We start from the raw sequence: 561,862 nt of genomic DNA, 5'->3' as shown, positions 1-561,862 counted from the left end.
ATTGAGGTGCTGTATTCCTTCCTGAACCCCCTGTACTTTTGCCTTACACAAACAGTCCCACAGTACCTCCCCATTGAGAGTACTTATGATCCATTGTGGTGGGTGTGTTACAAGGGAGGGGAAGTAGACAGGATGGGAAAGGGTTGCACTAATATGCACGGCAAAGACAAGTGATCAATCCCCGGATCACTTGGGACTGCTGCAAACTGCTGGTGGGGCTTGGTGTCATCTTCATACGTCTTTGCTTATGGCATACTGTTGAAAGAAACGATTGTAGTAGAATGGCTTATTGATCAATGATCTCAAGCCCTTTATTTATAATTAAGTGGAAAGTAGACTATTACAAGGAATAGAAGTTTACATGAATACAAACTCTAATTTAACTCCTATACAAACTCTTATTAGACTCCTAATAGAATCCAACACTCCCCCTCAAGTTGAGGCATGGATATCACACATGTCCAACTTGACCAAAAGAGTATAAAACATCTGTCCAGGTAAACATCTGCAATTTGATCTTCAAACTTATAGATTACGTCGTGCTTATAGACTTCCATTTGCTTTGTCCTCATCTTTACTGCAACTTTATGTCTCCAAGGAAGAACGCCCAAGAAAAAAGGTAGAATCTTCAAATGTTGAGAAGACTAAATTTCTGCGCAAATCTGAGGGAAAATATACTTTTGGGGTAACAATTGCTAGGGTAAAACAACCAAAGTGAAACTTTTGATTTGTAGCAATGTTAGATCTTTAAAGGGAAAGTTTGCCAAGGGACAATCTCCAAAGGTAGGGGAAAATTTTTCAAGATAAGTGACAATCTCCAAAGGTTAACAGAGATCAAGTTCTGCACAGTAAAAAAGATAGCCCTATAGCAATGTTAGATCTCCAAAGTAGAAGATTGTGAAGGTAAGGGACAAACTTTCAAAGGTAACAAAGATCAAATTCTACATAAGGAAGTCTACATGAAAGGCATTGAATTGTAGACATCTTCAATCTCCCCCTCACGTGTAGCTTTACACGTGGGAAAACAATAACAAAGGAAATCCAAATGGGAAAACTTGGAAAGGAAGAAATTGTAATGGTAAGATGAAAGTATCATGAAAATAAATCTAGAAAAAATGACAAAATTTGAAAGGTGGATGATCGAGCCTACGGTGCCACTGATGAAGGTTTGATATTACCGAATGGACCGGATTAGAAGATGTAGTCAAAGCAGAAGTAGATCCTCCAATCGGCTCCAGCAAATAAAGTCCATTTACCACGACCAATCTCCTTCCCCGTGACCAGATCCGGAAGTAGCAAGGTAGGAGTTGGTAGGGGTAGTAGAGGAAGCAGTGGTCGAGGCTGTACCGGCAGTAGAAGACTGCAGAATATGTCGCAGAGTAGCGAACTCCTCCTGTGAAAAACCAACGTCTGCAGAGGGTGTGGTGGAAACTGTCTCAGAAAGATTAGCCTGTGGCTTTCCCTTTCTTTGTGCTCGTTTTGCTCAAAATCAGCAGGCTTCCCATGCAGTTTCCAACAATTTTCCTTGGTATGATATGGTTTGTGACAATACTCACACTTGACAATCTCCTTAGTTGGATCAGATTTAGTGTGAACAGACTGTAAAGCTGATTTCTCCATAATAGGAGTATGAAGCATGACTAATCGACGACTTTCCTCACAATGAACAAGAGCATAAGACTGTTCTAGTGTAGGAAAGGGAGAACGACTTAAGACTTGCACTCGGATCTGATCGTACTCCACGTTCAAACCTGCCAAGAAGTCATATACTCGAATCTTATCAATGTACTTATATGTTGCCACATCATTTGGATTAGTGGGGTGATAATCCCCATAATGATCCAACTCTTGCCAAAGAGATCGCAACTCCGCATAATAGTGGGCTACAGTTAGTTCCTTTTGGGTAGTCTCATGAAGCTTCTTTCGTAGCTCATAAACCTGTGCATCATTCCCCAATTGTCCTATGTTTCAGTAGTGGCCTTTCAGATTTGGGCTGCAGTATCAAGTAATAGGTAACCCCGGACAAGATTTGGATGCATGGAATTCAAAAGGAATGGCATAATAAGAGAGTCATTTGATATCCATTTATCCTGTAAAACACCTGCGGTAGTGGGTTTGATAGTGGTGCCCGTAATGTATCCAACTAGTCCTCTTCCAGCAATAGTCAGGTAAGCAGATCGAGACCAGATCAAGTAATTTGTGCCGTCAAATCTTACCGAAAGAGAATGAAGAGTGGCAAAATATTCGGATCCAGTGGGAGCAGTAGTACCCTCGATAGTTGCCATGTTGAAAAAATTGTCTGCAGTTCTTCAGTCTTCACCTTTTTGAAAAAAAACTAAAACGTTGCAGAATGTAATAGCCAAATCACCTAAAAAAAAGGTTATAAATACCTTTTTTTTTTTTGGCTTAATAGAACCAGAGAAAAAATCTGGTATGGTCTACTGGTTTTTGGCTAATAGAACTAGAGACAAAAAAAGAAAAATATGGTTCTGGTCTTGTCTATTTTGGATAATGAACAAAAAATTGAACCAAACTAAAAACCGAACCAGAGGTTGAACCCAAAAATCCAACCAAATAAAATAACCAATCGATATCTTCTTCCTCACACGGTCACACCTGAAAAAATCGAAGACGGTAAAGGTTACCTGGTTCGATGGCAGAGGCGAATGGCGGAAGCGATGGTAGAGGTGCAGCGATCGATCGAAACTCAAGATAGAAGAATATGGGTTTGCGGAGTTCTTCTGCGATCGTAGAGGTGCAGTGATCGATCGAAATTCTTCTGGTGATCAAAACTCAGAAGAAGAAGATAGAAGAAGATGGGTTTCCGGAGTTCTTCTGCTCTTCTTCATTCCTTTTTGTTATGTTCTTGGTCTTTTCTAATCGAAGTCAGTGCAGCGGAACTTGAAGAATTGCCAGAAAAAAAGGCGATGGGTTTGAAAAAATTAGGAGCTTCAACAATGAGTGATAGGTTTGAAGAACTGCAATGGATTTGAAGAAATTAGAAGGAGGTAAGTCTTCAACAGTGAGAGAGAGATTTTTGCTTTTCTTCTCTTTTTTTTTCTTTTCTTCTTTCTCTCTTCCCTAATCGAACTTAGGCTTTGATGCCATGTTGAAAGAAACGATTGTAGTAGAATGGCTTATTGATCAATGATCTCAAGCCCGCTATTTATAATTAAGTGGAAAGTAGACTATTACAAGGAATAGAAGTTTACATGAATGCAAACTCTAATTTAACTCCTATACAAACTCTTATTAGACTCCTAATAGAATCCAACACATACTCTAACCATTCCATGCAGTTGGTTCCTGTATGGTTCAAAGGAATGATTATGATACTTTCTTGCTTGTCGTTATCTATTCTCAAATTGAGGTGTGCGTTGTTACTTGTTTGATGATGATAATTGGATTGGTTTATGATTTATTTGCATGTCACAATGCATTGGTTACCAAAATGTGAAGACAGAAAGATACTACTTGATATGGCACATGCATAGGGAGTTTCCAAATTTGGGTGGGAGGGGGAGGGGTTTTCCTGTCAATTAAAATTAAAATTTGATTTTCCTTTCTTCATGTACCTATTCAAAATCTGTGCTAATGCTTGCTCTCATCTATCTTGCAGGCATCTCAATGCCTTTATGACATTTTATCCTTCTTGATGAACTATAACGCCTAACAGATTTTCTGTTGGGTAAGGATGTTGGTTTGGTTTTGATTTTTCTCTTTTTCTCCCTGCAACTATCAAAGCTTGCAAAATGAAATATCCAAGGGACTCTTGGTCTCTGTATGAACAACTGTTTTTTTTTTCTTTCAATTTATGTGGATTATGAATTTGTTTCCTAACATGAAGCCTAACTGTTCAAATAGGAAGACTGTTGCTCTTGATCTCATGATTGACAGATTGTGAGGTGCTCAAATTGGTTGCAAATGTAGAATTGTTGAATCTTTTGTCTAAAATTTCTAAGCCTGGACAAGTATGCCTAGTAGTTGGAGACACATTTTATTGCTTTGGTTTATTATCCTAGCCATCCGATCTTGAGATTTCTGGCACTAGATATGTAATTCAAGGAACAGAATTCAATGAAAAATCTATTACTTCGTTGGATGACATGGTCTTTCTGTGATGCCATTTACTTTGATTATATGAAAGTGTAGCCCCAGTTCCTTGCTAACAAGCTATGGTGGCCTGTCCCAAAAACCTTTTTTGCTTGATTAATGCATTACCTATTCATTAATTCATACAAAATTTTAAACACTGCAGCTAGTAGTTTGGCTTATTGATTAACAAGTGCATGCTAGAGATATATGGATGATTATAGAGGTACCTCATGGGAAACCGAACAAACTTTATATCCTGGCCTTTAGAATTGAACAACATTTTGAAGCAGTGTAGTTAAACATAGTCTTTGTCAGATGAATTTCATATTAGATATATTTAGATACCCTTTCTATTCTTGATACAGGTCTAAAGACCTACATCTGCAAGCAGAAGAACTAGAAGTTGGTAGTTAATACTTGGTTTTGCTGGTTTGAACCTGAGGTTCAATTAAAGTAGAAGCAGTATTATGTAGTTTACCTATAGACTCTTTTGTCGACTAGCAGTAGTTAGTTTTGCTGTTATTGAACCAGTGGTCCAATTTAAGCCATAGGAACAAATAAATTCCCTCTTAGAGTGGGGAATCTTTCTAATCATATGGTAGTTTCAACCCTCCGAGGAGGAATGACTTGTTTTAGACTACTCCTAGGAGTACAAACTGCAAAGCTGCATGGGAGTGAGGCCCTTGGGCCATATTATAGCTAAAGAAATCATTTCGAGGGGAACAACACCTCCGATTTCTTAAAACTTGCTTCTGCAAGCTGCTGCTACCTTCTTGCTCCATTCAATCCACTGTGAGAGTTCAGTTTAGTGTGTGATCTAGACTCTGGGGGATTTCTGTGAAACCAATTGACTCCTTGACTGTGTGAAGCCCAGGAAGTTCTAGAGCTTCCTTTCAACTTGGTTTGAGGTTATTTTTAGTATCCTTGATTCGGATTTGATTTCAAGCATCCCTATCCGTTAATTGGCTGCTGTCCAGTTTCAGAAACACAACCAGTCAATGAGTATTGATTCCCATCCTCAAGTTTTTGTAATCTTCTTATCCCTGAACCCTAGCACTGCCCTTTTGAATTTTCAAAATTTACCAAAGCATATTTGATCCACAGGCTCCACAGGACCATTCCACCGCAAAGATTCATCCAAACTTCGACCAAAGCATCCACTCACAAAGCCCCACACTTAGTCCCCTTTGCAGCCCTAGGCAGTCTCTTCATTGAAACCCTGGAATCCTCCTTACCAATTCTTCCCAGGAAATCACTAATTTCCAGATCTCACATCCCAACCATCAAAACCCAACCATAATTGGATCATATATAGGTCAGAGCCCTTACCATAAATCATTCCAAACTCCAGCCTTAGATTCCAACTCTAAACTTTATTCTGGAGATACTCTTTTCAAAAACCCAAACAGTTTGCTGGAAAATTAAAATTCAGCAACCAAAAATCTTTCACAAAACCCTAGACCTTTTTTGATGGATTCCTCCACCATCTGCAAGTGTAAACCTAACCATCAGACCTTAAGAATGGCCTAACATTGGCTTTCAGAATCACAAAAATCCTTATATTAGCTGGTGTAGACAAGATCTTGTAGCTGGACCATAGCTGATTCTATTCAACCTAGGACTGCATTAATTCTTCATTTTACTGAGTCATTGGTGTTGTACTGGTATTTTACTCTAGTGTAGTGCTCATTGTTGATCTAAATTTGGAGACCAGGAAAAGGTGCCTAAGTTACTTTACTGGACTGTTAGACTGAAAATTCAACTGCTTATCTAGGAGGATGCCTCATTTGAGGATAAACACAAGGAAAGAGGCATGACATCATACACTGGAAGTACATTTGTCGGGGTTGAGCAGTGATGCAGTACATAGACCAAGATCTTCAGGTCTGATATGAGATTTTATTTCTTCCTAGTCCTTGTTGAGAGAACGTTGCAAACTTGCTGGGTTTTAGATGGATTATACATGAAATGTAATGGGGATAATACTTGTCAGCAGGAGTATGTTTCTTTTCTTTGGTAAGAGCAGGAAGTATGTGTCAAGGATGATGGCTGTCTGTTGTAAACTTGGCTATGTTTAGGTAACGGACATGGGTTGGCTGTTTGGCCTAATGGACTTCCGTTCCCAAATACCATCTGAGTATAGCCCATGACCCAAGTTGAACAAACTAAAAGTTTGTCAACAATCGGATGTTTGCTTGCCCTGCTTGGGTGTAAGGTGATTCACAGGGTACTGTGGACAGTAACCAAAGGGACCGATTGGATGGACAGCAAAGTGTTTCTTTGGGCAGTATGATCTAGGTTGAAGATTGATTCATCTATTGAATGATGAACCAATTGATGAATGGAAAGTCTTGAACCCAAATCATAGTTGTCTGCAGGTTTTGTTGGTAACACGAGCTATCCCCACTGACCAGATATAAGAACTGTTCCGTGTTTTTTTTTGGGTTTTTGGTAAGAGGAGTTACTCCATTTAGTCCATAAAAAGGATCAACATATATCAAGGAACAACTAGGATCTTCACTGACATATTTCAGAACCACTTGCATCTGCGAAGATTGGCTCTTCAGATAAAAAAACTTGTGGACCACTTAGGTAGGGAGAGGGGTCCTGTTTACACCGAGAAGTAGTTTCTGGATATGAAAACCTTGCTGTTGGTTGTATGCTTGGGAGGCTTCTGTTTTGGCAAAGGATGGAAGGGTTCTCTAGGTGTGTGATGATGTTGATAGTTGTTGGGTTTACCTCTCTTCTTTTCTAGACAGATTGAGCTCATAGGAGTAGTCATGTGATTCAAACTTTTCCATACTATTTTGATTGTCCTTCTGGTATCTGATTGATCTCATTTCCTATACTTTTTTTAAGGGGGAAAGTTTGCAAGTAAACTCCTATTGTTGTGGGCAAGGTTCAGAGTATCCTTTTTTTTTTTTTGGTAATCAAGGTTCAGACTTCAGAGTATCCCACGACACAGTACTAGCTAACATGCATCTACTTTGAATACAACCACACATGCCATATGTCTCTTTATTGAAATTGCACTAAAATGCATTGGTCAGGAAGGTACAATATTTGATACAAGATGATACATTTCTTAAACTCATCTGGCTGATATGATACTCGATACTGATACTTCAAGCCTTGGTTGCGGGAACCACACTACCGAAGTGTTGTGTTATAAACCTTCACCTCTCCAGAACACACTGTAAAGGTTGGTTTGGACCATTCACTGTTAGGGATAACGTAGCTGTTGGAACCAACTAAATGGCATGAAATGGCTATTGAAAGCCCTTATAGGATGTTTCGTATTGATCTTAGGAAATAGTTTTTGAGAAATGTTAATCTCCAAAAAATGTTTTCCTTTCTGAAGCCTGAATTAACGAAGTATTATTGATCCTAGCTGATCTTAGCAAATAAACGATGGCAAATATTCCCAAAGCATTCCAACTTCCTCAAATTTGCTTTAGCTGTTCCATATATCAGTACCTCAGCTGCCTCCATGGGTCAGATCTTAGGAGAGAAACCTAAATCACGCTGCATGATTCATGTACTCCAAACCTCACTGTGATTTCCTGCTCATTCCTGCACATCGGAGACTTTTCACAGACATACAAGCTATATAAACTTGAAAGCCTTCTAATCTCGTTGTTTTATACCAGCCACGATAAAGAGCTACTCAAATTGAATTCTTTTTTTTTTTTTTTTGGGTCGAAACAAATCTGGCTCATATCAACTTAAAATAATGCGAATTCATTTTGGTGACCAACAAAGCTGAACAGAACGCATTTGCACAAGAATATGGCTCAACTGTTTTGAAGGTAATGTATAAAACTGTTCTTACATCTTCTACATGTTCTGGGGGAGACCCACCTAAAGCTGACAAGGTTAACTTCTTAATGTGTTTTTGGGGCGGGGGTCAAAGAATAGACTGTTGCACAAATACATAAAGCTTATCACTGTTAAGTATTGGTTTTCGGTTAAAACACCTTCATAGCATTGGTGATCCCCTCCAAATATTTCTTACATGGATTCCACCATTTTCTTGCCAAAGTAAGCTGATAAGAGTCGAGTAATCCTATGGAATAGCTCATTAAGGTCTCATATGTCATTCTGAAGCCTGAATTGGGAAGACTTACTCCCCCTGTCGATGTCTCAAGCAACCTGTATAGTGCCAATTGAGAAGATGACGGCTGCAAATAAGCTTTATGAATGGGAAGAGAAAAAACCTTCAATGCTTTATCTTTCATTTTGGGGGTTGTTCGGGGGGAGGGGAGAAGGGAGAAGGAGAGCACGTTAAATAGCAAAAATAATTTTGTATTCATAGATTAGTCTTAACAGAGAGAGTACATTCTCTAATCATATTTGGTAGCACAAAACCAAACTTCCTCCTTGCTTTTCTATCCGGTGCAGCAATTTCACTGGCCCAAGATTTCTGATATCGATGTTTTAATGATTTGCAGTAGTTCTTCCCTGTAAACAAAGATAAGAGGTAATGATTGACCATTAGCAATGACTTAGAACTTGGACTGTACGTCCTTAATTTTGGAGATAGCAAGTCTTCTTACCGATTTGGTTTGAATAATAGATATCGATAAATGAACCACTGGAAAAAATAGGAAACAGGAACAGATTATGGAATAGCCTTCACAATAAGGTTCTATGTAATCTTGATAGTGAAACTTCACAAATATATATCAAACAGCATTACCCAAGAGAATAATATGCCAACGAGTTCTAACACACCAGGGATGACAGGAAGCTTATCAATTGCCTACACAGAAGAGAAGGGCATTGTGAAGAAAAATCCACTGCATTTTTATCTGCTTGTTTTGAAGTTTTTCTCTGAAAAAGAAAGAACTGCCATCATTACCGAAACAAGATTTACAGATGTCCATAATGCCACCACAGCTGCAAATCCCAAACCAATAACGCCCACTCGATCTTCAGATTTATCCCACTGTTTCATAGAGATGAGAAAAGATATGAGGGAAAAAAACAAATGTTTACGCCTGTATATGACCAAAACAGCTAAATAAAATTATGAATCAGAAAACACTTTTGACTTTTGAAGGGGAAAAAATGAAAAAATGAAAATGAACCATGCGGATATGAACATGGAAAAATCCAAAATGTGTTCCGGATTACAACATCTTAGTTGTACGAGCATGCAAAGAGAAGTGGTACTTTCATATAAGCACAACAGCAGGGCTCAAGAGATCAAGAATTAACTCCTGGTTCTCATTCAAATCGGGAAGAATCAGCCATAAACTCCATAGTATCCACCAAATAGCTCTAGAAAATTTGTGCCAGATTGGCTGGAATCGAGACTGGCAATGATCCTCGACTCGATCCTGATTCCTACAACCCTCAATGAGACTGGTCGTTAAGAGTATTCTTGTGAAATGAATTATGACCTTTTCTTTTGTCCCCAAATTGGTAAGATCATAAGACAATTTGAACCCCTAGTATTGTGTACACGTAGCAAACCTTGATCCACTATGCTACACACTTGGTTAATGAACAATTTTGCCTTCAGGGGTTACCCAGGGAATGAGGGTCCCACCACTGCAGGGTCTGGAGAAGGTAATATTTTCACAGCCTTAACCTCCATTCCATGGAGAGACTTATATTTTAAAACCCACAACCACTAGGTCGCAATGCAACAACCTAACCATTGTGCCGAGGCTTGCCATCTAACAATTTTGGCAGCCTTCTGTTAAAATCATTCGTCAGCAATGTCACTAGTCTTTATAGAACATCTAGGACTCAATAATTCTTACTTATCTGGTTCCTTCATGATTACTATTTCTTTTTTTTTTTAAAAGATGTACCAACAAAAAAAATCAGAGAAATGCAGAATGCCGAAAGAAGAATATCCCAACTCAAAATGATAGCAATCAAGGGAAGGCCAAAGTCTCTGTTGATGGAGTGCCCACCTCTATCAATGCCCCAGGTTGAGACCCAAGGCAGCAGGATAGCTTCTAGTGACCATAATGTGAGTGGAGAGATGGAATGGGAAAGATATGTTTCATAGTCTAGGTTCCCTCTTTCTCCCACCACCCACAAGCCCCCACTAACCTCAACCCCACCACACCATTCAAAGAAACACAATCTCTCAGCTCCTAACATAGTGCAGCATGGGGTTCAGACCAGAGAACTGTAGCATGAGGGGACATCTAATTTTTTTGGTGCCCACAAGGTTATTCTTCAACTTCTATCCGTAAGTTTACTTGCATCTTATGTGAGTTTGTATAGAGAAACAGAGAGTAGATCAGTACAATCTTTAACTTCCTAGTTAAGTTCACCACTCATAAATGATGTTATACATTGTTTCTCTCCTTTTGAGTAAGAATGTATGGTTTGCTCGAAGCCTATAATTTGCACCAAGCTGGTTTTATCTTTTGTTTTCTAAGTTCTTCCATCCAATGGAATGATTGGGTCAAGAGCACCATGGGAGGTGGCCAGCCAGTCGGGATTCTTGCTGCATCATCTTTCTTGAGATGTCCTCTTCGGTTGATATTCAATTTCATTTTTTATAGGCAGGGTTCAGATGTAGATATTTATATTAAAAACAATAAAAATAGTTAAGAGGGGGCTTATAACCTGATGGAGGAAAAGCAAATAAGACAGAGGACTTACAGCGTTTTGAACAGATTTCACAATGCTCAGGGAGGATGAAGATTCAGAGCTTTGGTCAACTGCCTTTACAGCAAATGCTGCACTTCTCTTTTTGTCTGCAAAATTGGGAAACGAGAGAAAAATACAATGACCCAGAGAGGTAGAAACCAGCATGTAAAACATATCATGTCATTAGGAGGAATATGGAAATCTAGCCTCCCATAGGATGTTATGGTTTAATGTGTTTAATTGAAAAAGCATCATTTCCAATGGCATACACTTCAAGTTAATCAACTCATGTCGTATGATCCATATGCCTACAGGAAATGGCAGATCCTTCTACTAGACACAGTCCTCACTATCACCTCATTTACTGCAGAAATTGAACCACCAAACTTGTAAAGCTCATCTCACACGATTGTGTGACCACTACCAGAGAATTCCATAGCCTATTTCAACAAGAGAAAGCTCTTCCCATTCCAGGCTTCACTACTAAAGCAGTGCAATAACAAGAAAGAAGGACGAGACCCTTAAGCAAATCGATTTTGAAATGGCTACTAAAACGAGATAAAATTGAAAGCAAAAGACGCACAAAATTGAATTGCAAATAGAAAAATCTGGTTGAGCTGTAGAAACTTACTTCCAGCGGCAGAAAACGGAAGCTTTCGGACAGTTTTGGTGAGGGCTTTTCCTCGATGGAAGAGCAACGATGGAAGTTGAAATGTAACAGCAGAAGCCATAATAATCTACCCGCTGAAAGAAGTAAGCCAGCGAACAGAATCATTACGAAATGAAAGAAACTGAGTTCAAGAACTCGCAGCTAGGGTTTAATAGTTTACCTCTTCGTTGCTGCCCACAAGAATCACAAAGACGGTGAGAATTCGAGTGCAAAGCAGTAATTGGTAAAGCTTCCAATGAAGATGAGCCAGTGAGGTGGGTATCTTGACACGTGTCCGAGTTAGAGATTCAAAGACGTGAAATTACCCTTATGCACTGTCTTCGAAGCTCAGAGTTTACGTTTAATAAGGGCATTTTTTGTAAAGTAAACCTTATCCAGTGTTTAGTGTTTACATAGTACGACAACGGCCCTGTTTGGAGATGTCGGAGGGAGGGAAGGAGGCACATTCCAACTCCAACGGCCAGAATTAATGGCTTCCTTTAACTTCCACTGTGCCCTGCAACAAAAGAAATGGTGTTCTGTCAATCTCTGTAAGTATCCATTAAAGCCCAGCAGCTGCGAATCCTGTAGTGCTTTTTGTTCTCCTTTTATAATTTCATCTACTAGCCTGACGACTCTTTATAGAGAATCTTCTTCAGCTTTTCTAGTTAGAGCTACTGTAAGTAACTTGGGAGCTAAAATGTGCAGTGGCAGTGAAAATGCTAAGTCCAGAACACAAACTGTCAACTCCAAAGCTCATAGGAAAGGGGGTTATAGTTTGTCTCCTTTGAGACATATAGATAAAAAAAGGGCAGAGAGAAAACATATGGGGAGAATGGTTAGTTCAGTAGTGGAGGAAAAAGTTGGGAGAGTGAATGGGAATGATAGCTACACAAAGAAAGCTATGGGTTTTAGAAAGGAGAAAGAAATGGGGTATTGGCCTTCTTCTTTGAGGCCTTCAGATGGAAGGGAAAATATAAAATCCAAGAAAACCAAAGACAATCGTGTTGTTCACCATGATATGGGTGAAAAGTCTCAGCAAACTCGGAGTAGCATGCAAGCAGTGGATGAAAAAGTGGATAAGAAGTCGAAGAAACCGAAAATTGAGTCAGCTGGGATTCAGTTAAGAATGAAGTTGGATATGTGCTCCAAACGAGGTGATGTCTTGGGTGCAATTTCTCTTTATGACACTGCTCAAAGAGAAGGCATTGCGATGAGCCAGTACCATTACACGGTCCTTCTCTATCTTTGTTCTTCTGCTGCTGTAGGTATTGTTCGACCAGCAAAAAGTGGAAGTCGTAGTCGAAATTTGAAAAAATTGGACTTGGCTACCGAGTTTTCAAATGCGAATTCTGTGGAAATGTGCATGACGAGTGACACTATATATGGGAGGATCAACAATTCAAACTTGAATGTTCCTTCTTCAAGCAACAGGTTATTGATTGAATCTGCTGATATTAATGGAGTAAGTGATGATGAGGTAGAGACCAATTCTAGCAGATTTCTAGTAGTTGATGACGACAGTAGTGACCATGAAAAGGAACAAATTTCTCATGCTTCAAGTAGGTTTGTGGAGACAAATCATGCATTAGTGGATTCTTGTGTTACTTCAGGTAAGGACAAAGATGAGGTAATCAATGGAAGAAAGGGAAGCAGTAAGCAAGAAGATGAAATCTGGGTCAGTGAAGATGTCAAAAAGTATGCACTGATGAAGGGATTTGAGATCTATGAGAAGATGTATTCAGAGGAGATTCCTTTGAATGAAGCAGCCTTGACCTCTGTTGCTCGAATGGCTTTATCAATGGGTGATGGAGATTTGGCTTTTGATATGGTAAAGAAAATGAAACCACTGGGTATAAACCCTAGGTTAAGGTCTTATGGCCCTGCTCTATTAGCATTCTGCACTGGTGGAGACATAGAGAAAGCATTCACCGTTGAAGAGCATATGTTGGAGCATGGAGTCTACCCAGAGGAACCAGAATTGCGGGCATTATTGCAACTAAGTGTAGATAATGGTAGGGCAGACAAGGTTTATTATTTGTTGCATAAGCTTAGAACAAGTGTCAGGCAGGTGTCTCCTCCTACATCAGAGTTGATTGAGAAATGGTTTAAGTCCAAAACAGCTTCACGTATAGGGAAGAGAAAGTGGGATTCAAGCTTGATAGCTGATGCAATGAAAAATGGGGGTGGAGGTTGGCATGGTCATGGCTGGTTGGGTAAAGGAAGATGGACTGTTCTACAAACTTCTGTCGGAGAAGATGGTTTCTGCCAAGGTTGTGCTGAGAAGTTGGCCACGATAGACCTTGATCCAACAGAGACTGAGATCTTTGCAAAATCAGTGGCGTCCATAGCTGCAAATAGAGAACGAAATTCAAGCTTTCAGAAATTCCAAGTATGAGAAAGTCTCTTCATCCTAATTTAATAGGAAGGGCATTTATCTTAACATTGCTCTTTTACTTTAATAATGAAGACTTATCAGGTTTTTCTTTAAAAAAAAACATGTACAGAAATGGCTGGATTATTATGGACCTTTTGAAGCAGTAGTTGATGCGGCTAATGTGGGCCTTTTAAGCCAACGAAGATTTTTACTCCCCAAGGTAAGTCATTGGAGTTTGCAATCTCCATCGCAAGCATTCTGTGCACTTGCACTCATGTTGATTATCTTTCTGTGGAATATCAAGGTCAATGCTGTTGTCAATGGAATACGCCAAAAGCTTCCATCAAGGAAATGGCCATTGATAGTAGTGCATAACAAGCGCATTACTGGTGGAAAAATGAATGAACCTGCTAATAGAGCTCTATTAGAGAAATGGAAAAATGCTGATGCACTCTATGCAACACCTACTGGATCAAATGATGATTGGTGAGAAATTTCTCCTTTCGTATACAAGATGTCATGAATATATTTTATTTTCATCCCCTATCATTGGTTGTATCATTGACTGGATGGTTTCATGTCCTTAATGCTTTTGTCTACCTTTAATTTTATTTTCAACTGCATATAACTTGTGCTTCAGGTATTGGTTGTATGCAGCCATAAAGTTCAAGTCCTTGATTGTGACCAACGATGAGATGAGAGACCATATATTTCAGCTTCTAGGAAATGATTTTTTCCCGAAATGGAAGGAACGGCATCAAGTGAGTCATCTCTTTGGCATTTGAAGCAGTTAGATTAGTGTTGCAACTTGCAAGTTATAAAGTGTTGAATCTACATTAAAACAAAAACATGCTTGTGTTTCCATCTTTTCTTCTTTTTTTCTTCACTAACTTTGGAAAGAAAAAGGGAAACACATTTGGTTACTAGATATCAGGAATTGATGGCCAGTACACTACTTACTTTCTCTTTCTCTTTCACATGGCATGTATAGTGTACTTGGGATACTACATCCTGTGCTTCCAAATTCCAATTACATATCTGGAGTCCATTTTCATCAGCACTGAAGAGACTAAAATTAGTGAAGCCTAATAAATCAGATAACATCACCCTATAAATTTACTTCCATAAAATGGCTGTGCAACTAATCTGCACTATCATATAAGATGAAAATTTCTCATTAACTCCCATAATTTATAGACAACCCGTGTAGTTTTTAGGATATTCTCCCTGCCCCCTTCTTTTGTTTTCTTTTCTTCTCCCCCAACTTCTTCATGAGCAAAACCTATAGTTAGAAGATAGGAAATTCATTTATTAAATTTCTCTGGTAGTAGAGGCAGAAATTTCACTAGTAATTTGATGTCACTTCAGCTGGGCTAATCAGAGTCCAAGTGCCTAGCTAAACTGAATGGAGCCTCTGGATTAAGCTGGTTGCCAAAGACTGTGCCTTGACAAAGTCAGTTCACATCTTGGGTTGAAGAAAAATAAAGCAAAATTTATCTTTTCTTGATGTGATTTTTAGTGGACTTACGTAAATTAATTGCTCTATGAAAAATATTGCTTATGGTGAAGTTGATTAGGTTGTCAATAATGATTTCTCTCTATAGGGCATTTAATAATTTATTTTGATCCAGTGAATTTCAAACATGCTTCGAAGTAAAGTTGCAATTCTCTGTCAACATCATGCTGGTATGTGGGCACACTTTTGCCAAACTGGAGAGGCCATACTTGGTTGCAGGGGTGATCTGAGCAGGCATTTATCAACTAAAGACTCCAGGGGGTGACATGAAAATGGAGTGACCCTTGAATTTGGAAGGTTCGAAGTAGTGTTACGAATGAAAGGCCTATGAAACCTATAGGTCAAGTTTTCCAACAGACAGCACCATTCTGTTGTGGTTAGATCTTCGCTGGTCCTTCTTGTGCCTGATCCAAGCTGTGAACCTGCACAGAACTGAGTAGGTCAAGGAAGATCTGGCCAGGTCCAGCAGAAATTCTCTGATGCCTGAGCCAGACTTGGCATTACATATTATCCTCTTGGTTGAGAATTACAGACAGATCAATCTAAATAAGATCATAATGGAACATCCCATTAGTTGAGCTAGTTTTTTGCAGTTTATAAGTCTGAGTCCCCAAAGCCATCCAGCGTTTTGTTTATGGACAGTTATGATTGATCCTGGGATGTCTAGGTTACCTTGTCTTAGGATGAGACTTGATGTATAGAAGATCATATCCACAGTCTGATTTTCTTTCTAAAATGTTTCTTTTCCCAAGTTTTTTTTTTTTTTTGGATGAATAAAGAAATATATTAAAGGAAGGGAACAGAGTACAAGGTCTTTAACCAGAAGACCGGAAAGAAGAACTAAGACCCCAGGATACAACAATGAGCCTGTTCCTTGGGGTATCATCGAGGGGGGTGGGGAATCGCTACTAGCCTGGAAGAAACCTCAAAATAGATGGCATTCCAAATCCTATCTATAGAGCGGGATTTGGAAGTCCATCTCCTAGTATTACGCTCCCACCAAAGGTGGTGGACCAAGGCACAAAATACTAGCTTACCGATCCGGTTGCAAATGGAAGATCTTGAAAAGTTTCTCAAAATCCAATATCAGTCTCGCCCAAATCCAAATGAGCGTCTCGAATGGGGCCATATAGAGGAAATGACTTTTCCCCATATAGATTTGGAGAAAGGGCAAGAAAAGAAAAGGTGCTCAAGGGTTTCCAATCCAGACCAACAGAGAATGCAGTTTTGGTTAACATGGATGTGGTGGCTAGAGAGGAAGGATTGGGTGGGTAGGGCAAGGTTTAGGGCTCTTCAAAGGGTAAGGGAGTGACGGGGGATGTGGCCTTTCTTTTCCCAAGTTGTTTAACCATTCTGGCTGGTTTTCAGGTTTACAAACCTGATCTTGCTTTAGTTGCTTTTTGCTTTGTGATCAAGTAATGATTAGGGCTGAATGGTAGCAGAGTAGCTCTTATCAGGTGAAGTGGCAACTGAGCAGGACCACTTGGCCAGTCAAGTTCAGCATGATATCTGGCTGGTAAATTTTCTCCAGAGTCAAACCTGGGTAGAATCCCTGGTTATTTGTTGTGATCCATCAAGCCATACTGTTTGGACTAAGGAGGCTGATCAAAATATGAGGTCTGGCTCAAGAGGTGAATATACAGTCTAGAGTCCATTAATTGAAGTCTCTGGCTTTACAGCTTCTGTCTAGCTTAGTGGGTGGTTCGGTGATTGGTTGGCCAAGCAAGTGCTAGGTGTCACCATTCATTGGCAGTCACCATTTTGATACATCACTGGATATGCTTTTCTTCAGAGACTGTTTGCTGGGTGGTTTCTGTTTTCAAAAGTAAAGAAGATAGTGAGATTTACCTTACAATCCTCAGGCAGCTGTCTTTTCTTAGTCCTTTATTTTTTTATTTTTGGGATGAATGAAAAAAATTCATTAACCAAAAGCCCAAAGAAGGGGGGAGAATGTACAAGGAGGGAGACAACGGGAAAAGAGGGGGGGGGGGAGCAGCTACAGCCTACTACGGTAATAAGGGAGAATCACAACCCGAAGCAGCAACAATAGTCCTGTTCCTAGGGTATAAGCAACAGGGGGTGGGGAAGGCTTTGGAGCCTAGAAGATACATCAAAGCAAATGGCATTCCAAATCACATCTATGGGTTTGGATTTGGAGGTCCATCTTCTCAAATTATGCTCCCACCATAGGTGAGAGATCAATGCATTGAACACCAATTTTCTTGCGTTGTCGCAAATTGAAGGGCCTGCAAAGTGCCTCAAGAACTAGACCCAATCCTTAGATAAGCCCAGGGAGCATCTGGATCACGGCCAAATAGTGGTGATGGCTAAAGCCCAGAGGGAGTGGAAGAAGGGACACAAGAAGAAGAGGTGGTCTTTAGGATTGTTCCAACAAACGATGCAGTTTGGGCTGACATTGATATGTCGGTTAATAAGGAAAGATTGGGTGGGAAGGCGATGGGTGAGGGCTCTCTAGGAGATGAAAGCGTGGTGGGGGTTATAGCATTTGTACCAAACTAAGGGTGACCAATTAACTGTGTGGGATCAGGATCGGACAAGGTTCCAAGCCGAAAATATTGTGAAGGTTCCTGAGGGGGGGGGGGAACCCAAATGGAACGGTCAAAAGGGGAGGGTGGAGTGGGAGGAGACTAGACCAGAATTGAGAGAGACTCAAGGGGAGGGAGGAAGGGGAAATCCAAGAGTTGTCAAAGATGAAATCCGAGAGGAGGGTAAGCTTGCAATATGTGTCTCATAGACTTGATGGGGCCTTAGAAGGTTAAAGAGGATTCAGAAGGATACCAAGGGTTAAGCCAAAAGTAGGTAGAAGCCCCATCGGCAATCCTAGTGGAGATGGCACCGGCCTAAGCAAGAGCACCTTCCTCCAGACCCAGGAGGGATTGGAGGGAAGAGAGACTGTCCAAATGGATTCCTCACACAAGAAGTGGGAGTAGACCCAGTCCACCCAAATGGAATCTTGCTTAGAGGAAATCTACCTAAATGAGGAGGCAAGCACAATTGACATCCCAAATTCTTCGAAACCCAAGGCCTCCCTCAGAGGTGGGACGACAAACCAAAGGCCAACTGATAGGACTCTTGACATTTCCAAAGGAAGGCACCAAAGAGAATTTTCATGGAGTGAATTATGGCTTTGGGGAGTGCAAAGATACCACATCAATAAAGGTAAGAGGAATGAAGGATTGACTTAATGAGAACCATCCTCCCAGTAAAGGAGAGGAGTTTACCCTTCCAAAGTTGAAGTTTTCTATGGATTTGATCAAGCATGGTTGTAAAATGATGGTTAGTGAGACAATCGGAAATGAGGGGGAGGCCAAGGTAGGAGATTGGGAAGGAACCAAGAGAGAAGCCAATGAGCTGGAGGAGAGCAGCTTTGGAGGTCTCAGAGACACCAACAAGGAAGAGGAGGGATTTTTGCAGGTTGATTGTAAGGCCAGAGAGAGATTCGAAGAGGATTTGATCAAGCATGGGAGTACAATGATGGTTAGTGAGACAGCCGGGAATGAGGGGGAGGCCAAGGTAGGAGGTTGGGAAGGAATCAAGAGAGAAGCCAGTGAGCTGGAGGAGAGAAGCTTTAGAGGTCTCAAAGACACCAGCAAGGAAGACGGGGGATTTTGCAGGTTGATTGTAAGGCCAGAGAGATTCGAAGAGGGTTAGAGAGGAGAAGATGGAGAAGATAGAGAAGTGGGAGGCTTTGCAGAAAATCATGAGGTCATCAACAAAAGCCAGGTGGGAGAGATTAATGGTTCTGCATTTAGGAATGGGGGAGATAAGATGCTGGTTAGTATTAGATTGGATGATGCGGGAGAGAACCTCAAGGCCTAGGGTGAAAAGGTAAGGCGAGAGAGGACAACCTTGGTGGATACCAACACGGGAGGAAAAGTACCCAACATGGCAACCATTGATGATGACAGAGAAGCAAGGGGAGGAAATACAAGCCATCAAAGATGAAGTCCCACTGGATGGGGCCTTATGGAGGTCAACTTTGAGAAGGGCAGCGGGAGAGTGAGAGGAGCAGTCAAACCCTCAGACAGTCTCAGCACATAGGAGGATGTTGTCCGTAATAGACCTACCTACGATGAAAGCATATTGGTTTTGCTGACAAGGGAGGAATGATAAGCTTGATGCGATTTGCGAGGACTTTGGTTATAAATTTGTAAAGAAGGTTGCAAAGGGAGATTGGATGGAAGTCTGAGAGGGAAGAGGCGCTAGGCTTTTTAGGGATGAGACAGAGGAATGTTTGGTTGATGGATGCAAGCTGGAAGGAATTAAGGAAAAAACTGAGGACCGCATTGACAAGGTCCTCTTCAAGGAAGCTCCAAGAGGCCTTGAAGAAACCCATAATGAAGCCATTAGGCCAAAGTGCCCACATTCTTTTACTATTTGAGTGATGCATTTTTCATATGAGATGTGGGATGAATTGGGAGGAAAACTTTTATTTGAGTTTTTCTTTTGTTTGTTCTTGTGAGTAAATGATATTTCCTATTTTCTTGTTTTACTTTTTGTTATAGCTGTGTAAATATAATTTCTCTCTCTATCCAGTGACACCTTTGTTTTCATGTGATGTTTTGCGTTGTTTTGATAAATGATTTACATGTCCTGATCCCTGAAAATGTATCTTTCTTATTTTTCTGGAAGGTCCATTTCAGTTTTGAAGATTGCGGGCCCGAGTTCCATATGCCTCCTCCTTGTTCAGTGGTTATTCAGGTCATAATCCAGGCTTTGTTTACTACTGATGCAAAAAGAAATGGTGAAGATATTGAAGTAACTGATTCAATTCATTTTCTGATACTTTTCAAAGACAAACGTAGTTTTTGTATCTCCCATGTTCATTCAAATGTACAACCTTTCATGATCTCTGGATTTACCCCTACATCTAATTAATTCTTGCATATTATTTAGAGGTGGGATTTCAAATATTGTAAGACATCAATAGAAAACAGAAAAAAAACAAAAAAAAAAAAAAAAAAAACATTTGATTGACATTTTTATGTGACAGAAATGGCCTTGTCATTACATTAGGACTTGTTTTCCATCCCGATTACATGTTTACTCTGGCATTTTGTAATTTTGTTATGTTTTCAAGTCACTTCCTAGACTGAGTTGTCTTTTCAAAATCATTTCTAAGACACTTCATGCTGAAACTTAACCCACAGAATTGGTGTGCATCCTCTACGACATGGACATATGCATAATTTTTGACGTGTCCTGATGACGCAGAACATCATGAACACATCTTGTTCATTTTAAGGACCCTATAAAACTATCCTGACATTTTCAATTCAAAATTTTCTCTAGGAATGTGAATGTCATAATATATTTTTTCATGGTGGTTGCTTATTTGCCAACTCCTCAACCCACAGGAATCAGAGAAAGGCTACTGGCATATTCCCATCGTATCAGAACGCAAATCTGAAAAAGAGAGAACTTGGTTATGCATAACACGGGGTAAAATGTGTGCACCAGGACGAGAATCTTCCATCAGTTCTGAAGGTAATTTACTAAGAATAAGCTGATCTCACATTACTATATTTATGCTTCCATACCCTTTCTAAGAGCTTTCAAAATATAGTCTTTTTCCTCCCATTAGGTATACTTTGAAGGGTATAACTTTACTGGTTGGGTCATGTAGGCCCCTTTGCCGAGTGACTGCCTCTATTCAGCCACTGAGAAGGATGAGTTTATGGTCTTGATCATCTATCAGAATTCCCCTGCTGATTGCCCAAGTGTCTACTTTCCAGTTCTCATGAGCTGGAAGTTCCATAATGCTATCCTTTTTCCCCCTGTAACTCTAGCAATCAAAACTCAGTAAGGTTCAACATGGAAAAGCTGATTAGATTGCCAAATATCAAAAGATTTTGGGCTGATAAAGACAGCATTAGGATAGAAATAGAAATTAAGTGAGAGGAACTGGTTAGCAGTAAAATTGAAGATTGTTTTCAATATCCAACCATGCATTTCAGTTGGGTTTGGAGTTTATTTACATCCAGAATAAATTATTTCTCTGAAACTGATCTAAACCAGTTTGACATCAAGAGTAGAATGTGCACTTATGTGCTAGCCTCGCATGTACTGTTATCTTTGTTCTGTTGTACTGTTTTCTTTAAGCAAATGTCACAAGACCTGAACTATTAACTGCTGGCCTACTCCTACTGACTCAGAAAGACGTCGTCACCATAACACTGGAACTGTGGGTTCAGGTGCTCGAATGAGGAGGTCGACAAAGCTGCCGCTACTAAATCATGACCTAGGAAACATCAATCAAAATCCTCAACACAGATCTCAGAAAATTACTCCAACATCTATATTTTCGAATTGCTACTCAGTTCTGTCTAAAATCGAAGCTGCTGAAAAACTTGGCGGGTGTATCATTGATTTTCAGATTTAATGGAAATGGCTCTGCATGTTTACAAGGATCCTGAGTTCCAGTTGCATTAGGTCTGACTTGGCTGATACTGCTAAAATTTGATTTTATCACAGCCAATCCTCATGACCACACAACCGCCAGAAATGTTCCACAAGTTCAAGTAGAATGATGTATCTTCCTCTCTCTCTCTCTTGCTCGCATGTCTTCCTTTCATTTGTTCATGTGAAATAAAAAAAATTTCTGGGTCATTTCTTTTCAGTTGTGATGATTTCCAGAATCCTCTTTTACCAACACATCTGCTGATGAGATGCGTCATTTAGGCAATAGAAAATTCAACCATTAATTCTGCAGTAGGTCTCAACATCTGTAGGTGGTGGTACAGGGCTCCCTCTACTGTGCATTGTGAACTATGAACAGTGATATCAAATACGTAATCATTCATGTGCTAATACTCCTGCGAGAAGAGACAGGAATCTTTTCTCTAGCCCCACAGATGTCAAAGGTGCTGGTGATCCAAGGCAAAGAGGGTACCAATTCCAACCACTGAAACTACAATAGGATTTAGGTCACCATAATTCGGACACAGCATTTTACTCTTCCACAACACTGAATTTTTATTGATGCAGAAAGTAAAGCTGATGCCCCAAAATGTAACGAAAGAAAACTACCCTCTTTTCAAAGCATTGTAAACATTAAACAACATTCCAGAAAACTCTGGCAAAAGCAAAGAATTCTCAGTCTTCCATTCTCTTCTCTACAGGGAATGTACATGATCTCAATTGCCGTAGAAGCAATACAAATAAGAATATAATAAGAAACAAAAAGCAAAGAATATGTGTAGAGGGAATAGCAACAGAGAATTTAGCTCATGAAGGAAGAAGAAAGGAACAAAAGAATAGGGAAAGCACCCGGGGTCTACATGCTTCCGGCTCTAGCAGGATGGGCAGTCTTTGGTTTCACTTTTGCCATGTTCACAAGGTCCCCAAAGAGCTTATCCTCTGGCTTGGACGTCTTGACAGGAGGCAGATAGGAAGGAGGAGCCACATAGGAAGTGTTCTGTAAAGCACCGTCTTCTTGAACAGACAGCTCATACATTCTCTGTTCAAGATATTGATCCTCATTAGGATAACCATAACCATAACCATAACCCGTGTTGCTTTGCATTGGCATTTGATTCATGGGCATCATTTGCCCAGCTTGCATTGGCTGAGGTAACATGTTCATCATCTGGTTACTCTGCATGGATTGAGTGTTGATGGCTGGTAACTGACCTAGCTGAGGTAACATGCCCATCATCTGCCCTCCATGAATTGGCTGAGAATGTAAGCCCACCATCTGGTTGCTTTGGATGGTCTGAGTGTTGATGGATGCTAACTGACCGTTCGTGATTGGTTGAATAAACATACCTACCACATTCTCATTCCCTGTTGGCTGACAATGTGTGTTACATTGAACTGGTTGAGGAGAATTGATCACAACCTGGGTGAAATGCGTCGGTTGAGGGTACTTTGGGCTACCCTCTGCTATTTGGGCTTCCCAAGGTGGTGGAGGCAGTGCTCCACTACTTTGAGCACCTATGGTTGTTGAGAATTTTCCAAGGGTGAAAAAACAAGAAGACACAAAGCTTCAGTGGAAAATCCCAAGCAATTATATATCATTATATCCCAACTAATCAATAATATGATCAGGTAAAAGTTGTACCATAACTGAGTTGTTGCTGGTGATTCATGCCTCCTAGAGAAACCTGGCCATTCCATGCAGGATTACCGTAAGGTGAGTGCTCATATGGAGTTAACCCCATGTTTGGAGTACTGCCATTCATATAAAATGGGGATCGAGGAGACTGAGGAGATTGATGGGCCCTCTGCGGAGAAAACTGTGGCGATGTAGGGTACATATGTCCACCTTGCATAACCATCTGAGAATTGAATGAATTTGTGCCACCACTATTCTGATGAAACATGTCTGGAAGAGCAAGCATGTTCTGTTGAGATGAAGGAGTGGCTGGTTGTGGTTCTCCCACTGGAACGAGTGCTAGTGAGTTATCTGCCGTAGAATTGTAATCTTCACCACTGAGAAGGTCAAATTTAGGGTCAATCCTTGCTGAAGCCCTCACTGGACCATTTGATCCAGGAGGGGCTGGCAACAACAACTCAGGAGGTTGGCTTGATATAGCAGCACTTGAAGTGGACCTGCATTGAAGAAAAAAAAGAAGAAAAAACAGACATGTTTTTACTTGGACATGGCGGTAGGGAAAACTGATGATTAAGGATAAAAATAAAAATAAAAAATCTTCTCTCAAGGAAGACCCAAATACAACAATTGGGATGCATGGATATATTTTCTTTTAAATGTCAGCAGATAATATGGATACATGAACAGGCTAAAAACTAGCCTATATTGGTATATTTAACTAAACAATCAGGTGAACCAAATTGAAAAGGAGAAAGACTCCAAATTCATCAACATGCAATCAAAACTAGATTGAATATCAAGGAGAAAAAATTGCTCAGACTAAACAAAGCTTCAGAGCTCGGAGAAGTACTTGACAAGGTTTAGGTGTCAGCATCTGAAATCCATAACCAAATTTAATAATAAAGCATTTTTTTTCTGGATGAATAAAAAATTCATTACCAAAGAAAAGAAAATGGGGGAGACTGAAGTGCAGTGGAGCGAAGAGAGGGGACCATGGGAGTGATAAAAGAGATCTCTATTACCTTCCATTTCCATTAACTACAGGTTCATCAACAACCACAAGTGCCTGAGGACTTTTAGGTTTCTCTGGACGAACAGGAACAGCAGTTCCGGAAGCAATGCCTTCATGCTTGGCTAGTAAACGCTGCAAGTCATCATTCAACGCCAGTCCTTGACAAAGCAAAGATTCATCCCTGGAACAAGAGAAAATTGGCAAGAGATGGCTACTTATAAAATCAAAATGGAGAAGGAGCCATTTATAAGTCAAAGCAAATAACAATAGTTGAACATTTCAAAATGTGCATAAGATGACAAAACAACAACAAAAATCAGCAATGAAACAGATGAGGACAAGATCACAAATCGATTGAAAAATCAAAAGCAAACACAAAGATCACAGGTTTGAGCACCTGAACCTAATCAACAATCAACAAAATAGCACAAAGTAAGATTCCCAAAAGAAAATAACTCCTGATTATATGACCCTAAAGCCCTTTCATACTCCTTTAGACTTGGAAGTCAAGAGGATTTCATACTTTGGAATCAGAATTCTAGTTTAAACTATTTGCTTATTAAGTTTCGCATAACTTTATATCAACACCTAAAACAAGCTTTTCATTTTGGAAGATGGGGGTAAAATCTTAGCATAGCCTATCAAATGATGAAGATAATTAAGACTAGGGTTTATATAGCTGCCCCTAATGTTCGAGCATCATAAAGGAATATTCATTTTATGAGACTTGAAGGCATTGTCAAAAGCTAGTTGTCCACTTATAAACGTAGGGCACAGCTAGTGTCCGAGTTTGCCTCAATTTATCATCAGTCTCTTGACCTGGTCTGGAACAATGGTTGACCCTAGTTGCCAGTCAACCGTTGTGGCTTGATGCTTATCAAGAGTAGTTCTATCAAAATTCCTACATAATGAGGCTTAGGCGTTGCATCAGTCCATGACGGGCTAAACTTTTGTTTAGTGCTCTGAGCCCCTTCTGTGGTATATTGTATATTTTATTATGCGAAGAAAATCATGGGAGCTTTGTGAATGACCCCTTTAATACAACAGAAATAATTAGGCATACATTTAAGTTGATCATTTAGCTTCAGCCTGTAAATATAACTTTGTTCTTTTGGTTCATATAAAATTTTGAAACATTTAAGTCAATCACTTAGCTAAGTTGAGGTATTATCATGGGTGGTTGATAACAACTAACCCAACCGGCCTGCACTGCACCCCTGTACATTTTCACTTCTATTAATCTGTAATAGACCAATAGGAAATGTTTCAAGGCTACATGCACAACGCGCATGCTTTAATTCCAATGCGCAGGTCTCCATGCCAATCTAATAGATGCAGAAGGTAAAAATAATAAGAGCAATAATAATAAACAACAACAACAATAGATTAAGAATACTGATAATAATGAATTAAATAAAACACAAACAGAAGAAATGTTAGGAATGCCATCTTCACAGCTTTCCCAATTCTGGTGATTGTTTTGTCATGGCTAATTGGCTAAAGATAAAAACTAAGATGCTATAAAAATGAAATGATACTATTTTCATCAAGAAAGAAAGTTAATAGGACTTACGAAGTTGTGTTAACTAGATGGACCACTCTCCGCTTGTATGTGCGGCACTGTTGAACCAGGTCAACTACTACTTCCTGCTTAAGTTCCTGCAGGACAACACTAAAATGACCATGCCAGCAGATAAAAGATGGAATTTGGCACTCACACTGCATGAATAAAAAGTAACAATATGCATGTAGACAACATATAACCAAAGTAACACATGGACTTTTGGACTAATCTGTTTAAATTTTTTACGGGTGCTACTTGAACCTGTGGTTTTACGTGATGAAATTACAAGTCAATCAACATATGATTTTACACCCACTACTGTATTCTAGCTTATATGGAAATTGTTTTGTGTACTAATTATTGGTAAGAAAAGGACTACACCATGTCCACGTATTCTGACTTACCTCCTTGTTCCCTGGTTCCATGGCATGTAGCATATCATTAAGGACATCCATTATACCTCGAGCATTCTGAATTTCTGTCACGCTGACAAAGGTGAGAAAAAATTAAAAACAGGTGACACCTATAAACACTACCATAAAGCAACAGAAGCAGCAGCTGACACACATAAATAATAAAATAAAATAAGAACTTCCCAGAATGCATAACGATTAGAAAACTTTATTCTATCTCCCCCCTTGCTTGATATCATCTTACTTACTACAGCATGCTCTCTAAATGTAGAAGGGCATCCCTCATCAGCTTTCTCTACTATAAGGCATTAATGCTTCAGTTCTATCCCTCTAGCAATTCAACACATAAGGATGAGGATATCCATGTTGAAGGATTCCACAATATTACTAATAGACTCAACATTACTCTAGTTTTTTATTACTGAAGTATTAGGTGTATATATTGATGCAATAGTGTTATCATGGCTGGATATGCATGACTTGATCTGAAGACTCAGACTATAATGAGCCAGAATATAACCAAGCATTTGGTCTAACAGGGGGTTGGTAAGGGCTTATTTAATTATTTGATGTGATCTTCACTTTCATATAGCTAGTTAACATGGGAAATCAATGGAAAGATAGAATGGATGCAAATCATGGAACTTTACATAGAATATGTTCATTTTGAGTTGCTTGTGTGCTCAGCAGATCAATCAAAAGCTCATGGTTGTCCACTCTTTCTCCAGTTCTGTTCCCTCAGGTTAGAGCTGCTCTTTCATCTTTTCCTTCCTCTATACTGCTTTCCAGCTATGATTACCCTATTCTATTGTTAACTGGGTTCAGTATTAAGCAGAGCTATCTTGCCATATCCTTCCTTTTATTCCTAATGTTTTTGGGTGGATTTTCATTTATTGTTCCATTGTGAGGTTGAACGATTCCTATTCACTAGAGCACCAGATATTAATTGTGATTTGTTTCCATCCCTTTATCTCTTGATATGCTGTTTATCTAGCCCTTTTTTCCTGAATTCCAGAAAAGCCTCCTCTTAAAAATTAGTTCAGCATTTGGTCCAGATTCTGTTTTCCTTTATTGCAAAGGTCCTAAACTTCAAAATATTTACAAAATTGCCACTATATTGACTCTTTTCATTGGGAGTGCCAATAGCAACCCAAATTCAGGGTTCTGGAACCCAGGATTGCATTAGCTTTTTTCAAACAGGAAAACAATGATGCAAATGAGTCATCTAGAGGGGTTATCTTATTGGAAATAAGCCTTCGGATGGGTTATATATGTACTGTGCCTTTGATTTCTGGTGTTTATTTTGAGCTGAGCCACTTCAATGTGTCTATGTGTGTACAAGGGAGGCATATGGGATTAGGTTGATTATTTTCATCCCAAGATCAAGTAGGATTAGTTAATCTTAGTTTTGTTCTTTTTATTATTTCAGCAACACCGTAATTATACATCTTCATACTACAGATTTTATGCCTACATATATACTCTGTTTTTTAGTCCACTGTCAGCATCCATTTGATAGCCACTCAAACCTGGCTGCTGTTTGCCATGATTCTGTGGGGAATCAAAGGCCTGCTCTAGAGCTAACCAAGCTCAACTTTGATGCTGTTTTGATTTGAGTTCGTGAATTACATGGTTCACTTTTTCCCAGTTTTCTGATTTGGGTTTTCAAAATTACTTCTAATCCAGCCTTTATGTTGCATTCAAACTTTTGGGGCTTTTGTTTTAAACATAAGCAGATGAATCAGTATGGATGACTGTAATTTAATTTGAGTTTTACTGTTCCTGAGATCTCTGCCCAAAGATCACTATCATCGATTACTCCCTACCATTCATCAGATCATTCCCGTCTTTTAAAAAGGACTTCTTATCCTTCCTATTATCTATTGTTTCCTATAGTTTGATGTTAATCTGCATGATTTGTGTTTTCAGTAAATCTTTGAGTTTCTAGTGTGGTTTACTTGGGATCCTATCCAGTAGGGTTTAAGAACCTGAGAACACCCCAACCCCCCCCCCCGGGGGGGGGAGAAAGACAAAAGAAACCCACTCAAAACAGTCACGCTCCCATAGCTCTTGGGAATACCTTAGTATGCTCTCTGTGAACTCAGAAACCTTTCCAGTGCTTAAGTTAGATACTAAGAAACAGAAAAGTTTTAAACCTGTATGCTAAATCTCAAATCATGGAATCCAGTTATAACAAAAATTGAGGGAAGAAAAAAAAATGTCCAAAGTGCATTAAGAGTGCATGTCTCGGTAGTTGAGATTTCCTTGCATTGGGAAGACAAAACAAAGAGAAACCATATGTACCTCAAGGATGGAGAATCAGGGCGTGAAGAGTCGGATGCCTCTCGCTGATAATCAGTATTACGCGAGTTTTGGGAATGTGATGGTAAAGGCTGTGATTGTGGAGGTGTAAATATAGGTGCAGACCTCTCAGATCTCTGAGGAAATACTGCTCCGGCACGCTGAGACATAAAGAATGTTTTTCTCAGAAAAGAAAAGAAGCATGGGTGTGTTAGTGCATAAATGCAAAGTGTCAATTTTCATGACCTATCTCAACTATTGCCCCACCACATATAGCACTGTTTCCCTTGTATTTAAAACGGTCCAACTTTTTCAAATTAATAACTTCTTCAGCCTTCTTCTGAGAACTTCAGTCGTGTTTACCATATGAAACATATATTTGGGTTAAAACTTCTCACAATACTAAAGCTGATGCAGAGTAGGCACAGAATTGAAGCCAACTGAGTTGCCAATTTGATCCAAAAAAAGCCATGACAGAGCCAGGGGAAACATCTCTAATCTCTAAATGTGCATAGACCCCTGGAGGGTTGAATATTCAACGGTGGGTTATTTATATATCTACTTACCCCAACTATTTCGGTGCAAAAAATGGCAGAAGGTAGGGAATGACATCTATTCCTTACTTGATCACAAAATTCTGATATCAATTTGAAGCCTAGTTGGAGCTATTACTAATCATATTTAACATAGTAAGTCAAATCTAGCAATAAGAAGAAACAAGGCTTCAGGTAGAGTTGAACCTATGAGATCTTAATTATGAAAATTTGGTTTATGCCAAATGTGGTACCTCCCCTAGGAGACTGGATATGCAAGGATTAGTGAGATTGTTAGGGTCCTGATATGCAAACACGTACCAACAACTCCTGATAAGCAGCATAGTATTGAGAATATCTGGCTCTTGGTCCGCCAAAAGCTTCTTGCCAGGTATCTATTAGGGTCAGTATCTTCTCCTTCACATGGAAATCAGGCTGCAATCATGTAGAAAGCATTAGACAAGGAAAAAAAGAAGCTACAAAAGATCATCCAAATCAACCAAAATATTCCAACCTTCTTTTTAACTATCTTCACCATCTCATGAAGAATATCTCTCTCGGCAACATGCATGTGGACGGTATCACCACAATTTTTTATTATTGTTTCTAACAGCTGGCATTCATGGGAATTACAACCAAATCAGTTTCTGTGAGAAAAGATAGGCCACAGACTATTGCATGAAAATATGATCAGGAAAAGAAAGAAAGGACACAAATTTTGACTTTTGAGTACACAAATAAATACGTTGAAAATAACTTCACAAGAAGCAGAGAAGGAACTAATTGTCAGGATTTTAAATAACTTCACAAGAAGCAGAGAATACTGCATGTTTTGAAAGACAGAAATAAGGAAAGAGGGGAGCAACAACAAGACAAAATGCAGTACAGTCAACCAAATTTTTTGATAAATTGATTAGTAAGACCATTAGTGCTCAGGCTATCTCTTGGGCAAATGTCGAAGGAGGCTATCTCTTAGCCACACTAAATTTTGTATGCCTCAACAATGGTTTGATCGATGACTTTATAAGTCAACCGTGGATGTTGGTTCTCCCGGGGACAGAACAGGAGGGGGTGTTTATTTTTTCAACACCAGATAAACTGATGCAGTTGGATTAGACATTAATCTTATATGGAGATCTACAAGGTACCGATGGCAGTCCAGTGGACCATTTATTTCCTTGAGTTTCACTGTAATGGGCTAATCTGCAAAACATAAATGAGGATAGAATTTTGAGTTAGATAAGAAAGCTTTATGTAAATAGAGTTCTGTTTTGAGATCATTTACTTTATTGAGTGTAAGTGTGATTAAGGAGTCTTTTATGAGATGAATTAGAAATTTCTGGAGATCTTTTTATGTCTGGTACACCCCCTTCATCAATTAGAGATGGTTTCATTAAAAATATGAGTTTTCTTTTTTCTTTTTAAAATGATTTTTTTGTTGTTGAGCAGCATATGGGATTGGCATCTCATGCTTGACCTCCTCTCTTTTGTATTTTCCAATCTTTGTATTCCTAAGAAGATCGATCTTATCTCTCTTCGCTTCACTCCCATTGATTTGAATTCTTTCCTTAACAACACTATGCTTCTTTTATCTCAGATCTGACCTCATTAGGTCACCTTTATCTAAGATTCATAATCTGGATTTTCAGATTTCATTATGACTACGAGCACATTAGCAGGAACTAACATCAGCAAAGGATTATCTCCCATAGCAGTTTAACAAGCATTAGATGGATTATAAACCCAAAACAAATCCTTTGAAATCAGAGTCAACAAGTAAAATCACATATTTCTGAATCTATGAAATCTTTAAAATGTGATGCAAATACAGTTTGCATAGCTAGACAAACTAAATATAATTATACTATTAAGTTTTCTTCACTAGCTACAGATTTGACATTTCACAAATTTTAGTAGTAAAGGACACCCAAGTAAAACAAACAAACAAACAAAAATGCCTCCTCAGCTTTTATCAGTCAAATGACTGAAAATAATTTAGAAACAAAAAGGAAATGAATGCAATCAATCACCCCCACCCCAAGCCCCAGAAAACAAAAATATAAATAAAAGGCACTTCACTTATAATGCAGGAATCTCAATCAAACCCTTCAACCATAAGCTCAACAAATAGAAACTGACTACCAGACATCTTTAGCTGAAATTGAAAATTAAAATAAGGCATCAGCAATCAGGTAGTGCTAAAATCTCTAGACTTAAACCAATACGATCATCAAAAATCTTTATCTGCATGGGCTTGTCTTGAGATCTGGACATATGCTCTCCTCAGTAGCAGAGAAAGGGATATCCCTCTCAACTCTATCAAAAGAATATAGAGCAAGCAACAACCTAAAATGAACAAGTTTTGTTAATTTTTTTCCTGTAATGGCAAAATAATAAATATACAGAAAAGCATCATTGGTTGAAACAATTTTAAAAAATGGCATACAATTTTCATTGTTCACTCCATCCACGAGAGGAAAGTAACATACCGAATGCAAGAGTGTGGAGTCTGTGGACAAAAAAGATTTTGTCTTGTTGGTACTTACTGTAAGGGCAAGGAGCTGGACCTTTGGATTCCTACTCCCAAGTCGCTTTTTAATACCTTTGACAACATCCTTCGCCTGCCTGATGAAATAAACCAAATTAACAATTTCAGCATATATCATGAGAAAGAAGTGCATTAGTAAAGATTAACATAAATCCTGATGACTAATGTTTTTAGTCTCTACAATTAGTCTGTAATTTTATGAGTGCTTCCTTTTAACCCTCCATCAATCAAGTCAACTAAGGTGATTGAAAGCCAACTGAAAATTGAAATAATAATCCAGACACCTACAGATGACAGTCTCATGATACTTGGAGTTCTATATACCAGGGACATATTCTACAAATGAAAAATTCGGACAAGGATTTGTCAGATATACATTGTTGAATTGGAACTGTCTGATCAACATACTAGGTTCTATCTGTCTTAATTCCGAATTGTATGATCAGTTGCGCATTGTGCTGAAGAAATTCTTATGAAAAGAAATAATAAAAGTAATCACTCCCTGTGATCCAGACATTTATGTTCCAGAATCCGATACCCCCAGAGGCAACAAACACAACCGAAATTCAAGTAAAAACGGCGAGGAATCCAGAACCGGGAAAACAAGAAATTGAAACTGGCAAGCCAATAACGAAAAACGCCACAAGTTGATGGAAGCAACAAACATCAACGAGAAAATGCAACGAGGAAGACAACAAATGGCGTACACCGCATCATGATTCAAAATGTCACAGATCTCAATGTTCATGGCCCAGTCCGGACCGATCAGCATATCAGTCGTCGCTCGCTCTACCAACGAATTCACCATTTCTGCAAATGTAGACAACTCCGAAACAACAGGTATAAATTGGAAACTCTGTCTGGCAATGAGTTTTCACGACGAGATCAAAACAAATTCCGGTGGCAGTTCGTTGCTTGGATGAGTAGAGATCAGTATGAGATTAAAATCCTGAGGAAAATGAAGCAAAAGCCAACCGTGTCAAAAAGCTTAACCAAGATAAGCATTGCGAGTTCTCTCTCTCTCTCTCTCTCTCTCTCTCTCTCTTTTTCAGAGTCGAAAAGGAGTTATCTCTCTGCGCCAACCGAAATTTTCGCTTCGGATCGTTCATCCTTTCTTTTCTCTTTTTTCTGTTCTGTTCTGTTCTGTTCAGAGCAAGTGTCAGCGAGAAACAAAGGAGAATGCCAACCAACAGCGTCTCAACACGTGTCCTCAAAATGAAACGTGTGTAGATCTGACGTTTGCTTTTCACTTTTCTTGTGGGCCCGCAGCTCGTTTAGTGACAACGAGCGTGGAATTTTTCGCTTCCATTTTCCATTTTGATTTGAAAAAATCTTTATTTATTACAATTATAAATAGATCGCCAAGAATGTCTTCCACGTGTCATCAATTCAGGATTCTTCTATGTCGGAGTCTTTATCAGGATTTAAAAATAGTAGTTGGTTCGATTAAAACGATCAATTATGACCAATTTTAATTCTGGTTGTTTCCAAGCGACCTATTCTACAGTTTTTGGGATCGAATTACTCGATAAAGAACAACACAAAAAATCTTTGATCCAACATTTATTTTTAGTTTCAAACATTTAAAAAGGAAAAATTTTCAAACTTGAGGAACGAGAAACAGAGTTTTTGTAATTATGGATACAAGTCAATTTTATTTTGATCCTGGATTTAAGTTTAAAATCCTTAAGATTGTTGTCCGGCAGCTTTGGCCTTTGTTGTTGTCAAATTTACAAATAAATCAGAATTTGGTCTTGTTATGTTTTGATCTGAATTCCTGTACCGGATTTGGAAGATGGACCCACATGGATATATTTTATTAGGCTGATCCAAATGATCTGTTTGTGGAGATCTGTGGTGAAAGTGGAGGACTTGCACCTATCAGCCTAAGCGAAAGCCCACCACTAATCTCGGTCTTTGGAGGGAATGCGAGGGCTCCACACGACCCAATCCGATGGGCCCTATCCGTTTATCCGATTGGAGTCTATATATACGTATCGTATGTTCGTCTATCACATATTATTGAGAGATTTGAAATTTTCAATTAGGGTTTTAGGTGAGAGTTCTTGTAACACCGTTCTTGGCAATTAGTCGTGAGATCTCCTTCTATTCCTTTTTTACATAATGGAAAAAACTCTTCTTCGCTCGTAGACATAATATATTACATTAATATATGAACCACGTTAAATCTTTGTGTGTTTTTGTTTTTATTTATTTTATTTACTATTTTGTGATATTTATTTTAACAGAGTTATTAAAAAAATAACTCAGAGGTTAAAGCGAGCCCATCATCGTGGATCAGGGCCCGCTGCCTCTAATGCCAGGCCAGATCAAGAAAACAAGCACATAACGTTAATTGCGGAGCTCATGCTTATAGGATTGAATGAAATAAGAAAAGAAAAAAATATAGAATTAGAGTAAAGAACCTCCTTGATGCACGGGAATGGAATGGAGGAATTTATACCATATTGTCACTAAACGCAGAAATTCTAGAAACTTGTATTCATGTGTATTTAGAAGAATTTACTAAAGAAAATCACTATTCAACTATCATCCGAATCTGATTAAATCCGTCAAAAAATCAATAAGATATTTTCTGAATTCCTCTGAGTATAATATGATGCGGATTTGATATTACCACTATCCGATCTGAATCCGATCCGTTTATACCCTATTTGTTATAGCTTATAGGCATTGATAATTATCAAAATAAAAGGTGAAAAGTCAACCAGATAGGAATTTGGCCAAACCACGTAGATTCTCTGAATCATGGACTAGACAACAATGTAATGCAAATCCTTCTCATTATCATTTACAAAATTATTTTTTGGGATTGCATCATCCTATGGATTCATCGATTTAACATAAGGATAACTTTCGCCACTGTATCCCTGCCTTTATTCCTAAGAGTTCTAATGTAATAGCAGATCTCTTAGCCAGGAAGACCCTTTTGGTTTCGGGCCCGAAAGAATGGCTGATTACCGCTGAGTGGTTGGTGGCATTATGTTCACCCCCGCCCGCTTTGAATAAGATTGTTTACCAAAAAATAAAAAATCGATTTAACATAGGGTGGTTGGACTGAACCCATCTTAAAGTGTCAATCACCTACTTTCTGGGGAAAAAATAAAATTTATACAGCACAAGTTGCCATTTCCGTCACCTTCAAGATAGAATCCAAACAGCAAACCAATCTTTTTGTGGGAATACATCCAATATAAAGAACAAATAAAGTAGTCCCACACTAAAATTAAAGTAGAAACAAATTTCGTTTGAATCTCTGTCAGCTTCCACCACCTGTGAATACTTAAAACAGATCACCTGATATTTATTTCAGACATGCTAACCTCACTGTCTATGTTGCTGGATTTGTGAGTTCATGAACCATAGGGGCTAATCACCTGTTGGATTCCTGTATTATGGGTTCTTGATACAGATTAGAGGAAGACCTGCCTTAGTCTGTAAGGTGGACAAAACCCCAATTTGTCATTTGCAACACATTTTATTCTGCGGTGAATCTAATGTTACAGTTTCAACACTGCTTCCAACAGTAACATCATCAGCAGCAAGAAGAAGAAGGAACAACAGGATAATTTATTCACTGCCCAGTTTATCCAATTACTACAAGAACTCAAGAAAAGATCATCTTTATTTTGTACAGAGAAAAGGCAACATAACTGACTCACTCCCAGTTCATCTGATAACTACAAGAACTTAAGACAACATCTTTATAACATCAACTTTACTTTCTAAAGAAAGAAAATGGAAGATCAGTCCCACATTATCTGATAACTACGAGGACTTCAGACAACAATCTTTATTTTCCATAGGGAAAAAAGGAAAAGCAGCTTAAAGTACAGAAGAAAGTCATCTCAGCAGCATCTAAGCCCCTTAATTGAATGGTAAGTAGAACTGCAATTTGAAGACCCCAGCATGCACCATGAAAATAAAAATCAAGAGGCTTAACATGGGACAGGCACCCGAACTGTACTAGGCCCTTTTTTCATGTCCTCCAAAATAAGATTTAGTAAAGCCTTGGCCACAGGACCTTCATTGCCTAGAAAAGGTGCAAATCACAGCTATTAGTTGTGAAATATTATGATAGAGGTATACAATTATAAAAGCCTAATATGATTTAATTATTCAAATTAAGTTCACTATCAAGCATTAGATTTGCCAAGTTAAAAAGTAAAGCAGGGAGTTCCTCAGGAGAAAGAGTGAAAAAAAAAGGTCAGCATATTCTAGGTAATGGATGTGGAGGAAGCAAAATCTTATATGATGCTTCCCAAAATCTTTGCATGCATATAATTCAAAGCTCAAATTAATACCCAGTAATATCCAAGTTCATCAACTTCAAAACTGTCAAACACTTTTGTCTTCAATGTAAAAGCTGAGGCTTTCAGCCAACAACAATAAGAATTCACTGAACCAACAGCAGAAACTAGGCAGGAAACTAGAGTGGTAACGGATTACTTGGCATTAATAGAAAAGCAATTCAGTATGACCCATTTGTATCTACTTACAATGAAATATTATAGTCCAAATCAGGAAAATTTTGCAGAGTACTCAGTTACTCACCATTGCCAATGAGATGCTCATCCCACTGCACCACAGGGCGAACAAGAACTCCACTCCCAATAAGCATCATCTCAGTAGCCGTCTTCCCTTCCTCCACTGTTACATTTCTAACTTGAACTCCACTGAGTATACCCTCCTTAACTAGTTCTTCTGCAAGAGTCAACACTCTTCTTGCTGTGCATCCACTGAGAATCTTGTCAAAACTAGGCATCAATAGCTCCTTTTCTTTTGTCACAAATGCAACATTCATGTTGGGCCCCTCAGCTACAAAACCTTCATCATCCAACCAAATTGCTGCAAACCCACCATTTTCTTCAGCCTCCATTTTTGATAGGACATTTGGCAGGTAATTTACACTCTTCATGATGGCAAACTGTTGTGGTTTTATCGGTATAGATGATGTAAACACTTTAACACCTTTCCAACTATGAGGGGTTTGATCTTGGATAACAATTGCATAAAAAGCTGGCTGATGGCAGCCAGATGGAGAAAGCTGAAAATCACCAGGACCTGCAGAAAGCCAGTATCGTAGTGATCCTTGCTTGCACTTAGATACACTTACTGTTTGTATGAGGATACTTCTTATGGTTTCTCTATCAAAAGGGAGGCTGATTTTGGCCATGGAAGCAGATCTTAAGAAGCGGTCAATATGTTGGTCCAATTCATACAGGTATCTGTGGTATTGAAATTTTTTACATATAAAAAAGTTTTAGTTCACAAAAGCATGGATATTAATACAGAAGTCCTCTGATGTGATATTTAACAGTTAGGGTTGTGGTAGGGTTTTAGGGAGTTATTTTGAATGTACAGAATTGCCAACAAAGATTAGAAACAGTAAGGGAAGGGGAGAGGACATGAATGAAAGAAAATTTTACAGAACAGATACGATGTAGCCCTTCCAGAAAAATCATGTTAATCATATCATTGTTGTTAAATAAGAGCTAAACAGTGAAGCTTCAACAGTTCAACTCAACATCAATAGAATTTTCAATCTAGAATTTTGGAAAATTTTCCAATTCCATTTTTTGGGTTCCAATGTTGATCCTATGACTCTGTCACTTAAATTACTTTATAGGCTCAGATAAGCCATCTATAGTACGGGTGATGATAAAAAAACAACTACTAAATCATAGAATAACGACTTGGTCATTAAGAAACACTCTAAATAAGTTCCAAAAGATCTAAAAAGAAATTCATACAATATGGGCCCAAAAGTGAAATGGCACACCCCCCCCCCCCCCATATATCACTGTCATTTGAGGGAGTGATGTGCCATAGATGCCCTTCCCCATATTGTTGGATATCAAAGGGGTTTCCTCATTGCCTGAAACTGCATTCAATTTAAGGGACCTTTCCTATAAAAGAAAAATTAAGCTCTTATTTATGTTACTTCAGATTTTCTTTCATTTTCATTTCAGAAGAAATTTTTTCTGTCAATACAAACTTTGTCTCTGGTCCACATACTCATAATATAATACTAATCAGATTGAAGTCCTAAATCTGTACTTCAGAGTAAAATTCATAAAATGCAAACCAGGACACCTTGATAGAGAAAGTGAAATGACTTAGAACTGAAAGTATATAATCTAAATAGCAAGCTAAAAATATCCCAGCATCTGACATTAAATAAAAATAACGTCTCTGAAATGGAAATCAATCACTCTCTTTTTTTTCTTTTTTCCTTTTTAACTTTAAGTAGGTACAGACATGTTATCAAGCCACAAGCTCTTACCCATCCATTATAGCTGCTGTATCAAAAACACCATGTCCTCTATGGACCATGTGATCATCCATGGGGATTACCATAGTTGCAGGATCAGTAGTAATTCCACCAAATACGCTTGAGTACATAGCCAAGAAAAGCTGCATGCCTTTTCTGTTTGCATGGTTTGCTTTTAACCTTTCCATCACCTTAGCATGCACAAAGTTAATGGTATTTCAGACAATCATTGATGAGAGATGAAAGCTGAAGGGGATAAATGAGAAAAAGGTAGCTTATATATATTAACTGTTCTAACTGAAAATCTCAGCGAGGGGGGGACAAAACAGCAACCCAGGGGAACGCGGCGACCCCGGCAGGAGGTCCGCTTCAAAGGCGAGGGCCAATCCACCGGGATTCTCGGATCTAAATCGAGTTCCCAGTGTTGTTCCCGTTCTATTGAATGAAAGTTTGTTTACCAAAAAAAAGGAAAAACTGAAAATCTCAGCTTAGCTATGAAGCCTAAAAGCATGAAACTCCCATCTTCTCAGTCGACAAGATCGATTGTATAGTTCAATGCCTTGACCTTAAGATTTTATCTTACAAAAAACCCTCCTCCCCCACCCACCCCAAAAAAAAAGGAGAACAAAAGATCACAGAGGAAAAAAGAAAAAGCCATAAGAACTATAATGACTTTTCATTGCCCTCGCAATGTTGATTCAAATCTTCCAACAGTTTCACTCAGCGATAAGACCAAAAAATTCATAAATTCCATCCAAACATTTACAACTAAGGGTTTGAAACACATCTAAGTAATTTACCAAAAATAAAGAAGCAAACCTCTGAGCCAGAAAGGATAGGGACATCGAAGTACTGAACAGAATCTGCCGAAAACAGAAAATTCTTGGATTAGTCCTTTCTATTAGAGACGAACAGTCTAATATTTTGACAAATTTTTTTTAAGAGTTGTAGTTAAAAATCTCTCTCTCTCCCTCCCTCCCTCCCTCTAAGCTTTGCTGCTGTCACTAAATTGCTAGTCTGGAAATTCAGCGAATGGATGGAGATACGAAATAAATCAACCTCAGTCAACTTCAAGCTTCTCTCGAAATTTAATAGTCCATTTGATAAATGCAATCAATCTTCAAAAAAGCCTATTGTAATTACCAATCAATTAAATTCATCTAGTCTTTCAAAATTAATAACTCTATGTTTGCACTTCCCCGCAACCTTTCAATTAGAGGTATCCATCACGAGAAACATAAACTAGGATCCAAAATAATAATAAAATTAAATTCTCACCAGAAGAAACCGTTTTCTGATTGTCATGAACAACCTTTATTTCCACAGACGGCCTTCTGTTTCTGAACGGAGCAAATCGAAACCCATGACCGCGAAGGGAAACACTTTGCCGGACAAAACAGGGATCAGCCGGAGAACCTGTTATTGCGAAGAATGAGCTCTCTGAGAAGGTTATGGATAGAGGTGACAAGGCAGCCATGGAAGCGAAGACTGAGAATTCTTCGATTGATGAACTAAAATGGTTTATGTCACTGACGTATTTTTTTTGTTTTGAAGTCTCTTGCTAACTCTGCACGCATTTTATATGGGGTCATGCTATAGTATTTTTCCTTATACGAGAGTTCCCTGAACGGACGGGGTCTCTGCCACTGAAACACTCTGATTCTATATTTACGGACATGATTTCATACAATAAAGCATCACACTGACAGTGGTCAAACGGCGGGACCGACTACGTTGAAAGTGGTCAAATCGTCTGTGGCGTTACTGCTAGCGGGTTACGAAAGTTCGGCAAAACTCACGAGCTTGGTCAATAGGGTTGGTAGAGTGGTAAGATCTATACTTCTGATTGATGAGGTCATGGGTTCGACCCTTGCGATTTTGAGTCCGGATCCTCACCTGTCGGGGGAGCAGACTGTTCTTGACGGCTTCCCAACGACACAAACACGTGGGACCCACAGGTAAAATTTTGAATTTTATTTTATTTTTTCCAAAAAGTATTTTTCACCTCTGGGCCCACGTATTTGTGTAGTTGGGAAACCGTCTGGGAGCAGTCTGTGCTCCCCCGACAAGGAGGTGAGGATCCGGACTCGCAGACGACAAAGCTCCCTCTAGGATGTAATAGAGGTGCGCACAAAGCTAACCTGGATGAATCTCAGACACCAACAAAAAATTCACCAGTTCACCAAGGGTGGAACCTAGCGAACAAGTGAATTTCGTCGGTTTTTTGTTGATATTTTTGGCGATGGTTTTGTCATTAATATTTAACTTAATTCTTGAAACTGTGAGGTCAAGTAAATCAGTCAATAAAAAATGTCTGGTCCCACTCTAAACAATCGTCACTCTTTTCAGTTAGAGATTTAAAACGTTAGTCAAGTCTCTTCTTTGATCAATCTTCTTCTTCTTCAAAAGAACTTGCAAGTTTCGAATCTTTGTAGAACCTCTAAGGCTCTAATCGATTCCCACCATTGTTCCTCATTTTTTGTTCACGTTCTCATCTTCCATCCCTTATGTGAAATTAGCCGAGGTTGCCAAAGGGAGGGTTATTTTGTTCCTTCCTACCTCCATCTGCAAATCATTATTTCTATGACATCTCTGACGAATAGAGAGTGATCCCACAACAGCCTCAACGGTGCATCCAAGCACGGTTGATTTGGCAAACATCTCCGGCAAATAGAGAGTGAGCCCACAGTAGCCTCAATGGTGCATTCAAGCATGCCCGTCGTAGCAAACATCTCCGACAAATATGAGAGGGATGAGTGATCTTAGATTCTCAGGTTCTATGAATTTTCCGCCAACGAATATGAGAGGGATGAGTGATTCTTAGATTCTCAGGTTCTATGAATTTTCTGCAATTTTCGTCTGTTATTCGTTTGTATATCGATCAGTTCGCCGATTTTTCACATTTTACCCTTGCAAGTCTAATAAGTGGGGAATTTTTTTTTTTTATCCGTTCGTATTCACTCCGTTTTTCACGAAAATATCCTCTTTCCCAGTTTTCTCCCATTTCACCATTCGATCTCCTCTTTGCTTGGAGAATGTAACTAATTCTCTTTCCAACCAAAAAAATTAAAAAAATTAAAAAAATCCTGCAACATAAAATACAGAGGATGAAGATGTTGCCAAAGGTTTAAATCAAGCCCTTCTAAATTTAATTTCTTTACCAATTTAATTCTAAAATCTGAAATCTATAATTGATTTTTGTTGCAAGTCATAGAATCAAGATTCACGTTATATATAGAACATCAGGAGCTCACTTAAATAAGGAGAAAAATAATGATATGATGGTCTTTTTGTGAAATGGTTTTACTATTGATGGTAAAAGATGATAGTTTGAGAATTTTCAAAATATAGCTGATGTTGATTCATCACTTAATTTTATTTTAATAGTAAAAATGTATTTGGTATATAACTTGAAATACAAATTGTATAAACGTAATAGAATAAATCATAGAAATAATAGAATAAATCATAGGAATGTAAATATGATCTTTTACAAACTCAAGGGATGTATATGTAATTTAGTAATTTACTATAAAAAATAATGGAATATGTGTTTACTGACAAAATGCATGACACTTTTATTATTTTTAAAATTTTTTGTACACTTTAATATAAATAATATTTGAAAATGAACAATCACAGGCATAAAGTTCTATATGCCTTCTAGTGGAGCTCTCACTTAGTTATACCTTTAGATAAAGCCTTTTGTTTGAACCAAAAAACGAAGGGTAAAGCATCTTGTGTAGGTATGAAGTAGTGACAAAACACTATTAGGGGTGATGGTCTAGTGGTCCCAAGTTCACTCTCAAGTGGTTTGGTAAACCTCATGACCCAGGTTTGAAATCCCCTCGCTCCTCTTTTTTGCATTGGACAGTTGTGTGCTCTTTAGCCTAGGCATGAGTGATACCGGCTTCTATGGACTATACTAGGCCTCCGGTGGGGCTCCGCAGGGCTAGTGCTTGCACTGGTAGTGCACAGGGCTAATGCTTGCATAGGTCGCACTCAATAAAAAAATCCGAACATTATGTAGCGGGGGCGCTAGGTCGTCGCTAATGCATCCCCTCTTTTTTCTTTACAAAAAAAAAAAAAAAAAAAATAGTGACAAAACAAAATTGAGGAAATTTTTTGAAAGTATTAAGATAATGTCTAAAATTCAAATATGACTATATGGCTAAAGCATAAAGGTAAAGTTTAGTTTAAACATATTAAATGGAAACTTGTGATTTCCTCAAAATAGATTTGAAAATTTTTGTAAACCAAAATCCAAAATGGCGGTGTTAGCTGGGAAAACATCCTCTACTGTGCACATTTATTTGTTGTGTACAACAATGCATTTTTGTACCAAATGGTTGGTTGAGAAAACAAAGCAAATACAAGACTATTGAGGATTTTAAAAATTTTAAATTATGCTTTCAATCTTGGCATTCTATTTGATACAAAAGTGCACTGCTGCGCAAAATAGAAGATTTTTTTTTTCGTGTTAGCTGAAGGAAATATGCTTTCTGAAAATTTGGCTGGAAAATGAAGCAATTGGGGTTAAAAGGCAAACTTATAAAAAAAATTAAAATTACTTTTTTGTTTTTGTTTTATAACAAATAAACGGGTGTTTAACAACCCTAAAAAATAAAACTACTCAAGCATGCAAATTTTATCCGCCAGTAGGATCTCCTCCAATTCTTGGGGTGGATCCAAAAAAAATTGCAAAGATTCCTCTAAAGAAGTTAGTCTTTTCATGATCTAGTCAGCAGCATAGTTGGACTCCTGGTACACATGTTGGAATCCAATTCCTTCATAACTTCCCACTTATTCCTTTATTGCATGGACCACTCTTGCTACTTTCCCTTGTATTCTTGCATTAGGCTTTAACAAATCAATAGCTTTGAAAGAGTTTGATTCTACATATACTATTTTAACCTCTTATGCAAGTTATAAACACATGTGTTTTAAAAGCCACTGAATAGACGAAACTTAGTTTGAAGAAAAATTAACAACAGGTCTCAACTTTTTTTCAATTTTTTGTATTTTTTTTCAAGACCAAATTGCATTGGCACCTCAAATGGAGGTTTTAAAGTACTGACAACACATTTTTTGTTTGAAAAACACATAGATTCTATTATGTTAGAACGATTAGTTATATCGTCGTTAAGACTATTATACACTTCCAAGAAATCTTATTCTCATTTATAAAAAGAAAAAGACATTTTGGGGGGGGTTTGGGGAAAAATTGCGGAAAAACATAAAACCCTTCCAATAAATTTTGGAAAAAGAAAAAGACATTTTTCTTTCTATGAAGGTTATTTGATGAAGGCATTGTTGTTCGATTTTTTTTTCTTCTTCTCAAATTTTAATAAGAGCATTCTTGAAATTAAAGAAAAATAGACAATGGGTTAGTTGTTTTACTAATATAATTGACTTATGTATTTGATGAATTAAGGTATTTGTATATTTCGAACAAAAAGTGGGTGTTAGTGTTTTAAAGTCTCAATTGTGAGGTGTCAGTATAATTTGCTTTTTTTTTTAATTAATTCTAAATAGAAATAAGCTATATAAATTAAACCGGACACTACAATTTTTATTTATTTAAGCAGAAATAAAAACTAAAAATCATACCAAACATCACCGAATTACGGCTTACCAGCGGATACAGTGGACCCGCGCTGATTCAGAAGTTACACGATCAGGCAGCGGTACATTTTCCGAAAAGGAAACGAAAAACTGTTTTCAAGAAAACGAAAACCATTAAATGTTCGCGTATATAAACAGCGAATTTTGATTTAAAGTTTAAACATTTCGAAAATCGTTCCCAGGAAAACCTTTTTTCGGAATTCTGATTCTAAATTCCGCTCTGCATCCTCCTCATTCCTCTAAAGTCTGTCACCTGAATATAAACTACAATCTCAATTCCATTCCTTCTGTGTTCAGCTTTCTTGAAAGTAATTCTTGAAACCCTAGATTTTCTTTTTCTTCTTCTTCTATCATGGTTCGAATTTTAGAAGATAGTGTTGGTGTTAGAGCTAGAACTGTCCAGATCCAGAAATATTGAAAATCACGTCTACATCACTCAATGGCGATTCTTGGTGATGCTCTTCGCCAGGCTTTCATGCCAAAGCATGAGTACGATAGTCTCAGAGAGGAAGAAAAAGCTTGGAGCCGGCTCCGGAGGCCAGTTGTTATGGTAACAATGACGATTCTATGGCTTGCAGTCCTCATTTCTGGTTTTATTAGCTTGAAGATTGTCTTCCCTGGCTATAAGGGGAAGAGACCATTCTGTAAAGATCGGCCAGTTCAGTCCCTATCAGTTAACATGACTGGAGGTTCTGATCTTTATATGGGAGCGTTTTATCTCACCGAGCAAGAGGCGGCAGATTATTACTGGATGGTTGTGTTCATTCCTTCAGCTATCCTTTTCTTTTCTTCGGTTGTCTACCTTGTAGCAGGTTAGAGAATCTTGACACTATTAAATATTATTATTATTCTTAATTTCTCAAGTTCTTGTTTATTTTGCTCCAGTTAGAGACTAAATTTCAAATGCACTTAGAATGGCACACGTTTCTCTGTTTTCTGTTCACGAAATCTCATATTTGTGTTTTTCGTTCCCCCTTTCTGAGATTTATTGTTACACATGCGACCTCAAGATTGCAGGGAGAACGTTGGAATGTTGGAAAAATTTCTTTTCTTTTGTTCTTACAATTTATTCTGGTTGTCTACTTTGTAATTATATTCTTTGCGTTTGTATATGGTGGTTTACATTCTGATTTCTGGGAGTTGAGTTATGGTTGCTCATCGTTTTGAGGGTCCATATGATTGGATAAATTTGGTAGCAGTGAGCTGAAATTTGTTGGGAAAAGGAACTTTATGTTCTGGAGGAGAACAGCTCTATTACCCTAAACCATTAAAATGAACCTTAGTCAATTGTCTGAATGTCAATTAGTTTTGTGCAATGACAAAACTTTTGATGGATAAAACAATCAGGGTCTAAGGTGTAGACATTCTTAAAATGCTCCAATGAATAGTATTCTATTTGTGAACTTAAGATTGTAAATCATATTTTCTGGATCGTGAGGTTTCTAAACATCCAACCTTTGGCAATTAATTGGCATGGGAGAGAAGAAGGTTTGGTGTTCAACCTAGATTATGGATGGCAAATCTAATTATCACTGCTTTCCCATCGGGCTGATATTGGGTAAGTGGAGAAGATTTATGATTATATTATAGATCTTGCAATCATGGGCTTTTCTCAATGGCTAGGGGTCTAAGTAAATATTTTTTCTGTAGATTCAAAAGGATGTCTTAGGTCTTTGAAGAGAATTCAGTGTATATTAATCTTCATATGCAAAAAGAACCAATACCTGGAATTATTTTATGAAGATGTAGATGACTCATACCACACTAAGAATATGATAAACAGTCACATTCAGGTGGTTACCAATTGATTAGGTGAATACTTTGGAGCCATTCACCTTCTTGATCCAATCTTGTGACTAGGATTATTTGATTTACTGAAGCAGTCTTGACCTTCAGGTGATACTCATGCAGCCGCAGCAAGATAAACTAATTAATTATTCATTCAATTCATTTGGATAAGTGTAAACATTTACAAGGTTGGGATACATGGTGCTTGAGATAGAACATTCCGTACATTCAATAATATATTTTCTTCCACCATGGTCTTCCAGTTAATAAACAATTACTTGGGAGACAATTATTGGCAAAAAAGAAAACTTTCTTGTTTGATCCCACTGTATTGAAAACCAATTCTAATGCACAAGAAACCAGAAAACTTTCTTGTTTGATCCCACTGAATTGAAAACCAATTCTAATGCACAAGAAACCCTAGTTAAGACCAGGGGATTCCATTTTAATCTATCTTTTCTTGTATTGTGGTGGAGTACTTTAAGAAGTGAAGCATTCCATAGAATGTGAAATAAATCCTTAATGCTGGTTGCGCAATTTTGTTTGATGAGGTCGTTAAATGTCTTCCTTTGCTTGCGCACTCATGTTCATCGTTGTTCATCTTCAGCATCTTTTTTGTAATGCAAGTCACCATTATAGAATTTGGAACGGTTTCTTTCTTTCTTCTTTTTATTTTTATTTTTTTTTATGTTTTTTTTAGGTTCCAAATTCTGATGATTTATCCATACACAGGAATTTTTGTTGCATATTCTGCTCCTGCCAGACATGGTTGCTTAATGGTAGTGGAAAATAACTACTGCGCTTCAAGAAGGGGTATGTCTTTTGTCTCTATTAGGGTCCTTGCACCTACAAAAATATATAATTGCCAACAAATATTATCAATTCATTAACTTTTTTCAAGTTATATTCTGGTTAATAAGAAATTAGGTAATAAAAAATTACATCTCTGCTGTTGTAATTTTCTTTTCTTCAGGATTGACTGAGGTGCAGTAGTTTATTTTGATCTTCTTTTCCTTCGCATCCTAAAGGAATTTGTTGCCTTTTCTCTGTTTTATTCACTTTTTCTTAAGGAATACCCGTATATCATTGAGAGAAGCTTCTATTTTCTTATTGCTTCGCTGGTTAATCTGATGTAGTCAGCATTTTCGTTTAGCCATGTTAAAATATTTGAGAACTCCTATGCCAAACAAAAGGATATGAAAGTTACTTTACTGATGAATATGAACAAAAGACCAGAAAGGGCTGGTGATAGCAAGAGTGAGTTTTGCATGATTGTTGTGTTTCCAGCAGTCTTCTGGAAGTGTTTTTTGCTGGACGTATGCATGCTGGCCTCTATTAACTGAAAATTAGTTTGCACCATTACCAACTGTTCTCAAGAATAAGCTGGTTTTGTTTCAGTGCTCTATGCTAAATAACAAATCTTAGTTATAGGGGCTGACTGGTCATTGATCCTGGGTTCCTGTCCTTACAAAGAGCTTAGACCTTAGAATAAAATTAAACGTGGTTTCAACCTCTGCATCTGATGTCTTTTCAGGCACGGAAATTATAATTTCCTTGTAGAAGGGATGACTCACATAAACTTTATTTCCCCTAATAAAGAAGTTGGGTTTTTTTATTGGTGGCTCCCTTAAATGGGGCTGAGATTGGAGGCACCTCCCGTAAATGCAAATATTATTGGTGGCTCTCCCTTTTATTATTTGTTACTCACATTTAACAGAGTGAGTAACTTTCTGTTAAGTAATCCAAAATTTTAAAGTCAAATGACCAAAATACCCTTATATAAGGTGTTATGACCAAATTACCCCCATCATTGTCTCATCCCATACCCAACCCTTAGGTGTGTAGGAATCCCCCCTTCACCCATCTTCTTCGTACACCTTGCCGGCAATCACCCACCACCGCCGGAACCACCATACCCCCTCCTCCTACCGGCCACTGCTGCCCCCACCTTCCTTCTGTTGGATTCCGTTGTAGAGATCGTGGGATTTTACTGTATCACCCACCTGGTTGGGCAGTTAAGGAAGAGAGAGAGAAGAGTTTTGGTGCTTCAGAAAAAAATTTCACTTTTCTTTGTTGCACACTAACATGATACATGACGCCATTAACAGTCTTAGTAGCATGGCAGAAGTGAAGACTGAGACGAAGATTTCACTTTCTTAGTCTCTCCTTTGGCTGCTATTGAGGGCTATATATAGAATATCTTTGATTTGGACTAATTAATCCAGATCAGGAAAAAGAAAATACTTGGATCCCCATTCATCATTCCCAAATCCCAAATCTACGGACACTTTTGGGTCCTCGTAGAGAAGTTGTTTACCAATTTAATCTTGGGGGAAGTAGTAAAGCCATAATTAGTACCAAACCTTCAAGTCTGAACAAATACTCTTGAGTGTGGCTAGTGAATCTATATGGCAACAGTTGCATTCACTCTTGAGAGAGGGGAGAAGATTTAATTAGGGTTTACTGGAGATGGATCTGGAGTCTGGTGGTTAGAGTCAGGATTCTTGTTGGCTAAGTTCACTGAAAGAAATGACCTCTTGGGGGCTTTTTAGTACTATTTCGATAGATCTACTCCTCATCTAGTTTAAAGGTGGCTGGGAATTCTTTGTGGCAAATTCTAACACCGAAACCTGACAGGGGGAACATGGTGGGTGATTCTGGTAGGGAAAGGTGGGGGACGGTGGTGTGGTGGTTTCCGACGGTGGTGGTTGGTTTCTAGCAAGGCATAGGAAGAAGATGGGTGAAAGGGGAATCCCTTTCACCCACTTAAGGGTTGGGCATGGGATGAGACATCGATGGGGGTAATTTGGTCATAACACCTACACAAGGGTATTTTGGTCATTTGATTTAAAAAATTTGAATTACTTAACAGAAAGTTACTTGTTAAATGTGAGTAACAAGTAATAAAAAGGAGAGCCACCAATAATATTTGCACTTAAGGGAGGTGCCTTCAGTTTTACCCTCACTTAAGGGAGCCACTAGTAAAAAATTCTTAAAGTTATTAATGTGGGATAATAACCTATGGAAAAGTTCAAACACAAAACATTGTATAGACAGAAAAAGGGGGATCAATTTAAATGTGAGCTTCCTTTGGGTCCATAATATAAGCCTTCTTTAGGGCATGAAAAACTGTGTTGGATCATGGATGTCTAGAAAGGTTTTTGGACTTTGGACTCCTTTTCTTGAAGATATTCAAAATCTCCTACTTTAAGGTATTAGTGGCACTACAATTTCTTTTCTAGGTAGTGTTTTCTTAATGTTTTTGTTCATATACAAATTTAAGTCAAGTATCATGTTTCCTTTACATTGGAAATGTATTTTCAGATCTATTTATGAGTTGTTGAGTGGTAGATCGTATTCATCCCATTTCTTTCAACCAGATTACCCTTCCTCTCCCTTTTGTCAATCTATTTTTATTTATTGTTAAAAACTATACAGCAACCCTACCCCAGTATTGTAACCTACACCACAGTCATTGATTTTGGTAAGTAGTCCACATTTTTCACTAGCCATCAACTGGCTGTCATGCAGGTGGTGTCCGCTGCTTATCTGTTATCAATCTTGTCTTTGCCACTGTATTTGGTCTTCTTGCTCTGCTTTTGGGTTCAAGCCTTCTCACACTGGGGAGTAGCTGTTCTTCGCCCCTGTTTTGGTGCTATGAGATCGCGTCATGGGGACTCGTCATTCTGTATGGGGGCACTGCAATTTTCCTGAGAAGGAAGGCGGCTGTAACTCTTGATGGAGGTAACTTTGCTGGTAGAAATCTTGGTCTGGAAATGTCAGAGTCAGCTCCTCTGGATGTGACACCAGATGTGGAGAGGCGAGTGAATGAAGGGTTCAAGTCATGGATGGGATCCTCCCTACTATCATCCGATGAAGAGGATGAGCCTGATGACTACCTGGAAGCGTCAGGGACATACGCAGCACATTAACTTCAAGAAGGCAAAGAGAGTGGTGTTTCTTTTTACCATGTTCTAACAAACATTGGTGGTAACAGCAAGTTTGGTCCAACCAGCATAAAAAGGTGGAGTTAAAAGATGAGAAATTTAAGATGGTTGGTTTTTTTTTCTTACCATATATAGAAACATTTACAGGAACTTGGATTTGTACTCGCTGAACAGACAATTACAAGGTGCTTCCGGGTGATCCTTCTTTATAGGCTAATGAAGCAGAAGATATTAGTTGTGTAACAAGGATACTTTTTGGTCCAGAGGTATGTTCAACCTTATACAAAGGTTATATACTGAATGTAGTTCTAGCTGTGAATTATGATATGAAGTTTTGTCTCTACCATGTTCCTTTTGTCTAATTTTCTTTCTCTGCCTACTACTTTTTTTCTTGTTTCTTCACTCTTAGAAGTTTCTTTTCTTATTTTTGCTGTATTGTATAATATTTTCCCCCTGATAAAGGGGTTGGTTTACTAGATTTGCACATCCACATGCCAAATGGGGTTGGAATGTGAATTTGAAATCCTATTCTTACATATCAAGTTTCAGGACAGTGAAATTGACCACATGGCAGAAATGAACGATTGATAAAACGAAAACTATGAAAAGGTTGCATGCAAATCCCTGGATTAAAGATGGGATGCATGCCACTTTGCTTATTCAGATTTTTACATTGATGTCAATGCCATCTTTTCACATGGCAAAGGCGTGTAGGGAAAAAGGGGGGGGAAACTTGGTCTGTAATTTAGAAGATTCATTGTGGACTTTGTCCAAGAAAACTTTCCTTTGAAGGGAAGTTTGATTTTACCAAAAAGAAGGGAAGTTTGATGGGAGTTTCTATTCCTAGGGCAACTTGTGAGGTGCTCTTGATAACAACAGCGTTTGCTCTATCATGTGGACGGTTGACTAGGCCTATTCAACCAATTTTTTTTGGTTTGTTTTGGTTCGAGGCCTATTTACCATTAAATGTAGCATTCTTTATAATATCGACTTGTCATAATTTATTGGTAGTCTCTTATTTGATCCGCAATCTAATGGCTCTCTTTCTTGTGTATCAAGTTCAAAAATACCGTCTTTCCATGTTTTTTTCTTCTCTTTTTTCGAGGGGGTGTTGGTGTTGGTGTTGGTGTTAGGGGAGTCTAATCAGCTCTCCTTACTGGATGGTTTTGAACCATATAGTAGAAGGTGGGTCATCTTACATGAGACTTATTGAGATTTTCATGTTTATTTTTTTTGTTGTATTTGGAAGTGAATTTCACCTCTATTGTGTGAAAGAAGTATCATAAGAATGATGTGAAATTCTCTTATTCAACACTTAATGGTCTTTGAAATCCAAATGATGTTTTTCTTTACGAATGAAAGAAGGAAACTACGTTAGCATTGTATGGAGTCTCCTTTTCAGTCTGATGTTCTCCCAACTCTTAACACTTTGACTAAGCTATGATTGTGCCCCCAAGCCTTAATATGTTAGTGTTAAATAGGTCTAAATCTTCTTAGGGTTCGGGAAAAAGAAAGAAAGAAAAAAACCCGAATTCCATATTTTTGTAATAGATGACTCTTTCTAATACCTACCGTTCATCCGAATCAAATCCGATACTATATCATTTTTTGTGTCAACAATACCAGTCACCATATTCACACTACTCATGAAAACAATTGTGACCAGGGGGAACCGTTCCACATCAATTGATCCGAGATTTGGGCATGTTGCGGATATCGGGTAGCTTGGGTATGTCGGTAACCGATCTCGTACTGATACATAGAACCGTGAGTCAAAACGGTTTCCTCTGGATGGCCCGGTCGGCCAGAAGAAACTGTTGGGGTCCACGTGAATCGCCACGTATCCACAGTTCCGCATCCCTAAAATTCCACCGACAAATTTTAAACGCGAAACTGTGAAAAACGAAAGATCACGGGCTTATAAAAACATTTTTGTCTTCTCTGTTTCAAGAGTCAGTGCTTCGTGTTTCTGCTTGAGAGCGAAAGATTTGAGTTTTATGATTTCTTGTTTGTTTCTTCTTATCTCCAAACTTCATCAAGGACAATAGATCACGGGTTGAAAACATCTTTTGATTCCATTGGCCCGTGGTAATCCGTATGAGAGAGAGAGAGAGAGAGAGAGAATTATATTGATTTGGAATTTTCTCTCCCATCAAGTCTGGTTTGGATCTTTATCTCGCGCTTATCTATTTATTCTCTCAGTTATTTATAAACAAAGCAAGCTGTAGCAGCAGTGTTAATACTAATCGCCGAATGAAATCGAAATAGAATGGTGGAGATGCAGATGAATGACATCATACTCTATGGCAATGGAAGCGCTGAAGACGAAGCTGATTCCAGTGGCGTTTTTCGCTTCGAGAAATCTCTGCAAGTGAGCATGCGGAAACCATCTCTCTCGCTCTCTTTCTCTCTTTCTCTCTTTCTCTCTTTTCGGATTTAATAATTAATTGTTTTCCATTTAAGGCATCTTGCTACTAGTGCTTTTGTAATTCTCAGGTGGTTTTTCAACTTCAAGTTTTGTGATCGTATGCAGGAGCTCAGGGATTTGCGCTCTCAGCTCTATTTCGCTGCGGATTACTGCGAAAAGTCATTCTCGAAACCGAACGCGAAGAAATTGTGAGTGTCACTCGTTACTGCAAACCAACGATTCCCGAGTAAATTCGATAAATTCCATTTATGCTCAGAATCCATTTTATAGAATAAAAATATCAACCTCCTTCGTTTTCTCTACGGTCCCCAACCCGGATTTTTTACGTATCTGTATCGGTATCGGTTAGCTTAAGGTTGTGTCGTTTTTTTTTCTTCTTCTTATTCTTTATCATTGTCCTGTACGATTCAACGAGATACAAATCGGAGAGACCGGCTGATCCGATACAGGAAAATGAATTGATATATGGGCTGCTAGCAGATTAGGCTTTTAGGCTAGTAAGAGAAATTAATGGGCTTGGGCTTTCATTGGAATGTGTATTGGGGGGGGTGCGGGGGCCCCCCCCCCCCCCGGGGCCCCCCCCCCCCCCCCCCCCCCCCCCCCCCCCCCCCCCCCCCCCCCCCCCCCCGTGTTAATGTCAATTTTTGAGTTTTATTGAGATTCTTTTTCCCCGCTTCAGTCCATCAATTGGGTATATGAATCCAAGGATTTGAAATGAAATTGGATTTCAAATCAACGGATTCATGTTTCAAAAAATTAACTGTTTGGTTAGCCTCAAATCTATCGAAGTTCATAGAGTTCCGTTAGATTACTCCTCATGAATCTACAAATTTTATACTTATGGTGGAATCCATAGATTGCAGCCAATACCCAAGAATGACTTAATTGACGTTTTTAGGTGAAAAAGTGAGGATGTTTTACAACCAAACAGGTATAAATCTCCGATTCATGAATCCAAAGATTTGAAATATCTAGATTCAGATAACTAAACAAGTCGCTTAGTTATTTACCTGTTTATATCTCATTGTAATAGACCGGTAAAGAAATCAATTATGGGCCAAAACCAATCGGACCAGACACTTTATCGGTCCATTTCTGGTTCAACTCGCTATATGCAGAAAACCAATCAAACCCGGACCCAATAGACCATATTACAAGTGAATTTTTTTCTTCCCTATATTTATTATGTTGATTGGTTTATCCATGTACAGGGTGGTGGAGAATACAAAGGAGTATATTTGCAGGGCACTAGTTACGGTTGTTGATCATCTGGGAAGTGTTTCAACAAATCTTGAGTTTAGGCTTTCAAAGAGTAATGTAATTCCAGAAGCAGAACTTCGGATTGATTGTTTAAAACAGGTTTGTGTTATCTCTAGTCAGTACATGTTACAAAAGGGAAAAAGAAAAACACTAAAATTAAGATGGCAAATTACTTTACAAGTTCCATTACTGTTACGTATAAAAAAAACCCAGTTAAAAGTGTTCATCAGTACATTCTTGATTGCTTTTGCTTGTTGCTGAACTTGTGTGAATGTGTTTGTTTAGAGACTTCTAGCATGTGAGATTTATGCTCACAAGTTGGATCTTACCAAATTGTGCTTCAGAGAAGACTTACCGAGGCATCATTCACAATATATTGCACCATGTAACCATCCTCTTCTCTGATCTATTGTGTAGCTCAGTTGTTGTCAATTATAAGGGAAATGTAAATAACCATGATCTTCTTTCTTTTGCTCATCTGGTCTCCTAATCAGCTCTACAAAATCTTGAGAACTCAGATGATATATCAAGGTACCATTTTCCTTTTCTGTATCTATTGATTTGTCACTGGCAAAATTTTCTGATTAATTTTAACTTGTATTGACACTATGATCTAAATGTTTCTGGAATCATGGCTAATCATAGTAGTGAGGACGATTACATGCAGCCTTTATTATCCACATATACACATAAGCTACCTTCAGCTACAGTGCGACCATCAGGTAATGATATCTAATTTCAGTCTCTTGGGATATACTAAAACTGAATTTGCTTTTATAGTATTCTGTTGATCTCCCCATCCGTTTCATTTCAGGATTTGACTTCTCTACTTTAGTGCCACTTCAGAATGTCCCTTCCATATCTTGGAAACCTCAATCTCCATTTCATTTCCAGGTTCGTTTTCTAGCCTCTTAAGGCTTTCTGTCAAAAGCAACAGAAAACTGTCATACACTGATACTAATATGCTGTGCTTGGTATATGAATTCTCAATATATGTTATGAAACCTGATTCTTTTCTATATCATTACTTCAGAATGGATTTTAGACCAGAATTTATTCTGAGAAAACACATCACCAACTAATCCTAAATTGATTGACAATGTTAGCTTACTGAAGAAGGGTAAATTTGTTTCAGGTTACTCAAAAATTTCGTCAAAAAGAGAGGACTAGAAAATCATTAAGGCTCAGCAGTGACTTCTCATTTCTTCTTCGGCGTAGTAAACGGGCCTTGTAAAGCACATTTCAGCAATGTATTGTCTTTCCTTTTCTACAACATGAGAGTTTTATGCCTCTTCTTCTCATCCCCAACAGTTAAAATCTCAAGTAATTAAATGCCTTTTCCTCCTACATGTATGAGGTAGACTTGGTCTCCTTTTAAAATAAAATGAGGTTTGCTTCTATTTTTTCTAGTTAGAAAACACATAGGTGTTTCTCTAGATGAGTCGATGAAGTAAATGAACCCTTGTACCCAGGATAATTAATAGATGAACTCTGAAGTTGGAAGTAAATGAAACCTTGCAGCAATATAATAAATGAGATTTCAGATGTATAAGAATGGCAGATAAGAGAATGGGCAGTAGGTTGGCATTCATAATACTTGTTCGAGATTCATCAATATGGCAAACTTAAAGGTGAATAGAATCAAACCTACCATTTTAACAATCCCATTTAGTTGCAGGTCAAATAGGCTAAGTTCCTAATGACCATGGACATAAATTGCTTACAAACTTTCTACAGAACTGAAAACACCCAAATATCAGGAATTGATAATAGGGTATTAAGTCAAGTAGTTGGGAATCAGTACTCTGTGCAGTGTTAGATGGTTTTGAGAGTTGAGACCACAAGTTTGATCTTTATGAATTGATGCCACCAAACCCCAATGGTATGATGAGACCAGTGTGTGGATTAGGGAGTGTTACACTGATTCCACACAGAAAAATAGAGAGAGAGAGATGTTCTGAATTCTTAATTACACTAATAACTAAGAAGAGACAAAGCAATATAGATCACAATCTGCATTTTTCTTTATTAAAAAAATAATCAAATTCCATTGTCTTCAAAAAAGTAATAAGCATTCATGAATGAGTGCCACAAAATATAAACTCACATCATGGCTTGTGAAAGACGCCCCATGCATTTCCTTCTTGCATTTTATCCAATTCAATTCCTGTGGACAATGTTGGTGATGCTGTGATAGCCTAATTTTCTTAATATCTACTCTTCAACAACTGCCAATCTCCCAAAGTTAGATAGGAAACTGTAACAAAGTGATCATCCTTATAACCTTCATGTGAATTACATTTATTGATAAATGTTGTACACACGTTGGAGCCGCCGGTGTCGCATACCCTCTCAGGGTGACGTGGACATATCTTTCTTTATTTAAATTGATAAACATAGAACCCAAACTTGACTTGGCATATGAGATAAGAGAGACCTTACCTTCTTCTACCCCTCCCACCCCTTTTTTTTTTTCACCCTTAGGAAAAGTTCCTTTCGTCCTGTGGGCAATGAATGCCAAATTGAATACATTTCTGATGTAAAGACTGACCTGTGACAGTAGCTTTGTTATTTAAGTTACTAGTTTAACAGCAATTTATCTACTTTTAAAAACAATGTTCTTCTATTTTTAGAATGGTTAGGCCAAAGATGAAAATAACCAAGAAATTTTCAAGCATTAAATTCAAAAAATTTGACCAAGCCCTCAAGACAATTTTTCTAAGTGAAACTTCTGTAACTCAACTTTAGCAACTTAAATGATGGGTTTTCCATTTATAAATATCACCACACTTAGTTTTTTCTTCTACAGATATGTTAAATTTTTACATCATGATTGTGGAGTTTACTTGACCATCATGCTTAATGACAAACTTTAACCCAAAATAAAAATGCTCATTGAAAAAAATATAAAACTAAATTAAGTCACCAAATAGTGCTATTAAATGGGTGAAGGAAAAATATCTACATTCACTGACAAACCTTGCAACATAAGAAACCAAAGCATACTTATTAAAGTGTGTTTGCACTTTCTCATTCCTTTTTACGCTTTAGATTCCTTCATTTCTCCTTACTGCTTTGGTTATGAATAAACATAAAGCAACTTATAGGAATCAAGATAAAAAAAAGAACCAATGATAAAGGTGAAAGAAAAAGGAGATTCACCAAAAAGAGTGCACACAAACGATATTAATAAATTTCTGAACTACTAGCTTCTTCCATGCATGTGATTTGCCGCACAATATCTACCATTCCACAACTACTTGATTTGGAACCTAAAATAATTGTAAAATCAGAATGTCCTTATTAATTATTATGATTAAGAAAAATCCAATCTTAGTAAATTATGTATGCATCTTTATATCACTTTGTGTTTCACCCTTTGGGCCCACAATTCCTTGAATCTAGATCACACACTCCATGGATGATGATTTATTTTTTGGAAATGCAGGTCATCCGGGCCAGCTTGTGCACACCACGATTACATTCTCAAGGCGCTTTTTATATAATTAATATAAACGGGGGCTTCGCCGCGACCTCGGGGGATTCGAACTCTAACCTCGTGAAAGTGTTAGGCTTTGCCAACTGAGCCACCCCTCTAGATTCTCCATGGATGATGATTCCCATTGATATTGGATAATGGGTATTCTACAATCTTAAGATTAAAATCTTTGTCATAAGATGGGGACCCACCAAGTTATTTAGATTCCAATCTGACAGTTTCAAGAGGGTAAGAGGTTCCCCCATTGATGAAGTTCCTTTGCTTTGTGAAGAAGTTGTTATTAAAGAAATAGTTAGAAGTAGGATGAGTGGGAAATATAAATTAGTGGGATTTGGAGGCAAATTCATTAATTGCATTCACTACTTTCAACCCCTTAATTGGTGCGATACATCCAGTCTATGATCGAATTGATAAAATTGAGCGGGAAAGTTACCAGACAAATGACGCTTGGCTTGGCTTGGCTTGGCTCGGCTCAGCTCGGCTAGCTGAAGTTAGTTCCATCTCTAGCGGTTCCTCTACTTCTGTTTCAAGTTTCAACTTCCGAGTCCCGTGACGACCAAAATTTAATGTACGAGACATTCATCACGTGCCACTATAGGTCCCGGTTAGGGATAATTACGGATCACTCTCAAGACTATAGCTTAGTTACTATTTTATCCTTGTTACGAATCTAACCTTATTTTATTTGAAAATAATATAATAAAGGAATAATTACTATTGCCCCTTATACTTTGGTTTTATTACTAATCAAATTCTCTTTTTTTGAAATTACTATTGCCCCCCTCACTTCTAAAGGTGTTACGTGGCTATTAACATCAAATATGAAATGTCTATTTTGCCTTTAAAATAAAAAAATAAAAAATATGGCATTACCCTCATTTATAGAAACTATATTGCATGTCAATTATATCTTTAAAATCTTATATTTTATAATTAGTTTTGGATTTGGTGGGACCACATACTTATGATTGTTGAAACTTTCACATTCTACTTAAATTTTTCATAATCACCATGATGGAAGTTTTACAAACAAATTAGCATATAAGATCTAATTGATAGAAAATTTGGTAACAAATATAATGGTCAGTATATATTAGGTGATGTGATTTTCAATTTTCAGCTTTGAATTAAATTTGATATTTCTTAATATTTTAGTTTCTATTTGATTATATCTTTCCTTTATTTGGTGATTTATTTTTAGAGAAAAAAAATCACATCTTTTCTTTATTTGATGGTTTTTTATTTAAAAAGAAAAGTGAAATTAAAGTTAATTTTTTCCCATTAAGGGTAGTATTATATCCTGAAAAAAGAGCAAATAAGTAAAAAGATAATTGCAAGGTTATTTTTGGGATTTTGAAAAAATATATAAATGCCACATCATCAGTATATTGACGGAGTTTAACAGTAGGGGGCATTAGTAATTGTTGACAAAGTTAAAGGTTGGAATAGTAATCTTAAAAAGTATAGGGGATAAAGTAGTAATAAAGTCATTAAGAAAATTTTGAAACATATAAATATGTCACATCATTAATTAACTAATAGAGCTTAACAGTAGGGGCATTAATAATTCCTAAGTACAAAGTTGGATCAGTAATCTCAAAAAAATACAAGAATAAATTAGTAAAATAAATATTACAGGCTTAAGCTTAATAGTCTTTTAACAAAAAGGATGGAGATAATTCATGTGAGTCGTCAAAATAACAAGGTTGCTAATTGATTGTTTAAGAGGCGGCTAATTGGAAGATGATTTGGTCTTTTTCAATAATCTTCGTATGACAGACATCCTTTGAGAGGATTTTCTCAAGAGTTGTATTATAGTTTGATTTGATTTTGTTTTTTTGGGTCTTTGACCCCGTTTTGTAACAAAATTAAATAAATAAATGTATATATATATATATATATATATATATATATATATAAATATATATATATATATATATATATATATATATATAAATGAAAATAATTACAATTTCAAATAAAAATCAATTTTAACGACAAAAATTTGAAACAAGAAACTTGACTTTGCTTGGAAGCAGCACAACTCCCAGTAGTCAAAGGCATAGAACATTTTACAGTCCAGAGCAAATCTGACCTTTAAGTGAAGTGTTCATTTAACGGTCTAAATTTACTCCAAACTCTAAAATGCATCTGGACCATTCGCTAATAGGAGCGGCTCTCCGAAAGAACCTGGCCTCGAAGGTAGTTGAAGCCTTGAAAGTCACAAGGTTAGTTGAGAGACTCTTCCAAGCCGGCTGGAAATCATTGTAAGTTTAAGTTTAAGAGAGATCGGCTCAGCTCGGCTCCGTCCTCCGAGTCAAACATCACTAACAAACAGAAAAAAGACGGTTGGATATTTAAAAAACGAAAAACTACTTTAAAAGTTTGTTGTGTCGCATGCCACGTCAGTTCACAATGAATGCTCAGATCGATCAGTCTACTCTCCCACCTCCTTCATATCTAACATTCAACATCTACTAGCCTTTTCTTCTTCTCTCACTAAAATTTTCTGATAGAAACTCTCAATTTCTTTGTTTTTAGTCCTTAAATCCACCTTACCCCACTTTCCCATCTATCTCTTTCTCTCTCTCTAGTTGCAGACAGCACAGCCATTGTTGCTCTCCTTAAAATAGTCGCTTCGTCATCGTGAGCTCGTAACTGCCATGGTTTTGGACATGTCGAACAATCATCCTTCTTCTCGAACCAAAGATTTCTTTGCTTCTCCTGCGCTTTCTCTCACTCTCGTAACCGCTTCTTCTCTCCGAACTTTTTAACTAAATATATTACTTTCTCTGTTTTGATTTTTCGTTTTCTGAGTTTGTTTGTTTTGATTTCTTTGCTCCTCTTCAAGGCCGGTGTATTCCGAGATGCTGGTACTCCGGTGGCAACGAGGAGTCCTGAGGTAGAGGAAGGAGATGAAGAGAGCATTGGCGGCGGCGGCGGTGGTGGTGGAGGCAGAGATGAGATGCTGGAGATTAGCAGTGAGAACACTGGTCCTGGAAAATCTGATGAAGACGGCGAAGCAGATGCAGTACAAGAAGATGATGCCGATGATGATAAACACAAGAATAAGAAGAGAAAGAAGTATCATAGGCATACGGCTGAGCAAATCAGAGAAATGGAAGCGTTAGTAACTTAATTCCCTGCTTCTTAGTTTCTTAGTTCATCTTTTTTTTCTTGACTTTTTCTCTTTTTGTTTCCTTTCGACACAAAATTTTAGTCTCTCTGCCAGAGTCTAATCGATTTACCGTGTCGCAGAGTTCCATATACTGGTTGAAGTATTATTTGGTTTTTAACAAATAAAAAATGAGAATTGAGAAGCTTAATTATGAAGAATTCCCTGTAAATGTGTAATTATAACAGACTTATCTGTTCATTTGCATTGCTAATTGCAGTTTGTTTAAGGAATCACCTCATCCAGATGAGAAACAAAGGCAGCAATTGAGCAAGCAATTAGGTCTTGCTCCAAGGCAAGTCAAATTCTGGTTTCAAAACCGTAGAACTCAAATCAAGGTATTTACTGGTATAAGTACTGAATTCTTTTGCATTGAGGGATTTCCTCTATTTCTCCTCTTGTAATGTTGACTGGTAAGGGTGTTGCAGGCTATCCAGGAGCGGCACGAGAACTCTTTACTGAAAGCTGAAATAGACAAACTGAGGGAAGAAAATCGAGCCATGAGAGAGACAATTAAGAAGGCCTGTTGTCCAAATTGTGGTTTCGCTACCACTAGTAGAGATGCTGCTACAGTAACCACGGAAGAACAGCAATTACGGATAGAAAACGCAAAACTGAAAGCCGAGGTTTGCAGATACCAAAATCTAGCTAAACGATTACTCTTAATTGTTAAATTTTGCATTCAAATCATCTTGTTACAGTCGGAAGGTAACTTGCCATTTTCAACTTGTAGGTAGAGAAGCTACGACAAAGCATTGGGAAATGTCCGCCAGGAACGGCATCACCTACCACATCAGGTTCTGCAGGAAATGACCCAGAGAACAGGAGTAGTTTGGACTATTACAAAGGAGTTTTTGGGCTTGAGAAGTCTAAGATTTTGGAAATTGTGGATCAAGCCGTGGAAGAGGTCACCAAAATGGCCACTGCAGGTGAACCATTATGGATCAGGAGTGTTGAAACTGGTCGCGAGATACTTAATTATGATGAATACCTTCGAGTCTTTTCCACTGATAGCCCAAGCAATGGACGGGTTAGGCGATCAATTGAAGCTTCAAGAGAGACCGGTGTCGCCTTTGTCGAGCTTCCTCGACTTGTCCAAGCTTTTATGGATGTGGTAAGATCGATTTTCATTCTTTCTTCTCCTTCTGCTATTTGCCATGTCCTCCGGTATTGAATCTATCGCTCTTTTTATGATAGATTACGTTGGGCTAGTTGGTAGCTTTAGTTGCAAATAGAAGGACAATAAGTTGGGTTTGGGTGTTTTTTATTTGGTGGGTTTATGTAATTATATTTTTTGTTGTATTTGTAATTGAAACAGGTTAGTGGTGGTATTTGTGGGTGTGAAAGTGGTGTGAGGTTTTCTAAAATGGTAGAATTTCTTGTAAGGTTTTGCCGAATACGATTAAATTCCATTTGTGGGTTTAGCTTGTTCTTCTTTGTGGTTGTGCGTCCTGCAAGTTTATTTTGATTCATTCAGTTTTCTCACAAGTTCATATCCACCTTGTAGAATCAATGGAGAGAGATGTTTCCTGGCATGGTCTCCAAGGCGACCACTGTTGATGTTATTTGCAGTGGTGAAGGTGTTAACAGAGATGGTGCTGTCCAACTGGTGAGTTATTTAGTGTTTCAGTTATATGCCTGCTTCTGCCTGCTGCTCTGCAATTGTGTGGTGGCCCGGTGGTCCCCGTGGGGAGAGAGAGAGAGAGAGTTTGTATCTGGGCTTGGAGGAGTTCATGCTGTGAGCCCATCTGAGTTTTGGATCCATATGGGCTGAACATGGGCTCATCATTTTTTTGGGTAGAAAACTTGCGCTCATCCAGGTCTTCACTAGGCCCTGCCAATCTCCACCTGACAGAGTTAGAGCACATATTTCCTTATTTCTGCCTCCACTTCTTCTTCGTGAGTGAAAATTTTCTGGTTAATTAGACTTAGAATCTTTTAGGCAAAAAAGGAAAAAAGAATTCTGGGCCACCACGTATTAGGTTGAGCTATGGGGGAAATTGTTTCTTCCTTGGAATATGTTCTACCATTGAAAATTTTCTAAACTTTGTATCAGTTTATTGATACCAGATGTTTGCGGAGCTGCAAATGCTGACGCCCACGGTGCCCACAAGAGAGGTATATTTCATCCGGTATTGCAAACAAATATCTGCTGAGCGTTGGGCCGTAGTTGATGTATCCATTGACAAAGTTGAAGAAAATGTGGATGCACCAAAATGTAGAAAACGCCCATCTGGTTGCATCATTGAAGACCAAACTAACGGCCACTGCAAGGTACATAAAATGCAAATTCGTTAATCAATGAACTAAATCGCATCAAATCAGTGTTGTTAGTCTCTAATTTATTCGTGATCTTGAAATATTTCCTTCCAGGTGATCTGGGTAGAGCACCTAGAATGTCAAAAGAGTGCAGTACACACTATGTTTCGTTCGATTGTGAGTAGTGGACTTGCATTTGGTGCTAAGCATTGGATGGCAAGTTTGCAGCTCCAATGCGAAAGGCTTGTTTTCTTCATGGCTACCAATGTTCCTACAAGAGATTCACTTGGTAAATTAGAAATTTTCTTCATATGTCGATCAATCTGAAATGCATGTTTCAAATTTCTTGATTTGCTTTCCTGAATACTGCCAGGCGTTGCTACTCTAGCTGGTAGGAAAAGCATTTTGAAGTTGGCACAGCGAATGACATGGAGCTTTTGTCGTTCACTGGGTGCATCTAGCTTTCATACATGGACCAAAATCTCAACAAAGGGAGGGGATGACATAAGAGTCGCTTCTAGGAAAAACTTGAATGATCCAGTAGAACCTGTTGGGGTGATTTTGTGTGCAGTTTCTTCAGTTTGTTTGTCTGTCTCTCCTCATGTCCTATTTGATTTCTTGAGAGATGAAACTAGACGACACGAGGTAAGACTGCTTAATTCATCCCCTACCCTCTCTGTAAGTCATTCCATCTTATTACTTAATTAATCAACTAGCCTTACTTTGTTGGGTAAATCTCAGTGGGACATCATGTCAACTGGAGGTCCTGCCCATTCAATTGCAAACTTGGCCAAAGGACAGGACCGCGGTAATACAGTGACTCTTCAAGTGAGTTCCCTATTACTACTGGCATTCTCATAATCTTAATTAGCTACCATAACTTGCTTTTGTTAAATGTTAAATTGCCCATTTTAAATCCAGGCAACGAAATCCAAAGACAATAGTATTTGGATACTCCAAGATAGTTGCACAAATGCTTTTGAATCAATGGTTGTCTATGCTCCAGTGGACATTACAGGCATGCAATCAGTGATGACAGGATGCGATTCAAGCAACCTTGCTATATTGCCTTCAGGTTTTTCAATTCTTCCAGATGGACTTGAGACAATGCCTCTGGTTTTCACTTCTAAGCCAGAAGAGAAGACAATGGAAGGGGGATCATTGCTCACTATAGCACTTCAAATCCTAGCAAAGAGCTCTCCTACAGCCAAACTAACTATGGAGTCAGTAGAAACGGTTACTACTCTTATTTCATGTACATTGCAGAATATTAAGGAAAGGTTGCAATGTGAAGAATGATAGTTGTTTTTATCTTTACCAACATATATATTTAATGCAGTGTGAAGATGGTTAGTTGTCTAATTTAGTGTGAAGATGGATAGTTGTTGTTCAATTGTAACATAGTTCAAATGACAAACTAATTGTACAAGTAATACATCTATTCTTTCTTTCACAATCTCGACATTTTTTTAAAGTTAACTAGTGTGACAATGCTTTTTCTGATGATTGGTTGATCTCAACTAAGGATTAAAAACTTTTGTTGCTTGTTGTATTGTTTATAGCATCTGAGCGAAAGACAACTCCATGATGAAATCAACAATACCAGAAGATGCATGAAGCTGTTGAACAGCTCTTCCCTTAGATAATGGTCCCTATTTTACAGATTCTACCTGTTTCTACCTTGCTTGGCTAGAGGATGACCGACATATCTATAGCTGCAGGCAATTTGAATTTGCTATGGGCTTCATGCAGGTTTTTAATTCCCTATAGATGAAGGGTACATTAGTTAATTCATCGAGTAAAATCAAAGTGATTTGAATATTGAGAATTTTGCACATGTTTTTTTGGTAAACAGAATTTTCTACATACATGGGCATTACCAATTACACACTTGGAAGATTAAGACTAAAAGCTAATAAGTTCATGACTCAAATTACTCCTGAAGTTTTAACCAATCACAAAAAAAACAAGAAAAAAAATTTCTAAAATTGGGTCTAACTTATAATTTTATATCCATTTAGAGGCATCTATATCTAGTTAAAAAATACAAAATTTCATGAGGATGGCTTAGTTGGCAAAAGACCATCGCTTTCTGTCGGAGTTAGCAAGGGTGTGTCGTTACCTATTTTCATGAGTATGGCTCGTACTTCACATATTGTTGTTAATGGACACGGGGCGAATGAAATACTGTTATATATGCGAATGTAGCGATATATCACCAACATATAGTATATATCGTGTCACTCGGGGAGTCGTGTCGCCCCTAGCGACACAGTGATATATCGCCCTATCCCCGACACAGTGTACTGTGGACTAAGCTCCCGTCGCGATTTTCGTACCAATGGATCCTACAATGTATTCTTTTTTTTCTTTTTTTTTGTACTGACTTTTTTAATACTGGAAATGAAATATCATCCGCAAGAGTCGAATCCAAGACCTCTCCATGAATCTTTACCACTCAACCAACTTTGCATTGACAATCCTACGATGTATTCGCCTCTTCATTGAAACCGTAATGCCGTTGGATGTTAATGTTCCTTTTGAACAGTCGAGATTATCTTCTACTATATTTCTCTGTGGGGACAGTAGATTCTCATTCTCCACTCTCAGCGTTACTTCTGATCTCTGGTCGCAAAACAAAAACCCTAAACGGCGAATCTCTTTTCTTCTTCTCCCGCAGTTCCTGCTTGCATTTGATAAAATTTGCGAGTTTAATCGTTTCTCTGCCGACCAGATTGAAAGAATCAGTCATGGCGGCCTCTTACGACTATGACGATGTTGCCGGGTACGACGACAATGGCGGAGGCCACAGGCAGGAACAAGATCAAGGGTATGATCCTAACTTCGTACCAGACCCGGTGAAGACGTTCGTGGTTCATCTTTACAGGCACATTAGGGAGAAGAATGTCTATGAAATTCATCAGATGTACGAGGGTTCGTTCCAGAAGCTTAGCGATCGGATTTTCAAGGAGAGTCCTTGGCCTTCTGTGGACGCGGTTGCGTCTTACGTCGACAACGATCACGTCTTCTGTTTGTTGTACAGGGAGATGTGGTTTCGGCATCTCTATGCAAGGTTGTCACCAACGCTGAGGCAGAGAATAGATTCATGGGACAATTACTGTAGTTTGTTCCAGGTTGTGTTGCATGGTGTGGTCAATATGCAATTGCCGAATCAGTGGTTGTGGGACATGGTCGATGAGTTTGTTTATCAGTTCCAGTCATTTTGCCAGTACCGAGCTAAGATGAAGACCAAAACTGAGCAGGAGATTGCACTTCTTAGGCAGTACGATCAGGTATCACTTTTAAGTAATCAAACATGACAAGAATGATGGCGTTTTTCTATGCTAATCTGTTTCTTTTCATGTTCTGTTTTCTGGTTGTACTTCATTGCTTGATATCGGTAAATTTAGTTATTTATTCTATTAGAAGTTCTAGTTTTTGAAATTATGGTTTCCCCTGTTATTTGGAATTATTTTCCTGCTTGCTGGATGGGTGCGAGAAGAATATTGATGTTTATATTCTCTTTGTAAGTATATTAAAGATTCATTTTTAGCCATTTATGAATTACTTATTAGATCCATTTCCAATCCTATTACTACTTTATGGCTTTAGTTCGGACGTACACTTTCTTCTCGGTCTCATTGGTATCATAGAGATTGGTTCAAACTCGTCCTGATTAAACGACTGAGAAGCTAACTGTGCACTAATGACCTCTTGTAGGCAGCGCTTTGTATGCTTCCATTTGTCTAATTTTTGGTGTTTTCTATATAAATCACGAAGACCAACTATTATGCATTTTTAACCCCATTATATTACGATTGGTATTTTTTACAGGCATGGAATGTGTATGGTGTGCTCAACTATTTGCAAGCACTTGTGGAGAAGTCCATGATTATTCAGATCTTAGAGCAGGAGAAAGAAGGGCTGGAACAGTTCACTGCTACTGATGGGTATGACTACAATGGTGGAAGCAATGTCTTGAAGGTGTTGGGTTATTTCAGCATGGTGGGTTTGCTGCGAGTTCATTGTCTCCTTGGGGATTATCACACCGGTCTCAAGTGTTTGCAACCCATTGACATCAGTCAACCAGGTGTTTACACTAGTGTTATTGGAAGCCATATAACCACCATATACCATTATGGGTTTGCCAACCTTATGTTGCGGAGGTATGTAATCTTTTGATGTTATGTTCATTTTTCACTTGAACTTTGGATATTTGTATTATATTCCTTTAGTGTAGTAAATGGAGGGTCATCTTTTTTCTCTCATGATCTCTTTCTAATCTATGATATGATGCCCCATTTGGTTCTTAATTTGACTGTAGTGGTTTTAAGTTTTTCAACTCTCAAATGCTACAAAATTTTCCATGCCGAATCATACTTATTGGGGAAAAGAGTGAAGAAGCTAATCCAGGCATCGTGGAGTATATGAATGGAAATACAGAAGCAATTCGCAGTGAGCATCACACATGGACTAAACGCTGTAGTTGCAAGAAGTGGCAGGAAGCAGTGTTTAGGGGAAAATGCAGTAGAAGAAGATCCTAAAACCATATGAACTTAGAATTTTGAGATATTGATTCTGACTTTGCCTTTTGATTTTTAAACAACAGTGAGATACGGGCACCATAGCTTACTGCAGGAACTGAAGAAGTTGAAATGATGCAGGCATTTCAATACTATATGTTGCAAAAGTTTGATAATGACATTTGTGGGCTTTAAGTGTGTGCATTTTCAAACATACATTATTATTTTAAACTGGATAAATTACTAGGGAATGACTGAAATAATGAAATTTAGAAATCATTTTATTAGTCCAGCTCCCCCCACTCACCCCATTTATTCATTAGGCCATGCTAAAAGCAGCCCATATGGGGCTTATTAGTGTATGGCTATCAACAAAAACAAATAGATGGGGAATAATGGACATATCACGACCTTCTCGGCTCTCCACTGCAATGTGTCAACTGGATCAAATGCCAGTCCCTTTTTCCTCAAACCCAAATAGCCAAGGGAAATTCCATGGAAGCCAGCAAGGATGCAAACAGTAGCAACCAGTGTTTTCAACCGCCTTGTTTTTAGCCGTTTAATTGATGCATTGTTTTTTTGCCCCTTTTCACTTAAGCGCTACCTTGTGCGCCTTATTACCTCATTAAGGCTAGAGCAGCCACTTTTTTGACATTTTATACATGAGGCATGAACCGTACTCAACATTGAGAATCAATGAATCATTAAATGGACAATGACTTGGAAATCGGAATAATAAGATCTATTAATTTATCGTATTGGCCCTGTTAGTACATAGTCATTGTTATGATGCTTGATGAGATGAACTTATGTTTATGTTCTTTTTTTGGATGATTTATCATAATTATGATTCTTGAATGCTTTCTTTTTTTTTTGAATGAATGTGACTACTGAATGTATGTTTAGCTTATTATAGAAAGTAGTTGTATTGAAAAATAATTTAAAAGTAATTATATTGAAAAATTTTGACCCAACTGCTTTAATCACCTTATTGCAGCCTAGGTGCCGCTTTGTTGCCTAATCGCCTAGGCAGAGCCCCAGTCACTTTGGTCGCCTTGCCGCCTTTACAACCTTGGTAGCAACATTGTAAAAGGAGTTGCATTATATAATGGTAAAGGAGGCAGCAGGGTTCTAAAATTCGAAAAATTAGGAAGTTTCCAATTGGTCCTTTCTGCTTGGAGCACAAAGCATAAAAGTTTTTAAACAAATGTGAATTATTCATTGAGAATTTCTATAAATGAAAATAGAAAGTAACTACTAACAAAGAAAACAGAAGGTAAATAACTTCAGGTAGACCGCTAGCTAAACTGAACTAAATGACTCAGTTGAACAAAAACAAACCAACCAAAAAATAAGCCAATTAAAAAAATAATAATAATAAAATAAGCTACTCCTGTATGCCATAATACCCATATTTTAGGCTGATAATAGTGGCCTTTTTCGTTGAAATCCTATGGGATCAAAAGCCAAGCATATACACAACCCAATCATAGGCTTATCTCTGAGCAAACAAGCCCTTGGTGATGAATCTCCATCAGGGAAAATTCAAGTATTTTTTTTGTTCATATACTTTACTTTTAATATTTTGTTTATATATGGTGCATCCGTTGGTAGTTCAACTAATCATTTTTATAGTGTGTTTCGTGTTGTAATGATCTTAGCAATCCAGCACCAACATCTTATTTAGCTTTCCTGCAGGTATGTTGAAGCAATTCGTGAATTCAATAAGATTCTCTTGTACATCTATAAGACCAAGAATTATCATCAGAAATCCCCACAATATGAGCAGATATTGAAGAAGAATGAGCAGATGTATGCCTTATTGGCAATTTGTCTCTCTTTGTGTCCCCAAGCGAAACTTGTTGAGGAAAATGTGAACTCTCAATTGAGGGAGAAGTATGGTGAGAAGATGATAAGGATGCAGAGATATGATGATGAAGCATATTCTTTGTATGACGAGCTTTTCTCATATGCGTGTCCCAAGTTCATCACCCCATCAGCTCCAATTTATGAAGAACCTCTTGTAAATTACAACCAGGTAAATTTCCTGTTCCATAGCTTTCCCTTATACTTGGAAGAAACCATGTTATTTAATCCATGGGACTATTAACCAACTATTATGTAATTCTTTTTATTTATGGGTAAGGGCTCCCCATGGTACCAGTTTAGGAGAATAATTGCATGCCACACTAATGGCAATGTGTAAAATGGTATAATCCATATGGGGTTCGCATGGTTAGAGAAGAGAAAACTAATGAAGAAACCCTTCTGAGAAGCAACTGATATCATGACATCTTGGGATTGAAGATTAAGGTTACACCCTATCATGCAGGTTTTGTAGATACAGTCAATTTAGAAGTGTGTTCAGTTTATCTGCAAATTTTCTGTGTTTTGTTTATACATAACATAGTAGTTTGCAGCATCTTGGATTGTCATATGGTATGGCTATTCTCTTGTGAACCTTTCCCAATACATTCTCATTTTAGCTCCACATTTATAACTGCATGTTCATGGAAGCTTTTAAAATTTTCATATGGGTTTTTACCTAACGAGTCCATTATCCAACTGCCCAAAAGTTCCAGTCTTTTACGAGGGGAAAGTAATGTTTTTATTTTATCCTTTGCTGTACGGTGTAGTTCAGTTATTTCCTGTGCTTTTTCTTTGACATTTGGCATGGTGATCCTGAATCCCAGGGTTTAGAATTTTAGACAGACAGATGATGTACGTATGCCTTTTCGCAGGATGCGTATAGACTTCAGTTGAAGTTATTCCTTTATGAAGTCAAACAGCAGCAGTTGCTAGCCGGTGTCCGCACCTTCTTGAAACTGTACTCAACGATATCTATTGGGAAGCTCGCTACTTATATGGAAGTGGATGAACCCACTCTCAGGTTGAGTTAATATCATCTGGAAGTTATTCCTTTTTGTACTCTGTAATTTTGTTAGACATTTATTTGGGACATTTTATTCAGGACGATCTTGATGACTTACAAGCACAAGACACATGCTGTTGATAGTGAAGGAAAGATTATCTCCAATGCTGATGTGGATTTCTTCATTAACGATGTATGTGCTTGATTCTACCATCTAATTTTATCTCGTGTTCTTGATAAAACAAACCCTTCAACAAGGTTCTTGGGTTGGAAATAAAGGGTGTGTGTTGGTCTAGTTATCTGTTTAATGTTAATGACTCGAGTACTTTAGGTATTTGTTCTACAAAGCTGTATACTTCAACTAAGCATATAATTTTGCAGTATGAACTATCAGAACTGCAATTGTTTTTTCTTCTGTATTTATCTTCTTTCTTGACTCTGCCAAGAACTCATAAAATTGCATTGTGGCTGTTATTGCAGGACATGCTTCATGTTGTAGAATCCAAATCATCGAAGCATTATGGTGACTACTTTATACGCCAGATTGTAAAGGTCTGCTTCTATTCATGCTTATTGGTTATTGATGCTTGAGATGTCTGGCTGTGTTTTTTCCCCTCTAATGTATCTTGTACTGATGTATCTTATACAGTTTGAAGAGATGATCACTGATATGGACAGAGTAAAACTGGAGTGAATACTCAGCTTATACTTAAAGATGTATTGTCTTCATCCACATTGTGTCTGTGTCATGGGTTTTTCTCTGCGAGAGAACAATTTTGTTATTTTTCAAGATTTACATTGTATTTGCCCTTCTTGCTTTAAAACAGTGAAAGTAGGTTGTCTAATGGATGTAAGCTAATCTAATTTTCTCGGGTTATTCGTGGCAATATAACAACAGCTATTAGTAAGTTATTCGTCAATGTATGAGTTGTTTTTGGTGTGCCAAAAACAGAGAAATCTGAGGATCCACGGAAAGGAGAGATGATCAGCATTCTGGACTCAAAATCAAAGTAGATAAGCAGACCTTTTTCGATTTTTAATCTGAATGATTTTGCAGTCAAATATCTCTGGACGGTATAATGGTTTTTCCTCTTAATATAACATTTGCATGACGAAAAGCTAGCCATGTGATTAAAGAGCTTCCACTGCAGAAGAATTTCTCCATATTTTCCTTTTTCCTGTAAAAGAGTAATTTTAAGGCAATGTTCGGATGGTAAGAAAAGAGAAGCAAAAAGAATTCTCTCTCTTTAAAGATGTTTTACTTGAAGCTTTAGTAACATTAGGATCGTTAGTGAAGGCTAAAATTTACGATCGGATTTAGATTCAACTAAAACTCTTTGAGAGGTGTATTGTGAAATGATTAAGTTGATAACTATAATATTACTAGTACACATACCATACTGTTAAAACCATGTAGGTGTTTTTTTTCACCTTAATAAAAATCACCTACAGTCCTTCACTCAAAGGCACTTTGATGCAAAATTTCTTTAGTTTTATTTCCCAAAAATTCTATTAAAGAAGTGATGACTCATGAGGCTTTATAACCTTTTCCTTTTTTTCTTTTCTCTTTGTGTGTGTACATGTGTGTGTGGGTGTGTATACCATCCCTAACTTTTTTGCAGTAATGTCATTACGACATGGGTTTAACGTTTCATTCAGTGGGTTTAACGTTTCATTCAGTTTTTTACATATTAACTCCATAATCAGAATTTAGATCTTCTCCATCGAGTCTACTCATATAGTCATTTACCTATACTCAAATGAGTGAGGGATCTACACTTATATGAAAATAGACACAAATAAGGTGAATGGAGAGTATCTGGACTTTCATACGGAAGGAAAAGTCAATGAGTTCTTACCACTCAAAAAAAAAAAAAAAAAAAAAAGAAAAATTGATTTAGTGGGTTGATTTTGTTTGTCTTCTTGCCACAGTGAGTGGCCGTGAGAAACGCCTGGGTAGATCATTTTGCGCGCAAATTTTGAACAGATAGGCTTATCCACCATAATGCCACGTGTCAGGCTACACAGGAATCCAAGATTCTCGTAAGGCAAACACAGTGCGCCACCTGGCTTATCCAAATCCTGCAAATGTTTCGAGTTAATTATTTCTAGTCTTTGTCTTTCCCGGCCGAAGGAGAAAAAAAAAAAAAAACACCTCTGTGAAGAGCAAGAAGAGTAATGGCGTCTCTGGCAACCATAGCATCTGTACAACCTATCGCCATTAAGGGCCTAGCCGGAAGTTCCATCACAGGTACCAAGCTCTCCTGCAAGCCAACTCGTCGGAATGTCAACCGCACGAACCTTAGGTACCTCACTCGATTCGCCCTTGAATCACTAAATTTGGATTCCAAACACTTCGGCTTAAAATTGGATTTTCTGTAAATTTTGATGAGTGTGTGTGTGTGTGTGTACAGATCAGGAGCAGTGGTAGCTAAGTACGGTGACAAGAGTGTCTACTTCGATCTGGAGGACATAGGCAACACTACTGGCCAATGGGATTTGTATGGTTCTGATGCTCCTTCTCCCTACAATCCTCTGCAGGTACGTCATTTACCTATTATGTCCTTTCTTTCATTTCGTTGATTACTCAATTGAAATGCTGTCTTATGGTATTATGGTTTGCATTAGAATGATACAGTCTAGAAAAGTCCTTTTCTCTTTTATATTTCTAAGTCTAGCCTGGTGAATTTGTGTGAAATTGGAATTGCAGAGCAAGTTCTTTGAGACATTTGCAGCTCCTTTTACCAAGAGAGGCTTGTTGCTCAAGTTCTTGATACTTGGAGGGGGTTTTACCCTTGCCTACCTAAGCGCCACAGCCTCAGGGGACATTCTACCCATCAAGAAGGGACCACAACTACCTCCTAAGCTTGGGCCACGTGGCAAGATCTAATCTCTTCCCCCCCCCCCTTTTTGCTTTGTTAATAGAATTACTATAATGTCTTTTTTGTGTGGGTTCAACATGTAAGTATGTCCAGGATTCCTGGGACAACCTTTCTTGTTATTCAGACTTTCAGCTTTGGGTATTGGTTTGAATTTGATTTCCACAGAGACTGGTGCTTTCTCAGTTGTATATATTGCAGGTTGTCAAGATGGTCAGACCAACACATTCTGTTGCCTTGGTCACCTGGATTGCAAGGGTATCCCGTCACCTTGCATCCAAGCCCCCTCCAATGCTGAGTGGCATATAGGCCTTGAAAACTATTTTGAACCTCTGATAATGCAAAACGCAAATACCTACCTGTTTGTCCTTAGTTTGGCCAATTATAGTTACAATTCCCATCCCTGGAGCAATATTTTTAGCAGTATGGTTTATTGCCAATGAATCATGAATATGGCCATGGCCCAGATTATTCTGTGATAAAATAACCCTAGGAACAAGTTTTGGAAATTCAATTGACACTTTGCTGATGTTCCTTGTCTTCCTGATAATGGACACTTAATTTTCTAAGTTTGGACAAAACCAACCTAGTTAAAAGAAACTAACTGAAGCTAGTTTATATTTCAGTATGTGTTATTGATTTATTGGAAGTATTATATAATTTAACAATCCTAAATAGCTAGGAAGTTACAAACTTTGATATCTCCATGATAATGGAAGGCATACAGAGGTCAGTAGCTACAACTCTACACAGCCAATTACATCTGCATAGGATACAGAAGGAAGCCTCACCCAAATGCATCAAACCTGATACTGTCCACAATAGGAATAAAACAGCCGCAAATGTGATCACTGTTAAAAATGACTCCTATGTGGGGTCTGAATATTTACATTGGGAACTCCAGCTCCACTCAAACTCTGTACAGAATTACTCTCTTTACATTCGTTAATCTCCTTATATCTCCCTCTTCTCTCACTTTCTCTATAGTTCTGTTTCACTGACGAGCAGTTGGACTTCTCAAGTTGCCACCCAAGTTCTCAAGCTTATCTGTGTAGGAAGGTTTCTTGTTGGTCCCAACATCAGGAAGTTTGCTCACACAGTTAGCATCATCATCATCATCTTTACAATTTTCCTCTAGGTTCTCTGATGAATCTTTCTTTTGCTCAGCTTCAATTTGATCCAATTGCCAACCCATGAAGTCCGATAATGTCATTGAGGTAGGTGTCTCACTTGAATTCAACAACTCTAATTCTTCACTAGGGCTTGAGAACTTTACTGGTTCAACCACTGTAAGGGAATCCTTTGCAAGTTGTCTTTTTGACTCGGCCAGCGATGGATCTTTAGCAAGGGAATCAGCATAAAGAACATCTTCGACTCGGGACATGACAGTGAAGGCCAAGCTTTCCAGTATCCTTGAATAGCTTTCTAGAACAGACTGTCCAACATCCTGTGTATCTGAGGTTTCTTAGAGCTTGTGTACATTAATAGAAAATCATTAAGAAAGATTGAGACAATGTAAGCTTCATGCTCATACCCGGTTGAATTGGATCTTACTTATGTCTAATGCTGACTGTGGAATGCCAGGGAACCTCTGTTTTATAAGGATTAGAATGCTTTCTGCTCTCTCTTCAAATAGCTCCCTCTTTTCCAAGCTCACTGCTGAACCCCATGAAGACTTGCTATCTTTGTTGCTCATCTTCCTCTTCCAGATTATAATGGATGCCTCGATCCTGTTCTTGAGGTCTAGGATCTTGTGTTCTGTTGAAAGATCCATAGTAGAGAGGAATTCCTCTGGATCAAAATGTTCCACTGTAATACTTCGATATATAGAGTCCCCAAGGCTTGCTCTCCCATTCTAACACAAATGAAAAATGCATAAGTAAATAAATTACGAGTGTTTTATAGAAATAAAATGCAGCAATCTTGCTCTTCTTACCTTTGGGAGGGACTCAATATAGTTTTCAGGAATTGCCATTTCTGATAGAACCTGGGCGTTTATGGCCATTGCTGCTTTTAGTACCTGGTTTACAGATTCCTTTTGGAACTGCAGCCATCTTCGTGATACATCAGATAATCCTTCAGGTGGTACCTTAGCAGTGGGTAACCACCACTTGTCATCATTCCTACTTTCAGCATCATCTGCATCTCTTGACACATACCAGAACTCATTCTGGTCCTTAAAGTTATCTAGGTAATCCTGTTAATCATGCAGAGAATGAAAAATGGTAGCTGTTAGGTCTCCCCAGCTCCGAACCATTGAAAATCATTTAAGTTCTGAAGTGCTTACAAGGAGCATGGCATCAAGTTTCCTCAAGGCTGGGATATTCATATGCAGATCATTTCGTTGGCGTGTTACCATTATCTATTTGATCAGAGAGGATTATAAGGGTGTCGGAAGTAACATCATACATATAACAAAATTGATCCAGAGAGACTTCCAGGAGAGAAGTATTTCACCTCCATTGTTCCATCTTTGGTTTGCTGTTGGGAAGGGACCAATTCAACAACATGATCGGTGACTGATAAGAGCCAATCAATTTCTTTTCTCCATCTTATTTTCCTCTCAGCAGGCATGGGCTCCAGGCGCCGTTGTTCACCAAAGACAGAAGCTGTATAAATTAGGAACCTTAAGAAAATTCACAAGCCAATTTACTGATAAAAGTTACCATGTACGCAATTTGTTTTCAGAAAACATGTACTTTGAAATTCTGAATACCTTTGCTTAAACCCTTTATGAGGACTTGTTTTTCCTAATTTTCAAATAATGATAGAACATATGCAGTCAGTGTTCTAGAAATGTATCAGATGAATGAGGCTCTATTTCTTTCTTTCTACATTAAGCGTTGTAATTTTCATTCATCATGTGTAGACCCTGCAATTTCAGTTTTATTTATTGTAACACAGCAAAGGAGACAGTCTCGAACAGGAACTGAAACCACCTGCGAGGTTGGTAATGGCATTCGACAGAGCCAAAGCTGATGAAACACCTTTCCCTCCACCCGACATATCTTCACCCAAAAGTAGCTTAGTGAACCTTTCTTTCATCAATTCCATATCTGAGCCAAACCAGACAAGAGAGGGGGGAGAAGAGAAAAAGAGTTCAGAAAGATGATGAATTGATATGAATAAATAGATTAAAGAGATCTGTACTTGAATAACCTTTCCAATATTTGAGACTCAATTCAGATATCTTTACACCTTAAAAGCATTATTACATTATGGATTGTTTTCATGTTTCAAAGGTAAAATGCATGTTATGACCTCTGTGGTGTTTACATTCTGTAAGAAAATCACAGATAGAAAACCAAGAAGGTCCTAAGTATATAACTATTTAGCTTGTTGATATGGAGAAAAAGTGTGAAGCCATTAATTACCTGAGTTCTTGTCTTTGGCTGGGGGGCAGCCACCCCCAGCCGCACCACATTCTCTGTTTGAACGTGACTTGGAACCACCACCCTCACGAGTCAGTACAGAAGCACTTGGCTGATTCTCAGATGTCCTATCAGACCTTGATCCCTGACTTCGGAGCAGAGCCTTATTTTCATCACCCATTGATCTTCCTTTAATAGCATCAACAACCAGGCTCTGGGCCTGGCGACCAGTCATCTCAAATATCCCTTTGAAGGTGAAAGACTTGGATTTCTGAATGATGGGATCGTGTTCACATGCTCTAACCATTGTGGGTTCCAGCAGGGATAGGGATATCTAAGAGAAGAACATGGTCAAGGTAAATACAGTTGGAACTACTTGAGAGATAACAGTTGTTGCTGCTGTTATTGGAGAAAATCACTGTGGTAAGAATAAAATGAGAAGACAGGGACGGCGGAGAAACCCCTCTCTCCCTATAGGAAGGAAGGAAGGAGAGAGAGAGAGAGAGAGAAAGGCTGAGTGGCAGATTGCTGTAGGATTTGTTTTGGTCTCGTTTTGCTGGAATTTTGGTGAGTTAGATGCAAATGTGGAGAAGATTGTTGATGGGCTTTGTGTAGTTTTCCTATTTTTGGTCTCCAACATAGAACGTGAGGTGCATGTTTTGAAGAAGAAAAGGAGAGGTGTCCGAAAGATTATATTAAACAACTGGAGATAATTTTGTTGGAGGTTTGAGGCTTTACTTACCTCTTCTTTGAAGAGTCAATTTCCCCCCAAAAAGCCCGGGAAGACATTCAAGGAAAACCACAAGTTAAGGTTTAGACTTTAGATAGATGGGTCAGAGAGAAATGGATGTATGGTTTTGAGCTAAAGATAGATTATTATCTCTTAGATAGAACAAAAAGTTGATCTTGGGAACACTCAATTGAGATTCAACACTAAATAGTGCCAAACAAAGCTAAAATGTAACTGATCGATTCTAAGCAGTTTCTACCGCCAATAAACCGTATTCCTCTTTACGGGATGAATTGGATCAGAACCGCCCATGCCATTTGGAGCTTCCTTCAATTCATGTCTGAAGATTAAAATGCGTATAGCAATTGTCTTTTAATCTTTTTTCTTTTTTCTTTTTTCTTTTTTGGGTAATTTTTTTGGTAGAAGTTTTTTTTCTTTCTTTTTTTTGCAAGAGATATAGGGTGGTGGTGTATGCCTTCTATGTGTGGCTCATAAAACATATTATTCTAATATTTGTTGAGAAAAATTGAGAGATTCTACCATTGGTGTCGGGAAAAGAAATCTCTATGGTGTTCTCTTTTCATTACTTGGTGCAATGTCTTGCATAAAATTTCTGCAGAAAAGAGTTTCCAGAATGTATGAGACACATCATGGATTTGTTCACAAGCCACCCCTTCGGCCCTTCCTTCTTTTCGGACAGCTTCATTATTTTACATTTCAATTGAATAGAGAATGAAGAAACATCATCAAAGGATATCATTCTTAATAACATAGCACATGTACAAGGTGTGCATATTGGCCCAGATACCTCAGTTCTAAAATAGAACAGTACATATAACCATCCAGAAGTAACAAACCATGGTTGTCTTTTGTGCCCTTTTATTTCTATCATTGCAATGGAAGTTTCTTCAAGATCATTAGATACATGTCAAGAATGAGGTGGGATAACCAAGCACCTAACTTATGTATGTTTAATTGTTCCTGGTGGAATCTTGGATTCACAAGGCTCTGTTAATTAACTTGGCTTCTCACTATAGGGTAATGTGGTGGGAAAACTTAAACAACCCCCCCCCCCCCCCCAAAAAAAAAAAAAAACTGGGTCTTGGTCCATCACCTTCCAGTTGGAACATTTCCCTTGAGAAGCTCTGCAAGTACTTAATGAAATTAATTTCTAAAGGTCCTCCAACTGGGATTGTTTACAGTCATGACCGAGGTGTACAGTGTTTGTATGGTTTTCAGGGGGGAATTCAGGAGTAGCCGAGCATTGAATTTTGTCAGAAAATGGAACAAAGCAGAAAAGTTTGCAGTCGTTATTTACAAAGAGGTAATAATTATGCATTTTTTGAAGTCCAAAAAATAAGTTGATCTCTTCTACACTAGCATATTAATCAAATACAAAGATACAGATTTTCCTTTTTCAAGTAAACAGAAGAAGAAAAAAAAATACATATATGTATTATACATATAATTATATATTTCAAAATGAATCCTCAGGCATCAGCCATAGGAGCCCACCCTACCTGCAGCCCTTAATCAGGTAGGAAGAGGGGCTTGAGGAAAAGCCAGCTCCATAGATGGTTCCAACAGACCTCCCGATCTCTATTTGCTTCTCAGGGGTCGCACATCCACTGAAATCAAGGACCCGTTGCTCACTCTGCAAAGGGAACAAAACCAATGAACACTCAACACAACTTTTCTCTGATACTGTGGAAAGATCTAATAGTTTTCTAAACGAGAACCTACACCTCTATTAAGTATCTAATGCCCAAGCTGAACTTTGCTGTCCAGAGTGAAACATTCCCAACATGTTCATAAAAGTGAACACATTGGAAATGGAATCTTTCTCAGTATAACCCCCATTATCCCAAATATAATTATTGATTCCACACACAAATATCCAACACTTTCAAATCTTAACCACATTACTCTCAGGAAAGAAATTTCTCTTTTCTTTCACTCCTAGAACCAAACAACAGCTAGAAACTCTTCAGTCTCCAGAGGATCAAACACAGCCTAATGGTTGATGTCAGGTAACCTTCATTTTTCAGTAGTCTACAATCATGATCAAAAAGTGATACAATGGAAACACCAATCACATCCCATGGATGTGTAACAATTCAGAAACACCATCATCATACTTTTAGAGGCAAGATAATGACAGAACACTGGAAAAATAAATTAGTTTAATATAAATTCAACCTAAATTAAGAACAATTATCATACCAAAACACCACAAGGCAGCTCCTCATCTGAGATGTGATTACAGTTTTGGGCCGAATTCCAGTCAGTGGAGCATCTTTCCTTTGAAGGTATTACAGGGTTATCAGATGCCAGAATCTCCTCCGCCTCAGCCACTACAGCAGCAGTATGTTCACTGAACTGTTTCATTAACCCAAATGCATCATAGCTTCTCTCACCAGGGCTCATGAAATATCCAATGTCCTGCATGAAGTTGCACTCATTAAATGCACTAGGAGGGGAGGGGCAACCACAACTCGCACAAATTTGTGTGCTCTGTACAAACATGACATGTGACACTCTTAATCAGATAGAACAAATACCATAAAAACAGACATGGACATACCAAAAAAAAATTCAATATGTGCACTTACAGACAGAAAGAGAGGATAAAGAAATAGAGCAAAAATTAGAAAACACCCCCCCCCCCCACCCCCACCCCATACAAAAGAGGGAAAAAAGGAAGAATAAAAAAAAGAGAGAGAATGTGGGGTGGGGGCATGTGCAAAATTTCAAGTTGCATGTGGAGATTAAAGTCACAAATTCCCTTCGCTCTAGAAGTTTATAATTCAAGTAAACAAGGGCATGCTTGTTGATCCCAGAATTAAAGCTGTTACCCCTGTCAAAGCCTGGGGCCTGCCTCTTCCACAGATGCCGAGGCCCTTCTTCCATAATCGAAAACCTCCAAGAGTTGTCGCTCCTCTCCCCTGCTCCTCGACCTGCACCTTTCCTCTTCCATGAAACCCTCACAGCTGAAACCGCTACCTCTCCTTCCTCCTATTTCAGTGAAAGACTCTCTGAAAGTAGTTTTCACTGATTCCCCTATTATCCCTCCCCTCTCCCCTCACGATCATTTCACCTTGCCCATTTTACCCTCCCCTAAATGTTCCTTATTGGGCCCCATGGCCCATGGGCCTAAGCCCTTCAACCCAAGCTCCACTCTGAGTCACCTAAGCGATCCTTATTGGGCCCTATGGCACTTGGTTCTAAGCCCTTCAACCCAAGCTCTGCTGGTGACTCAATCTCTACCGAGCTCGATTTGGAACCTCCTTCCCCCCCCCCATGCATATCCTTGATCGTGTTGAGTGTAAAAGAAGTAATCGATCTGCCAAGGCACAACCCATTTGGAGACGACTTCTTGGTTGACCTCAAGTCCTCTAAGAAAAAATCCGCTAATTAGTCTCATTGGCCCTGTTCAGCACATCTTCTTTGGGTCCTGCCCATATTGCATTTTCAATGCTCTTTAATATTTGCTTTATTTCTGCTATGTTGTAAGTGTGTTGTTGTTTTAATACAATTATTTATTCATCAAAAAAAAAACCAGTCTCAAAGGTAAGGTATCTGTTTTCCAAAAAAGCATTGCAGTTCCTGCAGTCAATCGCTTGGGTTCTCAGCCATAACCTTTCTAGAAGTAAAGTGTATATTTGCAAGTAACGCTTAATGTTTCCAGAATGTATATCATGAAAATGGAAAAGTAGAATAGAGTTCAAATAAACAGGCTTTTAAATACCTCAATTGTTATGTCTGTATCAACTCTTGGTCCAGGCAGAAAAGAGTTCATGAACCAAGGGGACTTCCATGCAGAGGGAGACTCGATACTTCTTTTAAAATTAGGGGTGTCACCAAACCTAGAATCAAAGAGTGCACGCCAATGAAACAAGACAGGAACAAGTCACATCAGAAAAAGAAAAAAGAGTAATGCAGTCATGGACTACCAGGAGCAGTTTCAGAACAATAACAAGCCATAATTCTTAAGTAAGGGTATATCTAAATGCATATTTTGTAGCCAAAGTTTATTTCATTAAGAAGATTCACTACATCATAGAATATTTGAAGCAATGCAGAGATTCCAGTTGTCTTTTCTTTCTCTTGCAATTTCAATTCATTAAGAAGATTCACTACATCATAGAAGATTTGAAACAATGCAGAGATTCCAGTTGTCTTTTCTTTCTTTTGCAATTTCACTACAATAACAAACTACAATTCCTAAGTGGACATCTATTTATAGACATTCTATCTCTCTCTGGTACAAGTCAGTTTCAACCTTGGCTAACTCGTACCAAATTTTGACCACTTTTGACCTGGTTTTGTGAATATCTCACACATTTCCATTGTTGCAACCAGTTTGACTCGAAAGGGAGATATTTTATTTGGCAAAATAAATCTTAAAATTCTTCATTGCAGAATGATAAACACATGGTGGGAAATGGTGGGTCCATGTGGCAAGATATAGAGGAGTCATGCTAGCACCCATCTCACAGGCCAAAATGAGTAAAGAAAGTGATTCATATTTCAATCCACAGTTGCACACAAAAGATTACCACAACAGAGAACCAATCTGAAAAATACACAAAATAGCATTTTCAGACTCTTCCATGCTTCTATAGGGCTGGAAGTTCACCACTGATCTAGTGCCCTTTATCTATTCCCTGAGATTTGCAGTGCTAGAGCATTCAAATATCACGTTGTAGTAAAACTCAAAATCATGCAATAACATGTTATACAACAATCAAACTGTGACAAAATTGTGGGCAAAAAGGATGCTCTTACATGCTTAAGCTTTCAATATCAACACTATCCCCACCATTTTCAGATGCAACTTCTAGCGGACCTGATGAAGTAGCACACTGTGTAAGTGGCACTACATTCTTCCCATGCCTCTTTCCTCGAAAAGTAGGAGAGACAATTACAGACAGGCATGGCTTCCCTAACAAAGATTCTGAACGGCCACTTTGCAATTTTTCATTTCTTGGAGTTTTGGTACCAACACTCAAGGTCTTGTTTGTATGGCATCTATCTCGATCAGGAGAAAATAACATCATATTATTCACATTCTGTTCAATGAGTACTCCAGAAGGCTGTTGCACCTGGAAAAATGTTTTGTAATATCAAAATAGATAGTCAGCCATTATGAAACAATAAAATCATCAATGTTGACAACTAAACAGACAGTTGCAGCAGTAAAGATAACAATTGCAGACAAAGGTGCAGCAGAACCAAAAGCCAACAATAACTTGGATTTCTCGACCAGCAGATAAACCACAGTTGGCTAGTTATATATTAAGCCTACCAGCATCAATTTACATCCAATTGAACACCCCCCCCCCCCCACCAAAAAAAAAAAAGGAAAAAGAAACCAAGACAAACAAAACAAAGGAAATTGACACAATAGTATTTAGACATAACCCTGGAAATTTTGCATTAATTTTATAGAGAAAAAAATGGATTCAAATGGAACTTAGGTTCAGATATATGACAGTTAGAACAGTGACCTTGCAACCCTGAAAAGCTGCCCAGCTGTTTCATTATGTCCTATTGATGTAGTTTTGGGAACACTATAGCCTAACTACATGCACGGCAACAAAATTTTGCCTGGATAAAACTAAACAAAACTTTGGAGATACTAATATATTTATCATCCCAGAACATGGCAACACCTGAGTTCAGATTACATAAAACATCATATCAGTAAACTAGATCAAGAATATATTTATGTTTTTGCATGCATAAAAATAGAAATTATATATGATTTTCAATTTCAACTGCCTAAAAAACAAGGCATAATAATGCATAGTTATGATGTCCATGGTGGGAGATCTCGCGAGATCTCACGAGATATCTCGTTTTTTCACCTTGGCGAGATGAGATGGAGGGCGAGAGCAGAGAGTTGGGATATCTCGCTCGAGATCTCACCATATCTTGCTATATCTCGCTATAACTCGCCATATCTCGCCCTAGATCTTGCTGGAACTCTCAATTTTTACCTTTTTTTGTGGATTTTGGCTGAATTTTCACTTGCAACTACTCTTAGCACATCTACAACAAGGAAGATCAATCATTCTCTACTTATCTTATGAATTTATGATTTAATGACTTATATAGAACTTCTAATGGTTGTATAATTATTTTATTCTTGAAAATTGAGATTGTAATACTCATATGGATGGAATTTTGATAACATTTAAGTTAGTTGATGCATGTGATATACTTGCTTTTCATTTATATGCCTCAAAGGTTCTATATTACATGGTGTATAACATTGCATTCCCTAATCCTACTACATTTTGGTTTCACACTATGTGTAGACTTAGAATCATACATAGGGTTATTTCTAACAAATCCAAGGCCACCCCAACATGTTCAAAAGGCCTTAAATAAGCTAAATACCAAGTTTCAACCCAATTGGGACACTAAAACCCACCGAGTTGACGCCAAAAAATTGTATATCTCAACCGAGATCTCACCGAGATGGTCAAGATCTCTCTCTTTCAAGGTGGCAAGATCTCGAGAGAGAGCGAGATCTTCTACCATGATGATGTCAGCTTCATTTTTTTGTGAAAGCACTAGTTATGTCAGCTGAGATGACTAAATCAGTTTTAAAACCAAAATGGAATAAGATTGACAGACAGCAAATAAAATCCACTAGACAGATCTTTAGTTGAATTCCACACCTATTACAAAAATATAAAGTTCACTTACCATGGAAAAGATTTCAGAGAAAATTATTTTCTGATAAACTAAGTTTAAGTAAACAATTATTCACAACAAGCAACGGTAGAAAAAAAAGAGCAGAGTCAACCTTACACCTATCACCACATCCCTGTCTTGTCTTCTCCGGAGGATTAGTATCATCAAAACCTTTCTCTGAAACCTTTTCTGGAGGATCACTAACACCTGTTTGTGCTTTGGAAGCATGGTCCGAATTTTCCTTATCATGAATGAAGGGTCCAAGGTTCTTTTGCTGGGCATCTGAGGGAGAGAGAAAAGCCTCCTCAATAGAACATAGAGAAGCCCTACGACGATCCACCTTGTCATCAAAAACAACATCCAAAAAAGAAAAATCTCTCGCCAGTTCAGACGTACAAAACATTCCTTGATTTGTGTCCCTCACAAGTCTTTTATCACTTTTTTTTTCTTGCAAAGGAGACAAGAGATCACGGCTCCGTTTCTTCAAGATTGATGGAGTACATATGAAGCTTTTGGCAGCGTTTTTTAGTACAAGATCGGGACTACAATCACGAGCTGGTGAATCCCATAAGCTGTATGGGGAAGAGCAATTCATAGAAGACATTGTAAGTTGGCGTATCCCAAGGGGACTATATGCTTGCTGCAAATCACTAGATGAAATGAGATCACAACTGACAAAAGGGATCTCCAAGCTTGGAAAACGGGGATGTTCATAATATAAAGCTCCTGTATCCGGATTCTCTGTATGCACAGTTGTGCTTTCATCCATGCAAGGAAGCATTTCTGTCAGTTCAGAAGTCAGGGAACTAAAAATGTCCACAGGAACTGATTTTGAATCATCCCTTGACTGGTCTCCTTCCATTCCCAGGCAAAACTTGTCCATCTCACCATCAGAAGAACATGTAGATACATTAAGATGAATGAAATTATCACGTGAGCTTGTAAGAAACCCCAATTCTTGATTTCCAGTTGACCCATCTTTTGGCTCATTGCATTCACTACCACGTATAAGTTCACTCTCACCAGTGCAGACCAGAGAAGGAACACTTGACAAAGGCTGAGAAGTTGAGGCTCCCATCATATCAGAAGATTGTAATGAGTAATAAGACTGCGAAGTTAAACTTCTATCTGCTTCAGATCCCTGAATGTCAGATTGGCAAATAAATGAATTTACACATCCATCCAAGTTAATATTTGAGCAGTCAATCTGGTTTTCCATAGAAAAGCATCCATCAGTCCTTGATTCTGGGAACATAACCCCACAACGATCCCCTTCGGATTTTGATGCATGATCCTGGCCATCAGAACCCAGAATCATACTTCCCATTGAAGTAGCAGCAGTAAAATCCATTGACTCCTGTAAAAGAACAGGTTCTGTTTTGTGGTTTTCATCAACATGTTCCATGCATGGTGCTGATGTTTCAAAGAAAGCTGGAGGTTCCTGGGCCACTTCCGGTGAAGACATCCTAGGTAATTCATGGGAACTGAAATGGTCATTATTGCTCTCAGAGACTCCAAACTCAGAGAATATGTTTTGCTCAGACAAATCAACAGAGGATTCTAGTTCATGAGATAACTCTGGGACTTCTTCCAATGGATAATACTGTTGGGAACATGACAGCATACAAGAGTTTTGCCCCATTCGTTGACTAGCCTCCTCCGCTGACAGTTTAAATTCCTGTGTTTGTACTGAAACTGCATGAGCCATGTCGTGATCAGACTGGGAGCAACCAGCAGCAGTTGAAACTTGGCTACATTCTGATATTTCCTCTGTTTCTGCCACATCTTTGAGGACACTGTTTTCTCCACTGCTTTGTTGTGTCCTCAGTGAGGATGATGGCATGCACTGGTTGGGGTTTGACAAATGAGGCAGACCTTGAAATTTTGTAAGCAAGCCTGAAGCCAAGTATGAGTCCAACTTCTTTTTAACAGAGCTGTTCCAGTGATTTTTAATTGAATTGTCTGTCCTGATAGCCACATGAACAATAAAAATACATACAATGGTCACAAAGAAATACAAGACACATAATAAACTAATTCCAACTAGATTAAATAGAAAGAACATTCTCAGCAATTGTAGTAGCATTACTGGAACATAAAGAATGAAGTATGAGCAAAAGGTAATAGAAATGTTGGCTCTTCAAACTTGTAAAATAGTGTCTTTCTCAAGAATGACAGACAGAGAGCTTACCTTCCAGGCAGGAATTTTGTTAACTCCGCCCATTTGTTACCATAAATTTGATGAGCTTGAATCAAAACCAACTCCTCTTCTTGAGTCCATGCATCCTTATTGATTGAAGGGTTAAGATGATTATGCCATCTGAAAATGATTCTCTCACATAAAAACTAGGGATAATGACATATATACTTGTCATAGGGCATTCAAGGGACTGAAATACTAACAGGACCTCCTAACAAAAAAAGGTAGAAGACATACTGCTTAAAGATGGCTACTAAATCGGACTTCATGCAAGACAACAAAAATAGTATAAAGAGCAATAGAAAATATAGAAATGGCCACGATAATTATAGAAAATAAAACGTAAGACCAAAACATAAAAGAGAGAATAGAGGAAGTAAAGACATGGCCTTTCTCGGCAGAAGAGCAAAACCCCAACCTCTCTCAGAAAGAGAAGCTGTTCAGAGAGAGTGTACATAGGTTTCCCAAGAATTCACACCACATAAGGCCCATAAGGCTAAGAGATAAAACATACAAGAAAAGGGAGAGGGGAAGTCAAAACACAAACTGCACCATAAGCAGTTTCAAATTAAAGACAAAAGGTACATACTTATCCAAGAGTAAGTTGTCAATCATACCTTTCACGGCATTGTTTTCCAATTCGCCCAGGTAATGCTTGAGCGATGGTTGACCACTTCTTTGCCCCATACTTATTCACCAGCTCAATTATTATATCATCCTCCTGTTCATCAAAAGTTACATTAGCTCCAGGAATTGGAATTCTTGCCTCTAAGGTGGAATGGCAGAAGGAAAGTGACTGAGAAAAAATGCATCAAAGATTTCAGAGCAGCACACCTCTTTTGACCATGGCCCTTTGACAAGTTCTGGATTCAAAACCTTCTGCCACCTGTGGAGGCATTGAACATCTGTCCTATCTTTGAAACACTCCGCTGTTAAGAGGCACAATTGAACACATAAGCAATTTAAAGACAATGAAAAGCAGAAACGAGGAATGGAACTATTCAAGAACAGGCTATCGAGATAATTAAAAGGGGACCAGTTGCAAGGTGACCAAAGCACCTGGACCCACAGGCCCTCAAAAACTAGGCTTATGTTGTCCTGAAACTGTAGAGCCTATCCTCTGATATGGATGTCAGATAGTAAAAAATAATATATAAATATAAACTAAAAATAAGTGATACCTATCCTTTTCCAATTTCTTCCTTTAAAGCGCTGAACAGCCTTGTGCAATAGGTCATCCTGCATGGAATAACAGAGCTCCACTTCAATAGATACAAATTAAAGGTCAAAACAACAGAAAGAAAAAAATGAAAGAGTGTATAAAAAAAGGTTTAGTAAACAGCCCCCACCTGGAGAGGAATTTCCTAGTGGATCTTTAAACTTTAAAAGAAAAGAAAAAAAAAGGGTTAAAATAAAAAGGAAAGAAACTGAAAACACTCACCACAAACCATATCTCCCAAATTTTGTGAGGATTTATGACTGGAAGAGGAAGAAGTCGCAGACAATAGAGGTAGACAAAGAAACAAGTCGAGCATAGGGTTTTTTGTTTAAGAATATTATTTGTCCTTTTGAAATATTTAACTTGCTTACATCAGCACTTAACTGTGATTTCCAATGGCAAGGGGTTTTTTGACATACTTTCACTCTATAGGGGGGGTCTGATTGATAAATTGGATAATGCAGGGGGTGGAGGGGGTAACTCAGGGGGTGGCATTGAAACTTTCCCCCTCAAATTAATTTACCATTTTCTCCCACCTTCTGTTAACATAAAGAAAGGGTCCAGAACTTCCATTTATTTACAGAACTGCCATTCCTACATAGTAGTATTTCTTTTTCTATGGTGGGTCTATAACAACACAAAATCAGGGCTTTCAAACTTGGTATTACATTATAGAGCTTGAGCAAAGCCATTCAAATTAAGACCAAGAGAAAAGGATGTAAAAAAACATATTAAACAAAAACAGCCTGAAAATGTGAAAATAAGGAGCCACTGGGCAGCCAAAACATAAATGAATACACAAAACTATATGTCCGACATAATTCAAAAAACCAACAGCTAACACCGGGCTGCTATTAAGACTAGATGCAAAGAATTCAAAGGAAAGATTCTTATATTGACCAAAAATACCAGATAGTTTCAAGTCATCAAACTTCTAGAACATAAACAAGGCACTGGCAAACATTTGTTCTAGGACAAACCAAATTCTGAAAGTACTGGATAGGTGAATGATTGTAAGACAAACAAGAATTAAGTACAGAATTATCGGGTTAGTTTTCAAGTCAAATACACAGCTTACCTCTTCAGGAGTCCACTGTCCCTTCGTCGAGCGCCTTGTAGGGCCACTAGTTCTCCTACAAAAGTATCATAACATGTACAATAAGTCGATGACCATAATTCTCTTTAGTGAAGCTATGGCCATATGTTGATTTATTATTTGTTTTTTTTTAAGGATTGAAGTAATTCTTCAGGCATAAAATTTTTTACTCAAGGGGTGAAGGGGAGGTGGTTGGCAAACTAGTGATAGGGAACAAGGGGCAGAGATCACAAATCAACCAATCAAAATAAACCACCCATTCCTTGCTTATGTTCTTATGACGATAAATCATAGGTAAGCAGCACCACTTAACTAAAAATGTTACTGATCAAAATAAGTGGACAAAAGTCATCAATCAGCTTCAAAAATTGCATGCATGGTTGAGCATTTCCACACTCCAAAAGATGAATTCAGGTACAAATCTTTCTACTCACATGGGCAAAATACACATACAAGCACATGGATATATTCATACCTATACACATATATTGGCGGGCAACCACTGAACAGGTAGCGAAACTAGGGTCTTATACATCATAACTTGTTCGCAATGATAAGTCATGTTATCAATCGATGAGAAAAATGAACAAATGTGTTCAAATTGTGCCTATGGTGACAAGGTCAATACCCACAATTTTAAGGAAGATAACATGATGACAATAATAACATACATAGGCACATATTGTAAAAAAAATAAAATATAAAAAAACAGAAACCAATAAAACGCATCCAATGTTTCACCTAAAAAGGAAAGAGAACAAAATGATAAAACAGGTAATCAAAAGTTTACCCATGCATAGGTCGCATCCTTTGTAAACCATCACTGCCCCCATCAAAAGGAACGCTGACTAGGGTTTCTGTTACTTCAGCACTTCTACCACCTTGTGTCCTGTCACTTGCCATTGGTTCTGTCACTTGCCATTGGTTCTTGACCAGAAGGTCACTCCCAACCCCACTCGATGGTAGCTCTCTTCAGAATAGTTTTCCCAGATCATCATATGCAGCTCTAAGAAATAGCAGAGGCTTCCTTCTGGATGGGTGGAAGTACAATCTAAAGAGCAAAGGAAACATAATACAAATACAATAAGAAATTTCCACAGAAAACACAGGTACCATATACAAAAATCAAGGTGTGAGTAGACAATAGCTTTCCCCTCTCCTCCCACCTATCCTCAGAAATTAAGATAAGAAACTACTACTAAGAAGATAGGAAGAGTTTTAGTTGCCACTAAATTAACTGCACCTTTTATGCTGTCACCATCAGCTATGTTTCCTAAGAATGGAAAACAATACAACTTGGGAATGGCAAAGATCCCATTCCTTACATTCTCAACTTACATAAAGTTTCAAACCTGAAGCTTAAAAGTCTGCATTTGAAGGTAAAATAGAACATTAGTTAAGACTTGTCCCCACAATTTGGCAGGTATCAGCTACAATGCTAATCTACAATGCAGAGCGCCTATAACCACACTTTAAAATGTCACAAAAATTGTAGCCAATTAATAAAAAATAAATCATATTACCAATGAGAAACCAAACCCACTTATATAGCAAACAAGAGCAAATATTCTTTTTCACATGAAATATATTTACCTCCATGTACAAAAAATATGGTTTTAAAAACATAACTTAGAATTCAGAGAGCACTTTAGAACTTTTCCTTTTTTTAGCAAAGACGAGTGGTGCCTTCAAAGATTATCTGGGATTTTTACATTCTAGTGAACAAAAATCCTTGTCCGGGATAATTTCTAAGCTCGGGTGCAATGCTGACTTTCGAAATACATCTAAACGACTGATAGAGAAAAAAAATTCATTTGACGGGAACAATAAAAAATAGGTTAACAAATTATTTTCACGGTGTATAGTACCTGAACCAGCAGGGGGCTTCTGAGAGCGGACACGGAGGATTAACTGGGGTTCTTTTTATTTCAGTGGAGCTCAAAATATCATAATCAACCCCAAGGAGGAAAAAAAATATATATATACACATCAAGTCAAGTTCAAAGCTCAGTAGACCTCTGCTAATTCCTACCTTGATATCGTTTTAAGTTTAAACAACCACTTTCCTCTACTCCTGTTAAACTAGGGTTAAAACCAATAAAAGACCCACAGGTTCGCAGTAGCAAAATCTAAGACGAAATTTTTACCAAAATGAACTCGAAATGAAGATCAAGAGATTCAATTCCAAGTTCAACGAGAACGACTCCAAAAACTCACCGAAATGAGTTTCGACCGGCAGAAAACAGATGATTCGGTGAGGCACCAAATCGACGAGATCAATGAAACGCTTGATGATACCGTGCACATTGCAGATCTTAACAAACGATCTCCAGATTGTAATGGGTGAAATCACGCACTGGGATTGAATGTTTGGTACGGTGCTGTAGAGTGAGAATCACAGACAGGAGGAAGAAATGAAACGGTCTTTTATTTTTTTCAAACATAAAAGGGGCGGACTCTGTAGTTCAAACCCTATAGTTAAAGATCGAACAGTTTGCAAGAGATCTACGTTGTAAATTTGAATTTCTTTAGATTACTTTTCAATACCAACGGCAAGCTTCTTGCATGTCCCGTCGCATATAGGCTGTGTGGCCCCTACACCTAGGGAAGCCTGAAAATTCATAAAAAATAAAAATAAAAAATAAAAAAGTTATAATTTTTTATAAGACATCATCTTCTAACAATACAACAACCTTTTTTTTTTTTTTCAAAACTTTTTTAAATTTAAAATTATGGAGAAAGGTATAGTGTAGGCAAGGTTCGATACGGCGACAATCGTCGAAATGTCGGACGATTTTTGAATCACTATCGACTCAGGGTAAATTTGAAGTCACCCTTCACTCCTCTACTACCTGGTTTAGGGTTTAGAGAATGGGGGCGATCGAGAAGATAGTGCTAGATTCAGGATGGCTAGCTGCAAGATCTACTGAAATTAATCTTGATTCTTGATGGAGTTCAACTTACCACTACAGAGAGACAGAGCAGTTGTTACAGGAGCACATCTGTGAATTAGGGAAACCGAAATTGCCAAAGAGCAGAGAGAGAAGAGAGAGAGAGAGAGAGAGAGAGAGAGAGAGAGAGAGCGCTCACATGTTTTTGCAGCGAGAGAGAGGGTTTTTGCAGCGAGTTTTGCAGAAAGAGATTGTCGGAGGCGGGTTTTGTAGAGAGAGAGATCGCTAGAGATGGGTTTTTGGAGAGATCGTTGGAGATGGGCTATGTATTTTTGTAGCGAGAGAGAGATTGGCGGTGGCAGGAACTCCACAAAATCGCTGGAATGTTGCTGCTAGCTCACTGCTCCATGCCTTCACCTGAAACGAGAGAGAGAGAGGGAGACTCGCCGTCGGAAATCTGCAGCTAAGCCCTCTGCTTCAACTGAAAATACTCAAATCACCGGCAAAGGGCGAGAGAGAGAGGGAGAGAGCAGTGAAGTTTTTCCGTCGTCAGAGTCAAAGAAGGTGAAGAGTGGCAACGGCAGTTCGATTTTGGTTGATATTTCGCCGATTTCACGATTTTCTAGCGATTTTTCGACAACTTTCAGACGACTTTCGGTCGATGTCGTGTCCAGTTTCGTGTCGCCCTGCAACGACATGCCGATTTATCGCCGAACGCGACATTTCGGCGATAAATTAGCGACATAATGTACCGTGAATGTAGGTTATCAATCGACATTGGTCAACATACCAAGGGAGAAGAAACACTAAAAAAAGGAAGAAGAATCTTCTAGGTGTATCAGTGTTATTTGTTTTTAGTAGGACCTTGAATCCTATATAATAAAATCAAAATTTCAAGTTGGTTAGGGATGACAAAATGAAGTCGACTCCATGGATCTTTGCACAGCTTTATTTGAAGTCAAATAAAATACAAGGCTTGCGTCTTCTACTCGTGTATTTTTTTCTCGCCACTTCTCTCAAGGTTGTTTGAAGTTCATTAAAACTGAATTAGATCATTTTCTATGCATGGGCATTTAAAAGTTTCTGTCAAATGTGGTCGACTCATCTCAATTGATTTTTCATGTTAATATGTAAAATTACTAAAATTTGTGTCAGTGCATTAAAAATTTAAAACACACAAAAGTTCCTTTAAGAATTAACTTAAACTAAAATAAATATATAATTGTTAAATTTACAATAAGTTTACACAAATCAATAATATATGCTTCTCCTCTTAGGTTTGACAATACTAAATTCACAGTTTCATCCATGCATCATTGGATCCAAGTATGCACCCACAAATGACTTAAAACTATGGATATGATTTGAAGTACACTTTGTTGCACCATATGCAAATCCATTAATGCAATATTGTTTAGAAGGAAATGCCTTCTTTAGCTCGGACAAAGGAATCATTTTGGTCCTTGCATGCTCATGTTCAACAAACTACTTCCTTAGAATCTGATAAGCCATTGTCTGTGATGTTCAACCAGCTACTTTCTTAGAATCTAAAGCAAAGCAAGATTGGGAGGCGAGGCTGCATTCTTTGGGACTACCATGGCGAATTCTTGGCTACAAAAGTGTCTTCTTGTAGGATTTGTCCACCATCGTATTAGAGATGAACGCAATTCGGGATGGAATTTTATTAGCTCAACCTCTTCAGGTGTCTAAGCCGATGGTTCATTTAGACTGTACGACTGCTATCAATACCCTCGATGGGCTAGCTCATTCTCTAGACTGGACAAGCTGTAGATTTTGAATCTATTATTTCAGTTATATTCTTAAGTCAAACAATGTATTTGTAGACTTTTCCACTCGTGGAGCTAGGGTGTTTTCCTTAAAAGGCCGTGTTTGTTTGCTGGAATAAAGGTGAGGTGACAAAAAAAGGTAGGAAAATTCTTGAAAAAATCAAACTTTTGGTACTTTTCCTAAAAGTGTATATTGTTTGGTTGCTTATGGTGGAAAAGTGAGAGACAAGATTTATTGAATCAAGGAAATTTGTTTGGTGAGGTGGCAGTCCAATTTTCTCACTCAAGGCTTTTTAAAACCCCACAAATTTTGTGTGACTTTGTGGAAAAGATTGAAAAAATAAAAAGTGGGACCCACTACTACCACTTTTCCACAAAACCATTTCCTTTCAATTCCTTCCCCCTCATCTCATTACTCATTGGCCTCACATGTTTTTTTTTCCACCCTTTTTTCTCACCCTACCTTTGCAAACAAACGCAGCCTAACCAAAGTTTGAAAAAATAAAATGTGGGACCCACCACTATCACTTTTTCACAAAACCATTTTCTTTCCTTCCCTTTCCATTCATTTTCTCTCACCCCACTACACATAAGGATCACATAATTTTTTTTTTCAACCCACATTTGCAAACAAACTCAGCCTAACCAAGAGTTTGGTGGAAAAATCCACCTCGTTTTTAAGTTGGATAACTCTTTTATTGCCTTCGTAAATGTTTGTCTGGAAAGTAATAATATAATTCTACTTTTGGTCGGAAAAAATAAAAACGAAACGTTCTAACTAGAGCACAAGTCGGTCCTTAACCGCCAAGTTGTGTTTTAATTGGACCGATTCTTGCGTGTGCCATCCAATTCAAATAGGATTCAATTAGAGCCGATCCCATAACGATTCCATCATCTGAACCGTGCAGAAGAAGGAAAACCCAAAAACTGAAAACAAAAGCGGTCACATTTATTATGGACACGTAAAATAGATGATGAAGGGGCCATTCCACAAGTGTATCGTGATGCATTCAAACTTGTCACGTTGGTCTGGTTTTGGCAAAAGCATTTATTACTCAATTGACTCGTCAACCAAACATACCCGTTGTGGACAGTAAGGCTAACAAACTCTTCAAAACCTTTTATTGTGAAATTCAAGAAATCACGAGAATGTCTACCAAAAAATCTGCCGGTGCCACAAGGTCAAGGGAACGTCTCGTCGGATAATAGTTAATTAAGCTAATGGGACCGGTTTGGCTTAAATTGGGTTTGACTGGATTAACCCGGTCTATTTGGTCGGTGTATCAAAATACGCATGGTTTAGTAGGATTTTTGTTTGGCAATGGTAGTTATTTTTTTTTGTATTAGGGGATGAGAAGAGTGGAACCTACGACTTCTTTACTAAGAGGTGTTCGTTGAAGACGGAGCTACCCTAAGGTTCAGGGGCCCTACCTCTGATATTTTTAAATTTTCATAAAAGAATAAGTGATTTCATCTATTAGCTTAATTTTCATGTGTGAAATCCAAGCATTTCTCTCCCTCACTCTCTCCGATTTTCTTGAAATTTTCCTGTAGAGACTTTATCTGAGCCCATGAACCCTCTTATGTGAAATCCTGGCTCCGCCCTTGTTGATCGTTGTCAACTAAGCAACTTTTTGACTATATGATTATACTAATGGAGATTGATAATAGTTTTAAAAACGACATAGAGACAAAATAATACCAATAATAAATAAAATAAAGAAAAAAACCATTGAGATATTAACATGTACATTAAATTAAGGAATCATGTGACTTTGATTTCAGATAATCACTGACCCGGATTTTGTATAATGAATGTGAAACCTTACATGTGCTATGGATTCCTCCAATATTGACTTGGGTACATTTTGTTTAGTCCACAAAGAAATGAACTTTGGGTACAGTCTAAGTTAAGAAAAATAAAATATTATATGTGTTAGTCTATCAATTCAAAGAAATCCTTATCTTTCTAAGAAAACATAGTCATGATGCGGGTCTTTTTATGGTGGATTGGCTTTTCAACGAGCGAGATTAACAAAAGCATGCATGTTCGCATCATAGGTTGAAGTAGTCATTTTGGCTCCTGTTATGTGTAAGCATGATTGACGTTCTCCATAAAAGCGCGTTTTCAATCCAATGAAAACATTGATGATAGCATAATGGGTCGGATAGTCATTTTACTATTCAATCTTTCACATAGAATTTTTCTCCTTATTGTTTTTATCCAGTATTTCATAAATGGAATTTAACCAGCCTCACTCTCATTATGGATAAAAAAGGAATACAAGATTAGAAACATCTTAAAGTTTTTTATTTAAGTCTTGTAGAATCTAACTACAAGCTGCAAGTTTGAATGCAATAATGACAATTAGATTCATCTTTTCCTCCCAGGTACGACAATTTAGATCTAAGCTAAGTTTGGCTATGTTGTTAATGAGAATCCTATAAAATTAATGACTGTAAATTTTGCATGAAGACAAAAGGAAATAGTAAGAACATAATGAAGCTTATTATCTATGAAATTTCATAAGCAAGCATTGTCGTTAGTGTTTTACAATAAATATTGTCATCTATCTTTTTCTTTGTTTTTGGCCACTTGGTTGGTGTACTGTCACCAATTTCGCATTAATTTTCGTCCAACCCCAATCAGTAATGTACTTTCCCTCTTTATCTTTTGAAAGTTGAAATGGATAGCTTATTTGGTTAACTCTGCAAGAACCATGCGGCAAGTACCAAGCAATTATAGAAAAAGAAATAAAAATTTGTCCTTCAATTCATTTCAACCATCTCATTTTCTTGAATCCATTAAAAAAATGCAGAGGCAAATCCATTTTATTTTTGAATATTAGAAGTGGGTATGAGACATGAAGTCAATCTAGCCGGTGCTGCTCTTCTTCTTCTTGAATCTGCATGTCCAAGCTCACATGGAGGTGAGAGATCTCGATTAATTTACAGACTGTTTGAAACCCATTTTTCATTTTCTTTCTTGGGTTTTCTGTTTCATGATTAAACTGGGTCGATTTCTTTCTGTTGGTATTTTAACTCACTTTTGGTTATCTGCAGCTCATTGGGGGTGGTGAAATAGTTGCAGGAGGAGTTTTAGAACTTAGATAAGAAAGCAGAAAATGGTGTGCGCAAGCACTGAGGTATGGATTTTGTTTATGTTCTTCTATTTTGCTCATTTATCTTATAACAGGAAAGCTGATTACTCATTTCAGTCTTGCATTTTGATTGGTTATCCTTTGTAAGTTTGATTTCTGTCTGGGTATTCTCTTGTTGGCTGTTTTGACTTTTAAGTTGGGTATGGTTTGAAATCTTCAGAGTATTTTTAGTTTCTCTTTTCAGAACTTTTCAGTTTCGTTGTTGTTTTGCTGGGAATTGGTTCTCTGTTCGTTTTACTGTTAAAAAAATCATATGGCCTGTAAATATTATTCTAAAACAAATTTGTTTTGTTGTGGTAGGTTTTATCAGGGTTTCAGTTCCTGATCCTGTAAATTGGTTTTCTTTTCTCCCCTCATAAAATATGCCTCAAGATACACTCAAGTCAATTGTTTATAGATCATTTGTCCATTGTGATGATCCAAATGGAGTGGTGGAATGTGGGACAATTAGAAAATCCAAAAGTGGTTCACGACAGGAGCGACAAACTCAAAAGGACCACTGGAGAGTTTCAAATCCATCTTTTGTTTGTGAGGAAGAAAGGAATGGAGTGGCATCTACAGAAAAAGAACTAGATGTTCCCCTTCCCTCACAACTGTTGGAGGTTTCCAGAGGAGCTCAGAAGATAAATGACATGATTGATTCATGGACACATGGTCGGAGATTGGATGACCAATCTAAAGATGATATTGCTAGGAATTTGTTAAAGGGTGCGTTGGATCTGCAAGAGTCATTGAGTACACTTGGCAAGCTGCAAGAGAATTCAAAATACATGTCTCAGTTGAAGAAAAAGAGACAGAAGCATAAAGAAGAACAGAATTTTGAACTAGAAGAGAATGAGTTGGTTGTTGGAAGAACATTTTCAGATCGATATGAATTCAAAAATACTCCAACAAATTTCCAAAACCCAAGACTTTCTGATGTTGGGTCTCCTTGGAATTGCAGTGACGAACTCAAGAAATTGATCAGAGACAGCTTATCCGGGCAACACCTTTTACCAATGCATTCCACTGAAGACAAGGATTCTTGTGATAGAATTAAAATGGATTGTGAGTTGGATATTCCTTCCACAAGCTCAAGCCAATCAACTTTGGTTCCCTCTAACAGCTCTGCATCCTTCAGTAATTTAGTTTCATCAGTGGCCCAGGAGAAGAAGGCAAAATCTCTAGGGTTGATTGCCAAGCTTATGGGTCTGGAAGGGCTCCCTTCAGAACCAACACCCGAAAGGACAGGAGAGAAATATTCATGTCAGCAGAGGCCAGATTTCGATATTGAGATGCCAAAACCAAGGAAGCCCCAGCTTGTAGATTCAAATATGGATCCAAACCAGAAAACACTTAAAGATGTCATTGAGACCATGCATTTTAAAGGACTTTTGAAGACTACAAATGATGAAAGGCATAAATTTCAGCCCCATCTTTCAGATACTTCCTGTGTGAACAAGAGACCTGATGACAAAATTCCACCAATTGTGATCATTAAACCTCTGAGTTCTTGCATGCAGCGAGATGCTCCCCTTCAAAGTAATTTTATTTGGGATGAGACAGCTTTGGACTCTAACCAGTGGCTCCAATCAAAAGAGAGAAAAGAACCTTCCACAAAAGTGTCTACTGGGGAAGACAGAAAGTTAGAGTCTGACCAAAAGAAGAGGCCAGAGAAAAAGAGAAGAGAAGAAGAGCCTGCAGCCAAAATGTCCATAAGAGAAGAGGGAGCTTTGAAACATAAACATGTTCCTGGAAAATTGGACACAAGAATGGAACATCAAACCAAAAGGCTTATTCAAGAAGAAGGAACCAAAAATCCAAAAGAGAAAATCAGGGAACTAGAAGCAAGAGGGTTGAAAACCCACCAAGGGAAGGCATCTTCATATAAGATGAAGTCCTCTATTTCTCCAGATAATGAACCACAGAAAAAGGAGGATAAAAAGAAAGTTGAGAAGGTATTAACTGATAGGAGAAAAACACAAGAAAAAGTGAACATGAAGTCTGCTACTCTGTCAAGATCTCCAGATCATGCAAGAGCAGCCTTATTCAAGTTGCAGAAGCCAGATAGAACATATACAATGGAAAAGAATAGGTTGACGCACCAAGAAACTACCACTCAAAATTCCAAAGCATCACACTCCTCAAAACCCATTTCAAATAGTTCTTCCAATCTGGAGAATAGAGAGCAAGCAAAAAAGGCTAGACCCGTTGGAGCATCCATGGCAATTGGTGCAGTTGCGAGTATTCCTTCAACTAAAAGATTTCCGAATAAATATTTATCCATAGTAAGTACTCCATTACTTTATTTAAGCTTTTTCATTCAAACCATGAACTACTTCTTGTTTCAGAGCTCAAAGGGAATGAAGGAATATGGATATAAAATCTGTGGAAACTAGAGTTCCTTGAAACCCACCCATAAAGAAGAATAAATAAATAAAAATTGTGAAACTAACACAATTTTCTATTATCTGCAGACTGAGAATTCACAATGCATGCACAAGGACAAGAAAACCAATCTAGCATGTGTAAGAGACTCTACATTGCCAACAACTAGCACTTCGGTTAGGGATCAAGACAGCACAGAGGAAGGAACAGGACCATCTGAAATGCATTCTGAAGGTAACCAACTTATTTTAGTGATCAAATCACAAACCTAACCGTGCTGATTGCTGAAGTTTCATTATTTCCATATTGATATATGACATAACATGCATTTTTCAACAAAATATTCTTCTTAAATCCTAAGTACGTTAGGTTATCTATACAAGAATCCTCTTCTGCCATTACTGTCCATGTAGAGTCATCTCCCACTAGAAAAGTAGTTATATTTTCCTCACAACTACAAGATGTCATCTTTCGACCTTCCCCTTTTTTACTATAAATTCTGAAACCTTGCCCAAAGCAGTTCATCTAGGTGAATTCACTGGTCTTTGCAAGATTTGGCTAAACCTCCTCATCCTGTGCATGTTTATATGTACAGATGTAAAAAATTTACCTTTATAGAAGGTAATCATTTCATGGACCACAACTTCCAATTCATTCCTAAAAGAGACAATAGAAGGGGTGGTGGGTCATGTTACTTGAACTACCAAAAAACTTGAATATTTCTTTAAATCAAAGTACTTGTCCATCCCTGCAAAGTTAAAGGAAAAGAACAAATAAGAGAATCTGTTATGGTTCATGATTTCATTACATAAAGGGTGGGTGTTGAAGTAAAGAGAAAAAGGAGAATAAATAACTTTATGGTAACTTGATATGTACACATGAAAATGCATAATTAGTCATTGCTTTAAGGTTCTGTTGTTCCATTATCTATCATGTTTGCTGCTAGTTACATATATTCCTATACCCTCAGTCATTTATTCTATAATATTGTTGTTTATGTGATCCCATTCCTCTTTGTATACTACAGATTATTGTGAAGATTGGAAAAAGTTCCACGGTGAAGTCACACCAGAGATTGATCAGCATGAAAAATGTATTCAAATTGCAGAAGAGGCTACCCTGCTGCTATCTGGCTGTGAGAATATCGAGCGGAGAAGTGCCGGAACTGAAGTTGAACTCAGGTCATTGCTTTTGAGCAGTCCATCGTTCCTCAGCTGTGTGGAAGAGTTCTTTCACCTCAGTATCGACAAACCTATAGGTCTAGAGAAAGCCAGTAGTATTGCAGAAGTTGGAAGCATCAATTCCAGAATACTCTTAGAGTGTGCAAATGGACTCTTGGAAAGAATAAGTCTCAGAAGGTCCCAAGTTATTGCTCCTTTGGTTTGGACCCCAAATGGACAAATTGACATCTGTTTTGATCAATTAGCAGAGGAAGTCTGCAAAGGCTTGGAGAATCTAATAAATTACAGCAACAGTGATGGTGATGTTCTTCTCATGGATAGTCTTTATGTAATGTTGGAGAGAGATCTCATGGGCAATGGAGGAATGATGTTGACTAGTTCGTGGGATTTGGGTTGGAAGAATGGATTTTCTGTGGACGAAACTGGTGAGTTCATAGGTGAGGTGGAAAAGCAGCTTTTGAATAGCCTGATTGAAGAGTTTGTTGTAGACATTTTGTATTAGATTTGTTCTTCTCTTCCCCTGATAGCTACAGAATCTTGTACATCAATGATACTTGGATTAATCAACATTGTAAAGATGAGATACACCCACAACGTATTTCAGAGATGTGGATTTTAAGAAATTTATGGATAAGGAGACCACTTGAATCAAGTCTTTCTAAAATCCCAATTTCCAATAAAAATTTGCAGAATTCCATCAAACATTCAGGTTCATGTAATTCAAATCCTGACAACATCGTTTCAGTTTTCACTGTCTCAGAATCACATGCATGAGAATGTAAAAAACAATAATTGACGGAATACAAAGCAATCATCATCTAAGATCCAATCTGAAGTTCTTCATACCCAATGAGGTCGCGGGATAAACATCTTTCCACAACATTTTGGAGGCTGCTTCTTGTCCTTTTGGTGTTCCATTAGTTGAGATTATGTGTTGCCAACAACCAAAATACAGTGTGTTCTAAGAGTACATGGTTTGTACCGAAGTAAAAGTCCCATAGAAGGCTTTGGGGGTACAAAGGCGCTTTTTACGTATAGGGATAGGGATATTACATATGCCGCCGGTAGAGTTGAACCCATGACCTCTCCACTGAGAAGCAGGCTCCTAACCATCTTAATGGGAATTTTTTTTTTTTGTACAAAGGCGCTTTTTATATTACATATGCCGACGGCTCGCTCTCGGTCAACTGTTCAGCGAACCATCCGATAAGCATAAAAATCCTGGCCGTTGATCCATATTAGTGCACTTTAAGGGAGTTAAATGAGCATCCGAAACGGTTTGCTGTCTATGAACCGAACCCCATTTGCTGAACCAAACGCACCAACCCATATATTTTTCAGAATCGTTAGAAAATACCAATAACACCCGGTGACCGCCAAGTTCCTCGTCTTGCCTCATTTCAGAAGGAACCCTGAAAAGCAAAATCGCAGAAAGCATCTCTCAAGGTTCCAACTTCCAACTCAACTCTAACAACAACAACTCTATGAGTAAAGTGGTTAGTATGAACAATCTCTTACCTTACGATCCTAGCGCCGATCTCGCCTCTGGTTACGTCTCAGACGATGTTGTTCACTCTTCCGCCAGCCACCGTGAGCAGAGAGCTTCGATTTGATTATTACCAGGAGTTCTATGGACGGAAGAAGAACACAGGCTTTTCCTTCTAGTTTTGCAGAAGGTTGGGAAGGGCGATTGGAGAGGAATCCCAAGAAACTTCGTCAAGACATGTACACCTACTACGGTAGCCAGCCACGCCCAGAAATACTTCGTCTGGCGAAGTAACCTTAACCGGCGCTGGCGCCGATCTAGCCTCTTCGACATAACTTCTGCTCCTGTAATTCTCATAAAAAAGAAAAGAATAAAATTTCCCCTTTTAAATCTCGAAACCTAAAACCTAATTGTCGTTTCTGCTTTCTTGGTAGATAGTTCATGGTGTTAAGGTTCGAAGAAGAGCAAATTCCGCAGGAACTCACTAGAAACCCTTGTAGTTCACATTCAAATCAACTGTAATGTGAATCGATCCTTGAAGACCTTACAAGAAGATGAGTTTGTAGACCCAACCTTAGCAACAATCCTAGAAAATATAGGAAGAAATTTGAAACCCAAACAATAAACTCGAAGAAGAAGACTCAAATGTACAGATAGGTTTCGCAGGAGTGTTTTTCATCCTCCGTTTTCTCTCAGATTCGAATTTTGAATTTTGAATCCTGCGTAAATGAATTCGTGAAGGAATGAAATTTGAAAAATGGGTAATTTTCATTTCGACCCCTGAGGTTTGCTCTATGTCATTTTTAGTCCAAAATAACTGAGACTTTGCATCTGCCTCCCCTGTACTATAGAAAAAATCAATTTAAGGAAAGATTATCATTTTATGATCAATTTGCCCTTTTTTAATTAAATTTTTTTATATACATAATCTCCATGTTTATTTTCTTCTCTTTTTCTGGTTCTACCATCGCTAATGTTTATTACAGGGGGAAAGTACACACTGTAAACCCTAAAAAATCTTGATCTTTCCCTCTGTGTAGCGGACGTTTGCAAGGGAAAGTACACAAATTATAAACCCTGATTCTAAAAAATCTTGATCTTTCCTCTCTGTGTAGCGGCCGACGTTTGGAAGGGAAAGTACACAAATTATAAACCCTAAAAATTATTGATCTTTTCCTCGCGACCCGTAGCAGCAGGGAAAGTACACAAATTATAAACCCTAAAAAATTCTTGATCTTTCCCCTCTAGGTAGCGGCCGACGTTTGCAATCGTGATTGGTTAGAAAAATTCATGGTTTCCCCTTATTCTACATCTCTGTCTTTTCCTCTCCATCGATGGTGAAAAAGCAAAGGTTCCATAGCAAATTGCCCAAGAAGCTTTTGGAGTCGTTCAACAAAGAACAACTAATCGACAAGGGCATAAAGTATTAGCCAACACAACATGTAAATCCCAGAAGCCATTAACCTGCTTAAATAATTGTCCATTGATTACAAAAGAGCGTTAGAAAATCTTCAAACGGTAAGAAATAGGAAGTTCTTTTGGTTTCTCTTTCCTTTTTCTAATTAGTTTGCTTCAGATTTGCTTAGTTAGAACTCAAATGGGGAATATGATGTTGGTTCAGGTCCATACCGGAAGATGCATTTGAAGCTTGGAATTTCCATTGAAAATGCGTTTGAATCCTGAGGCACGACTACTATTGAAGAAATTTAAAAAAAAGGGAATTTCTTCGATCTGGATCCTCAAGTTTTTAAATTATCCTTCGATCTGAATCCTCAAGTTTTTAAATTAGGTAAAAATTCAAATTAAAAAAAAATAAAGGGCAAATTGGTCATAAAAGTGATACTTTGTCCTTAAATTGACTTTTTTCATAGTACAGGGGAGGTAGACGCAAAGTCTTAATTTTTTTGGACTAAAAATAACATAGACCAAACCTCGCGTCGAAAAAATACCCTTGAAAAATTAAAATATGGGGGCCTAGACCCTCATGCGTTCGAACATGGTCGGTTCCGCGACTCAAGTCACATAAAAGCACAATGAGGAATCAAGGGTCACGATTATTGTATGTTTATCGGACGGTTTGCTGAACAGTCCTGCGCATTACTGAAGCAAATAGGTTTGCTGATTGCCAATGGAGGAGTAGTAGGATGGTTAGGAACCCGCTTCTCAGTGGAGAGGTCATGGGTTCAACTCCTGCCGGCGGCATATACCTATCCCCATATATAAAAAGCGCCTTTGTACCAAAAAAATAGGTTTTGCGATCCTTGAAGCAAAAAATCATTGCGATTTTTATTTTTTTTTGCCAATGGAGGAGTAGTAGGATGGTTAGAAACCCGATCCTAAGTCACGGTGGCATATTAAGGGTGTAATACGTGAATTCAAGATGAGACACCAACAATACCTAGAACGAACCCAACCTTAGCATTTAATCCTATAAAATCATAAAAAACGGTTTTAAAACGGTCCAAGACGTTTCGTTAACGATACTTTCACACACTTGCACCAATCAAGATAACCCCGCCAAATTGTATTAACGAGATGCTTTGTCTAATTTGAATAGAAGAACATAAAAACTATATGTTCACAAATTCTCACCATGTCCACAAATTCTCACCATGTTCTTCATACTATCAAAGAAAGACAGAAGAACAAATTACAATTTAATGATCCCATCACCCATCTAAACTTGTAAAATGTATTGAACATGAAGGAGAAGTATTCGGTCTTGAAACAACATGTTGCATCAACAAGTAACTTCCATTATTATAGCAATTGTAGAGATTCTAGAAAAACGGAGTGTCCCAAAGTTAAAAGCACTACAATTCAGGTATGGGCATCCAACCAAGACCGTTGTTTACTCCATTAAAAGTCTCACTTGAGAGATACGGATGGTTAGGTCGTCGCTCGTGATCGAAAAAAGAAATTACGGACCTCACCTACTACCATAAGAAAAACAAAAATTAAAACAACACAAAAGATCAAAAGGCAATCCATGAGTAACACAAATGGAGTTAACCGCTCGACCTAACTAAAAGAATCTTTTGAGTGACAGATGAAATAATTCGAATTTGTAAGCCAAAAGCAACTCCTTAGAAGTTTGATGAAAGAAAACCGGATAACGTTAATCGAATGGTTCGTAATGTTTACCGGTGATACTAAATTTCCCAATTGTTTGGCATTGACCAATACCGATCGCTAAAACCTAGAAATTTGAAAACTTAAAAACTAAAACAAGATGTGAGGAAAACCGATCGTTGAACAATTGAAAATCTTTGTAAACCCCAAGAGAAAAAAAGAAGAAGAAAGAAATGAAATTGAAACAGAGCAACATGAATCATTCAAGAAGGCAACAAGGAGAAGAAGGAGAAACATAGTAAAGGAAGAAGAAAGCGTACATTGAAGATAGACTTTGTTTCAGCTTCCCAAGCAAGTCCTCCAACTCACAGCTCACGAACGCTCCACGATGAGACTCATGTAGTCATGTGAGACAAAGATGATGAGAGATTGAGAGAATCGAGATTGAGAGATGAGAGATGAGTGAAGACACCGAAGACTCAAGAGAAGCGTAATGAGAATCAGATCACGACCAGCCCTAGGGCAAACTAAACCGGATCCTGTAAAATTACAATTTAACCATGATTTCGTGTGGAATCGGACAAGCAACGTCGGTTGGTTAGACCATCGGTAGGCATCAAACCAACCAACCGAACCAATTTCAAATGGTTCGGTCCCGCCGACCGGATTTTAAACGGTCCGCACGGTCCGTATTAGGCGGCGCGGTCCGGTACGGTTTGACGGTTCCGGTCCATAGTTGACATCCTTAGGCATATGTAATATCCCTATCCCCATATATAAAAAGCACCTTTGCAAAAAAAAAAAAAAAAAACTTTTCGGTTACCACCCCTTTATAAGAGAGGCTGTCAGTCTGTCACCATCGTGTGAGAAACACATCACAGATGAGCATTCAAATTCCGAGGTTTGTTCAACAAAAGCAGATGAATCTTTCACTTCTCTACTGGGTTCATCTGTATTTGATGTATTTTTTAAAATATCCTTTAAGACTCCATTTTGTTGGCTGCCAACAGGGTTAGCAGCAAAATTTCGTTCCAAATTTGTTATTCGGATCTCGCATCGGCAATATCACAAAAGGCAATTGCATGAATCACGCAAGTTTTAAAACCAAACTATGCCAAATGCACCAGCAGCCAACCTCACCTCACACCACACTCTGAGTTTTGGCGCCGCATGGATCATGGGCGTACTCAGAAAGGTTTTGGCCGAACAAAAGTTACAGGTTTGAAAAAATGCATGAAATAATACTTTCTCAGATTCATGCTTTCTATCCTATAACGAGAAAATAGTGTTATCAAGAAGATTCAAGAATCTTGCTTGGCAATACGTCATATTTGATGTAAGGTATTTATCGTATTTGATCAGTTTCTGTTCTGAAGATTTCTGTCTCATCGTTAACAAGTGGAGTGAAGGGAGAAAGGAAGAAGCAGAAGCTACCACTCACACCTTTCAGCCAAAATGGAAAGCTTTGGTGTTGTTATGATGGGTCCCTTTTCAACGTACCTGGAAGAAGAGCTTGACAAGAAATTCAAGCTTTTCAGATGCTGGAAATCCCCTGACAAGAAGGAGTTTCTGAAAGAAAATTCCAATTCCATCAGAGCTCTAGTTGCTGGAGGTGTTGGAGCTGACGAGGAGACAATCAATTTGTTGCCAAAATTGGAAATTGTTTCCAGTTTCAGCGTTGGCTTGGATAAAGTTGATTTGGTTAAGTGCAAGGAGAAAGGTATTAGGGTTACCAATACCCCTGATGTGCTCACCGAAGATGTCGCTGATTTAACAATTGCATTGATTCTGTCCACGTTAAGGAAGATTTGTGAATCTGATCGTTATGTGAGGAGTGGGTTGTGGACTAAAGGGAGTTACAAGCTAACTACTAAGGTTTTTTTTCTGTTCCAAAACCTTATTACAGTGTTTTCTTTCTATCCTTAAAGCGCTCTCCCATTTTCAGTTCAATTGTTGACAAATTTTTGTTTCACACCAAATATCATTCTCACTGCAACTTTGATTGACATCATCCGTTAAATCCTTGTTCTTGTTGAGTTTATAACTGATACCTAGCTGTTTCGACCATTAATTTATCAACCTAGAAAATTGAAAGACCCAGTTGCAGACAAATGGAACCTAGTTGATTGGTTGTTGGTTTAATGGTAATTTCTCAGCTACATGTATATTCTTATGAGTACTTCAGATGTTATGCAACCCTTGTTGTCTTCTTATTCCTTGTTGTAACTATGGTTGATATGCCCTTTGGTGATTACTAGTACTGCAAGAACTAGCTAGATGATCAAATCTGAACAAATTATTCTTAAGCCAAATATTGTGATTGTGCTAATGCATGAAACTACAGTATTGATCCTCAGCTTCGCCTCCATTTGATGGAAATCTTCAATGAGTCAATTTTATCTTATTTGGACATCATGTTGAAATGTCCAAAATTTTAGGCAGAAGAAAGAACTCAATATGGTTGTTTTTAATTCAGAAAGCATAAGCTAGGATATCTGGACTCAGCATCTGTTAATTCATGGATAAGAGAGGAAAAGCAAGGTAAATTTCCTGCATTGATAAACAATGAGCTCATATCTAATTGTATGCATCAGTGGAGGAGGCAGAGATAGGAGGAATCCCTATGGCATATGTTGTTTCTTGATGTGCATTCGTTGACCTGACCACAGAAGCGGTAACTCCATTTTGGAACTATGTGTGATGCTTTGGAATCATTAAGACAAGTAGCACTGGAACAAAACATGTCTAGATTTAGTAGGCTAGTACAAAACAACAATAAGTATCTATGAGGAACAGAGCAAGAGGTGCAAAGTTCTGCCTCTGCTACATCTTTGTTCAGTAAACCACAAGGACAGAGAGATTGAAGAGGGTGTTGCCAATTGAATTTAACCAAGGTAGGTGGATGTAATATTGGGAGGCTTGTCTGGACTTCTAAAGGAAAGGTTGGTCACTGTGGACTACATTGAACACTGAGAAAACCACTTGCATAAAACGAGTTCTGCATAGGTGTGTTTTCTAAGCTGGATGAATTGCAAGACAACTAAAGCTATGAGTGAAAATGATCTTGTGAAATCTTGTTCAGTGGCATTATGCAATTTACTTCATCCATCATGATCCCTTGGACCTTTTAAGTGTCTACAATGGTAAGCATAATACTCGTAATCTCAATAGTCTTGGAATTCTGGCTTTTCATTCTAGGGGCTCTTTATTGTGGGATTCCCCATTCCTTTTGACTACCTGGTATACCTCCACTTGACAAACTGGTCTTTTGAGACACAAGAGGCATATTCAGAAATTGTGTAAGGTCTTTTTTTCTTTTTTATTTATTATTATTATTTTTTTTATACATCTTGGGCAAGAAATCTGGTACATTGCAAAACTTTTAGCATGATTTTCACAACATTGCTAGATATTTTTCCTTTTTAGGTTCTGGACTTCAAGTTTGATTGAGTTACATGACAATGTAAACTGAGGGTTCAGAATGCTTCTGAGATTTCTCAATGCTGGTTTGTGTCATCAAGAATTTAATGGCTCTGGAACATTTAAACTACTTTTATACATGTTGGGTTGCCAGTTAAACAGTAAGAATTCAGCTGCTAGGATTTTAAGGATTTTAATTCCTTGGGTTTTATTTATTTTCCTCATATTCTGAAGGAATTTCAGCTTCCATTGTTACCCATTTATCCTTGTGCATTGTTCAGATGTGCTCAGTGTTAACTATTTCTTCTTGTTTTTGTGAAATTGTTTGTGGGATATGTTCTTGCATTGTACATTTTTGAAAAGCTTGGAGATTGTGACTACTTTCCCTGTGCTCTACTAAGAGAAAAAGTTCAGATCACTTATTTTCTTTCTTGTCTCTGGTTTTTCAGAAGTTCCTACACAAATTAATGTGACACTGAATTTGGTTGCTATATTGAATTCACTTACTCTTTACTTTTCTATCTTCACATTTATCTTGCTTTTCTTCTGCAGTTCAGTGGCAAAACAGTCGGCATTTTGGGGATGGGAAGGATTGGTTCTTCAATTGCAAAAAGAGCTGAAGCATTTGGCTGCCCAATCAGTTACTGCACCAGATCAGAGAAACCAGATTCAAGCTATAAGTACTATCCTAATATTTTGGAGTTGGCAAAGAACTGTCAAGTACTTGTGGTTGTCTGTCCTTTGACAAAAGAAACATACCATATAGTCAACCGTGAAGTGATTGAAGCTGTTGGTCCAAATGGCATTATCGTGAACGTTGGGCGCGGTCCTCACATTGATGAACCAGAGCTTGTATCTGCACTGGTCGAAGGCCGGTTGGGTGGGGCTGGGCTTGATGTTTTTGAACATGAGCCTCAAGTACCCGAGCAACTGTTTGGGCTTGACAATGTGGTTCTCTTGCCTCATGTGGGAAGTGGAACAGTTGAAACCCGCAAGGATATGGCTGCTCTTGTGATTGGAAACTTGGAAGCTTACTTTCTGAAGAAGCCACTGTTATCCCCTGTGGTTTGATTATGATTGGGTGGTTTGAATAAAATGATTGATTCAAATTTGGGTTTTCAGGCTTTGTCGTCTGTGTTCCTTTTGGAGAAGTCTCAATTCTGTAGAGTTTCCTTTGACCATTATCATAAAAATCTATGCTGTAAACTTTCCCCACAGCAGGAGTTTTTCTTCAGCTGACTTCTGGTAATAAAATTCGTAGCTCTTTTGTCCAAAACAAATAGTCATAATATTCTGCTGAACTAGTTCTGTTCAAGCTGAGAATAAATTTTGTCAATATTGTGAGGGGAATGCATCATATGGCATCTGTCATTAGCCATTTTTTAGCCATTTTTCATTCAATTCACACATTTGAATCTTGCATTGCATAAGCTTTTTGGCTCTGTAAATTGCTTTTGGGAGTCAGGAATCCTGAGTTGGGATACATGCCAAAATGCCAAAATATCTAAACCACAACCCATTTCATGCCTCGGGGAAGGAATAATCAATGTGGATGTCATTTTCCTTCTTGATTGGACATTCAGGATACTCTAATGAACAAAATAGAAAGCCTTCTGAGACTCAGCTAAGGACAATGAAAACACCAATGAAGGAATAAATACAAGTTGGAATGATGGAAATAAAAAATCTCCTAAGAATTTAGACAAAATTTTCAACAGAAGGCAATTGTTATACTTCTTTCTCTCTTCTTTTAACACCTTTCTTTCTGCTTTAAAGATAAACCAACTTCGTCACCTACACTTCGAACAGATTGATTTCCCAGAAAATCTGAAATAAGAAACTCTGTCATGTAATCCTTTATATACAACTTTTGCGCGTGGTCCCTTCTTTTGAACACTCCCTGGTATATCAGCTCTTCTATTTGCACCAATCTTCGAATCTTTGATGAAAACTTGTTATTTAGTTGAAGGAAGACAATAACCCCAACAAAAATCTAATTTAGAAGATTCTTTTTTTGGTTATCAAGCATAGAATTTTTCATCAGCATTGAGGCCATTATTTTGGATTCTTTATTCCGTTTGAAGATTAATAATTCGATTCGATTGGCTTCGACGACCAAAATCGACCCGAGGAGAAGATTCTATATTCTGAAGAGTTGGGGTGCTTCATCTCGTCTTACAAAACCTCTGATATGCTCTCCACATGAGCTTCATCTGCTTTTGTTTTCTATTAAATGAGCAAGATTTGTGCATCCTATTTTCGAAATAATGCTAACGAAATTTCACTTCTAATTCAGCCAAGCCTTATCCAACTGCAATTCTATCCAAATTTGCCAGCACATATGTGGTGGATAACTACATGAGATGACCAGACAAAATTGGAGTCAGCAACTATGAATTCTGCTACATGCGTCTCTGATTCACAAATCCTCCCTCAATGTCTAATATTTCTCAGTCCATAGGATCATTCGTCAGATTGCAGAGAGAGATAGTAACAACTAATTATACAATAGCAATAAATACATGCAAAAGATCCCATTACAAATGCTCTGCTTCAAAGACAAAAATGAAATTCCTAGTCAAAAGATACAGAGGAATTAAAAGACCCATCCGGATGTTTTCAGGATTTCCATCTTATCTTGCCTTCTCCTTCCATGTCTAGAATTAAGTCTACAGGAAGACAAGAATGGGGACTGAAGTAAAGAGAGATCTTCACTGTCCAGGAGAAGAAAAAGAAGCAGCTTTAAAAATAAGAAAATTGAGAGTCTCCAGTGTAAAGTAGATGAAAGTCCCCTCAGAATGAGTGAAGAAACAACCAAAGTTGGAACCCACAACGCATTGCCATCCAGGTCCATATATCATGTCGAATTCCTGATCAAATTAAAATCCCAGATGAATTATTTGAGAAAGCATGATTGCAAGGAACAAATAGAAGGGGGGGAGAAGCAGTTAATCACCTTTTTGATGTGGGCAGCGATGGATTTGCAGTCGACAACATCATAGAGATCAAGAGCTCGGGAAGCAGAAGTCTTGGCTTGACTCTGCATCTTCACTGGCATGTCTGAGTCCTCTATCATAGCTTTGCCTTCTAACATATTCTCCTTCAAAATTGAAGAACAACAGTTGAAAAGATACCTACTGAGGATAGGGTTTTGGGCTCTGGAGAGTTCTCTCTGTTTCCACCTCTTCCAAGATGCAGGAAAGCCCCCAACCGAGTGTTTTAAGTATTCAGAGAAACTCTCCTCTCTCTCTCTCTCTTTCTCTCTCTCTCTCTGTGTCCTCCATGTTTTAGGATTCTCTAGAATGGCATTGAATGCATCCGAGAACTTTGGTGTTGGGTGGGCCAGCTTGCACACATAATACGACCTTTTCTGTCTCACCTGACTCGTAACAAGTCGGAAGCCATGCTGGAGAATATAATTGTGGTGTGAAGCAAGCAGAATAGACAAATATCTAATAGCCTTTGCTAAAATAGATGAAAATAAGGCAAAGGTTTTCCTTTTCTTTTGGTTCAAGAATAAGGTTGCAATTCACTAGTGTAACAAATTGATTCAACCATTGACCGAATATATTTTAGAGAGTCAAAGGGATGGAGGGAGGAAGATAAAGAGATTCTGGATGCCATGGTGTCATACCTTTCGGTTATATATTAAGAAGAGAGTTTACTTTTAAATTCTGATAAAATAAATAAAATAAATTTTTTTGTAAAAATTCTCCTCCTAATGTGTGGTGAAAAAAATATAAAAAATACAAAATTCTTCTTCAAAGGATAAATGATTTGGATTCTATAGTGAAAGGCATGGACAAACGGACTCACTTGAATTTACATCATCATTCCAACTGGCTTGCTTTTTGGATTCATGAACCTATGTCGTTGGTCCAAATAACTTAAATCTATTTAGGGTTTTTGAGAAAATTTCAACCTAAATGGCCTATAAATATTCATAAACAAATCAGGAGAAGTCACCCACATGATTTCAAGCCTAAACTCCTGATCAGTCCTGACTCATGTCATCAGTCACCACCCGAAAATTATGATTTGATCCAATCGTTGAATGGTAGCTATGTTAACCTTACGTGGTTACCTGGGAATCATCGCTTTTGACTAGATTAAACTCTACATTTCAAATACTGTTGCCGACTATAACCCACATAAGCACATAAAAAATCTGGAGCGAACCAAAATTGATCCCTCAATTACTCTTAGATTCTTTACCCAACTCGGTCAATGGAGGCACCAGTATTTCCTTAGTTGTTCTTATATTTCTTTCCCCAAGTTCTCGAAGGAGAAGAAAGATTCATCAGAACCACAAAAAGGGACCCTGTCGACAATGAGAACATAGACTAATCAAATGATCACCTTGATCCGTCGAAGCTCTCTTATCCAATCCTGTGTTTTCTTCCTAAAGTCTGGCGATTCATGCCGAGTCAAATCATTGGAACAGAACCACAGGCACACGAGAGAATGTATATATTTCTGTGATCACAGGAGAGAGATGCAACATAGTTCTCAAAGTCATGACTAATAAAGAATGAACATAGAACATCAGTTTTGATACTTTGTAGTGGAAAGCACAAATTTCAGACGGTAGAAAGCTCCCCATGCATTTTGAGAATTTGGGGATCTTTTGACAAATAGATACTCAACCACTACCTACATCCTGAGCTTTGTTGGTTGGCCAACAGCCAGAATTATTTCATTCGAGTGCAAGCATTTTTACCTCCAAAATATCTCACCTTTACTGTAGTTACCCATAAATGGACTATAGAGACCTGCTCAATTTCTTCCAACCTCATGGAGTCACCAACCATTCAAGGTGTAACATGACAGAAACACGCTCAAAAGTAGTTAACTAATGAATTCGCCGGAATTAAAGTTTTACCTAAACAGCCATGACAACGTGGAAGCGATAATTTGGTCATTCTAATAGTTGGATGGTGAGTACAGTAACCATATGTATGGCTCACATGTCTGGGGGTGCTATCACACCAATCTCTGCATTTCAAAATGAGTAGAGATCAAATGCAGCCTTAGTCCAAAACAAGAAAACACAGAGGTACACTAATTCTTTAGCCATATGCTAAATGGCAACATTAAGGTTTTACTGAGATGTTCAGAAAAGACTTACATGAGTACCATCAGAACCACAAGTAGCAACTCCAGCAGCGATGCAAATAAAGACCACTGGCCATTATCAATCAAAGCTGCTGTGCAAGCCTGTCTTCTTCCTGATGCTTGGCTATTCATGCTCAGTTAGACACAGACACAAACACAAACACCCAAGTTTCAATTTTGGGATTAGGGGAAACAAGGGGCATATTAGATTAATTAGTATCGAAGTCCATATAATATAAAATAAATATGACATTACAGCACTTTTGTTTTTCAGATGAACTGAATGTTATAGCTCCACCAGAAAGAGCAAACCAACTGATTGAGACCATGTGTAATGGAAGGCACATATTTTAGCCCTATTCAAAAGCTGCCCTCATTCTAAAGAGAATTAGAGGGATTCTTCAAAAAACTAAAAGTCAAGCAGTCAAGCAGCAGCTACTTTCTGAGCTTTATTTGGTCGGCCGTCGGTTGAATTATGTTCTTTTGAGCGAGCATGTTTACCTCCAAAATGCCTCCCACCTCTATTATGTCTTCCTCCCCTGCAAACCATAAATTTCAAACTCAGAATTTTAGAAAAGAGGCAAATTACAGGAGAACATGCATAAATACTCCAACCTCACATTATATCATTAGACAGAACATGTGGACAATAGACATGGTTCTCAAGATTGTGCATATTCCTTAAAGCAAAGAATTCAAGGTTCTTTGACCTAGGAAAGTCAAATAAGTAGAGACAAGAATCCTCAAGATGTTTTTCTAACATATTCAAATCAGGACCACCTAGAATTCCAAGGCAATATGGAGTAATAAGGGAAAGGATGATACACACCTTCCTCGATTCCCTCTACCATCCTTGCGTCTATCCTGATTACCACGAAGAAGGCTCCAGTATTCCTTTTCAGCATCACCTGATAGCATACAAAAAGAAACAGCATACTTAGCATAAAACAAGAAACGTAAGGGGTTACCTGTTGAATTCAATTTAGAGTCCCATCCACTTGCAAGGGAGCAGACATCAGGGCAAAGTGTTTCAGATATAGTGACTATCAGCCATGTCACCCCAGTGCCACACGGTAGTTTGAAAAAGATCTCAAGAACGTTTTTTGATGAATTTTGGGGGTGTGCTTTTCCCAATGCCAGTCATGTAGAAAAGATATTTAGCATTTTTTGGTATTTTTTGAGAGCACTGAGCATGTTTTCCTTCCCCTTTCTATGATCCTTTTAGCAACATGGGGGATTCACAAATCATGTTCTGTAAAGGTTGCATGTCAAAATGACATGAATCTCAAGCTCCAACATTGATATGGGCTGGCCATCCAGCCCAAGGCATCAGAACACTTGGCCATCCCTGCCTTCTGAAAACCTTGGGCAGGTAGAATCCAAATGGAGTATTCAATTATAAGACAATTATTTGACAAAATACTTCCCGAAATAATTTCATATTCGGATACTCAAAAAGCATCCTATGAAATAAAACACTTGAATGGAATAACAACCAAAAAATACATGGGAAGATATTGATTTATACCAGTTACTGGTTCCAAGGCAGCAATGAAGTTCTTCACAAACAGACCACCTTGCTCAGCAAGCACAGCTGCAGCACGAGCTTTCTGCGCTGCTTCTGGATCTTCAAAGCGAATGTATCCCGAAACTTCCCCGATTCTGTAGTCGACAAACTTCACCAAAGGGATAAAAGCAGAAGCACGATACTGTCAGACGTGTTATGAACATAGGCATTGAGATCAAAAGAAAAAATTATCAGGAAAGGCGTTATTAAAATACGAAGGGGTAACAACATGGACAGTAGCAAGTTTTCCACAATTTTGGTCAAGTGTTACTTCTTTTGGTCAAGTGTTTCCACATCACATTGTACCATTTCTCCTTCTCTCGAACATATAAGTAATAGGGAGGAAAAAGAATACAACAGTTCACAAAATACAAAAAACGGCTAGCACTAGTGACCCAGGTGTTGAACCATAAAGGTTCATAGCCCTGGCTCTGGTCATGAAAACAGTTGCATGAAAATTCATGGGATTTCTAGAATACATTTAGAGAGTATCAAAAGCATCGAATAGTCTGTTTTAACAGCATCTAGGGAGAAGCATCAAAGAGATTTGCAATTTGATCAACAAGTACCTCTCATGAGCAAAGTCATGGATGCTTAAATATTATAGATGAAAGCCTCATCAAGTCCCAAAGGCATCAGTAGTCGAGAAACCAAATCAAAACAAAGAACCACAAGCATAGAGTTTTTGCTTTTATTTGCATATTCTTTGGAATGATATGTAGAACATCTCTCAAACATGAAAAATCTAATCTGTCACCAAGGACCTAAAAGAACAAACTCTTATGCTTGTGTGGTTACGTTTCTGACTTGGCTCAACTCGCACAAAAAAACAATGTGCTGCAGACATCTCAAATGTTATGCAGAAGTCAAATCTCAAGTTAGCATTGATCTATGATCCTTAGGCAGCAGATGCTGGACTTCCACACAGGAATGTAAGCATCTGACATCCACATCAAAAGCAGAGGTCTCGGCCAAGAAAAATGTAATTTTATGCCCCCTGTCAAGAAGAGCAAAAGGCATGGAAGCATATTTATGACTGTTTTAAGCCCTGATGGCTAGTGTTTGAAAAGGGAATTGTTGGCCTATAAATATAGAGCTTTAGGAAAATTACTTCTGCGTCTTTTAACCATGCTTCAAATAGTTTGTGACAATCATTTCATGCTTTAACTTGTATAATTTGTTATTAAGATTCATTGTGTAACTCTTTAAAACTTACGTTACCAGAAGTCAAATCACTCTACAAAAAGTAATAGAAAACTTCATTGCACATCATTAAAATGAAAATTTTACTACCACCGTCTCACAAAGCTAATGGAAGTCAAAAAGAGCAAAAGTAAGACCACTAGAATTGTAAGGAATTTATCTGCATATTACCTTAACTGTGCCAAATTTCCCAAATATTTCTTTTAAATCCTCACGCATGACAATGTCTTTATTATCCTTACACATCGCAGCATTAAGTTTTCCCCCAACAACTGCCTTATCTTCAGTTTCTTTGGAAGAATCTTCAGGAGATCCATCTTCATTCCCAAGGACAGGGTTTCCAGTCTCATTTTCTTCACACTTTTCTGCAGGTTTCTCGTCAACTTTGTCACTTACATCCTCCTCAGTCTTATTGGTTAATTCTTTTTCAGTATCCTCAACATTTTCTGAGACCTTTTACGCTTCCATTAGGAAAATCTTCAGCTGAATCGGATTCCTTGCTTGACTTGCATGTATCTTCATTATTATCTGTGGTCTCATGAATACCATTTTCTTCTGCAGATTCTCCAGTCGAAATCTTCTTCAATTTAAATGCCACAATTAAGCCTTTGGGGTAGCTGTGAACAAAAGGATAGCATGCCCAAGACATAAAAAAATTTAAAAAGGGTAATCACAGTCACTAAGAATTAGGAAATTCAAACAGCCTCAGCATCGATTGTGGCAATGACCAACCTTGAGTTCAGATCTGAACTGTTACCACCATTTGCAGCAGTGGACAAACGAGATTTCTCATATTCCTCCAGCAATTTTGCCCTTTCAGCATCAAAATCCTTCCTAAAACAGACATGTAACCATTGAAATAGACAGAGAAAAGATCAATATTACAGGTCTATAAGGTTGTGTAATCACACAGCATATGCCAAGAGCGAAGGAACCGAAATCTTTCAAATACATCCAAAATACCCTTAGAACAACTGCAATTCAAGCATTAATCATGGTACCTGCTAAAATGTAATTAAAATCCCGCCATTAGGACATAACTTATATAAATCCATCAGGTGCCCACCATTTTCATTCCTCTATTGTTCTTCAATTCAAGGAAACACGTCAGAGAGAAATGGGAATTTTCTCCATTATATAAGAGACCCAAGAACATCTTTTTTCATGTAATGTTGATGACCATTAACTCAACTAGAAAGTGCCAATATTAATGCCAACCGGCCCCAACAGGTTTCAGCAAGCATATTGCATAAACTTGCTATAAACCATGGGTGAAATCTATATGGTGTTTGTAAGTACTGAGGCTAATAAGAGAAGTACAGCTTCCAATGATACCTACCTTGTGGTGACAATTATACAGAGCCTAACTAGAGAACAACTTACATTTGGAGGCTTAATTTCACAATCATACAAAACCATTTTCATGGGCATTAGATGAAGAATCCTCCACCGTATCCAGTATAAATTATGATTTAAGATTACAAGTTCTACAACGCAAAGACCATCATCAGCAACTACCAACATTCCACACATCTGAGGGGGGGGGGATATATATATATATATAGAGAGAGAGAGAGAGAGAGCACCAGCTGATCATCAATTTTGTTCATGTGCCACCGTATAGACAGTTGAAATAGAAAAAAAAAACAAGCTTTTGATCGCTTAAGCTTACAAATCAAGATGCGCACAAACAATTAACAGGATTAAATATCAGAAGCAAACATACTTTGGTTTTAGTTCTAACTCTGCTCCTGAATAAACCAATGCTTGTTTTAGAACATTTTCAGCATCTTCCTCTGTAGAGAATTCAATCAGAGCTTCACCACAAAAATACCGCTTGTCTGCAACATTACGAGGAAGCCTAACACTATTCACCTGCAATGAAGAAGTTATAGAAAATATGTGAAACAGAGAAAACCTACATTTTCAATCTTCAGTTATCTCCAAACAACGACATACATCTTATACAGAAGAAATTCTTGACAACAAACACAAGCGTAAAAGTTTTTGTCAATAGCAATATTCATTTATCACCAAATATGGCTTCCCATAACTTAAATAAGATTATTTATTAGCTAGAACAAAAACTAAACTTTGTCCCAGATTGAATTATATCTCCAGGGGATGCACCATACAAATATCAAAGATAAAATTGAATTTTGAAGTTCTACAAACGTATTATCTATATACCTTAATAGAAAATGGGCAGACATGATGATTGCCCCTTCATGGAGACATTGCCACACAAAAAAAATGAGTAACATGATAAAAAAATTTAAGAAATATTATTAAGTTAACCAACTTGGACACGATTTCAATTTAATAAATTAACACCTAAGATAATGATTGGTTTCATGAACTCCCATAGGCGATGTAAAAATGGTTTTACAGACTGCTCCGGAGGAACTCAAACAAGAAGCTCAACACTCTGGCTTCGGAAGGACATCATGCAACGGAAACATATTAATTACAGGGCATTGACCAGCAGAAGCCAACAAATGGTCGAAATATGAATCAAAGAAGATGAAAGGCCACTAGCACATAAATAAGGACTTAGAAAATAAACCCAGTCACATTTTATAATTACCTCAAAACAACCAAACTCACAAGATTTTCAGACTCAAAAGCAGAAGCCATTACCTTGCCATATTGACTAAAGAAGGATTCCACATCTTCAAGCTTCACATTATATTCCAGAGGTCCAGCTGCAATCGTTCTGATATCTACTTGCTCAACAACCTCTTCTGGTTTCACAAGTTCAGCAACCCTTCCAACCTTCTTGCCTATAAACCACAGCAAAATAGCAAAAAAGTGCACATAACTAAGTAAATAACCAAAACAGAGATGAGCCCCGTTCCTAGGCCCCCTCCCCTCAAAAAAAATTAAAACTCACCATCTTCAGAAATTTTAAGAGAAGAAGATTTCCTGAGAACTTCAGCCACAGACTTCACTACATCATCGGACACATCTTCCAACTTCGCATCGCCCAGGCCAAGATGAGATTTCATCCGAGAGAACGAGCATATCAACGCCAAGCTAACCACTGGAGAAAAAAGTTAAGAAAACAGCGACTAAAAGAAGAAAAACAACCGTTTTTAACGCTAAGAACAGCGAAAAATAATCACTTTCATTATAGGATACTTCCATTTTCGCTTTCACTGATCGTTTTCTTCAAGAAATTATCTCTCGGAAGATTGCTGTCGCTGAAGTAAAACTCCACCTACGAAGGAGGGAAACGATTTTGAAACCGACTCAATTAACTCAGAAAACTTAGGCAAAAACTATGCTTAGCGCATCACAGTGGGGAGCGAAACCAAACTTTTACCTGACGAAGGACTTTCTTTGTTGTTTCTTCGTCCAATGAAGCGGTCGCCATTGTTGCTGGAGCTCTGAAGGATCGAAACAGTTAACCAGTTAAAGACTACAGAACTCAGAAGCAAGTGTACGCGTTTTAGGGTTTTAACAGTTTTTAGAAGGTTGGCAATTTTGAGTTTTGACTCTTGAGAATGAGATGAACCTTTAAATTCGTTTTCGAGCGAAAATAGAGACCGATAGTCTAGCGTGTAAAGTGCTGGCGTAGGGTTTCGACCAATCAAATTTCGAAAAGGAGAATGAGTCGATCGTGGTCTAGGCTTCTAGCCCCATTACGGTAAGTACGTTGCGGTTACAAGTTACAAGTTACAACCGACATCACTACGGGGCGGGTCGTGGTCTCGTGGAGGTACGCCTTCAACGCTAAGCCCGTTTTTTTATCATTATTTATTAATTGTTCTTTTTATCCTTTTACGGTGCTAATTAATATTAAATAATAATATTAAGAAAATAATATTAATTCCAGTTTGACATTTCTTTATTAAATTTTCAAATTTTATGTTAATTAATTTTTATATGGACTTGAATTTGTAATTTTTTTTGGAAATTAGTAACTTTATATCATGGGATGGTTATAACATATATCATAAAGGAGAGTCAAATCATGACCTCTTAATTAGGAAGTATTACTTATTATCAATTGAACAACCCTTTGATTTTGGTCACTTAGTCATATTATGCTTGAGATAGTTGGGACAAAATTTTAACAATTTCAATTGATTAAGTGTATTTTGTCAATTTTTTTCTGTGATATATCTAAAGATCCCCAATGGTGATTATATATGTTTATCAACCTCATTTCCAGCACATTTGGTACATTCCATAAAAGAACTAGGCCTCTTACATCTTTACCCTTAGCCACTCACCTCCTTAGGACTTAGGCAAATTAGGATCCTTGACCCTAACACTATCGTAACGCCTCCTCCATCATACTTGTAGGGGAAGAATCCACCTCTATATACCCTTTGAGTATATGGTGAACGACAAAGGGGGTTCAAGTATTATTTGGTCAACTAGCAGGGAGGTAAGTGGTATTTACACTTCTTTTCTTTTGGTAAGAGGCGATTTTTTATATATTGGGCATTGCAGATGTGAGTATTATATAACATCCCATTAGGCATAACGGAACCCACAACCTCTCCACTAAAAAGTGATAGACTTATCAACCAGATGGTTATTATGTTGAACCAGACTCCTCAAAAACATTTTGGACATTAACGGGCCTTAAGGGAAGGGTAATTTTGTCCAAAATTTTATTCACTTGGATGTAGCCATGTAGGTAGGAATTGAAAAAGAAATTCATCCAGAATAGTTTATACACACCTCAACTACATCTTCAAAGAGATAGTTTTATAACTATTTAAATATACAATGGAGCAATGCCTCAACTACATCCACAATGAGATAGTTTTACTTTTACAACTAGTTAATTATACAATGGTGCTTCACCCCTCACCCTAAGGAAATTCAAATACTTTTAACTTCATACCATAAGACAGCAGTCTTTACCAACTGAGCCAATACCTTGAGGTGTTAGATCCATTATGGAAACTTTTGGGAAAAAAAAAAAAAAAAATCACTAAGAAGTGTTGGACTTATCAACCGGATCCACTAAAAAGTATGAATCTTTACCACTCAACCAACCCTGCATTGGCAACTCAGAATCAAATTTGCTTACAGTAGCGTCTCAAATCCGAATAAAGATGTGGTGTTGGGCCTAATGAGCTAAGTTAAACAATGGCTGTATTTCCCCATTTTCTTATCCGTCAGGAGCTGTAATTGATCATATAAAACTACAAAACCATCAACACCATGTCTTCAGGTCGATTCCACTGTTATCTTGGTCTCAAATTCAATGCCTACTAGAAGCAAACATTGTTTCACCACTTGCTCGAGGATCACAAGGGGTCTATAAGTTGAATGAAACATCGTAGATCCACAAAGAGGAAAGAGAAAACCCAAAATGTGCAACCAAATTTCTTTTAGTCAATAGAATTTTCCTTTTACCAAAAAAATCCAGAAGTTAACATAAGAGCAAAGAATCTGACAACCACACAAGGAAAGATAAACCCAAAATATACAACCAAAAATCAAGTCTTGCATTTAGTGCATTATTCCCAAATGACACCACAAACCATGATTAACCGTCACAGTGAAAATAAAAGAATCTACGAACAGGAAAATTAAAAGCGATTAGTATTAATGGTGTCATGCACAGAAGTGGCTTGCAGAATCAAGTATCAATCATGGCTTGGCTTAAAATCAACAGAACAAAACTTTTGTGTCTTGCTCATCAATCATCCCCATTATTCCAATTCCAATCTTAAGAAATACACAAATCAACCTGGCAACAAAACATATGAATTCATTTTCTGGTTGAAAAAGTCTTAGATTCCAGTTGACATCCAATTAGAGGGTGGTAATTAAACAAACCTATGCCAGAAACTTACAGACTTCATTTTTGGCCAGATACCCTCCCTACTTGTGCAACCAAGCAATCAAATTTGTCAAGTCAAGCCTTCTTACTTACGAAGGAGTTGCTTCTATTTTGGAGGAATTACATGAAATCTTCCTCCAGTTCTTGCAGCGACTTGCTTGCAGATGCAACCTGTTTGTTCGATGTCATCTTCTCTTGAACCATCAGGCCCTTGTAGCTCCTTACCTCGGCCTGTTTTTCCTTTTCAAGCCTCTCCATCTCCTCTCGCCGCTTCTGTGGATTATTGACAATAAGTTTGTAAGGAAACATTAAAAAACCCAGAGTGATGCTACTACTAATCAAAGGTTCAGTGTCGTTCATACGGTATGCAGACGTAACCCCACTTCGTAAAGAGGCTGTTTCCAGACTCAACCAACAACCACTAGGTCGCAACAAAGCAACAGTATAGTCACAATGAGGCCACCCTCTTCGTAATAAAGCATTCAAAACCAGACAACTATATATTGCAATCATGAAAGGGACATTTTTTGCAATTGTGAGGATAAAAAAAGTGATTTCAAAGCTTAGTCTTAAAAAAATCAGAATCAAATGTAGCCTAAAGCTCTAGTTCTTCTGGCCATATGAGATAGTATAACAAAAACTTGGCTCGTGAGAATTGATGCTTGATTAATGGCATAACCTAATCAAAATTCAGGGGGCGACAAAATATAGAAAGAGCATATATTTAGCAACATCTTAGTCAGGATACAAAGGCAAAGTTTAAGTTTTAATATATAAAAAAAATTATTTTGCTCTTTTTAGCTTGAAAAACAACAAGGATGACTCTCTATGCTTTATTATATAGAGGTCTGCTATGTTAGACTAACCAAAATCAATTAGATTAAAAAAACATTGGATTCTGCAAAAGGATATGGTCCAATGCCATCCTAAAAGGATGCAGATGAACTTACTTTGTCTCTCATTTGGAGTTTCCTCTCTGCCCTTTCAGCCGCATTAACCGCTTCCCGCTCAGCTGCATAGATTCAAGTGACGTTAAACCACTGATCCAAGAGACAAAAAACAGGGGAAGCATAAGAATTCAAATAGCTATATATATAAAAACAAAAATCCTTTTTAAGTTAACAGTAATACAATGAAGACCAAGTCAGCCTGGATTTTATTCATGTTGAGCCTGAAGCTCAATGATCGAGACATTAATGCTTGTAACTAACTCAAAAACTTTCTAATTAGTAATCAGTTTTACTTTACTTTTCAACCAAATGTCATGGATTTGAATGTGAAAATAAAGCAACTCCTTAAACGCTATTTTACCATAGTTTTGAGTTAGTTGAACAATCTTGATTAGACAAGTTTTCATTTTCTTTTAATTGATTCATTTCCCTTCATTGTCAACCAGATGGAACCTGATAGAAAACCCAAAAGACCAGGCTAAGTTGCCGCTTACCTTTCAAATCAGGCTTCCTCTCAACTTTTGTTTTGTTCAGTCTATTAATTATCTCATTTATGCGCTTTTCAACTCTCACAGTTCGGACCTACACCAAAGAATGAATAGCAGAATCAATAAACATCTAATTTCCTAACATTTCAAATATGTATGGTGCAAGAATCAAAATAAAAGCCATCAAGGATCACAAGATTTAGAAGTGGGAGCAAAATCTTCGGAGATGAACATCCAAATCCCACTCTATAGACAGGATTTGGAACACCATCTATTTTGATGAATCTTCTATACTGTTAGCCATGCCCCATCCCCCTGTTGACGATACCCCAAGGAACAAGCTTATTGTTGTCTCCTGGGGTCTTAGTTCCTCTTTTCTGTCTTCTGCTTAAAGACCTTATTCTCTTGTTTCCTTTTGTTTAATATATTTATTTAAAAAATTAAAAATATAAAATTTAGAAGTACCCACCATCTTAGGGTTGTGAAAACCAACTTGCCCAACATCCATGGAAGGTGTCTTCTTCAAATTATACCAAGGAGTGTAAACCACATCAATGTTATTCACCTTGTTGCCTGCCAAGTAACCAAAACATGTAAAAAAAAACTGCTGGTCATGCAATGTGCACAGTTTCACATGAACTTAGAGAGGTTATCATGAGCATAGGGAACAACTGAACATGAGAGAAAGCAATATTAGGAACACATATGATTTACCTTGGATAGAATTTGCTTTAACAAGCTGCACACAATCTTCCAATAGACCTTCACTTATATCATCAATTGTCTGGCCCTTGTGCAGTCTTACATATACATGAGCTGAAGACATTTTATCAACATGGAACCTGCATGAAAAATAACACAAATTCAGATTAAGAATAATACCATACTGTTATATAAATACAAGCAGGTTCCTATTATCACACATGGCAGGCTGAAGGCATGGGGAAAAAATGGTTCGCTCTCTCTCAAATAATAAGGTCAATGACCATTAGGACCTTATACGTAAAGTACCATGTGAACAAAACCAAATTTGATTTGCTTCTTGGTAAAAAGATCAGAGAGTGTATGTTCCTCAATGGTGGTATTCCAGTGATAATTGAAGCTATTTGGTCTTACATCACCAGTTGTTCATCTTCTTGTTCATTCAAAGACTGTTCAACAGCTGAGATCAATTTGATAAAGAAAGCATCCAGACATTCAAATGACAACAGCTGCACTTAACTTCATAATCAGTAAATCAAGTGAGAGATTTCACTAGCTTGGGAATGGCCTGAAATTTCTGGGGGAGTACAGAATCATCTACTGATTTCAGCAAACAATCAAAGGATCCAACAACTTTAAATTCAAAGAGATCAATTTAGTTATTCGATTTCTAGCATTAATCTAGTTTGTAAGGCTCATTAAAGCCTATGCATAAACCATTCTGCAGGAACAGAAATTTAGATTTGAAGAATTGGATTTTTACATCAAGAAAACTTGGTTGCTGCTTTCGTCTGTGTGATAGTGTTAGCTATTACAATAAGAAGGGCAAAAAGGGTAGTGCTGATGCACTTTTCGATAGCCTTGCAGATTTTTTTTTGGGGGGATGATTAAATAATTAAATCAAACGGCAAGAAAAACAAAGAATGATACAAGGGGGGGGGGGGAACCGACCTCAAGAAGGAGACCTGAAAGAAAAGCTAAGACCCCAAGAGACAACAATGAGCCTGTTCCTTGGGGTATCAACAACTGGGGGATGAGGGATGGGAGATAGAGAGGAGCCTTGCAGTTGGATTGTTAATGGGACTTTTGAGTCCTTTTTAGATTTTGAGTGAACCTGGTGCCAAAGGCAAGGAGTCTTACCCCAGCAATTTTGCTAAGAGGCTGTTTTGATGCCTTGACCTTGGGGCTACAGCTGTGGTCCCCCAACTGTCCTTTTTAGTTTTTCAATCCCGTATAAATAAAGCTGCTGTGTTATGGAGACTTCACAAGTTCTATGTGAAGCTCCAAAGCTGAATAGATCTCTCCTCATCTCTATTCTCTGTTTTGCATCATAATCAACATTATCTAGTGTTTGATGTCCAGAAAACTGATTCTGCTTGGTGTTTAAAGTCGAGTGCTTTTCGTAGGTGGTTTAGAATCCAGGAGTGTTGGTGCTAGGCATAATAACCCCTCATTCCCTTCTTAGACTGTAGAATCAGCCTTCTACATAGGTCTGTCATCAAGGTGGTGCCTTCGGAAGTCAGTTACTTGGTAAGGATATCCTCCATCCTTCCTCTTTTTAGTTTAAAGAATTCACAGAGAAGACCCAAGTACCTTAACCCTAGACACTATTCATTTCTGATTTAGCTTTTAGTTTAAAGGATTCATAGAGAAGACCCAAGTACCTTAACCCTAGACACTATTCATTTCTGATTTAGCTTTTACATCCATCAGAATCCTTCCATATTTGAATCTTTTACCCCCATAGCACACCCATCGCTTGATCCAAGTTAAAGCCCCAACCCATCACTGAAACCCCAGATTTGAATCATATGAGATTCTCACTGGAAGATCCAATTTTCAGAACTCACAACTCAACCGTCAATATTGTCCAACCTCTCCATAATTGTTTACTCAATCCAAGCCTGCTCTCCCTTATTTTCAAATTCAGCAAACCCTAACCATAATTTCTCAAATTCGAGTTCAGTTTATACTGGATTTTGGAACAACTACCTCCTTATTGATTTCCTAACAATCAGGGACTACATTAATCTGGGATCAGCCTCAAGGCCTTAGCTCCTTGAGCTTATGGACAACTTAGCCTACAGCATTCAAGATGAATCCCGTGTTTTATGGGCTTCGCTATATGATGGATGCTCCACATAGAATTAAACTAAGATGGATAAACCAGAGAGGCGTGTGCAGAGTGCTGTGCGACCATGATTTCCTTTAAAGGAAAATTCTATAGGACTGCTGTTCATCTAGCTATAATGTATGGGGCAAAATGTTGGGCAGTTAAGAAGTGTCAAGGTGAAAAGTTGTGTGGCAGACACGAGAATTTTGAGATAAATGGGAAAACAAGGAATTATATATTAGAGCTGACAGCTCCAAGAGAGTTGTTTAAGGTGTAGTCATGTTCAACAGAGGGAGGGACACCCTAGTAAGCAGGAATAGCATGATGTCGATTGAAAGAACTGAGAGAGCAAGGGTCAGGCCTAAGATGATGATAAGAGAAGTTCTGAGCAAATACATCTAGAACCTACTGGGGAGCAAGGATCCATGTAGCAGATACTATACAACTGAAATTTTCCTTACTTGCTGCACTTTGACTCCTTCCTCTTAACTATATCTGTACCCCTTGAATTTCACTATTCTCTTTGCCTACTATCGTTCTTTTCTCCTCTCCCATTTTTCCTGACTCATTTCCCATCCCTCTTTTTCCATATCAACATTCCTTTATTTTGCTTAGACCTCAGCTTTACCTACTTCATCAATTGAGGGTCCATTTAATTGATCCCCTTATGTTGGGATTAGGCTAAGGTCATTATTGTTTGCAGGTAGCCTGTACAGACTAACCTTGCTCCTTGAACCAAACCAATCCATACTGAATCAGATTAAAATGATTACTTAAGTACAAATACAAAACCCATCAAGTGCACAGCCCCTCTCAAAATAGGGTGTGGAAAGGAATAGGTCCACTAAAAGCCCCACCATATAGTATCATACAGTTCAAATTACAAATATAATAAAAAATACAAAATAAATAAATCATACCATACCACTCTTATCAAAGGAAAACTTGAAACAGTTGTGGTATGTTTTTTGGTTGACCAAAATACCCTCCTGAACAGACATGTTCCCGTTCACAAACAACAGACCCCTCTCCTGATTAGAACAAAGCACTCGCCAAGCGACATATTCCCCCTGAATAGACATGTACCCATTCACAAACAACATACCCCTCCCCTGATCAAAACAAAGCACTCCCCCAAGCAACATACCCCCTCACCATGGCACCATGCGAATTTTCTTTTTTATGAAACCGTTGTGAATATACCCCTCTCCTAATCACAACAAAGCACTTTGCCAAGCGACATACCCCCCTTGAATAGACATGTACCCGTTCACAGATAACATACCCCTCCCCTGATCAAAACAAAGCACTCCCCCAAGCAACATACCCCATCGCCATGGAACCATGCAAATTTTCTTTTTTATGAAACTGTTGTGAATTTTTATATAAAAATAAAAAGATAATAAATATCAAAACGGAGCAAATACTTATCGTAAAACTTGTATCTATTGCTAATTCACGCTTCCCGAGTGCACTGCAGAGGATTTTAACCCTCCTTGTTTCTTCTACATATATTATTCGCAATCATACAACCTCTCTGAAGCTTCTACTTTAACCAAGGAAGATAACTGCTGAATTGTCTTCAACCTCCCACTGGATCCAAGGTTCACTCCTCGCAATTGAAGAAGGGGGTAAAAAAAAAGGCTAGGGATTGTTGCCATCTGATCTGGTTGTTTCGACCTTCCGCAACACGCAAAAACAGGGACATCCAAGATGTTCCAAATCTCATGGCGTGATAGATTCTCACTACACCACACCTTCGGCTCTTTCCTAAATCAAAGTTCTAACCCTATATATTGCCAAACCTGGGAATTATTATTATTATTATTATTTAAAAGATATGGGAACTAATCACTTACCCTCGTTTCGCTCTCCCTTTGTCGTCCCTCACCGCCACACGGCCCACGCTGTTGAACCTTGGGTGTCGAAGCATATGAGTGAATCTTTGTTTAGAATTTTTTCAATCTAACCATGCAAAGCATCACATGATTCCTATATGATTGAAGAAAGAATCTTCATGCAAGTGTTACAAGCTCCTCGTACCCAGATAGTCATGCCAACCTTCTTTACTCGAAGTCTCCAGCACTGATCTTAAAGAATCTTCATGCAAGTGTTACAAGCTCCTCGTACCCAGATGGTCATGCCAACCTTCTTTACTCGAAGTCTCCAGCACTGATCTTGATTTTCAGATTGTCCTCACAACCGAAGGAAAAAGGAAAAAAAGAAAAAGAATTTAGCGATTGTTGCCATCTGATCCGGTCATTCAGCTTTTCCGCTACACACAATAAAGGACATCAAAGACATTACAACTCCCATGGCATCATGGATTCTCACCACACAACACCTTTGGTTCTTCACCATATTGAAGTTCCCATGTATAGATTGCCAAATTTGCGAACTAATCACTCACTCATCATGCTTGAACCTTGGGTGTTGAAGCACGAGTGAATGTGTGATTGGATTTTTACAGTCCAACCACAACAATCTGTTTAGATTTGATTGCCCCCATGGACATCAAATACTCAGAAACTGTTGGACTTGTCCTATGTACTAGCCAACACATTTGCCAATCCTGTGTGGTATGGGAGCCATCTGGCCCATTCACCGCCACCAGGATCATCTCTTTCGATGTGTGATTTTCTGAATTCATTGAAAGGCTTTTGGCATCTTGGTAAAGAGGTTTTCACCAAAGCTCTACTCGAAAATCTCATTTACTTTTTGGCACCTATGGCTCTCACAATGTAGCCAAGTGCTCAGGCAAAAGGTGATTGCTTGGTGGATGTAATAGCTAACAGCAATGTGCAGCTGCAAAGATTGCAAGGTCTCAACAGCAATTTTTGTAGTGGCAGGATGTGATTGAGTTATTTGATAGTGGCACCAAACTCTATTTCAGCGATAATCCAACAACCTAACCCACTTTGCAACATCCAATAGCTTTGAAGTTCTTGCTCAACATGACGCAAGTCTCGCAATAGCAACTTAACTTGGTGGTTTGGGGCCCTTCGAGGTTTGCTCTCCTGCTACCACATGGCGACTTATCAGGAGTGTTTTCATGTCCATCATAGCTTGGATGTGTAATTTTATTTAGAGGTGTCAGCATGGATTCAAACGGTGTTGTGTGTAGTCAGATAACTCAGCGGCAATATCTCATCTCCAGAGTCAAGGTGGCGAGTGGCAACCCCCCCCTAGAATTTCGGCATGTTCTGGATGATCATACCCTTCCCCATATTCAGTGTGTTAATCAACTTATCAAGCATTTTCCACTTTGTTCCAATGGTGTCAAATAATACGTGGTCATATATTAAATCTACCAATGCATGCATGAAGCAATAGATTCGTTGTACGATTAAGTAGTACTTGGATGGGTTTGACCTGCCCCACTGGCCGTAGGGAATTCAGTCTGAAATGCACAAAAGTTACCACAAAATGCTCACTAAAAGAATATATTATCTGGGTATGAACAAATTGGATGGGACAACTTTGGAAATTATGAGAATGCTAGATTACGAGGATAGATATGACAGTAACGATGGTGGACTCAACTATCATAGTTACTCAACCAACATAAGATTGGCATTCATGGTGGTGCAGCTGATTATAGCAACTCTAAACCACAGGTAGTCTCATCTATTGGATTTTCATTATTTCATGTTCTTAAATCTCGTTCTTAATCTAGCATCAAGGTCGATGTCGTCAAGTTATTTGCTTGGACACATAAAAGGGTTGACAAAATAATGCATCATTGAGTGATAAAGAGTGAGTTCCAGGAGAAAGTGGAAAACCAAGTGAGAAGAAAACCACTATCTCAAATTATAGAATTAGAACTATTTCAATTGTTTTTTTAAGGCTTTCATTGGTTGATAATCGATATGTGCAATTTTGGTGAGCTCCTCCTATATGTTGTATCTTAAAAGTATGTTATTTTCAATATCCTACTATAAGTTTCCTGTACAAAAAATTGCCAACTATTTCCTGTTTGGTTAGATATTTGGCATTATACACCAAGGTAATTGAATTAACATATTTTTCTTGGTCGAATTAAAATGATATCTTTTGCCAAGAAGCTCACATTTCTAAACTAACTACAACACTCATTGAAATCATTTGACGGAAGAAACCCCCCCAAAAAAAAAAAATAATAATAATAATAATAATAAAGAAACTCATTAATTGAGTCAAAATTATCTGAACGTAAATTAATTCTCTCATATTCTCCTGTAAACAAGAATTTCTATTAGAAAATGAAAAGAGAGTAGAATTAAAGATTATTTGAGTCGAACCATGCATTACCATTGAAAATCAATATTCGATAATCTTCAACCTAATCAAAATATAAGCAAAAAGCCCACGTGCAATTGCACGTGCATATTTACTTGTAAATAAATAAAAAGAAGAGGATGGGACCACAAAGAGACAGGTTTACAATTACATATTAATATTTAGGGAGCCCTACTCCTGCATGCCTGTGGCAGGAACCTTTGCAACTTCACTTTAAATGCCAATAACTGCCATATGGCAGCTTGGATGGGGCCCAAGTTTTGTGAACAGGCTAATAATACCCAAGTCCCCTACTCATATGACAAATTTCAGTTATAATGGAGTTTGCTGCATGGAAAACATAAGTTTGAAATTCAAGAGCTGTGTGAGAGTGCCCAGTAGTGTTTAGAGTACTGCGGGTGTTAATGGATATAAATGGGAATTGATGCCAATGCATTGGAGGATATTTGGCTGAATTAGACTCTGGAATCAGACACATGGATAATCCACACCATGAACTCCTTAACAAATAGACTGAATAGGCAAGCCAGCTTTGCATGTGGCAAAAGAATGGGGAGCATATAGGAAAGGCTCCTGCCATTGGTATGTAGTAACTGTCTTCCCATTTCTAAATACTTAAAAGAAACATAGTTTAATACATTTTGGGTAAGCTTAAGTGTCTAATGAGACAACCGCATTGTTGAAATAATAAGCTAGACAAACCTGCTGTACCAGGTGAGACAGGGAAGGTTTTCCTTTAGTACAACAAAGCACCATTCATGTGAACTAAAAATCCAATAGCAAAATCTAGTAATGTGACTGGACACTTCTTGTCACGGAAACAACATTTCTTCAGGAAACATTTAAAAAATTACGAAGAATATATATCATCTGGAGAATGCAAGCCTATATGGCTTGAATTGACCCAGGAAACAGACATAGAGTTTCCACAGGAAATGAAGCTCAGTTTGATTTATTTGGCACAATAGGAAAGATGGGGAAAATGACTTCAACCAATCCTCTATTTACTTCTCTTTAAATGCTCAAGATCTTTGGGTTACTCTAATTCTCGTCAACCATGTCCTTTTTTAAGGACTTAAATAACCAAGCCACTAAAATTTTCCCTACAAAATGAGATTTGATTTTCACAGTATACCCACTACCCAACAGATCATAACTGTCTAACCCAGATTTAATTCAAAGTTGTCATTATTGCACATAAAATAATTTTAAAAATAAATAAAAATAAAAAGAACAGAGCAAAACAACATCAACATCAACTCAGAAATAAGCAACATAGCCATATCCCGAGTATATGGGGTCAGGCACATGGACCCTAGCTCTCCAACCTGCTCTATTCAATGTCAGAAATGACATAAGGCCAGACAAATCTATCACTCTTTCTACTGGCTCAAGTTACAGGTGCAGCTAGCCAGGAGCAAACCAAGCATTTACATATCCAAATTCCTTTGGTTGCTTGCTCCAACTGGATGACCATACTTAGGACCAACCCAACCAAAAAGAAGCAAAATTCTAACCTTCATTTTGGTACTTAGGTTTTAATTAGGTGGTTTATTCCACTTTATTTGAGCAAGATCCCAGTCCTTCACAAATCTAGTGAACAGCTTCATCAATCAAACTTGGATGTGCAAGATTGCAATTTACCTAACCTTATGCAGTTATGCTTACTCGCCCTGCCAGTGGAAGGCTTCCTGTGTTCAGTCAATCTACACAGAATGAAGAAACCCCCAAATAGGCCTGCCATATAATGGCTACATGAAGGTCGAAAAGTGGCTTTGACCTCAAATATAGCAGACTGGATAGCAAGGATTCATGTTATCTATCCCTATATTTTTTCCCTTTTTTACCATTGCAAAGATTCATATAGCCAACACCATTTTGTCGAAATAAGACTCTGGTTCTTGTTGTTCTTGTTGTTTCCCTGACTACCCATTGGAGTTCCTTCATAAATTTGCACAGAATACAAAAAGCATGCCATGTGAACTGGCAAACTGTAATACATTCCGTTTTAAGGTTTTCAACAAGCAGAAGCAGAGGCTAAGTCAGTAGAGAAGGTATCGATCCTCAGTTCCTGTACTATATCTTTACAGATCATGTAGTAAGAATAACACAATTTTCTGTACATAAGTAGTTAGTTGAAAATTTTCTTTTCTTTTTTATTTCCCCCCTCTTTTTTGTAACACAAGAATTATTTCTTTATTTTATTTTATTTTTGGTTGGGGGGAGAAGAAAAGGGAGAAACCCAAAAGTACATGAAAAGAATGGCAGGAAATTGCTATTTCGTGGAAATGGCCAATAGGTACCAGAGGGCCTCTCGTAACCGCCGTCCCCCCCCCCCACCCCCACCCCCACAACGAGCAAACTATAACAAGCGACAGCTTACACACAGTAAATTTAATGATCAAACAGACAATAACTGTAAACTGTACTACATCTACATTACGCATCACCCAACCAAAATAAAAAAAGAAAACAAAAATTGACCTTTTTTTTTGTTCGAACATGAATTAGTAAGCGCTGTTGATCAACGAAATTCAAGACCAGACGATGAATTCCACCTATAGAACAGTAGAATTGAACTATCAACAAAAGTCTCAGAGAGAAGTAAGAATTGGCTCACCAGATATCCTCGGGGAATCCGTACTTGATGAGTTCTTCATTCTCATGCTTATCCAAGCCCATGAAGATGGTGAAATCACCAGCCTCGGGGCGAGCTTTGAAGTAGAAAACCATCGTTACTCCTCCCCCAAAGGAAAATAGGGTTTGGAGATTAGAGACAGCGATGAAAGGACGGAGAAAAAAAAAATCCTTTTGAGGATCACTATAAATTGTCGTAAATAAAACGCAAATGGAAGAACAGGGGAAGGTAGAGTCGCGAAAAGGCGACAAATACAAGTTTGGTTCCAGACTCACATCTGCCGCATTGTGATAAATTGAAAAGAAACGGTTAGGATCTGTTTCTGACGCATATGGGCTTTTATCAATCTTGGCCCATGGGCTTAATTTTGGGTTAGGCTAATATACAAAAAGTGGGCCAGGTACAAATCAATACTTCATTAAGTAAGAAGTCAAGGGGAAAATCCTCAGCCGCACAGCAGTACATTTTTTACCAAATGATTAGTTAAAATTAAAAGTTTAGTTTTAAATTTTAAAAATTCTCAATAATTCTGTATTTACTTTATTTTTTTCAGCCAATCATTTAGTATATATGTGAACTGCTGTGCAGAGCAGAGACTTGTGCACAAAAGATGATGTTTTCATGAGGTCCAGTTCCCAGTCAAGCTCCTAGGCCAGGGGTTTCTAATTTTGAACCCTTGACTCCTTTATGAAAATTTTCAATTCATATACTTGGATTCTTGACGTATTCAATCTCAAATCAATATTTTTTTTTGTTTAATTAATAATCTAACTATGTAAGTTAAAATTTTTTCTCTCCACATGATGACTCTAACCCTAGCGACTAGTAAAGGTGCATTGTAAGCTGATCTAACACCTCAATTCCAAAAAATAAGAAAATCTCATCTGTTGTGTCCATCACACAGGCAATGATGGACCCCACCCAGATATGCCTTTTGGAAATGGTATCATAGGCCATGTGTGGTTGGAAGGAGTTTGAGAGGATTTCTTCATCCATGGAAATGACCCCCACTTTCCTCTCTGTCATTAGAAAAGTACAAACATTTCCTATAATAAGTTTAGCAGTTTCTTTGACACCAAACATATACATAGCACTGACCCGCTAGTATGATTGTTGAGGGTCTATACTCTAGTTTTCTAATTTCTACAATGCCTCAGTTTGGTTGTATAGGAAACTAAAAGATAAATAACTAGTGATTAATAATCAACCAAAACCCTATCATTCCCATTGACTCATGAGAAAGTCAACTAATTTTTTTTTGTTGGGCATGTTGGATATGTGGTCCTCACTTCCCTTTCGAGTTGGCTTTGTCTCTCGTCCAAATTTATGAATGTACATCATATCAACGCTTATTAAGTTGTATATTTTTTTCATTTTGTTTTATTTGTTTCAATGGATTTGGTATTTTTCTAGTGCAATTTTTCTTATTAGGTTGTATTTTTTTACATGGATAGTATGTGAATGCTATAATTTTATATTTATGTATGGAAAAAGCTCTCCTTGATGCCTATTGTTGGTCTCTCCCATGCCGTGTTGAGTTTTGTTTTCAAATATTTTATCTTTGGTAATATGACGACATGAATCCTATATAAACATTATGATTTTTCAATTGCCATTGATGTAACACCGGAGAATCTTCACACGACATCGTAGAGATGTAGAGGTATAGCTGGTTTTCTTCATATATTCATATTTCCAGTTTATACTATTAATAGCATTCAATTTCATTCGACAATTCTATATCGTTTTATGCTATTTGAAATCAAACATGATTGGCGAAAAGGTGAGAACTTTCAAGCTTTCATCATTTATTGTGTTTATCATTCTTCGTTTCTTATTGATCGACTCCTACCTCCATCTACATCTACTGGGATGGTTAGAATCACAGCCTCCAAGCTACCACAAAATTGTTGTTGCAACTCAAGAATCCAACAATGGTTTGTTATTTTTGGATTACTCCAGGTCTCTAATTCCTCCTATTTATTCTTTATAATCCATATGGATATTATTCAATATTTGATAATTACTTGACAGACAAGCCAATAAAATTGTCAAAACTAATAAGTTTAGGTTAAGGGATAGAGAGGAAACTTATCACATTTTTAACTAAAATAAGTTTAGCTTTATTCCTTGCAAATGTGACAAGTAATAGATGGTTACAAAATGAAATGTAACGATAGGCAGTGACAAGAAGTAGAATCCATACATGATTGAACGGTTTAGTGTGTGGGGAGAGGAAGAAAGGAAAGCGAAGAAACAAAAACAAAGGGGAAGTAGAAAAGGTGCCGTGCAAATCGGTGGTGGATGGTGATGGGCGATGACAAATCGTCCACGGTAATGGCGAGCAGAGATCGAGAGCTTCTCATTCCTGTCGCCGATTCCGCCGACGAAGATGTTTCTTCTAAACCTTCATCTTCATCTGCTGCATCGTCTCATCACTCCGGTAGAGAGGTCAACCCCTTTACTCCCAATCTGTTCGTTCTTTTGTTCCTTTTCGTGTCAGTGAGTTTATGGTAGCATGTTTTGCCCCAGCACCAGTTTCGAATGAATTTCTGAAAGACCTTCTTACTTGTTTCAATTGTTAATTAAAAAAGAAAAGAAAAGAAAAGTGCTTCTGAAGGAACCTGTTGCTTGTTTTAATCGATTCCCCATCACCATCTATCCACTCTTCCATGTTCGCTTAAGAGGCTTGGAGGATGACCCAAGTACCTTTGTTGCGTCAACAGAATCGCCTTTTTTTGGTTGATTCAGTTTTGTATTTGTAACTTTCGAAGGGTTCAATCTTCCAGTCATGTTAGTGGAAGGGTTCCCCACTGATTTTTGGCTCGTGGTTTCATCATTCCGTACGTAATCCCCCAAATTTTGTTTTATTTTATTTATTCTAGAAGGAAAAAAGAACATTCAGTTATATTAGAGCACACCATTTCGTTTTTTCGACAGTATAACCTTCCGAATGATTTCATTTGATTTTTATTCGTGGGTGGATCAAGAATTTATAACAAATTAAAATATAAAATTTTGATTGAAGATGAATGGTATTTGGCACAGTTCAGCTTCTATAAATTAATTAAGGGATTATTAGGATGATCAAGACTCTTCAGTATATTTGGTGATAACTGTAAGAAAAGGAGATAATGGTTCTAATGTCTCTATAGAAATGACAAGCTGGAGGTCAACATTACTTGGGTTATAAGTATGGAGGACGACATCGGACATGCCTGCTCATGGATGATGATTTGGTCATATAGAGAGAAGAAAGAGTTTTTTTTTTTGTGGGGGGGGGGGGAGGTAACCGCAGAGTGATGTTCTTGAAGCTGATTCCAAGTAGCTGAGCTGAGGATTATTTGGGTTCAGGCTATTGGAATCAAGTGTGTTGCCATCTGATGAATTTATTGCTCTATCCAGGCCTGAGTTACAAGGAGCAGGAAGTTGGAAGGGGATTACAGCTCTATCATTTGACATTTTTCAGTATATCTATTTAAGTACTTTACCAAGTTGGATTGATAACTAAATTGTTGACCTGTAAAAAGTTTTCTCTTATGAATATGATAACCTGAAAAGATAGGCCTTGGAACTCCTTTACGATGTAGGAGATGAGGTAAAAGTCTAAAAGCTTTCATGGTTTACTCCACCAGCTGGGAAATGGGAATACCTATGGGTTTGCTCATTCTTTAGGAACCAACAAACAGAAAACAGGAAACCATCTGATCTCTCTATCCCGGAATCCATTGTTTCACCTGTCTCCAATCGTTATGTTGAGGACGAATTTTATGTTGTCCACCAACATTTGTGCTGACAGGAATTCTTTTGAAGGGGGGGGGGGCGTTTGTGAATTTTGTGTGGTGAGACAAAGGCTTGGATTAAAGCCAAGTAGGAGTTGTGGAGATCAACCTTGGAATCAAAAGGTTTTATGATAAAACAACAACAACAACATTCTTAACCTCATCCCAACTCAATGTGATCAGCCACATGGATCCTAAGGGTTTAACGATAAATGTAACAAAAATGAAGTATTAGATGGAAGTAGTAAATTATACATCATAAGACAGTCCTTAGAGAGTTAGTCTGACAAATGCCAGAGAAGAAAAGTGTTTCAAGCACATATTCGACACAATTGAAGATATGTATGATGGTGTGGGGACTAGTGTGAAAACTGTGGGTGGTCAAGGTACAAAGATCTACTTTAAGCTCATATTGTCTTGTGCTTATTGTGGATGATTGTGAGCTTTGTTGGTGTATGCTTTATGTTGATGATATTGTTTTGGTGGATGAGACAAAAATCAGGGATTGATGCCAAGTTGGAGTTATGAAGAACAACTTTGGAATAAAAAAGTTTTAAGATAAGTAGCCCAAGACTATGGTATGTGTTGTTTAGCTTTTGTTTCACTAGGATGGATGATGAGGTGGTTAGCTTTTGTTTCACTAGGATGGATGATGAGGCGGTTAGCTTTTGTTTCACTAGGATGGATGATGAGGTGGTTAGCTTTTGTTTCACTAGGATGGATGATGAGGCGGTTAGCTTTTGTTTCACTAGGATGGATGATGAGGCGGTGAAAGTTAGTAAGAAAGATTATGGGAAGTGATTATTTAGGTATCCAGATTCAATTTTAGATAAAGAAGTTGATATAGAGAATGATGTTTCATAGAGAATTAAAATAGAATTGATGAAGTCGAGAGGTGCGTTTGGAGTTGTATGATTAGCATATTCCGTTAAACTTAAAAGAATTTCTACCTTACTTATGGAATTAGCTATGACGTAAGGTACAGAATTGTATGCAGTTGAGAGACTTTGTAAATATGCTCAGCGTAGCTAGCTGACAGGAGGTTGTTGAGATGGGTGTGGCAAAAATTGGTCATATTAGAGTTGATTTGGGAGTATCTACCATGAGAAAGTCACTTGAGGTGGTTGGCCTGTCTATAAATGTCTTTGGGTGCTCCCATAAGATCGAAGGACCTAAAAACCTCGAAAAAAAACTAAAATGATTCTAGGATAAGTGGTGAGGAAAGACATGTGGCCTTGTATCAAATATTACCCTGGACAAACTGATTGGAGGGTAAGGATCCATGTGGCCATCCCCATAGAGTTGGGTTAAGTCCATGTTCTTATTGTTGATTGTTAAGTAACTCTGGGCATAGAGACAAGATGAAATCCGTTATTTGATGAGTAAGGACCAAGGACAGCACAGCACAAGCCAAGGAGAGCTGTAATCCATGCTGAATACACTAAACTATATTGTAATTGCTGCAATTCATGACCATATCCACAAAAAATTGAGGTTGGGCCTCAGTTTGATAAACCAATACTAGCAAGTTCATTGCAGTCTATGGTAAATGGTGTAGCAAGCTACTTGACAGTAGCTGGAATGATGGCGCTACAACTAACAGTATAGGCAGCAAAGGAGGTGTATGCTAGAAAAACTAGGATCTACAGCGGTACACTGACATCCAGGGATGACTATCCTTGACGATTTTATTTTTCATTTATCAACTAGTATTTCATTTCTGGTTTGAAATTGTTGGAGTCATCTTTTCTACCTAGCACCTACATGCTTGATGTTACGAGAAGATTTTGCGGGAAGGCTGGCTAGAGATTTCTTGCAAAATCATAATGAAAATATTTCAGTCTCGCTTTTTTTTTAATTATTGTTATTCTGTGGACTATAATTGTATGCACAGAAGGGAAAAGTTGTATGAGATGAGAATCTCATGTACGGTTCTATGGTGGGAATTCTTTGAATCGGATGGATTTTGTAATGGATGTCAGCTCAATCCAAAGGATATTATGTGGGTGCTTTAAAGATGTATCATGAACTTATGTGACTAGAAATGGAGTAGTAGAGCTTCTCTCTCCCCCCCGGAAAATCTTCCAGTTTTTTCTTTATTGGTGTATACCTTGCATCTCCAAAGTGTGTTGCAGTCCATTCTTTCAGTTCCAAACAAATATCTAGGAATTATTATTCTACCATTTCTAATGTCAAACATCTTCTGCATGTTGGACCCATATAATTTTTTGCAAAGGTTTCCCTGCTCTGCACCTTTATTCTATTACCTGTCCACAAAATTTTAGTTGAGCCTGATTTTCCATGTGGCAGTAGGCACCAACCAAGGTTTGTTTATTTAGATGGCCAGACTAGAATATATATAATCTTGGTTATTCATTTTCTGCAGATTTCTTTACGCTTTCTGATTTGGTTAGCTGATTTTGGTGTTAGATTTAATTGAAATAACTTTGTTGTGGCACAGGCTTTCTGCAAAGTGGTTCGAAGCTGGGCTTCGAAAAAGTTTATGTCTGGATGGTGAGTGTTTGTCAAATGTGTTTTTGGATTCCTGTGCACATGCCTCCCTTTTTCTCTTACGTATTGCTTTATGTTGGATACAAGTAAATTCTGTTATTTCTTTACTCTTAGTTTCAGTTGAGCTCTGTTCAGTCATGCTGTTCTCCAATCAGGACAGTTTATTTAGCTCGGATCATATTTGAGTGGCCCTTCTCACATAATCATTTGAGGTGGTAATGCGATTCTTTTGGCACACTGTCAATGACTAATCCACTGTGGACCTCTGGTCACATAATTTTGTCTTGGATGCATAAATAGAACTTGAGAAAGAGAAGACACAATGTTTAAGAAGTTTTCAGTGTAGGGTAGTTGAACTTGGTGTGTAGGAAATCCATGACCAGGCTTGTCATAATTTTGTTAAATGGTTGCAAATGAAATGGCTTGGATATTGTGGGATCTGTGTGGAGTCAGATCTCACTTTGCACTACAATATTGTGCTCCTTTAGTGAAGGAAGTGAACTTTGTGCATAATAAAATAGAACTGGATCCCAGATCCTGAATTATTCTTTTTGAATCCAATCTGAATCATTAGAATTGAATACCGTTTGCACCAAAGGATTTTTGTGTTAAGACCGGTCTAATTCTGAGACCAAATGAAGATCTCCCTTACCAACCTTGGATCCCAAAATGAATCTAGATTTGAGCAACTCAACAAATAACAGCCTTTTAATCTTGAAAGGATTCTGCAGCAAGGATTTCTCTCTCTGAAAGCAGATACGATTTGGTTGCATGATTTGCATCTTTGGATCTGTTCATGCCACATCTATAAAAGAAAAATAGCCATCAGGAATCTTGAAATGGGTGTAGTCCAGCTACATGATCCTTTTGCATTACGTAGGTGAAGTCTTTGTACTGCACATATGCCACACTTGAATCATTGTTATTGGTGACTATGGTTGAATTCCAGGTGGGCCAGATATCTTTAATTTTCATGTAGGGTTTGGTATGCCATGGTTAGTGACTAGTGATGTAGATCAAATCATCAAGAAGGAAGGATCAAAGTACTCTTTGTCTTATACTGTTCATGTGAACAATGGTGTACGCTTTTTCTATTGGGTAGAGCTTTGGAAGCTCTTGATGGGATTGGTTGCTATTTTGATGGTATTATGCTTTGATCACAAAAGGGCAGACTATTTTATTTACTTTCTATTTTGGTTAAAAGCTAGGAAGTTTGTTGTCTTTTTGATAGTTTACATTTTGATTCATTTCCTTCTTTAATAGGACTTATAACTGGATATGAAATGGTCCATTGAGTATTCTCCAAAACAATGAGAATGAATGAAAAAAAGAAAAATTTACTGGCTTGTTAACCATGAGTGAGGAGAGTAGACTAGGAGAGAGTCCAACTTGAGGTGAGAGGCCTATGTGCAAATGATAGAGTTGAATAATCTGTCTCCTTCCTCCTTGTTTCCTGTTCTATTCTTGGTTTATTTTGTTTTATTATTTTATGGGTTAACCTGCAATTGGGAAAATGGGAGGCCTCACATCATTGCTGAAAGTTGTTGTGTGGTTTTAGAGTATTGATCCTCCTGTTGAGGTTTTTACTAGTTGAACTGATTTTACATTACATACGTTTTGGGAGATGAAACCTATTATAATCAGTAGTTGTAGTAAATAGTTTTATGAATTGCTTTTGTTTAGACCTAGAGATGGTGAAGATAAATTGAAGTAAGTGTTGGGTTTGGTAATATATCCTTCACCACTTCTACTGCTTGGAACCTGTTTCGTGCCCCTTCCCCTCACCCCCTTGGCCCAGTGGTTTGGGTCAAAGGTCACATTCCCCTTCACTCCCTCACCCTTTGGAAAGCCCTAAATCTCGCCCTTCCCACCCAGGGTTTCCTTATCACCCGCCAAATCCCTGCGAACCCCAACTGTATCCTTTGTTGGAATGGTATTGAGGACATCAAGTATTTATTCTTCTCTTGCCATTTCTCTAGCTCTCTTTGGAGAAAAGCCCTAGCTTCCATTTGGCCTTGCTCTCGTGGCTCCTTTGGGTTTGATAGTGACTGGTCTTGGGTATTGAGTAACGTTTCAGGTACCTCTATTCGTGACCGGATTGGTAGGCTTGTCTTTGGCGCTACGGTCCACCATCTGTGGTGGGAGCATAATCTCAGGCGTTGGACTTCCAAATCTTGCTCTTTTGACTTGATTTGGAATGCTATTCACTTTGATGTTCTTCCAAGATTATTTCTATTCCCCATCCCTTGGTTGTTGATTCCCCGAGGAACAGACTCATTGTTGTTACTTGGGGCCTCAACTCCCAATTCCATTTTTCTCTTTGATCCTTCTCTGTTTGGATCCTGGTTGTAGTCGGTGCTTTGTTTCGTTTATTTAATTATTTATTCATCCAAAAAAAAATATATGTGTTGGGCCTTTATTCCAATGGGGTTCCTTGTGCAATGCTGGCCTCCCTTGAAAACCTAGTAGCTGGAATACTCCAAAAGAGACTCCTGCACTAAAAGAAGGACCTAACCACATTCTTTTTCAATAAGGTACAACCTAAATTGATGAGGAAAGTAATAATAGAGGAAACAGACTCAAAACAGGACTGTGACTCATTATCTTAGTCCAACCCAACTAAAACACTTGATAACAATTACTTGCAACTTAAATTGAACTAACCCAAAACAACTTTAATATAAGCTGAGGATAAGAAACTATGTCCTAATAAAAGCAATCCCATGTACAACCTTAATGCCCATAGATTAGGCCCACTAAAGCAGCCTATTACATTGAGAGACCAATTGGCTAAATAGCCAACAGATGTGACACGATCCAAAGCTTATTTCCATTAAAGTAAACTTATTTAGTGATAATTGCAATTTTTTTGGGCGGGGGGGGGGGGTGGGGCGGAGGGGCATGCATTTACTTGAGGGCAAGTTATAGAGGACCATGACCCTTCATTATGAAAAGAATCATGGGTTGATGTGTGTCTTAGGAACTTAAAATTTTGGAGGCAACGAATGAGAATAATTATTAATTGGTTTCATGAGAGTATGGTTTCCGTCTATTGAGATTCCACTACCTTAGGCATTGTTTCCTTTCAGGAATAGCTCTGATAAATGGAAGTTTAGAGAATATTGTTTGAGGTGGTGTGGACATGTAGAAAAGATGCCTTTGGGTGCTCCACTAAGGATCAGTGTTGTGATTCAGACCGAAGGAGCCAGATGTAAGCCTAAAATGGTCCCAAGAGAATTGGCAAGTAAGGGCATGCATATCTTAGTACAAGTAATAAGTATGTCACAGGGTAGAGAATGTGGAGAAAGAAGAATCCATGTAGCCTATCCCATTCAGTTGAGATAAAACTGAGTTGAGTTGAGGTCATCTTTTCCTACTGGGGAACATGAATGAATGGAATGTTACTGAATGTGTGAAACCGAAAATTCACAAATTGTGAGACTGTTGATCAGCCCCAACATTTCACTTCTCATCAAATTCATGGAAGATGGGTTGAGGGTCTGAAAAAAGTAACTTCTGGATGATCATTAACCCCCAAAAAACTTCTGGATGATTAGACAGTCATATTATGCATGCTTATCATGTCTGAAATTAGTAAAATGTGTGCAGTAGTAGACTCAAATATAGGACTGCTAACTAGGCATGAGAACTCTTATGACTACTTTAGGCATGTTTTTGAGGATATAATTTTATTGAGTTTTTTGTGTTTTAAATTTTCGAAAGATTCTGGCTGGGTGGTAATTTTTAGAATCATTTTTCATTGCATCGTGACTTGTGAAACCACATGTGTTGTGTGTGTATGTTGTGGGAGACCTCAGTATGCTTCTTCAACAGGGTCAGGCAGTATGTTCATTTATTCCTTCTTGAGTTGCTACAGGTTGGAGACGTGTTTACCAAAATGACGATCATAATATATAGCTTCCTAAATCTACGAGCTATTCTCCTTTGATACTTTTAAGAAGAGATAGTTGAACTTGGGAGTTTTCTGTAGTATCTGCATAAATTATTAAAAATGTGGTGGCCCTCTTGTTGTCCTCAAAATTAGTGTAGAATAGTCCTCTGAGGAATTAGTTCGGACATCTATCCTTTGTTGAATCTAATTGAGTGTGATTTGTGAACTTCCTGTTATGCTTGGCAACATCTAATCTTGATAAATGGAACTCTAAGATGAACTTTAGGACACTGTTTCTGAATGAAACTTTAAGATGAACTTGATATCCTTTTTGCTTTCATAGAACTTGGAAAGCATTAAAGAATCAGTTTTGTTGTGGATCAGGGAGTAACTCTTTATTTAGTGGTACTGTGCTTTTATTTTATTTGTTGAACCTCTGTCTTAACAGTTGGGTTTTGCAGTGTTATCATATTCCCAATAGCGATCACATTCTACATTACATGGTGGTTTGTTCATTTCGTGGATGGGTTTTTCTCTCCAATCTATGCTCACCTTGGAATCAACATCTTTGGTATGTATATTTTTATAGACTGTAGGACTGCCCATTTTGTGCAAAATAATATACCATAAAGTGCTCATTTACAATAGCAGAATAGCTGGAAGATATTATTGACTCTGGCCGTCTCTCGGGTGGACTATCCTGGTGATCTATGGGCCCCTCAACAGGAATGACTGAAAAAAGGATCTACAAAGGATAGTTTTCCTCCACCTGTATAGGACAGTTCACGGTTCACAAGCCTCTCTAGTTAATACCTTCTCCTACCCTGCCCTGAATGCAGTCACATTCACCATTGTTTGAGAAAACTTGGTATTTTGTAAAAAAAATATAGAATATGCTAGACCCAGATTTGCCATGTATATCTCGCAATGCATTGATATTTTTCCTTATGCTGCAGCTGAAGTGGATTTTTTTTTTGGTTCGGGGCGGGTGTGCAGGGAATTTTCTAACTTAGGTTGCAGTTATTCTTTCTTAAAATGATTTTAAAAAATTTTAAATTATAGTTGGTTTGATATTTTGACCATCATCTGAACCAGGTCTGGGGTTTGTAACGTCAATAACTTTCATTTTCTTGGTCGGGGTGTTCATGTCATCTTGGCTGGGGGCATCTGTACTAAGCCTTGGGGAGTGGTTTATCAAACGGATGCCATTTGTTCGTCACATCTACAATGCATCTAAGCAAATTAGTGCTGCTATATCTCCTGGTATGCTTTATGCAATTTTTGTTTGCTCTTTTCAAATAGTTAAATGTTACAATTAGTAAATTAATTCATTACCTGTTACTGCAGATCAGAACACCCAAGCTTTTAAGGAAGTTGCCATCATCAGACATCCACGCATTGGAGAATATGCATTTGGGTTCATCACTTCAACTCTCATCCTTCAGGTCTGATGGATCTATGCTGCACTTCTTGCATAATGAGCTTGGCACAGTTCTGCTAGGTTCCTTCTCCCTCATGTGGTCTAGATTAGATCTGGATATTTTGTGCTCTTGACACTTCCCTGAAAATGATTCAACAGCCATAATATGTTCTGAAAATAAGGAGGAAGTGAGGAGTGAAGGATCTTTAAATTGGTCCATGCATGTCCCTCCCCCATGTAAACGTTGTATACGTGCACTTCGTCTAAAGTCTAGACTTGAACCAACTTTAGCACTCTGCATTTTAAAGTAAGTGCTTTTACATTTCTTTTCTGTGACGATCATTACATGCCAAACCTTGTCTGCCAATACAGAATTATTCAGGAGATGAGGAACTGTACTGTGTGTATGTACCTACTAATCATCTTTACCTTGGTGATATATTCCTCGTCAACTCCAAAGAAGTTATCAGACCAAATTTGTCAGTTCGTGAAGGAATTGGTGAGTTCGATTTACATTTTTTTTCTTCCAATATTGACATTTTTATGTTCTTCTTGAGAAATGCTCACTAGTTACTGTAGGACAAAAGGAAGGTGTCTCCTTGCCCTGGTTTCCTCATGACTGAGTTGGGATCCTCTAATGGTTCTTTGTACCCACAAAGGTCACTTAAACTTGTCTTAGGTGTCTGATTTGTGGAATTTTTACGGGAACATTTTGGGATCACCGGTTTAGAGAAATGTCTTTGAAGACTGACAAGGCACAGGAGTTTTCATGTCTTTCACTTGGTTTATCTGATCTGATCACCGAAGCCTACTGGTCCAACCTGGGATTTTTTTTTTCCTTGTGAAATTGACTTTAAGGAGAAATCTAGTTGTCCTACTTGGTTTTGATGGTCATATAGAACTCTGATCTGCAATACATGTGTTGGGTTTGGTCTGATTGATCCCTGCTCATATATGCTATCCAGTTGTACAGCAGTGTCAACATTTTCCAAAATATCTTTTGGCCCATTGTTCTACCTGAATTTGACATGTTCTTCTGTGCTGTGAATGCAGAGATTGTTATTTCTGGGGGTATGTCAATGCCCCAGATCCTGTCAACTGTTGATCCTCATATAATCCAGGTAGACAGAGCTACCATCCATTAGAAACTGAAGATGCTGTTTGAGATTGGACAAGGCCACATTTTGTTTGTCACACTATGCCTGCTGAATTGGATTGCTGTGTTTTGCTTCTTAAATTGGGATTGTGATAGCATTTGTAACATTCCTTTGAAGGATACACAATAATCCCATGTACAATATAGTTCTGGTTCAGTTAATGTAGATCTAAGTGACTTTCAATATAGACTCCCATCTGTCAATCCATTTATTTATTTATTTATTTGTGTTGGAAATATTGCCTCAAGTTCACCATGAAGGTTCTGGTAAGCCTCTAGTTTTCTCAAATTTGACATGGGAGTCCAGGTAACTTGGTACTCTTTGCATTCAATGGACCAGATTTACCTATTCAGAAAAAAAGTACAGGAATTGTAGCTCACTCGACCAGTTGTGAGGTCGTGGCCGAGGGAGAATTAGGGTTTTGGATGGTGTAAAGGTGTTGTGCAAAGGTGGGAGTATAATGAATGTTCTTAAGTAAGAACTAACATTTATGGGATTCTTTTACTGTTAATACCATTTAAATATTCTTTTGGGAACAAGGTTCTTTCATACTAGGTTACGTGTACTTCAACTACATTTGTTTTTGCAGGGGGTAAATTCACTTCATTCAAAGGTGCTTTTGCTTTTAGACTTCTTCAGCTTTTAGACTTTTTGCTTTTGGTTCTTTCTTTTAAGTTGGTTGTCTATGCCTTTGGCCATGGCATGGAGAAATTCCTCACGTAATGCCACTGCTTCCTCCGTTAATACTTTATGCATACTGTAGCAAAGATTTAGTGGAACTGTGGAAATGGTTAGGATGAGAAGTCCACCATCACAAGAGGTAAAGCATACACCACTTTACCTCGATTGTGGGCTGCATTCGAGTTTAGTTTTATAAAATTCTTTCCGGACTTCCCAACTCACTGTCGTTACCTCTTTTCTCTTCCATTCCTAAAGCTTGTGGGTGTGGGTGGGGGTGGTTTGCAACGATATGGAGATTAAATTTCGAGGGGTGATTCAGTTAGTAAAAGATCAATGCTTCCACGTTCGGAGTTCGGGATTAAGAACGAAATTCTGCTATTTTTTTTTATTAGTTACATAAAATTCCCCTGAAGATGTATGAAGTACGCGTAAGCTCAATATGGTGACTATATTCAGGACTTCTTCACGGGTCTTTCTAATCCATTAAAGATTTAAGTTATTGCAATTCTCTATATAACCCAGCATACAGGAATTGTAGCTTTCTGAGTTTCCTTTTGACCTAAAACGATCAACTCTTTAGCTAATAAATTCATGAAGCGCTGGATTCTCAGGTTGATCACATGGTCGTGGCCAGAACGCGTGCACAGCTCGCAAGCGAAGGCTGCAACATTGCAATAGTTATTGAACAGCGGGCCCACACAGATGGGTTGATGTTGATCACAAGATCATGATTAGGTCAACAGGTGAGAGTGTTTTGACCCGCGAAGACCTTCTGGTACAAAATCTCCGTAGCAGAGAACAGGACACGATGAGATTATTAAGCTGCAAAAGTGTAATTAAACAGCACGTGCGACATTTTAATCTCTCACTCAGAGTTCCAGAAGCCTATAATGAACTCAATTAGTATCATCTGCCGACACTGGTTTCCAAGCCTAGGACTTTTGATGGGTTCGAGAGAGAAGTTCGATATCAGGTTCGGATCCGGACCTAGCTTGTTGCTTTCTTTACATATATCTGTCAATGGGGATTGCAGCCATTGCAGGGTTTCTCTGTTCTGTTTCCATGCACAGTTACAGTTAGAGAGCAGAGAGAGGTTGGGAGAAAGACCGAGAAATCCTGTGTCTGGACTCTGGAGTCACACTTCGAGAGTTGAAATTTCAAAAAAAAATCTTATCTTTTCTGTTGAACGTATCAAGAATTGGTTTCAGCCTTTTCTTTCTCCGTCCTTTCTTGCTGTGTTTCATTCCATCTGGATCTGAGTTTTGAGTCTGAATTTAGAGTTACTATAAATAATTGTTCAGAGTTGCTATTGCTTTTGCTTTTCTTCTCTTTGTCGGATTACAAAAATCTCGTTTTCCTGCGTGGAAGGATTCTAACGCTTTATTTATCTCTCTGCGGCAAGAGTTTGCAGAGAACCCAGCTATCCTCTTCTCTCCATCTTGGCAATCTCTATTTTGACAGTGGGTACAGGCTACAGTCTGTCATTCTCACTTTCGGTTTGTAATATCTGAATTGAAGTTTTACACTCTTGCTTCTGCAATTTTATTGTACTCTGAACTGACTCTTCGGGTTCTCAGTACTAGCTAAAACAGAGGATTTCGCTGTGGAAGTATTGACAATTCAACACTGGTGGGTTGATGGTGTTTGGATTCTTTTCTGTGGAGAACTGAGCTTACGTTTCAAAGATGATGCATGCCAAGTCTGATTCCGATGTTACAAGTTTAGCCCCTTCTTCGCCTTCAAGGCCAGTCTACTACGTACAGAGCCCTTCGAGGGATTCTCATGATGGTGACAAATCTTCGTCGATGCAGGCAACTCCAGTGTACAATAACAGCCCAACGGAGTCGCCTTCGCATCCATCTTATGGCCGTCACTCTAGGGCTTCTTCTGCGAGTCGATTTTCTGGGACATTTAGGTCTTCTTCTGGACGAAAGGGTAACCGAAAGAGAAACGATAAGGGTTGGCCTGAATGCAATGTGATTCAAGAAGAGGGGCCTTATGATGACCTATATGATAAGGGATATTCTCGGCGTTGCCAGGCTTTGATTGCTCTCTCGGGCTTCGTTATGCTTTTTACAGTGTTTTCACTCATCATCTGGGGTGCAAGCCGGCCTTACAGAGCAGAGGTTGTCGTCAAGGTAAGCCATGCTGGGTTCCTCACTCTTTGGACAATTATGAAGTTGTTCTATTTCAATGAACTAGAGAATTTGTTATCACAGAATAAAAATGGAAAAATCTTATCATCCTCTGTAAGATATCTGCAACAAGCTATCGTAAATCCATGGGTTTCTGCTTCATGTGGCTTGCAGGATTCAAGGAAAACGAGTTTCTGTTTATTTTTCCTCTTCATTTTTACGTTTCACTGTAACAGGAGAACAGGACATTGAAATTTGAATGTTGTTTCCTACCAATTTGGCATAATTAGAACACATGAAACATAGGAAAAGAACAAACAGAGCCAGTAACGTATGATGAGGATAATTTATTTAGTTAGTTATTTTCGTGAATGGTATATAGAGGTAGGTAAAGGGGAAGAGACCTAATCCCCTGGCCTGCTGTTTAATTTCTTGGCAGGAATCTATTTTCTCGAATTTCTTGTGATATATTTTAGTCTATTTTAATCTTAATTTGGCCTTTATTGCTTAAATATTGTTCTTGTCCTTTCTATCAGCAGAGACAACAATTCTTGTCCCATGTGGTCAGAAGGATGTCCTTTTCCCCGTCTGCAATTTTTAGGTTTCCTGCTTCATGGTTACTTAATTAGAGCCTCTGGTTATTATTTAGTTCTGATACGCTCTCAGATGAATTTTAAAGTGGACGTTGCTTGGGTGCTGCATAATTAATGTGCAGCACCTGCAGCTAATGGTCGAGACCGAGATTTCGATCTCAACTGTCCATTTTCGAAAAGTGTATTTCACACTTTTGCGAAAGGACCTCTTGACCGTTCGCAGTACAGTGCTGTTTAATGCACAGCACTGAAGTTGAGTCCTTTTAAAGTTGCAAAGATTTGCTTGTTTTCAGATCCAGAGATTGAAACTGAAGATTGGTCTTTCAGCACCAAACTCTGTTTAGCCAAATACCTGAAGAAAAAGAGCTATTTTATGATATCATCTTTACATGGATTTTTTTTGCCTTCAAATTTGATTTGGAGCTGGTACTTGTATCTTGGGATAGCCAAACTGAGTCGACTGTTGGGTCATAAATCATCTAAAAATTACGTTGATTACATTACTGGAAATATACATGGATGCTCTGCCTGCTTCTTTATTTATTCACAGTTAAGAAGCATCCATTTCAGAAAAAGCAAGAGTTTCAAGAACAATACATTTTTTTTGGGTGCATTGTATACCCAAATTTGGAATCAGATAAGCACACTTTAGAGATGTTTTGCTTCATTTCATCATTCTCTTTCTTCATTTTTTGGTGAATCGAAAGGATAATCTATTTTGCTTGAGTGGTCTTTGTCCTGTGATATATTGATTTCTAAAGGAGGATCCTGTTATTGCAGAGCTTAGCAGTAAGTAACTTCTATATCGGGGAGGGCTCGGACATGACTGGTGTACCGACTAAGATGCTGACTGTGAATTGTTCTTTGAAGATGAGTGTATACAATCCTGCTACATTTTTTGGCATTCATGTTAGTTCGAGCCCTGTGGATCTCATCTATTCAGAGATGACAGTTGCAACTGGCCAGGTGAGCATTTCGATTATGTCCACCATTTTGAGTTTCTATGACTCACTGAGATGAGACAGACATGATAGACCTGGAAACAGTCCATTTGGAAACAGGGGTAAGGTTGTGCAATTTTGACCCTTGCTAGACACTGCTAAAAATGGGGGGCTTGTTTTTCGGAAACTGGTCTGGTTCGAACAGCCTGATGAGCTACTTTCAGTTCCAGTCATTGACTGGTCTCAGCAACCAGTAAGTGGCAGGGATGATAGATGATTCAGTTGGGCACTTCCCCATAGTTTTCACTGAAATTCCTACTTGGAGTCAAGAGTGCTTTTTCCTAATAGCTTAACTATGACCTGATCATCATTAGTAGCCAGTCAGTTGGTAGCTATGACAACCTGGAATAAGTAGTTAATCTCAACTACCATCGAAGGGTAGCTCAGTTGGTAACATCAGCACCTCTTATTGAAGAAGAAGTTAGTCTCTAACAATCTTGAGAATCACAGATTGTTGCTTGGTTGAATTTGATGTTATTTAAAGTCACGTGTTATACATATAACGGCAACTCAGCCATTTCACTTACCAACTAATAGGATCAGTTACATGGGCCCTTACAGCAAATAGTTATGTGATTTTGAGTATTTAGGTTGTTAGAGATTATTTCCCAAGTATGGCTAGGATTCACCCCGTACCTGTATCCTGTAATGGGCATACAAACTCTAATAATCTATGTCTGTTATTTTGTATTAAGTATGAAACCTTTATAATTTCTTTGTGTTTTGATGATTGTAGTTGAAGAAGTATTATCAACCTCGAAAGAGCCACCGCACGGTATCGGTGACAATAGAAGGAAGTAAGGTTCCTCTATATGGAGCAGGGTCCAGCTTAGTAGTCTCCAGCAGTGGTGGAGGAGTTCCGATGAGGTTGGAGTTTCAAATCCAATCACGAGGGTATGTAGTGGGAAAGCTGGTGAAGACGAAGCACCGAAGACACATCTTTTGCCCGGTCGTCATTGATCCAAGTAAGACCAAACCCATTAAGTTCAAACACAATTCATGTAGATATGACTGAAAGTTCAGTCTACTTGGGGTCAAGCATGCTGCTCTATAGCAATCTTGGAACTACAGGGTCTGTGTTAGCCAAGTAATCCCTGAGAGTTTCTTTTGCCTAATTGTCAGTAGTTTGTATGGAGTGCAAGGAAGTGAATTTTTCAGTTGTAAGTTATTATGCAATAAGTTTATGTATAATGTGATATCTGAGGAAACAGATTTTGTTCGTTTTGATCCATGGATTGAAGCTGCACGATAAATTCGATCTCATCAACTGGAGGTCAATTAGTGAGTAAATATGAGCCAAGCATGTCTAGGGTTTGCCTTGACCAGTGACTTGAAAGTGAAAACCAAGGAAGAGTGCTGATAGGTGGAATAAGATCGTGGATTTAGAAATTGAGGTCATATTAGTCTTTACAACCAGTGCTGGTGGGATACTGGCTTGTGGAAATCTCCCAGGGAAGATAATCTCTTGATATCTTTTTTCAGTTTGGGGCTTTGTGCCCAAGGTGTGAAGTTTCGGCAAAATTCGCAAGTTCGCCACTAGGCAAACCCGGTGAATTTCACTAAGACTTCGCCGATATTTCCAGCAATAAATTTCGGAGCTGAGAGATTAATATTCATCAGGCCATCACTTGATCAAATCTATGTGTGCTACCATTAAGATTATCACGAAGAAGTTGCACAGAGCCCCCAATTATGGTGCAAAGATCGTCGCCGGTGAATCGAAAAAGACACGATGCAGAGGTCGGGCAAAGTAAGGAGAAGAAAATTTGCAAGTCAAATAAGCTCCGGTGGCTAATGCAAGAATCCAGAGAAGATGAGTTGCACAGATCTTCACGTCATGCTATTAGAGAAAACGGATAGGATTCATACGGTAAGGGAGAAGACGAATATCAACTTACGTTTTCCTTAGGCAAGATCCCTAACAACCGCGGAGAGTGGTGGTGTGTGGTGATTAGAGGCTTCAACATTTATGGCGATATTCGTCAATCGTAGGAAAATTGCTGCAAAAAATCAATTTTGGCAAGATATCTCCCGATATCTAGGTTGATTCGGTTTGGTCCTACAAGTAGATCATCGGTATTACAAAGTTCGTTGTTAAAGGACGACGAAGTGTCTGTTTAAGAATCGTTATACTAGGTAACACGCATTACAAAGTGTGGACTTCCATAGCCCCTAACACATAAGAAAGGAGAATCTAAATTCTCAATCGTTGGTGGTGAGAGGCACACCCTTAAAAAGTAAGAAAGCAAATGACTGAAATGATGGTAGATGGTAATGTTCAAAGCGTCGGCCCCAAAAAATATTTCCCCACTTACTGAAATGACCGAAATTTTGTGAATTTGCCGATTTGTTTTACCGTGTGTCGTGTTGTGTTTGTGCGGCTGTGCCATATGAAAGGAGGAAATGACGATTGTGACCTTTTTTTATATAACGATTATGAGGGTCGTACAAAAGGCCCACAAGAAAATAACTCTGATTGGGAATAGATGGCATTGATTAGAACAATACCAATCATCGGCTCAGATCTGTTCTCCAAAAGCATCCTCCATGATGAAAACCCTAATATCCTAATATCGAACCCTATTTGATTTTTTCAAGACGAAACCCTAGATTGCAGAACACTATAAATACACGGTCCCAAACAATTCAGGCTTAGATCAAGAGTTGAATGAGGGTGAGGCTAGTTTGCTTTGTGTTAGGGGCGTTAGGGTTTTACTCTGTAAGGGTTAGTATGTTTATGGATCGTAGCAGAGGAGGAATGGAGAGAAGACGATGACGACTTCATTGAATGGTCTCGTTCGTCGTAATGGCTGATCTGCCTTGCCGACCATCCTGTTATATCACCACCCATATTCTGAGTCTCTCTCTCTAGGTTCATGTCTTTTTTATTTTTATCATTTTTCTCTCAAGTTTTTGAGAATTTCCTCGATCTTTTCTTTGTCCAAACGACGTTTTCCTAGTTTCTGTTATTTTTTGGTTTAGTTTTGTTAGTTTGTGATTCTTCTGGCCGATGATTATAAATGATTAATAGACAAGCATATGTCTGAATCATTTGGTGTTGAAAACCTAATCTTCTCTATGAGGCCTCTTATCCTGTGCATTTATATCTACCAAAATCTTCTTGTTGATGTTTTGCTTGTGTTTGAATGAAGAACAAATTGGATTCGTCGTGATTTCTGAGAAACATCGTCTTTTGTCTCTTTCGTCCTTGTTTTTTTATTCTATTTTGTATTGTTTGGAAGAGTCGCGTGATGATTTGATTGCATAGTTCAGATGAATTGTCTCTGATTACATTGCAATAGAATGTCTTTCGCTCCTATCTGATGACTCTTCCCCTTACGCGTTGAACCTTTTAAAACACCAAGCAGAAGCCTTGTTGCTGGCCTATCTTTCTTCATTGATCCCTTTGAACCTTTTTCAGAAAAAATTCCGAGTTGAAGGACCCTGACATCAAAGTTCCGAACGGATAGAATTCGATTCAAATAAAAAATTCGAGTCATTATCATGCAACAGAGAACACAAATGCGACAAGGAAGTTTTCGTTTTTACGAAGAATCAAGAATTGATCATGGAGGAGCATAATCCTATTATTCAAATACTCGTACAATATACACCCCAGATTCTCTGCTGTGAACTTGTAACTTGACTAACTTCAGATGTGCTATTCTGCACCCATGATCACACCTTTTTTTAAAGGTTGAAATCAGAACTTACATTTGACCGACAAAAAAAGAAGAAATGAAATCAGAACTCAGAATTAACAATTCTCCGTTTCTCTTACTGGGGTTCTAAACCCCCACCCAACAGAAGAAAATTTTCATTTCCTATCTCTATGGGGAAGAGAAATTCTTTAACAGCGTCAAAATCAATACCCACAATGATCCGAATTATCAATTTTACCAAAATAAGGAAAAACATTCGGTTTTCCTCTTCACACCCTTGCTGTTTATCAAAGCCGAATGGAAATGGCTTATACTATGATCAGGGATGGTATGGTTGTATTATTCAATGAATGGACAAACCGAAATAAGTGAATGTTCTTTACATTCAATCCAATTCGAGTTTTGCCATGGAAAGAATTTTCTCTTCGCATAGAAAAACTCTGATTCAAATGAATGATATTGCATTGATAATGTACTGGACATTAGAGCTGTTTCATACTGAATAAATATGCATTATGAAATGAGGATAAAAAAAGAAAAGGGTAATTTTTGTCTGCACTACCTGAGGTTTGGTCTAGATCACTTTTAGTCCAGTTTAAGTTTTCTTTTGCTTATGATGCCCTTGTGGTTTTAAGAAATGATTAAATAAGAACACATTTAACAAAAATAGTTAGTTTAATAAATTTTATGACAAAATATCCTTGTGTTCTTTTTTTAAATTTTTTAAATTTTAATTTATTAAAATATATATATTATTCAATTAAATAAATAAATGAAAAGTTTTATCAAACTAATTCCCTCTCAAAACAATGGAGTTTGAAAACAAAAAGAATAGTTGTTCTGCAACTTCACAACTGGAACATACTTAGAATAAAGAATTTGTTATAAGATTGCAGCGAAAACCCTCATGGTTCCTCGAGGGTTCCTCGGGCGAGTTGACTGAGGAATCTCTAATATATCCGAATAGCAAATCCGATCCAAATAAATCAGCAAAATTTAGAAGAATTTAAATCCAACAAATTTGAGAAGGCATCCAACTCCGAACTCGAACGAAAATATCCGATTATTGATGATAATTGTCACTATTTACATTTTTATTATAAATTTCTAATCCGATTACATGCACGATCCGTTACATCTATTTTTAAAATTGTTAAATACTTACTTATCCGGATAAAATTTATCCGGTTGCTAGCGGCGGATCGGATATTTTCCGGTTATAAAAATTTTGGATACGGATACCCTTAGCGATGCGTTCGGGCGGTTTCGCCTCCATCCTCTTAGTCTAATTGTGGTTCTTCATTTGGCACGGCAGCACAAGAACAGGTATTTTGTGTTTAGAGCATCTTCCATGGCCGGTAACGATGACGTTGGTGGTGGTGCTGCTGGTGCAGCGAGCAAGGTAAAAGGGTATGGTGATTACGACGGCCGAGCAGGATTTTATATAGTTTTGAGAGACTTGAAAGGAGAGATTTTAAAAAGTTCTTCAAATATGAAGGAAGAAGGGTATGGATTCATGGATTAAAAGTTCTTCAATTAAGAGCTGGGAAAACTCGAAGCGTTTTCAGAGATGGGCAGAGTCCACATGCATTGTATTTGTGTCGGAATCTGATTCGTAGTGATAGGCATGATGGGTCTTTTTCAGGTGCTGGTTTGGAATGTCTCGGAACAAGATTGGTTGGATTTCCATATAACGGTGTTGTGCACTTCTGCACTTTTGCTTATAAGATCATCGGCAACAATGTTGCTGCCCTTGGTAGTGGCAGTGGGAGTGGCTGGGCTGTTGTTGACGACCACAATAAGATCTCAATCGGCGATGCTTATCATCTGCATCCCTTGGTAGAGGTGCTGGTGGTGGGATCACAATTTCATCCATCTGTGCAAGTTGAACCCCCGCTTCCTTGTATCCGCGTATCGAATTCGAGCCTCTTCCCCTTTTGCTTTCGCCTCCACATCCATTTCCATCAAGGGAGGGATCAAAACTTATATCGAAGAGCCACATGATAGATTTAAAGTATACCATTTGTCTTCCTCCTTCCGTTGTGAAGTTGCAGAGCCAATGTTCTTTATTTTTTAACAGTCAAGAATTAGTTTGGTAAAGTTTTTTGTTTATTTATTTATTATTTATTTGTTTTGATAGTATCTATTTCAATAAATTAAAACTAAAATATAAAAAAAGAAGTCTAAAGGACACAGGGGTATTGTTGTCACAAAATTTATTAAATTAACTATTTTTGTTAAGTATGTCTTTATTTAATCATTTTTTAAAACCACATGAGAGGCATATGCAAAAGAAAATTTAAACTGGACTAAAAGTGACCTGGACCAAACCTCAGGGTCTAGATGAAAATTATTCAAAAGAAGAAGATAGATTTGAATATATTTGGTATGGGATTGATATTGTGTGGGACATTGGCTTTATGCCAAATTGACACTCTTAATTTATCTGTTAGAATTAAGGGTGTCAATCGGTATGGTTTCGGTAATTCGGTACGGTTTTAGTGCGGTACCAATTTTGAATACTGAAAACCAGAACCATACCGTACTGAATTTAAACGGTACGGTACTGTTTCAATATTTACAAAAAACGGTTTGGTACGATTTCGGTATTAAATTGGTAAGGAAAACGGTTTAAACACGGTATCTAGTGCAGTACAATTTTGTACGAATGAACTTATGCTACTTTTGTTATTAGTTCATTAAGATCCTAATGAAATTGTGATTAACCATTCGATATAATTTGAAATTAACATAGATAAAGCAAATAAATCTAATTAATAGAGACAAAACAAATAAATCTAAGAAAAGAAATGAATGATGAAACGAAAATTTGAAATAGGGAATTAGGGATAGGGAAAGGTTAAGTGTTTTAATTGTAAAATTACAATTTATATCTCTTAATTTGGTATGGTACCAATTCGGTACGGTTTCGGTACGTAGCGACGGTATGAGTACCTAAAACCTAAACCATACCGAAGAAATTCAGTTTCGGTACGTACCGTACCAAATTTTGAACGGTACGGTGCGATTTTAGACGGCGCGGTTCGGTACGGTTAAACGGTTTCGGTACGCAATTGACACCCTTAACCAGAATTAGACATGAAAAGCAGCAAAACATGTAATTTAATTCTTGTTTTTCTTCTATTTATATATTTTCGCAATATGGAATTATTGGAATAATTGAATATATTGGCAGAAAAGTATACTTACTTTTTTCGATAAAACCAAATCAAGATCATGAATTATGAGAGAGGAACCTGGCAAGCAGTGTTGCCTGTACCACCGTAGGAACAAGTTTTCCTTTTTCCTGATGAAGTAGAAACTTCAAAAATCATGGCTAAAAGTGTAGAACTCCTGAGAGTATTTTCACCTTCCATAATGTAACAGGCTAACAGCTACTGAGTGTGTAACATTCATTTCGAACCCAAAAAAGTTCACTTATTAGTTATTACCGTATTAGTGTGAATTACTGATTTGGGTTTCAAGTTTTGCCAAATTTAATGGTTTCTACTTGCTATACTTTTTTTTTTTTTGGGTAGAATACTTGCTATACGTTTGGAAAACTAAAAATTGCTTAAATTGCTGCTTGATCTGCGGTGGCTGCACTTTAATCACATTATAAATCTCACTTCTTCCTTTCATTTCGTCTCAGCTGTAGACTTGTAGATTCCCAACTCTTCGAACGGTGCCAAAGAGAATCCAATTGCCGAATTGTTCGAAACTCTGCACAGGAAACAGATCTTTCTCGGGATTTGCTGGTGTATTATTGGTGAAAATTCTTCAAATTGATTTGGGCATTGGTCATTACCATGGTTGTCACAAAACCCACTTTCAGATACCTCTTTTTAGCCGTTGCTCTCCTGTTACTCGCTTGTTTCATCTTCTCCATCTCGGCATCTGAGTCAGCGACAAATGCTGATGACGACGATGATTCTGAAGGTTTAGAAGAGTTATTAGCGTTGGATGAAGAAGAACAACAACAGCATAAAGACGACCCTCAAGTACGATCCTCTGATGCTGAGATTCTGTCCAAGGCGCAGAGAATCGTTCTGGAACTCAACAATGACAACTTTAAGCGGGTTATCGATAGTAATGAGCTCGTTATGGTTTTGGGTTATACCCCTTGGTGTGCAAGAAGTGCAGAGCTGATGCCTCAATTCGCTGAGGCCGCAACGATGCTTAAGGATGTGGGCAGTTCCCTTTTGATGGCTAAATTCGATGCAGAGCGGTACCCTAAAGCGGCTTCTAAACTTGGCATCAAAGGCTACCCTACTCTGCTTCTGTTTGTCAACGGGAGCTCTCAACCATATACTGGTGGATTTACTGCGTAAGTTTTTCTCTATTGTACGTTTTGACCTACCAGTTCTGCTGCTTTATTTTTCGCTTCTTTTGGGTATTCGTTTTGCAGGGAGGAAATAGTGATTTGGGCAAGGAAGAAAACTGGCGCCCCCATTATTAGATTGCACTCCATAACCGAGGCTGAACAATTTCTCAAGAAACATCCATTGTTTGCCATTGGTTTATTTGGGAAATTTGAGGTATCTAACCTTTGGTTTACAAAGGAAATTATTCACATTTACCAATGAATTTATAAATATCCAATTTTGAACAGACAAATGTTGTTTCTGTTTTGTTTTTTTCTGGGCTTTCACATATTCCATCATATTCACTTCGTAGACTCTTTGGAAGATCCTAATTCTCACTCCATTTTCTTTTACTGAAATTTCCTCTCATGGTGATTATTGTGGTTTGTGCTCCCACTAATGCAAGAGAGCTCCATGTAGCACAAAAAGAGTGCAAACCAGAAATAGTTTGGGCCCTGAAAATCTTTGGCTAGAATGAACTCCCTGAATAGATAAAGCAAAAGGAAGAAGGATATGGCTGAACCATCCCATTCTGTTGTTTTGATGAAGTGTGTAAACTTTTTTTTTGGATGAATAAATAATTAAATTAAACGAAACACTGAAATACAAGATGGATCCAAAGGGAGAGGATCAACGAGAGGGATGTAATTGGGAGTTGAGCCCCAAGGATACAACAATGAGCCTGTTCCTTGGGGAATCAACAACCGGGGGATGGGGAATAGTGAAAATCCTAGCTGAAACATCAAAGTGGATAGCATTCCAAATCAAATCAATAGAATGCGATTTGGATGTCCAACGCTTGAGATTACGCTCCCACCACAGATGGTGGATCATCGCACAAAAAACAAGTCTACCGATCCGGTCACAAATATAGGTACCGAAAGTTACTCAAAACCTAAGAGCATTCATGATCAAATCTAAATGAGCGACGAGAGTGGGGCCAAATGGAAGCAAGGTCTTTTCTCCAAAGGGAACTAGATAAAGGGCAAGAGAAGAACAGATGCTCAATGTCCTCAGTACCATTCCAACAAAAGATAAAGTTGGGATAAGCAAATATATGACGGCTAATAAGGAAAGCTTGGGTGGGGAGAGCTAGGTTAAGGGCACGCCAAAGGGTAAGGGAATGATAGGGAATATGACATTTGAACCAAACCAAGGGGGCCAAGGGGGGAGGGAGAAATGGTACGAACTAAGTTCCAAGTAGAAGATGTGGGGAAGGATTTTGTGGAGGAGGGGAGCCAAACTAATGTATCATGGGTGGAGGGTAAAATGGTGAGAAGGGAGTTCTAAACTTGTGTGAGACAATGATGGGGGAGATGGTCCCAGGAACCGTAAGAGATGAATGCCGAGAGAGGGGTTGATTTGGGAATGTGGGTCTCGTAGACAGTGTGAGGAGGGAAAAGTGTAAAGAGAATACCCATCGGATTCCACGGATCAAGCCAAAAGGAGGTCGAGGAACTAGAGGAGACATGGGTGGTGATGGCAGAGAGAGCTCTAGGTCCTAGGAGGAGAAGCTTCCTCCAGATCCAGGAAGGGTTAGGAGGTATAGGGGTAGTCCAGAAGGAGTTAGATTTGAGGAGAGAAGAGTGGACCCAATCAACCTAGATGGAGTCATGTTGAGAAACAAATTTTCAAATGAGCTTGAGCAAAGCATCAAAATTGACCTCTTGAATCCAGCAAATTCCAAGGCCCCCCTCAGATTTAGGTTGACATATATTAGATCAACTGATGGGGCGAAGGAATCGAGAGGATTCCTGGCCCTTCCAGAGAAAGGCACAAAAGAGGGATTCCATTGCCGAAGAGATAGACTTAGGGATTGGGAAGATAACACACCAATAGAGATAGGAGGATTAGAGGACAAACCAGATGAGCTTGACCCTACCAGCAAAAGAGAGGAGTTTACTTTTTCATAATTGAAAACTCTTGCGAATGTGATCAAGCATAAGGGAGCAATGGTGCTGAGAGAGCCTACCAGAGATAAGAGGAAAACCAAGGTAAATGACAGAGATTTATGGGTAAGGGGTGAAATCCTAAAAATGGATTCCAATCACGGATCAAATAGTTTTTAGGATGAATCCAGATTTTTCCACAACCAAACATTTAATTTTATAAATTATGACTCCATAGGTTTGAATTCTAACCTAGATTTGAGATCTCTAGGAGATTAGAGCACAGAGGATTAGACACCCTGGAAAGAAAGAGAATAGATTTTTCAAGATTCACCTTGAGACCAGAGATAGATTCAAAAAAGGAGAGAGCTGAAATGATGGAAGAGATAGAGCTATGGTCAGCTTTGGAAAAGATCATGATGTCATCAACAAAGGCGAGAGTGTGTAAACTTATTTACCCTTCCTGCTCCATTTTTCTTGCTACTCGCCACTCCCAGTATTGTCTTTGATTTTGCCAACTATATTAAACTCCTTTCAGAGCTACCGGAAAACCTTCATCAGAGGAGGGATTTTCTTCACAAATTGATGCTTGTGATGTTGTTTTAGAGGAGGAAGCATTCTAACTACGCCTTTTATCATGTGTGCATTACGTTTCAGAGTAGTTAAGTTGATTGGTTAGTCATAGTTATGGGCATTCAAAGACTAGCAAGCATCCTGTTCTTCTAATTACAAATGTGCCACTGTTCAAATGACATGGGCAGTTAGCTGTCCACTAGCTTTGTTGTTGTATATTTCCCAAATTTGTTTAGTTGTGATGAAATATTTTTCAGGGTCCTGACTATGAAGCATTTGTGGAAGCAGCAAGTGAGGGAAATGATATCCAGTTTGTGGAAGCTTCCAGTGTTGAGGTTGCCAGAGTTCTTTTCCCAGATATTGCAGCTAGCAATCTTTTCCTTGGTCTTGTCAAAAGTGAGCCTCAGAGATATGCCCAATTTGGTATGTCAAGACTGTTTTTTAATGTAATCCACTTCTTCAATTTTCCACAATTTCATTTGTTGTTGATTAAGTGCAAGGGTGATGGTATGATCTCAAAGTGCCTGCTTACTTGCTTTTAATATTTCTCAATTGTGGTATTTAATTCTTAACTTGTGGGCTGATTTACTATTTCAAGTGCTTAAAGTTTTCTTGTTTCTCCTGTGGTGGGTGAATATTATTTTGCACTCTTAAGTAGCTAAAGGAAACAAAATAATAATACTTTTTCAGGTACAAAGCTAGGTCCATCCCCCAGCGGCCCAGGCGGATAGCTGGTTTAAGCCTTACAATACTTACAGTTCCTAATTATTTTTTTGGTATTGCAGAAGACACCTTCAAAAAGGAGAGAATATTGGAGTTCTTGGAATATAACAAGTTTCCGCTGGTTACAGTGCTGAATGAACTTAATTCAATGAGAGTGTTTTCCAGTCCCATCAAACTCCAGGTTGCTAATTTTTTTTCCATTTTAAGCTTTATTTTTCCGTTTGTAATTTTTCAAAATCACTGTCTTAGTTGTCTATTTTAATATAGACATGTCTTTGTACAATAATATCTGACAGTCAACCCACAGAACATCAAGGACACTTTTATAGATAACCCAAGAACCTTACATTGAGATTTTTATTTGAAGATCCATCCTAATTAATCTCAAGTTCTTATTGTTGTGATTAAAAAGCATTTTAGGAGTATTTTTTTTAAGGCCTTCAATTTTTGTCCAGGTTTTCATCTTTGCAAGAACTGATGAGTTCAAAAATCAGAAGGAGCTTCTTGAGGACGTTGCAAGAAAGTTCAAATCAAAGGTCTTTAATATTACCTATGTCAAAATTCATCATAGTTACCACTTATGCTTCAATATTTTGTACTTCTACTAACAGTTTTCTGGAACCAGATACTGTTTCTATATGTAGACATTGCAGAGGACAATCTCGCAAAGCCCTTTTTGACATTATTTGGGCTTGAAGAATCAGAAGGGACCATTGTGAGTTTTCCTGGCTTGTTCAAATTTCACTTCATACTAATCGCCTCTGGAGGAATCTAATTTATTTAAGTTATATCCTTATGTTGTGCAAACAGGTCGCAGCTTTTGATAACAATGTTGCCTCAAAGTACTTGTTGCAATCAGATCTAACAATGAGCAGTTTAGAGGTAAAATTCCTGCCCCATGGGTTTTTATCATTCGGGAGTATCAATTCAGGCAGCTACGGCTTCACCCTCCTCTTTCTCACTCTGTTTCAGGAATTCTGCTCAAGGCTTCTACTGGGTACTCAGCTACCTTTCTTCAAATCAGAGGCTATACCAGATAATGTAAGTAACACCTGTTGTTATTTTTCTCACCTTCAGAAAATGAGCACAAGCCTTGATGGATGGGCATATGTTGAGTAGCCGCATACCCTAAAGTTAGGTTGCATTCCTTCTTCTTGGATATTTTCTAGCAACACATAAAACCCTCATGGAGAGAAGTTTGTTTGATTGGTCATTGACTTCTTACTTTTCTGTGGCCTGGTTTAATTTTGCAGATGGAAAGTTGAGTTGTTTTTTCAACATTATTATATTTGATAGATGGTGTTAGTTTTTAGGAGTCTCTTTTTTTTGTTTTTTTGTTTTTTTGTTTTTTCCTTTCAAGTTTTTATGTGCATAGTTGAATTGAATGGATATTTGGAAGACCACGATGTTAATACTGTAATGCATGGAATAACAAACGGCCCTTTGTTGTGAATAAAGTGAAAATTTACTATCAAAGAATGAGAAAGGAAAAAATTCAACGATCACATAACTACAAATGCTCTTCAACCTGTGGTGCAGCAGATCCCTGAATAGGATATTTCACCAAAGGCATATTGGCCTTACAGCACAAGCTTGGCTAACGCATCTCTTATGGAATTTCCCCTCTGGCATTTGTCACCTTATCATTGAATTTATGATAATTTGCTTTTGTTGTATGATCATTTCCATTTCTTCCATCTGGTTTCTGTCACCTTGTCAGTGAATTTCTTCCATATCCTGATGTCCTGCTTTCAGCCTTCACTTTGTCTGTACATTTGTTTTTTCTTTGTGTAAAAATAGAAAAAGAGAATAGGAAAACATTCTATCAAAGACTGAATTACCCTTGTGGATTCCTTTTTGTTGCTAGTAATTGTTCATGCTTAGCCAAAAATAAGGGTCCTGGTACTGATTTTGTTATTCAGTGCGTTCTTGTTTCACTTTTCCCTCAATCCAATACTAACTGCACTAAACTTGTTGGTTTTGTCTCTGTAATGCTTCTGCTTCCCTGTTGATTAATTTTATTCAATTGAGATTTTTATGTCTACTGGGCTTTCAAGAGTTTTGTCACTACTTTCTGAGTTTCCAAGGTTTGCTTGGATGACCCAATTTTGAATATGGGAACTTGCAGAATATTTGATGACATATATTAACTAATCATGGGTCAATGACTTGTGCTTTTTAATACTGCAGGAGGGTAAAATTGTCCAGACTGTGGTGGGAAGGACATTTGATGACATTGTTTTAAACAGTCCAGAGAATATTTTTCTAGAGGTATGTTTGTTGGGCTTTAACTGGTCTGTTCTTCTATTCTGAATGTGCCATACATTGGACATTCTTTATTTCTTTTGAGAATAGTTGTTTCAGTAAATACATAACCAAGAATTTGAGGTTCTGTATGGGAGGTTGGTCGTTTGCAGCCTATGTCTGGATTATATAGTCCAGACAAGGGATTAGCTGATCCAATATAAGAGGCCTGTAACTCTAATTTATCTCCCAATACTGGGTTGGTATATCAGACTAGTCTAGGTGGATGTGCTTCTAGCATAGTGGTGGGCAGCCTCCTATGTAGAGGCAGTTAGTCCAAGGAGGTCATGGGTTCGAAACTCTGTCCCTCCTCCCCCCGGGCCTGTGGGCCCCCAGTCGCTATGATTGGTCTACTGATGACCAAAAAGAAAAAGAAGGGAAAAAAAAAGAAAAGATTATCCAGATTAGCAAATGTCCTGTACATTGACCAGAGAGTTCAAAACCTATGCGGCTATGCCTGAAGTCAAGCTGTTAATAACTGGATGTAGTTTTACCAGAAAAGGAAAAGTAACTGGATACAGCAAGGGGTTCTTATGTTATTCTCTCCCTCCCCCTCCCAGTTTAGATGGCAAGGTTGAACACTGAGATAAGAGCTAAGTTCTGAACTTGAGCGTCACATTAATCAGGTTTGATTTGGGATGGGTGTTGGCTGGTTGAGGCTGGATTACCACCTCTATGCTTAGACTTTATGTTTAAAAGTTATTTTAGGCTATAGTTTTGTATACTGTCTAATTAATTGTTTGCTATTTTGTCACTTGGAAGGTTCATACACCTTGGTGCATGGACTGTGAGAAAACGAGCAAACAGGTAGAGAAGCTAGCTAAACACTTCAAAGGGTTGAATAGTCTGATTTTTGCAAGAATAGATGTTTCTACAAATGAACATCCGAAACTACAGGTATGTGATTCTTATGTATTACAAGTTAGGATTAGGAACTTGCAGATAGCACCATGGAAATTAAAGATGTTTTCTTTCATGATGTGGTTACTATGGTAAAAGGTGTCCTCAAGGTCTCATGCCCGAAAATCATTCTTGTTGCTCAAATATTGCTGAAGTCTTATGGATGTGTTGTCAATTTTCATCCAACTATAAGTCCTGCAAATTTCCTGTTTTGGAGCTATAAAGCTTTGAAGTTTATTTTAAAATTCAACCTTGCCAATTCCAATTTGACCAATTAATACAAGTTTAGAAGTGCAACCCGTAATGTAGCATATATCCAATCATCCTATCTGACTGGTCAAGCCCTCCAAGTGGCTCATCAGGATAGTATTATGTTAGCGGCCTATGTAAATGATAATTATATAAGGGATTTTCGTATTGGCAACTCTTAAGGTGTCAAATAACTTATAACCATACTTTTGTACCCTCTTAGTTCAACACCCTTGTCCTTTGAATGGGGTCAAAAGTGTCATTTTATAGTTGTACTTGAAACATGTAATAGGTGATGACTTCTCTTAACATTGATGTCGTGCTTTTAAATTATTCTGACATATATATTTTTCCTTAAAGAAATTTTGAGATAAAGGACATTAGGGTTGCAACATCAAATACTCCTATAAAGGTGTCATTCAGATTTTTGATAATAGATAGCTTACATCTTATATCTGATTACTTTTATTAGGCTCTATTAGGCATGAAACTGTAGCATCAATTGAACCAAAAAAAGAAAGAAACTGTAGCATCAATTACCCCCATGCTGAGGCAAAGGAATAACACATGCCTGCTTTACTGAGGATTGCTAAAAGGAGGAGCCACCAATCAAGGTGAATATGAGCATCTGCAAGCTCGTTAATGGTCCTTACTGATGATGTACAAATCACAACCCTGACCTTAATTTCATTCTAAAGTGGCAACTACTAGCTGTTTGAAATGGAAGTACATACAGGTATATGAATGGAAGCAGAGGTTGCTTCTTACTTGTTATGGTTACAAGATATGACCAATGAATGTCTATATATATAGATGTGTACCTTGTCAGATAAAACCCAAATCATTCTGCATTAGAGTTTCTAGAATAGGTATTTTTTTGACAATGGCTTGAAATATATGAGTATTTGCTAACTACTGACTACCCAAGTATAATCTGTTACTTTTTGGGATTAGTATGAATAAAATTTCAGAACCCAGCATCTGACAATATGGAATTAGTCTACAATTCTGCTTAATATGACTATCATCTGTGTCCTTGACATATCATACTCTGGATTCTGGCAGATTTAAGTACATTCTTCCTGTCGGTTTAAAGATGTTATAGTGAATTAAACTGACTGAGACCACCACACAGCACTAAGATTTTAAACCTTTCAATGAAGAGTTCTGAATAATCAACTGCCTAGTACTTAACTAGGTAATACGTTGATGAATATTCAAGTGATTGTCCATTTTGCTCCTTGAAGGGTTTCTCAAGTTTTCCTTTGACAAGTAGCAAGATTTTACTGATGGGCTTGGCAAGAAAAATGAGTGCCTGATCAACTCTTCGCAACATTTTGAAAATTTTCATTGGGCATATTTGGTTTAACAGTTCTGTAGCTAATTAAGAAACTGAGTTTGTGCATGAGAATGGTACCTAAGCTATTGTTTTAATAAAATAATGAGACAAAGGTTACGAAAGACAAAATGAACAGTGATGCTAAACTGATCTTGATTTTGCAGGTCACTGGATACCCGACGCTGTTGTTTTATCCGTCAACTGATAAATCAAATCCGGTAATAATGACATTGAACAATCAGTATGAATTGTTGCCCCCCCCCCCTCTCTCTCTCTCTCTCAAAGAATTGCATGGCCTGAAATCCATTGCTTTTGCAGATCAAACTACCTTCCAAATCTAGCTTGAAGGACTTGGCAGCATTTATCAAAAAGAATGTAAGTGGTGCTGAGGATGATACAAGACTTACTCATGATCAACCGAAGAAAGATGAATTATGATATTGATGCCTTTTCAACTGAAAGCACTGATTTGTCTTTCTTTTTCTTTTTTCTTTTTGAGGGGCTGGGGGTTGAAACTCACTGATTTTCAAACCCTGGAAAATTTTCATCTACCATCGAGATTAGAGTTTGGTTGTAGGAACTCAGGGAATTTATAGTATTATTTAATGCATACAAGTTGCATAAGTAACCTGTATGCTTCCATATACTTGAATAGAGGAAGCAACGTTTGCTAGTATTCTTATTTTTTTTGGTAGAAACATTTGCTAGTACTCAGCATTGTAAATTTTACACAGTTTGATAAACACCTCATTATTAGTGCTTGAAAGGTCTACATTGATCTGTCATTATAACTATTTGGTAGGAAAAATGGTACTCTGTTGCATGCTTATTCTTGCATTTCAGCCCAGACATAGCCGGGAGGGAAAATGACTGGCTTGTCCCCATGAAAATTCATGGGTTTATTGGTCATTTTACCACTTGGTTGTGTCTATCTAGGCAAAGTTGTAATCTGACAAGTTGGGTAGAGCCAGATGAAGCTTTGCGTTTACTCATGGATTAAGTTTTCCTTCAGTCCACGGATGTAATTCATTAATCAGGGTGGGATCAGTTTCCTGTGTCCTTGTTATAATCCAGTGCTCGTTGGTATCTGGAATTAAACCTTTTGAGCTTATATTTCATCCACTGCTTTCCTTGAAACTTCAAATCTGGTCATTTTTGCAGACCACTTACAAAATGTGTGAGGTAGACAGACACATACTGTGCCAATTCTTAGCCGAAGAAAGAAAATCAATAGAAGGACCATTTCACATAACACAAGAGGCTACATCAAATAAATCGCCTTTGCTCTTTCTGACCAACTCGTGAGTGTAGAAAAAAGAAATCGACTAATAAAACATTCATTGCTGCCTAATGCATAGAAGCTAGGTCATCGTCAGGATGCCGGGCTCTCCAGCTTTTTATCAGCGCACCCACCTTCAAGAATTGTGCTGCCAATTCTATTAGGGGGCCAATACCGAAAAATTGACCTCCCTAGAATGTTCTTGGCTGGAAGAGGACCCCTGAACATAGACAACCAAACTTGTCAAAAGAAATACAGCAAAGAGTGATCCAATATGCAACCGGGGCATGCTTTAAAAGTTCAAAAATTCACATGGTGCATAGTGAAAGTACAAGAGTTGGGTCAAAAAGAAAACAACGTTCTTCCTATCTTAATTAAACCTAAGAAAGCTTGAGATTATCAGAGATGATTACCATATATGAGAATCATAACTGTTGTTGCGATTGTCCCCCATTACAAAGACAGAGTTCTCAGGTACGCGCTGCACAAAACAGTGATGTCATATAAGTTCCAAAACCAATATATATTCACAGCAGTTAAACAACCAGCGATGCTCATAGTAGAAGGACCAAGTGTGATCACCTCACCCCAAAAGACAAAGGAACACACTTTTTTGTTGGGGGGGATATAGTTGCAGAAAGTTTCTTTAGTTTTTTTTTTTTTTGGAGGAGAGGGGAAAAGGGAAAAAAAAAAAAAAACAGCATTGGATCTCCGCATATAGCTAAAATTGGCAAGGGGTGAACCATACAGTAGGGGTCATATCATATGAAGGTGGCTCAAGGATGAAATCTTCACTTGTTGCAACTCCATTTACCATCAACTTTCCATCATGAACCTGTGATTCGGAAGAAGTAAGCTGAAGTTAGTTCTGTGTGTCACTTTGCTTTACAAGCTAAACCACATGTTTTATTTGGAAAATCAGTGAATTTGTTATATAAAATTGAGCAAAGCAGCATCCCCTTGTCATTCTGAATCCCTGTGCAAAAAATCTAGACTCTATTCCAAGGTTCAAAATTTTAAATTACTTACACAGTGATTACAAAAAGTAATTAAATCAAAACTACCATGGTTGACTAATTTAAATATTTTGAAATGAAACCTTCAGGAAAATCAATTTTGTCTTCTTTATTAATTGTAAACAAAATGTCTGCCATACAATACATGGGAACATGGGACCTTTTCCATCACAGCTCCCCAATAATATCAAATAATGATTTGGTAGGCTAAGCATTGATAGATGAGGGAACAAACCCCCTCCCATTCCCTCCCCCTCCAAAAAAAAAAAAACAAAAACAAAAACAAAAAAAAGAAAGAGAACTTTCTGGATAGTCCAACTGTCAATTTTGATGGCCTTCCACAAGGACAGCAGACTATCTTGTATAAAGCTTTCTTCTTGATTCAGCAAACTCATCAGTTGTTAAGAATTGTTGTAGGAAACACAGTTTCAGAGAGTCCCCAAGAGAAGCAACTGGCTTGTCATTTTTTTATGAAAGATGGCTTCTTTACAAACTGCAAAGAAGCATTGGTGCTCAATTAGAGCCGTCTCAAGAGAGTAAGTATAGACTGGATTGGTCCTACCACATCTGGGACTGGACAGAATAACAAACATGTTGTCTTTGGGATGTTCTGCATTTTTAGAGAAGTGTTTCACATTCAGCTTATCAGGATGAGGTTAAGTTTTAATCATATGGGAACTAGTTAAGCTAACTTGTTAGACATAAGGGATAAAAATTCCTATTATGATAGAGTTTCTTTTATTCTTTCCTAATTAAAGCAAACTTTTCTTTCCAATTATCCATATGCATTTAGTTTCAATATACTGATGTAAGAGTTATAGAGCTCCATATGAATTTTCTACTTAATAAAATTGGCTTTTGATGCCTCTTATGTTTTGTGAGATTCATAATGCTCTGTATTAGGTTGCAACAACCCTGGGTGAGATTTGAAGGCACTTGATGGGATTCGAGCCTGTTTCCAGGTGGGTTGCATGGTTCATATCTTTAATTCATCCATTCTTCTAGTCTATCTATTACTTCGAGACTGATGAAGCTAGTCATTTCTGGTTTTCCATTCAGTTATTATTTATGTTTTAGCTGCTGCAATTTTCTGCTTTTTATTGTCTTCAGGTATGATAATCCAATAGTATTCTGAAGAATCTCAACACACCCATGGTCCCATGGTGTTCCAAATTCTACTGTGTAGCTGTTTTCATGGAATCCTACATGTTGAATTTCCACTTCTATGTGATTTAAGATCAGCATTTATCCCCCCACCCCCAAAAAAAAAAAGGACCAGACTTACTTTTCATGAATATTTTTCATGACAATTCAAACATCATGACAGTTGTTCCTGGACATGGGAAGGCTAAGCATAAATGCAGCTACAATGCCCAAGTGAGATGTGGGTACTTGTTGAGATGGTCATTTGACTTCATCAAATTCTAGTGTTGGTCAATGGACCATTTAACCATTAAGAAATAAAGATACTCCAACAGCTATATATGCAATGGCTATACGACTAACCATATTAAGAAGTCTATTAATACAAGCCTCAGAGAATTGATCATGCAACTGATGAGGAATTGTCTACCTGAGTTTAGAGATTCTATATAAATGGGATAAAAATGCCTTAATGAATCCGGTATTCTCACCTCCACAACATCACCTTCCTTTGCAACAATCCGTTTGATAAAAACATCTCCATCAGTATATCCTACCTCCTGCAGAATAAATAATGCAGGCTGAGAATCACACTCCCAATCTGAATTCCATAATACACGTACTTTCAAAGACACTGATTTTACCTGCAACACTGGTGGGCTTTTGAAAATCACAATATCATTCGGACATGGCTTTCTGAAATAGTAGGAAACCTAACAACGTTGAGACAGAAACCTGTTATGGACCAAATTTCAAGGTTATAATGCTAAAATGAAAATTTTAGTTCAGAAAGGGAAAAGGAGGGGAAAGTGCATTAAGGATAGATATTAGGTTATCCAAATTAGTGAAACAGAACATTAAGATGCCTCCTATCAATGCTATAGAACTCCATAGCTTGGTTCTACGCTTCAGGTCCAGGTGCTTAAATTTCAATGTCCATATCAACAGTGAAACAGAAAGTAAATGGCACTAACACTGTCAAATTTAAAGCTTCAAAGCAGCTCAAATGTCGGTTCTCAGAGCCTAAATTTACTTCCCAAGACAAATTAAAAGCACAAGCTTAAAATTGGTTACTTATATCAACAAATAGTCAGCAAGAGATACAGAAAACACCTTTTCAGCAACGAGTCGGTCTCCAACATTGAATGTCGGGTACATGGACAAGGAAGGAATGAAGCGAGGCTCGGCTATAAAAGTCCGAAAAGCAAGAGACACCGCGAGTGCAGCAAAAACCGTCTTCGCATCATCTGAAGTCAAATTCAACCACTCAGGCAAAAGACCACTTTTCTGCTCAGGCTTATCACCACCGTCACCGTCTTCTCCTCCATCTCCATCCCCATCGCCGCCGCCACCTCCCTCCAACTTCACCGCTGGTTTGGTTTCCTCACTGGCATCTTTGATTCCATGACATTTAATTATTCTGCGCGAACCAGTTCTTCGATAAGATAGCTTCAACTTTACAAGACTAGGGTTTTTCGTGAAGAACGTGAATTGGGATTGTCTCCTTTCAACAAACTCGGAATTGATGGCAGTGGACTTAGAGCAGTTGATGGGAGAAAATAATTGGGTGGGAGTGGAACGAAGATTATGGACCCTATTGAGAGATGATAGAGAAGGGAAGAACTGTATGCTTGTCATCTCCTCTTCTCCCTTTCCCTCCACTCCAGTTCCGAATCTCTCAACAGCGAACACAGAGAGATAAAAGGTAAGACTTTATCGTTTTCCGCCAGAACCAACAACTTTCGACGAAACAACAGTTTGAAATATAATTTAACCGTCCGGCAAGGTTTCCAGACACTACTACTACGCGAATACTCTTATATTATATTGGGTACATTTTTATATTGGGTAAATATCACTATTTTTTTTTATTTTTTTTTTTTCTTTTTCGTGGAAGGTAAATACCACTTACCTTCCCTTTTAGACAAGTAGTTATACGTTTTTACATTTAACAAAATCGAAACGATACATCTTGATATGTCTTTTCATTAAATTACATTAAAATACATTAGTCAGAGCGATATAATACTCAATATAGGATGATACGTATCTTAAAATCACTTGATCGATATTGATTTTACTTTAAACCTTGATAAGGGCTAAGGGGAATCCTACTTAGCCATCTACCACAACTTACATCAGTGTCCTTTTTTTCTCTTTTGTGAGTAAAATTCAAAGCAGAGGATTGCACTCTCCAATCTCACTCTTAAATATATGGCGGGAAGGCATGAAAAATAGCACAATCCTCTACTTCTTGGTGTAAGTGATCTGGAGTCAAAACTTTAACCATACACCCATGGTAAAAGAGAGAATCTCTTCGACCACAGGGAATGACTGATTGATTAAACCAGTTTGGGCAGGTAAACAGATTTTATACCTTCAAGGGTTGAGCGTCAATAGGTGCATACGTGACACAATGGTCAATGGATAGTAGTTGCACCTTGAAATCAAGGCATCAAACATGAATATAGCTAAGCTGATGCATCTGACATGGTGGTGCCTCTAGTGCCTAATGTTGGATGGACATCACATAAATTCCGTTAAATCTAAATTACACAAAAGAACATGAAGAACCAATTTTTCCTTTTAACACAAAAGAACATGAAGAACCAATTTTTCCTTGATGCAAACCATGCCATTCTTCTCTACAACTGAGATTTAATAGAATTCACATAGCATCCATCCAATAGCCGGCACTGGAAACACCAGCCCATCAAATGCACCAGCCTTGCAAGATCCTAACAAAATCTTCCACGGTCTGTGTTGGGTCCATAGATCACCCCCAAAAAAAAAACACTTAAGGCAGCTATACTCCTCAAATCATTCAGAGGCTATAAATGATATGTACCTTAGAATAAACTACTTGTCATTGTGCACCAGGAATGCAAGCTTGGCTGAAAAAGAAATTACTTACCCATAACTGCCAACATACAACCTCAATAATTTATACAATAGGTGAAGCTCGTAATGAAAACTTAAAAGTTACAGAAGAGAAGTGCATGATCAACAAATATTTTCATCCTACCAATCCAAAGATTTGTACAAAAGCATGAGAAGGCTTGGAGCATTATAAATATGACCACCATATCAGAGAATTATGAGGGGTGGAAAATTTGAAAATGAAACAGGTCCATGCTAAGTGTAGCAGAGGTTCTCAAACCCCATGTACTCCTTGTTCTCAATCTTCTCGATCATATCTGCAATCCCTACTCCACCTGGTTAATAAAGAGAATGGCTTTTAGCATTAGAGCACTCAATAATAGTTCTGTAGAAGAAAGGCAAGAAGCTAACAATTTTGCTAAGAACTCCTTAAGTGAAAAGAATAATTTTGACCGGTTGTTTTCAAGTTTATGCTCACCTAGTGAGATTGCATTCACGAAGATTGTGAAAGCCATAACGAAGATGATGATCGATGCCCTTCCCAACATATAAATTATCCTTCTAACCGCATATTGCCCAACATAGGCAGCAATTATTGCCACAGTGATAAAGTATAAAGCTGCCAAATCAATTTCAGTTACTGTAAATAAAAAAATGTGACAACATTTACACACGAATGTATGTTGGTTTGCTTTTTTAGAAAACGAACTAGTCAAAGAAACAAGGTCTAGCAAATAATAGCCCATTCACTAACCATAAGGAACTGGGAAACGCTTAAGAATGTAATACTCTACAACTGACATGGATGAGGAGAAGATCATGGTAAAGGTGGCTGTAGCACTTGAAACCTGCATATGGAAAAGTTCAGAAAGGTCAAGCATGGGAATCAGGTTAACAACTAATGGCTTATCAATGAGGCTCTCAGCATGATGGTGCATACAATCATGAATCAGCTCAACAATGCATCGTCACAACTAATTGTAGCAAACTAATGAATATTTTGCTATTTTACTCAACTTAGTGCAACTGCATTGTTCCAGGGACATCCTAGAATTAAGAGTTCCCAACAAACATTATTGGTTTGGCTAAAAGTTTCGAATCTGGCCACTAACCAGATGCATCAACCAACATTCAATTTTAGTCAGCAAGTGTCCACAATGCAAGACTACAAGCATCTCTTGACTAAACTTATGCAAGCAACAAAATATTAACGGAATTACTAGATCACCTTTAATCCAAAGACAACCCACCTGAGGAGGTACACCCATCTCCAAGAAAAGAGGACCCAAAATAAAGCCTCCACCTAGACCGAGCAGTCCACCAACTATACCAGCCAGTATACCGCATGAGCAATAGAGAACCAGTTGATGCACTTTAAAGTTTTTTTCGGCATCTCCCCTTGAGGCAATCATTCTCCGTCCATTGTACAGGCTGACTGCCTCATACAAGGAGACTCCCACAGCAACTGGGATCTGCAAGACAAGACCAAAACACAAGTTAAAGAGAGTACAGTGTTTCAGCAGCTCTACTAATTGATCATGTAAGTAGGCTCTTAATGCACAACAATGAGGGGTTGAAGGTTCAATTCAAGTGTATCTATCAAAGATGGGAAAACCAGCACTTGAAAGCAATTGAAAATATAGGAAGTACCTGTAATAAGTTCAAAAGCCAATACAGAATTGAACATGTAGTTGCATAGTCCTGTGTTCGAGGGCAAAGGGTTATGCTTTGATCAGCCACTAGATACATAAATTCGAGCACAGTGCAAGTGTTGCTTTGTCAAAATGAGAAAGACATTAGAAAGAGCAAACCTTAGATATTTGAAGAGCAAGAAATGCAATCCAGACAAAAAAAAGAAGGCCAAGTTCTTTCCAGTAGACATTTTCAAGAACAGGAGCCTGTGATGGTTAGAGAAGTTAGTACAGACTATATAATGCCCTGGAGGGCAAACCGAAGTTCATAATACCATACTCACCTCTGATTTTGCATATACTTTGGTCTCGTTCTCAGGGACATTGTTAGGGCCACCGGGTAAAGGTTTGTAATCAACTTCTTCATTGCGAGATTCTGGTTATATAGGAAACCTTACATGCTTCAGTTGGAAAGCAATCAAACAAGGTTAGTGCATAAGGGATCTGTTCTCCAACATGATAGGTGGATTAGTACAACTCACCGTTTGGCTCCAAGCAGTTAGCAGCCTCCTGAAAATAACATCATGAAAATTCGGTGAAGAGTAAGTTGAATTAGCTCATATAACATATTTGCAATGAGAATTGGAGATTAAGGATTACCTTCAATATAGTTTCCTTTTTCCATGTTTCAATCCCCTTGAAAAATGCCCTAGTTGATGTGCCTGCAGGCCACCGTAGCCAATTAAGACTTATTCTGGAGGGAATTAATGGCTTGAACATGTAAGATTCAGGTAAATTACCTATAAAGAGAACAATTAGCAGAACTGTGACCATCCAGTCAGCCAAGATTACATTGAAAGTAACTCCAATACTGATGCCCAGCATGAGCATTGGTTGGAAGAGCAGTGCCAGATCATAATCAATGATGGGAATGTCAAGAGTTGGATGCCTTAGTCGAAGATTGTAGTACACAGTTGAAGCAGCCGCACCCATGATCATACCTGGTCAACCACATAGACTCAGTACTTGCACTGGGTGGATCAATAGAGTAAATGCAGCTTCCTGTTTCAAAAAATTATCTGGGTTTTGTTTCTAGTGGTAAGTTTGTCTTTGGAAGCAAGTTCAGAGAACTCTTGGTCAAAACTAAGCTTTGAATCAAATAATGGCTTCACACCTTAAATTTTGAAACACATCACATCCCAAGATACCTAAATTCAATCATGTACTTCATAAAATCCAAACAAAAATTCATTTGAGATCCAAAAGTACTCAAATCTTTTTCATGCAAGACTCACGATGTTTTGGGTTCATGAAAAGTGAAAAAGCAACATTTTGTTGTATCCACCCAAAAAAAAAAATTTTAAATAAAAAGTAAACAGTTCAGATGAACAAACAGTTTTCACCCATGGGGAAAATTAGCAGGTTAGTTGAGCCGTTAACAACCCAAACTCCCATGGGGAGTTCTTGGGTTCACACCCATCCTGCGGCACATATGTTAGTAATATCCCCTCCCCCCATAATATCAACTCCCCAGCTCCAGAAAAAATTAGCCATTCAATTCAGACAATTTAAGCTAGTTGCGAAGGTCCTAATTATCCATTAATTTGCAGAACTTCTGCATAGACCCTCCCATTATCATTTCCCCTCCTCCACAACACAGGTTCTGGAAAGATTTGTAACATTTTCAATAGGTTTAGAAAGATCAAATCATAATGTAGAGAATTTCTATCAAGAACAGAAATCTAGTCTTACATTTTGATATCGCCGTCGAAGATTTCGCGTCGAACCCAATAATTAGGGTAAGCATGGGAACGAAGATCCCGCCCCCACCAACACCCCCTACACTCCCAAAAGCTGCTCCAAAGAATCCAATTATCGAACCCACAACGATTTGCCATCCAAATTTCATAGCCTGTTAATGGTGTCAACAAAAAAATCAACTTCTTGCAAGTAAATAAGCAGGAAATAAGCCAAAATCGAGCCAAGAAATGAGATGAAAACAAGTTCCTATCAGGAAGTAGTGCAACTTACAGGCCAGACATGTTCGTAACCCAATCCATTCGAGTGCCAGAAGAAATCCAAAATTTTCGCGAAATAATCCGATAGATACTCTTCACTTTCTCTGTATCTGATGCCTCCGTCAGCAGAAACAAACACGAAAACCAGAAAGAAGCTTAGCCCAATTATTGCCAGAGCTCTCGGCACCTGAAATCTCACTCCACTTTCAGCCATCAGAGCAAAATTTTCACTCTTTCCCTCTTTTAATCTCACACTAGCTTACAGAGAAGCTCAGAGCTTTGCAAACTTCAGGTCTTTCCTGTAGAAAATCTACAGTCTTCCACGGCTGAGACAGCCCTGAATCTACCCCAGAAGCTTGAGAGTGAATCAGTAATCCTTGTCATACAAATAAGGTTAAAGAATACCAATCATCTCAACGTAACAAGGGGAATTGCTGCAAAGAATTGATCTCGCTTTCTTTGTGAACCTTCTGAAAGGGTCTCAAGAATCGAGATTATCAACCGAGATTATCAACCAACCAGATTCCCTTCTGTCCACGGATAGCGTGTGACCCACGTTGGCATGTTCCTTGTCTATGATTCTGAGATAATCACTCATTTAAAAAGCTGAACATTATTAGTGCACTGAATTACAGAGGGTCCATCACCTCTAATTTTATGACCTGCCTTCAAATTTTATCTCCTTCCCCCTAATGTTCAAGGTAAACCCATCATTGAAGAAGAAAAAAAAACAGCTCTTCAATGGTCCTAATGTGAGCAAAGGGTGTTGCTGAGTTGAAAGAAGGTAAGTTTTGTAGTTCATGATAGATAAGGTTTACCCAAAAAACATTTTGCGAGTGCCAGATTATTGAAGTCAATGTTCAAATCATTTTTTTGGGTAAGACCGGAAACAAGAATGTTAGCGGATTTGGAAATGAAGTGATGTTGCATTGTCAATGGTCCAACATAAAAAAAATCTTCCCTACCAAGTGGACAAATTAAGATCAACACTCAAAAGTAAAAGATTCATATCTTTCCATAAAACATTTAGAAAGGGGTCTACATCTGAATATTTACAAGATGAACATCTTTTCCATTGTAAGCTGGAAGAGGGGCGTAATTAGTACTAGGGATCGAACTCTTGGTAAATAGGATGACCCGACCAACTTTGATTGGAGGAAGTTTTGCAATAATCTCCTCATATTTCATTTAGATCTTCTTATCTCCCTCATCTGATTCGTGGGTCATAAAACAGCTTTTGTTAGAACTAAAGAGGCATTATGAACCCTGAATAAATCATGAGAAAATGAAAGAAAACCAACCAGGAGAAAATGAAATAAGACCAAACAAACAAAGGACAACTCTGTTGGGAAAAAACACTCTTATTCCCACAATGCTAACGCTCACGTAGAACACGTTATTACCCAAAGAAATTGATTTAGATAGAAACGTCCTACCTACCACCCATGAAGCCAACAGGATCAAACATAACTGAGCTACTTTTAGCAAAAAACAGATCATATACGAACTACCAGGTGTAAATGTAATGAAGTTGTCAGAATCTTCATAAGCAGCCATTGTAGACCTGTCTTTATTATACCCATTAAATACCCAACCATCTGTATAATTGCAATAGAAACTGAAAGGTGGGAAACTGAAATTTCCATATTAAGAAAAGAAATTATTATTAATTTGTAATAATTTTCCTGTGGACCAAGAATAATGTCGGTTGCGGAAGGTGCATACAATGATACAATTCCTATGGATCAATATAATAATAATTCGGTATTATTGTTAATCAATAATAGTGATTGGGGCTCATTGGCCCGGGTAGAGGAATTGAGAGAATAATCGAACTCATGACCTCTTTAGACTTAGTGCCTTTGCAAAGGAAGCTACCATCATTGTGCTAAAAGCACTTTCACTAAGAGAGAATTATAGGTATCGGGCTTAATTTTTTCAACACTAATTGTTTTCAATCATTAATTAGTATTTTACTTTACTTATCATTTTGCACCCAAAAAAAGTGGATTCAAAATTTGTTTCTTTTCAATAATAATATCAAGAAATTTTGGGATAAGAGAGAATTATAGGGAATCGGGCTTTATTTTATCAATTAAAAAAGAATAAAGTTAAATTTTGGAAATTTAAAATAATATAAGATTTGTCTTTTTCGCTAGAGACTTCTCAAACTCCACTTTTTCTGGTTAAGATTCAGTCATTCCCAAGTATTTAGATTCTAGATTGGGCTAGCACAAGGCCCACTTTGTTAGCTTGGGCTAGGCTATAACCCTCTACTTTAGCTTGTTGTAAGAAAAGTGGGCCGTGGATCATGGGCTAGGACGCTAGTGGGCTTAGGCCTCTAGAATCTATAGAGTATAGATTAGAAGCGAAGGTCTTCCGCTTCTTCTTCCAAATTCCATCTCAGCGTTGGCTTTCAGTTCCGGGAGAGCGAAATGGGTCACATTTGTCGTTTTTTCACGCCGAACGCTGCTTCAACCAAACTAGCTTTTATCAATTCCATCTCTTCGAGGACCTCCGCCTCCATCTCGACGCAGTCACCATTGAAATTTCCTGCTCTTTCTCCTTCCATTGTTTCCGTAAAGCTCACTGGCGATGGCTTGTTTCCTTTCCCCAAAGCTCGGCTTCGACATATTTGCAGAGTGAAAGATTCAGGTTCTCCCTCTTCTTCGCTTCTTTCGATTCTTAGGGTTAAGATGAAGATATCATCTGTGTTTTGAAATAATTATTGAATGAGGGGCCACTGGCTAGCAAGTCAGAATTTAGTGAATATTTAGAATTTTCCCCCCTTCCCAGTTTGTTTGTTATTTGGTTATACTCACAGGAAACTTGGAAGCACTTCTAAGTTCTAAGTAGTATACGTGTGCATTTTTCTTCTTTTGGGTTTAAATTGATGACAGTTTGCTAAATTAGTAATTTTCGAGTCTCTTCGGGGCTTCACCATTGATTGAGTTCAATGCCTCACCCACTAGCCTGCAACACTTTAGTTCATGTGTTATGAGGACATATTAAGATGTTGAATTGATTGAGGATTTGAATGTGGCTAGATGAGTAATTTATAACTTTGTACCATGAAAAACGATGCGTTCAGCACCAAAAGAACGCAATTACTCTGCTTAATAGAAGTTTAGTTAGCAAACTCTTCAGCCATAACTATGTAAAAAATATTCTGCGCCCCGCAACCTGGAAAAACTCAGTAAGGTGTAATTTTCGTTTCATGTAAGTATGATTTTGTAATGAATCATAAGAGACGAGTAGGAGGAAATCTTGTCATTCCTTCAAGGTCCAAATAAAAGTATAAAACTATATACTGTACAATACTAGAAGGAGAACACTTAAGCTGCTCCAATCACAGGCCTGAGAAAATCATTTATGTCAGACATAACCCTGCTGGGATCCTGAAATTCTTCACTGGTGGAAACCCATAAAATGGATCCATATGGTTTTTGGATGAACGAAGATTACTATATATTGCAAGTTCTGTTTTCTCTTTCACGCCTACTATGTTTGAAGAAGGCATCTTTCTTCCACCCCGAACCCTTCAGAGAACTAATAAATAGTTGTATTAGATATGATATCACAGCTGGAAATCGGCAGGCCTGAAGAGAAGAAGAGACCGAAGCAAATCAATGGGGTATTCTGGATCCTTCTCCTTAATATCGGAATTTTTGCAGCCGACCATTGGTTTCAGGTACTGAGAGATTATTCTAAACTCTAAAGATTTGGTAGTTTGATAAACAGTTATTTCCCTACCGAAGTTCAATATCATGATTTTCAAATGTGTAGCCTTAGACATTGCCACACTGTCAGGTTGATCCTTGAATCTAAGCAAGGTCATTACGTTTTTGACGAAATCTAATACCTGAGCCTGCCTTTGGTGCTACAGTTTATTGGGTGGTACAGTATTTGTGAGTGTCAACATGATACATAATTTTTTTTTCAGGTTCGAGGAATTAAGTCACTGTATTTGTACCACAATTGGCCCACTTGGTACCAGTTTGTGACAGCGACATTCTGCCATGCTAATTGGTGAGACATCTCTGCTGGTGTTTGCATGGTTCCTAATTAATATTGAACAACATACTAAAACAGTTTATGTGATTCAATGGGATGACTTGTTATCTTTTCAGTTGTGTATGTTTCGCAGCACTAATATCTTTATTACTGAGCATTTTTTATTATTTTATATTTGACCTAGTGATCACAGGTTTAAGTCTGGAAACAGCGTCTCTGCAAAAGCAGGGATAAGGCTTCATACATTATGACCTTCCCAGAGCCCACAGTGGTGGAAGGCTCATGCACTAGTTACACCTTTTTTATTTATTACTTATTTTTTCTGCAAATACATTTTTACAGGAGCCACCTCTCAAGCAACCTATTCTTCTTATACATTTTTGGTGAGTTCATTTTACTCCCCTTTGTTTTTCCTTCACTTTTATTTGATATGCCATATCTATTTTATAGTTCAGAATATCTAGTATTATGTTGTTTCATCCATAGGAAAGCTTGTGGAAGAGGAGGAAGGAAGCTTTGCATTATGGCTGTCTTATATTCTAACTGGTGCTGGAGCAAACCTTGTTTCGTGGTTGGTTCTTCCTAGGAATGCTGTTTCAGTTGGAGCCTCTGGTGCTGTTTTTGGACTCTTTGCAATCAGTGTTCTTGTCAAGGTACCTGATTCCGACTTCTTAATCTCATCAATTGTTAGAATCAAGATATGATTTTCTATTACTAATAATGTTTTTACAGATGAGTTTTGACTGGAGGAAAATACTTGAAGTACTTATACTAGGGCAATTTGTGGTTGAGAAGGTGAGCAATATCTCTCCCAGTAGACTAAATGATTCACTAATACAATGCTGCAAATTTGAATGGGAAACATATTCATGGGTTCAGAAACCAGTAAACAAAAATAAACAACACATTAGTACAGTGCTGCAAAATATGAATGGCAAACATACTTATGGTTTCATAAACCTTAGCTTTTTCACATAACATTCTGAAAGTGTGAAAGGAAGGAAGAATTTACTCTGTTACCAGAAAATACAAGGAAATCCTTCACATGCAAAGGAGAAAAGTTGATAAGATGCAGTTGCTTACACAATTGATTGGATACGTCTGAATTAGAATGTATGTGTAGTTCCATTATTGAATATATAGAGATGTTTCAACAATTCAATTCTAGATGCATAAACATGGATAACTTGTGAGAGATACCTTAGAAAATCCCTTGGATTACTTGTGAGAGATACCTCTGAAAATCCTGTCCGGCTTCTTTACCATTGTTAATAGTAGGTGAAAGTCTTCTAGTGTTCCCCTTTTTTTTTCCTTCCTTGTTGTTGTTGTTGTTGTTGTTGTTGTTGTTGTTGTGTGTGTTTTTTCGGGAGGAATGACTGTTGCATCCCTTCTTCTGGAATGTAGCTCAGTGTCACTGCAGTGCTTCTCACATTCTATATAGCTCCTCCCATCTTTGAATTTGTAAAGAACACTTCAGGGTTCACCCCTAATCAAATTCCTTTATTGTAAAATAAGGTAGGAGAGAGACAGTTGGAGAACTAAAACAAATGGAGAATTGAGTGGGATGGAAAGATCATATTATAGATTTAGATTTTGATGGAAAGGTTATGATAATAACTTAATTGATTGTTGGCCTTTTTTATTAAATTGGTACTTTGGGTCCTTGAGGCCCATGGTGATGGTCATTTAACTTGATTACTTAACTAACGAGCATTTCTGTGTTCCTTTAGATCTATTGGGTGTTTTATTTTATGGTTAATACTATTTCCCAACTTCATGTATCCAACAATCTTGTGATTGTATCCTGATTTGTATCAGAGCTTGCTCCTTGTGGTTTCATATCACAGTTTTAACAGAAGGTTGGTTTTGAAGGTTAAGGGGAGGAATCTGACCTACATTAATAATGTCTATATGGTCATTTTATAGGTGATGGAAGCAGCACAGGCGTCTACAGGATTGTCGGGGAAATTTTTGGGAGGCTATACCAGTGTCAATCATATTGCACACCTCTCTGGTGCTCTGGTTGGTGTAGGTTTGGTTTGGCTGCTAAGTAAAGTTCCTTCACTGCCTTCGGAGCATGAAACATCTACCTTGAGTAAAAAATCAAACAGATCTTTATAATCTGGTCATGCTATTTGCCATCCTAAAGGGTGCATAGTTGAAATTTCAAATTTTTAATCCAGAATTCCAAGATTGTATCATGAAAGATATACAACGTCAAAGAAGATGATAAAAAAATCAAATGTGCAGTAAGTTTGGTTGTGCAAATCCAATTGATTGGCACCTATGGTGCAGTTGGTGTGACGAGCAACTTTGAGATGTTAGTGGCATCCATATCTTTTGGCTTAACATCCAATTGTATCCCTTCTTTCATTTGGCTGCTTGATTGTCCTAGAAAAACTCAACTTTAAATCCCAGAAAAAGAGACCAATGCTAAGGCTGCGGTTGTTTGCAAAAGTGGGGTGGAAAAAAAAAAACATGTGGGTCCCATGTGTAGTGGGGTGAGCGAGAAAGAAATGAAATGATTTTGTGGAAAAATGATAAAGGTGGGTTTCCACTTTTTACTTTTTCCAATTTTCCTACAAAGTCCCACCAAATATGTGGAGATTTAAAATGGCATGGGGTGGGAAAGTTGGGCTGCCACATCAGCTGACAAGTTTCGAACGGGAGATCCTTTTGAACAACCTCGTTCTAATAGGAAAGTCTTATATTCTGAAATTAATTCATCAAGTTGATGATAAAATCCACGGGCGTTCAAGTGGACATTATGCACTTGTTACACAACAACCCCTTAGAGGAAAAGTGCCAAGCGGGGGGGGGGACAACGGGTAGGAGAAATGGAAGTTTGGGCTCTAAAAGGATTTTCATATTTTACAAGAAATGCTTACTTATAAATCTGATCATATTAGAGCCCGTCAGTAAGTACTTGGGATTATAATCATTGGGGGAACAATACCTAACCCAAAATTTCTTTCACAAAACAATCCATACTTTTCCGGTTTATTGGCTTGATTCAAGGAAACTTATCTCCCACTTTCCCACCCCAAGCAACCAAACAATGTACCATTTTGGGATTTAAAGGAAATGTAAGAAATTTACACTTTTTTCAAAAAAAATTCCACCTCTTTTTTGCTACCTCACCTTTATTCCAGCAAACAAACGCATCTTAAGGAGAGTTTAATTTAAGGTAGGGTAGGGTGCAAATCACCCGTAAAACAAAAAGCACCATGCAAGAGAGATTTCAAACCCATATTGAATCAAGCATTAATAGCATAGGAGATTTGGAGGAAGAACCAAATTTTCAAATGTTACAACCATTGACCGGAACAGAATATTACTCCCAACGGATATGCCAAGGTGGTACATGAATAAAATATAATACATATACAGAATGATGGAAGGTGGAGGTAGAGGTGAAGCGGACTCCTGTTTCGAAGGGTATTTCAGGTCATCTTAACCTGAAATTTGACGTGTAGCCTAATTTGAGGCCAATAAACACATTGGAAACATTATTTTTGGCCTGAAACATCACTTAATCTAAAGTTTTTGATTGGCACTTGTCTGGCTATATGCGGGCAAAACTGAAAGTTTGGAAAATTCATATAAACTAATGTTATAATTCATTATACAATTATGTTGAGTATTGTTCATGCTTCACATTTTGCATAATTCGTGTCGTTGGGGGGAATCGTGTACCATAACAACAATTTTCATGGTAATATACCGAATCGTTGAGAATTGACAAAATGACCTTGATCATTACCTTAAAAAAAATATATTAGTTATTTTATAGTTTTTTTTTTCTTTCTGTTTGGTAGAATAGTTATTTTAAAGTTATTCTTTATAAAAGTATCAGTGAAGTTAAATTTTTAATTAATAAAATTAATTAAAACTGAGTTGAATTTCAGAAATAATCGAAATAATGAATTTTCACTTATTTTGATAACTTTTATCCTTAAAACTAACCACATCCAAAGAATCTTTGGACATTTTTATACTCATGTGGTACTGTTAGTTTTAAAAGTCAGAATGGTTTTTTTTTTCTCCTTCTTTCAAATGCGTTAAAGGGTTAGAATGTCTAAATGGGATGAAAATTCACTTTGACTAGTCTTTCAATTTTAGTTAGTTGAAACATTGAGATTGAGTGGTCACTTTTGTAGAGAAAAACCTAAAACTAACTAATTAAGGGTTTGTTTGGTTACATGAATCCAGAGATTTGAAATCTCTGGATTCATGAATCTGAGAATTATACTCGTTTGGTTGTAAAAATCTTTAGATTCATAAAATCTAAAGATTCACCTTTTTACACTAAAAACGTGAATCTGTAGATTTATGGATAATGGGTGAAATCCAAATATTTCAAAAAAGCTATACATTTGCACATTCACAAAAATCGGTCAATCAAATAGTTTTTTAGGATGAATCCACAGATTTCATTCCACAACCAAACATCTAATTTTATAAATTATAACTTCATAGATTTGAAATCTCCAGACTCATGTAACCAAACAGGCCCTAAATAAATTTTCCAAGAGAAATTAAAATTGCCACACTGTTATTCAAATGATCATCCAACAATTAAAATTGAGTTGAAAGTAGAGGTGTAAATGGATAACCAAAATCTACTTCTAAATTTGCATTCACAACATCCGTTTAACGGTATCCGAATCCGTTCGATCATTAGTAGGATGCAGATAGGGTATACTTATTTAGATTCATTTTTATAATTTTTATTTGAGATATATGACTTTTTTTTAGATTTTTTACTGATATAATTATCTAAATTGTTAAATTTTAATTTTTTTGGGTAGAAATATGTCTATATATTCATGCGGGACCCACGCAAGGCATCAAGATTACATAAATCCAAAAACCCAGTTCCAAAAGAGGCCACAAATAAAATGGTTAAAAATGTTAAATGTTAAATTTTAAATTAGTGTCACAAATAAAATGGTAAAGAAATTTTATATCAATATGCATTCACACCTATTTAGAGAAATCTACTAAAAAAAAATATTTATTCAATTATTATTCGAATAAATCCGTCTGAAACTCAATGCAGATATCGTATTATTACTATCCAATCGATTGATACCCCTAGTTGAAGAAGGGTTTGGATCTTCTCTTTCGATATCTCCCAAAGAATTCTTAGTCATTGATGAGAGATTGCCGTGTGTATATTCTAATCCAAGAGTCTTCATGGAATCTGCTCGGATCCTGAATAAAATTATTCCACAGAGCCCCTAAAGGAAAAAGTGACGAGAGCGTCAGCCGTCGTTTCTATGTTGTCCTAAAAGGGGCGCAGGCACGCAGCAACCAACGTCGAAACCCAGAGTCTCCAAACCTATATCTCTCCGAAGTTGAAGCGAAACGCTCCCTACCCTCTCGGTGTCTTCGTTTTACCTCTTCTTCTCTCCGTCAAAGTATCATCTGTATGCATGATGTTGAGGTTGTGGAGATGGTATCAAAACTGTTTGGCTGTTCACCCGGTTAAGACTCAAGTCATCAGTTCTGGCTTTCTTTGGGGTGTTGGAGATATTGCCGCCCAAACCATTACCCATTCTACAATGAAAAAAACCCATTCGAACTCTGTGAGTAGCCATCAGTCCAAACCTATACTATTCTGTGGATTTTGATTGTTTATTTTTTCTTTTCGATATCTATATTTGTTATTTCTTGTTCCGCATATCCCTTTTCTGCAATTATATATACTCATTTAGATATTATTTTTTATCTTTCGGTAGTGATCGTAATGTTGTTTCGCAGAATGATTGTCTTCCAATTTATTGTACTTCTCTATTCATCTTTGGGAATCCATCGCTGGTTTTTTTTTAGACTAGCTAAGAGTTTTTTGATCCTTTGTTTCTTGAACTTCAGAGAAGTTTGAAGTCTCAGTTCGTTCTCCCGGCTTGGTTCTTGGTCACATTATCTGCACTTTCTTGTTGGAGATTAGGTTGACTCCTTGTCAAACCTTAATAGAAGAAATGTTCTGTTGCATTTGTAGCCTTGCTTTTTCTTGATAGGTTCCCCCCTGATTTTGGGGGCTAAGGTCATCCCTTCAGCATTGCAGAACATATGCATTTAGTAAGTTGGCTACATACTTTTACTCTTTAAAGAGAAGAAATAAGAATGAAACAGTTCCAGAAAGTAGTATCTGCCAAAACACCTAAAATTTTACGTGGCATTGACATCTTTGCAAAGAAAATCCTGTGCTTTAACATATTCATCAATTTATATGCTAATTGGTCTTGGGATGATTCGAAGTTAGGGAATACATATTGGATATCACAGCATTGAAATGTTGACCAAGGTGATACCTGCAGTTTATCAAATTTGAAGCAAATACATATTGGTGAAGTTTCAATGATTGAATTTTGTTAAGGGTTTTCTGTTTTCTTCTCGTCGCTTTTTGTCCATGAAATCTCCATGTAGTAAATGTTGATCCAATGTGATTCTAGCTTCTTATTCTTCCTTAGATTGGGGCACAGATTCTTCCTTCTATACCTCATGAGGTCTATTTCTTTGTCATTAGATGACTCGTATTTGCTGTTTCCATAGAGCAATCAAGGGTTGCATTGTCCAATAGCTTGCCTGAGCTTGCCTGTGTATGTCACCAACAGCTCAGAACTATGCATTGGCTTTTCTCTAGCTTTGGAAGTTCCACATGAGTGAGTTCAATTGGCTATTATTAGATGCCTGAACTGTATACATTGACTTTTTCTAAAGTTATTCTCTTGGTTTTCACTTGTGGGTTCTTTCCTTAAGATTGCCTCATGCAGGCTTTGCACACTCTGCTTTATCCATCTACAGACACTGAGCAGAATCATCTTAGGGAATCATTCTTGCTGCATTTTTTTTGGGGGAGGGGGGGTTGCGCTGAACTACTGCACTTTTGGCCACACAGTTGACACAATTATAGAAAACTTGGTGTTTTCCCATGTTGAAATTTCTTAACAGGGTAAGTGATGCAAATCATAGAACCAATTCTACTTAAACTGAGCCATGCAATTTTAGTCATTTGTTTTCTTCTTTTCGTATGGAAGTTTTGGAGTGGAAGTGTAATGTAAGAGACTGGTTTGGTTTCTTCGTTTTAGCATTGGTTTCCTAATTGAGTTCTACTTCATTTTTACAATGTAATTGGGTTGATTTTTCTATGGTATGAGGCCGAGTTCAAAAAGCTGTTATTGTTGTCGTGTTGTTGTTATGCATTTCACCTTATGATGGAGTTTAGAGTTAGTTAATCAATGAGTTGAAGTTTACCTAATGGGCTGATAGTTGTGCACAACCAGGTTGGTCAATCCCTTCTTAGTCCGTTTTTTCCTATTTTTCTTGTTCATTGTGTTGGTTATCTTCTCACTTTATTCTCTCTAATACACTGGTTGTGAGTATCTATGACTTAACTAGTTTCAGCCCTAAAGCCTTCCTTACTATAAGCTGCTCTGTTGAGAGGAAACCAGCTAAAATCAAGACATGCTCTGCTGTTGTCGCTTCTCCTAGTTTCAGCAAGCCATTGATGGGATGAGTTTTCAGATTTGGAGATCTCATGGGTTGTAACCTAAGGGTCTGTTGATGATGTGAAACCCCTTTTTTTTCTTTCTTTTCTATTAAAGTTTCAATTATTTTTAATGCTTGGAAGGATAGTTCGATATATATCCTGATTCTGATCTCCTTGTGGTTTGAGGAGTTGTGAAGGTCTTTCCTTCTTATTTGTTCAGATTCCATGTTGTCCTGGTTTTTTTCCTTCCCCATTCCTTTCTAAAGTAATTGTTTCCTGACACATCTAAACTCTAGTTTTTCTAAAGTTGATTGTTTCTTAATTTTAATAGAATTCCCATTACATTTTATTGTTGAATCGGTTAGGACCCTAGGGATGAGGCCATGTGGAATGAGGGTTAGTTAGGGTTATTTGAGATAATAAATAGAGGGAAAGAGGGAAGAGAGAGGAATGGAATATTTTGGAGAGTCTTGTGGGCAGCCGTAGGCTGAGGGAACACCGTGAGGTGTGGGGGGTGATTGGCACCATAGAAACCAGTGTTATCTTGTTATTTCTTGCATTCTTATATGAATTTTTGGGAAATATTATTAGGGTTTTATCAATTGGCATCAGAGCATTCACGATCCCAGGGAGGTAATGGCACTGCCTTCATTTTCTGGCAAAGGAGAATGTCAGAGATGGATTATAGAAATTATGCTGTTTTGCTGGGAGAACCAAATCGAGGAAGAGTAGTGGCTAGGAGTGGCGATCCAACATTTGGAAGGAGAGGCACTCGATTGGATCTATAGCAAGGGCTTGATGGAATTTACCTGGACAAACTTCAAGAAGGCGTTGGTTAACGATTTCGGTAACGGGAAGGTTGCAACGAGTCCTCCTATTGAATATGTATTGGTTCTTGGAGAGGAAGAATCGCAAAACCACTTTGTAAAATCAATAGATAAAGCGGTGGAAGTTGCAGCCGGTTGGGATGTGTCTCGTCGAGCATGGAGAAGAGAGAAGAGAGAGAGAAGTTCAGGTATCGATGCCTACCAGCCCAAAGTTGAGAAGGAGAGAAATCATGCCGATGATTCGAAGAAGAAGAAGGATCGAATGACTCCAACAAAACTCGCTGGAAAGCTGCAAACGGCGGCTGAAGTTTCTATCCCCAAAAATTGGGGAAGACGATGGTGGAGTTGGAGGGTTTTTAGGGTTGGTTTGGTTCACCCCAGACCGGGTTTTGGGTTGGTTTCACCCCTTAAAAGCCTAGGTTCTTCTAAATTGGGCCCAACTCAAGTACACTTATCCTCCCACATAGGGCCCAAACGAACCAAATATAAAGATTGGGCCGCTTGGTTCCCAAAGAAACCTCCTTGGGCCCAACCTATCTCTTTAACCCCAAGCCCATCACATTTTATTAACCCATATTTCTTAATCCATTTCATTTTCAAGACCCACAGCCCAATCTAGCTCATCAAACCAACGTCCCACCCATTTATCATAAGCCATAGTTTGTATTTGGACCCCACCCATTTAACACATCTATCATGGGCCTGGCCTGTTTCGTTACCCCAAAGTCCACTTATTCTGATTTTTAATTTGGGCCCAATTAACTCAAACAGACCAAGGTTCAACCGAAGGCTCAGTTCAAACCAACGATTCACCAAACCAGCGGTCCGACTGAGCCAAGAAGAGGAAAATTCATCGTCTTCAACCTCTGGACTGCAAAATGGAAAGGGAGGCGGCAACGATGGGGTTGCAGTGACTGAAGGGGAGATGCAATGCTCCATTATGGGTGTGTTATTCAGCCTGGGTGGATGATATTGAATTACTACGGTTATGCCGCACCATCATACGACTAAACTTCAACAATTCCATCACCTTGGGGACAAGGTGATTTTCGAGGGGTTGGTAGTGTTAGGACCCTAGGGATGAGGCCATGTGGAATGAGGGTTAGTTAGGGTTATTTGAGATAATAAATAGAGGGAAAGAGGGAAGAGAGAGGAATGAAATATTTTAGAGAGTCTTGTGGGCAGCCGTAGGCTGAGGGAACACCATGAGGTGTGGGGGGTGACTAACACCATAGAAACCAATGTTATCTTGCATTTTTATATGAATTTTTGGGAAATATTATTAGGGTTTTATCAGAATCCTTTGGTGCTTGGGTGGACTCTTGGAGACCCCAAAGTAGAGTTTGCCAACTGGGATTGCTTAATCAGACATGGATATGTACATTTCTAAGACTGGAGTTTGTTTCTCAACAGAATAACCATTGTTAATTCGTAGGTGGAGGACAGTGGATTTTTTTTTTTTTTTTGGGGAGGGGGGGGAGTGTTCTTGTGGTCTGTGATGGAGATATCTTGAGAGACAAATGAACATATCAATTCAGCATTGAATTTGAAGATGACATTTTTGTTGAGTTGTCAATTTTTGTCATTTGAGATGGCATGGCCATGTTCACCGGAGACCTATAAATGCCCCTATACTGAGAAGTGATATAATCTAGATTGAAGGAAGGGTAGACTTAAGATAATCTTAAGAGAAGTGGTGAGAAAGGATATGCATAGCTTAGGCCTTGTATCTAGCATGGCCTCAAACAGAATTGATTGGAAGGCAAGAATCCGTTTAGCTGACCCCATTTAGTTGGTACAACGCTTATTGTTGTTGTTGTTGAGTTGTCAATTTCCGAATGCTGCTTTTTGTAAAATGTTTGAACCTACCAAATATGTCAAATTGAGCCAAGAGTGGTAGAAAGCTAAAAGGGGTACTTTTAGTTGCAACTAAACTTTGTGTGCCCTACACCAATGTCTCTTGACATTCTTTCTTAAGGGTTGATTAGCGAAGTATGCTCCAAGCATAAAGAGGCAATGCTAGCAATCTAGACACAAGAAGAACCACAAATAATGACTAATGAAGACAAGAAGATTGTGGGTCGATGTGGATACAACACTAATTGTTCTATTCCGTACCAAAGAACGTGAGGATCAATATCATAATGCCGATATGAGCACGTCATATTAGTGATTCTGTGTTCTTCGAATAGAAAGCTCATAACTTAAATACCATATTCCTAACATATGAATGGCTAGAGTTCTATTATGAGCTGAGTACCAATACCCAAATTAGGCCTAGTGATTGGGATTACTTTGTAAATACTGATTCCTCTTTTTTATGAGATTATAAATAGGACTGGCTTCCTTGTCTCTTGATGGAGTTCTATCTCAGAAAATTTGCCAAAAGCCTAAATATCTGTTGTGATGTTTACATATTTTGGTTTATCACTTTCTTTTTTATAACCAGCAATTTGAAGCACTCTATTTCCTTCTGTTTTTTATATAGTTTTGTATGTTTTCTTTGTCCAGCAGGATGCCAAAGAGGACTTGAAAATAAACTGGAAAAGAGTGGCTATCACAAGCATGTTTGGATTTGGATTTGTTGGACCAGTAGGTCATTTCTGGTTAGTCTTTCTTCTTTTCTGCTTTTAAAAATCTGCCTTCCCCTTTAGAGATAACTGCCAGGCAATCAGCATGATAATTAGTATAATGGTCAATTTCAAGTGCAATGATTATTTTTAAGGATTCTGATACTATAATCTGTCAATTCCCTGCTGTTGCACTGGAAGGAGAGGTGGGAAAAAGGGGTGGGGGGGGAGTAGTGGGAGGTGGCTACTGCAGCCACAACTTATTTACTGAAATATCCATGCTTGTGGTTGCCCCTTTCAAATCAGCTCCAGGAAATATTTGAGAATCGACCACCACTTTTGATCCTAAGCTTAATTGACTGTCTATACAATGAAAGTGTAGCATCACATAATTTGACCCTTCTTTGATTATGGAAACTAAAAAACTGACTGTTTTGAAAAGATAGCTGTATAAATTGGATGTAAAATGATTTAAGATGTTGGTAGCTAGCTAGCCATGATTTCTTTGGAGTCAACATTGTCAGTTTGGCAGGTCTCATGCTTGATCCAGTTATCTGCTTTGTCTTTAAATTTTGCTGCTTTTATGATTAGATAAATTTGAAAAAAGGAGTGTTTGGTAAACTATCGCAAAATGAATATGAGAGATACTTGATCATAATGAAAAGGAGGAAATATTTTAGCAACTGGTTCTTCACAAAATCTTCCTCTTTGTATTACTTGCTGCGAAAACTGTTATTTCTTGTTTGTGTAAAATGAAAAATGAGAGAATACACTGTATCAGACTTAGTGAGCTCTTGATCATTGTTTGTGGCGTTAGTCATTATCATGGAACTCACAGCTCCAAATCAAGTGGTAAGATCTGGTGAGCCCCTCGAATTTAAGAGCTAGTCAATGATGAGTTCTAGGATCTCACTTTTCTTCTTATCATAGTTTTGTATGCAATGCACTTTCTGTAGTAAGAGATGCTGGAGAAAGGCATGCAATGGATTGTTTCATACACCCTTGTTAAGTATCTAAAGGACCACAAAAGTTGTTCACTTCTAGGAAAAATGGTTTTACTGCTTGCTTGTGGAAACAAACTGTTTGACCTGTGTGTATCACATCAAATACAAGTGTTGTTTTGTCCTTACATCTGCTTAACTTTTGGAAATTTTATTATTGTCTTCTGATTTGCTTCTCTCTGTAAATACTGTCAGCTGTTGGTTATGATTGCATTACCCTTTGGTATGCCTTTTACTAGTTGATCGAAAAGAAGAAAGTCCAGTCTTCACTCTTTCAATTTCCTGTAGCATACAAATTGCATTGCATGCCACTCCATTGTTTGTGTCAGTGCACGTCATGCTGCTCGTTTACATCACATGATAATCCAAGACAGGCAGACAACCTGGTTTAATGCCTTTGTGCAGAGATAATAGTAAGATATAGGATAATTTTAACCAAAAGCTTTCAGAAGGAGGTCAAAGCCCCCGTAAAATCCCAAAACCCAGCTCTCTTAGTGAAGGCTTCCAATTCCCAAATGTGGCAGTTGTACAGAAACCCTTTTCCCTAAGTTATATTTAGTTCAAAAGGTGGTTTACACAAAAAACTGAACTCACTTTAAGGTAATTTTTTATGGCCTAATAGAATTAATAAAATCATTGATGTCTAAATTCGCAAGAAGGGTTGGAAGATAATGGGAATAGAATTGATGAACCTGTTCTCATTACTCTTCTTTTGATGCAGGTACGAGGGCTTGGACCGATTCATAAGGTTTCGTCTTCATCTACAACCAAAATCTATGCGGTTTGTTGCCACTAAAGTGGCCATGGATGGTATAATCTTTGGACCCTTGGATTTGTTTGTATTTTTTTCGTATATGGGGCTTTCCATGGGTAAAAGTATTGATCAAGTGAAGGAAGATGTGAAGAGGGATTTCCTCCCAGCCTTGATTTTGGAGGGCGGTATTTGGCCAGTTGTTCAGGTTGCTAATTTCCGATATGTTCCCGTGAGATACCAATTGCTCTATGTCAATTTCTTTTGTTTATTAGACAGCGCTTTTTTATCATGGATCGAACAGCAACAGGATGCTCCTTGGAAGCAATGGTTAACATCTTTTGTGTCCTTTGAAGAACAAGAAGGCCAGGGCTGATGATGTCTTCTGTTCATCTCTTACCTAGCTCTTTCTCTACTCCCTCTTCCTTTAATGAGAAAAAGTGTGTCAAGAGATTCATGTAATGTTGAAAGAATTTCATAGACCCTGATAGACCCTGAAATGCCACAATGTGTTAAAGGCTGGGATTTGGGGTGAACATGTAAATCAATTTTCGAGATTACATTTGTTGTATTCTCGTGTAGTGTGAGACTTTTTTCTTTCTTCTTCTTCTTTGTTTTTTTTTTTCGGGTGGTGAGGTTGGGTTTCTCGCCTACCATGCGTGGGCACATTGAGAGTGCTGGGTTGAAATGACTGTAGTGTTAATGTGGAGGTGCATCCCTTAGGTGCTTCCTCTCCACCCAGCTGCCCATACAGCCATAAATCTAGTCACATGAGTGTGAGACCATTTATACAAGACCTGCTTGTGTTAGTGCAGCTTAAGGTGGGTCTCACACTCATGTAAATGTGAAATATAGCTGTATGAGTAAGTTGGGTAGAGAGGATTCATGTTTTCAAATAGCAAACCATCAACCATTTCTGCTTCTCTACTAACTAAAGCATTTAAAATGCCTTTGTGAAGGTGAGGATACAGACAATAAGAGAGATAAGAGGTTGCAATATGCCATTGAAAATGATGTTTTTCATTTCGTTTAGGGTGTTTAGAAGTGTTAAGAATGGTGAAGTATTAAGGTTTCATTATTTGCCATTATGTTAAAGCTCCTTGGCACAGTGGAAATTTACATCATCATTCCAGGGTTTTATTTTGCTTCAGTTCAGATATCTCCACCCATACCTACGTATCTTTTTTTTAAGGGACCTGCTTTGGTTACTTCTTTGCGTGATATGCTGAACACATTAGCATTTGCTGAAAGCACCACAATCTTGGTATACGGTGATCCTATACATGGCTACCTCATGCAACTGTTTACATACAGAGTGCCAAACGAACCTATTTTTCACACTCTAATAATGAAACGTGAAGCAACTGGGCTTGAACCATTCATCTCGGCTTGATTTGATTGATAATCAAGAGACCTATGATTGATCACCATAAATTGGTTTATATGGATGCCATTAACTAACATACGCAGAATTGAAACTTAGTGAGTGTCAAATGATAAAATTAACAAAATTTGGAAAATGATTTAACAAGGAATCTGTTTTTATCATTTATACACAGAAGGCTACGCCAGTCAATCCAAGTTGTTCCCATGGCCGTTGAATTTGCTGAACGTCACTGACTTCTTTTTTTTTGGTAATGGAACGTCACTGACTTTGAGATATTAAAGAAATGCACTATGGCCTCCTCCGAGTGGTACTCTTGGTTTGAACACAGCGGAAGCTCTCAAATTAGGGCAGTGCTTGAAAGAAATGCTCTGAAACGAAAATGTGAAACGTAAGAAAGATAACTGATTCTTTAGACTTGATGCACATTACCAAGAAAAAGGTGCACATATACATGAAACTGAATAAACATAATTGACATCAAAGTTCAAGAAGCCTCTTTAAGCCTGTTTATTAACAAAACCTTTGTGTACCTACTGAATTGATCGGCACTAGGACTCGAAACCAGAGTCCTCAGCTCATGTGTCAAGTCTGAGCATTAAACAGAGGTGAACTATACTCTAAGAAAGGTTGAATACAAATTCAATTCAATGATGCTTTGGCTGTCTGGATCCCCTTTTTTCCTTCTTCCTTTTTTTTTTTGGGGGGGGGGGGGGGGTGGTTGGGGTTGGGTTGTATTTGTTGGAGGAACATACATTCAATATGTTTAAGAATCTAGTAGTTACTTTCATCAGTTATAAAAATCAAATCAAATTCTGTGAAAATGCAGGAGCAAGCATGCTGAGTTTCAACAAAGAGTGTCTAGATATATTCTGCAATTCATGGTAGACATTAATTTCAGATTGGCTACCAACTTGGTTCATTGAAGTTAACTAGTTAGTTTAATGAGAAGTCAATGGAGGCAGTTAAGGAATTGAAAATGCAGACAGAAGTAAGGAGTTCAACATACCGGAATGCACAATAATAGTCCCTGAGGATCGACCATGACAGGGAGGCTTCTTCTTGCAGGCACTGGGATAGACTTCAATGATCTGAGAGCTACTTGAGCTGATATCTTTATATATTCTGAACAAGACTTGGTATTTTCTGTTACTTGATCTTTCTTACTGGCTGGGGGAACTTTCTGCTGTTGACATTCTTCTAATATTTGGCATTTTGATAGTTCAGCTAGATATAACCAATCAGCATCAATCATACAGCGTACCCTAGCTACTGTGCTATGACCAACTATACAAGATCCACAACAATAAACCTGGGTTTGGCATTCTGAGTCCCACTGGGAACACGTCTTCACTACACAAGATGCATCTTTTGCACCTGTTTCACATGGACTCCATGTGACCAAGAATCTGTTCATAAAGAGACAAACATTCCCAGATTCAAGTTCTTCACTCGGAGATACACTTCCCTTTACATGCCTTATCTCAGGTTCAGATGTAGCTTCGGTTTTGGATCTGAAACGCTTGATTTCCTCCTGTTGCAATGAGAGTATGCTTCTATGCGAGAAATCACTAAGAATCTTGAGTCTGCTGGCTTCATTTAGAAGGCGTTCTGAAGAAGTTGCATCCAAAAATGATACATCTGAGACAAACTTTTCTGAATACGATTTTCCATCAAGAATAATTTGATCTATTTCACTTGGTACAAAGTGCTTCTGTTCATCAAAAGAATATATCCAAGATGATTCTAACTTTGATGACTGAGGAGAATTAGGTGAACAGCAAACCAGGATCTTTGTGCCTTTAGACCCTGGTGCTGGACAAAGATAGCAACCAGCTGCAGTGAGGGAACTCTGCAAGATTTTCAAACACCGGATCATGAACTAGAAGAAATTCTTAATTAAGCATATATACTTCATGGGCACCATGTATGGGGACCCTCTTTTCTGTAATTTATTCATTGCTTATGAATGTTCAATAAATAATCTGTCCATTGAAAAGAAAATGGTTCCTTGTTTATGGGTCTTGAACATGCATAAAAGGCTGTAATCCTCTTCTGGCTAGCACATTCTTAATGAACAAATGATAAACAAGACAAGCCCAAAACTTTTCATTCTCCTCAAATATTTTGAATTAGTTTTGTATTAATATCCATGCAGCAACAGAAAAATCTAAATTTTCCATTAGGAAATTGCATAATCTAAGCTTCCAGATGGGTGCATTGTTGAACATAGAGAAGACTTTTGAAAATTCAAGTTTGCCCCAGTCAATTAAGCTGTTACGAAATTTGTTTCATCAGTAAATTTCTAGTTTCTTACTAAAATGATTTCCCCTTTTCATCATTCATTTCAGTAGTGCTGTATTGCAACCCAAAGGGAATTAACCATGAGTTTTGCACCCCACTGGCTCAAAGCATAAGCATTAAGGTGCTAGGAACAAAAGTAGTCTTCTGCTGTTCAACTCAATTGTCAGTTTTCTGCCAAAGGAGAGTAAAAATTAGATTTAGAATTGGAGCATTGTATCTGAGTTTAAAGGCTGCAGAAAATTTTAGTTCACTGCACTTTCTATTTATGTATTAATGTAACTTCTTTTATATTATTTTATTTTTGCATTATGTCTAGTTAATTTCAAGTTTAGTGATTTGTCAGACAAAAAATTCAAAAAAGCCTCTGTAAATTTATTTACATCTCTCAGTATTCAGACTCCTTCAAAACTATATATAAAAGATTAAGATTCCTACCATAGAATTCTAGACTGGCTGCCAAAGAGTATCTAGAGAAACACTTTGGTAATTTAAATTTCTTAGTTTGGGGTTAAGCACTTGGTGATTCAACTTTCTAAGGTTATATTCGGATTCTAAAGAAATTTGGTTTTAAGACTTGACTTGGTTCTTAGCACTTACAGGTGCAGATGGTTCCCCAGAATTAACCAGCCCTGAAAGGTGATACTTTGCTAACCTAATAACAATCTACAGAACACTTGCACCACAGTAGCTATTTAGCAAGTCAGTCTTCTACTAGACTCTTCAATTTGCTAGTTGTGACCGGTCAATCTGATACAGCTCTAAAATAAACATTGAAAACATTGAAGAGCTCCATTACCAGAATAAGAAACCAAGTACGAGATTACAACTGTTGGAATATAACAAACAGAAAAGACCCATTGGAATGTGACTGTTGGACTATAGCACCTGGAAGTTAATAACTTACAACATGTATTCACAACAATAGTTTGCAAAGGTTTCTTATTTTGAGCATCTTTACTCTTTTTTCCCCTCAAAGGTTTGTTTTTTGGATGAATAAATAATTAAATAAACGAAACGAAACACCGAAATACAAGAAGATCCAAACAGGGAAGGATCATAGAGAAGAATGGAATTGGGAATTGAGACCCCACGCAACAACAATGAGCCTATTCCTTGGGGAATCAACAACCGGAGAATGGGGAATAGATATAAACCTAGAAGATACATCAAAGTGAATAGCATTCCAAATCGAGTCAAGAGAACGGGATTTGGAAGTCCAGCGCTTGAGATTACGCTCCCACCATAGATGGTGGACCATGGCACCAAAGGCAAGCCTACCAATTCGGTCACAAATTGAGGAACCTGAAAAATTACTTAATACCCAAGACTAGTCACAATCAAACCCAAAGGAGCGACAAGAGCGAGGCCAAATGGAGGCTAGTGCTTCTCTCCAGAGAGAGCTAGAGAAAGGGCAAGACAAGAACAAATGCTCAATGTCATCAGTACCATTCCAACAAAGGATACTGTTGGGGTTTGTAGGGAGTTGACGGGTGATAAGGAAAGCTTGGGTTGGGAGAGCAAGATTAAGGGCTCTCCAAAGGGTGGGGGAGTGGCGGGGGATGTGACCTTTGAACCTAACCAGGGGGGCCGGGGGGAGGGGGAAAGGGAGCAAATAGGTTCCAAGCAGAAGATGTGGTGAAGGATTTGGTGGTGGAAGGGAGCCAAACAAGGGTGTCACGGGGGGAGGGAAGAATGGGGGTGAGGGAGTTCAAAACTTGTGTGAGACTATAGTGGGGGTGAGGGACCTAGGAACCATTGGAGATGAAAACCGAGAGGGGTAGATTTAGGAATACGGGTTTCATAGACAGTGCAGGGGGGGAGAAGAGGGTAAAGAGAATTTCCATCGGATGCCACGGATCTAGCCAGAAGGAAGTAGAGGAACCGGAAGAGATATGAGTGGTGATGGCAGGGAGGGCTCGAGATCTGAGAAGGAGAAGCTTCCTCTAGATCCAGGAAGGGTTAGAAGGGATAGAGATAGTCCAGAGAGAGTCAAATTTGAGAAGATAAGAATGGACCCAGATAACCCAAATGGAGTCTTGTTTGGAGACAATTTTTCAGATGAGCTTGAGCAAAGCAGCAGAGTTCACCTCTTGGATCCGGCAGATTCCTAGGCCCCCCTCAGATTTAGGCCGACAATTATTGGACCAATTGATGGGGCGAAGGAATCGTGAGGATTCCTGGCCCTTCCAAAGAAAGGCACAGAAGAGAGACTCCATTGCCGACGAGATAGACTTGGGAATCGGGAAAATGCCACACCAATAAAGGTAGGAGGATTGGAGGACAAACTGAATGAGCTCCACCCTACCAGCAAAGGAGAGAAGTCGGCTTTTCCAAAGATGAAGACTCTTACGGATGTGATCTAGCATAGGGGAGCAGTGATGGCGAGAAAGCCTATCAGGGATAAGAGGAAGACCAAGGTAGACAACAGGGAAAGATCCAACCTTGAACCCAGAGAGGTTCAAGAGATTAGAGCGTAGCGGATCAAACACCCCAGAAAGGAATAGAGTGGATTTGTCAAGGTTGACCTTGAGACCAGAGATGGACTCAAAGAAGGAAAGGGCAGAGATGATAGAGGAGATGGAGTAATGATCAGCTTTGGAAAAGATCATGAGATCATCAGCAAAGGCGAGATGGGTGAGATTGAGGGATCTCTTTAATGTTAGATCTCTTTAATTAATTGTTCGCATAAACTGCATCTATCTTGTTGGAATTCAACTACTGAAATACAGCTGCTGGGTCCAGTTTTTCTTTCAGTACTCACTACTTTGGTAATCAATGCATATTCATGGTTTTATTACAGTCCTAAATAATACCAGACCTTAATAAGAGAAAAAAAGGTTATCATACTTTATTCTTGTTGAGTAGTCATTCCCTAGGCATAAGCCAATTAGTCCTCTGCTCAGGAGACCAATCACCCTGGGTACTTCTAAAGACAACCTCAGATGGTAGTTCTGAGATTTGAGTTTTCGCTTTTCAAGCTGGTTTTGGGAGTCATTTTTTGTTTCGCATGGCTACTTGGAGCTGCTTGTGGGTCTTATTATAGTCTTCTGTGTGTTGTTGTCATCTATTTTAGCGCAGCAGGAACTTGTGTTGTCACAGTTTTCTGTTGGCTCTTCTCTAGAGTGGTGCATTCTATTTACTTTCAGTTTCATTCTCCCCATTAATTGTTCAAAAATAAATGTCCAGAGTTCCAGAAATCTGTGAATTTGTTCAGAAGGTCATTGTTTCAACAGATTAGCAATTCAAAACTGAAAACAGGAAGGTTCATCAAGCAATTCACAAGCCTAGTACCATAGACAGGTGAGTTCACTTCATGCAGTGAAAAATATGCATTTGCCATCATTGAGATATGTGAAAGCATATGTGTTGCACATCAGCAATAGTGATTTCCTTTTATGCTAGAGTAGCTCAAGAAGTCAATAATTTGGACAACACCACTAAGAATGTAAATGGATACCAGCATGGTGAAGCTGAATGGACCTTGCATGGGAAGCTACGGATATAGTCCAACAGCAGCTGTGAAGTTCTCCCTCGAATAGGCCTGTGTCTTTGAGAGATGAACTAATGGATGCAGAACAAGAAGTCAGTAATAAAACCATGCCATACCATCAACCCAAAAAGATAACAAAAATAGACAAGATCTTCATTTGCCCCCAAAAAAGACAAGATCTTCAGAAAATATGCTTCAGTGTACAAAACGCTGAAAAAATTAGTAGCTTATACAACAAAAAATAAGCAATACCTGTGTAACCATTGCAACAAACTTTATTAGGCATATGTCCTTAACATTTGACGGGTCAAGCTTCTCTAAATCAACAATAGCATATCCATGCTGTGTACAATAATAATGAAAACATGGGGGGAAATAATTTCAGGTCGTTTTACTCAAAATCAATTTAAATATCAAACTCAAAATGCAGAAAGGAAAGGGACGCTGCAGATGATGACCAAGAAACCGCAGATGTTGAGCATAAAATTTACATATACAAATAGAAAGCTACTTACGTCAATGATGGTCACAGCCTGATTTATCAAACCATGGCAGAGATGGTCAACAAAACAACGTGTTCTTTGACAGGCAGAAATAACAGCTTGTATTTCAGACCTAAATACACCTGAAACTTAAAAGTTAAATTTGGAAACCAATAAGCAGCCATAAATGACACTAAAGGAAAATCAACCACGTTAAGCCATGGAGAGAGTTTTATAGGTCTTCCTCACCCAAATCCCAATGCCCTCCCTGAACAGTCAAAGACCAGTCACGCAAAGTAAAAATCACACTGGGAAAAAATGTATTTTCTGAATGATCTCATAGGAAATGATATAAGATAAACAGAACATTCCATGGTATACATTTCAAATTGCCACAAAGTATTATAACTCACCTGATGACAAATTTTTCAGCAACATACGAATCCTGTTACGAGCAAATAATGGACTTTGATTTGTTGGATCTTCCACCCATTCTTGATTCCACCCTCGACATATCTACACCAAAAAAAAATCTTCGTTGTAACACATAAAATTTCAAAATGTAACATACAGGGGTGGTGACTTGAAAATACTTTCAGGCAACATGTCCTTCAAAAAGCTAGAAGTTTCTAGTAGTTAAATTATTGTACTGATGATAGATTTTTCACATAGATTGATAACAATGATCAGGGTTCACATTCATGCCCTTTTTGTCCATATGATAGGACAAACTTGCTCGCAGAGACAGAGGTGTTTGTTGCCCTTGATCATCACCAGCAACTAAATGATCATTTACGAGTGCGCCTTATGAAAGCACATTACCAAAGAAAAGAAACTGTTCAATTGGAAGGCATTTTCAGTGGTTCACTTATCATCATATTTTCCCATTTCCAGTTAAGAAAGGCCTACGTATTTAGCTAACCATCAGATCCAGCGTCCAATAAAATTAAGTTACTTTCTCTATTTTGTTTGTCATCTCAGAGCGATATTTGAGTTAAGCAAACTTAGTTACTTCTCACATTTGCCCCATCATGATTATTGCATATATGCCATTCTACTGTTTGCTAGTTTCTTTTTTCTTGATAACAGGAGACATCATGGAAAAATCTTCCATATTAACCTCAAGATGATTAAGCGTATCTACCTGACACTTAAAAGATTCAAAAAGTGTAATTTGTATATGCATATGGAGTACCATGATCATCACCAATCAGACACCATGAACTAGAAATCCATAGTGACATTACATGCATAACTTGCATCAAATTTTCAAACTTTGCATAAGTGGTACGGAGTCTATTTTTAAATAAATCAACATAGAATACAGGTGAAACTTCTGATTTGGTTGATAAATTTTATGTTAGATTCATGGTGATGCTGAACACTTGGACAAATAAAACAGTCTAAGTATTTAATAGAGCCTAATAGAAATAACAAGCTCCTCTCGTGCATACATTTGAAACTCAATATACCAACCTTGTACATATCCTCTTTTGAAAACTCTAGTAGTGGGCGAACTAATAAAATCCCACGATTTGTTGAATTTACGTTGGGACAATAAGTATATGAAGAGTACAATTGAGAGGTAAACGCCATTCCAGCAAGCCCAAGGATACCACTGCTGCGAGATAGTCTGAGAATGAACAATTCAGCCTGCAGTGTCATGGCCAGTCACTAAGAGTTAAAAAAATTTGAGTAAGTGAAACAAAACTCATTTACCATACACCATGTTGAAGTATGATTTCTGAATAAGTTGATTAAACCTGGTCATCTGCATGATGAGCAATCAGCAACACTCCTATCTGGTTTTGGAGGCAGACTTTCTGCAAAATTTCATACCTGGTATTCACAACAAACCCTGTTAAGAAACACCACAAACGTAAATGTCCATAAACTTGAAAGATTCAGGAGGAAAAAAGCACTCAAAGCCACTAATCGGCAATAATCACCTCATGTCACGAGCAGCCTCCTGCAAATGACCCAGCTTTGGCTTGCCGTCGGACCAATCGCATTGAGCTATCTCACATCTGATTCCTATACAAAATGTACCCAAGCAATTAACTCAGGCAAGGTCAGTTCGCAAAGGGAACTTCAAAACACCAATTGACGACTAGCAAAGTAAAGAAAACAAATGGTACCCATTTTGGAGACCCTATCACGAACACAGTTCGCCTCATCTTTGCTCTCTGCTCGCAAACCATGATCAACAACGATTGCCAAAAGCCCATGGATGCAACCAGTGGCCTCGTCAGTTTCAACTAGGGCATCAGTCTTCCAACCCGCCGTTAAAGCACATAAAGCTACACTGTCGGGTCCGCCAGAAACTCCAACAGCTGCAAAATCACGCAACTGAACTCAGCGGCAATAACACATGAAATACCTTTTTCTAATATGCTCAAAATTGCCGCCATTAGAAAATTAGAAACTATAAAATTGAATCACCAATCCGGTGATGAGGTTTAAGTCCCGCCATGGCCATCCTCTTTGCAAAAACTTCTCTGTATTTCGCCATGTCGATCGCATCTCGACGAAGTTTCGAACATTTACAAAAGAAACGATTCAAAGGAAGAGACTGACAAATGCGGAGAGAGCTCAGCATTTCCGGTTTCCTGCGTTGCTGTGTAGAATTCTCACGTCGTGTTCAAATAAGTACGGGAGAAGATCCATCAACTTCAGGTGTTATCCTCTCAAATGACCTGAAATGCAATCAGAATAGGGTTTTTATCCGGTAGGAAAACCAGTTCGGAGCGTTTCCAGAAGTAGAAACATATTTTTAGGCGTTTGAAATTTGAAAATTATAAAAAAAATATCATCGTTATGTTTAGACTTTAGAGTGCCAAATTTTCTAAAATCCACGCTCAAATATCATCTTGATGAGAAGCCAACACAATCCAGTGGAGTAGGGTTTGGTTCTGACCGGAGATGTTAAATCAACCGTTTGATATAGATCATGATGTCATAAGCATTATTCTAGTGATCTGACATGTCGTATGGAATCATGACGACATTAGAGTCGGTGCGCTGTGCGCACGCCTGCGTAAATGAGACACATGACCAGTGTTCCGCTTGGTAGTCGTCCCTGTGCTTCAGCAACGACCCAACGTAGAAGAAATATTACCCAAAAAAAAAAGAACCAACGTAGAAGAAAGGCCAGGACCATCTGTGATCCGCATCAGAATCTATAGGAATTGTCTCTGATCTCTCTCGTCTCCCTCCGATGTCGGAGCTTTCTTGTCAAATTCATCGAGACCTGATTTGTTTCGAACTGACGCCATGAGTAGTCGTCGAAGTTCTTCTTCTTCTTCCTCGTCATCCTCCACCTCCGCCACTAGAATCGCTACTCTGTCACTCAGATGCTCTCTCTTATTTGTCCTACTTTCAATCGCAGTGTTCTATTTTCGACCTTTCTTTAAAGACCAACTCAGAGGTTCCGAAGCCAAAGAAGTAACCCTAAAATTTGCAGAGACGACTTCAAGAGCCGACGACATTGTCCAAGTCAATACAGAAACCTCTCGGCAGAATTACATCGTCAGGTTTGTCGAGTACAAGAGAGCGGAAGAGCATCGTATCTATCTTGAGAACAATTCACGCTTGAGCGGTTGGAAATGGATCGAAAGAAGGAATCCTGCTGCTTCGTTTCCGACCGATTTTGGTCTCATTTCAGTCGAGGACTCGATGCGGACTGCACTGGTGGAGGGATTTGAGAAATTGGAGCTTATCAAGGATGTTTCGGTCGATAGGAGCTACTCACGTAGTTTACTTGTCAAAGAAGGGGAGAGAAGGGGAGCTTTTGTCGATGGTAAGAAGCGCCCTGGGAAGATATTCACCTCAATGTCTTTCAGTGAAGATCCTGAAGGAGGATATCATACTCCTCTTAGTAATTCTACGCTAAACTGTGGACGCAAGCTTATGATGCAGGCAAGATCTCTTGCTTCTTTTTCTTCTCTCTCTTGGTGGTTTTTTTCTAGCTAGAATGCCGAAGCTGAACCTGCAACTGTTTTGCTACGTGTAGTATAGGCTGATGCATCACTTATACGTGGTTTTAAAACTTCAAATTAAACCGGAATGGAATTGTTATTGATATTTTATTTTTCTTTCACGCCTTCTAAGCTCTGCGATCTTGCTACAGAGGTCACAGGTAACGTCCTTGTTCGGAGCCGAGGCACTCTGGAAGAAAGGTTACACAGGTTCAAAAGTCAAAATGGCAATATTTGATACTGGCATTCGAGCAAGTCATCCTCATTTCCGGAATATCAAGGTATTCTTTCTCCAGAAGAATTAATCTTAGTCCTGGCTGTGGTTGTTTTTTTTTTTGGGGTGCAACCTGGCTGTGGTTTCTTATTCTGTTATCTGTTCATCTTATTTAGTTGTTTGTCATAAGATATTCTTTATGTATCTAGTTTGATGTTGTTATTAAACTTTAGATTCTTGCAATCATTACATTAGCAAGTATGTACCCGAGTGGGATTTTTATTCTGTGTGTATTTGCAGGAGCGTACAAACTGGACAAATGAAGACACTCTAAATGACAATCTTGGACATGGCACATTTGTGGCGGGAGTTATTGCTGGTATAGATGGAGAGTGCTTAGGTTTTGCCCCTGACGCCGAGATCTATGCTTTTCGTGTGTTTACTGATGCCCAGGTAATGCATATTTCCATTGAATAATTTCAAACCATTTCGAGATACAGTATCATATATGTATTCAACATGTAAAGGCTTTCTTTTATTGCATCTTTTTTGATTGGTTGATAAAGGATCAAATGGATGTAGGCATTAGTCTTATTGGGAATTTAAAGTTGAACTATCCATTTATTTGTTTCCTAGTGTCTCAAATTATGAAGATTAAGTATGACAGCCCAGGACAGGTGGTATGACTTGAACTGCCCTGTTGGGTTGAAAGTTCAGAGAATATCAAGTACATGAACTGTTCTGATTAGGAATTAGTGTCAACATAAGGAAATTGGCTGCTGCCTTTTCAGCGAAAATGTTGACTGGCTTTAGGGTTCCTTTGAGTGTCTGTCTTGGGTATGACCTGTATTTGCTTTTTTAAAGATCCGAATGGGGCTAGGACAGGAAGTCAATTCTATGGCAAACATAAAGAAATAGGGCAGAATGGCTAGATTGGCTGTAGAGAATCTGAAAGTTTTTTCTTTTCTTTTCGGTTCATTAGGGGCTAAATGTAGTTAAATGTGAGGCACTAGTTGTCGGTTATACATTATCAACCCATAGATCTTGAAGTTTGTTGTTTACCGCAACTAGAATTTAGTTTTAGCTTACGTATGCTACAAGGGAAGTGATGGATGGGAGATCCCTGTTTTGAGTGTAATTTTATTTTGAGAGTTTGGTTACTGTTATTACCACTGGAATAATCTTGAGTATGTATCACCTTTAATACCAAAAAAAAAAAAAGTATGTATCACCTCCTATATATGGTGCTTTTTGACTAAAACTGTTATTCCTACGTTCTAAATGCTAAAATGTTGTCCTGCATCTTTGCATGTTGAAGTGATGCCGCCATGTTCTTTTTAGACTTGAAAATGAAACTTACGGATGTTATCAAATAGCAACTTATAAATGAAATTAAGAATTTCACCATTAGTTCTTCCTTAAAACAAAATGAATTTTGGAAACTGTTAAACTTGTCTTTTTGTGTGTAATTGGACCCCATTTTAAGCTGTATCAATAACTTCCCCATAAAATCAACTGGAATTACACACTAGATTGTACAAGGTAATTGAATAGCCTTTTTTCTTTTAGTGGCCTCAATGGTTTTTCCCTTCATTCCAGTCTAACACTAAATTGACTAGTCCTCATTACGATTACAAAAAAAAAACCAACCTCAGTGCATAGGTATGAGCTGCAACCAGTCAATCTGCGGTGCCACCACTTTGATGCCTGCCTGCAGAGGCTTCTCCTTAATCCTTATTCATTTTTATATTTTTTTGTACATATTTTCTTCTACTAAGATTTGTCTCTTTTTTCCCCTCTTCTCCTTTTTCATTTTATTTGAAGAATATATGTTTTGTGGTTTAGATTATGAGAAATTTTTATTCAGTGTATTGCAGGTGTCATACACATCATGGTTTCTTGATGCATTCAACTATGCTATTGCAAGCAATATGGATGTGTTGAATTTGAGTATTGGTGGACCTGATTACTTAGATCTTCCATTTGTGGAAAAGGTGAACCTGCCCCTTCTTGAGGTGTTTCAATGGATTGATTTTCTATTTTTACTTGGTTCTTGATGGCCGGCACCATGGACTTTCCAGGCGGTAATTTTGTACTTATTTTTGGAGGCAACATCCTCAATCTTCTTCATCTTCCTTTTCTTTATTTCTTGCCAAAAATTTATTCATCATGTACTATTTCATGTCGTACATCATTTTATTCTGTGACTTCCTTGCTTTCATCATATTTCTTCTTTTTTTTCCCATGATCTGGTTGAGCTATACATACCATACTGTTGTTATAGCTTATCATTTGGAGAGGTTGTCATGATACTTGCTTTCATCTCATAGTTTCATTGTTTTCTAGGTTTGGGAGCTGACTGCAAATAATATCATAATGGTTTCAGCAATTGGCAATGATGGACCACTCTATGGTACTCTCAACAACCCAGCAGATCAAAGTGATGTTATTGGTGTCGGGGGCATTGATTACAATGATCATATAGCTTCGTTCTCCTCACGTGGAATGAGTACTTGGGAGATTCCTCATGGGTAAAGTGACTTCTTTTTCTTTTTTTTAAGCCATTCTTCTTTCTTCTTCTTCTCGCTTTTTTTCTGAGGGGTTGAGGTTTGAGTTTCCTTTGCCAATTTGCATTGCTTGGCTTTTCATTCTAATTTGGCAATTAGTGGATATTAGGATATATCAGAAGATTTTCTACTATGTGCGGAGTAGAGTATTTCCTACTCTGCACACCAGCAGGTGCCATGTGGACATTGTGGAGCTATGATACATAAAAAATGTTTTAGATTAGGTTTAGTGTCAAATTCAGTTATAGATCAAATTCATCATAGACCCTCCCATGTATGCCCATCCTTGGTATGTATCCTTCGCGATTCTCAGAAATCTGTTCTGCCACTTGGGTAACTTCATTTGTCAACCTTGACACATGAGAAGGAACCTCAGTGTTTAGCCATTCAGAAAATTGCAGCCATAGCTAGCTTGACATGGAGCAGGAAATTTTTCTGTGAAGTGGATAATTCTCTTCCATGAGCATAACAGATATCCCTTGCCTTAAAATAAGTAATTAAACATTTCATTGTCACCTATGTTCATGTATGTTATCACTTAAAAAGGAAATATCTGGTGAAATGAAGCATTCTTGATAAATTCTCAGAGTTTTCCAGTTGTTTTTCTTTGTTTTTTCAGTGTTCTAGAAGTATATATGTTTTGTCTATGATTCAGGCCACATTCTTTATCAGTTAAAAAGGATATATCTAGTGAACCCAACCATTCTTGGTAGTTCTCTTAAAGTTCCTCCTTTCTTTATTTTTGTGTTCGATAAGTGTATATGTTTGTTTGCAGTGCTGATAAATCTGTGACTGTGGGCTTGTTGCATTTTAGAAATTATCCTTGGATTGCCCAATAGGTTTGTATCATAATATACTATTTAATGGGCATAAAATATGGGTAGGAGGAATGAGTATGAGATTTACTTTATTAGTAGATAGATATAGTTAAAGAGATGCATTTCATTATTTATTTAGCTATATTAAGTGGTGTAGTTAGGCTGGGATGGGTTCTCCTTAGTATCTACGTTTCCTAGTTAATAGAAATCGCCTTATAAGTTCAGGATTGATTTAGGCCTTTTTTTAATTTTAAGTCTTCTATATAAAATTTTGTTATGGGTTATAGTTTGGCAAACAAATTTGAGTAACGAAATCCTGGCAAATGCATTTGGTTTTGTGGTGATTTTCCTCCCCTTGGTGGAAGCTCTCTGGTGATTTAGAAGGCTCCCTGCTGGTGATTTTCCATTGTTGGGGACATAGTTGTCATGGTTTTTATACAACACATGGCTTTGTAGGGGCTTGGATGTAAGGTGACACTTGGAAAGACGTTCGAGGCACCCATCTAGGCCTTACAACATGGTTGGAAGCTCAGGCGTCACCTCAACTGATGATCAAGAACTCATGCCAACACTGATTATGACTGAGATTTCTCAAGTTTCAGGCCATATCTTGGTCAGACCTAGTACATTCTCCAGTTCAACTGGAAAATGTATATTTGGAAGTGTTTCTTACACATCAAGACAAATGAATGTTGACTGTTTAAGTTTTTGGTAATGTTTTCCCATATTAAGATATTTATGGAATTTTTAGATTTGAGTAGAAACACCTCTGCATTAGAAAGTTTACAATTTTACTTATTTGCCAAAGTGCAGCTTTAATCTTAAATTAGGGGGTTGACTTTTTATCATTTTATTTTTTTAACTCTTTTTATTGGATTCAAATAGGGGGAATATCTGCTTATTTATGAATAATATTTTAGCTTAAATGATATTTGGCATAAATATGTTCCTGTCCTGGTCTTGAGCCAGAAGTCCCATAAGCCAAGTGAATTTTTTTTTGGGATGAACAATAATATATTAAACAACCTGGAAAGGAAGTAAAAGGGGTGGAGTTATGAGATTACCAAACTATGGCTGAACTGTGTTGGATCCATGTGAAGCCTGTTGAAACAGTTGGAAACCAAGTCGAATTTAAGTAGATCCATATCTCATCGCAGTAGGCTGTGAGAACAAGTCATTCTAGATGGCCTTGACAACTATGGCTGGTGTACTAGTGGTGCAGTGATTCCTATTCATATCCTTTTGTCTTTTCTTCTTTGTTCTCAGGTCAGATAGTATTCTCTGTATCCTGCAGATGCTTACCTAATCAGTTTTCTGTTGACCTTGTTTCTTCTTCCATAACTTCAGATGCCAAGCTGTTATATTGTTATTGAACTCTGATTTCAGAATAAGGCATCCAAAATCCAATATTTTCACTGTTTTAGAAAATCCTTCTCCAAGTAGGTATTCTGAATTTGTCGGTCTTTAGATAAGAATCTGATTTTTGGATTCTGCGTATTAATTAATCTGTCTTTTTTTAATTCTCAAATTGGCTCTTTCTACTGACTTTATGGAATCCTAATTCCTGTCCAATTTCTTAATTCTGTGTATTAGTGTCTGGTTCTGATTCATATTCTATTGTTACGATTGAGTCTTGTTGCAGTTCTGATCATTTTTCTCTGCTGAAACTAATTCTTCCAACATCTATTGTTGTTGATTTGCTTGTCTAAGACTCTGTTTCTTCAGTTGGCTAATAACGCATGACTTGCACTCTGGACATGTTTATATCCAGTGGTAATCATCTCTCTGTGGGCCTCTTGCAATCACTTTCTTTCCTCCTTATCTAGGCTTTGGTTTGTTGTTGTAATCTACTTTGCGTTAGAGAACTGCTCACTTAACTTTGGTGCACAACCCAGTCCAACTAACGAAACACCAACTTAACCATTCAATGTGGTTTGGAGTACATTGGGAGTTCGGTGCTTCCCCGTTCAGTTCAACTTCTGGTCAGGCTGTAACAGTGGTGATGTTTGCCTATAAAGACCATCGGTCGAGTGATGCATTAATTTGCATGGTTGTGTTTTATAGGTTCAAAGTCTGCTTTTATTAGTTCTGACTAAACACTGAGGTTAATTTGTGATGGCCTTCTGCAAACAGTTATGGTCGTGTGAAGCCTGACATTGTTGCATATGGACGTGATATTATGGGGTCTAAAATCAGCACAGGTTGTAAAAGCCTCTCAGGCACCAGTGTGGCAAGCCCAGTGGTAGCTGGTGTGGTCTGCCTGCTAGTCAGTGTCATCCCTGAGAGTGACCGAAAGAATATTCTGAACCCAGCAAGTATGAAACAGGCACTGGTTGAAGGAGCTGCCAAGCTTTTCGGTCCTAATATGTTTGAGCAAGGTGCAGGCAGACTCAACCTGTGAGTTTTTCATTTTTCTTGACTTACAAGTGTCATGTCCTATTTATGTCTTCTCTTGGATAAATATCAATTGAATATGTTGCTAAGTTCTTTGCATCAACCAGGTTAGAGTCATATGAAATCCTGCAGAACTATCAGCCACGGGCTAGCATCTTCCCTAGTGTTCTTGATTTTACTGACTGCCCTTATACCTGGCCCTTCTGTCGCCAGCCTCTGTATGCTGGTGCCATGCCTGTCATCTTCAATGCCACTATTCTTAATGGGATGGGCGTGATTGGCTATGTTGAAAGGCCACCTACATGGCACCCTTCAAATAAGGTTGGGAATTTGCTTGACATTCGCTTCACCTACTCAGATGTTATTTGGCCTTGGACTGGTTATCTTGGATTGCATATGCAAATCAAGGATGAAGGTGCCAAGTTTATGGGAATAATTGAAGGCAATGTGACACTCACGGTATACAGCCCATCACCTAGAGGAGGGAAAGACCACCGGCTGAGTAGTACTTGTGTGCTTCAGCTGAAGCTTAAAGTGATTAATACCCCTCCAAGGTCAAAACGAGTGTTGTGGGATCAGTTCCACAGTATCAGATATCCTCCTGGATATATCCCAAGAGACTCTTTGGATGTTCGCAATGACATCCTTGATTGGCATGGAGATCACCTGCATACCAACTTCCACATTATGTACAACATGTTGAGAGATGCTGACTACCATGTTGAAATACTTGGTTCTCCTCTTACCTGCTTTGATGCTCAGCAGTATGGAACACTCCTGATGGTGGATCTTGAGGATGAATACTTTGAAGAAGAGATTGAAAAACTTAGGCATGATGTTATAAATACTGGATTGGGGCTGGCAGTGTTTGCTGAATGGTACAATGTAGACACAATGGTTAAGATGAGATTTTTTGATGATAATACGAGGAGTTGGTGGACGCCAGTTACTGGGGGTGCTAATATTCCTGCATTGAATGATCTCTTGGCACCATTTGGAATTGCTTTTGGAGACAAAATCTTGAATGGAGACTTTTTCATTGATGGTGAGCAGACTCGATATGCCTCTGGAACAAACATAGTGAAATTTCCACGCGGTGGGTATGTGCACAGTTTCCCCTTTCTAGATACATCAGAAAGTGGTGCAACTCAGAACTTACTGCAGACTTCCGGCATGACTAAGGTGAATTGAAAAACCTTCTTTCTTCTTCCCTTCTGATTACTTATAATCCATTTTCTGCTGTTATGAAATTCTTAAAGCCAATGAAAACTGCCCGTCATTCATAACCCCCCCCCCCCTCCTCCCTTCTTTTTTGGATTTTCTTTTCTATTTTTCCCAGCCCTGGAAGTTTGACTGGTAATTAAGTGTGTTAATCGTATAATTACCAGAAATTATAGTGAAGAAGACTGGAAATAGAGTTTAAAGCCTACATGCTACAAAGTTGTCCTGTGAACATCATTACAAATCAATGATATCTTATAGAAATAGTAATAGCAAAAACATTTATCCAATCAGTTATTGGCAGACAATACATGATTTTGTTTCAGTTGTCTACCTCAGAAACCTCTAATACATCTGAAATGGTTTCTGTGTTTATACCTTCCTTACTATATTTCTAAACTAAATAACACCTGTGTTTATACCTTCCTTACTATATTTCTAAACTAAATAACACAGCAACACTGAAATTGACCCCAATGGGTGCAGGCCGACTCCCCAATTCTAGGCCTCGTGGAAGTGGGTGGCAGCGGTATAGCAGTATATGGAGATTCCAACTGTCTGGACAGTAGCCATATGGTGACTAACTGTTACTCAATTTTGCGGAAAATATTGGACTTCACTAGCAGAAATGTCAAAGATCCAGTGCTGTTCTCAAACTCTGCTCAGCAGGATGTACCCTTGGTTGAGGATGACAGGCAGTTGCCATCTCGTAGAACTGATGTGAACTTCTCTACTTATTCTGCAGTTGTAGGTAAGGAACTGATCTGCAGGAGTGACTCCAGGTTTGAGGTATGGGGAACTAAAGGTTATGATGTTCAAGTGAGGGGAACACACAGAAAGTTGCCTGCATATCCTATTATTGGCTCAGGGAGAGATTTGAATTCAACCCAGGAGAGCTCCAGTTTAGAAATGATCAAATCGCGACATGAAGGAAACTCTTCTCCCAGCATTTCTGGACAGCGACATAGCAGGACGATGGATCTCTTTGGGCTGCTCAACAGAGATGAGGTATGGAGTATGTTATTTGGCTGCAAGGATGATTTCTTTTCCGCTTCCGGTGTTATTAAGAGGTTGCAGTGTTTTCTTGTTAATTAATTACTGTACTGGGCTGAGAGATCTCTCATTTTTAATTGTTGCAGCTTGACATGCCAATTACAGTAGCAAGTCAATGGTTTGTACCAGCTCTTATTGCAGCATTTGGTAAGTGAACGAGGACTTTGCAACAAATCTGAATTCGTGTATATTGTGCTGACACATCTAGCATTCCTTAGGTCTCCTGCTACTTCTAAGCTTTTGGAGAATTCGTCAAAGACGACGCCCACGAAGAAGGGGGTCAGGCTCTGGTTCTGCCCGCTATCCTAATCCATAATCCCAAAAGATATCTTGGGCAATTTTCCTCACCAGTAACTTCATTGTTGGTCTGGAAGTTTTTTTGAGTATCCACATCAACAGTGGCCCGGAGGTTAGTATTCTACAGATAACAAAGCATAATGGAGGGCACTTCCTGTTGGCCTGCCAGGACCATCTCTCACACAATCCTCCCCAGGGGATTGGTTAGAGAAGCAAGATGTTCTTCTGAATCTCTCTGACAGATTGGCATTTGCTACACTAAAGCACACGTATTCTGCGATCATGCCAGTACTTGAAAGTTACAATGAAGTCTGCTACGCCCTCAAGATCCAACAGAAGAACCGGAAAACTAACTGAAACAGTTAAAACGATACTCAACAATGAAACAGAAATTAGAAATTGACTAGATAGTTCTTTTTTGTGTCTTATAAACCAGTCACGATTTGTGCATGCCATCTGATTTGCAAAAGTTATGGATTAATTCTTTTCGACCAAGGCTCTAGTTTTTAACGATCACACTTCTGCCAACGGTTTTTGGCCTTGTGTTACTAGCAGTTACTCTTAGCTGAGGTCATAAATTTTATCGGCTATAGTGAATAGGTATGTAATATGATATTTTCGATTACCCTTCTATAAATATGATGTTGTGATAGCAAAGCAGTCATATATCATTCATATTATATATATATATATATATAATATATATATATTTTAAACGCAGTGATCATTTATCCACGCTCAAGAATCTTACTTGAACGAAACGGATTAACCGGTGCTAAATAGCTTATTCACAAACTTCTTGGGAATACTTTGCAACAGGCAACCAAACCAGCTCTTGACTTAAACTAATCGTTTGATAAAGCCCGTATTTATAAAAGAAAATACCAGTAACTAAAATTCAGTAGATTTACACCCATTGTTTTGTTTCACCGACATTGCTAGCTAATATATCGCCTATAACTATCAACAAGAATTACTGCTTCAGAAGTCCTGATCAGTTTAAACATTAAAAACCAAGAAATCCTCAACAGTTGCCAGACCTTATTATACCAAAATTATCAGAACCTCGCAAACAGATCAGACATCTACTTCCCAGCCATGCTCTTTGATGCTTTCGGATGACAATAACTACGTAAAAAGGGTGTCCATCTTACCTCTTCTCTCCTCTATGGGTCCAAACCAAGGTTTTTTTCTGTAAATGGCGTACACAGTTTACTTGAGTGGGCCAGTATCTGTAAATGGCGTACAGTTTACTTAAGTGGGCCAGTAGGAAAGTGAATGTTCTACCCAAAAAAAGGGGAAAGTGAAAGTCATGGCATAGATCAGTGAATATTAGCACATATTTTTCAATAACCAACAGAGAAGGCAGCTGGAAAATCATAGTCTCAAGTGAGAAACGAGTACATCCTCGACACATCTTCATTTCTTGACCACCCTACTATACAAGTGGAATCCCTAACAAATCTTCCCTGATTTATTACTGCATAATGAATGATGGAATGAAGTGGCCTTTACACATCCGAATACAAACCCAAATATCACTACTAACACACTAACATTCACAGCCAGTAGATTGTTGTTGCCGACCTCCACCAGCCACATCAATGGTGTCAGGAAGATAGCTTCACCAACAAAGAAATTGTTAGTAACCGCTCAGATTTAACTATATAGCTGATTTCAGCTCAGAAAAAAGTTCCCATAAATATTCTTTTCATTCCCCCGAATATGAGGGTGTCCTTAAAAAGTCATTGTTTGGCTGCAAGGGATTTGAAGGGAGAGGAAGTGAAATTTTCATATTCAAAGAACTTCTGTAATTATTATCCAGTATAAGTGTGTAATCTAATAGAAGCAAATTAAATTACCTACCTAGTAATGATATAACTTTTATTTACCTCTTAAATCAAAGGGAAAAATCCATATAAAGTGAAATTTAATAACTAAATATGGGATGATTTGGAGCTAGTAATTTATCATAGAGTAATGATTATAAAGTTCCTTAAAATTTCTCTTCCCTTCAATTCCCCTTGCAACAAATGAAGCTAAGCATTTAGAATCAGCAACGGTAGGAAAAAAAAAAGAAGATACAACCAAACTGCCCCCCCTCCCCCCCCAAAAAAAAAAAAAAAGCACAAACTTTTTCCTTTTGGAAAGGAGGCAGGTAAGCAACAAGACAGACACAAACAACACCCAAAAAAATAAATAATAACAAGGGTCAGCATACTCACATTTCTTCTTCAGGTTCATTCTTTAAAGCATTCTTTGCTATGCACTCAAAAGCAGCTTCCACGTTAATACCCTCCTTTGCGGAAGTCTCAAAATAGGGAATGTTACCCTTGGAGGCACACCATGCCTTTGCCTTCTTCTCAGATACCTAAGTCAAAACACAAAAGCATATTAAATTACAGAGGATTTTGTCCCAAAAAACTATCACAGCCTAGAACCCTGACCCCCCCCCCCCCAAACCAAAAAAAAAAAACCCAACCCCAGCCACCAAAAAAGAAAGAAAAAAGGAAAGGGGGGGGGGGGGCAGAAAGAAATGAAGACAAAGTGATCAGGAAAATAAAGGGCTAGCTTACCACCCGGCTGTTGCCACCATCAACATCTATCTTGTTACCCAGCACTACAAATGGAAAGTTCTCAGGATCTGATGGGCTTGCCTAACAAGATCACAGAAATGTTTAGTTTCTGATATTTCCAGATCAAAAGGCGGTTGTTTTACAGGTACAACTACACTGTTGCCTACCTGAATCAGAAATTCTTCTCGCCAATTGTTGAGGTCCTCAAATGATTTCATGACATTCACATCATAGACAAGAACACAGCAGTCTGCACCACGGTAAAAAGCAACACCAAGGCTTTGAAACCTCTCCTGCCCAGCAGTATCCCATATCTGCACAGATGATCACAAAATAGGTCAATCTCAACATAAATGAGGTTATAACATGCAAGTGTCTTCAAATTCCTCCCCACTTTCATGGCAAAGAAATATACAGAATAAAAAGAGCTAAAAAATAGTTCCACCTGGCAAGGAACCATAGCCTTACGAAGACCCCACAACCCTTTCCAAAAGACCAAATAAAAACATCTATTAATAACAAGAACAGCCCATCTTGGAATCAACCCCATGATAACCAACCATCATGACTTCCACCCACGAATGGCAATGAGTACATAATAAGAACATCTTAAGAAGTAATTCAAATTCCTCCCCAGTTTCATGGCAAAGAAAGATAAAGAATAAAAAGAGCTAAAAATAGTCCCACCTGTCAAGGAACCATAGCCTTACAAAGACCCCACAACCCTTTCCAAAAGACCAAATAAAAACATCTATTAATAACAAGAACAGCCCATCTTGGAATCAACCCCATGATGACCAACCATCATGACTTCCACCCACGAATGGCAATGAGTACATAATAAGAACATCTTAAGAAGTAATGGGACCCCTCATTTAGTGTCATGGCAGTGTGTAGATAAAATTAATTACTATCCCAACTCCCCAGCCAAAAAAAAGGGTCTCCACTCTATGAATCTCCTTGGATCAAACTTCTTGGTTATTTTAAAAGATTTTTAAGTAATGACAAATTAAACCTCCCCCACTGCCCAGCCAAAAAAATAAAAGACTGAAATCATTGGCAACTGCAGCTTGTACAGTCCGTTCAAGAATGAATTTTTCTAATAATAAGAAAATAAAGGGGGGGGGGGGAAATCATTAGTCATTACTACCCAAAAAGAGCAAGGTGTGTATCTGGTTCTTGGTATATCAAAGCAGTTTTAATGAGTTTTTCCACTCTTGATCCACTAAAGATGGGCCAAAATTCTAGTTGACTCCCTTATCAGGGATAAATTACAAATCACCCACAGCTTAACAGTTGGGGTTAGTGCCAGTCAACTCCCATTGTTAAATGCCCAAAATACCCTCACATGGAATTCAAAGAGAGAAAATTACCATAGTACCCTTGTTTCTCATTCCATACCCAGCCCTCAGGTGGGTGAAGGGATCCTCCCCTTTCACCAATCTTCTTCCTATACCTTGCCGGAAACCACCCACCACTGCCCCTTTGACCTCCCTCACACTTGCCTCACCACCTGGTTCATTCTCAATTTTGCTGGGATATAGAGCCCCAGCCAGGCTGCATTTCACTAACATGTTGATGGATAATGAGTTCAACACTTCAATTGATGAACTTCAGAATCTTTGTTCTCTAGTTCACTCATCCCGTACGCTCGTTTAGAGAGGAAATTTGGGCGATTACTTTTTGTTTTTGTGATGGATTCCCCCCGCCACTAGGGTTTCTGGTCTTTTTTCTGGATCAAATAATTTCTTCTTTTTAATGCTTAATCATTGTTTGTGGTAAGGGGCTACATCCAATTTTGAAAGTTGTGAACTAATCCATTGAACTATCCAATTACAAACATTGCTAAACCTAAATCTCCCAAAAATAAAATAATAGAAAACAGAAGATAAACTTTTACATCCTCAAATACAACTCTCCGGAATGATCTTCTCTGCCAACATACACAGATAACTCCATGAACCAAACCCAAGGAGCAGCTGAAGTGATTCTAGCATCAATGGCAGAGGCATGCAGGGGATTAGAGCTGGTAAAGTCCTGATTTTTTCCGAGGCAAAATCGAGGAATCTGTACCATCTCTGATTTCTAGCAGGCAAACTCTGTGCCGTCTCTGATTTCTAGTTTCCGGCAGGGTGGGGTCGGTGGGTGACCTCCAGCAGGTAAAGTGAAGGAAGGAGACAGGTGAAGAGGGAATCCCTTCATCCACCTAATGAAGGGGTGCTTGGTAGAATAATGAAAATAGGATGTGCCCAGGGGGTTAGTTTCATCATTGCATGGTTCAGCAGATACTTTGGTCATAATACATTCAAAATTTGAATTCCATTAACAGAGACTAACTCCAACCGTTAAGTTGTGGATGATTTGTAATTTATCCCACATAAGGGAGTCAACTAAAGTTTTGGCCCATTTCAAGCGGGTCAAACGTAAAAAACTCCAGTATTAATTTGATCATAGTCATTTATCTTACCTAATTTGAATTTGTAAGTTGCATGTACGATAGTTACAGATAAATTACCTCTGCTAAATTATGGGAATGGGAACATGTTGGGACTTCAACTTCAACAATTTGAGAATACTGAGGAAGAAAATACAGCAACAACAACTGCAGCCTTATCCCAACTTAATGGGTTTGAAAAAAGAGAACTAGGGGTAATTGGGGATTAAAAAGGGAAATGGGGAGGCGGGAAATGAGATGAGAAACGGAAAATGGAAGGTGGAAAATAAAAAGTGAAAGTAAAAAGTAAGAGAAAAGCACAGCCAAGCAAGTCGAGAGAATCCTAGCTTCATGGGACCTGCACATAGATCCTTGCCCTCCAAATGCTCTGCCTGATGTCATATTCAGTACAAGAACTAGATCATGCATGTCATTCCAAATAACTTCCTCCCTGGGCATCCATTGAATATGGCTACACCATTATAGAGATATTATCACTCCTCACTGGGATCATCCATTATACATGACTATACCATTAAAGATTGCAACAGAAGAGAATAGAAATTTAGATCTAGACCATTTAATTGGATTACAGCACATTATGTAACAACTTAAATTAAATAAAAAAGACTTGGCATGGCTAAAATATGGGACCACAACTTAAACTGGACAACTGAACCAACTGGCTTGTTGGTCCATTAGAAGGTTCAAAGAATGAAACATATAACAATCAAGTCAAAATTGTAGCCCGCTGCTGGCCAGCAGCCTTTTTCCCAAAAAACACCCTCAGCTTTGCATAATCATCCATCCTGCTTTAATCCTACTATTAAACATCATCCTCTATGTCACAGTTTTTTATTTATGACTGAACCAAAACATATGGATTTCTCTTCCCTCAATTCACATCCATCAATACCCATCATGGACCTCATGGTATGACCAAAATCACAGATCCTAATCTTTGTCTTCATTCTACTAATCCAAAGCCTCTTTTCTTACCAAAGTTGAACTCCATGGCTCTAGTTTGGAGTTAATCCCTGGATTTGTTGATTCACCAAAAATGACATTATTGACGAAGAGCATAAACTATAAAACCTCGCTCTTGCTTATACACATGATGAACACAAATAGATTAAGGCTAAGGTTCTTCCTTAATGTCACTCAATCATAATTGGAAATTCCTTGCCTTAACCTCCCACACAGATCTCAGTATCTCACACTAGTCAAGTTACCACATGGCATCCATTGGGCATTCTCTATTCCCTTTTAGGCCCCCGCTCTGTCTATAACACCTGCATCCCCAAATCCACCCCGTTTTCCGCCTTCATTTATGGTGGTTCTTGGACTACCGTTCTCCTCCCCCGCTCTCACACAGGTTTGGGACTCCCTTCCCACCCTTTCCAACTCCCCTAGTGACCAAACCATTTGGCGTCCACCAAAACCTTCTCCACGCATTCAGCCTAGAACCTTCTCTATGCCCATACCCAAAACCCCCTTGGCATCCCCTGGTTTGGTTCAAAGGCCACATTCCCCGTCACTCCCTTACCCTTTGGAGGGCCCTTAACCTTGCCCTGCCCACCCAATCCTTCCTAATTGGCTGCCATATCCCTGTAAACCCAAGTTGTATCATTTGTTGGAATGATTCGAAGGACCTTGACCACCTCATCTTTTCTTGTCCCTTTTCCAGATCTATCTGGGAAAAAGCCTTATCTTCCATTTGGCCCCGCTCAAGGCGCTCCTTCGGTTTCGCTAGTGACTGGTCTTGGATTCTGAGAAACTTTTCAGGCTCTACCATTTGTGACCAGGTTGGTAAGCTCGTGTTTTGTGCCACTATCCATCATCTTTGGTGGGAGCACAATCTCCAAAGATGGACTTCCAAATCCCGCTCCAAAGATATGATTTGGAATGCCATCTTCTTTGATGTTTCTTCTAGACTTGTAATCTCTCCCCTCCCCCTTATTGATAATACCCCAAGGAACAAGCTCATTGTTGTCTCCTCGGGTCATAGCTCCTCTCTTCGATCTTCCTCTTAAAGGCCACTTTGTATTCCTTTTCATAATTTATATTATTTATTTCATCCCCAAAAAAAAAAAAAAAAAGTTACCACATCCTTACACATATATTTAAATACAACCACATGTTCTCTTGAAACCCTCTCATCACTAGGATACATCAGCTAAAATTTCGTAGACTCAGTCAGGTCAATAAAAATCATATCCTTCTAGCCATATTTATACCTTTATTTAAGCCTTTTCAATAACAAGATTGCTTTTCTCATGAAACTATTTGACAAAAAGCCATGTTGTCTCACTGAGATACCTATCTATCTCTTCTCAAATAGAATCCAACAACGTTCTCCAGAAATTTTATAATATGGTTCGTTAGCTTTATGCTTCTATAGTTATCGAAGCAGGATAATTAATGCCTTTGCTTTTGTAGATTAAGACTATGATGCTTCTCCTACATTTACCTTGCCTGTGTTCATAATTTTGTTAAACTGTTAAACAGATTTTTAACCAATATACTCCACAACCTCCTACTGTCTTCCACAATTTCATCGAAATTTCATTTAGGCCAAGATCTTGCCCATCTCATCTTTCTTAAGGCTTCTTGGATCGGAAAGAGAGAAGAAAAACAAGAACATGCAGCAGCTTATCACTGATGTAATCCTGGATCGGTAGGAGACCAACTAGGAGCCAACATCCAAGGTCTGGGATAAACTGGTAAGCTTGGATAGGTCAGGACTTGGTTAAAGGTTGCTAAGACCTATGCACGGGTAATGTCAAGTGAATAGGCGAAGTCTATTAGTAAAGGTTTATGGTTTCGTGGATAGTGGAATATTGCTGGACTTGAAGTTCCAATATTTTAGGTTTTAGGGTGTTGAGTTTCAAGAAAATGACAAATTATCCAATGGGTTTAGAAGTGAAGTTAGGACACGGGCTTTCAATTGAATTTCCAGCAAGGTTAGGGAAGATTTTGAGGCAAAATTGGTGGTTCCTGATGACTGGTTTTGGCAGTATGATTTTAGTGTTTCCAGGCAAAACCAAAGATGGTGTTTTCAGGGTTTAAGTGGGAGATGAGGGCAGCAAGTAGGTTTGAGATTCCTACAGAGACAAGGGAGTATTTTGATGATGGGAATGGTCTATGGGTGATTCATAGGTCTTCAATAATTGGAAGAGAAAAAGAGAAAGGAGGGGATGGGGGGTCTCTTACAGAGCCCAGTACACTATTCACACTAACAATAACTTCACAACTTCGACAAATAAAGACAAAATAAAAACAACTAATGGACCTAATAGATTAATACTCCCTACTATGCCAGCAATTTTGGAGTGTATGAGGATCTTTATACCAATCCTGTACCTGATTGTGCTGGTGTAGGGAAGGCAAAGGGAAAATGATTGGAAGGACTGTTGGCAATGAAAGAAAGTCAAACTATACCCTACAACAACCACAGTGTCACACCAAAGAGAGAAAGGGGGGGGGGCAAATTCTATGTGATTAATGTAATGTTTCATCCATTTTCAGTTTAAAAGAAATGACAAAATGGTGACGATGAGAAAATAAAAGTGAACTTATATGTTGATTCGTCAACAGGAAAAATAAGCCAGACTACCCAAACAAATGACCATGCTTGTTTTGTGTTTATATGTACCACACAGTCACATATGCATATGCCTAGAAATTTTTATTTTTTTGGGCGGAGCTTGGGAGCTAACCATCTAATGTTTCTGACTTCTACCCAAATAGATGACCATGCATGTTTTGTGTTTATATATATGTACCACACAGTCACATATGCATATGCCAAGAATTTTTCTTTTTTTCTTTTTTTTTTTTTTTTTTTTTTTTTTGGGGGGGGGGGGGGCTTGGGAGCTAACCATCTAATGTTTCTGACTTCTATACAACATTCAATAGTTTCCACGTCTTTGAAATGATAATTGCACACCACGATTCAGTAGTGAAATAACCAAAATAGTGGCAGAAGCAAAACCCACGAAAACTCTATGGCCTTCATTACCAAAGGAATCACTTCCAAGATTAAAAAAATCAAACTCTAGATAATAAATCAGGCTTGATCCCATAATTCACAAGGGTTGCAACTAGAACCACTAACAGATGTTATGATAACAATCAATACATAACTTCTGATTTGAGGCTGCATTTCATCCCATCCTTCAGCCAGTAAACAAGTGAAGCAAGAATCCAAGATCAATCAAGTAAAAAATAACAGCTTTAGCCATTCATCGAGTCATAGATTTGTGGCGAAGCACAAAATTTTCTAATAAGACAATGATTCACCTGGCAGATTATCGTCATAAGATAATAGATTACCTGTAATGTGAACAACCTATCTTCAAACTGAACTTCCTTTGTCAGGAAATCCGCTCCAATGGTTGCCTTGTACTGATTACTGAACTTCCGATTCACAAATCTAAATACATCGTTTAAGGGAAATCACATCCAAGAATACGAAACCATCCACAATCTCTTAAGTTAATTATAAAACACAAACATAAATTTATGAGGCGTTTAAGGATACTGATTCATCAGAGATGTCTTCCCAACCCTAACAAAGAAACATAAACGAAAATTAGGAAAAGAAGAAGGGCACAGAAAGCATCAATAAAGAATTTACGCGATCTTTAGCTGAACTAGGGAGCGAAGAAAGGAAACTCAATTACTCACCCGCTGTCTCCGAGGATGATGACCTTCAGAAGCATCCGCCTTCGAGACGCCATGGATTCGAAAAGCTTCGAAATCTCTTTAAATGAAATTAGGGTTCAAAAGCAAGAGAATCAAACCCAATCTTAGGCGATAATCGAATTCAACGATCGACTCTCCGAGAGATTTCCTTTTTCTTGAAGCTAAACAATGAACCAACAAACAGCTTTAGACACTATTAACACATTAACGATCGACAATAAAGAGGGCGAAAAGAAAACAAAAAAAGGGATCATGTGAACCACAGGACAGCTAGCGAAGGTCCAGATCTTCGTAGCAGTCATATGGTATACCGAAAATGCCACTGGCTTTGAATTAAATTCCAAGTGAAACCCTTACCTAACAGTCACAGACTTACAGTTAAACGGTTCTCACGAGGGAAACCACCGTCATGACTCATCCAGATGGATTGCACTACCTAGTGGGTCCCATTTCTCGCAAATGGTGTGCATCTGAACTTTTTCAGCGTGAGCCGCGTGATTGTTGATCGGGTTTATCTAATGACCTTAAATTAATTTATATAAAACCAAAAATAATAAACTAATTAAAGAAAAGGGATTTTTTTTTTCTTCTTTTTTTTTTTCTTTTTTTTTTTTTGAAGAAAAAGAGAAGGCAATTTTCCTATTTTTAAAAGAAATGAAAAGAAAAGACAATTTTATGGTGACATTACATGCTGTTAATCTCATAGTCAACCTTGTCGCGTGTCTATACACTTGCTAGCCTGTAATGACAAGGAATTGGTTGATATTGAGTCACGACAAATTCGATGAATTTAGTAATAAAAAAATGATTCACTTAAATTATCAAACGGGTTAGCATGAAGACTTAACCTAATCCTATTCAACAAGTCAAGACTAGTTATTTTGTAATCTAAAAACTTGTTTATTAAATTAAAAATTTGTGATACCCTAGGCCACTTGCAAAATCTAATTGAAAAACGATAATGGAGGGGAGCGATTTATTATATGTAATACTTTAGTTTATATAAGATTTATCTCTTATTATCGATCGTTAGATTCACTCATAGTTTTCCTTCATTACCGTCCGCTCGTAGGATTTTTCTTCCTCAATTCGAGTCAGCTACAGATTTTTAGATGGAGCACGATTGTCAATCTCGGATTTAAAATGATCACATCTCCTTCTATAACCGTTTGAATTCCTTCGTGCTTACAATACTTCTTAACTCAACTCTTGAACTGATCCCAACCTAGATAATCGAACAAACCGTAGCTCGGTTTGATTCATTGTTATTTTTTGCTTATCGGGATGGGACATGAAATCTATAATTTCCTTGAACTTTATGCCTCTTAAAAAAAACATGTCACCTGCTGTGCTAAAAGTACATCGTCATTAAAAAAAGTGATGATACAAAAAAGATGCCACCTTGCTGTGCTAAAAGTACATCAACATTAAATAAGGTGATGATGGGATCAAGTGACTTAGGATAAGATAATATAATGGCGACATATATGTTTGAATGAGTTTTAAGATTAGCGCTTTGAGGTGATCAGTTGTGCCCTTGGGGTTGGCTCTGATGTGACTTAAAAGAATCACTTCAGTGTAGAGTTGGTTCTAAATTCTGAATAGCCTTTGGCCTTAGAATCAAATCTTGCCTGCCAAATCAGGCCAACTACCTTGTGATTCTCTCTCCTTTACGATTATGGTTTGGTTGTCAATTATTCCCGATAGGTAGAGTTAGGTGCAAAGTGCTCTTATGATCTTCTAACATCCTATATCTAATTTTCTCTATGCAATCAGTCGGATCTGGCAGCCGATTCTGCTGATTTCCCATTCAAAACTTAGGCCAATTTGTTAAATTCAAATGGACTCTTCTAAGAATTGCTGAAATTAAACGAGAATTCAACAATTCAAGATGCTTTCATTCACTATGCAACAGATTTCCAACTTCGTCATGATGCACGTACGCTTACATTTAACTGTTTTCAATCCAGAAGAATAAAAATTCCAAACAATTCAGAAGTCAGAAGGTCAAAAGAGCACAATCAAAACAACAAAATAAACTCCCCAAAACTGACCAGAACTACCCAGCTAAAGGCTAATAATCTCTGAGGTTGAATGGCAGCTTTACAGACTGTACAAGAAAAAACAATTTGCTAGTATAGATCTCTCAATTATTTTCTTTTTGATGATAACCCAGTAGCTTTATGGTATGATTCATAGTTACACGGAAAAAGAGAAGAAAAAAGGAATTCTCTCAGCCTGTAAAAGAAGTAAAGAAAAGGATGAGGATGAACAAATGGTGAATTGAAACAATTGTGTCATTATCAACAATTAAGACAACAACATACATGGGATGCAGAAAAACGAGACTTCCTTTTAGGAGCAATTAGTCTTTGAAGATCTTCACTGAACTCTCACCGGTTTTCATCTTCCATCATGTGTGGTGGGGTGACCCTCACCGCTCGATCCAGATGGGTAAACGCCATACTCACTGGTTGGTGGACCACTGTACTCACTGCTGCCTCCATATTCTTGACTGCTACCACCAAGTGCCATCTTCCTGAATTTCTTCATGTCCTCGTTGTATTGGCTTGTATCATACTCTGAGCCACCATATGAACCATAAACTGTGCTATGCCCAGGTCTGACCCCTTCATTCAAATCGGACAGTGATGCATCTCCTTCCAATGCCCGGACAACCTGCACCAGTTCAATTGCAATCCATAAGGCACATTAGCAACTAGACCCAAAATAAAAATTAAAAAATAAAAAAATAAAATGTATCCAAAATGTGATGTTAGTCTCTAAAATTTATTGAGTCAAGAAGATAAAATCACCTGGCTCAAGCGTGGCCGGCGTCTTGCAGAATGACGCACACAAGCAGCAGCACACGCAACCATGCATGCCATCTCAGTGGTGTCATAGTTCTTCTGCAGTCGTGAGTCAACAAGGGTGTCATAGTTGCCATCTTCTAAAGCTCGAGTAAGTAAAGGTCTTGCCTGTCATGCCAGAACAATTGATTAAACCCAGTTTGCAACAAAAACCTATTCAGATTGGACCGATAGCATTGAAATCTCCAGAATCATAATTACTTGGGTCTTAAAACCACATGTATTCAATAAGTACTCTTGAGAAAAGAAAACAGTGATGGAACAAAAAATACTTACCCAGTCTACCAAACTATCGTCCATGAATGTATTATCTGAATCAACAGGACGGCGCCCAGTAATTAATTCTAGCAGCATGACACCATATGAAAACACATCTGATTTATCCGAGAGTTTACCGCTTGCTGCATACTCTGGTGCCAAATACCTGTCAGTGTAAGTGTTTCATTATTTAGAAGGGAGAGGAAAAAAGGAAGTGTGGAGAATTTTGATGTCAACCGACTTAAACCACATCCAGCTGGTTCTAATTGTCATCTGATGTGCAATAATGAATTAACTGGTACAAGGAAGCTCACAACTTATATCACTGCTATGATTGAACTAATGTCAATGGTGAATGTCACGATAGCTGAAGCGTGTGTGTTAAGAGGGGGTGAAGAAAAGGAAATAAATGAGAGAGAAATCTTCAAGATGCCAACTTAACCACCCTATAATAAGAGTCAAATCTCAAAAAATGAACGACCCAAATGGCATATGGACAACTCAGAACATAGACCAAACCAATGCAAATAAATAAAAGGAACTTGATAAGAATAAAGCTAAAAACTATCATGAAGATAACTGCAAGAAGCCATTAGCAGGGCATGAAAGGAAACCGAACTTACCCAAAGGTACCCATTACTCGAGTAGAAACATGAGTATTGGTATCAGATGAGAATTTAGCAAGCCCAAAATCTGCGACCTAAGAGAGAAAAAAACAAATTTAAGGTTCATCAAAGTAGTTCACATTAGTAACCAGCAGACATTATAATGAAGCAAATTTTCTCTAAAATAGTCAGGTGTAGTTTCCCCCCTGTTTTCTAATTCTTTTCAAGTGTCCTTTTTCTCCCTTTTTCAAAAGAAATTAAACTAAGGCATAACATACTTTTGGCTCAATGAAATCTGCTCCGAATTCATTGTTTCACCAATAAATTAGATATGAAAGTTGGCAAAACCAATCATATCTTTGACATGAAGAAAGGTTTTCCATGAGCTCACAAATTGAAGGAAAATAAATATTACTGATTTATTTCATACATACTATGCCAGTATAATAAACATTAAAAAAATTGAGGATATGAATCCAACCTTTGCCTCAAAGTTTAAATCGAGAAGGACATTAGCTGCCTTGATATCACGATGAATAATCTTAGGATGGCCTGCAAACGTCAACAGAAGTGAGAATGGTGCGAAACAGCACTGTAAATTAGAGAAACTCATCGCCCTCTTGAAAGAAATCATACGAAAAATGAATAAAATAATAAAAGAAAACGCACAATCTTCATGGAGATATGCAAGTCCTTTTGCAGAGCCTAGAGCAATTTTCAGTCTAGTTGGCCAGTCCATAACAGGCCTCCCCTTTCCTGCAAAAAGTTATTTCCTTCTGATCAGATCCTTGTTACCAACTTAATGAATGAAACTAGCAGACACAGCTATTTTATGAACAGAAGCATGTTATATGAGTCATGAGAGAACCATAAGCTTGACTGCCCAAGTAGTAATTGTGCACAAGGAAAAAGTCATTAATTGATCCAGGATCTAAAAATGCAACAGAACTACCAGTTTCTGCAACTCACCATAGTAACTAAACAAAAGCATGAGGGGAAAAAAATATGAAATCAAACTTTCTTTATTTTTCTCCTTACAATATGCTTTAACATTGCCATCTAATGGTCATGATGGTGATGTACATTCTGAATTATACAAAAAGGAAAGAAGAAAAAAGAATCCAGTTTAAGATAAAGACATACCATGCAAGTGAAATTCCAATGTGTAGTTTGGAACAAACTCATAGACGAGCATTCTCTGGGATCCAGCCATACAGTATCCAACTAATGAAACAAGATGTTTGTGATGTACTCGGCTAATAGTCTCAACCTCTGCCTGAAATTCACGCTCCCCTTGCCCACTATTAGCTTTAAGTGACTTAATAGCGACCTCTTTCCCATTCGGAAGAACGCCTTTGTGGACATATCCAAAACCACCTTGACCTAATATGTTGGCATCCGAGAAGCCATCTGTTGCCATCGCCAACTCTTGATAAGTAAATGTACTCTGTGAGAAACCCAATGAAGGGCCATGAGATGGTGATGGTAGTGGGTTCTCAGATCTTGAATAATTGGGCCCAGATCCTCCACTGCTGCTTAAAGATGCTGGTGGAGGAGGGAGAGAGGGCTGTGGTGTCATTGTGACAGCATAGACCTCTGGAGGAGGAGCATTGTGCTGCCATTGTTGAGGCTGCCCACCATAATGTCCATCTGAATATATTGACAACCACCAACAAAAGAATAAGCAATTCTGATACATCAAATATAGAATAACAAAGACCAATTAAGAATAAGATATATGATACACATAAAAAGAATAAGAAAACCCAATCAATAATACATACAAACAAGTCTCGAAGTACACGAGGGGAAGAGAAGCAACAACTTCCTCTAGAATTCTTATTTCCAAACAAAATTTCCATTCTCAAATAATCAAGAATCAAAAAGTTGAGACTTCGATATATGTTAATGTTGAATAAAAATTACAAGAACCCAAGCGAAGAGCTAACTGAGCTTTCTGTGCAACCCTGAACAGCATTATTGAATTTCTGTTCAAAATTGAAACTAAAATTATATGGGGAGAGGGGGAATCAATATTTCACAGCAAACACAGGAAAGCCCATTTCTGAGAAAGAAAAAGCTCCAACTTTGAATTGAAATAACTAAAGCAGAGCTTATAAATCCGAAGAAGTTCGAAAAAAGTAAAAAGTTTAACTCCGGCTTGCAGACAGATCTCACCTTTTGGTCCAGGTGGAGGCGGTGCATAGTAATACACTGGCTCAGGAACTCTTCTCCGCTTCTTCCGACAACAGATGAACACTAAGCACAAGAAAGCTATCAGAACGGCTCCTCCAATCGCAACTCCCGCGATAAGACCAGTCGATACCGCAGAAGAAGGTGATGATGATTGAGAAGAGTTGGAAGGAGGGGGCGGTGAAGCGTAAAGATTTCGCGGCGGCGGAGGAGGGGAATAATTTTTGGCGGCGGGTGGTGAAGATGCTGGAGGGGGCGGAGAAGTAGAATCAGCGGGTGGAGGTGGACTTGAGGTGTCCAACGGAGGAGGTGGAGATGAGCTTTTGGTCAGCGGAGGTGGCGGAGATGCCGCAGCGGTAGGAGGCGGAGATGCCGCAACGGGAGGAGGCGGAGATGCCGCAGCGGGAGGAGGCGGAGATGCCGCAGCGGGAGGAGGCGGAGAAGTATCGGGAGGGGGTGGAGAGGCAGGAGCAGGAGACGCTGGCGTCGGGGAAGTATTATTTGCGTTTGACGTCGACGGCGGCGGCGGTGAAGCGGTAGTGTTGGTAGACGTCGGAGCCGGAGTAGGTGAAGACATTGCTAGATTCTTGTCTAATCAGTTAAATTCCACTATTTCGTTCCCCTTCTCTTCTCTGACTCTTCTGGCACTGCTACCGGAGAAACGCTCTGCGCGAGCTCTCACTGAGATTCTGCAAGTATTTCTCTTCTCACCCTCACCCTCACCCTCACCCTCCCTCTCTGTGAAATGGAGATTCAGACAAGCTTTAAGAACGACAAAATAGGGTTTTGCCTGTATTACTGTGATCGAAATTGCAGCGACAAAATCACTTTCCTTACAAACACAGAGGGAGAGAGAAAGGAAGGAAGAAGCCAAACCAGTGCAGAAACTTTCTCCTTCTCCAGTTCCATTTCTAAAACTTTTCTCACATGGGGGATGAAGAAGTTGAAGAATTTTCTGTCTTCTGGGACCCACGCGGCGGAGTATAATTGTTTATACGGTTGGACCGGTTGGTGTTCTCTTCTCTCTTTGGCCCCACCTCCACACAGAAAGTTTCGCGTGGAAGGACGGCGAGGGAAATTCATGTTTAATATGACTATATGAGAATCAATCAGAGAATGTAAGAGAAAATTCGTATTAGCAGATAAACCCCCACCATGCGAATATAATCCCTTTAATTACCCTTTACTCATAAGTTTCTCTCACATCGAGCCATCCAGTACCCAACTGTCACCGGTTAACGTGTAAGCCAGCTTTATTATAGAATTATCAAGTCAACCCAGTTATCCAACGGTCGCAGGTGTCACGTTTGAATTGAAAGATTCTATTGGTCAGTGGATATTGTAGCATTCAAATTCAGAAATTCCATTGACCAGCTGTCCCGGTGGACTGGATCACATAAGAGGAACTATTAGGAACAGCTTTACTGTCGAAATGGATGTGGTGGTAGTTTTCTAGACTTTGCTTCAGTCCCATAAATTAAATACGCAAGACTGTCATGTGAAATTCAATCCGAGTCGTCGGATTGAATTTCGCATGACAGTCCTACGCATTTAATGCACAGGACTGAAGCAATTTCGGTACTTTTCCATCCTATACCTTCTTTCACTCTTTGTTAGCCTGTGGACCTCCAATTGTTATGACTGATTTGATAACAAAAGCTTGACTACAATGGATATCGGTGTCGAACTACCATATGAGTATTGGCACAACAGATATTGATGCTTGCCAGATCACGAGTATGTCGGTTAATTGACAATTTTCTTTCAAAAGATAAGGGGTAAATCTCAAGTATGCCCTTTTAATCAAGCATGATAAAATGTCTCACCCTTATGATATTTTTTTTAATAAATTTTTTTTATTTATATATTTTAAGATTAAAAATAATGAGGACTTTAAAGTAATGATTTATTAATGATGGGATGCTATTTTAAGGAGGAGGATGAGTACTTATATATTATTTAATTTTTAATAATTTTTTTCCATTCATTTAGACATGTTGGCCACCTCGAAGATTTGTGCATAATAATTTTTTCTATTCTTATATTGACATTTATTTGAAGCTAGGTTTTCACTTTTGCTTATTCAAATTCTCAAGCTTCAAAACTAACATTTTCATTCATTGATCTCAAAAATCCTTGAATCCTAGCATAGATATACAAAACGATACATCATTCTCCTAAGAATATATACCTATGAGGCATAAATATATATATTTTTTTTGAATTTGAGGTTCATCTAAGCCAGTTTATGCGCACTTTGACTATATCCTCAAGAGAGCTTTTATATAATTAATATAAGTAAGGCTCCGTCCCTTGTCCAAGGAGATTCGAACTCTGACCTACTATGTGAAAGGGTTGATTTCTTTAGAGCTGCTAAAGCTTGACCTAATACAAAATACACTTCAAACGTCTGTTTCTTAAATCCTACTTGGTGAGTTCTACATCCATCTCAATATTATGTTGCATACAATAACATAATTTAATCTGTTACATCTCATCATCGGAGAGATATAGATAAACATGTATAATAGCATCTCATATGATATTATCTTTTCGATATTTTGAACTGACTCTCTTAAAAAGGAAGATTGAAAGAGATACATGAGGTATACATTTCCTCATCTATTAAGAAAGGAAATGAGGAGTGCATAATGACTTGCAAGTTCCAATCAATGCGATACAGGCCATAATCCTTCTGAAGAAAAGGACATTTACTATAATAATTTAAATCATATAAAATTGTGAGAATACAAATTTGGTCTTTGATCTCATGAATATGTGTCGTGACTTGTGATTGGCGAAGAACAATGCGGTCCTCACTAGCTAAGTTTTATTCGTAAAATTAATAAATTTCATTGACAATGCATGAAGGTCTATGAGGGGAAATAAAATCCACCCTTTATATACTGCTTCTTCTTCTTCTTGTGTTTTTTTCTTGTCTTTCTTTTTTACATTATTTTTAAAGAAAAGTTCTAGACAAGAAGTCTTAATCCTAAGATTTTAGTTTTTAAACTCTTCATAACTTTTTACTTAAGAGATGCAAACTCTTATTTTTAGATAAACATGAATTATTTATTGTATTTCACGCGTGTTTCTAATATATAATTTGATTTTATATATTAGAAAAGAGGTATTACGTAATAGGCAAGACTACGCCCCTGATTATGAGAGAATTCAAATTATGATCTTCTATATAAAATTATTGATTTTTACCAATTAAGCCACTTCTGGAATTATTGGATTAGATGGCTATTAGTAGTAAAAAGAAGGTCTTGTTTTTCCTCTTCATGATTTTGGCCATCCTTCTTATTATTAATGGGTAACATGTATTAATACAAAATGCATAATGAATTGACCCTTATAGGTCAAATATGTCTTTGCATCTACGAAGCTCCAGCTGGAACCAAAACATATGGATATTTATATGCATCACTTGCATAGACAATAATCCAAATAAGGAAATCAGAGCAGCTAGAAAACTCCTAATCTTGTGGGCCACCACGCTATGATAATCCCACAAACAAACGAACAAACAGAATCTTTACTCTCTTTGGTGGTTTTTTTTTTTTTTTCCTCCTTTTTTGGTAATGTTTCCAGTGAGTTTCCAACTATATCCAATCATTTTATAAGATAATGTCGAAGACATGAGGTATTATTTTGTCTAATGGAAACGGAATACACACAGAACCAAGGTCTGTGATAGCTGTTTGGGGTTGGTTTGGTATAAAATAATAATAATAATAATAATAATAGAATAAAAATGGAACGGACAAATTTCTCGCAGAATATCATAACGGCCGACTTGATTTTTCTTTTTTTAGTAAATAACAGCCGAGTTGATTAAGACATAAAAAATCTTGTCAAATCGGGTTGGCCTATTATATTTCACTAAATGTTGGGTTGACAAAGGAACCAATCTCCAATGGAGAAATAATCATTTTTAAGTAGAGTTTTTAAATGGTCAATGAACCATTTAATGATTGTCTTGGAAATTCAATAACTTAATCAGGGTTTAATATTTCACATTAAAAGAGGCCGAACCAACGAGGGTTGGTCCAAGTGGTAAGCAGCTTGGTCTGCTTAAGCAAGATTCCAGTATCAAAACCTTGTGGATGAAAAAAATTCCCGCTAAGAGACTCACCCACCATAGCCAGGTGTGCGACTCGGGTCGAACACCGGATTAGTCAGGGCAAAACCTTGAGAAACCGGGTTGGAAAAAAAAAAAAAAAGAGGGCCGAACCCATCACAAATAAAGAAAAAAAAAAAAATCAAAATGGGCTTTTGAAAATAAAAATTTTAAACCCCTTTTTATTTGAGTGGGGTTGGGACAAGCAATGCAAGTCATGCGACCCTTCCCTTTCTCAAGGAGATCTCTGTCTATAAACCTAGCCAATATATAGAGCATCACGTTCTAACATTGAAATCATCTTTAAGGAGACGCTTGTCAAGTAAGCATTTGTGAAGCATCCGATATTGGGCTGCTATTTTTCTTCTTCTTCTTTAGGTATCTAATAGTTGAGTGCTTATCATGATGTGTACAAAAATGTTACAACAATTAATATGGAATATAACCCAAAATAAGCCTAATATTCTCAAAGGGATTTTGAGTATTGAATTTTATTATTATAAAATAAAACTTAGGACAAAACTTTTTAACATGTAATATTAATTTATCATACCTATATTGATAGAACTATTACTATTTAAAGTTGACCTCACACTGTTGGTATCATAACATATTCCATTTTTGTATTTCAATAATGGTCTTGATAATATTGCGAGATTAACATAACATGAGATGTCAGGATTCAAGAATCACTATGATTAGTGGAGAGCATTTCTTTTGATAAAAAAGATAATATTGAAAAATGATAATTTTGAGAGTTAGGCCTAAATTGGCCTATAACATACTTGATTTTATGCAAGTACATAACAGTTAATTTCATCATTCTCATGTTCTTTTATTTTCTTTAACCTATTCTCACCATAGTTTGCATATAACATTTGAAACAATATGTCCACCGAAAGGAGAAAAAAAGAGAAAAAATAATTTATTTTAAGTAAAAAAAAAAAAGGTTATTTTGAAAGATGCAAAAGAATATAAGTCTCTGGCATGAAGAAGGCATACGGGCAAGATTCATCCCTTCTCTTCACTAGTTTTTTTTTTTGGCTTAGTCTTTCTGTAAATTTCAATGAGGTACCGATACGAATCACAGCCGATACAGATACAAACAAGTCCGATTTTAATTCCTTGAGTTTCGGTTCCCTGTCTCGCCAGCCCCGTTGGCCTTTGTTCAACAACCGTCTCTCTTTTTTATTCTGCGAGACAAAATTTGTCTATAATTGTTTTTGAGGACATGGCAAGCGGTGGGAGGCTTAACTTGACTTGACATGTTTAACATTTTTATTTTTATTTTTTGCCAAAAAAAAGACATGTTTAACATCATCCGAGAAAGCAGCGACGCCCCGTCGGCGCTGTTGGATATGAAATTTTCTCATATATTGAAATTAAGAAAAGTAAACGGGAATTATCTTGTGCAACGCATCTAGCAAAGGTGATATATGGGCGCCTCTCTTTGACCGTTGACTTGTTGCAAGCAGCAAGATTCAAGTCTAGCTAGCCGGCCAGGGTCCATCACCAAAATACACGCGCTGTAATTTAAAATAATTTATTTTTATGCGCCCAGCCCCGGCAACTACCATAATTACACAGTTCCCCACTCTGTTTATCCGCGAGATCTTCCGTGATTCACTGCGACAATTAGGGCTCGAGTTTATATTCTTAAAATAAAAAACGTTATCCGGGTCGTGATTGGACCAACCGGGAGATGGTCCAACACGATCAACGTTTCTTCCTCGAAACTCATTTCCACGTGGCAGAATCAGAAGCCATTTCACTTGCGGAAAGAACAAGGCAATCATTTGCCGGGATTACCGGTTTCTACGGTGAGATTATTTTATGTAACGAGCGGATCGTGATTCCCTGTCCGGTGAACGTGCAGCGTCTTCGTAAACTCTACCCTCTCTCCTCTCTCCTCTCTCCTCTCCCCTGAAACGTGGGTGTGGGGTCACACGTGTGAAAATGGCTTTACAACAAAATGGATAGGAGGAGCCTTTGGAGGTCAAGCTCGTCAAGCTCGCCAGCAGCCAGCACTGCAGGTGTGGAACTGTGAGACTCGTGAACCGTGTTCAAATTTTAAACTGCATTCCAAGGCATCAGACTTCATGGGCCTTAGACCTTGCTCTCCGCCAGAAATTAATGGGTCTATGACCTTGCTTAGAGTCTTAGACCGGCGTCACCGGCCCATCATGGTTCTTCTTTTTTTTTTTTTGGAATCTGAAGAGTTTATATATAGGATGGTGGGAAATATTACTATATAGGTGCCGCCGGATGGGTATGAACCCAGGACCTCCTTGTGGGAGGTTGAACTTTTAACCGCTCTACTAATCCACCATTGGCAGCCCATCATGATTCGTTGGAGGGGAACAGAAGAATTCAAAAATGAGTTGAGAGGATATCGAGTTTTTCTTTTTGGTAGCAAAGATACAGTGAGTTTGGAACTCTCTTGTGGGAGCTATTCTAATGAGTATTCAATGAGTTATAAAAGATTTAACTATGTATAATATTTTAATTCAAGGGTTAAGATAAATCTAGAAAATATCTTTAAATTAAAATATCACATGTGGTCAATTGACGGTTGGAAGAGTGGTATGATCCATACTTCCGGAGAAGTCAGGTGATCCTGAGTCAAAGCCCCTCAAGGATGTCGGAGCACACGGTTGGCTAGATAAACCTCAAACACCATAAAAGGAAGGGAAAAAAAAAACATGTGGCTGAATCTTATAATGAAGCATTTGTTAGGAGATTTTCTCCAAGGAGAGGAGCCAATTTTAGATGTCGTAGTAGTGATGACTAATATTCTAATAAAATTATAGAAGATAAAATAAAGAATGAACAAAATAAGAAAATTAAAGCAGACTTTATTGCCGCCCTCATTCATAATAAATTACTGTGAAGCTTCTATGAGGAGATATGTTCATCTTTAATGGAATGTGATAAAAGGGTAAAGATAGACTAGAACAAGTGTTTTGGAAGAGCATGTGTGACCTGAATGGCACTCTAATGCCATGGAACCCCAATCCATATAGTTGGGATAAGACTTATTTGGCAATAGACATTGGGACTCTTAGTTTGAAATTTTGAAATTTGAAACCCTTATGAGCTCTCTCGTGTAACCACCAAAACTAGCTGTAGTACAGTCAAGCTGTTGGCTATTGTAATTGTACCATTTGATTTATAAGTAAACATCACATGTTCATTTTTGAGTATGCAATTACAACTCCTAAAACTTGTCCTTTCATGATATCAGAGCAACTTTTGATCCACACTACCAATAAAACATCCTTGAAAGGCATATATTGAACACTATTCCAAGGATAATTCAGATGTCAATGTTCATAATAGCTCAATTTCCCAATGACTTTACCTTTCCCCCCCCCCCCAAAAAAAAATAAAAAAATAAAAAGGAAGAAGAAGAAGAAGAAGCAAGCATGGATCATAGTAGAATTGGTTTCTGCCAATTTAAATACATACCATATCCAAATTGGCTGGGAAAACCCCCTTGAAAAATCAACCCTCTGATCTGAAAAGCCTAGGAACCCAAACAGCAGCATAGCAACAGCTTTAGCTTATAATAGGATCTTTGTGCATGATTCATAGTCAAAGGATATATCCTATACAAGTTTATTTTTTCCCCGGTGAAAATATAATTTACAAGTCAAGACAGACTTTCTTTACAATTAATGAGGGGTGTTACATGACACAAGCATTCCAATGGAGAATGCTGACTTGATGGAGTTGATGCAAACATTTTAATTTTATACGACAGCCTGGTACCCAATCAAACTTCAGCACGTGGGTGTGTTAAAACAGGGCTTTATAATCCATAGCCCAAAAGCCCCTAATTCCGCAAATTGTAGGAGAAAGTGAACAGATGTAGAGAATATCCATGGATCTGTACCTCATGTTGTAGCTTTCTGCTACTAGGATATAGTAGCCGCATTAGAGGATAACCAACTCTTGTGCTTCCCAGTTGGACATCTTGATGAAAGCTCAGGTGTGATGAAATGTGCCACCTGAACTAGAAAGAATGATGAAGGCACAAACAACAGAAAGTGAAAACACTGAAACCCAGGTGTTCTCCGTATACATCTCCATTGCATCAGTGAAAGAGAAACGAGTACGGCTTTCTGCCCAGTTTCGAATCCGATCCGCCTCTGCTGCATATAATGCTTTTCCCTGTACAACAAAACAAAATAAATCCTTGCTTCTTTAAGTATGCAAAGCTTTCAAAAACTGAATTGCCTACTCAGAAAATTTACAATTTAAAAACTACAGTAGGTTTCATCATAAGAGATACAGAACTGACAATCACGATTTAGAACATTCTCACATCAAAATTTCATACTAACACAAGAAAGAACCTTAGCAGCTGGTAGAATTTATGCAGGGACTGAGCATAGGAATAGGAACAAAAGGTATAAGGCTGCTTGTTTATAGAAGACGACTTCTTCCATGTAACTTAAACTGTTCTAATCACCAAAACTTTGTTAACATGAGAAAAAGGAGGCACAGGGCCATGGGAGCATGCATTAGCTGAATCTAAAGCTTCACAAGCAGAGCTGAGGATCACAAGAAGACATAGTAAAAGTAGCAGACAGATAAACTGAATCAAGGGAGCATATAACTTATCCTAGACAGACTAAATCAATACAATGATATTTAAATTATAATAGCTTGCAGTCCCAATTTGTTCATCCAAGTTATTTGAAGCATATTATTCAACCAAAACAGTTATTTGGAAGCATAGATTGGTCCAACATGCAGAAGAGTAGCACTTATCTGATTCAGTCCATCTTTTCATGTCTATGTTTAGAAGGAAACAGTTCAATGAATAAAATATCCAAAAAGAAAACAAATTGCAGTACCTGGCTATCAAACCAGCGACCTCGTCGCAACCAAGCAGTGACCAAAGCAAGCAGGATTCTTGGTGGTGTCAAATAGTTAATAGCTTTTCCAGTTCCCTTTACTACTCTCATTCGAGGAACTAAAGTTCGTGCCACTGTTTCTGGAAGCTCACAAATGATATTAAACATCTGTTTGTTTTTAAGAGTTGAGCCACTGCAAGTAAACCACCAATGGAGTAAACAATGTCAGGACCCAACTGTGAAAAAGAAATATCCAAGGGGAATTCACATTGTTAAATGCATTTGGATTGCTGCAAAAAAGTTTAATATAACCCGATTTACTCAATAATAACTGAAAAACAAAGGTGGAGAATACCAGGAGATGCTAATGTTAGGGGAAATAAATCATGTGGAGAAGCATAAGCACTTCTATGCTCAGTGGAAAGTAGGATGGGAAGTTTGAATTTTGAATGAATATATATATTTGATCCGAAGAGGTATAGGGTGGGGGGATTTCCTAATAGGGCCGCCGGTGGTGCGCCGGCCTCCGCGGGGGGAGTTGGGCTTACCCCCCTCCCCTTGGCCGGAATGAATATATATTGAAAGGGGAGTTAAATGCTTCTTTAATAATCTAAGGAAAACAATTGAACAGGAAATGCATATTCATAGCAGCACTTGGGATGTATTTATGGTACCTTAGTAGCAAATCTGTAAGAACCATGCCTGGAGATGCTGTGTGTACTCCAACCTTAGAACGTCTGCACTCTTTCAAAAGCGATGATTGAAGCTGCCTTAGGCCACACTTGGTTGAACCATAGCTATAAGTTAGAATACATATGATGGTGTTAGCGTCACCAACAAATATATGAACATGGATAATAGATATATCCCCTAATTTTTTTCTTTTCAAACAGACAAAGAGCCCCAACATCATAATAGGAAAATCTCTTCACCAAGAAAAGTTACAGGAGAAATACAAAATTGTAAGAAATTTATTTTTCTGTCTTCTTATAACAATTAATAACTTGAATCCTTAAACCACTTACACAGCTGTCAAAGGGGTGCTAGAACCCCCTGAGCCTGCACCATCCATGTTAAAGATGTGACCCTTCACCTGGGTTTGCATCACATGCATGGCTTCTCGTGTGCATATCAAAGATCCAATCAGATTTGTTGAGACAATCTATTCATTGAGCATATATGATAACAGCAGTTAGTCAAAACAATGCACATACAAATATATTCCATCAAAATTCAAGAATATAAAATAACAAAATCAATGAGATCCTTTAAACACAATGCATGTGAATGTTATATTTCTAGCAAGTTTGAGGGAGATGCCTAATCATAAGTGCCAAGGTGACCCAAGATGTTAAATTATATATAGCATAGAATCCATGCATATGCAATATGATATTATTCGGTTAGTTATGGCAAAAAATGATTGACCAATAGTAAGCTTTTCATAGACATTTGGTTTATTGCTTTAGCTCCTCCTGTTTGTATGTTAATAAAAACCTGCTAAATATGCATGCATTGACTTCTGTCAACTAACATGTTTTCTGCTGTTTGAAGGTTTTAACAAGGAAAATTGGAACTTTTTATCCAAAACAGGAAGATCTGGTAGAGTAGCCCCATGTGTGGTTTTTTTGTTCATGACTTCAATATTTATTACAATAACAAAGAAAGTCAAGAAATTCTTGTTCATCATGTATGAAACCAAGACATTGAAATCCGCCATGTTAAAAGAGGTCGCATAGCAAACAAATTGGTACATCTTAGTTGCCACCCATAAGAAACTTTTTAGGGGTCACCAAGTGCATCAGAAGAAAATAGATAAACTGAAAATTTTTGCAAACCTGCTCAATGTCTTCATCTGTAAAATCCAGTAGGGGTCTAAAGCCTTTGTTAGTCCCAGCATTGTTTATCTGTCCAAGAGTTTTCCAAAAATAAATGCATTAGAACAATATTATAAAAAACTAATTATAATAAATAAAAAAAGGTCCAAAAAATAAGAGATCGTCTATGACGTTTTCAACTTCACCAGGATAAGTTTAAGAACAAGCATAAAGGAGTAAGGAAAACAATAGTATATAGATCTCTACCATATCAACAAAATCAAGATGCTACTCTGTGTATCAAACAGAAAAAGGCACCACTCACCCAAATGTCTATAGAACCGAGTTCAGTCACAGCAAATTCAGACAACTTTCTAACATCATCAGGTTTGCAAACATCGCAGTCAATACCAACCACCTTCGCATATTTCATTTTTGTCATGGATGCACCACCCCCAGTAAGCATACATTCCTTCAGGTTCTCTTCAAGCTCAGAGACGGTTGTTTGTACTGACTCAGGGCTGTGTCAATAAGATCCAAAGTAAGTATGAGAAATTGTGACTCACAGTTATGCAAAGAATCATGTGAAATGATCAGATGAAAACCTGCGAGAAGCAATGACAACACGATCCCCAGAAAGAAGAAATTCCCGTGCAAGAGCTTTTCCAAGTCCTCTTGTACTGTAACAGAAAATAGAAACATTCGGTCATTGGAGCATAATTATATCTCCAGTATATTATCCAGTCATAGTTCAGCCTCCACACATCCGCACATTATATGCATTGAGAAAGACGATATTGAGATTAGATAAACCTGAAATTCTATCAATAACTACTCATAAACAAACGGATACACCATGCAGAATGCATCCAAAATTCTTCAACATTGTTTTTCCCTTTTCTTTTCATTCGCAGTCTCAGTGTCAATTGCTAAACTAATACTCAATTATCTTGTTTGAGAAAATAAAAGAAAAGAGGGAAAAGAGGGGGGGGGGGAAGTTGGTGTTGTGGTCAAAACTCGACAAAGGAATACCTTCCGGTGATGACAACGTTCCTTGGCCCAGCTCTACAGTGTTCCTCTAAAACAAGGTTAGACCCTATCAACGTTCCGATGATGATTCCACCAAGCCAGCTAAACCAAATCAGAGCATTCATCTGGCTGTCACCACCTTCACAAAATTTCCAAGTAAGATTTATATGGATGAAGATCAAAGTAATCAACACTCTGAAAAAAGGACATATAATGCAATAATTCTGGAAACAAAAGCATGTGATTTCGTACCTGACAACTGAAAGCCAACTGCAAGTATTACTCCAGTGCTCATCATGGTTACAACATATCTTCCAATTTGAGTGGAAACCTAACCAGTTCAAAAGTAAAGAGGACAAATTAAAAACTTCAAAGTTGAGGAATCAAACTTGAGCTCAAATTCCTAACAATTACGCTTACGCATTAGTGAAGAAGACAACTCACAGAGAAGAAAAACTCATCCACATTCGCCAGAGTTTTCTGGCGCTCGCCTTCTGATGGTAAGTGCAAACCAAGAAGAAAAGATGTCAGAGACGGAAGAAATCCATTTCTTTTCTTCGGCGGATGTGGACTTTGCTTGGAGATTCCTCCATCCGTCTTTACCTCGCTCTCCTGCTTCTCTGTAAAGTCTCCTCCATCTTCAGATCTGAATGACCTGCACCGCAGTAAAGTTACTCCACTGTAGCCATTCAATTGGCCGATAACGGAAATAGCATCGAGTGTTGCAGGTTTCCGGCAAAAGAACTGCCTGAATTTCAATTTCTGAGCGGTTCTGGAGTGATCTTGGAAGCTCTGTGGAGAGAGGTGAAGCTTAGGGATAGTGGCCATGGAGGCCTGAGAAAAGAATTGCGTTAAGACTTGAAATCTTTTTCCCCAATCATATAGGTGCTCGCAGAGAGAGATTTTTCGGTAAATTTCCGAAGTTTCGAGTATGATATAAGTGATAAATTGTTGATAATGATTTGAAAGGACAGAAAGTAGCCGGGAAAAATATCAGAATAAGGACATAAAGACAAGAGAAGCGTGGCGTGTGATGACCATACGTTAGAGCAACCTCATCTTTCTGGGTTTCTGATGCCACGTATGTGCCGTATAACAAGTCTTGGACCACAGATGGACCTAAAAGGCTAAAATTTGGTCTGGGCGATGGACATTTTTCCTTACAATGCTGGAAATCAGATGCGTAACACGTTTGTCTTTCCTTAATTTATGCTCCTTTCTTGTCATTTCAACTAATATTAGGGGAGAAGTGTGAGAATTTCACTTGTGAGTGCCAACAAAATGAATCAAAGATAAGGAAACCAGTAATTTTTTGTAGGCCCTCTTAATGAATGGTGGAGACACCCTAACAGGTAGAAGACACGGAATCCGGATCTTCACCCCGTCGGGGTAGCACAGAGTGACTCCCGAGGACTTCCCGACTACACAAAATAGTGGGGCCCACGGATAAAATTTTAAATTGTTTTTTTTTTTTTTTTCTAAAAAGTATTTTTCACCGTGGGCCCCACTGTTTTGTGTGGTTGTGAACCCATCGGGGAGCTGATCCGGACTCGAAGATACGAAGTCCTTCCAACACCCTAAAGGGGAGGAGATGATTCCACATCATAAATAGGAAAGGCATTCGTTGGAATAATTGGAAGCGTTTGTGCATGAACCGGACGACGGAGGGCTAGCTTTTAGGGATTTTGAGACATTCAACTAAACTCTACTTGCAAGGTAGTTTTGGAGACATACGCATCAATCAGATATTCTTTGGTGCTAGTTTCTTAGAGCTGGATATTTCCCTACGTGTTTCCCAGTTGAGGCCATTAAACTAGGATTGTCATGCGAAACAATTTGAGCTGTCGGATCGAAATCTCGACTGAAATTTTGGATCCGATGATCAGAAATTTTGAATGACGGTCTTGCACATTTACTGAAGTAATTTCAATTAAACCAAGGTGTCGTCACGGGGCTGAGCTAGTCTCTAATTCAGCAAGGAATAAGGAAGCACATTGAGGATGGCACTACCACGGGTTTCTATACGCAACCATGGGTCCCATTCTTCCCTTAAGAAGAATCACAATTGCTCAAAATGGACAGTTCCATTGGGTGGTTGATTAGCTTAGTAGTTGGAAGTTGGAACACACTTGGGTGGAAGCAACCTCTACTGAAAACTCTATTTTCTGCAAACGATGTACATACATGCAATACTCTGCCTCCCAGGTTCAATTGAAAGCGGTTAAAGACTCTACCTCTCACGGGGAGGTCTTGGGTTTGCACCCATTCGGTGGTATTAATTTGAGGATGTAATCGTGGTGCACGCAAGCTGGCACGGATGAACCTCATAAAAAAAAAAAAAAGATCATAAAGACGAGATTGGTGACCACACCCCACGGCCCTCACCGGAGGTCCGCCTATCATTTGAGCTTCAGCAAATCATACCTTGGCAGAAACCATCTACTTCCCTTCCCCCAATTGTTTGGCTTCGGTTGCACCACCCCTTCCCAATCATTTTGTCTCAGCCCTCAATTTGGATTCCATCACCATCTTTTGTGATTGCTCGCTGGTTTTAGCCTAGCTTTATGGTCCCAGTTCCTCCATAAACATCTATTGCGTTAGAGCATGTCTTTGTTAGTCCATGGTTTTTTGTCTGTTCATTTTCGTTGTTTTCGTATAGAAAATGTTATTGCAGACTTCTTGTGCTCATTTAAAGCTGTGAACATTATACATGTAATTCAAGAGCGTTTCAGGCCTTGTTATTTCTAGTAGACCTATAAATGGATAGCTGAAATTTGTCTCTAAATTTATATTCGTATTCATTTAAGAACATCTAAATTTAAAATTTTTCTCACTGAAAATGTATATATATTCGTGCGATAAACAATCGGATTTGGATTCGGATAATTGCGTATTGGATTAGATAATATCTGGATAATAATTTATCCAATTAGAGTAAAGTATTAAACATTTTTTCTTTAAAAATAAATAATAATCAAATTCGAAACAGGTAATCGGCAATCGAAAAATAAAAAATCAGAAATTTATCCGATTAAAGTAAAATATTATACATTTTTTTCTCTAAAAAGTGTTGATAATCGGATTAGAAAACCGATAATTAGAGACAAAAAATTAAAATAATGACAATCAACAATCAATAATCAGATAATTTATCGGATATGATTATTATTGGATATAATTCAGATACCTTCTAAAAACTTTCACCAGATTCATATTTGAATAGCGATTTTGCTATTTGGATTTGGATATTGATGTATTCAAGTAGAATCTGATCCGTTTGCATGTCTGATTTCCAATAATAAAATGATCAGTTCTTGAGACAAAAAAAAAAAATGATATAAAATTGTAAGAATAATAATTACAAAATTATATAGCCACACATCCTGGGATTTATTGTCAATTTGTAATTTTGGAATGTACTAATTCTAGCCTATTATTTTGAGGTGTCTTGAAATTTTCCAAAAGAAATCGGTAACTCTTTTATAAATATCTTTGGCTTTTTTTTTTCTTCTTTTCTTTATCTTTCTTTAGATTCTTAAAAATAGAAAATTTTCTTTTAGATTCTATTTAATTGGGTGTTAATAGGAGTAAGCTGGAAAATTCCCGCTACCTTGCGGCGAAATTTCGTTCCAAAATTATAGCTTCCCTGGACGGTGGTCACTGGTGAGGAGTCCTCCATTAATCTCAGGGTGCTTGGACTAGCCGTCAACCGCGTGAGGCGGAATCGCCAATCCTTGAAAGATTTTGAATAAATTTCCTGATCAGAATCCAATCCATTCCAAACCAGACGAAAATTCAGGCATTCTCTCTTTCTCTGTCGGCTTTCCCATCTCTGTAATTTCTGTTATTTGTCCGGAGAGAGAGAGATATGCCGGGGCCTCATGATCAGCGTGCAAGATCTGCGAAACCCACAACTATCCATGGCTGTGCGCAGTCGGGAGATCTCGTTGCCCTTCAGAAGAAGCTTCAGGACAACCCTACTCTTCTCAACGATCGAAATGCTGTCGTAATCTTTCTTTCTCTGTCACCTTACTTCAAGTTTTCATTTGGGTGCACGAAGTGAAACACAATTCTTGCGAACCCTCCTTCTCTTTTCTGGAATTCATTCCAGGGAAGGTTGGAGATGGCTTTCTCATTCTGTTATGGATTGGGCTTGACAATTTCATGTGCTTTTGCCCTTTGGCTGCATTTATGTAAATGATGAATTAGGTTGCATTTTTGTTTCTTTGTGCAAGTTACTGTTTGATGTTTTTACGCAAAGATCTATTTCAAGAATCTTTGTTTGATGTTGATCTGCTCCATTCCTTCAATTTAACTGCGTTTGCTTCTCTGTTTCGTTCTCTTTATCTACTTCCAGTACTTCTTTATTGAAATTTGGTCACAATTGGGGACTTTGTTTTACTTAACCTTTTAAGGATCCATGTAGCAGACCCTATTTGAGTTGGGATAAGGTTATGGCTGTTGTTATTCGTGTTAAACACTTCCCACGGTTTGGTGTTTTTTTAATCTTGCTTAATTGGAATTTCGCTTCGCTGGTATCCTCTTAACTGTACTTATGTTCATTTCATGAGTCCCCCCTGATCATTTATGAATGGGATTTGTGAATTAAATCCTTGGTAGTCAACCCTTTTCCTTAGGTGAGTTGGGCATTTCTTAGAGGGGCCTTTCAGAGTTTCCCCTTTTTCACAGGGGGCTCCATCACAAACAATCCTTACCACCTGCTTCAGGAAGTGTGTCATTAGATTGTTGCCATTCTCATTCCTTTACCAAAAATTTGATATTGAGTAATCTTGACCAACTTCATTTTTCCTATTATTGGTATGTATGTTCTTGCAAGTGTGTTGATGAGATTGTTGTTTTTTCCTTGCTTAAACTCAGATGGCACATACACCTCTTCATGTTGCTGCTGGCCACAACAATGTTGAGATAGTTAAGTTTCTGCTCAATTGGCGAGGCACAGAAAAGGTTGAGTTGGAGGCTAAAAATATGGTAGGTACATGTGTTTTAGATCCATCACGATATCAATTGTCTGCAGAAATGAACTGAATTTCCGTTTCACTTATGATGTACAAATGGTCATTTGATTTTGTGGTCTGTCCTGCAGTATGGAGAAACCCCATTGCACATGGCTTCAAAGAATGGATGCAGTGAAGCAGCAAAAATGCTTCTTAATCATGGTGCTTTTGTGGAGGCTAAAGCCAATGTATGTTCTTTTTCTTTTGGATTGTTTTCCTGCTTCATGTTACCCTGCTTCAGTTGAAGATGGAAGATATATGGAGTTGCAGAATATGCATTCTGAAAAAGCTCTGTGGTTTCTTCCCTACTTTTGCAGAATGGAATGACACCCTTGCACCTTGCAGTATGGCACTCGCTTCATGCTGAGGATTGCCTAACTGTGAAGACCCTGCTTGAGTACAACGCTGATTGCAGTGTTCAGGATAACGTGTGGACAATTCCCATTACATTTCAATAATCGAAAGATTGGTATCCAATTATATGCAAATTATCCTAACTCAGATCTGGTTAAACCTGTTTTCTACAGGATGGCATGACTCCTTTGAATCATCTATCACAAGGTTCTGGAAATGAGAAGTTGCGGGAAATTCTCCATTGGCATATTGATGAGCAGAGGAAACGCAGAGCCATGGAAGCATGCAGTGAAACAAAAGCAAAGATGGCTGAACTTGAGGAGGCATTAAAAAATCTTGTGGGGTTGCATGATCTGAAGGAACAACTACGGAAGTGGGCCAAAGGAATGCTATTAGATGAGAGGCGGAGAGCTCTTGGGCTCAAGGTTGCTGCAAGGAAGCCCCCTCATATGGCATTCCTTGGAAATCCTGGAACAGGTAATCGATGAACAAAACATGTTTGTGAATGAAATTGTATGGTGCTACATCACGACAGTGGGAAAAGTTCATGTTGAGAATGCTAGAAAAGCATTGTTGAGGTCTTGCAAATCTGTTTTCTTCCTTTATGTTTGGGAAACGTTTTGGGGTTCACATATTAGCTTTGGTTCCACCATCAACCTCATCACAACTGGATGAAATGATTATGATCTTATAGTTGACCATTGTCTTTTTTCCTTTTTTGAAACGCTTTACATGATATCTAAATTTTCAAACTATTACTTGATTTGCTTCCTGCTTATTGCAATGGGCGAATGTTGATCAGGTAAAACAATGATGGCCAGAATCCTTGGGAGGCTACTCCACAGGGTAGGATTTTTGCCTACTGACAAAGTAACAGAAGTGCAGAGGACTGATTTGGTAGGAGAATTTGTCGGGCATACAGGACCGAAGACTAGAAGAAAGGTATAATGTCATATTGCTCTGTCATGCTGCCTGCTTTCTAAATCCATATTGCTCTTTCATGCTGCCTGCTTTCTAAATCCATATTGCTCTTTCATGCTGCTTTGTTTTTTAAATCTTGTATTTTTTTCCGGTTCTGGTAACTATTGCAAGTTTTATTGTGGTGACAAAGCAAGTGATGAGGCTTCTTGTAAACAGATCAAAGAAGCTGAAGGAGGAATTCTCTTTGTGGATGAAGCCTATCGGTTGATACCTATGCAGAAGTCTGATGACAAGGACTACGGGTTGGAGGCCTTGGAGGAGATCATGTCTGTCATGGATAGTGGAAAATTAGTGGTCATATTTGCTGGCTACAGTGAGCCAATGAAGCGTGTAATCTCCTCGAATGAAGGCTTCTGCAGAAGAGTGACCAAGTTCTTTTACTTTGTTGACTTCAGTTCCAAAGAATTAGCTCAGATAATCCATTTGAAGATGAATAATCATGAAGAAGACAGTTTACTGTACGGGTTCAAGTTGCATCCATCCTGCAGTGTGGATTCCATTGCTGATCTGATAGACAGAGGAACAACAGAGAAACAGCAAAAGGAGATGAATGGAGGATTAATAGATCCACTGTTAGCCAATGCTAGAGAGAATTTGGATTTCAGGCTTGATTTTGACTGTGCAAACGTAGATGAACTACAAACGATCACCTTGCAGGATATAGAAGCAGGCCTCAAGTCACTATCCCAGAGTGGGGTTCAATAGGATTTTTAGAATCATCTGACAGCATCTTGTTCCCTAACCTCTTAAGCACAGCAGGCATATCTCAAATCCAGCCAAGATCAAGTGCAAACGATGCTGGGTTTAAGTTGGTTTGACATCTTGGTACATCCCTTTCAAAGCTGCTTCTTTTTTTTTTTTTCATGAAAATTAATAGATTAAGTCTTAGATGTTCTTTGTGTGTATTGGTGCTTGTCTCACTCATTTGTTTATTTTTTTGGGTCTATAGTTTTTTGTTGGTTACTGTGCCTTCATTTGCATGTTGGCTTTCATATTCATTAGCTTTTTTTTTTTTCTTTCTTTCTTTCTGTCTTTCCCCTGTCTTTTTTGGTAATTCACATTCATTAGCTTCACAGCCTAAGAAGCAGACAATTGGTTTTTGCGTCCCTGTGTCCTTGAATCTGATGGGATGTACTCCAACTGCTGATATCTCATCTGTAGGGTTGGGGATATGAAATAATATGAAAAATTTTAATTTATGGTCCAATTGTTTATTCTCTTTGCGTATTCTTTCTCTCTTTTCTCCAGTCTTGTTCATGTTAATGCTCTTAAAAAGTATTATCACAGATAAAACTCAGATCCGATGAAATCAGCTCACAGCTTTGGTCTTAGTTTTTAATTGGATTGAAATCAGTAGAATGTCAAAAATGAATAAATCTTTACTTGTTATTTTATTCTCTTATCACTAAATCTACGTTAATCAATAAGATTTCTTTGTGCACTTATCTACAAGATTCTTGAATAACGAAACCTATGGGTTGTGAAAATCGTAGGCTGTGAATGAGCAGGTCCAAAAAGCTATAGTCGATGGATTTAGTCCCTCTGTGGCCCAACGTGAATAACAAGTCATTTTTTGCTTGGCTGAGAACAACCAAGATGATGAGATATTAGGGTGCCAATATTAATGGAAGAAACAGTTTAACTAAAGAGTAGCACAATTGTTGTACAGATCCAATGCAGCCTACATCAAATAGTTTCTAATGAACACGTTCGCTGCTTCTGTGAATGATCAAACCAGTTTATGTAGGTTGGAGAAGTCTTATGAGATCAAACAGGAAGTTATATAGGTGTTCTTGTAGAAGCCATAGCCTTGGGTTCCGTTGTAGAGGCTGAAATATCTAAGTCAAAGGAAGGTTTGTTGTTGATGATCGTAGAGAAGGGATTTGGTCCGTTTTGTGTGGAAGTGGATTACCTAGTAGGCAGTTTCTTGCTTTTCCACTGGTTCCAGGTTAGTTCATGAAATCAAAGGTGCTGTTGAGCTCTACTGAGATGGTTTGGATCAATCATGTCTAGAGAGATGCACTGTCGTCTCGGATAAGATTTCGAAGATGCCTCTAGTGCCTCTATTGTTGAAGGAGACTCTGGTATTCTTTCAAGGATCATACTTGAGAGTTGAAAGGAAAATTTTGAAGCGGATCAGGCTTTTCCTTCTGAGTTGTTAATTCCTCTTTTTGGGTGTTTCACCCCTAACGTATGAACAGACTTGTGATTATGTTAGCTGAACGGTTCTAAATATTCACCGTTCTAGATTTTGAAGAACTGAAAGTGGATTCTAAATTGTACTCATTTCAGGATGCATACCAAACACGGCACTAGTCTCTTTTCAGCAGATCATCCTGTCTCATCTCCAACGACTCTAATCTAGATTGGAATCAGTAAGTCTGAGTGCGTAAGGTGTTAACATTTCGAATCTGACAGATTTTCGAAGAGGAGCTTCAGCACATAAAAAAGGATCGTGATATCAGCTACCATTTCAAAACTATGATTTAGAATCAATGATCCCATATCTCTCTGCATGGAGGCTATGAGTTCCTATTGAGGAAGGCTACAGCAGAAACATGGTTAATCCAGTGAATTCCACTCTCTTGTGAAACGGCTGATATGGTAATCCCAAGTCATTTGAACCGTAACCTCCATGTCCCCAAGAGCCATTTGAAATGAAACAGTATTCTACGAGCCAATAGAGAAAGAAAAGTAGGATCATTTGAAGTGTATACCTTTTCTAAATGATCCACGAAGATTTGGATAGACTCTGGGTCAACCATCGGGCCAGCCAATAGGACCGTTCAGACTGCCACTACCTAGCATAGACAAGCCAACAACCACTGGTTCAAACAATGCAAGAAATGAACCCCACTTGTCCACAGGCAACTGAGGCAGTGGAAGTATAGAGTTCCAAGTTCTTCAGACTGTGCTTCTCCAGGGTTCTACTAACATGCAGCTGGTTAATATTGTAATCTGAGATCCATTTCAGTATATATGTATAAGAGTGCGTGGAACAAAAATTTGCACAAAAGCTAGTTAATGAAATAAAAAGGGCTTGTTCTCCCAAGCACAAAGAAGGGAAATATCTGTAGAAAGAAAAATATCATGTACTGTAACATATTGTACGTCAAGGAAAAGTTTGGAAAATTGAAGTGCGAAAGAATGATTGAAGGCAAAAATTCATATACAGAACATCCGTCACTCTTTTTTCTCCCCCACGTGGTAATCACGTAAAGAAGGGGGCTCAGGATTCTTCAGGAGAAATCAAAAACATATACCCAACAATGAGAGAATCTACTCTCCATTGAGCTCACAAGGGGGGAAATCAAATTGGAAGTCAAGAAAAAGAAAATGGTCATAGCATACCCAATTTGGATAAGGCTGACTGAAACAAAGCACTGAATGCATTGATTGTGTTTTGATCCTCAGCTTTAATCTTTATCTGTGCCTTGGATGAAGATGTATTAATCATACACTCCACCAAATAGAATGCTGCAGGTTCCTCTGCCTTTTGTGCATAGAAGAAAGCCTTGAAGTTTGGAGCTTGACCACCCGAGGCTATGCAATGAATGGAATGGCCTTGCATGTGGTGGAGGAGGACTTGAGGTGTTGTCAAAGCTGCAGTTCCTTCAGAGCCCATGGGAACTTCCTGAATAGATGATAAATCTTATGCATAAAATGGAATTCACAATAAAAAGAAACTTGTAGTTACAGAAATTTAAATGTGGTGATGTAAACAATTTGTTTCTGGAGTAAATGAAAAATAGTACGTGATCATCTCTCATCAACTCTTCAGTGAACTAGCTCAAAGGTATTAAGTGTTATAACCCCTCAAGAGAAGGGTAAATGGGTGTGTGAATGAAATTCAGATATCTTCTTCTCCAGTAAGATATAAATCAGTACCAGATTTTGGAAACATAGTATGCAGTGACCCTAGAGCAATAGTAAGGTTGCTCCACTGCGACATACTAGTCGCCGCCTCGAGTTGGGAAATAGTCTGTCCACAACATAGGGGTAAAGCTCATCCCTCCACATACCACACAGTGGCAGGAACGCCATGCTCTGTGTATGCCCTTTTAAGAATGCCAGGATGCAAATAGCCTTGCATGAAGCATGATCTCATGATTGCATGATAGCAGAGGAAAACCTTATCATGTATCAGCAAAAATATCAAAATATACAGTTGAGGGCAGGCCCTGGCTCAATGGTATGGTTGGTCTATTGCAACCTCGTGTTTTTAAGTTCAAACTAAGGAACCAGCCTCTTTCTCTTGAAGCTGGGGCAAGGCTGTGTACATCTCCAGACCATGTAATAGAGGGAGCCTCATGCACTGGTCATCTAGTTGGTGTTGCCTGGCATCCACCCCCTCTCAAATGCTTCAGGTCCCCTTGACTCTGGGCCAACTACGATGCAGTTATGTGTCGGAATTGTATATGAATAATTACTGACTCTTTTGGGCATCTTTTTTCTTTAAACCTTGTAAGGCAAGATCTCCATGCGCCAGCTATATAAGTAAATCTAAGAATAAAAGTATACTAGATTCAAGGTATCTTTCATCTTCTAGACTCACAAAAGAAGCAGAATAGTAGGATCAGTTAGCCAGAAGCAGTATCCTACGTCATTTGATATTTGCTTCTTATAAAGTATCACCAACCCATTCACCAATTGGATCATCCAGTTACATATATTGAGAAAGATCTGGTTGAACCATAATTATTATAGTAGGAACACACAACAAGCATTAAGGTAAACAAAAAAGTCATGACAAAGCAAAATAGAGATAACAAAAAACATGAGACTTAGGCAAACCTGAGATATAGCTACTGAAAGTTGACCCCATTTTCGCTGGAAATTGGTTGGATCTAAGAAAGCTTTAGGATTAAGCTTCAAAGGAGGGGGTGAAGGTTCAGGTGGTGGTGCCACTGGAGGACCTAAACCAAGTAGATCATCAATAGCCAAGCTAGCATTTGGAGTATTGGCTGGTAAAGCTTGGTTTTGCAATGTAGGTCCTGATTGCGTCTGCACAGCAGAAACAGAAATAGATGAACTATCATATAAAGGAGCACTGTATGCAGAGCCATTGTTACTAGGACCTCTACTTTCTTCCTTCTCTGAAGTGCTAAGCAGTAGATCATTGTCACTTGCTTCAACTCTCTGGGCTGGACTTACAGTATCAGCTGATTCTACTCCGACAGACAAACTTCCAAGATCTTCTGAAAACTCAAAAGGCCCTCGGTGTTGTTTATCAGTGAACATGTAAGAAGGCTGCAACATTTAACCCCTCAGTCAGGGCATGGATAATTCTACCCTCAATCCTTAAAATAGTTAATAATAAAAGAGATACAGCACGTATAACCAGTCAAAGAAATCACCAAGAAAATGATTAACTCATGATATACAACTATAAAGCAGCATGTGAGGGTATTCACCCTTAATTGGGAAAAGAGCAGACCAAGCCAACAAAGGAACAAAAGGAGAGAGGTGCAACACAAAACCCCCACAAAAACCACCAAGGCCAAAAACGCCCCACTGGGAAAAAGGAAGAGACCCGACCCAGGCCCACCAACCCAACAAGGTTAACATTTGCCTTAGCAGAGACCACCAGCAACAAGCTGTTGTAGCAAAAACTATGAATTGTTTCTCTAACTATATAGCTCAGTTAAAAAAAAAAAAAAAAAAAACTACAAAATGGACATTGTATCAATGGAATTTACCTCTGTTCTAGGGAAATCCTCTGCATTCTACGACACTGAATACTGTAAGTCCAACATCAATCAACTCAAGTGGGAAAATCCCAGCAAATTGAACTAGTAGTTTATAATGATACACATTGAAAAAGCCACTACAATCAATTCTACAGACAATAAATGCAGATTATCCTTGAAGAAATTTACATAAGGATGGAGATTTCACCTCATCCCTTATTGAAAAATACAGATATAGTAGTTTTCTAAAAAGGTGGTGGTGAGTCCTTTCACCAAAAAGAAAAAGTTTCTTTGTTTAGACAGAGTAATGAAAACAAAATAAAAAGCCAAAAAAATGAAGTGATTTTTTAGCTGTTGAATTACAAATGATAAGCCTGCCTTCCCACAAGAGACAGGATATCAAAGAAAACAGCTTCATAGGATAAATTCTGGTCTATTCGCTCAGTTGATCAATTTTGGTTAGTGCCCTTAGAAATTTATGTGGCTGCTTGATCATATAGAACCAGGATTGAGTTTATTGACTTGATTTTTGTACTGTTCCCCACTTAGATTTTGATGTGCTGTTTAGAAGGACCATTGGCCACCATAATTCCCCTTCCGAAGATGCCATGGAGCTTCCCAGCCCCCAGAAGCTATTAATTTCAGAACTGTCTCTGGACTTGTTCGGACAGCAAATTTTTTTTATTATAGGAAAGTAAGTAATGCATCTACATCAAGAATCTTCCTTTATCCTTAGCCACATAAAAAATGTGAAGTTTAGGATCACACTTCTAATCCCAAATAAAAATTCCTTGGATTCCATCTTTTGTGCCACTGATGCTAGAAAATGATTAAAGGACGGAGAAAATCGGGATGCTTTACATTGCAGCCTTGACTAATTCCAGTTTGCCTACTTTGGTAAGTATGATTCTTTCAAGCAGGCAGGTTCTTCTCCACTCTTTCAATCAGTGATCACACATTTCTCCTTAAGGTTGCCCACTACATATTCCCAAATAAATTGAAGGCTGAGGTGCAAGTTTTTTTTTCTTTCAATGCCAACCAAGTTAACATATCCCTAGTTTGGTACAGCAGGATACATAAGGAGGAACAAGAGAAGAAGAAAATATTTGATTCTTTCCAAAGTTAGGTAAGTGCAATAGTTCATAAACAAAATGTAATTATTTGGTATTGAAATGCATTTATGGCAAAAGATACTTAGTGGTTTAGTGATTAGGATCTACAGCTTCTCATGGCAGGGCAAAAGTTAGCAGGAAATGTGGATTTCATATTTCATAACAGACTAATGGAAAAAGTGGCGGAGTAAGATACTAAAAGGAAACTACCAGGTTAGATGAGGCAAGACTGGAATAAATTCAGTCTATTTTCTGTGCAAGAACCATAAAATTACCAATGTTCCTCATGACATGTGATTCAAGTTCTTATGTGGAGGACGAGAGCAACTTATCATCAACATGAATGGAAACCAGAAACACAACTGGGTCTACACGGTCCAATATACTTACATCAGTAACAGGAATTTAAAACTTTTTGGTAGTACCAGTGAACCAGATGACTGTAGGAAGAATTTGGGATGGAGGACTAGTACTCGTAGTATCACTCTAGATCTGGGAAAATCAAACAACCTCTCTCAACATAAGTCGAATACACTCTAGCATGCTGGTGACTCCCCTATGGACTGAGGTGGCATGTTGGAGTTGCCACAGCTCATCTCTAGAGCAACTTTTTTTTTTTTTTTTTTGAGGGGGACAGGATTTTAACTGTGGAGATGCATAATTTCTGAATTCTCCTTTTGAATGGTACCTACTGATAAAGCAGAACCAAAGGTACCAAAACCACAAACATAGGCAAGGATCATCAAAGATCAGAATAAGAGTAAGCTGTTTATCACTCAACTAAAGAAATAAGATAAGCCATGGCACCTTCTGGTATATGACAGATAGGCTGTTGAATTCATCGAATATGCGATCTTTGATTTCGCTACTTTGAGTATCAGCAAAAACTGAAACAGCTTGCTTGGGAGGGTTCACCACACGTTCTGCCACAGACAGGTTGTGCTGCAAAAGCCTATAGTAGAATAAGGCTCGATCATGAACATCCTGCAACCAGAGCACACTAATTAGAATATTCAAACCAAAATTACCCTAATCAAATGAAATGCTTATGGAAACAATGTATAAAGGGACACCTGGTGAGAATCAGCAAGACCTGCAGCCAATGCAGTCCCCAACGCCTTTTGAGTTTCAGGTGGCCTCTTAAAGAAACACTTCACTATCGCAGTTAGAAGATGTAACCGAACCTGGCTTCAAGATCATCCAGCAATCAAGCAATGGAAAAAGCAAAAACTGTGGTGTAGACACTGAAGAAAAACAAATTCCAATTTGACAACTAAGGTGTATTTCTCCTTGTGAAATTGATCTACCAACAAAAAAATGCCTGCCAAATTAGTAAAGTAAACAAATACAGAAATAATAGAAAGGCAGAATGAGCCAAAGTGCATGATCTACAATGAAGGTTTATAATGTCAGAGAATTTAATTACTTCTGCAGAATGCTCATCATCCCAGTTGTCAATAAGACTTTCCAAAATGTAAGGAGCATCAAGCATGTCCTGAGAATACTCCCCTAGCATCCATATAAGAGCTGCCTTGGCCTTGGGTTCTTGCACATTTTTGCTGCTAATATTCCCAACAACAGCAATACAGTCATGACTCCATTGAGGATATTTTCTTAGAAGATCCTTCACAAGTACCTGCAAACAAAAATCCCTCAGAACTGAAACCAGGTTTTCCATGGCCATGTACATTTATGGAAATTCCCCCCCCCCCCCTATTAGGAAGGCGATATGACCACACTGACAAGAGTATTTACTGAGAATGTGTAGAGCAAAATAATCACCAGTGTTTCTGCAGTCACATAGTCCTTTTCCATTTCCAGAAACTGAAGAAGCCTATCGACAATTGCATTCACGTCATACTGCTGAAGTGCTATTTTCCCAACCGCTCGAATTGACTCCCTCGCAATGGGCACATCAACATTTGCAGCATATTCACATAATTCGGTCACTGAAATAAGGTCATGCAGTAGTCATAGATGAAAATATATCAAGGAAGAATAACGCCTGCTACCAGAGGAGTCGTCACTGAAGAGAAAGAGTAAACTTCAAAATTCAAATACAATGGAATTTCAAAACATTGGAGGCACCAAGGCAGAACTGAAAAATAACAAAGCTATATCTCAAAAACACCAAAGTGCCAGCATCAATTATTAAAAATGAAGATTCAAAACCCAGGTTTGAAATGACTATTTGCTAACCAATGTCACACAAATGAAGCTTCAAAAGTCAGGTTGAAATGATTATTCTCTTACCAATTTCGTATGTGTTGCTCTCATTTGCCACTGCAGTCAACATTTCGAGCTTCAGTTTCTTAACATAAGATGGTTCATTGTACTGGCAATAGAAGTGCTTATAGTCTGAAGAAAACAGCATTGGTGCACGCATCACCAGCAGATGCAGGTGGCTTAATACTGCATACGATTGTTCTTGACTTCCAGAGCTAACTAGGGTTAGTAGAGGAGCTTTGATGCGCTCATATACCTGAGAACCAATAAGGAAATGGCAATTCCCATCATAAGGATTAGATGCAACATAAAGTCATGGAAACAAAAACCAAAATGAAGCTGCCAGTGAAGAACCTGATCAACGGGAAAATGGAGAAATTTCTACATACCACCTGAGAAACAATTAAATGACTGTTTCTCACCAAGCATGACCACCAAAGCGTTGAGAGGTGCTGATTAAGCAGGGTCTATTATTGATAAAAGATCCACATCAACATACCTCACATCATTGTAGGTGGAGCCTGGTTACCTAGAGTTGAAAGAGCAATATGTAGTAGCCAAATCAAGCACATAGACTTGGCACATGGAGTTTTTGAACTTCAATGATTGAAGAAACTTGTTCATATTAGGTTCGAAACTGAGGGTTTCATGTGGCTATACTGTGAGCAGAAGGCTGCCATTAGCATAACCCATAATCTTGTTCGACATAATAGTATAAAACACATTAGAAGCTGATTGGCACTTCATCGAGGAAAAAAATGACTAACAGATATATTTGCAGTCCCTTTATGATAACAAAGAATCAGCTAACTGATGTGTTTACAAAAGGAATTGATGCAGCACACTGTTCGTGTTACAGTAATGTGAACTGTAACCTAGATGACAATTTTCATATATGGTGGGCCCCTAGTCCAGGTTGTGTGGAGATAGATTCAAATTTGGTGGGCCCAAAGTCCAGCTTGCAAGGAGATAAAATAGGAACCGTTTTGTGGGAGTTTTAGAGATAATTTAGGATTTTGTTATTTATTTATTGGGATAATTATGTAATTAGATTTTTAATTCGAGTGGATATCTAAGATCAGTTTTAGTCAGTTTTAAATTCCAAAGCATCCTAGTATGATCAGTTTTTTTGTTAGTTTTAAATTCCCAAGAGTCCTACAATAGTTGTTTACATATTGAAGTATGTCTCTTTTATTATTTAAACACTTGTATTCAGCTTAATGAGGATGGAATAGAAAAAAATGAAGTAAAGCTTGAGCCTTGTGCATTTGCAGCCCCCCTCCTCTCCTCTTGTCTTCTTCTTATGAGTGTTCTTCTCTCTCTTCCCCTTCTTCAAGACTCTCTTCTTTATCTTTCTTTCTTCTCTATTCTATCCCTCATTAGGAATAAACTCACTGCACTTCCATACCTTGTAGAGCAAGCTGGGAGCATATGACATTTATTCTCCAGCTTGAAGAGTATGTTAGAAGTACACATTCTAAGGTCAGAATAGCATAGAATGGGAATAAGCACATTCATGTGTGCTATGTTAGTAGAAGGGTGTCCATCTAGTCTATTTTTATCTAATGTTAGCAAATAGAGAGGAGAGGTAGCAAACTCTCTCTCCTGCCAACTCTCTTACCATAACTTCCTCTCTATTATCCAAATAGAAATTCGTCTCTTTTCCTTTTCTTTTTTGTTTTTTCTTGGGTGGGGTTAGAGAGGGTTTTTTTTTTTGGGGGGGGGGGGGGGGGGGGGAGGTTGGGGGAAGGAATATATATTATATTTAACTCTCCTCCCCAAGGAAACATGTGATCTCATTGCAATCAGCTGAGGCCCCTACCAGCTCCAAGGCATTATTCCACTTCCAGCTCCCCCTCTCCTCACCCCCAACCCCCCCCCCCCCCCCCCCCAAAAAAAAAAAAAAAAAATAATAATAATAATTTACACACAGACAGAAAAGCATGGAGTTAATAATTTCAGTTCAAACACCCAGGTAGGATGAATCATTGAGTAGTGAATAGCTTGAGGGTTGATCAACCATTTAGACCAGCATATGGTTCAACCAGCTCAACTGACAAGACCACGCAGGGCTTCATAACACTGAATTTAAGACTTTTCTGTTCAAACTACCACGGAAAATAACAAAACAGATGCATGGATTGTCATACAGCAATAAAATTGAAAGGCAGACCATGAAGGCATAAATGTTCCAAAACAGTTGCAAACAAGGAAAAAAATATTTAAGACTACTTTTCTTCCCTCAATCTGAACAATAACAATAGAAAATTTTAGACAACCAGTACCAGCAAGTGGTAGCGTTCTGTACTGAAGGCATGTCATTAGATTCTATGGCCTAAAATCAGATGACTACCATCTTACCTAAAAGCTCAAACTGTTATGCGAGCCAAGATTCCATGTTCATTACATGTGGAGCTCACACATTATTTCCTTCATGTGGCTTTGAAGGAGAAGGGATGTTGGTAAAAATTTTCTGAAGCACTTGCCAGTAGTCAAACACTCAACCCTCCCTACTCTAATACCATGTTTGCAGTTATTTCATCTAAAAGCACAAATAAGTAACAAAGTCAACATGCTAATTTATGGCAATGCAAAGCATGATACTGTTGAATAGAAGTACAAAGTCATTCTTAGTGGTAGCAAGGTCCAAATGACCACACAAAAGCACAACCACAGTAGTGCAACCAATGAAATAGTGATAATACTTTATTATATTGTCAGTCACCTGAAATAAAAAAAAGAAATTAATAAATGACAGTTTGATAGATACCTGTTGATGAACATCAGTCATAGACAAGGTCAAATGCAGAAAAACCTTGATTGTTGCCAAGACAACAGCACCATTGGCATGTTGAAGTTTATCTTCAAGTAGATTCATAATGTCAAATATCTCATTGCTATCCGAAGGAATGTACTTAACAACCAAGTCAAGTACAAGGCACTGTGCCCATTCACTGAATTCTTTGACCCTGCAAAAGCAAATAGAGAAGCTGATGTTATTATCCTCCAAACCACCCCCCCCCCCCCAAAAAAAAAAAAAAAAAAAAAAAAAAGAGAGACAGAATTATTGTTGTTATTATTACTAATTTACTATTATCATAACTAAATCTCCAAAAATTTCAGGAATTCCACAAACCAAGATGACACGCGAAGTCGAAATGGGAAGATACGATATATTAAAGTTTAAGAAATTTCATACATTGCAGTCCAAAATATGAAATTTTTTCACCAAAGTTTTGGACATTCTAATTTAGTATACCCATATTCTCCATTCTGCAGCAGACAGCAAAATTCATAGAAAAGATACAATGTTCTGCTGAAATTTGAGATTTTTACTACTATAATTATCGATACATCACCATCATCTATTCATCTCCAATGGATAAGTGTACTGTATTAGATAAGAATGCTTTATAGCAAATATATAAAGAAACTAAAATCCAAGCACTTATAAAATCAACAACAACAAGCCTTTTCCCAACTAAATGGGAACGGCTACATGGATCCTTGCCTTCCGGTTAGCTCTATTTGAGGCCATACTAGATACAAGGCCTAAGCTATGGACATGCTTTCTCACCACTTTTCTTAAGGTTAGCTTATGTTTGACCCTAATCCTTCAATCTGGATTAAATCACATTCTCCACAAAGTGGCATTTAAAGGCCTCCGTTGAACATGGCCTTGCCACCTCAATAAACAGTTATAAAATCCATTTGTCAAAAATCGCATACTTCAGCGAGTGTCTAGGTCAAGATGGCAATTGATAAGTTCATTTCATGCATACTATTTTGGTTAATTAATTGGCTACATTTGCATGTGTTCACAATTGTTTTATATCAATTTATACTAATATTGCATGAAAATTAATAGTTTTGAACCAGCAATTGACGTGCCTCGGTTAACACCTCACTAGCTATGCCATTGCCCCAAGCGCAAAGATTCTATAGGACCGTCGTTCGACCAGCAATGATGTATGGTGCAAAGTGTTGGGCAGTTAAAAAGAATCATATAGATAAACTCAATGTAGCAAAAATGAGGATACTAAGATGGATGAGTGGCGAAACTAGGAAGGATAAGATAAGGAATGATCATATTAGAGTTAGTTTAGGAGTTTCTCCCATAAGTGATAAGCATCGAGAAAGCCGTTTGAGGTGGCACGGCCACATTCAATGGAGACCTATAAATGCCCCTGTACAGAGAAGTGATATAATCCATATTAAAGGAACTAGAAGAGGGCAGACCTAAGATAACCTTAAGAAAAGAGGTGAGAAAGGACATGCATAGCTATGACCTTACATCTAGCATGGCCACAAACAAAACTGATTAGAAGGCAAGAATCCATGTAGCCGACCCCATTTAGTCGGGACAAGGCTTATTATTGTTGTTGTATTGCATGAAAATTAATATATGGCACCCTTTCCTTATAATTTCTATAATTTTGGTAATTCTATATATTTCCTAGCAAATTCTAACTAAGATTTATTACTTGTGCTTGAAGGAAATCACCAACCAAATCCTGTAGGAGCATCATGGAAATTTGAAAGGCTAGGATTTTATTTTATTAAAAAAAGGAAAGTCTTTTTTATGAAATTAGAGAATTCCACTCTCTTGAAGATTCCCTAAGTAAAAAGGTGGAAAGGAGAAGATTTAAGGGCTTTAGGGTTTTATTTCTTTTTTGGGTCTGATTGTAATCAGAAAGTGAGTTTGCTTATGAGTTGTATTTGATTTTGGTTTAAAGGGAAGAGATTCCAGCAAAAAAAAAAAAATTTGGTAGAAGAGGCTGCTTGGAACAAATTTTAGAGAAGCACTGCTGTAGAGGACGAATTTGGAGAGAGGCTGCTGGAGTTCTCTTCTTCAACCCTACAGTGATGTTTCCCTTACTTTGTTTTCTTCTTCTTTTTCCTCTATAATGTTCTAAGTTTCTGTTGCTAGTGTTAAATGGATCCTTACATGAGATAGTTATTGATTTTATTCTCCTTTCATATAATTCAATTCTCCTTCTTGTTTTCTTCAATTTTATTCTTAATGTCTAAATGTCTGACCAATATTCATGAGTTTCGTGCTGTGTTTTCATTTATGTAGCTATGAAGAATGCATGCTAGACCTAGGATTGAAGAATAACGAGTTACATCTAATGCGTAATAGGTTAGGTGGTTTGTTTTTCAACTTTGTTTGTAGATTTCTTGCGTTCAATGCAACATGCTAAATTGATCTCCTATGCATAATTGGTAGGAGGGTTTGATATTTTAGGGATTCTCATGCGTAACAGATGAGGTAATCTAATTTAAGGAATCTTGTCGACAAGGGTGGGGATTAAATTGATTGTATGAAAATGGGCGGAACAGATCCATAAACTATATCATGTTTGGTGAAATATAATCCCTAGTAATTTCGTTCATCGAGTTTTATTTGTGTTTTTGTTAGCAATTTTGTTATTTCTTTCATGCTTTGTTAGTTTAACCAATAACTTAGTTAATTCTTGACAATTCGCTCGACTCGATAATTAAATGTGTTTTTGAAGTTAGTAAGTGATTTTTACTCTTTTCGATCCTCGTGAGAACGACATCCCTCTTACCTCTATATTACTTGGGCAACCTCGCGCACTTGTGAGTACGAATGCAACAACAATGCAGTTATGTCATATGATTCCAGCAATATAAAGGTTAAGGAAAAAATAATAAACTTCTCCCAAATGCTGAACACATTTTTCATTTTGTACATTAGTCCAATCTACTGACAGGACCAAGTTATGGGATTTCTATTTGATAAGTGTGTTCAAATCAGTGTTAGTTCTGTCTTAGTTTTCAACTGCTATTATACAATAGTTAGGGAAGAGTTCAAGATTTCAAGGGTACTATACGAGCTTATTTTAAGGGAGTCCAGGGAATGGGTGGGGAAATCAAGAGAATAGTTTTTGTTTATGGAGCTTTAGCTTATTGTTCAAACTTTTCCTTTCCATTCAACTGGAGCTGCTTACTGCTTAGGGCCCTTAACCAGTTGTTTGCTATAAGTAAGCTCACTACTGCTTCTACTACCTACTCTTCATAGTTTCCTTCATATTCAGTAGTTAAAATGAGAGTAAAAATTGTGATTTCTTTCTTAAGTAAGACAGATTAATTGAAATCAGCTTCCTTAAGTATCGTACCGGTTCAGAAGATAATAAACTACTGTTTTGCTAAGCAATGCTTCCCTTTCCCTAGATGCTTCCTCAGAAGTAGCAGCCTCCAAGCTCCAGATTTCTTGCAAGGCAGACAAACAATTCGCCACAACCTGGAGAAACATTGAAAAGTGAAAAGCCACTAACTAGATTGGAAGTATGAAATTGAAAGTTAAAAGCAGAGTCATATGCTACCTATCAACCATACTATTAAAAAAAAAATTAAAGCACAATAAAAACAACTTCCTGTAAAGAATAATCATGTTGCAACAGCAAACCATTTTGCAAGAAAATATAGCATAGCCAAAATCCAGAATAAAAACAGAAAGAGTATTAGCCAATTCTGCCACAAACTCTCACAACCCTCACCCCAACAAAAGGAAGAAGGAAAGAAAAAAGCACACACAGGCGGATATAAACATTCAAGTCCCAGAGGAATAATCTCAGAAAAATTATGCTTTACTTTAAGAGACCACAATAATAAAGCAGCAAGAAATAATATACAGCAAATTGTGGGGTTCTGACATGACATCATCAAGTGTAATAAATAAACGAACAAACTTAAAACAGAGAGTATGAAATTAAATGAACTTTTTTATTGACCTTGGTACACTTTAAGACTTCTTTTTGAATGCATCCATACCAACTTTTTCTCCATGACATGCATGTGACACAAGGGGCCTCATCCTACCCATATTCCATCTTACAATCTTCTTTGAACAATCTTCTTCAAAAGTAACATGGATCCAATGTAGAAGTCATGGTCTGAAAGTTTTCAAGTACGTACTGTTTAGACTCGGGGTCTTTATGTAAAAATCTAAGAGATTCCAGATCTGTTTTAGACAACAATCTGTAGTGCTCAATATGTGCGGTTCTTTTGATGCATTGAGTTGCCCCTCTTCTCATGTCATTGAGAAGAAAAATTAGAAAAAGGTTACTAATATGTGTAATAAAAAAATAAGAAATATACAAAGGGCAATGCCCAGGAACCTAAAAAGAGAAAACTGTCAGGATCTATAAGCCCAAGAAAACTGAGTTGGTTTGGTTGAATGAATGAATGAATGTTGAGTTGATCCTTCTGTTTTTTTAAGGTAAGTCAACTTCATGGATTCATGGCATATTTACCTTATTATTGCTCGGTTCAGACTTAGGATTGCATCTGATGGTTCAGGACACGTAGCTGGACCTGATTTGGTGGACTTAAAGAGTACTACATCTTGGTTTGCTTAATCTCCCACATTTTCCACAGTTGTTCTAGGTCGTAAAAAACCTTGATCTAAACCCATATTGTTAATTACGATAATTTTCATATTAGCACAAATAGCAACCAAGTTTCATGGAATGCAATGCACTTTGTTCTTTTTATGACAAAGCCCCCATCTGGTTTGTTAAAGCAGATATAAGTAACTCACGAAAGCCAACTAAGTCATTAATTAGGTTGAAAGAGGCCAGCCCTCTGATTAGCTAGCAGCAATTCAGGAACTATGATTCACTATCCTAAATACCAAATTCATATATCGTTGTAATACTTACCCTGACAATTTCTGAGTTTTTAGATATTCTATACAACTTATTATGGTTCTAATTTTATAATTTTAGTGAATTAACTTTCTATTTAAATAAATTTAGCTAAATGGACAGAGCAACCAGATAGGGGTTGGTTCTCTAATTCTGGTATTCCTTTGGGCGCTTTTGAGGTATAGCAGCAATAATTATGACTAACCGGGTAGCAATAGAAGAGTAGGTTTCAATCGAAAATTATTAAAGCAGTAACCACCATCACATGGTGGGATAACTTCTATACCTGAGGATCAGGGTCTCTAAGCATAAGAGCTTTGAGTGTCGAGGGGAAGTCAGCATCAACGCAAGTTGCAGGTGATATATGATACAACTTCAGAGCTCCAATAGCAGCCACTGCCCTCACATAACAATTATTATCTTTCAAACCCAATCCCAACGGACCAACCAGGTACTCCACCAAATTTGCCACTCGCAGAGAACAGAGGCTCCTCAATGCAAGACCTCTAATCATTGGATCCTCATCACGGCAATCCTTCTGAAGGAAATTGATAGTGAGTAATGCCAGATCCGGATTCCCTTTAGCATAAATTCCAACATAGAGATAACACATCTTCTTCAAAACAATGTCCGATGTAGCAGAGCACATCACCATCTCGCTAAACAGCGATGATACATCTATGCCCATCGTCATGTACGAAATAACCTTCTTGAAGAGCTCTCTCTTTAAATCCTCTGTGCCTGGAGTACGGCTGCCGGCGTGCTGCCGGAGTTGCATTTTAAGATCGGATACTTCTCCTTTGCTGGTAAATTGAATGATTCAGATTCCAGAACCAGAGATACTGAAAGAAAGTGTGAAAAGAAGAATGTAAACTGAACATACCCGGAAGGCTGAGAAGGAGATGGAGATCTCTGCGTCTGGGCCGGAGGAGCCATTGGCAATGGAGCTAGAGCGCAAGAAGGTTGCAGTCGAGAGTGAAATGAGAGGGTTTTATTTCTTGAGTTCTTGAGTTCTTGAGTTCTTGAGCTCGATCAAAATCCGCAAAACATTAAAATGATGGAACTATGAAGAAGACATGACTAAATTTGTTTTTTAAGACCAGATTTACAAGATTCCGTTTAGCTTCATTTTTGTGGCTTTTACATGGAAGAAACAAAATTGCAATTCGATCTGATATATGGTGAAAAATTACTCGCTATATATAAAATTTTTATTAATATTTTATTCTCATAATAAAATAAGGTTATTTACATAAATTAAATTTTATATGTTGATTTTCTAGAAGGGAAAATTTTCAATGTAAAACTTTTATGCTGAATATGGATTTTTTTTCGTTTTTGTAATATAATTTTGTTGTTCTAATGTTACTGTGGTAACTATTTTTTGAAGGTTCATCATACAACGAAAAATGGTTATAGAGTTTGTCTATTTTTTGATCATCCTTCTTTTATTCTTTATGTAGCATTTCAATCAAATTAGGGGAGGTCTTGGGTTTGCACCCATTTGGCGTTAATTATATAAAAAGTTCTCTTGAAGATGTAATCTTGGTGCGCGCAAGGTAGCTCGGATGAACCTCATATCAAAAAAAAAAAATAGTAAAATTATGGAATTACATTGATACTTTCTCATATAATGGGTAACATCAGCCTAGGTTAATATATATATATATTTTTTATATCGGTTGATTTCTTACAAATTTTCTCTTTTGGAATTGAGGTTTGCTTGAGCCTACTAATGCTTGCATATTGACTATATCTTCAGAGAATAGTTTTTACATATAATTAAAATATTAAAGAGAGATTTGTCAGAAACTTCGAAATAATTTAAACTCTTAATTTCATACTATGAGACGGTGATCTTTTGGTGATTGAACAATCCTTGGAGATTTCCTACGATTTTAATGTAAGAGAAATTCATATATTGCATCAATGGTGATACAATAATGGTATTATGCACATGGTCTAAAAAGAGTAGAGAAGGGGAAAAAACTCAAAGTGAGAGTGGAACTTCTTGATTGTGACAATGAAGTTGTATCATTGCATCCTAAAAGTTTTTACTCCCATTGGCCAAGTTTTTGAATCCCCTTATTTTGCTTTTGGTTTATGAATATTTGCATCATTTTATTTTCGTACAAAGAGAAAATTCAAGCCGATACCCATTTTTGTACGTATCTATCTTTTGCCCTGGTTTTGCAAAATCTTCTTCATTTTTTTTTAAATAAGGGTAAATTACATATAAACTCTTTAAATTTTGAATCAATTACATCTACTATTCCTGGAAGAAAAAAAAATCACTTACAAATGCTCCATGCTGTTAAGTATTTTGGTTAAATGATGATATCATCGATTAACAAATGTATTACATATCTATTTTACCCTTCTTTCTTCTAGATGCCCTTGAAAGGAAAAATTATATATAGACCATGTTCCAATCAGTTATATCTACTACCGCTGAAATTTATTAGTTTACTATTATAAGAAGTCTTATACTGCTTTCTTTATATTAGTGTAATGAATTATCATTTAACTATAAATTTGTTATAAAATAAAGAGAAAATATATAATACAAAGAAGAAAGACAATATCAGTTCAATCAGAACTAGTCCATTCAGTTGAGTCAATTACATATTTATAGTAGAAGGAAGGGAACATCTACTCTGATATGGAAATATCAGAGTCTACAAATAAATACAATATATGATTCTTACACACAATAAGATATTTTTGATATGGAAAGATATATTGCCACCCAAGATAAAAGGTGCATAGAATGGAAATATTGACTGCCAACATTGTGTGTTAAGAACACTTTAATCTTCAATTGAGATGGAAATGTGAATCACCAAAATTGTATGCTAAAGTGGTTGAGATCTTCAATTGGAAGTATTGTCAATTAGGGGGTGATGGATATCCACAATCAATATTATTTATAACACTCCCCCTTGGATGTCCATCAATAGATAATGTACTTCATTAAAACCTTACTAAAAAAAAACCCTGTGGGAAAAAATCTTAGTGAAGGAAAAAGAGTATACATATTTAAATAATACGTATTGGTAGCTGCCTCATTAAAAACCTTACCAGGAAAACCCAGTGAGATAAAACCTTGGTGAAGGGAAAAAGAGTGCAGCACGTATTTTACTCCCCCTAATGATAACATCATTGAGTATTTTGAATACGCATATTCCAATATCATGTACCAGCTTCTCAAACTTTGAAATAAGCAATGTCTCAGTAAATAAGTTTGTCAAATTATCAACTGCACGAATTCAATGAACATCGATTTCACCATTTTGTTGAAGATCATGAGTGAAGAAGAATTTCGGTGAAATATGTATCGTTCTATCTCCTTTGATGTATCATCCCTTCAATTGAGCTATGCATGCAGCATAATCTTCATATAATATTTTTCAAACCCCTTTTTCTAGTAGAAGATTGCATGCTTCTTGAATGTGTTGTACCATTGATCTTAACCAAATATATTGTTGGCTTACTTCATGAATCATTATTACCTCTTCATGATTCCGTTATCAGCACGATTCCGCTCGAAGTAATTGTGAACGACTCCGCTTAAAGTATTGCGTTTTGAGAAGAAAGACAGCAGACTATAGATCATTATATTTTCTATTCCAAAGTGAAAAGGATGATGATCTCCTTGTACGTTTTTGTAAACAATAGAGTTTACATTGTTCATCTCGTAATGTAAGTATATCGTGATAAAAAGATATGCATTTTATTGAATTTAATAATCAAACAAATAATAAGATGTTAGGTTGTCTTACCATTGGTTTTATTTATTGTATATAGTGGTTGCTAGCTGCAACACAAATATTATTAAATGCACATGAAGTTGCAAGATTTGAAACTGTAAATTAGTAAAGTTCTACAGATGCACTTGAAGTTGCAAGATTTGAAATTGTAAATAAATACAGTTCTGCAGATGCTCAGGAATCACCAAGATTGTATGCTGAGGTGGTTGAGATCTTCAATGGAAGTATTGTCTATTAGGGGGTGATGGATATCCACAATCAATATTATTTATTACAAAATTATCATTTAACTCCAACACTTAATAGTAGATGAGCATTTGTGATTGATTTTTTTCAATGGGGGTAAATGTAATTGATTCGAAATCCAGGTAATTTGTCCTTTAATAGGCACCCGAAGAAATAATGGTAAAATAAGTATTTAATATATTTGTTAACCGATAATGTCATTTAATCCAACATTTAATAGTAAAGAACATTCATAATAAGAGAGAGAGAATGTCTTGAGTACAACATAGAAAATGCTAGCAGTCCAATGTAGCCTAAGATGTTTGCTTTGCTCATCCGCCACCCTCCCCATAACTCACCCTAAAATAAAATTGAAAAACACAAAAAGACAACTATTCTTCAAGGCTTTTTATTTGTATCTGAGGTTCATCCGGGTCACTTGTACACACATTGATTACATCCTTGAGGAGAGCTTTATCGTCCGCAAAGGTTAAACCCATGACCTTCTTCACTGAGAAGTATGAATTTTACCACTCTACCAACCTTGCATTGACATTCCTCGGTGCTTTATTGTAACGTCTTGTGATAATTGTGGAAAACTCATACCTCTTGACTATAAATAAATTCACTGAAGATGATTTCAATGTAAGTTTGTTGATTTTTCACCTTTGTGAAAAATTAACTTCCACATAAAAAATGAAAATATCAAAAACTTTAGTTTTAAGATAGAGTTAAAATATCTTAGTGAAGAGGTCGTGGGTTTAACTCATGCTGAGACATATTAATATCCCCAACTCCCAACTTAATAAAGCCCCTTTGTAAAAATTAAAAAAATAAAATAAAAATCTATGAGACTTTCCCCAAACACACAAGTTCTCTATTCATCCTTAAGCCTTAGTGGAATATGTCTATTAGTGTTATGCCTTAGCCTTGAATATGTCTCCGCAATGAGTAGTTCCTACCTTAGTGGGCAGTGTCAACCTTGGAATGAGCCTTTCCCATCGGTCTGATTAAGTATCAAAATTCTTGATCCAAAAGGTTTTATACTTGTCTAAAAATAGATGATGAAATGATTTTTTGAATAATTAGACCTCAGCCCTAGCTAGTACAAAAAATGCCGTCATATGTTAAAATGAACTCCAAAGAAATAACAAAATGAAAATGATAATGAAGCATAGACAAAACAAAAATTTAATGTGATGTATACACCAACTAGATATCCTACATTCACAGGTGAAGAACTTTCATTATTATTATATATGAAAAGGGATACAAATATAAACGTCTCAAAAGTCAAAGCACCCAAAACCCTAAGTCAAATTTCCCAAATCTAGCTTTATAAAAATAAAACAAAATCCCCTAATCTCATAATGTGACATTACAAGAGATTAAGGTGCACATATATAATATTACCATTGGATAACAAATCAACTCATAGGTGGTTACACCATATCATGGAACATTGTCTTGCGCCCCCATCGAGCTCTCAAGGCTTGGGCCAATACCATCGTAATATCAGAAAAAAAAAAACAGATCATTTGAATTACTCAAAATATGTTGAAACAGATCAATCTTTGAAATTGATTACAAGAATTTGAATCACTTTATCAATTGATCTATCCATATTTTTCAGTAGTAAGTGATCCATCCACACCTCAAAATTAACAACTTGTTAGGTAGCGACCACAAACAGATTCTCCTACTAATGGAGATAGTTTTCAAAAACACTATGTATAACAATCTAAGTATTCATCCAAATCCAAAACATTTAAAAGGAAAAAAATCTAACGGTTACAAGCCTAGTAGCAACAGTTAGACTATCCTACTGTGACCTAGCTGGTGGTTGTAAATTTGAGTTTGGAAACAAACACTAATCACTCAAAACAATAGGCCTTCTGCTAACATCTTAAACTAACACACTTGTGCCTTAAAATCCTCAATCTTAGGTGGACACAATTTAATAAATAACACACATGATATGCCCAGTTGCTAATAAATAACTCCAATGACTTGGAGAAAATGTAAGCAAATATAACAATTGAGTTTAAATAGTCGAGTTTGATAGTCACATTTGCAACAATCCCCACTTGCATATCAACTCTTTTCCCCCATATAACATATGACATATGAACCCAGTGTCAAAGGAATCTGCACAAGCATAGTCTTATCTCAGTAATATGTAGCATTATTGACATCTAAAATAAATCAAACCTATGCAGATTCTTACGTAGTGCATGACCTACATGTACATAGAGCCGTTAGATAGGGATAATGGAAACCAAAACCAATAATCAACTGGTGGAGTGACCATAGCTGTAAACGGTTATTAAGGATTTGAGAATAAAACAAATCCTTGGCAAAAAGCAAGTGAAACATTCTAGTGAACAATCACTCCATATGTTAAATGCAGAGAGAACAAAATTACTTCTCCAAGCAGGACTGCCAAGTGCCGCCGTGTTGTCCATCAATTGGATTAAAAGCCTGGAAACATCCGATCCCACCAGGCAGAAAAGCTCCACATCGTGCAGTTGTCCTCGAGCCAAAAAAAACCAAAAACACCAAAAAAGCTGAAAGCATTGTTCTTGTGGGGAAACAGCTCTCGTCGGCCATTAATAGCAACCCACAGCAGGTCCCTACTTCTAAAGAAATCAATGATTGAATGAGCAAATTCAATGAAACACGTCTCTTAAAACATTTTCCTCCCTTTCTTCATCACAGTAACGAGGAATCACTTCACTTCAAAGAATAATTGAAAGCTAAGATCAAAGCTATGAAGAAAAAAAGAAAAAAAACTCAAATAAAGCTTCGCGTTAGCAGTGTCATATCCATTTGCATGTCAGCCTTTGGAGTTCGGATCTTTTAAGAACAGAGAAGCAGAGGAAAATTTTCATTATGAGCCCCGGCTTTGCAGTTAGAATTTACCGAAAAGAAAATTTTGCAGAATCGAAGGGAAAAAAATCATCGTCGGGAGAAATTCTTCTTGCTCTTCAATTTTTCCTTTTTCAGGAAACAAGAGATAAAACAAATTGAATCTGGCTCGACGTGCAAATGCAGATAACAGCTTTTCAGAATAATCCCTATTTTATTGTGAGGCGAATTTCCATCCACTACTGTTCTGATCTTCTAATCTAATATTGCTCTTATCTTCTGAACCTGATCTTGCTTTCATTTACTCGAATTATCGTTATTAAAAAAGAAAAAAAAAGGAATAAAATAACATAAAAATGTTTCCACATAAATGAAAGAGATGTTACCTTTTTGAGGATGGGATCTGAGAATTGTCGAAGACGAGAATTAAGAAAATCCTTCCATTTTTTCCCACGTCTTTCTTGAACTTCGTACTGAAATGTGCTTTGTCTGTTTGTGCGAGAATGGTGAAGAAAAAGAGATAAAAAGCATGGTATAAACCGACCAGGAAGTACTAAGTTCAAGAAAGCCGTGGAAAAGCATGCAACGATCTTTCCAGCAGATTTGAATTTCGTGTGTGTCTCTCTATATACGTCCACTTCTATCTTCTTCCGTTCTCCATCACGAAGTTTAACATCTCAATGAAAGGATCGGACATTCTAAACTGAAATCTAACCAAAAGGATTTTTGCGGGCGAAACTATGTGTAGAACCTAAAGACTGAGAAAGCAACAAGAAAATTGAATGCAGTGGGAATGAAGATGGAAGAAGAAGATCTACGGAAGTTGCAGAAGAGAAATTGGAAAACTAAGCAGAGAAAAAAGAAAACAAAGTTCTAAATCTGAGAATTTTAGAGAAGAAGAAATTAATAACAGGAAAGATGAGATCAGAAAGAACAGGAACACAAAAAGGAGGAGAAGAAAGGTCTAAATAGGGATTCTATGAAAGAGAGGCGCAGAGCAAAGGGAGCTGAGAGGAGATGAGAGAGAGAGAGGATTTTCCAGAATCGGACAGACGAACTCTGGCAATATGAGTTTAACTGTTTAAGGGTCTGAGTCTGACCCCTGCTCATAGGGTTCACTACTTCACTTTAGAAAACTTCTCTCCTTTAACTGAATGATTCGTCCGTGCGCTTACGATTCCACACGTGCAACAACCTAACTCGTGTCCAATGAAGCCGTACTTTACTTAGCCGGTTCCCGAGGAACCATTTTGACGAATTGAAAGTGGACGAGTCAACCAGGTTTGCTTCTCCCATTTGTTCAGCCTGTAGAGTTTCGTTCAGAGTTAAAGTTACGTACGTGGCTTCTCATCCGAGCGTCGAATGTTACCAATGCGTTACGTGGCGGAAGATCTGCTCACCAATTCCCGATCTCTCCTGTTTCTGCGCCGGATTATCCGCCGACGATTACCACCCACACAGTCTTCAAGTTTTGCACTGGCGGTCTGAGTGGGGTGAACTGGGCCCCACAGGGTAACTCGAGCCTCTCTCCAATCCCCAGAAAAGAAAAACGAAGAAAAAATGCTGGGAGAAGAAAAAAAAAAGCAAATTTTCTTTTATTGATATGAAGCACGTTATTTTGCCTGGTTCCATGTTGGGGTGAAAATTGCGATTATTAATTCAGGTTTGTGCAGAAAAGAAAACTGGTAAACGCTCAAAGAGATACTTTAGAGTTGGAAGGAAGACTATTTCCGCCCTTGTGGGTGTACCTCTCCGTTTTTGTGGTGTGTCCATTTATCTTTTCGTATTTGCAGCGTGTTCTAAGATTTTATTGGGCTTAATCCATACTTTAGCCTGGAAAACCTTGTCTATTGTATGTAGGATAGTTTAGTCTCTTTTTCTTATGGTTTTGATAAATGTTTGAATCTTAATTCCACACATCCTTTCATATATCAAATAAGAGGCTGTTCAAATATCATTATGGCCATGGACCTGTTCCAGTAATTTGTAAATTCACTTATTGAGTTGTTGAGGATTAGTTAGGGTGTGTAAACTGGCAAAGACACCTTAGTTACTAGAAAAATGAAAATATAACTTTAGAAGAATAAAGTGGTTGTCAATTGCGAATTTGTAAACAAATAAAATTTTGAGATAATTGAAAGCTAGCCAACTAGTGCATGTGCATGTTTATTAGGGCCTGTTTGGTTACATGAATCCAGAGATTTGAAATTTCTTGATTCACAAATGGGCGATTTATACCTGTTTGGTTGTGTGAATCTCTAGATTCATGAAATCTAAAGATCTACATTTTTACACTAAAAACGTAAATCTGTAGATTTATGGGTACGAGGTGAAATCTAGAGATTTTATCCTTATAATAAAAGCACTGAACATTCGAACCATGACTCCTAAATGTTTTTTTAGGATGAATCTCTAGATTTTATTCCAAAGATCCAGGCTAACCAAACAGTTAATTTTATGAACTATGACTCCATAGATTTGAAATTTATAAATTTGATATCTCTAGATTTTTGAAATCTCCAGACTCAAATAACCAAACAGGATTAACGTTTAAGCACGAGATTTGCTTAAAGCATTACACTTTGACTATGTAATATGGATTATCCAAACACTTGCTTTCAGCTATTACTGGGGAGATCAGATCAGAAAGCCATATCAATCAGATCCAACCAGGTTAAACTCTATATGAACCGGACTCAGTTGGGTAACTGTCAACCTCAGCCTGGGTTTTATAAGGTAATCGAACTCGAAGATAGTTGTCTCCTGTCAAAAGATACAAAGAGATTATAGAAAGTTGCCTCTGACACTGAAGCCATGAAAAAATGTTTATCAAAATCATCCTTCAAAGTCAATTGGTATAAAGGCAACTATGGTGTAAGTGGAGAAGTTCATCATTCGTTAAGGACTCTAGGCATGCAACTTCGACATAATTTATTTTTTTTCTTTTTTCAATTTAGATGATAATGAGATGTGCTCATTTGTTTCTCGAGTTGAACAGTTGTGTACTCTTTGACCTAGGCATAGAATCACTACATGTTTTTGTGAACTATACTAAGCTGCCAATGAGACTACACTGACAAAGCAAATCTTTGCATTAATAATTAACAAAGTTAATGCTTTCATAGGTCAAACTCAAAAGTCAACTTACATAGTGAGGGGCGCAAGGTCACCACTTCTACATCCCCTCCTCTCTTTTTTACCAAAAAAGGAAATCAAGAGCATTTGGCAACACGGTTTTTTGTTGATGACTTTGTACTTTGACGATAAGCTTGAAAACTTTTCATTAACTACAACAAACTAAATGGTGCTAAGAGAGAATATTTCACATCCAAGATATGATTGAAATGAACAAACTGAGCACAATTGCACAAATGCACGAAAGGGTTAGGGATACATAAGGATGTGGGGACCTGGCATGCTAGCTAAAAGAAGGCATTGCCATATCAAGCAACTTCCACATAAGGAGAGACAAACAAGAAACTAAAAGAGGAAGGAAAAAAAAAAAAAAAAAGTAATTACATTTCTTCCAAATAAAATATACAAGTTGGAAGAAGAAGTCTTTAGAGAACCGTATTTATATGAAGTGCTTTAAGCAGTGCAGTGGCCATCTGTTTTACTAAGACTTGACCTCCTGAGCGCTGTCCATCTCTGCGCTCTTCAATGAGGTTCTGAAGCTTCTGAGGCAGATCGTTCTCAACAATGAGTTGCTTTGGCCGGGGGTGGTGTTCGTAAACAGCCTGCGACAATGTCCCAAGTGAGAAGTAGGAAATTTGCCCAAGTCAAAATCATAACCAAACCGTGATAAGTCTACCAAGGAGAAAACTCTCACTACAAATATTTCCTGGGTAATGAAGATTCACATTATTACAACCACTGCAGAAGTAGAAAAAGGCATTGAGTACACTTCTATGCTGCCATGAAAATCCAACTCTTAAACATCCTTTCCAGAATCAAATTTTTAAGACAGTCAAACCAACAAGAAGATACGATAGGATCATCCTGTAGCCTTCGTTTTATTGAATAAAAGAATGCAAATCATTGACAAATTAAATGATAGAGGACCAACTTTCTCTATACAAAACAAGGCAACAAGGGCAAGACCTCATAATGATTTGTATAGAGAAAGTTGGTCTTCACTATCATTGGATAAGACTCCCAGGGGCAACAAAAACTTTGTCCAGTAGGGGAGTAATATATTACTAGAGATTCTCTAATGTGGGTATAGGCAAACTTCCACGATACTGTATATTGTATAAGACAAAATGGATTAGCTTTATAGATACAAAAAAATATATGCCACAATATATAAGACTATTCCTGAAGGAAAAGCAAATCTTCAAACAAACTACATGCAAGATATATCACCACCACTTTCTCACTCCCATAGTCGGAGAATATAGCAACAGATACAAGCTTCTGTACCACAAAAATATCGAAATTTATGATATGAATTAAGAACCCAAAAAGCATTTGAAACATTAATGCCATCGCAATAAACATAACTACACATGCAGCAACAGCATTCCGCAGCAAAAACAAACACAAACTACCCAGGAAATTGACTTTTCTTTATTGTTGGGGGGAGAAAAAAAAAAGAAAGGGGGGCGGGGTTTTGGGATCTCACCTTTATTAACCTCAGCAGATTAAGGCGAGCTATAGCATCTTGATGGTCAAGTCTTGCAATAAGCAATGGAGTCAAACCATTAACAGCCAACGCTGTATTTATCCGGGGTGATTTACTGTATTCCCCAAAAAAGAAATGGTTAGTTATGAATATTAAAAAATAAAAAATGTATATATCCAATTCCAAATTTGCCTTGATGAGATGTCAAATGTAGGGGGAACAATCAGGAAAAGAACCAAACTTTTCCAGTAATAGCATATCGGAGAATAATTTGATAGGGTCACTTCTCCCACCACGACATGTCCTAGTTACCCCATCTAATAGTTGGTCTGTTAACTTCCAGCGGCATAACATGTAGCATCTTGTTCTACCAAACAAAAAACATGTAGCATCTCGTTGCCAGTAGCACTGGTTCAAACATTTCTTGTTCAAATTGCAAGAAGGCATATACTTGGGATATCTTCAGAAACCCAAAAGGTGGAGAAAGAGAAAGAGGTCATGTACCTGATCATTTTCAAGAAAGGTTCCAATATGTTCACAAAATGTTGTTGTGGACAGCTTTGGAAGAACTTCACTAATTTGTGGACTGCTTCTTTTCTCAGTAAAGCCTGTTCTACTTTTCTGTTGTCATTGTCATGTGCCAAGCAGACCGCAATAGAATCCAGTGCTGTGACTGACCATACCTCATCATCCAATAGACTCAAATACACATCCAACCCACCATGAGCCCTTAATTGCTCCCTGGAATTACGGGAAGCATGTGCCATATCACACAGTAGAGGTAGAGCATACTGTTTTAAGGGTGAATCAGATATAATGAAACGCATTAAGTGAGGAATGATCCCACTTTCAGCAGCTTGCTCCTGTCTCCTCTTGTTTATCTTGCAGAGATTGAAGAGTGCACTAAGGACCTTCATACATGGAAATCAGTCAGAATGGTATCTGGCAATGGATCACCAAAAGAAACTTGAACTACCAAAAAGCTGAGTCACAGAAGTATTTCCTCCTTGGTTTCCTAGACTCCATCTATAACTTGAGCTAAATGGAACTTTAGTAGGGTACCGTCCAATATAAATACAAATGTAAAGGAGAAAACAGACATACAAATGAAATTAGATCGATCAAATGTTTTTACATAAATGTTCAATAGAATCCAGCATAAGACATCATCACAATGACAGAATGGACGACTTTGTAACTTTAAGGCCATGTTTGTTAGGAGTAACTTTGGTGTGTGTGTGTGTGGGGGGGGGGGGGGGGGGGATGCTGATGTGGAACTTCAAAACCCCAGCTCAACCTTGTTTGGATAATTTTGGGTGGAGAACATACAAAAGTTCAGGGAACATGTGGGCCCCATCCTCCAAACAATCCCAGACCATCTGACCCTCTATACAAGAACAGGGCCTAGGAGAACTCAATTTGCAATGATGATATTAAAATCCATCTATACTCAAGTAAAGGATAAAACAAGAAGGAAAAAAAACATAGTTTTCAACACATAAGACATGTAAGGCACACAGCTTTCAGTAAGGCCGAAAATATAATATGGGACCAACTCTCCCTTAGTTTCTATTGGTTGTGGAAGAAAAGAAACACTGAATTAAGATAGGAGCTACCAGGACAGTTAGGCCTATGATGTGTCAAACTCCACCACCTGTACCTAATAAAACTAACTGCTGAAGATCCTGTTCAGCCCTTCCAAGCTTTAGTGTAAAGCAGAAAGCAATCAAGGTTCAAAGCCGAAAAAAGGTCCTATGTTGCTCAGAAGCTGACTTCGCTCGTATCAAGCCGACTCAGCCAGCCCAAAACTGAAAAGATCACAGGCTATTATCCAGAGGTGGAACAACTTTTTACTGTTTTGGGGGCACACGTTTACTAAGGAGCCGCTTAACAAAATATTGTTCTGCAGGAGTGATTCTAAGCTAGAAGTGATTTTTCATAATTCCCTTCCAGAGGAATGATTCCATTGGGATAGAATGGAATTTGGCAACAAGGCAGTGCTTCTCAATTTCTCCCCACTCAATTCACTTGCCTGACCTTCTAAGTTTAGGTCCTCTCCGCCTGAGCTTCTCCAGATTCGCAATTCTTTATAACAGAGAAACAAGTAAAAAATCCGGGCTCACCATCTTCCCTGCCTCTCATGCCTATTTCTCCCCCAATCTCTCTAACCACTCCCCTGCATCCTCCATATTCTCGACCCCCCTCCTCCAGCCCCAAGCCCTTCAAATTCTTCGATATTCAGGCCACCAGCCCTTCCTTTCTCCCTACGGTTGTCGAGGCTTGGAATCGTCCAACCCATTGCAACTCTCTCCCCCTGATTGCCCTGGCCCGCAAGCTCAAAAACACTAAAAGTTTGCTCTTCGATCCTGAAACTCCTCCACGTTTGGCAATATCTCCTCCCAAGTCTCCTCTTGCCGCTCTGATCTCTCTAGAATCCAGCTCCTTCTCCATGGGGACCCCTCAAACCCCTCTCTTACTGAGGAAGAGTGTGTTCTATCCCTTGCCCTTTCTTCCCTCTCCTCCCAAGAGGAAATTTTCTTTGGCAAAAAGCGAGAATCAAATGGCTAGACCTTGGGACGCAAGCACTGTCTATTTCCACCGTGCCCTCAAAGGTCGATTGAACTACAACTCCATTCCTTGTCTCCTTTCTAGGAGTGGGTCCTGGATCAATGATCTTCCTAATATCAGGAATGAAGTTGTCTCTTTCTTTTCCAGCCTTCTCTCTCCGTCTTCCCTCCCTACCTCTCTTCTTAACAAGATCGTTTCTCCCACTGATCTTAATTCCCTCCGCTCTATTCCCTCCCCTGAGGAGATCCTCCTTGCCATCCGCGCTCACAAAGCTAATCGTGCCCATAGCCTTGATGGATTTAGTATGGGTTTCTTCCGGCCTACCTGGGATTTCATTGTGGATGATCTTGTCCTTGCTATTCGGAGCTTTTTTTCTCAATCCTTCCTAGCTCTCATCCATTAACCAAACTTTCATTTGCCTCATTCCCAAGAAGCATGGAGCCTCCTCTCCTCTCTTTTCGATTTCCACCCCATCTCCCATCTACAAATCATTTCCAAAATCCTCGCCAATCGAATCAAGAAGATTACGTGAGCCCTAACCAATCTACTTTCATTTCGGGATGGAGCATCTCGGACAATATTCTCCTTTGCGCAGAAATTGTTGAATGCTTCGATAAATCTTCTCGACCTAAGAAAGCGAACTGCACTCGGCTTAGCGATAGCAAATAAGTTGGGTTAAGCATGTCCCGCCTGCACTTCTAAAAGTGGACCTTCATAAAGCCTTTGAATCTATCCGTTGGGATTTCATCGACGTCCTCTTTGCTATGGGATTCCCTCCGGCCTTTGTCCACTGGATTTAGATTTGTATCTCCACCCCCTTCTTCTCCATCATCACAAATGGCTCCCTTGCTAGCTACTTCCCCTCTAGGATGGGAATCCGCCAAGGTTGCCCTCTCTCCCCCTACCTGTTCACTCTGGCTCTCGAGGTCCTATCTCGTATCCTCCAATCAAGCACGGATCAGCTCCTAATCTTTCCCATTCCCAAATGCCGATCCACAAATCTTACCCATCTCGCCTTTGTGGACGATCTCATGATCTTCTCTAAAGCCGACCATCAATCTATCTCCACCATTCTCTCCTCCCTCTCCTCTTTTGAATCTCTTTCCGGTCTTCGTGTCAACCTCAACAAGTCCACTCTTTTTCTCTCTAAGAGTCTCGGGTTCTACCCGAGCCTCTCTTCTGCAGCTCTCAAGGTTCAGTCCTGGCTCCTTCCCTATGACCTACCTTGGTCTCCCTCTCATCCCTAGTAGGCTCACCCGCCACCACTGCTCCCCTATGCTTGATCACATTAGGAAAAAGCTTCAACTCTGGAAAGTAAAGCTTTTATCTTTTGCTAGGAGAGTGGTGCTCATTCAATCTGTCCTCCAATCTTTTTACCTTTATTGGAGTGGTATCTTTTCAATCCCCAAATCCATCATCCAATCCATGGAATCCTTCTTCTGTGTTTTCCTCTGGAAAGGTCAAGAAGCTTCCAGATTCCTTCATCCCATCTCATGGGTCGTGGTTTGCCCTCCCAAAGCTGAAGGTGGCCTGGGCATCCGTCGCATCCTCGACGTTAACTTGGCCGGCCTCCTTAAGCTCATATGGAAGAGTGCTTCTAAGCGTGACTCTAGCTGGGTCTCCTAGGTCTATTCTTACATTCTAAAACAGGATTCTATTTGGACTGCTTCTTGCCCTTCAAATCCTTCCTGGATCTAGAGGAAGATTCTTCTCCTTCGTCCCCGCGCTCTCTCCGCCCTCTCTATCCAAGTCTCGCTTGACTTCTCCACCCTTTTCTGGCTAGACCCCTAGCATCCGTTGGGCATTCTCTTCACCTTCTTGGTCCCCGCACAGTCTATGACACTTGCATCCCTCAGACTAGCACCCTTGACATCTTCATCTCCCATGGGGCTTGGTCCCCTCTCCCTCATCCTAGTCTCACACATGTTTGGAATGCTCTCCCCCTATACTTAACTTGCCCCGAGATACCACCATTTGGTCCCCTTCGCCTTCCAAATCCTTTACCATTTCCTATGCATGGAACCTTCTCCGCTCCCCTCATCCCCAGTCCCTTGGTCCCATTTGGTTTGGTTCAAAGATCACATTCCCCATCATACCCTCACCCTTTCGAGAGCTCTCAACCATGCTCTCCCCACCCAATCCTTCCTCATCAGCCGCCATATCCCCGCCAACTCTAGCTGCACCCTTTGCTTGAATGGTTCAAAGGACATTGACCACCTTTTCTCCTCATAGCTCTTCTCCCGTCCCCTTTGGGATAAAGCCCTTACTTCCATTTGGCGCCGCTCGAGATGCTCACACGGGTTTGTTCATGAAATGGACTTGGATCTCGAGGATTTTTGCCGACCACTCTATTTGCGATTGCCGAGGCAAGCTAGTCTTTAGTGCCACCATCCATCACATTTGGTGGGAGCACGACCTTAACAGATAGACCACCAATCTCGATCCTTACACCTGATTTGGAAAGCCATCTACTTTGATGTTTCTTCGAGATTACTTTACCTCCCCCATCCCCTTGTAGCCAACAACCCCAAAAATAGGTTAACTGTTAGTTTATGGGGTCTCAGCTGCCCTCTCATCTCCCCCTCTCGAGCTTCTTGCTCCTCCCCCCCCCCCTCTCTTTTCTTTCAGCTCCTTAGTATTCTTCCCTTGTTGTGTTGCTTGTTGTCTTTAATATATTATTATTCATCCAAAAAAAAAGGTAAAAAATCCAACAGTTTTGACCAATACAAGCTTAACTTTGCAAATCAACCCCAACTCCAAAAAAAAAAAAAGATGATTGATGATTGTGCCAGAAAAAAAGAAAAGAAAAGACAAGAATGCATAGAAGACAATAATTGATGATTGTGCCATGACCCAAAGCTAGAAGTAGCACAATCTGCTGAAGGTATTTGAACTCCAATTCAAAATGTAGAAAATTTGAAGTTTAAGCACTGAAATCAAACAGTGGCCCACTGCTTGTACAAAATCCTGGACAAAATAAATAAGAGAGCTTTTGATGAGAAAATCAATGATGCCAATATGTTAAAAATTCCAAGAAAAATCAGAACTTCAATGTCAAGCTCTACGTGATGCTTCATCACACTTATGATTACTTCAAAACAATCTGCAACTTGAATCAGAAATTAGCAAAACAAACCAATACACATCCAGATGCCCCTATATAACATTCCTAGAGATTGATAGATTACAGGCAAAATCCTCGGGCTCAGAACCAGCAGGTTAAACACCACAGAGGACCCCTATCTAGGATACAAAATAAACCCCAAATTTATGTTAAACGTAGGCAAAAAGTATTACTTAAATCCCTCAAATGAAGATGAAAATCAAATGTTTAGATATTAGCATTCCGACTTATGGACAAGGAATGAAAATAGGAAACTAAACTTGGTTGAACAGACTTGCAGACCACAGCAATAGGCTTATCCCAACCAAATATAAACTACCAATTCATTCCCATGGTTGGGTGGTTACGTATCAGCAGTACACGATTGATATTTAGGCTAAGATTTAGAACCCACCAATGTACAACAATGCATAGGATAAAACCTCCAGCACCCAGAATCAAATGCAGCCTGTTCCTATGATTCTCTTGTGGAAGACTCAACTCTACTGGTTATTCACACAGCCAGAATCTAGGACCATTCATTCATTCATTCCACCAAAATACAAAATCAAAACACAATGGGCTAATGCCCCATTATAAGCTATTTATTCCATCTCTTTTCTTGCAGGGTAGAAGGACTTTTACTTTGACTAGGCAAGCAGAGGGTTTGTTAATGCAAAGATGTGATACAATGTGCTCATCAGATGCCACAGGCCAGAAGGTTAGGGATGAGTTCTTGAGAGGTGGTGCACTAAAGGAAGGGGAGGGAAAACAAAAAATGAAAAATATCTTTAAAAAAATAAGGTAAGTCAGTGTACTCAAGTCATTCACAAAAGTTACCTTGGGAAACCAATTACCATCCATCAGGCTTTGTTATATTCCATAAAGAGAAAGGAAGTAGACTGGTAAGAAGGCAGATGACACAAGGAGAGCGTACCAAAAAGCTCAGTTTGGAAACCACACAATACTTCCTAGCCACGGGGTAGATCAAGCCTTAACCTCAATTGAAGGAAGCCTAGGGAAGACTCATGCAGAACCCAAAATATCTACTCATCCTCGTGGGCCAGATGAAGAAATAGCATTACCTTACTGAATTCACCATTGGCAGAAACAGAAGCAATAGGGTACTGTAAAGATAAGATGACTTTAATTGATTTCTCATTTTTGTAATCAAAACTCCTCTTCAATATCATAACTGGGCAGCAACATAATCACCAAGAACACATCTTTAGCAACTCAATTACTCCTGGGATTGCAGGAGACATGAAAGGATGCCTAAGGCAAGGATCCGGATCCTCTCCTTGAAGGACACCGACTGAAAAAAGAATCCAACAGCTGGTGTCTCATGCACACATCCCTCTGTGAGCACTGGGAATGTGCGCAAACCACACCAGATATCAGGTGCTCATTGGAACTCCTTTGGTCCCCATGCTTCAATGTGAGGAGCTGGATCCCTATGGCTAAGGCTTCTGCTCTATGGCATAAGTCAGGCTCTCAGTAATTCTAATGGCACCACATAGCCGTTGAAATGAATCCCAGCATGATTCTTTAACTTCAAAATGGTAGTGCATACAGAGCAGCGCTGCTTTACTAATGAACAACATCAGAGTCTTTTGTGCAAGGAAAGATATTCCTAACTGATAATAATAAATAAAAACAGAAACTAGATAAAAAGCTACTAAAAGGTCCGCTCACAAATAGTCCAAAAACTCATTGAGATCTTGAAATTCTCAGCAAGCTCAATCTCCTTGAGATGAGATGACATATTGATGCAGATCCGACACCTAATTAGGCTATTTTGGCTTGGAATCAACCAAAGATTGACAGATATAGAATTAGCCCTTTGTTTCTATTGTTCATATGGTAATGGGCCTAAAAATTAGCTAAGGTTAAGTGACAAAATTGCTTAATATTTAGTATGTTTTAATTTTTTTGGGTTGAACGAGTTCAATGTGATATAAGTTAACAGTTGGACGGGTCAATGCCTGTTGTTGTGGTGGTAGTTGGGTCAATCTAAGCTAGGGAATATGGATCATTTTATGTTTTTTACTAGCATGTAATCAGCAAGTCCACACCCACACAAATGGCTGGGAGTAGTATTATGCTTTATTTATAATTAATTTTCCAAATCTTGAGCCCTTCTGCTTGAGGTACCTCCTCTTCCCCTATTGTGGATCTTCCTGCTCCCTGCCACTAACCTGCCCCTCCTTGAATCCCTCACCTCGCCTTGCCTTCCCTCCTTCCATGGCATCAAACCTCTTTCTCTCCCCTATTTCTTTGGCCCATAGCCTGCAACCTCCTCCTGCTTCTTCCCTCTCTTGTGTCTCTGCTCTACCTGATTCCTCCTTTCCTCTTCTCTCTCTTCCTTCTTCATCTAACTCTCCTATATTCTCCCATACCCCTTTGCCTAATTCCTCTCTTACCCGTGGGTCCAACCCTTCCCATGGACCTCATCCCTTCACTTTGGGCCCCCTCTAATGTCTACCCCCATTCTAGGCTTGAGGCCTGCCCCATTCTTCCCGGGCCCAAGCTCATCTCCACTCGCCCCCTTGGTCTTCCTACCCCAGATCATCCCTCCTCACATTAGGCCCGGCCCACTGCCTCTTCCACCCAAGCCGTCTCCTCTTCTATCATATCCCCAACCCATCTCACCCCACCTCTTGTTCTCTCTCAGCCTTCTCCTCTCCTATCTCCTCCCATGAGGCCTGGCCCACTGCCTCTTCCACCCAGGCCCTCTCCTCTTCTATCATATCCCCAACTCATCTCACCCCACCTCTTGTTCTCTCTCAGCCTTCTCCTCTTCTATCTAGGTCCACTCCGTCCCTCTCCCCCCCCCCCCATCTTTCTGTCCCCTCCCCCTCTCTTCAGCTTGCCCCTTCCTTGTGTGACTTGGATTCCTCCTTGGACACGTCCAAGCATGGTTGTCAAGGCAGCAAGCCGTCTAAAGCGACTAGGGCTCCACCTAGGCGACAAAGCAGCAATAAGGCGACCAAAGTGGTTGGGTCAAGATTTTTCAACACAACTACTTTTCAATTAAACTACTTTCTATAATAAGCTAAACAAATATTCAATAGTCACATTCATCCCAAAAAAACAAACATTCAATAATCATAATTATGAAAAATTATTCAAAAAAAGAACACAAACATAAGTTCATCTCATCAAACCATGGTTGTCAAAGCGTCCACCTAGGCATTTACCGATTCATTGATTCTTGATGTTAAGTATGGCTCATGCTTCACATTCTGTTGCTAACAGGCATGTGGGTCCTATGTCACTTTGGGCCTTGGAGTTCCTTTGTAGTTTGGACGTCAATTAAGCAGTTCAAAGGCGGTTCATCGTTGATTACAAGTCTTCCATAAGAAGAAAGAGAAGACAATTTGGAAATCCGAGTTCTTCGGCCATCTTAGGTCCTTAGCTTTAGCCCTTGTTCCATGAAACTTTGTTTATATTTGCTTGGGCCTGTTTGACCTTGTAAGGGCTCTGCCCTGGGTTTGTTCTTTTGTACACTCTCTCTCTCTTCCCCCATTTCTCTCCTTTTGGTAATGAATTTTTTATTCAATTAAGGCTATCGAACCCCCTTTATATGCATCATCATGGATCACTAGTTGCCTTCCTCCTTTATGAGAGTTTATTTTCTGGTATTTAAAGCCCAAATTACTTTTCTCGCCTTGGTGTTTCAAGACCAAGATTTGATTTACCTGCTGGTTAAAGTCTAGGAGGAGTTCAATGTAGAGGGCTTGAAGACCCAACTCCAATAATTGACTGAAGTCCACCTTCAAACTAGATATGCCCTACAAGATTGACACATTTGGAAGACTGCAATTTGGTAATGTTCTAACTTCATCAACAGCTTCCCCCTAGTAGGTGCTAAACTGAATCCCAATAGTAGCCATTCGACTAGCCAAATCTAAGTGTCACCCTTTCTTGAATTTTGAATAAAAATCACGAAGTACAAAATCAATAACCCAGATCCACAAACGATTCCCCCCAAACAGATCAGTCCCAAACTTAGACGCCTTCCCCATCTAAAATCTATTTGTGTTCAAGTTTAATTCAAATCCAACAACGGGATTCTTGGAAATTTAGCACTAATTTATATCCTAAACCTGAAAGCCCGAAAACACTGTGGTGTTCAAGAAGCCTATCCAGTTTAGTCCAAATCCAACAACGGGATTCTTGGAAATTTAGCACCTAATTTATATCCTACACCTGAAAACCCTAAAACACTGTGGTGTTCAAGAAACCTATCTCATAATATGGAATTGTTTCCAAATTTGAAACACAAAGTATTTTGACCCATTCCTAATATTCCCTTAAACTTTTCAATCAAACATACCTTCCAAGACCTCAATTTGAAATCCCCCCTATTCAGCCATACACAACCTAACTGAAATTTCAAGAATTACCCATTTTCCTCCAAATTTGAGTAGGTTCTATTGAGGATCTTGGTTACTGGCCCTCAATCCTATTCAGGCTATATCGAATATGCGACATAAAAATTGCACAGGTTCAAATAACTCGACTAACATTTGAAATATTTTGGAGATCTCAGCATAACCTCAAACGTTTGAAGTATATCAATCGACTGCCAGCTACATGGGGGGTTGCAAATCCAGCCCCTAACTAGAGGGCTCAAATTTGGTGGTCAGCATTTCAAGACAAAGTGAAGCCCCTAGGTTGCCTAGAACCACTTCAAGACATTAAATGTCTTTCTATACTTAGTTTTATTAGTCCATTAGTAATTTGGTTAGGCAGTGATATATATTGTAATCCTGTGCAACTTTTAGTTGGTGGCAGAAATGTCCCACAATTTTCAGTCTCGGATGCATGCCTAATCCACAAACTCATAAGATTTGCGAGGTTAAGTACCCTAGGATAGGGTGTTGGAGCTTAAAAAGAGATTTCTTGGAATATTTAACTAATGAAGTATTAAAAAAGGAAAACTGAGAGTTTGAGGGCAAACTGATATGATGGGGAATGAAATAACTACATGCATTAGGAGGTTGCTAAAAATGTACTAGGTGAATTGAAAGAAAAATACCATTCCTTTAGAGAGACATGGAGATGGGATCATGTTCTTCAAGCAACCATGAAAGAAAACTATTAGGTAACTTAACTGACTAGGAAACTGAAATAGATTCCAAACACTCATAATCCAAACCCACTAAAATACTTAACAACAATTACAAGCAAGCTAAATTGAATCACAAAAAACCTGTCCAACTGAACCAACCCAAAACAACAAAGAAAGAAGCAAAGTAAAGAAAAAACAACAAATCCCAAGCAGCCAAATTACCAATATATTAGGCCCATAAAGTGACATATTACATAGAAAATGGAGCATCAAAGCCCAAACTTATTCCTAAGAAAAGAAGCTCAATTTGGTGATGAATCTGCATCAGTCTGTTGATCAATTGACCGTGTTGACCAGCTGAGTTGATAGCAATGACAACACCGACAGCCCCTTAGCTCAACAGTGAGAAGGTCCTGCCACAGTGCCTGAAACAGCTGTGGCAACTAAGAAGGTGGCAATTGGATAAAGAGTAGGAGCTGTGCGTGCACACACACACAGATGATGGACGGCAGCCTAAGAAGAAAAAATGAGGAACAGCGAGTCGGTTTGAGTTCTTGCTAAACAACGGAGGGGGACGGAAAAAAGAAAAGAAAAGAAAAGCTACACGGTTCTGATATTTTGATAAGAACAATTTCAGAGCTGATTCATGAACATGAGTTCAACCTAGTATTAAAACCCGATTCCACTCTCAATTGTTCCCCCAGAACAAGTAATACCAGATATAACTCAATTCAGATTCCAAGTTCTTTCTAGGAATTCAAATTTCAGCTCAACACACAAAATTTTGCATGTGCCAGTCCAATACTATTTGGCATACAATTAAAAAAAAAAGAGTAGAAAAAAGAACCACTCACCTCATGATGTATTTGAGATATAAGAGGTCCATCTTGGAGTTCAAGGTTCGGAATCAAATGTCTGATTGCATCTGCCCGCTGAAGATTCTCTAAGCAGTTTGCATCGGTGGACAGATGGTTTATACACTTCAACAACTACAGTAGGGGAAAAGAAAGAGGGCTGCAATGTTATATACTGTTATCATGTTTAATATAGTCTGAACTTTGAAGCAATGTTATCATGTCTTTTGAACTAACCTTCAAAAGAATAGGCGGCTCTATCCTATTAAACATTTGGAAAAGACGGCTGAGCAAACTTTGGCTACACATGAAGGATTTTACTGTTGTATCTGCTTGCGAAAACTCAAGCAGCAAGTCAGCAACTTTCTCGAGATATTCCCTAGCCACATCGGTGTTCAATGTTGATACCATATGAGAAAGTAAGCCAGAAGATGTTGTACTTCCTGGTCTAGCATTTAGAACACCTGAACCAGAAAGTACTCCTGAAGCAGTCTGAGAAGCAATACCAGATGTTGAGACAGCACCCTCATTTGGTGTTGGTGGTCCTACCTTCTTAGTTACTGTTTTGTTTGAAAGTCTTGGAGTATGGTCAAGATTTCCACTTTCTCTTCCACGTCCAGAAACCTCTGCATTAACATGAAAGACTTCTTTATCAATATTATATTAATGATAATACAGAAGATTTCCAATGCCTAATAAAGTTGGTCAGAACAAAAATTTAGTTCGGAATATGTTTTTAGTCAAAACTTGGATAACAGGTTTTTTTTTTCTAGAAGGGGGAGGGAATGAATTGGATAATAGTTCTACAGATTATCTGAAACAAATCACCATTCTAAAGGCTAAATGATGCATTATAGGGAATACAAAACCAAATACCTGCAAATTCTGCCATCAAGAAATCTAGTTCACCATTTGTTTTCTTTTCCGATGATGCATGTAACAGAGGCATTATACTTTCATGTCGGCCCAAGCCAGATATGTGGCGTACATAATCAAGCTGACCAGATAAATGTTTAGAGGGGGGTTCCTTCTCCAACAAGCTAAGAAGAGGCCGGACCTGGTCATGCTGATTACCTGATATGGTTGGCACCCCGTTGGATGCATTGTCCATCTGTTTTAGAGGCTTATCGATAGATATTCTATTAGCTGAGTTATTGACCCTTTGTGGTCTAGAAAGCTCAGCCTCTGTCCGAGAATGATCAAATTTTTGTGGGTCCAAGAGTTCCAAATCTTTCAAAGCAGAATCCTTGGTTGCTAGGTTCCCAGTATTTTCCAAACATGTTGGCTCTGGAGATGCAACTGAAGCTTCCATTGCAGCATGGCTTGACTGAAGTTTATCCACATCTCCAGGAAAGTATCTGCTATCAGATCGGTTAATATCTGATCTTTGGGAGTGGGAAGCAGAAGCACGTGATGGCTCCAATGTTCCAGATGAGGAAGGATGATCAATAATACCATTCCTTAACTTCAGGCTATCAGGTAGATCAGCACCAGAAGGTGGCGTTTCACAACGTGCTGAGACAGGATGATTATAATCCAGTGGACCAGATCGTGGACGTTGAGCTGAACCATCAGAAGCAATAGACCCAACCCCATTTGAACCAGAGGCGAGCCTTGTGGCCTCATTTAAGCTGTGAAGGGTGTTGATAAGCCTAATAAGTATACCATTCTTTGCAGCTATGCGACAGAAATCATTTCTGGGTGTTGAATGTTGGAGCATGAAGACCTGCCACATGCAGTCAATAGCTAGATGAACCATTTCCCTGTATATGTAGATGAAACCAATTAATAAAACAGAAATACTTAATTATAAAAATATAAATAAAAAAAGGAGCAATATTTTCAAATTTTGCTACCGGAGTCCAGCAAACATTAAGACAAAACAAAAGAATGTCCCTGGTAGCCCAACTATAAGTTTTTTGAAACTGTATTCAGGGAATTCAGAAAAGATCAATAAGAGCCTTTGCATTTCTTTTTCTTTAGCTGGACAAGCAGAGCTAGGACATCTGTCAGAGGCTAAGTGATAATGAGCTTCAACACAGGTTAGTAATATGAAACTTCAAGGACTTCTGCAGCTACACACATGGACCAAGCAAAGCAAAGAGAAAAAGGACAGTCTTAACCCAAAGCATCACATGCCCATATAGGAGCACAGACAGGCCAATTGAAGGCCAGTCTTATGAGCACCCAGACCGGGATTGTGAAGAACATGACACACCATGGATAAGTACAAACCTGAATTTTGCATAATCAGCCTCCAAAAATCCTACCAAAACAGGGATTCCACGGCAAGCAATGAACATCTGCAAAGTCAAGGAGCTGCATGACAGAATTTAGCCCGGTTAATTCTCAACAAGGAATCCAGTAAATTTGATGCACTGGAATGCTAGGTTAAATAAAAAGGAATCAAAGAGATGCACACCTTGACTGACAAAGCTGCTGCAAGAAATATGCAGCCTGCATACGGACTTCTCGAGGACGATCAGGAGCCGCAAAGCTCATCACAACAGGGATCTATGAATCCAATTCACAATCAGAATGTCAAGGGCTACACAAAATAAAAATAATGCCTCAACCCCAAGCAGAAAAAAATTTCTGGTAGAACAGAGAACAGAGAAAAGATGACAGAATATTTTGTCCTCTGAGTCAAAAGTTTCAGGGTGCACAATTCGAGGCAGTATTTACCAAGTTCTAACAGGACCCAAGTACCTACTTGGTAGATGACTAGATGATCCTGCCATCCTGTCGTGTAGTAGAAGATTCTATAGATCAAATGGCTTAAATTATCCCCAGCCAATATTTTCTTAAATGGGACTAATTAACTTCTAGAATGCCAATGTCCCACAGTTATTACCTCAGTTTGCCTCAAAAGAGGTTCAGCAGGAGAATGTTGTGACTTAACAATGGTAGATGCATACCTAGACTTACCAGGCCAATAAGACAAGCATTCTCAAGGAAATCAGTACTGTCTTTGATTATCTGATTTATCATCTGAAGCACAGAACATATAACCTGCAACAGAGAACATTGATAGTAGCAAACTTCACTCTAACTGCATTGAATTGCAAAGTTGACTACTATTGCAATAACTAAAAATTTGAGGTCAAGCCCTCAGATAGAGCATACGTACACCAGTCCTAGGGATTTCAAGCAGCTCCATCAGAGGAAGCAGACCATGTTGCGTAACATAGACTATTTTCTGCCCAGGGCGTTCATGAAAAAATGCAGTAAGCTTCTGACAGGCAGAGACAATCACCTCTTCTGGCTCTTCTGGCCTCAGTGAACTAACTAATCTGCTAAACTCAACTGCCTGAAATTGAAAATGAAATATATTGAGTAACTTGATGAGTAGCATTACTATTTGGCAGTTGGCTTTATCTAAATGTAACCAGAAAGCCACAAGAAGTCAGAGATTGTCAAGTCAGAGTGAATATTATTTCCAGTCAACATTTAACAAGATATCATTAAAGGGGAAGGTATATCATGGAATCTACATAGGTCAGCTTCTGAGCCACAATAACAATATGATAGAACAAAAAATTGGTACAGATTTCACGTTGAAGAATTTTGACCTACCCAATTCTACTTGACCTGACATACTCGATCCAAATTCCAAACATAACCATGGCACAAATTCAAAGGTCGCATTTTTATTACACTTGCACATCTGCTCCAAAAGTTTCATACAAGTATATTTCTTCCAAAAAATATACAAGGACGTTGAAAAAAATCTATAAGCTGCATTTGATGACCATCAAAAAGTGGATCACAAGCTAGAGAAACCTTGTTTCAAGCAAGCATAAAGTAGAACCATAAATTCTGGACAGCCAGTAGAGTTTATAGGCCTTGTTCCATGGCATGCAAATAGACAAGGAAAGAGATGAATCCAGAAGATGTTAGTACTTAGTACCAGTTAAGAAAGTAACATTTTTAAGGTTGACGATTGTAACATTTCAGGGAGGCCTGGGGTTATCTGCCTAATGCTCATCACCAAAAGTAGCTTACTCTGAGATTTCAACTCTCTTAGCTCCAGTCAAGAGCCTTAGGGTTCAACAAGCATTCCCAAGTCTTAAAAGTGAAAAACTTGAAAAGTAGCATTTTTGCTCCAAATCACTGAGCAACCTCTGGTTGTGTCTGGAAAAGGGAAAACTTTTGCCTGAGCAGATATGAAAAACATAGTAGATATCAGAGAAACCCCAATTGGAAGGGTTTGTTGCCTGATATGCAGTACCTTGCTGCCATGGGAGCACAGTCACCTGCAATAGGACTCTACAATGTTGTGCTTGTGGTGGGTGCCTGGATTAACTGGTTGCTGCACTTCATTGAGGCCCTGAGATGGTCCAAGAGGGGAAAAAATATTGCTGTTGATGTCTTCAAGGAAGAACTTCAGCTTTGAAACCACATGAGTTTGGTGGGTGATGCTCAACAGGTTTGGAGTTTAATAAGTGAGATTAAGGATGACGTGTTCTCCCAAGGTAAACTACATCCTTGGGTTGAAGCAATTTCAAAAAAGTCCAAAACATATCAGAGATGGCTTTGCAGCGGCAGTAAGAGCAGAGGATGAAAAGGAGAGGTATTGCGATGGATTGGTGAGGGAAAATAGAGGGAGGTAGCAAGACGGTAAGAGAGGAGAGTGGGAAAGGGAGAGAGTGGATGGTGGATGCAAGTAGCAAACACCATTTTAAAGGATAAAATTGAAATTTTATTTGGTTTCTTGTTAATAATGCCCCCCCCCCTAAAATGTCATTTTTCAAACATGAGGTTCCCTGAATGTCACTTTCTAAAATTTAGGGTACCTGAGGCTTAATACAACCCAATTAATTGCCAATGCCTTTTCCATGGCTCCAATTTTGGATGAAACTCCGTAATTGTTCAGCTAAATTGTGTATATTCAAGTTTCATTACGCAAGTCGACGGATGTAAACTGGAACCTATAATGAAATCCAAAGTAATACAGAAAAGAAAAAAAAAACAAAACAAAACAAACTTAGCCTTATCCAAACTTAATGGGGTCAGAAACTCAGCCACATGGATCCCAAAGGGAAAGCAAAGAAATTCAGAAGTAATAACAACTATTCGCTTAAGATAAACGACCATGTTTTTGTTAGAAAATGTAACCTATACCTCTAAAAATAATTATCCCGAAAACCACTAACACATCTAGTTAGTAGCTTGCAAAATTTCTTCCATTCTATTTAAAATGAACAGAAAATCTTCCTATACGACATCCGACCACCATAATCCTTCCCCCACCCAAAGAAACAAAAGATCCACCAAATAAGAGGTCAGCCTCCAAGAAAATTTTGTAACTGCCATCCATAACATTGATGTTGGGTTATGAACTAACTTTTTTGAAGGGTTTCACCCCTTTCATCTGTTCCTAATTGACCATCAATTACTGATCTTCAATAACAGCTAATTTTCATATATCATGTGTAGGAAGGGCTGTTTAACTTGTCGCCCACATTATTCAATCTACATCTACCAATATCAAAGATAAAAACAACCATGCTCTTAACAAAAGGTTGCACATAATGCACAAGGCTCCTGCCACTGTGGGGTGTTCTGAGGGCTTAAGCATGGATTCATTCATCAACTACAACTGAAATAATTCCTAAACATAAAATAAGTGTGAAATTTTTTTAATAGTGGCTTATGTCTTTATGATCATACCCCATTTTTATTTCTACTAGTCTGGAGAACATTCTAAAATATATACAAGGAATTAGATCCCCCTAGTAGAAATAAAATGGGGTATGATCATAAAGACATAAGGAATTAAATACCCCTAGGACCAAACTACCTTTGAAACATATTACATCAATAAGAATTACCAGCAAACAAGAAATCATATGCTAAAGAAAGTGCAGCACTTGACCAATTTTGTTAAAGAACAGGAAAGAGAAATGAAAATAAATAACAATCAGGAATCCACCTGATTTACCAGCTGAATCCACAAAAGAAAAATGCTACTGACTCCACAGCAGCAGCAAGAACCAACACCCTTAAATCCACAGATAAGGCAAATACACAGACCAACTGATTAAGGATCTTTATTCAGATATCATAAGGAGGCTATAGCCTCTTACTGTCATTTATAAAGTTTCTTAAGACCCAATCATGGATGGAAAAAATAAAACAGGAACGACAACAGAAACTTCCTATCCCAGGCTGTGTTTGGGGACTTCCTCTAATAGGTCTCTAGAAGTCAATAGGAAACCAAATAAAATCAGGTCAGTATTTGTAGATGCCTAATCTAGTCAGTCAAAACAACTGGCCAATAATAAAAATGAAAAAAACAAGACTTCGGTACAACTTGCCAATAATAAAAATGAAGAAAACAAGATTCTGAAGTCTAATGAAACTCAAGATTTGGAAATTATCTAAGTAAACCAAATCTAGAAGCAGAACCAGAATGAACCAGAAAACTGATCCAAAAAATAGCAGAAAGCTGTCACCCCTTCTCTTGCCAAATGAATACTGCATCAACGAAGTTTCCAGAAATGATGACGAAAGTTTAGCGTCGATATTATGAATGAGAGAACATCAAGATGAAGCATCATTCACTCATTTCTAGCAATCTATTGCAAGTTGAACCCTGCACCATAGTACATCCCTGGCACAAGACCTTCTTTCTTTGGATATGACTTCTCAACCATTCAACACATGGCTCCTCTTAGCAGAGTTGACGTAATGTACAGTAAACCTGAAACCATGTCTATAATCTCCCGTGGGTTCTAGATTTTATTACAACAATGGGACAGAGTTCCCAGAGAACTCATTACATGCCAGAAGAATAATGGTCTTAAAGTTAAAACAATGCACACACGGGTTATTCAGACTTATCAAACCATGTGGGATGAGCATCAGTTTTCAAGGCACTGGAGGGTGCTTACTGATAAAGCACCCCAGCCGAGGCTTGTAATAATGAACACACATGATATAGAAATGATAATTTATATAACTAAGTTTATACGCAACATAGAATCCATATCAATTCAATATGATACTACTATGCAAGTAATGGCCTTATATGAGAAGGCCAATGTATAATAAACAAAGCATAAGAAATAATAAACGCATATTTAGAACAAAGCAATAACATAAATCAATTCAACGTATGAGCGTCAACAAGGCATGCTGCCACCGTGGACCCAAAAAAGAGCTTGGATGCCTAAGCAGCAACTAGTCAAAGCCATGGCAAGCACAAGAAATAGTGTCCATCATCCCCGATCAATTTATTTGGCCATGTCCAAAGTCAACCAATATATATCCAAAGTATAACGTACAATGGTGCAAAGAAACATTGAATTATCTATCAAAGCCAACTCCTCTGCCTCCCCTGATATTCCCTAGGGTATTGGTGGGGACTTTAACATCATTAGATTCTCCCATGAGTGAGTCGGTGGCTTTTCTCCTGATCCTGCTGCGATGGATGATTTCAATGCATGCATTGATGACTCGGGTATTGCCAACCTCCGTTGGTCGAGCCATCCCCTTACTTGGCATAATCATCGCTCTGGTTCAGCCAAAATCGCCTCCAAGCTGGATCACTTCCTAGCAAATCCTATTTGGTTCTCCTCCTTCCCATCTTCCCATGCTTCTTTCTCTAATTCCAACCTCTCTGATCACTCTCCCTGCTTTGTCCAGCTTTCGCCTCCCAACTCCTTTGGTTCGAAGCCGTTCAAATTCTTTGATATGTGGACTTCGGATCCTTCTTTCCTCCCCATTGTTCAAGAAGCTTGGTCTAAGCCGGTCCATTGTCACTCTCTCCCTCTTATCGCCTTCGCCCGCAAGCTTCGCAAGACTAAGGAAGCCCTTCGATCCTCGAACTCCTCCTTTGGCAATATCACTTCCAAGATCTCCTCTTGTAGATCAAATCTTCAGATCACTCAATCCCTCCTCCAAAATGACCCTTCCAACTCCACCCATGCTGAGAATGAGAAACCCTCTCCTTTGAGCTTTCCTCCCTCCTTTCCTCTGAAGAAAGCTTCCTCCGTCAGAAAGCCAGAATCAAATGGCTTGAGCTCGGGGACTCCAATTCTTGCCTACTTCCACCGATCTCTCAAGGCCCGGAATAACTTCAATTCCATCACCTCCCTCATCACTAATATTGGTTCTTGCATTTCCGATCCCGCTAGTATCAAGGCCAAGATTGTCTCCTTCTCCAACCTTTTGTCTCCTCCCTCTCTCCTGCCCCGCACCCCCCTTCCCCCCAACTTCATCAACAAAGTCATTGATCCTTCTCTCATCTCCTCTCTCAGTGCTATCCCTTCCACGAAAGAAATCCTTCTTACCATCCACTCCCACAAGCCCAACAAGGCCCTGGGTCCTGATGGTTTCAATATGGGCTTCTTCCTTGCCTCTTGGGATTTCGTTGAAAACAATCTAGTCCGTGCCATCCATAGCTTCTTCTTCAACCCCTCCCAATTCTCCTTTATCAATCAAACCTTCCTCTGTCTCATCCCAAAAAAGCAAGGAGCCTCTTCTCTCTCTGATTTCCACCACATCTCCCTCTGTAACCTCATCTACAAATTCATCTCTAAGGTCCTTGTGAATAGGCTAAAAAGGCTCTTCCCTCCCTTGTTAGTCCTATCAATCGGCCTTCATCTCAGGCCGCAATATTGCGGATGACATTCTTCTTCGCGCAGAGATCGTTCCCGACATTGATAGATCCGACCACTCCGCAGCTGCACTCCTTAAGGTTGATCTTCATAAAGCTTTCGATTCCATTTGCTGGGATTACATTAGCGATATCCTCTTTTCCATAGGTTTCCCGGCCCCTTTCATCCACTGGATCGATACTTGTATCTCCACTCCCCGATTCTCCATCATAGCCAATGGATCCTCAGCTGGATGCTTCCCTTCCCGAGTTGGAATCCGCCAAGGTTGTCCCCTTTCTCCCTACCTTTTCTCTTTAGCCTTGTAAGTCCTCTCCCATATCCTTCAAACAAAAACTGATCAGCTTCTCATTTCCCCCATTCCCAAGTGCAAATCCCTAAATCTCACCCATTTTGCTTTTGCTGACGATCTCATGATCTTCTCTAAAGCGGACCACCTTTCCATATCATCCATACTCTCAACTCTCTCATAGTTTGAATCCCTCTCTGGCCTTCAGGTTAATCTCGGCAAGTCCACCATCTTCCTCTCTAGTATCCCGGAGCAGCTTCAAGCCTCTCTTATCCAGCTCTCAAGTTTCTCGCCTGGCTCCTTTCCCGTGGTATATCTTGGCATCCCGCTCATTCTCGGTTGGCTCACTAGTCACCACTGCCTTGCAATGCTTGACAACATTCGTAAGAAATTGCAACTTTGGAAGAGTAAGCTTCTATCCTTTGTCGGGCAAGTCATTCTCATCCGTTCTGTTCTCTAGTCCTCCTATCTCTATTGGAGCAGAATCTTCTCCGTTCCCAAGTCCAACATCCATGCGATGGAATCTTTATTTTGTGCCTTCCTTTGAAAATGGCAGGAAGCCTTGTGCTTCATCCACCCGGTCAATTTGGTCCTCCATCTGTCGCCCTACCTCCGAAGGTGGCCTAGGTATCCGTTGGATCACCGATATTAACTTAACTTGCCTTCTCAAAATCATCTGGAAAATTGCCTCAAAACATGACTCTATTTGGGTTAGGTGGGTCTACTCTTTTCTTCTCCAGTCGAATTCCTTCAGGATTGTTTCTATGCCCTCCAACCCTTCATGGGTTTGGAGGAAAATTCTCTTACTTCGTCCCCGCGCCATCTCGGCTATTTCTACCTCCATCTCTTCTGGTTCCTCCACTTCCTTCTGGCTTGACCGGTGGCATCCAATGGACATTCTCTTTAACCACTTTGGCCCCCGCACCGTCTATAACACTCATATCCCCAAATCCACCCCCTTGGCAACCTTCATCTCTAATGGATCCTGAATCCATGTCCCCCTGCCCATTCTCACACAGGTTTGGGAATCTCTCTTTACTCTCTCTAGCTCCCCTTGCGACCTCACCATTTGGCTCCCTTCCCCCACCAAAACCTTTTCCACCTCATCGGGCTGGAACCTTCTCAAATCCCATAGCCCTAAACCCCCTGGCCCCCATTGGTTTGGTTTCAAAAGCCACATTCCGCAACACTCCCTAACCCTCTGAAGAGCCTTCAACCTCGCTCTTCCCACCCAATCCTTCCTTATTGGCCGCCACATCCCCATTAATCCCATCCTCTGTTGGTCCGGTTCGGAGAATCTTGAGCACCTCTTTTTTTTCTTGCCCTTTCTCCAGATCTATACGGGAAAAGCCATTGCATCCATTTGGCCCCGTTCGAGGCGTTCCTACAGGTTTGGACAAGATTGGTCTTGGATTTTGAGAAAGTTTTCAAGTTCTTCCATCTGCGATTGGATCGATAAGCTAGTATTTGTGCATTGATCCATCACCTTCAATGGGAGTGCAATCTTCAAAGATGGACCTCCAAATCTCAAACTATAGACAGGATTTCCAATGCCATCTATTTTGATGTTTCTTCTAGATTGTTAGCTATTCCCCATCCCCCTGTTTACGATACCCCAAGAAACAGGCTTATTGTTGTCTCCTGGGGTCTTAGTTCTTCTTTTCGATCTTCTTCTTAAAGACCTTGTTCTCTTGCTTTCTTTTCTTTAATATAATTATTTATTCACCCAAAAAAAAATTTCAGGAAAAAACTTTTACAGAGTTACCAAGGCTCAACCACGTCTGGTTAACATGTACTTTCCTTTTTTAATGTTTCCTTCTCCCGTAGCTGTTAAAACCATGTATGCCATACAGAGAAGCTTCATTCCAATTTTTCTGTTTCATCTTTGGATTCAAAAAGTTATCTGAGTATTTTCATGCTTTTGCCACAGGTATGCATTTGAACTCTAAGATAGGTTGCTGATTCCCTAATCAATTTCTCAGGTGTACGCATTGCAAAATTAGTCATCTAAAGACACTGCTTGCTAGTGAGGCTCCGTTAAGACAACATGCAAGAGACGTAGAATACGCCTACAGAAGTATGCTCCTTTGTTGGTTGGATCCATGCCACTCTTGGAATCATATAATATATATTTCCTGAGTTGGACAAGTGCATGACATAAATGTAAATTACACCTATATCATAGAACAAATCAACATGAAAAGAATGCTAAGCACCTGTAACGGAAAAAGGCTCTCTCCAGGCAATTTTTCATCAAATACCTGTTGAATAAAGAATGCATCAAATGTCAAGGATGAACAATAACAAGAACAACTTAGACACACAGTATAAACCACATAACATACCGAACTGTCAATACCAATCACATCCATCATGAGGCGTAACAGGTTTCCACCATTTGCCTGCCCTGCTCCATTCTCCAATCGTTTCTGAGCCATTCTAGCCTTGAGTTTTGCTGCCAGATCATTTGATCCCACATCATGTGAAGTTCCATGGTTCGTATGTGATGAAGAAGCAAAGTTTGTGGTTTCAGATACCCGATCCTCCTGATTTCTGTCCAATGGTTGAAACAAATCATCCAAGGAAGCATCTCCCGGTGGATCACTAAATCTACTCAATTCGTTGCTTCCAGAACTGATCGATGCCTTCACACCCTAAAAAGGACAGTTCATTAAAATTATTAGATTGGCAATTCAACAAATGAAAATGCATGAATCCATAAAAAGTTTTTACGTTCCATTAAGAGGGTTTAATATGATCTAGTGCAGAAATTAATAAGAATGTTAAATCAATTTTTCTTTCATTAAAAATGTGCATACACCACCGATCCAACACATCACTCTGATTCAACAGCAAGAAGCACAATCCACAATAAGATCAAGAACAGCAAAAGCAATATCATGATAAGTTCTAGGAAGAATTGACTGTTGGAGGCGAAGACGTAAGATGACAGCATGAATCATAGCACAAGATTATAACAGGACACAGAATCACAAAAGAGATGCAATATAATTTTGAGGACACATTTTCTGCTACCAGAAAAGCTACACTTACAGATGAACTAAAATAATTAAGGGAGGCATCTCGCAGTGAAGCATAAGGGCATTTTTGCCAATTGACTCACTCTTCTTTTTAAATGGCTGCTGCTAATTGAGAAATGTAGTAACTACTATACTTGCTTACAATATCACTTATTCCCATTCACCCAAGAAAATAGTATCCCTTATTCTAATCAAGATTAAGTTACTAGTTTATAAGTGTGATGTAATTAGGATTTTTTGACTTGATTCTTACTAGGATTACTAATAGATGATGAAATGGCAAGAGCGAGATATGGACAATTGACAATTTCACAAAGAACTAAAGTGGGATGGAGGAGGTGGAGAGATGTGACCAAAGTTCTATGTGGCCAACACATCAACTTGTGGAATAACAGACCATCTACAACAAACAAGGAGGTGTAGAATGGTGATTGTGGATCATTTGGCAGCTGTAGAAAAAACTCTAGGAGACCCATTAATGAGGATCAGATACTGCCCAGGACCTCCTACTCCAACATCTCTACATTGCCGAGTAAAGTAAAGAAATCAGGCCCATTATTTGGTCTGCAAAGCAAACATTGCAAGCCTGCAGAAAATTAAAATCTATGAAGTATGGTTTGGTCTAATAGAATATTGAAGTACATGTAACTTGAATAGTCAAAACTATGCACTTCATATGAGTGAGTCATAGACTTTTTCACATGTCCATGCATATGCAAGTATGTCTCTTAAACCCACCTTATGGGAAAATACTAAAGAGAAACAATAGACAAATCTTTTCTTAAGAAAACTGGGGACAGATATAATCAAAATAAACGGCATAAATAGTGGAAATTTACCTTTCCAGGACTAATCTTTCCAAAGCCGTGTAAACCATTCTCAAGCACAGAACTACCTTTCCCTTCATTTTGTCCAGTTATTACATTTTTCCTTTTTGACTCTGGATATTCCACCTCACCATTCACTACTGATTCATACCGATTACCAACACTCGTTAGCTCCACTGCACTGGTGGAATCAGTAGAAGCCTCTACATGCATCGATATCAACTTTCCAGGACTTTTTGTGGAGAACTTGTCATACAAGGCTAACGTAGGATCAGGATCTGAGCCAACATCGTCTCTTAGATGAGCATGTTCATGAACAAGCTCACCCTTTGAATTCTGGTCTTTAGGAGAATTGACCATACCAAAAGCATCCACAGCTAATAATTCTTTTGTGGAATCCTCCTGAGGTTTGAAAATTAACCAAGTCAATTATCAATAATAGGAAGAACATTAAATTAAATGTTCCGATCAAGAAAGGAATTTTCCTTTAAGGTTCAACCACAACTCAGATACTAACAGCAAATGAGATGCCTGTTCCAAAGGAGACCAAGTTTCACACAATAAAAGTGATCAAGTTTCCAAGGTTCTAACCATTTTAAATTCAGAGGCATCTTTTTTCATATTCTCTGCAGGAGCAGTTTCACTGTTCCTCTGATCTCCATTTGAAATTTCTGCAGCCATAGAAATACCTTCCTGTATATTTCTGCATGAAACTAGAATTTTCAGAGATTTACTTATAGAAACTTAAGATTGAGAAATTACTCTTTCTTTGCACCCTCTTTCCCCCTCCATAATGTAGACCTGAGAAGCGGTCTGCCATGATGGGTTTGACAGTGAAAAAAGCAGGAGAATAGGAAGAAGGGAAAAGGAAATGGCATGATAAAAAGGGTAGAGTGGAAAAAGAGTGCTCACAAGCACACACAAACCATGTAGGCTCTCACAAACATAAACTCAGACCATATTTTCCAATCTGAAATTTTCATCCTAATACATTCTATTATTTAGAGAAATCCAGCTAACAAAGGAAAATAGTAAACTAAGAAACGGAATTTGACATGGAAATAATCTCCTGAGAATCCTACTAAACAAGTTAACCCTTACAAATGTATCCATCTTTCTAAAACTAAGAGAATAATACATAGTTACCAAAATAAACTAAATACCTAACAAACCCGTGACTCAAACTGGACCTGGTTCATCTAGGTCTGGAAACTCACTGGGTTTGGGTTGGTCCAAAAGGCAGTGTACCCCCCCCCGGCGCAAAAAAAAAAAACAACCCTCCCCACCCCAAAACAAAAAGAAGAAAAAAGAGAGATCTTGCAAGAAACTGACCCAAGAAATTCTAAAAATCCTTCTTAGATTATCACAGAAATTTCATGGACAGATGTTCCAAATGTTTGGACAATTATATTCATAGATTCTCAAGAAACGCTTCCCAGAAACAGAAACTGTCATGAAAGCAATGTCATTAATTAACAAGACCTCACATTACAGAAACCATTTATTTCACTTCCATTCACACTAATGATAGTGTAAGTAGCATGAAAACAGATCAAAACTCAGACCCTTTCTTTCCCTCTTTCCTTTTCCCCCGTTACACCAGTTGAATCTAAAACTGCATAAAGTGAAGCATTTCTTATACCCAACCTTTTGGAGCAAACGTGCTCATAAAAGGATTCCAAGTCAGCAAAAACAAATTCAAGTCTTATCTCCAGAATATCATGCAACCTATTAGTTCATATAAAATATTCATGACTGCAATAATGAATCACAAGAAAAAAAGAAAGAAAAGGGGGGGGGGGGGGGACTGTCTGGTGTGGATTCTGGGTTCAACTACCTTATTCAGTGTCATAGCTGGCCCAGAAAGTAACCAATGCTTCAATTAAGAGGTGTTATGGCAGTTATGTAAGTAAATGATGGTCAAGACCTTTGGATAAAGGAGGACAACCCGAAGGGCAAATCATGGTTCATTGTTGTACGTGAGGGATGCTCTGCAATTTCAGCAGGAAAGATGGACAATGAAATCCAACTAAAATAAGGATTTAACCATAAATACCACCGAGGAGGTCCTAAATACTTGTAAAAGAATAGTTTTTCTTCACGATTAAGGAACAAGAACCAGCGTAAACAATCTTGGTTGCAGAAATCCCAGTCAAGGCAGATCCTACCCAGCTGAAACTACAGGATTAAATTCCTAATTCAAAGAACCAAAGATCTCTTGAAAGCAACTAGTTTCCACACCAACAAAAGCCAGAAACCTAGTTAAATTTTCCAAAAGATATACAGACAAAGCATAGTTATCAAGATCACAAGGCGATCATACTGTTGGAGAGGGTCCAAAAAGCAAGGCCACACTAACAAGGTGTTGAGGCACCCGTCTAGGCACCCAAGGAAATTATGGTGACCAAGAATCTTTGACATGTAGGTGTTGTCATCGGTTGGCAACCTCTTAACAACCATGGAATGGAATGAATAGTAGCACTCTTATTGGTTCAAATCTCTCTAACCACTACGTCCTCTGTCAAACTTGACAAGCCAAATAGACATAGATTATGAAATAAGTTCCCCAAGTTTCAGGCCCAAATAGTGAGATATTAGGGAACTTATACCAATTCTTCTAAATTCCAAGATATTGTTAACAGTAAATAGAGAAGGTATTAAGAAAAATGGAGGAAACAGATAACAGAAATTTAAAGAAGAATTTAGATCTGGGAAAGTAGTTGTTACTCTCTTTTTTTCCTTTTTTTTTTTTTTTTTTTTTTTTTTTTGGGGGGGGGGGGAAGGGAATAGATCTGGCTAGATGAACCTGGGAAGAAGGAAATCACACTGAACCAAGAGAAGAGTTGAGAAGATAAGGGATAGACCTGCGCAAACAGCTGTTGGCAGCAATACCTTAAGAACTATAACTCAATCTACAATTCCCAATTGTAATTTACATGCCTATTTACTTTTTAAATAGGTTTCAAAGTGGAGCCCAAAACTGAAAAAGTTCGAATGCAATTGACACTCTTATCTCCAGCTGAATAGAACCAAATCTAACATAAAAGCAAGAAAACAACATAAATATTCCTAACCATCCCACCATCAAACTGATCAGACAGAGAGGGGTGCAGAGGGGATGGAGAAAGAAGGATTGAAGAAGTAGAACATTAGGGACATTTATAAAGAGGAGGGGGAAAGAAAAAAAGGATCATCAACAGGAAGCTACAACTTATCATTGACTACCTGATTGTTTCGCTGGAGTGCCGAAGAGAGGACTGCAAAGCAGGTCTTGAGTTCTGTATCCATGGATGCAGAAGTAATGTCTTTGCATCTGGTCTCTGCCTAGCGTCCTGAAATATCTTCTCAATGTCAAATAAAGCAGTTGAATAATAAAGCAACATCAAAGAAATGTCTTTAGACATGGTAGAAGCTCAGCCTGAACCATACATCTCACTGCTAAAAAGCGATTTGAGTAACAACTACAATAAGTTGCAGAAGTCATGGTTCACTTAAATGTTACGAAATTATAGCCCAATAGGTACAACCGTACAATCAATCCTTGTCAGCTCAAAAGAAATGCAATTCTGAGAGTGAAAAGTCATATACCAATATGCACAACACATTTATTATGATTTATATGATCTCATAACTTTTTTTGGGGAAGAGACATAGTCCATAAATATTTCATGAGATAAGTTTCTTAGTAGTACATGTTTAGTCACATTTCGAACTTTTTCTCTTCCTAATACATGTTTTGTCACATTTTGAGCTTTTTCTCTTACTAGTACATGTTTTGTCACATTTCAAGATATACAGTATCGAGATTTTTAAAAAATGTTAAGAGGACTCAAATAAAACCACAGATCCTATTTCATTAGATATGTGTACAAATATAGTTTTTCTGCCCACGGGATTTAAACCACAGATCCTGCTCTGTACCCAAAAAAGATGTCTGCAGACTATTAAGACGCAATTTTGAAAATTTTGAAACCAAATCATTAAAAAAAAAAAAGAAGACCAGGCAAAAAGCATGGAACTAGGTCTTTACAAGATATCTCAGTTTTACGAAGGTCCAAAACAAAATATAGGATGAGTCAAGGTAACAGCATCTCACTGAGATCTAGGTATTTTACATTCAATTCGTATGTTTCAGTGCTTCCCACCAAAAGTGGCTTCAAATCCCTCCCCCACCCACTCCAACAAACCCCCCCCCCCCCCCCCCAAAAAAAAAAAAAAAGAAGAGAATAGAAGAAAATTGTACCAACTCATCAATAGGCAGCCCAATTCAGTTTTTTGGCTAGCAAAAGTAGGTCTAAAACTAAGCCCTTGAATCATTGGAAAGAAGGATTGAAAAATAAAAGATTTGACAATTCCATACATCACCTTCTTAAAGCACAGGCGCAGGAAATCAGTAATTTCAGGGGAAAGATGATCAGGTATTGGTGGACGCTCATCCTGCACACAAAGCCAATTCATTCAACTGTGAGTTCATAACAATATCCAATGCGCAGTGACACTGATGCAGTAAGTCCATCTTTTGATGGGAATGATGATTAGTATTTGTGTTTGTGGATGTTCATCCTACATGCATAAAGTCAACACTAAATTGAGAGTTCAAGATAATTAAAAAAACAATGCTGACTCTGGAAAAATACTAATAATTCATAAACAAAAAATTTCAGAAAAATAGAAAACAGCTACAGAAACAGAACTCCATAAAATTAACAACAGAGATTCTCTTGTCATTTCAAAATTAAAGTAGATACAACACCTTCTTGAAAGAAATCAAAGAACCACTGAACCATTATACTATGTAGTATATCCTTACTGTATCAGTACTCTGTTTAGCGGGACACTATTGTCATTACAGACCTTTTGTGGATGCATGTGCATGTATACACCCTGACCCTGAAATCCACCACTATATTCTTATGCCTCACGCCTCACTTAGCTGCTTTTTAGTGAGCGGGCAAGCAAGGAGTTTTCCCCATTTGTTTAATTCATCTCCAACTCTTGGGAAAAAAAGAAAAAAAAAACCTTGACCAAGCTCTCAGGTCAGTGGGGAGATTTCTACTTCCAATCAATCATTTATTTGTTCTGCTCTCTTTCTTTCTCTGTTCTGCCCTATATAGACACACACACACCCCACACACACACACATATATATATAGAGAGAGAGAGAGATGCACAACCTCTGTATAATGCATACATGAAATAACTCATCATTCTGGGCTATCTAGGTATTTATTATCAAAAATAAAAGCAAATCATCCAGAATAAACCTAAACCGAAATAATGCTTGTAAATATAGACAAAAACAGACCTGGACAATACGAAAAAGTGCCGGCATTGGCTGGAGATCATAGTAAGGAGGAACACATGTGAGAAGCTCTATGACAGTGCAACCAACACTCCAAATATCAGATGCAGCACAAACTCCTGACATTTCAATCACCTGCATTGGGAAGCAGTTTATATATGCTTGCAATAATATATTATATCCAATTTTTTTGCTGCATAAATCCATGAGTTGGCATTTATAACAATGAAAAATATTCTTTTTCTTTTGCTATTATTTTCTAGGACGAATGATGACTGTTTATCAGATTTTTTTTTCCCCTCAACCAATATTAGAATAGCAAAACAAGAGTTATGCCTGGTTTACTAACAGGTCAATATAGAGCATCCTAGTGCACGGGCTCCCACTACTGCAAGATCTGGGAGTGGCAAATGTATGCAGCCTTGTGATACAGTTTGGCTGCCTATAGCAAACTAAAATAATGGGCATAGTTAGGGTATTTTATTTACTTTTAGTTACTCCTTTATCAAATCATTATTTAAGTAGCTAGTCTATGGCCAGGCCTTGGTGAAATGGTTAATAGACCACAATTTTAGCCTGAGGCCAAGGCATAGAAACAGCCTCTCAGCATAAATTACAAGGGTAAGGTTGCATAGGAAAATTGTGCTCCCCCCTGCCCCCGCCCCGCCCCCGCCCCCAAGAACACCACTTGTGCAGAAGCCTTCAGCATTGGATTCACCCTTAAGGAGCTAGTCTAAACCATTTACATGAACAGTAATCCTAGTTCCATTATGAGTCCCAAATTCTTTTTCTGAGTCCTAGTTTAAGTTTGAAAGTTACTTCAGCCATAGTGACTTCAAACATAGATATAATTGCTCAGGTGAGCGCATGATATGATGGATACCCCCCCCCCCCCAAAAAAAAAAAAAAACAAAAAAAAAACAAAACAAAACACAAAGCATTCCATCGAATTTTTCAAGTTTCCACAAGCTGCCAGCTTCAATCTTAATTCAAAATTCTTCAGAGTCGCTGGATTTTCCCACAAATTCAAGTATTAGCTTCAAGCCTTCACGTTGCTTTTATTTCCACGTTAATGAGTTGAATCATCCCCAATCCCTCATCATTTTCTTCTACTCCTCCAACAATCTAACCATAGCTTTTGTTTTTCGTCAATTTTCCCACTTCCCCAGAGACCAATTCCTCCACCAAAACAGCCTCAAATCAGATCTGAACACCCCTTACCACCCTCTTGACATTTGACTCAAATCTGTTCAGCAAAAACCCTGAACCTTTCAAATTCCATCTCTTACCTTCTAATTTCGTGAATCAATGATTACTTTCTATCCAGCCATACCACAAAATTTCAGACTTTGACCACATCAACCCCTCCCTGTGAGGAAAAATGGGGATCCCCTACGCAGCCCATTCCATCCATCAAAACCCAAGCAGCCCCCATGTCTAGTTCTTCTTTAGAAAACCTACAACTCACCCAGCGCAATTCAAGTATCAGTTTTGTACCATATATGGATCTATTCTTCCCCTCCTATAGCTGCACGCTCGATCCCAGATCCATCCTCGAATTCCAACTAGAAATCATACATTCACTCAATCTTCAATTTCTACAAACACAAAAGGCCTAACTCTAAATTTCTAAAACTTCAAATCCAGTAAAATTCCAATATCTGTGAAAGATCAAATCTTCACTGGTCAACCCTTTTACACACGCCTGAAATTCCCCTACTATTAAACCCTCATTTGATTGACCCAAGGTTACGTTTGCAGGAGCTGTTTTCAAGTTTCAAGCCTGCTAGGATTGTACTGAAGTTTTCTGATCCCAAGTAGTCTGGTTCAAAAAAATGTTTGGGCAGTTGCAGAAAGTGCTTCAGTCTGGCTAGACAATTCTTTTATTTTTATTTGATGGCTATAAACAGATGTTATTTGAGGGTTCTCTAATTTACACTAAGAAAATGTTTCATTAAATAAATAGGCAACTAATATCTGACATAACACAAATCTTTTTCAGATACCTCAGGGGCCATCCAGTACGGCGTTCCAACAACAGCAGAATGTGTGTTAATATCAGCCTCCGTTAGCTTTGTTGCAACCCCAAAATCGGCAAGCTTGACAAGACCCTAAAAGAACGGATCATATAAAGAAGTTGCATTCAGCAAGAGTCCAAAAGACCAGAGAGAGAGTGAGAGAGGGAATGAAGAAAATGCATTTAGCAAGTACCCAAAAGCCTATAAAGAAGATGAAAGAGGGGGAAGGGGAGAACCAGATAAGAAGAGCCTAAATCTGCAAATATGTGCCCAAATTATCATATTACTTCTACTTGCACTATACAACAGCATCTTTCTGTAAGATACACAAAATGTTCGAAACTACAAAATCCAGAAGCACAATATATTTCTTTTTTGAGGAAAATACTAAGAAGCACACATAAAAGGATAAAAATACAATTTCAAATATCGGGAAGAATGCCCTGCTAAGGGGCAAAGAACTTCAGGCATTACATCCTCCCCCCCCCCCCAAAAATAACCCTCATGGCCGCAACATCCAACCATCCCCCCCCCCCCCCCAATTAGCCTAAATAAGAAAATTACCTCTTTAGTGGTCAATATATTAGCACCTTTGATATCCCGATGAATTACACCTTGCTCATGTAGATAAACTAAACCTTCCAAAACCTGCCATTCAAGAAAAATCCCCATTACAGAAATTAAAGAGACTGGAAATGCAAAATCCAGTGAAAGGATTCAGATACATTATAAAGAGAATTCCAGAAAAGAGATCAAATGGGAGGAGAAACCAGCATGAATGGATGCCTACAATGTGTTCTATTTAACGTTATTTGGAAGCCCTAAACAAGAATTAAACATGAAAAATATCCAATAGTATTAATATATATATATATATATATATATATATATATATATATATATATAGAAAGGGAAAAAGAAAGAAAAAAAAACTATATATGCAAGTTTAGGTCCTGATCCCTTTATGCTGACACGTGGAACATTATGGGTGCCCCAACCTGTGAACAGGTCCGGTAGCCCCAGACTGGAGGCTTTTCCAAATAGACATGCATGCTTGTGCATTAACCTGAGCAATATAAACAGCAACAAGTGACTCTGGAAAAGGTCCAAATTTGTTGGGCTTAATGATGTTTGCAAGAGAGCCATTTTCCACATACCTACAAGAAAAACATTCAATTCAACAATTTAAAATGTACAAATGTGCATCGTGAAGTTTCTCATATGTTTGTCACTCGCTTGGTCTTAACCAAAGTAATTCAGGTTAGTGAAGTAAATTGAAAAGTACTTACTCAAGAATTATGTGTAGGTGAGTCTTTGTCTTCGAAGATCCAAGATACTTCACAATATTTTTATGATTCAAATTCTGCAAAGTAAGCAAATAAATAAATAACAGATTGATTCCCTAACAAAGTAACATAGATAAGACCTGAAGTTCCTATCTCAAAACATGGTTCCTAAACACCTGAATTTCTCACATTTGAAGTATCTCGAACCGTGGTTGTTAAGTTTCATATCTTACTCTTTGGGTGCTATAACCACTTACTATATTAGTACAGACCAGTATTAACATCATTTGACAAATGTCCCTTGATTTATTTATTAAAAAAAAAAAAAAAAAAAAAGCCCTAGCTAAAATATGAGGAAAGGCCTCCTTTTCAAGCAAAGTTTTCTCCTCTAGCTATATGCGTTAGCATACTCCAATGACTTAGCAAGCACCGAACTAATTAAAGCCAGCACTTACTGGAATCTACATGCACTTTTTAGGCATTATACTGGACTCTAAAGCATCAATGATCAGCTTTAAGCCCACATTTACTTGCACTTATAATGTATGAACTAACCAAAGACATTCAAGATCAGGTTCCTTGGGATATGCTTTTTGCTGATGATATTGTTTCTAAAGATGAGACACAAGTAGAGCTTAGTACCAAGTTCAAGTCATGGAGAGCAACTTTGAAATCAAAAGGCTTTAATCTAAGTAAAATGAAGATAGAATATCTAGTGCATAACTTAGGTCGTGATCAGGAGAATGACATGGTTTGAGATCTCGATCCTTGGTCCCTCAGAAAACCAAGATCTCGGCCGAGATATGCTAAAAATCCCAAGTCAATTTGACCAAACTCAAGGGTCCATCTCAGTGGGTATAAGGCTCAGTTAGGGCAAGAACTTCGTATTTATCCTATTTTAAGCCTTCTAAACCCAGTGGTGACCTTAAGTTTGCGAGAAAACAAAATTGCTGAAGCTTCAAATTTAGCATTCAAACCACAAACCTTCACTGATAGCTTCCACGTCCTTCAAATGACAGCCAAACCATCAAAAGTCCAGATCCTCTGCACCCAGGCAGCCCATCCTCCCCATCCTAACACATGGTGTGCCCATGGTAAACAGGCAGGCCTGTGTCAGCCCAAGTGCCCAACTGTGAGGGTGAGGGGATGGGAGGACAGCCCGCCTGGGTGGAGAGAATATGAATTCAACCATCAAACCCTAAGTTTGATATAATCCTAGCATTCAAGTGGAACCCACACCAGTTTTGGCCTTTTAAATTTGGAGTTCTCTTCATTGTTTGATGGAACCATGAGAAAGAAAAGTAAGGTTCTTCATATTCCCCCTTTCTCATAATCATAATTTGAGTATTTTGATCCTCCACAAAGCAATCCCACCCACAAGAAATTTGAAGGAAGCAACCAGTCTGTCTAGGATTTCAACGAAAGAATGTTATGATATTCTAGCTCACAATTGAAACTTTGGATTTCTGAGCAAGAAGACCACAAAAAGCAAGAGGAAGTGAGTCAAAGATAAACTTATCTTTCTATTTTTTTTCCCCAAACGAAAATATAAAGATCAAGGAATTGGACCAGCACATCTTCCCACCCCCCCCCTCCTTTTTTTCTGATTTCAGCTTTGGTGCTAAGAGAAAGAAGAGAACAAGAGATATTGTAACTAAAGTCAAAATATCAAGAGAGCAGCATCTTTGTTTCCAATGCTGCTGTATTTCCACAAACTCGGTTTGATGCTATCATTGAGATTAAAAATGGACAAGTTTATATAAGGAGCTTGCTGGACGAGGGATGAGTCACTGCATTCGAGACAGGAGTTGATAAAGATTGCTTAACTCTCTCATTAAGGGAGGTTCAGAACAAGGACAGAGGAACCCATGCTTGCTCTCAAGTAGACACTGGTTTAGCAATAGGAAAAGGAAATAGTATAAATTTACAACATATGCAACTTGACAGGCTAACTTGGACTAAAGTCTTCCCAACAAAGCAAATTAAACATAATATATGGAATTTACTCATTAAATATTTCACTGGATAAGTAAATTGCCCAATAAAAGAGCCAGCCTGCTAACTTAACCAGTCTGAATCACGATATAAACCCAAGGGACAGTTTATAAGTCCAACAGAATTGGTTCAAAAGTTAAAACAAAAATTTTGAAATTTCAGTCAGAAACCAGATAAAGGGCCAAACCCATTGCCAAAAGGCTTCTGCAAAATCACAGTATGGGGGCAGTTTTCCTACGCAGTCTTACCCCCAAAAATTTTTGCTGGGGCCTGGGAGGCTGTATTGATGCCTTGACCTCAGGGCTACAACTGCAGTTCAAAACCATCTCGCCAAAATGTAAAGGCAATATTTCAGAAATTTCAGCCATTTCATTTCCATAATTTCAAAAACTCAGTCTAAAAAATGCACTATTTTCTTGAAGTTTCACTTATTTTGACATTTTACACCCCAAAATGCCAGCAAAACATGTAAAAAACAATAAAAAAAATGTTTTGGCAAAATTTCAGTCTGGCCGAAATGGCCTTCCAAAATAAGATTTAATGCTATGTTACAACAGGATATCATGCCTGAATGAACCAATCAAATAGGCAATTCAATTCCACAACAAAGACTTCGTTAGGCCATTAACCATCTAGGGAAGGATCAGTCACCTTAAATGTCTATTCCTAAAGGTCAAACCCATGCTAACATATTTTCACACTAAAAGTGAATAAAGTTTGACAAAGAAGCTCATGGTAAAGAAATGGCACCTTTAGTAGATCAATCTCTTGCTGTGATGTAGAAGGCATCCACCAACGGAACAAACATTGCAAAAGGAAAGTAGTTAGCCGATGGAGCATCCGAATTCAGAAAAAGAATAATAAAAAAAAACCATTTTGCACATTGATCTTATCCAAAAACAAAAAGAGGAGTCATAATAGAAGAATATTCAAAACTAATTAACATAAAGCAAGGGACTTTCTCTTGAATAAAACAAACTTATCTTAATCTGTTACAAAGTTTTTTTTTTCTTTCCAAGGAAGAAAAGAGATTACTTCTTAAGCTACAGATTTGATTTAATTTCTCGATTAAATATGAACATTTCGAAGTTCCATGTTAGTATTTTGGACTTCTTAATAATTTCATCACAGCTCTATATCTATCCAGATTTTGTAGTTCTCCAAAAATTTAAGCACAAAGTTGCAGGAAAACAAAAACATATGTGGAGAGGTAATGCAAGAGACATGAGCCATTAGATCTAGACTTCAACACCCCTAACATCTTTGCCAAAGAGGAATGTGCACTCAACAATGCTGTGATACACCGAATGATCCAATCTATCTTAAACATACAGGTGCCTGTTAACCTCACATAATCAAGTGTTTCTACCTTTCTATCCAACTCAATTTTCATGACATTAAGCACCTTTTCATTGCTCTTGGTTTTGTTTCTACCAAAGTTCCCATTGGCATTAGGGAATATTCTACTAGAAACAAATTGGGAGATGTTGGGAGAAGAAAACCCCAATATCATCAACTGGATAGTCACATGGAAGTCAAGGATTAAAGGAACAGATACTGAAAAAACTTCTGTTCTAAATTTGATAAGTAAAAAAACTATTAAAAAAAAAGTCATACTGAAGAACAAGTAACAACTTGAATCAGAGATGAAAGAGCTACCATGTTAACCAAATAAAGAAGGCAGAAGCTCTAGTTATCGTAAATAGCAGAAAGAATGTACAAAACCCAATATCTTAGGGAGCTCTAGGATTGTTTCAAAAAAGTCTAGTTTCAGTTTCTGATGAAGTTGCACGAGCAACAATTAAGTTCTTGCCATTCAAACCCAGCTCTAACAACCAAAAGGCAATGCTGAATAAAGATTTTTTTCATGAATCAAAATTCTAATTTCTATTTCCAATGAAGTAGGAAGAGCAACAACCAAGTTCTTGCCGATTCAAAAACATTTCTTATATCTTCAGCAAGAAGCTAATAATGAAGAGGAGAAAGAAAATCAACGAAGCTAACAATCGAGAAAGTAACTAATGACTGAAAGCCTACTCATCGAACCAATCTACAAAGAATGAAAAGCAGATATAAAGTTTCTACATCACTGGGCAACTTCCAAGCATTAAAATCAGCGTATCGGCAAAATACAAAATGTAGCTTAAGCATCCATAGAAAATACGCTATGATCCCTCATTACGTTGTTGATCTTAAAAACACAAAAGAATTTTGAATGCTGTGAATATGCTTCCAACGGTATGCACGAATTCAACAGAGGAATGACAATAAAACCAACGAATAAGGACAACTCAAGTTAGTCAAACAAAAGTTCGGGCTTCGCTAATAATCGAACTCAAAACACTTCAAAGTGAGGTTAACATTTAAAATGTTTCGGCTTAGTCATCCAAGTAAGACCAGAAATCATCTATCAGGTGCAAAAATAAAACTCAAAATGTATTGCAAATTGAAGAACAATCAGCAACTGAGAGAAGAAACAGACCATGATAATGTTGAGATCCTCTTGAGCAATATTCTCCAGGGAAACCTGCTTGATCGCAACGAAGTCTCCATTCTCCAAGTCGAGACCCTTGTACACGCGGGCATGCGCACCCTTCCCGATTTCATCTCCAAGCATCTATACCAAAAAAACCAACCTCACTAACAGTTAACAGGCATCAAGTCTCAAAAGCACACCTGTAGAGCAAAGAAAACCCTAAAATTCAAACCAAGAAGAGAAGGAAGGAACACTAGCAACTCACATATTTGTTATCGAGCGTCTTCGATTTGTGGAATTGCGAAGTAGCTGAGTGGCGCGACATTTCTTGATTCTATCGCACAAACACCTCTACAATCGCTCCATGAACAGAAACTCCACAAGATTTTCAAGAAATCAACGAAACCGGCCGGGCTTCCGGCGGTAACGAAGAACCTAAAAAGGCAACACCAACGACAGTCTTTTATTCTGTTCAAATTCGTCTTGGCTGGAAATGATAACCAAATTCCGAACCTCGTTTCGCAGTGAAGAACATCTTTCAGGGGTAAATAGGTAAAATAAGTAGTGAGGAACAGTTACTTTACGGGAAGTTTAAAAACCAACAAGAGAAGCTGCCACTAAGGAAGTACTATGAAAGTTGGATACCAGTGGTTAACGTTAGGGTTTATTTACGAAAAGGGCAATAGTTATCCCAGGCGCGAACGGAGGTGTCGGTCTATCTTCCTATATGTGGGGTCCACGGGGTCAAAGTGCTGGTTAGATAATATTATAATAAGAACATAGAAGATTAGAAATCCAACATGCTTTGTCAATTTTGACCTCCAGCGAGACGGAAGGAAGTGATAAACTGATGATGATTCGCTGAATTTCGAATAGAAAAGCAAAGTGGGTGTGGTGGCAGTTTTGATATTTTAGTGAAAATTAAAGGTTAGAGTGGAGTATCCGATGTTGAGTCGTTGACAGCTTTTGTGATTATATACTGGAAAACAGCTGGCTAATTACACCGGACTCACGCCGTCAATGAAGGTGAACTGGATCCCAGTAGGGACCTACCGAATTACCACGGGTCCTTAAGAGTGACACCTCAGCCGAAATGATCCAATGACCGTTGTGCTTCATGTGTGCGTCTGATGTGGTGTCACCACCGTTGGATGCATACTACATAAAATTCATTAAATCTCAACCAATCAAAATACCAATGCATATTTGACTAACTTAAGTGAAACACAAGTAAGATCTAGAGCTTCATGTGCCAGAATCATATGTGGGTCTTACGCAAAAGATAAATAATGCAAAATCAACGGAGCAATGTATTGAGGAGGTGGCACATATACAATCGAATTGATGTGCACCACTGAGATTTTTTTTTCTTCATTGAATGGCCTACTCTCATCATTTGAGAAGGAATCAAACGAGAAAACTAGCCATATACCTAAATAAGCCAACTGACGATGTTGTTACCGGAATGGGTGACGACTAGATCGTTTCCAAACGAAAGGGCTTGAGAATCGATCTTTCTAGATTAGAATGAAGATTCAGTTGGCATGAAGTCTTTTTTTTTTTTTTTTTTTAATCTTTTTGCTTGAACATCACTTGACTTGGGCTGCAAACACTTAGATTAGGCCCAAGAGCTCTTTGAGGTAGAGTTTTGCCTTGCTTTTTGGTTGCTTGGTTGCTTGGTTGCTTCAATGCTATATGTGACTTATGCCCTAATATAGCTATTTGCATTAGCACAATGCTATTTTTACATCATATTTGAAATCAAAATCGATAACCTCCTTTCTGAAAATCATTTGCCTCTGTTTAATCTATGTCGAATAATATAAATTTTTTGGGTTGAAAACATCACAAAGATAGATGATAGATGAATGTTCTTTAAACCTATTACCTAAACTTTTTGCTTCTCTTTTTTTTTTGGGTAAAGAACCTATTTCCCAAACTGAAGTACAATTACTTGCTAATATTGAAAATTGAAGACGACTACATTCATCATCAACTGGTGCCATCCAACTATATTATAGTCAATATCATCATATCTACTTAATGCGTAGCACCGCCTAGCCTACAGTCGAGATTGAAATCTCGAACATACACTGCAGGTGTTGTGCATTAATTCTACAACACTCAAGCAAAATTCAGCAAGATCAACACAACTTTTAACAAAACATTAACATGGTGAAGATGGGTTGCTTACCACCCCCACCCCAAAAAAACAAGGGGGTCAAGCTGGGTTTTGGCATTTTTTTACTTCAACATGGTCAGGTTCGGTTCAAAATTTTGGATTCTAGTTTATGACATTGGGGTTGTGCTTGAGTTCAAGAAAGGCCAAGCCAAAACCCATTGAGACCCCTACTTGAAATTACAACTTTTACATGAAAAATATACTCATAATTTTAATATGAACATTTATTCTTTTCATTTTCTTTCATGCTCTTCCTCTCTCTTAGAGTGTGTTAACCGTGGGACCCATTACACATTGCATTTAAGGTGGCGGCAAATAAGTTGGGTAGTCTTAAATAATTGTCTTCTATTTGGTTGAATCCATATGAAACTCTCATGTTGTTTTTCACTCACTTAGGTGAGTCTAAGTGGGACTCTATTTAAGCACAATTAGAATTTAGAGAAATATTATTATAAATATAGGGAAATAATACGAAATAAAAAAATGTATTGCATTTTCTTGCTCTATTTACAACTTCTTCATTGAGAGAAGTCCATCATGAACCTTCATCATTGTGGTTGACCGATTTAGAAGCCTATAAAATAACATGGAGTGCATAATATGAGAAGTTAAATAATTAAAAGAAACAGGAATGCAAATAAGCATTTTATGTTTTAGATAATCCATTGCAAGCAACTACTCCGAGTATATGATCTTGAATCCGTCTTTGTAGTAATTGCTTAATAAGTTAATTATACACAAAGGTAACATTAACACAGTAACTATTAATGATTTATATGTTGTGCTAAAGTATTCGAATTAAGATATTAAAATGATACATAAAGATATTCAAGATCCTAAAATCTTTTCATGTAAATTTGTAATTAAAGACAAAATTTTATAGACATCTAAAGATAATTGATGAAAAGCACTGACATCCTCAATGTGCCCTCATTGTGAATGTACATCTAGATTTGAAGTGACCTATATAGGATTCTTGTCGACTTCACCTTCTCTAAACTTATTTCACTAATTAATAATATTATCTTAATTGACATTTTTTCAAAAGTTTGGAATACATATTTGACAATTTTTGGATTATTCTAGACAGCCCGAAACGGGACCAAAATTGATATGCCCTAGCTTCTTGTATCATGTATTAGGCTCACCCAACAAAATTTTTAAAAACCAAACCAAAATCAATCCAATCCAACCATAACCCTAAAAATGAAAGAGCTCAACTACTGACATTTTAACTCTGCAAAGTCTTATTATAAATGTAAAATCAAAACCAATTGAAGGATTGTTCGTAGTAACTAATGACTAGTATCTCTTAATAAAGAGGTCGCAGATTTAACATTCTCTATGATAGACATAGTAGTCTCCACCCACTGATATAAACTATGAATTAAAAAAAAAAAATTAATAATCAAGGCCAACGATGAACGATCACACGTGGTGAGTTTGCGTTTGGAAGTTTAATTATTATGAAGTAGGGCTCACCATAATTCTCAATTGATGCCCCATCAGACATCCATTATCGTATGCATGCATGCGTTCATATATGTGTCCATGCAGTCTTACACATTAGTGTTAAAGATCTGAGAGCATAAGAAGGTTCAAACAAAAATTAACCCAAAAAGAAGAAGAAGAAAATTATAGCGCATATGGCTATGACTATGATGCCTAGTTTTGCCTTTTAAGTCAGTGGGAGAAATTAATCGATCGTGGCAGAAACTGATGGAACCACTCTACCAGCAATGGTCATAATGAAAGTTTGAACTAAATCCATGCCTTGCTTGAGAAAGAAAACTAAAATTAGATCTGTGCCGAAGAAAAAGATCGAGAGATCATTCCAACACTCTACAGAAACTGAAATAACCAAAAAAAGAAGAAATATAGCTGTTCATACAGAAAAAGGTGAAGTGTTCTTATCGGGTGCCATTTGCAATTGGTGCTCCCTTTTTTATGCTCTCCATGTGTGTGGTCTCATAAACTGGTAGCCCACTGGAGTAGAAACCCAAGTCACAGTTTTGAAGCTCAAATAGATCAGAGCTAGAGTCACTCTCTCCTCCATCGTCTACTTCATCAAATTTCCTGAAGTTCTTCTCTGATATTCTATCTTTCTCTAAAGAACCACACCCATAATTAATCTTCTTTTTCTCTGAAAACTCACTGTAGATTTTTAATTTTTCATCAAACCAAGCTAAATCCATGTTCCTTACCTGCACATTGTGCTTTGACAAAGGCATCACTTGCTTGTGATCAGAATAGCTTAGCATATCCTTGTAGGCCTTTGTGGGAGTGTCAGCATAAGGAGGAGGTGTTCTGAAACCAGAGCTTGAAGATAAATACAAGGATTTACAGTCTGGAGTGCTGGCACTTCGAAAATGGCTTACACTGCTCCTTCTTTTTCTTCTTCCTCCACCTGGGCTCTCTTCATCTACCACAGATTGAGTAGTGGACTTTGATTTCTTCTTTTTAGAAGCTGCATGACTGAAGATAGAGTTCAAAAGCTTAGCAAGTCTTCCACCAGGAGAATTGGGTTGCTTGTGTTTCTTCTCTTTGAATTGCTTTTCCACCTGATGATGGGCTTGGGAAGGAAGTGGGTTTCTTATGGGCATGTCTAAGCTCATCCTTCTTCCTCCCCAAACCTTCCTTTCCTCTCTCAGAACCTTGTGATGAGATAAATTTGAACCATGGAACTCACCAATGCCTTCAGTACCAGCAAAATACCATGCAGCTTCAAACACATCTAGCTCTCCAGAATCTTCCTTTTTGTGGGATGGCTTCTTGCTGATCCTCTCATGGTGTTGAAAACCTGAGATTGGCATGGTTGATGAGTTTGAGGAAGGTGGAGAAGGTTTTCTGAAGTTTCTTACATGCGTGGATCAGTACTTAAGGGGAAGGAGAAGCATAAAGGATAGATTTGTGAGATGAGATGTTTTGGAATGATTGAAAGTAGTGGGAGGGCCCTTAAGATTAATACTTTGCACCTATAACAGTTGCATTTAGGGTTTGGGTGAGACCCACTCGACATTTGCTTTCCTCTAATAGTGGTGGGCCTGAGGAAGGAAGCTGTTATCCATCTCATTGTGTCAAAAAACACAAAAGTTGCAGGTGAGGGGTAGAGGTATTTAGCTTTGTCTCCTCCACTTTCCTTGGATTCTGATCAGTTGGTTTCAGCTGAGATTACACATATACAATGAATATATGTTAAAAGACTAGCTAGGGGAGAAGCCTTTCCAAGTCTAGACAAGTATAATATTCTTGCTGCTTTTCCTTTATCCACTAGATGTGCTAATAGTCAAATAGACTTATGGCTTTTGATGAGAAAGCTTCACTTTGTGTTGGGTTAGTGGCCACACCTTGGATCTGGGTTCTGATTTTTTGCTGTGTATGTATGTTGAGGACCTAAGGCCGGTTCTTCCACGTGTAGAGCAGTTGATCGAGGCACTTAGATCGATAGAGGATTATACTTTCCTTACACTCTTTTACCGTATAGTTATGAAATAAATCCACCTCTGATAATTGATAAAATTGACCATATATAAGTGTTCATGTGTGAATTGCTTTTTAAATATGTGATAAAAAAGTGTGAAGGGAGCACAATTCTCTACCCATCTAAACTCTGTATAGAGCTCGCATGGAAAAACATCGTCTATTGTGCACAGCAGTGCAGCTTTACCATACAACAGTGTAATGTATCAAATTAATGGTTAAGATTGAAACCCTATTCTAAATGTAGTTCTAAATGGATCACATCCTTTACCCTTTAGAAAACCCGATTCAACTCCAACGTTTCCATAGCTAATATAGCTTTCCTAGATCGAACATAACATCAAAATAAATTCTAACTGTAGATAAACCACACGCTACTCCCCAATTTTATTTATTTGAATGAAACAGTTTCCTGTCCTTTTTGCTTTGGCTTAAGATAAAGACTTGTTGCTTAGAGTCTCGTAGCAAATGACGCCACCATTTGCCGAGAATTGCCAATCTTAGCCATTAATTTGGCATATTACTCATGTCGTGATCATGTGGAGCTGCACTATTGTGTACAACAGACGATTTTTTTCCCGAGCTTGCATGTATATATATCTAGTTAGGAAACTAAAGATTGGTGATTTGTCAATCAGATTTTACAGTCCCACCAAGAAGATCTCCACTCTCTAAAGATAATTCAAACAGTGAAGTTACTTTATTTTTCTAGATTCAAACCATGCAACACAGTGATCATCCTTAATAAGACTTTTCATTGAACTGTACTCATCTCACAAGATCCATACAAGAGTAGGGTTTAGTTTATTGAAAGCAATAATGCATTTGTTTTGATTGTTAGATCTCTCTATTGTTCAATTAGTATAATATTCATCGGCACTCATTAGGAGTGATTAGGAGTTTTCATTAATTAACTCTATGATTACTCAACTAATGATATGGTAGGGTATGATATATATAAGGTAGGGATCATTGAGTAGTTAGTTGGTTTGCACCAAACCAAAGGCCCATGGTAGGCCCACCCATGAGGGGGGTTGTTGTGGAAATAACGCATTTGCATTACCGTGAAACCATTGCATATCACGATTTAATTTGGATCATATTGTAATAAAAATTAAAATTGATTTTTGATTTTTTTTTTGTCATCATCATTTCCCCCCTTTTTAGGACAAATAAAACTGTTTGATGGAATACATGCAAACTAATTCAAGCTTGTTCCAGTTTTCTTAATAATGTATCACATGTAGATGTTGAAAATTGAAACCTCTTGTTCCTTCCTAGTGATGACAACCATTAGCTACAGAAGAACGAATGTTTATTAAGTGAAGGCAAAAAATCACATTTTAGGTTATTAGGTCAATGATGGTGTTAACCTCCTTGGAGATGGAGTTTATATGTTAAGAGGTGAGTAGAAAAAGGCCTTGACCTCTAAAAATTAGAATCTTTAGCTCCAAATTGAGCAATAACACGTTGGCGGGTGGGACCTCAGTTTTTATTGAATGTAACAGATTCTCATGAAGCTAGCAGGGATTAACTATCCAATCTTCTCAAGAGTCGTAGGGCTTGGATTGACACATTTTATCTCAAACTTTAATGGTGTGATTCTGTACTTAGTGTCATCAGAAAATTTCACCCTTCTTCTAAAACTATAGTATTAAAGAATATACAAAAAATAGAAAAAGGGTGAGGATGTACATGCAATATCTTTCTGTCATCATACCATTCGAAGTTTCGAACAATGAGTACATCATCGATCCGACGAGAATCGACATTGAGGGAGGGGACCATAGTCGCATTGCACATTTCCCATGCTAGAATGGACACATTTTTGCTATTCCTTTCTTTCAAATGATGATTGAGGTTATCTAACTGAAACACCATGAATAATTCGACCTAAAGAAATAAAAAGGAATCCTAAGATTTTTTTATTCCTTACAAAAAAAAAAAATACAAGCAAGATTGTCATAACTCTGAACTAGGGGAAATGGATCTCTACGCCGCGAGTGTAGGAGGAATCTCCCATGCCTTACCAATCATGACAAGAAACAAATTCATTGATTAACCATATAATCAAGTAAAAGGGTGTAGGAAAGCATCTCTATACCGTTTGCAAGGGAATCTTTTTCCCCTGAAAGACAAGGGAGGAATGTAACTTGGAGTACACAGTACCACCTTCATCAGTGCCCTATTCTTACGCAAAACAGTTATTCTCTGTTCATAAATGATCCAGCGCAGATGATTCCCCAGAATGTTTCTATTTGAAAAACGGTTTAGACGAAGTCAGCGATTGGCTTCATCAACGGTTACATCCATGATCCTGCAAGCCCACCACCTCCATATCTCTCTTTTTTCTCTTTCACACTGTAACCACCTCAAAGCAATTTAACAAAACTCAAATCAAAACTAAATCCAAGTCCAATCCAAGTTCTTCTCTGTTTTTCTCTGCTCAGCTCAGGGCTCTGCAGCAGCTTCAAAGAAAGAAACATGGTCTCTCAATTCATGATGGGTTCCTGCAAAATCCTGTTTTGTTCAATCCTTCTTTTTTCCACCCAGTTCTTCTATGTGAATTCACATGAATTTGAAGTTGGTGAAGGCAAAGGCTGGGTTGTTCCCTCTTCCAAGAATGATGATTTCTACAACGTTTGGGCTTCGAAACAGAGGTTTTTAGTGAACGATACTGTTTGTAAGTATTACGCAAACAATCATTTCTCAGGTTGTTACAATTTTTAATTGCTATTTTGGTAATGTAAGTGCATAATGGTTTCAGATTTTAAGTACAAGAAGGATTCAGTAATGGTGGTGACTGCTGATGAGTATGATAAATGTCATTCTTCACACCCTACCTTCTTCTCCAACAATGGTAACACCACCTTTGAGTTAGACCGCTCAGGTCTGTTTTACTTCATCAGTGGTGTAACTGGTCACTGTGGGAAAGGACAGAGGTTGATCATCAAGGTGTTGGAACCGGAGGATTCTTCTCCACCGCCGCCGACCAAGAATGGGACTAGTGGGTCTTCAGGTTCCAATGGTGCAATTAATATTGCAGCTCCTATTACTGCTCCACTTGTAATGGCTGCCATGGTTGCAATCTTTAGGTTCCTCTAGTTAGCTCCCCCTGGATGCATTTCTTAGCCTCAGTAGCAATATTAGGTTAGACTAGATGTCTTTCTTATCGTCTCCATGATCACGGTGTTTCCCTTTTCATTTGAATGACTTTCTGGGTGATTACACTTTCTAGTAGGAACCATATTGCCACATTGATTTTACTGATTTTAATATGATACATTAGGTTTTCTATGATAATGTGTTTCAATTAAGCATTGCCCTCTCTTACTCTTTGAGCTATTCTCATCCAATCAATTCTTCGATAACAAGTACCCATAATGGTTAACTTTGACACAGAATCTAGTGGCTAAGGCTTGTAATTCTTCCTCTTTGCCTAAACTCTCAATTCAAAGGAAAAGATTATATAAATAGGGAGAGAGTTCCCTGTAGGTACACAGGAAACAGGGGAGGGTGGTCATTTCACACCCCACTTTCCATAAGATATAGTCTTAAAGAAGCAAGAAGAGAGAGAAAGGAAAAAAGTGGGGAAAAAAATTGTCACTCATTACTACATGCATGTATATACTATAGTTTTAGGGACTCCAACTTCTCTTGTTATTTAACTTCTTCTTATAGGGAAAAAAATTGATTTTGTGTTGCAACTTTATTACTGTTATTGTTGTTGCTGCTGTTAAACAAGCCAGGGACGAGATCCCAGTTCCAGAAGTTCTCCTCTCCCAAAGTATCATGGGTTCCTTCTTGAAAATTCAGAGGCAAACATTGGTCTGTATTCAAGGCAGGGCGAAAGAAAACAAACTCTTGCTTATTTTGTTTCTGATCGCTCTGGCACAATCTCTGATCACCTTCTGTGAAATGAGATAAAATCCCCTTCATGTCATTTAGCAGCTGTTCTTGCTTTTGCTGCTGGTTCAATTGTTGAAATTGTTGCATGAGTAGTTGTTCTTGTTGCCGTTCTGGCTGCTGGGTGTGCTTCTTCATCTGTATTTGTTGTTGGTGTGAACTAATTTTCTTTCCTTGACTCCTAGAAGATTTTTTGAAATGAGTTCTCCAATAGTTCTTGATCTCATTGTCTGTTCTACCAGGCAAGCATCTAGCAATTGTAGCCCATCTGCAATTTGTTGAACTTCTGAATTAACTTCTATGAATTCACTGAACATTAAAAAACTACCTAGCAAAATGATACAATTGCATTACTTATTTCCCCAGAAGCCATGCAGTTCTATAATGATCCTCTCTTCCTGAGGAGTAATCTGACCTCTTTTAAGTCCAGGCTTAAGGTAATTCACCCATCTTAGCCTACAGCTCTTGCCACTCCTATTCAAACCTAAAAGAAGTTTAAAATGAGTTTTTGTCTCATAACCAATCCCTAATCAACCATTAAAAAAGTAAGAAAACCCCAAAGTTTTTTGTGAAACAACAATGGCAGTAAAGATTAGTACCTGCAGATCTAGCCACAGAACTCCATCTTCCTTCTCCATGCAGAGTAACATATTCTATTAGCAACTTGTCTTCTTCAGCTGTCCAAGGTCCCCTTCTCCATCCTTGCTCTGTAAGTCCCCACCCCATCATTCCAGCCATTATTACACTCTTAAATCTGTCTTAATAATGTATGCATGGAGCTATATATATACACTTTCTACATAATAGTTGAATCTATCTCCAGAAACAATCAGATGTGAGATTATTTATTGGTTTCGCTTTTTAAGATAATCATATCACCTAAATGCAGAATCAATGTCTTGAGAATCATCTGAAAATGATCTTGAGATTAATTAAAGAGAATCAAAAGTATTCTCAATCTTACTTAGCCGAAAGAAGTAGTGGGATGTCAGCTGTGCAGCAGAAAATGGCATTTGAACCAATCCTTGTACAACACTTGTTGGTGTGCCTACCATTAATGGAATGCTTTAGGAATTTTTAAATTATTTTTATCTTATGAGGCATAATGAAGGTTCCAGGATCCAATTTTGTAATCACATACGACTATGTTTTGTCAGCTGGTGGGTATCGAATAGGAAGAACAGACCTTCAGGTGTAGTCGCTATTAAAAGCAATCCGATACCGATACCGATACTGATATGTGTCATTGTAGCGGTTGAAAATATCAAATTGGCTTTACTTTTACCGGGTCCATTCTAAGGCCTGAAACCATTATGAATTTGTTTATGCTGAAATTGTTTGAACGGTTGGGTTGACAGGAACCCTTGATCCAATATTGGATTGTGCTCAAAACCAAGTAACTAATTAGAATCCGCTAAGAACCACGGAAAAGAGTACACCAGACCAGAGTGATTGACAAACCACCTTCGATGGTTAAAGTTGGACAATAAGGGGGGGGGGGGGTTTGAAGTGTGTGACTTACTTCATTTTAATCTTATGTATTTATGTTCACTATCTAGTTAGTCTTGCTTGTCATCATCTAATCATCCTTGACTGTTCCTCGTCAAGTCCAAATCATGTAGACGCGCCGAATGCATGATCCCAACCAAATCTAACATACAAAGTTGTGGCTAGCATATCGGTCCATAGTTTGGTCAACCCTGAACCAAACTGAACCCCAAATTATACGAGTCAGTCAGATTAGAGGTCAGCCAATATTGTCATAATAGGACTCCTTGCAAGTTATGCTTATTTCACTCATCTCTCACTTTGGTAATGGGAATCTAATCCATTTCACCCCTTAAAATATTATTCTCTCTATCTCTAAATGGAAAATTCCTTCATACTATTCAAAGAGTTTGGTATTACCAGCAAACCTATTATGATATTCTCTCCTTGTTGTGGATGAAAAATTTTTCTTTGAAATTCATCTCACGCTTCATTTCTCAACATTTTTTTATTCCCTTTTAATTCTTTCTTGCTAAGGCATTTTTTTCCGTGTTCAATGCTTGGATGGCTTTCGAAATTTTGAAATAATACTCAGGGGACATCTCAAAACTTTCTATATTAATAAATGATAGGAATATTAGAAAAACGAAAATTACCTAGCTCCGCTACAAAATAAAAATGTATATAAAAGAGGTAGGTTTGATTCGGTTTTACACTTATCTTATGACATTTTTCCTATGTGTATATCACTCTTTTTTTCTTTCTTTTTTTTAGAGGGGGCGTGGGGGTAAGATTCCTTTTTGGATCCAAGGTTCATCCGGGCCAACTTGCGCGCACCACGATTACATCCTCAGGGGAGTTTTTATATAATTAATATAGGCAGGGCTTCGCCCCAAGGGGCGAGGGAATTCAAACTCTGACTTCCTATGTGGAAGCGTTGCTTTGAAATATCATTTTTTGTCATGACGATCATGTGAACAGAACCGGTGCGCCACCCCTACCCAAAAACCATTTTTGATGAAATTCTATAAATCAATTTAGAATCCCATTACATATAAAATCCCGAAGCCCAAGCCCAGTTGTAGAAGCCTGAGCTGGTCCTCGAGATATCTGGGCCCTTTGGGTTGTTCCGTTAGTCAAGATTAATAATTTCTGAACCGGTAGGCCTGAGCAAGCCCAGCCCATTCAGCCTTTAGTAAAGCCCATCACTGTGGGCCTTAACTTTTGTATTTGTCTTCTGCCCAATGGTAAGGGCAGCCCAGCCCAGCCCACCGCAACCCGATCCCATTGCATACCAATCAATCATCATTCATTCAACTAAAAACAAAAATGGAACCAAACTCTCACCACAAAATGTTTTTCCAATTCCAGTTGGAACAGTGTCTTGCTTATGTGCCATATCATAGAGAAGCAAGAAGAGAAAAAAATTGAAATCTATACAAACCTATTTTTCCATCTTGCTTGTTTCTATAGACTTCAGCAATACCTCTGCTCATTTAACAAAAATTTGTAATGTTCAAGAGCACAAGCTTTCGATTTGAATGCTTTTACGATAACAATTCTTTTGTCTCATATGAAATTACGTGAACCATAAAATCAGAAGTATCAACATAACAATCAATGCTCTACGATTCTTTGACACTTCATTTATGATGTCGTAGGACCACCAAATTTAGGGAGCGAATTTGTACATTTAAAAAGTGTACTACATCTTGAATTTTAGTTTTCTAACTTTGTTTTCTTCCTCAAGTTTCCCTTTGAAACGAAGTAAAATAAAATCGAAGTTTGGTGGTCCAAGGAGCTCTAACTTTCTTTGCTCTCTTTCTTTCTATGTCTTGGCTTTACTTGTAGTTGAGAGACAGTTTCCCTTACCCTAGCCAACCATTGTTTAAGTTTTCCCATCACCCTATAGTCAATACAAAGAAGGCAATGTGATGGTTGGAAATATACCTATGATTTGATGAAAATGAAAGATGATCTTTTGTGCTTTTCCTTTTTTTTTTTTTTTTTTTTTTTTTTTTTGTGTGGTTAGAGAGACATGGGTCATGGATGGGTGAGTTATGCAAAGAAAAGAGAACACCCATCCCTGTTGTGTACTTTCAGTCCATTCCAAAAGAGAAGGGTTGTGGAAAAATCATCCCATGAAGAGCTACAAAGCAATGTGTGATGTGATTCATATGAAGATGCTATTGCTACCTTAATAGAGTGGGTTTTTACAACTGGTAAGCCCTTTTTTCTTTTCTTAATTTCCATCTTTTGGATGGAGTCACTTTGATTTGCTTTTTATTCTTGTTAACCTTAGCCGGCCGAAAAAAAATTTTTTAATTGAAAATACTTACCCTTAGTGCATATGAAAATATTTATGATAAAATAAATTTTTTTTTTTGAACATATATTGAAGGAGAATGACATATCATGGTTGGGGGGATTAGGGTCCCCTGGATCATCGGTGTCTTGAGAACATTTAAAAACGACATGAGATTGATTAAAGAAAAGTGATCTTTTTTTGTTTTATCGGGCAGCCCGGCGCGCAAGAAATACAACGGGGGGAATTTTTTAAATTTGATGAGCATTATGAATGAACTTGAATAATATTGATGACTAGGAGAATGATCAACGTGAGCCTAGGATGTATAACCACCCCTACCCAAGGGGGAAAATCGATTTTGAATGGTAAGATGTATCCACCCTACCCAAAAACCATTTTGATGAAATTAAATAAATCAATTTAGAAGCCCAATAAAGATAAAACCCAGAAGCCCAAGCCCATTCGGAGAACCCTGAATTGGTCCTCGAGATATCTGGGCCCTTTGGGTCATTCCGTCGGTCAAGGACAAGAATTTCTGACTCGGGGAGGCCTGAGCAATCCCAGCCCATTCAGCCTTTAGTAAAGCCCAATAAAAGTGGGCCTTAACTCTTCTATCCAATGGAAAGACCCACTGCAATAGACCATCAATTTTCTTGTAAATGTGTGACATGTGTCTCAATATTATATCAAAAGGTTGAGATCCATTTACAAGTCACATCAAATTTTTAAAATTTAATCACAACTCTTTGATTTGACTTATAAATGAATTTAAACCATTTGATGTGATGTTCGGACATATGTCATACATCTACATCAGATCATGATAAATTTTCGCACGTCAATCAATCATCATTCATTCAACTAAAATAAAAAATAGAACCAAACTCTCACCACAATATGTTTTTCCAATTCCAAGGAAAGAGTGTCTTACTTATCTACCGTACCACATAGAAACAAGTAGAGAAAAACATTTGAAAGCTATACAAACCTATTTTTCCATCTTGCGTGTTTTTATAGAGTTACTTCTTTTTTAGTAGAAGCTTTCATAGAGTTCAACATCGTCTGATGTAGAAACCATACCTAAAAAAGTTTTGATACCTCCGCGGTAACAAATATGTGTAATTTTTAAGGGCATTGTTTTAAATTCTTCGACACTTTGTTGTGGGACCACCAAATTTAAGGGGTGAATTTGCACATTTAAAAGGTGTACTGTATCTTGGAATTTAGTTTCCTGATCTACTACTTCGTTTTCTTCTTCAGATTCTCCTTTGAATATGAAACATAAAAACAAAGTTAAGTGGTCCAAGGAGCTCTAACTTTCTTCTCTTTCTCTCTTTCTCTATGTCTCGGCTTTACTTGTGATGAGAGACAGTTTCCCTTACCCCAGCCAACCATTGTTTAAGCTTTCCCATCAACTTATAATGAATACAAAGAAGGCAATGTGCTGGTTGGAAATATATACCTCTGATTTGATGAAAATGAGAGATGACCTTTTGCGCTTTCTTCTTTTTCTTTCTTTCTTTGTTGTTGTTATTATTATTCTTGGTCGTTAGAGAGAAATGGGTGTGGAAAAATCATTCAAAGAAAAGAGAACTCCCATCCTTCTTGTGTACTTTCAGTCCTTTCCAAAAGAAAAGGGTGTGGAAATTCTTGATTCGGAAGCAATGTGTGCCATGAAGATGTTAAACTTAATGGGTCTTTCTTGGGTTTTTTAACTAATGCGTAGCATCGCGCAACATACGGTTTAGATTGAAACGATGGTTGAGATTTCGATCTTGACCCTGTTCAATGTTGAAAATAACTTTTCGTACAAGTGTTGAAACGAATGGTTGATATCGAAATCTTGTTCCTAGTTTCAATCTCAACCATACACACCACGGTATTGCACATTTATGGTGCAACACCCAAACAATTTCCAACCTTAATGGAGTGGGTTTCTACAAATGAAAAACCCTTTTTCTTTTCTTAATTTCCATCTTTTGGGTAGAGTCACTTTGTTGCTTTTTATTCTCATTAACTTTAATTTTCCATTGCCAGTCATATAACATCATTTTTTTCCAATTTAGAAATACTCTTTTGTCATTTAATGTGTGGAACTACTTTGTCACATTTCATCAATTCATTATTTAATTTGCTTTAATCCCTTTATTATAAATATAATATGATTTTTTTTTGTGGTATATGATAAAAATAAACTTTTTTTTCCTGGTTACTAAGGATAGTAATATATTGATATTGGAGAATGACCATTATCCAATGGCTAGGGATCGAAAAATTTAAGGTGCCCTCACCTATTATTTTAAAGTATGAATTCAAGTTGACTTGTGAAAGGACCATTTTGTATAATAATGTTTTAAGACATAACTTAAACTATATTTGGATAATAACGTCGAAAAGAGTGTCTTATTAAACCCAAGATAGCTCAAGTGATATAGACTTTCACCTTATAATGAAAAAGGTTATGAGCTCAAATCTCTTTTAGGTATACTCATTAAAAATATGTACTTATACAATTTCTCGTCTGTAGGGATACTTTCTAGCTAGATATAGTGTTGAAATAAATCTATTTATTAAATAATATCACAAAAAACAAGAAACCTTCATAGTGAGTGGCAATTTTTTTTGTTCTTAGTTAGGAAAGATACCTTATCTTAAAAATTAATAGTTTCATGATGGCAGAAGTGATATAAACAATTTATATATATTCATATAAATAACATTTTTAAAAAAGCAAACCAAAAGCAAGTGGGACACTAAGCAGAAGGGCCACCATTGCATTTGCAGAACCTAGTGGGAAATATTTGTGGAGTTGGTGTGCTCATTATCTAAATCCAAAGTGTTACTAAATAAATAATTTGTATGACTTTACCAGCCATGCAATGTTGGGTCAAATTACTTCCTCCAAATATGATATAAGTTGTTATTTTATATTAAAACCATTGAGCCATTTAGTAATATATATGTATAATATATAAATGAGAAAGAGGGAGAAAAAACAAATTATTCCAGCATAAACTTCAAAACCATATCTCCAACTTTGTTTTTAATTTCTTGAAACTCTATAGTTGGGCACTTCAAAAGCTGACATATGTAACACAAGTACCTGACAGTCAACTTGTAATTTTAAATATGTCTTCTTGAATGAACAGACTTTCATGATCATCTTTCATTTTCTCTGTCTTCTTTCAAAACTCAAAATCACATATATTCTCTCTACATGTAGTTCAGATAAAAAAAACCCTTAAATGAAAGTAGGATTTTATCCCTTATAAAGTAGATTTGTATCTCAATTGATATTTATATATGTACTATTATTAGTTTCATTGTCAATGTGAACAATACACAATCGGACAAGATCTTTTTTTATTCACTAAAGATTAGCTTTCACTTGATTTAGAGAATAAAAACTATAAAATATCAGAAAGGATATCTAGCAAAATCTGCTCGAAGAACCTCTTCAAATACTGTAAGAGCATTGCGAAAAAAAAAAAGAAAAATCTAGACACAAGATCATTCATAATTATTGCTTAAGCCTAATGAATTGAAAAATCTCTATGAGTGAAATGTCTATACACACTTATTCACCTCATGATAAAACAGAGCCTATAAAAGGAAAAATGAAAAGTGAGACTAAAAGCTTTCACATACATTGAATTTTGTTTCAATTAACAATAAATATAGGTTGTGTGGATTTGAGCTGTGAATCTATAATCCTCCAAACCCAACCAATAAATTTTATGAAATTAATAAAATAACCAGAGAAAAAGGTGATGTTTTTCCATAATCAGTATGATCTCTTTCTCTCTCCATGTTAACAGCAGGGATGAAATGGAATTGGCTTGAAAAGGATTATACTGTCTGAAAGTGAATGGAAGAAGATGTGTCAGTTGTTTTTATTTTTTATTCTTCTTCAGTTTAAATATGGGTCAGCTGAATTCATTTCATGGTAATGATTATACGAAAAGTATTCTAATTTTTTTTCTTCCAAACTCTCATAAATCTGAATTTCCATTTGAAAGATAACTGGTGCAGAACTGAAATTTTGACATGCAAAGAAGAGACACTATCGTCCATTTTTTTTTTTCTTTCTGTTTTTTTGGTAATACAGGATCTATTTCCTTTTAGAACACAAATTTAGCATAATAATTAGGGGCATATAGGTGGACTGTTCATAAATATTGAATATGGAGATGGACCTTTCCATCTAAGACCTGGTCCCCTATCTGAATCCTGAAAAGCTACAAAATGACCTCGACAAGCTTTTTCTCGGTGAGATTGTGGAAATCATGTTGAAAAGCCAACGTTCACTTTCTCTGTTCCGCTCAGTCGCCCCACCCACATTATCACCACATTTCACTGTAACTTCCGTGAACCCCATAAGGCTATAATAACCTCTTATAGGCTCTTTCACCGTCTCACTCATCAGTCAGTCATTCTAATATTAATCTCAAGATTTGAATTGTACTGTTTTTAGTCTGTTAATTGTTTTCTTACTTTTAATATTTCTTAGATTTGAGATGGGTTCGCCTATCTCAAATGAGTCTTTTCGATTGTTTTCCGATAAGGTTGGTTGAAAGCATTAACAACACCTTGGAAGGAGAAAGGGAAAACATTTTATGTATGTGGGTTTTTGTTTTCTCTTCCGATGGATTCCAGAAAAGGAGGGTTCATTAGGATTTTGAGTTGCAGAGAGGAGAAATATATGGAGTTTTGAAGCCCGAGGTCTTGTCTGTGTATGTATATATAAAATGGAGTCTTGGAACCTTGGTTCTCAAGGGAAGGGTTTTCTGTTATCAGATGAGTTGATTTCACATGCTGATGCCCGTGACCGAGGTGGGGGACTTGCGATGTGTTGGAACTCGAGAACCCACAGTAATTTCGAGACCACCATGCTTGTCCCAACTGGACTCGCCCTTGAGAACCAAGGAGAAGAACTCATGGAATTGGGTTTCTCTGAAATCACCAAGAAATCACCCCACAACAACCCAGGAGAAGTTCTTGGAGGTGAGATTTGTAACGCCAGTGTGGCTTCCCCAAAGACCTTTTTTGACGAGGAGTCTAGTTCTAGGTTCTCTAGCTCTGCTGTGGATTCCAACAGTAGAGATTCTTCACTGATTGATTTGAAGCTTGGGAGGTTGGTTGATTGCAGAAATGCACAAAAGGGTGGATCCTCTGAAGGAAAGCCTGTTCTTAAGTCGGTCAGCTCAACTGTGCCACCAAAGAGAGCCCGAGCTTCGAGTTTGAACTCTCAGACTCCTTATTGCCAAGTTCTTGGTTGTAACTTGGATCTCAGCTCCTCAAAGGATTACCACAAGAGGCATAGAGTTTGTGAAGCTCACTCAAAAACTGCCAAAGTTATCGTGAACGGCATCGAGCAGAGGTTCTGCCAGCAGTGTAGCAGGTCTGATTTGTTTTTCTTCAAACTTAGTTTGAAGCAAATCTGCATAATCAAAATTCTTTCGTGAAAAGATTTGATATTTTCCCTCTTTCTGTTCCATCTTCATGCCAGTTTTCTCCATTATTCCTCTAGCTGGGATGGAGTGTGAGTTGAAGATCGTAAACAATTTCTTTTTCAAGGTTCAGAATATATATTTTGCTACAAGATTTGCATTCCATTAGGTTTGGCTTTGTTTCTTCTAGAAGTTACTTCCTACAAAGTGAGATGGCGATGCCCCCCCCTTCTTTCTCTTGTTTTAGTGCTGTTTCATTATTAGGGTTTGGCATGTCGTTCTGGTGAATCAACTAGGGAGAAGCACTGAAAAACCTTTTAAATCATTCATGGATGCATAATTTTAAGTTTCGAGTAGAGATTATTGGGGTCCTTAATAGTGATTTCTGGGTATGTTGTAGCTCATGTTGAGAATATTGCTTGATCCACGTCTGATTTGTATGTTTGTTATTCCTTAATTTGGTTAGTCACATTTAATCATGTTGAATTATTCTCGGTATAATGTGGATTATGTATATTTTTTTCCTTTACTCTACCAGGTTCCATTTACTGTCTGAGTTTGATAATGGTAAGCGAAGCTGTCGAAAACGCCTTGCAGGCCACAATGAGCGTCGCAGGAAGCCTCAGTTTAATCCCAATGGTAGAACAGGAAAATTTCTTTCAATGGATCAAGGTATTGAATAAACCTTCTTCCTGTTTTCTCTTGTGTACTCAATCAAATTGCAGAGAAATTTTCCTCTTTAACTTGGCTTTACAAATATCTTGCTTGCTTTGAAACTTTTTTTTATTAATATGTTCTCATTGTTGTCTTTCATGCTTACTTGTTGAGGATAATTGGTATCTTTCTTCCGAAAAGTCGAGGAGTATTGATGAGGTCAAAGTAGTTGACAGAATAGGATTCTGAAAGCCTGGTAACAGAACAGCCAGCTTCCTCTCTTCCAGAAGAAGCTAGGCTTATTTTACTTGCAGGTCTAGACTAGAAGTATGCAAAACTTTCGTTGTTTACTTTTGTTTTCAATTTTTCTTCGTTGAGTAACTTCCTGTGAATATTTGGATCTTCTATTAAGGTATCAATATTTCCTACCAAGACAAGTTCAGCTTTTCCTTTGTTTGTATTGGATTCACTCTTATCTTCTATTAAGGTAGAAATATTTCCTACCAAGACAAGTTCAGCTTTTCCACTGTTTGTATTGGATTCACTCTCAAAATTTGCCATATTTTCTTTCCCTATTTGCTTTGTCTACATTATTTGTGAAATAATTAGTCCTTGTAAGAATTTTGTGCTAACTGCTGATTACTAGAGTGATTACTATATAGGAGCTCATCTTCGGTTGACAAACTATCATCCGTGCATTGTAGGCATGTTGTTAGATGAGTTATGGGTTATGGTGAAGATTGCTTGATTGTGGCTTGAATTCCAAGCCAATCTATTTTGAAAAAATTTCAACTTCTCCTACACCCCCCTATGTGCATTTCCTAGATTCAAATGGTGGAAATTGCTGGAGTGCGGCTTGATTCCAAGTCAGTATATTTTGGAAATTTTACAACTCCACTAACTCCTCTCTCCTCCCTCCTTTTCCTCCTTGTCCTGTTGAATCACTATAAAATGTACACCTCCTAGATTAATTGTTCATGAACTTTATGAATAGGACTGTGCTGGCATTACTTCTTTCTTAGTCCAGAAAACTTCTGTTATGGGTTTTCCTGATTGGAAAAGTTATCTGGTAGGTGTTGTGAATTGATTAGTAGGCCTTCATGTAGTCCTTTGGCCACCTCTTGGAAAAGTGTCTCTTGGGATAGGTACATTGAAAATAGTGATTAACATAATTGTAAAGATATTCTACTGGTATTCAAATTCTGTGGAGGCACTCAAATATTGTGATTTTTTTGTTCTAGTGCTTCACTCACTCCCCCCACCCCCACCCCTTTTTTTGGGTTAGAATGGTACTCTCGCTCTACACTTTATGCCCATGTGTTCACCATATCACATTACCTTCCTTCTGTCACTTCACTTTATGTTTCGGATATATTATGCTGTGTTTTACTATTGGCTTCTTCAAGATCTTCCCATTCGAAGCTTCTATCTTCACTTAAAGAGCATAATTGACTCTACTTAAGCTCCTTAAAGCATTCAAAATTAACTTTATTGGTGGATGTGGTTAGTTTTTAGGAATTTTGAATTTTAGAGAGGTTTCTAACTATCCAAGAAAACAGAACTAACTTTTTTCTTCTTTTTTTTTTGGTGGAGGGGGGGGACAGTTTTGTTTTGGTTGTTTAGGGGTACAGGTATTTACCAACAAGACCAACTAGCATTAATGAGTATTTCAGTGTTGGGATATTGGGGTTTAAATGTCCAGACCAGTTTGTATGGAGCTTTAAATGTTTCTGGAGAAGTCCATTGATGAACTTAGAGTTTCAATTGCAGTGAGAAGTATGTAACATACAAGGAAACAAACATGTATTTGTCTTATTATCTTAATAGCAGAGTCACTTATAGGAGTTGTACATTCCTGAGTATAGCCCCTTGATCCATATTTTCCACTCATGTATCTCGTACCACTGCTTGTCCTAAAAACTCAGGCTCTTCAGGGCTACAACAATGTATAATAAGACTACAATATCCTTCCACACTTGCAAATCCACACATATACAGCTCTGCTCATGACACCATATGCTGCTTTCATCATGTCGCTTGCACTTGCCAGGGATCAAACATCGAACCTCCTGGCTTTGAAATCATGTTACGACCGCTAATGCTTGACTTGATGAGGGTTACAACAATTGATATCAACAGACAAACAGATTTAGCGAAGATCAACAGGATTTAGCTTTACCTTAAATGTTTTTCCTTCATGGTTTGTGGTTTACATGTCATTTTAACTTGCTGATGTTTTGGTGCTTCTGTAGGTAATCGGTTTCTTGCGACTCCATTTTCCTCGAGGACATCCTTCATTTGTCCAGATATATTCCCAAACAGCATTCCACATTCAGCAAAATATGAAACTGGTAACTGGTGCAAGGAGCTAAAATTAGAGCATGAGACGTGTGATCCTAAGTCGGTGATGCCTATCATGAATGGGCTTCCAAGATCCTTCCTGCCTCTTTATGGTTCCGATAAACAATACCACTCTTTTAATGGCAATGAAATTGATACTGGACCACAAAACATTTTGTTTGAGAAGAATAATCGATACCCACATGATTTGTCCAGCCCAAATTGTGTCTCACGGTCATTGTTCAGAAATACCACATTAGGAAGTGAAGACTTCACTGTTTTTGATACAGCATCAACCATTCAGGGAATATCTGGAGTCTCTGACTCTGGTTGTGCTCTCTCTCTTCTGTCAACTCAATCACGGAATTCCTCGAGTCACTCGTCTGGAAATCCCAATGCTCAGTCCTTAATCATCCAAGGCAAGCATTCCCATCAAAACCCAAGTCCATTTTGTGAAAAGCTTTTAGGATCAAGCTTACAAGCATCAGCAAGTGTTGCATCAAGTAAGCTTTCATCATGTGGGATGAACTCTCTGGAAGTCGATCACATGGAGCCTGTTTTGATTTCTGATGACAGCGATGCTGTCAACTTTGAAGTTCAGACTCGAGGAATGTTTCTAGGATCAGATCTTGTGAGTTCCAAGGATCCTATCACTCATGATCGAGGATCAACTGTTGATTTGCTTCAACTGTCATCACACCTGCAACGCGTAGAGCATCAAAGGCATTTCTTGCAAGTGAAGCAGGAAAATGATATCTTCTACTGCCTCCCTATTACTTGACTGCAGTAGAAAAGGGAGGTAAGCATGTCCTTGGAACTTCTCTTTTACACTCCCTCTGTTGCTTTAAACTGTCATCCTTATTTGAGAATGTCAGTTCTTTACTCTCTGTGATTTTCTCATTCAGTTTCTGACGTAAGATTTTCGACGTAAAGATTTTATGGCAAGTGGAAATCTCTATGTTGATGAAATATATGAGATTGTTGAAACCTGGAAAAAACAGGAATGTGTGTGTACCTATTTTTGTGCTTGGAACTCAGCTATTATGGAACTACACAAATTCCTTACTGTTGGCTCCATCAATTTCAGGCTGTTTACAATTTCTTTGATGTTTTTTTTTCTTCCCCTGGAGGAGAAAAATGTAGGAATACATCACTAAGGCATGTTTTTCAATGAAAAAATCTGGGCAAACTGCTTGCTTTGTCTATTTCTCCCTTCTCTTGGAGATGACCACCCTGTGCCTCCTGTATGATGCCTTGCTCCGTTGCCTAATTGATAGTCCCAGGTGTGATGAGCGCTCTCCCTTTTAAATTGTACACTTATGCTGACTTCACTTGTGCAAATGTAGAAGGGATTGATTACTGGAAAAATATATGATACAGACAAGGTGCATAGATTGGCCAGTCTAATTGCAAGGTTCTGCAGTTTCTTCCTACAATGTGCACCACGAATTGTATGAAGAAAATCCATGTCTTGATATGACTAACCACCACCACTTTCCATGGTTGTGCGTTGCCTTAAATATATGCCCTCCTTTGTTGTATTTAATGCGGCTTAATTTCCTCAAAACAGGATCTGTTATTGTGTTGATCTAATGGACATATTGTTAATTGTAACCCGAATGCAGGTTGCTACTGAAGGACGTCGTCTTTTGCTGTATCCTTGAGCTGACATGAATTACTGTACTTGCAAGTGCTTGGAAAACAAACACATTTGCTATTCTACCGTTTTACAGACATATCTACCTACGTTTTCTGTCAACATGAAGCAATCACACATTTTCTGGTGGTCAATGAAACAAATTTGTTCAACTTTTGGTTCACTATCAATTCATATATGAGCTGTTGAAATCAGCTACTTTTCACTCTTATTGCAAGGGTTCAAATCATCTATGAAATTGGTGCAGAAACTGAGTGCAAATTCCTCTTGGGTTCACTTATATGGTTGACCTGGATAACAAGTAACCATTTCTGTTTATAAAGTAAAGAGAATCAATCCTTTACATGGAATTAAAATACTGGGCAATTGCTTCCCCCGCCCCCCAAACAAAAAAAAGTGGGAAAAGGTAAAGTATGACCAATTGTTATTCGGCTTGAAACAGTTATGAGTTATTACTTTATAAGACCCTTGGAATCCATCATAGGTGGTGCTTTCCGTAAGTCAGATCATCCAGAAAGCTAGCATGGATAATGAGATCTGTCTTTGAAGAAAAAACTATTCCTGGTAATCAGTGCAAAATTTGCACTAAACTATTCTTTATTCGGACTAGTTATATAATGGGTTCTCGACTTCTACTGGTTTACTGGATAATGAGCAAGATTCTAACAGATGAATCTTGGCAATCATCAGGTTGTGGGCTTTGATCTTTTTACACACAAAAAAGTTGAAGAACCAAATACCGATTACACAAGCAGTTGAAGTGGTGAAGCCTGAGTCTCACGGGCCCTGATTTACAATGCTTGTTTGAGTTTGACAGCCCGATGAGCCTTGGAAAACCTGCTCAGAGGCCTCCATGGAGATAGGTGGGTCTAGGGGAGAAGTAGTTGTGGAGACTGGAGAGGGACTAGTCTTTTCAAAAAAAAAAAAAAAAAAACACACACACACACACACATCTTTAAACCCAAGTCCGTCCCTCCATAGTTTCTCCCACTCCCTTGCTTCAGTCTATAGTCCAGATCCTTATATTCTATTATCCGCACACATTAAAGAAAAATAAACCAAATAACCCCATTCCTGAATTTATATAATGGAAAGTTTGGTTAAAAGAAAAAAGAATTTATAATGGAAAGATATAAGAAGTGTTATCCTCCTCAGGTAAAAGATCCCAGCTCCCTTCCATGTACCTTAAACACCCAACATTCATGAATTTAAAAAGGAAAAATAAATGAGGCTATGAAGTCCATCAAGATCTTAATGTAAACCGCCTGCCTAGCAGTATCAACCAGTCATTCAAAATAAGTGATTGATGGGTCAATGATTCCAGCTTTATCCATGTCCATGCATTCACCTAGTCGTTCAAAGTCAAAGATACAAAAGAATGAGGAATTTCCACACTGCTCTAATGAAAATATGAACAGATTCTAAAATATAGAGTCAAATACATACTCGAGTGTCTTGAAGAACATTGTGAGGGGTAATGTGTTTTAGACCTCTTGTCTGAGACTGGTCTGCTTGCTTTCATACCATTTCTCCACGGATTCACACTATAAATTAGAGACAAGTGATAGCGAAGACTTGATGACAAGCACTGCTAGAGGAGACCAGTAGAGAAACTTAGTTATCTAACTGTTACTAGACCTCAGATGTAGTTTTTTGCTGGTGTGGGTTGTTGGCCAGTTTATACAATCGCATCGCATAAGGAGGCTCACAAGGAAGGAGCATGTTATATCTTCCGGTATCTAAAAGGGGCATCAGGAAAGGACTCATTTATCGATCTCATCGCCATATTGATCCGGTAGTTCATAATGCAAAAGGGGCCGGCGCTGACAGTGATAGAAGATCCACTACAAGCTCTTGGACATACCTGCAAGAGACGCAAGAAGCAAATTACTGTGATAAGTACGATCCACTACAAGCTATTGTACATACCTGCAAGAGACGCAAGAAGCAAATTACTGTGATAAGTACTGAGGCTAAATATAGGGCTACAAGAAGCAAACATCTATGACTAGATAAGTGCTGAGGTTGAGTATAGGGCTACGGCTCATATTGCATCCAAATGCATGCAGCAGAAGTCACTGCTTCAAGAGTTAGGTTCCCTGGTTTCTGTGAAGCTGTTCTGTGATAATCAAGCTGCTATGTACATTGCTAGCAACCCCTAGTCTTCCATAAGAGGACCAAACACAGAAGTTGACTGTCACTTTGTCAGGAGCATAGTTATGAAGCAGTTGATTGCTATTTATTGTTCCCTCTGATCAAAGCCTATGTTTAGTACTACTTTCTAATGGATGCTCCAAGCAAAGGAGGGTTGATTTATATGTTCTATGTAGAGGGAGGAATGTAAAGTTAGGCTTGTACTACAGCAGGGGTATTATTATCTTGAGTATGCAGTTCAATCCCCCTTACTGTTTTATTTCTATTATCTATCTTCCAATTAGTTCCTCAGTTTCCTAGTTGTTCTCTATGCTGAAGACTGTCTCGCAGCCATGCAACTCTATTTATTTTTTTTAAACACATGAAGTGTGGGTACTACTAATTGTCTAATATGTATTTCTATTATTGTCCTTCTTTGGCAGTCTTGTTTCCTTTTCTACTTTCGTGATGTTGTTTGCTTCTCCCCCCCCCCCACGACCCCCCCCCCCCCAAAAAAAAAAAAAAAAAAAATCTTCTTCCTCTCTTTATTCATTTGCTACTGATTGCAATTGTACATGAGAGCAAATTTTGGGAGAAGGGGGGAAGCATGGTAGAAGATAGAGAATATTTTAGTCATTACCTTATCAAAATTAACAAGAAATATTATAGACTCGCCTGCCATCAGAGTATCCACCATGATCCATGTCAAAGATGTGGGAATATAGTTTCTTAAATACTGGCTCCACAAGCACTGCATCTACCTCAATTAGATCCACATCCCTTCCAAATTCACTCAAGAATACAAAGAAAAGTTAATTCACTTCATTTCGATCAAAGATATACCACAAAACTTTCAAATGAAAAAAACAAAGAAAGAATACACTAACACAATATAATACAAATTTAGAGCAGGGTCACCTCTCTTGCAGTTCCAGCTAGAACCCTAGCCTCCTTCATTGCCTTCTCAAGTGCTATTAGTTCTGGTTGTCCAGCCTGCACTTAGAAAACAATGTATAGCAGATGAATTAGAATAAACCATAAAACATGAAGACTAGGAATGGTGTAGTTGTTGGAGCCAGTGTCTTCGCCAGAGAATGATTGGTTTCCAGTAAATGTGCCTCATCCTACCTCAAGCACATGAAGCTTGTCTCCTAGCCTAGATAACTTGAAGAAGATGAATCTATTTCTAACTGTATGTTTCCAAGGACGAATCTACCACTTACTTGATGAGATTTGCTACTTGCAATCTTTGGTGTCCAGGAAATCTGATGGGCAAGGAGCAACCCTGTATTTATCCACAGTTGAGAGCAAACCACTAGAGGGGTAGACCCTGCCCCATCAATGGTATTAGGAAGCTTTAGCCTTTAGGCCAATAAAAAACGAGGACGTCCAGGAGAATGCTAGGGAAAGGTAGCGAGAGGTTGAGGTTGGGGCGCACCTCCTACATGAGAGGCAAAGCATATGTGGATTCGGCCACAGGAAGGCGCACCTTGTGTTTAAGTATAAAAATATTTACAAACCACATAGCACAATTCCCACAAAAAATTCCTCGTTTTTATCAATATGAATCAAATACAATCTGTACTTTCAAGCAGAAAGGAAGCAAGCACACAATAAGAGCATAAATTCCAAATCTTTGATTAAGTACAAGCTCCTACCAACGAACAATTTCTTTGGAAGGAATTCCACTGAAAGGGCACCCAAGAGCCCAAAACATGTTGCAATCTGGATGAAGCTTCCATATGTACCCCTCACAGAAGAAGGTGAAACCTACTTATTTAAATGAGGAAAAATCAGAGCAGGTATATATAGCAGCAAATAGAGAAGTTCTCCACTAACACTAAGGAAACAATAAAGCCAATTGTCATACCTCTGCTACATAGAGAGATGCAATAGCTAGACCCGGACCCATTCCTTTTCCAACTAAAAACCTCCCAAGAAGCATACTCTCCAAAGTTTTTGCTGCGGCCACTACAAATGAGTAGAAACATTTGGTTTAGCTTTTGGAAATAAACTGTAAAAGAAGTATGATTAAGCAAATAGATTGGATTATTCAAAATATTTATAGTTCATTTAGAACCAGATGCCGTATCTGTAACTGTAAAACTGAAATAGGTCATCATAACCAGCGGACTACAATTTTTGCAAGGACAGGACTGTATGGCAACGCAGGTTTAAGACAAGAATAAAAACTTCAGTGCTCTTCATTTCGGAAAATGACTACAAAACTATGAGATGAATGGTTATAAGAATCAGGACTGATCTGGTAAGTAGGCCGCACTGGTGATCCACCCCTACAATACCAATTCTCCCCTGAAATGGTTCAATCCACACTCGGCCAAAACTCATCAAACTACGGTGAAACAACTCAGGATCAGCTCTAGATGCACTGATGCAGATCCAATTTGGGTCTAAGGTTTTAAATCCGAAAATGAAATAGCAATTGAAACCCATGAATGATCAATAGACAAGTCAAATTCACTCATACAGACAAGACTCCAAAATGGGGCACAAGCATGATTCCTTTGGGTTTGAAAAACTAGCTAAAAGAGAGAATCAAGAAGAATTAATCTACAAAATAAGAAATTACTATTTGACAAACTCATGATAGAATTAACATACCTCTTCGAAAATAAATTCCAACCTTGTAGAGATGATATAAGAAGAAAAAGAAGATTTAGCACCACTGTAGCAAAAGTGAAGGATGAGACTTGAAGATTAACACCACAATAAGAAACACGATCGATGACAAGGACCTCACAAGCAATCAGGGTGCTCACCCCAGCTGGACAGGTATACCATCACTTGGTATTTTGAGCTTCTGAAAATAATTCTTATCCCTTTGCATGTGTGACCTTGAAATATATATATCTCTAGGGTGGAGATGACCAGCCATAAAGTCCACCCTAAGTGAGATGCTAACCCACTAATGCTCATATCCAGAATGCCCTAAGGCTTGCCTTGACAATTACTAGAAAGCCCCCAAAAGAATTAGGGAACAAAATTATAGAACTGCCATTAATAAAACAAAACAAATTGGTTTTGCAAAAAATAGAGAAGAAAATAGATAAGTTTTTACTAATAAATAAACACAAATTTGCAAAACCATTTTATTAATAAATTCTTTCAAAAAGCAGTCTGTAGGTACGCGTACACTTTCGTAATTGTCAAGTCACTGGCAATGGAGCACTAGTCACTAAGATCAACACTCAACGTACACATAATCTTCACATGGATGGACTCCACAGATTCAAAGTGTACTAACCATAGAGAGACTAGTCCTCATATCTCCCATAGTCTGAGCAATTTTAACTTGCACCCCTCAAAACCCATCAAAGTCCAACAATGTATATTTATACAATAATACATTATGATGGGTGCGGTCAAGTCAAGGACTACAATGTGGTTAAACCAGATGATCATCCATAAAATCAGTCCAAACAATCCAATGGACCAAATAATCACATAAATCATCATAAACAATAAATGCCACATATAATCAAAATAACCTTACAAGTGTCCAATGTGAATGTGCAAGTAAAATAATAATATGTGTTGGGCCACATAATTCCTACAGTCTCCCACTTGGCCTAACATAATCCCAAATCCATTACATGTTTTTCAAATACACCAAAAGGCAAACATTTTGAGAAGGGATCAGCCAAGTTTGACTAAGATGGCACTCTCTCAACAGCAACCTTCTGCTTTGTAATCACATCACGAATATAGTGATATCGACCTTTTATATGCTTGGCCCGAGAATGACACTTTGGATCTTTTGTGATTGCAATTGCGGAATTGTTGTCACACAAAAGTGGAATAGGTCTCTTTACACAATCCACTATCAATAATTATGACAGAAACTTTTTAAAATAAACACTTTCTTTGGCAGTTGCATTTAAAGCAATATATTCAGCTTCCATTGTTGACTGAGCAACACATTCTTGTTTCTTATTTTTCCAAGCAATAACACCACCACCCAAAGTGAACACATAGCCAAAGGTTAATTTCCTGCTATCAACACACCCTTGATAATCAGAATTTGAATATCCAATGAGGTCAAGCTTATCAGAATGATAAGCCAATCTAAAGCTTTTTGTTCGCTTAAGATACCTCATTATCCATTGCACACCAACCCAATGCATTATCCTAGGATTACTTTGGAAACGACTGATCATGCCAATTGCAAATACTATGTTTGGATGAGTCCAAATCATTGCATACATCAAGCTTCCCACAACAGATGCATAAGGAAATAATGAATCATTCAATTTGACATTCTTAGACTTAGGACTATCTTCCTTAAAAAGAGGTCTAAGATAGTTATAAGGAATTTTTCCATCCAAGCAGTTAGTCAGATGAAAGCTACTTAGTAAGGTATCAATATACTTTTCTTGAGATAAACTCAAAGTTCTATTTTGACGCTCTCACTCAATTTTGATACATAAAATATATGAGGCTTCACTCAAATCTTTCATCACATAAATGCAAGCTTCAGTAGTGTCTTGGATAAAACCAAAACTAGAAGCTGCAATATGAAACCTTAAATTCCATTGCCTTGAAGCTTGTTTTAAACCATAAATAGATTTCTCTAACTTGCATACTTTTCCTTAATTTCCTTTTGAAACAAAACCTTCAAGTTGTTTCAAGAAAATGTCTTCATCAATATTCCCATTCAACAATGTTGTTTTCACATCCATTTGATAAAGTTCAAAGTCAAAATATGCAACCAACGCCAAAATGCACGGATAGATTGAATTCGCACAACAGGAGAAAAAGTTTCAGTGTAATCAATCCCATACTCTTGAGTGTAGCCTTTAGCAACAAGTCTAGCTTTAAACTTTTCAATGTTACCATTCATATCCTTCTTTCTTTTGAATATCCATTTGCAACCCACAATTTTGGTATTCATTGGATTATTAACTAACTTCCACACACCATTCTTATTCATAGAATCAATTTCATCTTGCATAGAAGTAATCCAATGATGACAATCAATATCTAACATAGCTTGAGAATAGGTCACTGGATCTTCAACAACTTCATTTACACTAATTCTTTCAAAAGTTTCACCTGAATAAACATAATAATCTGACACATATGGAGCTCTAGAAATCCTTTCGCTTCTTCTAATTGGAGGAGAAGGTTCCTTACGATTCTTTGGACTTGATGAAATAATAGGATCTATGGACTCATCACCCAAACTGTTTTGGTGATCTTCAACACCTTCTTCCAACTCTTCCAAAACTCTCTTGTCAGAATCAAAATTGCTCTCACTATCAAACGATCTTCTAAAAAGGTAACATTCCTACTTTCAATTATAACTTGATTTTCAGGATCATATAACTTATAACCTTTGGAAAGATGAGGATACCCAACCATGACACACCTTCTAGTTTCGGATAGCAACTTGTTCCTTTGCGGATCAGGAATGAGAACATGACCAATGCACCCCCACACTCGAATGTGAGCAATACTGGCTTCTTTTCCGTAAAAGGACTTATATAGTGTAGAATCTATAGCTTTGGTGGGAACTCTATTTAGTATATACATAGCAGTATACAAAGCTTCTCCTAAAAAGAAGTAGGCAAATTAGCTCTAGCCATCATAGATCTAACCATAACAAGCAAAGTCCTATTACGCCTTTCTGCAATGCCATTAGCTTCTGGGGTATGAGGAGGAGTTCTAAAATGTCTAATGCCACTTTCTTCACAATACGTCTCAAATTCATCAGATAGATATTCTCCATCTCTATCTGAATGAATTGACTTAATCATTTCTCCTGTCGACTTTTCAACTTCAAGTCGAAATATTTTGAAAAAGTCTAAAGCCTCAGATTTATGTTTCATAAGATATACAAAACCAAATCTGGAAAAATCATCAGTACAAGTTATAAAAATAAAGAAATCCTCCTCTTGCAATGATGTTCATAGGTCCACATACATCAGCATGAACTTTTTCTAAAATATGGGAACACCTTTCACCTTACTTGTAAGATTTCTTAATAATTTTTTTTTCTTCAGAAATACAACTTTCACAAGTTGAGAACTTTTCTAGAGACACTCCAGTCAATTCTATCCCCACTGATGTGTCCTAGCCTCAAATGCCAAAGATATGTGGTATTAGATTTAGCATAAACATCAACATTGCAAACAACATTACCACATAATTGCACTTTATACATATTGTTGTTTCTAAATCCATTTAACACGACCTTATCATCTATATACATTAAAAACCTTTCCAAAATAAAATTCATAACCAAGTTTCTCCAACATAGAGACAGATAATAAGTTTTTCCTTATACAAACAATCAACTAAATTAAAGAATGTTCCATCATTCAACTTTAGCTCAAAAACTCCAACTCCTTCAATTGATGATTTATCATCATTTCCCATATAAATATAGCTTCTCTCATCACTTATTCTCTTAGCCAATCATGCCTCTTCTTCTTTTGGTATTTCTTTGAATTATTGAGCTTATCAACCTTTACTTCAACAACATGAATTGCAAAATCTTTCTTCCTCAATTTAGCATCTTCATGACTAGTAACATTGGATAAAAGATCATCTACAGCCCAACTTAACCCAGACACAAAATAGATTTGTCTCCTAGTTTCATAAGAATCAGACAAAGAAGATAGGATTGTAGAAATCTTAGTTTTGTCATCAACTGGTCTTCCCTGCAAAGCTAATTCATCAACTACTGCAATCATATTATTCACATGTTCTCTAGCATCTCCATCTTCAGATAATTTAGTTCTAATAAATTTCTCCCACAAAACCTCAATGTGTTGGCTAGATTTCTTACACCAAGCATAACAGAACAATCATCTTTAATACAAACAGAGTAATTGTAGAATCCAATAAACAAGTCAATTTCACGCTTCCACTCAGCATAATTGGGTCCAGTCAAGATGCAATTTTTCATGATATCAGACATATTCAGAGAGCTAGAAAAACCAACCATCTGTTATATAACATGTAACATCATGAGGAAACCATGACCCACTTGCACAAAACTATAACATTAACATTGGACACATGTGGCAATCCCAAGTCCTTAGATGTCTCAAACTTTTCCCGTATCTGATGGGCGTAAGGAAAAATTTGATAAGGGAAAAATAAAATTATCATTCATACATGTCTTATCCGATGGGCGTCAACATACAAGAATGATAAATTTATCAATAATCCTAGCTTATCCATGTGATTAACCGATGGGTGTCATCATGTCTAAGCATTTGACAATTGATAAAACATACAAAACTCATGTATTTAAATGCTTAAATCCATGCTCCCACTTAAAGACATCAATGCAACAATCTATAAATCAAATATAAATTCTATTTATGCAAAAGAATTAATATAAGCCAAAAATCAGGAATATTATGGCTTGAAGCCAATATCAATTTGGCTTGAGCCAATTAACATTGATGGCTTGGCTTGACTAAAGCCAATAAGGTGGCTAGTCAATAATAAGTCAACTTAGATGCTTTACGTAAGTGAAGAACCTTTCATTTCTCAAGAAATGAATAAACTTTTCATTAAACAATTATTTTCAAATTTCAAGAAAACATTTATTGCACTAAACGACAAAACATTGAATCAACACAATTTTTTAATCTACTCTTTCAACTTTCCATACGTATGACTCTTGGGATCTCTCTTTTAACCAACAAACAAAACCCAAAGGTCAAAACAATTTAACTTTGGATCAAGACAAGGAATCTTTCAAAGTTATACAAGAACAGTTCATATAAAAATAAAGAACTATGCAGAGCCATCATGCTTGTGCTATTAGAAACACTAGCTAAAAGAGAGATTCAAGAAAAATTAATCTACAAAATAAGAAATTACTATTTGACAAACTCATGATTGAATTAACATACATCTTCGAAGATAAATTCCAACCTTGTAGAGATGATATAAGAAGAAAAAGAAGATTTAGCACCACTGTAGCAAAAGTAAAGGATGAGACTTGAAGATTAACACCACAATAAGAAACACGATCGATGCCAAAGACCTCACAAGCAATCAAGGTGTTCCATACGTATTACTCTTGGGATCTCTCTTTTAACCAACAAACAAAACTCAAAGGTCAAAATAATTTAACTTTGGATCAAAACAAGGAATCTTTCAAAGTTATACAAGAACAGTTCATATAAAAAATAAAGAACCATGATCATTCATACAGTTATAATTCATGTTGTGTGCTATTGCTTGGAAAAGGAAAAAACAAGAATGTGTTGCTCAATCAACAATGGAAGCTGAATATATTGCTTTAAATGCAGCTGCCAAAGAAGGTGTTTATCTAAGAAAGTTTCTGTCAGAATTATTTTCTGAAGCTCAAAATACCAAGTAATGGTATACCTGTCCAGCTGGGGTGAGCACCCTGATTGCTTGTGAGATCCTTGGCATCAAACGTGTTTCTTATTGTGGTGTTTATCTTCAAGTCTCATCCTTCACTTTTGCTACGGTGGTGCTAGATTTTCTTTTTCATTTTATATCTTCTCTACAAGGTTGGACTTTATCTTCGAAGAGGTACGTTAATTCTATCATGAGTTTGTCAAATAGTAATTTCTTATTTTGTAGATTAATTCTTCTTGATTATCTCTTTTAGCTAGTTTTTCTAATAGCACAAACAAGATGGCTCTGAATAGTTCTTTATTTTTATATGAACTGTTCTTGTATAACTTTGAAAGATTCCTTGTCTTGATCCAAAGTTAAATTGTTTTGACCTTTGGGTTTTGTTTGTTGGTTAAAAGAGAGATCCCAAGAGTCATACGTATGGAAAGTTGAAAGAGTAGATTAAAAAATTGTGTTGATTCAATGTTTTGTCATTTAGTGCAATAAATGCTTTCTTGAAATTTGAAAATAATTGTTTAATGAAAAGTTTATTCATTTCTTGATAAATGAAAGGTTTCTTCACTTACGTAAAGCATCTAAGTTGACTCATTATTGACTAGCCACCTTATTGGCTTGAGTCAAGCCAAGCCATCAATGTTAATTGGCTCAAGCCAAATTGATATTGGCTTCAAGCCATAATATTCCTGATTTTTGGCTTATATTAATTCTTTTGCATAAATAGAATTTATATTTGATTTATAAATTGTTGCATTGATGTCTTTAAGTGGGAGCATGGATTTAAGCATTTAAATATATGAGTTTTGTATGTTTTATCAATTGTTCAATGCTTAGACATGATGACACCCATTGGTTAATCATATGGATAAGCTAGGATTATTGATAAATTTATCATTCTTGTATGTCGACGCCCATCAGATAAGACATGTATGAATGATAATTTTCTTTTGTTTTTCACTTACGCCCATCGGCTAAAGGAATGTTAAAAAAAAAAATTGATGTGGTTCTTAGATTATCGAATTTTTCCTTACGCCCATCGGATATGGGAAAAGTTTGAGACATCTAAGGACTTGGGATTGCCACATGTGTCAAATGTTAATGTCATAGTTTTGTGCAAGTGGGTCACGGTCTCCTCATTATGTTACATGTCATATAACAGATGGCCGGTTCTTCTAGCTCTCTGTATATGTTTGATATCATGAAAAATTGCATCTTGACCGGACCCAATTATGCTGAGTGGAAGCGCAGAATTGACTTGTTTATTGGATTCTACAATTACTCTGTTTGTATTAAAGAGAATAGTCCTTCTATGCCTAGTACCCAATCTTCTAAGACTGTAAAGGATGCTTATAAGTTCTGGATTGAGGCTGTTAATAAAGTGAAGTATCTGATGTTGGGTTATATGATGGATTTTCTTATGGTGGGTTACATGAATAGTCCCTTTGCTAAGGCTATTTTAGGTAGTCTTGAATTGAAGTTTGGTAAGAAATCTAGCCAACACATTGAGGTTTTGTGGGAGAAATTTATTAGAACTAAATTATCTGAAGATGGAGATGCTAGAGAACATGTGAATAATATGATTGCAGTAGTTGATGAATTAGCTTTGCAAGGAAGACCAGTTGATGATAAAACTAAGATTTCTACAATCCTATCTTCTTTGTCTGATTCTTATAAAACAATGAGACAAATCTATTTTGTGTTTGGGTTAAGTTGGACTGTAAATGATCTTTTATCCAAGGTGAAAGGTGTTCCCATATTTTAGAAAAAGTTCATGTTGATGTATGTGGACCTATGAACATCATTGCAAGAGGAGGATTTCGTTACTTCATAACTTTTACTGATGATTTTTCCAGATTTGGTTTTGTATATCTTATGAAACATAAATCTGAGGCTTTAGACTTTTTCAAAATATTTCAACTTGAAGTTGAAAAGTCGACAGGAGAAATGATTAAGTCAATTCATTCAGATAGAGATGGAGAATATCTATCTGATGAATTTGAGAAGTATTGTGAAGAAAGTGGCAAGACATTTTAGAACTCCTCCTCATACCCCAGAAGCTAATGGCATTGCAAAAAGGCGTAATAGGACTTTGCTTGATATGGTTAGATCTATGATGGCTAGAGATAATTTGCCTACTTCTTTTTGGGAGAATCTTTGTATACTGCTATGTATATACTAAATAGAGTTCCCACCAAAGCTATAGATTCTACACCATATAAGTCCTTTTAAGGAAAAGAAGCCAGTATTGCTCACATTCGAGTGTGGGGGTGCATTGGTCATGTTCTCATTCCTGATCAACATAGGAACAAGTTGCTTTCCAAAGGTTATAAGTTATATGATCTTGATAATCAAGTTATAATTGAAAGTAGAAATGTTACCTTTTTAGAAGATCGTTTTGATAGTGGGAGCAATTTTGATTCTGACAAAAGAGTTTTGGAAGAGTTGGAAGAAGGTGTTGAAGATCACCAAAACAGTTTGGGTGATGAGTCCATAGATCCTATTGTTTCATCAAGTCCAAAGAATCGTAAGGAACCTTCTCCTCTAATTAGAAGAAGCGAAAGGATTTCTAGAGCTCCATATGTGTCAGATTATTATGTTTATTCAGGTGAAACTTTTGAAAGAGTTAGTGTAAATGAAGTTGTTGAAGATCCAGTGACCTACTCTCAAGCTATGTCAGATATTGATTGTCATCATTGGATTACTGCTATGCAAGATGAAATTGATTCTATGAATAAGAATGGTGTGTGGAAGTTAGTTAATAATCCAATGAATACCAAAATTGTGGGTTGCAAATGGATATTCAAAAGAAAGAAGGATATGAATGGTAATATTGAAAAGTTTAAAGCTAGACTTGTTGCTAAAGGCTACACTCAAGAGTATGGGATTGATTACACTGAAACTATTTCTCCTGTTGTGCGAATTCAATCTATCCGTGCATTTTGGCGTTGGTTGCATATTTTGATTTTGAACTTTATCAAATGAATATGAAAACAACATTCTTGAATGGGAATATTGATGAAGACATTTTCTTGAAACAACCTGAAGGTTTTGTTTCAAAAGGAAATGAAGGAAAAGTATGCAAGTTAGAGAAATCTATTTATGGTTTAAAACAAGCTTCAAGGCAATGGAATTTAAGGTTTCATATTGCAGCTTCTAGTTTTGGTTTTATCCAAAACACTACTGAAGCTTGCATTTATGTGATGAAAGATTTGAATGTTAGGTATCAAAATTGAGCGAGAGCGTTAAAATAGAACTTTGAGTTTATCTCAAGAAAAGTATATTGATACCTTACTAAGTAGGTTTCATATGACTAACTGCTTGAATGGAAAAATTCCTTAAAACTATCTTAGTCCTCTTTCTAAGGAAGATAGTCCTAAGTCTAAGAATGTCAAATTGAATGATTCATTATTTCCTTATGCATCTGCTGTAGGAACCTTGATGTATGCAATGATTTGTACTCGTCCAGACATAGCATTTGCAGTTGGCATTATCAATCGTTTCCAAAGTAATCCTGGGAGAATGCATTGGGTTGATGTGCAATGGATAATGAGGTATCTTAAGCGAACGAAAGGCTTTAGATTGGCTTATCATTCTGATAAGCTTGACCTCATTGGATATTCAGATTCTAATTATCAAGGGTGTGTTGATAGCAGAAAATCAACCTCTGGCTATGTGTTCACTTTGGGTGGTGGTGTTATTGCTTGGAAAAGTAAAAAACAAGAATGTGTTGCTTAGTCAACAATGGAAGCTGAATATATTGCTTTAAATGCAGCTGCCAAAGAAGGTGTTTATCTTAGAAAGTTCTGTCAGAATTATTTTCAGAAGCTCAAAATACCAAGTAATGGTATACCTGTCCAGCTGGGGTGAGCACCCTGATTGCTTGTGAGATCCTTGGCATCGAACGTGTTTCTTATTGTGGTGTTTATCTTCAAGTCTCATCCTTCACTTTTGCTACAGTGGTGTTAGATCTTCTTTTATTCTTATATCATCTCTACAAGGTTGGAACTTATCTTCAAAGAGGTATGTTAATTCTATCATGAGTTTGTCAAATAGTAATTTCTTATTTTGTAAATTAATTCTTCTTGATTCTCTCTTTTTAGCTAGTTTTTCTAATAGATTCTCTTTAGCTCCTTGAACCCCTGCAAGGTATTGGAAACATGCGCAGTTGCTCCAGAATCAGCCCACCAAGATCCAGATTTAATAATTGTAGTGTTAATTTCATCTAGGATCAAGGTTGCAAACATACCTTGAGGTTGCTTACCATTAGACCTCAAAAAAGAGTAACATTGAGACTTTTTATGTCTAGGCTTCTTGCAAAAATAGCAAACAACTTGCCTTGACTTAAATTCAATATCCTGTCTCACATTAGTTCTCTTATTCTTTTGCCAATTATGCCTCTTGTTGTTAAGCCTCTTCTGGTATTTCTTTGAATTATTGGGCTTATCAACCTTTTCTTCAACAGCATGAATTGCAAAATCTTTCTTCCTCAATTTAGCATCTTCATGACCAGTAACCTTGGATAAAAGATCATCTACAGTCCAACTTAACCCAGACACAAAATAGATTTTTCTCACAGTTTCATAAGAATCAGGCAAAGAGGATAGGATTGTAGAAATCTTAGTTTTATCAACTGGTCTTCCCTGCAAAGCTAATTCATCAGCTACTGCAGTCATATTGTTCACATGTTCTCTAGCATCTCCATCTTCAGATAATTTAGTTCTAGTAAATTTCTCCCATAAACCCTCAATGTGTTGGCTAAATTTCTTACCAAACTTCAATTCAAGACTATCTAAAATAACCTTAGCAAAGGGACTATTGATATAACCCACCAGAAGAGAATCCATCATATAACCCAACATCAGATACTTCACTTTATTATCAGCCTCAATCCAGAACTTATAAGCAGCCTTTGCAGTCTTTAGAAGATTTGACACCAGGCATAGCAGAACAATCATTTTTAATACAGAGTAATTGTAGAATCCAATAAACAAGTCAATTCTACGCTTCCACTCAGCATAATTGGGTCCAGTCAAGATGCAATTTTTCATGATATCAGACATATTCAGAAAGCTAGAAGAACCGGCCATCTGTTATATAACATGTAACATAATGAGGAGACCATGACCCACTTGCACAAAACTATAACATTAACATTGGACACATGTGGCAATCCCAAGTCTTTAGATGTCTCAAACTTTTCCCGTATCTGATGGGCGTAAGGAAAAATTCGATAAGGGAAAAACAAAAGAAAATTATCATTCGTACATGTCTTATCCGATGGGCATCGACATACAAGAATGATAAACTTATCAATAATCCTACCTAGCTCATCCATGTGATTAACCGATGGGTGTCATCATGTCTAAGCATTGGACAATTGATAAAACATACAAAACTCATATATCTAAATGCTCAAATCCATGCTCCCACTCAAACTAATCAATACAACAATTTATAAATCAAATATAATTTATGATTTTATTAACAATTGAAGTAGGAACAATATAAATTCAATTTATGCAAAAGAATTAATATAAGCAAAAAAACAGGAATATTATGGCTTGAGTCATACACATAAATATGGCTTTAAAAATATCAATTTGGCTTGAGCCAATTAACCTTAATGGCTTGGCTTGGCTTGACTCAAGCCAATAAGGTGGCTAGACAATAATGAGTCAATTTTGATGATTTATGTAAGTGAAGAAACCTTTCATTTCTCAAGAAAGGAATAAACTTTTCATTAAACAACTATTTTCAAATTCCAATAGAGCATTTATTACACTAAATGACAAAACATTGAATCAACTAAATTTTAAATTTACTCTTTCATCTTCCCATACGTATGACTTTTGGGATCTCTCTTTTAACCAACAAACAAAAAACCAAAGGTCAAAACAATTTAACTTTGGATAAAAACAAGGAATCTTTCAAAGTTAAACAAGAACTGTTCATATAAAAATAAGAGCAAATTGCATGGGCACCCCAAAATGAAAGCCTAAAAACACTGACACCCCACTTTATGTTTAAAAAACACATAGGTCCTATTCTGTTAGAATGATTATTAATTGATTAGTCATATTTTTAGAAAGACTATTATACCCTTGACTATTAAGGAACGAAAAACTGGTTAAATCGTTGGAAAATCGAAACCATTTTCCGGCGAATCAAACGACGTTGAAGGAGAAGGAGTAGCAGCGGCAGTGCTCAAACGATGTTGAAGGAGAAGAAGAAGAAGAAAGAAAGAGAGAAAGAAACAGGGTAGCAGCGGCGTTGATGGAGGGTTCTGCATCAGCGATTTTCGCACCCTGCTCGCAATCTCTTCAGGTTGGAGGCAAGGAACATTATTTCGCCGAAAATCGGTAGTTTCGCTGTGACAACTTCTTCACCTCATCTTGTAGCTTCTTTGCAGGCTCTGCAGCTTCTCGTGCCTTTTCACTCGCCAATATCGCCTCTTCCTCTGCCTTGGCCTTTGCCAAATCTTCTGCATACGCTTTCCTCCTTCCATCCTCAGGTATCGCACCCAACAGCTCAGCTATGGATTTCTGTGGCGCTGATGGATCCGTAGACACTTGAACCACCTGAAAACTAATCTGAATTAGCTCAAGCAATCCAATCCTTTGAAAGTGGAGATCAAACGCATGTGTCTCAACACTTTACCTTATTCTCCGCCATGGCTGTATTGGACAATACATCAGCTATAAGCGACTTATAGCTAGCTGTGACTTGGCTACCTACTGGACCAAATATTACTCTATTAGCAGAGATGATGCATATACATTTTATAGGAAAAAAAGAAGCAAAAACGAATATAAATTCCATGTTTATTACATTATTTTGAGGTCGTTGGCTCCGGAGACCCCTTCGGCTGAGACGACGAGATTGTAGGAACTCTCAGGGGAGAAATCCTCTGTGAGGCTAGTCTTGATTAGGGTATAAGCAACGTCCGTCTGAACCACCTCTTGCAAGAACTCTGCCACCGTCAATGGCTGCGATTGGGGGGAAAAGATGTTTCCGAAGAAAGATGAAATGCCGTCCAAAAAGTTGTAAGTCGACGATCGCCCTGAAATTGATCTACCCTCGTATGCAATGGCGACATGGCCAACTCCGGCCAACTTGGCTCCACATCAGGAAGTTTTCGGTAGTTTCATTGACCATCGAAAGAAAAATCAGATCGAAACGGAGGTGGGAATATGGGATTAGAGATCTCTCAATTATCATCCATGTCTCCTTGTACAAAGAAAATGGAATTGAAATGAAAAAGAAACAGAACAGAAAAAGATCTGGGAAATTTAATGTTCATAAAAAGATCTGCTATTCAAAATTGAATCCATAATTGTGCGCATGGAGGAGAGAAGAGAAATTAGAAGTTTAGAGATGAAATTGGGGCTTACTTGCGACAAGGGAAGGCCATCAAGCTCGAGATGCCGGTGTGCACAGAGAAGCTACCAGGTATAGTCCACCGCACGGGTGATAACTCCTGCCTGGAGCGACACCGGAATGAGGTGGACGTTTGCCAGGTCGAATTTGGGGCTGCTAACGGCGAGTTTGAGGCTGGCAATTCAAAGTAGTAGGATCATGGCGAGACCAGAAAACAGAGAGAAGAGTGGTGCAGAGGCACACAGCGGGATCGAATTGAACCTTGACGATCTCGGCATGGTTGGTGGTTCCGCTGCAAACCAGTTCGTATGAGGGATCTGGAACGTGACCCTGTGAATATCCAACCTCCGTCTTCACCACCCCTTCAACGCGTTGAAATGCGAGCTCCACTCCCCGAAGCACCCGGCGCCGAAACTGCGAGAACTCGAGACTTGGCCGCTCCGGTGATCTGTATCGAGATCAAGCGCTGAAGTTGAAGGAGAAGAAGAAGAAAGAGAGAGAGAGAGAGAGAGAGAGAGAAACAAACTGAGGACAAGGGTATTTTTGGAATTAAAAAAAATTTAACAGTGGATTGACAGTTTCACTAACTGAATGGACTAGTGTGTTTATTGAATTGGGGTGTTTGTGTTTTTTAAACATAAAGTGGGGTGTCAGTGCTTTAATGCTTCCATTTTGGGGTGCCAGTGCAATTTGCTCAAAAAAGAACTATGCAGAGCCATCTTGCTTGTGCTATTAGAAAAACTAGCTAAAAGAGATAATCAAGAAGAATTAATCTACAAAATAAGAAATTACTATTTGACAAACTCATGATAGAATTAACATACCTCTTCGAAGATAAATTCCAACCTTGTAGAGAAGATATAAAATGAAAAAGAAAATCTAGCACCACCGTAGGAAAAGTGAAGGATGAGACTTGAAGATTAAAACCACAATAAGAAATGCGTTTGATTCCAAGGATCTCACAAGCAATCAGGGTGCTCACCCCAGCTGGACAGCTATACCATCACTTGGTATTTTGAGCTTCTGAAAATAATTATTATCCCTTTGCATGTGTGACTTTGAGATTTATATATCTCTAGGGTGGAGATGACCAGCCATAAAGTCCACCCTAAGTGAGATGCTAGCCCACTAATGCTCATATCCAGAATGCCCTTAAAGCTTACCTTGCCAATTACTAGAAAGCCCCCCAAAAGAATTAGGGAACAAAATTACAAAACTGCCATTAATAAAACAAAACAAATTGGTTTTGCAAAAAATAGAGAAGAAAATAGACAAAATTTTTACTAATAAATAAACACAAATTTGCAAAACCATTTTATTAATAAATTCTTTCAAAAAGCAGTTTGTAGGTACGCGTACACTTTCGTAATTGTCAAGTCACTGGCAATGGAGCACTAGTCACTAAGATCAACACTCAACGTACACATAATCTTTACATGGATGGACTCCACTGATTCAAAGTGTACCAACCATAGAGAGACAGGGAAAAGATCTAAAGTAGTGCAGATGCGGGGAAATCCAAATTGTAAAACCCATGGCTTCTGAGGGAAATAAAAAGATAACGCAGTGTTAATAAAAATTAGAAAGAGAGAAAAACGGGTGAGGTGTTCATCCCCTTGCTCCAATATTGAGAGGAAAGTAGGAAGATTATTTTCCTGTGGAGTAACTGAACCATTGTCAGCCTATAGTCAAAGTGCACATTTGCACACTATAATCCTTGAGGATTGACTTAAGAAACGGAGAAATTCTCTTATGTGAGACCAAACGGAGAAAGGAAACGCTCAGTCTTCAAATATTCTCAAGAGGAAACACTCAGTCTTCAAATATTTATCAAAGCAAGTCAAGAGAAACAACTAAACATCACATATGACCTTGTTGAGCAAGAACAACAGCAACACACACAGCAGAGTCAAGAAAATGGTTTGTGTCCTTGAGAACTTGGTATTGGAGCCCAACTTAATTGATCAGCCAAGAAACCAAGTTGGACCAAGATCTCATTCAGTTCTCGATCTAAGGTTGACATAAGTGTACAATATCACCATGGACATGAAATAAATCTACAAGGGAAGTGAGTGAAAATTCATAGATGAAATTTCAATTAGAAGAACATGACAAGAAAATGACATCAATAAGGCAAAACATATTTTATCACAGAAAAAAGAGCTTACAGCAGGTTCTTATAGCTGCCATGTTATTCAGCAAACATCAGGAAGCAGAATAAATTACACATAGCTATTAATTTGAAATTAGAATATAAGAATCTGACTTGAGAAAGAAATATCAGGAGCTATTATTAGAATATAAGAATCTAACATAGCAAGTGAATATCGATCCAACTCGAAAAAGAAATATCAAGAACTATTGCTTCAGGGACGAATAGATTCCAAGTTTAAAGAAATTGATATGATGAGTAGGCGCATTATTCCTTCCATAAAATTAATCACATAGTATGTAAATTTTGTAAAGCACAAAAATAAGCACACATGCACACCCACAATTACAATCATGAAACTTGAGAAAGAAACTAACTAACGTAAAAACGTAGAACAGTGGGCTTGACCAGCCTTGTATTGTGCTTAAATTCATAGTAGTTTCCACGCTTCTCCATGGATTCGCTTGAGCGAATGGTTTTAAGGTTCCGTTGTCAGCACCTTGAAAGAAGATGTGCCAGTCAAATAACAAAGATACTCTAGAGCAAAGACAACCTTACAAAGAATAGTATATAATCTTGTTGAGGATTTTACCAGATGAAGGGACAGTTTCAAAAATCTCGTACTGTTTCCACATTGTTTGCCTGTATTTCTCTCTTGTCATATTTCAATCTATTCTATGGGGTTTCCTGAATATCTCTTCCTCTCCTAGCTTGTGTAGAAGATTTATGAATTTCCCTTCTAAGCTGTGAAATTCGAGATACCAACAGGTAGAGAGAGAACATTAGGCCTATTATTTCAAATTTTCTCAGAAACATGTTCTGTTTTGGAGAAGGATAAGCATCAAAGCGGTGGGTATAAAATGATAGTCAATACTATCATGGTCAAAAATAATATGGAAGCCAAGTATGGGAAAACCAACCATATCATGGTCATTGACCTGTGCTTCAACATCATCTCTGTCATACTACTCTTCATCCAGCTCATCCACAACATCAGCCACATCTCCTTCGTTATCCATGTAATCAAATTCTACCCCTTGATAATAGGACATGCTACATCTGTATCAGAATAAGGAATCGTTTAAGATTCATTCAACCAAAAAGAACCATATGAGGACTGACAGTATTTGGACACATCCTCAATGAAACAAGATGGCAGATGCAAAATCTTCTCTTGACATATTACTATGGACCACGTTCTCAATGCTAACCTTAGGAAGTTAGCAGCTTAGACTAAAGGTAGCTAACATATGTTGAGTGACTGACAGTAAACACATGCACATATTTCTTTAGTTGTTGAACTATTCTGTCTCTATTATGTAAAACATAAAAAAGTAGGAACAATAGCAGGGAGAGTTCAAAGTTTGGTTTATTTTGTTTCGTTTTCATTTTTCCACTTTGCAAACCAATGATCACCAAAAACCCCAATAACTGAGATGCAGAAATTAACAAAACAGATCTGCTAGAGCCTTATCTAGTAACTACCAAGACATACAACATTAAAAAATAATAACAATAAATAAAAATAAAATAAAGGTCTTACCTTATATCCTTTAAAGTGGGAAAAGCTCGACAACTTTAGTTTTAACCAAAACAGAGAAAAGAGGGATGGGGCAAGGAAGAATGCATCGATGTTTTTAAGTTATATGGACAAGTTTGGGTCATCTGCTGTGTGTTAAAGAGCCATTTTCAGAGCAGTTAATTTGCACTATTACAACCTATTGGTTCTGGTCGTGGGTCTCAAACCTTGAAACTGAATTGTATTTGCCCCTCCCAGACACCACAGTAGCTGGATCTCATGTGTAGATGCTCTCCAATGTTCCAAGTCTCTCTCTACAGCCATAGCTAGTGCACAAACTGTATCATATGTCAATGACCCATAGAGACCTGGTTCAGATATTTCTCTATATGACTTGCTTGATGAATAAAACCTTCTTTTCCATCTGACTTTGAATTCTTCAAGCTCTCTCGACTTTGGAACATATGGTCTTACACCCAATACAACTTTCCATTGATTTCGGTACCCGTTTGAGGTTCTTTTGCAAGGAAACTGGAAAACAGTCACCTGGGTTCTGCCATAAGTTGCTTTTTTCAGTCCAAGGAATGTGCAGCTTCTAATTTGGAATTCCGCAGTCAAATTCCTATGCCTCTGCATCGGACACGGAAAACTGTGTCTGTACAAGATGGAAAAACAGGCTTAGAAGTACACAATAACAATGCACAATAGAGGCTGAAAATAAAGAAGATAAGTACGGGGATATAGCCATGGAATCACCACTAATCAACATAATGAATCACCACAGTAAGGGAACTATAAGCCAGAAATCCATAATCTTATTCAACATAAATTAGATGTAGACTTTTAGGAGTATTTAAAGTAAATTCGAACTTCAATCATATCAGTTTAGAAAATCAGGAGGTAGTAGTCGGTCCTAAATTACAACCTAAGATACTTTTACAAAACCAATGGTGGAACCTGAACCTAGTACGTTCCATGTTGAACCTACTTACTGTGGCTATGCTTACCGTACTTCTACAACGTTCAGCACCAAAGGCGAAGGCTGCAAAGAAGTAAAGCGCTGCACTTTCTCTCCATTCTCCGGTTCTCTCGCTCTACTTCACTTTCTTTGATTTTCCCCTTAATTAGTATCACACTCTTCCAAATAGTTGAGTCTAGAAAGACCAGTGGAGTTGTCAATCATGTCTGAAACAATAAAATAATGCAGAGTAGCAATGATCAAAGTTCCTGAGTTCTTTCTTTCCTTCTAAGCTTCAGAGTTGATCACAGACTAAAAACTTGATGTTACTGTTGTGGGTTTTTTCCCCTTTTTTTTTTTCAAAATTTTAAAATATTAAAATCTACTTTGGTAGAGAAGGGAAGAAAGGAGCTGACCTGGATAAAACCACCTGTCACATCAAGTGCAGATAAACCCATCATGTTTTTTTGGAAAGACAGAATTAGTAGTTTCTATTTTTTTAAGTTAAAAAAATGAGAAATAAGAGAGCCAGTGTTTTTTTTGGTAAAGAGAGAGCCAGTGTTGGAAGGGCAGGCCTGGCACAATGGTGGAGTCTCTCCATTGTGCGCTGGAGGTTGTGGGTTCGAATCAGCCTCTCTGCAAAGAAAAAGCAGGGGTAAGGCTGCCTAGAAAGTCCCTTCCCCAGAGCCCACAGTGTGGGAGCTTCGGCACTGGGTACGCCCTTTTTTAGAGAGCCAGTGTTGAAGCTTGAAATGCACTGATTTTGACATCTATTTAACAAAAGGATATGACGTTGAACACGTGGATTCCTCTTTCAGATCAAGAGAGAAAAGGAACAGCTGGTTTCCTAATTCATTTAACGGATATTTTTTTTAACTAGTAAAAACGCACGTGCATATGCACGTGTTTTGTGATTTCCTATATAACATTAAGCATTTTTTTTTCTTCAAATATTTAGTTGCATTTTGGAAAACATACTTATTAATCTACTTATTTTTATAAATAGTGTAGCATATTGAGATCTTAGACAATAGTTGTAGTTTTATAAAGAGCAAATTAGTGTCAACAACCACAGTTTTGCATCAATCAAAACCAAGTATCAATTTATTAGTATTTTCATTATGATGTATATGATTTGATAAAAATGATTCTAAGGGAATGTTGGCATAGGAATATCAAATAAAACATGTAGGGGATTCAATGATTCGGGACACAATTGGTTTATATGTCCTCAAATTTGATAAGAAAGTTCAGCAGAATAATGGCTATAGAGTCATAAAAGCAGGTTTCATGTTATGATATATTATTCAAGGGCACTCCTCCATACCCAGCTTGAATGATATTACCTGGCTTCTAAGATGAACTATCGACATTTATTTTGAACCAGCTACTGATAAGAGGATCTCATTTTATATGAGATAGACTGCAGATCCTATTCGGTGTTGTACTGCCCAAATTAAATTTTCATATTCTACTGCTTGTATTTAAGACAGATATACAATTTGGTGAGCTGTCAAAGCATTTCTTCCATGAGATATTTAATTGAAACTTTTTCAAATTAACCACGTTGCGTTGGAGATTAAAGCAATGAGGAAATTCCTTTAATCTTGGTTGGAGCTTGAGTAACTCAATAAATCTTGAATGTGTTCTTGAGTTGGTCTATGGTCTACCAACATACCAGTTAATAGACAAAAGAAACCAAACCTTTTCACTAAGAGGGCATTTAAAAAAGATGTGACCTGGGGTGGCTATAGAGGGTTTGCAAAGAGCACACATATCCCAAACGTTACAACCTTTTCTAACCAAAAGATCTGAAGATGGTAGTTTTCGTAGCAGAATTTTCCAAAGAACCTAGATCGGAGGGTAGACTTTGGTACGCCATAAGGAAAACCATACTTTAGGATCAAAGCTATTTGAATTCAAGCTATCCAATCTATAGGCTGAAGCCACCGAAAAGTTACATGAAAGAAAGAAGTAATAGCTTTGATTGGAGGCTGAAGCCACTGAAAAGGCCCCCCCTTTTCTCTGATCTTCCCTTTCACACCCACTGAACCTCTTCCATACTATCACTTGTGACTGCAACATTGCAAACAATTGTTGCTGAAGCCCAGAAGACACTCTTCATTCAAGCTCTTAACTGCTTCTGCTGATCCTCATCAGAAGAATCGGCGCACATTTATGCTGCCTGTTCCGATCCTGCTGCCTGCAGCAATCAAACCAGCCTTGGATTGAAGATTGGGTTCTGTTCCAGCATGACTTTTGAAGAGTGTGATCCCACTCAATCCCACTTTGGATCCTTGTGGCTGGCTGCATTATTTTGGAGCCCTAACTTTCTTGTTTCATCACGATTTAAATCTCCTCTGCTGCTCACTAGAATTGAACCGAACTTGCAGCAAAGATGTATCACATCAAGGATTACACTCTTTGGAGCCAAACACAGTGGTGGTTTGCAAGTTATCCCATAACCTTCTATCTTGGTGTCACCTTCATACCTCAAACTCTCCAATGGAATTGACTGAAATTTGGAGGAAGGGTTCTCCTCACTTTCATGTACACCAGACCTGAATTTTACACAGTTATTACGGACTGTTTTGGTTAGAATTAAAGTTTCTACTCAAGAGTTTTTTATACTGGATTCATGGGTGTATCTGGGGTTAGGTCAACCCTAATCTAGTCTTACATTAATATTGGTACCTCCCTGAAACAGTATACATATTGGGCTCATACACTCAATATGTATCCAGACTTACACCGGCTGTAATTCCATCTGTACGCAAATGTGCACATAATGGATTAGGATTCCTTGCAAGGGGCAGAAAACCAGTGCCGCACAGGTTGTTAGCATCAGGAAATAAAGGGACGGTAAGATAAGAGAGATCATGGCTTGGATTAAGAATCCGGATCAGCGACCCTGACGCTTCCTAACCACAAAGATCAGTGGGGCCCACGGTGAAAAACACTTTTTGGAAGGAAAAAATAAATAAAAAAAAACCAGTGGGACCCACTGGTTTTTGTGGTCAGGAAGCCATCGGGGAGCACTCTGTGCTCCCCCGACGAGGAGATGATCCGGATTCTTGGATTAAAACCTATTCTAGTAAGAAGAATAAGAAAATGGTGAACCCAATGCTGAAGGCTTCTGCACAAGTAGAGTGGGGGGCGGGGTGAATTGCAGCCTTACCCCAGCAGCTTTTTCTTTCTTTTCTCTTTTCCTTTTTCTTTTTTTATTTTTTTTTATTGTGTTGGGGGGGGGGGGAGGGTGTTTTGAGAGGCTGTTTCGATGCCTTGATCTCACACTGCAGTACTGCACCAACCACTGAACAAACGTCCGCCCCTAGTAAGAAGAACCTAGATTGCAAATACTTTGGTAGTATATTTTCTAAATTTGAAGTTCTTCCTTTATTGGTTATAATCCTATAATTCCTTCATTTCAAGCTCTGTTACAAAATTCAATGTGAAACCTTATTTTTAATAGATAAAACTACTGTTTTATATTGAAATTTAGACCCTACCAATCTCTGAACTTGCTAAATTGAATGCTTCCAGCTTTAAAGCCCAACTTATATTTGACCACAAGACAAATTATACTTCTCCGACATGATTCTCAGGGTTCACAAACAACCCACATGCACGTCCAATAGCTTACACATATTTTCTTTTTTATTCCCTCCACCAAGGGAGAACCATATTCATCACACCAACAATGAACAAACATGCACTAAGACTGTAGACACGCAAAAGTACAAGCCAAAGGGATGAACAAATTGTTCCTTTCTACTAATAGTGCACATCATTAATAATGAGTATTTTATAGTACAGAGAGATGAGATGTCTCACCACTTCTTCCTCCTCTTGATTGATTAATGTTTTCGACATGCTCAAGAAATGGGCTTGCTTTTCTAGCTGATACCTAGAATTATCCAAATAAGGAGTTGTATATAATATAGTAGATTCAATAAACTCCCCTAAGATAACATTCTCTAAATTAAATTAGACTGCTAATCCTAATGAAGAACTGGAAGGATCGAGCATTTGATTTAGGGTATGAATTTCCTTTTGCCACAGCTCTTAGTGTTGAAAGATATATATTTCTATATGCAGCTTTCAAAACTGGGTAAGTAAACGACGATCTTAACCAATTCGGATGCGTCATTATGAACAAGAAGGATATGGATTACTACTTCCGTTTTGCTCAGACATATATTCCATGGAAAGGAAAGCAGTATTGTGAAATAATTCAAACCCATAATCCAAAAAGTAGTCAAATATTTCATTCTGTTACCAGAAAAAATAAATAAACCCTAGAAAATTTGCTTTCTGTATAGATTGAATACACCACAATACAGCTAAAACCCTAACACCTAATCAACCCGATACAGAAAACAATCATAGTAAACCTAGACTAAATCTGAATAATGCAACGAAACCCAATAGATGAGCAAGCTTCCCTGACCTGGGAGGATCAAAATCATCACTTGGGAGGAGAGGGATGTGAAAGTGGCGGGGTTCCGAGCAAACTGGCCTGTTGCATTTCAAGGTCGTTCAACTGCTGCTCTCTATCCGTCTCTATGATAAGAGGAACCACCAGAATCAGGAAAGTCGTTCCTGCAATCCAGGCTGCTTTGCCGGTACTCTTGAGGAGCTTCTTTGTGACGAATGCTGCGTCGGAGACCACTCTCTTTCCATGATAAACCACTGGGGATTGAGAACTAGTGCTGGAAACCCGAGTTAGTGTACCATCATCGCTGCCTTTGCTCCTACTGTTTTGAGACGCCATGCCGAGAGAGAGAGAGAGAGAGTGCAAGAGAGACCGGACCTGGCGATATGAAGAAATATAAGAAGCTTCGGTACCTCTGGATTGGAACCGGAGAAACCTCACCATTATACAACCCACATGATTTAATCCAAACTTATTTGTTGGATTCAAACTTCAAGAATCTCTAGAACCCTAGCCGCCTTCTTAGTCTTACCCAACTTACAGAGTCCCCGAATCATGCTTGTGCAGGGAATTATATCTGGGATGTCACCTTGACACACCATGCCCTCCATTTTCGTCCAGATCCCCATTTCTCAAATAATGACCAGAAGCTAAACGGGAATGACCATTTTCCGCATGCCCATGAGGGCTTTTTAGCGCATTCGATACTTTACCATTGAAGCTATTAAAAACCTGATTGCTCTTATTCTTTCCAGATCGATTGTATTTTCTCAGCTTAGAAGCAGGGGATATAACAGAGCAAGCGGCCTTATACCCTGTAAAAACCTTCGGGCAGAGGCAAGGTCGCATTTCTAATGGGGAAACCAACGGTCGGTTTTCTTTTTATTTTTAATTTTTTGATAATTAGAATGAGCCGGTTCAACAAACCTTTCCACCGCCTCTCCACTTTTTTCTTCTCTTTCTTGTTTCTAATTTAAAGTTCAAATTCACTCTAACCATTTTTTTTTTTTTTATATTTTTTTTTTTTTTTGGATATGAGGTTCATCGGGCCAGCTTGCGCGCACCACGATTTACATCCTCAAGAGAGCTTTTTATATATTAATGTCGCTGAGTGGGTGCGAACCCAAGACCTTCCCTAGGGAGGTCTAAACCAATTTAATAAATGTTTCCTCTACCTCTTCCTATGTGCTTTGGGTTCTTACTTAGTGGATTTTATTACTTAAGGAATAAGGTGTCCAATTAATTTGGATCTCATTTTTTCTAAGAAAATAATGAGATATCGAATAGCGTATCGAGCAATTAATGATTTATTGAAAAATGAAAAGAGAAGAAATTGATAATTAAAATTAATTCAATAATTTATATCTACAATTCTAGACATCATTTATTCTTAATTCAAAGTTCTAACAATTGATTACAAAATGGCATTTGTGGAAAACAAAATGTAGCCGTGTCCTTTGAGTTCATACTTTTATAATAGTGTTTTTGTATGATTAGTATGATAGTAGTATGACATTATATGATATGAATGATATGATATGATAGTATGATATGATTTCCAAACTAGAGAAATGCGTTGGAACCTTGCTAGCAAACCTTGTACCATATTTCCTCCATTGAAATGTTTGTATTTACCACCGGGGTGGGGGTCTAACGGTCTCAAGTTTATTTTAATGCGGTTTAATAGTCATATGTCTTAGGTTTGAATCTCTTATGTTCTTCTATTTGTTGTATTCGGCAGTTGTATACTTTTTATCTAGATTTTGGGTTGCTATCAATTTTTGTGGACTATACTAAACCTCTCCGATGGGGTTATGCTAAAAAGGTCAGTACTTGCATTCGTAGTTGATAGGGCTAATGTTTGCAGAGGTCAAACTCTAAAGCTCGAACATTATGTAGTAGGAGGTGCAAGATTGTCACTATTGCATCTTTTTTTTTTTGTTAAAAAAATTGAAATATTTGAATTTTTTTTATAGTCAAACAAAATGAATGAGGAGTTGTAAAATAGAATTTGTAGATTCTAGTTTCTTTACTCATCCTGGCTTCAATATTGCCATATAGACAAGTAGAGAGAACCAAACTCTGAAGCTAATTTTGAGAATCATATGGAAAAGAAGCCAAAGAAAAATCCACAATATAGAGAGTTCAAGGCTTCAAGCCATGCTTTGCCATATTCCTAAAATCATAATTTGTTCTAAAATATGGGTTTGTTAACTTATACATGAGTTGGGATCCCCTACAATGTGCTCCCCTCACATCTTTGTATTACATATTTAGGGTACGATAGAACACTAGTTGCTATACATCCACATTGAATATAGTTGGTATGATACATATTGATACATCTCTCTTTTATTCTTAAAGATTGTGTATTGGATTGCACCGAAATGTACTAGCCAGTGCAATATATTACTCGATACATGACAATACGTCTCTTATAATTACCTGAACGACATGATTAATTTTTTTACATATACTTTAAACCTTGCGTCTTATCATACTCAGAGGTGGATCCTTTCTTAAATATGTACGTAGTGGGGAAGCGGGAGGAAAACATCATGCTTTATCCATAGGGATAGAAAACTTAGAGTACTCCTCATGTGTAATATACGTGTACTAGTACTAATATTAACATATCATTGTGTTGAACGTCAATTCACAAAATTCTTGAATATTTAATCCTTGGAATATATTTTTTTTCTTTGCTCATTTGGAGAGGCATTTAATCTTACATTATATTTGTTAATATTTAGTTGGTGAAAATGGATGATGGGGGCCCCACATAACCGTGACATGAAACCCATGCATGAGTAAAATGTTAATAGAGTACCATTAAAGCAGTCAGCTCAGTTGGCAATGACTAATGCTGGTTAGTGGAGAGATCAGGGTTCAATCTTTCATGTATATGTAATGGTTCTCACCCCTTTATGAATGGTGATGCCTATCTTGAATGGGCTTCCAAGATCCTTCCTGCCTCCTTATGGCTACCCCTCTTTTAATGAAAACGAAATTCACACAAAACATTTTGTGTGAGAAGAATAATCGATACCCACACGACTTTGTCCAGCCCAAATTGTGTCTCACGGTCATTGTTCAGAAATGCCACATTAGGACGTGAAGACTTCAATGTTTTTGATACAACCATTCAGGCCGCCTTGATCAACCAAGGCAAGCATTCCCAACAAAACCCAAGTCCATTTCGTGAAAAACTTTTTTTAGGCTCAAGCTCACAAGCATCAACAAGTGTTGCATCAAGGAAGCTTTCGTTATGTGGGATGAACTCTGTTGTAGTCAATCACATGGGGCCTGTTTTGATTTCTGATGACAGCGATGTTGTCAACTTTGAAGTTCATATATACTCGAGGAATGTTTCAAGGGGACAGATCGTGTGAGTGCCAAGGTTCCTATCACTCATGATCGAGGATCAACTGTTGATTTACTTAAATTGTCACCAGACCTGCAAGGCTGGAACGCGTAGAGCATCAAAGGCAGTTCTTGCAATTGAAGTGAAGCAAGAAAATGATATCTACTTCTGCTGCCTTCCTGTTACTTAAACTGGTATTAGAAATTAAAGCGAGGTACGCATCATGTACTTGGAACTTCTTTTTGGCCCTCCTTCTGTTGCTTTAAAATATTGGGCGGTAGTTAATTGGCTTGAAACATATGCATCCATGGGTTATTCATGTATAAAACTCATGGAATCCATCGTAGGTAGTATTCCCCTACGCAAGACCAACCAGAGAACTAATATAGATAATGAGATCTAGCTGTCCTCCTGAAGAAAAAACAGTTCCTGGCAATCAGTGAAAATTTTGCACTAGTGATGATTCTTCTTCTTCCGGACTTCTTATAATGGCCGGGTTCTACACTTCTACTGGTTTACTTGATAATAAGCAAGATTACAAGGGATGAATCTTCGGCAAATTGGCAATCATCAGGGTTTGGGTTTTGATCTGATACACAGGTAAATTGAATAACCCAACACCGACGATCGCACTAGCAGTTAGTGGTGTCTCTGTGAGTTTAATCAGACGCAGTTGCTCAGAGTTTCCTTTCATATCGTTTGAGTTTGCAGTCCTTGGGAAGTCTGCTCTAGGCTTCTATGGACACGGGTGGGTCTGGGGGAGAAATCAGTTGCAATGTTTGTGGGTTTGGCCAAGGAGATTGGAGAGGGGAAAGATGAGAGAGACCAATTGATTTGGACAAGTTTTGTTCTTGCATGTACTTCTAGACATTTGGAGGTTGTATGATTATACAAGAGAAGAAAGTTCTTATAACAAAAATCGAATGAAAAAGAATAAAAAATTTGAGATTTTAGAATTTCAAAATAAGAAGTTAATTATGTTTTGATATAAAAAGAAAAAAATAGCCCTCCACTTTTTAAGAAAAAGGATTTTTTTAGTCCAAGTGAACTCAAAACTATGCAACTTGCTGGTTCGTTTGAAAAATATGAAAAATATGAAAAAAAGAAAGAAAGAAAGAGACAAACAAGAAACATACAGGATTACTACAATTTACAAGTACATGATTTGCATGGGCTGTTTTAAAAAATATAAATTAAAAAAACACAAGAAACAAAGAAATAGAAACTCTGCAATACAACCCATGGGCTTAGAATGCCCGTTTAAAAACTAATTCATCAACTTGATGCAAATATGCCATGGAAGTTTTAAGTTGCTGGTTTTGATCGTCACTTTGAAATAGAGGAACCAAGCTACTGATAAAGCTGGAACACCAGAACCATCTCTACAAATTTATCTCCCACCATATATATATATATGGTAGATGACTGCATAAAATGCCATTTCTGTTAAGAGTAATCTGTCACTCGTTACTACAGACAATAAGCACTATTTCAAAATGTTTTGCAAACCCTCCAGATGTGCTCAGGGGATTAATGAATGCTGCTTCAGATCTCAAACCCTTTTCTGGTTTTGTAATGAGATGCATATATATCATATATATACTAACTAATTGACTTTGACCAAGTAGTTTAACTCCACAGTTTGAACTCATTCAAAAATTCTAATCAAACTCTTAGCATCATATGATGATTTCAAATAGTTAACTGTGTGCTGAAAGTGTTCTCGGATTCCTTTGTAACCGATGTGTTCCATGATATGTGCAGCAGTTCTTCCTTCTGCTCCATTCAAAAATACTTATTTAAACATATATAAATCACAGAAAGGAAAGCTAGAAATCTAGAAAGCTTTTCACGCAAATATAATCCTTGGAGAGAGCTCCATTACAAAATAAACAACAGGTCTTACTTTCTTATTGTTCTTTGGTGCTGATGCAGTAGCTGGAACGCATCTAGCCCACTGAATGCCATTAATCAAATCAGAAAAACAAAACTAAAACTTATGATAGAGATCAGTAGAGATTGCTTCAGATTTTGGAGCAACCTGGCACATATATTGAGAACTTACATTTTTGGCTGCAGAGCTGAAAGCTTCACGGTGTGGTATTCGAGGGTTCGCAGCTTTGATGCGTTTTATCTCCTCCCTTGATTCAAGAGAAACCAATACATAAAATTACAAAAGAAGATAGAAAAATTAGGGGTTTTGTACAATAAATTAAGAACATGAACGCGATGGTACAAGTATTCCTTTCTACTTACCTCATGAATTGATTATAAGCAGATGGACGTCTGTGTTTCTTCTCAGGAGCTAACAACAAAGTCCACAAAGAAAAACAAAATAAATACATAGAGAGATTCAAAATCTTTCATGTTTAAAGAATATGTGAAAGTGTCCACGTTTGACTACAAAATGTGCTTTAGGGGAAAGCTGCTCGCTGGGTGTGGATGAAAAGGTGAGAGCAGATTGGGTTGATTGCCCCTTTCTGTGATCGGTGGAGAAGACTTGCATCTGCCATGCATGAACAGTGTCAGAATTTATTTTCTCAACCCAGAAAACGAAAGTCGAAGCATATGCTTGCACAGCTGGTTTTTTTTTGGCTAAGAAGAAATTTCATTAAGGACCAAAGGCAAGAAAACCAAGAAGCATCAGAATTAGAATTTATTTTCTTAACCCAGAAAACGAAAATCGAAGCATATGCTTACACAGCTTATTTTTCTTTTTTGGTAAGAAGAAATTATATTGAAGATCAAGACAAGAAACCAAGAATCATCCAGATTACACTGCTGCTCATGCATTACTTTTTCTTCTCTAATACTGGGTCGTTTCTTACCTGACATAATAAGAAATGCTTGAAACAAACTAAGAACAACCTGATCAGTGAACTTTCATGAGACTTAGGTTCAAGAATGATGGATTCAAAATGATTTTCTGGGTAACTTGATCCCTGCAAAGCAGTGAAATCAGGCTGGCATTTTGTGTTTGGGTACGTCTTATCTTTTTGTGTTCAAAGTCTTCTCTGGTGGGAAAGAAATATGATGAATCTTTTTGTAGCTGTGAGGTCAAATTGATTAGGGTTAGGGTTTAAGTACAAGGTTTGTTATTACATTAGATCATGAGTAGTTTAGAAAATTCGCAAATCACAAGGGTTCTCCAGATCTATCTCCTTCGATCAATTAATTTTGGTGGAGCTCCTTCCTCTGATTCCTAAGGCACATTTTTGTATTGTTGATTTCTTCTTAGATAGCATCTTATTGTTTCACCTGAAAATTTGCTTACCTTACTATATAATTCTAATTAAAAAAAAGGTTCGAGACTCCAAGCACCCAACAAGAACCTAATTAAGAACATACACACAAAAGGTTGTCAAAGGCAAGCTAGGAGCTAGCTATATGAGGAAGTATATTTAGAGAGTAATAAACAACAGCACCAAGATGAGATAAGTGGCTGGAGAATGAACCTGAGAGAGCAGTGGAAGTTGGTCTTGGCAATCTACAAATTGACTTTGCAGTTGAGGCATTGTGCTTAGAGAGCTTAGATTACTGCAGTGACCACATTTCACTGTCACGGTTTCCACCAATCTTTTGCATGGGATTCCAACCTTCATCATTGCAATTTCAAGTAATCAATACAAATGGCAGGGAAGACGTACAGATAAGAGAAAGAGATATCAAATATGGTATGAGTTTCCATGTCAATTACAAGTAGAACAATATTGCAAAAGTTGCAGCAAACATAGCAAAGTTGCTTTGAAGAAGGAGCAAAATCCATGGCTATTGTAGTTTCCTTCTCTTAATACTCTTGCTGAGAGAGATGAAAAAGAAAAAGAGGGGAACACAGATATAGAATCGAAGAATTACTGCCTAGGGTTTTGCTAGATCTCTGGTTTAATAGTTGCAGAAAGAGACTTTGGTGTTTCTAGCTAGTTTCTTTTAACTCATGATCATCGCTTCAATATAACGCAAATGCACTATACAGTCCAAATGTACCATAGAGAGAGACTTTGAAGCTAATTTTGAGAATCAAGTGGAACAGAAGCTAACTAAAATAAATGTTCCAAGATATAGAGAGCTCAAAACCATGCTTTGCCGAATTCTTAAACCATAATTTGTTCTCGATTAATTATAGGTTGGCTAACTTATGCATGAGTTGGGATCCTCTACATTGTATTCCTCACATATCTTTCTACCATATATATTTAGGATACGATAGAACATTAGTCAATATATATCCACATTAGATACAATTGATATATATGTCTCTCTTCTCTTTCTTTTAATTTTATTTATAGGCATGTATTGATTGCACCAAAATGTGGACACTCAATACTAATACTTTAAACATTGTCCTTAGCTGTAATCAAAGGTGGATCCTCTCTTAAATGTATAGGAATCATGCTTCAGTGGTGCATTTGATGTAGTTTGTCCATCGTTAAATGCATGCTATGTAGATTTCATTAAATCTCAGCTGTTCAAGATATCATTGTAAATTTAATCAACTCAAGTGAACAAAACGGGTTTTTCTTTTTAAATAAACCGATCCGTGTTTTGAGCAGTTGGGATTGAACAGAATCCACAAGGCATACATCCGACAGTGAGCACCACTACTAATGTGAATGTATCGTTGTGTTGAATATCAATTCACAATTAAAACTCATGAGTAAATGTTGAGATGGGAATTTGTGGCGAAAGTGACAAGGACGGGAGCTAAGGATAAACTTCTCCATCATAGTGGATCTATCGATTTAGGGTTTTCTTTTGATCTTTTCGTCTCTGAGGAGCGTGAGCTGATGGTTTGATGTGGACGATTCATGCAAATAAATGCCAAACATGCATGGTACATAGGCTCTTCTTTTCCTTTCACCCTTCAACTTTCTTTGTATAGAAAGCTTCCCCAACAGTCCCAACACACCAAGCGGGGACCACCTAACCCCTTTTTGATCAACTTGTCTACACTACTACTTCACCCGTTCAACAAGGTTCCATGCATTTCTTGAATTTCCAAGTGGACCGGGAAAGCAGCCATGGACAAAACCTAATTTGATATTATAACCCTACGTATACATGAAGCCAATAATAACATGTACGACAGAATCTCTACAGTATCAATCCGTGGGTCATATATATATCCTCGAGCTCATACATGTACCTTGGTAACAAGTTGCAGCTGTAACGAGATGAGACGTATACGTTACAGACTTACAGTATAGGGTGGTCAAAAGCAATGATTTAAAAATAATGATGATATAGAAATGATTCAATGCTTGGAAGCACATGTACAAGGTATACATTTTTTACAAAAACAATACAACGGATCAGAAGCAGCACCAAGATTAAACATTAAGGTTCGCTTTTCTGTAGGACGAGCACTAACGCCTTTTCACTAACATTAAGGTCGTTCAATAACTAAATATAGGGAAAACAATCAATTGCTATAAATTAAGTAAAAAAAAAAAATACAATTTCTTCTTATGTACTTTGTATTTGTTATCAATATATTAATTCTCTTTTGTTTCAAAAAAAATAAATAAAAGATTAAAAAATTATTAAATGAATCAAAATTTTAGGATAAAGTCTAGGGATTCTTGGGAAGGGGGAGGCCAAATATTATATTTCACACACAGAAAGATAATATTAAGGAAAAACAAAGGGAATACAAAAACTTTAAAAAAAATCGATGGGGGCGGGAGGGGCCTTAGTAGCTCCGCCTCTCGGGATGGTTGTGCACTTGTGAAGTGTCATCATTCATAGAAGCATAATCTTGTACCATGTCAATGTATGGTTGGTAGAGTGGTAAGATCCATATTTTTTAGTGGAGGGGTCATGGGTTCGACCATTGTGGACGAAAAAACTTCCTCTGAGGATGTAATCGAGATGCGTGCAAGTTAGCCTAGATGAACCTCAGACACAAAAAAAAAAATCTTGTACCATAGAAACATGAAAAACTGTTACATACATGATTTCACAAAAAAAAAAAAAAAAACTTTTTCTTGCCTAAAGAAAAACAGATGATAAACATTACCATCCAGCCCCTTCATAAAATTCCGTTTGAAATTTGACATGTGATACAATTAATATGGTACATGTCCAAAGGTTGTTCATGATCATTATATCACGCATCCATAAAAAAAAATTAAAATGGAGTCAATGCAGGGTTGGTAGAGTGATAAGATCCATATTTTTCAGTTAAGAGGTAATGGGTTCGACCTTTGACAAAGCTCCTCCTTGAAGATGTAATCGAGGTGTGCGCAAGCTGGCCTGGATGAACTTCAGATACCAAAAAAAAAAAAAAAAATTTAAATGGTTATGTAGTGCTTTTAAATTCTTTTTCTACCTCAAATAGACATTTAAGCCCTTTCATAAGAAGGCCTTCTTGACCAGGGTCAGATAATCACTTCACCCTACATGTGCGAGGCTGGCCGGAGATAATCGGAACCCATAAGGAGTCGGAGAGGATTTCACCCATTCTTTCTTACTTTGCCAAGGTTGATGACCCACCTTCTTTCCTTGATTCTATTTTGATTAATGCTGGAGCTTGAAATGCATATGAAGCTAAAAAAGAGAACCATAAGACAAATTGTACAGACTGATCAATAATAGCCAAGACCCAATCACTCACAGAAGATACAACTTTCTGCAAATTTTGTTCTTGGCCTTAGCAATTTGGTTATGAGTACATGAACAGGGAAAACTCAAATCTGATTTGAATTTTGTCAGATTATAATTGGGACGAGTTAGTTTGGACCATTGCTACCTCTGCTAACTCTTTCCATTCCCATGTATGTCTCACCAGCTCTTTTCTCTCCTACTTATTTCCTTTCTTATGTCTAACCTGCTTCAGATCTTGTTGTATGTCCTGTATAAAAAGTTGTGACCTAAATGACTTGTCGCAGTTGTACCTGATTTTGCTGTATATTTACTAGTGAACCCTTAACACTATCTAATGTATCAGGTACACTTTGAGGTATTGGTACCCGGTATCCGTATCGTATCATTACACATCTAAAGAAGCCAAGGATTGGTGTTATGCTAAACAGTCGGTAGCTTGACCAAGAGGACCACCTTAGCCAAGGAATATTCTGCAATCAAGTTGCAAGACCTTGGAATGAAATAAAAACACAAGCTACAAGCTCTGTTTGAAGCATATGTATATCATGATAGATCTGAAGGATTTCACGACATGGATTTCACGGGAGATGAAGCATTAATTTGCTTTATCACGTCCAAACAATCAGATTCAATTATAATCTCTTTGACTCCACATCTAATGGGTTGGAGAAAACCCGCTCGAACAACAATTGCTTCTGCAAATAATGTTAACTCACAATTGATTCATTATGAGAATGTTGTGATAAATTTACCTCTATAATCACGAATGATACACCCCACCACTCCTTTCTTTGAGTCTTTGGATCGTGCATCATCGTAATTAATCTTAAAAACATGATGAGGTGGAGGAGACCATTTACTAACATTTGAATCAACCATTGATGTGTGCTACCATTCAAAACACAAAGTGTTACCTTTAATCCTAGCTGTTGCAATGAATTCAGAGAAAGCTCTATTGGAAGCATTTAACACATCCAAGGGTGAGCTATATATCCTTCCCATTAAAAATGAACGCATTTCGAGTCTTCCATATAAATCAAAATAAGAAAGTGGCAATAGAGAATCTCTCTTTAGCAAATCTTTTATTTTCATTAAACAATGGATCCAAAATAGCAAACCATTATTTCAAGGGAATATTAGACATTTGCATTGATGAAGGAGAAATAGAAGAAGCAAATCAAATCGCCTTTGCAAATGGATAGTTCAAGAAAATATGCTCTGATGTTTCAATATTCGCATCATTCCTTGGGCAACAAGGATTAATTTGAAAATTCCTCTTTCGAAGACTATTTCCAAAAGCAATGCCCTTAGCACATATTTTATAATTAAGTACTTTAATCCTTGGCAAGATTTTTGAATTCCAAATTCTCTTCTAATGTTCTTCAGGGAAAGAGGTATCTTCTCCATTAGAGCTATTCATAGTAAGATCTTCTTTCAAATTATTTAGAAAGTGATGAGCTGAAAGATCTTCAAATAATAGAGCATTTGGATTTGACCATAACTTCCAAGCACTCTTCATAAGGAGCGCTTGATTTTGTAGCAAAGGTTCCATTAGTACAAGAAAAAAGGGGAAAAAATAATAAGGAAAAGAAAAGGTATACTATTTCCTTAAATTTTCCGTAAGCATCGGAATTTCAAAATCTATTTACATTAAGAGTCATTAAGTTTTCTTAAGCACTAGGATTTCAAAATCTATTTTCATTAAAAGTCTTTAAGGCACAATTTGTTTGTTGAAACAAATACATGGTGAGAAAAAGTTTGAAAAAATAAGTTTTTCCATGGAATTTGAGTGTGTGTCTTATTTGGTTTACTGGAGATGAAAAATTAGTTACAGTAATTTTTTCACCAGATGTCTTTTCAAAGTCTCATACAATAGGTCAGATTTTCCACATTTTGTTATTTTTAAATGTAAAAAATAATAAAATGTGACCATATTTAACAAATTTTCCCGCAAAATTCCATTATTTTTTTTTTTTTTCTTTTTCCCACCCCATTGGACGAGTCCACATATATTTTTTCTCAACCCTTTAATTATATTATAATAATTAACGTTGGATTCTTTTTTTTTTTCGGGTGAAAATTAACGTTGGATTCAGAACTAGGGTTTAAGGGAAAAATCCATGCTTGAGGATCCACAGGCATAGGTTGATAGGGTGGTTTTAAACACAACCGCGCATCAGTGAACGTGCTGGTCGTGTATCGGTTAAGGAGAGGAAATCTCTCACTTGATTCTCAGTTCTTGCTCAACTGTCGGTTTTACGAGCACCGCCATGGGTGAGGAAGCAGAGATCAAGGAGAAGATGCTGAAGTCGAGTTCCTGCAACGTAAGCAACGGAACCGCATCAATGGATCTCAATGATTACACAATTATCAAAGAAGGAGAAGCAGAGATTATTATGCAGGCCAAAAACGAAGTCTTTTATAACAAAACTCAGGTGCCGCATTGTATTCCCTTCTGTTTTGGCTCTAAATTTAGAGTTCAATAGAAAATTCTGTGTTCGGATCAGTTCACAATTTACTTTAAATGAATGCCCAAGCACAAACCTTGTAAGAATCTGTTGGAATAGTTAGTTTCTATGTTTGCATTTGTTGGTATTATTTTCAGTTTATGAACGAGTTACGTGTAGAATTATAGAGCCCTCCAAAGTTTGTCTTACATTGTCTGTGTTGCTCCAAAGCGTGAGATTGATACTTACATTCGCCCAGGGTTTGGTCAGGGGTAACGGTACTCAAATTTGTTTTTCATCTATTATTTTGGATTACAAAATATTTCTATGTTCAAAGTAAAAATTTTGCATGATTAAGGGGGACTAAGATTAAAATCCCTTTTTGGGTGCACCTGTTCATGTTATTGTTGAACATCATTGTTCAAATACGTACACCATATGAAGTCGGGAGAAGGGGGGAGGGGGGGGGGGGGGCGTGTTTAAAAAAAGTGACAATTTATCTGTTATTGGTTAAGCAGAACTTTTCTTGCCAGGGGATCTCCTCTGCCGATTTCAGTTACAGTATTTCTTAAAATCCTGTACCATATGATGTATAAGCCTCTCAAGCTGGACATATGTGGTTTCTCTCAGCCTCGGAAGTAGGAAATTTTGATTATATGTAAAGTCATATTTTGATTCAAAACATTCAAAACTTAGGTTCCATAAAGTTTATGGGGGAAGCTTTGCATGGTATTAATATTCTAAACTCTCTCGATGGGTTTTTTTAAATCCTCCCTTATTTATCAGGAAGAATGTATTTATTTGGGGGGGGGGGGGGGGTTACATCAATCTTTAACCATGGCACGGAATGGGGGTAAATGGGTGTGAAATTAATCAAGTACCACCTGTTGGTACTTTCTGTAATAAAACATCCAGTAGAGGTCTCTTCTTTCCATTTATTTCATTTCAATTCCTCATGTTTGTAGAGCTTTTTGGTATTCTCTTTGACTAAAAATAATCATTGTTTTCATTTGTAGTTTGGTCATATCTGTTTAACTTTGAGTGCTTTCACATAATAAGCTATCTGTGTCAGCAATTTAATTATTCATTAGCTGAAGCAATGCCTTGCCCGCTATCAGCTATGAACTTAGTATTAGTCAGTTTGAGAGCTGATTTTATGACTGTCTATAACACCCAGGTTAACAACAGGGACCTATCTGTTGCTGTTTTGAGGACCTTTATTTCAAAATGCAAAGAAGAGCATGCAACAAAGTTGGCCAAAAGGAATAAGAAAGCACACAAGGCGTCAGAGGACGCTACTTCTGGATGTGTAGAAGTAGACGAGGAACCACAATCCATGCGTGATTCTGGAGAATTAAATGGAGAATCTAAGGCTCAGGTGGATCCATCTCAAAATGAATTGTGCGGCACATTGCTAGAACCTGTTTTGACAACAGAGGGTAAAGGGCCAGAGGAAATGAAGACATGCAGAGTTCTTGAGGTTCTTCTTTTTCCTCCCCCCTTCTTTTTTTTAGTTGTTATACTGCTTACTTAAAATTTGTGGACCTTCAGTTTTTTATATATCTTTTGTGGTGATATCTCTACAATCTAGAAAAAGAAAGCTTCCTTCAGAGAATTGTATTGGGAACTTTCTGTTTCTTGGTTGAGTTTTTGTTTATTTACCTGGTCTGTTTCTCTCTCTCACTTGATGAGTAATTATCTGAGCTCATTATCTTTTATTTCTTAGGCATTGTCTGCTTCTGGATTAAGAGCTCTGCGATATGCACGTGAAGTGGAAGGAGTTGGCAAAGTTGTGGCTCTGGACAACGATAAAGGTCAGACTCTGATAGCTCAATATTTTACTATTTGGAAGTCAAGATTATTCATACTGTGATATGTGTACTTTTAGTTCAGAACTTAGGTCCCAGGCTGTTTAGCATTTGGCATTTGGTTCTTTTTCTTGTTTGAGTGAATCTTAGCGCCAGGATTTTGTTAATAACCTGATATTGAATCAGAACAGTGTATCTCATTTCGTGTGCCTTTACAGCATCTGTTGAAGCTTGTAGGAGAAACATAAAGTTCAATGGTTCAGTGGCCATGTCAAAGGTGGAGTCACATCTTGCTGATGCTCGTGTTTTTATGCTCACGCACCCTAAAGAATTTGACGTGGTATGTAAAATAAATGCCATCATCTATAAAATTTTAATTTGTTGGAAGTTTACGTCTGATAGTTTATACTTTAAAGAATAATCTTTGTGCCAATTTCATTTTCTAGTGAATATCTGTTTGTGAAAAAAAGATGGAATTGTGGAACCTTCTCTCATCTTTGCTTATTACTGAGAAACACATTATTGCCCAACTCCTCCAATCATTATCTTCCTATAATATTATCGCCCACTTGTGTCATTAGGAAAAGATTCCAATTCCTCCATAGTCATCAAGGTGATTACTGATTACTGAAATACACTCTCTCTTCAATTTACATTTAACTGCTAGTTTTCATTGCTAGCTTTTCATGAACAATCGCTCTGTCATCAATCGATGTTCATTTATATGCAACTGCTGGTTAGGTTAATTGTCAGTTACTCTACTCTTGATGTGTCTGTACTATATAATGGAATAGAGGTAACAACTCTCAGGTGCCTAGACACCTTTCCCCTGATTTTGGTCTCCTAGGTGCCTTGACAACTGTGAATCCTACATATTATGGAACTCTAGCATCCTATATTCCCAAGTAAAAGGTTAATTGGTTTAATTTTCCTACTTCACTTTTTTTGGCTTGTTACTTTTGCGGAGTGTGTCTTGAGTTTGAATATCTATTGTACCTTTCTTTCCATGTGGCTGTAGTACTCCCCTGCCAGTTTTACGTTTCCTTCCATCTTACTGTCCTCATATGAACTTGCAGCAGCTTTCTTTCTGAACATTACCCTTGATTGATCAAGAGACTAATATTCAATATCTTTTCCATCGACACTGGCAATATGAACTTCTGAAGAGAACAATAGATGATAAAATATTGTCGCATCTTACTTGCCAGAGATATTTAAAGGGATGTTTCTTTGATATCAATTGTTTCTTTACTTATAATTTGTAATTTGTACTGTTGCCATCTCTAGTACTAGCCAGTTAGCACATCAACCATACTTCCATGTGAATAACTGTAGTGATTTGTATTTCAGGTTGATCTTGATCCTTATGGTTCACCATCTGTGTTCCTGGACTCTGCAGTTCAATCTGTTGCTGATGGAGGCATGTTGATGTGCACAGCAACTGATATGGCAGTGCTCTGTGGGGGCAATGGGGAAGTCTGCTACTCCAAGTAAAGAGCCATTACCTTCAAATTGATTAAGATTAACTAATTAGTAGCTTTAATTTTCATTTCTTGGTTGTGCAATTAGATATGGCTCTTATCCACTTAGAGGAAAATACTGCCATGAAATGGCATTGAGGATTCTTCTTGCATGCATTGAGGTAATTCTTTCTTCTTTAAAACTTGTATTCCTTATTCCTTGAATAATTAGTACTGTTAACTTAGTTGCTAAGGCAGTGGAGGGATGCTGAAGTGCCTGCATGACAAGGGGCTCGCCTACATGTTGCCTACGTGACCAATACGCCTAATTGTTATTACTTTTATTTCTGATTTACTCCATGTTTTCTAACAATAATTACTATGCTACAATACATATCTTATATCATGAAAAGTAACCATTAAGCCGCACCAAGTCAATACATATCTTACCCATCTAGCCTTTGCAGATGATCTCATGATCTTCTCCAAGGCTGATCATTTATCTATTTCCACCATCTCATCCTTCCTCTCCTCCTTTGAGTCTCTCTCCGGCCTCCGTGTCAATCTACCCTTTTTTCTCTCTGGAGTCTCGGAATCCATCAGAGCTTCTCTTCTTCAACTCTCAGGGTTTAGCCCTAGCACCCTCCCTGTGACTTACCTTGGCCTTCCCCTTATCCCTGGCAGGCTCACCCGCCTCCATTGCACTCCCATGCTTGACCACATCAGGAAAAAGCTCCAACTCTGGAAAGGGAAGCTTTTATCCTTTGCGGGTAGAGTTGTGCTCATTCAATCCGTACTCCAATCTTCTTACCTGTATTGGAGTGGCATTTTTCCCATTCCCAAGTCCATTATTCATTCTATAGAATCCCTCTTCTGCTCCTTCCTTTGGGAAGGCCAGGAATCCTCTAGATTTTTCCATCCCATCTCTTGGGACTCCGTGTGTCGTCCCAAATCTAAAGGAGGTCTGGGGATTCGTCGCATCCTTGATGTTAATATGGTCTGCCTGTTGAAGCTCATTTGGAAGATTGTATCTACGCAGGATTCTATTTGGGTTTCGTGGGTCTACTCCTACCTTCTCAAGCAAGATTCATTTTGGACTGTTCCTTGTCCCTCTAATCCATCCTGGATCTGGAGGAAGCTCCTTCTCCTTCATCCCCGTGCTCTCATTGCTATCTCTACCCAAATCTTGCTTGGATCCTCCATTCTTTTCTGGCTTGACCCTTGGCATCCGATGGGCTTTCTCTTTTCTCTCCTTGGCCCCCATGCTGTCTATGAGACCCGCATCCCCAAGGCTACTACCCTTGATACCTTCATCTCCAATGGTTCTTGGTCCCCTCTCCCCCATCCCAATCTCACACATGTTTGGAATGCTCTCCCCCCTATCCTTAGCCAGTCCTGTGACTCCACCACCTGGACCCCTTCACCATCAAAATCCTTCACCACATCCTCCGCCTGGAACCTTCTTCACCCCCACCATCCCCCTGTTCCTTGGTCCCAATTGGTTTGGTTTAAAGGTTATATCCCCCGCCACACCCTCACCCTTTGGAGAGCTCTCAACCTAGCTCTCTCAACCCAATCATTCCTTATTAGCTGCCACATACCTGCCACCCCCAGCTGTTCCCTCTGCTGGACTATTTCAGAGGACATTGAACACCTTTTTTTCTCCTGCCCCCTTTCCCGGTTCCTATGGGATAGAGCCCTTGCCTCCATTTGGCCTCGCCCTAGGCGTTCTCATGGATTTGCAAGTGATTGGTCTTGGATCTTGAGAAACTTTGCAGGTCACTCTATTTGCGATCGCATTGGCAAGCTAGTTTTCGGTGCCACCATCCACCATCTCTGGTGGGAGCGTAATATCAGAAGATGGACTCCCAAATCCCGCTCTCTCGACTTGATTTGGGGAGCCATCTATTTTGATATTTCTTTCAGATTGCTATCTATCCCCCATCCCCTAGCGGTTGACTCCCCCAGAAATAGGTTAATTGTTAGTTTCTGGGGGCTCAACTCTCCCCTTATCCCCTCTCCTTGAGCTCTTGAGTTCCCTTTGTTTGCTCTTTTGTATATTGCTGGTTTTTAATATAATTAGTTATTCATCCAAAAAAAAAACCATAATGGATAGTCTGGACCAGTCACCACAACTGGTTTTAGTAAGATGTCCGGAATAGTACTCTCGATGACAATAAATGTCTCCAGTGTTGGGATTCAAGTCATCATCCATCTTTGGAAATAAAATGGAAAGAAAAATTATGAAGTCAAACCAAAAAAAGGATGGATAATATATTGAAATGAAAGGGAACTCATTCAGTCAGATTTCCAAAACCATACACTGAGAATGTACTTAGCCAAAAGGGTGAAGAAAATGTTTCAATTAGATGAACTTTAAGAATAATTGTGACTTTCTTGCATCAAAGATTGCTAACAATATCCGAAACTGAAAATAAAGAAAAACAAAACAAGAAGGTCTGCAGTACAACAAGAGTTCCCAACAAAATAATGTGAAACAGGTGTGGATACTGACAGTGAAAACCGTGCTACTAAGAGGGAAAAAGGGATCCCAATAAACAGATTCGAATAGCTGCAAAATCTCACTGGCCAAACCGAAACTACGATCTAAAAACAATGGAATAACCATAAGTCGAAGTGGATAGCAGAGAATTTCAATACATAAGGTAGAGAAAATGAACTTCCTCCATGAATGATGAATAATCGAATTGGGTATGAGAAGAAATGCAAGTAGAGATGAGGATCGATACCTAAAGCAAAGAAAATGAACTTTCCCCACGAGTGATGAATAATCGAATTGGGTATGAGAAGAAATGCAAGTAGATGAGGATCGATAAGTAAATCTTCTGAGAAAACAAGGCAATGCACGTCCATGTAACGAACTTCCATATGGGTATCCTGCCATTCTCCATACACGATCAGGGTAATTCGAAGGAATGCCGAGAATAGATGAAGAGAGCAAAAATTAACCCACGCCATTAATGCCACTGTTGGAAGCTTTGGGCTTGTGGTTCTGCTGCTGCTCCAAGCAGAAGAAAATAATGACCCACCACCAGATTTGGATGGGATTTTGGGTGAGAGGTGCTCAGGTTTTTGGGGCCATAGGAAGAAATGCCAAAGGAACAAAACTAACTCCCGCGGAATCCATGGGCATGGCAGTTGGAAATCAGTGAATGATCATGGACATAAACAATAGTTTGGGAAGCTGAACAGTATTCTAGTGGACATCTTTGCCCTTTAGAAACATCAGAATGTCTAATTTATTATACTTATATGATAAGTCTTTGTAGGTGAAAAATTAGACAACATGGACTAATGAAAAACTCTATCAAAAGATAAATGGACAACCTTGCCCTAAAGAACTATTAAATTACTTAGTTCAAAATAACTATATGAGAAGTCATTGTAGGAGAAAATAGGACAATTTTGTCCAATGAAAGATCTACCACTAACCAAAGTATGTACTTTTATATAGTAATAATACGATGAAATGTATTTTTTTACCACTTTTGTGGGTTTTTAACAATATTTTACCATATTAAGACTTGAATAAAACCCTCCACTAGAAAGTGGTAAAAAATTTTTTTGCTACCCCTGAAAATCCCTTTTTTCCGGGTTTTAACTGGAGTTTGACTTTTCATCCTTGTGGAATTCAATTCTTTTTAAAATTTTGAATAATATCTTGAGTAAATATTCATTTACTCAAATAATGTTTGACATAAATAAGGGCCAAATTTGGTTCAATACTGCTAAGGTGACAGTTGCCGAGAGCCAAACAGAATCAATTGGATGCCTAGGCGATGCCTTGACAACAATGAGTTACTAGAGAGTGAAATGGAAAAAAGGAAATGGATTGTATATTTAATCTTGTTTTTTATTATCCTTTTTCTCCTTTGACGTACGAAAGGTGATGGATAATATATCAACCAATATGTTAGTAACAAAGTTTACTTTCAGTTTTATACACATTAACCTATGATAGGAGTGTCTTTGCGTATTGTCATTTTCTAAGCCATCTGCAACATATTTGCTTAGTTTTAATGATAAGGCCAATCTTGTATTGGTCTGTATTCGTTAATATTTTCTGACCATCTTTAGTTCTCTTTTTGGCTAAGTATCATGGGGACTTGTCACTATACGTAATAATGGATGCAGTATTAAATTTTTCCCCCTCCTTTGTTTGAACCAGAGCCATGCAAATCGTTACAAGAGATACATTGTTCCTGTCCTCTCGGTACAGATGGATTTTTATGTGCGGGTCTTCGTGCGTATATTCTCGTGGGTGACAACTCTCTTCTGAGTGAGCATTAGTATTTGCTATAATGTGATGACGTAAATGTTGTTATTTTGTTCTGTTGTACCTTTAGGATTAGTGTACCATCCACTTTAATGAAAAATGCATGATATTGCAGTTCTGCAAGTGCAATGAAGAATACACCTCTTAAACTCTCATATGTTTATCAGTGCATTGGTTGTGATTCTTTCCATCTGCAGTGCCTTGGAAGGACAGTGGAGAAGGTATGCTTCTGGTTCTGTATACACCTCATGTACTCTACTGTTGTATATTATTTGAGAACAGTGATCATGGTTTTTTGAACCTATCAGAAAAATCTTGAAGGAGCATAGATTCACATAACAATTCAAATGAACACCATAAAATATTTATTGATTTTCTGCCCCTGGTTCTTTTTGGGGATGTTTGTCATTGTTTGTTAATTTGTATATTTTGATGTTCTTACCTTCTTATGGCTGTACATATCATATAATTGAGGGCATCTTAATGAAAAAATGTATGACTCTCCATATGATCTTTAAATTCTTGCTTTTCAAATTTTCGATACTTTATGTTCTGAAGAGTTCCTGTGCTTTGCCCATGATGAATAAAATTTTCTACCTCAAAAAAAAAAAAAATCGATTCAGTTTGCGTATTTGGCAGTATCCAGATGCTGCAGGTCACAGTATCACCTCCTCTCCCCACCCCATTTATTTAATTTTTTATTTTTTTTGGAGGGGGAGGGGGGTTGTGAGGGATGTGGTGGAGCTGGATGGTCTGAGCCACGCTGGCAGCATGGTTGTGTGATTAAGGATACTTTTGTTGCATGCATGGGATGAAAAAAAATTTGCATCAATAGGCAATGAAAAAAAGGAGATACCATGATACGTTTTTTATATAAAAATATATTGATTGCTGTTTTATTGTTACTGTGTCTTCAACTTACTGCTTTTTTCTGCCCCTCCATTTAAAGAATAACAGCGTCAGATATTTACCGGGATTTGGTCCTGAAGTTCCTAAAGAGTGCAGTGATTGTGGAAAGAGGTTTAACATGGGTGGTCCCATATGGTCTGCCCCAATCCATGATCAAGAATGGGTTGCTTCTATTTTAGCCAATGTTAAGTCTATGAAGGATCGATATCCTGCTTATGATCGGATCTCTGCCGTACTCACAACGATATCAGAGGTACTACCCTTTTGCCATTTTTATTTGGTCTATTCTTGTGTTTTATTTTTACAAGAACATTATAGGCCAAGAAATCTGCCATTTGATGTGCCTTTGCAACTCAAGGTCAATAGGTGAGGAAAGTACATTGCTGTCCCATAAGCCATAACCATATACATGTGCACTGGTGTCTATGTATGTAGCTGATGTTGGTGTTATGACACTAATGCCCAATAAATCTGCTCTTTGCTACCTCAACTTCGATAATTGAAAATAATTACATTTCCGTCGCTCAAGTGTGTATGTATGCACTTTTTGAGTATTTTAAGTTGATGTGAAAGGTGATCTCATCTCATGGCATGATATGGACTCCATTTACTCTTTTCCAATTAACAGTTGTTGGCCCATCTCATCAACTCAGTCAATGCCACTTCTTTGACCACCCATGGCAAAAAAATTTATTACAAATTGAAATGATAGTTTGTGTTGTCATTTGAATCCATTCTGTTTCTTTGGCTATTTCTTACCCACATGTTGACACATTATTTGTAGGAATTGCCGGACGTTCCTCTTTTTGTGAGTTTGCACAATCTCTGTGCAACATTAAAATGTACTTCACCTTCTGCAGTGATGTTCCGTTCAGCGGTGATTAATGCAGGATATCGTATTTCTGGAACTCATGTCAATCCTTTAGGGCTCAAGTCAGATGCTCCCATGGAAGTTATTTGGGATATCATGCGCTGCTGGGTAGTCTTCAATTCCCTATTTTGCTTTGCTTTACTTTCTATTTAAATTCTTTTTTTTAAATAGCATGAATGAGATTCTATTAGGGATCAAAATGCAGATTATGCGCACCTGGGTCATGAAACCTTGCTTTGGGATCACTGTGGATCCATCAGAATAAAAACTAGTTCTTAATAAGAGTTTAGTGGCAAAACTGTAATTAAAAGGTAAGGACAAATCTCTAAAAGCAGTACTGAAGAAAGGAGTTTTTCTGGTGATTAAAGTGAAGGGGAATAAAAAAATATGAAACACCAAAGATGTGAGGGGCTTTTCCATAAAACCACAATTTGAGTTTCTTTAATAAAAATTGAGAAAAAAAGGTCATCTTTTCCTCTTCACAATAAGCTTGGGACCAGCTGTCAACAGTTCTCACTTCTGATGAGAAAACTCTCTTGTTTGGATTCTGATAAAGCTGAAACTTGGAGAGAAGGTTGGAAACTGTAGACCTATTGATACCAGCAAAAACAAATAGAAGCTTGCAAATATATAGGGAGATAAATGTAGATTGCAGTGCACTGGCCTTGATTCTCCGAGCGAACAGTTTCAGGGCCTAAGAACCTAGGGTTATTTTGCCTAAGATCAAAATTAGTAAAAGAAGGAATAAGGGATCCAAAAAAATCTCTCTCAGTCTTTTTGTTTGTTGTACGATGGAATAGGAAACCTGGGAAAAAGAGGTTGGAAGGAGGAAGTTAAAAAACAACAGAAAAATGAGAATGAGTGAGAGTAAAAATAATGGAAGGGGAAAGGGTTTCAATACTGGTTTTGATCAGCCAGAAAGTGAAACTGTCTCGGTTTCAACCATATCTTGGTCGAAACTTAGGGCTTTCCCCAGGCTAACTTGAAGATTAGTTTCAAGGCCCAGAGGTAGTTTTTTGCCCCGAGTGTTGTTGTGCTATCTATCTTTTCACATTTTGAACCCAATCCATTCTTTTATCCTATTGATACTATATATTGTACTTGGACATGGTATGGAAATAAGGTTTTCCCATATCTCAGCTCAATTTTATTCAATATTCACTTCTGAGAGAAGTAGCCCATCTGGGTCATGAATCTGCATAAATCTGTTCACATTTCATTGTTTGGGTACTAGTTTCTAGTTGAAGGCGCCAAATCTGTCTCAAAGGAATTATTCTATTGCTAGCATAACAGATAATCTTTTTCTTCCTTTATGTTTCTCATTAATGGTTTCTCTTTTCTAATTGATAGATGCTTCCTCGTGACAATTGCGTTACTGTATGTGTAGGTGAAGAGCCATCCAGTGAAAGCTCAATCACCTGATCAGTCTGGTAGTGTGATACTTGCCAAGGAACCTACATTGCAAGTATGTCTGACCCCTTATTACTGCTTTGTTATCTTGTATTCTAGAGGTGAATTGCCAGTTGAGGTGCAAAAACATTAAATCTGATGCATTAGACTGGCATTTACATGCATGATTAATTCATTGCTGTAAATTAGAGCCTTCTTTCACCTTTCCCTTTATGGTGGCTTTTTTAAAGAATAATGGTTGTAAACTGGTATTAGTTCTATTTTTGTAGCTCCCCAGGTAGGGGGTTGGTTTACAATTGTCTTTTAGAATTGGCCGTTTTAACCTTGAACTTTTTTGCATTTAAGTGGTTGCCCCTCAAACTTGAAACTAACAGTTATGGTACTCCACTCAATGAAAAAGTTGTTGCTAATCACTGTCCTGACTTGATTCACTTTACTGGGACGAGTTCATTATTTTTTGCTAGACCTGGCAGCCCTTAGACTTCAAAGACAGTAGTATTATACAACTTCTATATACTTGATTCCCATAGAATATCAATAATATGAAAGGAGAGAGAGAGAGAGAAAATGGTCCAAAATGTTGTTGAAATATTTGTTCTATGATGTGATGAAATCTTTAGTTCAAATGGTTAAAATTATTTAAGACAGTAATACATCATTTAAACTCAAGTAGAAGGACAGGACACTACAAATTTCTGTTAGGTGTAAAAATTATTAAGTAGTTGGATATCTTTTAAAGTCATGTCTGTTTAGAAGGCTGCTACAAATTGCTATTAGGTGTAAAAAATTTATGTTTCTCTCTATTTCTTTTGTGATGCAGGCTAATTTTGCTCGAGCGGTTGCTTCCCTCAGCAAGGCACAAGTTAAGAAAGTAGCACGCTTTCTTCCAAACCCTGAAAGGCATTGGGGACCAAAGCTTAGGGCAGGTCGTCAGATCACAAGTAAGCATGCATCTCTGTTGGGTCCTGAAAAAGTTCCCAACTCCGATAACCAGGAAGAAGGAGATGAACACGAATCTAAGCGTCAGAAGACAGATAATTCCAGCTCCTCTCTTTCATGAACAGCTTGACCTCCCTTTTAATATTATGTGCATCTCTCTATACTGTCTGTCCAGGCAGGTGGCTATTTGCACCGGTTGCAACATTTCTTCGTCACCTGTGAGGGGTTTTCAACTTCCAACGGGCATTCCTAAGCATATTGGCTCGTGGGAGAAGGTTCCAAGTTAAGAGGAGGTTCCCTTCCTGGTCACGTTGTTATGTAGTTTGTTATTTATTTTCTTTGTGGAATTTTGATCTCTTGTAATCTTATGATTAAGATTAAAAGGCAAGTTTTCAGCTCAAGTTTTTTGTTTAGAATTTTCAAGAAATGTAGGTTGAATCTTTTTCCTTTTTCACTAGTGGGGCCATATACAGCATCACTAGTAACAGGTTAATGAGATTGTATTCCATATATAGCATCACTAATGGAGCCATCGCTTGAATTTTTGCTTTGGTAGCGTCTATTATGCTGTATTATATTCTCCAGCTTAAAGAGCCTGTAAGAAACAGGGTTGATGGGAGAAACTATTGTCCACTATTGTCCAAGGCCGGAGCCAGGACTTAAACATTGGGGGCTGAATAATGATGTTACAAAATTTTTACCACTAATATTTAAATGTTATATCAAGTATTTTTCAAGATCTACAGTATCTTGTAAAAACAAGAACAAGTAGATGCAGCCATGGGCGGTAGCAGTATGAAGCAGGTCAGCTGTGTCTGCAGGGACCATGATGGTGTTTTTCTTGGTGGTTTGGTTAAGAGTAGGGGTGTAATTGAATCGGATAGTGGTAATACCATATTGCATTCTATCATATTCAAACGGATTCGGATGACTTAACGGTTTTTGGACGGATTCAGTCAGATTTGGATGATAATCGGATAATTATTTTCTTAAATAGATTATTCTAAATGCGTATGATTATGGATTGACTTCAAGTTTTTTATTACGTTGTTGTCATTTTTTTATTTATTTTTTGGTTGCCAACCACGGTTTCCAAGGCTTTGCCCTGACTAATTCGGTGTTCGACCCATGTGGTGGGTGAGTCTCCCACCATTGGTACGTTGTTGTCATTTTTACCATTTTATTTGTGAGGGTTAGGTTTGAAATTTAAGAATTTAGTAACTTTTGGTATTTATTTTAGTAGAGAATCTAGACAAATAGTCACATATCTCAAGTAAAAAGTCTATAAAAATAATAAAAATAATTTAAATATGTAATTTAATTTGATAATAATCGGTAAGAAAGGGACATACCATAAGTAATTTAATTTGATACTTTAATTTAATTTGATACTTTTATTAGACGGATAATAACCGGTAAGAAAAGGACATATCATATTCGCATACTATTAGTAAGGACGGATTCGGATATCCCAAAACTCCCAAAACGCGAATGGGTTAAGCCCCTTCATGGTGGAGTGGGAACCCTTTAAAGGCTGTGGTGCTCCTATCTCCCCGGATTTCTAGTGGTAGAGTTGCCCAGCTGGTCTTTGAGTTCAGAGGTTTGATTGCTGTTGGAGCTTGGGTAGATATCAACATGTTCACTGCAGAGCTAATAGTGCTGCCGATTGATTATCTAGTCTCTCTTTGCTTCCAAATGAGGATGAGGTGCTTTATAGACGGTGCTTTATTTCCTTGCAAATTGGAGAGAAGTGTACAAGAGCGGAGGAGACTGAAAGGATATTCACGGAGGAATAAAATGAAACTATCCCTGGTTTTTATGCGAACAAGAGAATAGATCAGTGAAGAAATCTCCAGCAGAATTGATGTAGTTGCAGGAACGAGCCAACTATACCTCAAAGTAGTGACAAAAATGCCAACCAAGTGACAGATAGATCAACGACAAAACACAATCATTCACCAGAAATGCCAAAAACCCAATTCAGGTTTTGAAGTGGAACCCTTTAAGCATCGAAACAAGTCCATTTCACTTTCCTACCATGATTTTGTTTTGACTGGTCCAACAGAAGAAAAGTTCAATTCAAATTTGCCTCCGGTCCTCCAATTCAAAATTCAAACACAAAAATCGGTTCCAAACTCAAAATGTAATGGAAGAAAGTAGAAAAGACACCTAACCACAGCCACCAACTCATTCCTCTGGCCCACAAACATGCTCAATAATTTTTGAATGACAAGCTAATCTCAAAATGGAATAAAATTTCAGTTTATTGTTCTAAATGACTTTAGCTAGAAAATATATAATTAAAAAAAATTACATGCACGATCAATCTGGAGGAGAAAAAACTCAAAGCTCGATAGCTCAGAGAAATAGAGTACTCAAAATACAACCAGCTATATGACTACTAAGCAAAAGGTATCGACTGTAAATCGAAGTACTACTAAGCAGTGCCGTTGGCCTCAGTTTTCTTGGGTGGGTTGAGCTCATCCCATGCTTCAATCCATGTGACCATGGCATCCCCTAGCTTCTCGAAGTAAGGATCTATCTTACCAAGCTTCTCCTTCACCTGCTTAGAGAGTTCAATGTAGCATTGTTGAACAGTTGTGCACTCCTTTGAAAGGGTTGCAGACTGGAAGAATGGAATGATGTCTTCTTGCCAGAAGATGCCCTTGTACTCTTTCTTGAGGTTCACAAATGGGTTGCTTGCTTTGCTGTGCCAGATGTATGGCAGACCAGTCTTGACACCCAAACCCAAATGGTCACAGATCACCTACAAAATCATAAACAGATTTCACTTCAACAACTATACACTTTTCAATCAAAGAAAACAATTCATGTATTCAAGAATATATAAGGAACTAGACAGGAGCTAGAATTAGCAGATACTATCAATCGATGGGAAGAACAAACAAAATCAAAATGCAAGGCAAAACAGAAAATCTTACTACTTATATATACAGAGTTAAACTGAAAAAATGAAATACCTTGATACACCAACCAGCCCACATGTCGTCGTACCGTCCAATGGGCTGACCATCACCCATGAGTCCAAAGTACATTGCAGGGCCGATGAGCTCACGGTCAAAAGTCAGATTCATACCACACATGGGGAACAAAGTACCCTTTGGTATGGTCAGCACTGCATCGACGAACCTGAAAAACAGAGGATGATTTTTAGGCTAGGGTAAGAACTACAGTGGATATACCAAGGCAAACACTTCACATAACAAGTGGGTTTTCAAGTAGTAAACAGGAGCATCAATATACCTAGTGTTTCTCTCAAGAGGCTTAACCAGTTGGGTAGGAGCATCATAATCAGGAATGTTTAGCCAGAGTCCATGAGATACAGCTGTTGGAACACCCTGACGGAGACTGAATGGGTAACCTCGAACAAAGTCAGCACCATCTCTGAATGGATCATACAATGTGTTGAAAAAGAACGGAGTGGATGGTGTAAGGATGTTCTTAATGTGCTGTTCAAGTGCATTGATCTCTTTCCCAGATGGATCTTTTGCAACCTGTAAATAACAAAAAGGAATAGACACCAAAATCAGATAATGAAAATAAGCAAGAATGGTATCAGGCTGAAATGAAACACAGCATTGGTAGCCTCACTGACAAAACACAGTGAAAGACATACTTAAACTCGTTCAAAGATGACAATTCCCTTATTTCAACTACAACTCAGTGAATGTTGCCCAAATCCAATCAGAGCTATTAGACCATTAAAGATGAGACCCACCAATTCAGATCTCCATCTTTAACTCGTTCAAAGATGACAATTCCCTGATTTCAACTACAACTCAGTGAATGGTGCCCAACTCCAGTCAACGGTTGCTCATTGGTCAGAGCTATTAGACCATGAAGATGAGATCCAATAATTCAGATCTCCATCTTAAACTCGCCAGTAATCAGCATTGAGTAATCATCATTGTGTTCTGAGCACTTGATGCTCTCGATCTGACTCATACTGGAGTTTTCTAGACCGAAAACACTGACAAACGCAATGCCATACCCAACAACAATTGAAATCAAGTTTTGCATGATTCAAAGCAGATCCAGAACCACTCGGTAATCCAAAGCCAGATCATTCCAACTGACCTAAAGAAAGAAAACCACAAATCTGAACATCTGAAAAACTTAAGCCGCACAAATAGAAAACAGCACAGCGCAAAACATTTTATAGAAGCCAGTCATTAGATTTCGACCTAAGGTTTCACATCGCGAATCAAAAACTCAAAGAAAGGAACAAACAGAACAAAGTTTTTCAAAAAATTAATTTAAAGGAAAAAAAATAAAAGGAAAAGCAGATCCAAATCAAGAATGCCGTAACCCAACCCCCAACTTAAAACCTAACTACAATCTGACCGACACAACAGTAAAGAAATCAAAAAAACCCCAAACCCCAAGAAACAAAAATAAAAAATAAAATAAAATAAAAAAATTGTCATAACAAATAACTGAGGAACAAGAAAAGGCTTACAAAGCAGTCATCGTCGATGGTGAAAATGTATTTCTTCTTGGACACCATATAACCGAAGCAACGGCAAGCAGAGTCCTTGAAGGAAATACAGGAAGCCTTGGGACCCAGAATCCTGTTGATATCATTTCGGTTGTAGAGTTCATAATCGAACCCTTCTGGGACCTTGATGACCTTAGTCGGATCACCATCCTGAACAATGATCAAATGGTAAGGCTGGAAGAATGGCCTCCACATCTCGAGAAAATCGAGATTCCGGATGGTCGGAATGACAATATCGAGCTCATCCTTCAACAGAGGAGTTGCTGCGTGCGCCATCCGAAGAAATGAGATCCCGATCTAAACAAAAAAAACAGCAGAAGCAGAAGCAGAGATTGGAAGAAATGAGAGAAAAAGTCTCAACGAGTTAACACTTCGTGGGTAGCCTCACTCACTATATAAACCCTCCAACCCCAGAACTGGCACGTGCGAGTGCAGAGATTGGCACGAGTGAAGCCATTGAGTGGTGGTAGAATTCGCGAGGACCCATTCAAACACGGCGGTGTTTATGGAATTTTTTTATGGTGGAAAAATCGGAAAATCTCCATTTTACGTTGAAATTTAGTTTCGTACCTGGACCCACTGATGAGGCGGATTCAACGGCTAAGATTAGACGTCTGGTGAGAAATGGTAGGTAGTCAACCACCGGAAGAAAAGGGTAGAAGGGGTTTGTTAATTTGTTTAGTTTAGATCTTTGCGTAAAAATATCTCCGATGATTGCGTAAACCGACTTCAACGGTTGAGATTCAACGTTTAGCACTTGTAGTCAACTAAGAGAAAGATCAAAGAAGATGGGGACCAATACGGAAATTCAATTATGCGTTACTTTCTACCCTAAAATATGGGAAGTGTGATTCCAGGAAAATGAAGGAAAAGAGAGGAAAGCGTGTGAAAGTCGGAAAGTTAGACACGTGTGTAGGAAATCGAAGCTTCACATGAAACGGAATTTGGAATGGAGAGATCCCACAAATTACGGTCACATGGTTTTTCATATGGTAAATATCATATTTATAACTTTGCTAAATAACTTTCATTTTTTCCCCCAATATTTTCATAGGAAATTACTTTTCTCCTTTCTTGCTCCCCAATCCTTTGTTACCATTTGTTACCATATTCATCTAAGGGGTTACTAATTAGTAAAAGATCATCATATTTGATAATATGAGGTCAAGTCTGTGTTCTTCTCACACATTTTTATCACATTCTAAAGATTTATCGGAGTTCAGCTCTGATTCATTTTGCCAACATTCAAAGCATCCTCAGGCTTAAGGGCGAATTTCGCCCTGCATTATATTCAATGAGTCAGTCTTAAATTTGTCTGTATCAATGCCTAAACTCTTAGCGCATTTTGTTTGCATGCTATTTGTCAAAAAAAAAATTGTATAATAGAATGTTAATTAATAAATGAGTTTTTGATTATTTGAGGATATCTTATGATTATGACCACTAAACCAAATTGATTGTTTGAAGTAGTTGTTGGATATCTAAACCCCTAAAATTATTAGTAGTGTCATTTTCATGAAAAAAATACCTAATAATATCTCTGGTAGAGATAAGCCCATCCATCATCATCAAAAATGACTTATTAAGGTTTTATGAAAATGTTTTTAATTATAATGGAATGATCATGAAAATGAGGTTGGACACTTGGACTCACCTTATGGTATCAGCAATTTATATATATATATATTTATGAGTCGATACTGTTTCCAAGACATTGATTGGCGGGTGAAAAGATTATTTTTTAACAGTGTCAACAGGAGGAACCTTCTCCGGTTCTCCCACAGAATAATAAATATTCTTAAATGCATTCAATGTGGGTTTCCATTAAGGTCTCCACATGCATTCCATGATGCCTTGAAGTTTCAGAATTGCATGTGAAGATTCTTACTGGAGCTAATTTCGCCATTTTGTGTGTCTTTCCATTGATTTCTCTCTCCACACACACAAGCAAGCTCTAGTTGTAATTCACTTCTTAATTACAATAATTTTGAATGCAGAAAAACACTCCATTGTTAGGTAGATGAGCATCCAATTTGATAGAAAACCTAACATCAATTAATTAGTATAATTAGGGTTTTTTTTTAACTTATTGCAATTTCTTTATCCTTCTCTTAGGTAGTTTGATATGCATGGTGGAATTTTGGGGCAGAAGGTTTATTGTAATAGAGTGTCTTATGTGACAACTAACTAATATCATTTTTTTTGGGTTGATTTGGTTTAAGGTAAGAAATGGAAGGAATGTGAAATTTGATCAATTTAGAATGAAATCAAAATGAGAAAAACACAGTGTAAGAGTATATTCCTATGCCCAATTCAATAGACGATAAGATGATCACATTGCTTTAACAATTGATGCTAGGCATGATCTCATTCTACGTGATAATACGAAAACCATGTAGCTAGATGACAAACTATTATTTATTTTACTGAGAAGAAGACATAATTTAATGAAGATCAAATCCACCTCTAATGATTTCATTATCGTAGAATGTAAACCTCTAGTATACGGAATATAAGATTACCAGGAGTAGAAAGAGATGCGGGGGGAGGGCGGGGGGTTCTTTATTTTACTAAGAAGAATACATAATTTAATGAAGATCAAATCCACCTCTAATGATTTCATTATCGTAGAATGTAAACCTCTAGTATACGGAATATAAGATTACCAGGAGTAGAAAGAGATGGGGGTTGAGGAGTGGAATTTATTGCGAGTATTAAATAAATATTAATAACAATAAGGTAGATAGTTAGTGATTGTCATTCTAATGAAGCTAGTTAATGGAAGGGGCTTAATTTGTACTTAGCACCACACTAATTCACTAATTAAGGTTGTTGAACTTGAAATATCTTAAAAAATAGGGAAATGGGTCGAAGCTAGGAAGCCAATTATAAGTTATAAGAGGATTCACCACCATGGGCAGGGCTGGCGATATTTTAAGCACCATTTAGCATATTAGCATATGCTATCTTTCCTTTTCTTTTCATTCCTCTTTCTCTCTCTATGTGTTTGTTTATATTAAATGTGTCGGCTCAAATATGGACAGCCACAACTATTGCTCTCGTTGAGTTTTTTTGTTTTCCTTCTTCTTCTTTTCTCTAATAAAGTGGTTGTGGTGTCGTGTTATGAGAGATGTGAGAACGTGTTTGACAGCCGACGATCAGGTCATTCCCCACGAAAGAAAGAGATGTGGTGTTGCAAACCTGTCTAGTAAAGTGATATTGTAAGTTTGTAACAAACAATCATTTTTAAAATGTGGAAACTAAATTGTTTCTTCATGGTCTAATCATAATCATTATGGTGCTGTTAAAAAAAATATTAATAAAAAATTCTAGAGATTTTGGTTTTGAATTTGACCTTTGAAAAGGAGAAATTGCTTCCCTTAATACGCATGATGATCAAGTGAGATTTCGATCTGTTGGATCCAAAATTTTGATCGTGCCCAGATTGTTGGCCCAAGAGTGAAACCAAATGTTGAAATTTCATTTTAATCAGGGGCCATTTTCAGCATCTTCACAACTAGCTAGAACTAGTGATTGTCTTCTCTCTGGGTTTATTTAAGCTTTGGAAAAACAGATAGACAACAACTGGAGAATTTGGTTCTATCTTAGTCTATAAGGGCCCATAGGATAACAATAGCTAGAAGCCCCAGTAAGCTCAAGCTTCCTTTTGTGGGTGATGGATACTATGGAATTCAGATGCTCTATCTTGACGACTAGAGGATTGTTTTTCTTTCACATTCTTTCATCACGTATTTGTAGGAGGGACACTCGTTTATGAACATAGATAACATGAAACATCCTCTTAAATATGTGGTGATAATTGATTAGGGAGTGACAGAGCACAATCCTCTATCCTTCAAGTAGAGGTTTGTGTTCTTGTTACATCTTTGTATCGCACATTAGACCGGGAATTCATCCTCGAGTTCTGACAAACAAATAAGAGGTGGGACCCTAATGATTCCTCCGTGGGACCTCATTCTAATGTGTGATAGAAAAACTGAGGAAAACACAGACCTCAACTCGTCGAACTGGACTCCAATCTTCTACCCTGATGGGCATGAATCCAACCAATGCACAATGAATTTGAAACGTTGAAACTTGGGATGTAGTTTAGGGACCTTGCTTTAATCTTGCGCATTAAATGCGCACGACCGTCATGCAATAAATTTCGGTCTGTCATATCAAAATCTCGGTCGAATTTTTGATCTTCACCCTTGAGATTCAATGGTCGAGATCGAAATCTTGACCGGTCTAAAATTTCGCTTGACCGTCCTGCTGAACCAATTTCCATTTAACTGATAGGTTCAGATCAGTTCTCCACCGATCGGGTACACCCTCGTGTCATGACTGGTGAGTTTTGCATCTCATTGGGTCAAATCCGCGTGACAACAGAATCCTCCCTAGTCCATATCATCATCAATCATCAAATGCGGTGCGAAGCCATTTTAAAGCGAGAGTTTTCCATCCCAACCACTTCATTCCCAAATCAAAACCCAATCTTCATGCCAACCACGATTTTTGCAACTCAAATTCACGTGAAATTAGCTCTCCAACGCAACCGAGATTTCTGCATCCCAAATTTGCGTGAAATTGACTCTCCGAAGCAAGATCTGGATCGAGACAATCAAGGAACTCCTTCAAAGTTCAAGAACCCTAATTACTGATTTGCTTGTACGTGTTTTCTTTCTTAGTTACCTCTTAATTTCTTACAAATTATTTTATATGAACTTAACATGAACTCAACATATTATCTGGTGAATTCAACATGCACTGATCAATGACAAAACATTAAAATATTTGTAGAGAGACAAGTATTAATTGGGCTGTGTTTTTGTTTGCTGAGAACCCTAACTAGTGGAGGCTGTCATGGGCCGAGCTCAGGTTTCTATTTGTGCTTTTGCCAGCAGTTGAAATACTTTGCAAGCTAGTTAGAGGAGTTCTGTAATTCCTTAATAAGAAACTCTCATTTCTGTCAGATACTTCTCTCTAATAGGTCCTAATCAGCACTTGAGTTAGTTATGAGATAACCCTAGCTTCATATAATAAGGCAATTCAATCTAGTATCCAAGTAGATGAAAGCAATATGGTCTACAACAGATTGAACACGTCTGGTTGAGACCCAATATTATTGTTGAAATTGAATTACTTGTTCCTTGAATTTTCTAGCTACATTGGGACTTCATTGAACTTCATGGGCTTTTATTTGGTGAGAAAATGATTATGATCGGGATAAAAAAAAAATATTAATCAATATAGAACAAATGAGATAATTCTTGTTGAATTTTTTATATTAATATTTATTTTAATACATTCTGAAATATGCAATACTTTCTTCCTTTCCTTTCTTTTTTCTTTTTTGGTATATCATTTTAAGAATCAGTATGTTGAAACCCTCAAATGTAGTCCATTTGGTGCTAAAACCCTAGGAAACTTTTTGAGTTTGTCTCCACCAACTTCTTCCCATCTGCAACAAGGACATGGAAAGTGAGAGAAACAAGAGTCAATTAGAATAATCATGGGTTATATGAGGAATTACCAAAGATAAAGATAGAAAATTGAAACAAACCTGTATCTAGTGACAAAGTAGTGAAGGAATGTGGATATCTCTGCAATACCCAATTCTTTCCCAGGACATAACCTCAGTCCACCTCCAAAATTCAAGAAGTAGTTGTGGGACTCCAAGCTTTTATTATCCTGAAGAAGCAACTCTGGTTAGACAAACTTACAAACTCTCTACTTCAACAGCAACTAGTCAATCAAGGGTCTTCAATGACCCTGAATTTTTGAGTGGTTCATCATTTAAAGCGTGAAATACAAATTCTATGTCCATCTACAGTACTGAAGCAGTGACACCACTCGACTCTGTCAAACAGTAGAAATGATCCTTTGAAAGGAAAACAGAGGAGCACCAATAGTTGTTGCTTGTATCTTCTTATGAAGGACTAGTGAGGATCACCCAAGCCATTCTTGACAAAGGTAATGTTCTCTCCAATTGTTTTCACTATCTGAACCCTAGAAACTTAGTTTAAATTTATGATCACTCACCATCCATTTCCAGGGGTTAAAGGTGAAAGGCTCTGGATATAAGATGGGATCATAGTTGATCTCCCTTATGTATTCATAGATTCTCCACCCTTTTGGAATAGCATATCCTGAAAAGGCAAAAATTATAAGTCATATAGGTTTCTATCAGTAATAAATTAACAGCCGTTTTTAAATATTTGAAACTTTGAAGCATTATCATGTACAAGTGGTGTTCCATCCTTGAATGGAGCATATGAGGTATCTAGTCAAGATGAAAGTCCAAGAACCAATGGAATTAAGGGTTCACTAAGATAAAAATTTAAGCTTTTTTTTTCTTTCAACCAGAGATCAAGGTACTCACTGAGTGGTGTTGAGAGAATGCACTTATGCTTGGTTCTAGGACATGGGGTCTCAAATGAATAATGAGTAGATTAAAATTGAAGTAGTTTTCAGTTCCATTTACAAACCATTCAGTTCCATCTCTTCTGTTGTCTTCCTCAGCAGATCATTGACAACTGAAGCTAATCTGGTCGTTTCAATTATAACCTGCATAAAAAAATAAGATGAATTTTTAGTTTCCTTGTTTCATTTACCATATTAAGGATTTAGTTTACTAGAATTGCATACCGCACGAGTGAAACGCATGGATTTGTAGTCATCCCAGGTGATTGGATCCTCTGGTCTATTCTCTTTTCAAATAGCGAGATGTTCATCCTGCAAATTTGAAATTGTATTAGTTGAGCCATCAAGGAAACCAAGGGAATAAGATATGCAGAAGTGTCACAAATTGGGTTTGGGACCAATGGACAAACCCTGAGTTCTTGAAGAGCTCTTGGATGGTCATGGAGATACTTGGCAGCCATCATTGAAGTAGTTGAGACAGTTTCATAACCAGAATATAGGATTGTGATCATCTGATCAATTATCTCGTCATCACTGAGAATGTATCTGGGATCTTCGGGATTAATCATGAAGTTAAGCATGTCATTGTAGCTATTAGGAGAAGCGCGTCTTGTTTCTATGACACCTCTCCACAGTTTGATAATATTATTCCTGGCCTGAAACAAAGTGAGTCAGTGGAAGGCAGAAGGCTCCACAAGGATAAGCAAGGGGAATGATGGCAGGATAGGATTATTTGAGAGCAAGGTACCTGGATCCCATTGTAGTAATTCGTCCCTGGAATTCTGATAGGCAGTGAAATGACTCCCAGCACTAATTTCTGGAACTCTTTGTTGAAGGCTTCTCTAATGGAAGGAGCATCAACACTGGCAATCTGCTGAAGCGAGAAGAAGAATGCCATCTGAAGAATAGAACAGAGAAGGTATGTTTATTACACCAGAAAAGTATCATTTATGTTTTTCCTTTTTCTCCTTTGGGTCTTTTATGTGGTGTGGAGTGTTTGTGTTCTCTGTTACTTTCATTCTTTTTTTGTATTAGAAATCCAACTGGGTACCTTTTATCCAGGTTTGAAAACCAAGAAAGTAAGTTTTAACCCTCTTGAGCTCTTAATTCTGACTAACCTCTTCCTTTAGTGGCTTTTTTTTTTAGGATGACAAAAAATTATTTTCAAGAGAGGACATTAATTTAACTAACATGTTTAGTTTTTTTGTTGGATATCAATAATTTTTCCATCCCAGTTGCTGAGGTGGGGATCTAATAAACTCATCATTTCTTATGAGAATAAAATCTCTGACCATAGTGGGGCCCACGATATGAAGAAAATTCCCTCTGAGCTTCTTATGAGCAGAACCATGCAGACCTGCTATGTTGTTTTCTCCCAACATATCCACCATGGATTGTGGGTAGCCCGGAACAAGACCTTTTCCTTCATTCAAGAATATGTATCTGTTGAGCTCCATGCAAACAATTGTTGGACTCCCTACTATGTGGGATTTGAAAAAACTTCCATACCTACATTAAGAAAAATAAAACATTGTAAAATTTCTCTATTAAAAGAAAGGAACTTTTTAAAGGAAAAAAAAGGCTCTGTGCCTCTTCTATTCCTGCAATAATCATACATGACCGACCATCTTGAGTATAGAAAACTAATAATAAGAAGAAAAGTGATGGCTTTATCTCTTCAAGGGTTGAGACTTGCAAAAAAAAGTTCTCTGTTCTGTCTCCTCAATTTAAAAGCTGGCTTTAGAAGCAGAAGAGCCAAAAAAGCAAAAAGAAAAAAGAAGAAAAACACTGTGGGGAACGGAACACTCTTCTGCAATTCCATCAACTTGGAAAACAGAGCCACAACATCTTAACCAAGACAAACCACTCTGTAGTTTTGACAACCATTAAAAAAGAACTCTAAAAAGAGAAACAGAACTTTATGAATGAATTAACTAGGTTTAATAGCAGAAACAGGAGGACGAAAAAAAAAGAAAAGGAAAGATAAATCTCAGAAACTCACTTTGCTCTCCGGTTTTTCATGAAGTTAGGCCCTTCCCCTAGGAAATCTGTAGTTTCTCCAAACAGAGGCCAGCCCATTGTTCCTGGTGGAAGCCCTCTCTTCCTGTACCTCTAACTCATTCCATTTCAGCAAGACGGTGCAGATGCAAAGCATCAAACTCACAGTGCAAACCATAAAAAAGAAAGCCATTGATGCTACCAAGAAGCCTGAACTCAACCCACTTCACCTCACTGAGAGCTGTAAATGAAATGGGTAGCTACGTTATAGAAGTATATAGAGAGAGAGTCCTATAAACTGCCATTTTGAAAGAGAGATGCCATGGTGGCAGAAACGTAATAATCCCAAAAGATTTTACCACAAAAAAGAATTAAAAAAAGTACCGCAAGCCTCTATGGCTCTACCAAATGAGTAATGACCCCTTAAAAATCCATTCAGATTTTCCATTTCTACTCGACCAATAGAAAATTCATTCGGATTCTAAGGGCCTGTTTGGTTACATGAATTTAGAGATTTCAAATCTCTGGATTCATGAATCTGAGAATTTTACCCGTTTGGTTGTAAAAATTTCTAGATTCATGAAATCTAGAGATTCACATTTTTACACTAAAAACGTGAATCTGTAGATTTATGGGTAAAGGGTGAAATCTAGAGATTTCAAAAAAGCTACACATTTTTACATTCACAAAAATCACGTCGATCAAATAATTTTTTAGGATGAATCCACAAATTTCATTCCACAACCAAACATCTAATTTTATAAATTATAACTCCATAGACTTGAAATCTATAGATTTGAAATCTCTAGATATTTGAAATCTCCAAACTCATGTAACCAAACAGGCCCTAACAGAGTTTTAAATCACACAAAAACAAAACAAAACAAAAAAAAAAACCCAACTCATGAAAAATAGATATAAATTGAGAAGGAATTTTATTTTATTTTTTTGTCATCATCAACACAGTCACAAAGATCGTGGGCCATGGACCTAATGGAGGGAGAGGGCTGGAAAAGGTAAGGAAACAAAATATTGAACCTTCGAATTTTTTGGTCTAATTCCTTTTATATAAAAGGTTGTCACCATGTTTGAAAAACATGTTCAATAAAAAAAAATTTGTCGTCATGAATGACTGATTTTGTTTCTGTATTGTACAATTAATATACAAAACAGTTTAGCGAACCGTTCCATTGTAAACACACCACCCCAAATAATCCGGACCGTTGATTAATCCATGCGAGCCTTTAGTTGGAAAAAAGTGCCCTTAGTAAAAGCACTAACGGCGTGGGGGTATAACTGTATAAGTGTAAGTCACTTTCCTTTTGAATTCGATCATAAAAAGGAGTTGTTTTAGGATTAGAAGGAGGTTTGTAACTGAACAGGGATCAAAACAATCGAGAAAAAAAGCCACAAAATCTGAAATCCTACTTCGCATGCAAAGTGCAATTGGAATTGAATTCCCCCACTTCATCAACAAGAAGAATCCCATAAGAACTAAAAGAATAGAGGCCGCAGCACAAACTCTATAAGCAGATGAAGAGGAATCGAACGAGACTAACTTGATCAAAGTTGAAGAAAGCTAATAATACGAAAGCTACAAAAAATATGACATGTCATCCAACATTGTTTTCTACATTGATGTTCTGCTGGCCAATGTTGCAGCAACACTTTTCACCCGATTTTCGCAAGGGTTGGATTTCTCAATTGATGAGAATATTTTTCTTTATTATTATTTTACTCTTATTTTTATGAAAATTTTCTTTATTAATTTGAGCTAATCTTTGATTTTATATATTTGAAAGAAGAAAAAAAATTTCTAATCGATGTTTACAAGGAAAGTTGTTTGAGATTGAAAAAAAAAATCTTTTTACTTTCATTTTTAGAAAAAGAAATTTGTTTGTCGATTTAATTTAATTTTACTTATTTAAATAAAAAAATATAAAAAAGGTTTCATTGCAATCAAAACCATCAAAACCTAATATTCAAGGCAACCAAGATTTTGCTACTCAAATTCACCTGAAATTGGCTGTCCAAGGCAACCAAGATTTCTGCAACTTAAATCTGCGTGAAATTCTCTCCAAGCAAGATATGGATCGAGATTCTATGGACCCCCAGGAAACCCAAACTGATTTGCTTGTGGGGGTTTCCTTTCTTGCCTCTTTCTTACAAATTATTTTATTTTACATTTATAGGAACCATGATGGGAACATTATCTGGGGAATTCAACATGAACTGATCAATGACAAACATAAAAGGAAAAGTGAAGAGAGACAAGTATTAATTTGGGCTGGGTTTTTGTTTGCTGAGAACCCTAACCCGTGGAGCCTGTGATGGGCTGAGCTCAGGGGTCTATTTGTTCTTTTTCCAGTTGAAATACTTACTTTCCTGTAATTCCCAAAAGAAGTTCTCGTTTTTGTCAGAGTACTTAGCTAGAGCATGCTGGGTTGGAAATTGAAATTGAATCACTTGTGTCTTGAATTTGAATTTTTTTCAAATTAAGGGGTTCACTTAAATTAAAGGGCTTTTACTTGGTGAGAAAATGATTGACTGGAATTAAGAAAACATCAACATAGAACAAATGAGACAAATAATATTGAGTTATTTACATTGATATATTTATTTTAGTACATTCTGATGCATCTCCAATATGCTATACTATTCTTTTTGTATATCCTTTTAAGAATCAATTAGCTGAAACCCTCAAATGTAGTCCATTTGGTGCTGAAACTCTAGGAAACTTTATGAGTTTGTCTCCTCCAACTTCTTCCCATCTGCAACAAGAACATGGAAAGTGAGAAAACATCAAAGAGTCAATCAAAATAAGCATGGATTATATGAGGAACTTCAAATAAGATTGAAAATTGAAGCAAACCTGTATCTAGTGACAAAGTAGTGAAGGAACGTGGATATCTCTGCAATACCCAATTCTTTCCCAGGACATAACCTGAGTCCACCTCCAAAATTTAAGAAGTAGTTGTGGGACTCCAAGCTTTTATTACCCTGAGAAGCGACTCTGGTTAGAAATACTATACAAACTCTACTTTGACAGTAACTAGTCAATCAAGGGTCTTCAATGACCCTGAATTTTTGAGTGGCCCATCAATATGTATGGCATAACTGCATAAGATACTAATTCTATCCATTTACAGTACTGAATAGTGACACCAGTCTACACTGTCAAACAGTAGATTTGATCCTGTGAAAGGAAAACAGAGGAAAACCAATAGTTGTCGCTTGTCTCTTCTTAGGAAGGACTAGTGAGGATCACCCAAGCCATTCCTGTAAAGGTAATGTGCTCTTCAATTACTCTCACTATCTGAACCCTAGAAACTTGGTTTAAATTTATGATCACTCACCATCCATCTCCAGGGGTTAAAGGTGAAAGGCTCTGGATATAAGATGGGATCATAGTTGATCTCCCTTGTGTATACATAGATTCTCCATCCTCTTGGAATAACATATCCTGACAAGGCAAAAGGTACAAGTCATAATAAGTATCTCAGTAATAAACTAACAACAGTTTTCAGATATTTGAAGCATTGTCATGTACAATTGGTGTTCCACCCTTAAATGGAATAAGCAGAAGCTTTAGATCTTATCTATAGTGGATAGGCATAACATATGAGGCATATAGTCAAGATGAAAGTCCAAGAACCAATGGTATTAAGGGTGGGTTCACTAAGATAAAAATTTAAGCCTTTTTTCCCCAGAGATCAAGGTATTCATTGAGTGGTGTTGAGAGAATGCACTTATGAGCTTGGTTTTAGGACATGGAGCCTCATATGAATAATGAGTAGATTAAAGTTGAAGTAGTTTTAAGTTCCATTAACAAACCATTCAGCTCCATCTCTTGTGTTGTCTTCCTCAGCACACCATTGACAACAGTAGCTAATCGGGAAGTTTCCATTATAACCTGCACCAAATAGAGAGAAATTTTAGTTTCCTGGTTTCATTTATTATATTAAGGATTTAGTTGATTAGAATTGCATACCGCACGAGTAAATCGCATGGATTTGTAGTCATCCCAGGTGATTGGATCCTCTGATCCCTTCTCTTTTCGAATAGCAAAATGTTCTTCCTGAAATTTTGAAATTATATTAGGTTGAGCCATAAGGAAGCCAAGGGAATAACATATGCAGAAGTGTCACAAACTGGGTGTAGGATAAAATGACCAATGGACCCACCCTAAGTTCTTGAAGTGCTTTTGGATGGTCATGGAGATACTTGGCAGCCATCATTGAAGTAGTTGAGACAGTTTCAAAACCAGAATATAGGATTGTGATTATCTGATCAATTATCTCATCATCACTGAGACTGTATCTGGGATCTTCGGGATTAATCATGAAGTTAAGCATGTCATTGTAGCTATTAGGAGAAGCGCGTCTTCTTTCTATGACTCCTCTCCACAGTTTGATAATATTTTTCCTGGCCTGAAACAAAGTGAGTCAGTGGAAGGCTCCACAAGGATAAGCAAGGGGAATGATGACAGGATAGTATTTAAGAGCAAGGTACCTGTATTCCATTGTAGTAATTCGTCCCTGGAATTCTGATAGGCAGTGAAATGGTTCCCAGCACTAATTTCTGGAACTCTTTGTTGAAGGCTTCTCTCATCAAAGGAGCATCAACACTGACAATCTGCTGTAGCGAGGAGAACAATGCCATCTGAAGGACAGAACAGAGAAAATATGTTCATTACACCAGAAAGGCATCATCTATGTTTTTCCTTTTTTTTCTTTTGGGTGGTGTGGAGTGTTTGTGTTCTCTGTTACTGTCATTGTTTTTGTACTAGAAATCCAACTGGGTACCTTTTATCCAGGGTTGAAAAACCCAAGAAAGTAAGTTTTAACACTCTGAGCTCTTAATTCTGACTAACCTCTTTAGTCTTTTTTTCTGGGATGAAAAGAAAATTTTTACAAGCGGGGATCTTAATTTAACTCACCTGTTTAGTTTTTTGTTGGATGTCAATAATTTTTCCATCCCAGTTGCTGAGGTGGGATCTCATAAACTCATCAATTCTTAGGAGAATATGATCTCTGACCACAGTGGGGCCAACGATTTGCAGTAAAGCCCCTCTGATCTTCTTGTGTGCAGAACCATGCACAGCTGCTATGTTGTTTGCTCCCAAGATATCCAACATGGATTGTGGGTAGCCTGGAACAAGACCTTTTCCTTCATTCAAGAGTATGTATCTGTTGAGCTCTGGATCCATGCAAACAACTGTTGGACAGCCCAATATGTGGGATTTGAAAAAACTTCCATACCTACATTAAGAAAATAAAACATTTACAATACTCTTTTAACAGGAAGGAGCTAACTAATAAAACTTCAAAAAAAAAAAAAAAAAAAAAAACGAAGAAGAAGAAGGCGCTCTGCCTCTTCTGTTCTTGCAATAATCATGCATAACCATCTTGAGTGTATAAAACTAATCAATATCTAAGAAGAAAAGTGATGGCTTTATCTTTTCAAGGGTTGAGACTCGCAGGTAAAAAGGTCCTCTGCTCTGCCTCCTCTATTTAAATGCTGGCTCTGGAGCAGAAGAGCCAAAAAAAAGAAAAGGAACATATAACAGTGAGGGGAACAAACTTCTGCAATTGCATCAGCTTGGAAAACAGAGCTATAACATCTTAAACAAGACAACCCACTCTGTAGTTTTGACAACCATTAAAAAGCAACGGTAAAAAGAGAAACAGAACTTTATGAATGAATTAACTAGGCTTAATAGCAGAAACAGGGGACCAAAAAAAAACTCAGTCCAGAAGCTCAGGAACTCACTTTGTTCTCTGGTTTTTCATGAAGTTAGGCCCTTCCTTTAGGAAATCTGTAGTTTCCCCAAACAGAGGCCACCCCATTGTTCCTGGTGGAAGCCCTTTCTTCCTGTACCTCAACTCATTCCATCTCAACAAGGCGGTGCAGATGCAGAGCATCAAACTCAGAGAGCAAACCAACAAAAGGAACGCCATTGATGCTCTCAAGAAGCCTGAACGCAGCCCACTTCACCTCACTGAGAGCTGTAGATGAAATGGGTTGCTACGTTATAGTCAGGTCAGAAGTATATATAGAGAGAGTCCTATAATGCCATTTTGAAAGAGAGATGCCACGGTGCAGAAACCAGATAATCCAAAAAGATTTTTTACCTAGAAGAAAAAAGACCGCATGCACCTACCTAATGACCCTTGATGATTTTTAAATGCTCAAAAATATTCATTAATGCTTCCTCATAAATCAATTCAGATTTTTCATTCCTATTTAACCAAAAGAAAAGATTCATTCGGATTCTAAAAGAGTTTTAACGCCCTCAACCAGAATGGAAAAATAGATATAAATGGAGAAGTGAATTTATTGTATTTTTTGTCATCATCAATCCAGTCACAAGGATTGTGGGTCCATAAGTTTAAAGGAGAGTGAGGGTTGGAAGAGGAAGAGAAAAAGAATTGAATATCGTCTTCCACTTCTATATAAAAGATTGCCACCATTGTCATAAAACATCACTAATATTTATGTTTCTATATAAATAAGGAATGTTTTTTTTTGTCATCATCAATTCAGTCACAAGAGTCATGGATCCATAGGCTTAGGAGAGGGGGAGGGTTGGAAGGGGAAGAGAAATAAAAATTCAAACCTGAGAGTCGTCTTGGTGTTACTGTTTCCATATAAAGGTTGCTGTCAAGACATCAGAAGAAAAATTAAACCGAGAAGGGGGAAATGAACATTGGGTTAGAAAGGATTTTGGTGATTTTGAGCATCAAAACATGTAGAATAAAAGGAAAACAAGATATAAATAACCGGTCCACTATAGACTATAGTAATGCATCAAGGAAGATATGAAGTGGCACATGGGCACCACATTAGCAATGGACCAAGAGGAAAAAAAGTACCCTTCGACACCCCCCTGATCACCCTCAAGTCCTCACATGCCTGTCAACAAGATCTGTTAATTCCATTAGACAAACCACAAGCAGACAAGTTATTGGATGGCATGTGAATATGTGGGGAAGACAGAGCTTCTTTTTCCACTGCAACTCTGAAACTCAAGACTCTTTTGTTCAATGTGGAACTGAATTCTACAAGAAATTGGAATTTACAAGCTTTGAATTTCTTAGAAAACCAAAAATAAGCCGCCTAGTTTTTATTTTCAACTTTGGAATGAAAACAAAGTTTCCCAAAACTACCATCCATCTGGTATCATCTGGAAAGGAATAACCTTTAAGATTTCTGTAATTCCTTAATCCGCAAGAGAGAAATCACTGTTTTGACTTTGGATTTTGAAAGTCTTGCAGGGTCTACTAGAAGAAGGTCATGGATCCAGAATGATCTCTTCGGATAAGGATTTGACAGCTCTCTACCTCTTTAGCAAATCAAAATCAACATAAAATGATAATCACAATATCTTTTTCATCAGATTTTGACTAAATAATATATGGAAAATGCTTTATTAGATCAGAGGAAATCAGGGAGAAAAAAAGAAAAAAATTCCAGCTAAAGAACAGAAACAGTACAAGAAAATGAAGGAGGAAGATCAATCCGAAGAACCCACCAAGTCTGAAACTCAAGTCTTGAAAACAGTGGATGCTGAACACAATAGAATTAAGACTATAGAATGGTGAATGCTGAACAAAATAGAATTAAGACTTACCGATTGATTTTAAATGGGTTTGTGGAAAAATAGTTGTTTTAACAGCCAGATTAACTTTAAACCATTTTTCTATTTCAAGTAATTGGTCGCTAACTATACACCTATACGCTCCTCTTACCCAGAAAACATTCTGTCACAAAATTTGCCATCCACACACATGCGCATTCCTAAGATCCAAAAACCCTGTAATCTTTTTTTACAAAACTGAATCATGGGCGGTTCTGTTTCTTAAAGAAGAACTGAACCGTAAATTTAAAATGAAATTTTTCTTGAAAGTGCTAGAAGCCAGAAGGACAATATTGCCGACAGTGTATATTGATTGAATGGTGAATAGACTTATCAATCATCCCATGAAAGAAAGAATAGGAAAGAACATCAAGGAAAGAAAAGAATTTGGGTTATCTGCGAGAAATTAGGAGAAACAGAGACATCAGATAAGAGTGGTTTTGATGTTGATGGATTCCAAGAGCTGCACGGAAGTACATAAAGGATGAATACGGTATTACTAAAAAGAGCGAGAGTTCATTGAAATGTCCAGCACCACATGGGTTTGGTTTGGTGGAGAGTGGAGTGATGGGCTAATGGAAAAAAAGGAGGGATGAACACATGCAGAAGAGCTTCTCATTTGCACGAGGGCCTCTGTTTTGTTCTTTTGTTCTTTTTGCTCTCTCTCTACCATTATTAGCTTCTAATTATTGGAGATACATATGTCAACAGAAGAGAGAGAATATACAACTTATGCAAATCTATCTTCAACAAATCCCACCCACAAAAAGATTGGAAATTGATACTAGATGAGATTGGCCCTACTTGTGGACCGGAATTTCCATTTCTAATGTGAAATCTATTCCAAATATCTTATGATTCCTTTTGTTTTTCTAAGCATTCGGGCAAACAGTTCTTGGATTTACATGAGGGAAGAACAGAGCCTCTGTTTAATCTGATTTACTGAAATGCATTATGCATGAAGATTGAAGAATACATTCCAGGAATACAAATAAACACAGCGAGAATCTCATGAAACAAATAAAATAGAAAAAAAAAGAACAATTTTTTAACTCCTTATCCCATTGGAATTCGGGAACAAGGAGAGAGAAAAAGAAGAACACTCCAAAGTCCAAACTCCAAACAGAGCTTCTGCTACTTCAGAACTCTGTGCCTCTGTGGTGGGTACGAATATGACACATACGTGCACGTGTGGGTACACGTGAGTGCGTAGACCCACGTGCACTTGTTTTATTACAATGAAAATGATAGACTTTGTCTCAATGTGCTTTCCGTCCTCTGTCCGCCATTGCTGTCTCTCACCTCTTCGGCTCTTCCCAATTTCCAGATTGAAATTTCTCTTTTATATTCAATTTGCTTCTGTGTTTCTCTTCTACTTCGCCTTCTCTTCTATTTAACTGGAAGATGCTTCAGTGTGGACCAGGATTAGTTTATCAGATATGATCTCATCAGATTCTCTGTCTGTGTATCAATATATTTGATTACCAAACTTGTTGAACTCATCTGCTTCATAAAATGGTCCATCCAACCAATCATCTTCTTATAAAAATAACCCACTAAAAGCATTAAAGTGAAAGGTCTCGAGCTTTGCAAATCCCATGATCTACAGGAGTAACAGAACAATTTTTCTGGAAAATGATACATACCATTATTTTCAACTAGACTTTTTCGCTTTACATTAAAAACGAGGTAAAAGTAGCTGCAATGGTTGCTGCGAAGTTTCTTTTTAACTTTTCAATTCCTTGATCATTGTCAATTTTTTTAAAAGGGACCCAAAAGATTCAAATCGTTGAAACATAGAGATCTTCCACATAGAATGCTGAGCCTCTCTCTGTTCTGGGATTTTCACCAGTTTTATATCTTAATTATTCTCTTTGAACCCAATTCATTTCGGAGAATTGATTCCATTTTCTTGGTCATGTAACAAGTGGTGAGGTTAATAAAAGCAACCAAAAGTAAACAAAACAGGACAGTTGGATGTATTAGAAGGCAGGGCGCAAGAAGATGAAGAAGAAAACGTATGCTTCATATTTAATTCATTGAAGGATAAATCTATTGAATGAACAGCTAGATTACTCCCAAGATGTGTGTTTCCAACAAACATGTTGCAAAAGATTCTACCTTTGCTTGGCTTCACCCTAAAAATTAAAGACCCCCCATCACCCCACACCCACTTCCCCATGTGTTAAGGTCCCCATACCTTTTGTTTGATGCTGAAATGTCTCTGTGCAAGTACTTGCCTCTGTTATTATTATCTTGTTTCTTCTTCTTCCTCCTCTTCCTCCTCTTCCTCCTCTTCCTCCTCTTCCTCTTACCATTTTATAAATTCGAACTGCAAAATGTGATCCCATGTTTCTATTGAAAGAGATTGGTACTGAACAATCAAGAAAGAATACCCATTTGCATGCAATTCTTCTCCAGAGAAAGAAGAAGAAAAAAAAAAGAGAATCTGAAATGGACTATTGATAAAGTAAAGTTGAATCCAATAATACAATTAGTAAGCCTATATATACATGTCAAGTTATCATCTGAAGAAATCAATGGACTAGGTTAGGTTCCTATCTTATTTCATTAGATTTGAAGTGTTTTAGACCCTAATTCTATAGGGCTACGAGTTACCATAAATTAAGCAATGATTAACGAATTCTCTTTTTCATCTCTTTTAACTCCACTAGAATTTTTGATCCATTTAGAGCCCCATAATTTAACACTTTAGTACTAAGCAATATCAAAGCAAATTATTACTTAATCTTGATAACATGAGATTGGATAGATCACAGCATTTTGATATCATATCATATGTTGTGTACTCATGAAATCAGTATTTAAATTATCATTATTATTACTAACTTCGAATTGGTAGCATGTGTTAGATGCCTTCTAACCTACCTAATCACATGCTCCTCACTAAAAGTGGGAAAAGAAACCGCTTAAATAGATCACTTTTAAGCACTAAGTTAATGCTCATGTCTCAAAAACACTGATTCAAAACTTTTGACTCTTGTTCTTGAGATAGTTGATCATCTAGTGAGCCTGGTTGCTTGCTATTCAGGTTGCCATTCAAGCTATTACCAAAAGAAAAAGAAGGGGGGAAAAAATGTAAAAGAATTTCTCTGCTTCAAACAAATTTTTAATGGTTTCTTTTCCATTCTTTAGGGGATGGAATCCAATGCAATGTCATGAATCAGAAAGATACATAGTTGACTTCTCTGCTCATGCAGTGCCTGAATGAGCTTCCATTGCCTTGTTATGGGCTTATCAAGCGCCCATTTTAGTTTCAACCAGTAGTCAATCCCTGCTATTCTATTGGGCTTCAGGGGCTTAAAGCTGTTTCAACATATCATTCAATATATCGACTAAACAAGCTATATCTGCAATACTCCCAGGAATAGGTTCTGAGGCTAAATCAGCTTTTGATTGGATTCTGGTTTTATGTCGGTTCAATTGGTCAGTTCCACTGGTCTAAACGGCTCAGACTTTTGGAAACTCTTCCCAGCCCAAACCAAAATAGAACCAACTAATAATTTAGTTGATAGACTCATGTTTAATATCTCTACAGTTTACCAACCTTACCTCCCCTCAATCCAAATGAACCAAAATACAGAAACATAGTGGGTAAAGAACATCAAAAGCAGAGCATTTTACCATATCAGGGGTGTTCATGCATGACAAATTAGATGTTGCACAATGAACATTTTATTCCAACACTATTTAGCATTTTAGAGCATGTGGATTGTGAGCCGGGATGAATTTATACTGTTATATTTACTGGGTATGCTAAAGCTTTTTGCAAAAACATAAAGATTAAATCCTCATACTTTGTTTCTCATGGGGGAGTGCAGGCTCCTGCCGACGATCCTGGCTGTGACAACAAAGAAAAAAGAAGACTAGTTAGATTAAATGGTGTAAGGCAGGGAAGACTATGCAGGGGGAACCTTACCAGACATGCATGCACATCATTACACCCACATAGCAATCTCCCATTTAGGGTGTCTACAGCTTGAAATGCTCCTCCTGCACTACTCCTCTGGACACAAATGAAAATATACCATTTAATCACATATAAACACATGATTGTATATGTATATGAAGTAGCATTGCTTACTGAATTGTCCTGGTTCTGAGTTGGGGAAGTTAACCCTAATGGAATATAATCATTGTACCTTGTAAAAATCAACCGCAACAAAATTAGCCCATCGATTGCCAGCAGCATTGTAACATGTGTTCAGCATGTTGGCGAGATCATCTGAATTATCTTCGCATGCAATTTGCTTGATGGGGACTGAATGGAAGTGATTCATAAGAATCAAAGCTTTACTTTTGTCAGTAAGGGGAGGCGATTCACCTCGATTAGGGCAACTTCCTTCATGCATTCCTTCATCTCCATCTACATGACCAGATTCATTTGCAAAACAAATATATGATTCAGGATCTGCCAGTGTAGTCCCCTGAATTCTAAAACAGAGTCTACTAGAAACAGGTGGTGAAATTATTTTGGTAGCTTACATTGGTTCTCAACCATAAAATTCCACTGATATGCTATTCCTTCAGCCTCTTGTTTAGACATTATTGATGTGAAGACTATAAGCCTTTGGTTCTTAGCAACCATGTCACTTACAAGTGGCCAGTCCTGACCTTTCTGAGGCATGCTTGACACTGGAAACCAGTACTTCATCAAGTCAGCATCAGTAAAGACTTTTTTCAATGCATTCGGGGTCTCAACATAGTCTTCTATGATCAATGTAACAATCTCTGATGGGTTGGCTGACAAGAAGGCCTCTATCTCCTTTAGGGTGTCTAGAGCTGGCCCCTGGGAAATGAAATCAACTTAGTGCCAAGTACTTATGACAACAGCTATGGAGGTGCATTTAGAAGCACAAAAGATTAAATAAGGGGTGCGGAGTAGCTCAGCCGGCATGGATCTTGATCGATAGGCAACCTGTGTTCAGCTCCTCTTAATTGCTTGGGGCTACTCACCTTGGATTTAATTGTGTTTTCCACTTAAATCCTTGAATGACACCAAAAGAGGGGGGGGGGAGAGTAGTGAAGACTACTTGTTCATTGTTTGTGGTTATTAAGGAAGTACTTCAGTTCATACAAGGAAATGGAAAAGAAAGAGAGATTTACTCACAAAGGCAGTATAGTCATGGCATTTTCCCTTGAAAGAATGGCACAACCAAACATCTCCTTTAAAATCATACATATCCAGCATAAGAGCTCTAACACCATTCTGCAAGTTGCAAGATGGATAAAGACTAAAACATCAAAATTAAATTGAATTTTTTTCTTTCTGAAAAACTAAAATTAAAAGGAATCATACATTTAGCTGATCAGTGATGCTGTCTTCTTGGTTTGTAAAGGTAAATCGCAGCTTCCCGTCATCAATAGCAAAGGAATTGTGCGTTGTTAAGAATGCATACTTATTGAATGGCAATGAATTATTCTGTGACAAAAAGCATACCCCTTTTTTATTAACATCAGCATCAACAGTCCTACTTATCCCTAAACTGAAAAGCAAAATTTTACCAATCTCTTAAAAAAAAAAAACCTCTGAAATGTAATTACCAAAAATAACTTAAATGTAGTTCTCTCACTCGTAGTTTTGACATCGACATAAGGAAGTAATTCTCACCCAAATTATTAGGGTTCCAAACCTTGACTAGAATGTTGATCATGATTAGTTCCTGATTGGGTTGCCTACCAACTCCCACCATCTTGATTTTTCAATATTTCGAGATTCTCTACTATTTTGATTACGAACTACAGGTATCTCCATTGAAAATAAACCCGGAAAAAATAATCAAACTGAATCAAAATGCAAAAGTAAGGTGGCTAATAGAGGGAAAGGTGGAGAGAGATACCAATAGCTTGAATTGGTCAGTATATTTTGACCTCACACATTTGGAACCCGAAAACTGTTCTGGGCAGTTGAAACAATAGAGCCCAGGCATACAATCTCCATCAGACGAGCAATCATCGAGGAGCTGCAATTTGGAATTATCAAAATCAAACTAAGCGGAGAGATGACTAGTCAGTAAAGCTTGGAAATTCGAAGAAATGAGCACTTAGTACTGACCCTGCATTCACCATTAGAACAAGCAGCAGCATAAGCAACGCAAAGTACAACTGAAACTACAATCAATAGCGTGTTTTGCAGAAGACCCATTTGAGATTATGACTACAGGAGAAGAAAAAAAAACGGGGTTTGATGAATTGCAGGCTCCAGAGGATGAAGTGAGAGAGGCACTAGTGTTTATAGCCTTCAGATACAACAAGAAGCAAAAGCCAACAGTAGTTTTGCCAATATCGGCTGGGAATCCAAACGCAGCACGTTAGAATTTCCATGGTTGACACCGCAACACAGATGGAAGGAACACCTTTCAGGGAAGGAGTTGGGCTGAGCATTTATGAATTTGAAACAAAAATAAGGAAAGTACAGGAAGAAAATTTATTGACTACTTATTATCGATCATTCCTATGGGAGAGTTGTAAAGATCTTACCTTCCATGCAAAATCCCTCAAATGTTGTCATGCAAGGGGTATCTCATAGATAACATGCCACCACCAATGAAGAATTTCCAGGTAAGCTGTTCTTCATGCCAAAGAGATTTTTTGATGTAGCTAATCTATATTTTTTGACCAATAAGGAAACCTTAGGTAGGTTTAATCTGGTAAATTTTTAATATTTAATTTCTTTATCATATGTCAGAATTTAACTCAGGGGGAAAATAAAATAAAATCAACATTTTAGGTAAGACAGTTGTGAAGTAGGATGGATTTTTTCTTCTTCTTTAGGCTATTAGTGATAACAGAGTAACAAAGTATATGTGAATAACTTCTTGATTTTGGGTCAGAAAATTCTATCAAAAGTATACTCAAGAAAGTATCTATATTAGCAAAGAATGAATTTTGAAATCAACTTCTTGATTTTGGGTAAGAAAATTTCTATCCAAATATACCCATAAAAGTATCTAAGAATTAATATAATATATAGGTGACCTTATTCCCCAACTCACTCCAAACAAAATAATAATAAGAAGAAAAATAAATAAATAAATAAGTAAGTAAATAAACAAAACAATAAGAGGTAAGTGATACATTACGTTTGTTCCCAAAAAAACAAGAAAATGATAGGCATGCTTAGGGTTTTTTTTTTTTTTTTGGTACGATGTTTAGGGTATTTTATAGGCATGCATATAATAAAATTTTGTTAGACTTTGCCTAAGTTTTGATTAAATGATTTTTATTAACTTTATAAAGGATTAGGATGTCACCTCCTAAAAAAGAAATAAGAGAAATTTCAAAAACATATTTTCCAACTTTAATACTATTTTTATGGATTTTGATTCATGATAATTTTTGTTTTATCAAAAACCTTCCATAGCAACGCTTCAACTTTCCAAAAAAAGAAAAAATCAATACAAATATGAAATAATTTATTCATGCAATCATAAAATGGGTTTGAATTTTCTTCAGGGAGGATATTGCTCATAGAGTGTCCAATGAGCTCTCAGAGAATGCCACGTATCTGATTTCAATCTAAAAGTTATAATAAAACAACTCATTCTTTTTTTGGTTTGCCAAACCCAGGTTTATAAACCGGTGTTAGACCCGCGTCGCACACCTAGTTGTGGTGGGTGAGTCTCTCAACAGTGATTTTTTGCATCCACAAGGATTCGATACCGAAACCTTGCTTAAGCGGACCAAACTGCTCACCACTTGAATCAACCCCGTTGGTAAACAACTCATTCTTTACCCAACTTGAAACTCACGCTACTGTAAAAACTTGACTAATATTCTCATACCCGATTTAGTTTCCAAAATTCCCTCTACTTTTCCAAATTATCTGTCGTTTCGTCTTCCTCAGCCTATCGTTTTATCCCTCAGAGACTTCGTTTTCATTTTCTCCATTAGATCCAAACACTCTCTGATAAGTAAATCTATTTGGACTTTAATCATTAATTTTTTATTCTTTTTTTTTTAAGAAAATTTTTGCAAGAAGATTCTAAGGAAAATTACGTGATTAGCTATTTTTAGGTTTTCCCTTACAAAAATAGCCACTCAATGTTTCACTTTACAAAACTAGCTAAAATTGAATTTGCTTTTACAAAACTAGCCAAAATAGTGTTTTTTCACCTCTTTGGACATTTTCCCCCCTAAAATTGACCATACTAGTATAGGGGTGAAAATATCCAAAGGGTATGAAAAAATAATGACTTTTCCCTTTTGGATAAAATAGTGATTTACTCACTCGATGTGATCAGTTTTAGGGGTAAAAAATGTCTAAAAAGGTGAAAAATCAATATTTTGGCTAATTTTATAAATACAAACACAATTTTAGTTAATTTTGTAAAATGAAACATTTAGTGACTATTTTTGTAAAGGGAAACCTAAAAGCCACTAATCACGTTCCCAAAAAATACTCGACTTTTCTTCTTTTTTTTTTTTTAATGGAAGACATTGAACAACAGTCGCTTTTAACATTTTTCCACTTTTGCGGTTTTAATGTTGACTTCTTTTTCTTCTTCGTTTTTTTTTTTCAGTTGAGCTTTATTTGAACTCTATTGAAAGAGAAGGGAGTGATTTCAACGTCGTTATCTTCTTCTTCTTTGTATGTTTTTTTTCAATGGAGTTTTATTAGGAAAGTGGAGGAAAACTTGAGAACTAAATTAGGTTTTGAGATATTAGTCAAGTTTTATAGTAAGCAGATTTCAAGTTGAATAAAAAAAGAGTTATTTTACCATAGCCTTTAGATTGGAATCATACACGCAGCATTTTCTAAGGGCTCAGTGGCACTTTATTGGCGATATCCTCCATGGAGAGGATCCAAATCCTAGTAAAAGACTCTCTTGAGTGCTTTAGAATTACAATGTCACCCCATGCGAAAACAAAATTTGTATTCATCAAGGGAACATTTATTCTTCACTTTAGCATAACAATTTCTTTAAGGCCTGTTTGGTTACATGAATCCAGAGATTTCACGAATCCAGAGATTTCAAATCTCTGGATTCATGAATCTGATAATTATACCCGTTTGGTTGTAAAAATCTCTAGATTCATGAAATATAGAGATTTACCTTTTTACACTAAAAACGTGAATCTGTAAATTTATGGGTAAGGGGTGAAATCTAAAGATTTCAAAAAAGCTATACATTTTCACATTCACAAAAATCACGTTGATCAAATAGTTTTTTAGGATGAATCCATAAATTTCATTCCACAACCAAACATTTAATTTTATAAATTATGATTCCCTAGATTTGAAATCTCTAGATATTTGAAATCTCTAGCCACATGTAACCAGACAGGCACTTAAGTTACAAAAAAAAAGAAGAAGAAAAAACATAACAATTTCTTTGTACATAAATAACTCTCTTGGAAAAATAATTAAATAAATAAACTATTGTTCATTGACCTAAAGCCCCTTCAAAAGTGCTTTTCCTTGTATTATAATTGGTTGCCGCAGGGATTTCAAATTTTCAACACGCGCAGGCCCCCGGGTTTCTCCTTCCTCCCCTTTCCCGAATCCAGATCCAGATCCGGATCCTGATATCCGAATCGAATCCAATAGGGATAGCCGGATAGGCCGCGGCCGCCCAGCGCTGAAGGGATTGAAGAGAGTATCTCTGTATCTCCATTCACCATGGGTAGTTGGGTATAAATTGCAGCTGTTGGAGTCTCTGGAGAACGGAAGGAGAGAAGGGAAGACGAGGTCAAGACTCGTGAGGCCGAATTAACTGAAACCACACACGAAGAACCTTCTCTCCCTTGCCGTCCGAAAATGCCTACTCTCACGAGGATCTACACCATGCAAGAGGCAGCTCAACATAGTACTAGAGAAGATTGTTGGATAGTTGTAGATGGAAAGGTATGATCCACCAAGCCATTTATTTTCCTTCCTTTCTTATTCTATGGATTGATTTCTTCGTGGGTTTTGATTGTTTAAGATTTATCTCCTGGTATTTGCTGCTTTAGATCCTGCTACAAAAACTGCGAGAGATAGAGAGATCTTATATCGATTTTACTTGTTAATTGATTGCTGCCTGTGTGTTATGCGTACCATGTTAATTGTTTCCTAGGTTTACTATTTCTTTGCACGAGAGAAGTTTTCCCTTGGCTCCAATGGAGTGTACAAGTGATCTCATTACTAATTGATTCTTTTTGCGGATCGTCTCTCTTTAATTTCAATGCCAATCCGGCTCTTTCATCTTTCTGCTGAACATATTAATCGTATTTGCAAACTGTCTTGACTGCTGAATCCAAATTTAAGTTTCAGCTATAGATTGGATGGCTGGACGGTTTTATTAATATGGAGGTAGCTTTAGACTTAAATGGACAAGGTTCATGAATTTCTGCTTTACGCGCCTTTACGAAATGCTAGGTTTTGTCCTGTTGTTTTCTCTCTGTTCTTGTGTGCATATGCTGCATTTTTTTTTTTTTTGGTGCTGAAGATTATCCGAATGTTGCTTATTCTACCGTGTGACTTCTTGTCATCATTTGAAAACTCAAAGACACCCCTCATGCGCTAGTGAGAGTTTTTCCTTTGTTTTGAACCTTGTTCATTGATGATAAACTTGATTTGTGGGGTCTAATAGATGCTCATTTGACCTTGCTGTCTGGTCCTTTATATAAGGGTAGCTTCTGCCTGCTGTTTGTATTTTTTTTTGAACACTACACATTCTTCCCATCTTGCCTGCAGCATATGCTTTGTAAGTTCATATGCATTTTATTGAAGAGGCTAAGATATGTATGGAAACAACTAAGTTGGGTCCGGGTTCCTGGACAACAACAAACTCACCTTTTACCTTACTTAATGGGTCTTAGGAATCTCGCAAAATGTATCCTTTCATGTTGAGACCTTTCATTGATATACTTTGAATTTCTCTTGTTCTAAGAGGAAGGTACATCATGAAAGAAATTCTCATAATCTTCCCACATTAAGGTTAAACTGTTTGAGTGTAGGTATCTAATTTGTTATCATCACATGGAAATTGCCAAAAACATAGTTACATAGCATTACTAATGTAGAGTCAGATCACAAATGATCTAACCAGAGGCAGGATCATAAACATGATAAATAGATTCCAGACTCAAGTAACAAATCACAGTAACCGATCATAAGCAAATCTGATATGGCTCACAATTCCAGAATGGACTTTATGGCGTTTTGATGGCAGATCTTCCGATCAAGTAGCCTTATTAGGTGTAGGGTTTATCCTCAAAAGTTTATATTCAATTGGTGGATTGGGTAGGAGACCGATCACATTGTTCACCTACAGATTTATCCCTTTTGATAATCTCCAAATACCAAGAGAATATTGGTTGAAAAACAGAACACAAAATAGAAGATACAAAAAAAAGGATAAATCGGATTGAGCCTCTTCCAATCTCATAGGATTGGCTTCTCGCCCTCTCAACTGTATCTCACAGCCATTGATTTTTTTAATCAAACTCAGATTTTTCTTTTCTTCTCAAACTCGACTTGGCTTGTCTCACTTTTATTTATGAACCAATTAATTTCATCCTAAGAAATTTCTAAAAACAAATGGAACTCCAAATTTTCATTGGAAAAAAATTCCCAATGTATCTCCAAATTTAATTACATCAAATAACTGTAAATGAACTTGGATAAAAACAAGCACCTATCCTAGCAAGTCTTCCTTATAATAATTTAATAATCCAGGGTCTATGAGTAAGTCTGTCAGTTCTCAGCAATATCCTCCCCACATGTTTGGCATTGGTTCCATTTGAAATCAGTGAAAAGAAATCTTGTCAAAATCATCTCCATTCAAGACTGCTACTCTTCTGGATTATTACCATGCAAATTTCCACTTGAGATGGCTATAGGGCCTGCCTTATGTTGATTCAAATTTTTTTTTTGGGGGGGGGTTGGGGGCTGGACACATTGCTCTACATCAATTGCATACCGTTTGCAAAATTTATGTCTTGACATGTATATATCTGCTGTCTATAATTGTCCCAGACAATAAAAATATGGTCAGCACACAAAGGTTTCCTTTTGTTGGATTTCATTGGAAGTTACCATCTAACACTTTTTTCGTAATTTTCACAAGATGTGTAGTGATGTCTAGTGTTGCATACCCATTCTCAAGTATCCTAGAAGGTGACACTAAATTAAGAAAGAGGCAGAACTAGTATATGGTTATTTGTTATGAAGCTTTTGATATAGAATGTGTACGAGTTCTTTGTTATCTTTTTTGGAAAAAGATGCCTGCTTGTTTGGAACAAACCATGAAGAAACATCTAGGAATTATTTTTAAGAAACTTGAAAATGGTGTTCTTTATGATGCCAGCATATGAGTTGTCACATTGATAGCAAATTTTTATGGTTGTTTGATTGTCTCCTAAGTAGTATTATTCTATAGTGTTGTCAAGATATGGATGATATTTTTTTTACCTGTTACAATTTATGGTGAGTTATTGCAGTACCAATGTATACCAACTGCCGTTTTCTCCTTAAACTTACGAAAATGGGTCTAATGTGAAGCAACAAATGTTTCACTTTGATCTTACCTATCATTCTTTAACTTCAAATTCTGAACAACTATGCAATCCCCCCACCCCCTGCCAATATATATATATAAAGAACCCGACGTTAGTGCATGGTTTTTTTGGTAATGTTCACTCTAGTGAAGAAGGCATGAAAATGACATTCTTTTGTCTGTGAGAAAATTCCTAACGTTTCAGAGGCCCCTGGACGCGCGCAGTTTAGGAAGTGAAAGTTTCATATGATCAATTTTCTTTTGTGATGACTGTTATTGAGTCCCTTAATGTCAAACAACGAATTGTCACTTCAAAATAAATCACTGGCTCTGCCCTTCATGGACCCCTCTCCAGTAACTTTTAGAGGAATCCTTTGAATCGGTATTGATCCATCTCAAAATTGGTTTTAATGGTCACTAGTTTTGGTTCTATGAATTGTAACTGAGTCAACTCAGCTTAAATGTGTTGCTTGGTTATGCATGATCTGTTAAAATATTTATTTTCTTTAAAACCACTGTTACATCTGTCCTTCTTTGATCTAGAATTTGATTTTTGAGTTCTCTTCGTCACAACCCAAAAGTTGTGATATCTCTTTCGGTACTTGATGGAAACACATCCACTACTTGCATTTGTTTCTTCTTTGATGAATGAAAATAAAGTCAAGTTTCTCTGTGTGTGCATTATTTGTACTTCCCCCACCCCAAGTTACAGAGTACAAAAAGTCAGTTGTGTTTGGTTATTATTCATTTATGGAAGTTTATGTAAGAACATAATGTGAATATGTGGCTTTTATGATTGATGGATGAGTTTCCAAGCCTTCATGAATCATGACATTGGTTTAGCTACTTGCCATGGATTAAATTACTAGTTCTCTCTTTGTTCCTCTTTTTGGACTCAATTTCTTTTAAATTATTTTGATGGACTCTTATGAATGCTTTGATTCCAAAAGACCTTGTTGTTTTTCTAGTTTCCGATTCAGTAGTGAATCTATGGTTCCAAGTTCAAACAGTCATAGCTCCATTTGTCATTTTGCAGACTCTTGTCATTTAGGGATTCAGTGTATTCAAAAGGAACCTTGACCTTACTCGTAGTTGTTACACTATGAAATCTATCCTGTTGATGTTAGAAATATGAGGTTTTAACAGACAGACGGCTACAACAACTAGTGTTATCCCAACTTAATGGGGTTGGGTACATGGATCCCTTTCCTCTAGTCATGTCTATTCAAGTTCATACTTAATGGAAGAGCTAAGCTACACGTATTTTTCCTCACTTCTCCTAGGGTCACTTTAGGTCTGCCATCCTGGCTCTTTTGGTTCCTTCAATCTGAATCATCACTCCTCTTTGCTGGACCATCCAAAGGCCTCTCTCCAATGCCATGCCACCACAAACCACTTTCTCATGGCATATGTATCCAAGTTACTTCAAAATCAGCTCTAGCATGATCTTTCCTTACTTTATGCTATGAGTTTTGCCACAAATCCACACTGGCTTTTCTAGCTATTCCAAATTTGATCAACCTGTGGCATCTACTGCATTAACTTGAGTTGCTTTTCTAGTTTTCTTGTTGACACATTACTCCAAGTAGTTTATTTCCCTTGTTGTAATTTGTAAATGTAATCAAATTGGATTCCATGCTATGGATGAAGGATAAAGTATGAAAATTATTAAGAGAAGTAGGAAGTAGAGTATTTATTCCGATCCTAAAATATGCGGATTTCTTTTAAGTGGACTTTTTTTGCCAAAGAGTGGGAGGTTCTGTCTGAAAAGATGGAAGTCACTGGATTTTTTTCGTAAACTAGGTTGCTCATGGCCATAAAGATCTAGTGACCATCATGGATTTAGCTTCAAGTCTCTGCTGGCTAACAAAGCAACATTCTAGAGGGGTCATGAATTCAAAAATAAGCATTAGTTTTGAGGGTTTTTTTTTGGGTTGACTTTGTAGATAATTGCTGGAACATGATTCAGAACTGAATCTTCAGGCATATTGTATTTTTCTATTTTATTGGTAAACATATTGTATTTTTCTATCCCCTCATGAAGAAATCCCTTAAACCCCCCCCCCACCCCCAAAATTAAAAATAAATAAATAAAAAAAATTGAAGATATCTTATGCTCATGATACAATAATACGTGATTAAAACTTTCCTTGTATGACATGCATGCACCTTCGCAGGCATATTGGGTTGTTACAGGATTTAACCAGAAACTTGTTTCACACTTAAATCCATAATAACCCAAGGAGCTAAGTGATGGTGCATGCATGTCATGCAAAGTTTCTTGGCGTATTGTCTGTGTTCGTCATCCATTAGCTCCTTGGGTTGTTATGGAATTTAACCAGAAACTTGTTTCACTCTTAATTCCATGTATTTGTAGTTTGTTCTGCTAGATTCATCATTTTTTTTGTAGGATTGTAGAGTGTTCCTCTATAATTGATCTTTATTTTGCTGAAGTTAATTTGCGTTATTACTACGTACACCCCCCCCCAAAGTTTTCCTTTCGGTGAATTCTCGTGGATGTCATCGTCCATCCATTTGTTTTTGTCCAGCTTGTGAATTCTGATACAAAAATATTTTCTATGGCTGGTTTGTCATTTTTTTACTCTTTCCTTTTGTTTCCACCACAGGGTGGATATTTACATCCATTTCCTTGTGTTATCCCATAGATTTACAATGTGACAAGTTACTTGGACGATCACCCTGGTGGAGATGATGTCCTCCTTGCGGCCACTGGTATTTTTCTTTTCCTCATAATATTCTTCAGTAACGCTAAGAGGGTGGACCTTGGTGCAACGCTAAGGTTGCCCTGTTGTGACCTAATTAGTGCTTTTGCTGGTGTTGGAGTTGGAAACATCCCCTCCGTGAAGCAGGGATAAGGGAATGAACATTATATTCCACCCCAGACCTTGCACTGGCGAAAGCCTGATGCACAGGGGTACACTGCCTTTTTGCTGTCTCCAGCATACAGGTGGATTTCTCCCCTCATGCTGTCAGGAAAAGCACCCTTAATGAATTGAAAATAATCTCTGGATGTGATATTGAATCATAAATTTTGCTGAAGGGAAAGATGCAACCGATGAATTTGAAGATGCCGGACACAGTAAAAGTGCGAGGGAACTCATGGAGCAGTATTGCATCGGGGAGTTGGATCCAACCATTCCAGCTATCCCGCAGCTTGAAATTTATTCCAAGAACGAATCAAGTGACCCTCTGAAGAAGATAATGGACATAACTACACAATACTGGGTTGTTCCAATCGCCATTGCCAGTATATCGGTGGTGGCTGGCTTTTTGTATCTGCGTACCAGGTGAAAGCTTGTCCATTTGGATTATAGTACCACATGAAAACTTGTTCAAACAAATTTTGAGCCATCATTGAGACCTTAACATGCCTTTTAGCAATTTCTATAGCAGAAAGTTTTTATAGTTACACATTTTTATGTATGCAAGAGGTTTAAAGGATGGGGATATATTCATTATGGAACAAGCACACAAAATTGCCAAAATCCCTGTACCCAAATCTTTGATCCAGCTATGAGTTTTGGATTTTTATTTTTTGGGTATAAAATCCGTTGTCAGTGCACGCGCTGTTTTACTTATACAATCGTTGGTTATAGTAAGTTAGTAACAGTGATTTCAGATTCAGAGATTTTATTTGTCTTTTCTATTCTTTTTACTCTGAAATTGAGGACAGTCCATTTTCATACTCCCAGACATGCATTCTCAACCTAATAGCCTATCCTATATGAATGGAAAAAACCTAATCAGCTCTTGCACATGATTGACAAAAGTGTTTCAAAAGCAATCCAGTTTTTCCCAAAGAAAAAAAATATGTAAAAAGATACAGTGATCTATTGCCCTGGGGTGGCCTTTATGTATAGGACTGACAACCAAGGTTTAAACTTTTAAGTATTGGTATCGAGTATCATACCAGTTAGGAGATTTTAAGAAATGTATCATCTCGTCTCAAGTATTGTATCATATTGATTAATGCATTTTAGTACAATTTAACAAAGAGATGTATTTACTTAGTAGTGACTCGGTTATATCCGATAAGGATACATATTGATTAGTATCGTATCATGGATACTAGTGAACAAGTTATATTCAATAAGGATATGTATCGATTAGTGTTGTATCATGGATACTTTAAACTTTGCCAATGAGATCCCATGCACCATCACAGGGGAAGCATTTATATTGATCTATTTTAGAGGGGGAAAGTCCTAAGCGAGCAGTTTTTGATTAGGTCAGTAGCCCAAGGGTCTGCCCATATCAATAAAAAATCAAAATAGAGTGGAGGTGGGGAGGTCTATGCTCTCTTCAGCCCCCCTTCACTGTATACTAAGGAAGAGGATATGTGGGTTCCATTGAGATTCCCACCTTTGATTTATTTTGTTAAGGTTCGTAAGGAAAATCTTCTTATATATGTGGTAAAGAGGAATGAGGAGGACATAGCTGAATGACATGTCCAGCCAAGGCGTGTGTTCATATCTTAGCCGTTGAATGTCCTGCCCATGGTACCAAGCAACCAGTAAGGCAATTGGATGGATGCATGCCCTACCTGAACGTAGCGGATCTACTTTAGCTAAAAAAGAAAGAAAGGGAAGAAGAATAAGAATAAGAAGAAACATAATACAAAGACCTAAAGAGCTGATATATTGCAGTAGAAGTTATAATTCAGCAAGCTTATTGAATATATGACAAGTGATCATGGATACATATATTTTATTTGACGACCTCACGCAACAAACGATGACTGTAAAATGGATGTATGAAGGAGGTGGATGGAACGCAAGCAAGATATTCTCTTCTAATCCCTCCGGGAGAAGAATTCGTTAATGGCAGGCATGATCTGAGGTGGGCGGTCGCGAAGGAAGTTGCGGAGGCCGTGATGGGCGTATTTGGCACCTTCCTCTTCATTTTCAAGCACTGCAGTTGCCCTGTGGGCTTTGTTGATCCTGCACAAACACAATCATCGACACCCGTGTTTGTTATTACTGCTGGGTTTAGTATCTTTCTTCACCTACAGGCGGAAGAAGAAGAAGAAGAAGAAGACTAGAAGAGACTCTGTGAATACCTGACATCAGGGTTGATGAGAAGGTTCCTAGTGAGGCTGAAGACACAGATGCCTGCTACAAAGGTCATTGCAGCTATGAGGGGATACACGTCTGGTTTGATCCAACGAGATGATGCCATTCGAAGAAATATTGATTCTGGAGATCAGAGGCCGCGATTGAGTACTGAAACCCGACTGGAAAACTGAATTAGCGATGACTGCTAGAGAAAATCTTGGATATGGAGAGATGTAGTAATTGGCGTCTCTATATATATGCATGACAATTGACTCATGCATGGAAGAGGAGAAGATGACTACGAATCATAAGCTGGAACCTTCACTCATTTCTGTGTGCTGCCTTTCCATGTTTGACTTCTCCAAAACCAGAGGCTTAGCCCCTTGTATTTTTGTTGTTTTTTTTGCCATTCTGGTTTGTCTTAACTTCTCCATCTTGACTTGCTGCATTTTATTTCTAAAGACAGAGACATATATTCTTATCAATATCTTTCCAATCCGATAGCGATTTAAATTCAATTTATTTATCCCCAATAATGCCCTAAAAGGCTAAAACAACGCGGACCAAAATGCCTTCGACCGCTGCCCTTGTTCTTCAAAGACACAGAGAGGGAGATCCTTATCAGATTATTCCAACCTGAGAGGAGAGAGAGAGAGGGAGAGACATGGATTCGCTCTTTCAGATTTATTTCCTGACAATTTAAATTCGAGTTACAAATTTTGTCCGTATAAAACGCGTGAGTTTTACACCAAAACATAAACAACGCGGTTACTTATATCGACCAAAATGCCCTCAACCGCGGCCCTTGGTCTTCTCCAGAGGATTTGCGACACGTGTTCTAGAATATCCAATGGTTATTAGACGCAAGGAACGATATTTCGCCATTTCGCCCAATTCGCCGCCCGGCGAACGGGGCGAAACGAACGAAATATCGTTCCTTGCTCCATCTAACATAAATTACCCAAGAAAGAAAAACCTTCTCCGGAACGTTCAGGATTCTTACCTAGACGGCTAGACCCTCTAGTGACGAATCCGTTTCACACACACTCTCCTGGCAGCGGAAGGGCCAGAGCAACGGCCGGCCCACTTTGACTCCGATTTCTAGTGCAGCAGTGAACCTCCAGACCTGCGAGAACAGGTTACGTCAAATCCCCAAACTTTTTATCTTCATCCATCCTGCATGCGGATTTAATTGTTCATATTCTGGATGAGAATTTTGTTGAGGGAAGAAGATGAGAGCTGTTTATGGCACTGAAGCATTTAATAGATATTGGGTAATTCGGGAGGTGGCTATAGGGTTTGCGGAATAGGCTGTGGGGGTCGTGGTTGAATATCTATATACCACTCTCTCCCACTCTTGTGGGCTTAGATGCTTGTTTGACTGTTAAAATTATCTCTGTTCTGGTACTCCCCAAATTCCTTATGGGTTTCCTAGCCTCCTAGGTATTGCAACGGTGAAGAGGGGAGATTTTTCTATAATATTGTATGCATTCTGTTCAGTTTATGTAGCTTATGTTTATGTGTGATAAGAACTCTTCTTCTCCCTCAATCGGATAATCAAACACCAGAACCAGTTCTATTCTACTCTCTGAATTAGCTAAACCTGAAAGTAAAAGGCGATCTGTAAAAGAAGATATAAATGGGTAATTACACTCTCTAACGAAACTCCACTACAGATCTCAACTCATTGCTCACAATGCACAGCCAAGGCTCTTTCCCTTGCTACAAGTAACCTTGCCAAACAAAACTGAATTTATTCCCTCCTCACCTATTTTCTGCTTTCCCCTTATATAGCTAAATACAAATCCTAACGAAACTAGCAAGAACCCCTTTCCACGTAGGACAGCATGGGAGTGCTTCCAAGTACGATTTTGCCACTTGTACCTATAGCTGATCCTGTCCCTCACATGCATGGACTTGATCCTCTACAACTCCCCTACTTCTACAGCCTCTACTTAGGGTCTTAACAATTTTTATGTTGCGGTTTGGATGCAATTTGGATGATGTGTTTTGGTTCTTTTATTGATCTTTTGATGATATAGACTTGTACGGTAGGTTGTGAATTTGGAATGCACTATGCAATTCCTGTCTCTTTTTACTTTGGCTGTTATAGTTGCTCTAAATATTGGATTTGCCATTTACTTAGTTATCCCAAATTTAGGTGTGATTTTTTGGTACCATGTTGTTCAAGTACCATACATTTTCAATTTTTTTTTTCTGCTTTAGGTTTAGAAATATTTAGAATGTAGTCTTTACTGTCACTATTTTCTGCGGTCCCGGCTTTAACTCATCAATTAAAACAACTTACTCTTCCACTGAGTCACAGACAAGCGCAGCAGAAAGAGTAACAAGATTGCAGAGTATAGAGATCAACCAGAACTCTATGGCACAACACCCAGTTCAGAAAAACACCCTCTATGTAGGTAAGTTAGTAATGGTTTTTGGTATTTTTTATTCACATATACAGTTGTCCATCTGTATTAGACATGAATGTCATGATGGCAATGATGATGATGATGCAGGGGGTCTAGCAGAGGAGGTGAATGAAGCAATACTACATGCAACATTCATACCATTTGGGGATATAAAAGATGTGAAGACGCCATTGGATCAGGCAACACAGAAGCATCGATCATTTGGATTCGTGACCTTCCTTGAGAAGGAGGATGCAGCTGCTGCTATGGACAACATGGACAATGCTGAGCTCTATGGAAGAGTGCTCACCGTCAATTATGCCTTGCCCGAGAGAATTAAGGGTGGTGAACAGGGTTGGGCTGCTCAGCCAAGTAAGTTCATGTTCCCTATTTTGACACATCCATAATCCTAGCCTTACTATTTATTTTCTCAAACATCTCCCTGTTGTGTGATCACTGGATTATTTTCCACTGTTTGCTTTTGATGGGTTTTGGATGAATTGGAAAATGAAGAGACATTGAATGCTCCTTTGTCATTTATGGTGTTGCTTTTCTATCTCTTGGGTCATGCTGGCTTTCTCTAATTCTTGTCTGAAATTCTCTTGTCCTTCTCAGTGCTTACAGGATGCCCAACATTCCTTTGGGTTGATTTCTTCAGTCTTGCTTAGTGGATTCTTCTCATTATCTTTGGTCTTAAGATTTTGAAGTTAAAAACACAAACTCAAAAAACTGTTTTCCAACTAAATGGGTTCTTGTACACTGCATTTCTTGCCATTTGCTATATATTGTATTAAATATGTTACATATAATGACACTAGAGCAGCTTAATGGTGTTACTTTGAAGTTGTTTTTTTCTTTTTTATGCTGGGGGCTGCACCCCCCGGGGGGTGGTGGTTTGGGCTGGCATGCTTCCGGGAGAGGAACCGGTTGCTAAATGGTGTGGGGGTTGTGTGGGGGGAGAAAACAAAGTCATAATGGTTTTTCAGGTTCTGTCATGGTTACTCTTTCTCCTTGAGGTGCTTTAGACTCCTTGATTTTTGATTCTTTTGTTGAGGGGTTCATAAAATGGAATGAGGCCTCTCCCAAATATTTTTCCTATACAACGATGTGGTTTTTCTGGTTCTTATGCTATAAGTGCTTTTGCTTCTTCTTTTCTAAGTCAAGGGTTGAATTTGCCTTTTCTATGTAATGAACTAGCACTTTGCTTCTTATGGCTTTCCATAGTTGGAAAAGTGGCATGCTGTTTCTGATTGCGGGATGCATTCTTATTTAAATTGCTGAAAGCATTCAATATCCATGTTGACCATAACATGGTTTTCTTTCTCAAATGAGGCTTTGGGATTCTAATATTTGATGGATTGTGTTCTTTCCCTCAGTTTGGGCGGATGCTGATACATGGTTCGAACGTCAGCAACAAGAAGAGGAAATGCAGCGTTTGCAAGCGGAAAACAGAAAAGCAATGGAAGCTGCAGAGGAGTTGCACAGGAAAAAATTGGCCGAGGAGAGAGAAGGGGAAACTGAAGAGCCAACTGAAACTAAGGATGATCCCATGGCAATGGCAGAAGCAGAGGTTTTGAAACAGAACAATCAGTGATGGGGAAGGGAACAGTCAATTGTGGTGTAATGTAGTTTCCACATTCTGATTTTTGTTGTCAATCTCACCCCAACACCCCCCCCCCTTCCTTCCTTTTTTGTTTCTCTTTTTCGAACTTAAACTAAAGAAAAATCATGTGAAACATTAACTGAAGAGATAATGTACTGCATCTCTGTGAATACAATTTTAGATGTTTATCCACAAGTGATTTAATGCCCTATAGAACACAAAACACACTAGTCTTGTTTCCCAAATGTTGACTACATATGTTATCCAATGAATCTGGTTGTTGAAGACCTTAGAGCAACCTCTAGGTTTTGCTTCCTGTGCTTGCCCTGTTTCCCAAAGGCTTCCTTTTTGTGCTTTATAACTCTCCACAGGTAGCGGGGGGGGGGGGGGGGGGTGCAATGAGGCTGGGTTGGGCTTCTTTTCTATTTCTCTGCTGTTACAATTAGATTTGAACTGCAACCGTGTATGTAACCATATGACAAAGCAACCGTGGAGCATGTTTCTTCAGACTTTTTCTGTTCAATTTCTGCTGAATGTCGAAAGTAAACGTTAATATGAAACCAATGTTGCCGCCCCTTTTTTTTCACTACTACTGGGAAAAACGAATCTCTGTCATTTTTTCTGTTAATCATATTCAGGGTTTCTCACCATTTGAAGTTGCCAGGGTAGCTGTAATTGTAATGTTTGTTGGGATTATTTTCACCTGGATGACCTTGCACCATCCATTCTATTCACCAGTTATTCGTTAAAAAATGTAAAAGAGCAACTTGTTTTTTACTGTTGGATTACCAGTAAGAAATCTTGGTACACTTGATGCTTATAGACTTGCTTCAAATACTAAAAGAGTTAACGAGTCATCATCAGAAGGGACTGATTACTTGACCCTCGAACGCTTGCTTCAACTGTAAACTTAATGGAAGGACAAGTATCCATCACAAGAGAGAATGGAAGGACCGATGGCAGTGTTATGAGTTTGAGGTGAGCTCGCAATATCTCAGTTCAAGACTGAAATGGCCATAATACCCCTTATCCCTGGGAGAAGTTCATTTTATGTCAATGTTCAATCATTTTTATTTCCCAAGTATCATTTGATATTAACCTATATCATAATGGACTAATGCTGAGAAACAGAATAATCAACACTGGGGACAGAATGGTCATATCACCCGTAACAACCTGAGCGTTTGGTGTAAAATTGTATCCTAAGCAAAACTACTGGTGCTGTTGAGATGTTGTGCTCATCTGTCTTTATGGACATGCGAACTAAAATTAATGGAGAGAAATAGAAAATCTTTATATCCAGTGATATGTTCTTTGAAGCTTGACAATGTTCTCAAACCACCAGTGAGCTTGAATTGCCACTGGAGACCTCAATATTTCACTGAATTTCAGGAAGAAACTCTACCACATTCTCAGTGAGCTTCACCTCATGGCATTCACTGAACCAGTAAACCCATGTCATGAAAGATCCGCAAGCTTCAAACCCACTCATCCTCAGAACCAACTTCAATGCCACAGATTCACATTCATCGAATTCAGATTCGCTCTTATGGCTTTGTTCTTTGTTATGATCTTCTCCCCTGCAGGTATGGTTATATACTAATCCCAGTATTTGATGATTTGCTTTTTCTTTCTTTTCTCTTTGCTGACTTGTCTCTCTGTTGTATGAATTTAGCTGCATATGATCCTTTAGATCCCAATGGAAACATAACGATCAAATGGGACATTGTGTCTTGGACTGCAGATGGCTATGTTGTGAGTATCCCCATCATCATAGTTTTGATAAATCAGTTAGCCTTTTTTGCTTCAGCCAATGTAAGATCCGAGCAGAAATTCATGTACTTAAAAAGAGAGAAAAAAGACTTGTACCCAGTGCAGGCTCCTACACTCAGGGGCTGGTGACTGTCAAATGTATGCAGCCTTACTGCTATTTCCAGAGACTGCTTTTAGGACTTGAACCCATGACAATTGACCAATGCGCCGAGCACGATCTTCACATATTCATGCACTACACCGGCCTAGCGAATAATATGAACTACTGATAGTATTAACATGATTTCAGGCAACGGTTACAATGAACAACTTCCAACTGTTCCGGCACATAATGACTCCAGGTTGGACACTACAATGGGCATGGGCAAAGAAAGAAGTGATATGGTCCATGGTGGGAGCTCAAACTACAGAACAAGGAGACTGTTCCAAGTTCAAAGGAAATGTCCCACACTGTTGCAAGAGGAACCCAACAGTTGTTGACTTACTTCCCGGCGTCCCCTACAATCAACAATACAGTAATTGCTGCAAAGGAGGAGTGTTGGCTGCATGGGGTCAAGATCCTACCCAGGCAGTCTCTGCTTTCCAGGTCAGTGTTGGTTTAGCTGGTACTTCAAACAAGACAGTGAAACTGCCCAAGAACTTCACTTTGCTAGGTCCAGGACTCGGCTATACTTGCGGGCCTGCAAAAATTGTGCCACCCACACTCTTCCTCACTCCTGACCATCGCCGGAAAACCCAGGCACTTAGTAAGTTTTCAGTTTTTCTCAGTTTGTTCCCTGTCACATGAGATGAAGAAATCAACCTTTTATTTATTTTTTTCATCAGTTTTACTAGTTTGAAGCTTTTGAAGGACTATTGAATTATGTTCCCTGAGTATGGTTAATGACACATGTTTCTTGAATTTTGATCTTTCCTGCAGTGACTTGGAATGTAACCTGTACTTATTCGCAGATCCTAGCCCGGAAGAACCCAAATTGTTGTGTCTCCTTCTCAACCTTCTACAATGACACCATAACTCCATGCCCAGCTTGTGCTTGTGGATGCCAAAACAAGAAAAACTGTGTCAAGTAATCCTCCAACTCAACATCCAAACAATATGATGTACTAGCGAACAGATTAGATTCATAGTAATTATCATGCTTACTTTTTCAGTAAAACATTTTATCATGTTCATGTATAAAGGTTTTAAACCCTAATGCTTGTAAATGGTGTGTGTAACAGAAATAATGATCCCAAGACACTCAGTGCAATCAACGCCACAAGGAAGGATAACACACCACTACTGCAGTGCACCCACCATATGTGCCCCATCAGAGTGCATTGGCATGTAAAACTCAACTACAAGGCATACTGGCGAGCGAAGATCGCAATCACAAACTTCAACTACCGGATGAATTTTACCCAGTGGACACTTGTCATGCAGCACCCAAATCTGAATAATGTAACTCAAGTCTTCAGTTTCGACTATAAGCCTCTTGTCCCCTACCAATCCATAAGTAAGTTCGTAAGAATTTCATATGCACTTTCACCCTCTAGATATCAACTGCTAAACAAATCTTGATCTGGTTACTTTTTGTGCCTTCTTCCTGGATATCACCCTAAAAAAATTCTGTAATTGTAAATGCAGATGATACTGGCATGTTTTATGGGATGAAATTCTACAACGACCTGCTGATGGAGGCTGGGCAATTTGGAAATGTACAATCGGAGATACTCCTTGAGAAGGATCCACTCACGTTCACTTTCAAGCAAGGATGGGCATTTCCACGGAAGGTCTATTTTAATGGTGATGAGTGCATGCTACCTCCGCCTGACACATACCCATTCCTTCCAAATTCTGCCCTTGCAAAGCCCTCTACACTCCCAAAACTGGTGGCTTCCCTGCTCTTCATCTTGATGATTGTCTGATGGTAGAGAGAGCACACACGCAAAAGAGTTCCCTGAAAGTTTAGAAGAGAGGAAGAGCAAACCCCTTTCTAATATGAGGTGAAGGTACATTCAGCATCAAATTTTATTCTATAACCATCTTAAGTAATGCAAACTGTAAGAGTGATCAAAGTAACAAAATTGAATATAGTAAATTTTGTGGACAGATTAGAAACATTCAACGTAGGGTTCTTTATCTTCTCAAATACTGAATGGATTACCCCCATGGACTATTGCAGGTTCACTCAGTGTAGATTCACATAAAAATGTATGATCAACCTGATGCATAGTTTCTGTATTACTTTAATATGTGCTTTGAATCATGGTCCAGATTATCTGGTGAGCCAGTGACAGTACTCAAAATCAGTCTGCCCTGTGTACCTACACACCAAATAACGTTTTCTTCCAGATTCACCAAAAATAAAAGAAAAGGCTTTTTTCCATAAACTCTAACCTCATTTTCTCTCCAGAGACTAACTTTCCATTTCGAATAAAGATGACTAAAATCTTACATTAGTCTGTTTTCTGGATTATCGTAGGCAACAGCTAAGAACCCAGCTGCAAGACAAGTCAATGCATTGATTGCAGTGTATAATCAGGGATAGGTGTATGTTCAACACGATGAATTTACCAACAAGATTCTCGTACATTATTTGGTTCATGGTTTCTCACTTTCTCTTGATACTTAACCATGACAAATGCAGTATGAGAATAATACAAAGTTCACAAATATATATTTTTTCAATAAATTCCCTGTGAATGGTTCTATTACAATGGGAAGAACAACTTAGTGTGGATCACTTACAACTTACAACCAGATATGATTAACTGCATAAATAAAAATAGAATACAACACTAAAAAGTACACAAAAATGACAGCGGATTCAACCGGCCAATAAACAATGCAGAATGAAATTTTGTTCTCAGAATTGCATTTTACCTGAACCCACTTTGTCATCTGAAGCTCTCAGAATGTATGACCCTCAATTAATGCCATAGGCTCTCAGATGATCAGCTCTAATCGGTTATTCCGACGAAACCATATTCTGCAGTATGATCCTGGTATGGTTCACTAGGCATAAGAAAATAATAATGCCAAGGTTGCCAGCAAAGCAGTGATTGACCAAAGCAAGGAAATAATAGGGCGGTTGCTGGCATTTGGCAGCAATGGATAGGCATCTGGTGGCGGCATGACACAGTTATCACCATTGAAATAAATACGCCTAGGGAAAGCCCATCCCTTTTCAAAAGTGAAAGTTGACGAGTCCTTCTGGAAAAGTAGCTCTGACTGTACATTCCCTAGAGGGCCAGCTTGCATAAGCAAATCATTGTAGAATTTAATTCCCCATAGCATGGCAGTATCATCTGCAGCACAAAACCAAAAGGTTTCAGGTTATGGCATTAACAGTGTTCAGAAACAAAGTAGATAGCTGATCAACCCCTCTAAATGCCATTTCATTTATTCTTTAAGCAGCAACTAACATAATGAGCCTCACTAAAGAGATCAACAAAGATGATTCTAGGTGAATCATGTTTATTTTGAAGAGCCACCAAGCAAAAGATATTAGAGGTGCCCATGTACCAGAACCCTGGACTGCCAATTTCTAGCTTGTTGGGAACTTGGCTCCAAAACGGTTGGGCTTTCAGCTGAGTACTACAGAAATTAACTAGAGGGAACATGATAAAAGAAAACAATTAACTGGGTTGTGCACCCACATGTTCTTGACGTATGCATGGCACATGGAGAACCCAGTCAACTGATTCTTCAAATGCCAAATGCTTAAAGGAATTTGGCTCCACATTAAGGGTCATCGTTTTGTAGGAATCAAATGTGTGAATTTTCCTGAATGGCATAAATTTTGACTGACCATTCATTGTACAAGGCTTTTTCACAAAGAGAGGGAAGACTCCATTTAGAGTAGTGCTGCTGCTAGCCTGCAGGGCTCATCTCAGGTCATCCTGAATGTCCATTTTGAAAGATCATTGACCACACTCCATCAGATAGCACATAGGGAATCCACAGGCCCCTTGATCTAACAGACTGAAGTTGACCAAACATTAAGATTTTTCGCATATAGTTTTTCTGAGAGAGAATATTATTCTTTGGATTGCCTCCACCATCAGACTCAATTTATGAACAATGCTGAAAGCCGGTTCTGAGATATAGTTGTGGGCATAATCAATCTCAAAATGATTGGAGACTCCACACTGAAACTACTGCCCTATGCTCAGAGATGGACACATTGTGTGAGGGCACTACAGTAGTGACTTAATAGTCAACAACATGCTGTACAAGTCCTTCAGAGATATCACATGTTGTAAAGTGATATGATTCCTTGTGTCCCCCATAAAAATCAAGTTCAACTGTAGACCAACACTGTCTAACTCTTACGTGAATGAACTTGCTAGACTAGAAGAGAGGATTTCAGAATGCCTCACCCTTATCACTGCTTTATATTATTTAATTAGCTTTGTCTTTCTCTTGTAGATGCATTCCAACTTTCCTTGAGAAAGTAGTCAGCTATCCAGCCAAAAAAGAACCCACTAAAAACCAAAATAAGAATAGAAAGAAATCTGATTAAGAATGGAACTTACTTATGCCACCATAAGGAGTCAATGATTTATACTCGAAGCTGAAAGCCTCAGTGAGATTGTCAAAATTTGGGTGTTGCACAACCAAGTTCCACTGTGTGTAGTTCATCCTGTAATTGAAATTTGTAATTGTGACCTTCACTCGCCAATACTGCTTGTAATTAAGCTTGACATGCCAGTGAATTCGGATTGGGCACATATGGTTAGTGCATTGGACCAGAGGAGTATAGCTAGTTTTTCCTGAACTTGCAACAGCTGAAGCTAAGTATGGTGAATTCCGCCTGTAACCAGCCCAGATAAAGGAAAAGAACAAACAGAAATTCATTACATCATTTTCAAAGATCCAGAAGGAAATTTGACAGAAGAAAATAAAGATGGCAGAGTAGCAGGACAAGGATTTGTTCTAGAACTTACTCAACACAACTGCCTGGATGAGTTATATTGTTCTGGCAGCCACAGGTGCATGTTGGGCAGGGCACTATTGTGTCATTATAGAAGGAAGAAAGAGAGACACAGCAAGTGGGAGTCTTTTGAGACAGGAACTGAGAATATGTGCAGGTAACATTCCAAGTCACTGTCATGAGGAAGAAACTGAAGGTAAATGCCAGAATCTTTTCTGTTATTGTACTTATAATACTATCAAACAAACTGATCTGCATCATTTTTACCCGTAGACCAGTTAAAAAACCAACATATATATTATTAAAAAAGATGAAGAAAAGAACATAGACACACAATGGCATAAAGAAACAACTACTTATTAGATCATGCAGCAGTTCATTTGACCTCCGTATGTGCTCACGTTGGACTGAAGAAGAAAGTTTATTCTGAAATGTAGCAAACTCTAGATCAAGCAGGTAAGAGTAAAAAGCAAGTCCTTTTCAATTTTTGTTCAATAAGAAAAAGGAATAATGAGCAACAAGACACGGGACCATTCAGAAACTTGAGGACTCAGCTTGTAGAACAACTACAATATGTTTCTGGATTCCGCCTCCTCCCTATTGTGTGTGCGTGTGTGTGTTTTAGAAAGAAGGGGAGGGGGAGGGAGAAATAATGCACAAATTATATTACACATATTTTGACCAGAAGCTTTTGCAAATCCTTTTTTTCCCCTTCAGTATAGAATTACTACAACAATTTTTTGACCTTGTTGCAAAAGACAAGAACTTGAACAGCAAAAACTTAAGGTGGTAGCTTTCCCAAGTTATCAAGTGACAAGTGATGATGAAGAAGTATGTATCTAGAGAAAAACCCCAAAAAAATATTGTATATTCTAATGGGACTAATGTGAAAGGGAGTTAATGAGAATGTCCAATAACTAACTTACTCATTGCTTGAGTAACTCTCCTTAGATCCGCAGTTATAAATCTGGTGGGTTTTACAATCTTTGCAGGACCACATGTATACCCAGGCCCCGGTGCTTTAAGCGTGAAGTTCTTTGGCACTCTGACAGTCTTGTTGGTGGTGCCTGATTGACCAACACTAACCTGGAACGAGCTTACTGCATTACCAGGATCCTGGGCCCATGAATTGATTACTCCCCCTTTGCAGCAATTTGCAATCTGTTGGTTGTAAGGAGTTCCTGGCAATAAATCTACAACTGTTGGATCCTTCTTACAGCAATGTGGGATGGTCGCTTTGAACTTTGAACAGTCTCCTTGTTCTGTGGCCTGGGCACCCATTGCACTCCAAATCACCTCCTTCTTTGCCCATACCCATCCCAATTGCCATCCAGGCGATTGAATGTGACGATATTGTTGAAAATTGTAAATCGTAACAACAGCCTGTGCAATTCCAATTAGAAGATTGATTATTCAATACGAAAGAAAGAAATAATAAATAATTCCCACATACCAAATACACTGAATATAACTTCGAGATCTTCACGAATGGTAGACTACCATTTTTCTAGAAAAGTATGGTTAACCAAATTTCATTCTCAAGCATCTCAGAAGTTTTGAATGACAACATAACTTTCATTTGAAACACAAAATGAATTGAAAGAAATACTGGCTTCATTTGAGAGAAGAAGATGAGGAATGATAGGGACAAGAGAGAGAGTTTGTGATCTACTGTAACTAGGACGTCTATAGCTAAGGCCTAGCCTCAGATCTCCCCTACTATATGATTACCATATCAGGTCTCAGATACTTACAACATAGCCATCACCAGTCCAACTTATAACATCCCATTTGATCGTGATATTTCCATTGGGATCAAGGGGATCATAGGCCTCTGAAAAACATAACGTGAGACAAAAGTTAGATTTTCAGTGTGAAGAATTTACAAACAGTATCATTTTTCTATTTCTGAAATTTTCAAAGTGCATACAACGAGTAGGACCTCAAACCCATAACCATACGATACATCCTCATCTTTTCTAAATTTATGAAATCCATCTGCAAGAATTTTTAGTAACCGTATACATAAACTGCACCTTCTCTGTGAACAGATTATGGACTCCTCCACATGAAGAGTCCTAATTTGCAGAGGCACAAAGAAGATTGGCCCAATTCTAGGCTATGCTAGGAAAGACACGGGATACAAATCCAACAGTCAAAAGGAGATGAAAAACAGATGTGGAACCTTCTAAATTTCCGGAAAACAGGAACTAACTTTGAATATTGGTTTTTGAAATAGCAAACGGGAAATCCCTAGCCCAATGGCTAGGGGGATTAAGGAGATAAAAAAATGATCTCGGATGGCAAGTTCTTAAGCAAATCTGGAATGTGAAATTACGCAACTCAGATGCTAAATCGAGAGCTTTAATCTAAATTTTGCTGCCAAAAGATAGGAAATCTGGTCATCATAAATGTATCTCCACATTAACCATTTGTAAAAGCATGCGAAATCCATGAAATAAACATGCATAAACGGATTTCGAAGAAGAAGAAAAAACCATAGAATGCACATAATCGCCCAAAAGATACTTTTCTTACATTACCAACACGAACCCATTTCTTCAGTCCTAAAATTTTCATTCAATCAAACAACACATACCAAACCTTGAAAGAGACCAAAAGTCTCAGACATCTAACCAATCAAAACAACATAACCCGAGAGTCAACTCCAAGATGAAAACTTGTACTGAAGAAATAAAGGGAACCAAAAAAAAAAAGAAGAAGAATGAAGTCGAGTACGAAGTAAGAACCTGTAGAAGTAAAGCTGAAGTAGGAAAGCAAAAACAGAACCAAAATAGTAAAGTTGAAGAGCTTGGAGATGGATCTGCTTCCGGGGCAGATGCGCAAACCCATTACGATCACAGATTTTCTTCTGATGTTGCTGGTTGCCGCTGATTGAGCGTCAAGATCTGTTAGCTACCAGGCGGGACTTGAAGAGAAGACAAGAAATGGAGAAACAAAGGCAACTGAACTGGACTTTCTCTATTTTCTCACAGAGCAGGTGAGCTTAAGATCCAACCGAGCTTTAAGACACTACTGGAATTTAGTATTTTAGTCTCGGAACGGTTCACTGTAGATTTTAAATCTTTCACCAAAATTTTCAACAATGGTTATTATAAATGATAAAAACAACACTGAAATAGCGAAATTAATTAATATCGTTGTAATATTTCTACAAGAAAAGTCAAGAACAGATTCCAAGTAGTTTTGAATTAATTAATTCTAATCTATTATTTATCAGCATTTGTCTTTAGAATTTGCTGTATTTACCTGACTTTTACGGTTTTACCCTTTCATTATTAGAAATCAAATAGTGTAATGCTGTTTATTCATCACAAAAAATAAAATAAAAAAACTAATGTTATATCTAATTGTACATGATGATCTACAGGGCACACATATAATATTTATTAAAAAAAAAAAGTTATATCTTTCTTCAAAGAGTGCTTCAAAGTTTGGTAAGCGACAATTATATGATTTATTAAAAAAATAATAATAATTAGAATAATCTTATGTATGATGCCGACAATTTGTCATTAGAAAAAAAAATTGCTTATGAGAGATGAAAAAAGTACATAAACAAAGGTTTTTGACAACTTCTTGGTCTTAAGGTCTTAATATCATAAAATGCCACCGTTATGTTAGAAGCAATTAATTAATTAATTTTTAAAAATAATTTTAAAATTATTTAAATACAAAAAATAATTTCTTTTTCTCGAACCTAAACCAACCCTTGGAAGTTCTTCAACAAATATTTTCCATAGCAGATGTTATTGTCGGTGAAGAGAAGGGCTTGCATTGCTCTCTACTCTCTCCAGGGGTACCCAAAAATTGATAGAATATTAGAACCTAATTAACTCGTTTCCGTGTTGGTTTAAATTTTAATTTGTAAAATAAATAAATAATGTCATACAAAGATGGGGCCCACCGTTGTTAAACCAATCTTTCTTGAATAATCTCTTAGCTGGCAGAGAAGAAGAGCCAGCTAAGGGGGAAAGAAAGGGACAAAAGGCAGTGTGTGGCATAGCCTATGTCGCCTGTTTGGAGACTTTTTCATTTTCCGCGTATTAATAATTCTCCTTGCACCAAACGTGACGGAGCAGACAGATCGGATGGTAGAGATCCTTTGGTAAAGCTGACCTTTAGATGGGAACTTCAACTTTGGATCTTCTGATATTCAATAGACACGTGGCAAAATGATCAACGCCTGATATAAGGTCTATGAGTGGAATTTCTTAGTCAATTGTGTATGATGTAATTTATATGTGAAATTCCTACCCAAAAAGAAATTCATATGTGAAATTTGATGTGATATTTCTAGAAGAGCTGGTCTTAACGTGTAATCACGTTTATTCTATTGTTTGGGTCCCACCATTTTTCATCTTCTTCTAAAATTCCCACTATAGGTTGTGTCTACGTTACTCATTTAAAAATCATTACATTAAGGTTAGATATTAATTATTACAAACTCCATCGGTATCTTTTTGTACATTTTTGAGCTTGATAGAGTAAATGAAGTAAGAAGATTGGTACATCATATGGGTAGTTAGCACTGGAAGAAGAAAAAAAATACTAAATAAATCCTTTTAACATGTATTTTAAAATCTTATATCATCAACATCACATTCGTATGTTTCTTATCGAAGTAAGTAACATGGCATGATATGATTCAAATATAGTGATTGATGTATAATGAATTAGTTATGCATCTACCTAACCAACTATTATAGCGTCCAACATGCCCATATATGATGGGCACGCCAGTCTTGTTTAGACGGATAAAGCAGAGTCATTATCACATTACCAGAATAAAAACTACTACAACATCATGTCAATTAAATGAGATCGATTAAGTCGGACTGTGCGGCAGATGGATTTCAAGTATCCTCGCTAATCTCACAAATCCCAGGAAATATCACATCCATCTTATAAACATGAACATCTTCAAATGAAGACTAATTGATGCCAGTTCTTGTATCCCCTGTGATAGTGAGAGACACCAGATGATGATTTTTTAAGCTTCTCATGTGGTTTGAGCTTGGACATGGATGATGCTTTCCCTACATCTTGAAAAGAAGATTCAAAATTAGAAAATTTGGAAGATTCGAGCAGAAGAAGTTGGCCAATCTCTTTCAAGAAGAGAAAAATAAATTTCTCCCTTCGCGTGTGACAGTGATGAGCCAGCTCAATTCCTAGGTTTTACACTAACAATGCGTGCGTCCACAGGTTTCAAGCTCATGTGATTAGGTTAGCATTTCCTATTGTTAATGGCGTATGACAACATGGAGATTAGTTTGAAATTTTTGGTTGGTGTGTGGAATTGAGAGAAAACCCTAGTGATATTAGTTGACTGTTGACTTACACATCTCCATTTCAAAGTCTTAGAGATTGATGATCTTTCCTGTACAGAAACCTATGAACTGATAATCCCATCTAAAAAACCTACCCATTCAGCTTTCGGATTCAGAAATTTTGTAAAAGGAAAATACAGAAGCCCAGGTCATGAACAAGGAAAGGGTAGAAGAAACTAATAAAAACTAGCCTTTTGATTTGAGATCAGCCAGTCGCCTACTCAGCTCCTCCTCAGAAAGAGAGATCATAGGTCCTTTCTCCTTAGGCACAAAGCCCTTAACCTGTTGATTACTTGAATTCCCAGCTTGAGGGAGCTTCAGAGACACCTCCAATCCACAATCATCAACCACTTGTTGCATCAGTAGAGCCACCTCTCCTTCTGGCGTGGACAAAGATGTAGTTCCAGCCATGGATTTTTCAGTGAAACTGCTCTGCACTTCAATATTCGCAAACACCTTCTCAAATTTATCCATAGTTTTTGAGATCTTCTCCATTTTCCCAACAGAAAATAACCCTTGAAGCGATTTAACAATGCCGCTCATTGATTTCCCCACACTCTGCAGGTTATTCTGACTCACAAGCCTTGCAACCACTGCGTCAAGTCGTGATGCAAAGCGCAGGTAGTTGAGTTGTTCGTTACGCTTGCTGATTGCGTTCTGCGCATAGATCCTTGCGCCGTCAATGTTTCCCTGCTCGATCGCTTTCTTCACTTTCGCTTTCTCAGATTTCTCTTCCTGTTCACACTTCTTTGCTTGCCTCACGAGTGATTTGGATGTAAGCTTTAGGTTGAAGATCTGATCCATTAGCTTCTCCTTCCCCATTCTAGACGGCCCAAATCAAATCAGAAACTGTTAATTGAATTAGGCGCTGATGAGGAAGGAATTCGAGAAGGGTTTCAAGGTAGAACAGCTTCCTGGTCAGTAAAATCAAACAGTAATGGAACTGAATCGTGTCTGGAATATTTTCAAACGGTAAAAAGTTTTCAAAAGTAACTAGCCGTTGCCAAGCCTAACGTTCGGAAGAGGATTGACAATTGAGATTCACAATCGAAACCCTCCCTCCCTATTGGAATAGCAAAAAGACCCTCAAGTAGTCAAGTAAGTAACCCTAGATAGAAAAGATAAAAATTTTGGAACTAGCCTCGGATTATTCTAATTTACAAAGCTGGCACTTTCTTCTCTCCAAGTAATGGAGAAAACTAGCGATTGTCAAATAGAAAAATGCCCTAAATGGGTGCAGCCTAGTGTTGTTCTAATTTACTGAGCTAGCAACTTTAATTCTCCGATATGAAAATGGTAGAACTTTTCATCATCCGTGACTTACTTGGCCAACAAATATGCAAAAACTGCTTGTAGGTTCTGTCTTTCATGTGCCATCCTAGGAACAAACCATGAAAGAATTTTTCTTTTCTTTAGTAAAGCATTACAAAGCCTTGCAGCATAAGGGTCTTCTTTAACATTGTGCACTCTACTTACCAAAACAAAACAAAAAAACATTGTGCACGCTAATGATGTTGGCAATACCAGAGGTCCAGAATCCCAGCACTTATAGCAACACCTGCTTCAGGTTCTCTCACCAGAATAGAAAGGTACTTAGCAAGGGCCTAATCCCTTCTTTCAATGCACAAAGCTCTCTATAGCTGAACGAAGACAAAGATCAAAGTAATTTATTGGAATAAAAACCATTGGTCCTCTACCATAGAAAATTGTTTTGTATGGGTCAACGATCATCTCATGAAGAAGGGCAGGCCTGACGCAATGGTGGAGTCTCTCCATTGTGTGCTGGAGGTCGCGGGTTCGAATCAGCCTCTCTGCAAAAAGCAGGGGTAAGGCTGCCTAGAAAGTCCCTTCCCCAGACCCCACAGTGTGGGAGCTTCGGCACTGGGTACGCCCTTTTTAATGATCATCTCATGAGACATACACAACTCAATATTCATAAATGAAGATCTACTAAAAAGAAAAGATTAAGCTCTACATAAATAATGTTCAGGCACACCCAAGTACAGAAACATAAACTTGAATCTTTCTAGTGCAGCAGAAAGAGAGATCCAAATCAAGAGTACACAGGAACACCAGAACAGACCAGTGAAACCAATACCAAAGTCATATCCTGCATCTCCTAGCAAATATGTTCAAGACTAAAAGCTGGGGGAGCCCCCCCCCCCCCCCCCTCGGGAGTAGAAGCTATCTGAAGCTTATTTAGCTACAGAAGTCGCCACACCATTCACTTCACATACCAATGAGAGATATTCTATCATTCTGAGTGCAGACACAACAGACAGAACAATCACATTCAAAACTTGTCTTGCTTTAGATCTTTATCTACATCCTTCAAGAGAATCAGGCAACTTTCACTTACTGGAGAAAAACTCTTCACTTCACATTACAATCTCCATGCCTCCATTTAGGGTTTTCCAACATGAAAAGGATTAAAAATAAAAAAGAAAGAAAGAAAGAAAGAGAGAGAGAGGGAGAGAGAGAGAGAGAGAGAGAGAGAGAGGACACACTATCTGAAAGTGATTATACCCACGCCATTATTCATCCCCCCCCCACCCCCCCCCCCCAAAAAAAAAAATCTCCACACCTATATTACAGTTTTATCCCCATACATGTCATGAACCCAAAACCTGATCCCACATACAAACCAATAAAATGGTGCAATCAGTTTATGAAGCTCCTACTGAGGAAGGACATATTCTACATAGTCTTAACCCCCTCTTTCTTGAGAGAATGTTTCCAAAGACTCAAAGCACATGATCACTTGGTCACAATGGAGCAACCTCAAAGAATTTAATACTGCAAACCCATAAGGACATCCAAATTGCTCAGTATTCCTGAAGAATCCAATTGCAGAGTTTATAATAATTCCCCATGCTGAGACCCTGATGATTCTGGAACTATGACCTCCAAATGTGATCTAGAAGAGACATGCACAAATACATCTTCACATTATAGATTTTCATTACTTTAGGGGTCCCCCGTAGTTGTATTGCCACCTAAGGAACCACAAGAGCTGAAGCATCCTTAAGCAGTTTGGGATCTAAATGCAACTATTTCTCAATTCTTCCACTGGACCTTCTGAGTGAAAAGTATCCACAGACAAGGGGCCTCCCCTCTATCTCAGGTATTTCTAGAGCAACTACTGGAAGAGGTATTAGTTTGTCTACCTTATATAGAATTCCAAGATTGAAGTGTGGTAGCACCCAACATTAGTAATATGGATATTAGCTCCTTCTGAGCCCATCAATCAGATCTGAAAAACTGCAGCTTCTACTTATTGAAAGTTCCTTAACAGTCACCAAAGACAATCTGGCTTCGGATTAGGAACACCCATGACATGGGTTCTTCTTGACCTACAAAATTAGTTATTTCTATCAGGAAATACCTGTTTCAGCCCATCTAAAGGTGATTTTTTTGAGTTTTCACCTAAAGACTCTCAAAGATAAGATCCATCTAATGGTAGATACTTTTGGTTGAGATTGACGGTGAGTACTGATCATTTCAGTATGGGGATACAAGGCCATTTGTGGACCCCCTAAACCTTTACTGATATATGCACTACCAAAACGAGAAGCAGGATTGACCTTTTACAAGAATTCCAAATTGATCATTCAGCTATAGAAACAGTTCAGAGGAAACCAACGAAAACACACTTATCATCCTAACAGTTATTGTACAGGCCTTGCTAAGTAATGAGATCCAGAAATGAAGTTTACAGAACCTTAATTAGTTGTCACATCCTGAGCTGAAACAGTAAGCGCAAGTATGAACAAACATTACTGATTCTTTTCTTTTTTTGGTAAAAAACATTACTGATTCACTGCCAAGCCACCATCCATACTTCGACAAAGGTAAGGTAGTGAGATTGACTAATGAGAAAAGATACGATTATGCATTAAAACATGTTTTGAGGAATTATTGGCTCAAAACCCCTGTTTTCCCCAGAAAAATAACATCGAAATCTGAGAAGCCCGATAGGGAACACACCCAAAACCTCCTTCACAGATTAATAATTAGAAATTGGTATAGCACTATCAGCATCCATTCTCCTATGAATATGGAGACACCTGAAAACATAAAACGAAGGGAGGGTATGACAATAAAATCATTGAACCCAAGCCAAGTTCTAAATGCCCAGAAACTGACTCAACAAATTCCAGCTGAAAATGGCACCAAACAACTCACAAAAGCAATCCAGAAAACAGAAATAGACATCACCTCGTGAGATTTTCTGAAAGAGATCTCAATATCAAAATAAATGATCTAAAGATGAATACCAACGCATATTTATGAATTCTTGCTAACACAGATATAAATGGCGTGGATATCCAAACACATGCCCACCCTCTTCGACATACATCAATTGCACATGAATGGAACAACGCAAGGCAGGCATAAAACAATATCGCGCAGTAAATATCCTCATTGAATTGAATTTCTTCAAAAGAGATCCTAAAATTGAAATAGCAAATCCAACATAACTAGGAAGAGCAGACCAAAGAAACGAGAGAAATCATCACCCATTAGATTGAGATGCCTCAAAACAATCTCATAACGGTGAATTCGTTAATGGAGAATAGCAGCAGTTACCTGAGAAATTGAAGCATAAGTGCTTTTAGTTCTAATTTTATTTTAGTTTTTTCTCAAAAAAGCAGAGTAGCTGACAACAGAAAAGGGTCTAAGGTTTTAAATTGAAAGAAATTTTCCTTAGGATATTGTTTCGCGCTATTCTTACGAATTTGCCCCGGGTTTCTTTAAAATTTTCGTTGGATTAGGTTTTGAAGAGTTTCGGTTGTAGTGGTGTTTTAGTCATAAGATATTTGCAAATTGCAACAGCCATTATTTTGAGCTCAAAGAGAGCTCATGGTTATTTCGCCATGACGGGCGTGAATCGTTGGGACTGCAAATTGAGCTGTTGAAATACCCTTTCATGGCGTCTCTAACTTTCACACAGTCGGTTCCATCAACCAGGTTTTTGCTTTTTCTCTTACTTTCTTGTCCTTTCATTCTTTATTAAGTTAAGAGTTTTTCGTGCCAGTAAGATGTTGCATGAAACCCTATCCTCTGTGATTACTTGACCTTGTGTCTTTTATTTTTCAGGTGGCTCTCGAATTGGTCCGTTCCCTCCCCACCATTGTCCGTTCAGCTTCAGGGTTTTAGATTGCAGAGATTGGGTCTTGCTGTTGGTGCGTCTAATAAGAAATCTGTGGAACCCACAGTCCAAGAGACACCGAATGAAGAAGGAACTACCATTAAAAAGGCTTCAAGGACTTCTAAGCGAGCTTCTAAGCAAAGCACAGAGAAGGCAGAGCCTGAGACTCCAGATGAGTTTTCCATCGTGGATGGTGATGCTTTACAAGAAGAAACTTCCAGTCCATTTGCTTCAAATGGAGCTTCAATAAAAGCCTCCAGAAAAGGCCAAAAGAAAGGTAAACTCAATTTCTGCCTTGTGGTAAAATCCTTCCTTATTCGTTCCATTTTGTATAGCGCATAACCTCTTGATCTGCAGCTCTCAGTGTATCTACTAGCTCAGAGGAGGAGAGCATTGATAAGAAAGTGACCAGACGAAGGAAGACTAGAAAGAAGACTGACGATATAGAGAACCAAGGTATAGAAGCAGAAAACAGTAATAATCAGAGACATACTTCCATGAAAAACTTTGAGGAAGAAAAGGAGGAAGACCTAGAATTTGACATAGATGATGGGGAAGATATTAGCTCTACCTATGGTTGGCCTCCTCTAGTATGTTGCTTTGGAGCTGCTCAACATGCTTTCATACCCTCTGGGAGGCCAGCCAACAGACTTATTAACCATGAGATCCATGACAGCATGAAGGATGCATTATGGGCTCCAGACAAGTTTATAAGGGCACCTGGTGGGCCTTCAAGTAATGTTGCATTGGCACTTGCCAGCTTGGGTGGGCGTGTTGCATTCATGGGGAAGCTTGGAGATGATGAGTATGGTCAAACCATGCTATACTATTTGAATGTCAACAATGTCCAGACCCGTTCAGTTAGTATAGACAGTAAAAAACTTACTGCTGTATCACATATGAAAATTAGTAAGCGTGGTGCATTGAGAATGACTTGTGTCAAGGCTTGTGCTGAGAATTCTTTATCCAGGTCTGAGATCAACATTGATGTGCTGAAAGAGGTAAGACATTCAGATTTTAAAATTTAGGAGCCACTCTTAATATTATTTGCCCCCCTTGTTGTTGTGGAGAATCTTGTTTAAGCTTAAGGATTTGCAGTTATCATTTTGTAATAACTGGATGTGTTTTTCTACTGTCTGTAACATTGGGCGAATTGTAACCAGTTCTTGTTTAGAAGAGACTTAATTTCTTATGGAAGGTGAAAAAGATAGATTAGACCCTAAGAACAGTTGAGAATGAACTTGTTTATTTATAGGTTTATCATTGCATGCAGTGTATATGTAATTGGAAAATCACCTTGTGGTATATTTACATACGTAGTGTGTTCATCTTCTGGGATATTAGCATCCACGGTGCCCTCATTTGGATCATGGATTCACAATTAAATGTACTCTTCCTAGGAAACTCCTCAAGCCAACTTGATGTAGGGTGAGAGTATTGTATGTGCTCTTCTGATTCAAATTTGTTAAGCATTAAAAATTTAGCACCCAATTTTTCAAATCGACAAAGCTAGAACGTAGCTTCTCCATATGTAAGTTAGTCATTCCAGTCATTTATTTATTTTATTGGAGATGTGAAATCGTTGAGACAGATATCAAGCAAGAAAGTTCCTCTAGTTTGTCCACGAGTTATATGTACATAAGTATTGTATGCCATATCATGTAATTAATCTGAAAAACAGAACAAATGAAAAGGGGGGAAATTTGTGAAAGCTGTAGTATTAGAACCAGTACTGGCATGAAGAGAAAATGATTTAAGCTCAAGATGAGCTGATCATTTTAATGCAAATAATCAATACACTGGCATTTATCGGTTCATTGAGGACATCATTATGAATAAAATGATAATTTTCTGGGTGAAATATGAATTGACCTCTTAAACAATGAGAATGCTTCTTGGAGGAGTTATTGAAGAGACTAAACTAGAAGGTGAATTGCATTTGGTCTTCAAGACTACTGGGCCAAAGTATAATACAACTTGAGAGACTCTAAAGCATGGTTGTCATGGAGTCTGCCATCTAGGCAATTCTAGGTGTTGATCTGTTGGAGGAGGTGAAATTCAAGCAACACCTAAAAAAGTGTCAAGGTGACACCTAGGTAACCTATGAACCCTTTCAGTAAAGGGGATGCCTGGATTCCAAGGCAATGCGTTGACAACAATGAACCAAAAGGATATCCCATGCAAATCGGTGGACAGCGAGAAAGATCACCTCCATGATCCAAAAGGATATCATATGCAATTCAGGGATGCGAAGAAAAATCACCTAATTTATTGGAAGAGTACCATTGCACAGTTCTTGGTTTGGGAATGCAATGGAAGAAAGAAAATCATCCTTGCTTGCAAGCGGCTCTAGACAAAGCCTCTGGCACAGGGTGATCTAAGTAAAGCCGTATAAAGAGGGCACAATAACATTAGTGTACAGTAGGTCATTTGTTTTATTGGAAAGACCTACATAGGAGCCTTGTAATCTTGGTCCAAATCTCATGTCTACAATCTTCCATACCAATTTACCATAAGAATATGTTCATTTCGAAATGTGATAACTGCTCTTCTTACTGCTTAGGATTGAGAGCTTAATAGGTATCAGAATGCTAATGAAATCAAGGATATCAGTTATGTAATTGATCATCTAAAGATGGTAACAGCTTACATTTTGGTTAGGATGCTAGGATAGGGATCTCAGAGCCTAAAAGTAAGTTTCTTCTAAAACCTCTTGCTTAAGTTAGCTGTCTTCCAGTGATTGGATGGGCTTGTTTTCTTGTAAAATTGGGTAGGAGCTCAGGATCTCCACAATGGTTCAAAGAAATTGACCTTGCATGACATGTGGCTGGACATTCATCCTCCCATGAGAAATGAAATCTCTTTCTAGATGTTTGGACTTTGTGCTTGGAAGGTGGGGATTCCATCAACCATTTCTTCATTCATTTCTCTTGGATTGGAGAGTGTCTTGACTCCATTATGTTGGGATACTTTTTTTAGCGTGAAGTATTTTCCTATGAATGACATTCTACTATTCTGGACATGTTGCAGCAACTTTTTCCAAGGATATATCCTGCAGATCTTTTTCTTGACAGTATTCTGGTTTTCTAGGACAAGCATAGTTGCAGGGATTTTTCTTTTTTGGTGAATATCGTTGCAGGGATATGTGTGATTGACAGTTCTCACATACAGAGACCATTAACCCTATTAAATCTTATACAGGCAAAGATGTTCTACTTCAACTCATCTTCCCTGCTGGACCAAAATATGAGATCAACTACGATTCAAGCCATCAAGATCTCCAGGAAATTGGGTGGAATCATCTTCTTTGACCTAAATCTTCCCTTGCCACTTTGGCAGTCTGGTGAGGAAAGCAAGAAGTTCATTCAGCAAGCATGGAATCTTGCCGACATCATCGAGGTCACTAAGCAGGAACTGGAATTTCTTTGTGGGATCAAGCCCTCTGAGAATTTTGATACCAAAGACAATGATAAGTCTAAGTTTCTCCATTACAAACCAGAAGTAGTTGCATCACTTTGGCATGAAAATCTCAAGGTTCTGTTTGTGACTAATGGGACTTCTAAGATACACTACTATACAGAGAAAGACAATGGTGCAGTCCTCGGAATGGAGGATCCACCGATTACTCCCTTCACTTGTGACATGTCAGCATTAGGTGATGGGCTTGTTGCAGGTAGGTTATCAATAATCTGTTAATCATAACAGTACCATCTCTTTTCTTATTGTTTACAGCAGCTATCATGTTTCCCATTGCCAATATCTGTTATCTGCAATAGAGATGGTTCTTATGTGGGGAGGGTATTGCTTGGGTAACAATGTGATTACGCCCAAGGTTTACCAAGCAAATATTACTGCATTTGGAGTCAAACCAAGTTATGTAATTCATCATACAGCTGTATCTTTGAGTTGGATGCATTCGCATTATAGTGTGAAGGAACAGCAAATTTTGACCACTGTTCAATGGTTTGAGTCTGGAAACAGCTTCTCTGTGGAAGAAAAAAAAGGGAGGGGGTGGGGGAAGCAGCGAAGTGGAAATGACTGCTGCCTCCATCTTTATATTTAAATGTGAATGAGCATAAGTTGCATCCTCTTGCCCCATTTTATAGCCTTTTTCAATTGAACTGGAGTTGTGCTTGTAGTGATGATTTTCACTTTGTTTCCAGCTCTGTTGAGAATGTTGACAGTCCAGCCGCACCGCATCACCGACAAAGAGTACCTAGAGCACACAATCAAGTATGCTATTGATTGTGGAGTCATTGACCAATGGAAGCTTGGCCGAACATGTGGCTTCCCTCCCAAAGAAGATATGGAAGAAGATATTGAAGAAGATGGGGTGTCTGATCCTGATGGCATACGTTCACTAACTGAAATGGAGTATCGAACATTGAATCCTGTAAGTTGATTGAGATGAGATGTTCATCTGAGTTGAGGTTCTCTTATTGTTGTAGTATAGGTCTCACAGGCTGGGAACTTTGAATCCCCTGTAAAAAGAATGAGTGCCTTCTCTCCTTCAATAGTCCATTGTAGAATTGCAATTTTGGTGTCTATGAATGGAAGCATCAATAGTCAAATAATGAAACTGCAAAATGAAGGACCCAGTGACGTGATTGTTTCTCTCTCTCGACACTCTTTCGCAGCTGCCACTGCCAACCCCCCCCCCCCCCTCTCCCAGGTCCCCATTGGCTAGCTCCCTCATCCAACCAGTTTGAGGACCCTCTCCCCTTTTTTTTTTTTGTAATGGGTAAGATTCAGTTCACTGCTCCACAAAGCTAATCTATGAAGCCCGTGACACCACTGGTGTGGTCTCTATTGTTACAATTTTAAGTTTCTACACTATGGATCTCCATATCGGTGCAGATATGGTTAGGGGGTAATTTGGACTTGAAACCCATGAATCTTCTTAGAGTTTCACCCGCTGAACAAGATTGTGACTCTCCTTGGACTATACTTGCTTAACAACATGTTCTACACTTCTCCCTGACACTGGAAGTGTTCTAATTGTCAATCCTTTCCCATTACATATTAATAGAATTGGAGTCTCTGCATAAGATTCTGGTTCACAATGGCCATTGTTTTTGCCTTTATTGTATTAACTTTATGATGTAAAAATCACAAGTTCCTTTCTAAGGTAGAGCGTTTGATGAAAGGAAAAAGAGCAGACGTACCAGTGGAGGCATATATTTTAGGCACATGGTGCCATGACTCTTTACGAATATAAAATTTGGCACATAATTTTTTATTAATCTTTGTATATGAAAACCAATGGTCTTTTTTTTTTTTTGGTAAAAAAACCAATGGTCTTCACTATATAAAACATGCAAGTAAAAGGTACATAATCAAGTGAACAAAATATTTTTAGGAGTTACATCACGTTTCATTTTAAAAAGAATGAATCTTGTTCTAAACTTGTAGTAGAAGTTGATGGGAAAAAAAGCCTATTTACACTAGAAAAAATAGACTTTAAAATTTCTCTATATTTGTAATATATATCAACAATTATTCAAAATTGAATTGTTCATTATATATTTAAATAGTTTTAGCCCAAATGAATATCAGTTTCAAGAAAGAAAAAAAAAAAATCAGATGTAAACATGAAAAACAATATCTTACTGAAGTAGAGATCTGATCCGGTAGAAGGTATATCAGCAAAGAAATCTATGAATCTAATCAAGTAGAAGGAAGATACATGCAACAATGGGGGGTGAGGTGGGGGGAAATCTAGCCTTCATTTAGTGAAAATGATCCTCTCTATAAATATAAACAAAGATAGCCTAATTCTTGCCAACAAAACAAACTTCGCTTAGCACTGAGACTAACTTCCTCTCTTAACATCAGTTCCTGAAAGAGACCAAATGCCGCAGCTACTAAAAAAGCACCCCCACCCCTAAAAACACACACACACACACAAAAACATGGACTTTGTACTAGGCTGACCCCTACTTATTGCATTGCGAAGCGTCTAGTTCAGAGGCAGCTGCCTTGTCCAAAAACCATACTAACTTCCCATTTGTCGGGCAGACCATTCGGGCTGGCAGCACCGGGGAATCAGGCCCCACATCATCGATCACCAAGTGCACAGCCTCGGCCTTGTTTTCTCCTGTCACTACCACTGCCACATTAGAGGCTGAATTGATCACAGGCAAAGTGAAAGTAATTCTCTCAGGTGGTGGCTTCGGTGAATCAGTGATGAAAGTGACCCACTCATCTTTCTCTTCAAGTGCTGTATGGTTTGGGAAGAGAGAAGCAACATGCCCATCTGGACCCATCCCAAGAAGGATGAGGTCAAACTTCGGACAGTCACTAATCTCGGAGACGCCAACTGTTCGGGTCTTCACTAGCTGCCTGAGGACAAACCCATACTCATTAGCAGCCTCCTCAGCCGACAAGGAATCGTTGATAGAGTACACATGACTAGGGACAAATGGAACCTGGCAATTTGAGATACACATGAGGAGATATGTGACAGCAACGAAATGATAATGATCTATTATTTCTTTGTGGGCACAGCATGTGTGCAAATGTTGCAATCTGGAAGTCTCTGTTGAAAGCTTTGGAATGAATAATATTTGATCAAACACATAATCACAATCTTTCAAAATTTAATGGAGGGATAAATTAAGGATCAAACTGTACAACTTGAGACCTAAATTTGGCTTCCTATCCTTGCTATATTCCTCGTCTAAAGGTTACCAAAGACTGCCTTAATAGGGTAATTAAAGGATGAATGTATTATTCAATGCAGGTTTCAAGGATGGCAGCTGCAGACCATAACTGCTAGAACACATTAGGAAGCATTTTGTTAGTTGAAATTTAGCCAGAGAAGGAAGTAGAATTCATGGTGAATCTGGCCTTTAAAATCAACATTGGCAGTTTCAATAAGTTGAAGCAGAAGAGTTCTGATGCTGTTTATGGTTCAAAGGGAAAAAAGAACAGAAAAATTAGGTGATATCATAACTCTGTACTTATATGGTCATCCAATGCTGTTTATGGTTCAAAGGGAAAAAAGAACAGAAAAATTAGGCGATATCATAACACTGTACTTAATATGGTCATCCACCAATTGACTTATGAACTATTGATTCTATTTACTTACTATCACAGATAACATATTGTTGTACAGTGAAAATAACCAAATGGTAGAAACACAATTCAATCATTACCAATATTTCACTAAGAGCATCTAAACTCATGATAAGGTTTGGAAAGTGTGCTGAAATTTTGACAAAATATTATAGGGATATAAACAGTAATAAAACTTTCATTGCCCACAAGACTTTCAACTTACAAGAGATTGTCAATGTGCCAATAAAACATTGCATCTTAACAAAGCAAAGCTTTGGAGCAGCTTGTTGATACTCCATTGTCGTATCAGGATGGTTGAGTTGGTCAAGGTGGTACACTGTATGGTTCCATTTACATCTAAAGGGGTTGCAGTCACTGTTTCATACTGTCACTTTTAATAGATATACACAACTGAAAGAACTCATCTCTATCACAAGTTATTCTCAGAACTAGCAGCCATTAAGCTGCAATATTTTTCAAGGAGAGAGACCAGTTGCTTGCTACGAAAATGCAAAGGTTAGAACAGTTTCCGATCCACCCCACCTGGGAACCTGCAAAAGCAGGACTTGCACTAGATCATTGCCCCCATGCCTACTTTCGTTTTCTCTCTTTACATAAGAAGAAAGAAGGAGAACAAAGACTACAAAGAAACAAGGACAGCAACCCCTGGAAGGGGGTAAATTTGTCAGTCTAACCCTCTGCCTTTGCTATTCCAACAGGATATGATAGCACAACATATCCATTGTGCCAAGTCTGATCTACTTATATGCATGTCTCAATGTTATGAAAAAAGAGTTTTTCACGGAAAAACTAACCCTAGTTCAGAAGTTAAGGCATCAAGCCAAATACTTAATTAGGTCAGACAGGGAATGAATGGATCAGAGTATGGGATAGAGGCTAGATGATAAGGTTGATGACAGAAACCATGGTCTGGCTGCTCAGATTAGACAAGAAAACAAAGCAGTTGAAATAGAGCTAAAGATCAGAGAAGAGTGGGCTCAGTTGGGAGAAAATGATATAGAGACTGTGATCTCAAGGGAAACTAGGACGGTTAGCAGATACAGCAGGAATGTTGTAGTATGTAGCCAGAACAGGGCATTGGTATCGGTAGGACATGCAATAAGGGACGAAATGAAGGTTTAATGAATATGAGGGATGAGTGAGCAGGGATGATGGATGAGTTTTCAAACAAAAAATATCAGAACTAAAGATGATATGAGAAGTTGCAGGTGCTTGAAAGAGGCAATTGATTAAGAATCTCATTCAATGGACTGGTTCACTGTCATTCTATGCATGGAGATCCTGGCATTTCTATGTGTTTACATTCTTTTAGCAACAGCCCACCTTAAGATCAAAGTCAAAAGAGCATAAGAAGATAAATGGTAAACTACCCCCCCCCCCCCCCCCCCCAACCAGAAGAAAAACAGAGACAATGGAAGGGGCAATTTATTAACACTCAACAACAGGCTGGCTCACCGTCGTTCTGTAGAAGGACATCCAGCAATTGCAATTTGTTGGCACTTCCTTGGCAGTGTTCTTCTTTAGACACAGTAATTGAGTTATACAGAATAAAAGAACAGGTGGGCTACAGGAATACAAGTGATCATAAATTAAAAAGCAAGAAAAGATAAATAGGCTACTCCCATCAAAACTTTACAAATCTCCAGCAGCCAAAAGAACCACAAACCAAAAGCATGTTCCACAAGGCAGAGGCTAGTGCGGAGGCACTTTGACAATCAAATACGAGTCCTCAAAAAGCAATCAAACACAGAGGCAATTGGAATAAAGCAGTTGAACCAGTTGATTTCATAAAGATGATGGCTTTCAACATGCTTGTGTTTCCTTTTTTAATACAGATCTGTATTAGCTACTCTAATATGGAGTTCAAACAGGCAAAACAGATCAGATGCATTTTGGAGCGTGGGTTCATCATTGATTAACAAGGCTCATCTAGACTTCAAACAGCACCATCTGTAACAGCTTATCAAATTTTAAGTAAAAGAATTCTCTGACTATGATCTATCCGAACTGAAGGAAAAATTCACTACCCAATACTCAAGACTGACAAAACAAACTTAAAATAAATAGGTAATCTCCCATTACGTACCTTGGACAAAAGCCCATCCTTAGCTAGCTTATAATTACTATCTGCATGATTCTTTGCCACCACACGTTCATCAGCCCAAAATATATACCATTTTGCCCAGTCTACAGTCTTATTATAAGGAGCTTCGCAAAGTTTCCTGGCCCCAACAATAAATTTTAGAACCACTTATCCAACAGGGGGGATTCAATCAGCAAATTTTGGAACCCAAAAGTCAACCAAATCTATGAACAGGACCATAATATGTGATGAAAGGAAAAGCCTTTTACCCCATCAAGCTGATGAGAGAACCACCAGATAAGGCAATGGCAAAGAATCCCCTCTCCTTCACTGATATCTCAGATAATTCAGCTATGTAGTCTGCCAAAGCAGGGGCAAGTTCATCCACATTTTCATGAATTCTCAACTCCCTCCCCTCCTTGGGACCCCCACACAGGGCCATTGATCTTCAGCAGTACTGTGAGGAAAACATAAATATTTTATAGCATGAAGAATCAAAAGGGAAATCAAAATCAGAATCATTCGAAAAAATGTTGCAGAAAACTTGATGATCGTCAATCAAATGCTGGAAATCCTAATACTTCAGAACTACGGTGCCCCTGAACCATGATATAAGTAAGAGGGTTAAAACCAACTTACTACAGAATTAAAACCAAGCAAAGAAATCAGAAACAAACCGGATAAAATATGAGGAAACTTCTTAGGCCACTGATGCACAGTAGATGAAGAACGGATTCGCAGACGGCAATCCAGTTCCACTGAAGAACAGGATTAAGCCCACAAAAAAAAATGATCAGGAAAATTCCAATTAGCTTATTGAACAGGTTTTAGAACCAAAAAAGAAATCCAATTTATTGAGAAAGAAAAAAATCAAAAACGTTAGATTGCAGAATGAATAATCAAAAGAAAAGTACCCTCTTAATTGTCTCGATACCTAGGATTCCCTGCTACGCAAAAATAATAATAAAAATAGATAAGAACACAAGCTCCTCAAACCATATTAAAAGTAAAACTAAAAAACAAAATAAAACAAACCTTAGAAGCAGAAATGGAGCTAAGTGGCAGAGGAAGGCGAAACTGGAAAGAAGATGAAAGATGGTTTTGCCTTCGTATATAATACAAAGAATCTAATACAATTTAATAATGATTTTAAGAAAACAGGAAACGCTGCCCAAGAGAGTAGAAGTAGAAGCTACCTTCCACGTGCATTCCAAGAACGGAGTAAGATTCTCTCTGGCCATTGCTTCTTTTCTTTAATAATTGCGTATCATGGACGGTCCCGTCCAGGGCCTCCTGGTGTTCATAATGTAAATATTTATTTTTTTTAAAGACTATAATTGATTTTTTTTTTTTTTTTAAACAAAAGAGTGGATGCAGTAGCGGCCACCTAGCGCCCCCGCTACGCAATGTTCGGACTTTTTATCGAATGCGACCTATACACCCATTAGCCCTGTGCACTATAATTGATTTTTCATTTGAGTCAATTTTCATATTTATTTATTTTATATTTTATGATTCCCCCACCAAATCATAAGCTGAAAATGTGGGAATCAACTTTTGTTTTCATTTATAAAATGTAAATTGATTTTTTATTGCGCAAATTATATATAAAACCATGAATTTGGAATCAATTATATATACGAATAATAAAATATTTATAATTGATTCTTTTCGGGAATAGAAGATGTAACTCTGACCAACGGGGTTGGTCCAAGTGGTAAGCAGCTTGGTCCGCTTAAGCAAGGTTCCGGTATCGAAACCTTGTGGATGTAAAAAATCCCCGCTGGAAAACTCACCCACCACAAGTCAAGTGTACGACCCGGGTCGAACACCGGATTAGTCAGGGCAAAGCCTTGAAAACCGGGGTTGGCAACCCGAAAAAAAAAAAAAAAAAAAAAAAAAAAAAGAAAGAAAGAAAAGAAAAGAAAGAAGAAGAAGAAGAAGAAAAGAAAGGAAGAAGAAGAAGAAGTAACTCTGGTTGCAAATTTAGAAGGTATATTTCATTTTGGTCAACTTACATAACTTGAAAATCCAAATTTTGAAAATATGTTAGTCTAATCTACTGGTAAGGAGACTCAATTTCTAGTCAGACTGTCAGAGTACATTGTGAATCTTCCTTGAAAAAAACAGAGACTTACAACTTAAACACTTTTAAGACCGGGTGATTATATCCTACACAAGATATGTATGTGATGGAATATTTTATTCTAAGTGTGTTAGAAATTCAGAATCATTATATTGTATCAATTAAAAATCATTTTATGTGGGGTTTCTTTTCTCTTTTATTCTTATCCACCTCTTTAGATTGATGCAAAATTTAAGTTACATAACAGTAGGGATCATCTCCCCACTCCCCCATGGCTTTCCAACCACAAAATAGTGGGGCTCATAGGTGCAAAACATTTTTTGAAAAAACACTCTACATAACAATGTTGTATAGCCAAATGCTTGATACATGAACCTTCGTCGAAACATGGATAAAATCCTATGATGATCATTTTGATTGGTAGTGATTCACGCTTGTCATGTCCTCTCTTCCCATCATCACGTCTCTCATGGCAACTCCTATAATATCATTATTGAGGTTCATAATAGAGCATGTAACATGATAGTGATATATGGCCTTTTTATGGGCTACATGGTCATGCCCATTCTGATCTAATTTGATACTTTTTTCCTTAATGTAAGCTTTGATTTGACAAAGGAGTTCCTTGTATTCATGAATCTCAAATCTTACTCAATAATTGAATTCCACTAACCTTCCCCTTGTTTAGAACCATACATTCTCTAAATTTTCGGTGCAATAAACACTAATCCCTTCATAATATATATTATCTTGTCTTAAGATATTATCAATACTAACGTCGGTCGACATTGCGTGAAATCAGATTAGTGTCAACAGAGTGTAGATCAGCTCCCCTGATGAGGAGCACTCTATGTTCTCCTCACAGTTTTACAACAAAAAATTATGTGGGATTCACAAGTAAAAAATAATAAAAATAAAAAAAAAAAAATTCATCACTCTAATCTTGTGGACCCCTGTAATTCATGGGCAATAGCCGTTGAAAAGCACTATGTGCTCCCAATGATAATCCAGACACGTGTCAATAAAGATGGTCGATCTCAAACCAATCCAGATACCGAAATATTAACCCCTTCATGACAGTGACATAAGAACGGTTAGATGAGACCAAGTGACATTGCATCCAGAGAATCAAGACCGTCCAATGAGAATAGATCTCCACTCCATACATGCTATAGTATCTTCTTGAAAAAAGTGTTCTAGTCGTAATGAAAGACCATTAGGAAGGATTGGATTGGGTGGTTTATAACCATCTAAACCTAAAAGCGTCACTTAGTGGAATTTATATACTTTTATCAAATTCTGTTCAAGTGTTCTTTTGACCATCCAAATATTAATGAAGAGGAGAAAGCACAAATCCTGGAATCAATCAATATTCTTGCCAAGTATAAGCTTAGATCCAACGCAATAAGACACGAGTGTGGATCATCTCCCCTGACGGAGAGCCGTGCTCCTCCAACAACATTACAACCACAAATTATGTGGGCCCACAAATAAAAAAAAATTAAAGCATTAAAAAATAATTAACCCTATCACCCTAACCCTGTGGACTCCTATAATTTTTGGTCAACAGCTGTCGGGGGAGACAATGCGGACTTGAGACAAGCGTAAGACTTCACCACTTTTGGGCTGGTGTTTAGAACAATCAGCATGTAAGTCCAGCCCAACCCAGCCACTGAAGAAACCCGTTCTTCAAATTTTGCATAATGGGCTGGGCCTGGAGAATGGTCTTATTCAAAATACAGTTGCATATTTAGCCCATTAATATAGCCCAACTCACAGAAGGACTATTATTGGGTTTGACCTGCTACCCAATTAGTAGTTGGGCTGTTCATTAAAAATAAATAAATAAAAATGGGATATTCAAAGTCATATTTTATATTTCAACTCAAATATGTGTGGATCATGTAATATTTATCTGCCCTAACATGCTTATTTGCAACTATAGATCATTGCTGAGCAAATAATGCCTATAAATTATCTCCTTTTTTTCCTTCTTTGATTTTATTATCGGTAATATATATATATTTTTTTAAAATAAAATATAATTAGGGATGAAAAATGTTATATGAACTGAGCTTTATATTAGGGGGTGAAGACTATTAAAAGTACCATAGAAAGTGTCCAACTTGTGACATTTTCACTAAGAGTTTTACCAAAAACAAGAAAAAAAAGAAAGACTTCTTCACTGTGAGATGCTCGCCATTATGACTAAGTTGCCCCTCGATGGTCTCTTCCGATCAATTCATTTATCTTTAATAATTAAAATATCTGGTCCAACACCATAATTAAGCGAGATCCTAGTAAGAAGAAATTCAATGCTTATACACGTATTGGATCGGCCCGGTTCAAACAGTTATTCCTATAAAATTTTGTAGCTAAATTACCTGGTTCAGGCTCATAATCGAGTGGATCCAACCGGGCATCCCGGTTCAACCATTTCGTTATTATAAATTCCCCTCTTTTTTTATAGGACAATATTGCCCTTACTGTACGGACGTTCTCTCATTTTTGTCCGGTCGAAGAATTTGACTAACCGCGTGGGAAACCTAGACGCAGTCACGCTGAATGCCTGTAGAGAACGTTGGACTCCTGCGTGACACCAATTTTTTATTTTTTATTTTATTTTTCTCAAAAGAATATAAAATGTTCAGACACAAAAATAGAAATAAAAATGCAATGATAAAGAAAGGGAGAGAGGGGAAATGAAAGGCATGCTCGTGTATTAATTCTCATCACGGCATCTCTGAAATCAGAAAATTAGTCTACTTCCTCAAAATTTGCAGTTATAAGAACCCAGAACCCCTAGAGTTTGGGAATCTGAGAACTATTTCCTAGTAAATGGGTATTGTTGATTCGTTTTGACTTTCAAATTCTTCGTCAGGTTTTCTATTCGACCTGAATCTTCCATGGCTTCTCGACCTCAATCGTTCGGCCAAACGGAAATTAACTGGGACAAGTAAGTTTTTCTCCATTACTTTTTATTTCTGTGTCTATTGATTCTCTTATTACGATGTTTCTTGCCTATTCTTTCAATGTCGATGGTTCTTGGTAATTGTGATGGTTGACTTCAAGATTTGTAATGGCTACATTACCATTGATCTTTATTCTTTGTACTGGTTTCAATAGTTCTGTTATATTCCCTCGAGTAAACTTATTATTGGGAAATGAAGTTTGCGGAGGTGGCTGGGTTTTTTGTTCATTTCGGGCTGGTTCTAGTTGTTTATGTGATTCGCTTGCTCTGCTTGGTTAGCTGTTTTTCTGAAAGCATTTGTGTTATTTTCTTTATTTTCTTTATCTAAAGTTCAAAACCTTATCAGTAATCAGCAAAGCGGTACCAAATCTGTTGGAGAATGGCTTTTTACGCTCATAGATAAGCTTGATATAATTCTTGCATCCGATTGACTAGGTTATAAAAATGTGCTACTACAAAAATAAAGCGTGCTATGCAAATAAATATAAAACAGTTGGGTGATTTGTCTACCTAAAATTTTATGTACTGTTAGAGGTCAATGATCCTTGTACAGACCCCATGTTGCTGAGATTTTCCTTACTTGCTGTGATGTACTGCTTTCCTCTTACTTTCATCTTTTATTTGTGTTCCTTCTTAATTTTCATCTCATATTCACCTGATTTGGCGATTTTTCTGTGGTTATTTTGGTCTGTGAATGAGTGATGGTGTCAGAAAATAAAAATCAAAGGGAAAATTCGAGGACTGGGAATTAAGAAGATTAGAGGTAGAACTTGGGTCTGGGATTGATTCAACTTACTGATGTTAGAAGATCAGCAACTTGAATGCATGAATGTCCTTCAATTTGCAGTAAATTCCAGCTAACATGGAGAGCCCTTCTCAATGCAGGTTGAAGTTAGTTGATTGGGAGAACTTGAAGAATTTGATGGAGGGTTTTCCTTTTAATTGTTGCTGTGTGTTGCTCTTTTGTATTTATTTATTTATTTTTTTTTTGGGGGGGGGGGGGGGGGCGCTTTCTCAAAGAAAACAGTACTTGTTACTTGTCAAATCATGGCCCAACTGAGCAATTACTTCTATATTTAGCCACTATGGCTTGCATGACTTTTAAACTCAAACTAGAACTCAAAAAATAGAATGTATGAGTTATCACAGTAGAACTAGCAGTACCATTCACGTGGAGAGTAACTTTAGACTGATTACTTCGAATTATGAATCACTTAAAAGGATAAATTAAAAGAAAACAGAATACCTTAACTGTGCCCATGATTTTAGTGCTGGTGTAAGGATATTTTTTTAACTTTTGCTACACCTAATACTGCTGCTATAGGCAGGAATCCTTACAGCTGAGACTTTTTTTAGGCAGCCAAACTGCATTGTGTTGTACCGAGTATGACCTTGAATAGAGCTGATTGGAGGGCAGGTGTCCTTATGGGAGACCCCATTTATTTGGGATAAGGTTGAGAAATACTATGGAATTATTAGAAGTGTTAAAGAGTGAAAAGGCACCTTATCAGTTTGAGACATTGATTATCCTTCCTAATCCTCAAATAAATCTGAATATTTCTGAGAATGTCACTTTGCTGCTGACTTATATTTTAGTTTCCCTTGCCTTCTACTACTTATTCTTATTTATACTTTTATCTTGCAGGCTTGATAAAACTAAATTTTATGTAGTAGGAGCTGGCCTGTTTACAGGAGTTACTGTGGCGTTGTATCCATTCTCTGTTGTAAAAACAAGGCTACAGGTTGCTTCAAAAGATACTATTGAGAAAAATGCTTTTTCCGTTATCAGAGGCATACTGAAAACAGATGGAATTCCTGGTTTGTACAGAGGATTTGGTACGGTAATCACTGGTGCAGTTCCTGCCAGGATTATCTTTCTTACTGCTTTGGAGACCACAAAAGTGGCTGCATTCAAGGTTGTTGAACCACTGAAGCTCTCGAAACCATCAGAGGCAGCCATAGCAAATGGGCTTGCTGGCATGACAGCATCATTATTTGCTCAGGCAGTGTTTGTTCCAATAGATTTGGTATGAATTTTCTGTTCTTTTATGAACATTTTCTCCTTTGCCAATTTACAGAATGAAAAATTTTGTGTTTTCAAGCCCATATAAACTAGATTTTTTTTTCTTCTCCCGACCATGTCAATGGGAAATGTAATTCTAATTAACATAATTTGCTTAACTTGTTGAAGTCTACTTTTTGATGATTTATTTGTTTACTTATTTTTCTAGTTAAATGTCAGGTTAGCCAAAAGCTGATGGTGCAAGGATATTCAGGTTATGCAACGTATAATGGCGGCCTGGATGTTGCTCGCAAGATTCTAAAGTCTGAAGGAATTCGAGGATTCTATAGAGGATTTGGGCTCTCTGTTATGACATATTCGCCATCTAGTGCTATGTGGTGGGCCAGTTATGGTTCAAGCCAACGATTCATGTGGAGGTGGGATTTGCTGATCCATTCTATATTGAATGAAATGAGGATGGTGATCTATGCCAACATTTTACATGAAAGGAATAGCAGTTGTATGTGAACTCATGCCAGATTTCTGTGTAGGATGTCTTTTCAATGTGAAACTTTGGTTTAGGACCTCTCAGATTGCTTCTTTTTGTGGTCAGCTTAACGGCTAATTATGGTGATTATAATTTAATTTCCTCTACTTTTTTGGTTGTGGGAGATATAGATGGAGAACTCACCGGGATCTTAGTAATATCTCTCTTTTCTTTAAAAGAAAAGTTTAATCTGAGACATCTCAGATATCTGGAGAGATTTTGGTATATCGCAGAATTGTGCTGTAATTTTATCCTTCCCAGTTTAACTTGTCCTTGGTTTCAACAACCCAAGAAAAGGGTGAAACATAGGTAGATCCTAGGCCAACTTGGTTTTTAGAACCATCAAGTTCTTGAACTATGGTGGGAGAAAGCTACTTAACCTTAGATTTGTCCATTGACTCGGTTGCGCCTTTCTGTTTTGGATTTCTAATTTAAAAACTTCTTTGTTATTGGTGGTGCCACTTTGCCACCTTTTCGATTGTGGTGAAGTCTACTGGTGATAGTGGGGATGTGGGATCAAGTTGACCCACCTCAACTGGTAGGTTGAGCTTCTTTATTTTATTATTACTATTATTTTTTTAATTATTTTGTTGTTGTTGTTGGGGGGGTTGATTTGAGGTGGGAGTTTTTATGTACTATGGTAGTACTGAAACAAAAGGGAAAAGCAAAAGAAAAAGGTAACTTCTTTGTATTCTTGGAAATATAAATAAGATTAGAAGTTATTCAAAGAGATACTAACAGTTTATGCATTCAAATTAGGGTGTTGAAAGCATGGTGAGAAATGTTGCCAAAACTTGGCAATATTTCGATGTTTTGATAAGTAGTGATACCAAACCCCCTAGTGAAAATGAAATTACAAAATATCGGAGATATATCACCGAAACAGGGGCGATATATTGCCATCTAGTCAATTTCTTGTTGATTTTGTTGGTTATATATGCCATTCAAGAGTCAAAGTTTTTCCTCATTTGTGTGAAATTTTGACTCTCAAAACCAGAGCTTCTCTCTCTTCATTTCTTTGATATTTGCACTTTTTTGCGTTGATCTTAATTTCCATGATTTTGCACTTTTTTGCATCGATCTTCACTTTTTTTCTTCTTTCTTTTTCTCCTTGCAATTTTATGAAGATCTTTATGTTCTCTTGCATCATTTGCATATTTATATTTGTTTAAATTCATGTTCTAGACTTCCTATTTCACATACAGGCGGATATGTGCCGATCAAGAACACCCCTTTAGATTAGGTTTTATCCAAAATTAACACTCCTAGTGTGTTTATTGGCTTCAAATTAGGCTAGACACCAAAAACCAGCCCAAAGCGGCCTCGAAACTTTGGGGGGTGAAATTTCATTGAAACATTCCCATATTTTGGAGATTTTGCTGGGTGGCAAAATGGTGACATGGAATGAAATTTCGCACTATGGTTGAAGTCATCCTAAATGTGGAAGAGTTACTTCTGAGCTCCGTCTGCCATTTCGGTATAATGAGTAGACCATAGTTATCAAACACTACTGACCGAAGGTGTTGGAGCTCCCCCCCCCAGATGACCAATATATCTTGGCTACAGTTTTATAAATGTGGTATAAACTTGGATTTGGGGCTCAATGCTATACTTTATAGCCGCTGATCACATCATTATGCTTCAAGGTCTTGGTTTAGGACCTAGTTTCTGCCATGCAGAAAACCAAGATGGGCACTACTTTGGTTTTATTTTTTAACTAAAAGACATGTTTCAGTGAGAAGCATATCAATTAATGTAACATACTGAGATAATGCTGAGATCTCATTGAGATGCCGAGATTGCGAGATATTACTGAGATATCAAGTTGATATATTCTCTTAACTCATCCTTTTCCTTGTCTCGTCCTTTGTCTTGTCTTGGATCTTCAAAAAGCAGAGACATTTTGGAGATCTTTGGGAGACCTCATTCCATGGTGAGGCATTGCTTAACTCACAGACTGATTGGTGACCCTTTATTTTGTTTTGTTTTCTTTTTCTTTCCCCTAGCATGACTGATGAAAATAACATTATGGTCTTAAGCTAAAACCGGGTAGAGAACTTGGTTACAGTTGATTTTTGAGCTTCCTGCACCATCTCAAATGAGGCTAAATGCTGTCTTCAGTGTCTGGGTAGCGAAGCTAGTTGGCAATGTGGATGGTTTCAGGAATTTGGTTTGTCCTGTTTGATAAGGCCGACATTGATCATATATTTTCCCCCTTCTTTTCTAGTTCCTCGTTGGTAAATTTTATGTTATTAATTCCAGGTTGACTATTGTTAATAATGGTCATAGTTCTTATTAATATGTGAGATTTGTATCCTGAAATGTATGTTTTCCTCCTGGAATTTCAGCAAGATCTTAGGCCATGAGACTGAACAAAATAAGGAGCATGTTCCCAGCACTGCAACAATAGTGTTAGTCCAAGCGACAGGTGGAATATTTGCTGGTGCTGTGGCATCCTGTGTCACTACACCATTGGATACAATTAAGACTAGAATACAGGTGTTTTTTTCCTCTTACTTTAAGATTTGTCCTTCCCTTTTAAAGTTTATGATTTTTTTTTTCTAAATAGGAATGCATATTCATAGGTTTTGTTATATATTTTTTTATCCTCTTCACCTGATAACTTTAATGTTCACATTCACAACCCCTCTCTCCCCCCCCCCCCCAAAAAAAAAAAAAAAAAAAAAAAGCTTCAATGTTTGCAACTTTCAATTTAGACTCGTGAGGATTAACTTGAAACCCCTCCATTATATTGATATCATGATTCTACTTGATCTGATTCATTTATAAGCTGGATACTCAAATGTGGACGATGAATTTATCTCTTTTCTTTGAGGTGGCATAGCCATGTTCAACAGTCCTTTAGATGCTCCAGTGAAGAGTAGTGATTTAATCCAGATTGAAGAAACTAAAATAGCTAGTGGCTGAACTAAAATAACCATAGGAGAAGTGGTGAGAATTGAGAAAAGACATGCATGGTTTAGGCCTTATATCTAGTATGACCTCAAATAGAGCAGATTGAGAGGCAAGGATCCATTTCGCTAACCCCATTTAGTTGGGATAAGGCTAAGTTTTTGTTGTTGTTGAGTTTCTCTCTTTTTCTTTGTCTTTCTGAATTTCTATCTGTCTTGTCTCAGAATCCAGGTGCTTTGACAACAGATGTAGCCTAGGCAGGCCTTGATCACCTTGGTTGCTTTGCATGCAGCACCCATTCAGTTTGCGTAGACATTGTGACAATTATGATTGTAATTTTGAGTCTATTTTTGTTTCTAGTTATCCTACTTGTAAAAGGAAAATTTGTAGCTGTCATAATTCAGCCATCATATTTTGATCAAACTTTGCAGGCCTAATTTACTTCCTAAAGTAATCCATGGGCTAGAATTTCAGTCTATGTCATCTGAATTGTTGAAGCTGACTTCTTTTGTCTCTATCCTGTAGTACTAAACCCACCTTTGATCCCATTTGAGTTAAATTTGAACTTGATTTCCTTGGTTTAAATTTAGTCTTTACTATCCCCACCCTTCTTTTTTGACTAGTTCATAATATTTTCTTGTTTGGTCAAAAATTATTTGGGTGGTAGTGACTGTTATTTTGGGTCACTTCCATTGTGGGAAGACAGGATATCTACCATATGGTTCTATATGAAACTAAAGATGTGTTGATTCCTGTATGGCTGCTTGTGAATCTTTGTCACTGTTATTTGTGATTAGGGTCTAAAACAACAAAGTAGATTATCCCTTTAATCCATTGTTGTCATGGCACCTAGGCAAACCAAGGTGGCGGTGGGGGCAAAGTGCTGGGATGCCTAGACATTGCCTTGACAACCACACATCTATCTGCAAACTTTGAACACATGGGTTAAAAGTACTTAATATAGGACGTTGTTTAATTATTTAGCTTGTTGCTTTGTTATGGGCTCTTCCCTCATGTGGGTACATTTGGGGGGATTGACCAATGTTTTATGGCTGTCAATGTTTATACTAAGTTTTTGTGAACTGTAGGTAATGGGGCATGAAAAGAGAGAAACTGCAACGAAGGTGGTCAAAAGATTGATTGCTGAAGATGGATGGAAAGGTTTCTATAGAGGGTTGGGTCCAAGGTTTGCCAGCATGTCAGCATGGGGAACCTCAATGATTTTAGCCTATGAATATCTAAGTAAGAGACCTTTCTTCTCTACTCATTATTGCCTACTAACAATGAGCAGTATCTGGATTTGGACACTTCACTTGCTGGCTCCTGGATCTATTTATCTGAACTTTGAAAAGAGTTAATTATTTGTTTAATGTGCATTTTAAGCTTTCAATTTTAGTTTTTTTTATTGCCAATTGAGAACTTTGAAAAGTAGTTAATCATTTGTATAATGTACATTCCAAGCTTTCACTTTTATTTTATTTTATTATTATTAATTTTTAATGCTAACTTTTTCTGATCTCTTATATGGGTTAGATTTAGTTGTCCTATTATTTGAAAGTCGTCCTGTAGGCTTTAGAAAACATGCCAAATATTGATTTGTGTTGATAGGACACCCACATTCTTAATAATTTAGAGAAATGCTGTTGTTACTGAAGAAGAGATAATGTATCACATACTAGGGAGTACCAGGCCCATAATAGTTTAGTATTATTGTCCTACTGTATGAATGTGTACTGTGTAGGTTATATAATTTATGAAAAATCTATGTTTCAATATTTAAGAAAATGTTTTTTTTTTTTTAATTACATATATTTTCTGATGAGGGTGGTGCAATGGTAAGGTTGCTTCTTTACAGCCTAGTAATTATTGGTTTTGAGTTGGGAAACACCCTCTAGCGAAGCGAGGATAAGGCTCCATAGGTTGTTATCCTCCCCAGACTTGACAGTGACAGGAGCCTCATGCAGGGGCTGAGCACCACCTTTTTCCCCTAAGTATATTGTCTGATGCATGCTTATATGCTTTCCTGTGATGTTGAATGATTCTGTGAAATTAGCCAAAAATAAAACAGACTCTTGTAGCAGCACCAATCAAAGAATATTGAGGAACATATAAAAAGTGAGCAAATCACATATACCCCCCTACTGCTGGAAAAATAAAATTAATCAAAATGTACCCCCCCTACTGTTTTCAGTTCTGGGGTTTAGTGATGATGTCATTGGTAAAATATCCGGAATACCCATTTTACCCTCCCTAGTAATGTTTCATAATACCCAATTTGACCTCTGTGAGTCACCTGATTGTGGCTAAACAAGGAACCAATCTACAGGGTTTGCGATGCAGCAGTAGTGGGTTACTACGGACCACCGGCTGCTGATGGGCTGTTGATTGATTCTGTTCCTCTTGATAACCCCATTTTTCACCATTAAAACCCCATTTTTTACCCACCTGCAGACCATGCTCTCTCCTTCAAACTCCTCTAACCTCCAAACCCATGAAAGAATATACCACTTCAAACTACCTGACAAAGCTATCTAATTTGAAACTCCACTCTCATCCTCAAATGCCCACTTGGAGGAAGGAGAAGGGACAAGTTTTAGTTAGACTGAGTATGAGAGCTTTTAGTGACATGGATCTTGATTACTAGTGCCTGTGGTACTTCTAGAGCAAGTCTGGTGGCATCCTCCTCATTTTCGGAGGAACCCTTGTTAATGCCCCATGACTTGGACTGAAATTCTGCCTTTAGAACGGGCGTAAAGGATGGAGCTCAGGGGAGCCCGACTTCCAATTCAATGGGCTCTGATAGGCTGTCTCCTTTAGAAAAGAAATTTGTCAGGTTGTTGAATCTGTTCTCATTCTTGGCCAATTTGTTAGTCTCTCTCCTTGATCTATATGATTCAAATACTTGAGAGATGGTTTCGGATTGTTATCCAGAGGATTGGATACAGCTGCTGGGGCAGGCCATTTCACAGCAGCTCTGGAGATGGTTTTGGTTGGATCTTTTTCAAGTTGGGTTTGATGAATAGGATGTTGGCAAGGGTAATTAGGTTGTTTCAACTAATTTTAGAAGTGTAAGGGTTTTTTAGTTCAAATTCAAAATTAACCATGTTATCTTTCAGGGGTATGTTTGTAATTGAATTTTTCACTGGTAGTGGATGTAAATTTTACTAAATCCAGGGAGAATCTGTTGGTTGTTCTCCTTAGGCTTTGAATTTGACCTTAATAGCATATATCTTTGTTCATGTCACTTGCCATAGACTCAGGTGGGCATCACCTGGTCAACGTAGGAGCTTTTGGTTTTGCTTGGCTGTATGACAACTATGTTGCTTATCAATTGAAGTATAGCATTCTATGTATCAAAATAGCTATATCAATTTAGTTGCCCACTAGTTAAGAGTGCCCCACAACTCCATACATTTCAGCGTTAAACATATGAAATAATTGAACATTTTATCTTCTATTAAAATAAGAAATTTGCTCACCAATTATTATCAGCACATTGCATAGGTGACAGAATGCTTTGTCACCTGGCATAACAAGTCACGCTGCTTGGTCAACTTATGCACTCCTAGCATTTTTCATTTTTCAGTCTACTTACCAAATAATGAGTATGTATTTGAATGTAGTTGCTCACAAGCTGAGAGTGCCCTACAACTCTATATATTTCATCATCAACATATGAAATAGTTGAACATTTTATCTTCTATTAATTCCCCCAGTTTTCTTGAAGAATATTATTCTACATGTCCTTCATATTTTCAATGTGCAGTTATTTGTGTGCTTATGTGCATGTATGCATTTGTTGTTGCTGAAAGTAAGAACATATGAAATATTATACATTTTTGGTCTTTGTAATGAGGAAACCAATTTAAATGTCTGACTCCTCTCTCTATAGCAAAACTTCTTGGGCATCCATGTCTTGATTACTGAAGGGGATGAGTTTTTGGAAAGATATTGTGTTATGTGTAATGTAAATTAGCTAAAGCCATGAAATTTTGGTAAAATAAGGGAAACCTAATGGGTTCCAGTTGAGTTAGTACAAACAATTACTGGTTGGATTGTAACTATTTATATCTGTGGATTTCTTTTCTAGAGAATTTCCCATATTTATTTTCCAATTCTTAATGTATGCCACATGACCGTCCTATGTCAGATGATGGTTCCTAAGAGCCTTCCACATGATATATGTCACACTAAGCATTAGTAAACTGTATCAAATATCTAAGGTCTTCATATACGTGATGAATTTCCTAGATGTTGATCTTTTCTTTGTTTCTTTATTTATTAAATTTAGACTACGCATGTGATGATGAGAATGCTATTTTTTTCTGTTTTCAGAGCGTTCGTGTGCAAAAGTTGAATTGGATTGAAGCTATTAAGTTGCCTTAGATCTATTGTTCGTTGTTTGTAAACCATAGAAGTCAGCTCTTCAGGAATGGTTCTGGAAATTCTCAGCTCACCATTCAGACATTCACTGTGGCGCCAGATCCAGAAAATGTGACGCTGCTGTTTCACCCTTTATGTTGAAATGGGGAATTAACATACCATAGCAGTGATATTGGAGCCAATTCTTTTCGAGTTAGGTCATGAATTTTGGTTCATAACATTTTTTACCATACAAATGTTTTTTGTTTCACTTCTTTTTCTTAAACTTTTCAGCATCTTAGATTTTCAAATCATAATGGTGCTCCTTCCAACTCCCTTGGGATGTCAAAGGGAAGAAGAAAAAGAAAAAAAGGGGGGGGGGGGGGGGAGAGAGTAGTGAAACTAGAAGTGGATGCACCAGTATTCCACTAATCAAATCAGTATATCTGCTCCCTTAGCTCAATGAATGAAGTTTTTAGATGAGGTTTGTGTAATTCTGTACTCTAAATGATAAGATGAATAAATGAATATGAAAGTTAGTTTAGTTATTGGTATTGTCAATGTTTACAAAGTCTTCAGGAGTCACAAGACAGTTTCAGCTGTTTATTTTCTTATTTTAGTTATGTTCGTGTTCATATTTGGGAGTGTACATTTGAGTGAATGTTGGTGCAAGAAATAGAAATAGAAATAGAAATAGGATCAAGTTGCAAGTTAGTTCTTGCTTCTGATAAAGTTGTCTCCTGAAGCAAGCCTTGTTATAAGATTCATTGATACAAAATCTTCTAAACCAACAGTAGTGCAGTGCCAGTGCTTGTCTACAGATGTGAAGGATCAATTACTTCCATTCTAGAAAGTAGATCATGTCCTTTTAGTCCACTTATAATAAATTGTAACAGACATATCATCTTTTCATCTGGCAGGCTATGGATGTTTTTTTCTGATGTTTGGAGAAGTAAAAGACCCTTATGAGTTGGGGGAGTCTCCAAACTAAGTGAGATTTTTTCTTTTTTTGGGTGAACTATGAAGCCAGAATTCACAAAAGCAATGCAAATCGATTTTAGTTTAAGATATTAGTTGATAAAGTATTCATATTGGATATAAATGATACGGTACATATCAATATGTCTCTCAATGAGATTGCAATTGCATTAATTAGTACGATATAATAATTAGATATGAGATGATACATCTCTTAAAATCACCCAACCAAGTGAAATGATACTTGAGGATAGTGGAAGTGGAAGTGGAAGTGGAAGTGGAAGTGGAGCAGCTAGCTAGAATCGGATTAAACGGAGAGATAAATCCAAGAATAATATTGGTTTGTTGGAGCTAGCCCATCGATCGATGGCTACTTATTGGAGTTGAGTTGCGTTGCGTTGCGTTGCGGAGAATACGAACAGCATTAATGCAGCAAACCTTAGCGTGATAAATCGTGTGTCTACAGTCTACACCGTTGGTAAGCATTACATCGCCGTCGAGGCAGTGTACGTCCAGGTGGCCGGCAATTAGCATACTTCATTTCATTGCAAAACGCTTTGTCTGGGTTCAACGCCCCAATAGCAATTGGTGGTGGGTCCATCAAGAATTCGGCGTCGACATTTAAATTAGCGGCAATGGTGGTGCTGCCGTCGTAGGCAGGAGTTGGAGTTGGAGTTGGAGTTGGAGTTGGAGTTGAGTAACTGCTGCTACCATGACCAGCTTCACATTGGAGTTGGAGTAGCACCACCAGAACCACCACTATCTTGAAAACACTACTCTTCTTCTTCTTCTTCCACTTCCACTCCATTAATTTCTCTCCCGACACCACCCGATACAGTTAAAAAGTCTACTAGCTAGATCTGCACTACTTAATTAGATCGATTACCCACCCTTTGCACCTCACCCACCCACCCATATTATATAGATTGAAATCCAAAAAGGCACTGGAAGAAAGAGTGGATAAGAAATGAGAGGCCCTTCCTTTCTTTCTTTCTTTGTTTCTCTACATGAATCTTCATCATCATCATCATCAATCTCAATAGAGAAAATGTTAACTCAACAGCCTGGCAGTGCGTACGTACGATCCCAATAGGCATTAGCCATGCCAAAATTGCACATGACCAGATGGGTCCGTCCTGCACTTTGGACAACCAACGAATACCCTCTTCTGCTGGGCATCCATGTTTGCTTCATTGATTGATTGATTGATTCAGGGTGGCTGCAAGCTTTTTTTATGTAAAAGTGAATCGTGAATTTCCTCTTTGTTTTTTTCTTCTGCGGAATCCAAGACCAACCGTGTTTGATGCTGAGCTAGCTATTTTTAGATTCAAAATACGTTTTCATACCAACTGAGTCTCCTTACTTCTTCCTTTCATGAATACCTCATGATTATAAAAAGATGATTTACGATGTCAAAAAACGCAGTTTCAACCTGCCCCTGTTCAAAAGAATAGAGAAAAGCTAACCACTCTAAGTGCTCCGAGAGCATATTTATGGAGGATCCCATCTCTGCTTAAGATTTATAAGCTACCATTATTATTTTGCACAAAAATAATAATAATAATAATAATAAATTAAATAATTAATTAAAAAAATTAAGATTTAATTTTTTGTTATTTAAAAGTAGGGATTTAATGGTAACCGCTGGATAATGATTAAGAATGACATCTATACCCATCATCTTTATTTTAAAATTTTATTTTTAATATTGGCAAAGGGCAAATAGTGGTATTTCACATGTAGAGTAAGAAAGAAAAAATTTTAATCAAAATCTTTTCAAAAAGGGGAGGCCATGGCCCCCAGCCCATATGTGGCTTTGCCATTGAGCTGGTCACACTTTGGGCCTAAGAGAGTTCTTCTAGTACCTCCAAAGAGTCGAAAGTTATATGCCACAACACCAAAATATGCTTAAAGAAAAAAACCTTGCAAAGAAGTAAGTAAGAATGCAAGCGTGAATTATGTATGAATTGCACACCATATGCAAGAAAGGGAATGGATTTATATACAGGCTCAAATCATACACCCAATTGAGATTCTCATAATAATGAATTGATCAATTGAATTGTATTAATCCATCTCTCCCAAAGAGAAGAATCAATTCCTTACCTATGAAGAACAATGACCTTGTCCCTTCTACACGAAGGGACCGCCGCCCCCGGGGCCTTGGACAAATTTGAGAATTTCTCCTCACTAAGCTATAGAAACTGAAGACGGGGGTGTCTTACTAATATTTTTTTATATTGATGTTGAAGTTTTCAAAGTATAAATTGGACAATTTGTCCACTAAAAGATTTGTAATAAATGAAAATACATATTTTTAATATAATAATATTATTATATTATATTATATCTTCGGTTTCCTAAACCCTATCTCCGTTTTAAAAAGGGGTACTTAGAAATGGCGAGCTCTTTAAGAGTATTAATTCTTTCGAATTATTTATATGTACAAAAAAACTCACATCTAGTTGCTCACAATTACTCCCTAAAGAATCAAGATGATGTTTGGACAAATTCTGAAGGAGTTTGTGAAGTTCTGTTGAAACACTTTGCTAAAAGTTTGACTTCACAAGGGGTCCAACAACATGCTCTCGATAAGGCCTTATCTATTGTCCATCCACAAATTTCAGATGCGTGATTGTAATCAATGGAACGAAATTATCCATGCCCTAGCTGAGATTGGCCCTCTTAAAGCTCCAAGGCCAAATGGGTTGCCTCCCCTCTTTTTTCAAAAATATTGAGATATTACCAAGTTGGAGTGACGTTCCGCCCAGTTGAGTTGGCCCCAAGCTCCGGCCGGTGGGCCCTCCCCCCCTCTTTTTCAAATATTGGGCCAGTTGGAGTTATGCAATGTTGTAACTGAATTTTTCTCTAATGGGGTACTTACCTAAGGACTTGAACAAGACATTTATTTTCTGATTCCGAAGGTGAAAATCCCTAAGAAAGCTAAACATTTCAGACCTATTAGCTTATGTGGTGTGACAGTCAAGGTATTATCCAAAATCTTTGCAAGAAGACTCAGCAATTCCCTTGAAGGTATGATATCTCACTCTCAATCTGCTTTTGTACTAGACCGTCTGATTTTTGATAATGTGTTTGTTGCACGTGAACTCTTTCATTCTATTAAGCATCAGGAAAAAAGGAAAGAAAAAATTTCTTGGATTGAATCTAGATATGAAAAAGACCTATGATCGCTTTGAGTGGCAATTTATTGCTGCAACATTGAATCAACTAGGATTTTGTGAAAGATGAGTTGACTTGGCAATGGAATGTATTACATTTATCTCTTACTCACTATTGGTTAATGGGATTGAAAAGATTCCTTTTGTCCATCTAGGGGTATTTGGCAAGGAGACCCTCTCCCTCCCTTGGAGAGTGTCGATTTGTGGTATTAGCATCAAGAGAAGAGCTCCCTCAATTTCTCACTTTCTATTCGTTGATGACTGTCTCTTATTCTTGCAAGTCAAACTGGGAGAAGTACTGAATCTGCGAGATTGCCTCCAATTATACTGTGATGCTAGTGGTAAAGAAATCAACCTCAACAAGTTGTGCATTACCTTTAGTCCCAATACCCCCTCTAGGGTCAAGAGGTGGTTCTCCAGACTGTTGAAAGTGAAATATGGGGATGGCCCTTCAAAATACTTAGGACTTCCTACGGAGTTTGGAGTCTCAAAAAAGGAGCTTTCAAGGAAGTAGGTGAGAGGGTCTCAAAGAAAACGTAAGGTTGGAAACATAAGTTGCTATCTCAAGGGGAGAGAGAGGTACTTGTTAACTCAGTAGCCTACTCTATGTCAACTTATGCAGCATCTCACTTTCTCTTACTAGTTGACACTTGCAACACTGTTAGGAAAGCAATATCAAACTTTTATTGGGGCCAAAAGGATCAAGAAAGGAAACTTCATTGGATTTCATGGACTCGTCTATGCCGCTCAAAGGTAAAAGAGGGATTGGGCATCCAGGATCCTAACCTATATAATCTAGTCCTCCTTGCAAAAGTGGCCTGGACTCTTTGAGAACCCGAATTCTTTATAGGGAAGGATTATGAAAGTTGTTTACTTCTCAAAGTGCTCTTTCATGGAAGCTCGAGTGGGAAGTTTGTCATCTTGGGGTTGGAGAAGCATCCTGAAGGGTAAAGAGGTCATTAAAAAGGAATGTTGTGGCAAGTAGGCAATGGTAAAAGCATCAACATATGACAAGGTAACTGGATACTTTCGGCTCCAAAATTCAAGGTTTGGACCTCTAAACCCGAATCTTATGACATCCAGCTTGTTTATGAGTTAATTGATGTTGATAATCGGATTTGAAACCTACCTCTTTTGAATCAATTGTTCATACAAAGTGATATTTCTGCCATCCTCAAGATTAAACTTAGCATCAACCCTCAAGAGGACAAGAGCGGGTGCTTCTCAATTAAATTGGCATATCACCTATTATTGAATGAGAGAGACTATAGGTCATCAAGAGCAGCCTCATCCTCAAGAGTCCACGAATGGGAGCTTATAAAGCTTGAGATTTGGAATTGCAAGTGCCTCCCAAAATTGAAGACTTTTTTATGGAAAGCCTTAGCCCAGGGTCATGCTACTGGAGAAAATCTTATGAGGAGACAAATTCTCATTGATCCCAAAATGTGGCTATCTGTGTAAATCAATGGACCATATCCTTCTCTCTTGCCCTTATGCAGAGGTTATATGGTTTGGCAGTAACCTCTCTCTTACTTCCAAGAAGAAAATCCAACCGAAGTTACTACATCTTTTGGAGTTTTGTAAATAGTTGAAGTTCAACTCGAAGCTGGAAGAAGACTCAACTTTTACCCTTGTGGTCTTTTTATGTTGTAACATTTGGATTTTGAAAAATGAGTTGGTCAAGCTACAGCATGAAACGCTCTTGATAGGACATCAGAAACGAGTGGACAACCCAACCCACCCTTCTCCATCGATCAGTCTTATTCTCTTTCTCTTTTTGGAGTTGGAACTTGGAACCCGAAGGATCCTCTACAGGCCTTGGAGTGAGTAACTTACGCACAATTGATCATATAGATGAAGAGCTTTCAAAAACTATCATCATCATCTTACCGTCCATTAGGATTCATGAGTTCAGAGAAGACATTCTTCGACATGGACCTACTGGTATCCTCGCTGCTGTTCCCTTGTCCAGTACTGCTTGAAGGTCCTGACAACGAAGAGTCCTGGTCAGTAGCCGAGTTGCTGGGCAAGTCGTTTCGTATGCCGGCGACGAACGATTCTGTTAAAGATATGTCATGGTCATCAATGTCGCCGAGGGAGAGATTGAGATTACCAGAACACTGCATCGTATTCCTCTCCGCCGTCTCCTGCAACTGTAGTGCAAACTCAAGGCGCCACACAAACATCACCCATCGACGGCCGTTCGTTCACCTCTTCGGCCAAGCAATTCTTAGCTATCTCCGCAAACCTCTCTAAAGACTCTGCCTCAATCGTGCCCTTTAGATGGGGATCGATGATCTGATGAAGCATCTTCCTCCGTTGACATAGTGGGGCCCACTCAGCCAAGCTCACTTCTTCCCTCCTAGTCCCCGATGATGACTTATCCAACAAAGCTGGCCTCGCACACAGCACTTTGAACAACACTTTGAAAAGAGTTAATTATTTGTTTGATGTGCATTTTAAGCTTTCAATTTTAGTTTTTTATTGCCAATTGAGAAGTTTGAAAAGTAGTTAATCATGTGTATAATGTACATTCCAAGCTTTCACTTTTATTTTATTTTATTATATTATTAATTTTTAATGCTAACTATTTCTGATCTCTTATATTGGGTTAGATTTAGTTGTCCTATTATTTGAAAATCATCCTGTAGGCTTTAGAAAACATGCCAATTATTGATTTGTGTTGATTGGACAACCATATTCTTAATAATTTAGAGAAATGCTGGTGTTACTGAATAAGTAAAAAATATATCACATACTAGGAGTACCAGGCCCATAATTGTTTAGTATTAATGTTCTACCATATGAATGTGTAAATTATATAATTTATGAAAAATCTTTGTTTCAATATTTAAGAAAATGTAATTTTTTTTTATTACATATATTTTCTGATGAGGGTGGTGCAATGGTAAGGTTGCTTCTTTACAGCCTAGTAATCATTGGTTTTTTTTGGCTAAATTTAACTTTCTTTATTTTTTATATATCTTTTTTATGAGGTTCATCCGGGCCAGCTTGCACGCACCACGATTACATCCTCAAATTAATGCCGCCGAATGGGCGCGAACCCAAGACCTCCCCGTGGGAGGTAGAGTCTTTAACCGTTTTGAGTTGGAAAAACCCCTCTCAGCGAAGCGAGGATAAGGCTGCATAGGTTGTTATCCTCCCTAGACTTCACAGTGACAGGAGCCTCATGCAGGGGAGCCACTTTTTTCCCCTAAGTATATTGTCTGATGCATGCTTATATGCTTTCCTGTAATGTTGAATGATTCTGTGAAAGTAGCCAAAAATAAATCTGACTCTTGTAGCAGCACAATTAGTGAATATTGAGGAACATATAAAAAGTGAGCAAATCACATATACCCCCCCTACTGCTGGAAAAATAAAATTAATCAAAATGTACCTCCCTACTGTTTTCAGTTATGGAGTTTAGTGATGATGTCATTGGTATAATATCCGGAATACCCATTTTACCCTCCGTGGTAATGTTTCATAATACCCAATTCCGGCGGGGGCGCGGGGGCCCCCGGCCCCCCCCCCCCCCCCCCCCCCCCCCCCCCCCCCCCCCCCCCCCCCCCCCCCCCCCCCCCCCCCCCCCCCCCCCCCCCCCTGACGCTCCGTGGTAATGTGTCAGTTGAATCTGTTCTCGTACTGCCAATTTGTTAGTCTCTCTCCTTGATCTATATGATTCAAATACTTGAGAGATGGTTTCGGATTGTTCTCCAGATGATTGGATACAGCTGCTGGGGCAGGCCATTTCACAGCAGCTTTGGATACTTGAGCTTCTGGTTTCCTTGGCTGTATGACAACTATGTTGCTTATCAATTGAAGTATATCATTCTATGTATCAAAATAGTTGCCCACTAGTTAAGACTTAAGAGTGCCCCACAACTCCATACATTTCAGCGTCAAACATATGAAATAATTGAACATTTTATCTTCTATTAAAATAAGAAATTCGCTCCCCAATTATTCTCAACACATTGCATAGGTGACAAGGCATTCTGTCACCTGGCATAACAAGTCACGCTGCTTGGTCAACTTATGCACCCGTAGCATTTTTTCATTTTTTCGGTCTACTTACCAAATAATGAGTAGGTATTTGAATGTAGTTGCTCAAAAGCTGAGAGTGCCCTACAACTCTATATCTTTCATCATCAACATATGAAATAATTGAACATTTTTATCTTCTATTAATTTCCCCAGTTTTCTTGAAGAATATTATTCTACATGTCCTTTGTATTTTCAATGTGCAGCTACTTGTGTGCTTATGTGCATATATGCATTTGTTGTTGCTGAAAGTAAGAACATCATGAAATATTATACATTTTTGGTCTTTGTGATGAGTAAACCAATTTAAATGTTCGACTCCTCTCTCTATAGCAACTTCTTAGGCATCCATGTCTTGATTACCGAAGGGGGTGAATTTTTGGAAAGATATTGTGTTATGTGTAATGTAAATTAGCTAAAGCCATGAAATTTTGGTAAAATAAGGAAACCTAATGGGTCCCACTTGAGTTAGTACAAACAATTACTGGTTGGATTGTAACTATTTATATCTGTGGATTTCTTTTCTAGAGAATTTCGCATATTTATTTTCCAATTCTTAATGTATGCACATGATTGTCCTATGTCAGATGATGGTTCCTAAGAGCCTTCCACATGATATATGTCACACTATGCATTAGTAAACTGTATCCAATATCTAAGGTCTTCATATAGGTGATGAATTTCCTAGATGCTAATCTTTTCTTTGTTCTTTATTTATTAAATTTAGACTCTGCATGTGATGGTGAGAATGCTATTTTTTTTCTTCCTGTTTTCAGAGCGTTCGTGTGCAAAAGTTGAATTGGATTGAAGCTATTAAGTTGCCTTAGATCTATTGTTCTTTGTTTGTAAACCATAGAAGTCAGCTCCCAGGAATGGTTCTGGAAATTCTCAGCTCACCATTCAGACATTCACTGTGGCGCCAGGTTCAAAAAATGTGACGCTGCTGTTTCACTCCTTTATGTTGAAATGGGGAATTAACATACCATAGCAGTGATATTGGAGCCCATTCTTTTCGAGTTAGGCCATGAATTTTGGTTCATAACATTTTTTACCATACAAATGTTTTTTGTTTCACTTCTTTTTCTTAAATATTTCAGCACCTTAGATTTACAAATCATAATGGTGCTCCTTCCAACTCCCTTAGGGATGTCAAAGAGCAAGAAAAAAAGAGGGGGGGAGTGAAACTAGAAGTGGATGCACCAGTATTCCACTTATCAGTATATCGGCTCCCTGAGCTCAATGAATTAAGTTTTAAGATGAGGTTTGTGTAATTCTGTATTCTAAATGATAAGATGATTAAATGAATATGAAACTTAGTTTAGTTATTGGTATTGCCAATGTTTACGAAGTCTTCGGGAGTCACAAGACAGTTTCAGCTATTCATTTCTTAGTTTAGTTATGTTCATGTTCATATTTGGGAGTGTACATTTGGGTGAATGTTGGTGCAAGAATTAGAAATAGGAATCAAGTTGCAAGTTAGTTCTTGCTTCTGATAAAGTTGTTCTCTTGACGCAAGCCTTGTTATAAGGTCCATTCCTGCAAAATCTTCTAAACCAACAGTGCAGTGCTTTTCTACAGATGTAAAGGATCAATTACTTCCATTCTAGAAAGTAGATCATGTACTTTAGTCCATTACTATAAATTGTAACGCCCTTTACATCCCATTTACATATAATTTAAAGATTACTCACTTGGTTCTATCGATTGAATTTTTATTGCTCGTTTCGCACGTTGATTCTGTTTATCCCTCATTGAGGTTTTCACATTGGGCTTTTTCTATATAAACTAACCTTCATGAGGCTAACTTCATCAATAATCACATCAAAGTTAGCTTAAGATCAACTGCAATGGAGAAGAAGGTTTTTGTTATTGTTGCGTTGTGGTTTGCTTTTCTAGGTTTAGCCCAGAGCCAATTAGTTTTCCATGAAAAGGATCTGGAGACAGAAGATAGTCTCTGGGATCTGTACGAGAAATGGATGAGTCATCATACAGTGACTCAAGATCTATCAGAAAAGAGAAAGCGTTTCAATGTGTTCAAAGAGAATGTCAAGTTCATCAATGAGTTCAACAAGAAGGATAAACTTTTCAAGTTGAATCTCAAGAAGTTCGCAAATATGACCAATCAAGAGTTCAGAAGTACCTATGCAGGATCCAAAGTGAAGCATCATAGCATGCTGCGTGGAGCTTCAAGTGAAAATTGTGATTTCACATACCAAAAGTTCAAAGATCTCCCCACTTCCATTGATTGGAGGACCAAAGATGTTGTCACCCCTGTTAAGAACCAATGGTGGTAAGAACTCAATTAAAATGATTCTCCTTAAACCCATCAACCTCACTGATCTAGAATGCAACTAATTGATTTCATGGTTTGATCATCCACACAATTTAGATTATTTGTTTAATGTTATCTATCACAGGTTGTTGCTGAACTTTTTCAACTGTAGTTGTTGCTGAGAGCATCAACCAAATCAAAACCCAAAATCTGATATCATTGTCTGAGCAGCAGCTGGTGGATTGTGATGTGGGAGAGAACCAAGGTTGTAATGGAGGACTGATGGAATATGCATTTGAGTACATCACGAGGAATGGAGGGATCACTACAGAGCATAGTTATCCCTACACAGCCCAACAAGGAGCCTGTCATGTATCAAAGGTAACTGATTTTCTTTTTTTAAATAGAACATTGATTCTTTATCTCTGTAGAAGAATTGAGCTTAAATGGTCATGGATTTGTAGCAAAATGATCCAATGGTTACAATTGATGGACATATAAATGTACCTTCAAACAACGAAGATGCCTTGATGCAAGCAGTCGCAAATGAACCTATATCTGTTGCAATTGAAGCAAGTGGTAGTCCATTCAAGTTCTACTCAGAGGTAAGCAACTAATTAAAGAAAAAAGGTAGAAATGAATAAGAATAATTTTTTGAATCTAGTTCGATCAAATGAAATACAATTCATAGTGGTCATTGGAACTTGCGAAACAAAGCTAGACCATGGAATTGCAGTTGTGGGGTATGGAATGACTACTGATGGTACCAAATACTGGATTGTGAAGAACTCATGGTACCAAATATGATATGTATCAATACCTCTCTCTATAGGATTGCATTAATTAGTACGATACAATACTCGATATCAAATACAGTTAGGTGATATCATATCAATCAGGTGATTTTAACAGATGTATCGTCTTATATATGAGATGATACATCTGTTAAAATCACCTGACGGATCGAGTATTGTATCGTACTAATTAATGCAATCCAATAGAGAGACGTATTGATATGTATCATATTTGGTACCATGAGTTCTTCACAATCCAGTATTTGGTACCATCAGTATTCATTCCATAACCCACAACTGGAACTCCATGGTCTAGCTCTGTTTCGCAAGTTCCAGTGAACACTATGAATTGTATTTCATTTGATCGAACTAAATTCAAAAAATTATTCTTATTCATTTCTACCTCTTTTCTTTAATTAGTTGCTTACCTCTGAGTAGAACTGGAATGGACTACCACTTTGCTTCAATTGCAACATATATAGGTTCATTTGCGACTACTTGCATCAAGGCATCCTCGTTGTTTGAAGGTACATTTATATGTCCATCAATTGTAACCATTGGATCATTTTGCTACAAATCCATGACCATTTAAGCTCAATTCTTCTACAGAGATAAAGATCAATGTTCTAATTAAAAAAAGAAAAATCAGTTACCTTTGATACATGACAAGCTCCTTGTTGGGCTGTGTAGGGATAAATATGCTCTGTAGTGATTCCTCCATTCCTCTTGATGTACTCAAATGCATATTCCATTAGTCCTCCATTACAACCTTGGTTCTCTCCCACATCACAATCCACCAGCTGCTGCTCAGACAAGGATATCAGGTTCTGGGTTTTGATTTGGTTGATGCACTCAGCAGCAACTACAATTGAAAAAGCCCAACAACTACCTGTGATAGATAACATTAAACAAATAATCTAAATTTTATGGATGTTCAAGTGATGATCAAACCCTGAAATCCATTAGTTGCATTCTAAATCAGTGAGGTTGATGGGTTTAAGGAGAATCATTTTAATTGAGTTCTTACCACATTGGCCTTGGTTCTTAACAAGGGTGACAGCACCTTTGGTCCTCCAATCAATGGAAGTGGGGAGATCTTTGAACTTCTGGTATGTGAAATCACCATTTTCACGTTTTGATTTGGTTGATGCCCTCAGCAGCAACTATAGTTGAAAAAGCCCAGCAACTACCTGTGACAGATTACATTAAACAAATAATCTAAATTGTATGGATGATCAAGATTCAACTCTAGAATCATAGTTATATTGTCATTGAAATAAAGATTTTTCACGAAGAATAGAATAGCAATAAATCAAACCGCCATGGAAGCATGCTAGGAAAACATATGTTAGCCAATTAATCCGTTTGAAATTAGAAGTCTAATTGAAAATACTAATCACTATTTCACTTATCATTTAAAGCACATGATTCAGTGTGTCCTTTCTTTCACTTACCTTAGGAACGGTCAACTGAAACTCGAGGCTTTTGCAGGGGAGAAGTCTTTGAGGTCAGTCGATCTTTGAGGCCCTGCTTAGTCTGCTAACCCTTGGAATTGCTGATGAGCTTTTGGGCTGTGAAGCTTCAGGTAAACTAAATATGTTCATTACCCAAACAATTACAAAATAAGATCAACATCGATGAAGGAAACAGAGCTGAACCCTCAATTTACTACAGTCTACATAACACTTTCAAAGCCACAACCAAAAGAAACCAATCAGACAGCATCTTGCCTTCCTCAGTATTCTTCTATATTACCTAGAAAAACCAAAAGAAACATTTTATGTTATAAAGCCAGCTACAGCATGCCAACATGGGCATATATCAGCATCTGAGGTCGTTCTTATACTAAGTACTGTTGCGGTCTCCACCTTTGAATTGCATATCTAAATGTTATAAAGCAAGTAAATTTAAAAACTTATTTTCCTCATAACTATTAAAGGAAGAAATCTAATAGCAAAATGGCCCAAGAAAGAGGGAGGGGTCCTTTGGTTCCAATTAAATCAATTCCCAATCTCTTAACTGCCTAAACACTCATACGCAATTAAGCAGCACTAGCACATAGACGCTTTGCTCAAGAAGACAGAAACAGAGGATATTCCACCCAAATCTGACACAATTTAAGCATTAGAAGCTAATAATGATGCATAATTCATCAGTCGAACTTTATCAATTGTTAGAAAACCAAACTGTATATAAAACCACAAGTCAGCCCTTTGCAATCAGTTCAGAGACAAAATTTGTACAAAACAGAGAGAACCGACCAACTGTGCTTATCAAAACAAATACATTAAATCAGCTGACTTCACCGATGAGATCAATTTTAAAGCAGAACTACCATGCCAACTGATAAACGGTTCTACTACAGATACAACGCCAGATTTACAAGATGAAAACCAATTTAGAAGGGATGGGGGGAGAATAAAGAGACTAAGAGACAACAGCCAAAGAGGAAAGGAAAAAAAAAGCAGCAAAGAAGAAATCATACTGACCTACGGTACGGTTCAGGCTCACGACTTCAGTGCAGGTTCAGGTTCAGGCTCAAGAAATCAAAACTCCTCTGCTCTTCAGGCTCACGATTTCTGCTCCGCAGGATGAACGAAGATGATGACTCGATGAGAGATTGAGAAAATCAGAGATTGAGAGATGAGCAGAGAGATGAGTGAAGTTAGAGGCGAAGACGCCGAAGAATCTGAAGACTGAAGAGGCTCAGGGGAAGACGAGACGAAGAGTGAATGAGATTTGAGAATGCCACAGACAGAATGAGAAGAAATGAGAATCGCTCCTACCAAAAAAAAATAATAATAATAATAAAAAAAAAAAAAAAATGAGAATCGCACGCACCTAGGGCAAACTAAACTGAAGAATGGAAATTACAATAAAACCAAGGATATTCGGTACAGGACCGGTACAAGGAATTCGGTCAAATTCTTGGAGCACACGGATCGGGAAAAAGGGGGGGGGGGGGGGGGCGGAGGCAAACAGTGCATGTTTCACAAAAGACCAAAGGTATGGGAAGTCTGTCACTTGATAAAAACATGATATTCTGCAGCATGACATCAAATGATTTCCTCTGTTATGATATTTTTCTTCTTCTTTTTTTTTTTTTTTTTATTATTTATTACGGGCCTTCTCTCCTTCGATATTTCCTTGCTCCCCCATTCTAGGGTCTTCCATTGTTGTTTGCTAAACACTCAATTTTGTGGGTTTCAATGTGATTGCATTTATTATAGTGAGAGGATTTGAATCTTTAGTTGTTTAAAATAACATGATCAAGTGAGGTTATTCATATTAGCCTCAGTTTTTTATGATGCATGCATCTGAGCGGTTAGAATCATGTTGAGATTTCTTTGAATTATTGTAGCAATATCCATATCTTTCTCTGTTGGTATGAGAAAAGAGAAGCATAAACTATCCGAGTATCTAATAATAATACACATATGTTGATTAAATAGCTTAGTAATGAAACGGTTAAAACTCATTGTTGCATGCAGGCTGTTTTTAATGAAACTGAGGAGTTCGTCCTTGACATAGATGAACCCAGTAATGAAGGCAGAAATTTCAGGAGAGACGCCAGGAAATCGAGATCAGGGCTGCTAGAAACTGTCCGAGAAGCACTGAGTGACGTAAATATCAGTTTGAACACTTATGTATACGAAATAACCTGTATTGGGCCAGCACATAAATTGGCTATTTGTACTCGGATATTCGGAACTTCAAAACGTAGTCAATCTCAAGATGGGCAGGATATTTGATGCATATCAATTATACTTCTGAATCCGACTGAGCCTCATCTTGTATCCGGGACGATGAGCCATGCAAGAAAGATTAGATGCGGGCCGGCTTGTATGCCGGGTAGCCGCCTCTGAATGGCAAAGTCAGATGACGAATAGATTGAGGTCTCGTGCAAAAGCTACACAAGATTATACTCAGAGTGTATTGGATGCTTACCAGGAAGGTGTGTCTTCCATTTTATAATGATTAACTTACCTTATATGCATTTGGTAAGTCTATCCGACGGGGGTTTTCACATCTCCTGAGATCACGCCTTTCTGTCATTCACCCCGTGCAATCGTCGATGGAGTTGACTTTCTTAACGGAGAAAAGTTACCATATGAGTTGAGCATTCATTGTGCTTTGGTCAACTTAGTCGATCATATCCCGATAACATGTGAAGCCCCATCCAGGTATAACCCGACAATCGAAGAGATGAGTGCTAGAAAAACCCGTTCGGGCCCTACCTGGTTAGGTATGAAACCTTCCATATCAATATTTTTTTCTTTTGCAGAAATTTTTGAAAAACATCCCAAAATAGATAGGAAAAAGCAAGATGTCTTACAAGTATCCCAAACCAGCAATCACTCCCTTTACCATTAGCATGTGAATTGATTAGAAGCAAAGACAAATATATTTTTACAGCATGTGTACTAAAAGAAATTATAATTATATTCAATTTTATTTAGTATAATTTAGAAATTATACAATAATATCAAATTTAACATTTTATTTCTCAAAGGGCAACATTTGAAAGTCACCAAAAAAATTAATTGCTGCCAATATTGGCCTGATGGAGCGTAAATGTAATTCATTGTTCGAACAACTATTTAGAGTTTCTAGACCTCCTTGCAAGGCTTGTTAGAAAACTAGTTGTTGGACTTGATTAATGACTCTTTGTAATTCAAATTGGGTAGTTTCATTTTTGTAATTTTCTAATCGTTTCAAATCCCTTATAAGTTAAATTAATCAAATTCAATTTTTTTGGTTCTATCTCAGAGTTCTCATTCACTCGAAACTCATCTACTTTCGTTTTTATTTTTTAGGTGGGTTTGAATTTTTTCTAACCGTTCAAAAGGATTAAGAGCAATATTGTAAAGACGTAAGACACAAAGGATGTTCTACAAATTATGAAATCATTTAACCGTATTTTATTGAAATTTGCCCGAGGAAGCTTTTGTCTATCTTGTTTACATCTTCACTATGTAGTTTTTACATATAATTGTAATATAAAATAGAATTTTCTTTTTAATTAGTAAATTTATATTAAGAGGTGGAACTATCACAGTGTTAACCCCGGCCAAAGGGGCCCCCCCCCCCCCCATACAATTCCCTCTGGTTGTGCCTGTGGCATTTAAGTAATCCAAAGGTTACCCAACAAATTAGAGTTTAAATAAAATTCAAATTTATGAGTGGGTTTAAATAAAATTCAAATTTATTTTAAATTAGATAACCCTGGACGCTGACGACACAATCTTAAAAGGTCGGGAATTGTGGAAATGTTCGAGGATGTGAATCCAGTCGACTATTACTGATTGGCCAACTCTACGATGGTCATGACATATTTGTATGAAATAATTTAATTGGAATGCAAATATATGGTCAGAAAGTGTTCTGAAGTTAATATCACTTCAGAATTGACCCCCCACAGGAACGGTCAATCTACGGCATGAAATGCTCATGATAGGGCATCAGATCCAAACGAGTGGACAACCCAACCCACCCCTCTCCGTCGATCAATCTTATTTTCTTTCTCTTTTTGTAGTTAGAACTTGGAATCCGAAGGATCCTCTACAGGCTTTGAGGGAAACTTACGATCAATCGATCATATAGATGAAGAGCTTTCGAAAACTATCATCATCATCATCTTATCGTCCATTAGGGTTCATGAGTTCAGAGAAGACATTCTTCGACATGGACCTACTGCTGGCATCCTCGCTACTGTTCCCTTGTCCACTGCTTGAAGGTCCTGACAGCGAAGAGTCTTGGTCAGTAGCTGAGCTGCTGGGCAAGTCGTTTCGTATGCCGGCGACGAACGACTCCGTTAGAGGTATCTGATCGTCATCAGTCTCGCCGAGAGAGAGATTGAGATTGAGATTACCAAGACACTGCATCGCATTCCTCTCCGCCGTCTCTTGCAACTGTAGTGCAAACTCTAGGCTCCACACCACATCACCCATCGACGGCCTTTCGTTCCCCTCTTCAGCCAAGCAATTCTCAGCGATCTCCGCAAACCTCTCTAAAGACTGCGCCGCAATCGTGCCCTTCAGATGGGGATCGATGATCTGATGAAGCATTTTCCTCCGTTGACACAGTAGGGCCCACTCAGCCAAGCTCACTTCTTCCCTTTCCCTCCCCGATGATGACTTCTTATCCAACAAAGCTGGCCTCGCACACAGCACTTCAAACAACACCACCCCAAAAGAGTACACATCTGACTTCGTCGTCAGCTGCTGGCGTAGGAAATACTCTGGGTCTAGGTACCCCAAAGTACCCTTCACCACGGTGCTCACGTGGCTGTGGCTTTGGCTGTGGCTGTCCAACACACCTGTGGGTCCAACCTTGGACAATCCAAAATCCGAAACCTTAGCCACCCATTTGTCATCCAATAGTATGTTCGTGGTTTTCACATCACGGTGGATGATCGTGTGCTTGGCACCCGTATGAAGGTAGTATAAACCACGAGCTGCGCCGATGCAGATGTTCAGCCTCTGCTTCCAAGACAAAGGAGGCTTGTTGGATTTGTAGAGATGATCGCGTAAGGTACCCTGGGCCATGTAATCGTACACAAGTACCATCTCTCCCTGCTCGTCGCAGTACCCAATCAGCGACGCCAGGTGAACATGACGGAGTTTGGAAAGCATCTCGATCTCGTTCTGAAACTCACGGCTCCCCTGTTGCGAACTCAGTTTCGCTCGTTTCACAGCCACAGGGTTTAACTCGCTTCCCACGTAGCCCTTGTACACGTGGCCGAATCCTCCCATGCCGATAAGCAAGTTCGAATCGAAGTCGTTCGTGGCGGCTCTGATCTCGGCGAGCGAGAAGTGACGACACAGATCCGACGGTAAAGAGGACCCAGTGTTTTTGTGGGTGTCTGGTTTCGAAACCCACCATCTCGACAACGACGAAGTTTTTTCACTGGAATCCTTCACCTTCCTCCTCCGTTGCTGGCGGTGCCACCAAATGAACGTGCATAGAAGAAGAGAGAACACAACCACAGACGCCACCAAACTTCCGACGAGTGCCACCGGAAAACGTCCAGGGTTTGTATTCTTCGATAGTTCAGCCGGAGAAGAGGGAACTTGTTCTTGTAACGTTGGTTCTGGATTGGGACCAGCTAGGTTTCCGCCGGAGCTCAGCTTGAATAACTCGAGACCGTTTAAGATTGCATCTGAATGCGTAGTTTCTTCGTCTGGATTAGGATGTAAAGCAACTGAGAGATCACCTCCTTCAAAATCCAGCACAAAATAATCTCTATAAATCGGAAACCCAATTCCGTCACTCCAGAGGAAGATATTCGCTTCAGACGACACAGTTTTACTGTTGATGAAGATGTGGAACACTGTGTCTCCTTCCGTTATGTTCCGTTTGAAGATTTCGCAAAAATGAAGCCTAACAAGGTAACTGAACCCGGAATCCACTTTAAACAACCAGGTTAGATTATAAAGTTTGTTCATGTTATCATAAGGGCCCATAGTTCGAGCTGTGCAGTAGACATTCTCTGGTGCAATATAGGCAGGAGTTTCTTCACTGTATGTAATTTTGAGATCTGGCATGGCCGGTGTAACACCGGGATATCCAACAATAAATTGATCGTCGCTGACCCATTCGCGAAACATGCCCGAATCGCCTTCGGCAGGTATAGAGATTCCACCCACGTTGAGTCGGTGAATTGTTTCAAGGGCAGAGTTGTAATCGATTTGAGATGAAGTACTCTCTTCTCCAACAATTGGAATGTTGGAATCCGAGCCTTCCGAGCCTTTGATGTAGATGGTCTTGGGCATGGAAACGATTTCAATTCCATTGATGAAAGCGAATGAATTGGGGTTTTCAGGAGAAGGGGCGAAAGAAAGCCTCAGCTTTTGATCTTCTACGTTGACTGAGTATTCCTTTACGAACTTGGGAGTCTGAAGGGAGAGTGCCGTGAGAGAGGCGCTGAAGTTGCTGAGGAGAGTGAAGCGGTCGTTGACGGTGACGGAGAAGAATGAATTGCTTATGTCATGGCCGCCGGAGTATGAGGCTGGGTAGAAGTGGAGTCGGATGAATTTCATGCCGTTTGAGACAGGGAAGGTGTAGTTGAACCGAGAGGTTGAGAGGCGAGCAGTCATGTACGGTATCATGGGAACAGAGGGAGCTTGGGTGGTGGCTGTAGCTGTGGTGGTTGTCGACGAAGGAAATGGACCAAATTTAGAGGTGGTGTCGCTGTTCCAAGTGAGAAACAGAGAAGGGGTTGAAGTTTTTGCAGAGGAGCCGCAGCTCAGAGCGATCACCTCAGTTGGATGGTAGGGTGAAGATAAATTAGAATCAGCAGCGTTGCAAGAAGTTGTGATCATGAACGAGAAAAGGAAAGAAAAGAGAGAGAAGTGAGCAAGGGAGAGCAAGGCGAGGAGATGAGGATTTTGCCTCCCCTGTTTGGTGGCCTCCATGGATGGATCAGAAAATGCTTGCATGAATGAAGCAGGTAGACATGAACATGAAGACGATATATAAGGGGGCTGGGAGTGGTTGACCGAGCCCAAGTCTACTCCAAGTTTTTGTGAGCTGATTGATGGATGTGTTTATGGCACCAGCTTCTCGGGTTCTCGGATGAGTCCAGATTTTTCTGTGAATTCTTACTTTTCAACCAAAAACAAAGTGGAAGTCACTGTTTTAGGACTAGTGCTTATTCCTCCTCCTCACAAAAGCTAAATGGAAAGGAAAGGCACCTTTCGTAGCACTGCCGTAGAAACTGATAAATGAAGAACCCAGCGCAGGTTGGACAAAAATGAAATCTCTGTCGTTCATACTTTTCTTATCTTCCATGTCGTATCTATTTTGCTTTTTTAGCAAGACCCTTGGAGTGTCCTAGTCGTCTGTATATTTTACAAGGACTTGGTTCATTTGGGTCAAGACTTAAATGGCATAAGAATCCTATCTTGGATTCAGGTGTTGCATCGAGACAATTCAATTCTCACGGAAATAAAATCAGTTGGTCTTGTAGGCTAATGTGGTTTTATCGTTTATTATATGCAGTGTGTTCATAATGTTTTGGCGTTTTGTTTACAGTTTACCATCACATAGATGATAGACCCCATTTAAGGTTATTCTTCAGACAGCATATCAAGCTCATTCAAAGTTCATCGACGCTTAAGCTTAAGGTATATTGTAGCATTATGGTCAAATTCCACTTTATTCAATAGTAGGTGGAACTTGGAGGAACCCAAAATATGCGTTATGCATTATCATCGGATTGTTGAAGTTACAAATTCACATTCAGCTGGGTTGATTATTGCACATTTGCTCTTGATCGAACTCTTGCTAAACCAACGTGCTGTTGATGTTGAACAATTGCTCCTGTTGCACAAGAATATTTTCAAACTCAGCCGCATTTATTTGGTTAATGATATTGAGCTGTTGGAACTGATGTTGCTGTTATCCCCGAATATATAATCGAGGTGCATGTAAGCTCATCCAGACAAACTTCAGAGGTACCCAACAGAATTCGTTTTTTTTTTTTATTTCTTAAAATATATTGTTTTGTTGTGCCGATAAAGAATGGTGAGAGGTGATGGGATGGCAAACTTGTTGTATAGAAAATTCCACCTGCTTATGCTTGTTTGAAGAACTGTGGAACTTAGCATTCAATATATATATATATGCTTGCATTATAGTGTGTGAATTGTATCATTCAGGAAGTATATGCCTGTACCAGTCAAGATTATAAGATTATAGTGTCTTTGTTCTTCACAATGTGCCATATTGATTTAAAGCGCTTGTTGGCTATTTTGCATTTTGCTGTTCGAACGTCTCGGATCTTTCTTTACTGAAATTCCATTATGTGAATTGAATCTAGGTATGTTTGTTCATGTGGGAAGGAAGGATTGTACAGTGAAGCGCTCTGGGAAGTTGGAACTGGGAGACTCAGCCAAGCTCACTTCCCTTCCTAGTGACTTATCCAAGATCACAGGACTTGGAATACCACCAGCCCAAAAGAGTAAAAACATCTGACTTCGCCGTCAGCTGTTGCATGCCTTCAGTGATCGAGATTCACATAATTCATTCACACCATTCACAGCTCAACAGAAGCAATTTACCCTTTTAGGTGCTATAACCTTTTACTTGCAGCCTGAATTGACCCACACTGAACGGTTGATCTATGCAATGAAACGGTCTTGATAGGGTATGGATAAACAAGTGGACGTCCCTGCCTCATCGATCAATATCTTATTCTCTTATTTGGAATTGGAATCTGAAGGATGAGTAACTAGGCAAAAATAACAATCATAGAAAACTGTCATCATCTTATTGCCCACTAGGGTTTATGAACCCAGAAAAGACATTGTTTGACATGAAGCTTCTGCTATCCTCGATTGAGATGTGGAACAACTCTTTTTCATACTTTTCTTATCTTACATGGGGTATCTCTTCTACTCTTTTATCAAGATCAGTTGGGCTTGTTAGGTTAATGTGGCTCCATCGTGCATGCAGATCGAGTGCTTGAAATAACTTGGTGTTTTACTTACCGAAACATAGACCCCATTGCACGCTCATTCAAAGTTTATCGAGGCTTTAAGGTAATATTATAGTATTATATATGGTCAAATTCTACTTGATTCAATAGGTGGAAGTTGGATGAACCCGTAGCTTATGAAAATATGCGTTACTGCATTATGGACTGTTGATGTTAAACGGTTGCTCCAGCTTAAATTCACAATCAGCAGAGTTAATTATGTTGCACAATTGCTGTTGATCAAACTCTCACTAATCCAAGTTATCCTGTTGGAACTTTTGTTGCTGCTACTGTAGGGAGATACCCAACAATGCTTTTTCCCCGTTTATATTCTTTTGTAGTGGCGAAGAAGTGGACATAGAAGGTGCAGTCCTGCAGAAGACGAATTTGAGGGAAAAACCCTAGAAGAGAGAGAAAAGGGGGGGAAGGGTGTGTGATAATCGTTGCCAACCCTTTGGTGATTGCGTGCAAATTCTTCTTACACACTGCATTTAGTAAACGATCTCCCAAAGGGTAATCTTAACATGTAGCCTGCTGCCGATGGTAGAGATCTTGCCACATCAACAAAACACAATCTAATGGTGTGGGAGCAAGATTAGCATGTCTCCAACTTTGTCTACGGTGATGAGCTTAGATCCCTTGTCGATATTGAACACTATAGTACCAGTGCTCCTTTTTCATCTCCATGAACAAGTTCCTGTGAAACAAATCTTCTTCCCAATCGTGGACCCCGAATCAATTAGTCAAGTGAACAGAATAGAAAGATCAACCCATGAGACATTCACTTCACACGCCCACCTAGATCTATCTCCCAGGAGATCAGAATTCCAGATAAAGAACAACAATGGCTACACGAAAGTAATGAGAGAGAAAGAGAAGGTGAGAGGTAATTAATTAGCTGTTGGGTTCTTTCTCCATTTCTGATTTTTCATTCTCATTAACAAATTTTTTTTCCTTCATGGCTACTGCAAGTTCTCCGCTCTCAAGATTGTCTCAAAGGTCGGTTTCCAGCTGAAACCCTAACCTCTTCTCCATTAAGACCTCGCCGGAACGGCAACCCTAACTCTAATGCTAACCCAAATCCTAACCCTAGCCCTAGCCTTTTTTCTAGATCTGGCAGGAAGAAACAGAATCCGGATCTTCTCCCCGTCGGGGTCGCCGATCCGCTCGAAGAAACAAACTCCGGTGGGATTTTTGGACAAAGAGAATGGGCGAAGTGCAAGATCGTCCGCTAAAAACAAAAAAAAATTCTTTAATTTTCCCTAGACCCCCTTCACCAACTGTTTGCAGGTTTCTTTCGTCCACCTTCTTTCTTCATCTTCATTCCTCAAACGGTTGCTAAACCCAGGTGATTTTGTTCTCTTAATTTTCCTGTATGCTCTTATCTTTTTCTTTTCTGCGATCGGAATTTTAGGATTATTTTTTCTTCACACAAGAAGAAACAGGGTTAGTTGGGAGAGTCGTTTCGCAGGTTGAAGTAGGGGTGTAAATGGATAAATCCGTAAATCGGTTCAAACCTTCGCAGGTCCGTAAAACCGTTATATTTAGGGGTAAAATAAGTTATTCGAATCTCACCGATTATTAATAGGATGCGGATATGGTATACCCCTTTCTTACCGAATATTGTCCGATAAAATTATCCGATTAAGTTACTTATTTAAATTTATTATTCTTATTTTTATAAATTTTGCTTATGGTATGTGATTATTTTTCTAGATTTTCTACTAAAATAACTACCAAAATTGTTAAATTCTTAAATTTCAAACCTAGCCCTCACAAATAAAAAGGTAAAGATGTAAATAGGTAATTGAAAATTTGTATTCAATCTATATTCATGTCTGTTTAGAAGAATCTACTTAAGAAAATAACTATTCGATTATCCTCCGAATCCGATAGGATATTATCCGAATCTATCCTAATATAATCCGAATCCGGTCCGTTTACACATCTAGGTTGAAGTTCGTCTCCGATTCTTTGATTTGGGAGTTGGGTAATGAAGGGTTTGACGTTGTAAATTAGCAAATTTTAAACCTTTAAAGTGTATTTTATATATTTGATATGAGGTTAAGGGATGGATGTCACATATGGGCCAGTTGCATCTCCCTAACGATCAATCTTACATCCTCAAGAGAGCTTTTTTATATTAATGCCGGCGAGTAGGTGCGAACCCAAGACCTCCCTTAAGGAAGTTGGATCTTTAACCGCTTTAACATACCACCTTTGGCAACTAAAAACCTGTTATTTGATTCTCACCCATTAGATTACATTTTGATTACGTGGCACAATCCAGGGCGTTGGCTGCTGCTGCAAATAAAAATCCATAGAAATACAAGAGATGGAAGTCTTTTTCAAGAGGCAGAAATCAAAGAAAGAAGTTTGGTACAATGGAATCTGGATGAATTCACAACAAGTGAAGGGGACTGGAGCATTAAGTCGCAATAAAATTTTATTCTTGTTTTGTACATTATGGTTTAGATCATTAGACCGATACGCACCGTTTGGTTGAGAACATTTGCATAAACCCGGTTTAAAGAGCTGTTCAAGCCCTTTTCAGTAAGCCACTTCTCGGAGTAATATTGGCTGTGAGGAACATCTCTCAGTGAATGCCATGCGGCATATGGGACTTCTCAGCATATACTTTACTTGGCGCTTAGAATGTAACTTCTCCACAAAAGTAACACTGCTAAGGGATTTAGCTCATCGTTATCCAAATGTTAAACAGACATTAAATGTTAACATTAAATGTTTTGAGGTGCAAACAGGGCTTTGCGGCTTTGCAGTGGAGAGGGATGAGGCATCGAAGGGGTTAGCACCTGCTGCTCTGTTCGACTCTGGAACAACATTGACCGACGTATATGGCTCAGTTCCAGCTCCTCGCACGGTTTCCGTTGATTTCAGGCAATTATTTATGCATATTCTCTCTCTCTCTCTCCATCGTTGTACATAGTGCTCTCTTTTTCTTAATTGTTCTTTTGATTATACCTTTGCTTCACACTATTGTTGAGTAGGGAGTGTATTATTGTTACATGACTCAATTCTGGATCCTATTCAAGGACCTTTGATTTTATTTTGCAGGCTCAAAAATCAAGCAAATGATGATGTTGCCAGATACAAGAGATGGCCCTGTCAGACCTGTTTTTGTACGGACATCTTATGATCATTTGCAGGTAACTCACTGTCCACTGCTTATTTCAACAACATTCTGGACTGGTTTTATTTCATTTTTCTGGAGTGAGTGATGGCCGGTGTCCTTGAATTATCACGATTTCTTGAATTACTTGTAAAGAGTGTTCATTTTAAAAGTTGGTGTGTAAAACAACTGGGGTTATTTGAAAGGTTTGTGTGAGTTTCGGATGATTGAGAGATAATTGAAACAGTAAGCTAATTATGTGCTATGCTGGTCAGAATAGCTGTACAAATTATTAAGTCATCGGTTTATGCTAGTTTCATAAACTTTGAGATTGATCAGGTGATGAAGGCCTTTTTGCTGATTGTGATTCCAAGTATCATACTTTTTTTAGATGAGGTTGTGTAATTCTGTACTCTAAACGATAAGATGAATAAATGAATATGGAACTTATATAGTTTAGTTATTGGTATTGCCAAATTGTTTACGAAGTCTTCGGGAGTCACAAGACAGTTCCCAGTTTCAGCTGTTCATGCTGATTTTTGGGAGTGTACATTTAGGTGAATGTTGGTGCAAGAATTAAAAATAGGCTAGGAATCAATTTGCAAGTTAGTTCTTGCTCCTGATAGCAAGCCTTGTTATAAGGTCCATTCAGGCAAAATCTTCTAAACCAACAGTGCAGTGCTTTTCTACAGATGTAAAGTGAACCCTCTTCTGCTCTGCTGGAGTGCTGGGCATGTTTGCTTGACGGTGACTGCAAAACTTTTTTGTGGAAAGTGAATCCTTTTGTTTTTTGTTTGTTTTCTGCATAGTCTGGTCTGGTGATGAATTTTCTAGATGTTGATTTTTTCAAGATTTATAGTCTTATCACTCTTATGCATGCATGTGATGGTGAGAATGCTGTGTTTTTTTCTTTTTCTTTTTTTCCAGAGCGTTTAATTGTGTGCAAAAGTTGGATAGGATTAAGTTGCCTCAGATATCTATTGTTCTTTCTTTTGTGAAACGTAGAATTAATTCAACTCTCCAGGAATATATATGGTTCTGTAAACTTGAAGTCTATCTATCCCTAGCTAGTGTCACTTATAAGTGTAATTAATGACGATGGCCTGGGCGTGTAATATTTATTAAAAATAATATTCAATTACAGAAGGACATGGAAGTGGAGCAGAAATATCGATCGGATTAAGGGAGAGATAATTAATCCAAGAATATATATATATATATATTGCTTAATTTCTTGGAGGGAGAGTAGTATCACTAGCTAGTTATTCGAGTTGCAGATCGAGGAATACGAACAGCAGCAGCAGCAGCAGCATCACAGCAAACCTACCTACCGTGATTAATTAATAAACAAACAGAGCATGATGCTAAGATAACTTGCTACCCGGACCCCCTTTGCAGCGATCGTAAATGCTACACCGTCGAGTTTGCACTCGATTTGGATCTGGCAAGCAATTAGCTTGCTTGTTTTGATTGCAAAACGGTTTATCTGGTCGGTTCAACAGAGTATTAGGATCATATGATATCAGAACCCTCCTGATCACTTCTTGATGATGATGATGATCCATCAAGAAGAATTCGTCTTCCACATTCGAAGCGCCGCCAATGGTGCTGCCGTAGTAGGCGGCGGCGGCAGATTGATGAGTAACTGCTGCTACCATCACCAGATTCACCACCTGCAGCTTCACATTGAACTTGGAGTAGCACCACCAGAACCACCACTATCTTCAAAACACTACCCTTCTTCTTCTTCCTCAACCAGTAGTGGTAGTACTCCATTAATTTCTCTCCCGACACCACCCGATACAATTAAAAGTTTACCAGCCAGATCTGCACTTAATTAGATTACCCTTTGCACCTCACCCACCCATATTATATAGATTGAAATTCAAAAAGGCACTGGAAGAAGAGTGGATAAGAAATGAGAGGCCCTTCCTTCCTTTCTTTCTTTGTTTCTCTACATGAATCTCATCATCATCATCATCATCACTAAATTCATGATTGAATCACGGATCTCAATAGAGAAAATGTTAACTCAACAGCCTGGCAGTGCGTACGTACGATCCCAATAGGCATTAGCCATGCCAAAATTGCACATGACCAGATGGGTCCGTCCTGCACTTTTGGACAACCAACGAATACCCTCTTCTGCTGGGCATCCATGTTTGCTTCATTCATTGATTGATTCAGGGTGGCTGCAAGCTTTTTATGTAAAAGTGAATCCTTTTGTTTTTCTCTTTGTTTTTTTCTTCTGCGGAATCCAAGACCAACCCTATTTGATGCTGAGCTGAGCTGAGCTGAGCTGAGCTAGCTGTTTTAAGATTCAAAATACGTTTTCAATTTTTCATTAACCCCTACTACTTGCCGACTCATCTCTTTTTCTTGTAAATTATTAAAAATAATTCTTCATCATTGCTCTCACCCACCGTCAGGGATTCACATGGATTGTACCATGTGGCATTTAAGTAATCCAAAGGTTATCTAATTTAAACTAAATTTGAATTTTATTTAAATCCACCCATAAATTTGAATTTTATTTAAACTCTAGTTTGTTGGGTAACCATTGAATTACTTAAATTCCACATGGCACAATCCTATGAGGGAATTACAGGAAAAGGAATTACAGAGGATGTGAATCCCCCACGGTCCTATGCAATTACATGAGCAAGACAGGAAAAATAAACAAGCGCCTTTAAGTGCAAATGAGTCTCCTTACTTCTTCATTTCATTTAGGGATAATTACTATTGCCCTTTATATTTTGGTTTTATTATTAATCAGACTTCTTTCTTTATAAAATTGCTGTTGTCCCTTTTTCTTTTTCTTTTTTGGTATAAAACTCTTGTCCTCCCTCACTTTTAACAAATGTCTATTTTGTCATTTATTAAAATTAATAAGTTAAAAAAATGACATTACCCTTATTTATAGAAACTATATTGAATGTCAATTATATCCTTGAAATCTTATATTGTATAATCAATTTTGATTTTGGTGGGACCACACACTTTTATGGTTGTTGAAACTCTCATGTTCTAATTAAAATTTTCACAATTACAATGATGAAAGATTTACAAACAAATTAGCATATAAGATGCTAATTGATAAAAAAATTTGATAACATGTATAATGGTCAGCATATATTATGTGGTTTTCAATTTCCAACTTTGAATTACATTTGATATTTTATAATATTTTATTTTCTATTCTAAATTTTATTAATCACATGTTTCTTTTATTGGGCGATTTCTTTTTAGAGAAGAAAAATTAAATATTTCCTTTACTCAGTGGTTTCTTTTTAGAAAATAAAAGGTAATTTTGTGTCTAAAAAAAAAAAGTTAATTTTTTCCCATAGTTAATTAAGGATGGTATTATAACTGACAAAAAAAATAAAATAAATAGATAATTGCAATGTTATTTTTGAGATTTTGAAAAAATATATATAGATGTCACATCATCCGTAAACTAATGGAGCTTAACACTAAGAGTCATTAATAATTTTAGACAAAGTTAAAGGTTGGATTAACAATTTAAAAAAGTACAGGATATAAAATAATAATAAAACTAAAGTACAAGGGGACAACAATAATTATCATTTTCATTACATTTATGAAAAAGATAGTGAATACCTAATAACTATAGAGATGATTTAGAAAATTCAAACTTCTGCTAGCTTTTTCAAATTTATCATGTTTTGAAAGGTGTGAGGAAAGAATAGTGAAAAAAATAAATAACAAAATAGGAGACTCAACAAATAATAAATAAGGAGAAATTTATGGTAGTGATTTAGTTTTTAATTAATATTTGACTTTTTGTTCCTTTAGATAATGATTACCAATGATATCTATACCTGTCATCTTTATTTTAAAATTTTATTTTTAATATGGGGGCAAATAGTGGAATTTTACATGTGGAGTGAGAAAAATAAAAATAAAAATAAAATTTAAAATATATATATATATATATAATAATTTAAAAAAAAAAAAAAAAAAAAAAAAAAAGAAGAAGAAGAGAGGCCAGGGGACACCCCTATGTGGCTCCACCACTGAATCACACTTTGAGCTTGAGAGAGTTCTTCTAGTATCTCCAAAGAATCAAAAGTTACGGCATAACACCAAAATATGCTTAAAGAAAATAAAAGTAAGAATGCAAGTATGAGTTGTGCATGACTTGCACAACTTATGCAAGGATGGGATTGTGTTTGTATACAAGTTCAAACCACACTTTACACCTAATTGAGATTCTCATAATAATAAATTGGACCGTTGAATTGTATTAACCCATCTCTCTCCCAAAGGGAATAATCAATTCCTTAAAAATGAAAAATGATGACATTGTCTCTTATCCACTAATGGGGAACAAATCAACTTAACCCAACCTCCTCATTAAGTGAAGAATCATGACATTCACAATAAACGAATTTATAGAGTTTTTTTCTTCAGCTTTAACAATAATGGTTAGATTTTCCATAGAAAATAGAATCATGGAATTAAATTAGTCAATTAAGGAGTTTAGTTAGGGGGCATTCATTGTTTTCCATAAACAACAGCACAAATGAGAGTAGGAAAAAAAATCCTCTACTGCGCACAACAGTGCAGCAACACACTTTGATACATAGCATATCATTAATAAATGACTCATATTAGAAAGGTAGGGTTTTAAAAGAAAGAGACACGTTTAATGACCCTATTTACCCAAAACAAACCCGTTTTTAAGACCAGATTCTAAAAATGGTAGCAAAGATTTTTTTCCCCATCGTTTTCCTCATAATCCCTTTCCTCTGTCTCTCTCACTCCATCTCCTTTTCTAAATCAATAAAAACTACCAGGAGCGGCTGCAAGTAGAAGAAAAGGCTTGGTGGAAAAGAAGAGATACTGTGTTTTTAGGCTTTTTTTTTTATTATTTTCTCTTTTTTTTTTTTGTATTTTGTATAAGTTTTTAGGCTTTTTCTATGTTTAGAGATATCAATTTTCTGTGTTCATGTATAGATTTCCTACCTCTCCAATACAATTGCTGTGTTTCTAGGTTTAGAGGGATCGATTTTCTGTGTTCTTTTGCAAGTCGCCTTTTATTTTGGCTACCATATTTCATCTTTTTAATGGGCTTATCAATGGTGCTGTTCGCTTACCCTTAATAAGTTTTCACTTGTTTTGTGTGGACGATCACAATTAAAAGCATACAATTTTACACCTAAATTCTCTATATGATCCAAGTTATATTCAACTTCATTTCATTCTGCTTCTAAATTTTTATTTCTTAATGGCCATTTCAAGTACTTTAAAGTGATTTACTTCTACTTGAGAAACCACATCAGATTACTTGTAGCAGGATTGTTTGTTTCTAAATTTTCATTTTTTAATGGCTGTTTAAAGTACTTCAAAATCATCTGCTTCTACTTAAGAAACCAAATCAGGCAGCGGGATTGTCTCTTCTGTAGGTTTTCTATTGTTTTGGTTAAGGGGTTTCAAGTGAATCCATTTTTACCACAGAGTTCTGCTAAGAAAATATCCAAAATATTCTTGTCACTATATTAATGATTTTCATTGGGTAGAAAGAGATGAAGAAAGGGTTTTCAAATAAGAGAGAACAACAATAAAAAAATTAAAATATGAAAAGAAAAAGGCAAGACATGAAGGAGATACACCATGAAAGAATTGCAGTGAGAAGGAAGAAGATGGGAAATGATGGGAGAAAATTCCTCTACTTCATCATATTTAGAATTGTATCTTAAAAATGGGTCATAAAATGGTTTTCTTTCACTTCAAATCATGCCTAATAATATGAGCCATTTATTAATAATATGCTACATGTTAAAGTGTGGTGCTGCATTGCTGTGCACAGGAGAGGATTTTTTTTGAGCCGCGCATCTTAAAGGAATGAGATAAATATCTCTCATGGTTAATGTTTTTTATTTTGTCCAAAAATCATAATATTTATTTTAATATTATAGGATTGAAAGTTTTCTAAAAACACAAATTGGACAATTTTATCTATTGAATGATTTGTAATAAATGAAAATTCGTATTTTTATATAATAATTTAATTTAATATTATACCTTTGGTTTCCTGAACCCTATATTCCGTTTTGAAAAGGGTAATTAGAAATGACGAGCTCCGTTAATTCTATCGAATTATTTATATGTACGGAGCAGCGACAAGAAAAAATGGCAAAGCCCGACAAGAAGAGTTTAAAAAAAAGAGTATAAGAAACAAAGAATACGGTATATGAAGAATTACAAAATGCTGTTTATTTTGATTGAAAACATTCAAAATTACTCTTTATTTTCAAAAATATCTCAATAATAAACGGTGTCTGAAAGGTTTTCAGTGATAAATTGGACAAATATATTCAATGAAAAAATAATTTTGGAGTCTCTGTATTTTTTAAAAATAAGTAACAAAATGTAATAGAATTGATTTACTGTTCTTAATATCATATTGTTATTATAAAAGTATGAACTCAAGAGACACAATTATATTTCATTTCCCTCTAATACCTTTTGTATTCAATCAATTAGACTTTTATATTAGCAATAAATGATGTCAATAATAGTTAATTAAAATTCTTAAATTTATTTGAATCAATTTAATCTCAATTTCTCCCCTCTTATTTAAAAAAAACCATTAACCGCCAAAGAAATATGAAGAGTTTCTCTCTCGAAAATAAAAAAATATTAATTGAGGAAGAAGAAATTGTATTAAAAGTATTTAATCAAAATCACGTTTTTAAAAGATAAATTTATTCAAATTCCAACTTGATGTTAATAAGTTTACTTACATATAAAAACTTCTATGGCCACTTGGCCAGTATGACAGTACATAGTAAGGGTGTCAATTGCGTATCGAAACCGTTTAACTGTACTGAACCACGCCGTCTAAAACTGCACCATACCGTATCGTTCAAAATTCAGTATGGTTCCGGTTTAGGAACTCATACCGACCAAATAGTGTCAAATTAAGAAATATAAATGTAATTTTATAATGAAAAACTTTACATTTATAAATACCTTCTACATTTGCACATAACGCTTTTACTGGTTCGTATAAAACAGCAACGGCAAGATTGGTCAACTACTAAATTTGATTCCAACAGGTACAGATTCTGCAAAACAACGGAGAGATTTAATGGCGGCATACGGTACCTTTTGAAGAGAGGAGATGGTTTATGCTGCAGTACAGAGAAAATCGTTTCTGAATGTGTCAAAGCTGAGTTTCTTTGTTTTTTGGGGTAAATCAAAGCTGAGATTGCAGGCTTAGGAAGTGAGTGATTAGAACTTTGAGTTGCTAAAAGAAAAAATATATAATTAGGTCTAGCGAGCATCGGGTTTGGCAATAAATGGAGCCAAGTCTGGAACAGTCTTTACAGGATGGGAAGCTGCTTCGGCAAGTTAATGGTTTAATCGTCGCACATCTTCGTGACAACAATCTTAGCCAGGCAATCATTCAAATTTTTCTTTTCCTAACATAGCTATGTTCAATCTCTCAGAAATTGTTATTCAAAGAATTATTGTCCTTACAGGCTGCTACAGCAGTTGCTTCGGCAACAATGACACCATTGAACGTCGAAGCTTCTCCAAACAAGCTTCTTGATCTAGTTGCCAAGGTTTGCATTATCTCAAAGGCAAACTTTTTTTGCTCTTAATTTCGCTTTCGGGGTTCTAGAATCTATATTTCGTTTTTAAGGTATTAACAGGGCCTTGCAGTGGAAAGGGATGAGGCATCGAAGGGGTTAGCACCTGCTGCTCTGTTCGACTCTGGCACAGTATTGACCGACGTATATGGTTCAGTTCCAGCTCCTCGCACCGTTTCCGTTGATTTCAGGCAATTATTTCTGCATATTCTCTCTATCCATCGTAGTACATAGGGCACTCTTTTTCTTATTCTTTTGATTATACCTTTGCTTCACACTATTGTTGAGTAAAGTGTATTATCTCTTATTGTGGCTTAATACAATTTCTGATTTAGACAACGCCATGGTGCTGTCCAAGAAATAGCAACGTTTTCACAGCCCATTATTTTCATGAAAGCACCAATGCACTCATGGCTCTTTCTCTATTTTCAACCATAAACCGCAAACACCCAAACTGAGGCTTCATGATGATGAGATTTTAATGCAAAAATTCCCTTGCTTCAGTGCTCCATCATCCATCCTTCCACCCTGCGACCTGCCATGGGGAAATGGAAACAGTTCATACGCCAACAGCTAGCTGTGGAAGTCCTGAATTTTTTCTATCAAGTAAAGTGCATCTGAAAATTGTGGACTGTAAAATATTATCTTTGAGCATTCGATACCACTGGGTTACTGAGGAATTTTCCAAGATATCAAATTGTACAGCGTACCTAGCTTAGCTAAAAAGGTGGGGGTGGGCGGGGGGAGGATGTATGAACTATGAAGCACCTGCCTCTGATTCCATACATATTTTATTCTTTTATATGAACAAATCTTAATGAAGTTTCTAGGGATATTCTCTCAACTGCAAAAATTCTATATGTGATGCTAAGAATCCCTGCATATGATTGGGCATTGGATTAGTTTATCTCCTTTTTCTTTCTTAATTTTTCAGATTTTTGCTTCCTTTTGATCTAAGAGAGTGTGGACACTGTCTAGGTCAGTTTATAAGCTCTAATCCCTTTTTCTCCATCATGTTTTGTATATAAATATGTTCCTTCAGAGGAAAATTTTATAGGACACTTGTGCAACAGAAGATGGTGCATGGAGCTGAATGTTGGGCAGTGGAAGAACAACAAATCAGTAAACTTAGTGTAGATGAAATGAAGATGTTGAGTTGTATGACTTATGAAATCGGAAAAGATAAAAATAAGGAATGAAAAGTTAGAGCAAATCTAGGAGTAACTCCAATATATGATTAGTTGAGCAAAAGTTGTTTCAGGTGACATGCACGTGTGCAATGGATGCCTTTGAATGCTTGAGAAGGATGGGTGGTTCTACTAAGATGAACACCGAAGAAGCATGGACAAGAAAACAAAAATAGAGCAAGAATGACATAGAGACTTGATGTGGTCTATGTGCCAATATGATAGTTTATGTCAAAGAGTGAAGCTAAAGAGGATTTACTATGTAACTGAAGAAGATTTCAGTTGAGATTTCTTAAGAACTCCAAAATGGAAGCAAGAACACTCCCTCAAAAACCCTAACATGAAAATCCCCAAATCTCACTTGTTTCAGTTGCTTAAAAAAGACATGAAAACAGGGTGGATGTGACAGGTCACGTTAATTTGTATTGCTGTGGCTTTGCTCCTGCAGCCCCCAAACAATATCACCACTAATATCACAAACGTAAGAGAATCACATTTGTATTGCCACCAAAAAGTATGTCGGGGTGGGTTGGTGACATACGTAACAAATTTTAATTGAAGGATCTAAAAGAGCCAGTGTCTGCGTAAAATGATACAAGAAAAAGTGGTTAGGAAAGACATGCATGGCTTAGGACTAACAAGTATGGCTTTGAATAGATTTGATTAAAGACAATGATCCATGTACCCAACCCCATTTGTTGGTATATGGATGAGTTGATTTTTTTTTGGATGAATGATGGATGAGTTGAGTTGAATCACTTTAAAACTAAATATCCTTAATAAACAAATTTAATTACCTAAATATCAGAATCTTGGGTGTCTTTCATCATGTTGATGACAATTGAATTTGACAACAATGTAAATCTTGCTCAATGCTACTGGTTCTGGAGACACTAGAAGTTCAGCATGTAGGGCTTTGTGGACTTATCCTTGTGTTTGTCCACACTCAAATCAATACTTCTCAGTGCTTTCCGTTTGTGCTGATGCATGTGTTGGTCCACATGCACAAACACCAAACATGCAGATAAAGAGGGGGGGGGGTTCTCCTTTTGTATGCATTTACTCTTTTTCTTCTTCTGGTTTGTTTGTTTTGTTTGTGTGTAGTGTCAGAACAGGATGGTTCTGTGCTGTGCTCATATCTGCTAATAAGTGCTATTTATCAAACCAGTGTTTTGCAGGATACAAAAGGTTCATCAAAGAGTTTCCCAAAGCATGAAACTAGACATGTTTCAGAGCATAAGGTACAAAACATCTCAAAACTTTTGTTTAGGTTCGTTTTCATGGGAGATTAACTAGGATCAATCCCACCCAGGTTATTTGCCTCTTAGTTATGGTTTTATGTTGAATAAAAGGCAGATATATGCAGGAATCAAAAGAAAAGGATTGACTGGAATTGAAGTGGAAATGGAACAAGAGATTGTCAGTTATGCATGTTGATAGTGACCCCTGGTTCTGTTTCACTGGTTCTCCTCTGAGTAATGCTGTACCATAATTTCCAACGATGATTTTTCTGCTTCCAGTGATAATTTTTGTGTTACTTGAAACTTTACTTTCATTGGCCATGACCAATTTATTTCCTTTTTCTTTTTCTCTGGTATAGCTATGCCCCAATGAGTGTTCGACTCATAAACTTTTGTGAGGTGTTTCAGCAATCCCCTTGAATTTACATGATAATAAATCAAGAGTCCTTTTCTTTTTCTAAGAACAAAAACTGCTTATATGTTAAGGTTTAGTTTATCTTTAGGTTCCTTCTTATTATCACAGCACTTATCCAGCATTTTGAACTGTAATTGCACTAATGATAAGGATATAGAGGCCTAATTTTATGTAGGACACACTACCTAAATTATCAAATGCTTAGAAAATTTACTTCCAAACTTGATCTCTGTTATTTGTTGATACTTTGATCGTCTCAGCAGCTCTACTTTAATACTGTTCCATGCTTTGTCTTATTAAGGGGGAGAGAGGGATAGAATATATGAATCATATGAGGAACAACCATAAGTGGATGTATAGGGATCCAAATCTCAAGTCACTCATGTTCTGGTTGGATTTTGATAGTATTAACCTTCGAAGACAAAATTACTTTTGATGACACTTGTTCAACGAAATTTTGCAGAATGCTGCCAGATGTGCAAGATTTAGTCCTGATGGGAGGTTTGTTGCCACCGGAAGTGCAGACACATCAATTAAACTCTTTGAGGTTTGTATTATTGTAACAGGACTCAATTCTGGTTTCACCTTACTTCAATCCTATTCAAGGACCTTTGATTTTATTTTGCAGGTCTCAAAAATCAAGCAAATGATGTTGCCAGATACAAGAGATGGCCCTGTCAGACCTGTTGTACGGACATTTTATGATCATTTGCAGGTAACGCACTGTCTCTGCTTATTTCAACATTCTGGACTGGTTTTATTTTATTTTTCTTTAGTGTTGGGTGTCCTTGAATTATCACAATATCACCAATTAATTCTCTTCTTGAATTACTTGTAAAGAGTGTTCATTTTAATAATTGATGTGTCAAACAACTGGGGTTATTTGAAAAGTTTCTGTGAGTTTCGGATGTATTAATTTTAAATAATTGGAACAGTAAGTTTTGTGGTATGGCGGTCAGAATAGCTGTACAATTTGTAGACATGCAAAAATGTACAATTCACCTATGCTGGATGCATCTAGAGATAAGGTTGCCCTCAATATATACCATGGGTCCAATCATATGTACATCATCTATCTTCCATGGCAGCTTTTTCTAACAAGTTTCAAAAACCCATCTGAACCAGATCTAGATGACCGAGGATTTGTCAAGATAGTTTTAATCTACGTTTTCCCAATATGATGTTTCAGGGGACATATGGCCATAGTTGGCTCCAAAACTCTGTATCTATTCATCTATTGTCCCATGGTTTGTCAATGCTTGAGTTTCATGACATTTACCTTCCACCTCGCAATGAAAAAGGAAGTCTTAATAGCTTGCAAATTAATCCAAGATACCTTCCCTCTCTCTAAATTCTTACTAATATGTATGCAGCCCATAAATGATTTGGATTTCCATCCTCAAAATACTGTTCTTATATCTGGGGCCAAGGATCACACAATAAAGTAAGATTTCCTCTAGTCTTGATATTTTGATGTCATATGTTTATGTATTTCCTTTACGACCTGTGCATCATTTTATTATATTTATTAATTTCAATTCTGGTCTTCACTTTAAAATGTCAAATTCTTTTGTCTTCACTATTTGGACTTGCCTTTTATAAGCAATAAACCTGAGATTTCCAATTGGTAATGAGCTATACTTGCTCATCATGCAAATCTTGCCAATTTGCATAATTTCAGTTAAATATTTTGTGTCAGTACTACAATCGAAGTGATACATGGCATAGCTTAAGTACAAAATTCGGAGTTTTGAACAAATCACTTCATTGTTTTCAACTGATAGGATTGGAAAAACTTGGGTATTTGAACCTTTTTCCAAAACACTCTTGTACAAGTGTGGGACAAGTTGTTGGATTGTGGTGGAATATATTGGAAGTGATGATTTGTTGAGAAGGTGGTTCTTATCCTAGATCTAGTGTTCAGAGTATTGAGGATAATCAACTCTGAGAAGAACCCTACTGTACTACACGTGTATGCAACTGTGAATGAGGAACTAGGGTTCTTTTTTAGAGGGGGGTTGTTTTTTCACAAATGAAAGGATTCACAGAAAATGTGTTAGAGTTACAACCCAGTCTTGTCATAACAGTGGGTATATAGTATGCCCTCTGAATCATTTTGGTGCCAAATTATTGGTGATTCAAAGTATCAGAAAATTGTTGCTGAAATTTCGGTCCAGATGTACTTATCCTGTTCTGAAGATGGTTTTGACTCACTTTCTGGTGAAACTGAGAAAAATACTGAGACCCTAAACAGGATCTTGACTAAAATTTTGATGGTTTTTTAACCAAACGGACCCCTATGCTGTTTTCCTAGAAATTTTGGGCCTCATTTGTCCATTTGGGCATTGAAACCACCAATTGAAGTCATCCACTGAAGCCTGAGCCCATAATTCCACCATTTTGCAGAAAAGTGTCACCAGGCTTGAAACCGGAACTTGGAAATTGGAACTATGTGATTGCTTCAGTTGCAATTATTAGGGTGAGCTTAAATGTCTTTTTGGAAATAGAAATAATTGGCTGTTTATTTTTGGATGTTTTACATATCTTGAATGAAGACATCCTTGATGCTTCTGGGGTTTCACCCAAAACATATGAAGACTTTGCCAGAAGAAGGTTGGAATATCATTTTTAATGGACCATTACTTAGCTCCACTTTTTTATTGTTGATGTTTCTTCATAAGCTAGGTTGTTTGGAATGGTCACCTTGGCTTATGTCGTAAAAGATGAAAATGATATGGTCTTTCTTCCTTCTTGCAACTTGGGGTGGTGGCACTAGCAATTACAGGGCTTTTAGTAACTTTATTACCACTTGCTACTTGGCTGGTAAGGCTAAGGAGCTGTTGACTTTATGGGCTTCTGACTGAAATGAATCTAAGAGTTGTGTGGCTTAAGGTTATATAATGACTTGGCATTGTATGATGTATGATATTGAAGTGTATCCTCTTTAGTGTTTGTAGTGAACCTTCTTGGTTCACTTTGTTGATCAATTTTTGTTTGGCAAAGAAGAAGGAACAAGTATGCTCTGTGTTGGACCTCTCTCAATGGTTCTAAGAAATGCCTTGTTTCATCTAGAGGAAGTGTGGAAGTGCTTGAGACCTCTGTGCTTTGACTTGAATAGAGGGTGTGCTCATGGACAGACATGCAGGAGCATGATTTGTTGTTTTCTGTATCTTGGATTGAATGCTCTATGCAAGCCATTTAGCTTGTTTGTTCTGGCGAGACTGTCTTCTTGAGAGCATCTGAATTTTGATTCTTGAAGATGTTTTGAGTGACCAAGTGATTGAGGTTTTCGTTTTATCAAATTGTCTATGTAACCTGGCATTGTGATTTATGAGGATTTTCATATTTCCAACTCAAAATTAATGTTTCAGGTTCTTTGATTTTTCAAAAACAGTGGCAAAGAGAGCTTTTAGAGTTATCCAGGTACCTGGAACTTCTTTTTCCAATTTTGGTGTGATCTTCAAACTTCAAAATGATTTTATACCTTCCCTAATCCAATTGACATTCTTTTTTTCGCGAACTTTGCTTTTTAAATGCGACAGGATACTCACAATGTTCGATCTGTTTCTTTCCATCCTTCTGGGGAATTTCTCTTAGCAGGTACCTTTTTTGTCTTTGCTATACCTGACTATTCCTTTTTCATTTTACCTTATTACAAGACTTTGTCCAAACTATAAATCAGACTACCTTTGGTGCAGCAATCATGGAAATGCTTTGCACTTGTTGCATCATCTCCATCCATTCTGCCATTTCGGTGTTACCTGTTGTCTTTCCTTTGCCTAAGCTATTATCATATCACATCATTGTATCAACCTCAGATCAACTTGTGCTTGGTTTGATAAACCGAACAATGATCACCAAATCTTGCCACGGTGCAGATTATATTATATTTGCTATTTCTTACATCTATCTTTATCTATGAACACTAAATATTGGGATGAAGCTCTTGTTGAAATTGAAGATTTCTTTTACATGTGATGTTTAAAAGAAATGTTGCTGTTGAAATTAATAATTTTATTTATTTATTAATTTTTTTTGGGATGAATGAGTAAATTCATTAACTAAAGCCCTGAAGGGGACATAGTATGTACAAGAGAAGAAGGAAGAGGGGAGATTACAACCTACATGCTGGCAAAAAGGAAGAGCCTAAACACCAGGAGACAACAATAGTCCTGAAATTAATAAATGTATTTGTCATCCTGAGAGAACAAGTATATACTTTTCCTCATGTAATTTGGAATAAGGTGAATGGAGACAACATAATACGTTGACCATGATCCACCAAGTTATTGGTTTGGGAAACCATAGTGTGATTGGCTCCCCTTGTTGCTTGTGGTGGCATGGGCCTGATAAAGGCTGTAGATTGCCTTTTCTATTTATTCTCTGTTGTTGTAACAATATCAGGTTCTAGAGATTTTTCTTCTTCTTTACTTACATAAAGTATGGTAAGGCCTTTGGAATGCACCTGATTGAGTATAATAGAACTTTTGAGTTTGCCTTTTCTGTATGATCATGACTATGTGTGAGAGGAAGAGTTATATGTGCTTGTGTGTGTGTTTGTGGTCCCTTTTTCTTTTTTTTTTTTTTTTTTTTTTTTTTGGGGGGGGGGGGGCGGAGGGGTGTTATTTTCATTTGAACCCCCTGAGGTTTGACTCAAGTCATTTTTAACCCAATAGAAATGACATCCTGTATATGCTTCCCCTGTGATATCCAAAAAAACCAAGTAAGGACAAAGTAGACCAAAATACCTTTATATTCTTTCAATCGTTAGATTACGTCGAGTAGGAAAACTTCGATCCGATGGTTCTAATAAAAAAGATGGATATAACTGTGACTTTTTTTTTATTTCACACTCTTAAGGATTTTAAAGTTTCAAATTTAAAAAGATGAAAACTTTCTAGAACTCTAAGAATAATATTCGTTTCTCAGCTCTTAAATCTGATATTGCCGGTGGTGTAGAAGAGACTCAAGTTGGAAATTACGGTAACGAAGCAAGCAAAGCTGGCAATGTAGCGAGAAGCTCCAACAGTAAGTGCAGGGCAGAGAGATTCAACTACTGAACAGATGGAATTGAAGCAGAAGATGAAAAGGTAGGAGAGATGAAAAAAAGAGAGCATGGGTAAGGAGAAAAAGTACATTTGCCATTTGTTCATGCTGTAAATCTGTTAGATCTGAAACCAATTTCTTGCAGCTTTCCCCATTTGGGAGAGAAACCCCACCTTGATTGGGCTCAAAACCTGCCTCTGAAGAGAGAAATGGGTGATGCAGCTTACAGTGACTGAGTTATGCAACTCTGGGGAAGACAATCACTGCTATCTGATTAGATCAAACATGAAGTTAGATGAAATTTGATGTCCATGTCAGGGCTTTTGAATGAATCATGAGATGGTAAGGCAACTGTGAGTGGGAGAAAGGATCCTGAAGATTAGGACAAGAAAGAAATCAGGGGTGTCCGTTTGGATAGCAATAGGCAAACTACTCGAAATGCATATGATATCTTCCGAAGTTCTGCTGTCAAATCTCGATTAAAGTAAGAAATTCATGAGAATCTTGATTAATGATTCCGATGTGCAATTCAGCTACTTCTTGGGAGTAATGGGAGTAATAATTTTCTCCCATCTTCAATTGCCTTTCCACCAACTTATCTTTATGTATCCTTCCGATCTTCACCTCACCTGCAGCAGACCAATTTGCAAAAATTAACAACTGTTCTAATCCAGTTACAGAGGGAGAGCGAGAGAGAGGGATGAGAAAAAAGGAAGTGGGCATGATTTAAGAGCTGAGAAATGAATATTATTCTTGAATGGGTTCTTCTTTGTAATTTGGTAATTTAAGATACTTGAATGTCAAATAAAAAACTTATAATTATAAGTATATCCCGTTCTTTTTATTAGAACCATCAGGTCATTCTCTTACATGATGTAATCTAACAGTTGAAAGGATATAAGAGTATTCTGGTCTAGTTTGTCCTTGGTTTTTTTTCGATACCGCTAGGGAGGTAATTGCAAGACATCACTTTGTTTGGGTTAAAAATGACTTGAGTCAAACTTCAAGGGGTTCAAATGAAAATTACCCCCCCCCCCTTTTCTTTTCTTTTTTTGGGGGGGAGGGGGGTTGATGCTTGACGTTAGTGTGTATGAGATGCATGCACTAACATTCAACAATTTTACAGGGACGGATCATCCAATTGCCCACTTATATGATATCAATACCTTTCAGTGTTACCTATCAGCAAATGCTCCTGAGATAGGTATTAATGGTGCGATCAATCAGGTATGTCCAGTTATCACCTAAATCTTCAGCCTTACAATGTCTCCCTTACCTCTTTAGACAAGAGATATAGTGGTAGTTTTTTCAGATGAATCAAGTTCAACTAAGTCAATTAGTTCCATTTGATAGATTTAGTTCTGCCATGCAGGTAAGGTATTCATCTAGCGGTGGTACATATGTAACAGCATCTAAAGATGGCGCTATAAGGGTGTGGGATGGGGTTAGTGCTCAGTGTGTGCGTTCCATTCTTGGAGCACATGGATCGGCAGAGGCAACCAGTGCATGTTTCACAAAAGACCAAAGGTATGGGAAGTCTTTCACTTGATACTATGGTTGTCAAGGCGGCAAGGCGACTAAAGCGATTGGGGCTCCGCCTAGGCAATTAGGCAACAAAGTGGTGCCTAGGCGGCAATAAGACGACCAAAGCAGTTGGGTAAAATTTTTTAATACAACTACTTTTAAACTACTTTTTATGATAAGCTAAACAAATATTCAACATTCACATTCATCCAAAAAAAAAAGCATTCAAGAATCACAATTATAAAAAATTATCCAAAAAAAGAACACAAACATAACTTCATCTCATCAAGCATCATAACAATGACTATGTACTATATTACTAAGTCATTGTCTATTTAATGATTCATTGATTCTCGATGTTGAGTATGGCTCATGCTTCACATTTTGTTGCCGACAGACATTTTGGGTCTCGAAGTTCATTTGGGCCTCGATTCCGAGATGAGTAAACTATTTAAATTTATATACAGCTTTGTAGAATAAATTATGATTAAAAAAATTAAGAAAAAAGTAATATGTGCAAAATGTAAAAATAGTGGTTGCTTTAGCGTCTAGGTGGCAATAAGGTGCTCAAAGCGAAAAAGCTGCAAAAAAACAGACTGTCAATTAAGCCATTCGAAACTATGTGGCTTAAAAACAGCTTTGCTACCTAGGCGGACGCTTTGACAACAATGCTTGATACAAGCATGATATTCTGCAGCATGACGTCAGATGATTGCCTCTGTTATGATTGGTGCTATTGTTAGCTTTCACCCTGTATTTAACTGATGTACACTAAGATGAAAAGTTGGGATCTCAATTCCTTCATTGTAGTGTTAGTGGTTTTAGCATATATTTCTACTGTTCAGCTCAGTGTTTCTTTGATGTGTACAAAATATCTATGCTTGCATTACAGTGTGTGAATTGTTTCGTTCAGGAAGTACATGCCTGTACCAGTCAAGATTTTAAGATTATAGTGTCATCGTTCTTTACAATGTGCCAAATTGATTTAAAGCGCTTCTGTGGCTATTTTGCTTTTTTTGGTTGAAACGTCTCTGATCTTTCTTTACTGAAGTTCCATTAAAATTGTATCTAGGTATGTTCTTTCATGCGGGAAGGATTCTACAGTGAAGCTCTGGGAAGTTGGAACTGGGAGACTGGTTAAACAATATGTAGGAGCTACACATACACAGTTGCGATGCCAGGTAATTTACTGTCTTGGAAGCCATAATTTGGTATATTGTGTGTACATCTACATGTTTTACAATTTGCTTACTATAGACGTTATTAATTTTCTTCTTAAATCTCAACATAAAACCTGTTATGTTTTCCTTGTGGCAAAGATGAGCATATCACCATAATTCATTTATCTGTCTTATTTATTTATTACAGGCCTTCTCTCCTTCAATACTTCCTTGCTCCCCATTCTAGGGTCTTGCATTGTTGTTTGCTGAACGCTCAATTTTGTGGGTTTCAATGTGACTGCATTTATTCTAGAGAGAGGATTTGAATCTTTAGCTTGTTTAAAATAACATGATCAAGTGAGGTTATTCGTATTAGCCTCAGTTTTTGATGATGCGGTTAGAATCATGCTGAGATTTCTTTGAATTATTGTAGCAATATCCATATCTTTCTCTGTTGGTATGAGAAAAGAGAAGCATAAACTATTTGAGTATCTAATAATACACATATGTTGATTAAATAACTTAGTTATTAAACGGTTAAAACTCATTGTTGCATGCAGGCTGTTTTTAATGAAACTGAGGAGTTCGTCCTTGGCATAGATGAACCCAGTAATGAGGTTTGTGCTTCCTGAATCCTTAACAAAGTTGTTGAGCCCACTAGTTCAAAACTGATTTAATTTGAGTTGCAGATTGTCATTTGGGATGCTCTGACTTCTGAAAAAGTGGCTAGATGGCCGTCGAATCATATGGGTGCACCTCGCTGGCTTGAGCACTCGCCAACTGAGGCAGCATTCACAACCTGTGGAACCGACAGGTCGGTCCGTTTCTGGAAAGAAATTCTCTAGATGTTGGAAAGAGCTTTCTCCAGTTGGATATGCAGATGCATTACAGCATTTAATTTAAGTCAATTGATCAAGGTATGAAAATTTTCCAATACATGATCTAAAAATTGAATTCTTAAAGATTTTATTTATCAATTCTTGTGTAGCATACTATAAATTTGAACCATTAGAAGAGAAAACAATTACCTTTGAGTACCTCATTAGTCATTGAGAAAACAACATGGCTTAGGCTTATGCTAGTTTCTTTTAAGTTTGATCTCTCTGAAGCTACTTTGTATTGTCTTACATTTAATTTTATCTTGGATCTTCCCCAGGCCCCTGATCCCCATAATGAATTTAGTCTCTTAAAACCCTCAAAAAAACTAAGAGTTTATGAGCAAAAATGTTTAAGGGGCAACATTTTGAAATCACCAAAAAAATTAATTGCTGCTAATATTGGCACTGATGGTGGTGTGTAAATGTAATTTATTGTTCAAATAACTAAGAGTTCCTAGAGCTCCTAGTAAGGTTTGTTGGAAAACTCGTTTAGACTTGATTAATGACTTTTTCTTGTTCGAATTGAGTAGTCATTTTGTAATTTTCTAATCGTTTCAAATCCTTATTCAGTTAAATTGATCAAATTCAAATTTTCTCGTTCTATCTCAAAGTTTCCGTTCACTTGAAAATCATCTTTTTCCATTTCTATTTTTCATAAGTGGGCCCGAATTTTTTCCAACCATTAAAAGACAATATTGTAAAGCCATAAGACAGGATAATTTATAAATTATGAAATTTGCTAATACGGTGTACATTGTACTAGTTTAAGAGAAATGTTCGGTAGGGGGTGTAAATGGATAACTAAAATCCACTCCGAATTTGCATTTGCATTCGTTTAGGGGTATTTGAATCCGTCTAATTACCAATAGGATGCAGATTTGATATACACCTTTCTTATCAATTATTCGATTAAGTTACTTATTTGCATTTGTTTAAAAAAAAATTTATAGACATTTTACTTGAGATATGTTGACTATTTTTCTAGATTCTCTATTTAAATAAATACTAAAGTTACTAAATTTTTAAATTTCAAACTTAACCCTCACAAATAAAATGGTAAAACGTTAGTAGGGCAATCAAAAACTTGTTCGAAAATTGATAGTATATTATCTGAATTCATCCGAATATAATATAATATGATATTATCACTATTTGATCAGAATCTGATCTATTTACAGTTAAACTACTATTTTTCGGGTGCCTTTGGCAATTTGTATATATTATAGGTCCTAAAATTTATTATTATTTTTGAGGGAATTGAAGTTTGCCGAAGGAAGTTTGTGTCAACCCGGTTTATATCTTCATTGAGTAGTTTTTACTTTTTACTTATATTTTTAATTAATAAATTTATATTAAGAGGTGGGACTTTTTTTTTGGGTCAACAAAGAGGTGGGACTATTACAGTGTTAACCCGTGACATAAAGATCGACTATTACCGATTGACCAATCCTATGATGGTCATGACACATATTTTTATGAAATGTAAATACATGGCCAGAAGGTGTTCTTAGGTTAATATCACTTCAGAATTGACCCACTGGAAGAGTGGACAACCCACCCTCTTGGAGTGAGTAACTTACGATCAATTGATCATATAGATGAAGAGCCTTCGAAAACTATCATCATCATCATCATCATCATAATCTTACCGTCCATTAGGGTTCATGAGTTCAGAAAAGACATTTTTCGACGTGGACCTACTGGTATCTTCGCTGCTGTTCCCTTGTCCAGTACTGCTTGAAGGTCCTGACAACGAAGAGTCCTGGTCAGTAGCCGAGTCGCTGGGCAAGTCGTTTCGTATGCCGGCGACGAACGATTCCGTTAAAGATATCACATGGTCATCAGTCTCGCCGAGGGAGAGATTGAGATTGTCAAAACACTGCATTGCATTCTTCTCTGCCGTCTCCTGCAACTGTAGTGCAAACTCAAGGCTCCACACCACATCACCCATCGACGGCCGTTCGTTCCCCTCTTCGGCCAAGCAATTCTCAGCGATCTCCCCAAACCTCTCTAAAGACTCCGCTGCAATCGTGCCCATCAGATGGGGATCGATGATCTGGTGAAGCATCTTCCTCCGTCGACATAGTGGGGCCCACTGAGCCAAGCTCACTTCTTCCCTCCCCGTCCCCCATGATGACTTATCCAACAAAGCCGGCCTCGCACACAGCACTTCGAACAACACCACCCCAAAAGAGTACACATCTGACTTCGCCGTCAGCTGCTGGCGTAGGAAATACTCCGGGTCCAGGTACCCCAGAGTACCCTTCACCACGGTGCTCACGTGGCTGTCCAACACATTTGTGGGCCCAAACTTGGACAATCCAAAATCCGAAACCTTAGCCACCCACTTGTCATCCAACAGTATGTTCGTGGTTTTCACATCACGGTGGATGATCGTCTGCTTCGCACCCGTATGAAGGTAGTATAAACCACGAGCTGCCCCGATGCATATGTTCAGCCTCTGCTTCCAAGACAAAGGAGGCTTGTTGGTTTTGTAGAGATGATCGCGTAAGGTACCCTGGGCCATGTAATCGTACACAAGTACCATCTCTCCCTGCTCGTCGGAGTATCCGATCAGTGACACCAGGTGGACATGACGGAGTTTGGAAAGCATCTCGATCTCGTTCTGAAACTCACGGCTCCCCTGTTGCGAATTCAGTTTCGCTCGTTTCACAGCCACAGGGGTTAACTCGCTTCCCACGTAGCCCTTGTACACGTGGCCGAATCCTCCCACCCCGATAAGCAACTTCGAATCGAAGTCGTTCGTGGCGGCTCTGATCTCAGCGAGCGAGAAGTGACGGCACAGATCCGACGGTAAAGAGGACCCATTGTTATTGTTGGTGTCTGGTTTCGAAACACGCCATCTCGACAACGACGAAGTTTTTTCACCGGAATCCTTCACCTTCCTCCTCCGTTGCTGGCGGTGCCACCAAATGAACATGCATAGAAGAAGAGAGAACACAACCACAGACGCCACCGAACTTCCGACAAGTGCCACCGGAAAACGTCTAGGGTTTGTATTCTTCGATGGTTCAGCCGGAGAAGAGGGAACTTGTTCTTGTAACGTTGGTTCTGGATTGGGACCAGCTAGGTTTACGCCGGAGCTCAGCTTGAATAACTCGAGACCGTTTAAGATTGGATCTGAATACCTAGTTTCTTTGTCTGGATTAGGATGTAAAGCAACTGAGAGATCACCTCCTTTAAAATCCAGGACAAAATAATCTCTATAAATCGGAAACCCAATTCCGCCACTCCAGTGGAAGACATCCATTTCAGACGACACAGTTTGACTGTTGATGAAGATGTGGAACAGTCTGTCTCCCGTCTTCGTTATGTTCTGTTTGAAGGTTTCGCAAAAATGAAGCCTAACAAGGTAACTGAACCCGGAATCCACTTTAAACGACCAGGTTAGATTATTACGTTTGTTGATGTTCTTATAAGGGCCCATACTTCGAACTGTGCGGTAGACATTCTCTGGTGCAATATAGGCAGGAGTTGCAACAGTGTATGTAATTTTGAGATCTGGCATGGGCGGAGTAACGCCGAGATATCCAACAACAAATTGATCGTCGCTGACCCATTCACGAAACATGCCCGAATCACCTACGGCAGGTATAGAGCCTCCACCCACGTTGAGTCGGTGAATCGTTTCAAGGGCAGAGTTGTAATCGATTTGAGATGAAGTCGATTCTCCAACCATTGGAATGTTGACATCCGAGCCTTGGATGTAGATGGTCTTGGGCATGGAAACGACTTCAATTCCATTGATGAAAGCGAATGAATTGGGGTTTTCAGGAGAAGGGGCGAAAGAAAGCCTCAGCTTTTGATCTTCTACGTTGATTGAGTATTCCTTTACGAACGTGGGAGTCTGAAGGGAGAGTGCCGTGAGAGAGGCGCTGAAGTTGCTGAGGAGAGTGAACCGGTCGTTGACGGTAACGGAGAAGAAGGAATTGTTTATGTCATGGCCGCCGGAGTATGAGGCTGGGTGGAAGTGGAGTCGGACGAATTTCATGCCGTTTGAGACAGGGAAGGTGTAGTTGAACCGAGAGGTTGAGAGGCGAGCAGTCATGTAAGGTACCATGGGAACAGAGGGAGCTTGGGTGGTGGCTGTAGCTGTGGTGGTTGTCGCGGAAGAAAATGGACCAAATTTAGAGGTGGTGTCGCTGTTCCAAGTGAGAAACAGAGAAGGGGTTGGAGTTTTTGCAGAGGAGCCGCAGCTCAGAGCGATCACCTCAGGATGGTAGGGTGAAGAGAAATCAGAATCAGCAGCGTTGCTAGAAGTTGTTATCATGAACGAGAAAAGGAAAGAAAAGAGAGAGAAGTGGGCAAGAGAGAGCAAGGCGAAGAGATGAGGATTTTGCCTCCCCTGTTTGGTGGCCTCCATGGATGGATCAGAAAATGCTTGCATGAATAAAGCAGGCAGACATGAACATGAAGACGATATAAGCGCTGGGAGTGGTTGATCGAGCCCAAGTCTACTCCAAGTCTTTGTGAGCTGATTGATGGATGTGTTTCTGGCACCAGCTTCTCGGTGAGTCCAGATTTTGTCTGTCACGTCCTACTTTTCAACCAAAAACAAAGTGAAAGTCACTGTTTTATAACTAGTGCTTATTCCCTTGCTTCTCACAAAAGCTAAATGGAAAGGGAAGGCTCCTTCCTAGCACTGCCGTGGAAACTGATACATGAAGAACCCAGCGCAGGTTGTACAAAAACTTAAATCTCTGTCGTTCATACTTTTCTTATCTTCCATGTCGTATCTATTTTGCTTTTTTAGCAAGACCCTTGGAGTGTCCTAGTCGTCAGTATATTTTACAAGGACTTGGTTCATTTGGGTCAAGACTTAAATGGCATAAGAATCCTATCTTGGATTCAGGTGTTGCATCAAGGCAATTCAATTGTCACGGAAATAAAATCAGTTGGTCGATCTTGTAGGCTAATGGGGTTTTATCGTTTATTATAGGCAGTGTGTTCATAATGTTTTGGCGTTTTGTCAACCATCACATAGACCCCATTTAAGGTTATTCTTCAAACAGCATATCAAGCTCATTCAAAGTTCATCGAGGCTTAAGCTTAAGGTATATTGTAGTATTATGGTCAAATTCCACTTGATTCACATTCTGCTGGGTTGATTATTGCACGTTTGCTCTTGATCAAACTCTCGCTAAACCAACGTGTTGTTGATGTTGAACAATTGCTCCTGTTGCACGAGCATATTTTCAAACTCAGCTGCGTTTATTTGGTTAGTTGATGATATTGCTCTTATAGCCTAAGATATAATCAAGGTGCATGTAAGCTCATCCAGACAAACTTCAGTTCAGGTACCAACAAATTTGTTTTTTTTTCTTTCTTTCTTCTATATTGTTTTGTTGGCCGATAAAGAATGGTGAGAGGCGATGGGATGGCAAACATGTTGTATAAAAAATTCCACCTGCTTATGCTTGTTGAAACTTGGAAGAACTGTGGAACTTAGCATTCAATATATATATATGCTTGCATTATAGTGTGTGAATTGTATCATTCAGGAAGTACATGCCTGTACCAGTCAAGATTATAAGATTATAGTGTCGTTGTTCCTCACAATGTGCCACATTGATTTAAAGCGCTAGTTGGCTATTTTGCATTTTGGGGTTCGAAACGTCTCTGATCTTTCTTTACTGAAATTCCATTACGTAAATTGAATATAGGTATGTTTGTTCATGTTGGAAGGAAGGATTCTACAGTGAAGCTCTGGGAAGTTGGAACTCTGGGAGACTCAGCCAAGCTCACTTCCCTCCCTAGTGACTTATCCAAGATCACAGGACTTCGAATACCACCAGCCCAAAAGAGTAAAAACATCTGACTTCGCCGTCAGTTGCTGGCGTAGGAAATACTCCAGCTTCAATTGTCACGGCTTCCATGCATGCTTCAAATGCTTCCAAGCCTGAGTTGCAAGGATTTTGTAACCATGAATTCTAGGATTTCAACACAAAAGGTATCAAGTCCGGCCAATTTTAGGTGCTACAACCTTTTACTAGCAGTCCGAATTGACCCACACCGCACGGTCGATCTACGCAATGAAACGTTCTTGATAGGATATGGAAAAACAATTGGACGACCCTGCTTCATCGATCAATTTCATTCTCTTTTTTCTTTCTGGAATTGGAATCTTAAGGATGAGTAACTACAAAAAATAACAATCATAGAAAAGAGCTTTCAGACACTGTCATCATCTTACCGTCCACTAGGGTTTATGAACCCAGAAAGTCATTGTTTGACATGAACCTACTGCTATCCTCGATGAAGATGTGGAACTCTCTTTGCCTCCTTGCTTCGTCATGTTCGGGTAGGAGATTTCGCCAAAGGGAAGCTTAACAAGGTAATCGAACCCAGAATCCACTCTAAAAGACCACGTTAGATTAGAACGTGTTGACGTTGCCTGAGAAGAAGGAAGTGTTCATGCCGTGGCTGGAGTGTGAAGCTGTGTAGAAATGGAGCCGGACGAATTTCATGCCGTTTGGAACAGGGAAGGTGTAGTTGTACTGAGAGGTTGAGAGGCGAGCAGTCATTTAAGGAACCATGCAAACAGAAGAAGCTTGGGTGGTAGCTGTGGATTTGGTGGTTGTCAAGGAAGGAAATGGACCAAATTCAGAGATGTTGTTTGAGCCGCAGCTGAGAGGGATCATCTCAGTTGAATGGTAGGGTGAAGAAAAATTAGAATCATCAGGGCTGGGAGCGGTTGACCGAGCCCAAGTCTTTGTAAGCCAATTGATGGGGAAATTGCTTGGTTTCATCTGCAGAGAACGGGTTGAGATCGAAATCTCAACTACCGTTTACAGCACTGAAGTTCGCACTGAAGTCGAACTTGATTGATGGATGCGTTGCCTGTGAATTTAGATTTTTCTGTGTCACTTCTTACTTTTCAACGAAAAACAAAAAGTCAAAGTCACTGTTTTAGACTAGTCACTGAAATCTCTCTTTTCTACGGTAAAGGAGTTTATTAGGGGGGACAAGAGCCCAAGACATCCTGAGACAAGCCAAGCAGGGACAGACCAAACCATCCTACTTGTCAAGGATAGGGCCTTCCTAGCTAGACAATCGGCTACCCAGTGGTATCTCTTTCATACTTCTTATATGTGGTATCTCTTCTACCTATTTAGCAAGATCAGTTGGGCTTGTTAGGTTAATGTGGCTCCATCGTGCATGCAGAGTGCTTGAAATAACTTGGTATTTTATTTACCATAAGATAGACCCCATTGCACGCTCATTCAAAGTTTATCGAAGCTTTAAGGTATATTATAGTATTCTGGTCAAATTCTGCTTGGTTCAATAGGTGGAAGTTGGATGACCCCGTAGCTTATGAAAATATGCGTTACTGCATCGGACTGTTAATGTTAAACAGTTGCTCCAGCTTATATTCACATCCAGCCTCGTTGATTACGTTGCACAATTGCTGTTGATCAAACTCTCACTAATCCAAGTTATCTGGGTTGTTATGTTGAACAACCCCTGTTGCACAAGCAGACATTTGAACCCTGCTATATTTATAGGGCCGATGATATTAACCTGTTGAAACTTTTGTTGCTGCTACTGTAGGGAGATACCCAACAATACTTGTTTTCCCCTTTATATTCTTTTGTAGTGGCTAAGAAGTGGACATAGATGATGCAGCCTTACGGAAACGAATTTGAGGGAAAAAACCCAGAAGAGAAAGAGAAGAGGGGGGGATTCTTGGTGCATGTAAGACAACTACAGTGGAATTTGTATAAAGCATGAGACACTAGTACATGAGGAATGAGATAGATTAATCAGCCTTTCGCTCCTACTTCATGTTACATTAAGGGGGGGAATTCTGGGTGCATGTAAGACAACTACAGGGGAATTTGTATAAAGCATAAAGCATGAGACACTAGTACATGAGGAATGAGATAGATTAATCAGCCTTTCGCTCCTACTTCATGTTACATTAAGGTGAACTGTTTTGTTTCTTTCGATTCACAAAGACACGTTAATAAGCAGTAAACTCGTGAAGCCATTACCCCAGAATTCACAACAACAAAAAAAAATTATAAAAAAAAAAAGGAAGAAGAAGAAGAAGAAAGAAAGAAAGAAGAAGAAAAGAAGAGAAAGGAAAGAACGAAAGCAGGCACCCAGCAAACCCCAGTATTAAACATGGCTTAGACGCGAATTTCTTCCTCTCTCTCTCTCTCCCCCCCCCCCCCCCCCTTTTCTCCTTTTTCTCTTATTTTTTCAACAATTCCATCACTCTGAAACTATTTTATGCTATCTATTAATTTAAAGATGGAAAACAAAATTGAACCGAGTGGCCACCACTCTCTTGATATCAACAATAACTATAACCTTAGAATTGTTCGAAGAGTATCACATAGGTTCTGAATTGTTTGTTGCTCTTGCGTTGCTTGCAGCTCCTGGAGAGGCATCTCCTCATAACACCTGCAAGACAAATGTCTAGTGAGAGGTAACAACATGGAAGACAACTGCTAATTGGCTGACGCACTGCCAATGAAGTGCAAGTGTCCCAGCAGTCATGGCATTAACTCTCCTGCCTTTACCTTGCACCTGAAGTCACTCCCTCAATCCTCCCTGCTTTCTAGTAGCTAAATTAGGTCCCATTGGGTACCGTTAGCTTGTTAGACCACATGGTTTGAACAAAATGGCTCACAATATTGGTGAGGAACCACAAATGGTGGGCATAGATGCTTTCTTCAAGCCTTTAGAAAGGCTACCTGGACGGTTAAACTGCTATGGCCAGTGAAGAGCTTGGATTTATTGGCAAGAAAAGCAGAGACTTTTTCTCTTTTTCTCGTCTAATGGACTCCCTCTCAAAACACAACACACAAAATCCCTATCAAACCACAAATTCCAACTATAACCAGGGTAATTGAACATGTACATTTTATGGTAAGCCAATGCCTGTGCCAGATTCAAGAGTGTTGAACTTGAAGTTAGTCTTCGATATACGCTTGGCGGAAGAGGAATCTGCAGCAAATAAGGAGTGAGAGAGATGATAAAGCCCACAATAAATGGCTTGAACAAACAGAAAAGAGGAGAGAAGAAACAGGAATGAAACCTCATTTTGTCCCCTTCGGCCTTTTTTAGACTGACCATCACCACTAAAAAGCTCCTGTATGGCTTCCATTGCAATGGTACCACCATTACCCTGTTGTTTTCCCCCAAGCACATTATCCGACACCAGAGCAAGGGGAGATATGTCTGTCGCCCTCAAGAATGGTATGGGTACTGTATTGCCAGCAGCATAGATGGACCAAAGCTAAAAGAAAATGGATCCCAATAGTTAAGAATCTCAAATACAAAAATAGAAGATATTATTGTGGCACAAGAGACATTACCACCCGTGCATGGCATTCCCCCAGGAAAAAGGATGGCAAGAAAACAAGAGAAAAAGAGAGGGATATAAAGCACATGTGTGTTAAATCTGTTGTGTTTTACAGATTAATGTTTAAGGGGACAATTAACAACTAAAATATCAAAGGAGACTAGATTAACTAAAAAGAGAATAGAGAGAGGGGGCTGTGGAAAGGCATCTGATATTTGCACACTTCCCAAGGAAGAAGTAAATGAGCTTTCAAATCTGTTCTTGAATAATGAACAACTCATATACATGTACAAGTTAAGGGTCTAGTAAGGGTCTAAGCTTTTTCAAGAAACCCAAAAGAACATGCCCCTAAGAGTAAATCTAACAATTATCTCTATGTGATAAATAGAACTAAGTGACTCTTAGGAATTTAGAAACATGAAAGTTCCAACAGTTCTTATAACCTTATTTTAAGCTTAAAAAAATCAGCCAATTCTTACAATTTGGTAATTACAACAGCATATGAGACCATGTACCTAGAACAAGAACAAACCTTATCTTGCAACGCAAAGGCTTTTTGACCAGTGCCACCCTTCTGCACTGTGCTACTGCCTCCTCCATCCTGTAGCTCAGAAAGATTTTCTGTCTTTTGGTTTTGCTCAGGAGACCGAAGATCAGAAGGCAACGATCCCAGCAGGGCTTGGGAATCAGAGTTTGGTTCTGCATCTCGGAAGCTGTTCACTGCAGCCTGTGTTGTACTTTCAGACCTGACAAAATATCCAAATCAGCCAGTGCACTCTTTGACCGTATGAGACAGGCAAATGCTTCAAGAAAACAATATTAGGTATCTGGAACAACAATATTCAAGTCAATCTAGAGTTCAATCCATATTTTAATTGTTTGATTGTGGGCATGTATTCGGCGCCCGGATGCGGTGATAAGTAGGCAAGGGTTCCCATGCCTTGGACGAGTACGGGTAAAGAAGCTAGTCCATAAACGTAGGATTAGATTGGCATCTTGGAACATAGGATCTTTAACTAATAAGAGCTTAGAATTGATAGATGTTACGAGGAGAAGAAGGATTAATGTAACTTGCATTCAAGAGACTAGATGGAAAGGTAAAAAAGCCAAAGTGTTGGATGACTTTAAACTTTGGTATACTGGGGATAAAACAAATAAAAATGGAGTAGATATAATAGTGGATAAAGATTTAAAAAATGATGTGGTGGATGTTAAAAGAGTGGGTTGATTATTGCTATCAAGCTTGTAATGGAGAAAGAATTTGTAAATATAATTTGTGCATATGCACCTCAAGTAGGATTAGATGAAAGTCTAAAGCTAGAATTTTGGGAAAATATGGATGGATTAATGCAAGGAATTCGTCAAGGAGAAAAGATTATCATAGGAGGTGATATAAATGGACATATTGGAAAAAAGATCAAAGAGGATTTGAGAGTGTACATGGAGGATATGGTTTTGGAGAAAGGAATGAGGAGGGGATTTCAATTTTAGATTTTGCTAATGCTTTTGATCTATCTATTACAAATACTTACTTCAAAAAGAGAGATGAGCATTTAATTACCTTCAAAAGTGGACAGCATAGAAGCCAAATAAATTCTTCCTAACTAGAAAGACTGATAGATTGTTGTGCAAGGATTGCAAGGTGACACCGGGGGAAAGCTTAACTTCACAACATAGACTAGTGGTCTTGGATATGTACTTAGTCCTAAGAACACATAAAAGGTCCAAGGTAAACTATCCCAGAATAAGATGGTGGAATTTGAAAGGAGAGTGCTCGAAAACCTTCGTTAATGAAGTAGTCAAACAAGGAATATTGGATCTTAAAAGGGATATCAATGCAATGTGGAATGAAATGGCTATGTGTATTAAGAAGGTGGCTAAAGATGTCCTAGGTGAATCAAAAGGAAGCTCCATTCTTGGTGGTGGGATAGTGAGGTTCAAGCTGCCATTAGGAATAAAAAAAACTAGATTTAAGACATGGCAAAGAACTAAGGATGTTGAGGATCTTCAAAGGTATAGGTTGGATAGAAATGAAGCTAAGAAAATTGCAGGAAAAGCAAGGGAAAAGAAGTATGAAGAGTAATACAATAAGTTAGGCACGAAGGAAGGGGAAAAATCTTTTTATAAGATAGCTAAGATGAGGGATAGGAAGAGTAGAGATCTTAACCATGTTAGATGTATTAAAAATGGGGAAGGTAAAGTTTTAGTTTGTGAGGACATTAAGAAAAGATGGGAAACCTATTTCTCTAGTTTACTAAATGAGCATTCTTCAAGCACTTATGATTCGGACGATTACACCTTTCACCAAGGCACCAATGTCCAAACTTATATACGTAGAATTTCGATGTCCGAAGTAAAAGAAGCTTTGAGGAAGATGAAACTCGGCAAGATACAAAGTCCTGATGAAATCCCAATTGAAGTATGGAAGAGCTCAGGAACCCATGGACTAGTTTGGTTGACTAAGTTGTTTAATAAGATTATGAGGACAGGGAAAATGCCAAATGAATTGAGGAGAAGCGTCATGGTTTCAATTCACAAAAATAAAGGAGATATTCAAGTTGTAATAATTATAGGGGCATTAGATTGATGAGCCATACGATGAAATTATGGGAGAGAATAATTGAAACCCGTTTGAGACACTTAACTACAGTTACAGAGAACCAATTTGGGTTTATGCCGGGAAGATCTACAACGGAGGCTATTTACCTAATTAGGAGACTTATGGAAAGGTATATAGAATGTAGGAAAGACCTTCATATGGTATTTATTGACCTAGAAAAAGCTTATGATAGAGTCCCTAGAGCGTTAATTTGGCAAGTACTAGAGAAAAGAAGTGTTGCAAGTAAATATGTAGATATAGTTAAGGATATGTATGATGGTTTGGTGACTAGTGTTAGAACAATGGGGGGGCAAAGTAATGAATTCCCGATAACAGTTGGGCTACACCAAGGGTCAATTTTAAACCCATATCTATTTGCTGGGGGGATGGGGGGAAAAAAAAAAACCCTAAAAAAGGGGGGGGGGGGGGGTGGGGTGGGGGGGGGGGTGTTGGGGGGGGGGGGGGGGGGGGGGGGGGGGAAAAAAAAAAAAAAAAAAGGGGGGGGGGGGGGTTGGAGTGAAAAAATTAAAAATAGAAAAAAGAAAAAAATAATTTTTTTTTTTTTTTTTTTGTTAGGGGGGGGTGGGGGGGGGGGGGGGGGGTAAAAAAAAAAAAAATGGGGTGTGTTTTTTTTTTTTTTTTTTTTTAAAAAAAAAAAAAAAAAAAAAGATGCAGAATTGAAGACATATTTACGAAAGAAGAAGCCCATTGGGTTAGGCCCATCAAAGGCCTAAAGTTGTCACCTGAATCAGCCCATGGCTTTCATGGGCTAGGGTTGTTTTAGTGGGTTAAAGTTAACCCACATATGTTGAACTTCATAGTCTAGACCTAAGCCTAAATCTAGTTTTTGGAAAGTCAATAAAAGGGGCTTTAGGTTGAAAATAAGAGAACTCATTGTCAAAGGAGTTCTCCTTTTGTCAAGAGTTAGGTAGTAGTTGAGTTATTAATAGGTAGGTGGTGTTAGCTAGTGGTTAGATATTGCCATTAATGTTTATGCCTCTTTAGAATGCTATATAAAGAGACTTATGTAAGTGTTGAAAAAACAATTTGTGAAATCAAATCAAATTGCTTGCTAGCATTCCTCCTCTTGGAGAACCCTTGTGTTTGATCAAGGTAGATTGGTGTTCGATCCAATCGATCCACCTTGCGGTGAGAAGCCCGGGTGTTACATGTTACTTTGTTGTCCTTATTGTTCTCTTAATTCTCTTATAGTGTTCCATCCATTCTTCTTTATAGCATACTGCTGTTTTGAAAACCTAGTTAGTCCTTGTTCTTAAACCAATATCCTTATTCTACCACTTCGGTTTTCAGCCTTCCATTATATCTGAATTTTATCTATCTTAAGTCTATCAAATCTGAAGTTGATTCCCTGTGAAAGGTCCTATTTGGCTACTGTTTTGATCATTCAAATACAGTACTACATTATTTGGTATCAAAGCCATGACAGGGAGTAAAAATTCTGGACCATCCAGTCCAACTAATCCTATGGCAGCAATGATGGAGATGGTTCAACAACTGAGCAACCAAATCACTGTGAACCAGAAGCAAATGGACGAGAGGTTCTCAGAAATGGAGGCCAAAGTTGCTGCCTCCACTCATGTTCCTCACCCTCCACTTGGTGAAGAATTCCATCCAGCTCATTCTATAGCCAATTTTCCTTCTCGAAGAAATATGGGGAGAGGACCCCAAAGGATTCCAGTTGTGCAACCAACTTTTGAGGAGCACCTACGAAGTTATTTTGCTGGAGAACAACCTACATTCAATAAGCATGTTGGTGACTCTCACAGGGTTAAGCTTGAACTCAAAGAATACTCGGGTAAGCATGATCCTTAAGTCTTTTATGATTGGTTGGCAGCATTGGATTGACTATTTTGATTGGTATGAACTCTCGGAGGTACGAAAGATGAAGTTAGCACGTACCAAGCTAGTTGGAGCTGCACGTGAATGGTGGAGAACTCACGAATATGAATTGGAAGATCGTGGTAGAGCTCCTACTACGTGGGAGGAAATGAAGGAAGAACTGAGAGAAAAGTACTTGTCATCTACTTTTCGATTGCGACTACAAGACAAGTTAAATTCTCTTCGCCAAGGGAACTTGTCAGTTGCAGAATATATGGAACAATTTGACTCTCTTTCTTCTCGTACAGAAATTCGAGAGAGGGAGATCCAAATCTTGTCACGTTTTAGATTGGGTTTACGGCCTGAAATCAATAGGGCCATTGGCGTTGTGGATGTAGAGAACGTGCGGGATTGTTTTGAAAAGGCCCTACGTGCGGAAGAATTATTGGCATCCAACAACAAAAGGTTTGGATACCAAGCCAGGGAGGCTAGGCGAAATTTTCCAGCACCAAAACCTACAACAACAACCCCTACTCAACCCACATTTCCTACCCGACAAGATAAGGGCAAGGCTCCCATGACTAGTGGCAGCCAAGCACAATGTTTTCACTGTCAAGAGGTTGGACATTATGCTAAATATTGCCCACACCGTCAAAAGATTAATGCTGTTGCTGAGATAGAAAAGTCAACAGAGGAAGAAGATCCTGATCTATTCCCATATCCACTCGATGATGGCGACTATGATGGAGCTGCATATGATGAGGATGATGCTAATAGAGGTGATGCTTATGGCATTCATATAGTAAGCCGCATCTTGGTGGCTGAAACCAAAGGAGAGGACTGGCGGCGCAATTGTATCTTCTACAGCCGTATGAAGTCTGGAGATAATACCGCTTTGGTGATAGTTGACAGTGGGAGCTGTGTCAACGTTACTTCAGACACCTTTGCGAAGAAAGCAAACTTGAAGGTGGAGAAGCACCCTCAACCATATCGGGTATCCTTGCTGAATGGGAATACTCTGGAGGTAAATCAACGGTGTTCCGTACCACTGAAGCTCCATCGATATGAGGAAGAGGTATGGTGTGATGTAATCCCTATGCATCTTATCGATGTTCTGTTTGGTCGACCATGGATGTATGATAATGATGTTATGGTCGGGGGGAAGAAAAACCAATGTGTATTCAAGTTCAAAGGACTTCACACTGTCCTCCACCCAGTCAATGTCCCAGCTGAAATGCGTCAACGGAGGTCCTTGAGGACCAACCAAAAGGGGACCAATGAAGCACAAAAGTTGTTGTCCATACCGCAAAAGAAGCTGCTGGTTGTTCCTCACAAGGAGTTCATTCACACTAGCCATGATACAGGGCTGGTATTGGCTCTTGTTACAAGGGTAGTCACGCCTCCACCTGAGGCAACATTCCCTCCACCCATCAAAGAGTTACTTTCTGATTTTTCTGATTTTTCTGATGTGGTTCCTGATGAGTTGCCTAATGAGCTACCTCCTATGCGCGATATTCAACATGCCATTGATTTGGTACCAGGTTCGGTGTTACCAAACCTACCGGCTTATCGCCTTAGCCCAACAGAGCACAATGAACTCAAAAGACAGGTGAATGAGTTGCTACATAAAGGATTCATTCAGGAGAGCTTAAGTCCATGTGCTGTACCAGCATTACTGACTCCAAAGAAGGATGGCTCATGGCGCATGTGTGTGGACAATAGAGCAATCAACAAGATTACAGTCAAGTATAGGTTTCCTATACCGCGGCTTGATGACATGTTGGACATGCTATCCGAGGCTAAGATCTTTTCTAAATTGGATCTTAGAAGTGGCTATCATCAAATTCGTATTCGGCCTGGAGATGAGTGGAAGACTGCCTTCAAGACCAAGGATGGACTATCCAAATGGAAAGTCATGCTTTTTGGTCTGACGAATGCACCTAGTACATTCATGAGGGTGATGACACAGGTACTCCGTCCTTTTATTGGTCAATTTTTGGTCGTATACTTTGATGATATATTGATCTACAGCAAGCATCCAGATGATCACATCGATCATCTACGGCAAGTCTTGAGAGTGCTTCGCCATGAGAAGCTATACATCAATCTCAAGAAATGCTCCTTTATGCTGCCAAAGGTTGTGTTCCTTGGTTTTATTGTTTCATCACAGGGGGTTGAAGCTGATCCAGAGAAGATAACAAGTATAACAGATTGGGCTACACCAAAGACAATCACTGAGGTTCGTAGTTTTCATGGACTTGCATCGTTTTACAGGAGATTCATTCGGAACTTTAGTGCAGTCATGGCACCTATTACCGAGTGTTTGAAGCAAGGCAAAGGTGAGTTCAAGTGGACAGCAGCGGCAACCAAAGCCTTTCATCTTATCAAGCAAAAGATGACAGAGGCTCCAATACTTCGCCTGCCAGATTTTGACTGTATATTTGAGGTAGCAACTGATGCCTCACATATTGGTCTAGGAGGTGTATTGATGCAAGGAGGGCACCCTATCGCTTTCTACAGCGAGAAACTCAATGATGCCAAGCGACGCTATTCGACATATGATCTAGAGCTCTATGTTGTTGTCCAGGTGTTACGCCATTGGAGACATTATCTCATCGGCAAAGAGTTCATTCTCTATACCGATCATGAGGCGCTGAAGTACCTACATTCACAGAAGTCGATAAGCAACAGGCACACTAAATGGGTTGCTTATCTCCAAGAGTTTGTGTTCGCAATGAAGTACAAGGCAGGAAAGGAGAATACGGTGGCTGATGCATTGAGTCGAAAAGTACTTACTCTTAGCACATTCTCAGCACATGCAGTTAGCATTGATCAGATACGTGATGAGTATGCATCTGACGAAGATTTCAACATGCCACACAAGGAGTTACAGCAAGGCAAGCAACATCATAAATACTCACTTCACGATGGGTATTTGTTTTTGGGAACTCGGTTATGCATTCCAAATTCTTCCCTACGACATCACATCATACGGGAGCTGCGGAGGTTTGGGAGGTCACTTTGGTAAGGATAAGACTATCATACAAGTTACCGATCGGTATTATTGGCCCCATATTGCAAAGGATGTTGATCATGTAATCAAGAGATGCAGAGTCTGTCAGCTAGCCAAGGGAACCAAGCAAAATACAGGTCTGTACTCACCATTACCAGTTCCTCATGCACCTTGGATTGATATTAGTATGGATTTCGTACTTGGGCTACCCTCCACAAAAGAGCGATCCGACTCCATCATGGTTGTGGTTGACCAATTCTCAAAGATGGCTCATTTTATACCATGTCGAAAGACCTTTGATGCATCTCACATTGCAAAGATATTCTTTAAGGAGGTTGTATGACTACATGGGCTACCAAGTAGCATTGTCTCAGATCGTGACGTCAAGTTCACGAGCTACTTTTGGAAGACATTGTGGCTGAAAAGTAACACAAAGTTACAGTTTTCAACCGCATTCTATCCACAAACTGACGGGCAAACAGAAGTGGTGAATCGAAGCTTGGGAAACTTACTGAGGTGTTTGGTTCGTGACTATGAGAAGACATGGCCGTCCATACTCGACATAGCTGAGTTTGCTTACAACAGCTCAGTTAATCGTACAACAGTCGTACTCCTTTTGAGATTCTACTTGGAGTTCAACCCCGACGGCCTATAGACCTCATTCCATTACCACCACAAGCACGCGTGAGTATTGAGGCTGACGAGTTTCTGCGCCAAATCACAAAGGTACATGTTGATGTTCGTCGAAGAATAGCTCTCAACAATGATGTCTACAAGGCTACAGCAGATCATCATCGACGATATGTGGAGTTTCAACCAGGAGACATGGTGATGGTTCGTGTCAACCCAGAAAGGTTCCAACATGGGGTCAACAACAAACTCCATCCAAAGAAGATGGGTCCATACAAGGTGCTGAAACGCATTGGACCAAATGCTTATGTACTCGAGCTACCAGAAGAAATGAACATAAGCAATGTCTTCAACGTGGCTGACTTACATCTTTACGTAGGACACCACTCTGATGATGGAGACACTGAACAAATGTTGAGGCTGCCCCAACTCAAGCCACCAATCACTGACATCATTGAAGAGGTTTTGGATGACTCTTACAAAACCACTCGTCGTGGCACTGGATACCATGCTTTCCTCGTCAAATGGAAGAATCGTCCATGACATGATAGTACTTGGATTCATGCTGATGATTTCAAAAAACTCGATCCCGATTTGTATGAACGTTACATGTCCATTCATTCGTCGGAGACGAATGTTTTCAAGCCGGGGAGAGTTGATGCAGAATTGAAGACACATTTACGAAAGAAGAAGCCCATTTGGTTAGGCCCATCAAAGGCCTAAAGTTGTCACCTGAATCAGCCCATGGCTTTCATGGGCTAGGGTTGTTTTAGTGGGTTAAAGTTAACCCACATATGTTGAACTTCATAGTCTAGACCTAAGCCTAAATCTAGTTTTTGGAAAGTCAATAAAAGGGGCTTTAGGTTGAAAATAAGAGAACTCATTGTCAAAGGAGTTCTCCTTTTGTCAAGAGTTAGGTAGTAGTTGAGTTATTAATAGGTAGGTGGTGTTAGCTAGTGGTTAGATGTTGCCATTAATGTTTATGTCTCTTTAGAATGCTATATAAAGAGACTTATGTAAGTGTTGAAAAAACAATTTGTGAAATCAAATCAAATTGCTTGCTAGCATTCCTCCTCTTTGAGAACCCTTGTGTTTGATCAAGGTAGATTGGTGTTCGATCCAATCGATCCACCTTGCGGTGAGAAGTCCGGGTGTTACATGTTACTTTGTTGTCCTTATTGTTCTCTTAATTCTCTTATAGTGTTCCATCCATTCTTCTTTATAGCATACTGCTGTTTTGAAAACCTAGTTAGTCCTTGTTCTTAAACCAATATCCTTATTCTACCACTTTGGTTTTCAGCCTTCCATTATATCTGAATTTTATCTATCTTAAGTCTATCAAATCTGAAGTTGATTCCCTGTGAAAGGTCCTATTTGGCTACTGTTTTGATCATTCAAATACAGTACTACATTAAGAGGAGATTTAGAGGATGAGGTTTCCCAAAGAATTAAACTAGGGTGGATGAAGTGGAGAGGTGCGTCTGGGGTCTTATGTAATCGGCGTATTCCATTAAAGCTTAAAGGAAAATTTTATAGGATCGTTGTTTGACCAGCTATGATGTACGGTGCAGAGTGTTGGCTGTTAAAAAGAATCATATAGATAAACTCAGTGTAGCAGAAATGAGGATACTAAGATGGATGAGTGGCAAAACTAGGATGGATAAGATAAGAAATGATCATATTCGAGTTGGTCTGGGAGTTGCTCCCATAAGTGATAAGTTTCGAGAAAGTCATTTGAGATGGCACGGTCACGTTCAACGGAGACCTATAAATGCCCCTGTATGGAGAAGTGATATAATCCATATTGAAGGAACTAGAAGAGCTAGGGATAGACCTAAGATAACCTTAGGAGAAGTGGTGAGAAAGGATATGTATAGCTTAGGCCTTGTATCTAGCATGGCCTCGAACAAGACTGATTGGAGGGCAAGAATCCATGTAGCCGACCCCATTTAGTTGGGACAAGGCTTATTGTTGTTGTAGAGTTTTTTTGCATCACAAAATAGGACAAGAGGCAACGTATTTTATATTCTAATTTCCATATCAAAAGGAGATGAACCAGTTTTCTACTTATAGCTATCAGAATAGCAGGACTAAATTTTCTGCTCTGGTATCTAAGGGAAAAAAAGAGAGGCTAGCAATACAACCACATTAGGCTTGCTATGTTTGGAGGTACAAAGCATGAAGAAAACTGTTCAGGTAAAACCAATATAAACTTATGCTTTATTATCTGGTAAAATAGAGATCTAATATTTCAAGTTTGACTAGGAAGGTTTATTTTCAGTTCAAAATAAAACTAATATATTTCTGGTTTCGTAAGCTGGTCAAGTTTTTTGTGCCATGAAATTCAGAGTAATTATATGCATTTGGAAATTGGTCGAAGCTTGCAGCTTAAGATTATAGTCCTTTCTTTGGTCTAAAGGCTCTTCCTTTATATCCAAATTGTCCTTCGGTAGTACCAAGGAGTTACTACTTACTCCACTTGTAATATATTTACAGCTGCCATTTAGCGAAGAGTTATTTAGAATCAAAGACTGTTGCATTAAGATTTATTATATTATGTAATAATAAAATTCTTCTTTTACTTCCATGTTCTCTGAAGATCAAGGTATAGCCAAAAAACGGACCTAGACAGATGAGCATAGTTCAAATTTCAATGAGATGAGCTGAAATTCTGGCTAAATCTTGATCTACCAGGAAACCATGACAAAAACTATGGGTTAGTTCAAAATCCCAGGTTTCGACAATATTTCAAAATTTTCAGTAGTTTCGACCAATGTTTCGGAAACTTTGATAGTTTCGGCCAATAATTGCAAGTCATGACCAGTTTAAACCAACCCAATTTCAGCAGTTTCAAAGAGTTTCGACCATTTTCGATGGTCTTGACCACCCATATCTCGAGTTTTACTCCCAAAATTCCCTGGTTTCAACCCATCACAGCCATATGTCAGTTTCTGGCTGGTCAAAACCAGACTCGAAACCAAGATCTTGATCCTTGTAAATGAGGTAAGCAGTAAGCTACACTAGCAAACCTACAAAATGCTAAAATCTAAGTGAATCAGAAACCAAACGGGTAGACCTACAAAATGCTAAAATCTAAGTGAATCAGAAACCAAACGGGTAGAGAACTACCAAACCAATGAGGATAGTATATGCAAGGTTTGAAGTACTGGTACCACGCATTGTATTGGTGGGGTGGTTCACAGAGCAAAAACAGGAATACAAAAGCAAATACATAACATGTATTTCACGTAAAAATTACAAAAGATAACAAAATGTGTAAAACAAGAAAATTGCATCAAATTGAAATCATATAGCATAAGTCTGCATGGGACCTCATGGGTGGGATCAGCTGAGAATACCCCAACCTAATCCGACTATGCCAGGCCTGTGCTCTCAGGTATGGGTCCCATGCTGGGTCTTGGTTCTCAGAAACTCAACCCCAATTCTTCAAACACCCCCCCCCCCCAAAACACAAAGAAATTAAAAAAGAAAAAGAAGGAAAAGAAAGCAAGAGAGAGAGAGAGAGAGAAAGCCAGTTGCAAGTGCCTAAAATCTCAGTTGAACACATAAACCAGGGTCCAAGCTGCATGATCCACCAACAAAGACTGTAAGATCTGAAACCGGTAACCAGAACAAGTAAAACAAATGTGGGTTGGGGTCAGATATTCGATCTAGTTAGCTCATTATGACAAATTAATAATAACTTGTCTATTCAATACTCAATGTTAGCTAAACCATATTTTCTGAAGCATAATGGATCTCTTAATGTTAGAAATCAGATATCCATGGTATCTCAGAACAAGATGCACAAGTGCATTATCAGAAGCAAACATGAAGTACCATACCACAGTTTTGTTGTTTTGTATCCAGCCACACTTAAGAAGGGGCCTTCCGAATTTTTACGAGCATCTGTAGACTCTTTAATGTTGGAAATTGGAGGCGCTGGCTCGTCGACGTCTACTGCACTGTGAATGACTACAGTTCCAAAGTCACCTGTTAGACATAGATATTAGTATCAAAAGTATTATCCACTCAAAATATTAGGTATCAACATTTATCCAGGGAAAATGCCTTATCTATTAATTTAGAGAGAAGAAAACCAGAAAAAAATGCATACAGATTACTATTTAATTCAACTCTCTTTTTCTTTACAAGTAACAACTTTTGAATGACTTTCATAGAATAACGAAATAGACAAAGCAACAGACAGCCCAACATTTAAGCGCAACTGCAACTCAGGGACAAGCAACTAATCACTTAAGCAAGTATTAATCAGCATCAATCTCATATAGAAACTACAATGGAGAAGAAAAGGAGAGAAGCAACACTTTTCAACCAAAACATGTCTCTAACAAGAAGCTACCCAAATACGGGCGCACCTACATGTATATGTCAGATAACTTAAAGACAGAACAAAGACTCTTCTGGGCCATGGAAGTAAAACTGACTTCACATCATTCTCCCAACATGCATAACCCAATATGTTTTTAAGGAGGAGCTCTATGCTCGATACTAAAGGATGGAAGATAGAATTGACTCACAACATTAACTACCCTTTTTTGGGTAAAACAACAGCAACTAACTCAGTTGACACTATGATATTATAACTCTACTTGTAATATCTTGTTATAACTACTTCATCAGGTCTAGAACACCAGAAGCTGAAAACTAAGAATAAATACAAACACCGGCACCCAAAAAATAAGATAAAAGTATCTCAACTGAACTTTCTTTTCCAGTATTACTTGTCTATTCACCATAAGGCTAGTATATCTAACTACAGTATTTAGACTAAAAAATATTGCCATGATACCATGCAAGATCAAATATATTAAATAGAAAAGTACATTTCATGATTATACCTTCTCCAGGATGTTCCACACCCGGTAGATGATGCTTCAATGAGCTCGAACCCTGAAGTCCAATGTTCTGTGGTCTTGATGGAACAGTGTCTCCGTAGTCTTCATTTAATTTCAGACTTCTCTTTTCCTCTAAAAGCTGATCAGATTAAACAAATTAATACAGAGAAGGCCAGCTTTGAGAATAAAACATAGTACCAAATAAAAGGAAGATGACATACACCCTCTCGTGCTATAATGGTGCCTGGAACCTGATTTTGTTCTTGTGCAGCCAATGAAGCTCTTATTTGCTTCGCTTTTTCAATTTTTGGCAACATTGAAGTAGCTCCCCATTTGCATTTCTCAATGAATTTATGCTGTGTTTCAAAATTTTATAGACCAAAAATTGTAAATTAGATCTGAAGTATCATAGCTAGGCATAAACCACTGAAGCAATCCTAAATATTTTAGACCACCTTACAACAACAAGCAGCCTTGTCCCAACTAAATGGGGTCAGCTACATGGATTCTTGCCCTCCAATCAGTTCTATTCGAGGCCATGCTAGATACAAGGCCTAAGCTATACATATCCTTTCTCACCACTTCTCCTAAGGTTATCTTAGGTCTACCCCAGCTCTTCTAATTCCTTCAATATGGATTATATCACTTCTCCGTACAGAGGCATTTATAGGTCACCGTTGAATGTGGCCGTGCCACCTCATACGACTTTCTCGAAGCTTATCATTTATGGGAGCAACTTCCAGACCAACTCTAATATGATCATTTCTTATCTTATCCATCCTAGTTTTGCCACTCATCCATCTTAGCATCTTCATTTCTGCTACACTGAGTTTATCTATATGATTCTTTTTAACAGCCCAACACTCTGCACCGTACATCATAGCTGGTCGAACAACGGTCCTATAAAATTTTCCTTTAAGCTTTAATGGAATACGCCAATCACATAAGACCCCGGACGCACCTCTCCACTTCATCCACCCTATTTTAATTCTTTGGGAAACCTCATCCTTTAAATCACCTCTTTTACTTATGATTGAACCTAGGTACCTAAAGCAAAAAGCAATCACTCTAAGGAATCTCTTTATCGTCAAGTATTACCACCTCATCATCTGCCCAATCATGACTAAAGTTACAAACTAGATATTCTGTCTTCGATCTACTAAGTTTAAAGCCTTTTGATTCCAAAGCTACTCTCCATGATTCTAATTTGGTATTTTAGACCACCTTAATTAGTGAAATTCAATATTGCATTAGAAAAAAACCAAAAAAAAAAAAAAAACAACCAACAACAACAACACCACCTTCATGGCTAATATGAATGGGGACAGAATTTTGCGAGACCATCATTTAACAAACAGTAAAAAGGCAGGCAGCAGAGTTTAGCAAAATAACCATATCACTAATCCAAGATCAAACCTCTCCTAAGACATTCTAGCACCTCATAAATATCTTCAAACCCTCAGATATTGAGCACCAAACCTGATATGAATCATGACAACAAGGGAGAATTTATTAATAAGTGATTTAAAACAAGGAATCAGGCCAATTCCCAACCTGCTGGATCAGATCTAACCAGAATACACTTGAGAGAGAGAGAAATGGCATTTCCTCCTCCGATAACTTTTTGCTGCAATAGCCTTGTAACAATATTAAACCACAACAGACTCCAACTTTATGATGTGTATCACTGTCTAGTAAGAGGTCCATAAATGGCTTCTTCAGAAATCTGCAATGTTTTCTTTTGTACAAGAAGACATGCATACCAAGAGGTCTTGATGTGAACACAAAGACCCCCCACCCAGCTGAAGCTACAAGTGGGGCCCATGATGACTTCAAGAAGCTACCCTAAGCTGGCCAAACCTCATTTGAGGGGTATTTTGGGTATTTTGCCCCCCTTTCATTTCAGGAATTGATTTTAGAAATCTTCAAAATTATAGTCGAGTTCAAGTTTGCAATTTGAGTTGAGTTTGGCTTTGTTTGGAGAGTTTTATTTTGAGTTTAAGTCATTTTGAATGAGTTCCAAGTGAATGGAAATTAGTAAGTTGAGATAAGATTCCTTATCTTATCTGATAGGAGTTACTTTAGTATTAAGAGTCTAGTCCAAGATGTAATTGGATCCTTATCTGTTCAGGAGTACCAAAGTTGAGCCAGAGTCTTTCTTTTAAGGCTATAAATAGCCTCTTCATGCAATGTTATTTTCACAATGAATTGATTTACTGAATTGAATGTTTTGCCAACAGGTGGCAGGGTTCCTTTGAGGGGGACTCTACAGCTGTTTACTGAGCATTCTAGTCTCCCCACATTCAAGCATTCAAGTTCCAATTTCAGTAGTGCAAGTCCATCAAGCTTCTTCAACTTTCAAGCTATGACTCCAGCAATTCCAAGTAAGTAGAAGACCCCACTCCCAATCCCAGCCTTCCCCCTCCTTACGCATAGCTCTACACCCCGCACCTCTTCCAAGTTCCATCGTAGCCTCCTAACCTTTCCCTCCCCATCGCAAATAACCCCTGCCCCCTCCCCTTCAGTTACCTTCAAGCCTAGCCCCTCCCGTAGTCACCGTAACCCTCCCCCTTTTCCCCTCTTCCTCGTGGCAGCAACATCCTACCCCCACTAGGAAACCCTCAGTCTCAGCTCTTCTCAAGCCCCCTCCCCCCCACCCCCCCCCCAACCCTCCCCCTTTTCCCCTCTTCCTCGTGGCAGCAACATCCTACTCCCACTAGGAAACCCTCAGTCTCAGCTCTTCTCAAGCTCCTTCCACCAACACCACCCCCCCCCCCCCCCCAAAAAAAAAAAATATTGCATGAGCCTCGAGGGATTAACCCTACTGTTATTTTCTGCAATTCAGCCCCACTTCCCTAATTTTAGAAAACCTGCACTTCATCTTCAACCTTCAGACGTTGCAGGAATTGTAAAATTGCAGAATTGCAGTCTGTTAAGTTCTATTCATTCAGTTCATATTAGCCGAAAGCCTACCGTCATTTTCTCCAATCCATTCTTGGAACATAAGGGAATAAGGGGTTTTTTGAATAGAGGGGATAGCCAGCTACTGTCACTATTGTTGGTACGAAGTCCTTGCTTGACTCTGGATGCGGGCAGGTCCATGCCACACACGGGATCAGTCCCCCTGTCATATATAGCAGGGAGATCCCTATCAAAAATTCTAGCTTTCCCTTTCCACTCAAATGTCTTTGCACCACAAGGCACCCCATCCTCCAAGATGGACCATTCCTTTCGGTCCAACATTTCAATCTCCTCCCGAGTAGACTGAGTTCTTCTTCTTTCTCTGCCACCCCCAGTTGCAGGAATTGTAAAATTTCAGAATTGCAGTCTGTTAAGTTCTATTCATTCAGTTCATATTAGCCAAAAGGCCCAAAACCCTAATTTGGCCTTTGAATTCAAAATTCAAATCTGGAATTCAGTCCTCAGTAGAATTCAGATGTGAATCTCAGCTCCAGTAGGCCTGAAAGTACCTTAGAACCCCTAAAATCTTTTTTCCTGGAATTTCCTGGGCAAACCCTAAGTCAAGGAAAAATACGAAAATGCCCCTATCCCTATACCTGGTTTACAACAGGTCCACAATACAAAAATGTACAATGCTTTCTTTCGGTCTTTCCTACAGTTCTATCTAACTTTTTGCTGACTATGCTTCGTATTAATATTACAACACCTCAGTTGGCTTACTTCACTTTCTAGTTCAACATTTTTCCCATTTCCAAAATCATGTTATTCACATCAATATTTTGGTTATTATGGGTTACTCCATCGTTGTATTGCATCAATCAACTGACTTATAGAATTAGGCTAACAACTAGAAAGGAAAACCACAACGAGCTGATTATAGGAATGATGATGTCTTCCTTCTTGTTGACCATTATTGCTTACCAACGATGCTTCCTCCTTTTCCAAAGAGTGGTACTAAACATCATAGATGCTCTCTACTTTCTTCTTAAAGCTTATTCATTAAGCAAAACATTTTTAAAAAACGATATCAATGACACCAATTGTATTGTTAAAAAATTTCAAAAAAGGTTCTCTGTTTGCCACAGTATCGTGCATTGTACTCCTAGCTGTGGATTCTATAGTTTCATGGCTCCCTGGTTTTCCCAAGTGAGGCTTCCACATTCATGAGACACTTCACTAGACAAGTGCTGAAACCAAATAAAATATACTGACTGCCTAACTTCCCCCACCCCAAAAAAAAAAAATCTCCCTACTGGTGAACGTTCATAAATAGTGAGGAAAACAGACCGACTATGGACTATCAAGAATTCCATAAAAATTTCAAACTAATTTTGTGGTAGATAGACTCATAAGAGTGCCTTAAATACCTTCAGCATCTCTGCAGCAGTCGGACGTAGACGAGGTTCTTTTGTAAGGCACTTGGCAACAAAATCATGAAACACAAGAGACCTGAAAAAGAAAACATAAGAAATGCGATAAATAAAATTGCTTTGAGGTTACATAAAAATTTTGATGAAAAAGACTTCAATATAGTTATGGTTGCAACAGACCAGTAGACTGTTAAGAGTCTCTCACTATAGGGTTCCCAAGGGTGTCCATGGAACTTGTACCATTGTATCATGTCTAAGTTCTTAGCTGAGTTTTGAATTTGTCTTTCTTTTTGTAAAAGGTTCTCTAGGCTTGTTTATGTTCTCTCCGAATTTTAACTGGGGATGTAATGGGGCTATGGCTCTTAGTAGACGAACTACTAACCGTCAATTGACTCAATCTGACAGCTATGGATGTTAAATCTGCCATGATAGAGACAACCACAAATGCACATCTATCTTCCTAACTTGATCTCCATCACTTCTTCTTCTTTCTACGCTTCTGATCACAAGCTTGGGCAGTTTTTCATGGCATTACAGCTACTTCAACAACTATTTATCATGGCCCATTCTCATTGGAAGTCCCAAAAGGTTCTTTGTTCTAGAGATGTTGATGATGATAAATCAGGTCTCTATTATGGTGCTGCATAATCATTACTTTCCATGGAGTAAACAACCAATTGGAGTCAAGGTTTTTACAGATAGAAGCTTGTGGCAAGTTATGGAGTCCTAAACATACTCATTGGGATATTGTTTATCGCATTCTAAGAATAGTTCTGCGAATGATCGTAGGTCAACTATCCGATATTGTATGTTTTGTTGGTGGTAATATTACATCTAGAGTAAGAAGCAGAATTGTAGATTGGTGGAGTGTTGTGGCTGTCTAGAGCTATGGTTGTACCACAAAAGAAACAATTTGGTCAAGTCTTGCATAAAAAAATTGGGTTCCCTTTCACTAAACTCCTACAGAAGTACTTTGCTAATCAACCTACAATTCATACTGCCAGAACTAAGCATATTGAGGATTGTCACTTTGTGAGAAACGCAATTACGCAACAGCTTATTCTGACTCTGTTTGTCAACTTTGGCAATCTGGCGACATGTTCACAGAGGTATTATTCCCATATTTCTTATTTGGAGGTCTTTGAGTGCACAGGGACCTTGGACTGTGACTCATATCAAAGTTCTTTGCTAGGCCTATAGTTTATCTTTTCATTTGTAATTATGTTATTCTCTATGCTTGTTAAACTTTTGGTTTCTATTTTAATTTTGGATGTTATAGGTGAGTCAATTGTAAGTTTATAAATACTAGTAATGATGCATGTGCATACGCACGTGTGATGTGTTCTTGCAAATTGATTTCTTACGATTGAACTATAGGTGAATAGTAGACTTATCGTTTTTGAAGGAAGAAGTAGACATGGATTTTGATCTAAAGTAATACCCTCTACATTGTTTTTGTTTGAACTTGTTTAATTGTTAATATTTAAAATCAAATAAAAGTCTATCTCATAATTTGAAATTACAGCATGTTATCTATTCTTGGCCCAAATTACAAGGCATATAGTCCGACTTTAGTGGAATATAAGGTGTGTATTTGTTAAGTGTATAATTTTTGGGTATCTGGGGTTCAAACCCACTTAGATCAAACTATTGTTTTATTATCTTGCAGAACTGATTAACATAATTCAAATTCTATTTCTGATTTCTCCTTTGATATTCAAAATTACAGTTTCACCTTTTGCTTAATAGAACTTGGATTAACCAATGTATTCCAATAACCACCAGATCAAACTCTGATTTTCCTCACTTGTTAGATATCCCAGACATTCAACTTTACTTGAGTTCTAGGATCATCCTACCATCTGACTTCTTTATATGTTGGTTATCTTTTAACCTAAATATGATTGTTAAACTTTTGGTTTCTGTTTTAATTTTGGATGTTATAGGTGAGTCAATTGTGATTTTATAAATATAGAGTTGTAAGTTGTAACAATATAGAAGGCATCTAAATCCTACATCTCTCTTCCTATTTCCCAACTTGATCTCCATATTCTTCTTTCTCTGTTTCCGGTCACAAGCTTTGGCACTATTTCAAGGGCAAAAGCACATAAAAGCCCCAAAATCATGAGGTTAAACAAGGCAGCATCCAAACAAACCAATGACTCAACACAACAAGATACTCAAGTAGTATACATAATTGAACTTCATTTATATCAGTAAACTTACTTCCAAGGGAAACCCCGAGTGCCTGACATGGCATTATTTCATAAATGAAACATAAGCAATACAATTGCATTCTTGAAGTGGAAGTCAAAAGACAAACCATTTTTCCTTGTCCTCAAGCATTGGAGCTGGCTCAATGGATATCATGAATAGTACCTATCAAAAAGAGAAATGCGGATTAAAAAATCACTACCATGCACCAGGACAAACAAAGAAGAAAAGGGGGAAGTTGGAAGGGAGTTCCAAGTTCCAACACAATAAATAACACTCATAAATATGGAAATATAAGACAGATAGGGATAAATCAACTCATGAGAATATCATACTCTTTGAGCATTATCAAACACATAAAGCATCCAAGGCAATGGGGTAAGCCTAGTGCACTGGGTATGCCTTTTGTAATGAATCAGTTTATTATTACAAACTTCAACATGAAGGACCATGAAGAACTGTTTGAAATTTCAGTCAAAAAGACCAACATTTTTTGAAATATTTTGTTTTCAGAAAGCCTTGAAACAAAACAAGGGTCAGCTCTACAAGCATATTAAATTCTCACCAAAATTTCAGTTTGGTTATCTCAATTCATTTTGGAATAATTTCGACTCACTTCAGGAAGATCTTGATAAAATTTTGATTCTTTTGACTCATTTCAACAGAACTTCAAGATTTGCTCCCTTTTACCCTAGGAACTAGAAAATTCAAAAAAAAAAATTTGCTAAAAAGACTAGAAGGCTTCGATTTCTTTTTTGCCAAGTCCTTTATTTTGGTACCAGAATGTGCAACATCCACTTTAAATTTTGGATGGGGATTTTGAAACATCATTTGGCCAAATTTTCTCCAGTTTCAAAAATTTCATCCATGGCCCTCCTGTGATTCGTGATGGATTTTGAGAAAATTTTAAAGTACATGATAACATTGCCATCATACGAACACTAGTTGTAATATGGGGTATAAGGGTTCTTATCTCATTATTATAAATAAGTGGACACAGTGTCACATCGACACAAGTCGCCATTTCTCAAAACCATGATGGTGTTAGAGCAGTGGAAGAACATGATAGGGTTCTGAATCACAACTCTCCCTCCTCTCCCTCCCTCCCTCTCTTTCCTTAGCACCACCATATCTACCACCTCCCTCCATTTCAGTCTCCATTTTAGCATCACCATAGGCAGGAAGTACCAACAACAACAACAACAATAAGCCTTGTCCCAACTAAATGGGGTCGGCTACATGGATTCTTGCCCTCCAATCAGTTCTGTTCGAGGCCATGCTAGATACAAGGCCTAAGCTATACATATCCTTTCTCACCACTTCTCCTAAGGTTATTTTAGGTCTACCCCTAGCTCTTCTAGTTCCTTCAATATGGATTATATCACTTCTCCGTACAGGAGCATTTATAGGTCTCCGTTGAACGTGACCGTGCCACCTCAAACGACTATCTCTAAGCTTATCACTTATGGGAGCAACTCCCAGACCAACTCTAATATGATCGTTTCTTATCTATAGGCAGGAAGTACCAACTCTCATAATTCACCACCAAGAGTTTTCTTTCCTTCTTTTCTTTATTCATTCAGCCTTTCTTCATGATCTAAAAGGCTGGTTTTTTTCCCAAACCACCATGTGGATTTTTGGTTGAAGATCTGTAGATATTTCAGTCCATCTTCTTCAATCCGTGGTTTGATTGTCCCATGGATTTTTAGCAACTTCTCAGACACTAAAGTTGAGAGTGTAGGGGTCGGGAAGCTGAAATTTCAGACAAATGTATGGCCACTTGACCAATGACAGGTCAACCTAAATGTACCAGAATTGGGTTAAATTTCAACTAAAATATGAAATCAATTTCAACAAGTCAAAATCAAAATTTCAATCCATGCGCTGGATTATTTAGGCCATAGCTCATCATGAGTTTTCAGGATTTATCGAATTTTCATATTTTCATACTCCAATAAGGCAATAACCACATTGATGCTTGTATGCATGGTTAAGTAATTCACAACTACTGAGAACCGGTAGATCCCTCCCTCGGTTTTTTTTGTTATTTCTTTTTTTAGGAAAACATGATATGATATGAACTTTGATAAGCCTTTGTTGTTGCTTCTTAAAAATATTGAACAGCATTTTTAACATCTAAAATCCAAAGAAATAAGCAGTTTCGAAGAACACAAGTTCAATATTTAAGATGTCAAAATGTAGAAATCAAAAGGACTAAGACATCAGCATTCTAAAATAGCATGCAACTTCCACAGGGGAAAAAAGCATGTGACAGAAAAAAATAAAGACACTCTGGAAACAGAATAAAATAAAATACTTAACAGCAATCAAGTACATGTACTAACTCTCATTGGATGCACAGTTGACCTTGGTGGGAGCCCCTGAAAATTTTATTAAGAAGGAAAAAAGAAAAACACATATTAGGCATAAAGAATTTTCATTAAGCATTGTTCTATCACATGTTCAAGTCCCATAATCATGGTTAAGGCAGTCTAACTTTGACTCTTTCCAGACCAAAAGCCTAGTGCACCAGGTATGGCCTTGCCCATCGTGGCTAGTAATGGTGCACAAACTAACAATCTGGTTTGATGGTCAGTTAATGCAGGATTGAAATTTCTTTAATAGGGAGGGTGCAAGGCAAAGACTGCAACATTAAGGAATCTCAGAAGAAGAAAAAAATGGGAGAATATAATGAAAAAGAGATACTAATCAGTTTATCTACAGAAGAAATACCTCAGCCATTTCAATCGCAGACACACCAAGAGCCCACACATCCACCTGTTGAATCGTAATTTGTGGGACACATAAGGTCAACTTAGTTGTGGAGAAAAAAAGAAAGGGGGGATGGGGGGCACAACATCTGATCCAGCAAATCTTCCAGAATTTTGTCCAGAGGTTTTTTCTAAAAAAAGAAAGCTCTTAAAGTTGCATAGAAAAAAGTCATCAGAAGTGCAAGCCACTTAACAAAGCAATCACTGAAGTTTTAAACCATGATTATATGAGAAGTAAATCTAAATAGGCTTCATGCCGAAGTCTTTCATCTGAATATCTGCCCCCTAGTCTATTGCCACTCCCACCCCCACCCCCGGCCCTAGGGAGCCAAACTCACTGCAGACTTGGATAAGGACAATCCAAAAGAAATAAGTCGGCAAATCTGGGTCTCCGAGGGCATCTTCCTTCACCTCAAGTTATATTCCATCAGAACATGCAACAGTAATGTATAGCCATTCTAAAAAATTAGCCAAGATGGTTCATGCAACTAGTAACTAAATCCAAAATAATAGCCCATGCATACACCTGTTGACTCTTAAGGATGGTAAACTGGATTATTGACATAAGAGGTGGAATAAAAGGAAAAGCACCTTGGACAAGAACCACCAAATAAAGACCGTACCTTCCCATCATAGCGGCTTTCCTGGATAACTTCTGGGGCCATCCAGTGCGGGGTGCCAATGAACTGTAAAGCCCAAAACAAGAATTTCACTATATACGAGAGAAAGCTGAATATGCTGAAAAATCAGTAAAAATTCTCAGGCACTATGACATAAGAACTAAATTAAAAACTTCCAAGTATTTATTGATTTATTTACTTGTTTATAGATAAGAATCAAATAATTCAGCTCAAACAATTAAGATCAGTATAGCAACAAAACTCACCCTCAAAAACAAATTAAAGTTAGGGATCTGCCCATATAACAAGGAAGGGAAGATGAAAAAATACTAGTTGATGGAGCTTTGTCATAAGCAGACTACAGAGCATGAACCAAATAAAAACAAGCAACAAATTAGTTACAAAATTCATCCACGGAGCTTCCATGGTCAAGTGCATTACTTGATTCAATAGATGGTTTGATGATGAAGTTAAATTACCTAGCAAAAGGCATCTAAATCACCACCAGGAACCCTTAAAGACTAAAGCAATTCGATAGTGTAGAAGCAACTTGTACATTCATATTCAAACCCCAATCTCTCTCCTACACATTAAATAGCACTTCTCCCTTAACTTTTACTTTGACCATTAAATCACCAATTCTTAGGAGCAACCTAGATGGGGCATTCTTGATTAACATATCAACAGAAAGGGAAGGGGGAAGAGAGCAGTCAGCTATCACTTATAGATTACTAACTAGCCAGTTTCATATCATGACTTGTTTAAAGAGAATGTAACCAAGGCAAGAAGCTCCTGCAACTGGACGGCCTGGGGAGGGTCATACATACACAGCCTTACCAGCTCATCCTGCTACATGGAAAGGCTATTTTGCTGCAAAATTATGAGAACTAGATCTTAATAGAGCAACATAATCGTTGCCCAAGGCCAGCCTCTGTTTGAACTCTTTGTTTTAGAAAATATTAGATGATGAACAGGATTGACCATGGAAATAAATTTAAATGTCTTCGAAAATCAAAACTAGATCAACTTCTCCAGGGAGAGCAAATTATAACTACTTTTGTAAAGATATGTAAGAAAAAGACCAACTTTTGAAGCAGAAGAATAGAAATTTCTATTATGCAAATAATTTAATAATGATAATAAAATACCGTGTTGCGTTTTGACATGGTCCTGGTAAGCTGTGCTGCCACACCAAAATCACCTGGCCACATTAACGATCTAATAAGAACATGTCTCCCACATCAGTATGCTATTACAGAAACAGTAAAGAAATATCAGTAGAACATCTTAAACATAATATCGCATTGTCCTCGATGAATAGACTTCTGAGGAGTTGGAATTATCCTCATTTTAGACGGATGGCCTCTTCATGGGGATAAGTAATTAGTTTTTATAATCTCTGATTGGATGAAACATAAACTTCCACAGAATTGCTTTTTTCTCTGTTCATGAAGTTGAGAAAATTGAGATTATCACAGTTCTACATAGGCAGTAAAACTGCATGATCAATTCATCTGGAAGGCAGAAGCCTCTGAAACAAGTTAATCGTCTCAGACTGGTTAGAAACAGCTACAACCATTTCTTCCCTTTAATAATAATGAGATTGTAATACAACTGTCCCCAATTTATCAACTTCAAAGTACAAATTTGATTCATGCAGAACCCAAGTTAGTTGCTCTTAGACAAGTTCACTTCCAAAAGAAACTTGATGGCCTAATCATTGACGACCTAGCCAGAAAAAGAGGGAGGGGGGGGGGGAAACGGGGAAGAAGAGCTTGAAATGGGCAGGATATGAACTATAGCAGAAACCTTCCATGTGCTTTAGCACAAAGCTAGAAAGGTTTTAGAACAGAAAGATCTACTGCTCCAACCTAGTGAACAGAAAAGCTTTGTCCAGGCAAAACCTCAAAGAGACTACACTTGAATCCTATATTCTTATTAAAATTCCCAACAGAAAATGAGCATAATCCCTCTTTTTGCTCCACTTTCTTTTCCTCCTGACCTCTCCCACTGGTTTTAACAATTATTTCAATGATCGAGGCTTATCAGTCTGTAACATATGCTGTTGAACAATACTCACCCAACTTGACCTCTCCTTGTTCAGTAAGCAAGATATTACCACCCTTAATGTCTCTATGAACCTTGAAAATTGAGTGCAAATAAGATAGTCCCTACACAAATAGAATAAATCTTCAATTCCACAATAAAGGCAACCACCAAATACATAAAGCATATGCTAAAAGAAAGCTCAGCTGTAGAGTTAACCAGATAAGATGACTTTAGCTAAAAGAAACTGAAGCAAAACACAATCATTACATTCTACAACAAATATCATTCTGGGCCTCTCGTCCATATGTTCCAATGGAACTCTGATGAATGGTATGTTTTATGTAGCTTATAGCTTACATTAAACAATTTTTTCATACTTAATACAACTAAATATGACAAACCTTTAAAGCTTCTCTGCAGATGTATGCTATCTGAGGCTCCTCCAAAGGCTCCTCGTTAACATTCATCAAATCAGCCACACTACCACCCCCACAATACTCCATAACTATCTGCAACATACTACCAGTAAGCGAAAAGGCATAAAATGTGCCCCTAAGAGACCAAAATGATTTTTGAGGACCAGAAAATTTTGATGAGTTACAAAATGACAGGAAAATAGTATAAATCAGTGTCTTTCTGCAGTACCCAAAGATATTCTTCTCCTTGGTAGCTTCCAAGGTATCGCACCACGTTTGGATGACTACACTGCTGCAACATCTCAATTTCACCACGAATCTCTTCATATCCCTCTTCCTGGCAGAGAGCATAACGTGATTAATCCAATCACTTGTCATAATGTTACATTAAAGGGACGCCAAGGGGACAAAGTCAGGAGCACACCCCCTCAGATAATGATATAACTTTAATGGCAACCAGCTCAGAAGTCTTCAGATCTCTAGCTCTGTAAACAGCTCCGTATGAACCCTTGCCTGCCAACCATGACAATTTCACTACACATTCACTGGACAAACAAAACGTGAAACGAAATCCCACACAATTCAAATAATCTCACAAGCAGAAAGATGCCACATTTCACTCCAATTTCAGATAGGGAGAGAACTCACCTAGTTCGTTGAGCAGTTCGTACTTGGAAGAAGGATCTTCCCTAGTAACGTTATCAGGGAGTGAACTAATCGACATCTTCCTGGGCAGCTGCTGGCGACTCTCCTCGCCCTGTGACGAAGAACTCCCTTTCCTCTGCTTCCCGAACCCTAATTCACCCACAGCCTGCATGCTCTCCACAGCCTTGCTCATCGTGCTACTCATCGTAGAAGACGAATAAGAACCCCCACCACCACTACCAGTTCTCCGCACAACAGTCCCCGACAAGGAGTCCTCACTGGAGCGGATCGTCGATTTCACTACAAAAGTGGAGAAATTGTCTTCCTCTTCTATTCTCTTCCTCGGACTGGCATGACTCCGATCTCCAAAAGGCGAATTACGCAAACGCCTAATCGAAGATGATGATGAGGTCGACGGAGAAGCTCGATTGCGATTAGTTTTGACAATCATAGTACCTGAGAAATCTCCACCATCATCATCTTCATCATCGTCGTCGTCCATCATGACACCGAAGTCCTTGGGAACACGTTGAAGGAGAGGAGGAAGAGATGAGTCGTCTTGCTGATCTTCTTCTTCGTCGTCTCCATGGATGAGAACTGTAGAGTACAATTCGGATCTCTTGGAACCCTTGCGAGCACCTCGAGGACTTGAGAAATCCATCGAAAGAAAGAGAGCGAGTCACCGTCGCTACTCGGCGGAGCTCTGGAGAACGTGAAATGAAAGAGAAATACGTTAGAAGATCACCTAGTCAGGTGGCCCTGTGGGGGAGAAGTGGAAAGGGCGTCAGTGGGTGGGCCGAGTCTGGGCTGGGCTGAACTGGACCTAGAAGGCACTGTTGCTCCCACTTAGTTGGGCCTACTAGTCCACAAAAACTGGATTTCACAAAGATTGAAGCTGGATTGTTGGCCAGTTGGTTTTCTGATTTTCGATCGATCACATAATTATGGGCCTTGGCGTTGGTCCATTTTTCTCCCAAGTTTCTAAAATTTTAAATGAAGATCCATCATTTTTGTTGTCTTTAAGGCGTGCATTAGCCAATTAGGTGAGTGTGGATCATCTCCCCTGACTCCTCCGACAGCGTTGCAATCACAAATTATGTGATGCCCACAAGTAAAAAATAATAAAATATTTTTTTGAAAAAGAAAAAAAAAAATACCCCAGCCTTGTGGGCCACTCTGTAATTCATGATCAACAACAGCTGTCGAGAGACTCGACGAGGGAACACAGACGTCAGAAAAGAGAATCCGCACTGCATAGGTTTCTCAACAAAAGAAAGCGCACGTCATGCTGATGGATAAGTTTGGATAATGTGCATAACCAAAGGCAAGTGCTCGTGAACTCACACAATTCACCAGGGGAGCTAGATTTCATAATGTTGAATTTTACACATTTATTGTTCCCGCTTTTTTGTTCTTTTTCTTTTTTGTTCAAAATTTATTGTTCCCCGCTTAATAGGGTAAGATTGCAATAGGGACAGGTCCAGTTGGGCTTTTCAAAAACTCAATCCCACTTTTGAGTGCTCTTAATTAAGTCCACTTTCTCTCTCACCATGATTTAGGGTAAAGGTGTTAATTTGAAATATGAACCGAGCACATTGATATCTCATGTGTTTTTTTTTTTAAGTAAGATTTTGGGTATATTTTCCTCTTAAAGAGGACAAAGAAGTTGAAGAGATTGGTTTGTTTGGACTTTAAGCTCAAGTGGCCAGATTCAAGGCCTATAAAATTTTTGATCTGAAATGGACTGTAAGTCTATAACAGTTTGATAACGGGTTAGTAATGGTCTCAGAACTAATCTCACTCTAGTCCAAACCATTAGTCAACTAATTCAGACCAAACCAAACCGAAATCAAATCAAAACCACTATTTGCAAATAACCTGTGTTTCGACTTTGTGTTTTCACCCCAGAATCATTAAGCCCAAACCGAAATCGCCACAAATCGAATCATTAGCACCTTGAGTTCGGGTCTAAAATTCTTGTACCTAACCCTGATAGGTCAAACCAAATCAAAATTCAACCCTGATTGTCCTTGATTGGACTAGGTCAGCCAAGTTTGGCCCTATCACTATCATTGATTTATCCTACCCTTGTCCTTGATTCATCACGTCTTTATCCTAATTGGTCATGTTTAAGCTTAGGGCAGATCAAGATTGTCAGGGCGAAAGTTGTACCATTACAGTTGAAGATAAGGAATGGCAGGGAGGAAGTAATTCACATGAACATCCATAGATGTCAATTAATATATGCAATTTGACAAGTTGAATCTAACAGGTCCAGGAACTTTATATAATTAATAACTAATTAATAACCCATCATAAGTGCCTATTGGCAACGATTATGAAGGAATCAAGAATGTATGATTAGGGTTTGCAGGCCAACTTGACTATATGTGAAAGCACAAACTAGCCATGGGAGGAAAGCATGAAGCCCACAATTCATCAAATAAGCTTCCTAAGAGACTTATGATGCTATGAGATCCATTTGATTTCTTAGGATGGATTTGTTCATATAGATACCTAAACCCTGTTCCACATGAGCAGTTTAAAATCAACATATCCAATCATCATTTGATAATTAAATTATCATAAACTTTTCTCTAAAGTCATAAAGCGATGGAGAGGAGCAGAGATTAGAGAACCATCTTTGAATATATATGTTTGTAAAGAATCCAACATGATAATATGATGATCACACCAATCATCCAATCTACGCATGAAAGCTAAAGGAAGTTAAAAATGTTCTTAGGCACGTTGCTTAAATGATCCTCTCTCAAGTAGCTTTGGTATATAATGATTTGTACCTCCATCTTCACTGCTTTGTTTCCTATATATCTCTGCAACTTAATCAAAGAAAAGGGTTGATAAAAATGTCAGCCACCTACCTTTATGTTTAGTTTATTCTAATTTGCTTAAACAAAGTGCAAGGCCACCTAGAATGGATCAATTCTTTCTTCTCTGGGTTTTTTTTGTTATTCTCATTACAACTTTGTTTTTCTAGATCATTCATTATGTCAACAGTAGTTTAATTCTACACCTAACAATAGATTGGTAGAACCTTCATGCTTTCCTTACTGAAATTTTGGTTCGTTGTTATCACATAGCATATTTGTTATCACAGAAGTTTTTAATCGAGTGTGGAGCTGCCCCCAGGCTAGGGGTCATCCCCCCCCCCCCCCGGCCATCTTTATTGGAGAAAATTTTTGGTCGAGGGTGAAGACAATGGCTACAGAGGTCATTGTGACTCTCCATTGTTGATTCGAGACGCCACCCCTACCTATATTAACATAGTTGAACCTTTTCTTAATGAATTATAGTTGACCCTAGTCACGGCTAGGCAAGAATGGATGCTCAATTAATACAGGAAAAGAGATGCAAGAGCTTAAAGATGATGGTGGTCAATGGAATATAAACTTTTTTTTGTTCTCATGATATTGCCTAGAAGAAAGCCTACATGCTCCAAGTTCTCTAGCAACTTATTTGGTTAATGATGAAGACACATATAATAACAGTTGATGCCTTTTTATCTTTCGATCTTCTCTTTACTTTAGCCACCAATGCCTTTGATCTTTCATCCAATGACTTTAATACACACATGGGATTCACTCATTTAATTGTATATATAAATATACTTGTGGGTTTAATTAATAATCCATCTCATCTCATAATCAAGTCTATTAATTCATGGGAAAGTCTTCTTGATCAAATGATATTAACTATTATTTTTAATATAATAGTTAATATATTATTGGATCTGATTTTTTTCATGTAATCTTACCAAAAACTAAAAAGAAACTTTTTTTCATGTAAAGTTTCTAGCCAGCAGGGATTGGAAATATAAACCACCACCTCTTAGATACTGCATTCTTGCATGTGTGGTTATAAATACAAGATAGAACTTGATGTGGAAATTGATTCTATCACATGGAAAAATTGTTGTTATCGTTTTGATGACAAGTGGATTAGTTTGATTATATCGGTATCAAATTTTAGCTTCAAACTCAATCATTTATTTAAAAAATTATTATCCAATAAGGTAAGAAAGTATATTTAAAATATTATCAATGTTAAAAGAAGGATGCAGTGGCTACGAATTAAAGGAATATAAATAAAAATTCCATATGCATGTTCCTCACAAGGGAAATATGTATGGAAGAGAAGAGCTTTTAAGGGGCAGAGAGACCCCTCCAAGATCTAATTTGTCTATGGATTTGAAATCAAAAAAGTGTTGGCCATATATCACTGTTGGGCTTAATTGGGTTCTTATTCTAGAATCATTTTTGGTGGTTGTACCTTAAAGGATAAATCAAAAGAAAAATGCTTCTATTAGGGTTAATGACCACAAGGTACAAACCCTAATACTTTTCTTTCATTAGTAAAGAAAGGTCTATATAAGAAAACGTGGCGAAGATTGACCGTTGAATCCTACACTTAACGCATAAATTCACACACTCATAAAACCCAATATGTACATTTCCTTTTCCTTCAAAAGATTTTTGTAAAAGGGTAAAAGCAAAAAAATCCCCATGGGAGACTCACCCACCACAGCCAGGTGTTCGACCCACAGCCAGGTGTGCGACCTGGGTCGAACACCGAATTAGTCAGGACAAAACCTTGGAAACCGGGGTTGGCAACCCTAAAAAAAAAGAAGCAAAACATGCTAAGCTATAATACTGGCGCAAAAAAAAAATTCCAAAGCTTGGGGTGCTTATGAGTGTGAACATGTGCATAAATTAGGGTTCTTAGACAAGGGTTTTCTTTTCTTGACTCCCACACTTTCTGATCAAACCCGTCAATTGACCCCATTATGGCAGTACGTTGAAGATCTCATGAAGAATCAAATCAAAACCATTTAAAAGCTTAAGTTACACAGATTCATACAAGGAAATCGATCAGAGAATGAATGACCTGTTCTATTCTATTCCATCTCATGAATGACCTGTTCTATTCTATTCTATATCATCAAAAGAGCAAATAGAATTCAAGTTGATGAAAAGAAGCCGTGATCATCTAAAGAAGGAACTCACAGGCCAAAGCATTCACGTAATGCTTTTACCAGGAGAAGGTTGTGGCACTTTTTCAATGTGGAGCAAGTTGCAGTAGAACCCATGCACAATAAGCAAAAGGGCCTACCTCTTCCTTGAAGCATTCATGTCCAGTTTCCAGTTTTCACTTCGGCCATAAAATAGAAAAACAGATGAACAGGCCACCAATCAGACATTCATAACCATTTTCCAACTTCAGACACTAAAGTGAGACTTTTAAGGATAAAATATTTCAGAGAGCCATTAACCATCAACATCTGAAACGAAATACTTTGCAATATCATGAGACTAACAAACCCACATTCCACTGCATAAAAACCAAAGGAATACACAAATACACTGCATAACAACCACAGGAATACACAAATAGAGTGGAAGAGAAAAAAGAACACAACACACCAGAACTAAGATGGACCCAGCAACATTCACCTAAGAACAAAGAGCCTCACAACAAAAACCTAAAGTAGGAAAAGTGCGTGCAATCCCAACTACTACATCTAAGAAAAGCAGGTAACATCTTCAATGCATCCATCCATCCAAGAAGAAACCACCGAACCAAGGCAAACTTCAAACATTCCTGGGTACAGCACCACAGATCAATGGGTTCTTCATCTCAAGAGAGAGATTCAGGCACTCAGTCAAGTCCACACCAGTATCAGAAGAAGGAACCCATTTGAAGTTCTGAAGCAACTGAGCCAACCAGAGCTGAGCAGTAGCAAGACCCATAGCCTTACCAGGGCAGACCCTTCTCCCAGACCCGAATGGTGCCAACCTCAAATCCGAACCCATAATGCTAACATCTTCCTCCAAGAATCGTTCGGGTTTGAAAGCATTTGGCTCAGACCAAATAGTTTCATCATGGGTTATGGCCCACATGTTGACCATGGCAGTTGTTCCTGCAGGGATGACGTAGTTACCAATATTGACATCATGAACAGCAAGACGTGCCCATGAAAGAAGAGGACCAGGTGGATGCATTCTCAAGGATTCCTTCACTATTGCTTGCAAATAAGGGAGGTTCTGAAGGTCAGAATCTGATACTGTACGAGTAGTGCCAACAACAGCATCGATTTCTGATTGGGCTTTGGCCTGGATTTCTGGGTGGAGCACCATTCTTGCGATAATCCATTCCAGAAGAATTGCTACTGTGTCTGTACCTCTGAATATCATCTCCTGAAAGACAAGATTGCGAGAAGTTTCATAAACAAATTACAACAAGGATTTAAACGAAAACGGGATGATTGAAGTGTAAGAAGACTCACCCAAAGAACAGCAATCATGTCAGACTCATTGAGCCTGTCTTCCTTCTCTAGGTCCAGCAGAACATCGACGAAATCACCAGTACTTTCGTCACTCAGAACACCGTTAATCCTTCTCCTCCGATGCTCCTCAATTATTTTGCTCACAAAAACATTCACCTTAGAGACGAGGATTCTGCATCTTTTCCTGACTCCCTGCAAGTCCAGCCAACCTAAAATAGGGAAATGATCGCTCCAGTTAAACATCCCAAGCAACTCGTAGCCTTCACTGACCAGTTCTTCAAGCATCATCGCATCTGCACACTTGTTGAAATCATAACTCCTCCCGAACACCGTCATCATGACATTGTTGAGCGATCCATAATGCAAAATCGTCTTCAACTTGATATCTCCCTTGACCATCATCGAAGTCTTAATCTCCTCCACCATTTTTAAACCGATTTCACTCCGATAAGTCCCAAAACCAGCTATCCTCTTGGGGCTGAACAAATGGGTAGCTGAGATTCTCCTCAAGTTCCTCCAATACTCTCCAAAAGGAGCAAAACCCATGGCTCGATGAAACAGTAAAGAGTAAGCAGATTCCTTAACAGGTCGATCTGAAAACGCCGAACTGTTGAGAATATCTTTAGCAATGTCTGGTTGACTTGAAATGATAAAACGAGTGAAACCCACAGAAAACGCCATAAGCGGAAGGGCATTGAAGCCACGGGAGAGCTTAGCAAGAACACGGTGGGTCACAGGACCGGTGAATGCAAAAACTAACCCCAGGAGAGGGAACCCAGATGGTCCGGGGATTGCCACACGAGCTCTTGATTTCTTGAGAGCCCAAGCGAGGCCACCTGGAGCAAACCATAAACCAAAGATCATGAACAAAAGGAACGCAAAAGCTACTACTTCGATACTGAGGACAGATGAAGAAGCAGCTAGGGGAAAGAAGAGAAGCTGGGAAGCTGACGACATCTTTGAAACTCAGGAGTTCTTCAGAAGGGATTGGAATCGTTCCAGGAAGGAGAACACACGGATTGAGAGGTAGAAGAAGAGGGAGAGACAGGAGCGAAGGACGGTGCATGATACGAGTCACGCTGAAGGTTTAAATAGAGGTTCATGGAAGTTCGTTTTTGTTAAAAAAAAAAAGTACTTCGTACTGTTGTGTCTCTTGGGCTGGCGTCGTACAGGAACTTCCCCCACTATGCATATTTGAAAACTTTGTTAATTAAAATTAACAGCATTTATTTAGATGAAATGACGGATCTGCCCCCAAACGCCAGATAGAAGTAGCCTTGTACATATAATATATGATGATTGTGGATCGGTAAAGGCTGTGCTTGTTTGCAAAGGTGAGGTGAAAAAATGAGATGGGAACAAAAATATGTGGCCCTTTGCGTAATGGGAATGGAAAAAATAAAAGAAATAAAATAATTTTATGAAAAAATATTAAATATAGGTTTCACTTTCTTACAAAGTCTTACATATTTTGTGAGATTTTGAAAATGCACGAGATTAAAAACTTAATATGCCACTTCACCAGATAAGCTTCATTAAATTAATAAAACTTGTCTTTAACTTTTCCACCTCAACCAAACAAACAAATTATACTTATAGGATTTAAAAAAAAAATTGTATTTTCAATAATTTTTCTACCCCAATTTTATTCCACCAAACAAACTCAGCCTAAGAAAACTCACTATATATGCCATATAGAAGTAGCCCTTGTACATATATGACATGGTGGGTGAGTGAGTCTCCCAACAAGATTTTTTGCATTCACAAGGTTTCGATACCGAAACCTTGTTCAAGCGGGTCAAACTGCTTACCATTTAGGCCAACCCCCATTGGTGGATCAATGTAATTCACTTCCATTAAGTTCTATGCAGTAGTTCTAATTTATATTGTTAGACTCTGTAATTGAGAGTCTTACGTATGTTGTCTTAATATTAATATGATCGTTGAAGGTGACTTCCTGACCAACACAGACTATCATCTTACTACCCGGTCATTGGCAATCAACTAACATATCAAAACGCAACACTTCTTAACCCCATAAAAAGTAAAAATAAAATAAATTATAAGGCTTTTCACCATAGTGGCAAGACCGCCATGGTGCATGCATGCACAACGGCAAATTATGAATGGTGTAACTTATTTTCTACCAACGTAGAAAACATGATCTAACTTATTCAAATCGTAGACTTTTTTTGTGATTTCTCTTTCTTTTTTGGTCACGACGAATGTTCAAAAGGATCGACCATTCATGGTGAATTATTAAAACTACGATGACATGTGTTATATCAAACCATTTTTGAGATTTTTGAACTATCCAGACCGCATGATTAGGGTCAACTAGGAATCCTAGGGTCAACCGAGGTTTAGCCTAGTCATTTGTTTAGCCACTTTTGCTCTCTTGGGAATTCAGTCTTCCGATTGGCCCCTGTAGCTCTCATTGGAATCCAGATTTTGAACTATCCTCTTGGCTCCAGACTAAGCTCTCGGCACTCATTGGAAAAAGGTTACTACCCCAACCTCTTGGCCACAATTATTTTTCAGACACATTACTCGGCACATCTCCATACCACAATTCGTCAGCAATATTCTATTCAGATAAGAAGATATCATTATACAATTGTACGCATGCTATAACATTAATGCATCGTACTTATGCAATTAATGGTATGCGCTTACCAAGGGATATGCCTATGGGATGGAATTGCTTGGGGGATTGCTTCCAACCGTTTTGTAGGGGATCAGAGTCAAACGTGTCACATCTGGAGTCAGAGATATTTTCAGCATTCTTACAAGGTGCTTGAATCCAGTTGCTTCAAGTACAAGCAAACCGAACATTTGCCTTGGATCTCCCATTAGGAATTTGATAAAGCCATCCAACGGTTGTTGTATATCTTCTCCACATAAATGGTCCACCCTCATGAATTTTCTTTGGTTTACAGATTCCAGGTTCAATACACTTCTTGACCAAACAAAAGCTGGTAGATTTTTAAGCAATAACATTATCAATTATTAATTTGTTTTTAACAATGTCAACTTCCAAGTGCACGTAACAAGTTCAAATGACACACTAGGTATATTGAAATCGAAACAAAGTTTGAATTAAATGTTAAGAATGACATAAAGGTAAAATAAGTATTTGGTTGTATAATATTAATAACAAATAAAATAAAAAAAACATATAAAAAATAATAATTCTTCTTCCAATCATCTATTCCTATTTCTATGGTTGGCATTTAAACAGGTTACAACAAGATGAAAGACTTTGGACCCTGCAAGATCCTTTTGAATATCTTATTTATTTGTGGGAACCCTTTTTGGATGATATAAGCACTAATTTACCAGGGTTCGTCAATAAATGAATGTGTTTGAAGGGAGAGTTACATAATCCAAGTATCATCTTTAAAAAATGAATGTGTTTGAAGGGAGAGTTACATAACCCAAATATCATCCATTAAAAAATAAATGTTTGAAGGGAGAGCTACAGAATCCAAATATCATTCCTTAAAAAATAAATGTGTTTGAAGGGAGAGTTACAAAATCCAAATATCATTCCTTAAAAAATAAATGTGTTTGAAGGGAGAGTTACAGAATCCAAATATCATACCTTAAAAAATAAATGTTTGAAGGGAGACTTGATCTTCATCAATTATAAAAAGAACCCAAATATCATCCCTTAAAAAATAAATGTTTGTAGGGAGAGTAGATCTTCACCAATTACAAATAGAACCCAAATATCATCCCTTAAAAAATAAATGTTTGAAGGAAGAGTGGATCTTCACAGAAAGTATCATCTCTTAAAAAATAATTTTTGTAATGAAGGGAAGAGAAACTTTCTCCTTCAAACGTGCAATGCAAATGAATGATTAAGGGTTTTTAGTCAACAATATCAACTCCGGAGTTGACTGAATTATTGTTATTTTAAATTAAAAAAAGAAAAGAAAAAAAAACTATAATAAATATTTTTGTGAACATGTACTTGAGACTTTTTGGTTTGCTCCTAATCCAAGTTTGGTTCATGAGACTAAAACAATAATAAGAGTGGGCCTCTGAGGATGAAAAGTCACCTCCAATAAATAATTAAGTCAATTTAAGTAGGAAAATCAAAGACTCCCCTTGAGAAATAAATGTTAAAGGAAATGAAAAAAAATTAAAAAAATTTCAGGAGTTAATGCAGGAGAATAATGACTTTAGTATTCTAATTTCTAAGTACTCTTATCGTTATACCTAACCTGATGACGGGTTCATCCTAGCCTTTCGATGATAATGAGTTAGATAAATGGTGAAGATGGCCTATTGGTAAGGCTTGCACAACAAGTTGATATGCATGGTTTCTAATATAGCTGGTGATCTCACAGACGAATCAAGAGATCAACATTAAGTTGATCTTGATGTGACACCATTATTCAGGAAGGAACAAAAAATGTAGGCTTTGAACGAATGAGAAGCTTTCAGGCAATTTATACGCATTTAATGAAACTCAGTATATTTAATATTAATTAAATTATAAGATTTGACATGTAGGCAAAGATGCACCTCATATTTTGCCAGCGTTGCTTGTGCTGAAAAGTCATACGACAACAATTGTGTGTCAGTATAATGCATGATTTTATATGTATGGCTGTTTTGTGTTGAGTGAAACATCTACCCAGGAGTCAGGAGGGGTAAATTAGTCATTCAAGTCGACGAAGACCGTTCAAAGTTGGTAGAGGAAAAAGGTCAGAAGTCAGAAGACAGAAGAAGGCAGAAGGCAGAGGAAGGGGAGAGCCTGACCCTGAAGGCCTGAAGAGTGTCCAGTCTCCACAAAGATCTTTTGCAGCCCTAATTACTGCTCATGGGTAGTGTGGTGTGGTGTCAACTGTCAACCAAAATCGAAAAATTGGGGGTTACAGGGTTACAGGGTTACAGCTGCGCTGCCCTAGCTCTATACAATACTGAATACCCTACGACTGACTGCCCTAGCTCGAATGGTCGAAACCGTCGAATGCATGCTCGCTCGAATGGTCGAATGGTCGAATGCATTCTAGCTCGCGCGCTCGCGGTTGGACAAGCCTTCCCAGCGTCTTTTCAATTTCATGACTGATCAAATACGGTTATGATGTTCACTGCAGCTGAGAGCCTGAGAAAGAAAACTTTTGCTTCTGCTGCTCATTGGTGGCACGAGCTTTTGGCTTTGGGCTTTGGTTCTGCCGCTGATTTTACCCAATCTTTTCGGATTCTACAGTTCTACTGCAGCAGCAGCACACCTCTGCCGGCTTCTGCCAGGGCGGCGGTTTTACTTTTACAGTTTGACACCTCTGAAAATATTTGTGACCAGAGTCAACAGGCTATATAAGGGCTAAGGCCTAGCTAGCTAGCTACGCACTAGCTAGGCTATACAGTGTCAGTTGTCAAGTACTTTAGTACTTAACCCTATATACCATCGACACGTGTCATCGTTTTATTCGTAAGAGTTACGGTCGATCGTGTCATGTTATACGGTTAACCTAATGCCCTGCACTCAAACCCGGGTTAATACTAATACATATATGATATATGTTTTGTCCTAGCTAATCAAACCTTTATACCATCGACACGTGTCATCGTTTTATTCGTAAGAGTTACGGTCGATCGTGTCATGTTACGGTTAAGTGGTTAACCTAATGCCCTGCACTCAAACCCGGGTTAATACTAATACATATATGTTTTGCCCTAGCCTAGCTAATCATATTTTTTTATTATTTATTTTCAATATTATCCCCACATTTTATGCTTAGTTAAAAAAATAAATAAACTATTTTTATATCATTTTTCATAGACTTTGTGACAATGTATAATTGAAAGATTCTTGAAATGGGGGTAATTATATCCTGGCTTGACGAAGGAGACGTTGGATGAAATGAGGGCTAACCCTTCTTGTATGGCTTTTCATTTAAAGTTGTATTCTTGTCATTTTTAAATATGAATTTGCTTATATCAACACTTAATTATGATTTTTAATGACTGGGGATGACTTTGATACATTTTTTCACCTTATAGGGTCTTATTGATAAATTAGATAACCTAAGGAGTGGTATTAGTTTTTTTGGGTAACTCAAGGGGTGGCACTAAAAGTTTCCCTTGATGCAAAAATTCACATTTCTTCCCTAAGATGAATTTGTAGTGAAAAATATAAAGTCTAAGAAATTAGTTGGTAATCGAACAATAAGGGAATTACCACTATGCATGTGATAGAAGACAAGAGGAACAACTTATCCAAGAGTTGGTTCAATAATCTACAACAAGAAACAGGTGAGAGTGGGTTGACTTTGTGGTTGGTTAGCTGCTTTAGTGGGTTGACTTTGTGGTTGGTTCAAGTCACACAATGTCAAGTCGAGATAAAAAAAATATAAATCATCTCCAGAAAATGAATACAGTTGATGAAAGAAGAAGAAAGATGATGGGTACCGGTATACAAACCGGTTAGCATTGATAGATTCTTTAATGGTTGGGGGTATTTATATCCTTGCTTTACGATTAGGGAACGTTGAATGAATGAGGGCTAATCCCTAATCCTCTTCTTTTGTGAGGTTTGCACGTCAAATTTGCTATTGTATTTGGCACTGTGAAGACTGGTTTGCTATTGTTGAGGTCCAAGGATCTCTTGATATGTATGGTGCATTTAATATATGTATCGCAAATTGAATGCGCCTATCTTGAACAATAAATGCCATTTTAATGTGTCAACATGTAATTGGTCACATAAGAAAAACTTAGCCTATCTTCTTATATGTTCGTGAAGATGTTTTTGGCAATGGACGTCTTCAGCATGGGTTAGTTCAAGAATATTGCCGCCCACTTGAAATATAGTCTAATTGTATCTAGTCATAGTCGAAATTGTTGAGGCGAATACTAAGGGTGTCAATTGTAAAAGTGACCGACCAAACGTTCAGGGGTCCAGATGAACATTACCCTTCAATATATGTATCGCAAATTGAATGCGCCTATCTTGACAATAAATGCCATATTTAATGCCTCAACATGTAATTGGTCACTATACAAAATTAAAAGATATAAATTGTAATTTTTACAATTAAAACACTTAACCTTTTCCCTATCCCT

The 561,862-nt window shown here is 38.0% G+C and overlaps 55 protein-coding genes, 1 long non-coding RNA gene, 3 other non-coding genes and 2 pseudogenes across 84 annotated transcripts in view; 27 read left to right on the top strand and 34 right to left on the bottom strand.

Annotated features, from left to right (window-relative positions):
- The window catches only part of LOC149020910 (uncharacterized), a 6,609-nt gene extending 1,892 nt beyond the window's left edge, over positions 1 to 4,717 (top strand). Inside the window, exon 3 of one of the 2 annotated variants that reach the window (XM_089149139.1) lies at positions 3,620 to 4,717. In XM_089149139.1, the coding sequence (XP_089005265.1) occupies positions 3,620 to 3,639 (20 nt within the window). In that variant the 3' untranslated portion in view covers positions 3,640 to 4,717. The remainder of the gene's footprint in view (positions 1 to 3,619) is intronic. The other variant, XM_089149138.1, reaches the window with a different exon arrangement.
- A 3,123-nt stretch (positions 4,718 to 7,840) lies between these two features.
- Positions 7,841 to 11,624, bottom strand: LOC149020909 (CURVATURE THYLAKOID protein). Its single transcript, XM_089149137.1, has 7 exons — positions 11,544 to 11,624; positions 11,345 to 11,457; positions 10,726 to 10,820; positions 8,957 to 9,043; positions 8,795 to 8,857; positions 8,652 to 8,689; positions 7,841 to 8,556 (listed from the first exon to the last, which is right to left on the bottom strand). Exons 2-7 carry the CDS (start codon positions 11,442 to 11,444, stop codon positions 8,502 to 8,504), a joined length of 438 nt encoding a protein of 145 aa, XP_089005263.1. The 5' UTR covers positions 11,445 to 11,457; positions 11,544 to 11,624; the 3' UTR covers positions 7,841 to 8,501.
- Positions 11,625 to 11,722: 98 nt separating this feature from the next.
- LOC149020908 (proteinaceous RNase P 1, chloroplastic/mitochondrial-like) lies at positions 11,723 to 22,136 on the top strand. 5 transcript variants are annotated; one of them, XM_089149134.1, is made up of 8 exons: positions 11,785 to 11,913; positions 12,071 to 13,754; positions 13,870 to 13,959; positions 14,044 to 14,225; positions 14,380 to 14,500; positions 19,909 to 19,977; positions 20,634 to 20,763; positions 21,432 to 22,136. In XM_089149134.1, exons 1-8 carry the CDS (start codon positions 11,894 to 11,896, stop codon positions 21,656 to 21,658), a joined length of 2,523 nt encoding a protein of 840 aa, XP_089005260.1. In that variant the 5' UTR covers positions 11,785 to 11,893; the 3' UTR covers positions 21,659 to 22,136. The 5 variants fall into 5 exon arrangements, 4 of the variants coding, with proteins under 4 accessions (XP_089005257.1, XP_089005259.1, XP_089005261.1 ...); XM_089149131.1 differs by having other exon boundaries at positions 11,723 to 13,754; XM_089149133.1 differs by having other exon boundaries at positions 11,723 to 13,754; positions 21,436 to 21,569.
- Positions 22,137 to 22,309: 173 nt separating this feature from the next.
- LOC149020907 (TOM1-like protein 9) lies at positions 22,310 to 32,826 on the bottom strand. The gene is made up of 10 exons (XM_089149136.1): positions 32,411 to 32,826; positions 31,702 to 31,780; positions 29,670 to 29,768; positions 29,477 to 29,590; positions 28,626 to 28,783; positions 26,313 to 26,394; positions 25,918 to 26,003; positions 24,355 to 24,525; positions 23,339 to 23,829; positions 22,310 to 23,211 (listed from the first exon to the last, which is right to left on the bottom strand). Exons 1-10 carry the CDS (start codon positions 32,509 to 32,511, stop codon positions 22,553 to 22,555), a joined length of 2,040 nt encoding a protein of 679 aa, XP_089005262.1. The 5' UTR covers positions 32,512 to 32,826; the 3' UTR covers positions 22,310 to 22,552.
- Positions 32,827 to 35,279: 2,453 nt separating this feature from the next.
- Positions 35,280 to 39,524, bottom strand: LOC149020906 (D-amino-acid transaminase, chloroplastic-like). 2 transcript variants are annotated; one of them, XM_089149129.1, is made up of 5 exons: positions 39,277 to 39,524; positions 38,818 to 38,861; positions 38,011 to 38,189; positions 36,279 to 36,952; positions 35,280 to 35,757 (listed from the first exon to the last, which is right to left on the bottom strand). In XM_089149129.1, the coding sequence occupies exons 1-5, from the start codon at positions 39,473 to 39,475 to the stop codon at positions 35,663 to 35,665; spliced, it is 1,191 nt and encodes a 396-aa protein (XP_089005255.1). In that variant the 5' UTR covers positions 39,476 to 39,524; the 3' UTR covers positions 35,280 to 35,662. The 2 variants fall into 2 exon arrangements, with proteins under 2 accessions (XP_089005255.1, XP_089005256.1); XM_089149130.1 differs by having other exon boundaries at positions 38,799 to 38,861; positions 39,277 to 39,390.
- Positions 39,525 to 43,771: 4,247 nt separating this feature from the next.
- Positions 43,772 to 49,803, top strand: LOC149020905 (uncharacterized). Its single transcript, XM_089149128.1, has 3 exons — positions 43,772 to 44,435; positions 46,144 to 46,224; positions 48,943 to 49,803. Exons 1-3 carry the CDS (start codon positions 44,063 to 44,065, stop codon positions 49,341 to 49,343), a joined length of 855 nt encoding a protein of 284 aa, XP_089005254.1. The 5' UTR covers positions 43,772 to 44,062; the 3' UTR covers positions 49,344 to 49,803.
- Positions 49,804 to 51,319: 1,516 nt separating this feature from the next.
- LOC149020904 (putative protein ABIL5) lies at positions 51,320 to 55,511 on the top strand. Of its 2 annotated transcripts, none has more exons than XM_089149127.1 (8): positions 51,320 to 51,729; positions 51,892 to 51,974; positions 52,998 to 53,145; positions 53,332 to 53,431; positions 53,541 to 53,577; positions 53,695 to 53,768; positions 53,861 to 53,940; positions 54,182 to 55,511. In XM_089149127.1, exons 1-8 carry the CDS (start codon positions 51,628 to 51,630, stop codon positions 54,278 to 54,280), a joined length of 723 nt encoding a protein of 240 aa, XP_089005253.1. In that variant the 5' UTR covers positions 51,320 to 51,627; the 3' UTR covers positions 54,281 to 55,511. The 2 variants fall into 2 exon arrangements, with proteins under 2 accessions (XP_089005253.1, XP_089005252.1); XM_089149126.1 differs by having other exon boundaries at positions 51,321 to 51,729; positions 53,692 to 53,768; positions 54,182 to 55,508.
- A 3,594-nt stretch (positions 55,512 to 59,105) lies between these two features.
- LOC149020903 (homeobox-leucine zipper protein GLABRA 2-like) lies at positions 59,106 to 63,460 on the top strand. The gene is made up of 11 exons (XM_089149125.1): positions 59,106 to 59,289; positions 59,397 to 59,671; positions 59,941 to 60,058; positions 60,149 to 60,346; positions 60,454 to 60,834; positions 61,228 to 61,329; positions 61,791 to 61,994; positions 62,094 to 62,268; positions 62,353 to 62,624; positions 62,721 to 62,807; positions 62,901 to 63,460. Exons 1-11 carry the CDS (start codon positions 59,209 to 59,211, stop codon positions 63,276 to 63,278), a joined length of 2,271 nt encoding a protein of 756 aa, XP_089005251.1. The 5' UTR covers positions 59,106 to 59,208; the 3' UTR covers positions 63,279 to 63,460.
- A 1,130-nt stretch (positions 63,461 to 64,590) lies between these two features.
- Positions 64,591 to 70,286, top strand: LOC149020902 (RNA polymerase I-associated factor PAF67). The gene is made up of 7 exons (XM_089149124.1): positions 64,591 to 65,272; positions 65,814 to 66,145; positions 68,201 to 68,540; positions 69,244 to 69,392; positions 69,474 to 69,567; positions 69,855 to 69,926; positions 70,024 to 70,286. Exons 1-7 carry the CDS (start codon positions 64,730 to 64,732, stop codon positions 70,066 to 70,068), a joined length of 1,575 nt encoding a protein of 524 aa, XP_089005250.1. The 5' UTR covers positions 64,591 to 64,729; the 3' UTR covers positions 70,069 to 70,286.
- A 1,210-nt stretch (positions 70,287 to 71,496) lies between these two features.
- PSAH2 (photosystem I subunit H2) lies at positions 71,497 to 72,418 on the top strand. Its single transcript, XM_089149123.1, has 3 exons — positions 71,497 to 71,680; positions 71,789 to 71,915; positions 72,085 to 72,418. The coding sequence occupies exons 1-3, from the start codon at positions 71,553 to 71,555 to the stop codon at positions 72,262 to 72,264; spliced, it is 435 nt and encodes a 144-aa protein (XP_089005249.1). The 5' UTR covers positions 71,497 to 71,552; the 3' UTR covers positions 72,265 to 72,418.
- Positions 72,419 to 73,247: 829 nt separating this feature from the next.
- Positions 73,248 to 75,931, bottom strand: LOC149020900 (rho guanine nucleotide exchange factor 8-like). The gene is made up of 7 exons (XM_089147417.1): positions 75,628 to 75,931; positions 75,193 to 75,309; positions 74,711 to 74,862; positions 74,541 to 74,615; positions 74,190 to 74,450; positions 73,788 to 74,108; positions 73,248 to 73,700 (listed from the first exon to the last, which is right to left on the bottom strand). Exons 1-7 carry the CDS (start codon positions 75,929 to 75,931, stop codon positions 73,248 to 73,250), a joined length of 1,683 nt encoding a protein of 560 aa, XP_089003543.1.
- Positions 75,932 to 77,497: 1,566 nt separating this feature from the next.
- PC-MYB1 (Homeodomain-like protein) lies at positions 77,498 to 90,066 on the bottom strand. 2 transcript variants are annotated; one of them, XM_089149122.1, is made up of 13 exons: positions 89,792 to 90,066; positions 88,818 to 88,941; positions 88,365 to 88,625; positions 87,557 to 87,611; positions 86,441 to 86,498; positions 86,094 to 86,188; positions 85,877 to 85,980; positions 85,251 to 85,379; positions 83,172 to 85,026; positions 81,143 to 81,459; positions 80,103 to 80,220; positions 78,578 to 78,796; positions 77,498 to 78,008 (listed from the first exon to the last, which is right to left on the bottom strand). In XM_089149122.1, the coding sequence occupies exons 3-13, from the start codon at positions 88,475 to 88,477 to the stop codon at positions 77,871 to 77,873; spliced, it is 3,201 nt and encodes a 1,066-aa protein (XP_089005248.1). In that variant the 5' UTR covers positions 88,478 to 88,625; positions 88,818 to 88,941; positions 89,792 to 90,066; the 3' UTR covers positions 77,498 to 77,870. The 2 variants fall into 2 exon arrangements, with proteins under 2 accessions (XP_089005248.1, XP_089005247.1); XM_089149121.1 differs by lacking the exon at positions 88,818 to 88,941.
- A 4,889-nt stretch (positions 90,067 to 94,955) lies between these two features.
- On the top strand, positions 94,956 to 99,798 carry LOC149020898 (uncharacterized). Of its 2 annotated transcripts, none has more exons than XM_089149119.1 (5): positions 94,956 to 95,182; positions 95,316 to 95,398; positions 95,724 to 97,680; positions 97,870 to 98,014; positions 98,808 to 99,798. In XM_089149119.1, the coding sequence occupies exons 3-5, from the start codon at positions 95,776 to 95,778 to the stop codon at positions 99,461 to 99,463; spliced, it is 2,706 nt and encodes a 901-aa protein (XP_089005245.1). In that variant the 5' UTR covers positions 94,956 to 95,182; positions 95,316 to 95,398; positions 95,724 to 95,775; the 3' UTR covers positions 99,464 to 99,798. The 2 variants fall into 2 exon arrangements, with proteins under 2 accessions (XP_089005245.1, XP_089005244.1); XM_089149118.1 differs by having other exon boundaries at positions 95,714 to 97,680.
- Positions 99,799 to 104,336: 4,538 nt separating this feature from the next.
- LOC149020897 (glyoxylate/hydroxypyruvate/pyruvate reductase 2KGR-like) lies at positions 104,337 to 108,287 on the top strand. 2 transcript variants are annotated; one of them, XM_089147010.1, is made up of 4 exons: positions 104,337 to 104,420; positions 104,530 to 104,738; positions 104,882 to 105,394; positions 107,492 to 108,287. In XM_089147010.1, the coding sequence occupies exons 3-4, from the start codon at positions 104,975 to 104,977 to the stop codon at positions 108,008 to 108,010; spliced, it is 939 nt and encodes a 312-aa protein (XP_089003136.1). In that variant the 5' UTR covers positions 104,337 to 104,420; positions 104,530 to 104,738; positions 104,882 to 104,974; the 3' UTR covers positions 108,011 to 108,287. The 2 variants fall into 2 exon arrangements, with proteins under 2 accessions (XP_089003136.1, XP_089003135.1); XM_089147009.1 differs by having other exon boundaries at positions 104,530 to 105,394.
- Positions 108,288 to 109,209: 922 nt separating this feature from the next.
- LOC149020896 (uncharacterized) lies at positions 109,210 to 110,206 on the bottom strand. The gene is made up of 2 exons (XM_089147008.1): positions 109,896 to 110,206; positions 109,210 to 109,809 (listed from the first exon to the last, which is right to left on the bottom strand). Exons 1-2 carry the CDS (start codon positions 110,031 to 110,033, stop codon positions 109,651 to 109,653), a joined length of 297 nt encoding a protein of 98 aa, XP_089003134.1. The 5' UTR covers positions 110,034 to 110,206; the 3' UTR covers positions 109,210 to 109,650.
- A 2,031-nt stretch (positions 110,207 to 112,237) lies between these two features.
- LOC149020895 (la protein 1-like) lies at positions 112,238 to 118,314 on the bottom strand. The gene is given in 11 exon segments (XM_089149117.1): positions 112,238 to 112,593; positions 112,884 to 112,962; positions 113,583 to 113,730; positions 114,996 to 115,278; positions 115,280 to 115,441; positions 115,557 to 115,658; positions 116,551 to 116,699; positions 117,465 to 117,607; positions 117,718 to 117,867; positions 117,966 to 118,044; positions 118,150 to 118,314. Coding segments are annotated over 11 exon segments (1,461 nt in total). The 5' UTR covers positions 118,201 to 118,314; the 3' UTR covers positions 112,238 to 112,478.
- Positions 118,315 to 120,737: 2,423 nt separating this feature from the next.
- Positions 120,738 to 132,066, bottom strand: LOC149020894 (coiled-coil protein). Its single transcript, XM_089149116.1, has 6 exons — positions 131,785 to 132,066; positions 122,786 to 122,913; positions 122,541 to 122,644; positions 122,078 to 122,165; positions 121,584 to 121,645; positions 120,738 to 120,906 (listed from the first exon to the last, which is right to left on the bottom strand). Exons 1-6 carry the CDS (start codon positions 131,895 to 131,897, stop codon positions 120,754 to 120,756), a joined length of 648 nt encoding a protein of 215 aa, XP_089005242.1. The 5' UTR covers positions 131,898 to 132,066; the 3' UTR covers positions 120,738 to 120,753.
- Positions 132,067 to 133,982: 1,916 nt separating this feature from the next.
- On the top strand, positions 133,983 to 144,831 carry LOC149020893 (protein CONTINUOUS VASCULAR RING 1-like). The gene is made up of 7 exons (XM_089149115.1): positions 133,983 to 134,253; positions 138,046 to 138,098; positions 142,449 to 142,558; positions 143,083 to 143,250; positions 143,335 to 143,432; positions 143,780 to 143,906; positions 144,461 to 144,831. Exons 1-7 carry the CDS (start codon positions 134,107 to 134,109, stop codon positions 144,550 to 144,552), a joined length of 795 nt encoding a protein of 264 aa, XP_089005241.1. The 5' UTR covers positions 133,983 to 134,106; the 3' UTR covers positions 144,553 to 144,831.
- A 1,216-nt stretch (positions 144,832 to 146,047) lies between these two features.
- LOC149020892 (late embryogenesis abundant protein, group 2) lies at positions 146,048 to 151,066 on the top strand. The gene is made up of 3 exons (XM_089149114.1): positions 146,048 to 147,383; positions 148,754 to 148,939; positions 149,711 to 151,066. Exons 1-3 carry the CDS (start codon positions 146,931 to 146,933, stop codon positions 149,987 to 149,989), a joined length of 918 nt encoding a protein of 305 aa, XP_089005240.1. The 5' UTR covers positions 146,048 to 146,930; the 3' UTR covers positions 149,990 to 151,066.
- Positions 151,067 to 151,741: 675 nt separating this feature from the next.
- Positions 151,742 to 151,836, top strand: LOC149020891 (small nucleolar RNA Z43). The gene has a single exon (XR_016172667.1). It is a non-coding gene; the product is annotated as a small nucleolar RNA Z43 (small nucleolar RNA).
- A 377-nt stretch (positions 151,837 to 152,213) lies between these two features.
- LOC149020890 (small nucleolar RNA snR60/Z15/Z230/Z193/J17) lies at positions 152,214 to 152,306 on the top strand. The gene has a single exon (XR_016172673.1). It is a non-coding gene; the product is annotated as a small nucleolar RNA snR60/Z15/Z230/Z193/J17 (small nucleolar RNA).
- A 4,103-nt stretch (positions 152,307 to 156,409) lies between these two features.
- On the top strand, positions 156,410 to 165,876 carry LOC149020889 (protein disulfide isomerase-like 1-6). The gene is made up of 12 exons (XM_089149112.1): positions 156,410 to 156,963; positions 157,045 to 157,174; positions 159,720 to 159,885; positions 160,248 to 160,366; positions 160,641 to 160,721; positions 160,811 to 160,900; positions 160,996 to 161,067; positions 161,158 to 161,226; positions 162,376 to 162,456; positions 163,252 to 163,386; positions 165,142 to 165,195; positions 165,296 to 165,876. Exons 1-12 carry the CDS (start codon positions 156,446 to 156,448, stop codon positions 165,413 to 165,415), a joined length of 1,635 nt encoding a protein of 544 aa, XP_089005238.1. The 5' UTR covers positions 156,410 to 156,445; the 3' UTR covers positions 165,416 to 165,876.
- Positions 165,877 to 165,923: 47 nt separating this feature from the next.
- PLSP1 (plastidic type i signal peptidase 1) lies at positions 165,924 to 170,128 on the bottom strand. Its single transcript, XM_089149113.1, has 6 exons — positions 169,529 to 170,128; positions 169,060 to 169,128; positions 168,907 to 168,975; positions 167,005 to 167,091; positions 166,670 to 166,737; positions 165,924 to 166,476 (listed from the first exon to the last, which is right to left on the bottom strand). The coding sequence occupies exons 1-6, from the start codon at positions 170,051 to 170,053 to the stop codon at positions 166,350 to 166,352; spliced, it is 945 nt and encodes a 314-aa protein (XP_089005239.1). The 5' UTR covers positions 170,054 to 170,128; the 3' UTR covers positions 165,924 to 166,349.
- A 1,138-nt stretch (positions 170,129 to 171,266) lies between these two features.
- On the bottom strand, positions 171,267 to 175,594 carry LOC149020887 (sulfite exporter TauE/SafE family protein 3-like). Its single transcript, XM_089149111.1, has 12 exons — positions 174,958 to 175,594; positions 174,679 to 174,838; positions 173,727 to 173,927; positions 173,587 to 173,648; positions 173,469 to 173,496; positions 173,271 to 173,362; positions 173,107 to 173,193; positions 172,946 to 172,996; positions 172,546 to 172,767; positions 172,050 to 172,143; positions 171,774 to 171,914; positions 171,267 to 171,630 (listed from the first exon to the last, which is right to left on the bottom strand). The coding sequence occupies exons 1-12, from the start codon at positions 175,156 to 175,158 to the stop codon at positions 171,551 to 171,553; spliced, it is 1,419 nt and encodes a 472-aa protein (XP_089005237.1). The 5' UTR covers positions 175,159 to 175,594; the 3' UTR covers positions 171,267 to 171,550.
- Positions 175,595 to 177,347: 1,753 nt separating this feature from the next.
- On the top strand, positions 177,348 to 181,437 carry LOC149020886 (Rhomboid-related intramembrane serine protease family protein). Its single transcript, XM_089149110.1, has 7 exons — positions 177,348 to 177,599; positions 178,514 to 178,635; positions 178,888 to 178,973; positions 179,301 to 179,341; positions 179,445 to 179,611; positions 179,691 to 179,753; positions 180,885 to 181,437. Exons 1-7 carry the CDS (start codon positions 177,380 to 177,382, stop codon positions 181,077 to 181,079), a joined length of 894 nt encoding a protein of 297 aa, XP_089005236.1. The 5' UTR covers positions 177,348 to 177,379; the 3' UTR covers positions 181,080 to 181,437.
- Positions 181,438 to 184,229: 2,792 nt separating this feature from the next.
- LOC149020885 (Peroxisomal membrane 22 kDa (Mpv17/PMP22) family protein) lies at positions 184,230 to 192,186 on the top strand. Of its 2 annotated transcripts, none has more exons than XM_089149109.1 (3): positions 184,230 to 184,549; positions 189,795 to 189,886; positions 191,573 to 192,186. In XM_089149109.1, exons 1-3 carry the CDS (start codon positions 184,397 to 184,399, stop codon positions 191,976 to 191,978), a joined length of 651 nt encoding a protein of 216 aa, XP_089005235.1. In that variant the 5' UTR covers positions 184,230 to 184,396; the 3' UTR covers positions 191,979 to 192,186. The 2 variants fall into 2 exon arrangements, with proteins under 2 accessions (XP_089005235.1, XP_089005234.1); XM_089149108.1 differs by having other exon boundaries at positions 189,792 to 189,886.
- A 405-nt stretch (positions 192,187 to 192,591) lies between these two features.
- RSY3 (Adenine nucleotide alpha hydrolases-like superfamily protein) lies at positions 192,592 to 201,963 on the bottom strand. The gene is made up of 11 exons (XM_089149107.1): positions 201,705 to 201,963; positions 201,401 to 201,595; positions 201,212 to 201,296; positions 201,026 to 201,101; positions 200,739 to 200,915; positions 199,676 to 199,778; positions 199,296 to 199,405; positions 199,033 to 199,122; positions 198,771 to 198,851; positions 193,996 to 194,838; positions 192,592 to 193,357 (listed from the first exon to the last, which is right to left on the bottom strand). Exons 1-11 carry the CDS (start codon positions 201,859 to 201,861, stop codon positions 193,265 to 193,267), a joined length of 2,010 nt encoding a protein of 669 aa, XP_089005233.1. The 5' UTR covers positions 201,862 to 201,963; the 3' UTR covers positions 192,592 to 193,264.
- A 360-nt stretch (positions 201,964 to 202,323) lies between these two features.
- S1P (SITE-1 protease) lies at positions 202,324 to 212,446 on the top strand. Its single transcript, XM_089149105.1, has 10 exons — positions 202,324 to 203,180; positions 203,392 to 203,520; positions 203,754 to 203,906; positions 205,331 to 205,447; positions 205,800 to 205,984; positions 208,972 to 209,235; positions 209,340 to 210,414; positions 210,940 to 211,461; positions 211,593 to 211,653; positions 211,725 to 212,446. The coding sequence occupies exons 1-10, from the start codon at positions 202,536 to 202,538 to the stop codon at positions 211,820 to 211,822; spliced, it is 3,249 nt and encodes a 1,082-aa protein (XP_089005231.1). The 5' UTR covers positions 202,324 to 202,535; the 3' UTR covers positions 211,823 to 212,446.
- Positions 212,447 to 212,510: 64 nt separating this feature from the next.
- On the bottom strand, positions 212,511 to 221,737 carry LOC149020882 (ras-related protein Rab7-like). Its single transcript, XM_089149106.1, has 7 exons — positions 221,503 to 221,737; positions 221,357 to 221,383; positions 221,149 to 221,248; positions 214,547 to 214,693; positions 214,380 to 214,460; positions 214,029 to 214,174; positions 212,511 to 213,425 (listed from the first exon to the last, which is right to left on the bottom strand). Exons 1-7 carry the CDS (start codon positions 221,553 to 221,555, stop codon positions 213,356 to 213,358), a joined length of 624 nt encoding a protein of 207 aa, XP_089005232.1. The 5' UTR covers positions 221,556 to 221,737; the 3' UTR covers positions 212,511 to 213,355.
- A 1,948-nt stretch (positions 221,738 to 223,685) lies between these two features.
- Positions 223,686 to 228,365, bottom strand: LOC149020881 (proline-rich receptor-like protein kinase PERK15). The gene is made up of 8 exons (XM_089149104.1): positions 227,432 to 228,365; positions 226,397 to 226,903; positions 225,923 to 226,009; positions 225,735 to 225,805; positions 225,272 to 225,348; positions 224,667 to 224,814; positions 224,337 to 224,498; positions 223,686 to 224,199 (listed from the first exon to the last, which is right to left on the bottom strand). Exons 1-8 carry the CDS (start codon positions 228,021 to 228,023, stop codon positions 223,924 to 223,926), a joined length of 1,920 nt encoding a protein of 639 aa, XP_089005230.1. The 5' UTR covers positions 228,024 to 228,365; the 3' UTR covers positions 223,686 to 223,923.
- Positions 228,366 to 235,050: 6,685 nt separating this feature from the next.
- Positions 235,051 to 240,210, bottom strand: NYC1 (NAD(P)-binding Rossmann-fold superfamily protein). Its single transcript, XM_089149103.1, has 10 exons — positions 239,725 to 240,210; positions 239,533 to 239,611; positions 239,284 to 239,419; positions 238,857 to 238,931; positions 238,577 to 238,772; positions 238,273 to 238,341; positions 237,460 to 237,596; positions 237,109 to 237,231; positions 236,435 to 236,627; positions 235,051 to 235,745 (listed from the first exon to the last, which is right to left on the bottom strand). The coding sequence occupies exons 1-10, from the start codon at positions 240,106 to 240,108 to the stop codon at positions 235,560 to 235,562; spliced, it is 1,578 nt and encodes a 525-aa protein (XP_089005229.1). The 5' UTR covers positions 240,109 to 240,210; the 3' UTR covers positions 235,051 to 235,559.
- Positions 240,211 to 242,868: 2,658 nt separating this feature from the next.
- LOC149020879 (AAA-type ATPase family protein / ankyrin repeat family protein) lies at positions 242,869 to 247,845 on the top strand. Of its 2 annotated transcripts, XM_089149101.1 has the most exons (7): positions 242,870 to 243,286; positions 244,159 to 244,269; positions 244,385 to 244,483; positions 244,613 to 244,723; positions 244,823 to 245,126; positions 245,452 to 245,591; positions 245,787 to 247,844. In XM_089149101.1, the coding sequence occupies exons 1-7, from the start codon at positions 243,149 to 243,151 to the stop codon at positions 246,333 to 246,335; spliced, it is 1,452 nt and encodes a 483-aa protein (XP_089005227.1). In that variant the 5' UTR covers positions 242,870 to 243,148; the 3' UTR covers positions 246,336 to 247,844. The 2 variants fall into 2 exon arrangements, with proteins under 2 accessions (XP_089005228.1, XP_089005227.1); XM_089149102.1 differs by lacking the exon at positions 244,613 to 244,723 and having other exon boundaries at positions 242,869 to 243,286; positions 245,787 to 247,845.
- A 759-nt stretch (positions 247,846 to 248,604) lies between these two features.
- On the bottom strand, positions 248,605 to 263,488 carry LOC149020877 (beta-adaptin-like protein A). 2 transcript variants are annotated; one of them, XM_089149100.1, is made up of 12 exons: positions 263,215 to 263,488; positions 262,618 to 263,134; positions 260,802 to 260,926; positions 257,429 to 257,627; positions 254,686 to 254,914; positions 254,215 to 254,381; positions 253,859 to 254,068; positions 253,506 to 253,616; positions 253,240 to 253,416; positions 250,785 to 250,880; positions 250,425 to 250,634; positions 248,605 to 249,264 (listed from the first exon to the last, which is right to left on the bottom strand). In XM_089149100.1, the coding sequence occupies exons 1-12, from the start codon at positions 263,265 to 263,267 to the stop codon at positions 248,971 to 248,973; spliced, it is 2,388 nt and encodes a 795-aa protein (XP_089005226.1). In that variant the 5' UTR covers positions 263,268 to 263,488; the 3' UTR covers positions 248,605 to 248,970. The 2 variants fall into 2 exon arrangements, with proteins under 2 accessions (XP_089005226.1, XP_089005225.1); XM_089149099.1 differs by having other exon boundaries at positions 250,425 to 250,880.
- LOC149020878 (U4 spliceosomal RNA) lies at positions 258,463 to 258,596 on the bottom strand. Its single transcript, XR_016172550.1, has one exon. It is a non-coding gene; the product is annotated as a U4 spliceosomal RNA (small nuclear RNA).
- An 8,931-nt stretch (positions 263,489 to 272,419) lies between the features above and the next one.
- LOC149020876 (MAP3K epsilon protein kinase 1-like) lies at positions 272,420 to 311,879 on the bottom strand. 3 transcript variants are annotated; one of them, XM_089149096.1, is made up of 24 exons: positions 311,541 to 311,879; positions 311,282 to 311,416; positions 309,550 to 309,570; positions 306,808 to 306,881; positions 306,585 to 306,675; positions 306,083 to 306,166; positions 305,507 to 305,611; positions 303,504 to 303,635; positions 302,564 to 302,635; positions 301,424 to 301,530; positions 298,790 to 298,901; positions 298,211 to 298,600; positions 296,676 to 296,984; positions 296,547 to 296,591; positions 288,551 to 288,730; positions 288,349 to 288,432; positions 287,843 to 287,934; positions 287,656 to 287,739; positions 286,297 to 287,183; positions 285,658 to 286,046; positions 285,421 to 285,555; positions 274,323 to 274,729; positions 273,819 to 273,933; positions 272,422 to 272,931 (listed from the first exon to the last, which is right to left on the bottom strand). In XM_089149096.1, exons 1-24 carry the CDS (start codon positions 311,598 to 311,600, stop codon positions 272,755 to 272,757), a joined length of 4,287 nt encoding a protein of 1,428 aa, XP_089005222.1. In that variant the 5' UTR covers positions 311,601 to 311,879; the 3' UTR covers positions 272,422 to 272,754. The 3 variants fall into 3 exon arrangements, with proteins under 3 accessions (XP_089005223.1, XP_089005224.1, XP_089005222.1); XM_089149097.1 differs by lacking the exons at positions 306,808 to 306,881; positions 309,550 to 309,570; positions 311,282 to 311,416; positions 311,541 to 311,879 and having other exon boundaries at positions 272,420 to 272,931; positions 306,517 to 306,599; XM_089149098.1 differs by lacking the exons at positions 305,507 to 305,611; positions 306,083 to 306,166; positions 306,585 to 306,675; ... (2 more) ...; positions 311,282 to 311,416; positions 311,541 to 311,879 and having other exon boundaries at positions 272,420 to 272,931; positions 298,790 to 298,911; positions 303,504 to 303,629.
- A 3,299-nt stretch (positions 311,880 to 315,178) lies between these two features.
- LOC149020875 (protein BIG GRAIN 1-like E) lies at positions 315,179 to 316,346 on the bottom strand. The gene has a single exon (XM_089147006.1). The coding sequence runs from the start codon at positions 316,268 to 316,270 to the stop codon at positions 315,368 to 315,370; it is 903 nt and encodes a 300-aa protein (XP_089003132.1). The 5' UTR covers positions 316,271 to 316,346; the 3' UTR covers positions 315,179 to 315,367.
- A 2,857-nt stretch (positions 316,347 to 319,203) lies between these two features.
- On the top strand, positions 319,204 to 320,208 carry LOC149020874 (early nodulin-like protein 6). The gene is made up of 2 exons (XM_089147005.1): positions 319,204 to 319,620; positions 319,705 to 320,208. Exons 1-2 carry the CDS (start codon positions 319,422 to 319,424, stop codon positions 320,040 to 320,042), a joined length of 537 nt encoding a protein of 178 aa, XP_089003131.1. The 5' UTR covers positions 319,204 to 319,421; the 3' UTR covers positions 320,043 to 320,208.
- A 404-nt stretch (positions 320,209 to 320,612) lies between these two features.
- Positions 320,613 to 321,581, bottom strand: LOC149020873 (uncharacterized). The gene is made up of 3 exons (XM_089147416.1): positions 321,443 to 321,581; positions 321,198 to 321,327; positions 320,613 to 321,111 (listed from the first exon to the last, which is right to left on the bottom strand). Exons 1-3 carry the CDS (start codon positions 321,579 to 321,581, stop codon positions 320,613 to 320,615), a joined length of 768 nt encoding a protein of 255 aa, XP_089003542.1.
- Positions 321,582 to 328,916: 7,335 nt separating this feature from the next.
- LOC149020872 (uncharacterized) lies at positions 328,917 to 335,695 on the top strand. Its single transcript, XM_089149091.1, has 4 exons — positions 328,917 to 330,040; positions 330,628 to 330,761; positions 332,996 to 333,882; positions 334,709 to 335,695. The coding sequence occupies exons 1-3, from the start codon at positions 329,388 to 329,390 to the stop codon at positions 333,862 to 333,864; spliced, it is 1,656 nt and encodes a 551-aa protein (XP_089005217.1). The 5' UTR covers positions 328,917 to 329,387; the 3' UTR covers positions 333,865 to 333,882; positions 334,709 to 335,695.
- LOC149020870 (mitochondrial import receptor subunit TOM9-2-like) lies at positions 335,695 to 362,517 on the bottom strand. 4 transcript variants are annotated; one of them, XM_089149092.1, is made up of 9 exons: positions 356,516 to 356,940; positions 355,690 to 355,828; positions 355,362 to 355,513; positions 355,151 to 355,268; positions 338,744 to 338,844; positions 338,532 to 338,643; positions 337,514 to 337,866; positions 336,187 to 336,604; positions 335,695 to 336,088 (listed from the first exon to the last, which is right to left on the bottom strand). In XM_089149092.1, the coding sequence occupies exons 3-7, from the start codon at positions 355,429 to 355,431 to the stop codon at positions 337,848 to 337,850; spliced, it is 420 nt and encodes a 139-aa protein (XP_089005218.1). In that variant the 5' UTR covers positions 355,432 to 355,513; positions 355,690 to 355,828; positions 356,516 to 356,940; the 3' UTR covers positions 335,695 to 336,088; positions 336,187 to 336,604; positions 337,514 to 337,847. The 4 variants fall into 4 exon arrangements, with proteins under 4 accessions (XP_089005218.1, XP_089005220.1, XP_089005221.1 ...); XM_089149093.1 differs by adding an exon at positions 361,697 to 362,517 and having other exon boundaries at positions 335,709 to 336,088; positions 337,514 to 338,643; positions 355,151 to 355,513; positions 356,516 to 356,943; XM_089149094.1 differs by lacking the exons at positions 355,151 to 355,268; positions 355,362 to 355,513.
- LOC149020871 (protein PLASTID TRANSCRIPTIONALLY ACTIVE 16, chloroplastic-like) lies at positions 350,807 to 354,807 on the bottom strand. Its single transcript, XM_089150959.1, has 4 exons — positions 354,786 to 354,807; positions 352,069 to 352,357; positions 351,898 to 351,967; positions 350,807 to 351,818 (listed from the first exon to the last, which is right to left on the bottom strand). Exons 1-4 carry the CDS (start codon positions 354,805 to 354,807, stop codon positions 351,582 to 351,584), a joined length of 618 nt encoding a protein of 205 aa, XP_089007085.1. The 3' UTR covers positions 350,807 to 351,581.
- Positions 362,518 to 366,894: 4,377 nt separating the features above from the next.
- LOC149020869 (protein DROOPING LEAF-like) lies at positions 366,895 to 368,811 on the bottom strand. The gene is made up of 6 exons (XM_089147415.1): positions 368,743 to 368,811; positions 368,501 to 368,641; positions 367,440 to 367,551; positions 367,302 to 367,350; positions 367,111 to 367,186; positions 366,895 to 367,002 (listed from the first exon to the last, which is right to left on the bottom strand). The coding sequence occupies exons 1-6, from the start codon at positions 368,809 to 368,811 to the stop codon at positions 366,895 to 366,897; spliced, it is 555 nt and encodes a 184-aa protein (XP_089003541.1).
- Positions 368,812 to 373,721: 4,910 nt separating this feature from the next.
- Positions 373,722 to 386,439, top strand: LOC149020868 (tRNA (guanine(26)-N(2))-dimethyltransferase 2-like). The gene is made up of 12 exons (XM_089149090.1): positions 373,722 to 374,083; positions 375,273 to 375,575; positions 375,822 to 375,909; positions 376,122 to 376,243; positions 377,254 to 377,393; positions 377,473 to 377,545; positions 381,553 to 381,641; positions 381,776 to 381,881; positions 382,610 to 382,822; positions 383,354 to 383,548; positions 384,828 to 384,905; positions 385,671 to 386,439. Exons 1-12 carry the CDS (start codon positions 373,919 to 373,921, stop codon positions 385,908 to 385,910), a joined length of 1,812 nt encoding a protein of 603 aa, XP_089005216.1. The 5' UTR covers positions 373,722 to 373,918; the 3' UTR covers positions 385,911 to 386,439.
- A 1,596-nt stretch (positions 386,440 to 388,035) lies between these two features.
- On the bottom strand, positions 388,036 to 390,688 carry LOC149020867 (putative UDP-arabinopyranose mutase 1). Its single transcript, XM_089149088.1, has 4 exons — positions 390,270 to 390,688; positions 389,054 to 389,304; positions 388,771 to 388,939; positions 388,036 to 388,556 (listed from the first exon to the last, which is right to left on the bottom strand). Exons 1-4 carry the CDS (start codon positions 390,582 to 390,584, stop codon positions 388,227 to 388,229), a joined length of 1,065 nt encoding a protein of 354 aa, XP_089005214.1. The 5' UTR covers positions 390,585 to 390,688; the 3' UTR covers positions 388,036 to 388,226.
- A 10,567-nt stretch (positions 390,689 to 401,255) lies between these two features.
- On the bottom strand, positions 401,256 to 404,767 carry LOC149020866 (cytochrome P450 85A1-like). Its single transcript, XM_089149087.1, has 9 exons — positions 404,505 to 404,767; positions 403,672 to 403,993; positions 403,245 to 403,394; positions 402,917 to 403,162; positions 402,724 to 402,810; positions 402,567 to 402,645; positions 402,089 to 402,195; positions 401,605 to 401,732; positions 401,256 to 401,503 (listed from the first exon to the last, which is right to left on the bottom strand). The coding sequence occupies exons 1-9, from the start codon at positions 404,690 to 404,692 to the stop codon at positions 401,416 to 401,418; spliced, it is 1,395 nt and encodes a 464-aa protein (XP_089005213.1). The 5' UTR covers positions 404,693 to 404,767; the 3' UTR covers positions 401,256 to 401,415.
- A 3,897-nt stretch (positions 404,768 to 408,664) lies between these two features.
- LOC149020865 (PLC-like phosphodiesterases superfamily protein) lies at positions 408,665 to 412,920 on the bottom strand. Its single transcript, XM_089147004.1, has 8 exons — positions 412,448 to 412,920; positions 412,233 to 412,355; positions 411,692 to 411,814; positions 411,503 to 411,601; positions 410,878 to 411,181; positions 410,535 to 410,758; positions 410,312 to 410,398; positions 408,665 to 410,233 (listed from the first exon to the last, which is right to left on the bottom strand). Exons 1-8 carry the CDS (start codon positions 412,535 to 412,537, stop codon positions 410,198 to 410,200), a joined length of 1,086 nt encoding a protein of 361 aa, XP_089003130.1. The 5' UTR covers positions 412,538 to 412,920; the 3' UTR covers positions 408,665 to 410,197.
- Positions 412,921 to 415,969: 3,049 nt separating this feature from the next.
- Positions 415,970 to 422,736, top strand: LOC149020864 (cytochrome b5). The gene is made up of 3 exons (XM_089149086.1): positions 415,970 to 416,239; positions 421,541 to 421,607; positions 421,936 to 422,736. Exons 1-3 carry the CDS (start codon positions 416,153 to 416,155, stop codon positions 422,184 to 422,186), a joined length of 405 nt encoding a protein of 134 aa, XP_089005212.1. The 5' UTR covers positions 415,970 to 416,152; the 3' UTR covers positions 422,187 to 422,736.
- A 764-nt stretch (positions 422,737 to 423,500) lies between these two features.
- LOC149020863 (uncharacterized) lies at positions 423,501 to 424,115 on the bottom strand. Its single transcript, XM_089147003.1, has 2 exons — positions 423,955 to 424,115; positions 423,501 to 423,835 (listed from the first exon to the last, which is right to left on the bottom strand). Exons 1-2 carry the CDS (start codon positions 424,071 to 424,073, stop codon positions 423,688 to 423,690), a joined length of 267 nt encoding a protein of 88 aa, XP_089003129.1. The 5' UTR covers positions 424,074 to 424,115; the 3' UTR covers positions 423,501 to 423,687.
- An 804-nt stretch (positions 424,116 to 424,919) lies between these two features.
- Positions 424,920 to 428,235, top strand: ATE1 (ATPase E1). Of its 2 annotated transcripts, none has more exons than XM_089149084.1 (4): positions 424,920 to 425,087; positions 426,276 to 426,372; positions 426,472 to 426,735; positions 427,740 to 428,235. In XM_089149084.1, the coding sequence occupies exons 2-4, from the start codon at positions 426,333 to 426,335 to the stop codon at positions 427,955 to 427,957; spliced, it is 522 nt and encodes a 173-aa protein (XP_089005210.1). In that variant the 5' UTR covers positions 424,920 to 425,087; positions 426,276 to 426,332; the 3' UTR covers positions 427,958 to 428,235. The 2 variants fall into 2 exon arrangements, with proteins under 2 accessions (XP_089005210.1, XP_089005211.1); XM_089149085.1 differs by having other exon boundaries at positions 426,268 to 426,372.
- Positions 428,236 to 429,274: 1,039 nt separating this feature from the next.
- On the top strand, positions 429,275 to 431,922 carry LOC149020861 (COBRA-like protein 4). The gene is made up of 6 exons (XM_089149082.1): positions 429,275 to 429,552; positions 429,642 to 429,721; positions 430,029 to 430,485; positions 430,659 to 430,806; positions 430,961 to 431,235; positions 431,367 to 431,922. Exons 1-6 carry the CDS (start codon positions 429,396 to 429,398, stop codon positions 431,645 to 431,647), a joined length of 1,398 nt encoding a protein of 465 aa, XP_089005208.1. The 5' UTR covers positions 429,275 to 429,395; the 3' UTR covers positions 431,648 to 431,922.
- Positions 431,923 to 432,409: 487 nt separating this feature from the next.
- Positions 432,410 to 437,745, bottom strand: LOC149020860 (COBRA-like protein 1). The gene is made up of 6 exons (XM_089149083.1): positions 437,409 to 437,745; positions 436,413 to 436,492; positions 435,585 to 436,041; positions 434,672 to 434,831; positions 434,261 to 434,538; positions 432,410 to 433,030 (listed from the first exon to the last, which is right to left on the bottom strand). Exons 1-6 carry the CDS (start codon positions 437,509 to 437,511, stop codon positions 432,738 to 432,740), a joined length of 1,371 nt encoding a protein of 456 aa, XP_089005209.1. The 5' UTR covers positions 437,512 to 437,745; the 3' UTR covers positions 432,410 to 432,737.
- Positions 437,746 to 439,865: 2,120 nt separating this feature from the next.
- LOC149020859 (ESCRT-related protein CHMP1-like) lies at positions 439,866 to 441,686 on the bottom strand. Its single transcript, XM_089147002.1, has one exon. It carries the CDS (start codon positions 440,829 to 440,831, stop codon positions 440,196 to 440,198), a length of 636 nt encoding a protein of 211 aa, XP_089003128.1. The 5' UTR covers positions 440,832 to 441,686; the 3' UTR covers positions 439,866 to 440,195.
- A 3,131-nt stretch (positions 441,687 to 444,817) lies between these two features.
- On the top strand, positions 444,818 to 449,754 carry FLN2 (fructokinase-like protein). Its single transcript, XM_089149081.1, has 5 exons — positions 444,818 to 444,980; positions 445,110 to 445,438; positions 445,519 to 446,162; positions 448,363 to 448,834; positions 449,325 to 449,754. The coding sequence occupies exons 1-5, from the start codon at positions 444,940 to 444,942 to the stop codon at positions 449,561 to 449,563; spliced, it is 1,725 nt and encodes a 574-aa protein (XP_089005207.1). The 5' UTR covers positions 444,818 to 444,939; the 3' UTR covers positions 449,564 to 449,754.
- Positions 449,755 to 450,713: 959 nt separating this feature from the next.
- On the bottom strand, positions 450,714 to 455,460 carry PGL1 (6-phosphogluconolactonase 1). Of its 5 annotated transcripts, none has more exons than XM_089149075.1 (6): positions 455,363 to 455,460; positions 455,242 to 455,271; positions 455,005 to 455,085; positions 454,597 to 454,784; positions 454,331 to 454,466; positions 450,714 to 451,589 (listed from the first exon to the last, which is right to left on the bottom strand). In XM_089149075.1, exons 4-6 carry the CDS (start codon positions 454,767 to 454,769, stop codon positions 451,098 to 451,100), a joined length of 801 nt encoding a protein of 266 aa, XP_089005201.1. In that variant the 5' UTR covers positions 454,770 to 454,784; positions 455,005 to 455,085; positions 455,242 to 455,271; positions 455,363 to 455,460; the 3' UTR covers positions 450,714 to 451,097. The 5 variants fall into 5 exon arrangements, with proteins under 5 accessions (XP_089005201.1, XP_089005202.1, XP_089005204.1 ...); XM_089149076.1 differs by having other exon boundaries at positions 455,242 to 455,274; positions 455,363 to 455,448; XM_089149078.1 differs by lacking the exon at positions 455,005 to 455,085.
- Positions 455,461 to 459,101: 3,641 nt separating this feature from the next.
- LOC149020856 (Mitochondrial substrate carrier family protein) lies at positions 459,102 to 470,268 on the top strand. The gene is made up of 6 exons (XM_089149074.1): positions 459,102 to 459,369; positions 461,030 to 461,411; positions 461,627 to 461,823; positions 464,282 to 464,432; positions 465,935 to 466,088; positions 469,182 to 470,268. The coding sequence occupies exons 1-6, from the start codon at positions 459,320 to 459,322 to the stop codon at positions 469,211 to 469,213; spliced, it is 966 nt and encodes a 321-aa protein (XP_089005200.1). The 5' UTR covers positions 459,102 to 459,319; the 3' UTR covers positions 469,214 to 470,268.
- Positions 470,269 to 477,001: 6,733 nt separating this feature from the next.
- On the bottom strand, positions 477,002 to 483,120 carry LOC149020855 (uncharacterized). Of its 2 annotated transcripts, none has more exons than XR_016172253.1 (4): positions 482,968 to 483,120; positions 481,933 to 482,233; positions 481,132 to 481,668; positions 477,002 to 481,048 (listed from the first exon to the last, which is right to left on the bottom strand). It is a non-coding gene; the product is annotated as an uncharacterized LOC149020855 (long non-coding RNA). The 2 variants fall into 2 exon arrangements; XR_016172254.1 differs by having other exon boundaries at positions 481,132 to 481,664.
- A 2,642-nt stretch (positions 483,121 to 485,762) lies between these two features.
- On the bottom strand, positions 485,763 to 488,987 carry LOC149020854 (receptor-like protein kinase FERONIA pseudogene; annotated as a pseudogene).
- A 12,144-nt stretch (positions 488,988 to 501,131) lies between these two features.
- Positions 501,132 to 513,429, top strand: LOC149020853 (Transducin/WD40 repeat-like superfamily protein). Of its 2 annotated transcripts, none has more exons than XM_089149073.1 (14): positions 501,132 to 501,515; positions 501,600 to 501,683; positions 501,774 to 501,901; positions 504,066 to 504,138; positions 505,017 to 505,100; positions 505,182 to 505,268; positions 505,927 to 505,997; positions 507,925 to 507,976; positions 508,096 to 508,153; positions 510,726 to 510,826; positions 510,972 to 511,126; positions 512,196 to 512,304; positions 512,844 to 512,900; positions 512,973 to 513,429. In XM_089149073.1, the coding sequence occupies exons 1-14, from the start codon at positions 501,417 to 501,419 to the stop codon at positions 513,126 to 513,128; spliced, it is 1,314 nt and encodes a 437-aa protein (XP_089005199.1). In that variant the 5' UTR covers positions 501,132 to 501,416; the 3' UTR covers positions 513,129 to 513,429. The 2 variants fall into 2 exon arrangements, with proteins under 2 accessions (XP_089005199.1, XP_089005198.1); XM_089149072.1 differs by having other exon boundaries at positions 512,175 to 512,304.
- A 646-nt stretch (positions 513,430 to 514,075) lies between these two features.
- LOC149020852 (receptor-like protein kinase FERONIA pseudogene) lies at positions 514,076 to 517,548 on the bottom strand (annotated as a pseudogene).
- Positions 517,549 to 520,303: 2,755 nt separating this feature from the next.
- On the bottom strand, positions 520,304 to 549,208 carry SIK1 (Protein kinase superfamily protein). Its single transcript, XM_089149071.1, has 18 exons — positions 548,485 to 549,208; positions 548,261 to 548,349; positions 548,066 to 548,173; positions 547,822 to 547,929; positions 547,452 to 547,542; positions 546,520 to 546,572; positions 545,375 to 545,437; positions 544,714 to 544,758; positions 544,326 to 544,361; positions 542,090 to 542,145; positions 539,764 to 539,845; positions 535,657 to 535,791; positions 535,439 to 535,574; positions 534,422 to 534,569; positions 523,028 to 523,241; positions 522,229 to 522,429; positions 522,052 to 522,137; positions 520,304 to 521,591 (listed from the first exon to the last, which is right to left on the bottom strand). The coding sequence occupies exons 1-18, from the start codon at positions 549,140 to 549,142 to the stop codon at positions 521,492 to 521,494; spliced, it is 2,409 nt and encodes an 802-aa protein (XP_089005197.1). The 5' UTR covers positions 549,143 to 549,208; the 3' UTR covers positions 520,304 to 521,491.
- Positions 549,209 to 553,804: 4,596 nt separating this feature from the next.
- On the bottom strand, positions 553,805 to 555,818 carry CYP78A5 (cytochrome P450, family 78, subfamily A, polypeptide 5). Its single transcript, XM_089147001.1, has 2 exons — positions 554,786 to 555,818; positions 553,805 to 554,696 (listed from the first exon to the last, which is right to left on the bottom strand). Exons 1-2 carry the CDS (start codon positions 555,740 to 555,742, stop codon positions 554,091 to 554,093), a joined length of 1,563 nt encoding a protein of 520 aa, XP_089003127.1. The 5' UTR covers positions 555,743 to 555,818; the 3' UTR covers positions 553,805 to 554,090.
- Between the last annotated feature and the right edge of the window lie 6,044 nt (positions 555,819 to 561,862).

This window comes from Hakea prostrata, chromosome 3 (genome assembly GCF_041222555.1).
Source record: "Hakea prostrata isolate BN-2017 chromosome 3, UWA_Hpros_2, whole genome shotgun sequence".
NCBI lineage: Eukaryota > Viridiplantae > Streptophyta > Magnoliopsida > Proteales > Proteaceae > Hakea > Hakea prostrata.
This window is presented reverse-complemented; position numbering and strand designations above follow the sequence as displayed.

Coding starts and splice junctions, on each gene's coding strand:
- LOC149020909 (XM_089149137.1), bottom strand. CDS start 11,444: ATGGCTTCTGCTGTTACATTTCAACTTCCATCGTTGCTCTTCCATCGA. Junction 8,858..8,956: donor CATCTGTAAATCTTGTTTCG/GTAATGATGGCA, acceptor TCTTCTGTGTAG/GCAATTGATAAGCTTCCTGT. Junction 8,557..8,651: donor CTATTATTCAAACCAAATCG/GTAAGAAGACTT, acceptor CTTTGTTTACAG/GGAAGAACTACTGCAAATCA.
- LOC149020908 (XM_089149131.1), top strand. CDS start 11,853: ATGGCTTCCTTTAACTTCCACTGTGCCCTGCAACAAAAGAAATGGTGT. Junction 13,755..13,869: donor CAAGCTTTCAGAAATTCCAA/GTATGAGAAAGT, acceptor AAACATGTACAG/AAATGGCTGGATTATTATGG. Junction 14,226..14,379: donor ACTGGATCAAATGATGATTG/GTGAGAAATTTC, acceptor CTTGTGCTTCAG/GTATTGGTTGTATGCAGCCA.
- LOC149020907 (XM_089149136.1), bottom strand. CDS start 32,511: ATGGTGAATTCGTTGGTAGAGCGAGCGACGACTGATATGCTGATCGGT. Junction 29,769..31,701: donor TCCAGCTCCTTGCCCTTACA/GTAAGTACCAAC, acceptor CATGAATGCCAG/CTGTTAGAAACAATAATAAA. Junction 26,395..28,625: donor CCTGATTCTCCATCCTTGAG/GTACATATGGTT, acceptor CACCTTTGTCAG/CGTGACAGAAATTCAGAATG.
- LOC149020906 (XM_089149129.1), bottom strand. CDS start 39,475: ATGGCTGCCTTGTCACCTCTATCCATAACCTTCTCAGAGAGCTCATTC. Junction 38,190..38,817: donor CTATCCTTTCTGGCTCAGAG/GTTTGCTTCTTT, acceptor GTGCATGCTAAG/GTGATGGAAAGGTTAAAAGC. Junction 35,758..36,278: donor TGAGCATCTCATTGGCAATG/GTGAGTAACTGA, acceptor CACCTTTTCTAG/GCAATGAAGGTCCTGTGGCC.
- LOC149020905 (XM_089149128.1), top strand. CDS start 44,063: ATGGCGATTCTTGGTGATGCTCTTCGCCAGGCTTTCATGCCAAAGCAT. Junction 44,436..46,143: donor GGTTGTCTACCTTGTAGCAG/GTTAGAGAATCT, acceptor ATCCATACACAG/GAATTTTTGTTGCATATTCT. Junction 46,225..48,942: donor CTACTGCGCTTCAAGAAGGG/GTATGTCTTTTG, acceptor GCTGTCATGCAG/GTGGTGTCCGCTGCTTATCT.
- LOC149020904 (XM_089149126.1), top strand. CDS start 51,628: ATGGTGGAGATGCAGATGAATGACATCATACTCTATGGCAATGGAAGC. Junction 51,730..51,891: donor GCTTCGAGAAATCTCTGCAA/GTGAGCATGCGG, acceptor GATCGTATGCAG/GAGCTCAGGGATTTGCGCTC. Junction 53,578..53,691: donor AACTCAGATGATATATCAAG/GTACCATTTTCC, acceptor GGCTAATCATAG/TAGTGAGGACGATTACATGC.
- LOC149020903 (XM_089149125.1), top strand. CDS start 59,209: ATGGTTTTGGACATGTCGAACAATCATCCTTCTTCTCGAACCAAAGAT. Junction 61,330..61,790: donor GAGATGGTGCTGTCCAACTG/GTGAGTTATTTA, acceptor TATTGATACCAG/ATGTTTGCGGAGCTGCAAAT. Junction 62,625..62,720: donor ATGAAACTAGACGACACGAG/GTAAGACTGCTT, acceptor GGTAAATCTCAG/TGGGACATCATGTCAACTGG.
- LOC149020902 (XM_089149124.1), top strand. CDS start 64,730: ATGGCGGCCTCTTACGACTATGACGATGTTGCCGGGTACGACGACAAT. Junction 65,273..65,813: donor TTCTTAGGCAGTACGATCAG/GTATCACTTTTA, acceptor TATTTTTTACAG/GCATGGAATGTGTATGGTGT. Junction 69,927..70,023: donor TTATACGCCAGATTGTAAAG/GTCTGCTTCTAT, acceptor TATCTTATACAG/TTTGAAGAGATGATCACTGA.
- PSAH2 (XM_089149123.1), top strand. CDS start 71,553: ATGGCGTCTCTGGCAACCATAGCATCTGTACAACCTATCGCCATTAAG. Junction 71,681..71,788: donor GTCAACCGCACGAACCTTAG/GTACCTCACTCG, acceptor GTGTGTGTACAG/ATCAGGAGCAGTGGTAGCTA. Junction 71,916..72,084: donor CTCCCTACAATCCTCTGCAG/GTACGTCATTTA, acceptor TTGGAATTGCAG/AGCAAGTTCTTTGAGACATT.
- LOC149020900 (XM_089147417.1), bottom strand. CDS start 75,931: ATGGTTAGAGCATGTGAACACGATCCCATCATTCAGAAATCCAAGTCT. Junction 74,451..74,540: donor AACTTGATGCCATGCTCCTT/GTAAGCACTTCA, acceptor CATGATTAACAG/GATTACCTAGATAACTTTAA. Junction 74,109..74,189: donor ATATTGAGTCCCTCCCAAAG/GTAAGAAGAGCA, acceptor CATTTGTGTTAG/AATGGGAGAGCAAGCCTTGG.
- PC-MYB1 (XM_089149122.1), bottom strand. CDS start 88,477: ATGGCAAGTGACAGGACACAAGGTGGTAGAAGTGCTGAAGTAACAGAA. Junction 87,612..88,364: donor AGGATGCGACCTATGCATGG/GTAAACTTTTGA, acceptor ATACTTTTGTAG/GAGAACTAGTGGCCCTACAA. Junction 78,797..80,102: donor ATACAGACATAACAATTGAG/GTATTTAAAAGC, acceptor AACTTCATGCAG/GACATTGGATATTTCATGAG.
- LOC149020898 (XM_089149119.1), top strand. CDS start 95,776: ATGCCTCAAGATACACTCAAGTCAATTGTTTATAGATCATTTGTCCAT. Junction 97,681..97,869: donor CGAATAAATATTTATCCATA/GTAAGTACTCCA, acceptor TATTATCTGCAG/ACTGAGAATTCACAATGCAT. Junction 98,015..98,807: donor ATCTGAAATGCATTCTGAAG/GTAACCAACTTA, acceptor TGTATACTACAG/ATTATTGTGAAGATTGGAAA.
- LOC149020897 (XM_089147010.1), top strand. CDS start 104,975: ATGGAAAGCTTTGGTGTTGTTATGATGGGTCCCTTTTCAACGTACCTG. Junction 105,395..107,491: donor GTTACAAGCTAACTACTAAG/GTTTTTTTTCTG, acceptor TTTCTTCTGCAG/TTCAGTGGCAAAACAGTCGG.
- LOC149020896 (XM_089147008.1), bottom strand. CDS start 110,033: ATGTTAGAAGGCAAAGCTATGATAGAGGACTCAGACATGCCAGTGAAG. Junction 109,810..109,895: donor TCGCTGCCCACATCAAAAAG/GTGATTAACTGC, acceptor TAATTTGATCAG/GAATTCGACATGATATATGG.
- LOC149020894 (XM_089149116.1), bottom strand. CDS start 131,897: ATGGTTTTCTACTTCAAAGCTCGCCCCGAGGCTGGTGATTTCACCATC. Junction 122,645..122,785: donor TAAAGCAAATTCTATCCAAG/GTAAATCATATG, acceptor GTTACTTGGCAG/GCAACAAGGTGAATAACATT. Junction 121,646..122,077: donor GAGGAAGCCTGATTTGAAAG/GTAAGCGGCAAC, acceptor GAATCTATGCAG/CTGAGCGGGAAGCGGTTAAT.
- LOC149020893 (XM_089149115.1), top strand. CDS start 134,107: ATGGTGATGGGCGATGACAAATCGTCCACGGTAATGGCGAGCAGAGAT. Junction 134,254..138,045: donor CTCATCACTCCGGTAGAGAG/GTCAACCCCTTT, acceptor GTTGTGGCACAG/GCTTTCTGCAAAGTGGTTCG. Junction 143,907..144,460: donor GTCAGTTCGTGAAGGAATTG/GTGAGTTCGATT, acceptor CTGTGAATGCAG/AGATTGTTATTTCTGGGGGT.
- LOC149020892 (XM_089149114.1), top strand. CDS start 146,931: ATGATGCATGCCAAGTCTGATTCCGATGTTACAAGTTTAGCCCCTTCT. Junction 147,384..148,753: donor GAGCAGAGGTTGTCGTCAAG/GTAAGCCATGCT, acceptor CTGTTATTGCAG/AGCTTAGCAGTAAGTAACTT. Junction 148,940..149,710: donor TGACAGTTGCAACTGGCCAG/GTGAGCATTTCG, acceptor TGATGATTGTAG/TTGAAGAAGTATTATCAACC.
- LOC149020889 (XM_089149112.1), top strand. CDS start 156,446: ATGGTTGTCACAAAACCCACTTTCAGATACCTCTTTTTAGCCGTTGCT. Junction 159,886..160,247: donor TCAGAGATATGCCCAATTTG/GTATGTCAAGAC, acceptor TTGGTATTGCAG/AAGACACCTTCAAAAAGGAG. Junction 161,227..162,375: donor CAGAGGCTATACCAGATAAT/GTAAGTAACACC, acceptor TTAATACTGCAG/GAGGGTAAAATTGTCCAGAC.
- PLSP1 (XM_089149113.1), bottom strand. CDS start 170,053: ATGACAAGCATACAGTTCTTCCCTTCTCTATCATCTCTCAATAGGGTC. Junction 168,976..169,059: donor AAAGCCCACCAGTGTTGCAG/GTAAAATCAGTG, acceptor TTTATTCTGCAG/GAGGTAGGATATACTGATGG. Junction 166,477..166,669: donor AGTTATGATTCTCATATATG/GTAATCATCTCT, acceptor GTCTATGTTCAG/GGGTCCTCTTCCAGCCAAGA.
- LOC149020887 (XM_089149111.1), bottom strand. CDS start 175,158: ATGGCTGAAAGTGGAGTGAGATTTCAGGTGCCGAGAGCTCTGGCAATA. Junction 173,928..174,678: donor TTCGACGGCGATATCAAAAT/GTAAGACTAGAT, acceptor GTGGTTGACCAG/GTATGATCATGGGTGCGGCT. Junction 173,497..173,586: donor AAAAGGAAACTATATTGAAG/GTAATCCTTAAT, acceptor TGTTATTTTCAG/GAGGCTGCTAACTGCTTGGA.
- LOC149020886 (XM_089149110.1), top strand. CDS start 177,380: ATGGGTCACATTTGTCGTTTTTTCACGCCGAACGCTGCTTCAACCAAA. Junction 179,342..179,444: donor ATTCTTCTTATACATTTTTG/GTGAGTTCATTT, acceptor TTTCATCCATAG/GAAAGCTTGTGGAAGAGGAG. Junction 179,754..180,884: donor GGCAATTTGTGGTTGAGAAG/GTGAGCAATATC, acceptor GTCATTTTATAG/GTGATGGAAGCAGCACAGGC.
- LOC149020885 (XM_089149108.1), top strand. CDS start 184,397: ATGATGTTGAGGTTGTGGAGATGGTATCAAAACTGTTTGGCTGTTCAC. Junction 184,550..189,791: donor AAAAAACCCATTCGAACTCT/GTGAGTAGCCAT, acceptor TTCTTTGTCCAG/CAGGATGCCAAAGAGGACTT. Junction 189,887..191,572: donor GGACCAGTAGGTCATTTCTG/GTTAGTCTTTCT, acceptor CTTTTGATGCAG/GTACGAGGGCTTGGACCGAT.
- RSY3 (XM_089149107.1), bottom strand. CDS start 201,861: ATGCTGAGCTCTCTCCGCATTTGTCAGTCTCTTCCTTTGAATCGTTTC. Junction 201,297..201,400: donor TGATAGGGTCTCCAAAATGG/GTACCATTTGTT, acceptor CATTTTGTATAG/GAATCAGATGTGAGATAGCT. Junction 199,779..200,738: donor CAAAAGAGGATATGTACAAG/GTTGGTATATTG, acceptor TTTTTGGTGTAG/ATATGTCGAGGGTGGAATCA.
- S1P (XM_089149105.1), top strand. CDS start 202,536: ATGAGTAGTCGTCGAAGTTCTTCTTCTTCTTCCTCGTCATCCTCCACC. Junction 203,521..203,753: donor CTCATTTCCGGAATATCAAG/GTATTCTTTCTC, acceptor GTGTATTTGCAG/GAGCGTACAAACTGGACAAA. Junction 209,236..209,339: donor GGTGCAGGCAGACTCAACCT/GTGAGTTTTTCA, acceptor TGCATCAACCAG/GTTAGAGTCATATGAAATCC.
- LOC149020882 (XM_089149106.1), bottom strand. CDS start 221,555: ATGGCGTCTCGAAGGCGGATGCTTCTGAAGGTCATCATCCTCGGAGAC. Junction 214,461..214,546: donor GAGAAGAATTTCTGATTCAG/GTAGGCAACAGT, acceptor TGATCTTGTTAG/GCAAGCCCATCAGATCCTGA. Junction 213,426..214,028: donor AATGAACCTGAAGAAGAAAT/GTGAGTATGCTG, acceptor TTGTTGGTGAAG/CTATCTTCCTGACACCATTG.
- LOC149020881 (XM_089149104.1), bottom strand. CDS start 228,023: ATGTCTTCACCTACTCCGGCTCCGACGTCTACCAACACTACCGCTTCA. Junction 225,349..225,734: donor ATTTAAACTTTGAGGCAAAG/GTTGGATTCATA, acceptor TTTCTCTCTTAG/GTCGCAGATTTTGGGCTTGC. Junction 224,815..225,271: donor CGAGTAATGGGTACCTTTGG/GTAAGTTCGGTT, acceptor TTACACTGACAG/GTATTTGGCACCAGAGTATG.
- NYC1 (XM_089149103.1), bottom strand. CDS start 240,108: ATGGCCACTATCCCTAAGCTTCACCTCTCTCCACAGAGCTTCCAAGAT. Junction 238,932..239,283: donor AACGTTGTCATCACCGGAAG/GTATTCCTTTGT, acceptor TTTCTGTTACAG/TACAAGAGGACTTGGAAAAG. Junction 238,773..238,856: donor GTTGTCATTGCTTCTCGCAG/GTTTTCATCTGA, acceptor TTATTGACACAG/CCCTGAGTCAGTACAAACAA.
- LOC149020879 (XM_089149101.1), top strand. CDS start 243,149: ATGCCGGGGCCTCATGATCAGCGTGCAAGATCTGCGAAACCCACAACT. Junction 244,484..244,612: donor TTGTGGAGGCTAAAGCCAAT/GTATGTTCTTTT, acceptor CTACTTTTGCAG/AATGGAATGACACCCTTGCA. Junction 244,724..244,822: donor ATTGCAGTGTTCAGGATAAC/GTGTGGACAATT, acceptor TGTTTTCTACAG/GATGGCATGACTCCTTTGAA.
- LOC149020877 (XM_089149099.1), bottom strand. CDS start 263,267: ATGGCTCCTCCGGCCCAGACGCAGAGATCTCCATCTCCTTCTCAGCCT. Junction 254,915..257,428: donor TGACTGATGTTCATCAACAG/GTATCTATCAAA, acceptor ATTGGTTCTCAG/GTATATGAGCGCATCAAAGC. Junction 249,265..250,424: donor TTTCAGTAGCTATATCTCAG/GTTTGCCTAAGT, acceptor TCATCTATTCAG/GAAGTTCCCATGGGCTCTGA.
- LOC149020876 (XM_089149096.1), bottom strand. CDS start 311,600: ATGTCGCGCCACTCAGCTACTTCGCAATTCCACAAATCGAAGACGCTC. Junction 288,433..288,550: donor TTGAAATCCCTAGGACTGGT/GTACGTATGCTC, acceptor TCTCTGTTGCAG/GTTATATGTTCTGTGCTTCA. Junction 286,047..286,296: donor CTTGATGGCAGAATTTGCAG/GTATTTGGTTTT, acceptor ATGTTAATGCAG/AGGTTTCTGGACGTGGAAGA.
- LOC149020875 (XM_089147006.1), bottom strand. CDS start 316,270: ATGCCAATCTCAGGTTTTCAACACCATGAGAGGATCAGCAAGAAGCCA.
- LOC149020874 (XM_089147005.1), top strand. CDS start 319,422: ATGGTCTCTCAATTCATGATGGGTTCCTGCAAAATCCTGTTTTGTTCA. Junction 319,621..319,704: donor TTTAGTGAACGATACTGTTT/GTAAGTATTACG, acceptor TAATGGTTTCAG/ATTTTAAGTACAAGAAGGAT.
- LOC149020873 (XM_089147416.1), bottom strand. CDS start 321,581: ATGGCTGGAATGATGGGGTGGGGACTTACAGAGCAAGGATGGAGAAGG. Junction 321,328..321,442: donor TTCTGTGGCTAGATCTGCAG/GTACTAATCTTT, acceptor AACTTCTTTTAG/GTTTGAATAGGAGTGGCAAG. Junction 321,112..321,197: donor CATGGCTTCTGGGGAAATAA/GTAATGCAATTG, acceptor AACAAATTGCAG/ATGGGCTACAATTGCTAGAT.
- LOC149020872 (XM_089149091.1), top strand. CDS start 329,388: ATGGAGTCTTGGAACCTTGGTTCTCAAGGGAAGGGTTTTCTGTTATCA. Junction 330,041..330,627: donor TTCTGCCAGCAGTGTAGCAG/GTCTGATTTGTT, acceptor TTACTCTACCAG/GTTCCATTTACTGTCTGAGT. Junction 330,762..332,995: donor ATTTCTTTCAATGGATCAAG/GTATTGAATAAA, acceptor GTGCTTCTGTAG/GTAATCGGTTTCTTGCGACT.
- LOC149020871 (XM_089150959.1), bottom strand. CDS start 354,807: ATGGCAGCTATAAGAACCTGCT. Junction 351,968..352,068: donor GCCAACGACCTCAAAATAAT/GTAATAAACATG, acceptor TCCAGTAGGTAG/CCAAGTCACAGCTAGCTATA. Junction 351,819..351,897: donor CAGCCATGGCGGAGAATAAG/GTAAAGTGTTGA, acceptor ATTAGTTTTCAG/GTGGTTCAAGTGTCTACGGA.
- LOC149020870 (XM_089149092.1), bottom strand. CDS start 355,431: ATGACAAGAGAGAAATACAGGCAAACAATGTGGAAACAGTACGAGATT. Junction 355,269..355,361: donor TGAAACTGTCCCTTCATCTG/GTAAAATCCTCA, acceptor TCTTCTTTCAAG/GTGCTGACAACGGAACCTTA. Junction 338,845..355,150: donor CCACTGTTCTACGTTTTTAC/GTTAGTTAGTTT, acceptor ACTCATTTGTAG/TGGCCGCAGCAAAAACTTTG.
- LOC149020869 (XM_089147415.1), bottom strand. CDS start 368,811: ATGGATTTTGCTCCTTCTTCAAAGCAACTTTGCTATGTTTGCTGCAAC. Junction 367,187..367,301: donor GCTTATAATCAATTCATGAG/GTAAGTAGAAAG, acceptor TCTTGAATCAAG/GGAGGAGATAAAACGCATCA. Junction 367,003..367,110: donor TCAGCTCTGCAGCCAAAAAT/GTAAGTTCTCAA, acceptor AATGGCATTCAG/TGGGCTAGATGCGTTCCAGC.
- LOC149020868 (XM_089149090.1), top strand. CDS start 373,919: ATGGGTGAGGAAGCAGAGATCAAGGAGAAGATGCTGAAGTCGAGTTCC. Junction 374,084..375,272: donor TCTTTTATAACAAAACTCAG/GTGCCGCATTGT, acceptor TATAACACCCAG/GTTAACAACAGGGACCTATC. Junction 375,910..376,121: donor GGCTCTGGACAACGATAAAG/GTCAGACTCTGA, acceptor GTGCCTTTACAG/CATCTGTTGAAGCTTGTAGG.
- LOC149020867 (XM_089149088.1), bottom strand. CDS start 390,584: ATGGCGCACGCAGCAACTCCTCTGTTGAAGGATGAGCTCGATATTGTC. Junction 388,940..389,053: donor CCTCTTGAGAGAAACACTAG/GTATATTGATGC, acceptor TCTGTTTTTCAG/GTTCGTCGATGCAGTGCTGA. Junction 388,557..388,770: donor GGGCTGGTTGGTGTATCAAG/GTATTTCATTTT, acceptor ATGATTTTGTAG/GTGATCTGTGACCATTTGGG.
- LOC149020866 (XM_089149087.1), bottom strand. CDS start 404,692: ATGGCGTTCCTTTTGTTGGTTTGCTCTCTGAGTTTGATGCTCTGCATC. Junction 403,163..403,244: donor ATTACTACAATGGAATACAG/GTACCTTGCTCT, acceptor ACTTTGTTTCAG/GCCAGGAAAAATATTATCAA. Junction 402,646..402,723: donor CCATGCGATTTACTCGTGCG/GTATGCAATTCT, acceptor TATTTGGTGCAG/GTTATAATGGAAACTTCCCG.
- LOC149020865 (XM_089147004.1), bottom strand. CDS start 412,537: ATGGGTCTTCTGCAAAACACGCTATTGATTGTAGTTTCAGTTGTACTT. Junction 411,182..411,502: donor GCCATGACTATACTGCCTTT/GTGAGTAAATCT, acceptor TTCATTTCCCAG/GGGCCAGCTCTAGACACCCT. Junction 410,759..410,877: donor TTTTATGGTTGAGAACCAAT/GTAAGCTACCAA, acceptor CTGGTCATGTAG/ATGGAGATGAAGGAATGCAT.
- LOC149020864 (XM_089149086.1), top strand. CDS start 416,153: ATGCCTACTCTCACGAGGATCTACACCATGCAAGAGGCAGCTCAACAT. Junction 416,240..421,540: donor GGATAGTTGTAGATGGAAAG/GTATGATCCACC, acceptor GTTATCCCATAG/ATTTACAATGTGACAAGTTA. Junction 421,608..421,935: donor TGTCCTCCTTGCGGCCACTG/GTATTTTTCTTT, acceptor ATTTTGCTGAAG/GGAAAGATGCAACCGATGAA.
- LOC149020863 (XM_089147003.1), bottom strand. CDS start 424,073: ATGGCATCATCTCGTTGGATCAAACCAGACGTGTATCCCCTCATAGCT. Junction 423,836..423,954: donor CTCATCAACCCTGATGTCAG/GTATTCACAGAG, acceptor GTGTTTGTGCAG/GATCAACAAAGCCCACAGGG.
- ATE1 (XM_089149084.1), top strand. CDS start 426,333: ATGGCACAACACCCAGTTCAGAAAAACACCCTCTATGTAG. Junction 426,373..426,471: donor GAAAAACACCCTCTATGTAG/GTAAGTTAGTAA, acceptor ATGATGATGCAG/GGGGTCTAGCAGAGGAGGTG. Junction 426,736..427,739: donor GGGTTGGGCTGCTCAGCCAA/GTAAGTTCATGT, acceptor TCTTTCCCTCAG/TTTGGGCGGATGCTGATACA.
- LOC149020861 (XM_089149082.1), top strand. CDS start 429,396: ATGGCATTCACTGAACCAGTAAACCCATGTCATGAAAGATCCGCAAGC. Junction 430,807..430,960: donor AACAAGAAAAACTGTGTCAA/GTAATCCTCCAA, acceptor TGTGTGTAACAG/AAATAATGATCCCAAGACAC. Junction 431,236..431,366: donor TGTCCCCTACCAATCCATAA/GTAAGTTCGTAA, acceptor TTGTAAATGCAG/ATGATACTGGCATGTTTTAT.
- LOC149020860 (XM_089149083.1), bottom strand. CDS start 437,511: ATGGGTTTGCGCATCTGCCCCGGAAGCAGATCCATCTCCAAGCTCTTC. Junction 436,493..437,408: donor CTTCAGCTTTACTTCTACAG/GTTCTTACTTCG, acceptor TATGTTTTTCAG/AGGCCTATGATCCCCTTGAT. Junction 434,832..435,584: donor GAGAGTTACTCAAGCAATGA/GTAAGTTAGTTA, acceptor TCCTCATGACAG/TGACTTGGAATGTTACCTGC.
- LOC149020859 (XM_089147002.1), bottom strand. CDS start 440,831: ATGGGGAAGGAGAAGCTAATGGATCAGATCTTCAACCTAAAGCTTACA.
- FLN2 (XM_089149081.1), top strand. CDS start 444,940: ATGGCGTCTCTAACTTTCACACAGTCGGTTCCATCAACCAG. Junction 444,981..445,109: donor CAGTCGGTTCCATCAACCAG/GTTTTTGCTTTT, acceptor TTTATTTTTCAG/GTGGCTCTCGAATTGGTCCG. Junction 446,163..448,362: donor ACATTGATGTGCTGAAAGAG/GTAAGACATTCA, acceptor AATCTTATACAG/GCAAAGATGTTCTACTTCAA.
- PGL1 (XM_089149075.1), bottom strand. CDS start 454,769: ATGGCCCTGTGTGGGGGTCCCAAGGAGGGGAGGGAGTTGAGAATTCAT. Junction 454,467..454,596: donor TCTCTCATCAGCTTGATGGG/GTAAAAGGCTTT, acceptor TGTTGGGGCCAG/GAAACTTTGCGAAGCTCCTT. Junction 451,590..454,330: donor AGGATGGGCTTTTGTCCAAG/GTACGTAATGGG, acceptor TCAAATTGCCAG/GTTCCATTTGTCCCTAGTCA.
- LOC149020856 (XM_089149074.1), top strand. CDS start 459,320: ATGGCTTCTCGACCTCAATCGTTCGGCCAAACGGAAATTAACTGGGAC. Junction 461,412..461,626: donor TGTTTGTTCCAATAGATTTG/GTATGAATTTTC, acceptor GTTAAATGTCAG/GTTAGCCAAAAGCTGATGGT. Junction 461,824..464,281: donor AGCCAACGATTCATGTGGAG/GTGGGATTTGCT, acceptor CTGGAATTTCAG/CAAGATCTTAGGCCATGAGA.
- LOC149020853 (XM_089149072.1), top strand. CDS start 501,417: ATGGAGCCAAGTCTGGAACAGTCTTTACAGGATGGGAAGCTGCTTCGG. Junction 504,139..505,016: donor GACATGTTTCAGAGCATAAG/GTACAAAACATC, acceptor GAAATTTTGCAG/AATGCTGCCAGATGTGCAAG. Junction 511,127..512,174: donor TGTTTCACAAAAGACCAAAG/GTATGGGAAGTC, acceptor TCTTTACTGAAG/TTCCATTAAAATTGTATCTA.
- SIK1 (XM_089149071.1), bottom strand. CDS start 549,142: ATGGATTTCTCAAGTCCTCGAGGTGCTCGCAAGGGTTCCAAGAGATCC. Junction 546,573..547,451: donor ACAAGGAGAGGTCAAGTTGG/GTGAGTATTGTT, acceptor TAATGTGGCCAG/GTGATTTTGGTGTGGCAGCA. Junction 542,146..544,325: donor CAACTGTGCATCCAATGAGA/GTTAGTACATGT, acceptor TCTTTTTGATAG/GTACTATTCATGATATCCAT.
- CYP78A5 (XM_089147001.1), bottom strand. CDS start 555,742: ATGTCGTCAGCTTCCCAGCTTCTCTTCTTTCCCCTAGCTGCTTCTTCA. Junction 554,697..554,785: donor ACATGATTGCTGTTCTTTGG/GTGAGTCTTCTT, acceptor CTTGTCTTTCAG/GAGATGATATTCAGAGGTAC.